The sequence below is a fragment of the Plutella xylostella genome, chromosome 24, assembly GCF_932276165.1.
Source record: "Plutella xylostella chromosome 24, ilPluXylo3.1, whole genome shotgun sequence".
NCBI classification, from domain to species: Eukaryota; Metazoa; Arthropoda; class Insecta; order Lepidoptera; family Plutellidae; genus Plutella; species Plutella xylostella.
In genome coordinates, this window is record NC_064004.1 from 4,047,108 (window position 1) to 4,476,237 (window position 429,130).

Below are 429,130 nucleotides of genomic sequence, written 5' to 3' on the forward strand. Positions count from 1 at the left end.
TGCAGATGACAGAAGAAAACGTAAACTTTTATAGTTTTCAAAAATGGCAAAACTACTATATAGACGGGCAGTACCGTAGGTAGGTAAGTCATCATCATCATCATCAGCCTTCTATCGCCCACTGTTGGGTATAGGCCTCCTTATTTGTACGCCAATTCTTCCGGTCCTGTGCCGCTCTGGTCCACTGCTTCCCTGCAACCTTGCAGAGGTCATGTGATGATGGTAGGTAAGTAATAAAGTTATAGTTGGCCCTTAGCTCCGTAGGCTGGTTAATAGTATAATAAACTTACAAAATGGGTAATAGGTACCTACATAATTAAAATCCATTTTTGATTGATAACCATTTTTTATTTGAAAACTTAATCTAAAAATTCCAACTTCTTCAAAGTATGCCGTTTATAAAATAATAAATAACTATCGACTAGAGAACACCTCTATTTACGCTGAAACGTATACTACAGATAAATAAATGTATACATATATTTATGAAGAGAATAATGCTTACATACAGTTACAACCCTAGCTATGAAAAGAAAATAGGAATTTAATGTTGCCATCAAAATAATTACAAATACCCTACCGAAATAAATGGGCAACAAATACAAAAAATGTAGTATTCAATTCAGCGTAAACAGATAAAGGTCGAAAAAAACTAAATAAAAAAGAGAAATTATCACATAATTGGTCTTTACATAGCGGTGACATTCTTGACCTTAATAAAAAAATGTTACAAAATCATGTTTTTATAACCATTTGATATTTGCAAGTTTAAGACGATGACTTTTCCAAGAAATTGTGCTATGAATATCAACAAACTTTGTTAATATTTCATAAAGATGCTAACTAAACTAAACAGTTTGTGTTGCATGTAAAAACATGATTATTCCGTTACATATTTACAAAATAACCCTAAAATTCTATCTAGTTTAGATTTGGCTTCATTTAATCGTAACTGACAAATATGTTTTTTATTATTAAAACTGGTCACAATGTTTTGGTTTTGAGAAAATGTGGTGTAATAAATAATTATACATTTAAGTGTTATGTGAGTATACCTATAAATACCTATGTGCTAAATTAGAGAAAAACTGGCTGTCAATTTTGGTTTTTTATACAAAAACTATTGGTATTTTACTATACGAACTAAACATATTAAAAAGGAATGGTTTATACACAGTTATAATGATTCCTAATTATAAAGAACGATATGTAAAAATGTTTAATACAAAGTCAGAAAGTTAAAACAAAATGGTGATATTGGAAAGTTGAGCAAAAGTATACGAACAGGAATGATTTGGAAAAAGAGATATTGAAAAGTAATAGCTGAAGAAACTATAATGAAGGGGATTATAATATTTCTTCTTCTGTTTACATAATAAACTCAATTTATGTAGTACAAGTATTTTTGTGAAAAACTATTGTCATTATTTTGTAAACATTTCAAAACGATTTTCTTATAGATACAAGTAATTTAGTTTTCTTCTTCGGTTTAGTAGCCCTAGTCTACCGGCCGTTTTTAACTAAATTTCCGATCATTACATTCTAAGAAAACCGTCACTAATATAGGAACTGACATTTCAGAGCCGGCATTACCAGACAACATTAAAAGTAGAAAATTATTATTATGATATGATTCAAATTATTAAATGCAACTCTTATATCACGAAATTGTCGAGGATGGACGTTATTTTATAAATCACTAAAATGTGTTTTGTAACGAGGAACCTTAAGCGAAGACCTAGCTTACCTACAGTTATATACAAACGTTTAAGCATAGCCTCATACAACTATGGACCGATTCATAAGCAGTCCGTGTTATAAACATGTGTCTTAGTCAAAAATATGAGTCTAAATTATGTTGTAAAATTTTCCCCGTTTTCGGGGAGAATTTTAGAACATGGTCACTCTAATTATTATCAGATGCATTGTCTTTGAAATTATTCCACTCAAAATTAGCTCCAATACAACTAAAATCTGCATGTTTTCATACAAAATAACATTAAATAGTAAAGTACTTATTGATCTACGTTAAATTAAACATAAACGTATTTTTATGCCACTGAAATCCCAATACTATACCGCCTACATTTAGCAGTTTAAAATTTACAGGCATATATTAAATCTAAATAATATATTATTATGCTTTTACGCTTTTCCAATAGTATATTTTCTTACATTCCAATAAAGTCACATGTTTGCTCAATTTCAAAATTGGACTAAACGAAATCAATGTCAAACTATTACAAAAGTCAATATTTCAGATGTCATGTTTGTTTATTTGGCATAAATTAAATTGTCTTTCATCTTGCTCACACACGCCTTCCCCGCACTATATAAACCTGGAAAGAGTGATCTAGCCACCTTATTCATTTGTCATTTCCACTTATAGTTTAGTGTAGTGAAAAATATTGAATAAGACTTTGTGTTTTTCCGACCACTACCAGTTTTTCATACATTATGAAGTTATAACATGTTTTGATTAACTTCTAAATGTAGGTAAAATGATAAATTGCCAGAAGACACCGGGCCTTACCATAAAAATTTTAAGTCACATTATGAACGCTGTAAACACGGCTGTCAAATACCGTATTAAACACCCATTCAAAGTGGTTAATAATTTTGATGGTAATACAAAGTCTCAATATTATTCACCTTACATCTCGATACAAACAGAAACCCCACAAACCTCATACCAACAATAACATCACTTACAACCTAAAACAATACGATTTAAATACGCGGTCAACACTAACACCCCATAATACGGTCAACGCACAACCTCATCAAGAAATCAAGACTTGTAAGTACGGATGACATCTTTAATGGTAGCTCTGCATAAAGGACACTGGCCACCGCCCTTGCCCCGCCACTGCTGCACGGCACACCTATAACACATGCACATATGCCCGCACATATACAGGACACTGTCAATAGGATTCTCGTAGCATATCGTGCATTCCGTACCGGTTAGATTACCAACTGGTTCACCAATAACGCTGTAAATCGGCTGATGATGGGAAGAGGATGCTAGATTTATCGCGTGCGAGCTTGAAGGTAATCCATTGGCGATTCTGTCGTTGCTGATGCGTAGAGGTTCCTGGTGGCCGTTTGGTATGAGTAGGTTGTTCTGTTCGTTCTGAGAGTTTTGGCTGGAGGAACACTGGGCGTCGAGTCTGGGCCGCTGGACCGGAGCTTGCTGGTAGGAGGCCATCTGCATGGCACAGGAGGACGAGGGTTGGGCTGGCGGCTGCAGGCTGGACAGGCAGAGCGACGATTGAGACTGCATGGGCTGGAGAGATGGAAAGGTTTCGGTTAGATTTTTGTCGGTGGTATACAGAAGATTGTTGGCATACTGCTTGCTGATGGGAAAAAAAGTTTGAGGTTGAGTAAGATTGAAGATTGCACAATGTTTAAGGCATGGTTTACGAAGGTTAAAGATCACAAACTCACCTCAATGTAATGCGCGCTAGCCAAAGTCAATGCTTGCTGGTGATTGGCCCCGTTCTGGCCGCCATTTTGCGGCGGCAGACTGACGACCAATACGGTGCCTCCTGACGCCGTAGTTATAGGCGTGGCCGAGCTGGTCAACACCCTCAACTGCTGCTGTGGCGGCGGCGTCTGCGCCGGCTGCGGTAGCTGAGAACTGAGCATCCTGACTTTCTGTGTCGCTCCGTAGATATCCACAAACGCCCATAGTCTTAGCGTGTGGTCAACGTGCATTACTGTTATCGGGTTCGAGCCATTTCTGCTGACCCTCACTTCTCCGTCCAACGTCAATGTCACTGCTAGTTCGTCCCCTCGTCTTAACCCATTGGCTGCGTCTCGCCTCACCACCCAGTATTCAGGTCTGTCGAGCAACTGCTCGGCATCATCAGGCAAGTCAGTGGGCCTCAAAGTGGCCGGATCGCAGGACGTCAAGCCAATAGCTAAGGAGCCAGCGTAAGCCGGTTCTGTGGCCAGAATTTGCACGACTAAAGTCTGTCCGGGCCTCATCGGGCGAGCCGTGAACACGTATCCTTGGCAGAATTCTGCCTCCACCCTTGCTGCTACTCCTCGATCGCTGATGAACTGGACGTTTCTGCCTTTAGTTCTGTGCAGGGTTAGCGGGACCACCGCTTGGCTTTGGAACCTTGGCGGCGGCAGCGCTTCGTCAATACTCAAAGACCGCATGCTTCCAGCTAATCTTTCCTCGCTGTCTTCTAAAGCTGGGATGGATCGTCGGATCTGGTTCGGCGCTCTCGGATCAGCGAACTGAATCGCTGTACAATTTCCGTACACATCCACTAAGGCCCATAACGGGCTACGCGTGTCCACACCCGTAAAGAACACCCCTTTGTCCTCCCCATTTATTCCGAAGTGGACATCCCCGGCAGAGTTCACGTAGTAGTACAGGATGTTGTCTTTTTCGCAGAACCTCTCGCCGAGGGCTTTGGCCCAGTTGCCTGGTTTGTTGGTGAGGTCTGGGCAAGCGTATTTGGGCAGGCAGTGCGACAGGGTCGCTGGGTCGTGGGTAGTGAACCCGAATCGGAGAACCCCGCTCCAGTTGTTGGAGATCTCGACGAAGCGAAGGCAAACCTGGAAAGAACAGACAGTGACTGTTATTTTCATCTTTGAATGTCAATTTTAGGTATGGTTCCGATCTAGCTTTGATCATGATAATTACTACAGGGTTACAGGGTTACTATTCATGATTAAATGTCGAACCTCCTTACTAAGGGCTAGTTTTTTGATCGGTAGTTAACTCAACTATTGATCTAAAATGGCAACTACTAGTTAAAAACTTTCAAAATTAAAGTTAAAGTTGATCATGGATTTAAAAACCGGCCCTAAGTATACTTATTGCTCTATGCCTTTTAAGCTACCAAGCAAAGAGTCCACAACCCAACCCACCTTCTCATTGACCCTAACAGGCCGAGCGCTGAACGCCACTCCCTTGCAGAAGCTCTCGACCCTCCGCGCCGTGGAGCCGTCTCGGGAGACCCTGACGTTCTCGCCGTGCACGCGGTGGAAGCCCAGCGGCGGCAGGTTGTTCGGGGTGCCTCCGGTGCAGGAGGTCCTGGGCGCTGTGGGCAAAGGAGATGGGACTGTTAGATGCAGTTGTAGAATAATATTATGGCTATCGACAAATAATTGTAAAATTTTACGTCGAATAAACAACTCCATGCAGTCGAAGCTCGTTTGTCGAAACGAAATTGAGTAGGAAATAATAATAATGTCCTCCTAGCCGAATTTCGACCACGGCGGCCAATCTCATTTGAGATCAGCCATCTACGCAGGAGTAGATTATAGTGCCCAAGTGTGTGCGCAGTAAACAGGAGCACTCTCTGTTCCATCACTCTCATAACCCAATGGGACGGATTGACCGACACGACTGGAGAGAGCTAGGCGCAGGACCGACTGCTTTACATGCCCATCCGACAGCATGGATCGTTTCACTGTTTCGGACATCAGGTGATCAGCCTTCTATGTCCTAACCAAACTTAGAACCACAATTTAGAAACACAAATTGATGGTCCCACCCGGGAATCGAACCCGGGACCTCTGGGTCATGAAGCGAAGCTTCTACCACTAGACCACAGAGGCAGTTAAGTGAGTAGGAAAAGTGAGGATACAAATGCGAAATAATAATAATAATTTGAACCCTCTATAGATAATTACTGAAAATTGAGTAGTTATAAATTCATAAAGTTAATGTAAGAATCGTTGGACACAGAATAGTTAACGTTATTTGCCATATAAATTTCTTAAGTAAAAACCTATTTAAATCGCAAAATATCTTTCATAACATCATCCATTTACATAGCCAAAACCGCTAGCAAGACGTGGGGGCAATACTAAAATCCATTGTAATGCACTCCCCTTATGTATTTCGGCGGTATTCCTTCGCCCCCTTACAAGATGGCGGCCACCTGCCGGGCAGATGCGCGCGCAGCTTGCGCTTGCGCTGCTATTCTTACTGAATTTTAATTATAAATGTTTCAAAATTCATTTACTGCACTTTCCTTTGACATTTTCTACATTGATGAAGTACGAATAGTTTTATAAATGGCAAGTGAAACGAGTAACAACCTCTTTGGTTAAAGCTAACCGCTAACGAGTGTGGCCGTCTTTATCTGCATTGTCTGTGGTCGCACCGCAAAACAGTTGAACGCGTTAACATATGAATGAGGTTTCTTTTATTTTAAAAAATAATATAACAGAAAACAGAATGTTCTGTTGTTAAAAATACCACTCCTAAGTAAAAGTTGCGAATTATTACATTTTCTAGGTATTTTTACTCGACGCGTAGAGGCGACGCTACCAGGCGGTCATAGAACCATGTTATTATTATGATGTAACCTAAGACTTGCACAAGAAGACTTCACTGAAGGGGAACACCCCTATACAAGGACCATAGACCATAGAACACGTGCTCAACTTTTTTTCCACTTCCGCCATTACATTATAATCGAGCGTGCTTAATGACTTCGGATATACGGGGGGAGTGCGGAAGTGACGTTTTACCGCTTCAGATTCCAAATTTGAATTGGTCGGATTTTAATAAGATTCCTTTTCAAAGATTTAAAAAGATATCATTGTCGGGAAAATGTAGCTGTAATGTGATTAAGATACTTATTCATACTTTCCTGTAACTAATTCAGAATTTAATAGAGCCTAAAATACATCAACCAATCACATTTCAACATACCGAAGCCAGAATTAAAACATTCAAAAACTTCCCTTCAATGCGAATTCCTAAACGTATCTATCATTTGTCAGCCCTCTCTCATAGTTACTATAATTTTGCATACTACCCTTAACACTAAAACCGAGGGGTGATTTTTATATTCAAATGCAGTTTGTGTGCACGTAAACTTATGGTTTATTTTACATCAACTTGCTGTTATAAGTATTAAACCTTACAGTAAGGGACTTTCGTCATACAGTTCTGTGGAATGCCTATTATGCAGTGGTTAATGTTGAATGCGTGTCTGTATGTCCTAATTTCGGTGTATTTATTATGGTGTTGAGTGTTGCTATTTTTACTTCACTGGTTATTAAATGTTGCCACGTGTTAGGCGCGTGTTTCTGACGGTTTGTTTGGGTCTATATTTGGATGATATACTTACTTCTTGTCTAGTAAACTTGTACGTTAGTTTAAAAATTCTATTAAAGCATTTGGTTCAGAAGAGAAAGTATAAGAATACAATAAAATCTCAAATTTCATCCCCGAACCACGAAATCGATCGAAAAATAAGATCTTGAACAATCGCTTCCGCCGGATGTCATATCCCCTCGGAAATTCAAAATGGCCACCACCCTCCGTTTACTTTTTCTATCATATCAGACCAGCTGGCTGGAGTGGCTTGTCTAAAATCCAGATATATAAGCGACATTATAATTTTATAATGTTATAGGTATATATCTCAACTGGATAAGGTAGGTATAATGTAACCAGAGGTTAATCATTTATACAGTAAAGTACGATGATTCAAAAAAAGTAAAAATAATTGTGCAAAGGAAGTTACAGTCACGGTTCAACTATTTATCTATAGTGTTACTAGACACTAAGCACCCTCCCGTAATTAACCATAAATATCAGATTTCCAATTTTGAAAAACGAAAGGCAGGATGCGCCGGCGCAACAGTGCGCATCTCCTCACAAGCCTCTGATTGGTCGAATCTCCACCAATCGCCGTACACGTCTTTGTTTACAGCGCGTTACGAAGTCTTTTCTTGCTGTGTTTGTTCATTTTGCTGTAAGTGAATTATTGCATATGCTAGTAATGTTTTTCTGATAACTTTTCTTTATGTCTATTTCTAATTAACTTTCAATCATTGTAGCGTAGCTAAATCATGGAAAACCATTCCATTAGCAAAACATATGCATCAAGTTAAACTCAATACACTAGATCGAACTGCCCGTAAATATACCACAGCAGGATATAGGCCTCTTCCAAGACTGGAGGGTTACTGGAATTATCTGCACACTTAGCAAGTTGCAATGCACTTAAATTACTGTGCACCAACAAATATAAAACATCTATTGACACATCGCTTCTAATTCCAACGCAGAGTCGAACATCAAACAGCCAGCGCCGCTAATACCTCTACGTTTTAAAACACAAAACAATGTCAAACACACTGTTCTCAGAAGTTAAATGTCACTGTTGACGTCAAAGGCACTCTTCCTGGTGCAACACGCACTAACTTTAGACGTGTGACGCAAAACCTGGTCTAGATCTCGTAATAGACCTAGAACATCATATATTGCACCGTGATAGATGCTCTGAGCAGCCTGCATATCGGCTGCTGTCTCAATAACCTGATTTCGGGGTTGTGCAACGAAACCCTGATACAAGCCAAGTTTGGGACCTTTAGAAAGATGGAAGAATTCAAGAACCTCTGTATACCAAAGCTCTTATAACGACTAAAACATCTTACGGACGAAACAAATGATGAATCTATTTGTAACATTTATTCGATTAGGTATCTATAAGATGACAAGAATAAACCTCTTTAATACGTAGACAATGAACAGCCCACCCCCGCGATAGGGAATCATATTACATCTGCGTTAATGTGTGGCGTATCTCAAGGGATGGCGACCCCTCCTGCTAATAAAATGCCTTTTGTTCAATGCCCTCGATAGGTTTAGCCAACTTTCCAAGTAGGTATATCGATACATTGTACATCTACTTTTGTAAATTGTGCAATAAAAGAATAAATAAATAAATAGATAAAATACAGCAAACTATTTTCGAGCAGTATTAAAGAGAACATTGTATGAAATATGATTTCTGTAGCAAAAATTTTAGAAGACCCCGGAGATATTTGTATGGATGGAACCCACGTCATAGGCACGCAACACTTGGGTTTAATCCCAACGCGCACGTGCCTATATTTTGTAAACTTACGCTTCACAATAGCCAGAAAGAGAGCTGTGATTTGACGCAATAAACAAATTTCTTGCATGCCACCATTTTGTAATTCCAATATTTCGGAAACACGTCATGTTAAGCGAACATAAACTACTTGCAGAAGGTGTTTTAAAAGTAATGTGTGCATTTTTTACGCACCATTTCGGACCAATAACATTTTATATCCAGATTATGACTCACCCACACGATATCAATAAAACTTAAGCTCAATCTTGTTAAAAATGAACAAGATTCTTATTTCTGCAGTTCCAAAAGTTGGTCAAATTTTGCGAGCAACCAAAGAGGCGATAGAGTTTGATTAAAAGCGGGGTAGAAAGAAGTTCGCCCCATGGATCTTACGCCCCTCATTTCCCCCGGGGTCCAACTCGATTTATTCTTAATAGGGCCACAGATGGCGCACTAAATGTAGGGCTATTTTTCGCTCTAAGGAGTTTTTAGGTTATTAGGGATTTGAATGACCCAGATATTAGTGGTTATGTCGAATCTGATATGAAAACTTGTGAACCAAATTATTGCTGGAAGGTTGAAAGATTTAAATTGATAAACTCAGTGGTTGTAATAATTCTAAGTACAAGAAAACCAGCAGAAAAGCTAGGAACGGTTGCTATTCGGCCATTGACCGTTCAAAAACCGTGACGGACTCGCTACAGCGATAAAAAGAAAAAATAACCATAGACTTTAACCATTATTTTTTAAACGGCACGCTCCATACTTTTTGGATTACCAAAACTATGCTATAAACATAATCATTTATTTTATTGTTTTAAATAGTTTTAGCACGTTTTGTTTTTTTATTTCTTTTCGATCGTAATGGGTGTTAAACGTTCAGAAACAGCTCTTAGCAAATGAAATAACATTGCAGCCAACTAAAAGTGTACACGTCAAACAAAGAATGCTTGTTAGAAAGGAAAGACACAAAGACTGGACTATTTCGAGAGTAGATACTCATGATGTGACAATAAGAGCATTGCTGGGGCTGCGGGGAGACTCGTTCAAAACGAGGGGCGAACGTTTCTGAACTTAACTTTAGAAGTGAAGTGGTTTTAAAATTAGAGTGCCTAAGCTGTTAAATCTACTTTCAATTTTTTCAGCCAGTTTCGGATGGAATTGCTTCTAGATGTAGCATATCTTTAGATAGATTATTTATTTTACGTGCCTGACATAGATTTAAAGGCCAATTGGGGTGGAAAAAAACAATAAAATTTTGAGGTTATTTCTTTAAGGACACGTTCAAAACACACAATCGTTAGAAACATACTTTCACAAGCACACGCGCCGTCGATGCACAGATCGCAACGAGATGGCAAGCTTAGCGAAGCGTGACTCCCTCAACCGCTCCTGTAACCTCGAAATTCAGCTTTACCTCTTCCACTTAGAGGATAATTTCCATTGTTTTGTGGAGTGTGCGCCGCTCTAAAAGATCAGTCAGCGTAACGTTGTGTGTTGCCTCACCTGTCCTTACAGCCGATATTACAATCGTATTACGAGGTTTTGAACTGATCCGTAAGTTAGCGCGGCCATTTGAAGGATTCAAACGTCCTTGTTTCTAGAATAAGCTACATTATTCTCCTATTCTAGTCGAAAATTCTAGTATATTCAAAATGCGGTTTGGGAGTCTAAAATATGAACTTTGTATAACTGAGCATCTCTATTTTGTGAAAAAAAAAAACAATAGAGGTAATAATCCTAAAAACAAACAGCCTATTACTTTTTCAGTGCAAAGGTTGACTCCATACAGCCAGTTTATTTTTAGAGCGCAATTTATACAAGAAATGCGGGGGAGGACCATAGAGAGCAATGTGTCTAATTCCATCGCCCAAATGTTGTTTTCTGTCACCAGATGGCTTTGGCCCACGGGGATAAGAGTATTCTTTTATACTTTTGCTTCTTGCGGCATTGTGGGGGTGTAAATGTAGCGTAGGACAGAAATGAGAATGCCGCCATGTGTTGCTTGTGGTTTAGTTCAAATCTCCTTGCATAATATTTTAAGCGACAAGATTACTGTTATTTATGTTGGCTGCATGATGCATGACCTTTTACGACGCTGCGGATTAAAAAGTTGAAATTAAAAAGAAAGTAGCAGGCAAAGGTTGCGTCCAAACAGCCACCTAAACAAGGCGATACTGCCAAGTTTAGATGGTTATGTGCTGATATCTCTAACTCCTCTGGTACTTTCTCATCGGATATCATTACGTATCGGGACATCCGTCCGGTGCCGCATCCGTTGTTGCGGTTCTCGGTGTAAACAAACACATTCTCACTTCCCCCAGTGATCTGGATTATACAGATCTGGTTACTGACATTGAAAGCGTTGCCTTTTTATTTTACAAAAAAAAACTGATCAGGCTGTTTCGAGATACCATAAACCTACATATCTTGTAGTTATGTGCTTACAACCGATAGTTTACAATTATTGATTAGTCATAATAACTAGCTAACTAACTGTTTAAGTAGAGAGCAAAGACTCAAATTCATCCTCAAATAGGTAGATGATCTCAAATATTTTCATTCAAACTTGATGTTTATTAATGATAAGCGATAACGTTAACCTAAACCTACAATTTTAACTCATTATTACAGATAATACTTGTACATCGAAACACACATCCGTTGTGTTGCGGCTTGCGATTATCTTTATCATAAAGGGTTTTTTTTGCGCAGAAGCTTGTTGATCGTTCCGGGAATATGTATTGAGGATTCAATACTTATACCGTAAACCGAAGTTTAACATGGAACAAAATTGAATGGTTGGTACCTCTAAAATTAATTGTACTAAGGCACAATGTCGAAATACCTTTGCGCGTAACAGCCGTTAAAAAGCATGAAATCCAATATGGCCGATAGCTTAGAAACGTGACGGGCTCATTAAGAGCCACCGAACAAATGACTATAATCATTAAATCATACGAAACTTTTATATCAGCGATGACCCTATAGAAGTATAGAACATGTATACTTGTGCCCACTTATAATGAACACGCTTAAAGTGGTCCTTAATGTGGTCTTGAAAGAGTTGAGATTGGAAGGGATGGATGAGGTACAAGTTGGTTTGATGTCGTGGGAAAGACCCGACGATGCGGTGGCAAGCTCTCCTCTCCCGCGGTGTAACAAAATTAGAAAAAATAACACACCAGTTAGTAATTCCGTGAGCAATTGGCAGAGGCGTAATTGAATTATCCAAACGTATACTTGTGTTAGTAAATAAAAGTGGAAACATCAACGCCATCAATTAACAAACCATAATGGTCAGACGACAGGAACAACTTAATTTATAAACAACTTAAGAACAGTTACAATCAACAATCGCAAAAGACACTGCTGTACAGTTAATAATCAGGTATTAAGAGCGGGAATCGAAGAAAAAAAGCTTCATTCAATCGAGGCAAGGACACGGACCTTACAGCCTACTAGCAATACAGCAATCGATAGGTTCTCACGGTGTTTACCTCACCTACTTGTTGACTTACGGCGAATCATAATCCAAAGACCATGAGACCTGGCAATTAAGAGGGCGACATGCTGCTATAATGCTGTTTTAAGATTCCATTTAACAACTTCAAATACTGTGGCTAGATAGATATTTCCTTAAGAGGAAGTTCGTAAATTTTGATGCATACCCGTTAGCAGATAGCATCTATCAAGATATGGTGAACATTAACTGTGTGAATAGAACAACAAAAAAAGCAGCGCACCTAAATCTAGAAAAACCTGTAGGCCCTAAGGGCTAACGCCGGTCATAAATTTGCCGAAACAAAAATAGACACAAACAGAACGGTAAACTAGAATAGCAGGCTATTTTCAAGCTTATAGTTAGGCCTTCAGTTAACGGTCCACATCCCGTTTCCCACGATATCGGCGACGTGTAATTGTCGTTGTCACTTTTGCACTTTTTATTAATCTGCCATATTGGGCGCTATTTTTGTTTTTACTTTTTTAAAAAGCATAATCAATGGCCCTGTGTCTATGCGGCCAACGGTGGGAGTTTTATTTTTCAATTACTCTTTTCTTGTGTCCTGTCTTATTGTGACAAGCTAAGTATTTCAGTGTTGCTATTTTTTTTGTTCAAAGTGATTAAAGCCGTGGGAAGGTACACGAATCGTTTTAACATTAAGCCACTGTTTCTGCTTTTTTTCGTCACCTAGCCGTCTGGGTTTGACACTATATTAAAACTTTTTACAACACCGTGGAATCAGATGTCACACCTAAATTTCAGAGTTCATTGACGTTAGAACGCTTCAGATAAGATTGAGCTGTAGATTAAGTTTGAAGTTTTGAACCCCAGAAATGTGGGAAATATTTGTGTTGTCGACGCCGTTAAAAATCTGTTCATAAATTTCTGTGAAACGGAACATGGCGTTATCCAAATATATTGTCATTAAAATTCATTTTGTGCCTCCAGCGTGCAGCATCCAAAATTAACTGTCACGTGGTTTTGTTTACATCGAGTATGAGCTCCGAAAAATGCTATAGCTTTCTCGGTCTTGTAAATTAAAAGTCGTATCTTCCGTCTTGTTCCGACGCACTGTGTCGTAATGTTGTCTCGTGTTTTGTCTCTGTCGCTCGGTTGTTTTCTCACGGTGATCGTGGGAACCTCACCTTTCGGTTGATGCAACGGTTGTCATTCGATGCTTTCGAGTATCGACGCGATACTAGATCGATTCTAGCGACTAGCGGCTTGATCAATTTTATGTTGCTGACTTCAAATTGTCAGTACTTAATCATGATGACCATTAAACATAATATTATTACCTGTATCATAGGTAACTATATTTTATAGTTATATATCTATCAACGTTTTATACGCCTCTTTCCTTATAAAAACAACATAGTTTTAAAGTTCATAATTATTTCAATTCACTCTGCTTTTCAAAATTCACTTGTGAAAGTAACAAAAAAATTGACAGGAACCCATCCGGACATGTTTAAAATCACTATTACTCGATTGTTAGACGATACAGGTGCGTAAGTACATTTATGGATATGCCGGAAGCCATAGCAACCACCTTGCAAGGAATACAATATCAATGTCTGATTCACAGAGACACAGAGTATGTAATTTAGCTAACGTTCTCACGCGAAAATTTCGGCAGAAATAATTTCAAAATTGGAAGAAAAGGGTTGGAGTTAAACATGTGGCCTACAGATGCTGGCAACCTTTACAATTTACCTTCTTTGTTTAAAAAAAGTTAAGCCTGAATGCTTAGAAAAGTGATTGTTTTTGGAACGGAACAATGATTTCAAAGTTTTAACTTTTTTTGTGAGGTCGTAATCTCTTTGGTGAGCTAGAAACCCCGAATTTTTCTCACTGCGCACAGTCACGTCGGGATCTATAGATCTTTATAGATCGCGTCGCTGTAGATCATTAGACGCTTCCACGCCGCTCGTGATTCGAATTAATCGGATTACTCAGCGTCGAGCGAGCTTTTTTTAATCTTATTTTAACTTTGTACTACTTTTTAAAGTACGAACCTTTTCTTTACCAAAATTTGATTAAGTACCTACTTATCTGTTTATTATAAGGTAAAATTTCTCGGAATAAGGACCAAACGGCAAAGCTTTATTAGAACATGTAATAGTCGTAATAGACAAAGAAGGCATGATTGCGTGAATCTCCTTTCGGTCCCACGACCTTTTGACCTCTCGCTCTCGCACCTCCATAATAGATGATACTGCCTTCGCTTCAAATGTACCCTTTAACACCTTGTAATACGGGCTATTTATTAATACACCCTTACCGGTAGAGAGTTCTAGAGATACATGTACATGTCTTCTTTGTTTATAAACCAAACTAACTGTTTGAATATTGATTCAATTTCGTTGAATGCCGCTTATTAGAATTAGAATAATAACAACTGTGAACATTTCTATCATATCTATGGACATGTTTTTTGTTCTCTAATTAGGTATCTATGGTCAAAAATATCGAGATATCACAAACACGCTGGCCGGTTATAGAATTATGAATACCTAAATCTTTAGTTAGAAGCCCTATATACATTCGAAATCCGAATGGATCCGAGCAAGGCATTCCGCATTCAGTTCTCACGATCATTAGCGTCTCGAGAGTGATTCTCAACGAAAACCACGATTTAAATTTGGAATTTACTTTTTTTAAGGGTTTAGAAGGTAGGACTTGCTCGTTAAAATAGGTAACAGACATATTGTGCACCTTTTCCGCATTGACAAATGGGTATAAGTTTATGATTTTATTTCTTAAATTATTCTTACTCCCCTTTCTTTATACTTACTATCGTTTTCCTTTCATTGTGGTTGTCTGGAAGAGATTACTTTTAGGAATAAGGCCGCCGATTGTACTATTTATTTTCTTGTCTATGTTTATGTTTCTGTTTGTGTATAAACAGTATTTTATCTTTATTTTTTTTTACTTCTTTATAAAACCCGCATCTTTCGTAAATTTCAAATTTTACGTCTTCAGATGCTGGTATCGAACAAATAAATTACAGGCAGATGGACCGTATCAATTTAGATTGAAAAAAAAACCTTCAAACTCAGCTGTCCACTGTTCCCATGGAACTTACCACCTTTCGCAATATGCTCATCTCTTTCTAACACTTGAAAGTTACTATCTTGCATCTCGCTTGATCCTTGCTTCCTATCACTTACAAAGGACAGATGTTACGCCATACACGATCTTCCATCCCCTTCCAGTGTTGCCAACTTAGCAACTTTAAAGACTTTGATCTACCATTTTTTAATGTCGGACAGCTATTATTTTTTAAACTTGTAGCTATAACTTTTCCCAGATACTTTTCGGTACAAATACTTAGTCTAGTAAATGTATTTAATAGAGATAATCAAGTTGTATGTAATTTTTACATTATCTTTTACCAGGTAACTCAGCCAATGACAGTCATTGTGAAATTTGCAATTTCGTAATTTTATTTTCTCTACTTTGACTGGCCAAGCTGTAAGTTTACAGGTCATAACTACAGAATCACTAGTTGCTTTCTATACACACCTTCGGTGGTAGTTGGCAACACTATCCCCCTCATACCTGCATTATCAGTGATATTTCTGTCTCAACCACCGGTAGCATTATTCCCTTATCAGGACAAACAGATGTCCTTGTTCCCTCTCTTTCACTCGTAGGGAGAAGTGTATTGTTGTCTCTGTCTGTCTTGTTGTTAAATGTCAGCTGTTCCACAACGGGACAGGAGGCGTGCGCCTAAGAAGTTTCTACCTAATGTTAGGGTTGTGCAAAAGGTGGAAATTTTATTTTACTTAAATGTTTTGCAGGTTTAAGTACCTATTTAGAATCAGTTATTTCAGTGGTAATGGTATGAAAATGAGTTACTGATGGTTGTGTTTAGCAGACATAGTATTACGTATTAAGTTACCTATCTGCTTTCATGTAAAGGATACGTAAAAATCTAATGATTAATTTATAAAGGTCATCAAAACGTGTAAAACCCTAAAATCTGTAGAAAAATACATAATAAAAATCTATACATAAAAAAAATACATAGAAAAAACAAGGTTTAAAAATTGATACTAAAAGTGCCAACCCTGAAAATTGAGAACTATTGTGGCAGTCAGCTGCTAAAGGTCTTTGCACATCTGTTCTTTTGTGGTAGGTTTTTTTTCTAAAACGGCCTTAGTCTGAATGAAGTGTGCCATCCTCATCCTCTAACATAAAAAAAACAATCCAAAAACGTTACTGCTTCGATTATAAGTGCAAGTTCTTCTTCGCAAAACGTTCTAATAATGTAAACTAGGCATAAAGTTTTCATATTATGTATTTTGCTAAGAGTTGATTACATTAATACATAATTACTACGAATAGTTTAATAATATTAATATTATAATTATGAATAATACGAGTATTACAACAAAAGGAAGTCATCACAAATGACACACCAATTAAGTCATAATCACAACAGACCGCCATTGAAACTAAACACCTCTTTAATAACATGAGAGAAGGTATTAAACTTACTATCTAATTACACCGATTAGTAGTTATAACATTCAAAATGACAGTAGAATGCTTTGATAATGAGATTGCAAAGCCTATCGATGATAATGAATACGCATAACGAATTAAGGACAAAGGGAATGATTTAACAGGCAACAAAGAAAGACTATAAAAGCGTAAGATTTGCAAAGTTCCTAATTTGTGCTCCGTAAAGGTTAAACTGCAACTGCAAGAGGTGCAATCAGGATCGCCGATATTGTACACACGCAGCACGCATCACACGATGCCTGACAATCAGCCAGTCACGACCCCTAAATCACGCTTTTAAACTAAAGAAAAGGTCGGTTCAAATTATCATAAAACATCAAGTCTTTAGATTCATCGAATCCAAAAAAACATAGACGATCTTTTTCCACAATTAAAACAAAAGACATCGTTACTGGCCAACAAGAAATTACAGAAAATAAAATCCGGAAGTTCCAAATTCAAATTGCGATGCGAACAAAAGACGAGCCAGATGTTCCGGCACCCTAAACCCCTATTCCAACCTGGGAAGTTGTAGTTTTTGAGGAGCAAAGGAAATGCTCCCAAAATGCCAGATGCTTAAAATATTACCAATACGTGGAACTTCGCAGGTTCAGGTTATTGCCAACGCCAGATGCCGGATCATTGTTTATGGTTACTTTTGAAATTAACCTTTTGTTTGAAATCTTGTAACATGTGGCAGTGCAACTGTAAGAATTACTTTTATGCTTAAACAAAAATGCTTTGTCTTACATAATCTTCGACTTGTAAGTACAAGACATTATTTAGTGAGGCATCAGCTTTTTAAGGAATTTGGCTTGGCACAGATGTGTCATCACAATGGGTTTTAAGAACAAAAGGTAGTGTCCATTATCTGCCAAATCAATTTAAAACCACAAATTTATATAAAAATACAATTTCAGAAATGAATGAATTTAGAAAGGACACCGTTTTTATGAAATAAACGACAGCCATAAACATCGATAGTTATTAAAAATTCAGGACATTACACTGTTAAGTTGAGAATCGACACATCTGCCGCCTTTATAATAATTCCTGTAAAGCCTATAAACAGCGTACAACTTTTATAAGTGGACGTGAAATAGACAAGGTGCGTTCGACAGCTGCCCACAAACATCTCAAATTGTGAGCAGAAATGAATGAAGGACCATAATTTTGCTCCATTACTATGCTAGTGTATGCATGTGTATGAAACGAGAAAAATTACCGACGGTAAGTGCTAAGTGTTGTTATAAAAAGGAAGCATAGACAATTGACACTGACGCTTTTGAAGTAGGATAGTAGGAAGACCTTTAGAAATGGTTAGATGGTTAAGGATGAGGTTTAGACATTACGTAGGACAAGTTAAGAAAATGCATGGCAGAATGGGATGCATTTGTCGCCTGATCAACCAAATAAAGAAAACAATGGCCTTCATTAAACACGCAATTAAAAGACAAATTATATTTAAAATCATTCCAAATTCAATAATCGAAAAACAAGGTGCAAAATGTCATAACCATAACGAGCAGCTGCCACCACAAAACAAGGTATTACGAGCAGATGGTCATCAAACAGGCTGAATTAGATTGACCTGGTCATATCCTCCTTGCTAATTAACACTTAGCCGGCCAGTAGCTTAATAACAATAAAAAAAAACTACGCCACGGTTGGCTTTCAAACGTGTTGCAATCGCGGCACAGGCGATTATATTATGCGGCGCGATTCCAACAAATGAGGGTAGATAGGGGAGAAAAACCGTTACGCGGAAAGCTTTATTATTGTTAGTTGTGTTTATTATGTTTTTTACTAGTGATGGTGAGAAACTACGATCATCTATGTTGTAGTATAGATTATAAAAGGTGACAACAGTAAAAAATACTCAAGATTGGTTTAGGAAACATTTGGGGTCACAGTCAAAACTACTCACCGAGACCCATTTTCTTCTTGATCTTCTTCAACACCTTCATCTTGGAGCCCTTCTTGTCCTTCACCGGGCTGGGCTCCGGCTCCAGGGCCAGGGGGGGTAGCACCAGCGTCTGCGGCGGCAGCTGCAGGCCGTGGCCCGAGCCCCGCGGGCACGCCGGGCAGTGGCATGGACCCCGCGCGCGCACGCTAACGCAACTATTTACACCCATCATCAATGCCGATTTAATAGAAAAAAAACTTTAGTCCTCAAAGTCTTATTTCATGTCAACGCCGTCACTTTGTAACGACAGCACTCACTCACGATTTGTGTGTTTATATTTATAAAACAAAGGGTTTCGAACGTTCACGATCGGGGATTGTCACGAGCGATGCACTTCACGAGTGTGTGGACGGTGTAGCGACGAGCACGTCCGCTCGCGTTGGGCCCTAACCGCGGAATGACTGTGTTTTCACGCGCGCCGTCGGATCATCGCTTCAGTGCGCATGCGTGACTCAAAACGCAGCTTATCTCCACCTCTCTTTCGCTCATATGGAATAGAATAGAGACAGCTGCAGTTCCATAGAGGGGGAATGTCAACATGGGGTGAGTTTTCTTTTTATTTCAGCAGATGAAGCTGAAGAGGACAAAGAATGGTTAATTGAGAAATAGCTGAGTGATCCGCCAACTGGTCACGGTAAGCTATTACCCGTCTAATTGCAGTGGCCGTGTAATTAGCAACAATATTTAGCACAAATGCCTTAGTGACCTGCTAGGTACAGCTGGACAGTAATGTGGGGGCACAAGTTACTTGCAAAGGTTAGTGGACAATTGCTCCCGATGGAAAGGTCAAAGATACAAGTTTTAAGTCATCTAACTCATCAATCACCAATAACCATCGCCACGGTCACAAACTATATTGCAGCTCTATTAATTTGATATTTTTTGCACTAACATATAAATAAGAACATAAGTTTAAAAAGGATGAACTTAATGCTTCAAGCTTTTTCTACCAATCAATCCACAGAAGGTGAAGGGAAATGTTATAAGCTCTAGTATTTGTCACCAACACGAAAAGATCGTCCAAATAACTACATAGGTTTTTTTTTCTAAGACCAAGCGGCTCTGCGTAGCTTATTCACCGTCATACCAACTTTGCAAGAAAATCACACAGATTGCTCACATTCCATGAAGATTGGATTCTCGTACCGGTTCTCTACGATAGAGGCTCTAACTAAATGTTTACAAAGTCCTGCCTTATAACTTCCGGTGGTGATGAGAAAAATCTACACACCTCTAATACTTCTAACTTGGAAGTTATAGTCCAGTACAGGTTTGATAGTTTGTCGAAAACTATAATAGTTTACGTTTTCTCGCATACTCTGGCGCCTCTAATAGGAACTATCGTGAAACTTTTGACAGATAATGTAGTTATGCAGATGACAGGAGAAAACGTAAACTTTTTTCATTTTATCCTTTTTTTTTATCCGTAATAGAGGGTCTGAAGTTGGTCGGGAATGCACTTTTGTACCTTGTCAAACTAACAAACCGCCTATTCATTCTTTCAAAGAGTTATGACGAGATAAGTCTTAGCATTAAGTCCACCTCATTGTACAACTACTTTTGTAAATTGTGCAATAAAAGCATAAATAAATAAATAAATAAGCAAACTATACTTGGAATAAAACTTCACGTCATAAATTAGGTATAGTTATATTTTTTTATTAATTAAACATCTTAAACCTGAAAGATTTTGTCTAACACCAAAGGCGGCCTAGGAATCGAATTATGAGTAAACTACGAATTCGTATTATTCCATTCAATAGGTGAAATTTTGCATCTTTTGTATTATCCTAGATTGTAGACCGGACCTCTATTCTATTCTATTCTCTGTGGGGGTGTAAGTACCTGCACTTGGCTCTCTCGAGTGGAACCTTTGTGCATATCCCCAAGGTCTAAACTGCCTTCCCAAGCTTGGACCATTTCCCACCACGCTGGTCCACTGCGGGTTGGTGGGTTCACATATCTAGATGTGCTAAATCTAGATATGCAGGTTTCCTCACAATGTTTTCCTTCACCGTAAGAGCGATGGTATACATTGTACTTAAGTTAAAAGAACTCATTGGTACATGTCAGTGCCGGGTTCGAACCCGCATCTCTTGCGTGAGAAGCGGGCGCTTACCCGACTGAGCTACCACCGCTCTGACTGAGCTACCACCGCTCTGACCGGCCCTCTTTCCATTATTCTATATTTTTTCTCAGCGATACGTTATTTCACTACACAAAAAATATACATTCACGAGCAACGAAAGAGTTCCAACGTAAAATATATTAATATTCTGATGCGCTGTACTCTTAAAGTGCTTTTATCTTGCATACGGCGTCATTAAGCTAGACTTTTCCGTTTAGGAATACCTAATCTGGTTCTATTTTTGGTGGATCTTTTTCATTTCTGTGTACATATTTTCTTATTAATTCCAATTATAATCCGCAACTGGACACTGGCACATTTTAAGCATAGTCTTTTTCGTTTAGGAGTACCTACCTAATACGGTGCTATTGTCGCTGGATCTTCTACATTGTTCTTTCTCCTTTCATTGCATTCTCTCTCTGTTTAATAATTTAATTGCAATTATAATCCTCCACTAGACACTGGCACATTTCCCTGTAAGCGGCGTGTAAGTGACAGATGCGCAGGCGCACCTTGCGCGCGCGTGTCGCCTTTTTTCCGCCATCTTAATTTTCGCAGCATCTGCTCTAAGATTAAAGTTTTTTTTTTCTTCTGACGAATGAGGTCAAAGACCTTGTGGTCCTTTTGAATAGGATTTCGGGAGCTTACCCCTTTTGGGCGAGCCTGAAAGATTTAGTTTATGTAAAGATCTTTGAGAAATACATACTTAAATTCATACATTTGAAAGCTGAACTGGTAATACACTTACGTGCAAAGAAACAGTTGACTTCAATGTTGCAAAAGGCGCCATTAAGCTAGCCTTTTCAGTTTAGGAGTAATTTGGTGATTTTCTCAGTGGAACCTTTTCATTGCCCGTGAGTATATAATCTAAAGATTTTTCAGAAGTTAATTCCATTGAATAATTTAGTCAACACATTTAATAATTTGCAGGTTTAAAAATAAACCATAATTACTTCTAAATGAAGTACGTATTTAGCAAAACGCAAGCCCATTGTCCATTAAAACAATGTATTAATTAGAATTATTCACCGTGTCTCGGAAATAATCTTTTTCATAGAATTTTACTGACCACCCAGGTATTCCGTATTAGTTAAGCGTTAAGTTTTCGGGTAGTTGTCTGTATCCTGTCGGTGACAATTACTAGAGCTGGTCAAGGGTTCTTCACCGTGGTGAAAGGATTAGCCAGCCAGAATAAAATCAGCGCTGCACGTACATTTATGTACGTGTAGCATATGCTGAGCTCGGGGCCTTTTTGGCGCTACGCTGATGCACCACCAACACAGACTTTAGGATTAGTTTCTAATGTATTTTTTGTATGTTTCCTTTCTATTTTTTATTTTTTTGTGTACTATCTGTGTTTGTTTTATTAGCGTATATGTAAATTGTTTTTCTGTGTATGTGGTGTATTTGTGTAGTACTAAATAAATATATTTTCTTTCTTTCTTTCTTTCAATAGCGTCAGTCGCTGACTACTCAGGGTGCGCCGAAATTACCAGTTGATACGTCACTCACGATAGGTACTCCTTTCATTCAAAGACCTAAAGTAAGTATAAAATACTAACGGATGGCGCCGGCAACTCTGAAGGTTGTGCCGAAAGTCCCTGGTTCTATTACCGACCAGGGAAGATGTACTCGGTTTCGTGTGCTCACTAAGCATGATTTTTTGCGGAAAAAAACCATCACTGAAACCAAGGCTAAGCTTGATAAAGATTATGGGGACTCTGCACCATCAATATCTATGGTAAAAAGTGGTTCGTACAAGTACGAAAGATGCCGGACGTCCATGGCACCCAGTTGAGGTCTCGTAATATAAAAAAGCGATTTTGGAGTTGATAGTTCAATGGAAGTTGCTTAGTTAGTATTTCCGATAGGTACATTGACCTGGAAACGGGAGAGTCAATGATAAAACTCCACCCCTCACACAATCTTGGCCGCTTTCATAGTTATTAACTCCAATTAGTGTAATTACAGTAATCTTTGAGCATTTCTCTTGTTAATCAACTGCAGGTCAAGTGTGGGTCATTTCCTTCATTAAATCATCTTAGCGACATATTACAGCCGATTTTAGATGCAGACATTTTAAATTTTGCTTCGCCAAAACTGTAATTTTTAGGGTCCTTATCATCCGACCCATCACGTTCCCACTGCTGGGGCACAGGTCTCCTTCCATTGAAGGAAGGGTTTTAGGCCTAGTCCACCACGCTGGCCTAGTGCCTATAATTTTTAGGGTGCTATAAAAACTGCTATCTACTCAAGGCCCTTTGTCCCTGCTGAGGGACGTCAGGATGGATGTATGGATGTATGTATGTATAAAAAACACGTTTTTTCTTAACTTTATTATTTCTATATATGTTTGTGGTTGTCTGGAAGAGATTACTTTTTAGGATGAAGGCCGCCGTTTGTGCCATTTATTTTCGGGTCTATGTTTGTGAACCTATTTCTGTTTGTAGTTTGTATGCAATACATTTTATCATCTATCTTAACTTTATACATTCCTAATGGTACGGAACCCTTCGTGCAAGAGTCCGACTCACACTTGGCTTGTTTTTTATTTTTTTAATCGTGGCTCCGATTATCGGCACGTGCACTACGCATCATACAGCCAGCATCATCAGCTGTTTGCAAAAACTGACATATACTTACTCTGTGTGTAACTGTACTTTTTTTTCTAACCTACCGTCATTATGACAGGGCAAAGGTGCGTCAGACAGTTGTCACGCATATGGCGAGTTAGAAAGGTGAACTAGTTTTTTTTTTCATCTTAATTGTTGTCTTTAGAAAGTTCACTTCAGTTGTTAGTAGAAAAGGGGAGATGAGGACTACTGAACTGTGGACTCTAAGGGCTGATAGGCAAGATTAAAATTGCTTTGAATGGGAAAAGCCCTTAGAATCTGACGGGAGGCTATACATACTGTGTATTACATAGTACTATGTAAAGAATGTCAATGTACAACTGAATACACCTGTTGTAAATATCAACATCACATAAGGAGTTTTCTTGAGGAGCCACCTCGAGACACCTAGCACCTGTTTCTTTTCTTACATCCTAACTATATTAACATTATAAATGCGAAAGTAACTGTGTCTGTCTGTCTGTTACTCTTTCACGCCAAAACTACTGAACGGATTTAAATGAAATTTGGTATACATATGGCCTAGACCCTGAGAAAGAACATAGGTTGCTTTTTATCTCGGAATTCTCACGGGAAAACTTTTTAAGGCGAAGCCAACAAGTGGCAACTGACGTGACCGTCCAGAAATTGTAATCGTTATCTTCACACTAACACTATAACGTTATAACTTATGAGTTAAACTTAACGTTTCTTTAAGTGGTTTTTTAAAAGCTTGTTTATCACTGACCTATAATATGATATTAGATTCCCCAAGTCTACGTACAGCGCGTGTGCATTTATAAAACTTATTAGACGACCGAATGGCGTAGTGGTTAGTGACCCTGACTACTGAGCCGAAGGTCCCGGGTTCGATTCCCGGCTGGGGCAGATATTTGTTTAAACACAGTTATTTGTTCTCGGGTCTTGGGTGTTGATATTTATATTTAGTATCTATCTATCTATGTATTTGTGTAGATATATCAGCTGTCCGACACCCATAACACAGGTTCTACCTAGCTTGGGGTCGGATGGCCGTGTGTGAGATGTCCCCACATATTATTATTATTATTATTATTATTATTTAGTATGAACCAAAAGTTGATCAAACTTCTGTCCAGCTGTGATTATCATTATGAGTGTCAAAAATAAATTCCTATACATACAAATTTCGGCCACGCCCGGTTCACATACAAATGAGTGCATTTGTGGCATCTAGTCATAATAGGTCTGTGTTGTCTATGATTTTTACCGAATTGCGGCTAAGAGGCTCGCTGATAAAATTATGTAAATACAACATAAAAATAATGCTAATACTCTAGATATTTTTTTAAACAAATATAAAAAATAATGCTACATTTATGTTAACTCTTTGCTTTTGTAAACTACCTATGTCTAGACTCACAACGTAAATACTATGTTGTATTTTTTGTAGCTACATATTTTATTATGTATCATATGCATCAGTCACAAATATTCAACTTAATGAGAATTTATACCAATAGATCGACAATCTGTACTTTGCTAGCCACATTTCCGTATTTCCGGATTTAAAAAAACTATTTTTATCAAAGGGACAATCGCTGAATCGACAACAATGTACGAAACCGAATATTAAATTTACATTGGCCTAAGTTTTATAATATTTGTTACCAATTTTTTGCCAAAGGCGGTGCCAAGATGGCTTCCGTCCTAGCATATGTCAGACGCGTGCGCAGATGTCACAGAACACATTTGACATTTGTGCTGCGTCAAAATTTACAGAAACACACAAAGATTAATACATGTTTCGCCGTGGTGGTGTAATGTAACGGATAATGTCGGTCGAATGTCGTAGTGGTTAGTGGCCCTGACTGCTTTGCCGAAGGTCCCGGGTTCGATTCCCGGCTGGGGCAGATATTTCTTTAGACAGATATTTGTACTCAGGTCTTGGGTGTTGATATTATTTAATATGTATCTATCTATGTATTTGTGTAGATACATCAGCTGTCCGATACCCATTACACAGGCTCTGCCGTCGTCGTTTGGGTCGGGTGGCCGTGTGTGAGATGTCTCCACATATTTATTTATTAGTACATATTTCACCGTGGTGGTGTAATGTAACGGATAATGCATAATTCCTGCATATCTTTAGACCTATGCGAGATGTAAAGCACAAAACGCTGCAGTTTTTTTTTTGGCCCACGTGGGTCTATAGCTAGATAAATCTCAAAAACCACACATAAAATAGTCCACTTTAGGACATGTGCCTCTCACAAGACTGGACATTAATTGGCATGAAATATAAATTGCTTAATTGTAAATAATTAATTGGTTCCTACTCTAATTTAATCATCAAATTTTGAGCGTGTGGGCTCCGAATCCGAACAAGTTATCCACTAAACTATCCCTTCTTTCTTAGGACACTTCAACAGCAACAGACAGAGACACTTCTATTTGATAAAAACATTTTCAGGGAACAGATGCATATAAACTAGTTTTAGCGAGACCTTTGATGGACAATGGCGATCACTTAATTGATGTCAGATGGTCAGGTCTATTATATTTTATTATTAGATATTTCATTTGTTGCTATGGCAGGTTGTTGGTATGGTAGTGGTTGGATGAGAACCTTAGGCGGATGGCGGGTAGTGGTTGGATGAGGAAGGCCGAGGGCCGAGTGTTGTGGCGCTCCTTGGGAGAGGCCTATGTCCAGTAGTGGATGATTATTGGCGGATGATGATATGGCAGGTCGTGTAGTCTTCTCAGATTGGTAGAAAGCCGGTATCAAAGGTGGCTCGAGAGTATTGTTGCGTTGCAGGGGAGAAGGGAGGGGCTATGTCCAATGTCCAGAAAGCGACTATCAGAAAAAACAGGGAAAATAGGTCTCGCACATACTTTCTTAACAAATTATCCTTTTCCTCTTAGTCCATCGCACTATCTATCACTTTCTCCACAACGCCCAAAGTTGGAAGAGATTGCTACTATCATTAAGTTCGCCTACCTATGTACAAATTGATTATGTGCAATAAAGAATTTAAGTAATAATAATAATAACAAGTACCATTATTATTATTAAAATGGTCGAAATTATAACACTCTAACTATATTTTGTTAGTGTGTAAAAAAGAGGATCTGGTACTCGAATAGAAACTCCTTAAAGCTGCGTTTGAATATCATAATCGCAAGAAGAGGCTGCGAGCAAGGCCGGTCATAGCCTGGCGGCGGAAAAAAGGAGAAAAAAGTCAAATTTCGAACAGCTGTCACCGAGACACGCGCCGTCGCGTGGCGGCCAATCGGAGCGCGCGGCTGGCACGCGCACTAGGGATGCGAAAAATATCGATGACGTTGTAAGTACGATAAGTACTTACAACATGTGCCACAGCACATGCTGAGCTGGTGCCAATTTGACGCTCTGGACAGTAACCTAGTTTGCTTGTTTGTACTATGTTGTATTATTCCTGTATTGATATTTCTTTGTTGTATTCTTTTTCTTTCTTTTTTCTGTCTTTGTTGTTCATTGTGTCAAATAAATGTTTTCTTTTTTTCTTTCTTTCTTTCATAAGTACTAAAGCGAACATTCGTCCATTTTTTATAACCGGTTAAATAAGTTGGTCTGGACTTGTCATCTGTGTTTGTGGGCAATTACATCATATTATGAGCAAGTATGTATCATCATAATAATTTAATGAGAGATATTGTTAAGTAACTGTATAAAATAGTTAAGGCTCTTAGCAATGGCTACTGATATGATGTGCTATCAACTTTGAAACTATTGAGAAGTAATAATTTGTTTTCAATTGGTGGCATTAAGAAGCCCCCCGCTAGACCGTCCGTATTAAACGGAAGTGGTCAGAAGGGATTGTTCAAGGATATACGGCTGGAACGCTGTTGGTCCCAAGTCCAGCAATGAACGATTATTATTTAATTTGATAATTATTACTTTAATTACCATACTATTTTTTTGGATCATAATCATAACTCAAAAATACCAAATTATTTAAGTAGACGTTATTGCTAAAAGCAATCTTTACCAGACAACCTTTCACCAGGGCTATATTATTTGAAAATATCGATATCGATTTTATTGATGCATTTTTACCACATCACTAGTGCTGGGTACGGGCAAGGTGTTCGATCATTGCAAGCTTACGCTTACGAACCACATATTGGCATAATGTGTGCATTGTCCTTGCTAGTTGTTTTTTTTTTAAATATATTTTTTAAAAGGCAGTTGGCTGATTCGCGTGCAGCTTCTGAAATCTTGATAAAATTCCGACGCATATTTTTTTCCTTTGTTTCGGTCGTCACACGGTGTCTAATTAATTACTATTTTTTTATTATGCCTATAAATTTTAGTTTCACTTTTTCGATACACCATACATCCTATCCTACCTAACGTATACACTTAGGTAAACCAGGGCTAGTAGCACGGGGCGCATTTAAGACGTGACATAAGTTTTGCATCGCGCTCACTCACATCGCTCAGCCTCAAGAGCGAGCGCGATGGAGAACTTTTGTCACGTCTTATTTGCGCCCCGTGCTAGCCCTTCATGGGTAGTCATACTCAGTGACATACGCTGATCTCACCTGCTAAACCTTTCATCGCGTTGACAAAACCTAGTCTTTATAGATAAGTTTAAGGCAATATACCTTATTTGGTTTGAAATAAATTTTAATGATGTTCATATAATTTTTATGGTATGTAAATAGTGGCAACATTTCTACAATATTATAGGAAACATGATTTGGTGATGATTCTGTTTTGGTGACTAAAAAGATGATCTATTGTAAACTTGCAATTATTTGGAGGCGTGTTTATTTATTTTGGAACGTAAATGTATTTTTTTTGGAATTTTGATTTTGGAATTGGTTTAAGTAATTAATTTGGTTTTAATTTTTTTTTGGTGCAAGGTGTTAGTGTACAAAAATATTTTTGAATGGTGATGATTTAAATTGTACCCTAAGGCCCTGTTCCACAATGTCTGGTTAGTGGCTACCTGTGAGGTAAAATACATGCTGTCACTCTCTGTTATTATTTTTTTGACAGTGACAGCATGTATTTTACCTCACAGGTAGCCACTAACCAGACATTGTGGAACAGGGCCTAAGTATAATGTTTGTCGCCAAGAAGAAAGGCGATATAATAAATTATGGAAAAAAGCCAAAATAACCATGCCATGGAATCGAGAAGGGAGTAGGTAGTGGTGGATGAGAATTCCTCCTCTTTTGATAATGACTAAAGAGCATCAGCTGATCTTAGCGTGTCGATGACAAACATTTCCGGTAGTGCTGGATTAGGCCACCTTAAGTACTAATCCTTACACATGCATACACTAAAATCTGTAAACCCGAAAATCACCGTTTTGAACAGTTTTAAAGCTACCAACATTATTTATTTATAAATCTATCTGTAAAGGAAAAGTTACAGCTAAAGTTTGTGGAAAAAGCTTAGATAATATACCTATACATAGGCCAAAACGTATGACACCTCTCTCTCCTCCTCGGCTATGAATGAAGCAGTACGGAGTTCGAACCCGGCCGGCACACGTGCAGGCTGCATTGTGCAATAAACGGTAATGTAACGATGAGTCGGGCCTTATGGAGGTAGGACTGTGCGTTGGTATACTGCTAGCCTTATCATGCATTGATTTCTTTATAAAATCCGAGTTAGGTAAATAAAAACAGCGCGTACCTAACACTCACGAGAAATGTAAAAGTTTTAGGGCCTGTTCCACAATGTCTGGTTAGTGGTTACCTGTCGGATAAAATACATACTGTCACTGTCTAAAAAATAATGACAGAGAGTGACAGCATGTATTTTATCCGACAGGTAGCCACTAACCAGACATTGTGAAACAGGGCCTTAGTAAAATACATACAGTTGTCCAAAATTGATAATGCGCATAGAAATCTTTGACAGATCGGTTGCTTTCGATTATGTGACACATGATATAGACTCCTATTTCTTTAGAACAAGGTGCAAAATGCAGGTGTTTTGTTTAAGGCTCTTACGATTCAATGATTCGGGTGTGAAGATCTGCATGTGCACTATCAATTCAGGGAAACTGTACATACATAATTATGCTCACGACTGTAATCACGACTTTATATAAGACTTTATATATATCTCTTGTTTTCACACGATACCCATTTTCTTTCTTTCTATTTCCTATCAATTTGGTTGCATGGAAGAGATTACTTTTATTAATAAGGCCAACGATTGTGCTATTTATTTTCTTAAATGTAGTTTATAAATATCTCTTGTTTTCACACGATACCCATTTTCTTTCTTTCTATTTCCTATCAATTTGGTTGTCTGGAAGAGATTACTTTTATTAATAAGGCCGCCGATTGTGTTATTTATTTTCTTTTCTTGTTTGTAACTCTGCTTCTGTTTGTGTGCAATAAAGAGTATTTTATCTTTTATCTTATCTTATCCCCGAAGCGGTACTCATGCAGAGGCGACTCGCAAGCAAGTCACCCGCTTTTCGCTGTACATTTGTATTCAGATGATAGGTCGCGAGCCGTATCGCCCTTTTTTAATTAGCGCACACATCTAGAATCTAGATGTGCAGATTTCCTCATTCATGACGTCACCGTTTTAGTGAATAGCACTAAATTAACACTAGCTTAATGACACTTTCTGCAGTATTGAAGTACCTTTAACAGCCCATCCGAATATTACCAACTAAAAACGTAATTATTTTGATCAAATGCTGAATTAAAAAAAAAAAAAACACGCACTCACGCCTTGTACTAATGTACTCCCTTGCGGGGTAGGCAGAGGTGCATTGCTGCACCCACTTTTCGCCAGAGTGTTATGTTAGTCCCAATTTAATAGGGGGCGGGCCTATTGCTATTTTACGGGCACATCCAAGACCCGAGAACAAATATCTGTGTTTAATATCTGCCCCAGCCGGGAATCGAACCCGGGACCATCGGCTCAGTAGTCAGGTCACTAACCACTACGCCATTCGGTCGCCGGTGCTGAATTAATGTTATAAGAAATCTGATTCATATATGTCGATTTTTTGTAAGTGGAACTTATTCTTTGCTTCCGAGTGTAGTTGCACTGTAAGTACCTACCTATGTCGGTATTTTGTAGCTCTTGGAAAGGATATTTCCAAAACTCTTAGCTTATTGAGGCTTGTTCATACCTCCACACCAAACGAACCGTGGGAACGTGGCCAAAAGATACTTTTTGTTCTGTGTTCCTGTGAGGTCATTCTACATTAAGAAAAACTAAATTTCTCTACAGTCCTACTATAAAGTTGTGAAAACGGAAGTGGATCCTAACTAATTGTTTAAGATCGTATTTAATCGATCTGTTATATTTATTAAAGGACAAATCCGTTAAAAATCCATAATCAATCGGTATTTTATTTTTAAAATGTATGTAAAAGTAAGTAAATAACTGATGATCATAAAAAGTCTTAGCAAAATCGCACTCTTTGATGTCAGGAGTTTAGTTTGACTGTATCTTGTATAAAGGAGTCTACACACCAAACCCGCCGACACAGCCCGGCGGCTTGGTGTCGGCGACCCAAACCCGCCAACCCCCCAACATGTGTCATGGGGCTGTGTCGGTGAGTGTCGGCGGCAAGAAATCAGTACAACTTTTTTAGTACTTGCACGCGCGGGTACGAGTCGCCGACATGATTCTTGAAACAAAGTTGCCGACACCAAGCCGCCGGGCTGTGTCGGCGGGTCGGCGGGTTTGGTGTGTAGACTCCTTTAAACATACCGATTTCACGACAGTTCTCGTTCATTCGTTTCTGGTCAAGCTAGTGTAACCTCCTGCATTCAAGCTTCGATTGTGAATAGGTATGAACCTTCATGAATCATGAATCATGACGCGTGTACGAAAACCTTTGTCTCGCTCACGAACAAAATTCACCCTTTTGGTTTAGGGAACAAGAGCATATTTCCTCTGTTTAATCCTCCATTAGAAGTTATAATAGTAGATAGTAGACAAATCCTAACTAATATTATAAATGCGAAAGTAACTGTGTCTGTCTGTCTGTCTGCCTGTAACTTTTTCACGCCAAAACTACTGAACGGATTTGAATCAAATTTGGTATACATATGGTCTAGACCCTGAAAAAGAACATAGGCTACTTTTATCCCGGAATTCCCACGGGTAAACTAAAGCGAAGCGAAGCTCGCGGGAACAGCTAGTTGTATATACAAGGGGAGACAGGGAGAGGTCTATGTCCAGCATTGGACAATTACTGCTGGTTGATGATCATGATGCTGACGAGCGAATGGTGGAGTGGTTAGTGACCCTGACTACTATGCCGAAGGTCCCGGATTGGATCCCGGCCGAGGCAGATATTTGTTAGAAAAGATACTTGTTCTCGGGTCTAGGGTTTTCAATCCCCATATTTCAGGTTCTGCCCAGTTCTGTCTATGAAAACTTGGATTAATACTAAGGCTTTTTCGATCCCATTATTCCCACTGGAAACCCTTTAGGGCCAAATAGAAGCGAGTGGAAAGAATAGTTTAATATAAGTAAATCAAAGACAATTATAGCATTCAAAAATCAGGTAAAAGAACATTATCTTTCCTCAATCTTGCAATAGTACCTAAGTATATATAATATAAATCTAGATAACTATTTCCTCTGCCTTTTTGTATATCTTGAATGTATGTATTTAAGTATTTATTATAAAAATTGTGAATGTTTACTACTATATTTGTACACCTTCCCACCTTATTCTTTAAGTCATTCCTCCACCCAAAGGTTGCCTGGAAGAGATCGCTTTTAGCGATAAGGCCGCCTATTGCTTTAACTCCACTGTATAAATTGTTATTTGTGTTATTTTTAGTCAATAAAGTAGTATTCTATTCTATTCTATTCAAAATCATTAGAATGAAATAGATACACCTTAATCTTACTACGCAATATACATACATACAGATACAGTATGTAATTACATTCTATGCTCACGACTGTTATTATAAAACTATAGAAGTATTAACAAGTTATTGATAAAATAAATTATCAACATCCGGAAATATGTATGTATACTTGAATAGTAAACCCATTACAAGGCCATTAAATATGTACTTACATTATTTAATTAAGTCCAATATCATAATCAATCATTAAACCTCGTTTCAGCTAACATGATTCCTGTGACGTTATGGATAACATTAGGTCAGCTTATTAGCAAATAATATAGGGGCTTATTATTATTTTATGCATGATAGGTGAGTACTAACAAAGTGTGTTTTTTATCTCAGACACTAAATTTACAGATTCCGAACGGTTCATCTACAGTCGATTGTCGCGCGTTTAAGTAACCTATCGTTTTATTGGCTATTTATTTAGTATCTGAGTTAAAAAAACAGACTTTAGAATCCCAACTTTTAACTTCTTCATAGTCTTCATACACCATAGCAACGCCTATACCTAAACTTTGTGGTTACATCCTTACATCGTCTGAACCGAGACCTTTTCAACAAAGAGACCAGTTTGGATCCTCACAGTTACACGAAACAGCTGTCTCATCAGCTGTGTGCGAAAAAAACCCTACCTGGACATATGACATTTAAAACGTTAAAGGAATTTGAACTTTATGATAAGGGAATGGGGAGAGTTTTCGCGTGGTTGGTCCTGTTGGAGGTTTTGTGGGAAGGAGTAGTTAGGTAAAATTTAGTGTGTTTATTGTAACTATACTCGTATTGCCGCTTTGTTTTACTGATTGAATAAATGAAAACTACGATAGTTATTAGTTGATAGTGTTCATGATGATTTTGTGTGAGATGTCCCCACATATTATTATTATTTTAAGAAAATACTGTGGCTAGGTGTGCTTAGTATGGCCTCTGGCTAGATGTTATAAAAATTGATTAAGGATTGATTGCGCAGCGCAGGGATAACTTTAAATTGAATATCTACAAAATTGCTACCATTGACCACCTTTAATGGGTGAACAAATTCAAACCAAAATGTCTATAGCAGCATGCAACCTTGACAACTGGCTAAGGCAGAGTATACATACATATACCTTGGAAAAGATAAAATGACATATACATATGCACTCACGACTGTAATCCCCAAAGGGCTAGTCAAAGGTGGCTCACAAGCGAGCCACCCACTTTTCGCAGCACATTTGTACTCACGTGATAGGTTGCGAACCATATCGCCGTTTTGGGATAAATACAATGCATTTAGGATACACATCTAGAATTTTGCTAAGGCAGAGAATATGTGACGAAATGTCCCAGAGCTCAACCCATTTGGATACGCTTTGCGGATTTCGTGAGAAAACAGCCCTTATTACGACTGCTGTAGGAGATCAGCTGACTGGAGCAGGGTCTATTATGCTCGGTACTGCAAGACTTTTGTCACAAACCAAATATCTATAAATCAGCTGATTTGCATCACCGCCAAAAAAACAGGTAGAAATTTTTCCTTTCATACTGCATCGTGGACTATTGTGCAAAATACCTTTACCTGCTGAGAAAAATCTCAAACGTTCAACTCAAAATCACCCCTTAAAATAACGCAGAACGGTCTCAATTTGCCTGGTGAATAGAAGAATAAGATTCTGGCTGAAAACACGTGCGGTCTTTGCCGAAAAAAAAACAAAACAGGTAAGATTGTCGATTGCATGAATTGCATCTCAGCTGATTGTCATTGTCAGCTGTTCCGAACTTGTGATTGACTGAATGCAAAATTTTGAATAAGGAACATAGCATTCCATGATTATCCAGTACCTTTATGTACGAGTAGTAAAGGTAGTTTTACAGTAAAAATTAAATGAAATTTTGTAAGCAGATGAGAGGGAATGTAATTGATTTTAGACTCTATTTCACCTTAGTTTAGGCATTTAATAACTTGTATTCAAATGTCGAGAATGCGTCGTCTTTTGTTTTTCACATAAAGAAAGAAGAGAAAGGCTTTGATTTATGTACTTTCTTTAAGTAGGTAGCACAATTTGTTGGGTTTGGAAGTCATCTGATGCATTTAGCATTATCACGCTAATAGTTTTTTAAATAGTTACAAATGGATTTCCTATTCACTCTCAATAAATTGCCCCAAGTAACATTTAAGACTAGACGTAAGTATTATTTCCGATACTTATACCTAATCATTTTGACAAAATAAAGTAGCTTTTTTTCCGTCTATTATTGTGAAATAGTCGGAAAAAAATCCCAGCCATTTATTTTAGAGTAACAGTAGAGGACACCAATAACAATTTATAATACAGTGGATACAACACAATAGGCAGCCTTATCGCTAAAAGCGATCTCTTCCAGGCAACCTTTGGGTGGAGGAGACTTAAAGAATAATACAAATACAAATATCTTTATTGATAGCCAAAACATTGAATCAGTGTTACAATATCCCTAACCCCTACACTAGGATTCCCTGTGTCGTAGGGATTAGTCTCTTTCGTCTTATGCTATACAATAAAAAAATAAATGAGGAAGGTGTACAAAACGATGTAGTAAACATTCATGTTTAATAATAAATATGTACTTATGTAGGGGAAATAGTTTATAGATTTATATAATGTATGTATAGAACTGAACACATCTTTAAATTATAAGGAAGGGTGATGCAAAGATAATGACCCAGCTTGTAGAGTATTGTGAATAATCTGCTCACTATTATAGTTAACAGTAAAAGTTAGGAGGCCAACTAACTATTAAACGGGCCTATTATATTTCGACAACTGTAGTCTAACCCACAAATTTTGTGAGAAAATGAGTTAGGTGTATTAAACGATTCAGAATCAACATGTCTATGGTGGACAATCATTCTAAGCCTCAAAAAAATTGTGGGTTTGTCTAATTGACCTCCAAGGCAACACTATGTTGATTTATTTTATTTATAAATGTAGAAATTTATAGCTTCTTTGATTGGGAACCAGGAGGAAGACATACCTACAATACTTTTTATAATAATAATCTTACTGTATTATTTAATTATTATTATTTTTTTCCTGTCATTTTATTTAAATTTTCAGTATGGATCTTATTTAATTTTGCTTATTATTTTACTTAATTTTTTTGTGACAAGGTATATTGTTTACTAACATAGGCTAAGGACATATTGTTACCAACAAATTGTATGGATTTGATAATCTGAAAATAAATTGATTTATTATTATTATTATAATAGAATACCTTAAGGAAAACTGAAAAATAAAATTAGACCATAGCAGAGTTTGGAAGCATCATTTAGTATTTGATCAAATCAAATAGTAGGTACTTAATAATTGTTTCTTTAACCCATTTTAGTAACTTATTGTGATTTATGCCATGGCTGAAAGGTCAAAATTGTGTTGTTTTTTGTTATGTTTGAATACCATGATATCTGCAACAAGCCTGCCAAGAGTGGAGCTTTGGCAATAAACCAGACATGTCTTGTATGAGTGGGCTGTTAGTGATTTCAAAAATATTCTTGTATGTTACACCATGTTTTTATGTAAAGTATAACCCCTACTTACACTTTACTGTTATAATCTTCTTTCATTAATAAAGTAAAGTAGGGTAAAAGTACTAGTAACTGGCAGTTTAAGCGACTAGCAACACAAAAAAATATATTAAAAATAAAGTATTGGCCTGATTTAAGCACTGGTAGGCTTGAATTACTGGCAATAAGATGACGAACAATTATAGGCATAAATGGTAAAGATATATGATTAATATTCGATTTTAATGAAGTTTATATCCACTACCCCCAAAAAACCTAGTAACTGGCATTAAAAATTAGTAACTGTCACATGATGTTTCAGTAACTGGCACCTTTTGAAAAATACTGCAATTAGGTCAATAAGTACTCTAAAATCAATAATATATTTGATATTAGGTAATGACAATTACCTGTCTAGGTTCTGTACCGGTAAGACTCAAAATCACCGTTAATGGTTGACTTCTACGACAAAATGACAGTACAAGTATGCGACGAATCGTGGGTCCATATGAATGCAACAAATCGAGAAACCCTTGGATTTGGAAACGAAAATGGAGAAAGCAAATGCTTGTGGACCTTGATGTATTCATTCAGCAGCTTGAGAGAAGTGACCTGGCTAAGTTGAAGACTGCTGACGGTAGTATAGTTGCCTCTAAGCTGAAATTTCTTGCGGAAATTGAAGGTTTCTACGGCTTTCAGCTTCACATGCTCTGGGTAAAGACAGAATTAGTACAGCTCTTCTGGAAGCTATAACTATCCTCGAACAGCTTCAGAAGCTCTTTAACCAATTTTGTTTATAAGTCATGTTTTCAAGCTGTTTTATAAGGTCATCACGAACCGTGTTTCTATCAAGTTCTTAAACTTAAAGGACTATAAGAAAGCCTTTGATTCTATTTAGACCTGGACAGTTATGGAATTCCCTCGTTGTAACATGCATAGCGGCCTTAATGCAGCAACAGTAGGTATATTATGTCTACCTTAGACAGTCTATTCGACTAGGCAGAAGGAACTTCGAAAACGAAGCTGTAAAGTGCATAAAACAAAATATTACTGGATTGGACTTCATAGGGGAAGATTTGTCAAATTTTCATATAAATGCCTAAAGGCAAAGGTCTTCAGTCAATGCGTCTTACTGGTGATGACGTATGGATCATAGACGTGGACACTGACGGTTAGACTGGTCCACCGATTCAAAATCGATCAGCGGGCATTGGAAAGATTGGTGGTTCTTTGAAGGACCATATCAGAAATAAGGTAATCCGTTAGAGAACTTGAGTAACCGATATAGCTCTTAAATTCTGTATGCTCAAATGGCATTAGGTCGGCCATAGCTGCCGAAGAACCGATGACCAGTGGGGCAAACGCGCTCTAGAGTGGAGACCACGAACATGCAAGGGTAGCGGCGGATACCTTCGGGCCAGCTGGACCAACGACCTTATAAAGCTGACCGGTAGTGGCTGGATGAGGAAGGTCGAGAACAGAGTGCAGTGTCACTGCTGGTGAGAAGTCCAGCAGTGGACAATTACTGTAGATTGCCTTGATTTTAGTCATTTTTCTGAAAAGAAACATGAAAGAAATGTTTACCGCACCAGTAAGTGCCAGTTATTGGTGCGTAAAAAAAATGTATGCAGATTAGTAACTGGCAGCCCCGTGCCAGTTATTGAAACAAAGCTGCCTAGACACTGGGGGTTTTTACAGTGCACTTTAAATCGTATTTTCTGTCGATAGAAGGTATAAAATAGCTTAAAATCAAAAAACCCAAAATATTAGTAACTGGCAGGGGGGTGCCAGTTACTAAGTGAAGATATAAATTACATTTCAGTAACTAGCACCCTCAAATATAACTCAAAAGCAACTAAAATCACAGTGAATCGGGCCATTATGATATTGTTTAGACCTTCCCCTACTTCCTTGTTATTGTCACACTATCAAAAATTTATTTATTTTCGCGAAAACAGGCCATATAAATTTTGGTGTCTCCTTAAGAAAAATTTAACGCACGTGCATTTTTTTGTGCGATCTTCGCCGCTTTGACTGAGATAATTTCCAGCGCCGGAAAATACCCACCTAGAGGCGTAAAATTAAACTATAATATCAATGAATAATTGGAGATTGCTGTAAACACATCAAATATGGTCTTACTATATCCAAAAGCTTAATATATTTAGTTTTATAGTCAACGTGCCAGTTACTGACACATGCCAGTTATACCACGATTTACCCTAATTCTTTATTTCCATACCAAAATTACACTAAGTACATACAAAGTAAATAAACAACAAACTGGTAAACAAAAAGGTATTCAGCTCAGCTTTACATGCTGCAGCAAAATATTTTTTCAAGTACAAATTTTCTGTTGTTGACTGTAGTTACTTCATCTTATCATATTTTTATATTCTCACAATAACTACAAGAGTCCGGTCATAAATCAGTTAGAGACAATGATTTATTGAAAACACGACTATAAACTATATAACTACCGTGTAGGTAACTAACATTGACCTATAGAAACGATTTTGTGTTATCAAAATTAGGTAACACACCATGCCTACAAGTTCTTAACAGAATCACGTTAAAACTCAAGAATATCAAGGAAACTGCTCGTTAATCCTATTAGAACGCAATTATACAGTCTGAGCTAACATAAACAGATAATAATAATACAAATAAGGCACTTACCTGGCACCGCACTGCCACTCTGCCCCATGGCGAGACCCCAGCTTCGGGAACCGATAAATAGTGTATTAACACCTTTAATCGAAGACCAACAGTATCTCAGGCACTATCCATAGTCGCAGCACTAATAACACAAGTCTTTGTTGAACTATGAACTGTGCAAATGTTTGTTTTACAACAATTAACAAGGGAATAAGTCGTGTTAGAATCCGTTGAATTATCATGGATTCCAACAAGACATAAGCTTTTCTCGCTACATTAAGTTAGTGGTTGTGATAAGGCGTTAGAAACTGTGATTGCATTGCACGCGGTACTAGTACATTTGTTTTATTTTAAAATACAAATTATTATAAATTTAATTACACCTACAACATTGCGAAAATTAATAAAATTGACAAGTTAAAAAAATTACACTGAAATGAAGTTAGCCACAAACACAAATAGCTGTCAAAATATGTTATCTGTGAACCGTGTCTCAGAACAATAACTCCTCCCGAGACTCCCGCTTCCGGTAGGATTTGTTCTCCAAAAAGTTAAGCTGGCAACACTGATCTTTGCTGTCAAAACTAAAGTGTCAAATTTCGAATTTGTATTTCGGCGCGGCAGTTATTGTTTATTTTGTTTGTGTAAAATCTAATAACACTAAAAACTGATGAATAAACAACGAAAAAGCTCATTTACTATTCAGAAAAAGTTGAGGTTTGAAATAAACTTACGAGAGACGAAAGTGTACAAAGAGAAAACATGTCGGGTAACGAAGTGATGAGTGAGAAAAAGAAAGTTTTGATAGCTTACAAGCAAAGCTTGCTGGACAAAATAAGTTTCTGTGATAAGAGAATTGAGGAAGTCCGCTTAAATAACACTCAAACATTCTTTGATGATGAGGACAGGTAATTCTCAGCAAGATAGGTATTTATTAAGCGTCTAGAAACATAAAATTAACGGTGTTAGATTTGTAGATGAGACGGTTGAACCTATTCTGTTAGCTTGTCCACCTACTACAGAAACAAGATTATCTATTCTTTTACCAACAGTGCGCCTATCTCAGCTATTGCAACACCAAGGCTTGCTACTCCAGTTTACTCGGGAGCTAGGCTGCCTGAGCTGAAATCAAGGGGATATGTACAAATGTTCCACTCGAGAGAGCCACGTACAGGAACTTCGCCCCCTCTCAGAATAGAATAGATTAGTGTTTGATTTTCAACTGAACTGCCCCAATCAATGGTGACACTATGCCACTGATTCCGTGAGAGACCCTCAAGGGTTCTGCAATAATTCATGACTGCTGAAATCATACACTTATAGATATGTACTGATCGCAAGTTCACCAAAGCCTAAAATAAAATAATGCAAAGCTAATCATCCCATTTCTCTACCCAGTTCAGACTCGGACTCAGTCCTCCCGCAGCTCAACGTTGGCCCGTCGAAGGCTCAGCTGGCGGTGCAGAAGTCCACCCGCAGCATCTGCCTGCAGGCCACGCAGGAGCTGACGAGCCTGCAGGTGCTCGAGTGCGAAGTCAATGTGCGGGTCGACCCGCCCGTGCTGTTGGATTGGTATGGGGATTTACTCATAGTCTCATCACAACCTATCACGTCCCCACTGCTGGGGCACAGGTGTCCTTCCAATGAAGGAAGGGGTTTAGGCCTAGTCAACATTCTCATAGTCTGGTGCCTGTAAAACCCTGATTACACCTACCAAGTAGTATGGTGGGACATAATCTGAGGAAGAGCACTTGTTCAATTGCTACCTACCCATTTATTGGCTACAGGATATTGTCTTGCTATTCTACTTTTTTTTTCATTTACTCTGTAGGTGTAATCAGGTTATTATTCATAGAGATATGAATTTGGTACAGACTTCACTTGCTAAGTGCTGATACAATAAGTTGGCATTTCAGTCGATGTAAAATGTTGTAATTTAGTGCATTGCACCATTGGTAGTTATGACCCTTCCGGGTAGTTACGTCTGAATGTTAAGACGGTGTCAGGCAAGGAATAAGCATACAGATAGAATAGAATAGAAAGCATACAGAGGCTATTGACCTCCTGTGAGTTACAAAAGTGGCTATGTAAAAAATGGATGGATGTAAAAACAAGGAGATGATGTTCACTGGACCATCACCCAAAACAACGAGGGATAATGAACATACAATCTGATGAAGACAGAATGTCGATGGCAGATGAGAAAGAGGACAAAAAAAAATATGTAAAAAATGGTTTTTAATGTTTTAGCCAGTCATTATCAACCAAAACAACTTCTTATAATTACATAAGACGACATAAGTATTAAATAAAGAAATATCTTTATTCCAGTGTGGCCCCCTCGGAACCAGGCACTTGGCGCGAGGTGATGGCGGAGTGCCGTGTGGACCTCGTGCCCTTCACCATCACGTTCTGCGTGCACCAGCCCGTGAGTACTGTCGCCAGCAGGGCTAGCACGGGGCGCAAGATACGTCAAGACGTGGGAAAAGTTATCCATCACGCTTGCTGTCGAGGAAGTGTGATGAGAGTGAGCGCGATGCAAAGCTTTTGTCACATCCTGACGTGCGCGTCTTGCACCCCGTGCATAATTTTCTTTTCATAATACGACTTCATGGTAACCCCCCAGAGTAGCAAGTTCGCGTCGTGCTCGTACCACGGTCTCCGCGCGGCGGCGGTGAAGGACGCTCACGCGAATTTACGCGTTTTATTTGGCAATTTGTCATTTGTTGACAAGGCTTGGTGCTTTGAAACACTACAGGCACTATTCTGATGCAACTCTGGGGTTGCATCTGGATTCCCCCCTATCATTTTCAAAATTTATCTACACGCTGAGTCGCTTCTGGATGCCCTCCCTATTTCATCATCACATAACCTCTTAGTAACCCTACCCCCTCCAACCCTCAGAGTAGCAAGTTCGCGTCGTGCAGCTACCACGATCTGCGCGGTTTTTTACCGGGTTTATGCAAATGTCATGGGAATGTTCCTTTATTTTACATTATTATGGTACGCTCCACGGTTCTTTGGTGCTTTCAAAACCTACAGGCCCTATTCTATCCCTTCTAGATACTCTCTAGCAGCGACTACTACAGCTCCTATTAATTTTCACCATAATTATAACCTCATACCCCCCTCCAACCCTCAGAGTAGTAAATTCGCGTCGTGCAGCTACCACGGGCTGCGCGCGGCGGCGGTGAAGGAGGCTCACGCGCATTTATCTGTACTACCACAGAAAACTTTAAACACTGTTTAACAAGTGCTTAAAACGAAATTTGACAGATTTTGTAGGCGTTTGACACTGTTAAATACTGTCTAAGTTTTTGTGGTAAGGCCCTATGCGTTTTATTAGACAATTTGTCATATAACCTCATTCTTCTTCTTTGGGTACCATCTCCTATCGGAGGTCGGCAATCATCTGGCTTATTCTTTCCTTCGAGACTGCTGCTCGGAACAAGGATGTGGTGTCGGTGTTGTACCATATAACCTCATAACCCCCTCCAACCCCTCAGAGTAGTGAATTCGCGTCGTGCAGCTACCTCGGTCTCCGCGCGGCGGCGGTGAAGGAGGCGCACGCGAATTTATGCGTTTTATTTGGCAACTTGTCATTTGTTTTCAAAAGAAAATTTACGTTTTTTACCGGGTTTAAGCGTGTGTCAATCAAATGTCATGGGAATGTTACATTATTATGGTACGCTCCACGGTTTTTTGGTGCTTTGAAACCCTACAGGTCCTATTCTACCCCCAGAGTTGCATCTGGATTCCCCCCTATCATTTTCAAAATTCATCTACCCGCTGAGTCGCTTCTGGATGCCCTCCCTATTTAGATAGATAGATAAGTTATTTATTTACTTCATCATTACATAACCTCTTAGTAGTTATAGTAGTAGTAACTATAACTACTATAACCTCTTAGTAACTCTACCCCCCTCCAACCCTCAGAGTAGTAAGTTTGCATCCTGCAGCTACCACGGTCTCCGTGTGGCGGCGCTGAAGGAGGCTCACGCGCATTTATCTGTATTAGGTACCACAAAAAACTTTAAACACTGTTTAACAAGTGCTTAAAACGAAATTTGACAGATTTTGTAGGCATTTGACACGGTTAAATACTGTCTAAGTTTTTGTGGTAAGGCCCTATGCGTTTTATTAGGTTATTTGTCATATAACCTCATTCTTCTTTGGGTACCATCTCCTATCGGAGGTCGGCAATCATCTGGCTTATTCTTTCCTTCGAGACTGCTGCTCGGAACAAGGATGTGGTGTCGGTGTTGTACCATATAACCTCATACCCGTCTCCAAACCCTCAGAGTAGTAAGTTCCCGTCGTGCTCGTACCACGGGCTGCGCGCGGCTTTTTACCGGGTTTATGCAAATGTCATGGGAATGTTCCTTTATTTTACATTATTATGTTACGCTCCACTGTTTTTTGGAGCTTTGAAACCCTACAGGCTCTATTCTATCCCTTCTAGGTACTCTCTAGAAGCGACTCCTATTCATTTTCACCATAATTATAACCTCATACCCGCCTCCAACCCACAGAGTAGTAAGTTCGCGTCTTGCTTGTACCACGGGCTGCGCGCGGCGGCGGTGAAGGAGGCTCACGCGCGGGAGCTGGCTCGGTCCGTGCTGCCGGGGGTGAGGCGGCCCAGTGATGCTGTGCAGGTGAGGAATACTAGTTATAGCGCTCACTCTCATCGCGCAGCCTCAAGAACGATCGCGACGGAAAACTTTTGTGACGTCTTAATAGCGCCCCGTGCCAGCCCTACTGCTTTGGCAGTATACGAACAGAAAAAGACGGACACTCGTCAATAGAATAGAGTAATATAGGTAGGTAGGTATCTTTATTTTTCATGAAAACAGCAGAGTAGACAGAAAATACGTAGGTACTAGAAACAACGCACAATAGGCGGCCGCTCGTAGGACACTTAAATAAAACAGTACCTAAGGGCGGCAGTAAGCTACCGCGGGGTGCGCGCGGCGGCGGTGAAGGAGGCTCACGCGCGGGAGCTGGCGCGCTCCGTGCTGCCGAGGGTGAGGCGGCCCAGTGATGCTGTGCAGGTGAGGACTAGAAGAAGATAATACATAATATTATTAACCTTTAGGTAAAATTCACTTATAGATCTACTAGCTGTTCCCGCGAGCTTTGCTTCGCTTTAAAAGTTATCGCCCTGCTTTGACAGTATACGGACAGAAAAAGCCGGACACAGATTTAATGCCGCGACAGTTCCTTTCTGCTACTCGCCAAAAGAATAGAGTAGAATAGTTATATCCTTATTGTTCATAAAAACAGCAGAATAGACAGAAAATACGTACTAGAAACAACGCACAATAGGCGGCCGCTCTTAGGAGACTTTATAAATAAAACAGTACCTAACAGCGGCCTTATTGCATAAAGCAACAACAACAACTCATGGGTGCAGTAAGCTACCACGGTCTCCGCGCGGCGGCGGTGAAGGAGGCGCACGCGCGGGAGCTGGCGCGGTCCGTGCTGCCGGGGGTGAGGCGGCCCAGCGATGCTGTGCAGGTGAGGACTACCAGCTATTCGATAAGTTACAGAAAGGTTAAATGCCAATTTCTCCATAGTCGGTTAGAGCATAACCAGGTATTAGTGGGTGACTTTTGACACATCTGTCAAGAATTTTATATGGAGTTGACGTATAATTGATAAACCATCCGTGGTCGGTTAGGTAACCGACCATGATATACAGACAGAAAAAGACAGACACAGATTTAATGCCGAAAGCGACATTAGCTCAATGAAAGTTTTTCGGCGGTGAGGACTAGAAGAAGATAATATTATTAACCTTTAGGTAAAATCCACTTATAGATCTACTAGCTGTTCCCGAGCTTTGATTCGTCTTAAAAGTTATCGCCCTGCTTTGACAGTATACGGACAGAAAAAGCCGGACATTAGCGACAGTTCCTTTTAATGCCGTCATTAGCGACAGTTCCTTTCTGCTACTCGCCAAAAGGATAGAGTAGAATATATCGTTATTTGTCATCAAAACAGCAGAATAGACAGAAAATACTAAGGTATATAGGTACTAGAACAATAGGCGGCCGCTCTTAGGAGACTTTATAAATAAAACAGTACCTAAGTACCCTATTGCATAAAGCAACAACAACAACTCATGGGTGTAGTGAGCTACCGCGGGCTGCGCGCGGCGGCGGTGAAGGAGGCTCCGTGCTGCCGGGCGTGCGCCGGCCCAGCGATGCTGTGCAGGTGAGGGATATATACCTAGTGAGGGTTTCTCCTGTCAACCAGGCGTTCGCGAGCTCGCCTTCTACTGGTTGACAGAAGAAAAAGCAAGCCAAAGGTTGTTTGGATGAAATTTCTTTTTGGGAATAAGCGCGCCTTTGTATAGTACACCCACTATACTTCTTAATTTCTTTTTTTTGTATACAATAATACAGAATTCCCGGTAAAATCTTTCTAAGGGCTCACAAGAGCTAGTTTTAACCAGTTTAGTCTAGCAGAAGTCGCATGTGTCTTTACTTAAACTGTATCATGACCAGCAATTTTGCTCTTTACCCGCAGATCCTGAAGAGCTACGCGGCGGCGCACCGCTCGCGGCGCACGACGCTGGCGCGCCTCGCGAGCAAGTACGGAGACAACCTGTTTATGGAGGCGCTGGTAATGACACTACGTTATAAATAATATTATACTCGACTACAGAGACATTAAAATTGTGTCCCAATTATACATAGAAGATGATAAAAAATAGTATACTAGTATGTTGAAAAGTGATGGCTCAGCTCGCTTTATAAACACCTTTTATACTACGACTTTTAGACATCTGTGAACAAAAGTTACCCTCCATACAAGAAAATCACTTGACAATTTGACATACAAAATTGCTATGGATTAGCATTTTTTCCTTCAACTTCTTTTTTTGGTTCAACTTCTAAAACTCGTAGTACTTAAGTTGTTATAATAGCGAGCTGAGTCAGCCCCTTTCGACTTCCAGACGACATCATGTGTTAAACGAAAAGAATCCCCTACAAGAACCCAAAAATACTTATTACAGGGGTCATCTTATAGCGTAGCGTCTCTAGAAATTCTACCCATCACCTCCCACTCATTCAATCATTACCCCCCTCGCCATATTCCAGCCGGAGGGCGGCTACTCGCTGCGGTGCGCGCGCCTGCTGCAGGTGAGCTGGGCGCTGCAGAACAAGTGGTCCGCCATCGCGCCCTTCGTGCATCGGATGAAGTTCGACCTGGAATATATGGGTGAGCGAGATTGTACGGTCAGGTGCAGAGAAACCTGACCCCCCTCTCATAGTAACAATGCTTCTGAGGGGGGTCAGTACTGTAGCCATGTGACGCTTTCACTGGTAGAAAAGTTACAAATATTTTAGTTTTTCACCTCAAAATAAAACAGTTCAAAAGACTCGGAAGATTTTTTTTAGACAGTAAAAAACTGTAGATTCGTGTTCTCTGGTTTTATATTATGTGTCTATTGGTCAGTTATATTCTCGTATCATATTCCGCTTCTTTTTACTGTGTGAAGTTTATTTACGTTTGTTAACAGTTTAAAAACTACTTAGCCGATTTTAAAAGCGTGCATGCATAAAGCTTAATGTAAACTTTGAACCAATCAAAATGTTTTCTGTCCTGCAGACGAAGCCTACGTGAAGCAAATAAAGCATGTCCACAGCCAACTGCTGGATCCAGCGCTGGAGACAGACGAACGCACCTTCCTACTAGAGAAAATACTCGATATAATACTAGAAGCCAGCGGCGCCATGTCTAATGTTGAAGAATCTGAGACAGACACTGAAAATCTGAACAAAACACGAACTACACTAGACCAAGAACCTGATCTACCGGACACTAGAGAGAAAACTGTAAAAGTAAATCACGATTTGGGTAAGAAGAGAGTAAAAGACACGAACGCTAAAGATGCTGAGGTCATGGCGCCGCCGAAAAAGATTCCTAAGAAGGCTAAAGATAATATCAATCCTAAGAAGGTTGACAAACAAATCCCTACTGCAGTAAAAAAGACAGTCAATAATGCTGGAGATGCTGAAAGGATTTTAAAAGACAAGACTAAGAAAGCGGTTGAAAGTAATGTTGTGGTGGAAAATGATGGTAAAAAAGATAGCAACACTAAAAAGAAATCAATTAATCCGGGTGCAGTTGTAACTTCTAAGGATAAAGTCGATAGTGTGAAACAAAAAGATAATCAAGGCGTTAAGAAAGTTGTTGCGGACAGTAACAAAAAGGCTGCCGATGTCAAAAAAGTTAGCACTGGAAATATTAAGCAAGTAGACAAAGCTGTTGATGACAATAAGAAGATTGCCAAAGACAAAGTGATAAAAGAGATTAAGAAACCAAATGTAATTAAAAAGCCTGTAAGTGCCCTGAATACTAAAGACGTTGTTGATGTAAAGAAGGCTTCTATTGAAACTAGGAAGTCCACTAATGAGGTTAAACTCAAAAGTGTTACTGATGTCAATAAACAAAAAATCATACCTAAAAAAATACCCAAACTTAACGAAAAAGAGAATGTTGTTAAAGAAAAGAATAATGATAACGCGAAAATTATAAGGAAACCGTTAAACAATGATATCAAAAAGGTCGCTAATGAAATTAAGAAACCAGATGCCACACAGAATAAGTTAAATGTTATAAATAAGTTAAGTGCAAAGGAAGTTAAGAAATCAAAACTACCTGTTTTAAGTGCTGAGAAGAGAGCTAAAATGGTTAAGTAAAAGCAAATAGTGACCTTAAATCAACCTGAATGTTAAAATTATGAAACAAACATGATATTTTTGTATAGTTAAGTTTTGCTGGACAATAAAATTACATTGATTATTTCATAGTTTTATTAAAGTTTAAAACAGTCTTAAATTTATAAAAGTGGTAGTTAACCCTCCTTATGAATATATGTATTACACTCAGTACCTCAGTTCAGTACCTTTATAGGAAGAGCGCTTTGGATGGTGCTACTTATGTCAACCTTAAATGTATTGCTGCCTTGCTTTGATAGTATACGGGCAGAAAGATACAGTCATAGATTAAAATTTAATGAGTACAATCGCTAAAAATTCCTTTCTGGTACTCGGCGATAACATAAGCTTTAATTATTTATTGGCAGGTTATGGGGAGGGGTTTGTACCGCACGGTTAGTGAATAAAATATCTAAAATGACAAGTAATGTTGACCAATTGATCCAATACTGGTAAATTCATTAACATAATATGTAAATGTAGGTATGAACATATCTAACTATGTTTATAATATACCACAAATTTATACAATCAAATGATTAATACTTGGAAAGTACAAAAATTAAAATGCTAGCTTACATCGAGAATTCTAGAGATACTGTTAATGCTAAAATAAACTTTAAACTTTATTTTATTTATTTCTATGTAAAATGTTAATAAAAACTACTAGGTACTTAGTTCTACTCTTTAGAATGAGTCCTTGAAGGGATAATTCTTGTGAGTATCACCCATACTGAAAACAAAAAGAAACATTAAATTACATTTAAGTCACCATTAGCCAGACATGGATGACGCTGACCTACGAAGTCCTTTCAAAGGGAAAATTGTTCCCATTATTCCCACCTTATTTTTATCTCTAGTACTTTGAGTTACGGGCGAAAACCAATGAAAAAAGTGTATAAGTGGCATAGCTGGGCACCGTTAATCAAATAGTTAACTTCGTTAATCGTTAATCCGCTACAAAATAAGTTAGCTTCGTTAAACGTTAAAGCGTTACATTTCGGAAGAGTTAACGGAAGTTAACGTTAATCGTTAATCGTTAATCCGTTAATATATTATGAAAATTGCATTGTATATATCGTTACGTTAGTGAGTGAACGTTAGTAAGACGTTGGTTTAGGTGCTGAAAATTAACAGATTAAGAAGAAAACAAAATACTTGTATAATTCAAAGTAGAAGTTTCGTTTTGTGACTCATGTACCTCTCTTACATGTTGTTTCAAATTATTCAGGCAAGTGATGCATGAACTTTTATTTTGGTGTCTTTTGGCAAGCATCGCTTACATGCAAGGCAAAGTATTTGCTGGCGCGATCTGGATACAAATTCCACATACTCAGTCAAATTTAATGTGGCCATGGATTCTCATCAGGACCGCTGGTTTCTGATTCCATGTCTCCTATGATATGGTTTAAATTACTACACTGCATTGTCACACTTTCTATCAAACAAAATTACATAAAACTCTTCTTTTTCAACACGCAAATTATCAAAGACAGTTATTTATAATAACAACAAACAAAAAAACTCGTCACTCTAAGCGCCGACGCTAAGTAATGAGTAATGACTACTGAAATATGACATGATCTAACGAAACAAACTTCTTCGCAGTTTTCTCACTTGCACGCACCGGCAAAATATACGTATATTTCACTCGCTGGCACGTGCCATTGGCATTGGATTAACGATTAACGGACTCCTTCATATTAACGAAAGTTAACGTGTCCGTTAACATTTTTAAAAGTTAACTTAAAAGTTAATCCGTTAACCAAAATGTTAACTTCGTTAATTAACGATTAACGGATTAACGAGTTAATGCCCACCTATGATAAGTGGGCATCTACTGTAAGTAGGTATATGAAAATCTGGAGTATCACCTAAAATAGGTAATAATAACTACAAAAAGACAGATTAAAAAAATCTCTTACCCAATGAACGAAAAGTTACGTTTATTTTTGTTCAAAAGATGTAAGGCTTCCACCTCGTTCTGTGTCAGTCTGCAGTGCAGAGACTGGATGTTCTCCCACAAATGTGCAGCGGACGAGGCTTTAACTACCACGTTATGCCCTCTTTCCAGTTGATATCTGAAAAATTCAATAAGAAAAGGAGCTGGAGTTAGTAATTCTGGGTAAGTAACTCCATCTAAAAAAAAAAAAAAAAAAAAAAACACGCACTCACGCCTTGTACTAATGTACTCCCTTGCGGGGTAGGCAGAGGTGCATTGCTGCACCCACTTTTCGCCAGAGTGTTATGTTAGTCCCAATGTAATAGGGGGCGGGCCTATTGCCATTTTACGGGCACATCCAAGACCTGAGAACAAATATCTGTGTTTAAACAAATATCTGCCCCAGCCGGGAATCGAACCCGGGACCATCGGCTCAGTAGTCAGGGTCACTAACCACTACGCCATTCGGTCGTCCGTAACTCCATCTATGGGGAAAAATATAAACTTATTTGGCACTGCCATCTAGTGAGTAAAATAAAAACTGTATAGTCGTTCTATCCGACGGTAGATGGCGTAAAAGCTTAAATTTTAGTTTTTAAAGTTTCATAATTTAGAACAACAAACCTTATTAACATCTGGGCCGGGGTGATATGCATCCCAGCAGCCATGGTGGCGATGATGGGGTCACCGATCACGGGTTTCACTCCGGGGCTCTTGTAATCAGCTGGAGTCCCCGGAGACCCGAGGGTGCCGAAACAGCTGATGGCTACGTCGTAAGTCTTGCAAAATGTTATCAGACGTTCTTGATTGAGGTATGGATGGCATTCCACCTGAAATAAATTAGTAGAACAACGTAAATATAGTTGAAGTTGAAACACTAAAAAATAAATTAAAAATAATAAATTAGCGGCATCTATAATTTAATTTTGGGACTAGTTAGTGATGCTACTAGACACTAGATGGCGTTACCTGATTTACAAGTGGCTTAATGCTGCCTTTCTCATTAACTCTGGATACTTGGGAAGAATTGAAGTTGGAAAGACCAATGCCCTTAACCAGCCCTTTGTGAACTAGCTTCTCCATGGCGAACCAGGCGTCCAAGTACTCGTAATCTGAGTATTGCAGTACGTTTGCAATCGTCGGTATTGGGTCGCCCCCTTCCTAAAATCATAAAAAAAACGTTAGCTTCAGCACGGATTTAATTTGTAATATTCGTATTTTACAACCTCACATTCACTGTATTTGTTTTTATGTAATTTTTTTCAAAAATGCTTCTCTTTAAAACATGACGCTGTTACAACTTTTCACGGACCTTAAAAGACATGGGGTTGTGTATCATGTAGAGGTCGAAGTAATCCAAACCCATCGTCTCCAGGGACGCCCTGCAGGCCTTTTCCACCAGCTCGGGGTGGTGGAACGTGCTCCAGAGCTTTGACATGATGAAGAGATCCTCACTGAAATCAAAACATAGATGATTATTTATTTATTTATGAAATCTTTTGGGCAATGGAAAAAACGTCATTTTTATCACGTCTCCTTAGTTAATCCATCCTATGAGCTCTAAGAGATTATGAAAGCTATATCAATTGCTGAGCTGGACGTCTTTTTAACAGTGCGCTGAAATTACTTATATTATTTTTGTTTATATTGGTCTTGTTGAAGGTCAATCGACGTAGACTTAATTAAACGCTTAGGTTTGTTGCAAAAAAACTACCACTAAATGCCTCAGAACTTTTTACATACAAAAATTACAAACCGTCTAACAGTGCCATCTAGTATCTTCTCCCGTATAGCTTCTCCCACGGGCCGCTCTGTGCCGTAGATGAAGGCGACATCTATGGCTCGGTAACCGAGATCTATCGCCGCTCTTATTATGTGCTTTATCAACTTCGGCTCCAACTGAAATTAAAAAAGGTGATTAGGTATTTTGTTGGCTTAAGATCTTGGTTAGTTATGAAATTCATAAACCGTCTTATGCCGAGTTGCAGAAAGGAACTTTAAGCTAATATCGGCATTAAATCTATGTCTATCTCTTTCTGTCCATAAAATACTGTAAAAGCAAGACGAAAATACATTTTTATGGTCGACATTAGCTTAAAGTTCCTTTCTGCAACTCAGCGTTAAAAAATTAAAATGGATTCTTGCAAAAGCTGCATATTGCATAAGGAATGACTCCGAATGACAGAGTAACTGAAGTAAACGATGAAACTTACCAAGGCAGTCCCGACCGCCAGCACTGGCATTTTCTGTCCATTTTTCAGCTCAATATACGGCATTTCATTTACTGAACCGTATTTACTTCTAGCAGCTATTAGTTCTTCCGTCTTGCTTCTGTATTCATTTTCCACGTCCAGATTATAATTTTCCTCAACAGCGCCATCTGTTGCGTTTCCGTTAAACAACGGCGTGTTCGCGGCTAGCTTTTTATTAACAGCGCCATCTGGTATTGAGTTGCCGTTAACTGGCGGCGAGTTTGCGGGCAGTTTTTGAATTTCTACCATCTCAACTGGCACGAGTTTTCTCTGGAATGTCAAAAACGTAGTTTTATCTCACAATTAAAAACTCAATTAAGTAGGTAGGTTACCTACAGTCATACACAATGTAACCTATATTAACTTAAGTATTACATAAACGACAGACGAACGGTCAAAGTAGATTATGCTTAGATACCAATTATTGCTCCAATCCTCTTAATATCCTAAAACAATACCTTCAGAAAAGTGATGTAGGTACTTAACCATAAAGGTTTTACAAGATTAGTTATTTATTTAGGGCTTAACTTTAGTCTAAAATTTAAGAAGTAGTTAGTTAGTTAATATAGTGTACCTAAGGTTTAGTGGAAAAGCTGAGCAACTAGGTACTTACGAAAAGAATAAAACACACAATAAATATCACTTTGAACTCCATTTTACACCATTTAGTATTTACTAGATACGAAACTTGTTGGAAACCGACAATAAACAAGACAACTAATGGCAAAAAGAGAAGATAAAAATAAAATGACACTCATTCATTAATGTTTGTTTACCTACCCACATAGTTTGCTGAGTAAAGATCATTTATGTCCTATGAACTAGTGCTAGCAAAGCGTGATACGTTACTATATGGAGGATATTTTATTATAACCGGCCAAGTGCGAGTCAATCAAGGGTTTCCTATCATTACCTAACAAATGAGTTCTCCAATATTGATTTAAACACTTTATTGTATACAATATACATAGGTATATCAATAAAAAATGGAGAGAATTAAACTAGACTTAGGTACTAGTCTGTTGTATACTTAGTTACAATATTTTATCCAGTGCGCATAGTTTGTTTTTTTATTGTACTTGTATCAAAAAAAATATATGGTATTTTGCGTTCGGTTACATATCATAGTTAGGGCAGTTACTATAATGTATGTAATGTATCAGACTTTTTTCCTAAATCTGTAAACTTGCAAAATTTCATTGATCTAGGATTCTAGGACATAGAATCTTGGTTGATGTTATGTTTCCTGTTAATTCCTTCACATGAGATGAGTGCTTAAATATAAATTTGTTTATTCTATTCTATTCTATTCTATTCTCTGTGGGGGTATAAGTACCTGCACCTGGCTCTCTCGAATGGAACCTTTGTGCATATCCCCAAGGTCTAAACTGCCTTCCTAAGCTTGGACCATTACCCACCAACCACGCTGGTCCACTGCGGGTTGGTGGGTTCACATATCTAGATTTGCTAAATCTAGATATGCAGGTTTCCTCACGATGTTTTCCTTGACCGTAAGAGCGATAGGTATACATTGTACTTAAATTAAAAGAACTCATTGGTACATGTCAGCGCCGGGATTCGAACCCGCATCTCTGGCGTGAGAAGCGGGCGCTTACCCGACTGAGCTACCAACGCTATAAATTTTATTTGTTTAAATGAATGACTAAATCTTTTTTTGACGACCGAATGGCGTAGTGGTTAGTGACCCTGACTACTGAGCCGAAGGTCCCGGGTTCGATTCCCGGCTGGGGCAGATATTTGTTTAAAGACAGATATATGTACTCGGGTCTTGGGTGTTGATATTTATATTTAGTATCTATCTATCTATGTATTTGTGTAGATATATCAGCTGTCCGACACCCATAACACAGGTTCTGCCTAGCTTGGGGTCGGATGGCCGTGTGTGAGATGTCCCCACATATTTATTATTTATTTATTTTACATGAACATAGATTTGAATAGGTCTTGAAAGAAAGACATTCAAGTTTTTCTACTTGCTTGCCCCAAACATACCAAAATGATTATTATAAACCATAGAATAACAAGTGCTAGTTTCGTTATTCTATGTTATAAACACTTGTTTTGTCCTCAATCTTCTCTCTCTCTCTCAGCCTTCTATACTCCACTGTTGGACATAGGCCTCTCCTAACGATCGCCACCCCAAACGGTCACCCGCCATCTGCATCCAGCGGCTTCCCGCTGCCTTCCGCAGATCATCAGTCCAACGGGTTGGGGGGCGACCGACACGCCCCGTTTGCCGACACGGGGTCTCCACTCCAGAACCTTTCTACTCCTGCGGTCCTCAATCTTACCTCAAACAAAGCAATTTTCTCCATAACAGATTTCTTTCGCGGTCTCTCCTTGGAGTTTATAACTTCCTTATGTAAACTAACTTTTTCTACATTCATTGACTCAATGATATGATGCACTTTGCCTTTTATACTTTTCCCTAATTCAATATCTACTATTGATTTGCTTCGTGTAATTCCTATATTATCAATATCTGTTATTGATTTCAATCTTTTCATTCGATTTTCAATAATATTTTCGTATTTTAAATAATCGTTTTCATGTTGTACCGGATTTTCTTTATCGTCTTTTGGTGTATCGGTGATTTTATTATCAATTTCTTGTTTTGTTTTGTTATTGACTGTAGTATATTCTCTTGATGCTGTTTCTGTTATTGCAATATTGGAATCAACCGTTTTTAATTTTTCAGCGTCTTCTGTGACATAGGTTGATATCAGTGATTGAAAAATTGAGTTTTTATCTACATCGACAATAGTGGATGTCTTGGTTACATCCATAGTAGTTTTCTTGTAAGTAGCTCTACCATTTTGTGTTTTTATCTGATCTTCAGTCGGTGGAGATGTTTTTAAGACTTCTTCGATAATTTTTGGTTTTCGACATATTTGAATGTCAGGTACCTTTTCAGGCTTTATTTCAGTATTTAATTTTGATGGTGTTTCATGTTGCTGAAAAAATGTTTTTGAATAAGTATGTTAACACGTTCACGGACAATTGATGGTTGGAAAATATTTTGATATGACACCTAAAAATCCCATACATTTTATCGTTCCGCCTTGAAACGTATTGCCGTATCTAAACATATTTTATTTACGTAATGTGACAGTTACGGCCATAGACGGTATCGTCTACAAGCGGTCCGCCACATCATGCATATCCAACAATGCGTATAGTGACATCTACGGCTACAGGCGGCAGCCGCCAGTTTTTTTCAAGGACCGTTTCATTTTCAAATAGGTTTGGACGTTTTTCAGATACAAAGTTCCACTTTTAGCATGCTATTTACAATAAATAAATCTGATATAGTAAGATTAAACAAAGGGGTTCATCGACAAAAGCTAAAATTTTCTAGTTCCTCATTACAGTTATATCTTCGCTTTTCTTTGTTCCATTTAAGTAATTATAGTATTTGAATCGAATAGGTAGGTATCCTATATGCAAAACAGTATAATATTTATCGATTTATTATTAATTTACCTCGTAATTTGCCACAAAAATTACCAGACTACCACCCGTTCTACACAACATTTCCGCGACGCGCGCGCCGTGACACTAAACTTCTGGAAGGTTATTTTTATTTGTAACGGTTACGGCGACAGGCGGTATGTCACTATAAAGTTCACTTATGTGTGTGCAAAAGAAACCCCGAAAATTTATTTGTTATGACACCTAGAAACAAATGAATTAGCACAATACGACACTAAATCATGCATCTCCTGTTAAGAATACGGAAATGATACGGCTGTTGACGGTTCGTCCGTTTCAATCAATAGAAGTTATACGGCCACAGGCGCGTAGTCATATTACAAGGATACTTAATTACGGCCCTCGACGGATTGTCCGTGAACGTGTTAAAGTATACATTGGTATAAGTACTTTGTTTAACTAATAATGCATACTTATTACAATCAGTGCACTTACTTCAAATATTGCGATCCTCGACGAAAGAGAGCGTTTATTAGGTAAATTGTTGACTGAATCTCTCTTGGCATCATAAATATCTTCTCGAGAATGTAATCTGTTTATTATTCTGCTAACTTTACCTTTCAATATGGGTAGGTCCTCTTCAGTTGAATCTTTTCTATTTATAGCAATATCTTTTGTTTGGTTTTCCTCCTTCGGAATTTCTTTTACTTGTGGTTCTGTGGATATGATCAATTCCTCTTGTTTCTCTTTAATTGTTTTAATTTCATCGCGGTATAAAGTATCGACACTTTGCTCTATGATACTTGATTGATATTCTGGTATAGTTTCCGTTTGAACCTCATGTGCAATTTCAGTTTCTTCGACTTTAAGACTTATTATTTCTTTCTTAATAATTGGATTTAAATTTTCTTGTAGCTCAATTGGTGAAGTTTTGTATTCTTCTTTAATTGAACTTACTTCATTGCTTCCACTAGAATTTATCACAAAGCCATTTGATATATCTATTTGTGGTTCTTCAATTTTAGGTGCGTCTTGTTCTTCAGATTTTATCTTATTGTAAGCAATCTTAGCATTGTCTATATCTGCATTTGAACTAACTTTCAGAGAATTCCTTCTATCACTTCTGCGAGGTGGCTTTTTAGGTGCATCATGACTTATTTTTCTACTTAAAGGTATTTTAGACCTAGGTTTATTGGCTTCTTGTTTATGTTCAAAAACGATTGGTTGCATTTTATTATCATCATAAGCGTGTATTATTTCTTCAAAACTATTCAGTAATTTTTCATCATCCATCGGCGTGTCTGGAAGGATAGAATCATCTATTTCAAGGTTTTCATCGTTCTTGACTATTTCTTCGAATAGTTTGTCAAATTCTTCTTCGGTTTTCGGTTTAGCTTCAACTTCAGAGTTTTCAACATTCTGATCTTTATTGGATTCTTTCCTATCTATGTTTTGTTTACTGACTATCTTTTTCAGTCGAGGTATAGACGAACGTCTCGGTCTCTGAGGTTGTAATACCTGGAATATTAATAATAATTGTAATATAGTTAAGTCATCTTCTTAGCATATCAGTGACAAACACTACAGCTACAATAACTAGACAACCAGTTTAATTGTGTGTGTGTGCCCGTAAAATGGCAATAGGCCTGCCCCCCAATTACATTGGGACTAACATAACACAGGCGAAAAGTGGGTGCCTACCCCGCAAGGGAGTACATTAGTACAAGGTGTGAGTTTGTTATGTTATGTGTGTGTTTAAGTTATTTCTTACCCGATCGACTTCTATATTAGGCTGCTCTTTTGCTTTCCTCCTTTGCTCCTTAATTTTCTCGATGGTTTGTTTTAGAGTTGGGATTTTGGATTTCGACTTTTTCGAGTCATTGCCGTTTTGATTCTCTGAAAAAATAGATATTGGAGTAAGTGCTTACGCATGGGATTAGTAGTAATGGCCGTGACCGAGAGGTGTAAGTATATTTTTATCATGTAGTCATAATTGTGTCCCGTAACTGCTGGGCAAAGGCCTTTATTTAAGAATTTAAGAATACTTTATCTTAAACCCTAGATAACTTTGAAATGCTATAATTCACATAGCAATCCGCTGTTTGCGATGCACAATATCATTTTACAGGGTGTAGGTATGCGGTAGCTGTAATACATCTGCAAATATCTCTTACCTTCTCCGTTCTGATGATGATGATGATGATGATGAGGGCTCCGCAGCGGCTGCGACACGGGGGCCTCGCTGAAGACCGACGAGTATACAGGGTTCACCACCAGCACAGGGTTGTCCTGAAAATAGTATTAACGCTCATGCCTAAATGCCTACTGTAGTTTTGGGTCATCCTGATTATGAACTACTATGATAGCAAAGTGTTGTGGCGAGAAACGTGGAAACCAAGTCAAATTAAAAAAAAAACATTTAAATGATGAAAGATTGATGTCGATTCTGAAGGCAGAAATTCTAAATTTAGTGCTGTCAAAACCTAAATTTCTTTGTTTAAAATTCGACTCTATGATTGTTTCCGTAAATGTCATTTTATGCTAGCAATTTTTTTAGTTTGACAGCGTTAAAATGAGAATTTCTGCCTTCAGAATAGACATCATTAACCGGTTAAATTATACCTAAATTTAACCAAGATCGCTTAGTATTCGTTCATCTTTACACATAACACCGTACTTATTAAATTCATTATTTACCTATAGATACATGAATACAATACATACTCTGATGCTGAAATTAAAGATTGGAATTTTGTACCTACAAAAGCGTTTTTTTCCATTCTAGTTAGGATATTTCAGGGAAAATCCTGCGTTATTATTCATTTAAGAAACTCACTTATCTTTTTAACCAACTTCGAATAAAGGAGGAGGTTCTCAATTCGTCTGTATGTATGTTTTTTTTTTATGTATGTTCATCGATTACTCAGCCATTTATGGACCGATTTTGAAAATTCTTTTTTTTGATGTATTGTGTTGAGCTCAGAGGTGGTCCCATTTTTTTTCAGAATTTTATTCCACCCCCAAGGGTAGGTAAAGGGGTAAAAACAGGGGTGTAAATTTCCATTTTTGGCACTTATCAATCGATTCTTATGAAATTTAGAACGTAAATATTGTTATTATAACAAAAAGATATGATGGTGACCTTGAGCTGATCTGATGATGGAAACGGAAGGCAGTCAAGGGAACTCCTCAACGGTATATAGCAACTACCTCTTGTTTGGGCTTGAATGATTCGTATTGATGAGTTGGACATATTGGTATCATTTTCATCTTACTTTTGATTGATAATTATTGCAAATAAACTAAAAATAATAAAATAAAATAATAATAATAAAAAACGACTTCAAAAAACCACTAAAAAGTAAGAAATATTTTTTTAAAGGTTTAGACCAATCCTAGGTCACAGTACAAATATGTATACCTAAGCATGAACTGTTCTTTTTTGAAGTTGGTGCCATATTTCTTCAGATTAACTACTTTGTCACCGCACCAACATCAAAAAAGAACAGTTCCTGCTTAGGTATATTTGTACTGTGACCTAGGATTGGTCTAAACCTTAAATTATTTCTTACCTTTTAGTGGGTTTTTTTTTTGTTAATTCGTAATTTGGGACTCCAATAAAAAACTCCTCAATTTACTTCCAACAAACTTTATTCAAATCAATACTTGTACTCAAACTTCTGTACTTCTGTCACCACAGTTTTACCGGGAAGACTGCTTTTCTTAAACAGATGCTGGTAATTTACCGAAATGCTTTCAGTGACAGAAACTTTTTGCAATTTGACATCTCCTTTAGTGAATGCAACCTCATTTTTCGTTACCTTCATGACTGGGACGAAGTTGTCTTGCAACTCCTCTCGTAACTCCTGCTTGCCGGGTACATTGCTTTCGATTTTTGGATTCAGAGACTCCATTTTGAAATGGGGTTCCGCCATTTTTTTACTGAAAATAACAAGAATGACCTGTAAGGGAGATAGATAGATAGATAGAATGCATATAATTATTATGTGCTAGGCTACTATGTTGCTATGGATGCGTTTGATATCCCTAATCATATTAATTGGTGCTAATTAATAGCTAGGTGGGAATGGATTTCTTTTACATCATCGCATCATAGCTGCATAGTACATATCTGGTGGAAATGAACCCTAATAGTTAATATAATCCATCTAGATTACCGTTTCAAACAATGTTCCTACTAACTATTATAATGCAAGAAGGCTGCTTCGGATGGCACGTTAAGCCGTGGGTACACCCGAGTCCGCGTTTTTCTATGAGCTGCCCTTTGATGTTTCGGCAGCAGTAGTGAAGCCAAGAGTAAAGTCAGAGATCTTCGGACAGCTTGAACACATCAGCTTGTCGGGTTAAGCAACTCTCTTAGCACAGGATTGCTTGTGTTGGGGTCCACCAACCCGCACTAGGCCAGCGTGGTGGACTAGGCCTGAAGGCTATTCCCTTTCCTCCATTGGAAAGAAACCCGTGCCCCAGCAGTGGGGACGTGATGGATTGTGATGATGATATAGGATGGGTACTTACGTTCCTTCCTTGTGGACAAGAAACTTCAATAACCGACTATGATCGACACCTTCCATCAATTAGATATCATTATTGCTTTACTTAATCACTAAACACGTCTCTATCCAACACAAAATTCACAAAAACACACTTTATGTCAATATTTTCACAAAAAGTATACTGTCCTTGCAAAAAAATATGTACTTTATTAAAAGCTAGGTTTTGTACCTTAAAAACTAATTTTAAGGGCAATTCTACGTTTAATAGACTTCAGAACGGAGGGTTCACTGAAATTGGCGACATAATAACTTATCTTACAGGTATATTGATAAATATCGATAATTGCTTGTTATCTGAACCAAGATAACACGTTTTTATTGATTACTATGAACGTTCGGTGGTCACTGCTAAGTTGAATGATAACGACAGTTATGTCTAATAACTAATAAATTGCCCTTTCCAATTTCAATGGCAACTACAGTAAACCCTATTTGATCATAAACATCCTTCCACCATAAGGTTGTGTTGAAAAAATCGCTTTAAGCGATAAGGCCGCCATTTTTGTACATAATATGTGACCAACCTACTTAATATGTTCTCAACCTACTTCTTATTTTGTTTTTTTTCTATGCGTTAGTAATTTTATAAAGAATAAACGCGGACACAAAACGGGGACATAAAAAAAAATATATGACAGGCGTCACACACACTAGCGTCGATCAATTGTTTGGTTTTATGTAGGTGGTAAGACCAATAGAAAAATAAAGATGAAAATATTGAATCGGGAAGAGGTGAAACAAGGTGATGTAGATGAGTCGTTTATCTTTGCAATGCAGCTGCGCCAAAACAATAACACGTATGATTTTCCAATAATTTACAAAAAAACCGAGTTTCTGATCGTAGACAACAAGTAGGGCATGCAATACCGGTAATATTTTCAATACCGGTATTGAGTTCCGGTATTAGAACTCAATACCGGGATCCCGGTATTAATACCGGTATTAGACTTCCTTGTCATAAATGGCATATCTTTTGTTTAAAGGTCCTATAGGGCAAAATACAATCAAATTCTGTATTATGTAATATTTTTTACGAGAATTGAGTATTAGAATTAAAATTTTAGAACGCATGGACAACAAGTAGGTTTCCAAAGGCGAAAAACCGCATGTAACGGTTGAAAACAAGTCCATTTTTATAGTATATAGGAGCTAGGGCATGCAATAGCGGTAATAATTTCAATACCGGTATTGAGTTACGAAAATGAAAAATATTTATTTGAAAATGAAAAATATTTATTTAAATTTAAGATTATGATTTATGATACAAAAAGTATAGGTTGCGTTTGGTAACAATTTAAAGGTGGTGATGTAGCAAGGGCTACCACACTAGGCTAGGCCTGTGTCGTGGACAGCCAGTAAACAGTTTAACAATTTGTTTAAATATAGTCAGGTGGCGTAGTTTAACAATTTGAAATTTAAATTATACAAAAACAAACTTTACATTTATTAGGATGCATGTCTTAGAACGTAAAAAAGTTAAAAATGAAACAAAACAAAAATAAAATACCTAAAAACAGTTTCTCAATTTAAGTAAAAATGTTCTTAAAAACCTTCGACCATTTACAACCCTAGACGGACTCATCCCATACATCGCCTACATTGTAAACAGGCCAATATTTTATTACTTTTGTGCGTGACTGTACTGTCATTCCCTCCTGTCATGTCATTGAGTACATGAAAAAATGTGGCAACGTAAGAAAATTCTACTAAGTTGGTAGAAAATTCATAATAATGTGGTGATATTTTTTAGGGAAATTTAAATTAGTTAAAATCGTTTACATTATGATATATCCGACTCACCCGAATGGGTTACCACCGCTGGTAATAAAAATAATGCCTGGAATGTGAAATTTAAATAATTTATTTATCTATTAGGTTCACATATATAATAATTGTAGTTTTACAATGTGTCCCACAAAACTGTTTATATAGAGTTTGTCTGTGGGATCGGAGTCTCTTTATACAAAACAAATTACTTAAGTAGGTATTTTTGTACATAATTGGTAGGTACCTAGGTAGTATCACAACAAATAATCACTTTTATTCTGAGATTAACTTATATCAAGATAGGTTAAATAGATTTAGATAATATAGGCTCTTGTCGTATATCCTGAGGTAAACTATTAAGGAGGTTGCTGGTTTCCAGTAGTCCTCTCCGCTGCTTTTTCTAATTATTTCTATTCATTTGCTTCGTATAATGGGATCATTCGGTATCCTGATAATACATGTACGTGTATTAGAATTTAAGCTTTTAGTGATAAAATTACCTTTGGTACTATAGTAAATTATGTTAGATTTAGCTGTGTAAATGTTTACGTTTTCTCGAATACAATTTCGCCTCACCAGAAACCATCACGAATATTTAGACATATATGATCTAGTTATACAGATGACAAAAGAATACCGACACTTTCTCGTTTTCGTAAATTGCTAAACCAACAACCATAGAAACGCAGAAAAAAAAATGATTTTAATAAATTAAATTTAATTAATTTTAATAAATGATTTAAAAAATGCATAGGATTTGCAAATAGGTATAGGTAGGTCATAGGTCACTAACCACTACACCAGTCGCCGAATAGAATAGAATAGTATTTATTTTGCACCATTAAAGAAAAATAATATAAAATGAATTCAAGGTAAGTACCTAATTCCAATTTTAAGAATCCAATCGCGGAACAATTTATGGTAGGTACACTTTTCATGTCGACCGGGTGGGTGTCGACAGGACATTCAAGCGGTTCATATAAATTATCATCACTTTTTGGTATTAATTTTCAAGAAAAAACTGGCAACACCGACGAAAATTATAACAATATTTACTTTCTTAAATTATTTATATTAATACATTATTTACAGATGTTAGGTGACCCTGTATGTCGTTTTTAGTCGACCTTTGTAGTTTCTGCACACTTTTAAAGCACATACACGCATTTTAAAAGGACAAAATTGAAATTAATGCCAACTGTCAAATATGTGTAGCTCCGGCGATGACACAATAGACACTGCTAGAGCGAAATTTGTACCGGGGCAGTAGTGCCCCAGTTTATGTATGGCCGCAATGGCTTCTTCTAAGGGGAATCTAGGGTTGTATATAATCAAAGTTAAAAACATTAGATTCTACATTGTAGGTACTTGGTACTGGGTATTGGGAGGTAGGTTCTAATAATTGGAAGTAGTATAAATAGGGCGTGAAACGTGGCAGTTTTTGGGAAAAAATCGCTATATAAATATAACGGAAGTTATGATTTTAGTTCGCCTTAGTATTTTTTTTAACGTAGTCTAAATGTTGCAAAAGTGGTAGTTATTTAATGGTAAATGGTTTAATTAGAATATTCGAAATAATGACTTTATTCAAGAAACTGCTTGTTTACGTTTTATAACTAATACTAATTAATACTAAAATAATAGGTTGGCTAGGTATTACAATTAATATAGATGTAATATTATTATGTCTATTGTCTAGAAAGGCCGTGAATTCAAGTCCCTTTAGGTCTTTTATTTTAGAGTACTTAAGTCGGATTAGTAGGCATATTTACATTTATCACGTGTGATAGAGTTGCAAAATGACGGAAAGTTTCCGTAGCTGACGGTCAACTACGGAAAGTTTCCTATAAATGACGGTCAGGTATGGTCAGAATCGAAATTTATTTTAATAGTAAATAATAGTAAAATTTTATGTCTTATCCGTTGTGTATAAGTCACACTTTGATATTATTAGGTATATCGTAATAATAATAATGGGTACTACTAAGCTGTGATTGTTAAATAAAAATCAAATAGTCGAATACTTTATGAAACAGTCAAACCAAAAATAATGGTTTTGTGGGAATTGTATTGTACCTACCTAATGAATAACACTGCAATTTTTTTAATAAATAATAATAATGTATGTCTGGCCTCTTAGATATATATACTTTTCAGAATATAAAGAAGGTTGCATGGCATGGTAATTTCACTTGAAAGCTATCTTTCAAATAAAGAATCGTTGAAAGCTCTGGCAATTAATGATAATGTTACGATTGAAAGGTCCATAACCACCTTACTGGACGATGAAATGTGGTTAAAAGTGGAAGAACTTTTAAAAGTACTTAGGCCCATAGCAAAATCCGTAACAGTATCCGAATCAGATAATGCCAGAGTTTCAGATGTACCTAATACATTTTTAAGGCTTTTTGCTCAAACAAATGATAGTTTGAATTCATGTACCTCATTGACATATATATTACTTTTGAAATCATTGATGTACCTACAATTTTATCTGATGAAGAAAAGAACACCATCGTAGAAGCTGTAGCAAAAAGGCGTGATTTCTGCATACAGCTACATACAGATGTATACATCTAGCTGCAAACCTATTAGATCCAAGATACCGAGCTTCCGGACTCTCAGGTGATGACATGGCAACGGCATCCAATTTTATTGTAGAGCATGCAAATTTTCTCGACAAAGATGTTGGAGTGGTTATAGCTAATGTTGCAGAATTCAAAACAAAAACTGGATTTTTCAGCAAATGCAAATCGGCATGGACAGCTGTAGACTTGATTGATCCATGTGTTAGGTGGCAAACATTTGCATTCAATCAAAGTTTGTTTGCCATAGCCAGCAGAGTATTAACCATTCCACCTAGCACAGCTGCCAGTGAGAGAAACTGGAGTGTATTTTCTAACACCCATACTAAAACAAGAAATAGGCTAACTAAAGACCGTGTCAATAAGCTGGTCACAGTTAGAGCTAATTTATGCTTAAATGATAGCGTAATATATGAAAAGTCATCATCAGATGCATCAGAAACTGAAGAAGAATATAGAATAACTGCTCCGGAACCATTTGAGTTCGCAGCGTTTGAAAACTTTTGGAGCTCCGATGAAAATTAATTTTTATTTCACTTTAATTTCTTTCAGTTCTCACAACTATTTTTTTTTTGTCGAATGATTTGTATAAGTTGTGACGTGTGTTGTCTTTTCTTGAGATTGTAAAGTGAACAACATCTTAAACATAATTATATTATTATTTACATCATTATTATATATTGATACAGCCACTATAAAGATGTAGATAATTAAGTAATTACTCAGGGTAGAACTATAAGAACATGTTTTTTCTATCCATATTTACAATAATAATATACCTACTATATCTTGAAAGGTTAAAAACGATATTAAGTAGAATAAAAAGAAAAATAAGTACTATTAAAATAAATTTCAATTATGACCGTCATTTATTGATTATGACGGAAACTTTCCGTTTCTGACGGGAAGTTACGTGGTGTAAGGTAAGGTAAGCTACGCGTCTCGCATCTCTACGTGTGATAATGATAAGTTATGCATAGAGGGCTACACCGAAAAGATCGGGAATAGAATACTTAGGAATAAATTAGAGTGAAACCTTTTTGGTGTATCAAATGTAGTGTTTTTTCAAACATAATTCCATTTTCGAATTTAAAAAAAAGTAAAAAATAAAAGAGTATTGACCATTTGAATTTGACAAGTCGGTGTAAAAAATGGAGCTTACGCGGGAACATTTCCGTGCAATAATTTTTCACAACTTTCGTCGAGGTTTATCTCAAGAACAATGTCTCGCCGAGCTTGTTTCTATTTATAAACTTGAAGCACCAAGTAAAACGAGTATATATCGTTGGTATTCGGAGTTTCGCCGTGGACGTTCCTCTCTTACCACAGTCCCTTCTACTGGTCGGCCAAAAACAGCGGTAACACAAGATAACATCGATGCTGTACGCCAGTTAATAAAAGAAGATAGACATGTCACATACGAGCAGATTCGGGCTTCTCTCAGCATTGGTATGACAGCCATTCAAACCATTTTACATGAAGAACTGGGTGTCAAGAAGTTAGTTTCGCGCTGGGTGCCCCACCGTTTGACCGTGGAACAAAAGTCGGCTCGTGTTAATTGGTGTCGATCTGCTCTGCAACGGTTCAATGGAGGCAGTTCAAATGCTGTCTACAATATCGTCTCTGGTGATGAATCGTGGATTTATTCATATGAGCCCGAAAGAAAACATCAATCGGCAGTTTGGGTCTTCGAAGGTGAGGTCAAGCCAACAAAAGTTATTCGCTCACGCAGCGTGTCGAAAAAAATGGTCGCTTCGTTTGTATCGAAAACTGGCCATGTGGCTACGATTCCATTACAAGAACAAAGGACGGTTACTGCTGATTGGTACACAACAGTTTGTTTGCCGGAAGTCGTAAGAGAACTTCGTAAAACTAACCCGAATCGTCGTATAATCCTTCACCACGATAATGCAAGCTCTCATACCGCTCGCAAAACAAGAAAGTTTTTAAATATGGAAAACGTGGAGTTGATGGACCATCCTCCGTATAGCCCTGATCTGAGCCCCAATGATTATTTTACATTCCCAAGAATTAAAGATATGCTACGTGGTCAACGGTTTAGCGGCCCAGAAGAGGCGGTCGAAGCTTACAAATCAGCTGTTTTGACAGTATCCACTTCAGACTGGAATTACTGTTTCAATGATTGGTTTAATCGAATGAAAAAGTGCATTGAATGTCACGGAGACTACTTTGAAAAACAATAAAAGTAAATAATATTATGATATCTTTGTACTTTTTTCTATTCCCGATTATTTCGGTATCGCCCTCGTATTAACGAAAATGTGAAAAATCTAATGAAGTATAAGTGAGTAGAAGCGACACCAAATAAAATGCTAGCGAATAAATACCAATTTGGAGAAGACTCTTAATGCCAGGCACCGGCGCCTGTTGAACTCCAGGCGCGGCTCACATGGCGCCGACAATCTAGTAAAGTAAAGTAAAGTAAAGTAAAAATGTTTATTTCCTTTAAAAATATACAAGAGATGGTGAATGTACTGACCCCCACACTAGGCAATGCCTGTCCCGTGGAGGATAGAGATAATAATTAACCCATTTAAATACGGCTTTACAAGAACATAAAACTTATACAGTTATCTAACCTAGTTTAACCTCCGACGGGAAATAGAGGAGTGTTTTAAGTTTAAAATTAAGTTAGTTTTTCATATTTCAAATAAGTAAGTGAGTACCTACTAGGGCATGCAATACCGTAATACCGGTATCCGTAATACCGGGATCCCGGACCAAATTTCAGCTTTTTTCAATACCGGTATTGAAAGTTAATACCGGTAATGAAGTAATACCGGAATAGGACGTTTTTAGGCTATAAATAAAGCGATTAAGATTTAGTTAGCCTTGTGTTCCTATATACTGTGAAAGCGCACTTGTTCCCAACCGTTTAATGCAGTTTTCGGCTGCTAGAAATCTATTGTTGACCATGCGTAAACTGACACCGGATGAAAAAAATAATTTATTCTAAAATTTAAACTCGAAAACTGAATTCTCGTAAAAATCTACAACAAAATACAGAATATGATTGCATTTTCTTGTTTTATTTTGACGTATACGACCTTTAAAGACAGTATATGCCATTTATTACAAGGAAGTCTAATACCGGTATTAATACCGGGATCCCGGTATTGAGTTGTAATACCGGAACTCAATACCGGTATTGAAAATTGTTCCGGTATTGCATGCCCTAGTACCTACTCTTTTTTTTTTCTTCTGTTGCACCTTTAACTAGTTTTTCTGTACCTCCTACGACATAGTAGGACGACGGTGTAGACGACCGAATGGCGTAGTGGTTAGTGACCCTGACTACTGAGCCGAAGGTCCCGGGTTCGATTCCCGGCTGGGGCAGATATTTGTTTAAACACAGATATTTGTTCTCGGGTCTTGGATGTGCCCGTAAAATGGCTATAGGCCCGCCCCCTATTACATTGGGACTAACATAACACTCTGGCGAAAAGTAGGTGCAGCAATGCACCTCTGCCTACCCCGCAAGGGAGTACATTATAATGCGGCAAGTTAATTGGCGACCCTCCTTGCGGGGTGAAAGAAGTGGCGGGGGCGAGGTAGCACGACATGCTACACACGTAGAAAAGTGTGCCCGGATTAATCCATTTGTTAGTCGTATACCTCGAAATCAAAAAATCCTTGTAGCTTTTCACCTATTCGCATTTCGCCGCGATATCAAAATTTCTGAATAGATTTTTATTCCTGTAGTATAATTTTTGATCGCTACTGACAATTGTCTGAAAAAATCATAATAGATTTACTTTCCTGCCTGCCTTCACTGTAGTCGCTTTTCACCTTGATGGATATTTGTTTGTAATGCATTATTAGGTACATATCGCGATATTTCTTTTACACGACAACAATATGCGACCCAAATAAGATGCGACATAAAATACTTACTTGCTATTCAAAATATATGCAACTTAATAGAAGAAAGAAGAAGAAGAAAATATACTACACAAATACACCACATACACAGAAAAACAATTTACATATACGCTAATAACACAAACACAGATAGTACACAAAAAAATAAAAAATAAAAAAGAAACATACAAAAAATACAAAAGAAACTAATAAAGAATACCTAGCCAGTCTGTGTTGGTGGTGCATCAGCGCAGCGCCAAAAAGGCCCCGAGCTCAGCATATGCTACACGTACATAAATGTACGTGCAGCGCTGATTTTCAGCAGGGACCCTTTACGTGACTCACGGAAACGACGTCGAGACAAAAAAAATAAAAAAATACAATTTAGTAGGTACCTAATAATTATGTAAATAAATTAAAAAACAAAATAGTCAGTGACAAAAGAGTAAAATATATTTAAATAAATAATAATATTAGCCTATAAGATACAATAAATAATACAATAGCAAGTGAGTACATTAAATTATCATCAAGTGCTGAATTTTACTATGTAGATTTCTGCATAGTCAACAAATAACCTTTAAGTGCCAACTTAAAGGTATTGATGTACCTACCATGTAGCCTTTTCAAAGGAGGGGGGAGGTCATTCCAGCACTTGGACGCCGCAAATCTGAAACTGCCTCGAAAGGCGGCTGATCGATGCGGTGGCACGGACAAGCGGACCTTATACTTGTATGAATTGAACGACCATTGCAGTTTTTCATACAAGTATTTTGGGGTTTCGCGCTTGACCACTCCAAATAGCAACGTTGCAAGGTGCAATCGTCTTCGTGCCGCCATTTTGAGCAGATCAGCGTTGTTCAGATACGGCGTCACATGCGTCCTGGGGGGGATACGGAAGCAGAAGCGCGCACACGCATTCTGAACTCTCTGCACCAGCCGTTCAGATCTACCAAGGAGGCACCCACCGTAGACAACGTCGCAGTAGTTCAGCGTGGACAACACCAGTGACTCACACAATTTGATCCGCATTTCTACACTGAGGTAGTCCCGTATTCTGTACAGTACTTTGAGCCGGTAGAAGCAGCCGCTTACCACCCCTACTATATGGTCCTCGAATTTTAACTGTCCATCCATTAGTAAACCCAAGTTCCTAGCTTGAGCAACCCGCTCTATTGGCACATTACGTACCTGGATAGTAGTAGCCGACAGTTGCTCAATGGTTCTCGTACGCTGGAGACTTGTTCCGAAGACTAGGAACTTGGATTTACCTGGATTTAGCAGTAAGCAATTCTTCTCGGACCATTGCACTACCCTTTCCAGATCAGCATTTATCCTCCGCGTGGTCTCCAAAATGTTTTGAGGATCACACGAAAGATAAAGCTGCAGGTCATCGGCATAGAGGTGATAGCGACAATGTTCCACCGACGATATAATGTCAGCACTGTACAGAATAAATAAAAGTGGTCCCAATATTGAGCCCTGCGGGACTCCTCTGGTCAGCGGACGCGGTGTGGATAGTATGGTGCTGCCATCTGTCCTACGTAGGCCTACAACCTGTGAGCGGTTTGATAGATAGCTACCAAACCACTGCACTGATGCCTCATCGATCCCATAGTACGTCATTTTAGATAATAGAAGGGACACATTCAAGCAGTCGAAGGCCCTGGAGAAGTCGAGAAGGACAAGAATTGTACTCCGACCTTTCTCCTGTTCCGCAAGCACATTGTCCACTACATCTAGCAGCGCTGTGGCTGTGCTGCGACCACTGCGGAAGCCGGACTGCAAACTAGGAAGTATTCCCGCATCCTCCAGGTACCGCGACAGCTGATCATGTACTACCCTTTCTATTATCTTTGACGTACACGGCAGGATACTAACCGGCCGTAGGTCAGAGAGTTGCGAAGGGTTCGGCTTTTTAGGGAAAGGGGAAACTTTAGCAATCTTCCAATCGTCGGGAAATATCTTTGTCTGTATGCTTTTGTTAACTATAGTCAGTATGTTGTCCATAGTTTTCGTCAATGTCATTTCTACCATATCTATCGAAATCAAGTCCATTCCTTTGGCCGCTGTTTTAATTCGTTTCACAGCTTTATGAACTTGTTCCGCAGTTACGGTCGTGAGTCCGAATGTCTTGTCTGAGTGTCTGTTTGTTGTATAGTACGTTAAATCTGATGCAGATACGTCATTGTTACCAGGTACGTCAAGAAAATGTCTGTTAATTTCGTCCGGGTCATTATAATGTGTCGGTAGGTCATTATCGTTTTTAGTCGGCAGTACAGTCTTTTTTAAGTTCTTCCACAATGTCTTAGAGTCATGAGCGTTGTTATTGATATTTCGTTCAAAGAACACTTTTTTTTCAAAATATAAGGCCACATTTACTTGATGTTTTAAGTCTTTGTAGTATTGTCTCTTTGAGTCAGTTTTAGTCTAATAAATAAGCTATTGATAATACATGCTACATAAAAATTTGCTACTGTTGTAAAAATCTGTTAAAAATATATGCTAGTAACAAAATATACTACCGATATTATACGCTACAACAAAAAACGCTATCGCGGCGAAATGCGAATAGGTGAAAAGCTACAAGGATTTTTTGATTTCGAGGTATACGACTAACAAATGGATTAATCTCGCGATAGCTTGTAACTATTTCTGACGTAAGTAAAATTTTATTCTATGACTGTTCCCGTAAATGTCATATTTAGCTTAAAATTTATAGTTTGACAGCATTAAAATTTGGATGTTTACCTTCAGAATATCTACCAATTTGAATTTATTTATGTAAAAGTGTTTTATTTTATAAATCAATTTCCATGTCACTTTCATGTTCACTCTCTGTTTGAACTTGTTCATCGTCGTCGTCATCCTCATCTTCATCATCGTTTTCATTAACTTCAATTATAAATCTAAGACAAAAACCAATTTATGTTTAATTTACAATAAATTATAAATAAACAATAACATACCTGTCCAATACATCGTCAAATACTCTATCAGATTTATAATATTCGTCTTAATTTTTATGACATGTTCGTCACAATTTCTCCACTTTTTAGTCGAATAATTTGAGAAAAGCAACTCTAAGTCTTTTATCTCTTTATCTAAGTTAGAGTCAATCGACGTTCTTGCGAGCTCGCCTTTCACGTACCGCCACACAAGTTCAATAAGATTTAATTCCGGGTGGTATGGGGGTAGGCGAAGCACGATTTCTTTCAAAATTTCATCAATTTTGTAATTTTTCTCTGTGTTTTGCTCATTAATTACTTTCATTAAATCACATAAATTTTGGTTGCTTTCCTAGTTACAAGAACTGACAACTGACGCACTGTCATATGGACTCTTCGTCTTTGTTGTTTACTTTTTCGTATCTGACTGCGCAGTACCAACCTTTAGCCGCGTAGCATGACTGATCCGGTACGCTGTTCTACAAGAAGCCCCTATATTGAGACATTATACGATTTGTTGTTTTTAACGTTATTTTGTTGACGAATTATAGATACCTAATAATAATATAATGATAATATTAAAAAGGCCTCAACACTCATCCTAAGACTAATGGTCTCAGGATCAATGATCTCATGTGGGTCGCACTCAAATTATGACAGACTATATAAGACATGTGGCCGCCTCGGCTGCGCGGCCGAGACTGCCGTAACAATGACATGCAGTGCACGCGTTGCCCTTCCCCGCTACCCTCCCGCTACCCGCTGTCGTCTTGGGTACCTCGTCCCCTCCGCGTCTTTCACCCCGCAAGGAGGGTCGCCAAGCAACTTGCCAATCTATAGTACAAGGCGTGAGTGTGTGTGTGTGTGTGTGTCTGTACCTCCTGTAGGTTGGCTGGTAGAAACTGCTTTTAGCATTAAGTCCACCTTTTGTAGGTACACTTATAATTCATATTTGTGAAATAAAGTATCAAATAAATAAAGTGTCTGTGTATCTGTGTTTGTGTGTGTATCTGTTTGTGGCAGCGTAGCTCCCTAACTCCCTAAAAGTTTTTTTTCAGGTCATGGTTGGTAATGTTACCCCAAGTCTTAGCCATTTTTCATCATTATCGGCTTAGCCGTTCAAAAGTTATGCGGCTTAGCGTTGAATGTTGGTGGTTTTTAACGTTGGTTAGGCTATGCCGGGGTGATTCCGGCCTAGACAACGATGTAAGCTGGATTGTGCTGCCACCGTATCGTATCACATCATGAGTCCACAATCATCCACTGCTAGATGCTATACGCTTGCCAGTTCGTGGTCTCCTTCTAAGCCTTAGTTTCACCACACCATAGTCTGTTAGATCATTAACACTCCTGTTACATTGTAATGTCATCAATTTTACGTCATCTCCATATTAAATTCTTGACAGATGTGTCAAAAGTCAACCAGTAATCCCTCGTTATGATCAAACAGAGTATGTTGAAACTGGGGCTAACTATTGTCGCGCTTAAGAAAAATGGCTAGCTAACGGAGAGGTTGAGAAGCCAGGGTTCAGCTTGACACAAATTTATTTAAAGGTCAACGTGGGTTAGGCCTACACTACACGATCAGTCAGTTTTCAGTTGGCACGGATAGGGACTCCCCTGAGTCGAAGAGTATCGGCGTGGAATCCCGATAACGCGACCGGCGTGGAAGTCCTCTTCTCCAGTGCCCAGGTAGGTAGGCAGGCAGGTCACGTGGCCGTTGCGTGCGCGTGGCGTGTAGCTCGGCTGCGCGGCGTGGTCAGCAACACGAAGGTAGGGGGTTGCCGAACCAGCACGTAGAGGGCGAGCCGTAGAAGTAGGTAGTTCCGTGCAGTAGGTAAACCGTACCGTGGACGTAAGCGTGGACCTTGGAGTAGTAGCGTGGACCTTGGACCCTGGAAAAGATGGAAATCCAACGCATCAGTACACCGTTACCATCTAGGTTCCACATACCGTCATCAAAACCTACAGAAGAGCACCTAATCTAACTTGATTGAGGCGGCAGTGAAAACCAGAACGGAATACCTAACATAAATTAAAGATAATATAGAAATTAGAAAGGCCGAAAGCGGTAGACTAGCTGCAGCATAATTTGGAATAAAACTACGTTAATGCATTTAGGCAAGCTAGCGTAATTAAAATAAAAGAAATATAAAAGCTGATGATGATGGAATGTCTAAAATAGTCTAAATGATAATGCGTAATTGCATGTCCGCCATCTTGGCTGTTATAAGTGCGCAGTAAGTTAAGTTAGCTAGCGCGTAAGCAAGCGAATAAAAAGTAAAAAGGAAGCTACGTTAGACAAATTTAAATTAACACTTTAAAATACAGTAGTACACGTTTTAAACACAAATAGGTTCCTAAAATGAGCTAAGCAAGTCTTATCACACTTACCCGATATTGGGGAAGACACGCACAAGGCACCACTGGTAAGGTCTAGGTCATTCGACACTTTAGAGCGGGCTAGGCACCTAGAGGACCGCCGTGAGGGTAGGCTCACGCGCAGTCGATGCCGTAGCCCGTGGCCGAATGATCGAGAGCCAGTGGTCACCGAGTGGGGCTGCCGCGATAGTGGGGACAAGAACAAAAGACCGCTTCGCTGGCTAGGGATGGGAACGCGTCGATAATTTGAAGAATTATCGACGCGAAGATTAAGTTATCGATAAAGTCGATACTTTAAAAGGGAATTTACAATTAAATTATGACGTTATTTACTAATATGTAAGTTATTTATTTGGAAGAAATAAATAACGTTACACTATACCATACTAATGAATGCATTAGTAGATCCATCAGCGGCATGTAACCCCGGCAGATATAGGTGCCAGTGTCAGGCACGATCTCACCCCCCCCCCCCCCGTCCCACCCCACCCTCTCACACTGCGGGCAAAGAGGTGAGACTGTGTAGATGTCGCAGGCATCTGGTTTAATCTCTTTTTTGATTGAACCACTAGCCCGTTCATTGGATGGCGCTATTCAGTTGTATGACTAAAGAACAACTCGTCGAGTCGTTGATTGTATTGTAATGTTCGACGTCTTGACTGAACGTCATTCAGCGAAGTCGTTGAATGGGATATACTCGTAGTATAGCAACTTTGTAATTTCTGGTAAGGGTGAACATGACCAGACAAGAGTCAACAAAAAGACTATGTTACAAAGCTCTTATCTCACAAACTAACTAAACAATAATAAACGTACCTACCTTCATATTACTGTTCATAATTATCCAGTTTTGCCACAATTTTTTCTTTGGAACTATCCGCCCGCGACGTAATAATAGGTAAATCCATGTTGTCACACTATTTTAACGCACTTTCAAGCTAATTTATTTCAAAAATACTAACAATATAGGTGTTTTTTGTATCGGCTGTTAGCTGTTAGACGCCATATTTGTTTTATTCACCACCTGACTGATTTTAAGTCAGCTAACTAGTTGAACGTTTTGTGACGCTTGTACAATTAACGTTCGGCCTAGTCATACAATTGAGTAGCGCCATCCAATGAACGGGCTAGTGGTTCATTCGAAAAGGAGATTCAACCAGATGCCTGCGACATAGATATGACAGTCGTGTCTTACTACAAAACTTAAGGTTCAAGCCACGGCCAATTTTAGCGCCACCAATTGAAAAATTATCATAACTTCCGTTTGAGAGAGTTTTCCTAAAACTGCCACGTTTGACTCCACATGCTAATTCCAAAACCTCTCTTTTCCCAATACCCAGCACCTTGGATGTAGAATTCGAACTTGTTAGGACCAAAAACGGCAATTTTTTGCGCTTTTTTTTTTAATTTATTTATTAACAAACACATATTGGTACATATAATTAACAGTATACAACACCACATAAGCCTTCAAAGGTTTGTGTGTGATGCGATTTTAATCTACCATACAAGTTATTTTTAGGTAATGATTAACGTAGTCATACAATATAAGTAGGTATAAGCCATATGAGCAAAAGTATTCTAGCACCTTAACATACGATCACAAAAAAATACAGCGAGCGAGACCGTGCCGGCCGGCAGATAACACTATTCATTTCTTCATAGCTCTTGATAGAATAGTAATAAGAGTGGTTTTTAATTACACCCTGTCTAGGGAAGGCTTTCTCTACCACCGGATTTTCATAGGAGAGCAACAGCAACTCTGCCTAAACCCTGTACAGTCATGTCTGTAACATCTATACCTACTCTATGTCCGCTTTCCACTTCCCCTCAATTACCCCCCCCCCCCCTCTCTTTTCTCCCCCGTTGCCCTCACCCCGCGGGCGTTGTCTGTCAATTCTACTAGCTATTTATTTATTTATCGATATTCATTATTTTCCTTGTTAACTATAGGCGGGCACTTTTAGGGTTCCGTAGCCAAAATGGCAAAAACGGAACCCTTATAGTTTCGTCATGTCCGTCTGTCCGTCTGTCCGTCTGTCCGTCTGTCACAGCCAATTTACTCGGAAACTATAAGTACTACAGTGATGAAATTTGATGGGAATATGTGTTGTATGAACCGCTACAAAAATATGACACTAAATAGTAAAAAAAAGAATTGGGGGTGGGGCCCCCCATACATGTAACTGAGGGATGAAATTTTTTTTTTCGATGTACATACCCGTGTGGGGTATCAATGGAAAGGTCTTTTAAAATGATAGAAAGTTTTCTAAAAAACATTTTTCTTAAAGTGAACGGTTTTTGAGATATCAGCTCTCAAAGTCGTAAAAAGTATGTCCCCCCCCCTCTATTTTTATAACTACGGGGTATAAAATTCTAAAAAAAATAGAGGTGATGCATGCTAATTAACTCTTTCAACGATTTTTGGTTTGATCAAAGTATCTCTTATAGTTTTTGAGATAGGTTGATTTAAGCTACGGAACCCTTTGTGCGCGAGCCCGACTCGCACTTTGCCGGTTTTTTATACTTACAGTCATCACACTCATAACAAAAGTTTAAGTTAAGTTACTTACTTTTGTTTTTGTGTGTGTTTGAAATTAAATTTTCTTTCTTTCTTTCGCTATAAGCATGGATAAGCTTGCCTGTACCTATGCCTATATTAATTACTTAATTATTATCAACATTTATCACCACCTATTTTCGATCTATGTATGTATGTATGTACTGGTTTACATTTGAAGTCCAATAAAATAAAAGGTCCTACAGACACAACATATACTTACCTACCTAGCCATTACATTTACAGTAAACGCCTAAAAACCCTAAATTTCTCGAGAATCGAACCTATAACCGATTTACTGACAATTTCATTCTCGCCATTTTATATTCACGTATTCACGTCACGAGCGCCATCGCGTCAGCAAGACAATTGAAAACCAACCTTTTCAGCTAAACAATAGACTCCACTATTGACTGTGGGGCGACTATGTCATAAATGGAATAGGAGCGGCGACAGAAATGCGCCCTTAGGAATGGGGTCATTAAGTTCTAAGTCCAATGGTATTGGATGTCGTGTTGGAATGAATGAACGCTTAGCAGTTACGGTGACCAAGAATATTTTGGGAAAAAATGTTTTTTTTTTAAGTTTTCCTATACTTTATTTAAGAGTTGAGTCAATGAAAATTCATTGTCGGCTCATCATATGTCCAAACACAACGTAAAAAAATTGTTTTTAGGATGACCCTCTCTCTTTTTTCTTAAAATTAAATACCTCTTCCGTAACACCATGTACCTACCTATATTTTTTAGTATTTAATATTATCCATTCACTCTGAGACCGCGACTAGGCAAACGCAGGGTAGGACGCCCTCTGGTGAGATGGGGTGACGACTTGCGAAAGGTTGCTGGAATGATTGAGGAAAGCTGTAGATCGCATCCAGTACCCGTATCACGAAAATTCGAGCTAACGAATAGAATCGAATGCGAGTGCGACTATTGTCAACTTGACAGCACTTTCGAACACTTTTTACCTTTCGAATGAGTTTCGAAAAGAATGACCACAGAGTACTTACATAATATTATTCTGACAATGACCTATGGAATGATAGCTGTCAAACTTTCGCAAATCTATACACCGCCATTTTGTTGTTGACAGGTTGACAGCACTTTCGAATAGACTATCGAATAGAATGTGCTGCGTTTTTTCCGGATCGCTCTACTGTGGCGTGCTTTGGGAGAGGCATACCTTCAGCAGTGGACTTCTATACAGGGTGTAGCAAAAAGGGTATACTAAGCCAAAACCTACGTGTGCAGCATGCATAATTCGATAGCCGTTACCGCGAGATTCGCTTTGCCTTAAAAAGTTTTCCCGTGTGAATACCGACCGCAATAATAAGCCTATGTGTTAATCCAGGGTGTCAGCTAACCCCATACCAAATTTAATTTAAATCGGTTCAGCCGTTTTAACTTGCCGATTTATAAAACCAATTTTTACAATACAAATGTACAAAGTGTCATGATCACTGTCCTCCGAACTAGATAACTCTGTATTTCACAGGATAAAAGGGGCTTTGGGAGAGACCTACGTCCTGCTATACAGGGTGTTGCGAAAAAATAAATCATTTTCCATTTTCCACTATGGAAAAAGATATATTTTTTACGGAATTTTGAAATTCTGATTTTGTAGATATAACATGCTGCACACATAGGTTTCGGCTTAAGTAGTATACTCTTTTGGCAACATCCAGTAGTTATCCAGTAGATCAGGAACCGAACCCAGGACCATGGTCACAGCAGCGCGTGACATGCCGCGCGCGCCGAGCGAACCTCCTCTTATTTAATAATCACATTGTTCGCGTGCCCCATGCTGCCGCTGCGGAATGTGCTTATACAGGGTGCTGTCTTCTTTGTGGCCCAGTTGAGAGCTTGAGGAGATCGACCTAAGCACGAAATTTAGTCCTACTAAAGGCAAGCGTCCACATTTCGGCATCGTACAAAACGGACGCATCGCATTCAGTATTGTTTGTATATAGAAGTATATGTATAAACAGTGTGTCCACTTCATCGGCATTACAGACGCCGTTTCTCCATACATTTATGAAAATCCGTTTAGTCCGTTTGGTCCGATGTGTACGATCCGATGGACGCTGTAACGCTAATTTAGATTATCTCAGCGCCAGGGGTCCTGACCTGACCAATATCAAACTGTGCTTATTTTGAGTAATTTTGACATCCTCGGGTGTCAAAATTAACATTTAGCGTATCGTACGTTTATATCATATCGTATACCTATCTAACTGTATTTCATCCCCCTGTATTTAATATAAAGAATGTTGGTGAATTCATTCATTCACACATATAACTAGGACATCTTAATATTAGTACGATACATAGATCCATATGTATCGTATCGTACTAATATAATAATATCAACGCTAAAGTTTGTATACTTATCTACCAAAGTATGGATTTTTATAACTATTTTACACAAAAACTACTAATTGATAAAACATAATAATGTCTTACCCACTTATTCACAAAAAAGTTAGTGGACACTTTAGCTATTGAACTGTTCTGTCATTCTCTGACAAAGACAAGTTTGTTCTTTGACAGAGAGTGTCAATGGCAAAACAGTTCAATAGCTAAAGCGTCCACTAACTTTTTATGAATAAGGGGGTAAAACTCTATCGGTCACATTCATATTACTTACCTAATCGTGTCAGAATTACTTCGCAATATACAGACAACGTATAGCACCCCTCTTTACATAAATAAAAGAACTACGAAGTTGGGCAAGTCGTTGCCATGGCAACAGTCGTGATCTTTCCATATTGAAGCAATTTGCGCCCCTCTACCACTGAACTTTCAGATATATTTTAGCTTCCAGCAATAGAAAAGGAGTTTCATAGGTTTTAAGAATTGTGTGTGTATGTATTAAACTCCCAACGCAAAAAGAGGATGTTATACGTCTCCTGTGTCTGTGTATCTAGTAGGTAAGTTACTGGTAGATGCTACAAATACTGTTTTTGGGCAGAGATTTTACTACTGGCTTGGCCCGCGACTGTATAACAGAATACCAGCCGATGTAAAATCTCACTTGGATCATAATAAAAGGGTATGTAAAAGGTGGATAAATAGTATTGGTATTGTGGACTCAGAAATACTATTAAAACACATCAATAAATGAGTTTTTTTTTTCTAGTTACTTATACTTATTGTCACACACATTATTAACCTATTATATGTGAATTTATATTGAGGTATACATTACTTTTCCTATATATATATATATCTTATGTTTAATATATATTTTAGGTATTCTACCCAGGTTTAATATATTTATGTTAAATTATCCTATTTATATACGTATTATATTTAAATTAATTAGTTTGTTTAATACAGTAGGCAAAATAAAATAAATATATAATTTACCTAGTTTTTTGTTTAATAATAATTAATAAAATTTAAAGCATAATGAGGAACGGAACAGAACCTTCACACTTCAGCACGGGCCTGCCTAGTGAAGTGTGCAGACAACTTACTGCGATCTTATGATCCTATATACAAAATTGTACTTTCATTGTGTAATAAATAAATAAAATAAATTTGGGTATGTATATTGTATATCTGTCTACATTAGCGTATAGCTCCCAAACGGCAGAACCAATTTTGCTTTAGATTTTCTTGTGTCATAGACTATGTTATCTTGAGTGTCTTTAGCCATGTTTACTTTAACAAATTGGTTCAGCCGTTTCATGATTATTACCGCTTTTATGGGTAGGCAGGCCGCTGAAGCTGAGTTAGAAGCTCTTAGTAAACCGGATGGTTCAGAGCGTACATATAAGATCAATAAATATAAAATAAATAAGTACTCACTCCTTGTACTAATGTACTCCCTTGCGGGAGCCTCTTCTCTGCTTCTCTGCCTCCCAGAGATGCATTGCTGCACCCATTTTTCGCCAGTGTTATGTTAGTCCCAATGTAATAGGGGGCGGGCCTATTGCCATTTTACGGGCACATCCAAGACCCGAGAACAAATATCTGTGTTTAAACAATTATCTGCCCCAGCTGGGAATTGAACCCGGGACCTTCGGCTCAGTAGTCAGGGTCACTAACCACTACGCCATTCGGTCGACTATAAGAAGATTTTCCTGTTTACAACCACCTGTGGGCACGAGAACAAACAAAACAACAAGTGGTATCATCAATAATGTTGGCACGAAAGCCTCCCCGGTGACGTATCAACTGTACCTACAGTTTGTTTTTTAATCTCAGATACTATATTTACAGATTCTGAACATTTTATCAACAGTCGATTGTCCCGCCAATAGAACGATACGTCACTAAATCATGGAACAATCGACTGATGATGAACGATTCAGAATTGACAGATTCTACAGACAGATCTAGTATCTGAGATTAAAAAACAGACTTTAAAGTATAAAATCCCGGTTTTAACAGCTAAAAGATCAACATTCTAAACTATAAGTAGGTAACTTTTAGGGCCACACTTTTATTTTAGTATAAACTTTTAGTATGTTCATAAATAGATACGAAACTATGACACACATCTTAGGTTATCAAGAAGAGATTGATTTAAGCAACAAGGCCGTCTTTTTGTATTTTTTTTTATTAATCTGCATTTGAAAAGTAAGTGTTGTTCCAGCCTTTTTTACAACGTCTGAACAAAGGTTTCTAAGCATTATCTGCGAAAATGCTGCACTCTCTATAACTATTATGGTGAAAAATACATTTAGTGTGTGTGTGTCAGACCCATCCCAGGACTCCTAGAAGGGGGATGGGTCATGAACATGAATGCCCCCTCTGAATCCACTGCCCACTCTGAGGACATGGAATCGCACTTACTCGCTCTAATCATTCAAAATCACTGTCACATTTTAGTGTCTTTCATATGCTCAAGTATTTTAGTCGAATAAGGTGTTACATATTGAACATAGTTATGAAGAGCTTAAGTAGGTATCAATAGGGTAGGGTATTTTAGAGAATAGAAAAATGGTAGACACTTATTAATTATAATTCGATCACTTTAACTGCATGGGGGGCAGTGACGTTCTTCATACATTCCTATCGAAGCAAGACAATGTATTTTGCACTAATAATAAAAACACGTTCCTCATATTTTTATTTTCTTTACAAAGCCGACTAAAAATTATATTTTAGGAAACATGAAGGCCGCTGTTCACTGTAAAAAATGCATTTCTTTCTGTAATTCTGGGCCACACTAACGAGAAATACCATTTATTATCGCGATAATTGATGATATAACACAATGCAAAATATACCCTTCGACCATTTACCAAAGAATATATATACCTTTCGTTATTTGGATAGTGATCAATTAGCTTACGTCACACTAACGTTAATAACGTTACTCGTAGGTAAGTGAATTTGATCAGGTTAATAATTATCATTTTTCTTTAGTGTTGCCCCAGCTTAACAGAACCATCTATGAGTTGCAAATAGATTCCCGTAGCTCGCTTCGCTTGAGGTCAGCGGGTACTTAGCAGTGAGAGGTCTCCTGTTTGCATTGTCTAGACAAAGAGCCAGGTCGAAGTGTTCGGCTGAACAAACCAATGAAACCTTCATGGACTATTTGAAAAAAAAGAAAGAATTAATACTCCTTCCACAAGCCATCGGTGACAAATAGTCGAGCTGGACTAGTGTTTGGTAAAAGGAGTAACAAGTACTTAGTACTAAGTCAGGTTAGCTGTCAGCTTGTATTGCTGACTGCTCAGGGTGTGCCGGAACAGTTGATACACCAATGGGTGAAATTGGGCGCCGTGTATTACGCGCCGCAGCAATGGGACCTGGCCATAACAGTTAAAATGAAATTGATTTCAGAGAGCTAACTAAACAGACGAATTCAATCATGAAAACATCTTAATATTTGGCGCCCAACATGTGACAGTGTACCAGTCCCACTTTGGGCGCCAATTTTGTAGAGTCGAATAAAATTGGCACCCAACGTGGGGCTGGTACCTACGGTCACAAGTTGGGCGCCAAATATGTTTTGTTTACCATAAAAAAATGAGTTTTTTGTGATTTTTGCTGCAAGTACAGTCAAAAAACTAACGGTGAGTACGTAGTTACTATTATAATATGTTTTATCAATTTTACTTGAGATGAATTCAATGAACTGTTTAATTGAGAAATTACGGATTCTTCATGGACTACGACAAGTTAAGTGTCCACAAAATGTTGCAAACAAGTGGTAGAGCAAGCCGAAAGGGGTCGACTAAGCACGTTAGTTTGAACAACTTTTGCTGTAAGTACGACTTTTGGAACTATGTGAAAGTAAAACACTACACCCCATAACAAAAAGTCACGTTTTTTGGAGTACCAAGATAATAGAATTCACAGATATCTATGATAAAATATTTCATCATTCATTCAGAATCAGCCATATAGGTACAGTAGAATACTAGAATCGCCCCTTGAAAGCCTCCGAGGGAGATAGCAACACCAAGCACACAAACAGACGAGCGAGACAGCAATATCAATTACGAGGAATAGAGACAGACTGACTTCCTGAAAGCTTCAGAAAGGGACGGCGATAGAAATTAAGAAGCTTCTTTGTACGATCTGAAAGCAAAAGGTTGTAAATGTCACGAGTAATGACGGATTACAGGCTTCGAAGTTATGTGCTTATAAAGAGTTTACTCGTGGTGAAGAAACCTTTTTACATATGCCAAGAAAGCAGGAAGGATGATAACTGTTGGGATGAAATTGCATACAAGTAAAACTTATGTATTATTTAATAAGCATAACAAAACCCAAAGTTAACAAACGCAGCAGCTTATCTGTCAAATATATATCACGTTATCCCACGTTGGGCGCCAATGTAGTAAATTCCTTTAGTGTAATTAAAGTTTGAACTTGATTTAAAATTGACCTTTAAATTCAATGTAAGTAAATTAACCCCCTTATTCATAAAAATGTTAGTGAACGCTTTAGCTATTGAACTGTTTTGTCCCTCTCTGTCAAAGAACAAATTGTTCTGTCAGAGAGTGACAGAATAAGGGGGTAAGACTTTAAATCATTACTTTAATAAGTAACTAATGTTAATGTATTGCCTCACGAGGACATGATCGTCGCTCCGGGTCGTACTTGGCTCAAAGGCTCTCTCTTGCTATTCAAAGAAGTAACGCTGCAAGCATTATGGGTACTTTTGGACCAGGTATGACTCGTGGTGGATTATTAGATTAATGTAATTTTACTTTTTACTTCGACGAAGCTTGTTACGCTGACGATGACGATGTTCTACACAGAATGACGAAGCTTGTTGCGGATAGAAAATGTATTTTTTTTTAAATTTCTGTTAATATTGTTAATTGACCAAATGTTAATGAAGACGTTTTACCTAAAAATAAAACGTATATTAAACATACTTACCTTATTCGAAGTCTAATAATAATTGAGAGAGACATCTCTTTTCCTTTTCGTATTTCCTGCTAAATACCACGTGACTTCCGGCGACTTCCCTTGAATTTGACTTTTTCCCACCACCACCGGCAGTTGGCGCCATTTTGTTGGCACCAAATATATTCGTCATTGCGTCTTGTTGAATGCCACCAGGCAGAAATAAAATTATTAGACTTCGAATAAGGTAAGTATGTTTAATATACGTTTTATTTTTAGGTAAAACGTCTTCATTAAACAACTTGACCGTTATTCGAAGTCTAATAATAATTGAGAGACGTGTTTGATATCGCCTGGTGGTGGTGGACGTCAATGTGACTATATGAATGTTATTTAGGGACACATTAACAATGAGAAGCTTGTGATAGCTTAGCTCCTACTGTAGATAAATATAGAACCATAATTTGTTAACTCTAGGATAACAAGAAAACATTTCACATTATGTGTGACATTCATTTATTTTTGAAAGATATATGTATAAATAATCAATACAAATTAATGTTAAGTATCCATGATATACTGAACGTAATAATAATATAACGATTCTTGAACATAATTCATTAAATCATCTATCTTGCATCAAATGAGGTGATTGAAATAAATTCAGTCTGATTGACAGTAGGTAACTTAAAAATAAATTATTGTGAATATCTAAATTAGGGTACAACTGCGTTGAATAAATCAGAAACAGTATTATTCACATTATTTACATTAATGATTTGACGACAGTAGAATCTTTTAAATGTATTTTCTGATCTCCAGTTGCCTCGAGTAAGTATTTCCTCTATTGGAGCGTTCTCAAGCCAACTTTTTGAAGCTACTGCAGACCGGAAACTACCAGCTGTGGCCTCTATTCCTGACTCCTTCAAAATATTTTTGACCCATCTAGCAATAATACACCGTGTAGCTGGTTTAGCTTTACCACAAATTGATAGAAATAGGTGACTAGATTCGGCAGCACTTCTTCGTTGCTGTCCAATAATAATGAGCCTTCTCACCCAATGAACTGGACAAAGAGATCTATTATTAGTATTTACTTTTAGCTTCCAGCCAGATTGGCGATAATCAACTGAGTCCGTTTTTGAACCAAATACTGGCCATAAAACAATCGAGTCCTGAGAATCAATGCAATGATTAGAATCAACACGTAATAGCGTCAGGTCATGTACGCGTCGACCAGAACATAGCAACAACATTGTGGCCGTACACTTTGAAATTTCATAAAGGTTATCAGTTTTAGGATCTAACGTAGCTAAATGATGAATTACTTTGTCAATGTCCCACACAGGTGGTTTCGGAATATTAGGCTTTGCTAAGGCTATAGATTTTAAAATTCTTTTGACCATAGGATGATCACTAAGACGGTTTATGGCTTGCGGATCACAAAATGTTGATACTACTGACTTATGAGTTAATATAGTACTGTAGGATAAGCCTTCCTTTTGATGTAAATCAGCCAAAAATCTCGATAAGTCTGATCCGCTTGGCTTATTCGTAGAAATTTTGTTTTCACGTGCCCAATTGACCCATCGTGTCCATACTGGCTTATACGTCCGTATCGTAGAAGGACGCCAACTTTTCAACAAGAGATCCTTCTGCTCCTTTGTCCACCCGACTAAATGTTCCTGCCACCCCCACATCTCCACACCTCCAGCGTCATTTCTGTCACTTTCTGTGGTGGGAGGCCGGTTGAGACGTCTACTAGAACGTTCTTCAGGTTCATGATGGTCCACGGTGGAGCTGTGGCTCGGTTTTTTAGATCGGGTCTCCAAAATACTTGTTCCCATCTGGGGGCTACAATGAGGTACATCCCTTGACACGTGTTCAGGTGTTGTAACACTTTGGGCATCAAAAATGGCGGGGGGAATACCCACGCCAGCTCGTAGTTCCATTGTTGTGTCATCGCATCGTGAAAATCCGCTAGCTGATCGTGACAGTCCAGGCAACAATACCTGGGAACTACTCGTGTCAGGCGGGAGGCAAACAAGTCGATGACTGGGGTTCCCCATTTGGCGAAAATCTGAGTTGTAGCCTGAGGGAGCAGATGCCACTCTGGCCTCTTGCGAAATCGAGATAGGTGATCTGCCTCTACATTGTAAGCCCCGGGAATGTGGTAAACAGTCAATGTTATCTGATGACTGTCCAATAACATGAATATCTTGTACGTTATTTCCAGCAGACCCTGCGACTTGGTACCGCCTTCGTTCCTCAAGTAGGATACAGCTGTTTTGTTGTCGCATTGTAAATGCAGAGATCCGAAACGGAGGTCCTGACATTGATCTTCTAAAGTTTTTAAAATGGCAAGTAACTCCTTTCGATTGCAATGGAGTCCCTTTTCCTGCGATGACCATGTTCCTGTTACACTCAGATTGTTTATTTGCGCTCCCCACGCTACATCTGAGGCGTCGGTCACAACATAATGTGTGGGATATGGGTGGTGAACCGGAGATGGATCCTTGAGGTGAATTAGCCACCATTGTAGTTCCTGTAGAACAGCCTCGTCCAGTAACATTCTTGTATGATCCTGAGACCTTCTTTTCGAGGCGATCAATAATCGCTGTAGCTGTCGGTAGTTTAGCCTGCCGCGTGGGACAGTGAAGCTGGCAAAGTTCATCAGGCCTATCACTCGTTCCAAGTCCTTGATAGTGGCCCTTTTGCTTGTGGATATGTTTGTTATCATTGCTGATAGTTTGGCACACTTCTGAGCAGGAAGTGACTTTTGGTTGTGCTTGCAGTCCCATGTTATGCCAAGGTATTCTATTGTTTGACATGGCTGTACAACTGATTTGGCGTAGTTTATTTTCCACCCCAAGTACTCTAGTAGATTTACTGCTATTTTTATGTGGTCCTTTAGAACACGTGCATCCTGATTGGCTAGCAAATAATCGTCCAAATATACGACCAGGCGGATGCCGCGCTGGCGAAGGATCTGGGCCATCCAATTGCTCACGGAGGCAAAGGTTTTCGGAGCAGAACTTAGTCCAAAAGGTAGGCAGTTCATTTGTAGAAGTTCCTGTCGATAAATCAGGCGTAGAAACCGACGATGGGCTTCTGATATGGGTATGTGGAAATACGCCTGGGAAATATCGATTTTTGCCATCCAATCGCTCGGTTGTAGAAAATCGGGAATTTTGTACACATTTATCAATCTGAATGGCGCTGTGTACACATAGCGGTTTAATGCCTTTAGATTGAATATGGGTCTCATACTGCCGTCTCCTTTCGGCACCAGAAACATCGAGGACAGGAAACTTGGGCTCACATCGACCTTGGCCAATACTCCCTCGTGTTTCATTTTTTCTATTATCAGGTCCATTTCGTCGCTGGACTGGATGAGACTTTTCGGATTCGACATGTTCGGCATTTGAAGCGGAGGCTTCGAAATGAAAGGGATACGGTATCCTGAAGTAATTTTTGTTATGTAAGCTGGTGCCCCTAGGTTCACCCATCTGTGATGGTAAAATTGTAGTTGTCCGGCATGAAATTGTTGGGTGACGTGACTCGGTGAGTCAGTATCGTCGTTTATTACCTCTCCTCTCCCGGTGGGATGAGGGAGAGTTTCTCCTTGGTCGGCCATGATCTTGTCGGCCGCTGCCAGGTGCTTGTTGCTTACCACCGCGGCCACGAAATGGCTTATTGTTATAATTACCTGAGGTTGACCTGGTGTTCGCGGCTTGTATATTACCTTTGTAGTTTGGTCTCTTTTGCACGTGTACATTGCGTTGCGCAGATGTACTAGGAGTCGGATCGGTCTGCGGTGCAGAAACGCGATCCTTTTCACGAGGCCAGAATACTTTCCGTACTCCTCCGGCTCTCTCCAGAGTTGATGTAAACTTTTCAGTCTCAAAGAGATTATCACAGGAAGGCGGAACCTTACGCAGTGAAGTTTTATGAAGTGGGTCTTTGACGAAAGCTAGAATAGCCTCGCGTCTTTGCTGAATTATTTCAGCTCTGTGGCCGCAAACCATTTGTAATATATCGTTAGATGTTTTTGAAAAATCACCTGTAACGAAAATATCTTCGATCCTTTTATTAACTTCTTCCGAAGTTAGCTCTGATGTTGTTGTTGTCCACGCCAAAAAGGAACGGAGCTCCTTTTCAAGTTGATCCCTTTGTTTTATCATAGCAAAAGTAAGCGATGCTAGGGCCTTTTCAAAATTTACGAGAGTGCGAGAGGAATCGTAGCGCTTAACTTCTTCGTTCGCATCTAAGTCGGTAAAGCCCGGGCTATGACGATATAATTTTTGGACATCGGCGTAACGAACGTTTCTCCAATCCGGGTGCTCAAGCCGCTGGATGTTTTTAAGGGTATCCAAATAAACGGCTGGTGTTTTTAAAATTTCCGGCTCTTTCAATCTAGTACCGATAGTTAAGGAAATTTGAGGAGCTGGTTCCTCATCTAATGAATGCACATCTGAATAAAGCTGACCACTAATATTATCATCAATAATATCATCATTGCTATTGTTATTGCAAGCTATTTGATTTTTAAGATTTTTTATTTCTAACATCATTTTATCAAATTTACGGTCTTGATTTCGTCTGTGGCGTTTAGATTTAGTTTTCCTACGCCGGGAGCGTTTAGAGCAAGAGGAATCACTGCAGCTTGAGCTTGAGCTAGATTCAGACGATGACGAATCACTTTCACTAATCTTCCTTTTACGAGAATGTTTCCGTGTTGACAAGGATGGTTGTGCATCTTGCACGTCTTGCAAATCCGCATTTTCAGTACTCATTTTATTTTATTTTTAATGCAATCTGTAATACAAGGGAAATTCTAAGAACTAATTGCTAAAATTAATTTTAAAACACGAACGGTAACACCGTTAAAATGATGGTTTATCTTCGAAATAAGTATGATAGCAACGTTACACTGGTAGCATGCGGCAAAAATTACAGTAACTTTCGATAAATAATTGGTAAAAACGTGGTGAAACAATACAGTAAAAACATACCTGATCACAATCCAGGGAAAAAATACACTATAACTGTTTAAACTCACTTCAAATCCGGTATTTTAGCCACTTTTTAGTGAAATCTAAATGATTTTTTCACTATGGAAAATTAAAATAAAATTTGCAGGTAGGTTGGTATTTACACAGAAAACCTGGAGCGTCCCTGGTGGGACACGACCAGCTCGGACGAAGGAAAACGACGTCAATGACGAATATATTTGGTGCCAACAAAATGGCGCCAACTGCCGGTGGTGGTGGGAAAAAGTCAAATTCAAGGGAAGTCGCCGGAAGTCACGTGGTATTTAGCAGGAAATACGAAAAGGAAAAGAGATGTCTCTCTCAATTATTATTAGACTTCGAATAACGGTCAAGTTGTTTAATGTCATCTTTTACAGAGTTTGATTTACTTTAAAATTTCACTTACCGCATTATTCACGGTCGTCCCCCACGCACTTCTCAGTCAGTAATGGGAGACCTGTAGCTCTCGACCCGTCCAATGCATTCTCGACCTTACACCCTCAACCTTAGCTTCAAATTACCCCAACACTCCCGTACAGAATAAAAATCCTTAAACGTCGAAGTAAAATGGAGCGTAACATCTTGAGAATAAGCACATTTTCGTGTAAAGACGAGCGATTTCAGCGTTAAAAGACCAGTTTATGTTGATCTCCGCCTACTGTGATTCCTGGCGAGGACGCTGCAGAAGCTGCGCCAATCACAGGTCAACACAATCTAGTCGGTCGTATTAATTCCTATTTTGAATTCAGTCGGTCGCAGGACCTCCGGGTTGTCGGACGTGGCTCTCGGAGCAAAACCGTTTATTTTTTAAACAATTAAATATTATTTTTTAGTTCCTCCTTTATTCCTTTTATCATCCTGAAGATGGCAGGAGGGTTGTCTGGTCACATTTTTTAGAGTGAGTATTTTATTTCTTGTTAAGTAATAAGCTAATAAGTATATGTAAATGTATAAGTATGAAGTTTATATGATTTTAATGTCTGTTTTATTTGATATAAAACGTGAAATGCGTTTATTAAGCCGTGATAAGTTATTTTTATGGTTGAGAAGCAGCCATTTCATTGGCTATAAATATTATGGGTACAGTATGCATGCAAACCACTGTATCTTATATCCTCGGAGTTTAAGGCTGCGTTCCCAGTAGGAAAACTGTATATCACGCGAGTTACCAGCGGCCTTAGATTTACAATATAGAATAGAATAGAATACTACTTTATTGACTTAAAAACAATTTACACAAATAACAATTCACAACGCAATAGGCGGCCTTATCGCTAAAAGCGATCTCTTCCAGGCAACCTTTGGGTGGAGGAAACACTTAAAGAATAAATGAGGAAGGTGTACAAAAAGATGTACGAATAAGATGGAGTGTCAGTGCAAATGAACGTCCCGACAAGGAACACTGCACTTCTACCACTACCACTGAGCTCTATCTTTGAATTAGTTCTGCTAGAAGAGTTGTGACTTTATTGATTGGTATAGTGCCACAAACTTATCTGTTCCGGTGAGAGCTCACGTAAATGTCTAATATTTCTTGATTCTATAAGATTTTAAGTTAGCCTGTAGTGGTAATTCACCCTTTCGGTTTTAATAAATCCATCTAATCTATATCAATATATAATTCATAGGTAAGTTATGAGATATGGATCAATTTAGTTCGCTCTCACCGGAACAGATAAGTTTGTGGCACTGTACAATGATTCATAAGGTTTTACTTAGAACGGTTTGACAGTAGACAAAATCCGGAAAGTTTTTTTGCTTTGTTTTTGTATGACACGGCTGCGTATCGGTTCAGCTAGTTTGCTATTTTTGCGCTCACTCTACAATTTCAGCGTTACTCGCGCATAGTATGGAGACGCAGCCTAAGCCTTAAGGAGATATTATTATGGACAAAGGTTCCAGTCGATTAAGCCAGGTGCCAATGAAATAAGACAGTAGAAAAAAAAACGTCGTAGCAATTTTTTTCATTTTGACTACAAATTTGTAGTTAAATTACTATTAATTCTAACACCAACGTCACCAACCAACTCTTCCAAACTTAGCAGTGATCGCAGGATTTCGAATGTCAAAAACGCATTCTGTCAACGGACTATAATTCTACTATAATTCGGACATCGCGATTATCCGAACGAACAATGGCAATGCTCGGATAGCATAGGTACATGTATAACTATTGTAGATAACTAGATACAATTATAATATACCTAAGTAAGTAATATCTATCTTATTTCTTCACAAGGCTATTTTAAATTCTCAATTCCTTGAGATGGGCTACAGAGCTTTTATCTGGAAACGCATCTGTTTCAATAAATCAGTCTCGAAGCTTAAAAGTCCTCGGGGAAATCATATTGCCAATGGTTCTTATTGGAGCTTTTAATACCTATACTAATAGCTTTGATTAAGTGGCTTTAAATTTAAGTGATTATTATGACTATTGCAAATTAAGACGTATATCTCGTTTCAGCTAAAGTTAGTCCTGTGACGTTTTGTAGTTTTAGAAATATCGAATATAATAATAATCAAATTCATTTATTCAAGTAACAAGACTCAAATTGTTAGTAGACACGATAAAGATGATGTTTATATCAACTTAATGAATGAGTTGTATCTGTCGCAGGCAACTGGTTTAATCTCCTGTTTGATTGAACCACTAGCCCGTTCATTGGATGGCGCTGTTCAGTTGTATGACTAGGCCGAACGTTGATTGTACAAGCGTCACAAAACGTCCAACTAGTTAGCTGACTTAAAATCAGTCAGGTGGTGAATAAAACAAATATGGCGTCTAACAGCTAACAGCTGACACAAAAAGCACCTATATTGTTAGTTGTTTGCAAATAAATTAGCTTTAAAGTGCGTTATTTGTGTTAAAATAGTGTGACAACATGGATTTACCTATTATTACGCCGCGGGCGGATAGTTTCAAAGAAAAAAAGTGGCGAAACTGGATAATTATGAACAACAATATGAAGGTACGTTTATTGTAATTGTTTAGTTAATTTGTGAGATAAGAGCTTTGTAACATAGTCTTTTTGTTGACTCTTGTCTGGTAATGTTCACCCTAACCAGACATTACAAAGTTGCTATACTATATCCCATTCAACGACTTCGCTGAATGACGTTCAGTCAAGACGTCGAACGTTACAATCAACGACTTGACGAGTTGTCCTTTAGTCATACAACTGAATAGCGCCATCGAATGAACGGGCTAGTGGTTCAATCAAACAGGAGATTAAACCAGTTGCCTGCGACATATCCAATGAAATATAATTGATTGACACAGATTTTACAATAGTATACGGATTTTTTTTCGGAAAATTGTGACAAATTCTGACACATGAATCATCTTAGCTGAAACGAAGTATAGGTAGTACCTACCTACCTACCTAGGTAACCTACTTTTAGCTATTACCCTCGGCACGTTTTTACAATATGTATTATAGCAGCTTCGGCACTACTAATGAACGTAATATTTTTACAAATATTTCTGAAAAACATTGTACCTTCTTAGTCCTGCACAGAAACCTCACAGAAAAGGATTATGGGACGCTCAAATTAAAATCCAATTTAATTATGCGCTATTCAAATTTTATTATTTTCTAATTGAATTTGTCACCGAAAATACCAAGAAACGAAATTTGTCTGAAACAAAACCGCTCTATGACGGCAAAATTAAAATTAAAAGACCAATTAAAATTAAATACGCCAAATGACAATGGCGCCCGTTTTAAAATGGCGACCGGAAATGAGCACGGAGCGCTAACGACTGTTTCCGGAACTGCGGGGCGCTTTCCGCTTTGTCTGCGTGATTTCGCGGGAAAATCTTTTTTGAATTTTCTAACGTCAGATAATTTTAATTTGATATGTATGTTCGTAAAAACTTAAATTCATTTAGTAAGGTAGGAGCCAATCACGGTATTGAGGCCAGAAACAAAAATAAGTTGCTCTTCCCCACTCTCAGACTTTCGAAAACAAACACAATCATCATTCATGGGGAACTGTATACGCTTTTATAATAAATTATCAAATGAAACACTAAACCTTACTGAGACTAAATTAAAGAATTTTGTAAAAACGACATTATGTAGTAAAGCTTATTATAGTATAAATGATTATCTAAACGACAAAAACGCGTGGTCTTGTCCACCTCAGCTAAGGCATTTGGAAAAATTAAATGGATATGCTTGAGTAAAATTGTATTAACTAGATATAAGTAAAATTGTATTAGTTTTAAGCAAAAAGTTGAAAAGATGCTGGAGGAGTTTCTTTCGCCATTTCTTTCCTCCTTAATGACGGGGCCTTTGTGAAATGGTGGTAGATTATGACTTTCGACAAGTAATTCTAACATTCTACGTCGAAAAAAAAAAAAATGTTCGTCAAGGTAGGAATCAATGCTAAATCATGTTAGTTGTTAGGTTCGTGGTTATTTGAAGCTGACACTTATAAAGGCTACTACAGTGCCACAAACTTATCTGTTCTGGTGACAGGTCACATAAATGTCTAATTTTTTCTTAATCTTTCTTTATTCTATAAGATTTTAAGTTCACGCACAGTACAAGTGCCATACAAAACAAGAATAGAAGATTTTAAGTTTGATCGTATTGTTATTTCGCTCTTGCGGTGTTAATAATAATAAACCCATCTAATATTTTTTTACAATATACAATTCATTAGTCAGTAATGAGATATGGATCAATTTAGTTCGCTCTCACCGGAACAGATAAGTTTGTAGCACTGTAAATTCCAGGCAATCTACCTCATGTCATCAGTTAGTATGGACTAAGTACTTTTGATTGTCCATTGTCTCTTACATGGTGTGCAAATAAATAATCTTTGATTTTAATAATATTGTTAGCTTGGTACTATAGAAGATGCTGAAAATAAGACACTCAGGAAGTTTGAAGTAAAATACTTTTATAAGGAACACAAACTATTCAAAAAGGAATCTAATAACAAACAGAAGTCTTTTAAAAGTTATCCTTGTTTTTTCTGCCATCTTGAATTGAATGAATCCGCATGAATCCAGTGACCGGCCAGTCAATGCGAATCACAGACAATATAGAAACTAAATGAACTAAAGAACAACTCCTAGCTACATCTAGTAATCCGGCCGGACCTATGATGAAATAAGTAGCTTGATATTAGTAAAGAATAGCATTGGTAAATTTAAACGCTAACAATATTAATCTTCTTTACAAATGAACCAAAATTAAAAAAAAAAAAAAAATTCTTTTAACTACCCCATTCTTAGGGAAAACTGTTTTAAGGCACATCCTTAGATTTACAAGCTACGAACAAGATGGAGTGACAGTACAAAAGAAACGTCTGAACAAATAACTCCCCGCTTCTACAGCTGAGATCTTATTTTGAATTAGTTCGTTTATAAGGTTTGTGACTTTATTCATTGGTACAATGGTTGCCATTAGATTTAACATAAAAGGTTTGTCAGTGAACAAAAAAAAAAAAAAACACGCACTCACGCCTTGTACTAATGTACTCCCTTGCGGGGTAGGCAGAGGTGCATTGCTGCACCCACTTTTCGCCAGAGTGTTATGTTAGTCCCAATGTAATAGGGTGGCGGGCCTATTGCCATTTTACGGGCACATCCAAGACCTGAGAACAAATATCTGTGTTTAAACAAATATCTGCCCCAGCCGGGAATCGAACCCGGGACCATCGGCTCAGTAGTCAGGGTCACTAACCACTACGCCATTCGGTCGTCAGTGAACAAAATGCGGACAGTTTTTTGCTTGGTTTTTGTATATGACATCTTCGTATATTGTTGATCTAAGAGCACAGCAAAGTTCGCGGGCTGCAGCTAATATGAAATAATGAAAAGGATCGCATTACATTACACCTGCAATGGCGTAAAGTGGCGTTATTAGTTATTATCATATCACACTGCGACACAGGAACTCGCACGCTAGCGCTCAGCACATGCATCATCTCCACGTGCTATTTCCTGGTTTATGTCTAGTGCATTTAAACGCAAGCAATGAAAAAGTTTCACTACAAAATGCCGAGACCAAAATAATTAAAACATTTCCGCAAAATTTTACGTGTTTACGTATTTGGATAGTTTATATAAAAAAAAAAATCAAAAAATATTTATTTGAACACCATAGAATTTAAAAAAGTTAGTAGGTACAAATAAATAATTTTAGGAAATTAAATAAAAGGGTGATAGGTTATAAATTATCGAAATTCGGTGGCTTCCACACTAGGCTCAGCCTGTGTCGTGGATGCCAGTGTACATGGTTACAAATAAAATGATTAACTAAGTAGGTAGGTGGTACTTGTAGAACTTTTAAATCTAAATAATGTTATTATAGCTTAATGCGTTAAGGTAGGTATTTAAATTATTAAAACTAGAGAGGTACTAATCTTAGGAACATTTTTGGTAAACATAAGTAGCTAGCAAGACAAAATAAATACAAAATACGAGTATGATGGAGCGTCATTAGCTTTTCCATGTAGTATAGTAAAGTAGCACCAATGCTGTTGTCACTGGAATTTTTTTCATTGCTCGTGAGTGTAATTGAGTGTATCTCTCCAACCGACCACCATCTCTCTCTCTTACCATCTATTACTCCCTGCAGGAACCACCTACATTAATTTATGACAATCCGTTTGGTGTGATACGATACGTAGATAGATATCGATAGGTGGTGTCTCTCTCCAACGAGCCAGAATTTCTTCTCCAACCAAACAGCTCTCTCTAACCAGCAACTTCTCCCTCCAGCGTTGACATGACATGTACCAATGAGTTCTTCAATGTAAATCACTCTTATGGTGAAGGAAAACATCGTGAGAAAACCTGCATATCTAGATTCTAGATGTGTACCCTAGGTGCATTGTACTCAAATTTAAAAAACGGCGATACGGCTCGCGACCTATCACGTGAGTCGTGCAAATGTTCAGCGAAAAGTGGGTGACACTTGCTAGTCACCTCTGACTACCCCTTCGGGGATTTTCGGGCATATAGTATGTATCTCTCTAATCAATCATCATCTCTCTCTCCAACCAACCAGCATTTCTTCTGCAACCAACCAACTTTCTTTAACCTGCCACTATTCCCTGCAGTAACCTTCCCCTCCCCTCCACGATGGGCGCGGTATCAGACGGCACGCTTCTCTAAGCAACCACCATAAATCTCTCTAACTATCATCTCTCGCAACCAATCAATATTTCTCTCTCTAACCATCAACTTCTCTCCCCAGGAACCTTCCCCTACCCCCCTCCACAATGGGCGCAGCGTCGGACGGCACCGCGTGGCTGCGCGGCAAGGTGGCCGCCATGCGCGAGAGCCGCAAGCTGGTGCTGGTCATCGTCGCCATCGCGCTGCTGCTCGACAACATGCTGCTCACTACTGTCGGTGAGTTACTAGTGATGTGTATGGGAATAGGCGAAATAATGATGGCTTAATACAGGAAATAGGCGATAGTATGTCGATGAAATAGGCGAAAGTATGTCGGAAGAATAGGCGATAGTATGTCGAATAAATAGGCGAGGCCATAGTGTCTAAATAGACAAAAGTATATCAAGCAAATAGGCGGAGGTATATGTGGATTAAATAGGCGAAGTAACGTTGGTAAAATAGGCAAAAGTATATCAGAGAAATAGGCGAAAGTATGTCAAAATCGAAAGTATGTCAAAATCGAAATCGAATAGTTGGAAGAATACTATTCACATCAACATACTCTAGAGCTAGAGTCTACTTACTTGACATAATTATTCATTCACATAACAAAACACACATGAAAAGTACAAAGTACAGCAAAGAGCAACGGTTGTTTTCCTTTTTCCAATATTTTCCAAGAATTTTAATAACATTTCTTTGTACTTTTTTTTGTACCTACCTAAGTAAAAACTTTTTATATTATGAAAGTTTTTATATTTAAGTTAGGTAGCATGATTCTGAAATTGAGAACTTAAATATGAGTACTAAATATACAGGGTGTTATTTTATTAGTGATTTTATAATAAATGTTGCTTACTATACATATATTCGACAATAGCGTATTTATGTAAGTACTATATTTATGTATGTATTTCAGTCGAGGAACCATAGTGCGCATATAAACCCTAACAGGTTTCTGACGCACTATTCATTTGTAACCTAAATGTATTTTATGTCTGCTTAAATAAATAAAATAAAATGTAATTAATATAAGAACGGTCTATGTGAATTTTCATTATGTTGCGAGAGGGCTATGTCCAGCGGCCAGTGATTTTTCGTCAGTTTTTTTCACAATTGAAAAAAAAAAACAAAAACCGAAAAGGAGATTCAACCAGATGTCTGCGACATCTCTATACCTCTTAATTTATCATTTTTGGGGCACACAAATTCAAGTACAGTTCTTGAATGAAGAATCGATAACCGTTGGAGTCCACGAATTCTCGCGTGGAAACTACGAACAGGCAAAGAACAGTTTAGGTTGACCTCCAGCTAGCTGAACCGATGACCTTAGATAGGTGGCCAGTTGTGTCTGGATGAGGAAAGCCGAGAATAAAGTGTTGTGGCAAGTAGTGAATGACTACAGGCTGGTAATGTAAAACTTTAAATAGATTATCAGAGGTAAATGAAAGTGGCAGACTAGGCCTAAAGCCCTACCTTCATTGGAGGGAGACCTGAGCTACGGCATAGGGGACGTGATGGGTTATGATGATGAGAGGTAACATTACTTTAAACAGTCGATAAGGAGACGGAATACTGTATGGGAAGTAAGTGCGAGTTTTTACTCCATTCTAGAAGCGGCGAGTAAACGTGAATTTGTATGGCGCAGGAAAGTCGACACCTATACTCTGTCCATCATAATAATGGTTTTTTGCCATTCGAAATCCCATACATATTTGATGACAAACGAAAACCAACTTTACTTACCAGACATAAGCGAACCAAAAAACCATTAATAAGATGGACAGAGTGTAGCGGTATACGCGCTGCACTAGTAGTATATAGTATTACTTCATTAGTATACATTAAAAGTTATGACATAAACACAATTCAATATAGGCGGCCTTATGGCTAAAAGCGATATATGGCGATATCTTCCAGGCATCGTTTCAGGCACTAGCTCCGCACCATACAATTTTGAGTCGATTTTCACTGCTGGATCGGTTAAAAAAACCTACACTGGGCTCACTGGCCGCGTTACTAGCAGAACCTTCGGTTTCAGGACTTCAGGAGCTTCATGAATAAGACATGAACCTCTTAACTGATTGGGTCCGGTCATTGTTCCGAGGGTGAAAGAGATTGAAAGCCGCACCCCTATTCACTATACAGGGTGTTGAAAAAGGGTATAGCCGAAAGGGGGTCAAAATGACTTTTTTCGCGAAAAAAAGATGGTTAAAAATGTATCTATAAAAACACAGTCACTTGATTTTTTACTATGAAGAGTAATTATAATAAACGTATATTTTTTCGTGTACTTCCAAACCTCTTAGCAGCACTAAAGTTGTTTAGAATGTCCTTCTTTGTCACCCCCTTTCGGGTTGCAGTACCATTTTTAACCCCCTGTATAACTGAACCGATGGGCCCCCTATTCCCTACCTCTGAGTCGATAGCGGCTATGATCGCAGTGTTTCATGTGAGATTCGTAAGAATAAATATGCCATTGAAGCAAAAAAAGCCTTTGGTATCAAAACTATATTGACTACTAGCTGTTCCCGCGAGCTTCGCTTCGCCTTAAAAAGTTTTCCCGTGGGAATTCCGGGATAAAAAGTAGCCTATGTTCTTTCCCAGGGTCTAGACCGTATGTATACCAAATTTCATTCACATCCGTTCTGTAGTTTTGGCGTGAAAGAGTAACAGACAGACAGACAGACAGACACAGCTACTTTCGCATTTATAATATTAGTTAGGATTAGGATTTGAAATCGTTTATCGTATGAGGAAGGGATACGCATTTCGCTATCTATACAAGTATGCATATTATGTGCACGTCCTACTCATCACAACTTAGCCTCTGTATCTGCCCAGAATGTTCGAATAAATCTAGAAATCATCGACAAGTATAAAAAAAAAAACATTTTTATGGACACTATGTTGGTCACGTGACTTTTGACTAATGAGAATGTATTTTTTTCGCGGATTCTGAAATTCTGATTTCATTTTCGGGTTGAGATATACCATACTGCAAATGTAGATTTCGCTTATTATAACCTTTTTAACCGACTTCATAAAAAGGAGGAGGTTCTCAATTCGTCGGGATCTTTTTTTTGCAACACCCTGTATAGCGATTATTACATCTATACCATGTGGCAATTTCTCAAATTTACAAATAAGGATATTTTTTATCAACTGTAATAAAATTATGAATATTTGAACTAACGGCACCGTAGCTTAGGCGGTAGTGAAGCTGCTTCCGAAGCTTGGGGCCGCGAGTTCGAATCCCGCCAAGGGCAAACATTCGTATGATGAGCACTTGTGTTTGCCTTGTATCTGCTTGTCCTTTATCTATTTAATATGTATCTATCTATGTATCTGTGTAGATATATCAGCTGTCCGACACCCATAACACAGGTTCTGCCTAGCTTGGGGTCGGTTGGCCGTGTGTCCCTACATGCGTTAAATAAATATGTAAAATATTTATTTAACGCAAACTTTTTCCCTCCTTTCGAATAACAAAAATGAACGCTGGCAAAAGATAAATTGCGTTCGAATCGTTCGATCAGAGAAAGCGTTCTAAATTCAAAACTCGAGCGTCAATTTTCCCGCCTTCGCTTGAGAGCTCTGGAAATGACAGCTTCATTTGCGAATAGTGCTGTCACGCTTCCGGTTGGGCGAACCGGTATTTATCGGAAAAATGCTCGAGATTCTTCTGAGCGGAGGCGGCGCGATTATTTATATTGCGTAAAAAAATGGTGATGGTATGAATTTGAAGCAGACTACTAAATTATTTTCATAGAAATATAAATGATATATCGCGACACGTAGGTACGTTAGGGCTGCCTACCCTTAGGCCTTGGTCTGTTAGATCATTAACACCCCTGTTACATTATAAAATAAATTTTCCATATTAAATTCATGACAGATGTTTCAAACGTCAACAACTAATCCCGTGTTATTTAATGTAACATGGGTGTTAATGATCTAACAGAACATGGTGAAACTATATAGCGGCGGCCTTAATATTACAGCTTTGTTTCTCATACTACGCATAGCATACTACAATTATTAACGTATCCAATTTGGAAAATAAAATCAAATGAATGCAAAATCTGTCCTAAAAATAGCCTTCGTAATATTTATTATCCCGAACCGTAGTAACGTGAGGGATCGCGAATCATTGCCGCTCCAGCGGACATGTATTTTTAAAGCTGTTGTCGCCATTTTATAGCGAACAGAAATATTCAGTGCAACGGCTTTTTTACTTTTAATATTTTAGTGCAGCGTGGGACGCCCTCCTGCCCGCTGGACTGACGACCTTAGGCGGGTGGCGGGTTGTGGTTGGATGAGGAAGGCCGAGGACCGAGTGTTTTGGCGTTCCTTAGGAGAGGCCTATGTCCAGCAGTAGATGATTATTGGCTGATGATGATGATGATGATGATTTTAGTGTTTAAATTTTATATAAGTAAATACGAAAATAAAATTGAATGGAGGTGGAGGGTCTTTCTCTAATATACAGGATGTTGCAGAAAGGGTATACTAAGCCGAAACCTACGTATACAGGATGGTGTCTTGACAGTGAACAAACCTACAATCGTCGAAATATAATAGGGCCTGTTTGGACAGCTCGAAAATGTATGGGATGACAGCAGTTGTCAAATCTATTTCATAAAAAATCTAAACAATAATTAAGTTTTGGTGCTTCAAAAGTTCTTTTTTCTTTCAGCTGTTAAAAAATAAGCTAGATAATGTCTTTTTATGTATTTCATCAAGAAAATCAAGAGTAAATTGCAAATTTGTGTAGCTGTCCAAACGGGCCTATTATATATCGACGACTGTAAATGTTGGTAATGGTAATCAAGATACTGAAGAAAGTCTATAAAAAAAAACAATAATACATTTATTTGAAAAGCTACGAAAGTGCTACGAACTTGCTACGAAATTTGCTACGACATCGTAGCAACTTTCGTAGCGAATTTCGTAGCAAAAAAGGACCGGAAGTTTTATTTGATTTTGATCTAGATATTCTAGATATTTGTAATACGAGTAAATAACATAAATAAACAAACACTTACACCTTGTACTAATGTACTCCCTTGCGGGGTAGGCAGAGGTGCATTGCTGCACCCACTTTTCGCCAGAGTGTTATGTTCGTCCCAATGTAATAGGGGGCGGCCTATTGCCATTTTACGGGCACATCCAAGACCCGAGAACAAATATCTGTGTTTAAACAAATATCTGCCCCAGCCGGGAATCGAACCCGGGACCTTCGGCTCAGTAGTCAGGGCCACTAACCACTACGCCATTCGTTCGCCTAGATATTTGTTAAAAGGCTTATTTGGTTAAATTCTTTGGATGTTAAATGTTTGTGATGTTTCCAACCTGCCTGCTGACTTATCCGCAAAAACCCACGAACTTTTATACCACGACCAACATTTTAAGACGTGGCTCTCAAGCAAAGTCAAACTACAATGTAATGTATATTTTATAGTTACCTTATTGTATCGTAACTTTTAAACACGTTCTTCATGGATAAACTTGTAATTGAAAATGTTTGGAATTTGCGGGTTTCCAGTCAAGAAATGGCGTGTTGAGGTTTCCGATCACACTGTTGTCATAAATATAGGTACAGTGCCACAAACTTATCTGTTCCGGTGACAGCTCAAATAAATGTCTAATATTTCTTAATCCTATAAGATTTTAAGTTTGCTCATATTGTTAATTCGCTCTTGCGGTGTTAATAAACCCATCTAATCATTTACAATATACAATTCATTAGTAAGTAATGAGATATGGGTCAATTTAGTTCGCTCTCACCGGAACAGATAAGTTTGTCGCACTGTATAATGGATTTTACACTCAAGGTCAAGAGCAATGATAAAGTTCCACTTACAAAACCTTGTGAAACACCAAATTACCCCAAATATTTTAAACATTAACTGTACTACCACAAAAAACTTTAAACACTGTTTAACAAGTGTTTAAAACGAAATTTGACAGTATTTGTAGGCGTTTGACAGCGCTAAACACCTGTTAAGTTTTTGTGGTAAGGCCCCAAATTTTTCATTTATTGATCAGAATTTAAACTAAACTAGAAACGTGAATAGGTTTTTAGTTGGTAATATTCTGATGCGCTGAAATGTACTTCAATATTGCAGTGTTTTCCGTTTATGAGTAATAGCTGTTCCCGCGAGCTTCGCTTCCGGAATTCCGGGATAAAAAGTAGCCTATGTTCTTTCCCAGGGTCTAGACCGTATGTATATGTATACCAAATTTCATGGCAAATCCGTTCAGTAGTTTTGGCGTGAAGGAGTAACGGACAGACACAGTTACTTTCGCATTTATAATATTAGTTTTAGGATTTGGTGCTGTTGACACTGGAACTATTTCGTTGCTCGTGAGTGTAATATGTGGCTGTATTTCATTACAACCTCAGACAGTCAAGACAAAATACAGTCAAACTATAAAGTCCTGACATCAAAGAGTGCGATTTTGCTAAGACTTTTTATGATAATCAGTTATTTACTTACTTTTAAACAACAAAAAAAACACACGCACTCACGCCTTGTATTAATGTACTCCCTTGCGGGGTAGGCAGAGGTGCATTACTGCACCCACTTTTCGCCAGAGTGTTATGTTAGTCCCAATGTAATAGGGGGCGGGCCTATTGCCATTTTACGGGCACATCCAAGACCCGAGAACAAATATCTGTGTTTAAACAAATATCTGCCCCAGCCGGGAATCGAACCCGGGACCATCGGCTCAGTAGTCAGGGTCAGTAATCACTACGCCATTCGGTCGTCTTTTATACACATTTTAAAAATAAAATACTGATTGAGTATGGAATTTTAACGGATTTGTCCTATAATAAATATAGCAGATCAAGTTAAACAATTAGTTAGGATCCACTTCCGTTTTCACAACTTTATAGTTGGACTTTACGTATCGAATCCAAATGAAATAAACTCGGCAAGTTTCTACAGGCCGCCGGTAGATGGCGACTAATAAGCGAAAACTCGGGCAATCTGATTTATAACTGCACTCGGCTACTCGCTCCACCCCTAGTGATGGGGTTGTACGGAGTAAAGCGACTTATCGATAAAACTTACTACACACGACGCTAACTTTGCAACAGGTAATCGATATAATAATAATCGTCATCATCATCATTAGCCTTTAATAGTCCACTGCTGGACGTAGGCCTCTCCCAAAGCACGCCACTGGATGCGATCTTTAGCTTTCCGCATCCAATCATAACCAACCTTTCGCAAGTCGTCACCCCATCTAGCCGGAGGGCGTCGCGGCCTCCACTCCACAACACGTTTACCCCATTGGTCGATATAATAATAATAAGCTTAATCTGCACACCACAAAACATAACTTAAATAACATAATAATATATGCACAAATGGCGGTCTTAAATTGAAATTGATCTCTTCCAGATAACCGTTGCGCGTTGTAGAACCAGAGTAAAACATTTACTTACATAATATGAAGTTTTCTTTAGCTGGTTTCCATAGATTTGTGATGAAGAAGGCGTTTGTCATTTGTATTGTGTATCTTCGCTAGTTTCTAAATATTTGCAGCTATCGATATAATCTTAACACATCACTAGCAGAAGCCCTCGTCGGCGCCTTTGATGAGGCGGCTAACTGAATTTCACTTTGATCTCGCCGCCGCCGCCGCCGCCGCCGCCTCGCTCTGAAATAGCCCGCCTCACGCTTCCGACATTTTCAACTTCTTGCTGTTAAATTGGTTAACCCTTTGATAACTGGGTGCCATGTTTTAGCTTTGGTTTAAGGCGGGTGATAAACTTGGGCATTCAGAAGTCAGAAGGTTGATTTGACGGCTGAATGGCGTAGTGGTGACTCTGACTGCTATGCCGAAGGTCCCGGGTTCGATTCCCGGCTGGGGCAGATATTTGTTTAAGGACAAATATTTGTACTCTGTTCTTGGGTGTTGATATTTATATTTAGTTTGTATCTATGTATTTGTGTAGATATCCCAAGTAACATTTTTGGTTTTAGAAAGGTTTTGAAAAGGTTCTAGAACCTTTGTATGGAAATCTACTCGTAAGTCTTAGAAGGCTCCATAACGTTATATTAACCTTATATTAACCTCCTGAGTGCAAAAAGGGCCCACGTTTTAGAACCTTTCTGAGAGCTACAGCAAAACCTATAGCTCAAACCTAGAACCTTTTGAACTACTAACACAGAACCTAAATATAACCTTCACAACCTTAATTTAACGTTAACCTAGCCTTGGAAGACAGCTTTTAAGTTCTAAATTAGTCCTGGATGTAACTCTATAATGCCTTTCCAGGACTCTCGGGTTCTAAAATGTTTCTGTGTAAGATTTTTCCACAGAAAATCAATGGTATAGAATATTAATAAATGGCGCCATTACCTGACACTTTCCAAGATTCAAAATGGCTAACATTTATGTTTTGTAGTCATACAAAATAATAAGTAAGTAGTTAGGCTGAAGTCAGGAAATATGAAAAACTTGTGCGACTAGCACTTTATTGTGATACTTTAGGAAAATAGTGCTGTCATACGTGACGGGCCTTCTGTAAATAATAAATTTGAAGATATTTTAATTAAAAAAAATTGATAAAATTTTATGTTTGGTGGAAAGTTATATTAGAAATAAAAGTACTGTTTATATAAAAACACATAAATTTGGAATTGTATAGCACACGCTACTGATTGTTGCCCTAATTCATTAAAATGTATCATTTTCTAAGTTTTTTTTTTTATTTAAGTGAAAAAATATGGCGGACGTTAGGGAATTACCAAATAGCATTAAACATATTTTGAGGATGCCTCTAAAGCTTTAAAATATTCTTGAAGGACTTAAATCATGCCTTTAGCTCATAGCCAGTGACTTAATGCTTTTGGTTTTCACCACGTAGTCCTAATTTGTTTGCCTGGACAACTCTCATCAGCCTAAAGGTTTTAAAAATTACTTATAAGTAATTTCAACATACCAATAACTTTATGGTTGTATCAAGGTTGAAAATTTAACCTTAAACTCTCACTTTAGCATAATGCTAGCTTTTCTAGAACTTAATCAGGAGTCTACGACAACTACAAGATCCTAGAACTATATGCTCTTGAAATACAAGTTAAAATAACGTTAATTTAAACTCTTATCAGCAGCTTCAAGGTTGTATTAATAAACAATTAGTTTTAGGACTTATTAATCATTCTCAAGTACTCAATATGACCGTATAGCAAAGCATTAACCTTTTCACGACCCTTATAAAACCTAAAGGCATTTCTTACAACCTAAGCTCGAATGAAATGTTACTTGGGATATCAGCTGTCCGATACCTATAACACAGGCTCTGCCTAGCTTGGGGTCGGATGGCCGTGTGTGAGATGTCCCCACATATTTATTATTTATTATTATTATTTGCACGAGAGCTAGACAAGAATACGAGTTTTCGTTTTGGTAAGTACACAAAAAGATTACGAAAGAATACATTGGATCTCTAGATTTGTGTTCATTTGATGTTAATCGACCTAAGGTTGAAAAATGTGTAGCTTTTAAAAACGGGCTCCTTATTATTACGGGGACTAAAGTATACATAAGTAAGTACTTATGTTTAGCTTTAATTATAATGCTGAAACAACTTTTTAAGAATATTTAAAAAAATACTTTCTCTACACGCTAGATATGTATGTTCTCTACACGCTAGAGGAATTGGAAATTACAGACATATTTCAAACGTATAACACCCTCTTTTGACCTCGGTCCATCGTAAATCATGAGTCTCACCTACTTACCTCATTTCAGTAGCGTCAGAGAGATAATGAATCGTATCTTACACGGGCCATTACGTTATGGGGGCGTTATCTTACCCCCAGGGGGTGGGAGTCTGGACTCTACTACAAAGGGAGAGATAGATTATAGGGAGACAGATTGTGTAGTTTACAATGCCTAGATAAGTAGGGCATTGGAGAAAATATGTTATGTGAATAGTGTACGTAGGTAACGTTATAATTTTATTATAAATGAAGCTAACCTATGAGCAATGAAAAGGTTCCACTTACAAAATCTCGACACCAAATGACCCCAATTTTTGGAAAGATTTGATTTAGAATTCGATCAAAATATAATAATAATATTCTGATGCGCTGTTAAAATGTACTTCAATTTGCGTCATTAACATCTGCGGAGTAATTTGGTCCTAATATCACTCGTCCACCAACCCGCACTAGGCCAGCGTGGTGGACGAGGCCTAAACCTTTCCTTCATTGGAAGGAGACCCGTGCCCCTGCAGTGGGGACGTGATGGGTCGTGATTATGATGATGATCACTGGTTTTTTTTATTACTTGTGAAATACTTGATAAAAACAATCTCTCTTCTCTCCCCCCCCAGTCCCGATAATCCCGGAGTTCCTGTACGACATCCGGCACCCGGACGCGCCGCTCTCCCAGTCGCTGGAGGACCTGACCACCCCCGCGCCGCTCCCCACCCCCTACTGCCCCTGCCTCGAGAAGAACCAGACGGATGTACTGGAGAATGCCACTAGAGGTATGGTATCCTGGTACTTCCTAGGTGGATCATAGTAGGCCACAGCTTGGAGATAAACCATCAGTCGGAGATTTTGAAGCCACTTGAGGTTATGCTATCCTGGTACTTGTGGGTTGGTCACCGTGCCTCCTCTCATCTCCTACTGCCCCTGCCTCGAGAAGAACCAGACTGACGTACTGGAGAATGCTACTAGAGGTATGCTATCCTGGTACTAACTAATATAGATCGTAGTAAGTAAGCTACTGCTTGGAGATAAGCTAGTCGGAGATTTTGGAGCCTTTAGAGGTATGCTACCCTGGTACTTGTGGGTTGGTCACCTTGCCTCCTCTCATCTCCTACTGCCCCTGCCTCGAGAAAAACCAGACGGATGTACTGGAGAACGCCACTAGAGGTATGGTACCTGGTACTTGTGAATCACTGTGCAGCCCCTTATAAATGCATGCCAGAAGAGAACAGCAGGGCGATCACGAACAATATAGAATCGAATGCGAGTGCGACTAGTGGCAACTTGACAGCACTTTCGAACACTTTTTACCTATAAAATTGACAGTTGTCGCACTCGCATTCGATTCTATACGTTAGCTCGAATTTTCGTGATACGGGTACAGATACGAAGATTTGGCCACAAATGTACGTGTAGCGTGTAGGGTAGGGTATATAGTGTCTTGAGGGATCACAATATTTATCGCAGGATTTCCGGAAATCTTGTTACCTAATCCTAGATCCTGGGATTCCTGGATCGTGATATTTATCTTACGTGTATTGCCGGTCAATATTTATCGCATTAACATTTTCCTCTGTCTAGGCTAGGGTCTATCACGTCTGCTCACCCTCTAATATAACCCTAACTAAACCTATCTCTGTCGCACAGCCCACCTGAACCTGTCGGTGGAGCGAGAGGAGCGGCACCAGGAGCTCATCCACGAGACAGTGGAGGTGGGCGTGATGTTCGCCAGCAAGGCGCTGGTGCAGCTGCTGGCCAACCCCTTCGTCGGACCTCTCACTCATAAGTAAGAATGACCATATTTATTACATGTATAGATCACTAGAGTGCACTATAGTACCTATCAATAGCTACTGTACCTAAGGTTGTTAATTGCTGCGCACGCTGGACTGTCAGCCACTGATAAGTTTATTTGGCAGGAAAAACATTTCCTAGAAATTTTCACCAACGGAGGATTTCTTTAACATAAATTAACTTTTTATTAGAGACTGTTATTTGCAATAAATTATAATTTGTCCACGCTCACTCTCATAATCCAATTCGAATCATGACTAAAACCATATTACTAAAACAGAAAGTTGTTAGAACATCAATCTGGCAGCATTAGTTATCTCACTTTTCAGATATGCAATGCAGTAAAATTGACATACGTTTGTTTTCAGGATCGGCTACAGTGTACCAATGTTCACCGGCTTCATACTGATGTTCCTGTCTACTTTGAGTAAGTATAAGTTTTAAAATTGTCACGGAAACTCAAAAATTGCTTTATCGAAAGAAAATAGATACATGCTAAGCGACTAGCTAGGCGCCAAGCGCGGAATGCGGCCGCCGTTCACGAAGATTCTAGAACGTTCGTTTTACTGAGCTACTCGCTTGGTGGCTCGCTAGGCGCTAGGCTAGGTTAGACTTAGCAAACCTCCTACCTGTGCGGGCGTAGCCTTACCCCCTTATTCATAGAGAAGTTACAGAACGTTTTAACTAATAAACTGTTTTGTCCCTCTCCAACAAAGAACAATTTGTTCTTCGACAGAGAGGGACAAAACAGTTTATTAGTTAAAAAGTATTGTAACTTTTCTATGAATAAAAAAAAAAAAATTAAAAAAAAAAAAAAAATCTTTATTTCTTTAACAATGTTTGGGCAAATTAATCAGTAATAAATGGAATCACCTTTTAAGCATGAAATGCCTGTGCCAGGTGATCCCGCTCCTTCATAACATCATAATAAGGGGGTTAGTCTTTTTGCCTTCCAGTGTCCATATGCTGCAGGTGCTATTTGAGGCTATGTGTGTTACTTTGTTTTCACTGAAAACCTATTCTTCCAGTCTTCGCGTTCGGTCGCTCGTACAGCGTGTTGTTCATCGCGCGCGCGCTGCAGGGCATCGGCTCCTCCTGCTCCTCCGTGTCCGGGATGGGCATGCTGGCTGAACGGTACCCGGATGATAAGGTAGCTTAGATTAACAATATACGGAGTAGATGGAGTGTCGGCTCCTAATGGGCATCCTGGCCGAACGATACCAATAAGGTCAACAGCTTACACGCACTCACGCCTTGTACTAATGTACGCCCTTGCGGGGTAGGCAGAGGTGCATTGCTGCACCCACTTTTCGCCAGAGTGTTATGTTAGTCCCAATGTAATAGGGGGCGGGCCTATTGCCATTTTTCGGGCACATCCAAGACCCGAGAACAAATATCTGTGTTTAAACAAATATCTGCCCCAGCCGGGAATCGAACCCGGGACCATCGGCTCAGTAGTCAGGTCACTAACCACTACGCCATTCGGTCGTAGCCGGTAGTGGCTGAATGAGGAAGTCCGAGGACTGAGTGTTGTAGTGCTCCTTGGGAGAGGCTTATTAGGTCCAGCAGTGGATGATGAGCTAGATGGGGCATCGACTCCTCCTGCTCCTCCGTGTCCGGGATGGGCATGCTGGCTGAACGGTACCCGGATGATAAGGTCAGCAGATTAACAATATACCGACTGGATGGAGTGTGAGCCGACGACTGATGGCTCCTCCGTGTCCGGGATGGGCATGCTGGCTAAGCGGTACCCGGATGATAAGGTCAGTTGCTGACAACTTGTTCAGCGAAAAGCGATTGTGGATGGTAAATCCAGTAAGGGTAAGAAAGTATACTTCAGTGAGTGAGGATATTTTACTGGAAGAATTATCATTAGTCAAGCTTGCAAGTGTTGGCAGAACAAACAAGGTAAAACAAACCTCTTTCTCAACAGTAATTTTTTATTAAACAGATTCCCACCTCCGTTCCAATAGTGTCATAATAAGTGTCATACTCGAAAAAAATAAAAAATACTTTTATTCTCTCAATACGTTTCCCAAACATCAAAATATTATCTCAACAAGTATTCTCATTATCTGTCGTTCTCGTTATAAGATGGCATTAGTATCGTTATAACGATAACCGAAAGATCATCGAAGTAGAAAAAAGGCGGAAGGAATCTTGTTTACTAAAACAGTGAGGCACCACAATGGCGGCGACATGAGAGTGTGTGGGTGCGTAGGTGCGAGCGGTGGTCAACTGACTTACTTTGAGTGTGAATGTCTGTGTTGTGTCGGGCACGTCTTAACAATGAAATTGACTTACTTAGGGTGCCTCAGTTTTTAGTTACCGAGATTCCTTCCACCTTTTTTTGTACTTCGATGCGAAAGATTTTTTCCTTACCCCCAGGAGCGCGGAAACGCCATGGGCATAGCTCTGGGCGGGCTGGCGCTGGGCGTGCTGATCGGGCCGCCCTTCGGAGGATTGATGTACGAGTTCGTGGGCAAGACCGCGCCCTTCCTCATGCTGTCCGCCCTGGCGCTGGCTGACGGATGTGAGTATAGTTTTGTTGGTAGGGATATAGGGATGGTTATGAAGTGTAGCGGTTGTGGGGCTAGGTGGAGAGAGAGAAAGTATAGGTAATTTAACTACTTAGGGCCAATTTTGTGATCCGTGGTCTTTGACCATTAGTCAAGTCAAGTAGTAAGTTGCATACGAATTTTGTAGGTTTTTAAGTAATGGTTACTTTTTTTACGCTAACTACCGATAAAAATATCTACCTCACTATGAGGTATGGATGACCTTAGAGAGGTACCAAACCTGTAGATTAGTAGGTACCTGGATGAAGAAAGAATAGTATTTATAAGTACCAATATTGCTATACTACTCCTTAGAATATCTTTATATTTACTTAAATAATTTTCTCCCCTCCTCCCCCCGCAGTGCTGCAGCTGATGATCCTGCAGCCGGGCGTGGTGCGGCAGGACACGGACCCGCCCTCGCTGAAGGAGCTCGTGTGCGACCCCTACATCATCGTGGCTGCTGGTATGATTCTATTCTATTCTCTGTGGGGGTGTAAGTACCTGAACCTGGCTGTCTCGAGTGGAGCCTTTGTGCATATCCCCAAGGTCTAAACTGCCTGCCTAAGCTTGGACCATTTCCCCCATCGCTGGTCCACTGCGGGTTGGTGGGTTCACATATCTAGATGTACGAAATCTAGATTATCTAGAAGTAGGTACTGGTTGCATGAGTTAGTCTGAAGGCAGAGTTAGGTGACAACTTTAGGAGGGGTCTATGTCCATCAGTGGAATATGGTTGACGGCAGACAGCATTGCGCCAGCACGCTCTCTGCGATATTATTCGTATGTAGATTCATACTGCGACTGTTGAACAATGGAAACCACGCATATTATCAACATACAAGGTTTCCTCTACTTCTCAAATAAACCACCAAACTTCCATTTCCAGGTGCAATAACCTTCGCGAACGTGGGCATAGCGATGCTGGAGCCGAGCCTCCCGATCTGGATGGTGGACACCATGCAATCCAGTCGCTGGCAGCAAGGAGTCGCCTTCCTGCCCGCCAGTATCTGCTATCTTATTGGTAAACCTTCTTACTACTTCTGAGTTCCAAGTATTTTTATATTTTCCTTTATTCGTGAAGAACTCTAGAACCTATTGAGACTTTCATTTTGTATGTTCCCTTAGTAACAAAGAGACACAACTTAAAAAGAACAGATTTTTGGAGTTATTTATTATAAATATTTTTTAAGTTTTACCTTCATGGTTTAAGTTTGTATGTTTAATAATTTATTTTACTAATTTGACATATTTCGTTTCAGGCACTAACCTGTTTGGACCGCTCGGACACAAGATGGGACGCTGGCTTGCCGCTCTTTCTGGACTGCTGATTATTGGAGTGTGTCTGATTCTGGTAAGAAAAAAAACAATGTAGGCGTGTACTTTTTAATAGCTCTTTTAATAAGGACTCAAATAGATATCTGTAAACAAACTTAAAGTTATGAATAGCTGCTACAAAATAGAGCCAGATTCAAATCCAGTGCTTCGTTAATTCTTGTACCTGGCTCCCTCTGATGGAGAATTGTGCATTACTTATCCCCTAGTATTTTAAGCCTTTGCCTGTGCATAAAAACCAACATGAGTGTATAGCTGCTTCCCAGTATCCCCTGAATCACTTGTGAACTCTTAAAAATGTTTCTATAAAAATCAGAAGAAACCGGAAACGCCACAGCAAAAACAAAAGCAACTCCATAAACTCCTCTTCACCCTCAGATCCCGATGGCTCGTAAGATGGAGCACCTGATCATCCCGAACGCCGGTCTCGGGTTCGCCATCGGCATGGTGGACTCGTCCATGATGCCGGAGCTCGGCTTCCTCGTGGACATCCGCCACGCCGCCGTCTACGGCTCTGTTTACGCTATCGGAGATACTGCCTTCTGTCTCGGCTATGCTATTGGTTAGTATTATACATATCTAGGTACCTAATGCACCTCTGCCTACCACGCAAGGGAGTACATTAGTACAAGGCGTGAGTGCGTGTGTGTGTGTGTGTATGTGTTTATATGCGGTAAAAAGATAAGTTGGGCATAAAAACTCATCGAAACCTTGATTTAAATAGTGTCATACCAGTCATACCTCAAAAAAGAAATAAAAATGCAAATTAAAACATAAAAAAATGCTACAAACAAAAAAAAGTTTTTTGAGTTATGCCGGTATATGCTCCATGCGCTAATAAACGCCGGGCTCGGGTTCGCCATCGGCATGGTGGACTCGTCCATGATGCCGGAGCTCGGCTTCCTCGTGGACATCCGCCACGCCGCCGTCTACGGCTCCGTGTATGCCATCGGGGATACTGCTTTCTGTCTTGGATATGCTATTGGTTAGTGTAGATTGGATCGTGATATACAAAACTCTATAAAAAACAAAAAAATAAGATTTTTGAGTTATGCCACTATTTGCCTATATGACGAGCTGATAAACGCGCAGATTAATTAACTTGCATTAAAAGCTACAATTATATTTATTTGAATCAATGCCACATTGTAAAAGGGACATAATGGCTCCTTCATTACAAGAGAGTCGTAACTCAAAATGTAAGGTAAATCATCAAAGTAAAAAAAAAATAATTAATATATGCGTAAACCTCCAAAAATATTGTAAGTATGACTCAGATAATATTTAAATGTACTTAGCTAGCTTTCCCTACCAAAACCTACACACCAACTACATTTGCCTATTATTATTAATTGTAATATTCCATCCGTAGGCCCGGCGTTCTCCGGCTGGCTGGTGAACAGCATCGGCTTCGAGTGGATGCTGGTCATCATCGCCTTCCTCAACTTCTCCTACGCGCCGTTCCTGCTCATCCTCAGGTCTCCGCCGGCTCGGGACGAGAAACAGGTAAAATAAAAATCGTTTATTACAGCCACAACACCAATAAAAAAATATATATTACAAAACAAACAACAAGAAAATAAATACAGAAGATGAAACAAAATAGACAAAATATTTGTATTGATAACACAACGGGTTTCTGCAGGTGAGGATGTTTTGTCCAATTATTAGAGGAGCCGTTGACCGTAGAGAACTGCCAAACTGTTGCCTGTAAGTTCAGGCAACATATAGACAATGCTAGGCTGATTACTTGAATTTAGAATATAAGTTGACTTGCCTTCGGCTCGTGAAGGAATAAGATTCTGTTTAACTAAAATTTATTTTTTATTAAAATTATTTTTGAAATTTTCGTGTTTGTGTCTTTTTGTTTCAGAGTCTCATAATAAGTGACAAATCATCAGTGCGCTACGTGAGTTATCAGAACGAAGAAGAAGAATAGCCAATGATCCTAAACCGCCATTTTGTCTTTGTACCTTAAGTTTTTTTGATATATTATTATATTATATTTGACCAGGGAGTGATAGCGAAATATTTTTCAGAATCAACCTTAACTTACAGAGATTTCAAATATCAGTATTATTAGAAGTTAAGAAAGGCGTCTTAGGAGTGCTATATTTACGCCATAAATATACCTATACTAAAAATATGATATTATGTATGTACCTATATATTTCCTAATATCAAACAACTGTATAGGATATGTGACCAAAATATTATATTGCCCAAAGAATATATAAAAACTATGAATATACTCTTTTCTATATACAATACATTCTTGCTATGTACAAAAGCTATATGTACATTCTTGTATACTTACGTAGTTTCTTCAAAATATACACTGTATTTACTCACTTTCCCGTTAACTCAGGGTGTCCTTATGTAGAAAAATATACTTACGTATGTGTATGTAATACATAACATATCTTTGTAGGTACATTAATTTAAAAAAAACATTATAATTTTCTTATAAACTTATAACGTGCTTGTGGAACTTTACTGTCCTTATAATCAAAAAAAATTATTCAACGTGGTATTGTTTGTTCTGTTTCTTCGAATAATAACGTCTAATTTTGCATACGTGACGTAGACAATATTTTTGAAAACTTTGGTATTTATATACAATGTATACAAATATGTAATTAGACAATAAAAGTAAAAGCTTTTGAATTTATTACTTTTTTGATACAGAAATCTTTATTTCAGTATATATAAATTAGACAATAACAACAACAAAAAAACATTGTTTTGACAATAATCTCAATTGGGAATCACACGTTAAATGCAAGCACTTTTTGACAATTTTTTTGTAAATAATATTTTATTTGAATATTTGAAGGGTATGTTAGGACCAAAGGAGAGTAGTATTAATAATTTCATATACTTTTAGGTAAAGAGTAAAAGTATCTATTTTTTGAAAAAAAACATAAATAACATATTTTTTGTTGTTTTTAGTAACCAATTTTAATGAAAAGTATATTAATTTAATATTTTTATTATGTGGGTAATTCTACCGTACGGATTAAAAAAATAAATAAAAACAAAATCAACTTTTACGCATATTGAAGTAGATTTTTAACTTTTACATAATGATGGGAACATTAAATAAAAAAATCAGAGATATAGTAGAATTATTTTAGGAAAAAATATGAACTTTTTGTTTTATTAAATAGACACGAGTGACTATGAAGTCGACATGGGTGATACAATCCATGTTTTTTATCATAAAATAATCATTTAAGGTTCTCAACTTTATTCTATAATATTATTCTCAATACATATAAACCATAATATGTTTTTGTCTATTGAAATTATATTTTGAAAAAAGTTTAAAAAATATATTAAAAATTTCGACAAAAGTGTCTTCACAAATGTCGAAATTTTTTGATGGTGGAAATTTAGGTTTTATTAGGTGACCACAAAATAAATATGAATCAAGGTCATCGGAATCATATTAAATGAAAATAATACATTATTTGGGACTATTATTCCAAATATTTTATTTTTATTTAGATCAATAATCTCAGAATCGCTTTTTTCATCCTTGTCTTTTCCTTAGCACATTTTGTAATAAGTTTGATTTGATAATCGTAAACCTTTAATGGTCTAAAATAATCTGCATTAATCCTGGTGCCTCCTTTTTTTTAAAAACTTTATTTTTTTAAAGTATTTTCCATAATTACTGTATTGTTTTTGTCAAATTTCTTATTCTAGCATTAATTTACTCATTTTTAATATTTATTACTTAAACCGTGTATTTCTTGTGCTTTAACTTCGTCTTTACCCCTATTTTGGTAAAAACCCTAAACCTAGGTAAAAAGATCGGTACATTATATAGTATAATTGACAGAAATTTCACAACACACTACAAGCTACAGTCACTTGTGTCGATCAAATAAAATCACAAGTGTCGACAAGACATATAATAACGCCTGCATCGCATGTTTGATACATCTGTTAACTTTTTTGACATATTTATCTCGGTAAACAATTATATTAGTGAATGCAATAAGCAATAGAAAAAAAATACACAGTTAATAGATATTTGACCAAAGTCCTAGAAGCATCTGTCACCTCGTGTCGAACAAAATCACAATTGTCGAACAATTTTTCATCACGCGTGACATCGACATTAGTGAGAACATCGACAAAATACGCCATATCAGCTTCAATATGATGTTAAACTTGTGCATGTTTTAAAAATGTGCTAAGTACTCTCATACTCACTAAGTCAAGTAACAAAAATTGTAATTGAATGATCCATTTATTTTTTATAGCCTCCTCATTTGTGACAGGTCAACTTTGACACAGGTGTAGAACGTATATTGAATTTTGAATTACAAAAAAACTATTCATTCCCCACGAAAATTTTAGACTTGGCAATGACAGGTGTGGTTTAGAGTTGCCATTAATAAAAAAATATGTTCACAGAGTAAAATATTTACCTTCATAAAATCGTGATTTATGAACGTCGACATTTGTGACTATTTTTTTATAACGGTTGTAGAATGGTCTGTATTTTTTTAATTAATTGTTGGAAAAATATAATATTTAACTATGAATAAGTAAAATTATTGTAATTTATTTTATTATGTGAAATATAATCCTATCTCTACACAATTTTTTTTTATAGCTGCTCAAACTGTGCTACCACGCTCGCGAACAATCGACACGACGTGACAAATCACATAGTGTCGATATGGTTTTTTCAATAAATAATGAAAATTTTCATTATATTTTATGGAGAACACATAGAACACGATCTCGGCTTGATTGTGATAGTACATTATTAACGTCTAGGTATTATATTTTAAGAGTTATTTCACGCGAACATAAAAATCGATGTTTGGTAGAATGACCCATGTATCAAATTTGAATGGTTAAAAATTATGTAGATAAACGTACCATACTAAATACGCTAAAAAAAAATGTCGCGATGTTTAGCATTATTACTCTTTCACTTAAAATTAATATTCTCTATTTATCATACAGGTAGATAGAATTTTACGTTTGTATTTTTAAAGTAAGAATTCTTTGCTTCATTAGATTTTATCGCAATTTTATTTAATTTTTTTTATACATTTATTAGTAGGTACTTTTGACACTTAATTAAATTTAAATCTCATTAGGTAATCGCTTTTATCGTAGTCAAATTCTAAATGTCTATAATATTTATGTGGTAGATAACTTATTGCAGCGCGTGCCATTATTTATTCACTAGTAAGGTAGTCGTTTTTTAAACTAAAATATATAACATAGTTTTATGACTTAAATATTCCGACATTTCAATGTTAAAAAACAGTAAGTATACTTAGATGGAATTTCACCAAACGCTAAAAGTATAAATTTAGTAGCCTGTCAAACGTTTGTCAGTTGGTACAAAATTTATTTAAAATTTGAATTACATACAATTTTAAATACGTTTAGCGTTTGGTAAAAGTGATCCTTACTAGTTTTCTTTTCTGTCAAAAGTAAACATTAATAAGCAATAATTTACTTATATCTACTGTTCATATTTACTTTTATATCGACGACCGAATGGTGTAGTTGTAGTGGTTAGTGACCCTGACTGCTATGCCGAAGGCCCCGGGTTCGATTCCCGGCTGGGGCAGATATTTGTTTAAAGACAGATATTTGTACTCGGGTCTTGGTTGTTGATATTTATATTTAGGATGTATCTATCTGTGTATTTGTGTAGATATATCAGCTGTTCGACAACCATAACACAGGTTCTGCCTACCTTGGGGTCGTATGTCCGTGTGTGAGATATCCCCACATATTTAATTTTTATTTATTTTAAATAAAGCACGCGTAGAAATTAACAGTGTATGGCTGCACGGTTAGTTTCAAATAAAGCTGTCGGTAAGTGATCTATTACTGTAATTATGTACGTATTTAATCATACTTAATAATTTTAAATATATCAATAATCTGTAGAGGGAGTTTTTAAAAATAAATCATGAAAAAAATATGTATTTTTTCTAATTTTAACTTATTTACAAATTATTAAAAACAACAGTTTGATTTCGATGCCATTAAATGATCATTATTTAACGCATTTTATGACTGTTTGGTGTGTCATTGAATATCGTGTATGTGTTTATTTTCTTTAGGTACTTACTGTAGACATACGAGAAAAATATATAATCACATAATCTTCCAAATATATGTAGTGTAAACTAATGTAGTGAACAATGTTTAAGAGTAGTTTTGAAACATATATAGATTAGATTTAGCTTTTAGGACGTAGAACCTGAACAACTATTGTATGCTGTGTCTACATATAAAATATTATAATCATTCATATTTGATATATTAAACTTTATTTTTAATCTGTAAGTATATTTTTATTTCACTTTTTACAATAGCTGGATTGGGGTCCCTTTTTACCTATCTAATACTTCTAGTTTAAATACTTACTCATAATTCAATTAAGTATACCTATTAACAATGTTATGTTAAAACTTGTATTTTTAAGTATTCTTACCTATGATCATCAAAAATAATTTTATGTTATAAAATAACTCTTTTGAATAATTAATTATGTTTAAAAAGTTAAATGGTAGATATATATAATTAAAAAACGTCAAATAAGACGTGTCGAAAAATGTGTATGGTAGTAATAATAAAATATATCTTTTGTAAAATACCTCATCCTTCCTCAGCATTATATCGCGCATTAACTATAAAAGCTTATATTTTAATATAAATATACCTATAATATACTTCCCTCATAATCGTAAATACAAAGATGTTATGTGATAGTTTAGTGATATTTTAAAGCTTTTAAATAAAATATATATATGAATGAATACGAAGATATGAAATGAGTACTCATTATAATAATTATCGAAATTTAACTGCTTGCATATTTTATGAGTGGTTCATAAAATTGAATTTAATAATTAGACATTGTGACGAGTCTATAATTTAGATTTTTTTAATTATTAATAAGTTATTCAAAAGTTTTGCAGAATATGTTTATTATTTAATTTTCTATTGTGTACGGTCATGTGCAGAGAAACATGACCACCATCTCATAATAACAATGCTTCTGAGAGGGGTCAGATTTCTCTGCCTTATACTGTACCAGTGAGTACAGTCTAAGTATAAATTGTTTTACTTAGTTAACTATTCGTTTAAATGTATTTTTATTGTGTCATATTATATACGCCTAGTCCTGTCCTTAAAACGTCTAGTTTTTATTAGAATATACGAATTATGTATAATGGTATATTATTTACACGGTTTTATATTTTGAGTATTATTGTATTCTAATAAATATGTGAATGTCGTGGTTTGACGGATCTGTTAAGTATGTTCGTCTGTTGATTTAATAAAATGTGGGTATATGAACTAAATCATTATTTTTATTGAACAATAATTTCATTGAAAAACGATATTCCTTTTAGTACCAATTTCTCCATAGTCAGTTAGAGCAGTATTAGAGGTTGACTTTTGACACATCTGTCAAGAATTTTATATGGAGATGACGTATAATTTAAGAACCAATCCCCAGTCGGTTAGATAACTGACTATGGAGAAATTGGCAATTAATATATTTTATGTTTTTAGGTTTCTGTACCTTAAAAACGGAGTTATGAATTTCAATTTAGGGCGCGTGAAAACAAGCTTTTAATGGCTACATCTTTTTTTATTAAATGTCAACATACAGGGTTGATTTTTTCATAGTCTGAGGAGATTATAGTTTTGATTATACGTTTTAAAATTCATCTCGATATTTTCACTCTTTTCCGTGATAAAGGGTCACGCAGGCAGGCGCACGAAAAAGTAATCCTATGATGGAATTTTGCAAGTACTGCATAACACTGAGCCGCAAAATTTGTAAACTTGTTTTTCAAGCTTCTTTCTTGTTTTGCCTATAAGATATTGGAATACTTAGGCCCGGTTCCACAATGTCTAGTTAGTGGCAACCTGTAAGATAAAATACATGCTGTCACTCTCTGTTATTATTTTTTTGACAGTGACAGCATGTATTTTATCTTACAGGTAGCCACTAACTAGACATTGTGGAACAGGGCCTTAATGTAATAGGAAATTCTTTACTGTATGAATATAGTATTCAGTTCATAAAGAAAAACATAACTTTATTCAGGGATTTCGATGACTTTATTTACAAATATCACATAATTATTTAATAAGAAAATGTACGAAACGGTTGAGCGTATTTCTAAGCGAACTAATAATTATGATTTCTATCCTACAACTAATCATAACATTTTAAAAGATAAAAGTTTTTGAAAAATAAACCGAATCCATCGTGAAGAATAAAATAGAATTATTAATTTTCTAACATTAAGTTTAGAAGAAAATAACTGCAAAACCACATTTTTGTAAGGAGGATCGTAAATTCGGTTTATTTCTCGGCAAAACTTTACAAAAAACTAAATTATGATTATATCACCCGCTATATAAAGACATAACTCAAAAATGTTTTTTTTTTAATTAAAAAAATACATGTTTTCAAGTTATGCCTCTATATTTCTGGGGCTATTAAATGACTCAGCCCTGAAATGCGAACGCATAGCCCTCCCCGAAGTTGTGCGGGCCCCGGTTGGCCGCCTCCACCTCGTTCTCACGGTACTGAAACAATACACATTGACTTTATCACTTAGATTTAGATTAACAATATACGACCAACATGGAGTGTCACATGACAAAAACAAAGCATAAAACTGGCCGCATTTTTTACTGTCAAACAGTTTTAAGTTCAACCTTAAGCACCCCATTCACCACGCACCGCGAGCCGAGCCCCGAGCCGTACCATTCCGTGGACAAATCCGTCATCGCCCACACACTACACGAGCCGGAGTTGCACTCCAGTCGATTGTGAACTTTGTTGAGCCTTACACAAGGAAAATATTCGTACTTCTCTCGCTGAGCTCGTGAGCCCAGACGGCGAGCGCCGCGCCGAGCCGCGAGCTGCACCCACCTACCCATTCACACGCTGATTTGTCCGCGGACTTGTCACGCCCGTGAATGGGGGCCTTTAGTGACAATCATGATTGAACCAACGAAAAAACTAAAAAGTCACAAATATTCAATCGGAAGTATCGGAACGGAAGATAATATCTCCACAATATTTTGAAGTAACTTAACTTGTAAAAATAAAATACCTGTCCATCGTCCTCTTGCCCCTCCCGCCAGTTGGAGTAGTACTGCCCGGCCGCCGCCGGCTTCGGCTGCTCGTACTGCTGCTGCTGCTGCTGAGGCTGCTGACAAGGATGGGTGTTTGGGTTAGAAGAGAGAGGGGATAGGTTCGAGGGATGACGACTACACGAAAGCAAACCAAATTATGGCATAGCGATATGGTAATTGTCCCAGGAACTTCGTTTTTCGGTGAGAATTTCAGAATAAAAACGAATCCTGTGTGTAGCTTTTGAGATTCGTATCAAGTACGCTCACAAACTTTTGCTTCTATGAACATTAATTGTAGCCCATTTCAATAGATAATATACTAGTTTATACTAAGTCTATGGATAATACGTACATATGTACGTAGCATGGGTCACACGACGCTCACGACAAGATGTGGCAAAAGATAGGCCATCAGAATTCTACAGAAGTCTGAGGTCCAGCAGCTGTGTCCTTCTCTGCTGGATAAACTGCTGTTGTAGGTCTAATGTTACCCGGTCCTAGTACCTAAATAGCATAAGTCTAAAAGAGTTCTGTATACCTATCCTATTACTGTGTCCATTATTATGCCCTCTTCGGCCTGTGTTGTAGTTTAAACTACCAGGCCATCAGTGAACTGCCAGAGGTGTTTATTACCTGTTGCGAGGTCCAGCTCTGCGGGTGATCTCTGCTGGTTGAACTGCTGCTACAGCTCTAACTACCAGGCAACCAGCAGTCTAGAAGAGGTCAGGATCTCTCCGGCCTCTATTATAGCAAGCTAACACCCAGTTGCAGAAAGCTTCATTAAAATATCACTTTTGCTAAAGTGTCATTACGACGAATGATTCCATTATTTTAAAGTTGTTGCACAAAACTTTTTTAGACATAGAAAATTCTCCTTTAAGTAATGACCAGTTAAAAATATCTACTCTGTGCTCATTAGGAAATGAATGAACTAAGGAGTAGAAGTGAGTGAATGAATGCGTTTTGATCATGCAAAAATCATAAAGTTTGGCATAAAATTACAATAATCAAAGAAATTCTACATTATTCTGAGATTTGATTCACCTATAACAAAACGCAAAATGAAATGTCAACAAATAAAAATAAACAAACAATACCACTGCATCGTTTTTCTTTATAATTACAATTTTGTGTTACCTACTTAACTACATAACTGCAAAATTATGCTGATACTGGAAGATAAACAAGTGAAAAATGCAGGTGTGACCTGAAATAAACTGCGGAAGAAAACGCGTTATTCGTTACTGTTTTAACTGGTATGTTAGATGCTGCTACGACCAGAGTCTCTGGAAGACCAGTGCCTTACGTATTGAAGAAGTACAGGAAAGCCGCTTTGTGGATATGCAGACGCAGGCTGGGCAGGTTTCATCAGAGAGCCAGAGGTGCAGGCACTAACAACCCGCAGATAATTGAATAGATAACTTTTATTCAACAATCATAGTTATAAATATGAATTACCTACTATTGTAGTAATATTAAACATTAAAAATACAATTTTTAAATACTGTTTTTTATTTATAAAGAGATAACACTGCATAGATAGATTGCGAAATTTTGGTAATGAGTACTTGTGTATTGGTTCCGATTCAAGCACATACATGTTTTCGTCTGCTATAATAACGATTACAATTCTGTTTAAGACACTACACTGATTATAAGAAAATAATTTTAAAATTGGTTATAATGGATGCTTTTTGGCTCATTAGATTTGAAGTATATTTGAAGGGACCAAACGTCAAAATAAAGTCACTTTAGTGGCTAATGTGGCTTTGTGCAACGCAAAAGTGAAGAAAAAACGACATTGACATTTCATTAGGGTAAATTTGACATTTCATTAGATAAATTTAAAAGTCTCATAAAACGTCACATTAAAGTGCTTTTCTGCAACGACTTAATTGGACTTTAAGGTTTAATGATGTTTTTAAAACTTAAAGGATGTTTCTGCAACTGGGTGTATCAGTGATACCTACTGTAGTAGCTATAACTATTACAATGAGGTCCAGATCTCTCCGGCCTCTGTATTAGCTAGCTACCAGGCTACCAGCACTATACAATAGCTCTACATTACCTGTTGTGAGGCCCAGCTCTGCGGGTGAGGCTCGGGCCTCTGCTGGTTGAACAGCTGTTACAGCTCTGACTACCAGGCCACCAGCAGTCTACAAGAGATCTCTCCGGCCTCTGTTGCAGTCTGTTGTTAATAGGATACCAGCAGTCTATAAGAGGTCTCTATAACCTGCCAGCTCTTTCCTTCTCAGCTAGTTAAATCTACAAGGCTATCAGTGAATTGCAAGAGGTGTTTATTACCTGTTGTGATGTCCAGCTCTGCGGGCGAGGCTCCGGCCTCTGCTGGTTGAATTGCTGCTGCAGCTGGAACTGCTGTCTCTGCTGCTCGTACGCCTGCTGGTAGTGGTTGTCTGTGGGGAGACGGTGCAGCATCAGTAAAATCCATTTATAAATTGTTATTGTTTCGCATTTTAGTACTACTTTGAAGCTTTACTCAACCGCAAAATGTATTCCCGTAAAGTACTCCCATTTTATTTCATTCATACTTGATGATGATGATGATGATGATGATGCCCACATTGTGCGAGGGGGTTCGCCGCAAAGATCGGCTATATAAGTCATCTTAGGGCGCACGCGCACCAACAGAACTAGGGGTCGAAGTGATCGCCATGGCCGAAATCGGTCGGACCAATCATCATCATCATCATCATCATCATCATCATCATCAACATCAAAAGACCAATATAGCTCTAGTATTCTCCCTTTGCCTTATAAAGATTAGAAATGTTTTTAAGGATATCTTACCAGCAGATTGCGGCGCTACGGGCTCAGGGCTCTTTGGTAAATGGCTGCCTTCTAGGATCTGAAACAAATCACAGTCATTTTAGTCTATTTACATTTGCTTCTAAACTACAATATTCTGTATTTGATATAAAGAAGACAGAACTGGCTAACAAAACTCGATCCAAGGATATAAGTACATATAAAATGTAATGCAAAACTATAGTGAGCTGAAAGCCTTTCAGCTAAATACACCACTTTTGCACCACCTGTAGTTATGTCATAACGATCCATCACGTCCCCACTGCTAGGGCACGGGTCTCCTTCCAATGAAGGGTTTTAGGCCTAGTCTACCACGCTGGCCTAGTGCGAGTAAGTGGACCCCCACACAAGCAAGCTTGTGCTGAGAAAGTTGTCAGGTATGTGGGCAACCCGAATGTCAGATGTTTTCAAGCTGCCCAAATGCCTCTGACTACGCTACTGAGTGTATATTCACATTAAATTTGACTCTAATCTCACCTGGAACCCCTCCTTGCCCGCGCGGTACTTGAGCTTCACAATCTGTCCGCTGGGGTCCTTGTACTGGTAGGCCCCGACCCTGGAGCCGTCGGGCTCTATGGTCTCGCCGGCCGCTAGCCCGTTGTCTGATGCGTACTCAAACTTGAAGCTGCCCTCTGTGGGTAGGCAGAAGAGGTTAGATAGGGGGTAAATTATATTGTTATGGTCGTGAAAATTTAAATTACATGTGAAAAGTAGGACAAGTTCCTTCAAGAAACAAACCCTTAGAGATACAGAGATATAGATATGTACTTATCGTAACATTCCATTCAGAATACGAGTGCGTGAAGTAAAGAATCAAATTCAAATAGCAATCATATCCGGGACCTCTGATTTCCGAAGCGAAGCTTCTATCACTTAACCACAGGATCAGTCATAGAAGTGAAGTTTTAAACTATCAACTGCAGCTCTACATGGGTTCGTTATCGACGTAGATAGACGTCACTATATCGCGAATCGCCTTAGATATGTCACGCGCATTAAACTAGTTTATCGACGTCGATAGCGGCTGCAGAGATCGTAAAAGATCCGCAAAATCCACCGTGCTCACAAACTAAAAGTACCAGGATCGCATAACCAACCTGAAGTGAGCGCCTGTTTGTGGTGGATGATCGAGGCTTGCTGTTCCTTGCTGATGTAAGGTTGTCTCCACGGCTCGGCTTTGGGCAGGAGCGGTGCGCTGATTGGTGCTGGTGCTGATGAGGAAAGGGTTTTTTAAAAAAATAAGTCTTTTGTTTATAAACTTTTGAAGAATGGTTAGCTATGATCCCCTGTAGGAGAATAATAGAGGGTGGACTTTTCTACGATATATAATCTTGTCTTCGATGATTTCCTTATACTTTTAGGTAGTATAAGAAGTGGCTTTGGTTAGCATAGGCTTTTATCAGTTTGTAGATGTTGATCGCCAGACCCAGAATTTTTATTAATGAAGTTCTAAAAGCAGGTCAATGTACTCATACGAAAAAGAAAAACTACCGCTGTTTTTTGTTGATTAGTTATAGTTAGTTGAGTATATGAGTATATGAACTATAACTTTGTTTATTTGATTTTATTTATGAAGGACGTACCTATACATATACCCTTTTAGGTATTCTTCCTTTTCTTTGCAAAACACCGAACACATAATTTAGAGCACATTGAAATCAAATGCAACCAATCATCATCAAAGAAATTACAATAACTTGTTTTTCCTTATTGATGAAAACCAAATTACACGGGTGACCTAGAACGAAACACTTCATTAGCAAATACCTACCAGCTTCTAGGTAGACCAGTTGTAAATAACACTATATTATATGTATACGCATCACTGAACTAGGTGTATGCATATGTGTGTACACTGCGGATGTTGTAAGATGAACAGGTATATAGTGGTTTGCAATGGAAACCAGCAATCATGTAAACAAACCAAATTGTCACGATTACTCCGTAATCACATACATTTTCGATCAATTTATGAACATAGTCTGATTTCAACGAACACACCATTGTTTTCACATTATCTTCAACACGATTTAACTTGTATTTATAAGTTAAATTTGTTAAAACATTTGCAACGTAAAAATTTCGAAGTATTTGACAAGCTGTCATCTTAGTTTTTTACTCATCGAACTCTATAAGTCATTGAAAAGTTAGTGTTGTTCGTAATCTGAAGTTATCTTTTATTTTTAATTTAATAAATTATTTTAATTTAATATTATTTGAATACAATTTAAAAAAAATTCAAGAGCTTAATATAATTAACCAAAACGAAAAAAGGAAGAGGAAGAAATGAAAAAGCTCGACGGCATTTTAGACATGGCAAGCGATGACATAGTGGTTTCATTTATAATTACGGTCACCGGCGACACTTCTGATAGTGATGATGACGAAGACGAAGATTTAAATTTGTTTTAATAAACACTTTTTTTATATATAATCAGTTTTATTTTATAGTCTATGGCTTATATATTTAATCTAATTAGAACACTATGACATCACTATGGGCATAAACAATACGCTGTCAATGTCAGTCCGCCATATTTGTTTACATGATTGTTGGTTTCTATTGCAAACGACTGTAGATAATACTGACACATCCGTGCGATAGATACATGTAAAGATCCACGTATCGGTATCGTATGTATCGGACCGAACGGATTTTCATGAATGTTTGGTGAAACGTACTTTAACATTGAAGTAAAGAAGAAACAAATACGGACATAAGGTGTTACCTTGGGGTACGCCACAGTTTATTTCCAAAGAGTCACTGAGATTATTGTCAAATTAGAGTGTGTCATCGTTGTCATATGCATTGCCGGGCAATCAGAGTCGGGCAGACAGAAATCGCGATATCGCGACTTCGGGACGCAAAAGGTTAGCACTGACCTCCCCAGGCCTCCCTTGAAGGCTCCTGCACGGGTCTCCAAGGCTCTGTGATGCTGCTCTGTGGAGTCACGTCGTTCCGCCCCGCCGGCGTGAAAAGACCCTTCTGGTACGATTCGATCTGAGGACAAGGGAAGCCGAATTCATTAGGTATTATGTTTTGGGCTAGGTATTGGCTTATCATTATTCATACTAACTGTATCGTACTGTACGGTATTATTATGATCAAACAACTACATAGATACTTATTTCCATTCAGAAAGACGGCTGCTATACCTAGTATATGTATACTCGTAGCTTCTTTCCGAGCTATAACATTAAATGTTAAATTGAGCAATAAGGCCACACATAGCACCTACGGTAGGGACAAGCCGAGAATTATAGATCACCAGCTAACTTAACCTTCATGTATTTATGGATTAAAAGACTCTACTGAACCAGTTCAATAGTACTATTGGGAAAAAAAATACTGATCAAACATCCGATGCTGTCTCCATCCTAGAGTCCAAAATAGACAGTCTGGAACAGCAGGCGAGACAATGTAATTTGGAGCTCAGTAACGTTCCAGAAAAAAGAGGCGAGAACCTACTCAGCCTGATCGAGTCTCTGGGCACTCTTATAAACCTACAGATACAACAGAGGGATATCATCTCTGTGCATAGAGTGCCTCACGCACAGCCGGACAGCACCAGACCGAAGAACATAGTAGTCAAAGTCTCGTCGCGCATACTACGTGACAACATTCTGAGCGCCTTCCGGCTGAGAAAAGGAGTTATGGCTAATGAGCTTGGGCTCTCAAACAATACTAAGCACAAGATATATTGCAATGAACACCTAACTCTGAACAATAAGAAATTGTTTCGTGAATGTCGCGAAAAGGCAAAGAAATGCGAATTCAAATATGTGTGGGTCAAGCACGCCACCATACTCGCTCGAGAATCAGACCACTCGCCTGTCGTCGCCATCAGTTGCCCGAGCACAGGATTCGAAACCTCCGTTTACGTTGCGTATCGTCAAATGTCACTGTCAAAATGTAAGGCAAATTTGTTAGTTCCAAAAGTGGCATTTGTTTTTTCCATAGTAGGTGGAATTTCACCAAACGCTAAACGTATTTAGTAGCCTGTCATACGTCTGTCAGTTAGTACAAAATGTATTTAAAATTTGATTTAAAAACGTTTAGCGTTTGGTAAAAGCGACCCTTCGTGTAGATTCGAAAATAGTATCGAAACTTGTGCTCACGACTCAGGTCTCACAAGGACCTCTCAAAGATTAAACCTCGAAATGCTGGACACTAAATTTAAGATTTTGTTATTGATCGTGTTTAATCTGTGTTTGCATGCATGTACATTTCTTGTTATTCCAAAAATATTTTTACTCGCAACTATGTATCTCACAGTATTGTATATTGCATTGTTGTGTTATATTTATAAGCATAAGTATTATTGCACAGTAGCTGGTTTTTACCTACCTGAAACACTTTTAAAATCCTTTTTCCTGTTTGAATATATTTTGAATACTATAATGTATATTGTTTTCCATACATATAATATAGACCTACAAATAGTTAAAATTAGTTATAAACATAAATTTATTCGATTTTTTAACAGTATGATAGATATTTATCACAATATTTTGCACTGGTTATATTTTATATATTACGAATTAGTAAAAATAATATGTCTCTGTAATATTACGGCTCATATTCTAAACGGCGTACTTTACAAGTTCTTGGCTGGTGAGGGATACACAAACAACAATACCATGTATAAAAACACTACCGATATAAGTTCAGACTAAACAATGATTAATTGCAACGGTATTTTCAACCTGTCTATTTACTACCAAAATTGTAGGGGCACCAGAACAAAGTTACACACTCTTTATATGAATATTCTATCACATTCATATGACGTCATAATTTTAACAGAGACATGGCTTATTCCCGAGATCTCCAATGGCGTTTTTATTGATAACCGTTATGCAGTTTTTCGTTGCGATCGTGATCGTATAAGTTGTAAGAAGGAGGATGGTGGTGGCGTACTGATAGCGGTGGCGCGAGAGCTCGGAGCGACCCTGTCTCACCAAGACGCAGTGAGCGCGGCGTGCCCGCCCGGCGTCAATCACATTATGGTTGAAATACCTACTGCTGACCGTGCTCGACCCCGCCATCTTATCAGTGCCGCGTATATCCCACCTAAACTAAATTCTGAAGTTTATGAATCACACTTTAACTTCTTATTGCATATATTACAAGCTGAAAATATTAACAGTTATTGTATTTCTGGTGATTACAACTTACCCCTTCAGGAATGGTATGATCATGATACCCATTGTGTGCCTATTATACACGCTAGTGCAACACAATGCAACCGGCATTTGATCGATTTTATATCGATCCTGGGCTGTTTTCAGATCAATAAAGTTAGGAATATAAATAACAGAATTTTGGACTTGTTTCTAGTTCCGGAGGTAGAATCAACATGTTTTAGCGCACCTGTTCCTCTTGTTCCACCAGATAAGTTTCATCCTCCCTTCTATTTGTTACTTAAAATTAAAAATCAAGCGTCAGTACCCCGACAGCCAAGTTTTAAATACTGTTTTAATAAAGCAAATTATACTCCAATTAATAATGAAATCTCTGGTATTGACTGGGCTCAACTATTTCAAGACGAATCTGCTGAGACAGCAGTATCTTTATTTTATGAAAATATTTATAAAATTATTAAAAAATATGTACCGTCCAAACCAACTAAAAGCTGTGCTTACCCTATTTGGTTTACTCGCTCCCTTATTCACATTCAAAAATGCAAAACTCGTGCTTGGATCAAATGGAAAAAATACCAAAATAAGTCTGACTATGAAATATTTTCTTTGTATAGGAAAAGATTAAAGCAAGAATCTGAGGTATGCTATAAAAAATATATGAAATGTGTTGAGGACAGCATATGCAGTAACGTGAAGTACTTTTGGACTTACATTTCTAATCTAAAAGGCAAATCAGATATTCCATGCACAGTTCAATACGGAGACATTGTTTCTAACGAGCCTGGGAAAACATGCGAGCTTTTCTCGGAGTTTTTCTTATCAGTTTTTGAACCATCTTGCCTGTCAAACGGTTATACTATTGATAATATAATTGATATTGACAAGTTTGATGTTCAGGATACATTACATCAGATATATATTCCTTATAATGAAATATTTATTCAACTAAAGAAATTAGATCTGACGAAGGGCCCAGGGGCTGATGGAATACATCCAATATTTCTGAAACAAACTGCTGATTCTATAACTAAACCTTTACATATTTTATTTAATAAATGTCTAGTTGAAGGTGTTTTTCCTAGTATCTGGAAGATGGCAAACATCACACCAGTTCATAAAGGAGGTCCAAGAGGGCAAGTAGACAAATATAGACCTATCTCAATACTGTCTGCTCTGTCAAAGCTTTTTGAGAGGCTTGTCCATTCCATAATTTATCCTGTTTTACATAATAACATCATGACTCAACAACATGGCTTTGTCAAAAAACGCTCTACCGTTACAAATCTATTAGTTTACACCTCTTATTTATTTGAAAGTTTAGATAATAATAAGCAGACCGATAGCATTTATACTGATTTTAGAAAAGCCTTTGACAGAGTGGACCACAAAATTCTATTAGATAAAATCGCCTTCAATGGTATAAGAGGTAATCTTTGGAGATGGTTTAAATCATATATCACCAATCGTACTCAAAGGGTAGTCATAAATGGACATGAGTCCAAACCAGTGTCGATCAGCTCAGGTGTACCACAAGGTTCAATATTGGGTCCTCTGCTGTTTATTTTATTTATAAATGATATTCACAAATGTTTTAAATTCTGTAAGTATTTACTATATGCAGATGATTTAAAAATCTACCACATAGTTGAAAATGATGTCGATCATATTGCCTTCCAACAGGATCTGGATAGGTTTTCTGAATATTGTATTGAAAATAAACTACAACTTAGCATAGATAAATGTAAGGTAATAACTTTCACAAAAAAAAATCAATAAAAAAACTTATTCTTATTGCCTGGGTGACTCTGCTCTTGATAGGGTTAACTCAATTAAAGATCTAGGTGTTATACTAGATAGTAAACTACATCTTGATATTCACATAGAGTCAATAAAAAGTAAAGCGTTTAAGATGTTTGGGTTTGTCATGCGATCTAGCCTACATTTTAAAAAGCCATTTACCTTCCTTCATTTGTATAAATCGCTAGTAAGATCCCAGCTTGAATACGCCATAGCAGTCTGGAACCCATTTTATAATAAATATAACACAGCCCTTGAAATGGTACAGAAGAAATTCTTGAGATCTATGCATTACCGATGTTTCCATTCACGTATGCCATATAAAACGCTCCTCAGCAATTACTCTATTTTATCCCTAGAAAATCGACGCACCTTACTAGATGCTATGCTTCTATATGACCTTTGTCACTCCAAATATGACTGTATTGACCTGAACAATAAACTATGTTATCGTGTACCCAGCCGGGCGACTCCAGCGCGGGCTGCCCATCCCTATCAGCTGTTCGCTATCTCAACAGCTCGCACTAACGCCGGTAAACGTGAGCCATTTAATCGCTTAGCAAGCTCTTATAATAAATTCTTTAATAGTATTGACATCATATCAAGTAAGCCAAGTAATTATAGGAGACATATTATTGATACTCTGGAAAATCTAACGTAATCACAATAATTATTATCTACATATTATATCATGTAATATATTGCAAATATATTTATACAATATATATGTACAAACTTACTACCTGCTATACATATATTTACTTAATATTATCCACATGTTCTTTTGTTACTGAATACTTTTCAAATTTCAAAAAGGTGTTTCTTTAGTTTCTTTCTTTAGTCACTTAAGTTAAATCTTACTTTGTTAGTTTGCATGTTTCTTTCCATAAGTTTAAATAATTACCTACTTAATGAAATTAGATAACTGTATAATTTACTCATAAAATACTTTTTTGGTAATCTGTGGTTAACTGTGTTGGTAGTACATTCGTTACTATTTAATGTGTATAATACCATTAGGTTAAATATAATGTACTATTGTTTGTTAATCTTAAAATAATAAAATAAATAAAATTATTGTGAGAGTTTGCTATCATAAACCGAATTGTGTGGCTTGTAAGTGTGTGGAACAGCCTGATAGTACAAGGATCTCTTTCTCTCTATAAGAGATATCTAATAGAGTAGTTAAGGGTAAGGTATAGAGTATAGGGTATTCCTTACAGCATTGGGTGCCCTCGCGGCCTGGTCCCAGGGCCTCCTCTGAGCCTCCGGAGCGAACAGAACCGGCCCCCTACGCTCCTACAACATACAGACAGATACACCGTTTCAATCTATATATTAAACATTACCGTAAATTAAAAAGGTGTCAAAAATCTATGAAAACATAAATGGATAAATATTTACTACAGAACTTTAAATTAGTTCGCGCGTTGAATTCTTTTGTATGAAAAATTTTTACTAGTTATTTTTTGGCGAAATATATTGTAGTTTATTATGTACTATATTGTACCTATATTTACCTAACGTTATATTTATTTTGTCAATTAGTTTATTTACTTTTTTACCGAATTTAATATTTTTTTCGACTGATTCAATATCTTTTAAGAAACAACACGCATAGGAAATTACTTAAGTACTTAATACTTATGGATAGACTGAGAAAAGGACAAAGTGATGGAAATGAGACCTGAAGGAAGGCGTAAGAGAGGATGACCAAGAAAGACGTGGCTTGATTGTGTGAAAGAAGATATGAAAGAGTGTGGAGTGAATGAGGATATGACAGAGGATAGGGTAAAATGGCGTGACATGACGCACAAAGCCGACCCTAAATAAGGATAAGGCTAGCAAGAAGAAGACAGAGAAGTGGACAATTTTAATAAAAGGTGCAAAAGGAATTGATGTAGACTGGTGGAAGTGACATTTAACAATAGCAGCAAACACAGAAACTTTACGTGCCCCCTGCAATGTCAAACCTTACATCGTACTTCACTTCAAATCTGTCTGTTGGTGGTTATAGTTAAATGACCTAAGTGGCCACTAAGAAATATCTGTCTACGCCTATTCCTACTATACTAATAATAATTTACAGTGTATAAATTTTGACTGTAATGATTTATTTATTTATTCTTCATTGCACAATATACAAAAGTAATTATTTACAATTAGGTGGACTTAATGCTAAAATGATTCGTGTGCGATGTAGTTATGCTAGTAAAATTTACTGATCATGATGATGATGGTGAAAATTTCGTGTAATTATCACTGGACTGAGCACCTACAGCGTGCGGCCATTATTATAAATTATTATTCTAGGCATACTCACATGGTTTCTGTAGGTCTGCGGCGCGTAGAATCCATCCTCCTGCGCCTGCGCCGACACCGCCGCCGCCGCCGCCAGCAGTGAACACCAGAAACATATCAACTGTGGACAACACAGGCAACATACAAACAACCTGTAGATACTAATGTAGGTTAAGGCTGCTACTGCTGCCAGAATTCTAAAGTCGGCTTGATATACTTGATTACTGATTAGATTGGAGAAACGGTAACTTCTATCACACTGAGAAAAAAAAATGTAGCTTAGAGTATACTTAACAAATAGTGAATTATAAAATTACTAAATATCTTTAAAAAAAAATATTTAATTTAAGTTTTTAACTAAATAACTTTTTTGAAGAAACCCTCGAAATCAGGGGGCTCAATTTCGTGAAATGTGATATGTATGGCGAATTTAGCATTCTGGCGGCATGTGGCAGTAACAACCTTAACAATGATAGTAATTACAAGGGTTCGTTCACACAAACCGGCTCGGAAATGAGAGCAGATTTTTAGCACGTTGGAAATAGAAACTTGAATCATTGCAAATATGTTTATTTTGCAATAACTCAAGGCAACGACTCTCTTCTATTTTCTCTGTGATGAAAATCTGCTCTCCTCTCCACGCTAGTCTGTGTGAACGGACCCTAAGGCTCGGCTGGGAATCGAACCCAGAACCCTATGTCAGTCAAGAGTCAAAAGAACTGGATGATTATAAAATTCCACCCTTAATAAAAAAGGGACGTAGGTCATCTTGTGGTTTTCAGAAAACTGGTTTTGCATTTTTTCACTTAAGTACACAAAACATTTTAAACATTTCTTATCAAAAACTTCCACCTACCCTCATTATGATAACGTAAAGTCCTTCACAAAACAACACAGCACTTCTTCCAACCAGCTATTCACAACTGAAGGCTCGTGTCGAAACAACGCCTTTATATAGAGGTTTAGAAACAGAACTAGTGAACTGAAAACGAACCGGCTAGTTCAGTAACCGGCAGGTACAGATCAAAGGGCTGGTTAGGAGGGGGGGGGGGTTTAACCTGTACTAAAAAGAGGTATATGTATGTATATGCAGTCACGACCGTTATCCCCGTAGGGGTAGTCAGAGGTGGCTCACAAGCGAGCCACCCACTTTTCGCAGCACATTTGTACTCACGTGATAGGTTGCGAACCATATCGCCGTTTTTGGAATAAGTACAATGCACTTGGATACACATCTAGAATCTAGATGTGCAGGTTTCCTATAAGAGGTATATCTACCTATACTTCAGCTACAGATATCAATTATATCTTATATCTCGTCTTCTTCTCTTGCGCTCTGGTCGGTGCAGACAGTTCTTCCATCTCTTCGAAGGATACCTGCTTCGAAGGTTTTACTTCGTTTCAGGTGGTGCCCTTGATAAACAATATATGCAAAAGATGCTGTGTCAGAGCAAAAAAAAAGTCACAATACTCACTTTCCAAGTGAGCTCTTAAATTATGTTGAATGAGTTCGGAGATTTGTTACTTTATTCATTGCTAAGTACAGTGATTGTAATGACAATTAGGTATGGTTGAACTTATAGTGCCACAAACTTATCTGTTCCGGTGAGAGCGAACTAAATTGGTCCATATAATCTATGTCACCTCCCACCTCAGCCACTTGTATTGACAATATTTACTGTAATTGTGATATTACTAATCATTCTGTAATCAATTGTTTACCATCCGACCACAGTGGGCAAATTATTACGTTTCCTTGTACTTTTGAACGTAAGTCAGCCACTTTCAAGTTCAGACCAGTAACATCATACAGAATTGATAAGTTTAAATCTCGATTGAACAGTAAACTTGGCTACTGTAGAAGCTCTGAAAGAAATCCCAATGATGCCTTTAAGGAAATATTTCAAGGTTTGTCTCAAGAATTTGAAAACGTGTTCACTAAGAAAGAAGTAGATGTTAATTGTAAACTAAGTCTTAATGACTGGGCAACATCGGGAATTTATAAGAGCAGACGTAAATTATATGATCTCTATGAACAGCGTACATTTACTCATGACGATAACTGAGATTATGTAAAGAAATATACAAAGATATTCAAAGCCGTTTGCCACCAAGCTAAATCAGATTATATAAATAGAAAGATTAAAAACTCTAATAACAAGATTAAAACCGTATGGAATATCATTAATACTGAAACCGGGAAGAATAAACCACGTGATTTAAATTTTGAACTTAAAATTAATGATAAAATTGTTTCATCTAGTGAAGAAGTGGCTTCCGTCTTTGAAGATTTTTTCCGTAGTATACCGATAGCTACAACTGAGAACCTTGATTCATCTTGCGCTGAAGCTGAACGTTTGCTAAGAGGGAATGCACCGCCTTGCGATCTCGACTTTCAATTTCACGGTATAAATACACAGACCATAATTACCACTTATAAAGAATTAAATTTAAAAATGACAGAAGATTTATGGGGCATGTCCGTTAAAGTTATTAGTCATGTTATTGATATCCTAGCACCCCACTTGGCTAATCTTTTTAACAGATGCATTGAGGTCGGTGTATTCCCCGATTTGATGAAACTTAGTAAACTAATACCGCTTTTTAAATCTGGTGAGAAAAATGATCACAATAATTTTAGGCCTGTATCAGTTTTGCCAGTACTGAGTAAAATATTTGAAAAAATTATGCTGCATCAAATGCTTTCGCACTTTAGTATTCACGGCCTTCTCCATAACCAACAGTTCGGTTTCACCAAAGGTCGATCTACAACTGACGCTGGTGTCGCGTTGGTCAAACACATATTTAGTGCTTGGGAGGAACGTCTTGATGCTGTGGGTGTATTTTGCGATCTATCGAAAGCATTTGATTGTGTGGACCATGCCACTCTACTTATGAAACTTAAATATTATGGGCTAACTGGCAAAGCTCTTACATTATTGGAATCATACTTGAGCAACAGAACTCAACTAGTTGACATAAATGGAGTGCGTTCGGCTGGCTGTCCTGTCAGTATGGGTGTTCCCCAAGGCTCGATTTTAGGACCATTCTTGTTTCTTGTATATGTTAACGATTTACCGTTTTTGGTAGATAAATTATGTGAGATAGTACTGTTTGCTGATGATACTTCACTTATATTTAAGTTGAAGCGACAAGAAGTCAATTTTGACAATGCAAACTGTACTCTTTCCATAGTTGCTAATTGGTTCACTGTAAATAATTTAGCTCTTAACTCCAAGAAAACAAAATGTATTAAATTCACTTTGCCTAATGTAAGACAAGTAGAGACATATTTGACATTGAATAACGATAAGCTAGAGTTAGTAAATGAAACGGTATTCCTGGGTATTACAATTGACTCAAAGTTGCAATGGGGATCCCATATTGAGAGGATAGCCGGTAGATTGAGTTCTGCAGCTTATGCGGTTAGAACCATTAGACAGTTAACAGATGTAGATACAGCCAGGCTTGTGTATTTTAGTTATTTTCATAGTGCTAGTCTTACGGAATTCTATTGTGGGGACGAGCGGCTGACATTAATCAAATCTTTGTTCTGCAGAAACGAGCAATTCGAGCCATATATGTATTAGGGTCTAGAATTTCATTAAGAGATACGGTTAAGGAAATAGGTATACTAACTGTTCCATGCCAATATATCTATGAAAATATTATGTATGTTCGTAAAAACTTAAATTCATTTAGTAAAGTAGGAGCCACTCACGGTATTGAGACCAGAAACAAAAATAAGTTGCTTTTCCCCACACTCAGACTTTCGAAAACAAACACATCATTCATGGGGAACTGTATACGTTTTTATAATAAATTATCAAATGAAGCAATAAACCTTACTGAGCAAAAATTTAAGAATTATGTTAAAGCTACATTATGTAGTAAAGCTTACTATAGTATAAATGATTATTTAAACGACAAAAACGCGTGGTCTTGTCCACCTCAGCTAAGGCCATTGAAAAAATGAAATGGATATAGGTACTTAAGTAAAATTGTAGGTACTAGATATAAGTAAAAATTGTAATAGATTATAAGGAAAAAGTTGAAAAGATGCTCGAGGAGTTTCTTTCGCCATTTCTTTCCTTCTCAATGACGGGGCCTTTGTGAAATGGTGGTAGATGACTATCGACAAATAATTGTAAAATTTTACGTCGATTAAACCATTTGAATTTAAAAAAAAAAAAAATTGTCATGTCAATATGAAATTCATTAGTAAGTAATGAGGTATGGACCAATTTAGTTCGCTCTCACCGGAACAGATAAGTTTGTGGCACTATAAAACGTTTATCTCGGCTTGACAGTTTTTACCTTTTTAGCACACTACATCTACTTCGTGTATTGTGTATGAAAGGCTGGCAATATATTTTTCTTGGTCCTCCTCTTCGTTTCTTTCGCTCTATTGTGCTTTCCATAATGTTTGTGATAGAGTCGATAAATTTTAAATTACCATAAGTCACCTCCAAGAAAAATTTCTTTACGTCAATTTTTGGAGTAGGTGGACTTAACTATGGCAGTTTGATATTTACCTACTCTAACTTACCTAACTACGTTATTCATATATCCTGCATTTATGATAATATGGACCACAGTATCTTGAAAGCTGTGTCAGCTATGCGAGCTAAGCTAAGCTAAACTAACTCGCTTAGCTAGCCTGCATAAACAAGGCTTGATCGTGTGATTCAATCCTGCCAAAGACAATTTTTACGGTCCTTACATTCCATGTTAATTTGTCCCAATAAAATTTTCATCTGCACTAAATTACACTTCTACATCTGAACTAATATTTTAATGAGGAAAACTTAATTAACCCTAAGTAACATAGACTCATTTTTATACCATAAATCGTTTGGAATAGACGGAAGAGGCCAGTGAGCCTTAGGGTAGTCCCACACGACCAACTATTTGTAGGGCATCAAATCCAGGGCTATTTTTTGATATGTACAAATACTACCTACTTTATTTTTTTCCCGACCATTTGTATGACGTGTGCGTTGCACTATTTGCAACCAGTATGTTCTAAGTATAATATTTTTTCCTAGGCTACCAATTTTCAGTCGTGGACGCCCCTACAAAGTCACAAATATCTCTCATAGCTAAAACATCTGACCGTATTACCTATAAATTATGTCCAGATATAGCAACACATGATTACAAAGTGCCTGTAATAGCCGCGCAAGCGTGAAGCGAAGATGTCGGTCACCTAGTATAGTGTTAATTGATCATTGACTAATAGAAATGCAAGGAAATTATACTTAATTACGCAGAAATTATGAATGCCTAGCCGAATTTTAATGAGCGATGAGTTATGGGCAGTTGTAAGGTTCGGGATTCGAGTCTAAAGTCATATTTACCTATTAGTAATTAAATTACTAAGTTGGGTTGCATGAAAGGAGCCTCCTCAGCCGTATCACCCCTTCCTTATATTATACATCGGGTGTCACCGACATGATAATGATATAAATAATATTCGTAATATTTCGTAACTAGGTCCACATTTATATAATGTAGGTAAGTACAATTTGTTTATTAAAATTTACGAAGAATTGCAACCAAGATGTAGTTATGATCATTTCTGAACCTATGATATGGACATAATATTATGATACAGCAAAATGATACAAATATGGATCCAGCTTAACATTTTCCAATGGTATATTAGAATCTAGATTCTAGGTGTCAGAAGATTATCTTGAATTTATTGAATACCTATTGTAACAGGAAATAAGTTAAAAACATAGTTTTGCAAAAAAAAAACTTAATTTATTCAAAATATAATCATATTATAAATATTACATAATATCACTTGGTGACAGAAAACATAATCATATTTACAAGGGATTTATTAAGTACAATAATGGAATAACTTATAGAATAATCTTACCATCTCAACAAATAAAGTAACAATGACACTCGCATTCAAAACATCATTAGAACCAAATAATTTAAACATTTTATACAGGTCCAGCTTGGCCAGAAAGCGTCGAAAATATATTTTTCTTAGCTAACACGTAACACCAATTTGCCCCTTTACAGAATCAGACCCCTTAGCATGAATTTTCATCGTGAACGTGACGTGAAATTACTCGATGAATTTTGTAGGGAAATTTATTTCTGGTACCGGCCGCCATATTTTCATACAAAATTACTCGATGAATTCTACTTCACGTTCACGATGAAAATTCATGCTAAGGGGTCAGATGTCTTATTACATGAATTAAGTACGATTTAATATGTTATTGTAAATAGTCCGAGACCCAGGGCGACATGTCGCTAGTGTATTTAGTCGGCGGCAAGTCGTAGGGAATCACTAGATGATCCTTCTCACTCTTGTCCAGTGGGAAGAAATCCTTGTTTATCTGTGGACAAACATAATTATTACTTTAAATACTTAGAACATAAACACAGTGTAGTGTAGGACGCCTTCGGGCAAGATGGGGTGACTTGCGAAAGGTGGCTGATTATGATTGGATGCGGAAAGCTATAGATCGCATCCAGTGGCGTGCTTTGGGAGAGGCATACGTCCAGCAGTGGCCTGCTATAGGCTGATGATGATGATGATGATGAAACGCAATGTAGAATTGGGGTGTAACAAAGGAGGTGAGTATCTGAGAGAAGAAGAAGACTTATCAAATTTTACTTTATATGCGTCCGACGCACTCTGAGTAGTCAGAAGGTACCTAGTCAGCGAATGAAATGAACGTATGTAACATGATGCTTACCACAAAGCTTGGTAGAAACAGCACCCCGGCCTCATAGCTCATGATCCGAAGAGCGCCGTTCCCCTGGAAAATATACCATCATTATAAACAAATACGTTATATTCTATTATATTCTCAGCGGGGGTGTAAGTGCCTACACCTGGCTCTTTCAACTTGAACCTTTGCACATTTTTATATATTATATAGGATCTAAACTGCCTTCCTAAGCTTGAACCAATGCCCACCACTCTGGTCCATTGCGGGTTAGTGGATTCACACATGGTGGTTTTTTAATTTGAATTTTGAAACCATCCAGATCTTATCTGTTACGCCACCACCGCTTCAAATAGGTTTAATTGAGAGGTCTTACCTTATTAATAGTCCCCCAAGCGGCCTTGCTGATATTCCCGGAGGTGAGTAGGTAGTAGGCCGCCATCTTGTTGTCGGGTGACGTCCGTAAGTACGACTTGATGTGGGGCATGGCCTTGTCGCGACTCGTGTGCGTGGCTCGCCATTGGCTGTTGGGTTTATACAGAGTGTGGTAATTTGTTAATAAAATTAACTGTCGCTAAACAAAAAAAAACACATTAGATCCAGAAGCCGCTATAGCTAAGACGGTAGTGAATGTAACGTAATGTAATGTAACCTTGGAAGAGTGGTATTCACTCTGGTTGTTGTTTATCTCCTATATTATGTATCTCTAAGGGTATGTTTCACAATGTCTGGATCATGGCTACCTGTGGAATTAAAGACATGGTTTCACTTGCACATTCTAAAACATAATTATACACTTGACAGTGACTTTTCACTATGGAGAATGTTTTTTTTTTTTCGCGAATTTTGAAATTCTGATTTCAGATTCGGGCTTAGATATAACATGCTGCACATGCTGGTTTCGGCTTAGTATACCCTTTTTGCAACACCCTGTAGAGAGGACAGCATGTCTTTTCATACCACAGATAGCCGTTATCCAGACATTGTGAAACAGGCCCTAAATATGATTCTGTTATGTAGATAATTTCAGCCGCCTGATACCCCTATATAACTCTGCCTATCATAGGCCAGTGTATGAGATATCCCAACATATATTTATTTATTCATACGTATACTCACTACAGGAAGTCTCTCAGCCACATCTGCCTGGTGTGTTGCTCGGCGGAGTACGGCAGGCACCCGCCGCCTAGCAGGTTGTCGTGGGACTGACGTACGTTCTCTGTAAATAAGATAAATGTAAATAAAATCTAATAATTTAATAATATTGGGTTATCTACACCATGCTTCGTGAAAGTCAATCTATACTATATCACTATATGTATGTTATGTATAAAGTGGTAAACTAAGCCGAAAGGAAGTGACTCGGGAGGCCAATATTAACAACTTTTAGATATTTGCAAAAAGAAAATACTTCTCCGTATGAAGGTCTTCGCACATTATAACAACTCACCAGCGACTCGACTCTATGCTAGACATTGATATTTAAGCCCTGTGTCATATGTTCAAGGTTTAATTTCAAAAAATGATTATAAAGTAGTGTACAGCGAGTGGCCTACGCATCGTACACTAGGTCTAGAAAAACTAAAGCGTCGCAGTCGTAGAACAATGACGGATCTGCAAAACAGCAACTTTACAGGAGAGCCAGTTAAAGTTTTTAAACAACGTTTTGTTCGATAAAATGAAAACGGCTGAAGCAATTCATTTGAAATTTGGTCACATTATTATACGAATGGACTTTTGCAATATAGGCTGTATAATGAGTCTGTAATAAGTCTAGGTTTCCTGAAAAATCAGATATGTCATTTTTCTATGGATCCTACTATGTCGCATTATATCATACGTCGTTTTTTTACGGACTATCATTGCGTATCTAATGGCGTATTATACTTTTCGTCGTTGTTTTGGGGAATATATGGGAAAATTAAAAGGCGGATCTTTAAATAAGCTATTTAAGGGGGTGCTAATTGCGCTGTATTATTTTTTGTTTAGGTCCTAAAAATTAAAATTATTTTATAAAATGCTTTTTAAGACCCTATTGTGTCCCATCATCAGCCAATAATCATCCAATACTGAATATAGGCCTCACCCAAGGAGCGCCACAACACTCTGTCCTCGGCCTTCCTCATCCAGCCACTACAGGCTACCTGCCTAAGGTTGTCCTTGTTTGTGGCCCGAGAATTCGTCCACTCCAACGGTTATCGGTTCTTCGGCAGATATGACCAGCCCACTGCCACATCAGCTTGCACATTTTGACAGCCATGTCGGCCAGCCAACCTAAGTCCTCAGACGGATACCCTCATTAACCCAGCATTGCTCTCTCCATCGCACGCTGAGCGACTTTAAGTCGGTGGACCAGTAATACCGTGTCCACGTTTCTGCTCCATACGTCATCACTGGCAAGATGCACTGGTTGAGGAAGACTTTTGTCTTCAGGCTCTGAGGGATGGCCGAGGAGAATATGTGACGGAGTTTTCCAACTCAATTGTGACCCACTGCTGGGCAACAGTCTCTCCCTGGGTCTTCCAGCTATCCCCCTGTCCATGGCCTCCTCATTCTAGTTCCTACTAAACACGTCTAGGTCATGCCGCCATCTTCTTTTAGGTCTGCCCTTGTGCCGACGGCCGTTATCGGCTATCCATTCGGTGGCATTTTTCCCCACCTATCCGGCTGCATACGACAGACGTGCGCCGCCCAGTCCCACTTCATTTTGGCGTCATCCACGTCGAAGGACGCTATCTCGCCCAAGTAAAATACTCATTTACATATTGTATTTCTTGCCCATCTACCTCAACCCTACGTTTCGTGCTATTGATCATGACTTTTGTCTTCGACCGGTTCATCTTTAGTCCAACTTCAAGGCTTGCGTGGAAAGCTCTCGCAACATTGTTAGCAAAACGGAGGTTTGACAATTTTTTACTTCCAACATTGATGTCCTTGTCCTCCCAGGACTGTGTCAACTTCTTGAAGACCTCTTCGAGGCAACTTGTAAAGCGGTACAGCCGGTCGCCTTGCATGTCGCACTTTTCAACGGAAACGTCGGATCAGAAGGGCTAGTACGGGGCGCATTTAAGACGTGACAAAAGTTTTGCATCGCCGTCACTCACATCGCTCTGCCTCAAGAGTGAGCGCGACAGAGAACTTTTATCACGTCTTATTAGTGCCCTGTGCTACAGGGCCAGGTTGTTCCACTTTCACGTTGACTGAGCTGTTTATGTAGATAGTAGCAACGAGTTCGATTTAGGTTGGATGAATTTTGTGGTTTAATGGCGGAAAATATTGCTTGGTGGTGGATACTGTCGAAACCTTTGGTATATTCAATAAATGCAAGGTAAAGTGGTGTGTTAAACTCATTGAACTTTTCAATAATCTGGTTGAGTGTGTGTAGATGGTTCGTGGTTGAATAACTAGGTCGGAAACCAGCTTGTTCTGGTAGTTGATGTTAGTCCAGCAGAAAACGGATGCGATTGTAAATTAATTTTATGGATTATTAATACATGTGTGATGTCAAGCTAACGGGTCTATATAGTTTCCGAGGTCTGATTTCTCACCCTTTTTATGGAGAATTAAGTATTAGAATTACAGAATTTACGGGGAAATTTACCTGAAACTAATACATGAATTAGTTGGGCTCACCTATTTTAAGAGGGAAAGCCCCAGTATCAATCGAATGCTGGTGATTGTGAAACAGCTAAGTAAAATTATCATCGCCAAGCAGTTTGAGATGATCTTTACATAGCTACGCATAAGATCAATTTCCTTAATTATTTCCTGCCCGCAATAAGTAAATTCACTGCTGCCCGATCATGTTAACTCCCCGGCAAAATTCACTCCTAGAAACAGAGAATTTACTGATTGTAAGCAGTCAATGAACGAAATTGCTGTCATGTTATCCGTAGCCATATAAGGATCTTCTCAAACTGCTTCGCGATAATCATTATCCTCAGCTGTTTGACAATAACCAGCATCCGGTTGATGCTAGGACTTTCCCTTTGCAGTTGATTTATAGGTAGCTGGCTGTTATTACATAAATCTAATGTTTGATGTGAATTCTGAGACTGACTTGTTTGTGTGTTTGGTAACTCATGAAAATCGCTGAAAAAACATAATTCCAAACATCTCACATGATACCGTGCTCCATTCATCACCTGCATCTGACGATAGAGGTGATGAACATGGCTCTACAAAAAATTTAGTTACATAATTTTACATTGTTTTTCAGCACATAGTTTTAGAAACATAATAAATTAGCAAAAATATACTCAAAAATCATAAATTTATTTATTTTCCATTGAAAATACGCAACATTATTAAAGAACAACGACGTACCTTAAAATAATCCCAAAGAATAACGACGGTTATCTACACACGTCTACCACTTATCCATAGAATAATGTCGGTTTATACAAAACACCAATAGTTAGGACCAGTTAGGACATAGAACATCGTCGCATTTTAAATACCGTCACTAAATATAACAAACAAATAATATTGCTTTTTTAAAACACCGTACGTAATTATAACTAACTTCTCAATGATTTTAGCGAAAATCAGGGCTTTCATTTTATTAAAACAAAGTCCCAAGAATAACGACGGATTTGAGAGACCGTCTTTCTCTATGGGAGAGGTATGAAAAAAAAATACTTAGAAAATATAAGTTTTTTTAATAATGAATATAGCGAAAAAAACATTTTATGTACTCATTACGTGTTCCATGTGCTCCTACATAGAACACTGACAGAACAAACAAACCGTCGCGCGGGAGCGGGTCGCGGGGGGTGAGGTTCACCGCGGAACATCGACGGAATATCACAAGCGCCTCTGTACTATGCGAAAAAATCAAAACCGTCAGTGTTCGACTCTGTATTTCACTTATTATAAAAGATTTCAAAAAAACTTTTGGTGTACCGGTAAATAATGCAATTTTAAAGAAGAATCTGCAATAATCCGAAAATCGAAAAAAATCAGATCCGTCACTGTTCTACGACTGCGACGAAAGGAGTGTGAGTAGAGTTGCTGCCGCGTTGGCGTGGAGTCGTTATAATGTGCGAAGACCTTAAACTTTGAGGTCAAGTGACTTTTTTACTATGAGAAGCATATTTTTCTAAACCGCAGAATATAAGTAAGTATACGCAGTATAAGTAACAACACCTGTATACGCCTGGCGCACCCTGGGCAGTCAGCTACACTAATCTGACTGGCCAAACCTTTCATCACAAACAAACCCTAAGCAGCTATAGCCAGTGTTTGTCACCAACTCTCTAAAAATATTGACAAACATACATACCTAAAGAGGGGTAGATGAGTTTCAACTCAGGAGGTTGTGTGATCATCGCCGGCTGATTCTTGACTCTCGTGAAGTGATGCAAGAAGTCACCTGTCAGCCATAGCTGAAGCAAAACTTTATATTACAAATAAATACAGTGCTCCAAAATTGATAATGCGCATAGAAATCTTTGACAGATCGGTTGTTTTCGATTATGTGACACATGATATTGACTCCTATTTCTTTCGAAAAAGGTGCAAAATGCAAGTGTTTTTTTAAGGGTCTTACGATTTAATGATTCGGGTGTGAAGATCTGCATGTGCATTATTAATTTTGGACAAGTGTACTGCTGTACAGAATGTCAGGCAGCTTGAAAACATGTGACAGTCGGGTTGCCGACTTAATCGACAACTCTCTCAGCACAAGCTTGATGGTGTTGGGGTCCACCAACCTGCACTAGGCCAGCGTGGTGGACTAGGCCACCACGCTTCCTTCATTGGATGCAGTGCAGACCCGTGCCCCAGCAGGAGATTTTATGGGGGTGTGATGATGATAGAGGGTGTAAACGGCAAACACGGTAGCAATGGCAAGTAAAAGTCACGATTAAAAGAAAACTGTTTTATATAACTGTAGGCGGTACCACTGAGGTAAGAGCACTACTTTCTAGTGCTAATACATATTCCATCCGGATCCCATGCAAGTTATCACAAACTTTACTTAGCACACCGGTTAGTGTCACAGTAGGAAGTAGTAATAGTCATCAGCTGTCGCAGTCACGGTCGTTTTATAGTATAAATTGTGAGTCGTCTTTCTAGTAATTGTCAATACAGTAGCAGCATACCTTAGGCTCCTTCCCATAGCTCCCCAAGCTGCTGGCCTGAGCCACCAGCGGCCAGCGCTGCTCCGCCGGCGCGCGGCAGTGCTGGCGCAGCAGCGAGCCCGCGCGGGTGAGCCCCCACTCGAGGTCCAAGTGTGATAGTAGTAGCTAGTGTAGTAATAGCCATGGTTGTAAGAGCTATGGCTGTAAAAGCCATGGTTGTAAGAGCCATGGTAGTAATCATAGTTGTAGTTGTAGTTGTAGTTGTAGTTGTAGTTGTAGTTGTAGTTGTAGTTGTAGTTGTAGTTGTAGTTGTAGTTGTAGTTGTAGTTGTAGTTGTAGTTGTAGTTGTAGTTATAGTTGTAGTTGTAGTTGTAGTTGTAGTTGTAGTTGTAGTTGTAGTTGTAGTTGTAGTTGTAGTTGTAGTTGTAGTTGTAGTTGTAGTTGTAATTGTAGTTGTAGTTGTAGTCGTAGTTTTACTATTACCTTGGGTTCTTTTCCATAAGAGCCCAGGCTGCTGGCCTGAGCCACCAGCGGCCAGCGCTGCTCCGCCGGCGCGCGGCAGTGCTGGCGCAGCAGCGAGCCCGCGCGGGTGAGCCCCCACTCGAGGTCGAAGTGAGAGCCGGGCACCGAGGCCACGAGGAATACGCTGGATGATGATGAAAAGGAAATTATTTATTTGTGTATAACATGTTAGGATTTTTTTATTTTGCGCTATACACGTCCTAGTTGTTCTAAAAAAATCCTAAATAAAGTGAAAAAAACATGCATACTGCTATCTAGCGGCCACGGCTGAAACTAAAACATGCGCAGTGCCATCTAGCGGCCACCGCTAGAACTAAAACATGCGCAGTGCCATCTAGCGGTCACCGCTGAAACTAAAACATGCACACTGCTATCTAGCGACCACGGCTGAAACTAAAACATGCGCAGTGCCATCTAGCGGCCACCGCTGGAATGAAAACCGCGCACACTGCCATCTATCGGCAACTCTCGGAACTAAACTCACTTGATTTTGCTAAAGTCGCATCGCTTCACTCTTTCCACGTACGGCGCGAGCTGCGCCAGGTGGTAGTGGTGGAGGTACTTCAACAGGGATCTCTTGAACATGGTGGGGGACTCTAGTAACTGTCACCTATCACCATTCACCATCAAAAATTCTAGCACCATCTATCGTCAACCGCTGGAACTAAAACATGCGCAATGCCATCTAGGGGCAACCACCGGAACTACTCACTTGATCTTGCTAAAGTCGCATCGCTTCACTCGCTTAACGTACGGCGCGAGCTGTGCCAGGTGGTAGTGGTGGAGGTACTTGAGTAGAGATCTCTTGAACATGGTGGGGCATTATGTTGTCTTTCGTTTCACTTGTATTATACCTAAATGATCACCAGTCACCATCAAACATTCTAGCTAGCATCACCTAGTGTCAACCGCTGGAACTAAAACAAGCACACCGCCATCTATCGGCAACTGACGAAACTAACTACTCACTTGATCTTACTGAAGTCGCATCGCTTCACTCGTTCCACGTACGGCGTCAGGGCAGCCAGGTGGTAGTGGTGGAGGTACTTCAACAGGGATCTCTTGAACATGGTGGGGGACTCCCCGTCGTGCGGCATGGCCTCGGGTGGTAGCTCGGGGCAGGCCGGGCTGAACCAGAGGCTGGGGGGTTGAATGATAGGGTATAGTTATTTACAAGGTGTTAAAAATAGTAAGCCGAAAAGAAGTGACTCAACGACATACGTATTCAGAAAGAAAATATTTGAATTTTTTTAATTTTACACCCTAAGAAAATTTGGGAAAAAATATACTTTACCATGGAAATTCTCAGCGCCGGGATTCGAACTAGCATCTCTGGCGTGAGAAGCGGGCGCTTACCACACTAAGCTACCACCGCCCTTATAATTTGGCACATTTATTGGACGTTTGATAGCCAACTGATAGCGTTTAGCATGACTGGCTAAGTTTTCATGGTAAGGCCCTAAGCCTTTTTCGCTTATTATACCACTTTTCCAACACCGCATATAATTTAAACATTAGTTCTTACCCCTGTGTCCGGTTCTCCCAGTCGTCAATGTAGAGATTAGCCGTAGATATCACCACCCGGAGAGAACCGTCCTCATAGCACAGGATCATCATTTTACTGAAAACAACGAATAGTTTTTTCTAAAAACACAAAAAAATACTTCTAAAACGCATACAATAAAACTACTATGAGAGAATTTGAAGTAGAATTCAATACGACTGTCACAGGCGGCAGGCGTTAGGGATTGCAGTTTTTTAAATCCCAAACTGCAGCTCCTCTTTTTTACCGGGAAACTTATAATAGAATCGTATAACATAAGGTTTATTTATTTTATTTTTTTTTTTTAATTTTTATGTATCCTAAAAGATAAGTGCAACGAGATGTTAATGTCTAAGTATGGTTACCACTATAAAATGTATACAGATGCTTCTCGTACTGGGGACAGCAAAGGAATTGCGTTTTATGATCCACAAGTAGACATAAGCTCTAAATTTAGGGTGGAGGCGCGTTGCTCTATTATGTACCTGGAACTTTTAGCGATAGAACAAGCTGTTTCACACATTAAGAACACTGTAGAGACTAAAATTGTTGTGGTCTCTGACTCCAAAAGTGCTTTACAACACTTGGCTCGCTGTACCTCGAATTGTCGAGGAACACCGATAGCTTATAGTATTTTGGCGGCTATTTTGGAGTTAGAAAGTACTGGCAAACAAATTAAATTTCAATGGGTTCCATCCCACGTTGGTGTTGAAGGTAATGAAATAGTGGATAAATTAGCTGGAGAGGCCTCAATGGATGGTGAAGTTCTCGATTGCCTTCCTTTCTTTACCGATATGTTTCCAATAATTAGAACAGCAGGTTACTCTCAATGGAAAGAATACTTCGATAGGCGTTCGTTAGAGAAAGGCGTTTGGTATAAAACCATTCAGTGCAGTCCTCTTGGCAGTCCCTGGTTCGAGAGAAGCGTACTTTCTAGAACCGACATTGTGACATCTCTGAGACTCCGAGCTGGACATCTTCCTTTGAATAAATTTGCGTACCTTATGCGTAAATCGGAATCTCCTAATTGCGAGGAATGTCGCAGAGTTGAAGATGTGTACCATTTATTATATGAATGTGTCCGCACGGAGTCCCAGAGACAAGAAATCTATAATAATGCAATGTTCTATGGCGTAGGCGGCTGTAACAGTGTCCTGGCCTATCCTCTTTCTGACGAGGCCAGGCTACTGTACAGACTAGCTCGCTTTGGTATGAAATCTAGAAGATAAGTGATTTTTGATTATATAAATACACAAATAGTATAATACCATTAGTTATATATGCCTAGTTTTAGTTAACAAACTGTTGTAACATAACTTTATTTTGCTCCTACGAGGGCTACATCGTCATTTTATGTGCAATGTCTTCTATAAATAAATAAGATTAAAAAAAAAAAGGTTTATTTTTCTATTAGCTAGGTAGAAGTCATAGTTTAAAAAACTCTTCACTTATTCGACAGGTTATCATTTAACAACATTTACATATTGTGCATTGTTACTAGTCTGTAAGTTACCCCTTCCTTCATTGGAAGGAGACCCGTGCCCCAGCAGTGGGACGAGATGGGACGTGATGGCCGTGATGGGTCGTGATGACTAGTCTGTATTTCTTTTTGATGGTGTTTGAAAAGGCTTGGTAGCCTTATGATCGGATCGCTGGTAGTAGAAGCAACGTTTATTGATATATTACAAAGGTTATGACAAGAAACAGATTCCGGGATAGTGACATCTATTGATACCTATTTACAACTGAACAGTGTTCAATGAAGAAATAATCTATTCAATCATAAACTTACGTGTGATGCTTCCCGAACGGCGTGGGCATGGTGATATAATGTGCGTCTACATGAGGTTTCTTCTGCGATATCGTCTTCAGGTCCGAACAGTCCTCGCCGTACAGGATCGTTAGCTTTTTATTACTGAAAAAATGCAATGATATCAGATAGATAGATTAAACATTCGATAACAAAGGATGAGATAGAAAGATAGGTCTACTGCTGGATTACACAATCGCCAGAACACTCCTCGGCTTTCCTCATCCATTCACAGCCAGCCAGTTTCTATCGCCATTTCTTCTCCTCAGTGACGGAGCCACGCCACGTTGTTCGTGGCGTTAAACGTTTGTTCTGATCATAGTCTCGAGAAGATTAATGGTTCTTCGGCAGATACCACCGATCCACTGCCACTTCAGCTTGAAGACTTAAAGAGCTTTGTCAGAAATCTTAGTTCTGTCGAGATTATAAATAGAGTACGGAAAATGATCTATACCCCAAACCCTAAACCTTCCCCACCCAGCTGTGCAGCGAGTCGCATGTTAAGTTCACTGATAAATTCCCACCCTAGTTACCTGTACCCCGCGAAGTAGTACTGAGCCAGCAGCCACCCCACCTCCACCATGAAGTTAATCTGCAGAGAGCACTTGAGCTCGCCCAGACTCGGGTCTAGGATCTCTGTAACAGACGGTAAGCAAGTCAGTGTTTAAATTCAAACTTTTGGGGCGTTGAATGTCACACTCTCCCCTGTGGAACACCTGCTAGTGAGAGGGAGAGGGCTATTTATTATGCAACATCGCATCTTATGGTATTCCACGAGTACTTCTTCTACCATGTTAGGCTAACGAATAAGTTATGGCTATTTAATATGCGACATCGAATCTTATGGTATTTCTCGAGTCCATCTTTCACCATGCCTAACTAATTTAAAATAGCTAGCAAAGTTAAAAACTCTCGATAATTTGGTAAATCTGTGCATTTTAAAGCGTTTCAATGACAAAAGGCATCCAGCTGAATTCATTGTAACTACTACAATCTAAATGAAAACAATGCAACAAATTTTCTCTCAAACAAAAAACAATCCAATCGTATCAATCCAAACATATTTCAGATGTAGTTATACCAATAAATACCTTGAAACGTAATAGAGTACGGCTGTCTATGTGTCTCTCTCGCGTCCGTTATCGTCGTGTAGAACACGTGGTAGGGGGCGCTGGCGGCGTGCTTGGCGGCCATCTTGCCCGGTGGCGCCACCACCTTGAAGAAACTCTCGATGCGGCGAGTCGGGGGAACTATTGGGCGGTAGTCTGATGCTGGAAACAAAGAAAGAGATAAGCCCCAAAATATACTTAAGTACAGCTATGTAAAGTGTAATGTCTAGCATGGGACACCCACCAGCCCTCTGGGCCTGTCATTTTATGAAAGCCAAGAGCAGTGTTTTGTTGGTAGAAGTTTACAGCTGTGGCTGTGGATGATGATTGGCTAATGATGATGATGACTCCATTGGTTGATTGTGTATGGTACAGGATAGGTACCCCTTCTTTCTATGGTGTATTTAATGTTCTTCTTATTCAATGTGCAAAATCATTTTATGTAGAGATGAAAGATAAATAATAACAAGTTGTACCTAACCCGCGGATAGTCGCGCGTGGTTCAAAAGACCCAGCACTCTATTTATACCTCAATAACTATTAAAATATTCGATATTACTAATGGGCGTGCTTAGTACCTTTAAGTTACCATATAAGATAAGATAATAAGATAAATTTATTAAAATTCCACAAAAATCATACAAATTGTAACTATTCTAAATATGTTATTTATAGAACTTAAATATACTTAATCAAACCTGAACTAAGGTACGCTATGTACTTTGTATCTCAGGTATGCTTAAAGAGCACATCATGTAAATAAAAATCCAAAAATAATACAGTAAAGTTTAGTTAATCCGATCTACCTATATAAAACTAACGGTGTAAAAGTTTAAATTTAATTAGGGACATACATAGATATCAAAACTAGGTTATTAGGTAAATTGGCAAAATGAGGTAAACAAAACAAAATTATTACAAGACAATTTTAGACTAGTCAGCAAGGTTTTTATGTCAGCATGTGAAAAGAGTTGTCAGCATTAAGATTAATAAAACAGTGTCATACATAATAATTACGTAGGTAAATTACCTATTACTAGGCTATTTTAAATTAGACCGCACGTAGGGACCTCATAATCAGTAGAGTTGATCATCTTCAATTCGGCAAATTTCCTAGCTGGACAGGCTTCCTCGCCGGTTTTATGGTCACTAGGTTTTTTGAAGCGGAGGCACGTCGCACATACTGGGGGCTCAGTTGTCTGGGGGCACTCTTTGATGGTATGGCCGACTTGTCCGCAGTGACCACAAGTTGACTAGGGCTCTCGGCAAAATTTGGCTGAGTGGCCATATTGCTAGCACTTGAAGCACCTCGAGACATATGTGTAGTCTCTAACGGGGCATGATGACCAGTGAAGATATACTCGACGCTGTGATATCAGTAGTTTCCTTACGTCAGCTGGGACTACCAAAATATAGTTAGAATATAGGCCTCCTTTCTTTCCTGAGAGATGACTTAGTTTAATATTGCTTACTATGGACTCTCGTTCTGAGTTTGGGAAATGGTCAGCTATATTCTGTTCATATAAGTAATCTATTACTTGATTATTACTTAAGTTATTGGGGACATCAATAATAACAATTCTTGGTTTCCGTTTGCTGACCTCTGAGATAGTTAGGCCAGAAGAGTTGAACTTTTCGCATTGCTTCAGTTTCTGGATGTTTTCCTTTCTTTCAGTGCTTATAATGACACCGCCGTGCTTTGTTTTTCTTACGCTACTCACGTGCAGTTTTAGTTCTTCAGGGCTGATTATTTTTTGGACTAAGTTTTTGGTATCTTCACTACTTTTTTCTTTATTAGCGGGGAAAATGGCTATAGAGCTGGAGTTTGAAGGTCTAATGACCTGGTTGTTACCCTTTTTGATAACATCCGCAAAGGAAGGCTGGCTGCTTGTTGAAATCGGCTGCTTCTTGCACACGTCTTGGATTGAAGTGTTGAGGGCTTCGAGACACTTTCGTACACCTCCTTGTTCATAAAGATGTTCAATCTTCTCCTGGGCTGAGATCGCGTGCTGCTTCACTGATTGATATTGCACAGCCATTTGTGAGGTCCCAGCACCAATCTTACGGCATAGGATGGCTATTCGTAACTTCTGGTCCGAATTAAGTTTCCCTTCAGTAGAGATAATGCAGACCTCATTTAGACAACTTTCTATATGGGCCATCCATTTTTGAATCTCAGGGGTCGAAATAACTTCTATCACTGGCGGTGCGGGTTTTTCTTCATGATGCTGATGGTCCCTCGTGCAAGAACGACGCTTTGTGACAGTATATTTTTTTTGATATTTTTTTTATTTTATTATTTTTCTTTTCAGAAATGTCACGTAACCTTTTAGACGATGGTTGTAGAGATCACACTGCATTTTTATGCATTAATTGTAATCCGAATATGTGAAAATACCGAAGAAAATACCTAATTATATATACTTAATCAATACAAGGACGAAGTAATTTTATATGTAAATTTATGTTAACTTTGAAGGCTGATTGTTGATTATTTTTTTATATAAAAAGTTCATTTTTTTTTGCTACTTAGAAGAATGGTTATTAGTTCAGATAAAAATAAGTTTTTTTTATTGATAAATATAAAGTTAATAAAAATAAGCTGTAATTTATGTTCCTATGTAGATAAATAATAACATGAAGCATACTACCTACTTTGAAACTGTCAAAACATATTTTTTTATACATAAATTCATAAATAATTTTGATTTAACCTTACGTTTAATGTACAATAATATCTAAAAAAAAAATTGTTTCGAGAAAATAGAGCAATTTACTTTCGGGTCTAAAAGACCCACATGCAACTGTTTGTGTCACGAAATTTGACGCGAGCACTGGCGGGTTAAGTATATACCTTTCTCTTTAGAGCTGCTTGCTGCCGGTGTCTCCTTCTTTTCCTTCTGTGCAGAAGATGAACTGGTGCTTTCAGGTTTTTTAACATCTACAAGTTTACCTTCCATTTTATTCCCACTTTCTACTTTACTAGGTATTTTGTTTTCCAGTTTTGGACTTGTTTTAACTATTGCCTCTTTACTCTCTGGTTTTTTTTCTGCTAAAGTAGAATTATTTGTTTTTTCTTGTGAATCTTTTGTGATTTCCGGCTGTAGACTGTCTTGTTGGGTTTTCGGTTGATAAAGCTGTTTCTCAACTATAACTTCAAGTTGTTCCTTAATCATTTCCCTTTCAAGACTGTATTTTGGTGGGATTTTATATTCACCTCCTGTATGTGAGTCTAGGATGCTTTCTACTGAAAAGATAAAATAAAATACATTTTGATATTTTTCTACTGGAATAGATAGATAAGTACTTACATACACATTACATAAACCAGTTGATGAATTATATGATATTATGTAGTAAGTGACAGGAGTGGTTGGATGAGGAATGCCACCAACAGAAGGCATGCCTTGGGAGAGGCCTATGTGAAGCAGTAGGTACACAGAGATGTTGTATCGAGTCACTAACAGACAAGGGTGCACCAGAACTTTATAAGAAGTTTATATAACTATGTCACTCCTTTTGTGCACCCCACCCATAATATAACATTAATGCTGTTGACAAAAGTTTTGTGGGGTACTTTTTCAGGAGACTTAGATTTAGCAGAGAGATTATGAAGGCATTTAAATACTCACAGTGTGCATGGCTGAACTCTCTGAAGTGTGCAGGATTTTTTCTGTAACATTTATCACCGTAGGAGCATTCTTTCTTCACCCTTTTTGTTTTATTATCGTCTGAAAAACAAAGTAAAAGATGTTAGCAAGTAAAGGTTGTTATTTTAAGGGTTTAATAGATGTAAAGACTGCAATCAAGACATACCGGCCATTGGGTTCTTTCTTTTATATGGAGTATTCATTACGTTTGCATCTATTGTTGGGAGGTATATAGAAAATATAAACTGTAATTGTATTAAAATCGGTTTGTTTTCGTTTTGTTTACTCACAAAATAACCTCAAACTCAAAACCTCAAATGTCACCTTTTCCCGTTTTATTATTGCACCAAGTAACATTATTGCTTTAAAGTTTTCTTATTTTTTCGTAACAGCCGAAACACTTGATGGTCTAAAGTAGTCAAAACTAACCGCAGCTGTCAAAAATCAAAACAAAAACACGTCAGCTGATAGATTTCACAGATTTTTTGCCTAAATATTTTAATTTATCTTCTTGAAGACTTAAAATGGTAATGTTTTGAATTCTTTTTGTATTGATCAATTACTTGACAACAACAATGATTAATGATTATATTTCAGGACTTAAAATCATTCGGTGAGGAAGAGTTTGATACAAAAAAATGGATCAACAAAGCTTGGAGTACCAGCGGGAATCAGGACAAAGAGGTATTGTCTACCATTAATTAAACCATTGGCTGGCTGATTTGCTACTAACTTATAACTTTTAAAACAGTTCAAAGATTTACGAAACTAATAATTTACGAACATTTATGTAACCTATAAATTTTACCTTTAACTATTAGATTAGCCCTACCCTTAAAGCCTACATAGTCAGTTTAATCGAATCAAGGTAACCGATATCAAAACCAAACTCACATCTACCCTGAATCTACGACCGACGCAATTATTACTGAAAAACATAATTATACTAAAAGAAAAGTTGTTGTCATGAGTGTAATGTATGTAATCCTATATTCTAAACTACTATTTCATTCATTGCAGGTATTTGTCGCAAATACAGTGTCAAGACTTCAGCTTTACATGAAGCAGTTGACCAATTCTCTGGATGAGACCACCACACAGGTAAGCAGCTTAACCCATCATAGGCTTTGCCACACTTTGTTTTTCAGTGTTTTTTTAAGTAAGGTGCAGTTGGGTTCACCCTTGTATTTATTTTCATAATTTTAGCCTGCAAACAACCACTATTGGAAATTGTTTCCACTGAAACAGTACTGCAAAAAAGTCTAAGAGCTAATAATAAGCTTTCACTGCAAGACTTAGGCCTCCCCCAACATCTTTTCATGAAAACCTTAAAGGGTGTACCAATGTTTGCAGAAAAAGCTAGTATGTCTACTTATGTATATCTAATCTCCTATTTCCTCCATCCATAGGTTGTCTGGCAGAGATAGCTTTTAGTGATAAGACCACCTTTTGTACCCTAATTAAGTTACAACTTGTTGATTTTATTATTCTTTTTTAGTGTTTAAATAAAGAGTGTATTCTATCCATCTGTCTCGCCTCTCCGCAGATAGTGACATCAATTCCGCGGGTGCTCCAGTCCGCGTCCAGCCTGCAGGCGGAGGGCGCGCTGCTGCAGCAGACGTTGCTGTCGCTGGAGCAGAAGGTGCTCGCCGTGGAGGAGGAGACGGGGCAGTCCATCTCGAGCCTGCAGCGGATTGATCAGCTCAAGACAAGGCTGGAGGTGGGTGGAAGACTATGCTGTGAAAGCGTTTTTGGAGATGGGTCCCTCACTCTTGGTTCTACTCTCTGACACAGTGTTGAAACACTCTTTATAAAATAGCAAGTTTTTGTATTCTGTACAGTTGCATAGTTAGTGTTGTCGCAGATAGATCTCTAGAAAAAGAACTTACATGTGCTTATCATTAGCTCTATGCGTTCATGTGGCTTCAAAAAGAACGTTCGTCAGACCTGTGTGTATGTTTGAACGCCGATTTCGATGCGGTTTTCATTATCTTATGTATCTATTAGGGGTAAAGGATTGACACAAAGCAATCATTATTTTTTTGGCAGCAGGTTAAATAGGCTTTCTATGACCAAAACTTCTTTCCACCCCCAGAATGCAGCCACAGCGCTCCGCTCCGCCGACAAGTGGGCCGTGCTGGCGCGCTCGCTAGACCGGGTGTTGGAGGCCGGCGTGCCACGTGACCAGCTGCCCGCCCTGGCCGACCAGCTCACCGCCATCACCACCAGCCTGCAGGTATAAATAATAATATGTGGCGACCCGGGAGCCGTCGGGCTCTATGGTCTCGCCAGCCGCTAGCCCGTTGTCCGACGCGTACTCGAACTTGAAGCTACCCTCTGTGGGTAGGCAGAGATGGGTTAGGCAGGAGGTAGGTAAATTATATTATTATACATACATACATCCATCCTGATGTCCCTCAGCAGGGACAAAGGGCTTTGAGAAGATTTCTCCATCTGACTCGATCTTGGGCAGCGGCTGCGAGATCCTCCCACTCCATCCTCATAACCTTTGCCTCACTCTCCACAGAACGTCGCCAGGTTGTTTTAGGGCGGCCTCTTTTACGGCTTCCAGGTGGCTTATATTATTATGGTCAGGAAAAATTTAATTAAGTAATAAATAAATAAATAAATATGTGGGGACATCTCACACACGGCCATCCGACCCCAAGCTACGCAGAACCTATGTTATGGGTGTCAGACAGCTGATATATCTACACATATACATAGATAGATAGATACTAAATATAAATATCAACACCCAAGACCCGGGTACAAATGTTTGTCTTTAAACAAATATCTGCCCCAGCCGGGAATCGAACCCGGGACCATAGCAGTCAGGGCCACTAACCACTACGCCATTCGACCATCTAAAATGTGTCTATGTGCCATCACCACCAGCCTGCAGGTATGTGCCGCGCGCGGCGGACCAATGGGTGGCGCTGACGACCGATGCTCACCAATAGCAAACAATTTTCCACTTTTGGACATAGGTTTCTTCCAAGGAGTGCATATCTTTCATAATGCTTACTGCCTTTATGTCAGAAAAAAAAGACTACTACACTTTCTTAGCGTCCGTCCCTTGGGAATTCCGGGACTAAATTATATTCCTTACACGCCGAATTTAATGAAGATCCGTTCTGTATTTTTTCATAGAAAGAGTAATAAACATCTTAAACACTTCCAGATGCTAACCGACGACCCCGACTACGAGTCCAAGCGGCTGCAGCTAGAGACCTTATACAGCCGCTGCGAGGCGGCTGCCAGTGCGCCGCTGGCGGAGGCGCTGGCGCAGCGCGACGCCGGTAAGTGGAGCGCGGGACGCCCTCCAGATCCGATTTCAGCTTATACAAAAAATGGGGTTTTTATGATTGAAATGATATGATATACTCAAAAATACCTAAATTCGGTTTTCTAAAACCGGTTTATTTAGTTTCTACGGTAAAACCGGTAAAACTATGCAAAAACCCGTTTTTAGAAACCTTACTCAGAACGCTAGATAGATAGTGGGACGGGGAATGCTGAGGTTAGTATTGTTTGGCGGTCTTTGGAAGGCCCTGTTCCAGCAGCAGATAATCGTTGGCTATTACAATAAATAAATGATAATGATCTCATATGCCACACGCATTATGCTGATGCTAACCGACGACCCAGACTACGAGTCAAAGCGGCTGCAACTAGAGACGCTATACAGCCGCTGCGAGGCGGCCGCCGCCGCGCCGCTGGCGGAGGCACTGGCGCAGCGGGATGCCGGTAAGTGGGGCGTGGGACGCCCTCTATACTAGGGCCTCCCATACCGGTTTTATCTAGTACAAAAAACTGAGTTTTTATGATTGAAATGATTTGAAATTTGGTATTTTTGAGTAAATACCTTAGTTACTTTCAAAGCCGGCTTTGAGACCGTACTAGAACCTAGATAGGTAGTGGGATGGGGAAAGCAGAGGTTAGCCGCTGAGTCAACTCCTTTTACGTTACTATTAAAAAGTAATGAAAACTATTCCACTTCTGTAACCCTAAAATTTTCCTCCACAGAAAAGACAGCCGCCTACGTAGCCCTCTACAAAGCGATGGGTCGCACGAACTCCTTACTCCGCGCCTGGCGCCGAGCAGCGGCTTCTAGCGCTGCAGCCGAGTGGCAGCGGTTGGACGCTCCCAGTCTTGCAGCGCTTCAAGCGACGTTGCAACATAGCTGCAGTACTCAGGTGAATATGGTTCCATAACGTCTGGTGCTACAGCGGTTGGGCGCTCCCAGCCTTTCAGCGCTGCAAGCGACATATTGAAACGGGGCGTTCGAATTTTGAAGTGCTGGCTGGTTTGTGGTTGGGTTTTAAAAAGTTTTCTACATTCGGCATTCTATTTATGAAGCTGTAGGTGATTTTGTTCGTGACGTGACAATGTGTGGCAGCGGTTGGACGCACCTAGTCTTGCAGCGCTTCAAGAGACATTGCAACATAGCTGCAGTACTTAGGTGAAGAATGTAAAATTTAATGGATTTGAATATTTTTTCTATAGATTCTGTTTGTGAAGCTGTGTTCTATTTATGGAATGGGTCGCTATTCGCTATTTCGCACAGTAGTTGGGTGAATAAGCTTGAATTTAGATCGTGTAGAAGCGTCGAGCGCTGCAGCGGAGTGGCAGCGGTTGGACGCGCCTAGTCTTGCAGCGCTTCAAGCGACGCGTTGCAACATAGCTGTAGTACTCAGGTTCGAAGTTTGAAATGCTGGCTGGTTTTTTTAGGGTTTTCTACATTCTGTTTGTAAAGCTCGGTTACGGTGCGTTCGAGTTTTAAAATTTGGGCTGGTTTGTTGATGGATTTTAAAAAGTTATCTATAGGTTCTATGTGTGAAGCTGTAAAAGGAGATTTGTATTCGATTTACCTATTTGATTTGTACGTTTGCACATATCAATTTAGTACCTGAGATAAAGGAATAGACTTTATAATCTTTTCTATTCCCACTTACGGCAGCCATTTTCATATTGTTTCTTTATTCACGTGCGCTACACTAATATTTCTTTAGTACAATACCTACTCCATCCTCCTCTCCCCAGGTGGAATGGCTCTCAGACGTGCTGCAGTGCGAGACCCCACTCGCAGAGCTGGTGCGTCTCCACACCGACCTGCTGCTGTCGCTGGAGCCCGCGCCGAGCAAGGTGAGTGCAGCGTGGGACGCCCTCCGGCCCGCTAGTGTGTATATGACGTGCTGCAATGTGAGACCCCACTCGCAGAGCTGGTGCGTCTCCACACCGACCTGCTGCTGTCGCTGGAGCCCGCGCCGAGCAAGGTGAGTGCAGCGTGGGACGCCCTCCGGCCCGCGGTATAATAATAAATAGTGCGATGTTTGAAAAGACTATTTTGACAGTGTCAATGGGAGATTTTCAACCATAGACAAACAACCATAGATTATATATGATTTCATACTCAACAACACTGCATTTTTTTGTCATCTATAATCTATGGTTGTTTGTCTATGGTTGAAAATCTCCCATTCCACGCGTTACTAAGAATACTTGTATGAACGCGTACGGAGCAATCACGCGTGCGTGATCAAATCCCCATGTTGTTAAAAACAGCCTTAGAGAAGTAATGTAAGATTGGCACTAGATGGCAGCACATGATCTATCTAATCTAGACTCATAAAATCTATTAATTTCTATCGACAGTTGTTAAAAAAACTTTATTCGACGTCAGTATTCTGTTAACTAATAAAATAAGACATGAAACTGAAAACTCAGAATTCATAATTTAAAAAAAAACAACTTCTCAGGTATTGTCAGCGAATCTGAAGCTCTGTGGGACGCCCCAGGAAGGCATTGAGTTTCTGATTGATACCAGAACTGAGCTGGACCAGTTGAAGAACATATTCACTGCACTGTTGGAAAACACACGACACGGTAAGGCGGTTCACACACTTCACCTTACAATGGCATAAAGTTGAAAATATGGTCGCAAAATGGAGGGCCCATTAGTACGGATTAATGAAGAGATATACTTATTAGTCTCATGCTAAATCAATGTGTTAAAAACCTATTTTTATTTCAGAAATAGTACAGCCGACAATAATAAAAGAGCTAGGCAGAGCCATCTATGGGCCGCTTCGGGAACTACTACCTAAGTACAGCGATCTACAGACACAGGCGTTCAATATGCAAGTCGACACATTAGAGCAGGATCAGGTATGTTGCTATACAGGGTGACTCCTTTTCAGCTCATGAAACGCGCGTAGATAAAGAATAAAATTTATATGGCGGACGAACTTATACTATTTCGCTCTTTTCGTATTTCTGTCAATACTTCTTCCTACTCCCACTTACGTTAACAGCCGCTATTTTTCATAGTGTGTATTTATTTACGGATCTTAGAATTGATATTTTTTTTCGAAAATTTATGATCATTTATAGTCGACTCATAAACCTTTTAGTATTTTTTGCATACAGTTTTTCACAACAGCAGCACGCAAATATTGTTTATTTCTACTAAATCAACACCTATAAACTAAAAACTAATTCGTCCTTCCAGGAAGACCTTCTAGAACGTTCGAGATCGTTCCAGAACCTGGTAGAACGCAGCGAGGGCTGGCTGAGCGCCGCGCACGCCGCCGCCAGGAACATCGCCGGTGGCGCCATCTACCCGCACTTTGTGCCCGCTGTTGAGGTGAGTTGAACTATATTGAGTTTTATTTAAAGTATGTTTTTATGTAGTAAATAATGTTACTGATACTAAAGTGACAGATTCTGAACGGTTCATTAACAGTCGAGATTATAATAAAAAACACACTATAGGTTACTATTACTTTGGCAACCTACTCGACCAATGCGTAGACATAAAGATAGCCGGTGGCGCCATCTACCCGCACTTTGTGCCCGCTGTTGAAGTGAGTTGGACTCTATTGTGTTGTGTTTATGTAACTTTAGCCACGAACTTGACCAATTTATTTATTTATTGGTTTTAGGGAAACATACAGTATCATAATACTATAAATTAAAGTTCTTAGTTAATACATAGACCAGTAAAGTTTCCACTATTAGATAGAACTTAAACCAAGGCATTAGGTTAATTCTTAAAAATAAACAAAGTTGTAAATACAAGTTATTTTTACAAAAACAGAAACTAAACAGAAAGAAAAAAAAGGTACATCTAAAATTAATTTCTTAAATTTTCTATGATTTGTTTTTTGTAAATATTATAACTGAAATGAAGTGGATCTAAATGGTTAAACTTATTATTATATTTCTTACAAGCTGTATATAAAACTGAATTTGCAGCTTAATTAGTTTTGACTGCAGGCAGACTAAAGAAGACCAATGCGCCAAAGAAACAGTTTAGGTCCTCTAACAAGTGAACCAACTTGACCAAGTTAATAAGGAAACCTCGGAGGCGCGGGAGGATTGTTTCAGAACAGAACCAAACGATGCCATTTCAGTTCAGCCAAATCATCTCTTCTAACGTGTATATTCGTTCATAAATGCAACCTGCGCAGAAGACCACCAGAATTAACTGAAAATGCGTAAAGTTAAGTATTTTGATGTAATGGGTAGTTCCACTCCATCCAGAAAAATCTGTCAGAAGACATAAGTTACCCACGGAGCTATTAAAATTATTGGAGCTATTATGCTCTGCCATAAACTATCAAAAAACTAACAACCGTTAGGCACCAAGAGATCATTAAGTATCTAATACCTACTCTTTTTCCTACTCCAGGCCTTCACCTCAACCCTAACAATGAAGATCTCGTCCCACTCGCGCCGCATCGAGACCGAGTTCCTCTCATCATCAGCGTCAGGGTCTGGCGGGGTGCTGTCCAGGGCGTTCCCTGGAGCCCTAGCCCTGGCTGCGGCGGCGCAGGCCTTGTTGGGCATCCTGGCGGCTTTGCTGAGCGGGATTCATGAGCAGATGGCTGAGGGTAAGCTCTTAGTAGCGTATGGGGTCCTGGTACTTTTATGTGAGGAGGTTGAAAGTTTTCTTACATTTACGTTGTTTTAAAGGTTTTGGATCTGAATGTGTAATTCAGTAAAGATTGGCAAATATTATTTTGATCAGTTTTGAAATCAGGACTTCTGATCATCTTGATAAACCTGAACTGCATTACTGAGTGAGATGTAGCATCTTACAAGCGTATGTTGACCTGCTACTTGAGGTAGATTCAATGTTTTTGCTGAATTTCATGTAGGTACTTATGCGAATCATCTAGCTGAAACTCTTTGGCACATCAATTACGAACCAGGAAAACTCTTCAAAGCGTATTGTATCCCGGTACTTTTATGTGAGAAGCTAAAATAAATTTAGCGGTGTTATTATAAAAAAAAAACAATATTATGTAAATGTATACCCAACAACCTTTCCTTTTGTTCATGTGTGTGTGTGTACCTACAAAGAATATTATATGAATCTATCCTTTCCCCACCAACAGGCGAGAAATCCTACAACCCCCTGCAAAACGTAGAAGACCTGCTCCTAGACGACAGTCACCGTCAGCGGCTGACATCCCTCCTCAACGCGTCAGAACCCATCGCCAGCGTGGCAGCGCTGCGGAGGGAGAGCCAGACGTTGAAGACCCTGGCTGTGAATATACTGAGGGACCCTGTGCATCGGCAGTTGGGTAAGAATGGAATTGATATACTGCACATGCTGAGTCAGAGCCGTTTTGCTGTCACAAAACTTACTTCACAATTATTTGACCGATATTCCCAACGACCAATTTGTGTATTCGTGATTTGTATTTTGTGAGCAAATAAATGATGTGTCTATGACATTTAGGGCCTCTTGCAGAAACATATGTTTGTGCAAGTGGCCCTTAGGCTATCCGGATATTCACGGGATTAAACATGCTTACATATTTAGTTCCCTAGGTGAGGTATGGCGGCTGAGGGTAGCGAGGTCGCTAATAGTCAAAAGGGCTGAGAAAGTAGAGCTTTAGATGCAAGAAAAAAATATTTCATAAATTATATTTTAATCGTTAAACCCAAATCTTACCAATTTATCATAATCATCATCAACAGCCTATAGCAGTCTACTGTGTAGTGCTGGACGTAGGTCTCTCCTAAAGCAAGCTACTGGATGCGATCTATAGCTTTCCGCATCCAATCATAACCAGCCACCTTTCGCAAGTCGTCACCCCGTTTAGCCGGAGGGGTCCCACACTACGTTTAACTAGTCACACTCTAGAACACGTTTACCCCATCGGTCATCGGTTCTTCGACAGATGTGACCAGCCCACTGCCACTTAAGTTTACTAACTCGGTGAGCTATGTCGGTTACTTTAGTTCTCTGTGTATGTTGTGTTCAGTATGTACCATTTCTTCACCCATATTAACCACAGAATGTATAATTTGCCAGACAAAGTCCCCTTGCTGCCGGTGTGGAGCGACAACGACGCGCTCTCCACCGACCTGCCGGACTTCGCGCTGTCGCCACAGGAGTATATGACGCAGGTAAGAGGAAATAAATTATAACTTTCATATTCATTCATTTTATTTATTAAAAAGAAACAACAGGTACATATGTACGGTCATGTGCAGAGTAACCTGACCCCCCTCTCATAATAACAATGCTTCTGAGAGAGGTCAGATTTATCTGCCTTATACTGTACTTACATGTATACATCCGATCAATAAAGTCAGGAAAACGGAAATGGGTTTAAGGTTAAGGTGAAGTGAAGTGTAAAAAAAAATCATAACTTGCGTTCAAATGCATTTTTCCCAAAACTGCCAAATTTCACACCCTCTTCATGCTAATTATTTTTTTTAGAACCTACCTCCCAATAATACCCAGTAAGTAGGTATACTTAGGGCCATCTAGGTACCATGTCTATCAGAAATTACATGGAGAAAATGTTCATCGTCATCATCATCATCATTAGCCTATAGCAGTCCACTGCTGGACGTAGGCCTCTCCCAAAGCAGGAAGAACATGTTACCCTAATAATATTTTTATATCGCTACTTGGACTCTATACATACTATTACATACACATTACAAAGTATGATTTTATTTTTTGCAATAAGATGATCAACATGTATATAATGATAATTATTTGCCTTATATGTTCCCTGCAGATCGGCCAGTACCTGATGACGCTGCCGCAGCACCTGGAGATGCACCTGGCGGACGCGCAGGCGCCCTTCGTGTACTTGAGTGAGGTGCGTACAGGACGGATAAACTATTTTTGATTTTAATTTCTGAAATATTCGGAAAAGTTAACTTACTTAAGTTAAACTGGGCCACAGCTATACAATGATACGATCCAGTGGAATCTCAAGTCAACTAATGTGCGCTGGATTGTTGGGTAGAATTGAGTAATAGCCAAGTTTTTAATAAAATTAAGGATCTATCTAGGAAAAATTACCGTGACTAAAGACTTTTGTATATCGATACTTTGCAAATGTATACCTACTATAACCTACTTTTGACATAATATACCTACCTACTTAAAACTCTGTAAAAACTTACACCTTCTCCTCACTAAAATTTCTACCGTCAGGTCTGCAATCACACGTGCACAAGCTACGCAGAAAAGATCATCCAGATAACCAACATGGACGCTCTCGGCACGCGGCGCTGCCTCACCGACATCCAGTACCTGTGCAGCGTGGTGGAGGACCTGGGGGGGACGGTGCCGCCACAACTGACTAACCTGGAGCGGTCGCTGAGACAGTGAAGAAGAAACCAGGCTGAAAAATAAAGTTTCCATAGCCAGTGAAAAGTTGGCTGTTTGAGACTGTTTCCGTAGCCATAAAAAATACTTCATCTTTATGGCACATTTTGACAGGTTGCTGCTTTGTTTTGAACATGGAACATGCTATTGTGGCGGTAAATGTAAATATCAAAGTTAGGTGTGGGTCGTTACGTGATTTTCACGAAACGTAACGTAGCCGGTGACGTCTAAGCCGTCACTAGATAAATAACTACTCTCTAATTTTTAATTGAAAAGAATTCTGACATTTTATAAGTGATCCTACTAAAAAAGTTCTTTACCGAAAAAAGGAAAAATTGCGATCCATTTCTGGGCAATAATTTTTTCTTAATATTTTTATACAAAAAGATAAATCTAAATATTTACTTGCTCAAGTAAACTAATACAAAAATAATAAATATTTCAATATAATAGCTGTTCCCGCGAGCTTCGCTTCGCCTTAATAAGTTTTCCCGTGGGAATTCCGCGATAAAAAGTAACATATGAGTTAATCCAGGGTGTCAGCTAACTCCATTCCAAATTTCATTAAAATCGGTTCAGCCGTTTTGACGTGAAGAAATAACAAACATACACACGTACATACATACATACATACACACATACACTTACAAACTTTCGCATTTATAATATGAAGTAGGATCACGACTCACGACCAATGTATCGAAATAATTTTAATTGCTTTATTTTATTCTTTAGCATGGCATCACTTCCTACTAAATTCAGGGATAATAAACCTTTTTAATCAATTTCAAAAAAAGATTGTCTATTCGGTAAGTACATATATGTTCGGTATGTATGTAAGATTATTGGAACTGCACCATATTGACATATGACAATATATTAGGGCTAATAAACAAATATTCAAAATTTTATAAATGTTTATGTACCTATGTATGTTTATATGCTTGTTGGTATGTATGTTTGTCCACGCATACCTCCGAAACGATTGATCCGATTGTCACTATTCTTTTTGAGGGTTCCGTACCTCAAAAGGAAAAAAAAGAACCCTTATAGGATCACACTTTGTTGTCACCACCTTTTTTCTCGGAAACGGGTAAAGATATCAAGCTGATATTTCGTATAGATGTACATAATTATGATGAAATTAAAAGGAAAACTACCTCAGGTAATTAAGTAGACTTGTACGGAACACTCAGTGCGCGAGTCCAACTGGCTCAGTCGGGTAAGCGCCCGCTTCTCAAGCAAGAGATGCGGGTTCGAATCTCGGCGCTGACATGTAGTTAACAATGAGTTCTTTGAATTTAAGTACAATGTATACCATCGCTCTTACGGAGAAGGAAAACATCTAGATGTGTGAACCCACCAACACCGCAGTGGACCAGCGTGGTGGGAAATGGTCCAAGCTTAGGAAGGCAGTATGGAGATGCTGGAGGCGCTTCCCCATGGCAAAGGGATCCTACGACCGTAGGAACCAAGTGTAGGTTTCATCAAAGTCGGTTAGTGAGTTTTCAAGAAAGATTTTCATTCTACTTCTTTGAATGCTAGAATGCGCTCATATGTTCTCAGTCTCAGTGTAATTTGCTTCTATTTCTTGTCTACATCTTGTTATATTTGTTAAGTTTCTGTTAGGTTTTTCCTTGTTGACTTTTCGCGTTGTGATCGTTTGTTGATTTTTATAAACGTTATGGAGCCACAACCTGGCCCTTCCCGGGAAACAGCCAACTGACAGAGCACAAGAGTCAGACTTTCTCCCAGAAAAAAGCGTCCTCGTGGTTCTTTTTCGCCAAACGAAAAGACCATCATTCTAAATATTTACAAATATAATATAGAAAATTGGCCGGAAACAACTGATTGGAGTGCAAAGGAATGTGCTAAAAAGACTTCCGAGATGATTGGCGTGAGTCTGTCAAGTGTCTATAAAATTATCAAAGAATATAAAGACACAAAAGAGTTTCAGAAACCGAAAAAGAGTGGTCCGCAACTATCTTTCATACATTTTGATGACTTTACTTTTACGACAATTCGACGAAAGGTTCACGCGTTTTTCTACAGGAACGAAATTCCGACTATTGCAAATTTTTCACCTCTATTCAAATACGAACGCAACATCGGCCTGACATCGGCGTACTACGGCTACCGTTTCAAAAAGAATTACTAGTTGTTTTTAGATATATTTTCTACGACAGCGATAATTATATAAGATAATTGAGATTATCTTTAATTGTATTTTTCACTGTTTGTGATATATTTAGGTACGGCAATTATTTCTCACCGTAGGTAAATCCCCTTTTAATTTGGAGCGCCGCACTTAATAAAATGGATACAGGGACTAAAAAAAAATTATTATAGTCTCAGATGTCCAGACTCGTATTGAAAAAGTGCCCAGCCCAAAAAGGTTTGTGATCTCTGATTTGTCTAAAATTGATAACTGTCAGAATTCCGTAAGAATACTAATAACAGTGTAGCTATTTTTGTAACTAGCTATTTCTTCAACCGGTGATTTTAGATACAAGTTATTTTACCGAAGTATTACTACCTATAATGACACGAAAATATTGCATTGACTTATTGCAAACTTGTGTTCGTCAAAGTAGTTTTGTAACTATGCAGTTAGGTACATACAAAATATTGGGGTGTATTTAGGAAATTTAAATCTGTAAATATCTCGGCAATCGTAAGGTGTTTTGGGGAGTTGTCTAGGGGGAGTTGTTTTAGGTATGTTTTTGTATGAGGGCAGAGGTATATTTTTGTGAAAAATAATATTCTGTTAGTTAAATTAGTGTAATAAACACAAAATAACGCTTTCAACTTATCTCTTTCCTGTTACTCTATTATTCAGTCTACAAATGTTTTGTCATGTTTACAGTAATCACTAGATTACAAAAGTCACTAACGCCCATGTCCAGTTTACAAAAATCACTTGGTTACAAAAATCACTAGGTTACAAAAATCACTAGGTTACGAAAATCACTAGCTTGTCGTATATCTAGAAACTGGTTATTCGGTTACAAGTCCCGTAGCCAGTTATTGTAAATAGTGACGTGAAATAACGCCCATACCTAATCAAAGTGTTTTTTCATGAATGTTGATCTTGATATAATTATATAGGTATCAAATATAAAATACACACCTACTTAATGCAATGTGTGATTGTTTATGAATAGCAATAGCTTATTACATTATTATACCCTATCCTACAGAAACAAGATTATCTATTCTTGCACCAACAGAGCGCCTACCTCAGCTATTACAACACCCAGGCCTGCTACTCCAGTTTACTCGGGAGCTAGGCTGGCTGAGCTGAAATCAAGGGGATATGTACAAAGGTTCCACTCGAGAGAGCCACGTACAGGAACTTCACCCCCTATGAGAATAGAATAGAATAGAATACCCTATCTGCCTATAATATTCTTAGTATCTAATTTAAAGACAAAGAAAACTAAAGGCTCCTAGTACAATAGAAGGATTAGAAGGTGAAGATTTTAATCAGCTTAGGAGAAATCTGTACAGTAAAAGCATCAAGTATCAGAAACATTTTAATTGTTTAAATGCATAAATTCTGAACACTTGAGCTATCACAGCTTTGTGTTGGTAATCTTATACCTAAATAAAATCTTAAAACTACTTTATTAGTACTTATTTAAGTCTACTTATAACCGTCTTATGGTTTAATTACTTTTCAGTCACTTTGTAAGTTATACAAATCAAATTAAAATGTGACAAAACTTTGAGGGGCGGCTTTTGTCCCATAATATACAGGGTACTTTTTCCTATCTATTACAGAGACGATAAGTCCCAGTGGACTCATCTACACCAGCAGGCTTAAAAAGATTTTAGGTAGAAAATATGAAGTGGCAACATTTCTTACTATTACTACACATATTCAAAATCAACTTAATCACATAAAATTCTGTTATAACAATAATATTACTCTTAACTTAATTTAGTCATCCCAAATCTCATGGTTAGGGTCGGTCTCCGGCAAACAATCGGTTACCAGCGGTTTTGGTTTGGTAATAGCACCAGTACACTTCGGAGCGTCATCGAGGAACCTACTCGCCCGGCTCGGGCAATCCGTGACATGTTGCTTTATTTCCGACTCTGGGAACCGGTGCGTAGCATTGTATGGGCAGATCTTGAGCTCCGGATACTTGTCTTGGCATTTCACGATGTGGGCTTGGATGCGAGAGCGCGGGACCCGGTGCCTCGGCTCGTAAGGGCAGGACACGAATGGGTCATTCATATTGTAATTTAATCTGCAAAGATTTTTCAAATTTAGAGGTTATGAAAATTTGAAGATGTGAACAATAAACTTGCCCGAAATGCATCGAGAAGAAAGGAAATAAAAAATGTTCATCCTGTCCCAATTTTGGAAATAGCAAAGCACACATCGAGGTATCAGTCAATTGTGCTGTACAACAAACTGCCGGTAGAGCTAAAGTTAATAGATAACAAAACTAATTTTAAAAACAAACTTAAGTCATTTTTGTTGAAGAAATGTTACTATTCCATTGATGAATACTTATCTAGATCTTAAGTTACAAATTACAAATTAATCTTATTGTATCTAAAGGACATAATATAATTGATTTTATTGTATTTGACTAATTTTATTGTAATACATTTATTATTGTTAATTAATTATTTCGAAATCTGTTTATGCCTGTTAATTAATTCTCAATGTGTTTATGCCTGTGTATTATTTTTCAATGTGTTTATGCCTGTTAATTATTTTAGCTATAAGAATTTTTCTACACAATGTATATTGTTTTGAAATGAATAAATATGATATGATATGATATGATATGTTTTTGGTAACAAAAGATTTGGTGGTTAGTGTTCTTTTCACTATGGGTGGTAGTTCGGAGAGAATGGAGGCGCTTCTTAATTTAAAATAAACTAGAATTGGACCGCAATAGATGAATTTGTTATATGCATAGGCTTACATACAGTGTAGTAATATTCCACAAGATCCGGTTGAAAGGGCTCCTCCAAACTTTATATTTGAATAAAACCTTACGTGGTTTAATAATAGATACCTATGGCTTTTGAAAATCTACAACAAATCTGCATTGATCTGCATAATAAATATCAATATATCAATATTTTTCAAAAAAAAATATATCAATTTTTTTACAGCATAAAAGTACTCTGTGGTTGTGGTTGACAGTTGACGCCAACGCCAAACGCCACAGATAACGCCCAAACGCCAAGCAACCAACATCCTATCTTCTTGTTAAGGCGCCAACACACTAGCGGACGCGGCTTACGGATGCGGCTGTCTGCAAGCTGAACGACAAAGACGAGACGTAGTGAAACGCATATTCAGAATAATGTCTCACATACATGCATCACAGATAACTATTATTGACGTGTCAGTCAAGCAGTGTCGTCGAGCAACTGTCAAAAATGACAAAATTACAAACAAATTTTGCTGCTGCCTTGCCTCGCATTTAGCTTAAATTCTTAAAAATATTAAGAAAGTTTTAATCTAATTCACATTAATAGTGCTAAATCTTATAAATTATCATAGTATAAAACAGCTTACAGCATGAAGTAAGTGAAACACTGCAAAAATCAATACATTTTCGTCGTCTAAATTTACAAATCGATTTCTGTAAATTCATCCCCCCATTCACAGTTTCGCCCGTGATTTCCCTTTTGTATTATTAAAAACCCCGTAGCAATAGTAACATACGTCACCCCTTTCAGGAAAACACAGAAACTCAAGCATAATTATGAGTCAAGCGAAAGCAGTGACGATGAAAGCCTTCTAGCAATAGCCAGGAAGAAAAGGCGCAATTGTAAAGTAGCTGAAAAGTATCGCATAAATGTAGACAATCCGCTGTGCGATGTCCGGCAAGAAGCTTGCGAGTTCTGTGATAGAACGTTTAGTAATAGGTAAGTTCAACACCACTTTATCTTGGGCAATTTATCTGGTTTAATGGCACTTTTATATAACTACTACTATTGTATAAAAAATAAAAAAATTGGCTTTGCCAACAATTTGTGCCAGTGTTGTGTTCTGGGTTAGCACGAAAGAAATTTAAAAGGTAGAGAAGTATAAAATTCATGTAAAGTAGGCCTTTTTGTACTGTTCTTATTTTTATGTTTTATTTTGTATTGTTTCTGTTTTTTTTGGTGCAAATAAAGAGGATTGTATTGTAAATTAAGTCAATTGCTTGGTATATTTACAAAATCATGTTGGAATCTTAGTTGTTTGACACCAATATTAAACCTACATTGAAAAACAGTGGTGTTATGAGTCTTGTGTGTCTTGTCTGTTATCTATGCAATGCAACATTGCAGTCAAAATTAGCAATCTACAAAAAATAAGAATATAACAAGGCTAGAATTTCCTATGGCTTCAATAACCTGTATTACTGTAAAGTTTTTGTGGTAATTTTAGTTTATATTTTAGACACCATTCATAATGTATTTAGGTATTATGGTTACTTCTTATATGTCACTTAGCTATTTATTCTAATAAAAGAGCTCTTTATGTATAATATTCACTTGAGTTCTCTATCAATCAAAGGTTGCTTTTCCCCTTGCCTTTGTATACCTTCATGTTTATAACTGTTTTGTAACTGTGTTTTTGTATGCAATAAAGTGTAAATCAATAAAATAAATAGACAATTTACATAATAGTTTTACCAATAAAGTGGGTCCCATATTTGACTCACCATACAATTACTGTATTCAAACCATTCTAAACATTCCTCTTTTTATTTTCAGATTGCAATCTCTAGTCCACAATTCAAAACACATAATAATACCGTTAATCAAATGTGACGCATCACAACCACTTCACAAGCAGAGAAGTACATCACCAGTAAAAGAGTTACCAAAATTTAACAACAACAAAATAATACTTGGAAAGAAGAAAATGAACAATACAAGCTTAAGAGACAGAATTGTATTTGATGATGATGATCCCGATGTAATAGTGCTTAGCGATACAGACAGTATAGAAGAAAATAAAATAAAAGGAATCTCAAAAGAAGTGGCGAAATTAAAACCAGACAACAATGAAAATATCCTTAACAGTTTCGTGTCAGACTGTAGGGTAATCTTGGACGATACAATAAGCTTGATAAGCACTATAGAACCAGATGAAGATATAATTGTGAATCAACACCATAATAATGATACTAGTCAATTAGGAAACAATTTAAATAACCATCACATTCAAGGAAATACTACAGTTGTCAGCCAAGAGAGGGGTCTGATGGACAACAAATCCATAGATAACATAGAAGATAAAGTGTATAGTGTTCATAATGATGAACTGTTGAGAACCGCAACGCATTATTGCGAGTTTTGCCACAGAGAATTCCCTAACAGGTGAGAGAAGTTAAATTTAAAATTTTATCACAATCAATTCATTTTTAATTTGTTATGATAATTTGTAAATGTGTTCCCAGCAAACAAACACTAATTTTTAAAGTGTGTTTTTTGGGATAATCCTTTTTTTTATAAATAGCCTATTTAGTTTCCCACTGCTGGGCAAAGGCTCCACTTTTCTCCTAATTGATATTGAGGATAACAAATGAGGTAAATTAAAAAAAAAATCCTTATGAATTTGCTGGTTTATGTTGCTATTTCACATAACCTATTTTAAGATTAGTTTGTACATAATTGAAGGCACATTTAGACGTTTTTCTTTTTTGGCGCCAGTCATTGACTATGTCCTTTAGTGCCAATTTCTCCATTGTCGGTTATGTAACCGACAGGGATTGGTTAATCACTTATACGTCATCTCCATATAAAATTCATGACAGATGTGTCAAAAGTTAACCACTACTCCCTGGTTATGCTATATATAAGCGAGAATGGAGAAATTGGCACTTAAGTTGCTAAAAATGTCCTGCTAAAAATCATAGGGAAAAATGTACTGTCTTTTCGTGATCAAGTGAATAAAAAATTATCAAGCCAAGTGACTGGACTACAAGTTATTTGTCTGAAGACTAGAAAGAAATCATTAAACGTGAGTACATTTTTTTCTATGATTTTTTTACATTCAGCTTATATTCAGCTATTTTCATGTGCATGATGCTAGAAATTAATGTTTAGTGGGTCATCTTATAACTACCTACAGTCCAAAAACACTTACTAACGTCCAAAACATGGGAGGGATTATTTTAATGTAACCCTAAGAGCATGACAATGATTTATAACGCATGCATCATTATCACAAATTACAAATAATGATTATTTACCTAATAAAACAGACTAAAACTCGATCAATATTTTTAAAAAATATGTCGAATTTTGTTACAGATTCAAATACATCCAACACAAGCGCCACCACTTGCGCGTGCGCATCGCTCGGCCAGACTACTGCGTGGTCTGTGACGCCTCCCCGCGCCGCAGACTGTCAGTCATGTGTGCACGCTGCACACAGACCCACGGCCAACACTACGACACAGATGAGGAACCGGCCATAGACAACCACTTCCCCAACTCAAAAACGCTGCACGAAGAAAGACTAGACGTATCATACTTGAGACTATGCGACATATGTGCCGTATTCAAATTGCGAAACGCTAACACCATACGTTTGAATCTCAAGAAGAAGGCCACACACAACAAGAATTATAGATACACTCAGCTGCTGTATAGTGTGATGATGGAGATAAACGACATAGGTGCGGACCACGTGTGTGAACACTGCGGCAATGCATTTAGTGAGGGCAAGATTATTGAGCGGAAAAACAAGGATGTGTTTAAACATGAGGAGGAGACGAAAACGTCTATGATGAGTAAACTGCAGTTCGAGGAGGATTGTCCGGTTAACAAGCCGAGGAATTCAAAGTCGCTGTCGAATGTGCAACGGTTGAGTCGCATTAAGCAGAGGTTTAAAAAGATTAGGAAAATAAACCAATGTTGAGTTTTTTTTGGTCTTTTATTTTACACCCTAGGTTGAAAGGTTTGTTGGCTAGCGCATTGGGGGTCAGAGATTTTAAAGGATCATTCAAAAGCCATTATAAGACCAGTTAAAAATATAGGTTACAAGAGTAATTATAAAAACACTAGCTGTTCCCGCGAGCTTCGCTTCGCCTTAAAAAGTTTTCCCGTGGGAATTCCGGGATAAAAAGTAGCCTATCTTCTTTCCCAGGGTCTAGACCGTATGTATACCAAATTTCATTCAAATCCGTTCAGTAGTTTTGGCGTGAAAGAGTAACAGACAGACAGCGCTTCGCTTCGCCTTAAAAAGTTTTCCCGTGGGAATTCCGGGATAAAAAGTAGCCTATGTTCTTTCCTAGGGTCTAGACCGTATGTATACCAAATTTCATTCAAATCCGTTCAGTAGTTTTGGCGTGAAAGAGTAACAGACAGACAGCGCTTCGCTTCGCCTTAAAAAGTTTTCCCGTGGGAATTCCGGGATAAAAAGTAGCCTATCTTCTTTCCCAGGGTCTAGACCGTATGTTTACCAAATTTCATTCAAATCCGTTCAGTAGTTTTGGCGTGAAAGAGTAACAGACAGACAGCGCTTCGCTTCGCCTTAAAAAGTTTTCCCGTGGGAATTCCGGGATAAAAAGTAGCCTATGTTCTTTCCTAGGGTCTAGACCGTATGTATACCAAATTTCATTCAAATCCGTTCAGTAGTTTTGGCGTGAAAGAGTAACAGACAGACAGCGCTTCGCTTCGCCTTAAAAAGTTTTCCCGTGGGAATTCCGGGATAAAAAGTAGCCTATGTTCTTTCCCAGGGTCTAGACCGTATGTATACCGAATTTCATTCAAATCCGTTCAGTAGTTTTGGCGTGAAAGAGTAACAGACAGACAGACAGACACAGTTACTTTCGCATTTATAATATTAGTTAGGATTGTTTTATAAAAACATTGTTTTTACCATGGTTAATCAATAACTATTATAACTACAGGGTGTTGCAAAAAGGGTATACTAAGCCGAAACCTACATGTGCATATCTAAGCCTGAAAGTGAAATCAGAATTTCAAAATTAGCCAAAAAAAAAACATTCTCCATAGTAAAAAGGCGTGACCAACCACAGACCTGTATTTGAGTAGACAACGCAAGTGCATGTACTTCGCGTGTAAAAAGAGAGTGAAATTATCTTCCTTTAGCGCAGTGTCATTAGGGACGTTCCTATACTAAATCGTTCAAGTGACGTGACTGACGTGACAGTAGGTATTAAAATAATGGCACGCTTGGTTTCTATACAAGGAATGAGACAAGCGTTGTCTATTCAAATACAGGTCTGTGTGACCAACAAAGTTTCTATGGAAAATGTTTTTTTTTGCGTTAACATACCGCACATGCAGGTTTCGGCTTAGTATACGCTTTTTGCGACACCTGTATTTTATAGTCTTGTGAAATCACTAATTACCTATGTGTACTTTTCCTGATTTCAGTTTCGCATACACTACACACAAGGCGCGCCACTTGTACGTGAAAATAGAACCCATATTTGTGGACCTACCAAACAGCTCTTTGGTATCTACATTACTGCCTATTGCCACTAAGAAGAAGACAATAACATGTAGTGAAAAACCACTGAAGAAAAATAGTTTTGATGAAAACTATTTCTTCAAAATTCCCGCCCACCCTGATGACCATACAAATAAAATTTGCAACGCAACTAACCATAAACAAAATAGAACGTGTAAAAAAATGACAAAACGCGGCAATTTTAAAAAGAAACGGATGACGCCATGTTTAAAATGCGATATTAAAATATTTAGATCTTTTGCGGGTGACAATGCTGGAACAATACACTCGGGGATTTCTAATGGTACTCAAAAGGCTCCTGTAGCAATCCCAGAATTGGCTAACACATTGCAAAGACTGTCTTTGGATAACGGGTTTATGTTACAAGATTCGGAGGAACCTGAATGCGTGTTGGGGTTTTAAATCAGAGGTTCAAGACGTATGTAGAGAAGCATTGGTGCATCCACTTTTCGACTGTGAAGATAACTTAGAAAGATATAAGTAAAATGAAAAATACAGATTGTTTAAGAATACTTTTATTAAAAAAAGACTTAAATATTTACAAAATAAAGAGTAAATACATCATAAAAGTCATTTCAAGACAATTTTAGTCATTTGCCAGATTACTTTTGTAAGTTCAATGAGGAAGTAGGTACTTATTTTGGTTGTGATTATTTTATAATTTATAAGTTTACAGACCCCTTAGCATGAATTTTCATCGTGAACGTGAAGTAGAATCCATCGAGTAATTTTCTATGAAAATATGAACAGCGCCCCTGGTGGTCGGTAGCAGAACTAAAATTACCCTACAACATTCATTGAGTAATTTCCCGTGACGTTCACGATGAAAATTCATGCTAAGGGGTCAGATGTTAAGATATAAGTATCTTAAATAATAATAAGTAATTAAAATTGTCAGTCAACTCATTTTAATTAATCACTATGCTAATAATAAAATTATGGCGGCCTACAGATAAATGTTATGTAAAGGGAAATATTTTTGATAATAATATAATGGTGTGACTCAAAAAAGTGTTTATTGTTTTTACTGTTAAAGGTTATTTACCTTTAGGTATTTTTTATCTATTTTCAACGTCCAGAAGTTATTTTTAAATACACTATGCTTAAATTAAGAATAAAAATAAGTAAGCAATTACCTACTTGTTAATTATGAGGACTTTGGGACCCTTTAATTTTCGAAACTAAGCCGTTTTTGAAATTTCTAAAGGGAGCAAAATACTCCACCTTGTTGTCTCATAACTTCTTCATTTATAATTTTTAGACGCGTAGGTAAGTATAAATTAATTTTATCGCTAAAAATATCTCTCAGATTCAATTAAGTTCAGATCAAGAGTTACAAGTTACTATATTTTTTTATTGCACTAGTAGGTAATATTTACGCTGAGTTACAGAAAGGGACTTTAAATGTATGGCTGCCTTGCTTTGACAGTATACGGTCAGAAAGAGACCGACATAGATTTAATGCCGACTTAGCTTAATGTTCCTTTCTGCAACTTAGCGTTAAAACTTAAAATAGACATAAATTCACAAAATATCAATGTGTTCAATCGAGTTTAAATCCCTTCTGTTCTAATTGTTTGATCCTGCCGGGCACCTGCACGGCGGGTAGATCCACGCTGTTGGCGCGGCGGCGGCCATCTTGTATATCAACAGCTGTCAAACGCGCTTCCGGCGGAAGTAGCGGCAAGTTCGGGAGGGTGCGTTTGCGTGTTAACTCTGACGTGCGGGTCCCGCCTGTTGGGAAATTTTGAGGTTAGGGTATAGGTTTTGTGTAGGTATAGAATAAATATTAGTTAGTTACTGTGCTTATCTGAATAATCGCTTTTAATCACTTTCTTATATTTTTATTGGTCAATTTTCAAAATTTATAATGTATAGTTACCTACATTCTGGTAACTAGGTACAGTTAATGCTAAAAGCGTTTTCTATGCCAAACAACTATTGAAGTTGAAATTAGGAAGGAAAATTTTAAAATATTACTGAAACACTCATTTGAGTTGCCGCAATGTTGAAATCGCTTTTAATGTTGAAAATTCAATGTATCAAAGTTCAGTAAGTAATATTTTGTCTATTCCAATATCAAACGTGGTAAGGAAAGTTTCCTATTCTATTTTAGGATAATGGCTACTAGTTAGTTAATATTCTATGTCTATGTAAGTGGGTAGGTAGGTACAGTATGGGCCATAGAAACCTGACCCCTCAGAGTGACAATGACTAAGAGTCAGCTTTCTATCGGCTTTCAACTAAATACACACAATTAAAAAAAATATGTAACAAGTACTTACACTAATTAAAAAACAAGCGGTTAGCACATTCCGAAAGTAGAAAAAATATATTTAAAAGGTGTGTTTGACGATTAGTAAAAAGAAAGCACATTATTATTTTTTACTCACACAGCTAATTTTCTCTTATTGCGTGTTTAGTTTCTGTATTAGATGCTCAAACAGCCGGACTGTCATTTTCTATGTTAGTAGAGTCTTGACAGAAGAGAAGAGTGTCGCCATCTATAATAGAGTTTGCAAAAGAAAAACAAATTCAATCTCAACATGCCACAATTTACATAGCTTACGAAAACGTGTTGTAAAGTGCAAGTATTTTTAGAGTGTGTATGTAGGTACAATTCAGTTCACGTATGTTGACCACTTTATAGCGTTATTTTAAGGTCCCTTAGAGGTGCGAGGTGATGGATAAAGACAAAGCGATGCCAATGGTGTGCGTTATGATGCTGTTTAGGGTTTTAATTTGGTCATCTTACGTGAATTGTACTGTACTGAATAAGTTATTGGCTATTTATAAATTGTCCAAAACACTTTTATCATAGCCATGTGCCACGTTCTGTGTGTCTTAGAAGGAGTAGAAAATCGTCTAGGTATACTCTAGCAAATTAGGTATTTGTTTCCCTAAATTATTCCCATCTTCGAAAGAATGTTCACAAGAAATACATAATCATACCATTAAATAAATAAATAATCGTCCAATCGATTCTTAGTAAGTATGTAGGAATAATTTCATCCGTTGTGACGTCACAGAAGAACAAACAAACAGACAGACACGTTTGCAAATTGGTATCATTTTGATACATTAATATTACCCATTGAATGTCACCGCGTCAAGTACTGGTTTAGGTCAATGAAGTCCGCGACGACCTGTTAGCCCTGCCTGTTGGTAAACCCATTTTTTATCTCATTGGTAAAAGTACTAGATATACGAGCGGTGGTAGCTCAGTCGGGTGAGCGCCCGCTTCTCAATCAAGAGATGCGGGTTCGAATCCCGGCGCTGACATGTACCAATGAGTTCTTTTCTGAATTTAAGTACAACGTATACCATCGCTCTTACGGTGAAGGAAAACATCGTGAGGAAACCTGCATATCTAGATTTAGCACATCAATCTAGATATGTGAACCCACCAACCCGCATTGGACCAGCGTGGTGGGAAATGGTCCAAGCTTAGGAAGGCAGTTTAGACCTTGGGGATATGCACAAAGGTTCCATTCGAGAGAGCCAGGTGCAGGTACTTACACCCCCACAGAGAATAGACTAGAATAGAATAGTACTAGATATACCTATCTATTCCAGGATGTAAGTACCTACATAAAGATACAGGTACAGCGTGTCATGTGCAGTAAAACACAAAGCTAAGTGCAAAATGGAGTCCAGCAGACACACCGAAAGCATGGTACAATGTATGTATTCACATTTTTCCAGTGCCTAAGTCAATCCAGTCGAAAGCTATTGGTATGACATTGCAATTTTGATTTTATTTTTCATCTTTTTATCTTCAGCACAATATCTATACCTACTACTGTACCCCACACATTGGCAATCTACAATTCAACATCATAGTTTTTGTCATAATTTATACGGATTTCACAGTAGTTTGACAGATAAGTGATGCTATAAGGATAATTTATTGTGCCAATGTGCGGTCGCGATGGTGCGGTAGTTGTTGCTAAGCATTACACCATTAAGTCCTCAAAAATACTCTCTCCAAACGTCTTTACCTTTCCTCCTCGGTGGATTCTGCAGCGCGTCAGCGGGTGTGGAGGTCTTCGTCAACGATGTCTCGTCGATGTGAGGTGCGTTCTCGCAGCCGTCTGCCCGCGTTCTTGCACCCAGCTTTGGTGCACTGGAATGATCACAATGTTGTTTATTCTTGGTATGTAAGAGTTGAGTTAGTCTGTGAAGATAAAGTTCTAAACGCTGTCTAAAGTGCGTCCTGTCGGTGATAAAGTATTTTATTATGTAGTCTGAGCCTATCTGAAACCTAGTTAAACATTGTGAGATATGGCGTTTCGACTTTCTCCGTGTTCGGCATCATAAAGGTCACAGTGACAGTTAAATAAAGTCCATTTTTCTCTCCACCTTTAATTTGCAAGGTGCGGGTGCCTATATAAATAGAGTGAGTCGCCCGCGCGCCTCAGTTGGTTTTTGATTTTTGAAGTGAACACTTCGGCAAAATGGCTCAATGTAGCCACGGTTCTCGTCGGCTTCGCTCCGACGGGGAAAAATATAATATTGAATTTGCGGAGTCCTCGCTGCCGGGAGCTGTAGCGTGATGCGGACCAGGCGGCGCGGGGCCTGCCGGCTGCTGCGCACGCAGCCATTGCTGAGGATTTCGCAACGAAGGTTTGAGTTGATAAGCCGTGAGTAAAATGCTATTATTTAATGCTTTTAAAAGCTCAGCCACTGGTCATAATGCTCCGGCGCTTGGGGTTTTTATCCCACGCAGTAGGGTCCGATTCAATAGTCGTGGTGATGATTGATCACATATTCCGGTCCTACTAGTGGCGCTTGAGCTAGATACTTACATTAATGACCGCTTTAAGTAAAGCATATGTTAATTTTATACAGGAAAAAATAATAAAAATATATTTTTGTACCCTCAATTTCTAATATTTTTAGAAAACAGTTGATAAAAAGTTTGCTATTACAATAATGCACTTGATTATAGCTTATGTAAGGCTTTACAAACAGGAGCTTTCCAGGACCGTCATAGGATTTTTTACAGGAAGCACGTGGCTCCGAGTTTCAGTATGTTGGGAGATTGTGGCATGTGCGGCGAGTAATGTGATCCGCCGGTACCTACCCGCTGAGGGTAGGCAGGCCGATTCGGTGAAATTGAAGTTTCGTGTAACCTGCACCCGGCCCTGTGCTCCTGCGCTGGCCGCCGTCTTGTGGCACCTGCATCGCAGTGTACATCCGGCCCTGCGCTCCTGCCCTGGCCACCGGTTCGTGCCACCTGCATCGCAGCATACACCCGGCCCTGTGCTCCTGCGCTGGCCGCCGTCTCGTGCCACCTGCATCGCAGCGTACACCCGGTCCTGGCCCTGGCCACCGGTTTGTGGTACCTGCATCGCTGCATAGACCCAGCCATGCACTCCTGCCCTGGCGGCTGTACACCCGGTCCTGGCCCTGGCCACCGTTTTGTGCCACCTGCATCGCAGCGTACACCCGGTCCTGGCCCTGGCCACCGGTTTGTGCTACCTGCATCGCTGCATAGACCCAGCCATGCACTCCTGCCCTGGCGGCTGTGTTGTCCCACCTGCATCGCTGCGCACACCTGGCACTCCTGTTCTGGTTGCCAGATCCAAACGCCCCCTGTCTGGGAAGAGATTTTATGCTCAGCGGAACCGCCTGCACTATTGCTAGCACGGTCATCATCATCATCAACCATCATTATGAGTGACTTATTTAGAAGGTATCGAGTAACGTGCGCTATTCATCAGTGATTTTGGCATATGCAGACGAACGTTTACGGCCAAGGTTGGTCATGTTAGCCATACAAGGGCACACCAAGGAAGCCTGAGTAACCACCTGCAGTCGCCGTAGCCGCATCGGCACGGATGACGACAAATCGGGTAACGTGCACCGCTTCTAAAAGTGTTATAGCACTTCAATTTGATGCCTCCGCTGAGGTAGGGTGTTCTATTAAAGCAGCTTTCTTCTGAACTGCCCAAAGTGACCTGTAGACTGCTCCTGGGGATAGTTGTGCAATCATTTTTTTATTTCGATGTCTCTGCTGAAGAAACTGTCTAATGCAGCTTTTGTTCTAAACTGCCTTAAGATCATTGAACTGCTCATGGGAATGGTTACGCACGGTAAGTACAGGAGCGTTACTCTATACTGATGAGAAACGAATGAACGAGAGTTGTCGTGCAATCGGCACGTTTAATACATACAAACAGATAGAGCGGCTCAGGCTGCAGTGCACTGAAAGTTCGTTTTTCGTCATATTATAAAGTGACCCCCCCAGACACTATCTTAAGTGTCATGACACATCGGCAGATTCCAGCTTTGAGTCTTTTCTTTTCTCGGCTGTGAGCAAAGTGAATCCCACCGGCGAGTGTTCAACCTAAAAGCACTGAGCTAATTCCTGATTTCGTGAAAGTCGCTGTTGCTATACCATACCGCTTCACAAGTTACCGAATTTATTATGATCCTACTGTCGGGTGATCATGATCGGAGTGTCATCGCGGTTTCTGAGTGGCACCATATTAGCTGTCTTCCTTATGTCCCAGTGGATTGTGAGTGTGTATCCGAGCTCTTTGTTGAAAAATGCGTGAACCTCCTACGCAGCAGCTGTCTACTAGTTGTGTATCGAATAAATCGAGTAACGGTGCTCTTGCACGAGACGACTACCTTTTGGTAAAATTATAACTTCCACTATTCTGGGAACATGCATATACCTACTGTGTACTGTGTATCACATCACGTGTAGCCGCAGCCCTACTCAACGTACGGGGCTAGATAATAAACAATGGCAGTCGTCATTAAATTTCTATGAATTTCGAAGGTCGTCATTTGGAGCACAATCCAAAGGGTGAAAGTACCTTTTCATGCCTAGACGGCTTCTCTAATGAAAATGTATTTTTAATTCGATTCTGGCGCAAACGTTTCATAACTATTTTTCAACACTGTATCTGCTGAAACTACTTAGACTGACTGGTTAAGATGCAGACGTGCCGTTTTCACAATTCCATTTTGAGTAATCCTCAACTGTTTTATGGATCTTTCAGTTAGTTACGTAACTAGTGACCAAGTAAAAAATTACTTGTGTCATGCTCGTACTCGCATCTCATTTAGGAGCTCTCTGGCCTCTAGCTGAAGGCTAAAACTGGTATATGTATCTACTAAGCTAGTACAGAGTTATAACCGGGCAGCGGTGACATGGTAGCTGCTTGATTTATTAGAGTTTGCTGAAAACTTTCTAAATAAGTAATAATTATTAGTCATAATATTAACTCTTCGCAGTTCTTTCAGAATGCAATACCAGGTCGCTGAAGTAGGTAACCTTCCTTAGCTGGACAACAACAAGCCTTTTTGTTTTAAAGAGTGTCACAGTTATTCGCCGTCCCACTGTCATATCGATGACCAAGGACTTTTTCTTGGGTATAGCTAACTACCTAAGTTTACCTATAGATAGCTGCAAGCTATCTGCTGTTGGCGAACTGTCAGTTCTGATTGATAAGTCAGGCTCGAGGTGGCTCGTCCAACTGTCCATGTTCCCGCCACCATGATTGTTGCTTCCACAGATTAGAGAGTCTATGTTGGCTGTCGTTGCATCAGGTCTGATCAGGTACAACTAACATCTTTACGTACCATCTTTATTTAATCGAGCGATTTTATTTTGTTTTATCTAGGTTGACTTAATGGTTTCAAAATCGAACCTACAACAATGTAAGTAGGTCCTACCTACGTACCTTTGAAGTTGCAACAAGGCGAAGCCTTAAGGTTTTGGCCGAGACCTGCCCTTAGTGTTGACGAACATACCTAAAGGTGACCTTGTTAATGTTTTTCATATGAAGTACTGAACATTTTACTTATCCTGGTGACGTGACTGATCATTTACTTACCCAGCTAAGACATGTTAGCCGGGTTTCATTTATCAACTATTACAATTGTTATTGTTGTGTTAATCAATCTTTATTAATTGATGTCATCTACCAAGGAATGCTGCCAGAGCTCATAATATTCACACATGATGATACAGAATGATAGTAGCCCACAAAATCGGTGCAAAGGCTTATAAAATAACTTTCCTTCCTAGTAGGACTGCACAGGAACTCGTTAACCGCCGAGTTAGTTAGAATACAAAATTAGACTGTGTGTTACTTGTCAATCTAGAATATGAATATAGTGACCTGCATCATGTTTTGAAAAACTGCATACTTAGTTATCCGCCAGTGTCACAGCCTTCATCTAATCTTTTCCAGTAGCTGATGAGGCTGAGATATTTAGTAAAATTATCTTCCCTTCAAGCACCACTCCTCGTTCCAAGGACTAGATGCCGCGCCAGGTGTTGCAGGCCGTGTCGTCGTACAGGGCTGACTGAGCAGGTCCTCGAGGCTCCAGGGTCGGCTGCTGCATTTCTGAGGTCAGTCCAGAATTACATACCCTAGTCAGCATGTGCTGACCTGAGCCCCAGCGGCCTGGATCGATATTCTACATTTTACAGCTTTTAAATATTGTTGCAAAGTATTTCACTGGTTCCATCCATTCGGCTAGTGTATGTTAAAAATATTGCCTTGACAATAACAAGATTTTGATCAATAATTACTTATAAGTATTGCTTTCGAAGAGGCACTGTGTGTATCCATATGTATAAATACCTACCTATATGTATAGGTACATACCTTCCATAACTTTCTGACAAGTCAGGAATAATAAGGAAGTACTTAAGTCTTATGTATACTTATACCTTTTTTTTTAGTATATCTATTACCTAGAAATCTATGCATTATAAATTTATAGATTCAAATATTTATCTACTGATACACTCATCAGTAGCTTATGGGTCACAGTTGGTTTTCTCTCCACCATGCGATAATAAACACATCTCACAATGTTTAACTAGGTTTCAGATAGGCTCAGACTACATAATAGACGCATTTTTCCTGAAATAAAAATGACATATTATGTATCTAGCCTATCTGAAACCTAGTCATTTCTGCATGGTGATATTACAACTGAGGCGCGCGGGCGACTCACTCTATTTATATAGGAACCCGCACCTTGCAAATTAAAGGTGGAGAGAAAAATGGACTTTATTTAACTGTCACTGTGACCCTTATGATGCCGAACACGGAGAAAGTCGAAACGCCATATCTCACAATGTTTAACTAGGTTTCAGATAGGCTAGATACATAATATGTCATTTTTATTTCAGGAAAAATGCGTCTATTATTAGGGGACATTGCAACACTGGGATACTTAGCCGAAAGGGGGTGACTCAGGGGGACATTTGGAAAATCGCGAGAACAATTCTGGCTGCTTATGCATTGTTCACTTGACATTTGCGCTATGGTTTGTTGCCGTACCTCTGCTCCATAAGCAGCTTGGTGAGCCTGGCGACTTCGGCGCGCAGGTGCACGAGCTCCTTCTCTCTGGCCTTCGCTTCTACTTCCGCCTTCCGCTCGCGCTCCATGAGCTTGGCTCGCATGTCGTCGAAACTGGGGGGAAATTGGGGTTTGCTTAGGAGGATCACAGGTTGAGAGAGGTCTCTAGAGAGTCTAGAGACCCTAAGGCCTCAAATTTCATAACTTTCAGTTTTTGGCAGCTGCAAACTTAACTTTGTCTAATCCTGTCGTGCGTTTCCACTTTATATCATTGCATGAGGTCTCTGGGTCTCGAGAGATTTAAATAATAGTTTCTTGAGTCAGTCACAGCGCTGTATTGCAGTTACTCAAATTATGCTAGATTTTAATTTCTCAGCTTTTTAAAAAAAAAAAAAAAAACACGCACTCACGCCTTGTACTACTGTACTCCCTTGCGGGGTAGGCAGAGGTGCATTGCTGCACACACTTTTCGCCAGAGTGTTATGTTAGTCCCAATGTAATAGGGGGCGGGCCTATTGCCATTTTACGGGCACATCCAAGACCCGAGAACAAATATCTGTGTTTAAACAAATATCTGCCCCAGCCGGGAATCGAACCCGGGACCATCGGCTCAGTAGTCAGGTCACTAACCACTACGCCATTCGGTAGCTGTTTAACTGATGATCTGAAATTCTTTTGTCTTTATTTTATATTAGGTTCTTTTTCTTAAATTCGTGCATAGTTGCAGCAGAGTTTTTTTTTACAAAAAGGGCTCTTACTGTTACTGAATTTAAATAAGATCTCAAAAATGGAACAAGGCATAAAAAGAAAAAAAAAAACTGTCCTTACAGTTTCCTCAAACACGCGCACTTCCTGGTCAAATGCTCGATCTGGTCCATGGAGGCTCGCTCCACCTGCTTGATGCGGCCCTGGTCTTCCGAGCGCCGCTCCCGAAGGTCCTTCTCTCGAGCCAGCGCCTCTCTGCGGCCGGTTAGTGACGGTTTGTGGATGAGGAGCGGGGAATCAGTTTTGTTGTGCATTGATATTTTTGTGTGTTGGTTTGTCTCTGGTTTTGGTGAGTGGTGGACAGTGTTGCGATCTTAGAAGTTTTGGGCTAGCTCTAGTTTTAACTTCTCTGGAGGGGTCTTTGGATGTGTACGTACATAGGTATTGTGTAGAATTTAGTGTTTGAAATAAGAGAGCAATGCTTTGATATTTTTATTTATTTTGTGTCATTTATAAAGTAGCTAAGTATTTCTTTCATCTGTCTAAAATGGTAGGTATAAAGTATCAAATTCACACAGTAAGTATAAAAAGTACAAAAGAGATTGAGATTACTATGAATAATAAAAAGTAGATATATGAAAACACAATAGTGAATGAATACCTAGATAGAATATGCAAAAAGTAAAAGCAATCGTAAGACAAGAATACACAGGGCATTGATAGAATGCCAAATTAAGTATTAAATGAAATAAAAGCATGTACCTAATTCAAGACATAAATACAAAACAGTAAATAGGTATACTTACTACCTACTCACATAACACAAAGAATCGTGTCGATCAAATATCGAAGAGTTTTTTTCTTCTGTCAGCAAAGAATGACTTTATCAACTTATTTATGACTGCCTTCCAAGTGATCTATTCTAAAATCTACCTATTTACCTAATTATGAAATGAACCCAATAAATAATGTGACTTTACAATGCCAATGAATGAACCATGATAGTGGCATGTTTATGTATAGTGATTCCCTAATGAATAACCTAATTTCAGTCCAATTTGGCTACTAAAATGAACTAAAATGGGAGTGGGCGGGACACTTGGCTCGTCGGGAGGACGGAAGGTGGACAAAGGCGGTCACAGAATGGTGGCCTAGAGACGGACGAAGAGCGGTTGGCAGACCACCTGCTAGATGGTCCGATGACATCTGCAAGGTTGCAGGGAAGCAGTGGATCAGAGCGGCACAGGACCGGAAGAATTGGCGTACAAATAAGGAGGCCTATACCCAACAGTGGGCGATAGAAGGCTGATGATGATGATGATGATGATGATGAGTCCAATTTGGCAGTCTTTAAATTCCTTTATCTTTGGTCAAATAATTTCAACAAATTTGGTTACTAATTATAATTTTTTCTTAGTATTTTTTTTTAGTTGCGTATACGCAGTGTGAGCAGGAACGCTAGAGCGAGAAGGCAGGCGGAGAGAGCGAGACGGGGCGATCCGGTGATGGCCCACACTGCCGATGACAGCAGCACGCACCAACTGCCAACCAACCACAAAGGTGGTGAGGCAAATATTCATTTAATTTTCACAACACGAAATTATTCATGAACTTTTATAGACATTAAAATCAAAAACTCGTGCTGACTAACCCACTCAAATCTTTCAAAAATATTAGCATTTCTTTCGTGCTTTTGCTTTAGCTACTCGTTATGTATAAAATTTGATATGGGGTTGTCACTAAGCGTAAAATACTGCCTGTTGGACTGACCAAAATGTAAAACTATTTGATGGTAAAATGAGAATGTACAATGATGAATGGATACGTCTGATTTGTGTATGTTAACGACCGTTAGTTAAGAAATGAAAGTTAGAAACAACTTGAAAATATGGTTTTTCATGCACTACGTAAATATTATAAAATTTAATATTCTACTATAGAGGTATATGGACTAACAATGTTACTACTACCATTATTCTGGGTACTGATACCATGCATATCACTATGCAAATGTAAGTACGAAACACAAACATAAACAAATACATCATCTAAATATGTACATATTACACTACACCCTGTCATATATTAAAAAACTAAAACATACCTGAGTTCTTGTTCCGTGACCGCTAACGTTCTTCCAACCGCGTCTGCTTTATTAGCGAGCTGGTTATAATCTGTGTCTTTAGACTGTATCTGTGCCTTCAACTCTGGAAATAAGATATGAAAATAGCCGACGTCAATATCCAGTTCTATCAATATATAGGACCACTCAGTAGATCTATACTCTTTATGAATGTTTGTCTTACCTGCGAGTTCTTCCAGTAACTCTTTCTCTCTTTTGACTCTATCTTCTTCTCCTTCTTGTCTGCATTCGGCTTTCATTCGTGCCAAGCAGTTCTCTTTGTCTGACATAAATCTTTCCCATTGATCATCTGTAATTATTGAATGTTGTTTTTGTAATATATCCGGGGATATTAATTTTAAATTTAAACCGACATTCAGCAAAAAATATATTCTCTTACCCATTTCCTGTCTATGCTGTTCCTTTAATTTGTTAATGATATCGTTTTTCTCTGCAATGAGTTTCATTCGTGTTGTTTCGAGCAGTTTTTTGGCTTCTTCCTGGGCTGTTGCTGCTTCCTCCTCTACGGCTTCCACTTTCGCAGACCATTCTTCAATTAGACGTTCTATAAGAAGATACACATATTAAAGGAACGCTTATTGCAGTGGATTTGAGCAATATACTGTATTTCATCTGATTTAAATACTTAAACAATATTTACTACAGGAAAAAGAAAACTTCAAGCCACAGTCCACTGCAAAACATGGGTCTTATCCAAGATTGCAGTGCTATTGGGCCATAATCTACACGCTTGGCAGTCACAATCATTTAACATCCCAGACCCGGGAGCAAACATCTGCCTCGGCCGGGACCTATACTGCACAGTAGTAATAGACACTTTAACTACTGCGTCTACCGATTTTCATCACAGCATTTAGTGATTCTTCTTGAGATGAGTCTTCTCACCTTTCTCCTTCTCAAACTTCTCGTTGGCTTTGTCCATGTTGTTAGCGTACGTGATGTCAGCTTTGTCCAGCATGTGCCTGAGCTGCATCAGCTCCCAGTCAGCCTTGCTGTGTGCTTCGGCGATGTCGCTCTCGAATTGAGCCGTTTTTGTTGCCAGCAACTCTTTTAAGTTTTCGAACTGTAAAAAACATTTGAGAAATTAGGAGTATTTAAAAATTTTTTTTAGCTTTTATCAATTGAGATTTAAAGATGGTATTTTATTTCGGCCTGATCGGAACATATTATCTTCCCGAGTTCGGTATACATGTAAGGCGTCTCTTTATAACTAAATGAACCATAAAAACATGACATACCCTCGTCGTGACCTCCCGAAGTTTCCTGTCAGCATTCTTAGCGTCTTTCTCCGCATCAGCCCGCAACTGCGCCAGGGCGGTCCTGGTCCTGTCAGCATGAGCGCGCTCCATGGCGGCGCGGGAGGACGCGGCGGCTGCTGTCTGTTCCGCCTTGAATGTCTCCAGGTTCTTGCTGTGCTGCTGTTCCAGACGGGCTATGGCCTGGAATGGAATGACAAAGGTTTAGACGGAAGAATTTTAAAATCTGTTTTTGCAGTTCATCGTAGATCACTGGTATCATCAATTTGCCCTTGATAAAATTGTACCAATAGTCTAGTTATACAGATGCAAAAGTAGTAAGAAAGATGGTGACTCAGGAGGGGCTTAATTTGAACAGCCTTTAATCTACAAAATTCCCTCTTTCTGCTTACTATACCACCTAGAACCTGTGCAATAATTATGATAATGACGCAGAAGAAATCTTGCATTACCTTGTAATTTAACTTGTGCATCAAAAAATATACCAACCTAATTTTAGAATAAATACAGAATCAACCTACTACATCTTCACAACCAACACAGAAACACTCACCAGCGCATGCCTCTCCTCCTTATCCCGGCTAACCGTGGTCTCTCTATCCAACAACTCCTTCAGCCTATGCACCTCCAGCTTCAACGCCTCCTCTCTGGTCTCCACTCGTTGCAGCTGCATCGTCAGCGCTTGCACCGAGCGTTGTTGTTCTGTGGCCAGCCCGCGTAGTTGTTGTAGTTCGGCCATGTGGGCTTGGGAGGGCTCGGGCTTCTCATTCTTGGCCTTTTCGAGGGATTCTTCTAGCTGTAAGGGCGGTGAATTAGGGATTAGTTTTTTTTATTGTTGTTGGTAATTTGTAACTTTAGTCTAACCAGTTTTACTTGGAATGAAATAATACTACCTTTTGGGTAAATTGCTGGCAAATACCTACCTAGACACAAACCTATCATGACATTCACGAAAATACAGTACTATTTCGAGCTTCAGCCATTTCAACATTTACAATACCCGCGCAGGTAATTTTACTGTTTCTCCTTATAGCTTCGGCCACTTCCCCTCAGTCCTTACACCTACAGTCCAGGGTTCCACCCTAAAAACGGCGAACTCAAGTGTTCCGTAGGTAACCGTAGACATTCAGCCCTCAACTCACCTCCCCCTTCACCCTCTCCGCGTCCCTGGCCCTCTTCTCCAGTTCCCTCATCTTCCACTCGCAGTCTGCCAGCATGCGCTCGGCCCGCGCCGCCGCCTGCGACCGCGCCGCCTCGTGGGCGAGACGCCATTTTGTCGTGTTCGATTCTGCTGTTGCTAGTGCCTGAAAGATAGGAGTTTGTAGAGTTAAGCATCGTGATTGTTTGTTGCAAGTGTTCAAGGTAGCTTATAGGTTCAAGGCTTAAGCAAAAAAGGGTGACCATAAATGGATAGCGTTGGGGAGGATGGAGATATTTCGAAGCCGCAGGTGTAGTACTGTAACGACGCGAATTAAAAGAACGCAAGGTCTGGTAGTTAGAAACTTGGACAACCTTAGACAAGCAGACTTAGATTACGGTCTGATCACGTTGATGATGAATGCTGAATAGTTGTTTTGTCTAGTTATTATATCGGTTAGTTCACTCACCTCCGCCGCCCGTTGCTCCTGCAATCTCTTGTCCTGCTCCAATCTATCTCTCTCTCGCTCCAGCGACAGCACCCTGGACTCCAGCTCCGCTCGCCTCGTGAGAGCATCTTCTAGTTCTGAGCGCAGCTGTCTTAGTTCTTCATCTGGAAGTTAATAAAGGAATGTTTATGAATCCTTAGTAGGCAGGTACCCTGGACAGCCAGTGACTGACGCTATTTTAATCTAACTTACTCTTTTCTCTAATAGACAATCCTAGCAGCATCGCTTATCTATTAAACGAACGTAGCTTGTATGGATTTGACAGATATTGGATAGTTAAGAAACAGTTAAATAGGATTGTTCATTGCTAACCTTGGTGGTGACCTCGCTGCTTAGCTACTTAATCAATCTCTCTTCTTCAACTTACCGTTCTTATTACTGAGCTGGTGGGCGAGGTCCGCGCTGCAGGTTCTGGCAGCCGACAGTTCCTCCTCCAGGGAGCGGCTGCGCTGGCGCACCAGCTCCGACTCCTTGTAGGCTGATGCCAGCGAGCATTTGAGGCCTGCGGAATGGTGAGTGGTTTAATTATTTATTAATACTGAAACGCACAATTTACAAAGAGTAGATTTACAATCAGCTGGTGGACTTAATGCTATAAGCATACGTTGTTACTTACAGTAATGTAATAGCAGTGATATAACAAAATTCGATGTATCGTTTTACGTATTCTCTTATGTAGGTATCGAACTCTTAAAAAAGTGAGAGATAATTATGTGTGTAACTCTTAATTCCCAACCACTTCTGTTATAAGAAAGTAATGTTGGTGTAAACCTACTGTACGACCGTGAAAATTTCCAAAAAATGAATTGACTTGTTGTTGTTGCAGTCCTATGGCACCCCAGAGGTGCAGAGGGTCTCCACTAACGTCCGCCACTTCCGCCTATCTTCGGCTGTACTTTTGGCCTCACTCCAGCTTAGTCCAGCGGCTCGCAGCTCGTTTTCAACGCTTCGGCGCCATGTTTGGACAGGGCGTCCCCGGGAGCGCTTGCCATTTGGTGGCCTCCAGTCAAAGGCTATAGTTGCGGCATTCGTAGCTCCTCTCCGTACAGTGTGCCCTATCCATCTCCACTTTCGCTTCGCAATTTCCTTGCCGATGGGAGATTGTCGGCACAGCTTCCACAGATCTTCGTTACGTATTGTCTTCGGCCAGAAAACGCGTAGGATCGACCTGAGGGACTTATTGATGAACACTTGCAGTTTGTTCGTCAGCCCTTTCGTCACTCTCCACGTTTCGCAACCAAAGAGCAATACGGACTTCACGATGGAGTCGAAGAGGGATTGACTTACCTTTCCAAAAAGGAGAATATTTTTTATTGGTTAGTAAGTAAGTAATTGATTTCCATTGACCTCTGTTTTATTCTAAGTACTTTTATACAATATCTATGTGACTGACATACTTATATCTTATACGAGTTGTTTATCTATCTAACTACTTCAGTACTTACAGTAAGTATTGCTCATTCTCATTACGTTAGGTTCTCATTAAGAAGAAATATGTGTATTCAAATGGCTAATTTGTGCTAAACGTCTCGTTTAACTGTGGTAGAGCTAGTCTTTAACTTTCTAGATACAAAACCGCAGAAAATGATTTCACTTTATAATTGGATACCTTCCTACTCAAGTAGATATTTTATCTAGACTTATCATCGTTATTCAACTACCTACATTAAATCCTAACTAATATTATAAATGCGAAAGTAACTGCGCATGTCTGTCTGTCTGTCTGTCTGTTACTCTTTCACGCCAAAACTAATGAACGGATTTGAATGAAATTTGGTATACAGATGGTCTAGACCCTGAGAAAGAACATAGGCTCCTTTTTATCCCCGGGATTCCCACGGAAAACTTTTTAAGGCGAAGCGAAGCTCGCGGGAACAGCTAGTAATTAATAATCTTAAATGAACTAAATACTTAGCATTAACTATTTCTGCTACACGTAGGTATAAAAAGTTTGCGAGGTGTATTTTATTTGCATATTTTTATCACTTTCCCATTTCATAAAGTTGTCATATATATTTTCCCGACTTTTCCCAAGAGTACACTGAACTTTTCCTGTTAGAGCTCATTCACACGAAGACGAATCGTGATTTTTCACGAATCGTGTTTTTTCACGATTCGTTATTTTTTTTTACGGGAGCAATGCTTTTTATATACCCATGTTCACACGCTTCACGAATCGTGAAAAAAGACGTAGACGGATACGTCGGTCACTACGGTCATTAGAATTTATACCGAATCGTCAAAGACGTATCCCGTGTGAATGCGCCCTTAACTTTCATCTTCACCAGAATTTATTGAGCTATATTAATGTCACTTATTTCTTTATACTTGTTGACTTTTAGTATTTCATCGAGATCTTGTAAAGTTGGGCTGTTCTGAGATGTAATGCCCAATTATTATTGTTCCTTTTTGGCAATTATCCAGATCTTTGTTTTATACCTACCTTTCGCACTACCTTGACGCTATTCTTTTGTCGTTTTTTCGAGCTAATTAGCAAGGTCTCTCTAGCTGTTTTATTGTGCATATTGCTAAGCTGTTTTGGATTGTCCATATTGCTTTCCATAAATTTATGAAAATCGTTGGTTTACAAACTACAGTTTTGTAAAAGAATATAGGTAGGTACCTACTATAACTCACTAAATACTATTATTATGTACCTACTTAATAGGATCTATTTTTGAAATTTGTCTGCTATAATATTAGTCTTAGTAACTACTGTTATATTGATAATTCTTTTCGGTTATTTATCTCATCGTCATATTAAGTATGATCTTTAGTTGGTTCGATGATCATTAACTCAATGCATAATTATATTCTCTCTCCCTAATCCCGCAATTATAATTCCTAATCCCCCCTTGACCCAGCGAAAACAAAGGTCATTATAAACATACTATTGCTACGGCCAATAAATTAGCTATACAATTTGTCATCCCGTCGTAAAACACAGGGTATACCGATGTCGTATCTAGAAATACTAGAAAAGCGAAAGTGGACCTAGGTCTGCCAGCTGATAGTGAATCAGTTGACAGGGAGCCAATCGATATATCTACGTACATAAAGATGGTAAAAAATAGTATTTAATCTTGGTGGTGTGTCGTAGAATCTTGTAGAAAGTCAAAGCGATTTGCTACAAGGAAATATTACAGACTTAAATTAAATGTAAGTTTGAGACGCAAAGCAAAACGTACAGCCCGTGATAATCCATAGGACTATTCACTGCAAAGGCGTTAGGGCAGCTATACTCAAACTGCGGCCCGCGGGCCGCATGTGGCCCGCCGGGCCTATATCAGTGGCCCGCGTGCCATGAGAGATAATAGATAATTATAAATTCTATGTAAAAAGTGTCGGGATTATATCCATAAAACAAAAAATGATTGTTATTCATCCAAATTTATTTTATCACCTTCAAAGTTTGCTCCTTCAGAAACGATACACATACGCCAACGAATTATCCAATCATCATAACATTTTTTTAAACGCTGTTTTCAGAGTTGTGTGCGGCGATTTTTCCTTATTGTCTTCTATCGATTGAAAACAGTGCCTCGAAGTGGTAATTTGTGTTTAGGAAAAAAAGAAGCTATAGCCGTGAGCTGCAGCCATATCTGGTTAATATGGTGGATGTTCGATAGTATTTGTTGAGTGTTTCCTCAAAAATTCATTCACAATGATGATCCTTGTGCGAAAGGTGCGATATCGTGGTGCAAAATCTTTTCTCAATTTTTTTCCACAAATTTGGCCTTTTTAGTCGAATTTGCTGTATTAAATTCTACATAACCCGCAAATAATATTATTTTTCCACCGTTTGACTTTCTGGCAAGAATTCCAAGTGCACAACACCACGATAGTCAAAGAAAACAGTCAACATGACTTTAAATAACAATCGATAGAAGACAAAAAAAATTCGCCGCGAGTACTACACACAACACTGGAAACAGCGTTTAAAAAAATGTTGTGATGATTGGATAATACGTTGGCGTATGTGTATCGTTTCTGAAGGCGCATACTTTGAAGGTGATAAAATAAATTTGGATGAATAACAATCATTTTTTGTTTTATTGATCTAATCCCGATACGTTTTACACAGAGTAGTATTTGCATGTGTTTTTTTATATTATTATTCGATAGTTTACACCGCTTTATAATAGTTTAAAAAAAATGTTTGCGGCCCGCGACACCATGAATTGAACGTGTTTGTGGCCCTTATATAAAAAAGGTTGAGTACCAATGCGTTAGGGGCTAGCATTTCTATATTCTCTCATAGAAGGTGTCTCCACACGGCGATATTTATCGTCGGCGGCGAAACGTCAAATCGTCGCGATTGTCTCGCCTGTGGAGACGGTTCCTTAGGGCCACATGCACCTACATATTAATGGACAACATTTCATTTTCTTTACCCTATATTTTTAAAGATAAAGATAAAGATAAAGATAAAGAAACATTTATTCGACACATAGACAGCAACAACAACAAAAAGAAAAATACAGACTTAAAGAAAAGAAATACATATACAAGATAACAAGGCCAAAAAAAATAATAATAATAAAAAATTTACATTTTTATTAACTATTCGGAAAGGTTATAAAAAATTAGAGGACCCGTATTTTTTTATTTTGTATATACATTAATTTTTGCATGTTATTTTTAACTTTAAAGTTAATTATTTTAAAACCGGAAGTCACATCACATATTAGGCTCAATTTTTATTTTTGTCTATTGCCTTAGTCTCGAAAAAAAATATAAATGTCACTGACAAGTGACATTTAAACTTTGTTTACATGCCAACCAACAAATGGGTCATTTTCAAATGACATTGATATTTCTGATGATACAAAGTAGGTACTTATCACGTAAAAAAATAAGCAGATGCATTTTTTCAGCTATGTAGGCGGTGGCATGCTCTGGGACATATTTAAATAGAGGTCATCTCTTAATAAGTACTAACCATTTTATATGATAAATTAAAAAAAATAGTCAGAAAGTGTCAGAACAGAATTTATGAAAATGACCCAAATAAACAACAACGACTCGATAAAACGTCAACGTCAATCAAAAATGAAAGTGACAGTTACTTTGTTTTTAAATCTATAGGCTTTGATCATCAAAATGCATCGCACCTGATGCATGACGTCATCAGCACTTTTTTACTATTTTATGATTTTCTCGAAAATGATACATCCAAAAAATACAAAAACATTTTTTTTGTGGCCTTGAGAGCTAAATCTCGAAATGGTTTTCGATTTATAGCAGCTTTAGTTTTTTGAAATGTTGTCCATTCTCGATTTAAGCCATAAAATTATATGGACTGACGTTCATTAAATTGAGATTAGATACAAAATCTAGATTTAACACTTTGGTGCATGTCACTCTTAGTGCCGGATCACTCGAATGGAACCTTTGGTTCCACTCGTTATTTTTGACAAACTATAGTACTTAATCTTAATCCTGCTGGACTTAGCCAGTCCATAGGTAGTAGAACTAAGTAGGTAGTCATTAAAAATATAGGCAAATAGGTAGGTGGGCGTACTACTTCCGAAAATTAACAATTTGGCACACATTAAATGTAGTCGACGTAATCTAAGCTAGCATCACCGTCTAGTGACATAATTTCATAATTTCTGTCTCAAGTCTCAACGCTTCTAGTTTTGGCTGCCATTTCCTACTAATTCAACGATTTGTCAAACTGATATTATACTAATAACTATCTAATTTAATATTTATCAGTATCCGTGTAGGTCATCATCGCTTTAGATATCAGTAAATCTGTCTTTTCAGTGACTAGCTTTATTAAATTATAGTACAGCAATGTGCATCCAAGGAATTTCTAATAAGTCATTGTGTATCTAATGATAAGTAGGTACTTGATCCCGGAGCTAGGATAGAAAAAAATATAGGTAAATTAGAAAAGAAAATGGTTCCAGAACTGATCATTAAGGAAAGCCTATTACAGGTGCCCCCCCCCCCCTGCAGTTATTTAGTGTTTTTTTTTATTGGCAGAGATAATACAATACTCCAATGGTCTTTGATCCTTTAAACAAAAACGTTGCAAAACAACCATTGCTACAATAACCCAAAATCTCTAAAAACATATGCAAAAGTAGGCGTACCCCAAGGACCAATTCTACGAGCACTTTTATTCCTAATTAAAATATTTATCTATCTATTCATAAACTATCTCCAACTCACGTTCAATCTCATGGTCCTTCGCCTCGATCTCCTTGCGGCACTGTGCGATCAGGAGCCTGGCGTTCTCGGCCTCCCCGACGCGGGAGTCCGCTAGCTGCGTCAGCGAAGCCACCTGCGACGCGAACTTGCTCTCCTGCGACACCAGCGACTTCCTGGAAGGTAGGTAGGTGAACGGTTTAGCGTTGTAGATGTAATGGGTCGATTACACCTAACGAGTACAGTGGCGAGTCAGTGTACTCGGCCGCGCACTCGGTCACTTGCTAGCCGTTCATTGGTCGAGGATCGGCCTAAGTCATAAGTCATAAGTCATTTATTCATAATATTACGATTACATGTCAAAATTTAAATACAAAATAATACAATAATAATTTATAATTACCAATAATTAATTTCCTTTAGTAGATGTCACAATATAATTATAAGATTATAAAAAATATAATTTTTATACAATGTGTAAATAAGTTAATAAAATTAATTTAAATTAAATAAAAGATTAACTAGGTAGTTACAACATTCACTTGATAAATTCGTCAAATCTATAGAACGCTTGCTCGACAAGCCAGCGTTTTAGTGCGGACTTGAACTGATCATGGCTAGGTGCTTCCGTGATGGCAACAGGCAGCTTATTGTACACCGCGGGTCCCATGACATGGGTGAGCTTCCCAGACTTGGCCAGCCCGCGGCCCAGGGCCATCAGTTTGTTGGCCCGGCGCGTATTGCGATTAGGTGTAATCGACCCATAAGGTTTTGGACTGTTGGTTGCTGGTTGACTGGGGTTACCACCACAGATCGTTAGCAATTAAGAATCCGCAGCTTCGCTCGCCTGCCAATCATCTTTCAGATCCGGTGGTGGTAACCCCACTGAACTAAACCTAATAGTGCAAATTGGAAGCGGACGATAAGATTTGTTGCAAAAATAAAATAAAGACACAATAATAGTCTAAAAATTAAGCATTAACATTTTTCTTATATATGATGGCAGAAAAAGCCTGAGATTTTGGGTACCTATTACTTACAAAACATACAGCGTCTGACCCGCATGGTACCTACGCTAAGTTTGCATTCGTGCAATCAACAAGTCCACAACCTCAAGAATACGGGCATAAAACATTGTGTTTCATTTATAAATAGCCAACTTTTAGCACTTGAAATTCTTCTTGAACGTTAACGTTTATTTTTAACCATCTCTATCTTATCATCATCAGCCTTTAGCAGTCCACTAAAGGACGTAGGCCTCTCCCAAAGCACGCCACTGGATGCGATCTTTAGCTTTCCGCATCCAATCATAACCAGCCACCTTTCGCAAGTCGTCACCCCATCTAGCCGGAGGGCGTCCCACACTACATTTGCCTAGTCGCGGCCTCCACTCCAGAACACGTTTACCCCATCGGTCATCGGTTCTTCGACAGATGTGACCAGCCCATGTCTACCTACTTAGGTTAAAAGTCTGGGCAAAAGCTATTAACAATACTATTAACGTTCATCTCTGTTTTTTTGCTTTACACCAAAATACTGCTTTCCACGAATTTTAGAGTATTTTTGACATTTCAAGGGCGGTACTTTATACTTGACGTAAAACTCTCTTGTTGACGGATTTGTGATTCATAACGTCCTACCAAAATACGTTGTTGAATTTTATCAGTGGTGTACTCTAAGGGCCCCTTGCACCAACAAATTAAATCTAGATTTAGTGTCAAATGTCGATTTAAGAAACGTCAATCCATATAAAATTTAACACTAGATTTAATATGTTGGTGCAAGTGACCCTAAGTGTAGATTATAATGCAGAACATCGGGTATAAGGCAGAGACATCTGACCCCTATCAGAAGCATTGTCACTATGAGAGGAAACCTGACCCAGGTTTCTCTACACCTGACCGTACTTTGAGTTTACTGGCAATGGCAATGTACTCGTATCTTATAAAACAGATTTTTTCATATCATCACAGCACAAAGAACACACGTCCAAAGACAATGATAAGATTTCACCCTCTAGTAACATTACTTTTGTTCTCGTTCTTTGTTAGATTGTTGAAATATGTTCTCAAGGGACCGTGTTATAGTTTGGTTTATTTCCTTTGTGCGGGCGTGACTTTCAGTGGATTTTAGTATTTATTTAAGGAAACGCAACAAAACAAAGCTCTTGTTTAGAGTTGATGACGCGGCTGCCTTCAAATAAGTCTTTGAACCTGTGGGGTTACCACCACCGAACATTAGCAATTAACAATCCTTACGCAGCTAAAACGTGTCGGTGGTGGTACGGTAGCTATTGCTTTACACCGCTCGCAGAAGATGGGTGCTATGTGTTTAAACTGTTTAACTTTTATTTAGGTAGGTATATCGTTGTCAGCGTTAATTCCGAAACAGATTTTAATGCGATTTTTTTGTTTGAAACGTGCTTATCTTTATTAGTTTAATGAAAATCATTCAAATCATATTGTGTTTTTTCGCGCGGGGATGAACCTCCAAAAAATGACAGTTGTTCGTAACCACTAAACTACGGCCATAACTTCGCTAGAAAGTTTATAAAAACCACTTATGAAGATCATAAAAACAATATTTTCGATATGTTTAGACAAGACAATAATAAAACATCTGCACGAAAGATTTACGAGTTTCGGTGTAAAATGGTTTTTATTTTCGGAAAATAACATCAACATACTCCAACCGGATACACAAGATACTTAATATTGTATTAAAAATACTATGCCCTTGAAAATGCTTTATGATTAATGAAATTACATATATGCTGCATTTGATTAAAAATAGGTAGGTACCTATTGATCACATAAATTATAGAAGCCGATAAGGTCCCTAGGTCTGGATCTAACCTCTTCCAAAAGCGATAAAGAACGCCATAAACCTGGTTACCCTACTCTGGCCAACATTTACTTTCTAGTTTAGTTCTTATAGAAAGTATCTAGGTAATAAAATTATAAATGATATTCAATAAAAATCGAAGTTGACAAGAAAAGAAGAAGATACGTTTTCATCTTTTTAGTGAATTTTATCTCCAAATCTCCGTACAGTGGAGATTATGACAAACAACTATAAGTATAGGCACAAAAATGCTGTAAAATATTTCATTTTCACGAAAACATGAAAAACGATACATTTTGCGTTGGCCCTGCGTTCTCGTCATTAAAAAAGGTTTACAAGAGTAGCTGAAAAGATTTACTTTATGTAATAGAACTTACTGCGTATCAACTGCATCTTTGAATTCAGGCTTGTCCTCTTCGTAGTCTTCCTCAACTATCTCCTCAATAATCTCAATTATTTCCTCACTGTCACTATCCGTAATCTCGCTCTCACTCACTTCACTCTCACTCTCACTCGCGACTAGAGTTTTCACTTCACTGCTCAGGTCTTCACTTGACCCATTGTTTTTATCACTTATCTCTAAGAATCCACTATCACTATTGTCACTGGAAATCCTCTTACACTTATCGTCATCATCGTCACTGCCCTCTATTGTGATTTTGATGTCGGCTTGTTGACCGGTGTCTGTGTCGTTTATATTTTCTATCACAGTTTTGTTGTCGTTTTCGTTTCTGCTGACTGTAACTCCTCCGAGCCTCTCATCGTTGTCGGGAACCTCATTATCCTCTTCCGCTGACTCTTCTTCTTCGGAAGAGGTAAGAGATTCGAACGACGAGTCCACTTCGTTGTCGGTCTGTTCGTCACCGTCATCAAAAACTATACGTTTTCTGAATGTAACCCGTTTCTTCCCGCAATCCGACCTGTCGTCGTCTGAACAACCTTCAGTGTCTGATCGAGGAGGTTTGAGATTAGATTTCTTTATACTAACTGGAGATTCAAATACTTCGGAATCGTTTCCATCATTTTTGTGCTGTTCGCCCTTCATATTATCCGCTTCCTCATTTTGCTTCTTGAGAAGCTTTTGTAATTCCTCTTTCAAGTCATCTTTGAATGCTCTAATCTGGCCGTCCTCGTCCCTATCATCTATGGTTTCGTACAGCGGTTCATTGTGATACAGGGCGTCATTGCGGCTATTTTTCTTGTCCACGGCCTTGCTGTCCGTCGCCCCCATTAGCTCTTTCTCGGCATTTAATTTGTCGATGGTGCAGTCTATGCTCTTGGCGATCTCGCGGAGCAATGTCTCGGCGCGTTGTTTCTCCTCTAAATTCGGCTCATCAGACACGTAGACGAGCGACACGTGCTGCTTCTTCGCTTCGATCGGTGATTTATTTGCGTATTTCTGCAGGACCAAAGCTTTTACGAAGTCGGCGTGGTCGGGTGCGTCGTCGGATGTATTTTTGGCGTCCGTGGGTGCGCTGACGTCGTCCGCGCTGCGAGTCACCTCGCACTGTTTGTACGTGCTGTCCAGTTCGGCGCGACTTCGCTGCAAACTCACATCCTGCGTCTCTTTCTGTGGCGAGATCTCCCGACAGGACTGAGCGCGCGACAGTTGATTGTTTTTCCTGTTCCTCTTCTTTTTCCCCGCCATGATGTTGTGGAAAATGCCGCCGCTGCTAGACTTTTGATTGTAGACAGTCTGCGGTATGAGGAGGTTGACTACATCTTTTTGTGTGTTCGTTTTTTCGTTCGTTACATCATGGTGTTGTCTAGGCGCGCGCGCGGCGACTGCGGCGGCGGCGTCATCCTTCGGGATATTTCGGGACGCTTCGGGTGTTTCCGCCACGGGCTCGGGCTTTCCCGCGGTTTTCTTTCGGAAGAAGCTGAACATGGCGCTGTCAACGCGTGCGTTCCAAAATCATGTCCAGCCGCCGCGAGGGGTAGTGCCAAACTGCTGTATAAATATCATTTTAGTATTTACGACGTAAATAACGTCCTAATCCGTGCAGATTTATTTCCGACTCAAGTGAAATATTCGGTGCATGAACTGTTTACTAAGATATCTCCTAGAATCTAAGACCTAGATCCATGATAATTCAACTAGGTATTTGAAAGAACTTACAAAATTACTCGGAAAAAAGGAATAATTTGTTAGTATAGTAGTTAGGACGGTATTTAACAGCCTACTTTTATGTAAGCACTTACAACTTTTCATAGAAAGTACGTACTTAAGTAACTTGAGTTTAACGGCATCACAAAAATGCAATGTAAGTAAGTATTTAAATTATGTAAGGCATATATCTTGCAGCATCTAGGTATTTTTATTTACGTAGACTAAACAGTACCGTCTTAACTTTTTGAAAATAACATTGTTTTGTCGTTACCTATCGTTTATATGTGAGGTGAGATAAAACGTTAGAAAGATATAATTAGGCTCGCTGGCAAAACTTCAAGATTACCCAATACTGTAACGACCTTCCTACAAAGCTGTAGATTTTGTAAACAAAAATCTAATAAGACGTATTTTCTAGTCAAAAACATAAAGTTAACACCCTAAGGGCCTGTTCCACAATGTCTGGGTAGTGGCTACCTGTCGGGTAAAGTTGATGCTGTCACTGTCAAAAAAATAATAACAGAGAGTGACAGCATGTATTTTACCCGACAGGTAGCCACTACCCAGACATTGTGGAACAGGCCCTAAGTGTGGAAATTTCTCGTACACGATGCGAATGCACAGAGACACCGTACTGCCACCTAACATAATCCATAAGCAGTGTCGCCCTCCACTCCAGACAAAGTAAACATCAGTCAGATCCATACAAGTTACGTCAAATTTGACAAGCGAGTGATGTAGTTTTAAGAATTTTATTGCTAATGTTCGGTGGTGGTAACCCCATAGTAAATACAGCTACGTTCAGCATTCACCATCATTAGTACTTATCTAAAGCTATAAGTATGCGTTTTTAAGTCAAAGCTAATGTTTGAATGAATAACTATGCGGTTTGATAGTTTGACAAGGTACAAAAGATGAAGCGTACAATATGATACTCTGCCCACAAACGCACGTCATTCTTCGGACGTTTCGTTTTAACTAAAACCGGAAACTAATAAAAACATCACATTCATTCTGAGATCAGCTGGCCGCCGGAGTCTCAATGTTATAGTGGTGGGACTCTGCAGGCCGGTACTGGAGAATTTTATCGATAACAAATCAGTAAGTAGCTTATTTTACCAGCTTCGTTATGAGTGATTTTGAAAGTTTCAAGGTACAGTTCTCCCATATTAATAATGCACATGCAAATCTTCGCAAACTGTCGTCTTCCCGGAAACACCCGAATCATTGAATCGTAAAAGCACTTGCATTTTGATCCTTGTTCGAAAGAAATAGTAGTCAATATCATGTGACACATAATCGAAAACAATTTGGGCGGTCGGTGGCTGTCACCGATCAGTCAAGGGTCTCAGGGTCAAGATCAGTATCACTTTTGTGGAATTATAAAGAGCTGCAATTACACATCGTTCTTGTTATTTTTTTCAAATGTGAATTTAATTTCAACTTTAATTATTTTTGACGACCCCATATTATGAGGCACATTTAAGAATAAAATATACGTCACATTGATAGACTTCACTTAGCCAATAAAGCCACACCCAAAAGACCAGTTGTAATTGTTATTGTAATTGTGAATGATCAGTGCTGTAAATACTTTTGAACTGAGATTTTAATGTAAACCTGTGTTTTAAATCCATATTTCTTCTTCTAACATAAACCTTGTGTTATTCAAACCTTATTTCATCCATATTAACACCAGCTTGAGTAAGACATTTGAAAAGTACTGTAACATTTTCGAAGTAAATTTTAATATTATGACAATATTATGAATTATCGACTCAAATTTCGTTACTGATAAATCAATATCTCTTTTAGCACCAAACACATAAATCTAAAAAAAATGCATGAAGAAAATGCACATAACCACTCTAAATACATATCTAAATACATGGCGTTCGGAAATACGACCGTTGCCGAACAATGGCGAAGATTTCTATGCGCATTATCAATTTTGGGGAACTGTAAGTACTTACGTGTTTAAGTATACTGAAGGATATCGTTCAGCTTTACCCGATAAAATAAATTATTAAGTAATTAAGTAAGTAGGTACATTTGTTCATAAACTACTACTTCTATTCATTGTAAACTTTTTACTGCTAGTACGGTCCTGATAAATCCTATCCTAACTAATATTATAAATGCGAAAGTAACTGTGTCTGTCTGTGTGTCTGTTACTCTTTCACGCCAAAACTACTGAACGGATTTGAATGAAATTTGGTATTCATATGGTATAGACCCTGGAAAAGAACATAGGCTACTTTTTATCCCGGAATTCCCACGGAAAAAGTTTAAGGCGAAGCGAAGATCGCGGGAACAGCTAGTAAAGTATAAATTAATTTGTGTTCTTTAATAAACATCTAGGTAACTAATTTTGCTACCTAATACAGACATAAGACATAACTAATAGGTACTTACGTTTTTTTTTCATTTTTTTTTTCATAAGAACTTATTTTATAAGCCAAAATAAATCTTAAATGACAAATAAGTGCCACTATGTACCATCCAATTAAGACAAATTACGCTCAATCAATCAAATAGATGCGTAATCAAAAATTAATTACGCATCTATTCAATAGAATAATGATGCAATAATACTATGAAATGAACTACTTAACCAATATTGAGCCAATGTAACAACGGTATTTTAATAAAAACTAGATGGAATGTCAGTGCAAAAGTAACGTCTCGACAAATAACACCCCACTTCTACCACTGAGCTCTTATTTGGAATTAGTTCAGTTTGCAGATTTGTGACTTTAGGATAGAATAGAATATAATATTGCTTTATTGGACACCACATAAATCCTAACTAATATTATAAATGCGAAAGTAACTGTGTCTGTCTGTCTGTCTGTCTGTCTGTCTGTCTGTCTGTTACTCTTTCACGCCAAAACTACTGAACGGATTTGAATGAAATTTGGTATACATACGGTCTAGACCCTGGGAAAGAACATAGGCTATTTTTTTTCCCGGAATTCCCACGGGAAAACTTTTTAAGGCGAAGCGAAGCGCGCGGGAACAGCTAGTCAGATATAATCATTTATTCATTGGTACAAAAGTTGTCATTAGGTTAAAATTAAAACGGTTTGATAGTAAACAAAATGCGGGCAGTTTTTTGCTTTGTTTTTGTATGTGATATACCATCTTGTTTCTTATAAGTATATTGTTAAGCTAAGCAAACTCTTTTTTGCGACACATTCAGTGAGGCCAAACCACCACGTGTCGTAGTCACAAGTCGTGTACTATGGAATGTACTACACCACTCACCACACGCATGAAAGTAGTACAATAAATACACACTGATATTATTAGTTCACTGATTTGGCAATGGATTGTATTGATTTCATCGACAAAGTGTGTGATGCGGCTTACGGGTAAACGTAAGCGTCCACCTTTCGGCGTTGGACGCAAAGAACGCACCATATTCAATATTCTATGTATAGAAATTCATACAAGTGCGTCCACTTCATCGGCATTGCCGACGCCGTTTCTCCATACATTTATGTAAACCGTCTGATGTGATTCGTACGACACCGAAAGGTGGATGCTTACCATATAAGATACTTCAACGCATTTAACACACCAGAAACAATATGTACTTATGGTATATGGTATACATATGGTATACATACAGGGTATTGCATAAAGGGTATACGAAGCCGAAACCTACATGTGAAGCATGTTATATCTAAGCCCTAAAACTAAATCAGAATTTAAAAAAAACCGGCCAAGTGCGAGTCGGGCTCGCGCACAAAGGATTCCGTAGCAGCAAAATTACAGTTAAATCAACCTATCTCAAAAACAATAAGAGATACTTTGATCAAACCAAAAATCGTTGAAAGAGTTAATTAGCATGCATCACCTCTATTTTTTTTAGAATTTTATACCCCGTAGTTATAAAAATAGAGGGGGGGGGACATACTTTTTACGACTTTGAGAGCTGATATCTCAAAAACCGTTCACTTTAAGAAAAATGTTTTTTAGAAAACTTTATATCATTTTAAAAGACCTTTCCATTGATACCCCACACGGGTATGTACATCGAAAAAAAAAATTTCATCCCTCAGTTACATGTATGGGGGGCCCCACCCCCAATTCTTTTTTTTACTATTTAGTGTCATATTTTTGTAGCGGTTCATACAACACATATTCCCATCAAATTTCATCACTGTAGTACTTATAGTTTCCGAGTAAATCGGCTGTGACAGACGGACAGACGGACAGACGGACAGACGGACATGACGAAACTATAAGGGTTCCGTTTTTGCCATTTTGGCTACGGAACCCTAAAAATGCGGCGAATACTATCAAGGTACTTACATTACTGAATCATTCTAACGAATACCATCGATACGGTTATCTGCATATTAAGAACATCACTATTTTAACTCGCTTCTCTTTACTTTCCCCAACCACATGTTGGTTTAGTTATTTTATAGATATTTATAGATCATTAAGACTATTGACCTTTTTATGCTGTATTTATAAAATGTAGGTAGGTAGGTATAATGCGACAAACAATATTTATAGTAGGTTTTATACTAAAAAAAATTACCCCTGAATTCATGGAGTATTTTTTACACAATAGGTTTACAAATTATACTTTGTTAGATTGTGTTATACGAATTTTGACTTTTTCATTGACACATAGAGTCGACTCCTGTGTTTCGCAGTCATGACATATAATTGCAATAATAAAATAAATGTTGATTGCAATTTTTTTATGTTTCAGTATTAAATAAATAAATAAATAAATATGTGGGGACATCTCACACACGGCCATCCGACCCCAAGCTAGGCAGAACCTGTGTTATGGGTGTCGGACAGCTGATATATCTACACAAATACATAGATAGATAGATACTAAATATAAATATCAACACCCAAGACCCGAGTACAAATACTTGCTTTTAAACAAATATCTGCCCCAGCCGGGAATCGAACCCGGGACCTTCGGCTCAGTAGTCAGGGTCACTAACCACTACGCCATTCGGTCGTCAGTATTACGGGTTGGTTGGTTGTTAAAAATATTGCAGATAAGTAGTTCATATTCTTTTTGTACCTTCACCCTTACGAAAATATTTGTAGAAATATTTAAATTTTACATGTAATTCATATTTTAAAACTTGTTTCTCTAGAGACCAACTATCTTATTAAAAATTATTAGCGTGGGTTTTTGTTGACTTCATACCAGCAACATCCGTTTTATAATGTTTTCCACAGTTTCTTGCCGTTTATGACGATAACGATGAAAATATCCATGAGTGCCATACTTTTTATCCCAGAATACCCATGGGAATCCTTAAGGCTGCCTACGCACTGGCGACCATAGACGCGGCCAGGCCGCCGCGTCTATGGTCGCTAGTACATGTCCGCTGGCCGCTAAGTGCGTAGGGGCTATAGCGATTGCCATATAAAGTCCAGAATTCACTGGCCGCCGCGGCCAGGTCGCGGCGACCATGGTCGCCAGTGCGTAGGCAGCCTAAAACTGGTTCTACAATAGTGGTCTGGAAGACATCGCTTTTAGCGATAAGTAAGACCATTTGTGCATTTACGTTAAATTAAAGCTTTGTTGTTTCAAAATACGTATGGTGGCTAATATTATTATTTTTCCTTCACTAAAGATCAGTTAGGTACCTACTAGGTATCCTATTTATCAGGGACAGTTTATTAGACTAACACTTCAGTCTTCATAAATCATGCAATTTATTGATTTAATCCAATGTTTGGGAATATGCCAATATTTCGATAACCAGCCCACTTGACTCAGTTAAATATAACTTGCAGTGAATTTATTATATTTTGCACATACGTACCTACATATTATTATATACGTAGGTACCATTGACGTGTGAGGAAATGATAAATTAAAGCTACTTATGTAAAGTCTGTTTTTTTATCTCAGATACTAAATTGACACTTTTTGAACGGTTCATCAACAGTCGATTGTCCCGCTACTAAAGCGAGGTATCGTTCAATTGGCGAGACAATCGACTGTTGATGAACCGTTTAGAATGTGTCAATTTAGTAACTCAGATAAAAAAACAGACTTTAGATTTCAGCAATCCAAGTTTATATCCCCAACCCATCATCATCATTGGTGCACCGAAGGAACATGAACCCAGCGACTTAGTTACATACTAGCAACTGAGCTTAGATTCTCATACGTCACAGACACAGTTGTGCAACCATTATTACTGACCAATATTGTAGATTTAACAAAGATTAATAAAAGAGCGTACTAGTTAATTACTTAAAAGCGTTTAATAATAGGTATACTTAACTACTGAATGCATTAATTTTATATTCTCGAAGATGTCACACCTACAGGAAAATGTACCTTGCGATTTGTTTGCGACATACATACCTATACAGTACACATGCATAATACATATCACGACTGTAATCCCCGAAGGGGTAGTCAGAGATGGGTCTCAAGCGAGCCACCCACTTCGCAGCACATTTGTACTCACGTGATAGGTTATTCATTTCCGTGGCCAGGTTATTCATTTCCGTGACATGTTTTCATCGCCATGGTATGTATGATTAGGGGGTTCCGCTCATCTGGCATAATCTTTATTGACCAAAACTCATTTCGCATAACTCGTATGGTCTAAACTGTTTTGGACGAACCATCACTTTGCCAAGACTTATGTGGCATAAGGCTCGTTTCGTCTAAAACTCTTTAGGCACAATCTTTAAACACCTAAGTTTCGTTTGCTCAAATTTATGTTCGTCTATACCTATGTATAATCTTGTTTCTCCTAATGTTATCTTAATAAATAATATATTAAGTATGTAGTAAATGTACAAATTGTGGTATTTTTCTCCTACATCCCGAAAATCATGATAAAAAAATCGAAAGTTAACGACCAATATAATTATTACAAACCCCATGAGATTGAAACCTAAAAATAGGTGCGACGACGAGCAAAGCGAGGAGGAGCGTGTTAGGTGCACATGTTCATCAAAACCAAAGCGGAGCGTTTTCCAAACAGTGGAAACAATACAAGGCACCAGTTTGCGCTATGTAGGGAGACGCTCCGTCAAAGTTAAAGCCAAACGAATATTATTACTTTGTATAAACCTATGCCATAGCATTATTAGGCTATTCAAGATTTGGCCATACCATTATTAGGCTAAACAATGTTATGCGAAATAACTTTTTACTAAACGAGATTTATGCCATACGATTTTCGGCGTAACGAGACATTGACCAAACGTTACTATGCAATACGAGATTAGGCAAAAAAATCTTATGCCAAAAAAGGTAGAACCGTGTGGTTTCCTCGCGATGTTTTCCATCACCGTTTGTTTGCGCCTGTCTTTCAATAGAATTTCTGAGCGATCCATCAGAGAAACCCCAAAAAAGAAATGCACATCCGTAAAAGGAAATCCTCTTTTCCTGAAGTCGTCAGTCAGTTCTGGAAGTCCGTCCATAAATAATTTGAAATACATCCGTTTTCTGTATCTTAATTTGTTTTGTATTTCCTTTCCTTTGAAGATCGCTTCCTGTCCTTTTCCGAAAACATTTGGTTAATAGATAATACAAAATATTTTTTTCTAATTGAGTCTTATTTGTAAGTCATTTGTGTAGTACCTATAATACCTATACTTATATTCTATTCTGTGTGGGTGTGGGGGATTTAGCACCTGGCTCTCTCGAATGGAACTATGTGCATATCATCAAGGTCTAAACTGCCTTCCTAAGCTCGGATTACTTCCCACCACGCTGGTCCAATGCGGGTTGGCGGGTTCACATATCTAGTGTGCTAAATCTAGATTTATGCAGTAGGTTTCCTCATGATTTCAGCGCAGGGATTCGAACCCGCGTCTCTGGGGTGCATCGCTTTCCCTGACTGAGCTACCACCGCACCTTAGTATTTTAGAAGATGATTAAACAAATAAAACTACCAGATTGCACTACGAATAAAATAATAATTAACAAGTTATACCTCTATACAAATCACTTGACTTAGTAAGCATCAATTCAAAATCACGACCTATTGAAGACCCGTTATAAAGTATCGACAAAAACTTGTAAATAAGTAACCCACCTGTCTAGTTGAGTCTGTGTCTGATTAAAAGTACAATCGGTGTATTTGTGTGCTCATAGGTATACTAGGCTGTTCCCGCGAGCTTCGCTTCGCCTTAAAAAGTTTTCCCGTGGGGATTCCGGGATAAAAAGTAGCCTATGTTCTTTCTCAGGGTCTAGACCAAATGTTTACCAAATTTCAATCAAATCCGTTCTGTAGTTTTGGCGTGAATGAGTATCAGACTGACACAGTTACTTTCGCGTTTATACTATTAGTTAGGATAGATATATTATATTACTCACATAATACAATTTATAATGTTTAATCGAAGGGTCTATAAGAAACATAGGTTTACTGTGACATAGAGAGCAGTGAAATACTATCATTGCATTCACTTTAGCCCAATGGGTTTGTGAAAAGAAATAATTACTTTTATCCTTTCTCAGAGATTATTTTTAGCACTTATGAGCGTCTAGGTCCTATATATGTACTTAAACGTAGTAGGTACTTAATTTTTTTAATATTTTAAATTAGGTAAAGTAGTTTTTATCTCCTGAGTTTACGTACGTTTAGGTAGCTCTCTACTCTTGTATATTTCGCATACTGTAACTATCTAATCACTGAGCCACACTTTTATCGGACAGTACCTGGTTATTGTATAACTGTAAAGTCGTCAAACAAGTGAGACAAGGTAAGGTCAGACGCATCTATCCGGCAGTTGAAGAAATTCTCGAAAAACTAGTATTTACCGTACCATAAACATTTTATAAACTCGGTTTAAATTATAGGTGGGTATAACGATAATGTACACTAATCTATACATATAACTATACATATTTTAAGATGTTAACTATATGCTCCTAATCAGTGGTTTACGATAGGACATACATAATTTGCATCATCATCACGATCCATCGGGACTCCACTGCTGGGACACGGATCCCCTTCTAATGAAGGAAGGGTTGTAAGCCTAGCCCACCACGCTGGCCTAGTGCGGGTTGTTGGACCCCAACACAAGCAAGCTTGTTCTGAGAGAGTTGTCGGGTAAGTGGACAAGCCGACTGTCACTTTTCACGTTTTCAGCAAGCTGTCCGAATAAGGCCTCTAACTAGGCTTTACGACTGCTGCCGAAATAGCAATAGTATGCTAAATTAAACCGCTAATCATTGTTAAACTTCGATAATAATGCTGGATAATAATATTTGTTGACTAATCGTCTAATCGTACTGTTATACGATAGTTCTCGGGAGCCTTTTTAAAAAAAGAAAACTTTATTGACACGGATATTTATTGATTTAAAAAAAGGAAATAATTAAGAATGGTCGCAACCCGCGCGGATGAAGTGTCTAAAAAGGACTGACTAAGAGCGGTCATAGCGCAATACATCTGTAAGAGGGGGGGCTGCTGATCAAGCGGCCCTGTAAGCCAATTAGCTTACATATCAAAGGTATAACAACCCCCCGCATAAGAATAAACTTCGGGGTTGAAAGTCGAAGTTTATGTTAGGAAATTTTATAAGTCATTACGAAGTCTCGGATGAGGAGCTGGACTGGTTTCAGTTTGAGTACTAAGGGTGGAAACATTAATATTTTCAGGAGAAATTTCAGCGTTAAGGGGATAATTATTCAAATAGCGACTGCGACCAAACTTGAACATAAACACAAAAAAGAATACAATTACAAGTACAAGGGTTATCCAGAACATAATTGAATAGTGGGTCCCGTATTTCACCATATGTTGCCTGTTTATCATTTGGTCCAGGTCTTTTAAAATAGGTTTAACTTGAATTTCTGGGAATTCTTTTATTTTTTCTAAATTATAATTATTTAGAGAATCACGGGGCACACTTGTTTTAAGGAATTTTTCCATATTACAACAACTATCATTAATAATATTAAAATTATTCTCTACACGAGTAATGTTCATGCTGTACACAGGGATTGATGGTATAAGTTGGGTGTTTTTACAAAAACCTACACATTGATTGGGCAAGGTTAGTATGCCAGTACCAAATACATTTAATTCGTACATGTTTTCGTGACATTGTATAGATAGTTTGGAGGGTACTGATTGTGTGAAAATCCATTTACTATTTTTCATTGGTTGCCATATATCTATATATCCATGAATGAACTTGATATTACATTGCTTAGGGACAGTTTTCATAGGTTTCGTCAATATTTCAATTTCACAAATAGGATTAGTGCTAGAATCGTGTATTACAAAAATTTCACAAATAAAATTTTGATTTATCATATGTTTGCAATGTTGAAGGTCGTCGAAATTAGAATAACGTGTTTTATCCAGAGTAACAGCTATATACTTATAAGTAGGCACAATCATCACAAAAGAATCAGTGAGATTTAGGTTGTGAGGCAAAGGTAACGGTATGCTGTGGTACAGATTATAAATTTTATTACTAACTAGTGGTATTTTTAATACAAACACAACCTTATTGTCCATATAATAACATAATAGTTTCGAAATGTTTATAAGAGTATTCATATTTTGTAAATACAAATCTATAGGAAGGTGTTTAGAGGTCGGTATATGATGGTGAGTCTTAACCAAATCTTCATACAATTCAGCAGGAGTTATAACAGAAGGGTGCAGAACATTACTACTGATTAATGCTATACTATTAACTACATCTTCAATTTTAAAAGATAGGGTTAATAAACTACTTTCTAATAAGCTAAAAACATCGTTAATGGCTGCTCTATAAAGCAGCTTGTTACTTACGAGAGTTAAATTACTAAGTAAAGTAGACATCTTATCAAGAGATATCTTAAGTTTAGCTTCGTTCACATTAATTACATTAAAAGTGTCTTTATAGTTTTGTAAAACACTGTTTGTTACTAAAATATTATTTTTCATTATTGAAGCTATTTTAGTTTGATCGCCTTGTATGAGGTTAATGGCGTCATCGTATCGGGCTGCGTCGTTCTGATCCAAAGTGCCGAACACATGCTTGAACACGGTGCCTATGCCACCGAACCAAGCAGACCGTTTAATAGGGTTTGGCATAAGATGAGCGATTGCCTCGAAGTCTCTAATGGCATCATGAAAACGCACCGTTATTGGTTCTAACATGTTGTGACATTCCGTGTTGTCAAGGACATCACGGCATAAGAAACGGGTAGTTCCAAGAACTTCATTGAGGTTATTTATATGGGGCCTAATATAAGAAACGTCTATGGGTATAACTACGTCTAGGTAGCCGCCTTGAATTTTCATTTGACCCATGTGGTCGAAATATATTCCAGGTTCTCCAGAGACTGGGTGAATGAAATTATCAGTACCATGCACTTGGGTTATCGCCCACCTGAAAGGTTGGAAAAAAACGATTTACGTTACAACAGCTGGTTTTATTTGATCGAAATGATGTGTGACATGTTTCCTATTAATTAGGAGTGTGACGGTATGATTGTTATTTACTTTTATTATACGGAAAGGTCCTTTCCATAAAGGGGACAAGGCTTTCCTAAATCTGAGGTGGTTTTTCAGGTATACATAGTCACCCTTTTTGTATTGTGGAGGTGTTTTTGTATGGGAATCATAATAGGTTTTGGAAGACTGTTTCGACTGGGCGATATTTTCCATGGCCTTTTTCCTTGAATGACGGAATTTATGTTGGAGTTTTTTGATGTAATCTGGATATGTAGTGCCAGAATGAGCATCATATAGGGAATTCGGCAAGAACGGCTTGTGACCGAAAACAAGTTCATATGGCGTGAACTTGGTGGTTGAGTGGACAGTTGTATTATAGGTTAGCATAGCTGTATATACGTAGGTAGGCCAGTTATCTTGGTTGCTATTGACGAAGGATTTTAAATACTCCTTTAGAGTGGAATGGCTGCGCTCTAAGGCGCCCTGAGTCTGTGGATGGTAAGGGGACGACCATAATTGGCGAATTTTGAGAAACTGACACGTGGTTTTGAAGAGATCTGATGTAAAGTTTGTACCTTGGTCGGTTAAGATAGATTTGGGTATTCCGAACAATGAGATAAAATGAATGAGACAGTCACTTGTCTCTTCGGCAGTAGTACTGCGGATTGGATACGCAACGGAGTATTTGGTCAGATCATCTTGTATGGTTAAGATATATTTTAACTTGGCAGTGCCAGAGTCTGGAAGAGGCCCGACTATGTCGAGGGCAACGCGTTGGAAAGCTTCGGATGAGGTGGAAGTGATCTCCATAGGAGCTTTATTTAATTTCCGAAGGGCTTTGTTCTCTTGGCACGATTTGCAGGTTTTAACGTAGGATTCTATATCACTCCGCATTCCCTTCCAGTAGAATTGTTCCTGAATTCGACTGTACATGCGGGACGAGCCTAGATGTCCAGCGATAGGGATATCGTGATTCTCTTTGAGGATTTTAGCTCTTTCGCTTAGTGACGGATATATAATTTGATTGAAATAAACGTGGACAACGATTTCTGTGTTGTGAAAAAGGTAAGTAAGGATATTGTATATTTTTGTATAAGAATGTTTTTCGAAAGGGTTTTTGAAATCAGAAATGGAAATATCTGTTGGTTTTTCACTTTCTCTGAGGATATCGTCTCTTGTATTTTTTATTGTTTTGTATATATCCGGATAAGAGGATTCGTCAAAATGGTTGACTTTAGTGAACATTAAGTAGATTATTTTGTTCTTGTACTCGAGTTTTTTGAAAGAATGGAGTTCTCTTTCTGAGTTAATGATTTCATTTTTATTTTCTGAATCTAGGACGATTTCTGTGATATAGGGATTGGATTCGTCAAGGTCGAGTGAAGTAGGAATCAGAATTATCTTATAAGGTGACTTCAAAAGAGTCTCTTTGTGTTCTTTTTGGACAGTGTTGGAATTGGTCTTTGGATCGGAAGTAAATCTCAGGAAGTCAGAATAGTCATCGTTATTAATGGGATTGTTTTCCGTATTCGAAGGTGTCGACTCTACAGGGGCCAGTTCGATGAGTTCGGCTCCAGAAGATGGGAGGAAATCATTTGACACTGTGGGATCTACGGTCACAGGCGATGGAAGATATGGAAGGATATTTTCAAGATCTATATTTAGGTCTGGGTTTACTGGACTGACATCTAGATCGAAAAGTTGAATAAGGTCTTCGTCGGGAATTGGAGGGTCAATAGGATTTGGAGTCGGTGTTGGATCTGAGCTGCCACGGATAAGGGGTTTGCCTCCTATGAGATTGTCTTGTACAGGATTTACAGGGTAACGAGATAGTGCGTCTGCATTGCAGTTGACTTTGCCCTTTTTGTACAGGATTTCATAATCATATTCTTCCAATTTCAGGCGCCAGCGCACCAGTCTCGAACCAGGATCTTTACAGTTGAAAAGCCACTGTAAGGGTCGATGATCAGTGACGATCGTGAAGCGGTGCCCGTATAGATAGGGTCGGAATGTTTTGGTGCCAAAGATGATGGCTAGGCATTCTTTCTCGGTGACACTGTAGTTGGATTCGGCTTTATTTAATGTGCGTGACGCATAGGCTATCGGGAGGTCTTTCCCTATAGGACCCTGAGAAAGGATGGCGGAAACCGCGACGTTGGAAGCGTCACATGTCAGCACAAAAGGTTTAGAAAAATCAGGATAGGCCAGGATAGGGGCCGTTGTAAGTTTTTCTTTGAGAGTGTCGAATGCTAATTGCTGTTCGTTTTTCCACTCGAATGGGATTTCTTTTTTAAGGAGCGATGTTAGTGGCTTTGCCGTTTTGGAAAAATCAGGGATAAATCGTCTGTAATAGGATACTAGCCCAAGAAAGGATTTGATATCTTTAGGGCTTTCAGGAATCGGGAATTCAGCAACAGCCTTTATCTTGTCGGGATTAGGTTTTACACCTTCGTCGCTGATGACATGACCAAGGTATGCGACTTCTTTGCGTAAAAATTCGCACTTATCTGGTTGCAGTTTCAGGTTAAACTGACGGATTCTCTCAAAGACAGCGGATAAGTTATCAATGTGAGTTTGAAGATCATGCGAGTATATGACTATATCATCAAGATAAACAAAACATCTAGTACCTTGAAGACCGGAAAGACAAGTGTTCATCAGCTTCTGGAAAGTGGAGGGTGCATTTTTAAGCCCAAATGGCATCCTATTAAATTGAAAATGTCCTTGGGGGACGGAAAATGCAGTTTTCTTTCCGTCGGATACTTTAATTTGATGAAAACCGGAAGCAAGATCCAATGTGGAGAAATATTTACTTTGGCCTAATTGGTCTAGGATTTCGGAAATTTGTGGGATAGGATAAACTTCTCCAATCGTGACATCATTCAGTTTACGGTAATCGATCACGACTCTCCATTTTTTCTGACCAGATGCATCTATTTTTTTTGGTACAACCCATATGGGTGCAGACCAAGGGGAGACTGAAGGGCTGATTATTTCCTGTTCCAACATTTTATTAATTTGGTTTTCCACTTCTCTCTTATGACATTCTGGAAATCTATATGTCTTGGTGTGAATAGGGTTAGAGGTGGTAGTTTCAATGGAATGCTCTATAGCAGAAGTACATGTCAGTTTGTCTTCTGGCAGGTGGAAAATGTCGGAATATTGTGCGCACACGTCAAGTAGCAAATTGGATTCTTCATCATTTAAGTGATCTGTGCGAAGTTGATTAAGTACTTTTTTAGTACGGGGTCCTACACTTGGGGCGGACGTCGTACAAAAGGATAACATGGGAAATGGTTCAAGAGGTTCAAGGGATAGCTTGAGGTCGGAGTGGATTTCAACTGGTTCCTCGGAAGTATTTATCACCGTAATGTTAACTCGGTTGTTTTCTTTCACTCTGACTATGCAATTTGCCACGAGTAAAGAGTCGGAAATATGTTGATCGACAATTATACCCTCTTTTAATTCAGGGTTGGAAATAGTACATTCAATGACTGTCTCTGTCCTTGGTTGGATGGAATAAATCGGATTTGTGAAAATTAACTTGACTGTATGTTTATCTAGTTTAAGCTTTTCCGATGCATAATCAAGGTAACAGCCCTTTTCTTTCAATAGATCTGTTCCTATGATGCCATCGTGCTCGAGATTAATGTTCTCTACCACGTGAAATTTATATGAAACTGAGTTATGTTTTGGAAATAAATGGACATTGACACTTCCCAGAGTGTGAGTGAGCTCATCACCAGCATCAATACCTTTGAGTTGGATAATTTCTTTTTCAAGTTTAGTTACTGTTGGTATGGACGATTTCTTGACAAGACAAACAGAGGAGCCACTGTCAACAAGAAAAGACAACGGGGTTTTGGATACAGATGTCTCGACTAGGATATGAGGTAAGCATATTTTCTTTACGTTGGAATTTATTTCATACACTTTACTGTTTTTCTTTTCCAGGTTTGGGTCGGAAACTACGGATTTCGCGCAACTAGGACCAAGGATACTGCTGGTCGTTATACTGCTGGATTTATTGGATACTACGGGTTTCGCGCAACTAGGACCAAGGATACTGCTGGTCGTTATATTGCTGGATTTATTAACACTAGGGCCACGGACATTGCTGGCTACTAGATCATTATCTTTTTTACGACTGGGGTCAAGGATATTGCTGACCACCTGGCTATACGTTTTAGTTTCTGGGATTTTAATAGCCGGATGTGGGCTCTTGGATATTTTATTGGTGCTCGATATAGGAGTACACGAGCTCGAGTCGCACCTTCTCGAGTCGGTGTTTAGTTTAAAATTTCCGGTTCGCTTTCTACTTCTCCTTCTACTTCCTGTTCTTCGAACTCGGACACTGTATGGATTGGACGTTGTGATTGTTGTTGTTGGAAAGGACGTTTGTAACGGTTGTTGTAGAAGGCCCTTTTCTGACAATTTTCGATAACATGACCTTCCTCTTTGCAATACCTACAAGCTAGTGTTGGCTTGGGGTTTTGTTGTAAATTTTGAACAGGACCTGGCCTTTGGTTCTGCTTAAATGGGGGCCTCTGCTGGAAGTTAGACATTTGTTGTTTGTTTTGTTGACCATAGGATGGGACACTAGCACGATTTGATGCCGGACGGGGATTTTTCTTTACCATAAACTGGAAAATTTTCTCTTCCGAGGCTGCCAAATTAATAGCCTCGTTGAGAGTTTTTGGGTTACGAACCCGGACACTGTTTGATAATCTAGGATGAAGCCCTAGTAGGAAGGTGTTTAAGGCTATTTCATGCATCGCGGCTGTACGGCCGGAAAGTTCTCCTTTCTTTGGACAGGATATGGTGACCTCAGTCAGGAGTTGTGCAAGACATGTTTCTAATCGAAGCGCAAATTGAGTCGCAGTTTCATTTGATTCCTGATGGCACTCCTGTAAGTCCATCAGCAAGTGGGAGTATGTTTTCTTCTCCCCGAATTGGATAACAAGAAAATCTTTTAATTGATTCCAATTGTCGAATTCTTTGATTGAACAGGCAGTTTCCGCTTTGCCTTGCAGTTGGCTAACTATGTACTGGAAAAGGATTTGCTTTTGGAAGTTGGATGCAATAGCCATTGCATTATTGCAGTTATTAATAAAGGGTTGCAACGTTTCCCTAGATCCGTCGAAAGGTTTGATAAATCTCAACAGGACATTTAAATCTATCTCTCGTACATCGAGAGTCTCCTGAGAATTCGAGTAGTCGCTGCTTGTACCGGCTTTAGCGGGAATTTTGTTATCAGTAGACATTATAAATTAATTGTTTAGACTGGAAATATGAGTGGGCGACGGGCAGAGGTATGACTGCGGTCCGATACGACGACGGATTATGAACGAGATTAAATATTAAATCAGACTGGATGTTAGGAATTTCCGGAAATGCTTAATTACACGTGTTGACAGGATGATAGTTTGAATCGACGGATGCACTGACACACGGATGCAGGTTGCACTGAAGTTAAATGTAAGTTGGAAACGACTCACAGTAATATGTAGATGTAGGACATGTCCACGGAATACTGGGTACCACAGGATGAAGTTTAGCTCGTTCAGGGTTCTCGACACTGGATAATGGGACGGGATACCGAGACTGCATAAGCTGCAACTGTAAGTATACGGCCTTCCTCAGGCCAACTGGGTACTGGATATTGGATACTGGATACTGGATACTGGATACTGGATACTGGATACTATGCACAATTTGATTTGGTACACTTCACTTTTCACAGGATTGAATATTCGAGTCCTCGGACGCGTACTTGGGTTTGTGGGATATCTGGGATTTCGTATCCCACCGCTGCCACCAAAATGTTATACGATAGTTCTCGGGAGCCTTTTTAAAAAAAGAAAACTTTATTGACACGGATATTTATTGATTTAAAAAAAGGAAATAATTAAGAATGGTCGCAACCCGCGCGGATGAAGTGTCTAAAAAGGACTGACTAAGAGCGGTCATAGCGCAATACATCTGTAAGAGGGGGGGCTGCTGATCAAGCGGCCCTGTAAGCCAATTAGCTTACATATCAAAGGTATAACAGTACCTTATTTTTACTCCTGAAAGAAAAGAGTAATATTATAAGTTTGACTAATATAATTTCTGAACCTAGAAGCAACAGAGACTATGGAGTCATTATGTTATGGTTACCAGTTACCAACAACTGATTAATATTTCTATAATATTATCGTAAACGGCACAGTAAATTATAAATTTACTATAACTTTCTCGAAATTCCATTCAACAAGCTGGAAAACCTCATTTTTGTGCATAATCAAGTTCAAGTCACGAGCTTCTTATGATAATAGGTATCAGATATGTAGGTAGGTTATGCCTACCTACCTAGTTACCTACGTTTTGACACGGTAACCTTCTTCTTATTTTTTTTTCGTATGCGCCCTTTATCCCTTTTGTGTTTGTAACCATACGCTAAGAAGAACATTAAAACTAGCTTAGTTTAAGAGCACTGCATGTATTATTAAGAAATGTTATAAATTAATGAACAATAAACAATAAACAAACAATAACTCAGGTTCCATTGGAGTCCAATTGTTTTATTAGTAAGCAAATAACGATAAGTTTATCCCTATCGCTTCCTAAACTTGGACTTAACGATATTCTAAATTAACTTTAATATAAGAAGAATGCAGGGTGAAATAAATATGATTGTTTAGCAAAATTTGCAAAGATACCCTTTGTACCACAACCACGGGAGAATAGTACATAGACTACTTATATTTTTTGGAAATAAAATAAAATAACTGCTGAATCTAAGCAGGTACCTATACCGAATAATCACAAGAAAGAAAATAAATCTGCACGAATCCCAACTTTCACACGACACATTAAACAATTTTCACAATAACTTTTCGCACTTCACCTTTTTGTTTACGAACTTTTTGTTTACTTTTCCAGCCAGATCGCGGCGGCGGGAAAATCTGACGTCTCCATCGCCATTTTGGATTTTCTTTTTTTTGTCGACGTCGGCAAAGGGTTGCTATTTAAACAGCCTTTGGATATTATTTTTTCTTTAATTTTTATATCTTGTTTAAGAAAGTAAGTTATTAATGTTGTCGCGCCCGTTTGCTCGCCGTCGAAAGACTGGATCGGAAATGTCTTCTAAAGCCGGTTGGGGCGCGATCATGCAAATACACGTAGCGGTATGTGAAATAAAGATTTTAATCTAGAATTTAGTTGCTCTTTCTGAGCCTAACACACTGTAGGTAATGGACATAAGTAACTACTTACCCACTTCTTTAATTCAAAAGCCTCAACTAGCATGCATGCACATGACTTATTCGCCCAAAATACCAACTTCTAATGCATAAAATGATTTTGTGATCTTATTATTTCGTAAGATCTGATTCTTGTAAAGTGAACCAGCTTTGTAGTCGTCAATATTTCTTGATAGCTCTCTATTTCATAAAAATAAAAGCAGAAAGTATCCAAAATTTCCTATTAAATATCCGCTTAGAAAATACATATATATACGCTAATCGCCCCGCCACACGCTCCGCTTGTCACCAAACCGCCGGCCACCGTTTCATTTTACAGTCAGGAATAGAAACCTTATTTGCGCACTTCTTTGAGTAGAGTGTACTCGGTAAGCGGGGCAGCCGTGACTCAGCTGACTTCTGACTCCGACTGCGGTTCAACGGTCTATGTTGTCGTTGTTTGCTATTTTATTAATCTTCATCATCATTAAGACAAACATACAGGCCTTAAATTATTGTCCACTACAGGATATCGGGCCTTAGACAAGTGAACCACATATCCCTGCATGGAACTTTATGGTTATGGTGAATTTGGCGGCCTGGGGGGTCAGGAGGTTTTGCTTCTCCATAAAAACTTTGTTGGTCACGTGACTAGGGAAAAATTAGTATGAGTATGTTTAGTTTTTAAATATTTATAAAATCTTTACTTTCAAATAAGTATTTATTAAATGCTATCTCTGTGCTTTAGGTACCTAGTGCGCTGTCGGAAAACAAAATTATAGGGCACTCTGATAATCTCCACTGGCTGCACGCTACAGTAGTTTGGGAATATTGATTTGTTATAGATACTGCTACCTACCATCGGGTAAATGTATAAATAAGTACTATTACTAAGTACCTAGTAAGACTGATTTTGGAAACCATATTTTGTAGTAACTCGTCGTTATAGCTGGTCTGGTCTTTGGAGCGCTCCAGGCTTCGATAAATTAATTAGTTTATTACACAATTATATTATTAATTAAATATAGGAGTAAGTAGTAACTATGTGAGTTTTTCACTAAGTATCACAATAATTTTATGACAATACTTATACCTACATCATCACGACCCATTACGTCCCCACTGCTGGGGCACGGGTCTCCTTCCAATGAAAGAAGGGTTTAGGCCTACATACTAATCTAAAGAAAAATGCGAATTCTTCTATGCATTTAGTTTAATTTCACTGCTCAAATAGTGTTTTAAAATCTTTACTATAACTATGTACTTATAGGCCTTCAGTAAATTCTACGGAGAGTTGATAAGGGCACATACAATAGCATACACTACTCAATACTAATTTATTTTTTATTAAATTATTTAGTATTTAATTGACTATGTAGTTTAAGAGAACCTTCATCACGACCCATCACGTCCCCACTACTGGGGCACGGGTCTCCTTCCAATGAAGGAATGGTGAGGGTGAGGAGAATCTTACATAATAAGTACTTAATAATATTTAATAAGTATTAAGTATTAAAACAAGATTTATGTCAACCGGTATTTAGTCACTATTCCTGAAACCAAACCTGACCGGGATATCAGAAAGATAAGATCGATAACCACTGATTGACTACGAAAACTAACAACCTATCTAGGTTTAAAGTATTTTTACCTACATTACGTATTACTTGTATGATTTTAAGTACTTTTAAAGTATTAAATCATCATATTTTTTATACATAAGTACCTACATATTCATTAACTTTAAATCCACGTATTTTTAAGGGATTAAATAAATTTAGGATTATTTTATGGCCACGGTGGTTTTTATATTAAAAAGTCGCATCATTAATTATCTAGTTACCTAGGTACTAGATTTAAAAAAAAACTTTTCCTTTTTAGGTAAAAACTCTAATCTAAAGCATGTAATACCAACTTCACAGTTAAAGCGGTCAACCCAAGTTAACCCAACGCTTAGCTTATCGCTACGCAAAAAATATAGGCACGTATACTTAGGTAGGAATGCACCTAAATACAGAGATAATTGTGTAGATAAAACATAAATCACTTTATCAGACCACAGTTGGACGACAGCGAAACAGGACATCGGATTTGAAACAAACTAAATTACCATAAAATGTCTGTGCAAGTTTCTGATGGTGATAGTGGCGTTATGGTAGCAGATGGAAGTGGCGTTATGGTTGCCGATGCCAACGACAGTGGCGTTATGGTAGCAGATGGAAGTGGCGTCATGGTAGCAGATGGCAGTGGCGTTATGGTCGCAGACGCTAACGACAGTGGCGTCATGGTAGCAGATGGCAGTGGCGTTATGGTCGCCGATGCCAACGACAGCGGTGTTATGGTAGCAGACGGCAGTGGCGTTATGGTCGCCGATGCTAGTGGCGTACAGGTTGCTGAATAAAATGATTTAATATCCGACAATTCGTGTGGTTTTATTGATAATGTATCCAACTTTCTTAGCTAAGCCATGGTACGTAAAATATCAAGTGAATGTTTTTAAGTATTGTGTTGGAGACAATTTGTATAAGTACTTACTTATTTAATATTTAATTATAACATATATGACTCAGTATGAGTCAATAGATAACTGACTCCTTACAGGTAGATAGATTAGGCAGGTAGATTTTAATAAATAATTAATACAATTTTTCAGTGCCAATTCATTTAAATACGCATCATATACATGATATCTACCTATTTAATTTTGATTGGTTGTAGACACTAGGGGTGTTAGGGAGCTCCGTAACCGTAACCGAAACTATCGGATATCCGATATAAAAAATCATCCGTAACCGTAACCGAATTCGAAATGAAAGTTTCGGATAGTATCGGATAGGGGCGGAGCCTAATTGAGACACGTTATGACAAGTTGTTTTGATCGGCCGGCCGCTGCCAGTGCCGACACTGCCGACACACAAGCTGCGCGCATTGTTTGTTTTTTTTCTTCTTTGACAAAGTGTTGGTTGTGTTACGGAATCGATTGAATTTTTATAAAATGCGTCCTAAGTCGAGTGCAGTTTGGTCTAAATGTATTTTACTTTTAAAATTCCTTAAAAATATCCGTAACCGAAACTAACGGATAATCCGAAATAATTTATTACCCGTATCCGTAACCGTATCCGGTATAATAATCATTCCTATATCCGTATCCAATCCGTAACCGAAATTTCATATCCACAGCATCCCTAGTAGACACTGACTCAATCTTCAATCTAAAACCATGAAAACGCCTCATAAAAATAGAATAGCAATGGATTGTAAAAATCGGTGTTGGACGATTCAAATGTGGAAATATCGAAGGCGCTGCACAAATATTAGTTATGGAAAATCCGGGAAAAGAATCAACATTTTCTTGTTACTAACAATAAGTAGGTTTTATTTTATTTATTTTATTTTTATTTATTAGGGAAGACAAACAGCCAACAGGTGTCATATACTTAACGTACATAATTTCCGTTGTTGGCGTATAACTACCGACCTACCCTAATAACGCAATGTATAAAATAAAAGTTTAGATACTGCTGCCGCAACACGGGTTCGTTAACGACGTAGATAAACCTCACTATATTGCGATTCGCCATAAGTAAATAAGGCGCTGTGATTGGTGGAACGCGCATCAAACGAGTTTATCGACGACGATAACGAAACTGTACCTATATATGTATTTGTGCAGATTGTATCAGCTGTCCGTCATCACCCATATTATCACAGGTTCTGCCTAGTTTGGGATCGGATGGCCGTGTTGGAGATGTACCTACCCACATATTCATTATTTGTAAATGTAGCGGCAGCTGAGGTCTCGTAACTTTCTTACCAATAAGAAAAGAACTCCGAGAGATCCATGCAGTCAGGCTCGCGTCGCTCCGGCGTGGGTTCGTCAACAATCCCAGAATCTAGATCCTCTTCAGAACTTGAGCAGTCAGATTCAGAGTCAGATCGACGCACAACACTCATCGCACGTTCCCGCCCTTTTTGTTGCACTTTTTGGCGCGGTGTCAGCGTTTTTTTTTGGCTTCACAGATTAATTTATTTAAGTAATTCAAGCTTTTTAGTTTTTTCTTTTGTTAAGGGGAAACTCTTGGGAACTTGTTTTTAGAGATTTAAATGTTAGTTTTATGCAGATAAATAAACTACGTCTACGACAAATATCATGTAACAGGAACTCATAAACGCTTATTCGATCGTGCATTTAGATTCACAAGTGGGTCATTAAAAATAAAATGGCGGCGCACTACCCTGATATTTGGCCGCGGTTACAATTTTAAATGTCAACTTCAGTTCATGTGGCTATTGTTGTACTAGCACTGCCAGAAGATAAATGTGATGATAGATTATATTTGAAAGCTTTATGAGTTTCTAACTTATAAGAATGCCTAGTTTGACTAATATATTGCTTTTGTTTTTTTTTTAATTCAATGGTGAGATACGTTGGATTCAATTTATGTACTACGGAGTATGAAAACTAAACGGAATACACAAAGAGGACAAAATATTCTTATGTCTGCAAATAAGGTACTTAAGTGCTTTAGTAAGGAGGAGGAGTAGTCAGGAGTACCCAGTTCGTTTTGATTTTTTACTGTAGGGTACGTTTTGTTAAACTATTATGACCACTGTTATTTGGCTCTCAAAATTAATTCATATATTTTTATAGTTTATATAGAAATTTAATTAATAATAATCAAAGTTCTATGTCGTAGGCACAGTAGCATTAATTTGCAAAAGCACTGTTCACACACGTTCACACGCGAATGTTTTTTTTCTACAAGTGTTCCAGAAAATATAAAATTACAAAAGAAGCACTTGACTAGATAAAAAAAGTTTTTTTGTTTGTTTGTTTTAGTTTGTTTTTTTATTTTTTATCAGCTGGGTGCTTTGTTTGCTGGCAGCGACACACTGGTGCGTATTATTCGCCTAGTGCATTACTAGAAATGACAATGAGTGGATTGGGGTAGGCAACATTTTGAAGTTCAATATTTTTTACTATTCAATACTTAAGTAAAGTTTTATTTTGTAATAAAGTTTTAGTTTCAATCATATTAGTAGGTACTTTTTAAAGTGACTTATCGTGTTTTAACTTTCTTTAAAACTCTTTTAATACCTAATCAAGAAATTTTAACTGAGGGTAAGCGTACCTATAGTAAGTATAATACAATCATACCCTTTTTTCATTTTAACATTTTTAGAAATAGGTTTAAGTACTCAAGAAGATAAAAGGGACGGGTTGTTGCTAGAGAAGTTGAATAAGGTATAGTAGGGTAGCGGGGTTAGATGTTTTTTCATACGATTAATGAATACGATTAATGATTTATTTATCGGATGCCAAAATAAAAATACTCGTAAGTACATGTATTAATCTTATTAAAACAGTAACTAGGTACCTACATTATTTATACATCGAATTCATCTCCATGCTTTTCCTGTCCATTGCAAGTCCAAACGCACTGTGTGCCACGTCTATTTTCAGCATCTTGGGTTCAAACGCCTTGCAGAGTGCTAAGAGATTTGCATTTGACATTAAATGCGCACTCCCTTCATGAGATATATATATACTTACTGACATAGACATGAATTAACATGTAGTAATTACTTTCATAAATGCCTTTGTCTACTGTGTACATACCTAGGTACTTCTTTTATGTACCAGAAAAGTTATGGGTACGTAGTCAAAATAATTTAATAATAAGAACATGACTGTAATCGGTGGGGGTAAGGATGCTGACAGAAATAGGGTGTACTGTTAGGAACTCTCTGAGAAACTTTGAAACCAAACTAAATATGCACGCCCGTCACATGCAAGAAACCGCAGCCAAAATAAGCTCTGATTCAATGTCTTTGCACATGCTTTGTCATAAATTAATTATTGCAGCACATGTAGCCGAAAGAGCCATGGAGCGCACCATGCAAGGCATCTCGCAAGGAGACCGTATCCCGAACGTAGAAATTCGGCGCAGGACAAAGGTTGAAGACGGGTCACGAAGCTAAAGTGGAGATGGGCAGGGCATCTGGCAAGGTGAGAAGACGCCAGATGGACCAAGGCAGTGTCGGAGTGGTGACCAAGGGAGGGATGGTGATCAGTCGATAGACCGCCGACCCGTTGGCCCGATGACATTAGAAGAGTAACTGGGCCAAACTGGATTTGTGTAGAAGAGTACCGTGAACATGGAGGAGGCCTACACCCTTCAGTGGGTGGAGGTAGGCTGATAATGATGATGAGTACAAGTACTATAACTGCTTTTACCATAATATTATGTACCAACCACCGTGTATTTTTGTAAAATATATTTTATACCTTACCATTTTCTGAATGTTGCTTGTAAGCATTGAGCTTTAAATAGCTAAATTTACCTATCAAAATTTTACTACCTAATAAAACATTATTATCCTAAACAATTATAGTTGCTGAATACTTACAGCTTAAGCCAAGCTCATTAAACGTAATAGCTTCTTCGCTCTATTTCCGTTACTGGAGGATTATAAAATTACTAAAAGGTTTCAACTATAAGTACTATAACCAAGCTTCCCCTTAATGAATCCTCAGAATAATAATAAAATATGCATTAATTAACTATTGCCAGATGACACTGACAGTAACAAAGTACACAGATGAACAAATTTGACATTACAAATTCTAAATTCTAACCTCAAATTGAATTTTCAAGAAGGTATTGTTTATTTTTGTATCTATTCCCATAAAGTTACAGATATATCGAAAAATGTCTAATAGCCAACTATTCCTGAAGCCCGGCTTCGTTCGGGCACCTCTGCAAAACGGCGTTGGGCGATACGTGTGCCAGTTGCAAAGAATTGTGTTCAAATTCTGCAAGAACCATGGCTCCAGTCGAGGCATGAGGTAAGATAAGCTGCACCATCGCTAAAAATATAATAATTACGTTTAACGTGAGTTTAAAATAGTGTATGACAGATTTATAAGGCATTAGCAGCGCAAAATATCTGCAAAATATTTTCTACATGTCTTAGTATAAAATGTTACACATCACCCACTGCTAGGGCACGGGTCTCCTTCCAATGAAGAAGGGTTTTAGGCGTAGTCCACCACGTTGGCCTAGTGCGGGTTGGTGGACCGCAACACAACCAAGCTTGTGCTGAATGTAATGGCTCTGTATATATAATTTTTTTATTAATTTTTACAGAGAATTCATTGAGCAAGATCTGGTGGACTTTGCCAAAGAGAACCCCGGAGTGGTTGTGTACTTGAAGCCTCGCAGACACAGGGGCCCCGTCGTTGTTGCAGAATACTGTAAGTAAAAATGACTCAGCAGTCTAGAAAGAAGGAAAGACAGTGCCAAGGCACACACACAAAATAAAACAATAAATAAAAAGAAACACAAAATTAAAAATAGTTTTCATGAGATATGAGCTTAAGTCAAAACATAAAGTAAAAAACAAGAACATTTAACAAAATATATATAAAAAAGCGTATCAGAGTGCTGGCTCTAGTGCTGAACATGCCATGTTTGAAACCCACCTTTTAATTATTATACTTTAAAGGTTTCACTTCTTCCTTTCAGTAAATGGAGATAGAGTTTGGATGAGTGTCAACAACAAATCCCAGTCGGAAATCACTAAATGGATTGAGGTAAGCATCAAAAGCCAATACATATACAATGATACAAGCGTAACACAAGCAACTAAATTATCAGTTCGGTGTTGAATGTACCACAAACAGACAGTGACTTAATGATTTAAACACCATTCAAAAACACAGTCTTTCTTCACAGGTACTAAGGACCCAAGCAGGAGATGTGTCAGCAACCAGACTCCGCAAGTACCAGTACACCGACTACCCCTCCGTGCAGGGGCCCTGGACCCCGTTCACCTTCAAGGACCCGTCACTGAACACCGCCAAGCTTCCTGACCCCAAGTACGGAGCCAACAACAGACTCGGAGAAACTGCCACTGAGAAACTCAGGAAAATGTTTGAGCAACAGAAATTGAGTGAAAAGTCCACAGAGTAGCTTTTGATCTGGAGTTCTGGAGGCCTAGCGTTGCATGGTTAGAAAAAGGTGTAAAGGACTATTGCACTTGGTAGCAAGAAAACTAAAGCTCATGCTAGGCGCACTGGAGTTGGTGTAGATGGTGTAAGAATAAGTTGTACAAAAAAAACAGTAGACAATGTAATTAAATAAGTGTAGTTAAGTAAATTAAACAGATATTAGTTAAATTATTTGGTTTTTATTGCAATAAATATTTAAGTATAAAGTACGCTGATCAAACTGTATGAAGAAGAGGAGAGGCGCGACGAGCGCGGGCGGCGACCGAACGCCGCTGCCAGGTAAATCTGGCTGCTGTCGACGTGTCGACAGACAGTGATGGAAATACTATTGTGTCTGCCCCACTGCCTCTGCACCAATAGAGGATCAAAGGCATAGGACGTAAAGAAGTTCACAAAGTTATTTAGTATTTATCTCAGAATAATAATTGCATCCCGCACTCTGTTCTAACAACGAACGGACCCAACCTATTGTCATTTTGACGTTTGATTGTTGTGTCTATTTTTTGACGTTTCATAAATATTTCGTCGTCTTTACGTCGATGTTTCATTTTCTATTTTATTTACTTTTAAATACAGTTATTTAATTAAATTTCTACCTATCTTATTGCCTGACCCACCTACCATTTATTCAGAGTACAAATAGATAATGAGGAACTAAAAGTGAGCGCAGGTTGAGTGCTATTTAATACGTTGCTACGCCTTTCCCCCGATATTTTTCATGTAAACATCTTTCGTCTTGGTTACTGGTATGTATTCTTCATTTTCTTGCATATTTTAAGTGAGTAAATTATATATTAAGTACCCACCTATATTTACATAAAGATAATGCCTTGGGTTTCAGTGTGCTACTTTGAATTCAGTTGTAGTGGAGTAGTAGTATTTAGGATATAAGAAGGTGTCTATCTATTCTATCATTGTAGTCCTGCAGTAGTTACCTAATAAAGAGAAAGCTGGATAAGTGGAACTTCAGCAAACCTAGAAATTTGTACCGCCCAAATAGATATCTCTATTACTCAGTTTTACACATTTATTTTCATGCAACTGATTACTATTCCATTCCTGAAGTCATATTTAAAACCTTTGGCTTCTGTTTTTTATTTGAACACTTATTGCTGTAAATACTATCTATATCTATCTATAATCTAGTTATTTAATATAATGCTGGAATCTGAAGGCTCTGCTAGTCTTTAATAGTAAGTAAATCTCTAAACCTCTATTTTTAATTTCTTATGACTTTATGAAGCCAAAATAAAAATAAATTTACATTCACACTATTATTTTTGAGTTCATGCTCATTTTATACTACCACTTTCCTCTCAATTCCATCAATTGTTTCAGGTACATCCTGCAGCCATGTTGTCAGAGGATGCGGTGGACAAGCCTCGGCTTGGCCCTCCCGGGGTGAACTCCCGTTCTGTGAGCGCCGCACACTCTGCCGCTGATCTTGAGGTGATTTGGAGTCACATTTATTTTTGTGCCTAAGCATTAAAAAAATGCTTTTATTGAACACATAAATATAATATTTTCTAATGAACTTATTTTTTTTTACAAACTACATGTCTGTTTGAAAAGCTCTCTTTATTAGTCAATTCGGGAGGCTTCTCTCATGCATCCCTGGAAAGTCAGTAACTGACTGGTTAATCCTTTCACTATGGTGACAAATCCTAGTCCAGGTCAAAAAAACATGCTAAGGAGACTAAGGCCCAACGCAACTGCAACTACTAGTAAATTTTTAGTTGAAACTGGTTTCAAACTAGTTGCAACATGTGTTGTCTCTTAAAGGTATCTATGGCATAAACTCAAATGAAACTCAAAGGTAATTAGTAGTTGCAGTTTGATTGCAGTTGCGTTTCACCATGTGTGCTGGGCCTTATGCTGCTAAATGCTGAAGAAACACAAACTTTTGTCTTTATAATAATTATGCATTGATTGACAATGATGGTGCGATTAATGTGATTGGAATCAATGCTACAAAATAACCAGTTAATAATACATGGTAAAGGATGATTTTTCTTACTGTGATGCTAGGGTATTGCTAATATCCACTGATGATAACCCCACAGGTACTGAGAGAGATAGAGAATGTATACTTCTCTAGCCCTACCGAGTTCGACGCGGCGCGCTACGCGCTGGAGCACGCGCCCGCGCCGCCCACCACCGCCGCCATCGAGCAGATGTTTGACAAGCTGAAACGGCAGCAACAGGTACAAAAAAAACCATCCATCTTTCAGATCTAGCCAACTAGGTACACATCCATCTTTCAGATATGTTTGGCTTTAGTGTTTGTCACCGTGATATACAGGGTGTTGCAATAAGAGTATACTAAGTCGAAACTTGTGCAGCATGGTATATCTAAGGCCAAAAATAATTTTCAAAATTCGCGAAAAAAATAACATTTTCTATAGAAACTATACAGGGTGTTGCAAAAAGGGTATACTAAGCCGAAACCGGCATGTGCAGCATGTTATATCTGAGCCCGAAACTGAAATCAGAATTTCAAAATTCGAGAAAAAATTATCAATTCACTATGTATAGTTAAAGTCACATGCCCAACTAAGTTGAAATTTGCGTTACTAAGATGCCAATTTTGAAATTCTGATTTCAGTTTTAGGCTCAGATTTAACATGCTGCACATGCTGGTTTCGGCTTAGTTTCCCTTTTTGCAACACCCTGTATACTTTTCTTTCGCGAATTTTTAAATTTTGATTTCGTTTTCGGGCTTGGATCTTTGAGAAAAGCTTTCCAGTCAGATTTGTAAGCTGAAAAGTAACCTTTGTTACTCAGTAATAATTTAACATTACAATACTAACTAACTACCTGCAAAGAAAATGAGTTTTTCGTATTATTTATTTAATTCACTTCCATATTACGGTTAAGAAAATTTCTGGTGTGCTCCTGTCCTTAACACCCCAAACTCTGTTCTTAATACTGATGCACCCTTGCAGGTGGTGTCCAGTAAAGCCCTGCATCTCATACAGCAACAGAGAGACAACTGCGATCGCGAATTTGCGGAGATCCAGAACATTCGAGTGGAACTCGACAAGACACTAGCAACCTGCCGAGAAGCCAGGGAACACCTTAAGACAGCTTCAGACAGCCTCACAGTACATCCTTTTGTTATATTAGCTAATTATAGAAAACGACAAATAATTAAAACTGTTCTCAAATATTTAGAGCTACTTAAAGACTTGCGGAGCGTCGAGAAAGACGCAACCGATTTACTTAACGCGAAAGAATATGAAGCAGCAATAGATCTTATACTTAAAAGTTTGAAATCGGCTGCAGCGCACAAAGAATTCACTTGTATAGCGGAACTGTCTAATAGATTACAAGACACGCTTGAAATGACAGAAGAAAGACTGGATTCAGTGCTTGCGAGCATCTGTTACAATTTTGATGACACGGTATTCAAAAAACTTCGCAACGCGTACAACCTATTGGGAAAGACCCAAGCGGCTATGGAACAGCTGCATATGCATTATTCGTCGGCTGTTAATGAGACATCGGTAGATGCTGTTAAGCAGTTCCTAAATGAAGTGTCCCTAGAAATGAAATTTCAAGATATGTGTCAAGCAGTCCCTGCAAGCAAAGCCCCCATTTGTCTTCTAAACTTGTGCGAAAATCTCTTCCTCATCATGAAAAGCTACTATTTACTCGTTGAATGGCATTTGAAGAATGATGAAGATGTAAGTCCTGGTACCAGCAGTGTTTTCGAAATAGAAAAGAATGTCAGTCGAGAATACATTCGTCAGAAATTAAAAGCCGGTTTGATACGAATCTGGAACGACGTTCAAGGAAAAGTTTCCACGTTCCTCAAAAGTTCTGGCCTCGAGGAGTTTCCTTTTGAAAAGTTCATTCAAATGCTGGGAATTTTGAGGAAACTCACACAGATAGCGGAAATATTCTGCGGTGATACTTCGGACCTCTTGCAAGACTTTATTAAGTCACAGAGTGTATCGTACATCAAAAACTATCATAGAGGCAGAATGGAGGAGCTTAAACTCTTTCTAGAAAATGAAGGCTGGGAGCAATGTCCAGTTAAACCTAGCTTCACGTTGCTAAACCTTCAAGAATTCCGTCAGTTCAAGAAATATATTACACCAACGCGATCTGATGTTTCCATAATTACATCCAAACACTCCCAATCCGATGGAACATCATCAGTCCATTCGCAAGAAGACAGCGTTTACATAAAGAAATATTTCAAAGCTAAAACCCAGCATACTCCTTTTGAAATGTTCCGAAATGAGAATATAACAAATGATGATATTTTCGGTCTCGAACCCGACTCCAATCCATCTGATGATTCTGACGATGAACCTGAGGAATTAAGACGGGATTATGTCGAAGAAACGGAGCAAGGTGACCTGCCTAAAGTCAACAGTCCTTCCAAAGTTAAAGACAGTGTTATAGTCACTAACACTACTCTGTCCGTGCTCAGAAACTGCGGGCAGTATCTGCAAATCTGCCGATATCTCCCCCAAATATCGCTAGAGGTGGTCATGCTTATGAATCAACTTTTCGACTACTACTTTTACACCGTCCATCTTTTCTTCACGGCAGATCAAGAGGTGTCTTCAAATACTTTGTACACTTCAAAGTTGAATGCCATTTTGAAGCGAATCAAAAACAATATTGATACCACTGGCAGCGTTCCTGATGTTGAGTCAAAAACGTTTATTTGCCCTGAAATTCCTAACCATTTAGACATGAAATCTGAAGATACGCTACACGGACTAAGCGAAAGAATAGTCGCAGTCGAAAGCGTGATATTTTTGGCAAAACAATTTGACCTTTTGCAGCCGTATCTAGAGTCTATAGTTGCAGCTCATCAGAAGATGATCTTGGAGCATTTCAGAGACAACACTTTGATGGTGGCTGTCGATTTAAGAATGCCTGTTTATATGTGCTCTGCGTCTAAATCAGTTGATGCTAGAGCGGTGCTTATAGCCATGTCTCAAGTGCGTTGGGAGGTGAAAAACGTAGCTGAAGAACATAGTGCTTACGTCGACACAATCGTAAGGAGGTTACAATATTTCGCGTTGCGTTTAGAAAACATATCCGCAAAAGTGACTTTGAACATCGAAGTGGTTCGAGCGATTTGGTCTATGGTTTCGAAATTCGTCGTGCATTTGCTTGTGGAAGGGTTTTCGAACGCAAACAAATGTTCTAACGGCGGCCGCGGATTGATGCAGTTAGATTATAGACAGTTATTTGTGAAGTTAGAGAAGATATCCGGCTTGAAACCGCTGCCCTATCAGGAGTATGTAGACAGGTATGTGAAAGCCTACTATTTGCCGAGGAATGAGCTGGAACAGTTTATTAAAGAGAGGATGGAATACTCGAATAAGCACTTACTGGCGTTGGTCAGTTGTGCGTGCGAAAACAAAAGGGATCGACAAGAGTTGGTGGCAATTCTAGATGGTAGAGATTCTAGAGATACTTAAATAATTATACCTATGCTTTGTAAAATATAGAAAGAGTCTCATGACATTTGATTGACAGATGCTTATGCCTGGTGGTCATAGGACTCATGATGTTTTACAAACTTTACAAAGTATAGTGAGTTTCACTTACTTATTGCACCCACATGTAAATTATAAATAATCATATAAATTTATAATTTACATGTGGGTGAAAAGCCATTAGGCTTTTCCGAAAAATCAGACTAGGTAGATGTGGATAAGTTTGTTTACTATATAAATGTTCTTAGGTCAGTTACGTTTAGGAGTTTGGCATGTATGTAAAATGGTCTGGCCTACTACTTAAATATTAGTTAAATTTTCATTCCAAATTTACACAAGAGCTTTAAAATTTGACAGAATATTAGGTTAATTTGAGAGATCTGTTATTAATTAAGTACTTTTAATTTAATATATTAGTGGATTAGAATTTAAATCTCTTTACAAAGTATTAATTTGACATTAATATTTATTGTGTAGTTCTATTGTGCTTATATTAATTACAAAAATATTATTTACAAAAACGTAATCTCAACTGAATGAATATAAGATGTTAAAAAAATATAATCCAGTTATGTTACAGTATGTTTGAATAGTACTGAATGTGTACAAATAATATTATAAAATAAATATTAACTACTAAACAGTTATCAAACACAATAGTTTTAATTAAATTTAATGTTAAGTTCGATTCCCATCCGAGGCTAATTATATGTTTGGCAAAAAAATATTCACATCGGTCGTCCTTCTATTTCGTTCGGAGTCACGTTTATCAGACACTCACACTTCTAACTTACAACCCTCTCTGTTTCGTTTAGAAAAACAATCTAGAGGCATTCAAATGAGCCAAATGCTGCACCACTTCACCGAATTCATTGAACTCACAGCAAAAACTGAAAGTGCCATCGTTGGACCGCCATTTTAACCACTTGAATTTCGAATTGTCTTCGCAAATGTTTTGGCAAAATGTTAGTTCTTCTAATTGCGTTGCGTTGTAATAGGAAGAGTTTATGGATATGAAAGCTGTGGCTGAGTTGTCTTCCTCGTCATGTATTACCTGGAATATACAAATTAATATTAACTAGGCGCTTGTTAGAAATCTGACACGATTATCGGCCGATGTGTTTGCTAAATTGTCAACCACTTTAGAGTAGGTACCTAGGTACTTTTGAAGACTTTATAGGCTCAGGTTCAGAATTTCCCTGCTAGCTACAAAAACCTAAGGTTCATCATGATTCAATCATAGCATAACATCTTTACTGATAAAAAGCCCACCTTATACAAATACATGGGAACTGGAACGCCAAGGTTGTTATTCTCATCAGCATACAGATAGAGCTCAGTTGGCACTCCATCCTGGTCTGGTAGTGTCATCACACCGTAGGCACCCGTGTAGACCGTCAATTGGCGACCGTATGACCTCACCCGGCGACGGATACCCTGGAATTTACATAAGAACTCGAGTAAGTAACTACATAATGAAGAAACTTAAAGAAGTTTGATCAGATTATCCGGAGACCTTATAGGTATACAGGGTTTTGCAGAGAGAGTAAAGTGATAAGTACCTAAGCCGAAAAGGGCATCCTCTTTGGGGGTCATTCTGAACCACTTCAAGGAGATATCGGTGGGCATAAGTAGGTACATAAAAAAACAAACAGACGAATTGTGAACCTCCTCCTTTTTTCGAAGTCGGTTAAAAAAGGCAAGTTAGTCGTGAGTTCGTGACCGACAAAGTTTCTATGGAGAAGCAATTTTTATTTAGTTTTTTCAGAATACCCCAACATTTACTTCCTTTCTGTTTACCCTTTTTCTACACCCTGTTCCTATCTGCATCATCTACTGACCTCCTCCAAAGCGGCCCAGTCGCCGGCGTTGCCGCGCATCCACTGCGGCACCGCGTTGACGAACTGGAAGGAGGCTCGCTGCGCGCTGCGGAGCGGGAAGTCTCCGCGGGGGGCCAGGTGGCCTCGGGTCAGGAACTGGGGGGTAGGAGGTATGTGAGAATCATCATCAGCCTATAGCAGTCCACTGCTGGTCGTAGGCCTCTCCCAAAGCACGCCGCTGGTTGCGATCTTTAGCTTTCCGCATCCAATCATAACCAGCCACCTTTCGCAAGTCGTCACCCCATCTAAGTGAGCATGACCACAGAATAATATATTATGTAGTCTGAGCCTATCTGAAACCTAGTTAAACATTGTGAGATATGGCCTTTCGACTTTCTCCGTGTTCGGCATCATAAGGGTCACAGTGACAGTTAAATAAAGTCCATTTTTCTCTCCACCTTTAATTTGCAAGGTGCGGGTGCCTATATAAATAGAGTGAGTCGCCCGCGCGCCTCAGTTGGTTTTTGATTTTTGAAGTGAACACTTCGGCAAAATGGCTCAATGTAGCCACGGTTCTCGTCGGCTTCGCTCCGACGGGGAAAAATATAATATTGAATTTGCGGAGTCCTCGCTGCCGGGAGCTGTAGCGTGATGCGGACCAGGCGGCGCGGGGCCTGCCGGCTGCTGCGCACGCAGCCATTGCTGAGGATTTCGCAACGAAGGTTTGAGTTGATAAGCCGTGAGTAAAATGCTATTATTTACTGCTTTTAAAAGCTCAGCCACTGGTCATAATGCTCCGGCGCTTGGGGTTTTTATTCCACGCAGTAGGGTCCGATTCAATAGTCGTGGTGATGATTGATCACATATTCCGGTCCTACTAGTGGCGCTTGAGCTAGATACTTACATTAATTACCGCTTTAAGTAAAGCATATGTTAATTTTATACAGGAAAAAATAATAAAAATATATTTTTCTACCCTCAATTTCTAATATTTTTAGAAAACAGTTGATAAAAATTTTGCTATTACAACAAATGCACTTGATTATAGCTTATGTAAGGCTTTACAAACAGGAGCTTTCCAGGACCGTCATAGGATTTTTTACAGGAAGCACGTGGCTCCGAGTTTCAGTATGTTGGGACATAGTGGCATGTGCGGCGAGTAATGTGATCCGCCGGTACCTACCCGCTGAGGGTAGGCAGGCCGATTCGGTGAAATTGAAGTTTCGTGTAACCTGCACGCGGCCCTGTGCTCCTGCGCTGGCCGCCGTCTTGTGGCACCTGCATCACAGCGTACACCCGGCCCTGCGCTCCTGCCCTGGCCGCCGTCTCGTGCCACCTGCATCGCAGCGTACACCCGGTCCTGGCCCTGGCCACCGGTTTGTGGTACCTGCATCGCTGCATAGACCCAGCCATGCACTCCTGCCCTGGCGGCTGTACACCCGGTCCTGGCCCTGGCCACCGTTTTGTGCCACCTGCATCGCAGCGTACACCCGGTCCTGGCCCTGGCCACCGGTTTGTGCTACCTGCATCGCTGCATAGACCCAGCCATGCACTCTTGCCCTGGCGGCTGTGTTGTCCCACCTGCATCGCTGCGCACACCTGGCACTCCTGTTCTGGTTGCCAGATCCAAACGCCCCCTGTCTGGGAAGAGATTTTATGCTCAGCGGAACCGCCTGCACTATTGCTAGCACGGTCATCATCATCATCAGCCATCATTATGAGTGACTTATTTAGAAGGTATCGAGTAACGTGCGCTATTCATCAGTGATTTTGGCATATGCAGACGAACGATTACTGCCAAGGTTGGTCATGTTAGCCGGTTAGCCATACAAGGGCACACCAAGGAAGCCTGAGTACCCACCTGCAGTCGCCGTAGCCGCATCGGCATGGATGACGACAAATCGGGTAACGTGCACCGCTTCTAAAAGTGTTATAGTACTTCAATTTGATGCCTCCGCTGAGGTAGGGTATTCTATTAAAGCAGCTTTCTTCTGAACTGCCCAAAGTGACCTGTAGACTGCTCCTGGGGATAGTTGTGCAATCAATTTTTTATTTCGATGTCTCTGCTGAAGAAACTGTCTAATGCAGCTTTTGTTCTAAACTGCCTTAAGATCATTGGACTGCTCATGGGAATGGTGACGCACGGTAAGTACAGGAGCGTTACTCTATACTGATGAGAAACGAACGAACGAGAGCTGTCGTGCAATCGGCACGTTTAATACATACAAACAGATAGAGCGGCTCGCGCCGCAGTGCACTGAAAGTTCGTTTTTCGTCATATAAAGTGACCCCCCAGACACTATCTTAAAAAAGTGTCATGACACATCGGCAGATTCCAGTTTTGAGTCTTTTCTTTTCTCGGCCGTGAGCAAAGTGAATCCCACCGGCGAGTGTTCAACCTAAAAGCACTGAGCTAATTCCTGATTTCGTGAAAGTCGCTGTTGCTATACCATACCGCTTCACAAGTTACCGAATTTATTATGATCCTACTGTCGGGTGATCATGATCGGAGTGTCATCGCGGTTTCTGAGTGGCACCATATTAGCTGTCTTCCTTATGTCCCAGTGGATTGTGAGTGTGTATCCGAGCTCTTTGTTGAAAAATGCGTGAACCTCCTACGCAGCAGCTGTCTACTAGTTGTGTATCGAATAAATCGAGTAACGGTGCTCTTGCACGAGACGACTACCTTTTGGTAAAATTATAACTTCCACTATTCTGGGAACATGCATATACCTACTGTGTACTGTGTATCACATCACGTGTAGCCGCAGCCCTACTCAATGTACGGGGCTAGATAATAAACAATGGCAGTCGTCATTAAATTTCTATGAATTTCGAAGGTCATCATTTGGAGCACAATCCAAAGGGTGAAAGTACCTATTCATGCCTAAACGGCTTCTCTAATGAAAATGTATTTTTAATTCGATTCTGGCGCAAACGTTTCATTACTATTTTTCAACACTGTATCTGCTGAAACTACTTAGACTGACTGGTTAAGATGCAGACGTGCCGTTTTCACAATTCCATTTTGAGTAATCCTCAACTGTTTTATGGATCTTTCAGTTAGTTACGTAACTAGTTACCAAGTAAAAAATTACTTGTGTCATGCTCGTACTCGCATCTCATTTAGGAGCTCTCTGGCCTCTAGCTGAAGGCTAAAACTGGTATATATATCTACTAAGCTAGTACAGAGTTATAACCGGGCAGCGGTGACATGGTAGCTGCTTGATTTATTAGAGTTTGCTGAAAACTTTCTAAATAAGTAATAATTATTAGTCATAATATTAGGTTTAAGTCACATTATTTAGTAGAACAATAATGTAAACTATTAAATGAATAAAATAAATAAAAAAAAAAAAAAAAAAAAATATTAACTCTTCGCAGTTCTTTCAGATTGCAATACCAGGTCGCTGAAGTAGGTAACCTTCCTTAGCTGGACAACAACAAGCCTTTTTGTTTTAAAGAGTGTCACAGTTATTCGCCGTTCCACTGTCATATCGATGTCCAAGGACTTTTTCTTGGGTATAGCTAACTACCTAAGTTTACCTATAGATAGCCGCAAGCTATCTGCTGTTGGCGAACTGTCAGTTCTGATTGATAAGTCAGGCTCGAGGTGGCTCGTCCAACTGTCCATGTTCCCGCCACCATGATTGTTGCTTCCACAGATTAGAGAGTCTATGTTGGCTGTCGTTGCATCAGGTCTGATCAGGTACAACTAACATCTTTACGTACCATCTTTATTTAATCGAGCTATTTTATTTTGTTTTATCTAGGTTGACTTAATGGTTTCAAAATCGAACCTACAACAATGTAAGTAGGTACCTACCTACGTACCTTTGAAGTTGCAACAAGGCGAAGCCTTAAGGTTTTGGCCGAGACCTGCCCTTAGTGTTGACAAACATACCTAAAGGTGACCTTGTTAATGTTTTTCATATGAAGTACTGAACATTTTACTTATCCTGGTGGCATGACTGATCATTTACTTACCCAGCTAGACAAGACAAGACATGTTAGCCGGGTTTCATTTATCAACTATTAAAATTGTTATTGTTGTGTTAATCAATCTTTATTAATTGATGTCATCTACCAAGGAATGCTGCCGGAGCTCATAATATTCACACATGATACAGAATGTTAGTAGCCCACAAAATCGGTGCAAAGGCTTATAAAATAACTTTCCTTCCTAGTAGGACTGCACAGGAACTCGTTAACCGCCGAGTTTGTTAGAATACAAAATTAGACTGTGTGTTACTTGTCAATCTAGAATATGAATATAGTGACCTGCATCATGTTTTGAAAAACTGAATACTTAGTTATCCGCCAGTGTCACAGCCTTCATCTAATCTTTTCCAGTAGCTGATGAGGCTGAGATATTTAGTAAAATTATCTTCCCGTCAAGCACCACTCCTCGTTCCAAGGACTAGATGCCGCGCCGGGTGTTGCAGGCCGTGTCGTCGTACAGGGCTGACTGAGCAGGTCCTCGAGGCTCCAGGGTCGGCTGCTGCATTTCTGAGGTCAGTCCAGAATTACATACCCTAGTCAGCATGTGCTGACCTGAGCCCCAGCGGCCTGGATCGATATTCTACATTTTACAGCTTTTAAATATTGTTGCAAAGTATTTCACTGGTTCCATCCATTCGGCTAGTGTATGTTAAAAATATTGCCTTGACAATAACAAGATTTTGATCAATAATTACTTATAAGTATTGCTTTCGAAGAGGCACTGTGTGTATCCATATGTATAAATACCTACCTATATGTATAGGTACATACCTTCCATAACTTTCTGACAAGTCAGGAATAATAAGGAAGTACTTAAGTCTTATGTATACTTATACCTTTCTTTTTAGTATATCTATTACCTAGAAATCTATGCATTATAAATTTATAGATTCAAATATTTATCTACTGATATACTCATCAGTAGCTTATGGGTCACAGTTGGTTTTCTCTCCACCATGCGATAATAAACACATCTCACAATGTTTAACTAGGTTTCAGATAGGCTCAGACTACATAATAGACGCATTTTTCCTGAAATAAAAATGACATATTATGTATCTAGCCTATCTGAAACCTAGTCATTTCTGCATGGTGATATTACAACTGAGGCGCGCGGGCGACTCACTCTATTTATATAGGCACCCGCACCTTGCAAATTAAAGGTGGAGAGAAAAATGGACTTTATTTAACTGTCACTGTGACCCTTATGATGCCGAACACGGAGAAAGTCGAAACGCCATATCTCACAATGTTTAACTAGGTTTCAGATAGGCTAGATACATAATATGTCATTTTTATTTCAGGAAAAATGCGTCTATAACTACTACGCTGAGTTGCAGTAATGAACTTTACACTATGGAGCTCTTTAAAAAGCAAATTCGTTTGAATCAAATATTCTACGGTTTTGCCTAGCTCTCTTACAAGGCAAAGTTGTGTCACACGTACTTAGTTACTTCTACTTTAGATAGATAGATAAGTTATTTATTTACTTAACACAACACTTACACAGCAAGATTACTAACATTAAGTTTAAGATTACCTACAACATTAATATGAGACAGACAGATAGATAAGCAACATGACTGTGTATTTATCATGTTAGCAAAAGGAGTCTGACTCAGCATAATACTATGATACTTTCGCCACCTTTTATTTTTAAAGGTCTCACAGAATAAGTACTGTTTTAGCATTTTGCGTTTGATCGGTTACAGTATCAGATCAGGTCAGTTGGCAGGAAGCGAATGGACGAGGAAGGCAGAGTGTTGTGGTTGTGGTGCTCTTTGGGAGAGAGCTAAGACAAACATTTTATACCTGTTTTTTGCTCAAATATTTCTGGTCCTTGTTGTCACCCAGAAGTGAGTTGATCATATTCTTCTGATTGCTCAGCTTGTACAGATTGGACACGCGCGTGTTGAAGAGGCCTCCGTCTGTGGAAACAATTTATTATTCAGTTATTTTGTGGGTTGGTTTTGTGGAAGACATACTTACAGAAATACCTAATTGATGATGATGACAAGGCCGCAAGGATGTGTCTTACTAATAGGTATTACCTGTACCTACCTAAAATAGTACGTAAGTAACTATAGTAAAGCGAAAGACGGTGTCGCCTCTTAGAACAAAAGTTGCTCATAATTACCATCACCCCCTTTCGGCTTAAGTAGGTACTATACTTGCTCGTTTGGCAATACCCTTTACTTATATGAAAGCGATAGCATATTTTCGTCTGCCATCTTTTTATTGTTTTCTTTATCTGCGCGCGCTATACGACGACGACTCAGCCGCGCGATGTGAGTGAGCGCGACGCAAAACGTCACGTCTTGGCATGCGCGTCTTCTGCCCCGTGCTAGGCCTTCAAGGGGTATCTCACCTATAAACGGCGGCCGCCTCCCCCCACCTTGACTCCAGGAGCTGGCGGGGTCCACGGCGTGGCGCACGTACAGCGTTGTTTGCAGGTTCTGATCGAAGCACGCCTCGTAATGCGGAAGGAAGTCGGTCTTGACGCGGTAGCCTACTCTGGAAACAACATAAAATCATTTAGTTAGCATTATCAGCCCACATGTTTAGGGTGTAGACTGGTCAGTTACCTTCTGTAGCATAGATAAAAATTATTGATTTGTAAAGTAGGTAGGTATATAGGTATAAGTTATAGCAATTTGACAAGCTTAATAGCAACCTAGTCATCCATAGTTATCATGCAATGATAGGTATGTCATATCATGCTAAGTATTCGTTATTGGGAAGAAAGCAAGATTTTATTACGTACGCCCATAAAAGTTTTCTGACAAATCATCACTTTCACGTTTTCTCTCACCTCACAATTTCGTTGCCCCCATAGCAAGGCGTCCCCGTGCGGTCCACGCTGACCCAGGGCGGGTGGTTACACCGGATGTCCTTTAACCTTCCCTCCCATGCGTTCACTCGGAACAGGTCCCCTGACACGCATTCAGCTTGCTGAAACATTCATTACAGTTTTATTATGCATAGATTTTTTTAATGTATGTTACGTAAGCCTGCACTGCACCAGAGCTCATTGATGGAATGGAACCTTTCTGTAGGTATGTACCCTTCTGTATGTACCTATATGTTTTTTTTTTATCTTTATCTTTACCCTAGAGTCCTAGAGTCTAAACTGCCTCCATAAACTTGGACCATTTTTCATGACGCTGGTCTGCTGCAGGATGGTGAGGTCTAACAAAACAGAATAGATGTGCTAGAATAGTTGGGGCATTTATCAATGGTAACTACGTGGTACCTATTAGTGTTAGTTAACAGTTAACGGTAAATCGTGGTGGTAATGGTTGGTAACCATGGAACACTATGGAACATAAGTACTATTAAGTACCTACTTCTTAGGTAATATATTCTACTATACTTACAGCCACTGCTATGTCCTGAGTTTCATTCCCCAGAACAAGGTAGCGTCCATCGCCGACGCACGCGACGAGCAACGTTTCTGAACGTACAACAAATACGGCGCCATCTTTTGGCGCCAAAAGTCCGCCATTTTGAATTAACACCGGTTGAGGGCTCCCGAAATCTTCTTTCAGTGATAAAATGCAATCTGGAATAATTAATTTTAGTGTGAGCTCATCAAATTCTCTCAGAATCTGAATGAACAGTGAAGCTGGCTTAAGTTTCCTACCGATCAAGTTTCTAGAAACGTAAGAGAGGCAAACCATTTCCTCCTCCAGGATTCTCGATAAAGCCTGGAACCTGTACAAGGATCCAATAATATTCGACTGCTTTATAATTCGTCCCGGTAAGGTTTTCTTCTTCGTGGCTTCGGTCTATTATTCAATCTGCTCGACAATTATTTTACCCAATCCCAATCCGATCATCCACTTCACGACAACAAAGAGCATTTAATTGACCACAAGAATTAAAATTAAGCTTATCACTGGTTCGTGACGATTTAACCGCCCACTTTACACTAGTGTTGCCACGAATAGTGAATTGGCCGAATACCGAATACCGAATATTCGGCGACGCTGCCGGCCGAAGCGCCGAATATTCGGCCGCCGAATATTCGGCGCTACAACCTGTTTTTTTTTAATTACTTATTGATGACTTATATGAGAAATGCTAATAATTAGGAGGCAGAAAATACTGTGGCAAACGAGTTGAATTTTTATTTGATAATAGTTCGCCTAGATCGGATGGCCGATCCTTACAAGTGGTGGTCAGCAAACAAAAAACAATACTCGAACCTTCTGAAATTTGCAAAAACTTATCTTTCTTCACCTGGAAGTAGCGTTTATAGTGAGAGGTTATTTTCTGAGGATGGTTACAATGAAAAGCGCAATCGTGGGCTACCAAAAAATGCTGAAATGCTCGTTTTTATCCAGCACAACTTACTACTGATTAATTTTAAGTACTAAAATGTTGTGATTTGGAAATAAATACACAATTTTGATAAAAATAACAAGTCATTTTTTACATGATTTACTATTCGGTATTCGGCCCGAATAGTACGCACTATTCGGCCGAATACCGAATACTGAAAAAACTGGCCGAATAGGCCGAATACCGAATAGTTGCCGAATATTCGTGGCATCTCTACTTTACACACATGCAAGCTAAATGGACCTAGTTAGGTACCTAACAAGATAACAAGAAGTTTTATAGGTAACTTTAGGTATATAGGTATAGGATTGAACTAAAAGTAAAGGAATAATATTATGTATGTTGGTACTTACCACTTTCAACGGCCACAAAGACATTCATAAGAAACACTACAGTCACTAAATACAATTTTAAATCACTCATATTCACTTGTCGAATGATATTAGGCAGTTACGTTTCGTTTTTATCACTATTAGATTAGGACTCTGCTTTGCCGCTTTGTGAATGGAAGTTAAGTGAGTTAACTGTAAAAGAGCGAGACCTAACGGGGTTTTAAAAATAAACAAACATTTTCAATGAATGCGCTTGTACCTGGCTGGTACAGTTGTGTGGAAATGGAAATATAAATAAATCTACTATTACTTGAAGGAAGATTACTTTCTATTTCTATTTTCTGTGGGGGTGTCAGTACCTGCACCTGGCTCTCTCGAATGGAACCTTTGTGCATATCCCCAAGGTCTAAACTGCCTTCCTAAGCTTGGACCATTTCCCACCACGCTGGTCCACTGCGGGTTGGTGGGTTCACATATCTAGATGTGCTAAATCTAGATATGCAGGTTTCCTCACGATGTTTTCCTTCACTGTAAGAGCAATGGTATACATTGTACTTAAATTCAGAAAAGAACTCATTGGTACATGTCAGCGCCGGGATTCGAACCCGCATCTCTGGCGTGAGAAGCGGGCGCTTACCCGACTGAGCTACCACCGCTCTTTACCCGACTGAGCTACCACCGCTCTCGGAAGATTACTTAAAGTAGGTACTTAACTATGAGACTTACCTACATTACTCATGTAACTAGATGACCTGACTTAGTAGTTTTACCTAGGCATAGACTAGTACCTAGGTATCAATAAATCGTGATCGTAACGTGATTACTAATTATAGTCTATAATTATGGTAAGTACCTAGAGTGCAGAGTTCAATTCAAGGATGCCTAAAACCTTTGTTCTTGCATCTTAAAACCTTTGTTCTTGCTTCTACCTAAAACCTTTTGAGCTTGGTAGTACCAACCTTGTAATGGTATTAGAAATATCATTGAAGTTTATGATTATTATGAAGCATTTATTTCTCGGATTCTATTAGCTAACAATTGTTTTAGTTTTTTATCAGCTAGCGTGATTTATACTTTGAGAACAATGCAAATAACTTCAAAGTTTAATTTAGGAGGGAGTTCAGTTCAACTAAATTAAACATAGATGGCATTACTGGTATTTTATAACTGTTCGGCTGCCAATAGGAATAGGTACTGTTGTGTTGTACCCTATTACCTAAGGTTTCTTTCTAGGTTATAATAAATCAAGAAATTTGGTAAACTAATCATATTATATTCTATGACAGTTATACAATAACATTATTAAATTTTATCTTAGGGAGGTTAAATAGATAAATCACAGAAAATACCTAGAATACATTCACACGAATATTTTATTTAACAGGTAACTCGTCCCCCCAATTACTGGATCTAGCACATCTGTATGTGGTTTGGTCATATTTGGATTTTGAAAATATTATCTCCTTTAATTCCCCTTGAGCAGTGCAAAACCTGCAGACTGTGTGTCCGGAGCGGACAATGGGAGCGCGCACAATCCTCGGCCACTGCGGGTCATCTGCGGGACGCTCTCCCTTCCTTAATATGACATATGAGAATAATTCTGTTGCAATTTCAGACCGACTTGGGTATGGCAATGGCTCGTACTTCATTAGAAAATTGCAAGGGGTCTTGTTTTCTAAATACCGAGGACACACAACATCGGTTGGACATGGTGCAAACGCGTAACCCTTTTCTTTGTTCTTCAGATCTAGAACAAATTCTCTAGCTTCATTAACTATTTTGAAACCAGCGTAAGTGCCATTCTCCACTATTATTAGGAAGTCTTCGGTTTTATTCCATAGTTTCTGTATTGTTTCTAATCTACTCTTCATATTTGGCATCTCAAATAAGGAATATGCTGATAATACTATGTTGTACTTCAAATCAGTTGATGCGGGCAGGAACTGACGCTGGAAAAAGGACTTTAAAGGCATTTCTGCATTGTCTCTGCCTCCACACAATATTAGACGAGACAAATCATTCATAGCCGGTGAAGTATCTACGCAGAAGTACTCAAATATATCTCCTTTCCAAAAGGTGTTAACGGCCCATGTGCCCGTTCCAACTCCTGAGCCAAAGTCAAAGAAGCTTCGAGGTTTATAGTCCGGCATTCTTTTCCTGATTTCATCTAGTATTTGTAATAAAACAGCGTATTCTGGGGCTGCCCGAGACATTAAATACTGTAGGCTTGTCGGTTTATCATACGCTATGTTACCCCAACTATAGCAAGTCTTCTTTAACACACTGAACACCTTCTGTTTTATTTTCAAATCTGTTTCTTCCATTTCTGTGCTGGAAAGAGGCTTTTTAGCCCTCGAATATACACTGTTAGATATTTTGTCGTAGAGTGTTGAAGCTTTCTTGTCAATATCTCCTTCCTCTGGTGGTAGCAGGCGCGACTGTAGATAGTTTCGTAGCTTAATGCTTTCCTGCTGGTATGATTTAGCGCCGGCATCGTCGAGAATCAAAGTGATGGCTTTCTGTATGTCTGGCGGTAAGGCAGCCACTTTCAATCGTATTTTGCCGGGATGCTTGCGTGGCTTGAACTCCTGCGACTCAAAACTTTCACGGAGACTTGCATCAATGGAGACGCGTGTAGAGAAACTCGCAGGTAAGCGGGAAAAGTAGGAAAACTTTAATTTTCTAAACATTTTAGTGAATAATAACCTCAATTTGATGATCAAAACAAACCAACGCCAGAATGCGATATGTCAATGATGTCATATCGTATTTAAAATATATTCTGTGTGCAAAGAAAAGCTGGGAAATGTTTTTTATATACTATCGTAAATGGAATGCCTAGCCTAGTTAAGGTAAGCCAATGCCAAGTATGCCTACCCCAAGATAAAAATAGAATCCGTTTTTTCAAACCTGTGACCGTGTTATTTTGAATTAAAAAAAATCATAGTACTAAAAAGTCACTTCAGCGATAGTGAAAAGAGAGCTTAATTTATCTACAGATTAATTTTTCCGAGTTTTTCGTCATTCCATGTCAAGCATGTCACTGTCAAATCAGCTGACAGTAAAATCAAGTAAAATGTCAACGAAAGTAGAAGAGGTTATAAAATGAATTTTAGACTTTAGTCAATATAAATAATTTTATTGTAAATCCGGAATAACAATGACCGTAAAACCTCGAGAGAAACCCGCTGAAGGCGAAGAGGATCCTGTAGAAAATATGCTGAAGAAAACTGGTTGCATAGAACTGCATTATAAAGTCCAGGTATGATACAGTTATTCCTATGTTTATAAATGTAATATATATTTGTCAATGTTTGTAAGTAATTTTTTTGTATATTTATAAATTAAAAACATGTAATTCATATTGCAGGAGTGTATCGCTATGACACAGGACTGGAGAAAGTGCCAATCGGCTGTGAATGATTTCAGAGAATGTATGGACAAGCATCAGAAGAAAAAGGGAAATAGTTAATGTTCTGAATAAACTAAGTTTTGTTATTTATTCCTGCTCTTAAATACTTAACTGCGTTATTTAGATAGATCTTTAAAGATTTGTATTTAGTTTAAATAAATTGTTTTGTTGTATATAGGTAGTTTTCTCTTTTATTTCACATAGTCTGTGATGTGAGGCCTACTTACTTCCTGGAACAATACATAAATGCAAATCTGTACCCCTATTCTATTCTATTCTATTCTATTCTCTGTGGGGGTGTCAGTACCTGCACCTGGCTCTCTCGAATGGAACCTTTGTGCATATCCCCAAGGTCTAAACTGCCTTCCTAAGCTTGGACCATTTCCCACCACGCTGGTCCACTGCGGGTTGGTGGGTTCACATATCTAGATGTGCTAAATCTAGATATGCAGGTTGCCTCACGATGTTTTCCTTCACCGTAAGAGCGATGGTATACATTGTACTTAAATTCAGAAAAGAACTCATTGGTACATGTCAGCGCCGGGATTCGAACCCGCATCTCTGGCGTGAGAAGCGGGCGCTCACCCGACTGAGCTACCACCGCACCTCTGTACCCCTTAATGTACATTTTATTATAAAATGTATATTTAAAAGCTTTCTTACCAGATAATGACATAACATAGAAATATTTTATTTACCTACATAGTTACTCTTTAGCTTTTAGCAGACCTATCCAATCTATGGTGGAAAAAAGGTAGTATCCAATCTAGCAACAAAAACCAAAAACATAGGTAAAAAATTAGTTTATATTATTTTCTTACAAAAAAAACACTCATAAATAAACTTCACCACTAAAGCAACATTTACGCTAGGATCTTGCTCTTGTTGCGCAGAGCGGTGTAGGCGACGAGGATGGACAGGGCGGTCGCCATCACCTCCGAGTTCACCCAGGGGCCGGAGTAGCCTGGAATATTTTTTTTATAATTAGTACAAAATCGTTGTGCAGAAATAAGGTTGCTTCCAACAGATCTTCCATACAGTTCAATCAGGTTCATAAGTAGCTTTACACTTTTGCACCTTGTTAAGCTTACAAATTAATAACAAGAACATTCATGGTGTGTTTAGTTTGACAAGGTACAAGTGTCTACAAATCATACCACTATTTAGTAACACATAACTGTACCACTATCTCGGTTTGAGACATTTCATAGTAAGTCCTGTGGGATTCAGTATAAGAAACAACTTACCTACTTAACATACACAAAAGTCTTTAAATATAAAACAAAAAGCACTATTATGTACTACCTACTTATGTTTATACAGCTGCAAAATTTGGTATGACAAAGTTTACATGGATAATGGATGCTAGTTATCTGAATAAAGCAAGCTATTATTCCATTTTTATACTCATTGTAGACCAGTTACTGAGTCTGTTTGCAGTCTATCCATATTTCTGTACTTACATCAAAATATATTTTACATCAATAGCAAATGGCCAGTCATAAAAGTTTCTCCTATCTCAAACTATTAAACAACATTGCATGCTATACTGAGCCATACATTCTAGTCAACAATACTTCCATTTATCAATCATCAGTTAAACAACATAAACTTACTGCCAGGATGGGAAAGCTGAACAGCGAAGAGAGGGGCGACGGTGGCAGCGGGGTCGGAGCGGCGAGCGCGGCGCAGGGACGCCCAGCCTTCCTCGTCCAGGATGTGCACCTCGTGGGTGCCGGAGCGCGCCTTCGCAGGCTCCTCCGTCCAAGATACCTGGAAATTTAGGATAATTTGTAAGTTTAGAGGTTATGTTAATAACTTAGGATGATTATGGAAGTTTTTGAGTGTTCAGTGATCTGTGAATAGAAGGAGGACTTATTAGGGATAGTTAGTGGTTAATATAATCGCAAATTAACAGTTAAAGTACGTGGGACTTGAAGTTTAAGAAAAATCTTACCTGGTATTTGTTCTCTCCAATTTTGGACGCCGTGAGGGGTTTGCCTTCAACCTCAGCGTACAAAGCGTAGTTCGGAGGCAGAGGGTTGTCACAAGTTAGCGTAAACTCTGTGATATACGCGATTTGTGTAACAATAGTGGCATCTAAACTTGTGAAGGAAGCGGCCTCAACTTTGGGGTTTTGGCAGCCTTGTGCGAGGGCGCCGCTTAGGCAGCACAGTCCAAAAAGAGCAATCACGTATTTTGCGGCCATTTTCAGTCTTTTACACACAACTTATGTTAAGAAGTGGAGCTGAATCCAAATCTAATTTTATTTTGAGTTCGGTCGGCCTTTCGCTTTGACAACTTCCACGAAGTCAATGACGTTTAGAATATGCGAACGATATGCTTTACTTGTCATCGCAACAAATTTTAATCCTTTTGTGATTTTATTTGATGGCCTGATTAATACAAATATTTAAACAAATTGTTTATTTAATTGACAGGTTTAAATTAAATAGATCATTGAAGCAAAGGGACATTTACCTTTGGGGATTTAGTTTTAGTCACAAAAATACGTTTTAGTTTCTGAATGCACCTTCAACATCACCGATGACGTGTGGGTGATCTGCCAACATTAGGCCACGTTCAATTTATTTAATTACGTACCCACTTAGTAAATTATTAAATATAAGATTTAAATATTGTCCTAAATAGTAGGTAAATAAACTAAATACGTCCTGAAACCAATTGGATCAACAATCCTTCCTTAACTTTATTTAAATAGCGTAGATTAAACATTAAAACAGCTGGGCAAATACCTACAGCTTAAATACCTATTTCTATTTGTAAAATGAATTTCCCATAGCATAAAACAACGCCGATAGCGTGTACCTAGTTCTTATTTATGTTTAATTCGATTATGTGAGCCCCAAATGTATAAAATCGATACGACTGGAAGGGTGGTCTCGGGCTCGGGGTAGGAAATGTCACTGTTTTAGTTGTCTTTGTAACTAAATAGATGGCGCTAAATACTATATATTTTTTATACTTACTATCTATCATAAAAATAAGATTTATAGACAGTTCTGATTTAAACCGTGCTGTAGACTACTGATTTGTATGAAAAACTATCTACTTCGATGTATAAAACCAGAATTATCTACTTATAGTCTACATTTATAAGGGGATCTTGTATAGGTCTCTCTCTAAGTTCACAAACTTCGCTTATTCGGTAAAAATCTATTCGAATTGTAAAATTTAAAAGTGCGTTGTTGTGGCGTTTCCCTTCTCCGGCTAGATGGGGTGACAACTTGCGAAAGGTGATAATGATAACTACATGCATCCGGAAAACTATAAGTACCCATCCAATGGCGTGCTCTTTGGGAGAGGCCTATGGACATACGTGCGCTGATGCTGATGATGATGTGGCATTTCTTAGCAGGGATCTCTACGTTTAATACAAAATGAAGATAAAGTATTATTAAATTATAAAGTAAGGTGATCTAATCGCAGATGTTCACAACAGTCTTCTATTTTTTTCGGGTAATAAACAACAGGATAGCTAAGCCCCAGTTTCACCATACTCAGTTAGATAATAACAAGGGATTAGTTGTCGACTTTGACGTATAATTTGATGATATCACAATGTAAACGGGGTGTTAATGATCTAACAGACTATGGTGAAACTAGGCATAAAGGCGAAATAAATACACAGACTCATGTAATCCGTAAAGGCCTATATTTATTCATTTATTTATATTTGTTGACATATCCATTAGTGTGCCCGCGTTCTCAATTCAAAAAATTACAAATACTCGGGGCCCATAAACAGTCTGGAGCCCTGCCACCGTATTATGTACACTCACGTAAGTATATAACACCAAGTCACACCGCATTGCCATAAATACATGAACTTTGGTGAAATTTCAACAAACGCTAAACGCATATAGCCGCCCGGCAAATGTCTGTCAGCTAGTACAAAATTTATTTAAAATTTGATTTAAATACAATTTTATACGTTTAGCGTTTGGTAAAAGTCACCCTTACAGTTGACATCAACGTCAGCAAAACGTCAGAAGTTTCTGGCACTGTACTTTCGTCAGTACCTATAATTTGATAGCTATTTTCCATAGTTCGTGATTTGGGTCTGCTACCGTTTATACATTTTAGCGATTTACAATTAATGCAGCGCCATCTATCTGTCATTTTAGAGATTGTGATTTAACAAATAGGTGGCGCTTTTAGTACGGCAGCTGTTATCGACTTGGTACGAATAGCTATTAGAAGAAGAAATCATTACATTTACACTATTCAAAGTTCCAAGTAAACGAAAGTAACAAAACGTTCTCTCTCAAACTTCCCAATCACTTCAAAATAACGCTCTTTATAAGTTAACAAATATACTTATCTATCTACGCATTTAAAATTCAATTTAATCATAACCTCAATCTATTTACATGCAATGCGATGCGCCCGTTATCCCATACGTGACAGTATGTAACCGACCGTTTAACACGAGATAACCGACCGTTTAACACGAGACGTTGAAAAGTACCAGGGTGGTATAAATGCGCGGTAGCTTATTACAGAGGTCAGTGCGTGCCGGGCGGTGTTTTGGCGGGGGAGGCGGGGGGCGGGGCGCTCCACTCGACGCCCTCGCCCTCATACTGGGTGTTCTCGAGCCGGGTGATGAGTCTCTCATCTTCGTCGCCGAATTCGCCGCCCATTAGCGACGGCTCGCCGACTACCATCACGTCCTGGAAAGAGAGATTGAGGTCAGAGTATGTAAGCCGCGCCAGTAAGATCGTACTATGGAATAGCAGTTTGAACCGTATAAATTGTAGTTAGTTTGTCAAGCTACAACAGTCTATAGCTACTTATGAAGCTGACCGTACCTATGTTAAGAACTTTGTTCTTTATACAAAGTCATTGACCTATGTAGGTCTGCTACAGATGCTAGATAATATACATAACGCCCTGAGGCGAGGCTATGGAATATGTGTTCAATTTGATCATACTACTTACAACATTGTGCTATTTAATGGATTTAGCGGATCATCATAAGTACATTAATGATACGGAAAGCTATAGATCGCATCGAGTGACATGCTTCGGGTGAGGCCTACGTCCAGCATTGGACTGCTATAGGCTCAAGAGTAACTACAGACTGGTACGGTCAGGTGCAGAGAAACCTGACCCCCCTCTCATACTAACAATGCTTCTGAGGGGGGTCAGGTCTATCTGCCCCTTACTGTACATACCTGTGAAGCCAACGAGAAGTTGGGTCCGGGCGAGCGCTTCTTAGCTGGCGCGGGGGGCGCGGCGTTGGCGCCCGCGCTGCCCTTCCGCTTGCGTCGCTTGCTGGCCGGCCGCTGCGACTCTGTTGACAGTTTGGGCGTTACTTTAGAGAGAGGGACAAAGAAAACATCTTGTTTAGTTAGGTGTAGGTGGTGAGAGAGAGGGAGAAAGAAAACACGTTGTTTAGTTAGGTGCAGGTGGTAAGAGAGAGGGAGAAAGATACTACATAGGTAGGTAGTACGGGTAAATAGGCGGGCGTGAAAATGGTGGTTGTAAATGGGGGTTCGAGTTTAGGCAGATTTAAAATATGATATCAATTATCAGATAAGTAATAACCGTTTTGAAAGTTTAGTTTTAAGTCCGACATTTATAAAAAGTTTATTTTTCGGCACTTATTACAGATATAATTAGAGTTAGCGGGGGTAGAATAGAGAAGTCTCATCATAACAAAAACAGCTACAATATCGCCGCCGACATCCATAAGCAGCGTCTCTCGTCTTTCAAAGATCTGTTAAATCAGCGACGCTTCATAAGGATTGGTGGTGGTGGTAACCCCACCATATTTATTTATTTACTTAAATTTTTAATGGAAAGGCATCTCTTAATACGTAAAATAGCTGGCTAAAAGTACCAGGAGCGCATACTAACCGGGGGGTGCGACCATGCGCTGCCACTTCTGGAACAGCGTGGTCTTGAGGCAGTCTCGCGGCGACAGCGCGTACGCCTTGTGCCGCGACATCAGCTCTTGCATCGGCTCCAGGATCACGCATAACTGTGGAGGAGAGGGGTTGTGGGTTAGTTACAAGAAAGATTGCATAACACAACATAGATGATACGAGATGCTAATATCAGATAGGTAGGTAGGGAGTACAATGTAATCTATCCGTCATCAACGGTCAGTATCTAGTAACGTAACAATCTACAAGATGGACCTATGTTCACAATCCGTAAGCAGCATTGCTTATTATCTGTCAAAACTGACAAAACTTTATGGATCTGACAGCTGTCAGATAAGCAATGCTGCTTATTTGTTGGTTGCTTATGTGTTGCGATGGTGGTAATGGTAAGGCAGCAGCTATTCTTACGCCTTTTTTTCTAAAGAAACATAATCTTTCTATTTAATCTAATGATGACAGCTCTAATGCGCACCTTGAGAGGGTGTTTACAAAATTCGGATTCCCCAGGCACATAAGTATAACCGAGAGTAGCACGAGTCACCGTTGTCGGCTACGATGAAGAGGACGTCATCATATCATCATTGCTGGTTGAAATGTATGAGACAAACAGTAACTATTCCCTGCTGACGAAACCAAAGCACAACACCTTCGAATAGTTAAGCGTAGATTTGGTGATCCCCTGCCGTGTAATATTCTTGGACAGCTGGTCGAGCGCCGCGTGGTCGGGCGGGTGCACCGCCTGCCGCGGGATCAGCTCGCAATGGTCTTATCTATTATATATTTCGACGACTTTACTGTGTCAGGCGTCCATTATCAGCATCGACAGCAGGTAGATTACCTATAGTTACCTTGAAAAATATAGCACGAGCCATATGACAGCTGTCAAATCCATAGGTGTTTTTTATCTATCATTGGCTCGTTTTCGAGGGAAGCCAACTTTATAGTAACATGTCATAAGCATCTATTCTGTCAATCAAACGTCATAGCACTCTTGTCACATTTCACAAAGTATTCTGTATCAGTGTCAGCTATGGAGCTTACACAGATTAGCAAAACACACTCACCCTCAAATAGTTAAGCGTAGAGTTCGTGATCCCCTGCCTCGTAATATTCTTGGACAGCTGATCCAACGCCGCGTGGTCGGGCGGGTGCACCGCCTGCCGCGGGATCAGCTCGAATGGGCTTATTATATTGCTACGACATACTATGTCAGGCGTCCATTATCGGCTTCGGCAGCAGGTAGATTAGCTATAGTTATTACTTACCTTTTAAAATGTAGCATAAGCCTTATGACAGCTGTCAAATCCATATTTACCTGGCATAAGCATCTCTGTCAATCTAACGTCATCGTCATAGACTCTTGCTATATTTTACAAATGGCGGCAATGCACCTGACGCAGATTAGGTAACAAACCAAACTGCCATTTTCTTTAAGCAATTTTTTCTGGACTCACCCTCAAATAGTTAAGCGTAGAGTTGGTGATCCCCTGCCTCGTAATATTCTTGGACAACTGATCCAGGGCGGCGTGGTCGGGCGGGTGCACCGCCTGCCGCGGGATCAGCTCGCGGTGCGCGCGGACCGCCAGGTGCCACGACTTGATGCGCATCAGGTCGTCGAAGGTGAACTCGAGGATTAGCCGGCCTTCTGTGCATACCTGGGGAAGGAGATAGGAGAGTTTTTAAGGGATGTTGAAACGTTTTTTAGATAAAAATATGGTCAAAATTACAAAAAACTTAATCTTACACATATGGACAAATGGCAGTCTCATTGCTTAAAGCGATTTCTTCGACTCACACTTGGGGGGAAGGATATTACGATGCAAAGGATTAGATAGAGATTTAATACCTGGGGACAGAAATGGTTTATGAAGGGACGTTCAAATATGTTTTTAGGTATAGATAGATTAGAGATGCCACGAATATTCGGCAACTATTCGGTATTCGGCCTATTCGGCCAGTTTTTTCAGTATTCGGTATTCGGCCGAATAGTGCATACTATTCGGGCCGAATACCGAATAGTAAATCATGTAAAAAATTACTTGTTATTTTAATCAAAATTGTGTATTTATTTCCAAATCACAACATTTTAGTACTTAAAATTAATCAGTAGTAAGTTGTGCTGGATAAAAACGAGCATTTCAGCATTTTTTGGTAGCCCACAATTGCGCTTTTCATTGTAACCATCCTCAGAAAATAACCCACTATAAACGCTACTTCCAGGTGAAGAAAGATTAAGTTTTTGCAAATTTCAAAAGGTTCGGGTATTGTTTTTTGTTTGCTGACCACCACTTGTAAGGATCGGCCATCCGATCTAGGCGAACTATTATCAAATAAAAATTCAACTCGTTTGCCATAGCATTCTGCCTCCTAATAATTAGCATAATTCTCATATAATCTGTAGCGATTTCTTCAAAGCAGTTCCAGGAACAAAAAAAACAGGTTGTAGAGCCGAATATTCGGCGGCCGAATATTCGGCGCTTCGGCCGGCAGCTTCGCCGAATATTCGGTATTCGGCCAATTCACTATTCGTGGCAACACTAGTATAGATATGAAGAGTGTACAATGATATCGATTCTGAAGGCGGAATTTTTAAATTTAGAGACGTCAAAACCTTAATTTCTTTGTTTAAAATTCGACTCTATGATTGTTTGCGTAAATGTCATTTTATGCTAGCAATTTTTTTAGTTTGACAGCGTTAAAATTAGAATTTCTGCCTTCAGAATCAACATCAATGGCTACCGTATTACAACTGATACATTAGCAATTAACAATCCTAAGGTACTATTCCGTGCATCGCAACAGTCGACGACCGCGCGCGACTGTCATTTTGTCTCCTATAATGTCTGGCGTAAGCAATGCTGCATCTGCTAAATTGCTAAAGCCTCAATGGTGATACGATCGTCAGTAGGTAGACGTAGATACTGATTTAAACCGTCCACACCTTAGTAAACATAGGTTTCCCGTGGTGCGTGACCATGGTGCAGTGGTCGCAGTCCAGCGTGATGCTGGTGTTGTGGAACGACTCCTTGGGTTGCCGCATCGTGTAGTACAACTCCGAGACACAACCCGTCTCTTGTTTATTAGAGCTTTCATTGAATATTGTATATGCCGTTATGTTGGTAGCAATGGGTTTCAGTGTTGCCACAATATCTATAATATGCTTACTACCCGATTTAGCTACGTTATACGTAGCTAAGTTGGCAACATTATAGGCTTGACAGATAGGGTGGCCAACATAACGCCATAATATTCTATGAAGTACATTCTAGCAATCACAAATCTGACATCTGTCAGATAGACCCGTAAAAGATCTCTGTCTGATAGATGTTTGATAGATAAGCAAAGCAATGCTGCTTATCTTAAATTTGACTCTTTATAACCGTCCATACCTTAGTGAACATGGGTTTCCCGTGGTGCGTGACCATGGTGCAGTGGTCGCAGTCCAGCGTGATGCTGGTGTTGTGGAACGACTCCTTGGGTTGCCGCATCGTGTAGTACAGCTCCGAGACGCCGCCCTCGTATATGCTTCGGAAGTAGCGCGGGATCAGCGTCCTTCCTATTGCTGGAATTTAGAGGGTTTTTAGGTTAATTAATGTAATGATGATTGGGGATATATTAGACACAATCATTGTTGATTAAAGGGGAAGCTTTTGCATAGCAGTGATATAAAATATTTAGAATATAAAAAAATATAATAAATTGGGGATACCTTACCTATATTAAACATAATCATTCGATTCTAAACTAGGCTGGGCCTGGTTTGGCTGATTATAAATATAGTATGAAATACAAATGGTAAGCTTTTGCCCAGCAGAGTGAATCAATATTGAAGAAGAAAAAAATGTGAACAATGTAAAAATAATAATTAATAATCGTTCATGATAGCCACTGGAATAATTTTCCTGGTGAGGAAGGATTAATACGAAGACGCTTAAGAGGTAATCCAGTAACTTTGCAAATACCTAGAACCACCACCACCACGTCCACCACCCTGTAAGTACTTACCCTTAAGTAAAACTTTCTTTTTCTTTTCATTGGTAATGTAATAGAAATAACGAATTTCAACTTTTTGACTGACGATGACGTAAAGAGTCGAAACTCGTGTGTTTCAAAGTCAATTTGTTGTAAATTTACAATACGGTCTATGAATTTGTGAGAGACTGTCGTTTTAGCCCCAGACGTCTGTGTTTAGCCCTTGGTAGAGACTATGGGCAGCAAACCGTTCGTTTTCGACCACAAAAAATCTAGTAGGGAGTTGGGGTTTTTGTAGCAATTATAAGTAAAAATACTTACTATATCTTTTAGGTCCATCTTCTAAACAAAATGTGAGGGTCAGCGTGGCGTCATCTTCGAAGAATTCTGTCGCGAACGCGTCCCACCAGAGGTTATCTGAGTCCTGGAATTGAGAGAAGAATAGCAAATAAAATACATGCCTTGCATCATAAATCATCATAATTCAAAAGTCGCCATAAGGACATCAAGGTATTCATGAAAGATTTCATTGACATTCTAGTAAGTATAGGGTTGACTTTGTGGATATTTCACTGATAAACCTTTTATAACGTTTTTTAAGAGTTACGTAAACATTTAATCGTGTTGATACCACGAATAAGGAATCGTAATGTGATAGGCAGCTACATAGCCCCCTCTGGCTTTCAGAATCTTCAGTATTAAATGTCTGAACATTTAATAACTGTACCAGGTAACTGTCAGTGGTATTAGTATGGGTGCTTACATAGAGAAACGGGTTCCCTGTATCTACCTGTAACCTGATTATGCGAAAACACTCATAAAAAATCCGGGAAATCCTCCGTGAGTGAGCACTTTCGCATAATCAGGTTACCGGTACAGGTAGATACAGGGGACCCTATTCTCTATGTAAGCACCCTATGAAGCCTATTTCCAGCTACCGTACCATCGCACATTAGCACAACGTCTATTTTATATTCGACATAGAACATTGCAATAAACAACCCATTAGTTGAAGCTTTGCTTTGCAACATTGCTTATCTGACATAATATATGACATAACTGGTATCTGACAGATCAGCAAGATTGCTAAAGAGTCAATGGTGGTACAGTTGGTGGTGTGGTACCATAGAACAACGCGGACTCGGGTGTACCCTCGGGAAGCGTCATAGCGATCTTTCTTGATACAAAAAAGTCTGCCAATTTTTGCGGGGGGAAATTTTACCGTTTATCATGATTATGTCCCATTTGACATGTCATTATGAGTTTTAATTCCCAGCAATAAGGGTTACGTGAAGTGACATTTAATAATGAACGCAGTGTCTTCATTTTTCTTGCCAATGGATGTAACAATTATCGATAAGTGTTATCGATGAATTCGAGAACATGGGTTAGAAATACTAATTTTAAATTAATTAGGTAGTTAAATTTAATTATAAATGTTTAATAAACGAATTCACCCACTTTTCGCTGTACATTTATACTCACGTGATAGGTCGCGAGCCGTATCGCCGTTTTTGAATGAGTACAATGCACTGAAGTTGTCGGGTAAGGGCCAGGCCACAACACTGCGTTGCGACGTCGCATCGCAAAAATCTGCGACTGTTTTGGAAGTTTTCCCGTACAAATGATTGATTTACTGTCGCAGATTTTTGCTATGCGACGTCGCAACGCAGTGTTGTGGCTTGGCCCTAAGTGGGCAAGATGCCCTTCGGGCGGCCTCTGACTAGGCTTAACGACTGCTGCCGAAGCAGCAACCGGGACCCACGGCTTAACGTGCCGTCCAAAGCACGGAAGCGTCCAGAAAAGAACCGTTTGAAATCGGTAACCCATCCAATGGCTGACCGTGTCAGTTGTTGCTTAACCTCAGTGATCAGTTACGATCACTGAAGTCAACTCGACTACCGACGCATCTCAACTATGACCTTTTTTGTCGATTAATACATATCTACATACCGGTATCATCATCAGCCAATAATCATCCACTGCTGGACATAGGCCTCTCCCAAGGAGCGCCACAACACTCGGTCATCGGCCTTCCTCATCCAACCACTACCCGCCACCCGCCTAAGGTCGTCAGTCCAGCGGGCAGGAGGGCGTCCCACGCTGCGTTTGCCTGTTCGTGGTCTCCACTCGAGAACTCGTCTACCCCAACGGTTATCGGTTCTTCGGCAGATATGACCAGCCCACTGCCACTTCAGCTTGCATATTTTGACAGCTATGTCGGTAACCTTAGTCCTCTGACGGATAACCTCATTTCTGATACGATCCATTAGAGAAACCCCAAGCATAGCTCTCTCCATAGCACGCTGAGCGACTTTAAATCGGTGGACCAGTCCTACCGTCAGTGTCCACGTCTCTGCACCATACGTCATCACTGGCAGGACGCACTGGTTGAAGACTTTTGTCTTCAGGCTCTGAGGAACTGAGGTACATACCGGTAAGTACATCACTATTGCATTTTTTTGACATTGGTTGCTAGGAAACAGCTAATAACAATAAACCATGACCCAATCTGCGATCAAATCCGGAATCCGGATATTCTATGAATTAAAGCTGTCATTTTAGTATGTAAACAAATCATTTTCTATGAAACGAACGCTTTGCCAACTAGATTGAGTCTAGTGAAAATTGAGACTGCAACTAGTTTTTATAAATCGGTGGGCCTTTCTGGCCCACTACCCCGCCAGAGGGGAACGTCTGCCTATTTCGTCTCCAGACCATTCATACTCAATGTGTGGTACACACAAACTTATCTGTTCCGATGACAGCTCACATAAATGTCTAATATTTCTTAAATTCTATAAGATTTTAAGTTTGCTCGTATTGTTAATTCGCTCTTGCGGTGTTATCCATCTAATCTTTTACAATATAGGTACAATTCATGATTAGTTTGTCGCACTGTACGTTGGTATCCCACTTATTGTAGTCTTTGGTGGTAGGTACCTTCGGTAGGCTGGACATACGCCTCTCTTACACAGGGGTTGGAGGTGATGGTGAAAAAAGTATTAATATAGGAAATTAATAATGTTACATACCTCTGTTCTTTGTTGTAACCGTTTATTAAGTTCATAAACTCTGTAGTCTGGTTGTCCAAAATATGGTGCGTGCCTCCTGGAAATAAAAGAAAAAACAGAAGTTAAAAAGATAATGTTTAATGTTTGTATTGAGATTGCTAATGTCAGGTGGTGGTACGATAACAGAGCGTACTTATAATCTTAAAATTATATTTTTTCAGACTGCTCAAAATATTAGTTCGTCAATCATTAATTTCAAAACTTTATGATGATATAAGATGGACTGTACAAACTTTTGTTTGTCATATTGACTTTATATTTGGTTTGTCAGGTTAAGATTGTTTTACATCCATTTTATGTACCTACTTAAAGTTTTCCTACAAGTAGGTAGGTAGGTATACCCAGTTTGAAAAGTACTGAAACTCGTAGCTGCTTACAATCACAAGTTATACCAATCAATACCAACAATCAAGCAAATTATGAATGAGCTGTTTCATTAATAAAAGGAAGCCTTATAAGGGGAATGTTTATGTGAGTCTTCCATTGATTAGGTACTTTGTATACATAATAACAAGTCGTGAGCATATTGAGTGAATGAAACGTTGTAAATAAATAATTATAAAAACTTGGAAAAGCGCCATCTAGCGTAAATGGCGTGAAAAGTCTAGCCCTTCGAATAAGGAATCAGTTGCAGTTTAGGACTGGAACTCCTTGCTTTATTTTGGTTAGCAAAGAGTTCCTTTACAAGTTTAAACCATAGAGTTGACAGACCTGCCGTAGCCATAGAATAAGGAATCCGTTGCATTTTAGGAACGGAACTCTTTGCTCTATTTGATTGACCAAAGAGTTCCTCTCAAATTTTAACCATGGAGGACAGACCTGCCGTAGCCTTAGAATAAGGAATCCGTTGCATTTTAGGACAGGAACTCCTTGCTCTATTTTGTTTACCAAAGAGTTCCTTTACAAGTTTAAACCATAGAGTTGACAGACCTGCCGTAGCCATAGAATAAGGAATCCGTTGCATTTTAGGACGGAAACTCCTTGCTCTATTTTGTTCCTCTACAAATTTTAACCATAGAGTAGACAGACCTGCCGTAGCCTAAGAATAAGGAATCTGTTGCATTTTAGACAGACCTGCCGTAGTACGGGTCCGGTATAGGATGGTAAAGCGGCGGCGGTGGCGGCGCATACTCGTGGTACTGCAGATGCGGCGGGTGGAGCGGCGAGAGGTGGTGGGCGTATTCCCGGAACTCGCCATCGCCGCCGAGCGAGCCCAGCGCCACGGGCATGTATGCCACTTTGTCACCGCGCCATCTTGTGGCTCAAAAACGCAACTATTGTCTATGGTTATTAGAAAAAAACTTTTTTGATGCGTTCAGGAATCGCGCTTTGGTTTGTTTTTGTGATGATGCTGTTTTTTTAACACTATTTTTGCACTGATTGTTTGTGTGATTCACTGTAGCAGGTCACTTTGGTGTTTGATTTGTTGTGTGTGTTCACATTGCACTCACTGTTAAGAGACCAAAAAATTATAATCGAGAAATCATAATCGATAAAAGACAACACTATTCCAGCAAAACAGGGGACAAGTAAACACCGTAAAACCGCAAAACAAAAGGCTACGGGCAACAACAGTCTATAATCAAATAATATGTCAGAACAATTGTAGACTTCACGACAACAACGCTGAACATGACTGATAAAAAGTATTTCGAATTTTTCGCGCGGGAAGCGGTGTCCATCCATGACGAAATGTAACAAGTTCCTTATGTACAATATAGTATTCTACGATTATGACCTCTAGCGCTTTGTAATAGCTGCGATAAGCGAGTAGATTCAATTCATCGGTGCGGAGATATGGCAACGCCGCGTCAGCTGGCCGCGCTAGTAACGAGCGAAGCACGTTCGGAAAGGTCAACATCAAGCGGCTGGTAACAATTTTTTTCTTAATTTTTGTCTATTTCGGCCATGCACTGTTTGTTTTTTACATCGTTATGGCTAAAGAATGTGGTGCTTGCAAATTTTTATGAAATATGTTTGGTCTACTTTGCAAAGCTCAGGGAAAATATAATTTAAGTACTAAGATAATCAATAATATTGCAATATATATTTTTAAGTAAGTAAGTAATTAAAATTATACACAATATTCAAAACAAATATCAGTCACAAAAATTCTAAAAACTTTCAATTTACTTTTTTATTTAGAAAATGACGTTTTATTCAAGAAAATTTAGCTTTACGTTGGGTAAGTGTTTTTTTATGTTTACTTAATAAATACATTGAAACAAAAAACAAGTAAAAAATATTCCGTATATGGGAATAATAATTATCAAACAGTAGCCAATGCGGACAACATTATTCAAAATAATAAAAAGACTATTGTTTTCACCGCGGCGCGGCGGTCAAGTAAGGCCTTCGAGTACTCTAAACGCACGCTGCGTTGCCGCTCCGGGCGTTCGCGCCATACATTTTACTGTTTCTCAGCACATAGACCGCTCATTACGCCTGCACGCACACAGCGACAACAACGCCGATATTGTTATATCCGTTGTACATACCCAGTACATAGTGTAAGAGGTACATTCCATGAGCTATGAACGCTGATATCCACCTATATATTGACGCACCTCGGCACACAAATCAAACAGAACATCTATAAATATCACAAGACAGACGTGTCGGTGAAGCATTGACGTCGGTTTGCTTTTGCTACAGATGGAAAAAGAATTTACATATTTTGTAGATCATCGCTTTAATTTAAAAGCACAAAATATAACTATTTTTTATACTTATACAAAAAGAAGGCAAAATACCTTAGTAAAAAAAATATTTGTCACAAAAGACATAAAAGAGGTCAAACTTAACGGTTCTAAAACCCTTTGCCAAAATACATAAAAAATAGGAAAGATATCTGCTAGGAGACACAGAAGAATTACGAGAGTTTCTATTTCAAAATAAATAAAAAATTAAAAGACACTGCGAAATGATAACGCTGATAACTCAACTGAAAACACAACAGCACCAGACAGGTACAAAACACAACTAGATCAAAAAAATAGATCACTTTTATCTTTAACCCAGTAATATTTGCTTTTCAACAGTTTTCCACCAAAGGCCGTTTCACTTAGATCACTTGTATACCTTGAGTTTCCTTATCAATCTGATACACTGATAAGAGCACAACGATTCCAAGCACAGTAATTTTATGATATCACACACAGAACGCTTAATTAGCTGGAATAAAAACGTAATAATATTTACAGTATCCAGCAAACGCAGCAATTTGGATTTGCGACGTGAAAAAAATTTCAGCGCGATGCCGCGGACGTGTTAGCGTTCCGTCAGTCAACGCGGAATGTGTGTCACTCCGCCGTGTCAATGACTTCGCACTTAGCTAGCACCGCACTATGTACAAGCACCAGCTTCACACGTAAACAGTACGCCAAGACACGTGCGCCGCGAAAACTCCGAGAGCGAACCTCCGCGAAAAATTCAAACTATCGCCGGAAAGTCCCTGAAACTATGGGAGTACATGTCCGCTGCACCGCGCGGCAGCCGCGAAACAAGCAATTGCGCGTAAAAATAACGCCTATCCTATCGGTAAACCTATCGAGCTGACCAATCAATAGAGTGAAAAATATGCGTCACAAACTCCCTGCCTTCCAGTGCGAGCTGACATAGAATCGTAATCGATTCCAATTTTGAAACTGCAGCAGCCAACGTGTAAATAGTTCAAAAAGAGAACGCTAGAGTTACCGGCGCGACGGCGCGTATACAGCGCCTATGTAATTCAATACATAAGAGAAGTGTGCCGCGCTGTGACGGACGAGTGACGAACTGTCAAGCGATCGGCCACTCTCGGAATTACTCGGTGCCGCTCGTCGCTCAGAACAACGCAGCACGATTCTACAGCGACAATCTAGATAGAGTTTATAGTAAAATTATTAAATAATTATTATTTATTAAAACAACTTGATTGGTGTGATGATACGGACACCACTGAATTATAAGAATAGCCACAAAAAATTGTAACATTAAATTAAATTAAAAAATAATAATAACATTATAAAATAATCACCTTGTCAAAGATTCAAAATTATGGTTTGCTTCGAAGCTAGCTAGATTTTGTCTCTTTAAAATATAGCAGTGCAACGAAAAACAAATGAGTTTGTTTCCTAGTGCATACACAATAGCTGAAGAGAAAGTCTAGGTGAAAGCTGTAGTTTCCTTTTTATGCTAGTTATTTGACGCTCCATTGAAGGGAAAAACTAAAGCAGTATACAGTATATATCACAGTCATATTCATATTACTATGTTTTTTTTTTTACTTTTTTAAAAATTGTATCATAGTCATTTATTTTAGTCAGTGACAAGTGACAAAAAGATTCGATTGTAAAAAGTGCTGTCCCATCCCTAAATTCAAACGGTCCTTACTGGAACCGGAACTGAGTTTATTTCTAAAAAAGGAACGAATAAACTTCAGTTTTTTTAAATAACTAGGTTATTAAAGTTTTGCTATCAGCAAAAAAATAACAGTTTTTGGTGACATAGATTTATACTTGATATATTAGTATGAAGACAAGATAAATTAACACGCATATTTATCAACAAGAGTGAACAGTGCGAGACGGCGTTGATTAGGTTCATTAGGGTAAAAGAGATAGATATAGAGGTATACAGATACCTTTAGATAGCGTTAGTACAATCACGATATTCACGATAGACCTAGGTACCTAAGTACTTCATCCAATAAACATTGATAAATATATCACATGAGTCCTAACTAAGACAGCTCTATCAAATCCATACATTTTATTTGTCTTTAATAATTATCGAGGTAAAATTTACTTAATTTACCAGCCATAAGCATCTGTCAAACGACATAGGACTCTTGCCACATTTTAAAAAGTATAGGTGTTTCACCTAATCAACTAACTTTGAAAGCAACTATAGCAGAAAAACTTCGAACGTTTGAATCGTTGGAATAGTTGGAAGAAAATACTGAAAGTTTGTTGAATAAAGAATGATGCTAGTACCGACACAGAAAGAGACAGGTGATAGGTAATAATGTGAGTTAGAGAGAGATGGGCTTGTCTGTTGACGCAGAGTAGATGAGATAAGGGGCTATCAGCAGTCAGAGGCGCGTTTACACGCGTATTGTAATGTGTACAAGTTGGCTCAGTTAGGCGAGTTAATACTTAATAGGCGAGTAGAGTTTATTCTATTCTAAAAGCTATTCGTTTATTTCAGATACTAAATTGACAAGGCCATATTATGCGAAGAAAGAGAGTGATGAAGAGGGTCTTTTCAAACAACTGTTGGTCTATGAATTTTGGAAATTCGTAAAATAATATTATTAGGTTAGTTATTCCCTGGGAAAAAATTAACACGACAAAAAGATTTGTATTTTTTAACACTTTGTAGGTAGGTGTACCACGTTTGTTACACTCTGTATATTTTTAGACAGCGCCTTCTAGTATGAATTAGAGTAAACCAATTCACATTCCAAAACTTAGGGAGCATCGTCACAATGGGAGGTTTTCTTTTGACGTTTAAAAGTTCCAAAATCGACCAATAGATGGCATTCGGCCTGTCGTTTTTTATGAGCTGCATTCTTCTGAGAGGACGGAAGATGTCAAAAAAGGTACAAAGCTGTCTTAAACTAGTTAACACTTAATATTATGCATAATATAACCGCTAGTTATTGCATATGGTTGAATTCACATCCATTGGGTTTTTGTATTGGCTGAAAGGACAGGAATCCATGCCGGCTAAAAAAATGTGCAGTGCTGTTGAGTATGAAGTTTTACTAGCGCCATCTATAATAGGTTTTTGTCTATGGTTGAAAATCTCCCATTAATATATTATTATGTTTTGTTAAAGGAGTTCCACGATGACTTTACAGGCAAGTTACTTTCTCCGACACAGTAACGAGTGTGAACGAGGCACCACGTAAGTGCACACAGGCACAGCGCGCACACACGTACAAAATATTATTATTATTTTTACGCTCTACGTGGTAATAACAAGACGGAGTATGTGAAATTTTTCATTGTTCGAAGTTCATTTGGAGTTCATTAGATATGACTGTATTGATATTTATAAACGATTTATGTTTATTGATTGTATTGTATTTGTATCTCAATGAATAACTCTTTTACGTAAAGTTTGTCAATAATAATATTAAGTTCTATGTAGTAAAAATACAAAAATCTGGTACTCTACCTACCTATGCTAAATATAATAATTATCTTTATGTATATTAAAAGTATGACTATTTATTTTCACAGCTCCAAATCTATTTATTTTGCCATCTTTAATTTTAATTACTTTAACAAATATAAGGAATCAAAGTTTACTTCATTATAACAAATTTTATACAAAAAAGTTGTATAAAAAAAAACTCCAAAAACAAAAAGTCAGCTGCGACCTTCTGTCCAAACAGCGTCGCGCCGTTCCAAGCGTGTTGAACCCACGCACACTAGCGCACTTCGTGTCGGAAAGACAATAAATGTTTGCATGTGTGCGTGCGTCTAGCTACGTATAGTCAGATCGAGCAGTTTTGATCCTTGTATATCCGAGGCAGGTATATTATAGACATACAAGGGAAGGTTAAAGGTGACATATCTAAGTACCTGTGTAGTAAAAAGTGCAGTATAAATTTAGGAAGCTAGGGTAATAAATATGGTGTTATGTGGAAATTGATAAGATAAAGATTTATTAAATAATAAAATATATTATTAATGATAACTGCTACCGCACCACCACCGGCATATTATTAGCAATTAAAATCTTTAAGCAGCATCTCTCGCGTGTCAAACATCTGTCAGATCAATACAAGTCACGTCAGATGTGACAAGCAAGTGACGTTGCTTAAGGATTGTTAAAACAACAGACTGAAAAAATATTTTTATGTCTATTTTATTTAAATAAATAAAAAATATAAAAAAAACATTGTTAATTGCTAATGTTTCGGTGGTGGTACGGTAACTGTTATTTTTCCATAAATTGTATTAATAGAGAACATTTTTCTAGCTACAGGTTCAAGGTCAGTCGTAGTAACATTGATATAAAAATCATGATGACTAAATAGGTATATAATAATAAATAAATGTCAGGTTGTTGCATTCGTCATGCATGACCTTGAACCTGTATCTAGAAAAGTACACTATGCTGTAGTTTTTATAAAAAAAGAAAGTCTAAAAAAATCTGGGATCTTTTCTGTAAACGTGTAAACAGTAGCTATTTAATGTAATAAACATAATATAAGTACACCAACTTAATGAATGGCAACCTAGCAACCTACGTACCTATGTAAAATAGTCTTAATGGCAGGAAGAAAAAATAAATTATAATTTGACCTACATTATCATTATTTGTTTTTTTTTTCTAACATTCATAGATAATGCAACAGAATATTAAGCTTACAAGATTTTAATAGAATTCGAAATTTTACAAGAGTACGAACAAGTGCACCATTGATTTTTCATTTGCATGGTTCAAACATAAGGGAGCGGGACAGCACACTGGAATGAACACAGGGGCGAAAGAGATGGAGTGTTTTATTAATAGGGGGTGGATAAAAATGAGGTTACCCCAGAGGCATGCTCCTGTGGAATGTAGCGCGGTCCTTAAGAAATTATAATAAATAAATTAACTTTGTATACGTCAAAGAGTTGATGTAGTGTGAAATATCTATAAGTTTTACTATTTTATAGAGGGATATAGCATGGAATCCATGGGATATAGCAGTTTTCTCATGAATGTAAATTATACTACCTACTGTACTGAATAAGATTTTTGAATTTGACAGCATCAACTATTAATCGCTAATAGGTATACATAATTGGTTTGTATTGTCATGTATGGATTTGAGTACTGTAAATTTTACATAATAAATCATGTTATACCGTTTTTAACGAAAGTAAATAGCATAACAGCTATAGCTTATGGCTCACATTAAGGATTATACTAGACATTTCAAATATAATATTTACATATTATTTACCACTATACAAGTTTTTTTAAGTATCTAAAAACGTAAGTAGAGGGTTTATTTATGCATATATTTATACTAAAACTTCGTAGCCATTAGCCATAATACGAGTTCTATATATTCAGCAGAGTTAACCTTATATTTTTCAATTAAAAAGAGCACTTACGAGGTCGCTTACGTGAGTTTTGCCGACTCGTCAGTTTCGCCTCGTTTTGCCGACCGTACCGCGCTGGGGGGGTGACATTGGTAGGGGATGTTCTGGCGACCAGCAATCTTGATACTTTGCTAATTAATTTACGTGGATTTTTGGTGTTTTCGACGCTATGCAGGTTTATATCGTATACATTTAAATAAAGTGTAAGTAATATTACATTAAAAGGAACAAAATATTTCCAAATATTTTATTCCTTTTAATGTCTGCATTTGCAGAATGTAGTACCCATTTGATTATATTCATCGATTGATATTGATACTACAACTACGTATATTTACTTAATGCTTGACAGGTTTATAAAATTCATTCATTCGTCAATCATTTTTATAACTTCATCATCAATTATAATTATAGATTGTTTACTTACATAATATACTTCTAGGTACCTAACATTTTTAAAAACTACTTATAAAATTTCGGTAAAAAGCTAATCCTAAACAGTGTACATAAACCCCAAAACGAGGCTAAACTAAAACAATAGATTTTACATCAATTTAAAAATGATAAGCATTGAAATACTAAGACCGCAGCTCTAGCGAGGGGTGGGCGAAGTCACCCTGTGCCACGTGCTCCAACCCCCCACACACACAGACACAGACACAAACAAATGTCTAAGTAGACGCTTATGCCTGTCTATATATATAGTTATAGGCGCGAAGTTAGTCTATATATACATAGCTACTCGATGTTCACGACTGAAACCACAATTATTTAGCGGTCGACCGAATTAATTTTTGACACCGTTTTTTTCTTATCTTGGTTTCTGCGGCGTATGCAGTGGAAGTGGTTTGTTAAATTGATCTTTAATTAAACGTAATGATCGCTGGGAAATGTTTTATGGAGTGAATGCAGTCCTTGAGTAGTCATTGAGAGAATTTGATGGATCAATGATCATTGATATAAATATTATAAATATGATTTTTATATGATTATAATAAAATACTCAATAAATTTAGTTTATTTCCAGATCAAATTTAAATGGTGATGGTGACTGGGTTTTATATCTTTAAGTATTGAAAAGCAAGAAAAAATACAATTTAACCATGTTTTAAGGGTTACCATACTTTTTGGACCGGCATTTGGTTTTCTCCGTCTTACCAGCCAGTAATAAACTTAAAAATAATTCCAAATTTGAATGTTACTGATCGGGAGCGCAGCAGACGACACTCGAGGTTCGGAGTAGCGTCTCATTCTACATAGTCGTTACTTTATGTACGAATAAAGCAACCATTTAAACTTGACCCCTCAAACGTCAAACTGATTCCCATCTTTTGCGGGTTACGTTTCCAATGAGCGGGGAGGGAGAGGTCTCCTTACGGCGGTCGCGCCGGCAAAGCTGTACACAAATACATAGAAACACGTACGTATCTTACATAGATAGATAGAGAGGCAGTGCGCGGGGTGGGCAGGGACCGCTAGCAACGTCGGTAAACACGATGATAAATATAATTATGGATAACAGTTTTCAAAAGCAGTTTGCATATTTTTCAAAGATTATTAGTTGTTTAAGTTTGCTGGTATCTTTTTTTGTGGAATAAACATGGTAACGTAATTTTTATATGCCTTCTTAAGTAAATGTAAATATGTGTGTAGCTAATTAATATTAAAATTCGTACCAACTTATAAATTTTTTTAAAAGATTTTTTTAACTTGATTTTTAAAGTATGGTATTTTTTTTTTATTCATACAAAAATGGCCGGTTTTTTAAATCAGTTAGTAACCTTAACGAAACGAGCTCATCTTTTCTGACAACAGTACCCTACCTCAGAGCTTCGGCACAAAATATATACGTACCGTTCACCTACATTTATTTGTGCACCCACACCGACACAGTTTTATAGCCCGTCCACCCTCACAGGCGCACTGTGCACATACACGCTTTACCTCTCACCACTACACAGGCAACTTGGAGTATTTTATTTTACTCTGAGGATAATTTTGCGATTTTTAGCGTCATGGCGACCGACCGTATTTTTTTATTTTCAAATTGTTGTTCGTGAAGTTTCGTTTTTGGCTAGATTCCTTCGTGGCTATTGGCGGTGTGTTTATTTTTAACTTTCAGATGTCATTATAAATTTTACAGGCTTTTTTATTGTAAGTTGTAAGGTATGCATTATAGTATCGAAATTTCTATCAACCATCCCCATACTCCTCTATGTATAGTTAGTTACTTGGCTTGGGCCTATCAATCATTGTTAAGAATGCTTGTAATTATTTACATCATTTAACAACGAGAGGAAACTGAAATATATATTCAGTACAAGTAATATACAACAGCAAAAAAATATTAATTTAAATACGTTTAGCGTTTGGTAAAAATGACCCAAAAAATAACTAAAAATATTTACTCTCTATCTGTATTCTGTACTCCGCGAAGTCTGGGCCTTCCGCGAACTGCTTATGCACTGGATACAATACATATATGTATATTTTTAGGGTTGAATTTTATCAATGAACTATACTAAGTCAGGTTACCCCTCCCACATGACACTAGTAGTGTCATGTGGGAGGGGCATGGCATGCAATACCGTAATACCGGTATTGCGTAATACCGGGATCCCGGTCAAAATCCACGCTTTTTCAATACCGGTATTGAAAGTTAATACCGGTATTGAAGTAATACCGGAATCAGACATTTTTAGGCCATAAATCAAGCGATTAAGATATAGTTAGCCTTGTGCTCCTATATACTATAAAACTGCTCTTGTTTTCAACCGTTACATGCGGTTTTTGGCCTTTGGAAACCTACTTGTTGTCCATGCGTTCTAAAATTTTAACTCTAATACTCAATTCTCGTAAAAAATATTACATAATACAGAATTTGATTGCTTTTTCTTGTTGTATTTTGCCCTATACGACCTTTTAACAAAATATATACCATAAATAACAAGGAAGTCTAATACCGGTATTAATACCGGGATCCCGGTATTGAGTTCTAATACCGGAACTCAATACCGGTATTGAAAATATTACCGGTATTGCATGCCCTATGACACTACACGACATTCGAAACTATACAACATCTGGTAAAAATGAATTCGAAATATTTCAATTCATAGTTTGCATCTATGACATTTAGATAACTTATTCGAGTTACAATAATTTATCGTTTTAGTAGATATCTACTTATACCAATACATAATCCAGCTACGTAGGCATTTTTTTAAATAGTAAGTTGGTATTTCAGAAGTAAATCATAACATAGTACTTAATCAATTATTTCACTCCCTGGTCCCTGGTTGCCCTGACCTTAGACCAATTTACGTTGTTGTCCTATAGACCAATAACGAGGATATTACCCTAATTAACGCCATGACCCTTACTTGCTTGTCATCAGATAATTATGCTGAGCAATTAAAATATTTCAACACGACGAGTGGAGCACAGCTTATCCCTTCCATTTCCAAAAGGGCTAGCACGGGACGCGAGATGCGCACGTCTTAAGAGGTGACACTAGTTTTCCGTCACACTCGCTCTCTAAGCCGCGATATAAGAGAGCGCGACGCAAAAATTTATTCACGTGTCTTGGCGTGCGCGCCCTGCGCCCCGTGCTAGGTCTTCAGTTATACGAAGCCAACCATAACCTATGACGGCTAGGTATTTAATCTAATTAGCTGAATACAAACTTTATGGCTACGTAGGAAAGTCAAAGATATTTTGTATTAGATCTTAGTTTTGATAGCAAGATGCATAATTAACCTATACGGTATTTATCAATCAGACTTTGAAAAATATTCCTCCACTAACTATCTAGGTAGGTTAATAAGCATACCTAGCGTAGTTACTTAAACTCGATCCTCACTTTAAAGCTATTAAACCCACGTTTTGGGCATTATATCTATGTCTATAGCATTAGAAATAGCAACGTCAAGAAGTCGGGAAGTCAAAGTCAAGAATCGTGACGATTCTGGGGCAAAGCTTTTATATATTTCGTCAGAGCTTCGTCAAAGTCTGTGCACTTGCTGACTTGAGCAATCGTTTTTTCTTAGATAACGGTACCAATGTAATATACTACGTCCATTATTTATATTTACAGTTTTAGACAGCTGATTGATCATATATATGGTAAAAGTTAGTTGCAAAAATCTTGAATTCTTGAATAAAATGTGGGTAACTAATAAATACCTATAATATTATGAACGAAACCATTAATTATGTAGGTAACGAATAAATTCGTGTCGTTAGTAGAAAAAAAACAATCCTTATTATGGGGCATATGTTTTAAAAATTACACAGTAAGCAACAAAACAAAAAATAAGATTTTCAATGTTTCAGGGTAAATTTTTTGTCCGCTACCCGTAGGCATGACCTTGTGTAGATATTAAAATTATGTAATAACTTTTTAAATCATTTTTAAATCAATTTGTACCAAAAATACCTAAACAATCAAGATGTATCAATCGCACTACATCTGGAAGTAAGTAGGTATGCAACTGACGCATGCGTGTGAGTGAGATATCCTGTGCGTACGCGACGGTACCCACTACCACTACCTAAGTACGTCTAACTCAGAATAAGGATTCAGATTTGTGATTGGACTCTTGTTATTATTTTTCTAAGGAGGTTCCTAATAAAATATTAATTTCAAATCTTCGTTTCAGCGGTTTTAACTAATTATTGGATTACCTGGGTAAGCTTAATGTATCGTAGGTATTTTGACCCTTGATTAACTAATTTCCACCAAACTAACCTGTCAACAGGGGGCGGCAGCGGCGCCATCATGTGCGGATGCGGCGGCATGGGCGGGTGCGGCGCGTGCGGGTGGAACGGCGACCCCGGCGGCGCGAACCCCGGGCCCGGGAAGTGGCCCTGCTGCGGGGGGCCCGGGGGGAAGCCGCCGCCGGAGCCGGGCCGCGCCGACGGCGACCCGAACGGGCCGGGCGCGGCGTACGGCGGCCCCCCGAACCCCGCCGGGCCGGGGGTCGACGGCGCGGGGGACGCCGCGAACGCCGGGCCGGCTGGCGACCCGGCCGGCGGCGCGAAGGTCGGGAACGGGGAGTCGTTGTTGCTCTTCCATGCCGCCGGCACTCCGCCCCCGGCCTCGTCGAGGGCCGGCACGCGCCGCTGGAGGCCCACCGACATCTGCGGACCAGACACAGTGTGAACATGTGGACAGGGGAACAGGCAAATTGGCTGAGGAAAGGCACTCTAAGGTAGGTAAGCCATATCAAATTGAGAGTATTAGAGAATGGGGTCACCAAACATGTATCAGATCCATACACAAGTTACGTCAGATTTGACAAGCGACCGACGCTGCTGATGGATTGTTTTGCTAATGTGTTCAATACAAAGTCCTTGGTCCATGGTGGTACGTACGGCAGCTGATATGGATATGGCTTACCTACTTTAGGGTGTCTTTCAGCAGAGATGTACTATGCTATCCTGCGAAGATGTGAAAGAAATCCGTTCCCACCAATGCTATGTTATGGACCAATGAATATGATTGGTGGATAATCAAACGAAGCCATAGCATCGTACTGATCGTACCATAGCACATCTCTGGTGGAAAAGCATTGTGGTGGACAAAGCACGAATCTAACCAATAATTCTGCCGTCAATTAAAGCTTGCTTGCACTCAAGCTATACATATACAATAACAATTCATTAACAATCTATCCCCAAGACTTGATACGGCAGCTTACTTTATCGGATACAGTATGCTTGGAGCTTTCAACAAGCTTTTTGGTAGAATTAATTCAGATTCAACAATCGCTAAAGCTTTCCACACTTGGTAGTGGGCCTAATGACCGAATGACCATAATAATTATTGGCCTAGGTATATTTAACTAGACTGGCAGACGTTGGATAGAGATGGAGTTGAGAAATTTGATAGGCACCTACGGCATAGGCAGCAGAATATTTAGTGAAGGCGTTTGGATGACTCTTTTTTAGGGTTCCGTAGCCAAAATGGCAAAAACGGAACCCTTATAGTTTCGTCATGTCCGTCTGTCCGTCTGTCCGTCTGTCACAGCCGATTTACTCGGAAACTATAAGTACTACAGTGATGAAATTTGATGGGAATATGTGTTGTATGAACCGCTACAAAAATATGACACTAAATAGTAAAAAAAAGAATTGGGGGTGGGGCCCCCCATACATGTAACTGAGGGATGAAATTTTTTTTTTCGATGTACATACCCGTGTGGGGTATCAATGGAAAGGTCTTTTAAAATGATATAAAGTTTTCTAAAAAACATTTTTCTTAAAGTGAACGGTTTTTGAGATATCAGCTCTCAAAGTCGTAAAAAGTATGTCCCCCCCCCTCTATTTTTATAACTACGGGGTATAAAATTCTAAAAAAAATAGAGGTGATGCATGCTAATTAACTCTTTCAACGATTTTTGGTTTGATCAAAGTATCTCTTATAGTTTTTGAGATAGGTTGATTTAACTGTAATATTATATTTGCTGCTACGGAACCCTTTGTGCGCGAGCCCGACTCGCACTTGGCCGGTTTTTGAATAATCATGGCCATCCAATACACACGTGGTCCCAGGTGACATAGTGATACTTACACCTCGTCATTCTAAACAACTTTCACTTTAAACTTGAAAACCCTATGTAGGTACCTACCATGTACCTACCTACTTGTATTTGTCTATTGATTCCGAAGAACACTCAATGCAAACGTTTTTTTACTATATTCCTAGATTTAAATAGCGCTAAATGAATGTAGGTCAATGATTTCAAGAGTTTTAGTGCTTTCTCTGGCTGATGCCTATGCGTCTAGGCTCGAATCCCAGATTTAGATAACCTATTTCACCTAGGTAACTACTTATGTCTTGATAAAAATTAACGTATGGTATGAAGACCATATTTTCGCCATTTCTTGACGGGGCCTTTGTGAAATGGTGGTAGTGTGATATTATATTATGACAATGGGCAAATAATAGTAAAATTTTACGTCCAATAAAGAATATTTCATTTCATTTCATAGTTTATAATAACTTGCGTAAGTACTTAACTTACTTTATATTATTATTAAATGCACAATAAAACGTGTACATGGGTGAACTTAATGCAATAATATAGCAGTTTCTTCCAGTTAACCTTTGATGTTGTGGAGAGAGTGATAGGTAGTGCGAGGGACAAGGTAGTGAGTGTAGTGAGAGACTGATGCTTATGCCTGGTGAATAGAGTTCTTTTTCCTTTGAAAACAAATTACGATAAAATGTATGGATGACAGGCTGTCATATACATACTTATTCTGAGTAGCAGAAAAACAATATTGTTTTTATAAGTCTATAAAATATTCGATTGAATTTTTTCTTTCCCAACACTATGTAAGTCAAAATAAAAATGTACAGTCGCAGTCACAATAACTTTACTGGGAAGATTAAAAAGAAGTAACTGAGATTTTGGTAAAATATTTATTACTATTTTTATAAATATTTTAATATATTTATTACCACTTTGGAAAGTACTGTTTGCTCTTTTTTAATATTTTTGTACATGGGATTTAAAATGTGGCCGAATGAATGTAATAATAATAAATACTAAATCCCATTTTATTTGTGGGGAAATACCTACTTTGAACTTTGAAATCACTTCGTTAATGATATTTGCAAATTTTCTTTAAGTTATGATAAATAATTATGTAGATATATGGACTGCACAGTGCACAATCAGACTAATATCTTGGAAGAAGGAAACCTATGTGCTTTAAATGCGATAGCGCGAAGAGGTTAAGACATAATGGCAAATATTAAAACATCAAATAAAAAACAAAAAGAGACTCCACTAGTGACGTTAAGTGATGTATCATCTGTTGGTATCTGTACATTACACAATCTGAACAGTCAGCGATTGACGCTAAATGTAACTGGAAAATTCTTTCAGCACGGTGACATACCTGGTCAAGCACTTATTTTGACACGAACATGATAAACAAGAATCAATTCATCCAAAAATAATCTGCAGTATAATTTTAATTTTGTGTACAATATTGTCCGGTCTACGCTACATTGCAATTTATGATTTGTTTTCATCATTTCAATCAAAATTGGCACAGCTCATTAACCACACAGCCTGTTTAACAAACGTTTAATACCAATAACCTCTTGATAAGCGATGTATTGTCAAAAGCAGTTATCGTTTTTCAGTTTATCAAGAACCGGTTAGGACCGGTTTTAGTGTTCTTCGGTCTGACCATTGTCGGGTGCACTTGACTGAGTGGCGCGACCCGCGGCAAGGATTTAAACCTCACCTAATTCAAATACGACGTTCCCAAACACTACCGAGTTACCGTAGAAGTTAATCCCCTCGTTAACCATGCCAATTTTGTTTCGTGTGTATCACTTGTGTTGGTTGCTTATAATTTTGATACCATTGTGAGTTTTGAGCTTGTTCCTGACAGTTTTCTATGCACCTAATGGCTGTCTAAAATGGTCTTTATGGGCCTTACCATATAAACTTGTACAGTATTTAACAGGTGTTTAGCGCTGTCAAACGCCCACAAAATTTGTCAAATTTCGTTTTAAACCAGTGAAACAGTGTTTAAACTTTATTGTGGTAGTACAGTCTTCTTCTAAGTCTCTGCTACTGTCATGAGAGAAGCTACTTCCAAGTATAAGTAACCATAAGTTATGAGAAGACTCATCGATCATTATGCAGATCTTAAACCTGTTAAAGAGTAACTCTTAACTGGTTTAATTCATCAGGAGTTCTGGCCTTGTCTGTCAGCTTGTCATTGCTTACTGTTGTACGAGTCAAGTAACGTATGTAAGTTACGTATGTTGTGTGGTTAACAATGAATGGGTTTCTATTCACACACTTCTTCCTAAGCAAGATGTGAACTGCAAAGAAAACTACGTCGAAACTTTCTTTAATATCGTTTATTGTCAAAATTCTGTAACTGTATTCGTCGTACAGGTGCACCTTAAACTGGTATATACGCGGTATTTACCTTGTGAGTTATCTTTTTATAAATATCTATACAGAAACCTCAATAATGCTCGCATAACCTCCTGGATGGCAGGTGTAATTTAGATGTTTTTTTGCTCTACCAATAAAAATAATTACTTTTACCATGGAATAAGCAACCCTCTATGAAGTTTACATTTAAGTTAAACAGAGCCTCAGAGCAAATTGTCACGGAAACTTCTAGAATTTTCCTCTTTAATTTCATATTATAATTTCGCCATACAAAAGGACAATTATTGATGTTGTCGAGAAATCCGTACCTAAAAATGAGACAGCATTGCGTGCCAAGACATCGCGTGCTCACTTCTCAGGCCATGAACTTTCGCATTCCGATAACTGGCCGTCTATAATGCAGGTGCATCTTTGCTTTAGCCCGTAAATTGGGTTACTGGTTGTTGTTTGTTCAGGCACTTTTGAATTATACATGTGAAACTTAGAAGCTTTGAAAGTAAATGCGAGTGCTTTGGCAGTTTCAGGCAGGTCTGTTACTCATAGCTTATTGGTATAGCACTAAGTGGTTATAGTAATATCTAGTCTTTCGTTAGTCTGTTTGCCTTCGAGAGTGCCTCACTCCTAGAAGACAAGTACCCAGCTGGTGAATAGCGGCCAGCCCTTCTTCAGTTGCTATACTAAAATTAATACTTGTAGGTTATAGGAACGATAACAAATAGTTCTTGTAGATTAGCAGGCCGAACTTGGACACTTCTTCACCAACTGCCTTTACTACCACCGACTTCTTAAGCAGCATTGCTTATCTGTCAAAAATCTCTCTGATTCATGCAAATTATGTTAGACTATCAGCTTAAGGAATGTTGATGGCTAATATTCCGTGGTGGTAGGATGGTTGATGCCTTGGTGTTCTCCCTTAAAGATCGGCTCTACGGGCGCGAACGTGCAGATGGTAGCCTCATCGTCGTGTTGTGATGCAGTGGCCTAATCAACTGCTCATCTTTAAATGTTAATGATTGGGTATTCTTCAACAATCTAAACCGGACAACTTTCGAGTCTTTGCAAAAGTAGCTGGAGCGAAACCAGAAGCGCAACCGAATTTGAGAGACCTTAGAATCTCTGGGGTGTCATAACAACGACAACATGCCTTTTTGAGTGTGCCATTATAAAAACATTAAGTACTCGTATTTTGCTTTTATTTTAATTAAAGGAGAATAGCATGAAAATATGTTTTAATATTAGATACATTTAAATTAGGTCAATGCAGATCGATTCTTTTATTTTAACAGCAACTGTGCCCAATGAGTTCTACTTCCAGATTGCCCAAGTTCTTCCTTTATTTCCTTTCGTAGTGACAGGGAAGGGGAACATCTTAAATCTAAATTAAGATGATGGCGGCTTGTTCGCAGTCGTTGATAAATCAATCAAAACAAATTGTTCGTCTATATCATCCCTAGTAGAGTTCTCATATCTTTACAACTGGTATGACGATACTGTTGAAAGTTCTTCTCCAACTACGGTGGCAAAGGGGTATAAAAACAAAGTTACGAGTCCCTTTTTTCTCGTTTATCTATTGTTATTTTATTTACCTACTCTCGGGCATCAAGGTAAAAAAGGAAACGCCAAGGTTATACAATACAGTGTCCTTATCCGTCATGGATTGTGTCTTTTGTCATATTCATTGGGTTTTGGGGCCGCACGTCTGTGTTTGTTGAAAACGGCGTGTGTTGAAGTTGGAGCACGTCTTATAAAATGTCAATGATTGCATATTTTCTGTCACTGATTGCATGTATTGCGATGATGTTCGTGATTGTTTCGTCGTTGTTATTTCTGTAAAATTGTGCAATTGTAACATAGGTAGGTAGGTAGATCAAAATTCAAAACATATTTAAGTAGGAAGATGATGACGCGATTTAATTTTAATGTGTAAGGTCAGTTGCATGTTGCATTGCATATAATGGGTGTGTAATCTTTATAATTAACTATATGTATTGACATGTATGTTGATAATTAAGCTGACTGATATATCGATGTGAACGTAATTTCTGCAGAATGTTAATTTATTGAATCATCTTTCTATATGTTAGTTATGAGAGTGACCTTATGACCCATGATGCAACAGCATAAGTAAATATTGGATTATCGGGGTGAAGTCTCAAGTAAATACATAATTGTGCTTTCTGGAGAAAACTTGTGTTAATCTGTTTATTCAGTTAAAGAGTCACCATGACCATATCTAAAGAATTCTGAAATACATTATCAAAATTAAGGAGAGTTCTTGGAGTACTTAGAATTAAACTCTTTTTAACTTTTTTAATAGGTACTGACGATTATTAAATCATTAAGTAGCCAACAGCATTTTTATAAAAGGTAGGTAGGTAGGTGTCTATATAAACAAGTTTGACTCGATGAGCGATCTGAATGTAAACCTGTTCTCATTTCTTCCATTGTTATGTGAAATAATTGGAATATTGTTAATAGGTACTGCTCAGCATTCTTCAAACCATAGACTTGCTAGCTTTCCGTCAGATTCATCATGTATGGATTCGGTTTTCCTGTTGTTGAAGCTTCAAATAGATATTCTATTCTCATCTTTATGATATTTTAAGTCAGTTGGTAAACATATGTTTTCATCCTTGTAGGAATACAAAACTTCGATAATACCTCAACTTAGTTCTTTATTTTCACCCATAGATAGCTCTTTATCAAACATTATGTTGTGCTTATTAGGTGTAACATTTCATTTAAAACCATTTGACATGGGATCAAATGCTAATACCAAACCCCACATTCGACCCTCTGCAACTTACTTATTGATTTAGAATCAAATTCATAATTCCCTCCAAAATCGAGCTTCATAAAAAGGGGTTACGGACGAGAAACGACCTGCCAGTCTGTTAAAAAAAACGAGAATACGAGGGATAGACGACCTCCGTACCTCCGTGGAGCGCGATCAGTGGCGGCCGCCCCACTTGTATGTTAATACTTGGGGGTGATGGGGCGGCCAGCTACCCCGCATTTCGGCACTGACACAACAGAAATAACACTGAGCCCTTTGCTCACTTCACTTACGATGTTCCGGTTGCCCTTCTTCCTCATACGAGCATTTCACGACGTGTTTTATCCATTTAACTATCTATAACTATCCACACACACACAACACTGACACTCAAGTATGAATCCTTAGCACACTCACTGACATCAGTTCGAGATTTGAGTTTTTTTTTCTTAATGCGAGCTGCGTTGTCGCGTGCGGCGTCTGTGCCGGCCGGCGGGACAAAAACAAAGTTTTGGAGATACGAGCAGGTAGCCAGGGACCACGTTGGGCCAGTCAATGATGTTTTTACATTATTTCACTGATTGAATGAGGAAAATCGGGCGTTCCTCTCATGATGATCGCGTCGCGTGGTTCATGGTGGGGTGTCGGAGCTTGGTAGGTACGCGCGGCGTAGCTCGCTCGATCGCACTGGAGCGCGCGCCTTCGCGTTTATTTGCGGGGTCGCGGGGTGTATCGGCGTCCTGTTTTATCGACAACTGTTTGCTTGCTTGTGGCAGCCATTTTACCGACGCATCGCGCGGACAGGTGGCGAAACCGGTTTAGGAGACATTCAACGTTTGTAGCGATGTAGGAATCGAGTATTTTTTATTTTCATGCTCATACAACATACCAAGTTGCTAACTTAGCTGACTTGGTTAGAAATCTTGAGTTTTTAACATTGAGTTTAATGTTTTTAACCACTTAGATTTATTCTACTTATCTACATTTTTTTAAGTTAAATTCATAAATTATTATATAATGTAGGTAGGTAGGTATATCATCATGTTATGAATTGATTGCCTGCCAAATTATTATTTTTATTCTATTATGGTTTTAACGTCTTCCTTGCAAGTAGTGGCATCTATAGATGGATCTAGGAACTTTTATTCAGTTGCTACCTTTCCTTCAAATGTTGGCATAGACCTAGAAAACAATTTTAATCTTAAGTGTACTTGTACTTACACACGGCTGAATGGGCTGAATAAAAATAGTGATGTACCCATGGAAGTAGATTTTTTTTTCTTTTTTTCTACTTCCATGGATGTACTTAGTATAAAATAATAAGTAGGTGATATGCAGACTTAATCATAATATACTGCATTAAGACGCTTGAATATTAATGCAAGATGGTCATACATTAATTCTTTACATTATTAATTTAAACCATTAATTTAATTTAATTTTAACCAGAATATGCGCCTGTGGCTGTAACTGAACGGACAACTGCTACCATGTATACTGAACGGACCTGTCACAAGTGACAGATAAACGTCACCAAATAAATATTGACGTTTCGCTTGCCGTGGAAATGCCGATACGGTGATTTTTCCAATTTTCCATTATTTATTCGAATTTATCACTACAAACGTGTCAATTACTTGCACAATTACAAACTATACCTAATGGTCTCGTTATAAAATGCCTCGGCCTAGGAAAGTAGTCCAAATTAAGCTCGCAAATGACAATGGAACTAGTAGCAGTTCGTCTAGTTCAGAGTGTGTTGAATCCCGTGCTTTTAAAATACTTTCCATATGGAAAACTGGCGTAGGAGTCGCCTGCTTCATCATAGCAGTCTATGTCGGCACTTTGGGGTACTTAGAGACACGCGTTAACACTCCATTTGATGATGAAAAGGTATGTATAATTCCTAAGATTTAAAACTTTTATTTGGTAAGTTTTTCTAAATTTCTGTGTTTTTCGCTGGCTTATTACAGTTTTTGCTTGAAATTACAGTTTATACAGCTTACAGCTTTATCTTATGTACCTCAGCCTTTACATTATCGCTTTTGTTTATCACATAGACCTCTTCCACTGCTCGCTGAGTGAATTCACATGTACGGCATTATATGTAATTTGTTATTTATAATTTAAAGTTTGTTATGTTTTAATTGTTATTAGGGTATGTTCTAAGTTGTAACTTAAATTGTTAATATTATTTATCTACACTACTGTATTGGTTTAGCTGTAAGAGTAGTGTAGTTATGGTTTTAATAAATAAATAAAAAACTTCTACACAGCTGTTTAACCATTTAGAGCTTATACTTAGTTTGCCCAAGTTGCACTTCCTGATTGCTACCAGCCTATTTTATTATTTAATAAGTTTCACAGTCTAAAAGTGAGCATCCACCTTTCAGCATTGTACCTATGCAACAGATGAATAACATCTATTATTGTTTGTATAGAAATTCATAAAAGTGCATCCACTTCATCGGCATTCCTAACATTTCCTGATGTTTCACCATGCATTTGACATACATGACAATCTGTACTCAGCAATTTGATGCAGTTCATACAATACCAATAGGTGGATGCATATCTTTAAACAATACCATTTATTATATTAATTCTCCATTTGTCCACCAGATCATAGGACCGACAGACTCAGGCATATATGTGCCGGAGAGGTATTGGGGTTCGTACCGACCTGGGAACTACTTTGGAATGAAGACGAGAGATCCTCGCTCACCGGTCATGGGGCTCATGTGGTACGAACCCACTACAGGACACAAAGGGATCAGGTATGGCAATTTATTTATTTATTTAATACTTTATTGCACAAATATAACATAAGTGTACAAAAGGTGGACGTAATGCTAAAAACATTTTCTATCAGCTAACCTACAGTCCAATTATAAAGTCGTAAAAATGAAAGTGTATCCTAACTAATTGTTCAAGATCTATTTAATCCGTCTGTTATATTTATTAACCCTAGAGTGCTCGCGCTATGAGCATTTTGCCGCCCTCCGCAATAAATGTCTTTTATTTCGTGAACTATGCACTCGTCAAGGCCAAGCGTCTATGTAGCTGCCCTCGCGTTCCTCTCCTACGTGTTACGTTAATTTGGAGACATTCAGTGCACAGGTTACCGCACGACAAGAGAATTAAAGTGAGTGTGTCGCACGGGGCGGCAAAATGCTCACTGCGCGAGCACTCGCGTCAGTAAAAATTAAGTTATATTTTTTTATTATTATTGAAATATTTTAAGTTTTTCACTATATTTAGGTAATATTAAACTAAATATCATGTAAGGTATGCATATATTTCAGTTTACATTGGATTTATGATTAAAAAATAGTTGTTTACTAACGAGTTAATATTACGACGAATTTACCTGAAATAAATAGCTCTGCCTATGAATACACCACATATAACAAAAAAAACTTACATATGGACAATACATAAGTGATTTTTCTTAGTCTTGTGGTACAAATCTCCCGTTTTGTACCGCCGGAGCAACAAAAAACACCCTAAAGAAGAGAGAATACATGCGTATAACTATCTCCATATAAGAAAAATATCAGGTCAAAAAAGGGTGCAATACATGAAGAAAGTTACTGTGCAACGAACTTTGTGTGTTCATGTTTCAGGACTGTGTTGCTGAAATAAATGCAGTAGATTGCGATAACAACTAAATTTCGTTATAATTTTGAGATTTGTTGATTTTGTGTGGCTTAAGACAAATATGTTCCTAAAAGTTCAGAAATTTTCCCAAAGCATGAACGATAGCACATATAATGAACAATTAATATATAAAATTTATAAATATTACTTTTTCTAATACCGTATGTTACATTTTATTCAAATTATAAGCATTTATAAGTTTTCGTAATTATTAATTATCCAAAAAATACACTTTAATATGAGCGGCAAAATGCCGCCACGCGAGCACTCGTGTCACAAAAAAAGGCGCGACTACTCTAGGGTTAAAGGACAAATCTGGATTTTTAAATCCATAATCAATCAGTATTTTATTTTTTAAATGTATGTAAAAGTAAGTAAATAACTAATGATCATAAAAAGTCTTAGCAACATTGCACTCTTTGATGTCAGGACTTAATAGTTTGACTGTTTGACCATTTCAAAAAAATAATAACTTCTGTTTGAAACTGTTTTCCTAAAACTGCCATGTTTTACACCCTCTTCATGATAATTCAAATTTCTAGAATCTACCTCCCAATACCCATTATCCAGTCTTCGTCTCCGAGATTTATATTATTTTAACCATGTAGTAGCTCTGCTGCTGCACACAACTATCGCACGTAGTATTTAGCGCCCTCTAGTGTATAACTCCGAAACTAAAAGTTTCGTCACACCGGAGCGCCCCGCCCCGCGGCTCCCCCTGCCGGCAGCCTCATTCTGTTCTGTGCGCGCACGGCGCACGCACGTAGTCTGGAGGGACTAGACCGAATAATTTGAAATAAATCATATTTAAGTAATAGTGCTACCTTAATATAGTAGGCAGTTAAAAGTGTAAGTGAAGTTTTTTTGTTAATAATGCCGAAACGCAAGAAAAATCATAAGGAATCAAAGGAAGAACGTTGGAGGCGGAAATTACAAAAATATGAAGGTAGATTGGAACACAGAATACGTAGCACAGTAACAGCGGTGGTGTATCCCACTGATGACGAAGATATTCAAGTTCAAGGTTAGTAATTTGAGGTTAACTTAGTGCACATGGCACAGAAAAAATTGTTTTTGTTTTTTTCTTTAGGTAGTATCTACCTAGCAATACTTTACCTCGGAATTATAATACCCAGCAAGGCTTTATTACGCCATTTATTGTAAGTTCCCGCATTAACACCCAGTTTCATTTGCATATTGCATTTGTTGGTTGATGGTTACTATGTAACCTTTATTATTCTTTTATTTATTAGCTGTATGATGGTTTCAGATATATTACCTGAATCATCGCAATACCCCGTAGACAATCCGGTGGAAAATCCAATCGAATCTCAATCAGTGGAAGGCTCACAAACAGAAATTCCGCAGTTACCGCCCCCGTCCTCCGGGGAACCTAACAGTGGATCCCAACCAGTAGAAACCCAGATATTAGAAAACGGGATCACAACGGAAATCGGACCGGAACAAAACAATAATAATGAGGATTTGTTTGATACTGAATTACTCAACATCTTGGGGGACTTTGAAGTAACATCAGAAGAATGGGGTGACGATCTTCAAGAAGGCGTAAGCAAGAGATTTCAACAAATTTTACAAGAAGGCCTTAAAAAAGAGGTGAAAGAGGAACTTAACAAGAAGTACTTGTTTCCAAAGAATACACCTTTTTGTAAGGCGCCAACTCTAAACCCGGAGATTAATACTATGCAGGCCATGACTGAATCCTTTAAGCAAAGAGACAAACACATGATGTCTAAGCAAAATCAACTCGGAAAAGCATTATCCGTGTTAGGAGGGGCACTAACTGCTGTTTTGAAAAAAAACCCAAACATTTCAGATGTGGTTCGTATTCTTAATGATTGCGGCAAACTTATCGCCGATTCACATTATATGGAGACATATACTCGCCGATCAATGGTTATACCATTGTTAGATAAATCACTTGTCGAACCGTTTAAAGAGAGGAAACGGGACCAATTTTTATTTGGTGATAACTTAATGGACATTGTAAAGGGTTCTACCTTTTTTGGCATAAGATTTTTTTGCCTAATCTCGTATTGCATAGTAACGTTTGGTCAAAGTCTCGTTACGCCGAAAATCGTATGGCATAAATCTCGTTTAGTAAAAAGTTATTTCGCATAACATTGTTTAGCCTAATAATGGTATGGCCAAATCTTGAATAGCCTAATAATGCTATGGCATAGGTTTATACAAAGTAATAATATTCGTTTGGCTTTAACTTTGACGGAGCGTCTCCTACATAGCGCAAACTGGTGCCTTGTATTGTTTCCGCTGTTTGGAAAACGCTCCGCTCCGCTTCGCTGCGCTCCGCTTTGGTTTTGATGAACATGTGCACCTAACACGCTCCTCCTCGCTTTGCTCGTCGTCGCACCTATTTTTAGGTTTCGATCTCATGGGGTTTGTAATAATTATATTGGTCGTTAACTTTCGATTTTTTGATCATACAATATCGTGATTTTCGGGATGTAGGAGAAAGATACCACAATTTGTACATTTACTACATACTTAATATATTATTTATTAAGTTAACATTAGGAGAAACAAGATCATACATAGGTATAGACGAACATAAATTTGAGCAAACGAAACTTAGGTGTTTAAAGATTGTGCCTAAAGAGTTTTAGACGAAACGAGCCTTATGCCACATAAGTCTTGGCAAAGTGATGGTTCGGCCAAAAAAGTTTAGACCATACGAGTTATGCGAAATGAGTTTTGGTCAATAAAGATTATGCCAGATGAGCGGAACCCCATTGTAAAGACGTCCAATACTATGAAGAAGACAGGCACTATGATTCAATCACAAAATACCCCCTCAACGAGTGGTTTAAACTTCCAAGGACCACCATTGCGGGGCCGTCAGCGCTATTACCAGTCTACTCCATACACAAGGTAATATTTACCTAAATGATGTAAATACTTCTATAATAATCATGTTTACGATATTCGTAGCACATACATTATATGTACAAATATTATCATTTCAGGACTAGGGTGCAGCGGGGCCAGCACATGAACAGTGGACGGCGCCGGGGACATCCTCTGCCAGCGCAATTACCGCAAACACGGCGCCCGCTGCAACCGCCGCCGCCGCCACTGCGGCGCCAACAGGCTCAAGCGATGACGACGCGTTACCGCTCGCAGAACGAGCATGTGCGACGTTAAACCCCCACGAGCAGGTACATGCTGGACGCTTAAAGCATTTTGTTAATAAGTGGAAAACCATTACAAATGATGAATTTATTTTATCCACCATATCAGGCTATATCATTCCGCTTTTAGAGAAACCGAATCAACCATTAAACTACCGACCTTATAAGAAATTTACCAGCCAAGAATACATCGACCTAGACAGGGAAATATCCCATTTATTGAATATAGGAGCTATTGAAATATGTAACCCCGTGACTGATCAGTTTATCTCTGATATCTTTTTGATACCAAAAAGCGATGGAAGCCGCCGATTTATACTTAATCTTAAAAAATTTAATCAGTTTGTTCAAGTAAAGCACTTTAAAATGGAAGATATCAGAACGGCTATAAAACTAGTTAAAGAGGATGATTATATGTGTAATATCGATTTAAAAGAAGCATATTTATTACAACCAATACACGAAGACAGCCAAAAATATTTAAGATTTTATTACAATAATTTTCTGTTTCAATTTAAAGCATTACCTTTCGGATTATGTTCAGCTCCTTTCATATTTACTAAAATTCTTCAGCCAGTGTTTACATACTTGAGGTCACGTGGTTTAAGGTCGACTAGGTTTCTTGACGACGCCTTGTGTATAGGGAGTTCAAAAGAGAGCTGTTTGTATAACACTAAACAAACAATAGCATGCCTGGAAAACCTTGGATTTATAATCAATTACAAAAAAAGTATATTAATTCCTCAGAAATCTTGTAGATATCTTGGCTTTATTATAAATTCAGAACAAATGACTTTAGAACTCCCTGAAGAAAAGCGACAAAAAATATATGGTTGTGTTTTAGATATGCTTAGCCAAAAAGTCATAAAAATTAGAGAATTAGCCCGATTTCTTGGATCTCTCACCGCAGCTTGCCCGGCATTAACCTATGGATGGTCTCATACAAAATCATTAGAAAGGGCTAAATATTTAGCTCTTCTAAAGAATGATGACTGTTATGAGAAAAACATGACACTTCCATCCTACATAAAAAGTGATTTAATATGGTGGAAAAATAATATTTTGACCGCAAAAAGATCTATAAAACCAAACAATTTTGTTTTAGAGATATTTACAGACTCTTCAACTACCGGTTGGGGTGCGGCATGCGGCGGTGAGAGAACTGGAGGTCAGTGGACACAGGTTGAGAGAGACAACCACATAAATTACCTAGAACTACTGGCGGTCTTTTTCGGCTTAAAATCTTTCGCAAAAAATTTTACTTGTTGTGATATATTGCTTCGTGTAGATAATACTACAGCTATCTCATATGTCAATAGAATGGGAGGAGTTCAGTTTGAACACCTCAATTCGGTTGCCAAAAATATTTGGGACTGGTGTGAGGAAAAGCATATCTTTATTTTTGCAAGCTACATTAAGTCATCATTAAACGTAGAAGCTGACTCGGAATCCAGAAGAATTAATCTAGACACAGAGTGGGAATTAAATACTATCGAATATCTTAGTATCGTGCGGAGATTTGGAAATCCCGAAATTGATCTTTTCGCATCTCGAGTTAACGCAAAATGTTCCAAGTATATATCTTGGAAAAGAGACCCATCTGCCTACGATATCGATGCTTTCACAGTTAACTGGAACCATTTTTTCTTCTACGCCTTTCCTCCTTTCTCTTTAATTTTAAAGGTGCTTAATAAGATAATAGCCGACAAAGCAACAGGTATAATAGTAGTTCCAAATTGGCCCTCTCAACCTTGGTATCCACTCTTCAGATCATTATGTATTGACGAAGTAATTATATTAAAACCGGATAAAAATCTCCTTTCATCATCATTCAGGTCGACACACCCGCTACATGCCCACCTTTCCTTGGCAGCGAGCATATTATGCGGGAAGCATTTATCAGACAAGGAGTACCGGAAACGGCGTTAGACGTCATGATCTCTTCTATAACATCAAGTACCAAAGCTCAATATACTTCTAGTTGGAAATTATGGTGGAAGTACTGTCACGAAAAAGCTTTTGATTTTTATAATGCTAATGTAAATAACATTCTTGATTTTTTATCTAACTGTTATCGTTTAGGATCATCTTATGGGACGCTAAATTCTCACCGTTCTGCTATAGCATTAATTAACACCAATAAGGTTTCTGAAGACGAAAGATTAAAAAGATTTTTTAGGGGTATATTTAAATTAAGACCTACATTTCCAAAATATAACGTTACTTGGAATCCTAACATCGTGCTAGATTACCTAAGCGGATTGTGTAACGAAACAATTAACTTAGAACTTCTCACTAAAAAGACTGTAATGCTATTAGCATTAGCCTCAGGGCAAAGAATACAGACTTTGTCATTAGTAAAAACTCATAATATTAAGGTATATAGTGATAAGATAATAATAATAATTGATGATTTAGTTAAGACATCGGGGATTGGTCGTGCCCAGCCTGTTTTGAATTTGCCATTTTTTGTACAAAACCCTAACATATGCCCAGCAACCACCTTACAAGCTTATTTAAATAGGACCGCAGACCATAGAACTGGTAACAAAGTATTATTTACTTATAAGAAACCATTTAGACCAGCATCGACACAAACTATCGGCCGATGGCTAAAGGAGACGCTGTCGGCAAGCGGTATAGACACTACAATATTCAGTGCCCATAGCACTCGGCATGCAGCCACTTCATCTGCAGCTCGAGCAGGTGTTAGCTTTGATATAATTCGTAAATCAGCAGGCTGGACCGAACATTCTTCAATTTTTTGCCAATTTTTATAATAGGCCTATTGTTGATTCTGATTCTAACTTGTTGAGTAACAGTCAATTTGTTGAGCAATCATAAGTAAATAAAAATACATATTTTTCAATATTCATCATGACTTTTTATTTTATTTAGCAACATTGTTAATATTTAAATACTCCAAACATCTACATGGTTAAAATAATATAAATCTCGGAGACGAAGACTGGATAATTGAAAGATCAAACGAACTTACCTGAAGTGAAGTTCGATCACAATTATCCTGTCTTCGTCGAAGAGATTTAAGGTCCCTCCCTTCCCATTATATAGTTCCCTTTACAGTACAATGTTGCTGGATCCTCTAAAAAGAATGAGGCTGCCGGCAGGGGGAGCCGCGGGGCGGGGCGCTCCGGTGTGACGAAACTTTTAGTTTCGGAGTTATACACTAGAGGGCGCTAAATACTACGTGCGATAGTTGTGTGCAGCAGCAGAGCTACTACATGGTTAAAATAATATAAATCTCTTCGACGAAGACAGGATAATTGTGATCGAACTTCACTTCAGGTAAGTTCGTTTGATCTTTCAATTACCTAGAATGTAGAAGTGTATGTAAAAAATCGTGGTTTCTGGCTTCTTTAGTTAAATTGCAGAACCTAAACTAGGTGCCCTGAGATGCAAACATCACATTGTGCTCAATTGCAATTGAGCTATGACCATTCCAACATCTGCTCTATCTGTAAAGCTTAAATCAAATAATAATAATTAATAATAATATAATCAGAACCTATCCTGATAAACTTGGAGAGTCTAACAAATATATGATTTATATTATTTCTGATAACACATTATAGATAGGTAGATAAAGCGTTATTTGTTCTACTTACATACAAAACAAATCACTATGATTACAGAAGAAGATACCAAAATTGTTCAGAATCACCCCACCATGAGTCACACCTTTTCTGAGTGTTTAGTAGGATTTTGCAATTTTTGAAATCGAAAAAAGTTTATTTTTCTCATGTCATCTACGTACGTTTTATGTCAAAAGTAAAGTAAAGGAGGCTACTCCACTTATACAAATCCTCCTTCCCAGACACTGGTGCGACCAAGCGGACAACCTGGCCTCCTACGGCTGGGTGAGACATGACGGGGTGCACTTCGGGGAGCAAGTCATTGAAGACAGCCCGCACACGCTCACCACTTCCTTCATCAAGACGTTGGGAGGGGAGTATGGGGGGCACTGGACCGCCAGGATAGATGTGAAGAGCGAGGTATGTAACATAGAGATAAAGAAATGTTTGTTTGACACACTGACAACAACAAAAAAAAATACAAAACAAAAACGGTTGTCTGGAAGAGATTGCTTTTAGCGATAAGACCGCCATTTGTGCATTAAGTTAGATTTCAGTTTTTTATGGTGTGCAAATAACGATTATTGTATTGTATTGTATTGTAAAATCAACAGAATACAGTCAATAATATAATGCAATCAAAGATATACACAACTGGCTGTTGTCCAGAGCGTGAAAAACGCACCAGCTCAGCATGTGCTATAACGTGTGAAGATGGAGAAGTAATGTGAATGTGGAAATGGCAGCAGTTATACAGTTGTATTGTATATAAGTAAGAGAACTCCTACCTAAGTTTGACAGACCTATGAATATTGTTTTTTTACAACATATAATCTTATTTTTGAATTGTCTTTTACCATAGTAAACATAAAACACAGATAAATGTGTTTTTTTTTTCCTTTATTTGGCCTGGCAGTTCTTATCACTATATCCATCCATATTTCCAGGGCAACGCGTCACACCCCTTCACGCTGATCTGGTACGCCGCCCTGGACGAGTCGCTGGGGCCGGCGGCGCCGCACAGCCGGCTGTGGATGGAGGGCGGCGCGCTGATGGGGCACACTCCTCAGCTCAACAACTTCCGCATGACGCTCGTGCCTAAAGGTAAGCTCTTAGGGAGTTATGCAAGCCTGGTACTTTTTGGGTGCTACTGTTAAGTAAGTTGAGCTTGTAAACTCCTTCATTCTTTTGCAAACCTGGTACTTTCAATATCTGTTGTACAATATTTGCTGTTTTATCGATCGTTTTCTATTGTCAGATGGTAAGGAAGCGTTAATTATAGTGTACCAGAAGGTAAGCTCCTTGATTCTCCTGCATTCCTGGTACTTTTTAACAGCGGTTTCAGTAAGAGCAATGTTAATTATACATGGATTCCTCCAAGAACACTATCAAATGGATGGATAGCATCAGCAACCTTCACGCTGATCTGGTATGCCGCCCTGGACGAGTCGCTGGGCGCGGCGGCGCCGCACAGCCGGCTGTGGATGGAGGGCGGCGCGCTGATGGGGCACACTCCTCAGCTCAACAACTTCCGCATGACGCTCGTGCCTAAAGGTAAGCTGAAGTGAGCTCTTGGGCAGCTCTGGGCGCCTGGTACTTCTTGAGTTCAACTGTTCAATTCAAATGTGAATCAAGTAAGTTGGACTATCTAAGCTTCTTCTGCAAACCTCTCAAGGAGTTATGTGCGCCTGGTAGTTTAAGCGACAGTGTGGAAGTTTCGCCGCTGGTTTTGAATAATCTGTGCTGTGCGGTATAAGCTCCTTCATTCTTCTGCAAACCTGGTACTTCAATACCTAACGCAGAACGTTTTGCTGTTTTTATTGATCGTTTTCTGCTGTCAGCTAGCTGGTTAGTAGTCAAGCTCCTGGATTCTCCTGCATTCCTGGTACTTTCACCCTCCGAACGTTCTATTTAAGGAGGTTTAAAACAACTGTTAGATGTCTTTACTCTTCCAAAAAAATGCCAAGTACTTTTAAACCACAATAAAATCACGGGTTCGTTATCGACAGGCAAGCTGGTCCACACATCCTACTCGGAGGCCAACGCGGCTGGTCTGCACGTGCTGAAGGAGAAGGTGTATTCTCTGCTGCGCGTGGAGCGGCACCCTGAGCTGGGGAGGCATGCTGTGCTGGCTCCCGACCACGAGCTGAAGGATCATGTGAGTGGAATCTACGTACATAGTAATTTATATCTGAGGCCACTAGCTTTTCGGTTTATACACTTATTAGCAATGAAAAAGTTTCAGTGACATATGAAACGTCATACGTTGTGTTGGGGCCACCAACCAGTAGGTCAGCGTAGTGGACTAGGCCTTAAACCCTAGGAGCCCCACCAGTAGGGGGGTGATGATGATGATGAAACGTCAACGGCAGGTGGAACTTTTTATATCCACGGGAGTGTATTTGTACTCACTTGATAGGTCGCGAGCTGTATCGCCGGTTTTTTTAATGAGTGCAATGTCTATAGGCCTTCACCATGATCAAATCCGCATGCCGTTAAAAACCGACTTAGTGTCAGGCTCCTAGTTTTTGGCTTCTGGGAAATCGTAACTTTTCTTCAATTAGAATCAGTAACCTCTGCGTTTATTCCGTAGTGTTCCGTATGTAAATATCCATAACCACGCTTTTTTCCCACAGGAAAAAGACGTAAACTTCGTCGCCATCCAACTCCTAGTGAATACCCCTTTCACTCTAGACGTAGTCTACACTACGGAAGACCTGCCCACGCCGCCGCTGAAGGGAGATAGCTACACGGAGGCGTTGGAGGAAAAGAGACGGACGTTCGATGAACAGTTTGAGGAGACTTTCAAACTTGCTGAGAAAGGGTAAATTACTATTTATTATTTCTGTGAAAAGTCACTGATGTCTATAGGTACGTCTAATAAGGGTTTGGTAGTTTGTCGAAAGCTGTAAAAGTGTACGTTTTCTCGCATACAAAGTGGCGCCTCTAGCGGAAAATATAATGAAACTTTTGACTGTAATGTATGACCGAAGAAAACTATTAATTACAAAACCCATACTGAAAGTAATTGCCTAATCAGCGCAGACATAGTAGGTGAAATGTTCCCCCTCATTATAAAACGGAACGGAAAAAGGATAGACCAATTTTAATAAAATTTGACTATAGTAAGCCGACATCTGGAGTAACTCATGGGCTACTTTCAAACCCGATTCCACGGCGACACCTAGGACACTAATGTAGGACACCTAGATATTTATACATATTCAGAATAACCCCCTGAGTCACCCCTTTTCGGCTTAGTATACTCTTTTTACAACACACTGTATAACAAACAACTCCTTTTCAACAGCTACTCACAAGAAAACATCTCCATAGCCCGTGCGGCATTCTCCAACTGTCTCGGCGGCGTCGGCTACTTCTACGGCGCGGGGCGCGTGCAGAGCTCCTACACTAAGGAGCCGGTGCCTTACTGGAAGGCACCGCTTTACACCGCCGTGCCTAGCCGGTGAGTGAAGGAGTGAGTGAGTGAACGAAATTGGTTAGAGCGAGGAGAATAGCCGGTTTATGAGCGATAAGGAGCTAATAAATGAAACTGCCGCTATTGCTCCCTACACGGAATATTTACTGACGAACGCGCATTAAACCAGTTTATCGATGCTGCTGGATAGACAGAAATAAGTGAGAAGTGTATGAAGTAAAGTAAAGTAAAGTAAAGTAATTCTTTATTTCCATACCAAATTACACTAAGTACATACAAAGTTAAATACACAACAAACTGGTATAGAAAAAGGTATTCAGCTCAGCTTTACATGCTGCAGCAAAATATTTTTTACTGAGCGCTGATATTCTGCTGAACCCTAACTAGAAACTAATATTTAGCGTAAACTAAAATTCTAAAATTACGTAAGTATACAATATAAAAGTTCACACTCTTATTTAACAATGATAATAATGTTAACAATATAATTATATAGACACGAATACATATTAATACACAATAGTAGATATATATATATTCAAAAATAATAAGTAATTAAAATAAAAACTATATAGGTATTCATGTTATAATAATATTCTAAGGGGTTGGAACATCATATTAGGATAATAAGCCTTTAAGGCGATAATTTTTGTAAATCTAAAAGGTATTTTTTTAATTTTAAACTAAACGTTGCTTTACTTTTGCATTCTCTAATAGGTGGAGGTAAATCATTCCATATTTTGGACGCCCTATAGCAAAAACTCGCTTTATAACCAGCTGATTGATGTTTGGGAATGATGAGGAGATGCGCGGATGCCCTTGTATCATATTTATTTACTGCAGAAGACCACTTCAGTTTATCATACAGATACTCGGGTTGTTTATTCTTTATTATACCAAACAACATAACAGCAAAATGCAATTCGCGGCGAGCCGCCATTTTGAGTTGTTTAGCGTCGTTGAGAAAAGGTGTAATATGCGTACGAGGGGGGACGTTATAACAAAACCGTGTACACGCGTTTTGTACACGTTGTATGAGTCGTTCTGATCTAGCCAACAGACAGCCCCCGAACACAGCGTCACCATAATTTAACTTAGAAAGAATCAAAGCCTCACACAAATGCACTCTTACCTCCACACTGATATATCTTCTTATTTTGTAAAGGAGCTTCAGTCTATAAAAACAATTTCTAACGATATTAATCACATGCTTTTCAAATTTCAAGGATCCATCCATTTCCATACCAAGATTTTTTGCTTCACTAACCCTCTCTATCTCCGTATTTTCAATCATTATTTTTGGATTTTGTATTAATGTTTTAGAAATTTGCATATCAGTGCCGAGTAGGATATACTTAGTTTTATCTGAGTTTAACACCAAACCAGATCTTCTTGACCATTCAGCTATGGCATTCAGGTCGGTATTAATTGTGTTTGCCGCTGAAATACTGTCTTCAGGCCTGAATGCAAAATAGACCTGTAAGTCATCTGCGTAAATGTGATAGCTGCATTTTTTTATTACTTGGGTGATATTAGCTGTGTATAAAATAAACAAAAGTGGACCAAGTATAGAGCCTTGAGGTACACCCCTAGTCAAGAGTTTAGGCTCTGAATGGATATGTGATCCATCGATCTTGCGTATTTTAACTAATTGCTTTCGGTTGCATAAGTAACTATCAAACCATTTCACTGCAGAACGGTCGACTCCATAAAAGGTTAACTTGGATAATAGTAGGGGTATGTTAATACAGTCAAATGCCCGTGAGTAATCCAATAAAACCAGCGCAGTACACATACCTTTGTCTCGCGCTGCTACAACATTATCAACTACGTCGGCCAGAGCGGTACATGTACTCAAACCCTTTCTGAAACCGGACTGTACAGATGGAAGAGCCTTTATGTTTTCCAAAAAAGACGAGAGCTGGGAATGGACTATCTTCTCCAGTACTTTTGATAGAATGGGTAAAATGCTTATGGCCCTAAGATCTTTAATTTGCATGGGATGCGGTATTTTTGGCAGTGGACCAACCATAGCCACTTTCCAACTCTCCGGAAAAACACCAGTTTCCAAAGATCTATTAATAATAGTGGTTATAACCTTAAGTGTTCTTGGGATCGTGAGGAGAACCATATCTACTGTAAGACCATCCACTCCTTGAGCCTTAGTGTCAATACTTAATAAAATCTTTTCAACCATCTCTTCGCCTACTGTACGTAATGAAAAAGTTGAAGTGCTGAATCGGTGAAGTTCATAAAAAGTGAGATCAGACAGACTTACAACACCATCTCCAGGGACATTCAAAAAGTGTGTATTAATAGCTTCCGCATCATTAAAATGATCGGGTAACTCTTCACATCTTTTTTTATACTCGACTGTATGTTTATCTGACCAAATGAATGATTGAGTGAATGAAACAGTACTGTAAGATTCTAAATGGCTAGTCAATAGGTGAGCGAATGAATGAAACAGATTAGTCAGGAATAAGAAAGTGCGTATTAGGCTAGTAAATGATTTAACTGCGGAGTTTGAGCATAGCTCTTAAACCCACCGCTCACTTCATTCCTTCATTCACTAACCGACTATGCATATAATAATATTACCTTCTCCAACTGCCTCGGTGGAGTATGATCGATGGATGCAAAGCTACAGAGAGATACATCCACCCCGCATTTCATTCATTCATTCACTAACATACTACAACTGCTACTTCTACGGCGCGGGGCGCGTGCAGAGCTCCTATACTAAGGAGCCGGTGCCTTACTGGAAGGCACCGCTTTACACCGCCGTGCCTAGCCGGTGAGTGAACTAAGGAGGGAGTGAACGAAATTGGTTAGAGCGTAGTAAATGGCTTGTCGATGAGCGAATGAGTAAACTGCGGCTATTGCTTATTGACGAGCGCACATGAAACGAGTTTACCGACGTTGCCATCGATAACGAACCCGTGTAACGGCCGCTAAATAAGTGAGAAGTTACACAAACGGCTGGACCAATTATAGCTAATTTTAATATCCAAAAAGGCCTAAACCTTCAACAGTGACTTCGGAAACTTTTTATACTACACTCCCACGAAAAAAACACTATTTCGGCGATTGAAAACTATCGACAACCTCAATCAACTAACCAATCCTGCTCCACCCTTCCAGGTCATTCTTCCCCCGCGGTTTCCTCTGGGACGAAGGGTTCCACGGGCTACTGCTGGGCCGCTGGTCCCCGGAGCTCCAGCTTGACGTGGCGGCGCACTGGCTCGACCTCATCAACGTCGAGGGCTGGATCCCCAGGGAGCAGATCTTGGGTGAGTCACTTGTGAACACAGGGTTAGATAATAGTGAACCTAGATAGCGGGAATTGAGTAAGATACTTGAGAAGCCTTGGAGCAAGATATGGGTAAGTTAGTCGTGAAGCCAGGGATAACACCTTTGAAGTTACTTATGAATCCAGACGTAAGTTACTTGCGAACCCAGGGACCAGAGTTTGGGTTTGAGGCTTGTTAATCCAGAGACAGCTTCATGAGTAAGTTACTTTTGAATCCAGGGAGCTAGCTATGTAGGTGGCGTCTTATCTCCTCTTCTCTTCGCCTTATTCATAAACGGCATATCTCAAACTATTTCATGTTCCTACCACTTGTACCCAGATGACCTTCAAATATACTGTCAATCGCCTCCACAGAAGCTACATAACGCCATATCAATGGTGAACTCTGACCTCGATAAAATCTCTGACTGGAGCAGGTGTCATGGGCTTACGGTCAACCCTAAAAAGACTCAAGTGATACTGGTTGGCAGCTCGAGACTGAAATCCAAAATCGACTGGCTTCAACTACCCCCGATTTCTTTTGACGGTGTTAATATCCCTTTTGCCGATAAGGTGAAGAATTTGGGTATTCTCATCGACACCAACCTAATCTGTGTGCCACAGATCTGTGAAGTCAGTCGGAAAATGTTTGCATCCTCAGCCAGTCTGAGAAGACTGCGTAACTTTCTACCTACCGCTACTAAAATCTCGCTTGCACAAACTCTTTTACTTCCCATTCTCGACTACGCCGACGCCTGCTATTCAGATATCACCCAGGAGCAACTGAATAAACTTGAGCGCCTTCAAAATCTCTGCATACGGTTCATATTTGGTTTACGCAAATATGACCACATATCCGAATATCGCAATAAACTCAAGTGGCTCCCAATTCGCCTTCGCCGGAATGTTCATATTCTCTCTTTACTCTACTCTGTGCTGTTCAATCCCTCAACTCCAAAGTACCTCAAAGAGCGTTTCATTTTTAAAAACCATCCCGACAACAGACCAATGAGATCCTCACAAATGCGTTTATTAGATTTCCCATCGCATACTACTGAGTTTTACAGTAACTCATTTACTGTGACAGCTATAAGACTGTGGAATGCATTACCTGTAAATATCCGTTTTGCGAAGACAGCTATAGGTTTCAAAAAACAGGTAAAAGAACATTATCTTTCCTCCATCTTGCAATAGTACCTACCTATATTATATAAATCTATATAACTTTGATTACATTATGTATGTATGTATTTAAGTATTTATTATTAAACATGAATGTTTACTACATTTTGTACACCTTCCTCATTTATTCTTTAAGTCTCTCCTCCACCCAAAGGTTGCCTGGAAGAGATCGCTTTTAGCGATAAGGCCGCCTATTGCGTTATATTGTAAATTGTTATTTGTGTAAATTGTTTTTAAGTCAATAAAGTAGTATTCTATTCTATTCTATTCTATGTTTGCGTAAGTAACTTGTGGTTGTGAGCCCAGAGGGAACTTGGCTAAGTTACTTATGGAACTAGGGCGCTATTGGGAAAGTGACTAGTGAAGCCAGGGTCACCTGACACGAGGGTGTGGGCGGGCTGCTGCTGGCCGCTGGTCCGCGGAGCTGCAGCTGGACGCGGCGGCGCACTGGCTCGACCTCATCAACGTCGAGGGCTGGATCCCCAGGGAGCAGATCTTGGGTAAGAACCTATGGCCATACGGCAGGACTGTAACCATGTCAAAGTAGCTTTAGAGTGGCAGCCAGGTGGAAGAAGGAGACCAGGAAGACCCGTACACTGCTGGAGAAGGTTCGTGGAGGCGGAGATAAAGAGAACAGGTCTTAGGGGTTGAGTAAGATGTTTATGAACCCAGAAAGTGCATGAGTAAGTTACTTATGAACCCAGAGACATTTTGAGCCAGGGTTTTAGATACTTGTGAAACTATGGGGGGCAGGTACTAGATGTCTGGTAAGATACGTGTGATGCAGGGGTCGATTCTGTTGTTTTACGTCATTAATCACACTTACGCATTTTACAGATGTAACTTCACCTCTGATTAGATATATTCCCATGTTTTTGGACACAATCAAGATTCTAGAGCAATAATATTGTCGAAGCAGCTATATATCTACTGCATGCATGATACAAAGACATTGCTTCCGCATTGTCTATGCGGTGATACTTAGTTAGCAGTATTTCACATGGCTCCTATAAAAATATGCATTTTATGTATTAAACTCAAAATTCAATTACTTTTCCCCCCAGGCGCAGAAGCCCTAGCACGAGTACCCAAAGAGTTCGTAGTACAATCGAACGCGGCGGCCAACCCGCCGATGTTGCTGCTTCAAGTAGCGAAACTGGCGCAACGGCCCGAGTTCGCTAAGCCGGGGCCACTGAGGGCTAAATTGCATCGATGCTTTACTAGATTGCAGGTGAGTGAATGAGTGAACGAACGATAGAAACAACGCGATTATACAGTGACGCTAATTAAGTTAGATTCTCTACTTCGCTACACGTAAGTGAACGAATGATTGAATGAATAGACAAAACCGCGTCTGCCTGTGTAAATGCTTTATCAGACTACAAGTGAACGAATGAACCAAATCGTCTAAGGCCACCACTACTACCGACTACTACGTCTAGTACGGCAGAAAGCGATATCTTTCAATATTTTAACCAGCAATAATCAATTAAATAATCCTGAATGGCGTCTTACTTTTTCTTTTTCTTCCAGGCGTGGTACTTCTGGTTCCTCAACAGCCAACGAGGCGACCAGCCCACCTCGTTCAGGTAATAATAGGCACAGTTTTTTAAATCTACCTCAGTATAAACTTACGACCTCTTTACGACAATTTAGCCAATGCTGAAGGGCTAGCACGGGGCGCCATTAATATGTGACAAAAGTTTTGCATTGCGCTCACTCACATCTCGCAGCCTCACTCAAGAGCAAGTACGACGTATAACTTTTGCCACGGCTTAAGTGGGACCCGTGCTAAGCCATTCGAAATTCTGCTGAATTTAGTTTCTAATAATCTTGTATCATCAGATGGCGCGGCCGTACGGATGACAATCTTCAACTCAACCCGAAGACATTGAGCTCCGGCCTCGATGACTATCCGAGGTGAGGAAATACATTTATATAATCTAATTAAATCACAAGTTGCTTTGACTACCATGGCACAGCTTACCACTGGCCATTCTTGACTTTGGAAGGTGGAGGAGGCGAAGGAAATCATCGTGAGGTACTTTGACCTTCCTCCCCTCCTCTCTGAGGTGAGATCAAGGCAAAGGCCAACTACCGTGTAGTTTGGCGGTGTTAAGTTTTAAGTTAAAGTGTATATTTTTTTATCTGTCTGTATAAAATAATCAAAATCAATCAAATCAAATCAAGGATGTATATCAGGCTTATTTGGCCCAGTTTGAAATGTCTATTCACTTCATTATATGTCAGGTATATGCATAATGGCATTGCTCGACGCTAAATTGTTGGGGTCACCATAATTGTATCGTTGCTCAAAAAAACCCTTACCACCTACCTTACGACCTACACTAGATAGGTAGTAAGTCATTAATAAATAATGTTTGTCTGTCTGTCCGCAGGGCGTCCCACCCGACAGACGGCGAGCGGCACGTGGACCTCCGCTGCTGGGTGTACGCCGCCGCCGACGCCATGACCACCATCGCCAGGGTGCTGGACTGGGAGACTGACAAGTGAGTGTGTCTGTAGGTCGTCCCACCGAAGGTTAGGTTTTCTTCTATGTTTTGCTTACATTATCTGTCAAAAGTTTAATGATAGTTTCCGCTAGAGGCGCCACTTTATATTCGAGAAAACGTGCAGTAGGTACGCTCGGATTCAAAAGTAAAGCTATGTGAGACTTCTTGGGAGGTATTCGAGGAAACGGAATCAAGAGTTAGTGCTTCCCAAATCCATTAAAATTTACAAACCCATTACCATACTATCAACATTATGAAAGTTTAATTCAGAGCGTTGGGTAGACATGTAACCTTCATATAACATTCTTCAATTCAGGTCAAGGCACGTTATACATAAGTGGATAAATATATGTATTTAACAGGTTTTTCTATTTTTAACAGAGTACTTATGTATTTTAATTCCTTATGGGAAAAAAATACTTAAACCTGAATTCTTAATTACCTACATAAAATTACTTAGGGCGAATTCGTCCAAACATCATCTTACACGAGAATAACTATACCGGAATAAAATTTATACGCGAGTAAATATCTAGGATAAGTACATTTGCATTCTACCAAGTTATACCATGATTAATTGAATGAACGAGGAACGAAACTGTAATGCAACTAAAATAAAAATAGTTGCGTTTCAAAGCATGCAATAGAAATGACATGCCAACTTAGTTTGAATGGATTATAATAGTATGAAATTGTTTATGTTTTAATATTTTATTCGCTGTTGTTATTTTGAGAATTTGCCTATTAACTTACTTTTGTTTATGTTTTGATAGATGTGCTTATATGTCATTATGACGGTTTTCTAATCAGCTGATGTGCTGCCGCCATTACAAAATTACTCTCGGATAAGCTCGTTACACGGTCAATTTTGGCGGTATAACATTTTATTCTTGGGATAAGCTACTTATCTTGGTTTCGGGTTTGGTAGAATGCAAAATCGGCTTACTCGCGAGTAACTGCTAGTTTACTCGTGAGTAAAAAGTTACTCGACGTTGGTCGAATCCACCCTTAGCCTACTTATTGAATGAAAGTTAAATATAAAAACCATGTTTCAGATTCGAAGTGACCCGCGATCAGCTCAGAGACGAAGACTTGCTGAATGAACTACACTGGTCCCCTCACACCGGCACCTATGCTGACTACGGTGAGTTTAACCACTAGCGCAGAATATAGGTGTTGTACGTTTGTGTATGTGTCTATGTGTGACCAGGAAGGACTACACTGGTCCCCGCACACCGGCACCTATGCTGACTACGGTGAGTTTAACCACGAGTGCAGAATTAGGGCGTTGTACGATTGGAATGTGTGTCTGTGTGACGCCAGGTAGGATGGGAAAAGAAGGTGACTTGATTGGAAGTGTTATTGGCAGTAATTTATCAACGGGCCCCAAGTCTGCTATTGGTTACAAAAAATATCAATGAAGATATCCAATAGAGACTCCATTGCAACTCCATTGTCAATATTGTCATTGGCCCAAAAACGGTAGTCCCTACGTCTCACGGCCAGTCTCGATAAAATATAAATGCTATTGACACAGAATGACTTCTGGGTGATCGTGACGTCATCTTGGAATATTAGGTATCAGTGTTGCCGGTTTTGTCAAATTTGTAAAGCCACCATACACGGATCGTTCGACTTGGGCTTAATTTGAAGATTTTCCACACTATTTATTTAAAAGTATTAGTGTTTTATCTTATTCGATGTTTTTTAAATTCAATAATTGACGTGTTATGGCATTTAAATATATTTTTCATATATTAAACTGGCTGTATAATTAAGACCACAGGCAAAATAAAAAAACTCGTCGTGTCGATATGTTGCATTTCTTATGTCAACTTTAACAACACAGAGTACATTTTAACAATTTATCGTTTTGTTCTCTGACCAACAGGGTTCCTTTTTCTGAGGTTTTGTTTTGGTTTTGTCTGTTAGTTGAGGATAAAAAAAAAAGATACAGGCGAATTGAGAACCTCCTCCTTTTTTCGAAGTCGGTTATAAAACATGGCTAAAAGAATGCAATGCAATGAGTATATGAAACATATATGTATAAGTATTAGATCTTCTACCATCCAGTACAGCTATATTTTGCCAAATTATAGACGGCTCCAAACTTTAATCATAACAGATATACCATCTAGCCTGCGTTCTTTGGCTATCAGTGTAGTTAAATCCGTGGCAATCTCCTTCACCACATCCTTACTGAGGCGAAATGTCTTCACAAACTCCGAGTCCGGCAAACTCAGGAAAGGATCGACATTCCGCCTCATGAAGGCGCGATTTCGACGCCGTTCCTTCAACTCCCGACGACCTCTATCCACTCTGTCTGCTAATATTAGCATTGCCCACCGCAAATTGAAATGAATATTCCAATTCATGTTGACAACATCTGAATAAAACGTGTATCTTAGGTGTATCTGCTCAATGGCCTCACAAAGGTGATTTTTGACAGATAAACCATAATGAAGCCATTTACGGAAACGTTAATAAATAGTGGACTACGCAAATTGTCACCCGAGAGACGATATCGGTGTGGCACTTGTCAGTGGACTAGCGTTTTGTTCAATGTAATATGAGTGGCTTCATGGTGGCTTCCATCCAACTTCCATCGAGCTGACACTATGGTCTTAAAAAATACAAGACTGCCAAATGTGTCATTTTTCGCTGTCGACATGCTGTCGACATACAATCGACATCCAATTTTACTCTAATGCGTTTAGTAGACTTGGGGCCCTGTTCAGCTGTCCGAAACTACTACCGACATATATAGTATATCGAAATAGACTGGTTTTTATCTTCATAAGCAAGTACTACTGTAGAAGTATTTTTTTTTTCATATAACTTGATCGTTGTGCATATAATTGTAGGGGTGCTTATCATTGAAAAAACATCTAGATTTTTATATAAAAAAAAAGTTTACTTTCCGTCCTCAATATTCCGTATATTTCATAAAGATACAAAGAAGCTATATTTTAAAGTACTAATTAAAAACATAATGAAAATCCTCACCAGCCAGCGGCAGCGTTAACACAGCAAAACTTTAAATTCTTAACCAACTTACTTAACTGAACGAATGATTCGAATTCATTCACTCAAACTTTTCACTCAACACCTCTCCCTGTTCAATCCCGTAGTAATATTTCCCGTCTCTAATGTACGCCCAGGACATTCTCTTGGAGCTGAAGTGGACCCCCACTTGTCCACTCTTGGACAGTGTTATAGCACCTGCCGTGTTGTTGAGGCGTTTTGTCATTCCTGCAAAGATTAACACTAGTTAATAGTCTGCTGGAATTCATACAGCAAATGAATTTTACCCACGCGAGAAAAGTAAGAAAATTTAATAACTGCCAATGAAATATCAATTTGAACTACGTAGGTAGTATGTAGGTACTTGTCAATAAATCAATATTTATGTAACTTTTACGCCAAAACTACTGAACGGATTAGAATGAAATTTGGTATACAGATGGTCTAGACTCTGGGAAAGAACATAGGCTACTTTTCATCCCAGAATTTCCAAAGGAAAACTTTTAAGGCGAAGCGAAGCTAGCGGAAACAGCTAGTATTATATATTTTGTAAAACATAGAATGAGCCATATGACGTTTATTTCATAAATGCATATGCGTCGAATAAAGTTCGTAAACAAACAAATGACAACTAAAGTGTATGGATTAGACAGCTGTCATAGGTAGACTCATGGTATATTTTACAAAGTATAAACAATAGATGGCACATACGTGGTAGGTAGGGTAACGTAACGTACCTAGGGACATTTTCGACTACCCCAACTTTGAATGAAGCTATCGCAGCGTACAACTAAGATATTAATGTGAAATTTTCTTTATTCGGTAGGATATATAATCTATTATCACTAGTATTTGTGCTAAAGCTTTAGTGTGGCCAGATTTGATTAAATTAAGATAAAAGTAAAAATGCTTGTTTTGACCCAAGGTACGTTACACGTTTGTACCTTGGGACACTGTTTCCTATAGCTTTGTACTATGGAAAATGCAGACTTCTAAATAACGCCTTATATCTCTGTTCTTATTGATTTACTGCATCTCTCTTCTGTCTAGTTTCACTCTGGCACTAATAAGAACAGAGATTTAAGGCGTTATTTAGATGTTTGCATTTTCCATAGTACAAAGCCATAGGAAACAGTGTCCCAAGGTACAAATTTAATCGTGTCCCAAGGTACAAAAAAGCAATATTTAACCAAAATTTAAATATCTTTATTTTTAATTTAGGAATCTTTCAGATAATTGCCATGTCCTAAAATTAAATAACTGAAAAGTTATACGTGACATCCATGTCTTTATTTTGAGCATGCCTCAATGAGATAAAGCAACACAAAAAACTATAGTTACAAAAGCTACTTTTGACTCCAAAAAACTTCATATTGTCTTCACCACACACTCGATGCTGGTATGATCACGAGACTCACTAGTTTTGCCAAGCGAGTAAAATACTATGCCTAGGGTAGAATTTTAATGTGTTTATTCAGCCGGTTTTTAAAATACAATCAATGTCCCGAGGTACAAGCGTCCCAAGGTACGTTACGTTACCCTACGCCTAAAAGTATACAGGCGGAGTTTTTAAAATAGCGATCTGAAGCTCACATGCTGTTCAAGCACATCCACATAAACACCACTGCTACACACATCACACACAATACGTCCCCAGATTTAAAACAGATGTAGCTGGTCCCTTCATCATCAGGATCGCTATTTTAAAAACTCCGCCTGTATACTTTTAGGCGCAGGCCACCGTACATACCATTGACCGCAGTTTTTGTTGCGGTGCCGGCGTCCAAACCACCTTCCATTAGCTTGACGATGCTGTGAGCTAAACAGTATTTCAGTATCGATTCACCGTGTCCTGAAAAAATAATAACACTGATTAAAATCTCTAAAAGTCCCAGATTCGATTACTATAGTCTATTTTAGCGCTTATTTGCACTGCAAAGTATGGAAAAGTAAGCGCTTATAAGTTTCCAGCTTTTTTACTGTTCAGTTGTCAAATAGCTTTCTTATATTCAACATAGATGTCACTATCCTTCAGCCTATATCTCGGTATTAAGATTTCTTTCTTGTTAATAACCTTTGTAATATACCACATATACACATTGCTTCTACTAGCAGCGATCCGATCATAAGGCTACCAAGCCTTTTCACTTACTATTACGGCCTAAGGATGGTTGATTGCTACAGTCACCAATCACAGCGCCTTATTTTCAATCAATCAGAGCACGCTGGACGTATATAAGTATCAGGGGATTAATACGTCACTCCTCGAAATTACGGTCTGAAGATGATCAAACCTGTAGTAGAAACGCCCCCAACGCCATCATCGGCGTAGGTCCCGCTGCCGATTTGCGGCGTGTCTCTTATACGGCGACCGCCTTGCCGCTCATGCCACCTGTGCTGGTGGCTGCGGCTATAGAGCCGGTAGAGTATGCGGCTACTGCAGGTTTCCACCATCAATCAACCAGCCTTAAGCAGCATCGCTTGTCTGTCTAGCATCTATCAGATCCGTACCATAACCCATGGTGTTTAACGATTGTCGTCGATTGCAATTTTTCGATGGAAGTAATTCCACAGCTGCTGCTACACGAATTCGTTATCGACGTACATAAACGTTACTATATCGCGATTCGTCATTAATACGGCGCTGGATTGGTGGAATACGCATTTATCGAGTTTATCGACTTCGAAAACGAACCCAAGTAGCGGCTGCAGGCTAAATCACCTGCTTTCATACTTGTACACGTCTAGCGCACCCTACGCAGTCAGCGACTGGCTGGCTAATACCATCACTGCGACGAGAAACTCATGACTAGCTGTCGGTGGTGGTAAGCTACCTGTAGTAGAAACGCCCCCAATGCCATCATCAGCGTAGGTCCCGCTGCCGATCTGCGGCGTGTCTCTTATACGGCCGACCGCCTTGCCGCTCATGCCGCCCGTGCTGGTGGCTACGGCTATAGAGCCGGTGCAGCCGCCGGCTACTGCAGGTGACAGGAGTACTCAGTCACATTTGCTTTTTACTTAGGGTGCGCTAGATGCATATTTACATGACACAGGAGTTTACGGGCTGAAGATGATGAAACCTACATAAGCAATCGACGATACTTACGTTGCTTATCAGCTGAACATCGACCAAATACAGAAAGAAAGCTGGAAACTTATAAGCGCTTTATATATACACTAGCTGATCCGCCGCGAGCTTCGCTTCGCCTTAGAATGATTTCCTGAACATGAAGAAGTTCTCTCGTCCCTAAGGATTTTAATCCCGTCCGCGTTTAGATTTTAAACCGCGTCGGTTTAGATTCACATTTTTCTCAGCGCTTGTTCGGCAAAGTATGGAAAGTATTCCACTTTCTTTCTGTATACGACCTAAGGATCCTTGTTAGCCAATGTGTCGATGGTGGTAATAGCCAGGTACCTGTAGTAGAGACCCCGCCGATAGCATCATCAGCGTAGGTCCCGCTGCCGATCTGCGGCGTGTCTCCTATACGTCCGACCGCCTTGCCGCTCATGCCCCCCGTGCTGGTGGCTGCGGCTATAGAGCCGGTGCAGCCGCCGGCTACTGCAGGTGGAAGGATTAGCCAGTCAGTCGCCGGCTGCTTAAAGTGCGCTGGTATATAAGGAATAGGAGATTAGGGGCTGAAGGAGATGATGAAACCATCTGCATAAGCAATCGACGATCCTAACATTGCTTATTTGCTGAACATCGTTGTTGCTTAAGGCTCTATACCACCTCTATATATAGAACTGCAACTGCTGCTAGCTACACGAATTAGTTATATACGATTAGTTACTTTATCGCAATTCGCCATAAATAAGGCGCTGTGATTGGTGACTGCATGGAGTAATCAACTATCCTTAGGCCGTATACAGAAAGAAAGCTTGAAACCAGCCTTACTCTTGTCGGTTTGGTTTCCGCCACCGCGGTCTTTTACATAAGACCTAAGGATCCTTGTTTGTTAATGTGACGATAGTGGTAATAGTATAGACACCTGTAGTAGACACCCCTCCGACTCCATCATCAGCGTAGGTCCCGCTGCCGATCTGTGGCGTGTCTCCTATACGGCCGACCGCCTTGCCGCTCATTCCCCCTGTGCTGGTGGCCACGGCTATAGAGCCGGTCGAGTCTATGGCGACCGCGCCTACGGTGCCCACTCCACCCTGGAAGAGAGAAGGAAGAAATGTGAGAGAAGGAACGTGGATTCATGGCAGAAGAAGAAACTTGACTGACAATTGGAAGAAAATCATGATCAGAACAGCCAGTTTACCGAATATTATTAGATTCTTCTGTATATGGAGACTTTGGGGGATAATCCATAACATCTAAGTTTGAAACGCGGTTCAGAAATGGCAGTAATTCGAAATAAGGCGAGTCGTCTTGTGTACCTACTTATTACATTTTGGAAAAGTATCTGGTAGGTTCCTCATGAAAGAAGCTTAACAATATAAGTATATGAAGAACCAGAGGAACCTACCAATGCCTAGAAAGTCACATACAACCAATCACCAGTGTACAGATGTGATGCTTACCTCATGCTCTGCACCTATTTCGGTTCTTCCAAATTCGCGATGCTCCAGGAATTTGTTGAGAGCATCTCTCGCGTTCTGGCTGATGAGCGACTCTGGTGGCACAGTCTTGAAGCCCTGAAGAAGATACGCATTACATCAATGCTAATAGTAACTCTGAGTTGCAGGAAGGAACCTTAAGCTTATGTCGGCATTAAATCTATGTCTGTCTCTTCTTTCCGTATACTGTCAAAGTAAGGCAGCTACCTACACATTTAAGACATTAGATTAAAGTGCTCTTCTGCAACTCAGCTTAAGTATTTAAAAAGGTTACTGTCACATTTTCATCGTCTTGACTACTTTAAACAGATCAAGGCCATTAATGCCACTAACCGCATAGAAAATTCAAAGGCTTTGGACACCTTGTGTGGTAATAAACAAAAAGCGACATTAAACAAGATTTAAAACCCTAACCCACCTTCTCCAAAGCGAAGATCTTAGCACCCTCAGCTCCCAGCAGCGAGTGGGGCGAGTCAGTCAGCACCCTGTGGGCTATGCTGATGGGATGCTTGAAGTCCTTCACCAGCGTCACGGCGCCGACTGCCAGGTCCGACCCTCGCATGATGCTGGCCTCCATTTCCACCTCGCCGCGAAGGTTGAGCACTGAGCCGTAGCCTGGTGGAGTAAGAAAGAAGAAGTGTGTTTATTTAGACACAAAAGTCGTAGAATATCTGCTGGAGATAAATTGAAGATGTAGTGAGAATGGACGGGAGTGGCCAGCGTAGAACAGCTGATGCGCTTGGCGAAGAATTGAGAGGAGTATGCAGAGCTGACCGCCAACCTCCAGTAGTGGAGAGGCACTTGAAGAAGTGATGATGATTTGGGGCAGACTACTTTGGGCCATTCTAATCATAAAATTAAAATGTCCAAAACAGAGTCTGGATTAGAAAAGTAGGGATAATACAGTAGGAAAATAAATAGCAAGATGGCTTTAATACCTATGTGGTTTCCATTAAATATTCTGCTAATGCGCTTGGTGAAGAACAGAAAGGAGTAAGCAGAGCAGACCGCCAATCTCCAGTAGCGAAAAGGCCCTTAAAGAATGAGAACATTCTCTTGATCATCATCATCACTCACCCGCATTAAAGCTCTCATCCTCCTCCATCACAACCACGGCCGCCTCCACGGCCTCCAACGCACTGCCCCCCGCCTGCAGCAGTCTGTGTGCACGCGCAGCCGCCATCTTGGACCCGCGAAGCTTGCCCGCCACCCGGCTGTCGGGGATGTCTCCCGCGCCGCCGTGGACTAGGACTATGGGGTCCATTGTCTGGTGAAGAGGAGATGTAAAAATGAAGGAAATATCCATCGAAGTAGAAAAAAAGGCGGAAGGAAGCTCGCTAACTAAAAACTGAGGCACAACAATGGCGGCAACATGAGAGTGTGTTGGTGTGTAGGTGCGACATAATTGGCGCGCAGCGGTGCACTGACTTACTTTGAGTGTGAATGTGTGTGTGTCGGGCTCGTCGTAACAATGAAATCGACTTTCTTAAAAGGTGCTTCAGTTTTTAGTTAGCGATAATCCTTCCGCCTGTTTTTTCTACTCAGAGGTTTGAAACATTTAATTGTAAATAGCCGCAGCACGGCCGCCATCTTGGGCTGTCGGGGATGTCCCCCGCGCCGCCGTGGACGAGGACTATGGGGTGCGTTGGCTGGAGTGGGGAGGGTGAATTAGAGATTGTAAGCGAGCAATGAAAAAGTTCCACCTGCCATCACCGTCCCATATGTCACTGGACTGGAACTTTTTCATTTCTCGTAAGTGTATATTGTCAAACTAAGACGGTCGAATGGCGTAGTGGTTAGTGGCCCTGACTGCTATGCCGAAGGTCCCGGGTTCGATTCCCGGCTGGGGCAGATATTTGTTTAAAGGCAGATATTTGTACTCGGGTCTTGGGTGTTGATATTTATATTTAATATTTATCTATCCATGTATTTGTGTAGATATATCAGCTGTCCGATACCCATAACACAGGCTCTGCCTAGCTTGGGGTCGGATGGCCGTGTGTGAGATGTCCCCACATATTTATTTATTTTATTTTATTTAACAGTGTCCACCAACCCGCACTAGGCCACCGTGGTGGACTAGGCCTAAAACCTTCATTGGAAAGAGACCCGAGCCCCAGTATTGGAGACGTGGTGGATCGTCAGCTTATTATAGTATAAATGATTATGTAAACGACAAAAACGCGTGGTCTTGTCCACCTCAGCTAAGGCATTTGAAAAAATGAAATGGATATGCTTGAGTAAAATTGTATTTTAACTAGATATAAGTAAAATTGTATTAGTTTTAAGCAAAAAGTTGAAAAGATGCTCGAGGAGTTTCTTTCGCCATTTCTTTCCTCCTTAATGACGGGGCCTTTGTGAAATGGTGGTAGATTATGACTTTTGACAAGTAATTCTTATATTCTACGTCGAAAAAATAAACGATTTCATTTAATTTCAAATAAACGATTTCATTTCGTGATGAAACTAACAGTCTGCCTGTTCATTTATTCAAACATAGACGGGTTGTGAGTTTGCAAGCTACAAAACTTATTAATAAAGCGTACAGTAGGTGCTATTGGGAAAATATATTTCATGCCGGTCTGATTTCCAAACAATGTCCCGTGCGGAATGTATTGGTCATGCGAGCGTGTCTGTTTCCAAATACGTACTGAAATAATAATAAAAACTACATAAAAACAAAAAAATAATACTCTCAGTTCAGAGTCAAACAAAAAACATACCTGGCTGGCTGGAAATGTTGTTCCACTTAAACAATGAAAGTAGAACAACGAAGTAAAAGTAAACAAGTAAGAGATTATACTCTTTCGTATTTGTAATAGTAGTATGAACAACCGATACGACTTTCCAGCACTCAACAACAATAACAACTAACTAAAATGATGATGGGCACAAATATATGGAAGCTGGGACCAGCACCAATATAAATGAGTGATACGTCGTTGAAAAGGTATTTTTTTGCAGAATTTGAATAACAAGCGCTAGTCTTGATTTACTGTCCAACTCTCAATAATCGTACCTTGAAAGTTTTTATATTTTATTTGTGTAATTTTAATGTTTTTGTTAGTTTTTCACATTCATTTTTAATTTTTATAACAAAATGATCATATTTTATATGATATTATATTTGTTTATTATTTCAGTAAATAAAACCAGTTGAAAGTAATTTCTACAATTTCAATAATACGTGTTTACGTGTATTACGCCCTAACTGTCATCAGGAGAGAGAGTGCAATGCCATAGAAAAATACTTCCATACCTAATCTATACCTAGTAATAGGTAATAAAAATAAACTACATACATCATACTTATATACTTAAATAAATACATACTATTATATATATAAATATATTACGCTGGTAAGGATAATTTATTGAGATACATTTTTGCTCACTTGAAAAGAGCTATCCAACGATGTACCTATGTCTCATCTTTATTGGACATAGGTCCCAAAACGCCCATTGTCATTTACACAACAAAAACTCACAACCACCAATCTAATTTGTTGTTAGTTAAATGTTCCCACATTATGTTGGTACTGAGCGACACCCTTATCTCAATACCACAGAGGTAAAGTTTGAATGTATTATGTGACTACATTATTTACCCGCATTATTGTGAATTACAAATATTTATCATTAGAACAAACCACAGACAGCGATAACATATCTTTTAGTGAACAATGCACCTAAATATTGTGTAGGTATAGGTGGTATAGTGAGTGGTTTTATCAGTAAACAGACATGCTATTCGACACAGTAAATAACATGAGTTAATTAGGTACTAATAAATCAGAAAATTAAGCTAAGTCTGAAGGTACAAAATTTAATTTTAGTGTTGTCAAAACTTAAAATGGAAAATGAAACTTTAAAAACCCCGCATAAAATTTAATTTGGATCAAAGAATTTTAGGTTTTGACATTACAAAATTAAATTTAGGTGCCTTTAGAATCGGCAGTAATGTACCTATACTTAATATTCCTACTCGCTCTCTTGCAGTATATTTTACTTAGCATGTATACTTGCGGTACTTACACAATTTTGTCCACTTATTTTATCTTAAAGATGTATAATTTATTTTAAACTACACCAACGCAAAGCGTCGCATGAGTCGCATCGTAAACAAAACACTACAGAGAAAAAAAAAACACTATAGTATGCCACACAGACTAACTTGCGATCTACACCTTTCTAAATGTAGACCCTCAGAATGATAACTTCAGTTGTAAACTTTTGTTTGTAATCTTTCACCATTATAAGTCTACATTGTCCCGGAGTGCTATAGGAATAGTATAAGATACTTTTGTCCTGGAATTCCTACGAAATGCAATGTGTTAAGGCCGGCAATTTATTCAATTTAATAGACAGAATAGAATATTCTTTATTTGAACACACCCAAGAATAGAATTATAAAAGCTTACAAATAGGCGGTCTTAACACTGAAAGCGTTTTTTTCACGACAACCTTTTGTAATATTGTGTAAGATCAGGAAAAGTTGATATGTTTTTCGTTTTTTTTTAAAGGAGGTTGTATATGTGTAAGGAATCACTTTGTCGGAGTTGGTACGGTACCTATACAGTGTATCCTATTGACCTTACATTTACCCTAACTCTTTTATCGATAATGTTCAAAATTAGGTCTCCATATTTCGAAACCTATGCTATTAACTCTTCGATGATCGACGTATTAACTATCCAAATCCAATTGAATACACTCACGAACAATCAAACAGTTCCAGACTCATAACGAAACGTCAATAGCAGGTGGGACTTTCGACTCGAGAGTGTATTGAAATTGTACCTTTTCTACCAGAAGGGTTAAGCAGCTCTAGGTACACTTTTGTCTGCAGGCATCCACACGGAAGGTGTGCGCCTTGCTTCTTAAGGATTGATATCTGGTGTATCATGTTTACCTCACTTTACCACCTACTTTACCGACCCGCGCCCAGATTTATATGTTTTAAATATATATATATATATATATATATACCTTTTTAGTATACATATTACCTATATTTGTTACGGCCATTAGTTTAGTACGTATAAGTAGTAGTCATATTATTTAAGTATTATGTGTTATTTTTATTTAATCTTAGGGCTGATTTTTCAATGGTTAGATAAGGGTTATCTGGGGAATAATTCTGATACTGTCGCGTCTGAATGTTTGTATTAGACAGTGACAGCAACAATTTTATTCATCAGATAGCGTTTATATGGCCATTGAAAAATCAGCCCTTAGATACTTATAATAATTATTCAGTACCATTACCTGCAATTTCTTAATTTTTCTTTTTTTGCTCACTTTTTAATATACCTTTTCCTATACTTCCTGTGAACTGGTAGAAAATGCTTATATCATCAAGTCCACCCATTGTACATGTACGTATCTATTTGTGCAATAAAGGATTACATAGGTACGCTATTCCCTCCAGGCCTCCACACGGACGGCGTGCGGCTGGTGCGGCAGTCGCCCAAGTCGGTGAAGCCCCCGGACACGCCCCGGGTGCTGCGCAGCGTCACCACCGCGCCCTCCCACCGCCTCGTCACTTCCGCCTTCGGTGAGTGGCGAAACACTTAGATTAACAATTTACGAACTAGACGTACTGGCACTCCATGCCAGTACGTCTCGACAAGTAATACCCCACTTCTATTTACCACCAAGCTCTTAACAAGATGGTGTGTCACTGCAAAAGAAACATCTCGACAGTTTTATGCGTTGTTTTGACAAACCAGCAACTAAGCAAGTTAACTATCGTTAATCTAGGCCTAAATAAAAATCTTCTAATCAAGGTGCAAATAACAACAAAAATATAAGTTCATTATCTTTATTTTTCTCGGAATTGTCACTATGAAACTGGTTCAGTATTTACAGGGTTCTTCAGTTAAAGAGAAAAACATTTTCTTTTTAACTAAAAAAAATATGGAACAGACTAAACGAGGTATACCGTTGAAGTTATCATTAATAAACGTCTTATTCTTTGTACAGGACAAAGCAAAATTAAATTCTAATGATTACTCCAACAGTATACCTGGCTGAGACTGTCTTTCAAAAATGTATGAATAATTTAACTATAGATTTCAAAAACTTATAACATATACATAATATAAACGTTATGCTAAAAGAAGGAATTATGGAAGTAAATCTGTCAGTAAAAAAATATTCCGTGACCTTTAAAGATGTAGACGATTATGATGAAATAGGCAAACATGTCAGAAAAGTGACGGATCACAAACGAAAAAAGGGAAAACTAAAATAGGTCTTTCAAAAGTACACAAGATAATGAATGATGGATGGAATTACATCACAATAATAACATATTATTATGCACTAAAATCAACGGATAATTAATACATTACGCATCCGTAACAGATACGACTGTTGCACTTCAAAGAAATTGTATTGAAGAACAGATAATTATCTTGTCCGAAAATACCTATAAACATAACTGTTAGCTAACTCACAGCAGATTCTTGATCTCATCGTATAAGACAAGCACGAAAGCACCACCGGTTCCTCGCAGAACGTTCGAGAAAGCCCCCTTGAAGAAGGCCGAACCTCCTTCCGTCTTCGCAATAGTAGCCCAGCAATGGATGGTTCCAGTGTACAAAATATCGGCCTTAGCGCGCCCAGACTGCATCATCATTCGCCGCCTTACCGTGTCGAAGGGATACGACACGATGCCTGAAACTGTGGTCACAGCCTGCGCTATAGCCCAGCTGATGACCAGGGGAGTGTTCTTCGGGTCAGGCAGCATGCCTCTAGCCGTGTCGTAAAGCCCGAAGTACGACGCTCGGTAGATGATGATGCCTTGGACCGACACACCGAAACCTCTGTACAGGCCGGTCAAGCCGTCGGATTTGAAGACTTTGCTCAAGCAGTTGCCCAAACCGCTGAATTCTCTAGCGCCGTCTTTACCCCCCTTGCTCACATCAGCTGCTAGTCGCGTTCTTGCGAAGTCCAGAGGGTACACGAAGCAGAGAGACGTGGCTCCAGCGGCGCCGCCTGATGCCAGGTTTCCGGCGAAGTACCTCCAGAATTGCGTGTGCTTGTCCACTCCGCCGAGGAATACCTGCTTGTATTTGTCCTTGAAAGCGAAATTCAGCGCTTGCGTTGGGAAGTACCTGATGACGTTGGCCATGTTTCCCCTCCAGAAGGAGGAGAACCCCTGCTCCTTAGGGATACGGACGAAGGCATCGACGATACCTTTGTAGCGGTCCTTCTCTGCGATCTGTTTGCTCACATGTTGGACCTGGAGCAGCAGCTTGACTCTCTCGATCGGGGCCACAGCGGTCTTGGAGACAGCCGCAGAGATTCCTCCAGCGAGAAAGTCTTTGACGAAGGCGGTAGGGTCAGCAAGGTTCGACATTTTGAAGATTTTCTTCTGGAACTTGGTGTATGTGGTCGATAAGTTGGAACTGGTTTGGTCGTTTCACGAATTACGAACTCCTATTTGAGGAGATATGAAGTAATGTCGTGATGGAGGGCTACTATGGAACTGGATGGTGTCTGCGCGCGGAAGCAGAGGAAGGTAGTGCTGCCAACCTTACGGTGATAAATGTCACGAGGCTTGTGTTGCCAGATGTCCTCTATTTTTTTCTGTCAGAAAATCTTTTTAGCTGAAGTACAACAACATAATGTTCTAGTGTTGCTTTCCTTAGTTCACCGTCAGGTTAGGTTACTTACCTATGCTAGATTTTACGTTTTTGATCCCTCGTTCATACTATACAGCTGAATAGATAATGTTTGCTGGCTGATGAGTCTAATAATGACACAGGGAAATATGGATTCAGAAAGATTTGGATTTTAATATTTATTACTTTCATATTAAATGTGGCAAAATTATCGAGTTAAAAAATCATTTTATGGGGTTTATCTATTTACTATTAGGTAATTTGTCAGCTACAAAAAAAAACGAAAATCATAAACATTTATGAGCTAGCCACATTAGTTGTGAACTTTACCTAGAGCGTTGCATAACATAATCTAATCCATCATTGAAATACCTCATTATCATGTCCTACAGATCCTTCAGATTATAGTTAGTTCCTTCAGTTTTTGTTTGGTAGGCTGAAAACTAAATTAAGAAGTATAATATCGAATTTTACAAAATAAAACAAATAATTATGTGGAAAACTATAATTTAATCATACATATATCATTTATTATGACATAACTTTGCAAAAATAATAGTAATCTACGTTTTCTAATGACTAATACCTTCAACGCCTTCGAGTTTGAATATATTTCTTCACAGACTTCAACAGAAGAAGCATTTTATTCTTTTGTACGTTATATTGATTGCAGCAAATAATTTTACTTTTCTGTGGTGTTTTCCTCCCCTGAATAACCTCCAGAAGAAAGACCAAACACGATATAGAAGTTCCTGTCATCAATATCATGAATACACCCTGAAAAATAAAGATACTTATATAAAATTTACATTTCCTTTGGGCAAATCGAAAATTGGAACACCACCTATGGAAGTGCAGTGATACAAAAAACACACTTACCCCTATAGCAATAAGGTTTAACGGTGATGTGGTGGGTGGGTCACGAGTTCTGGAGAATTTAACAGCCATTGTGACTTTCATATCTTGGTATTTGAGTGATATCTGGAAATAAGAATAATAATAAGAATAATAATAAATACATATTATCTATAGCACAGGTTTAAAACTTTGGGTAATTATTACGCCACCAACCCACACTAGGCCAGCGTGGTGGCCTAGGCCTAAAAACCTGGAAGGTGAACCGTGCCCCAGCAGTGTGGACGTGATGGGTTGTGATGATGATGAATTATTACGTAGGCGATACACCTCTGTCAATAATATCTTTGGAATTTATATATGGGTTCCCTTCTTTTGTCTCAAAATAATACCTAATCCTAATCTCTTATTCCCTCCATCCAAAGGTTCTCTGGAAGACATATTTTTATGATAAGGCCGCCTTTTGTACCCTAATTAAGTTACAACTTGTTTATATTATTGTTTTTTGGTGTACAAATAAAGTGTATCGTATCGTATTGATAGATAATCTATACCTGAGAATCCCAAGCCAGTAAGAACCCAGTCTCCAACAGACGGAGTATTCTGCCGTTCAGCTTCTCCATGTATGGAGAGTTCTTCCTAGCAGCCACAGTTGATAATCCGAAGTATAAGTCTTCGATTAACAGCTGGTATTGGCTGAGGATGTCCGTAGCGATGTCTTGGCCACCACCTATGGCTATGCAGTCTGTAATTAAACAAGAGAAGAAGTTGAATCCAAATATGTTGCGAGATTTATTAAAGGATTGATTAAACATCTCATCTAGAATTTGCTTACCTGCAGGTAAAATCTCAAGGGACAGCGCAATGCTTTTGTTTTTAGCCCTGGCTTTAATATCGGCGGGACTCAACAAACGAAATTTATCAACTATACGCATAAATTTCACCTGAAAATAGAGTTTCTCAATATTACTATGTCTCTAGTTATCCATGCAGAACATATCTGTTCGGATTTGCTGCTACAAAGCGCGTTGGTTAAAGCACCCATCAGTCTTTTAGGCCCATGTCATACAGTGAATTGTTTAAGGGTTATTTGTTCAAACAAAACCTAGGGGGTCGCTGTATAGTACGAACAACGAAGTTTCGGAACGCTGCTGCGCTAGCCACGACTCTATCTATTTGAAACGTGCCGATTGCACGTAAGCTCTCGTTCGTTCGTTTATCGCCAATATAGTGATAACCTCCAAGTCCTAAAGACTTACGTCTTTCGATGAGCTGATAGAATACACCCAAGCCCCATCCGGGGCGGCCCACTCGAGTCCACTATCCAGCAAGTCTTCCACCGTGTCTATGGACTTCTCGTAGTTAGGTACAGTGAAGAGGGATGAGAGGCCCGCGCTGTAGGCTGCGTTGATGACCAGCCCGGTGACGACGGGGCCGAGGAGGACTAGCTGGGAACGCCAGTCTGAACGGAGCTTGCATGGCTGAAATATAAGATAGGGCTGATAAACATGCTACAGAAGTACTGACAGTTTTAAAAAGACGCAGGCAAGGATTATATAGGCGATTCGGCTACAAAATGCGCTTCCACTATATTGCTTTCATAATTGTAGAAAAAATGATCATCATCATCATGTTGGGTATAGAGTATAGGCCTCCTTTTTTGTACACCAATTCTTTCGCTTCTGTGCCGGTCTGAAATCTCACTCTGAAATCATCGGGACAAATACCTATTACTATTTCTTTGACTGCACATACCTGAGCTAACATGATGCCCCACACAGTGAGCCAGGCGTCCTCAGTAGACCCTCTCTGAGCCAGCACCAGCGCCAACCAGGCGTAGAGCAGAGAGAACCACGTGACCAGCCATAGCGAGTAGCTGAACGCCAGGATAGGAAGTTCCCACCGGGATAGCAGTCTGGGAATCAATCAAAGGAAGGAATGGACGGAAAAACTGTATTTTATAGGGACTTGGATGCCCAAAGATGGGAGTAGTTCACATATCTGGACCTAAACTCAAAATTGGAATTGCTTCTGTTTTAAGATTCAAACAATTCGTAAAAATTCAAAAAGATAATCGATTCCTTACCTTGGTTTCGGTGCCATATTCCTGATAGATATTCTAAATGTGTAAGCCGACATGTCCATCACTCGGTATGCTGAATCCCAGTAGGTGAGGCTCGCTGAAAGGTTTTTACAATATTTTTACTCATTTTAGCTTGTCAAGCCTCTAAAAACCTAATGCATTTCAAACAGATTTCTGATATTCATAGTAAATGCCTCGGCTGTGCACTGTGCAGGCTTGAGCAAGCTCTAGCTGCAGAAACTAGCGCTTGCACATACCATATAATATAACATGTCTCCGTATATGCATATTAAACAGCTCTGCGACTTGCGTCCGAACGGCCCTTATAAGACTTCTGCATTACACAGACAGCCTTACCTTATTCCAACATACTTATCCCAATATCAGCTTTCCCCATAGCGACGGCCCCAAGCAGACCCGTGCCGGTCGCGTTCGGGTGCACGAAACCCCATTGAGCGCTCCCAATGTCCATCAGCTCTATAGTGCAGTTTACCCAGCTGAAACATAAGATACTGCTAGAAATATCTGATGAGTTAATGTTCCTTTGTTGAATGGATGGAAATCTACAGGACATCAGCCAGTGAAAGAGGCGAGGAAGGGAGGAAAGAGGGCAAAGGGCGTTGACCACTGCAACGAACATTAGTTATGATTGTATTCATGTGGATGCAGAAAAAGCCGTGTTACAGGATCTTGAATACCCTACTGGCAACAGAAATGATGTATGTGTCAATATGATATTACCTGCAAAAATCATCGATGATCCTCATGTCGAGACCGTCCCTTCCATTCGGTGCGACCTCCTTATCCAGACCGAACATAATGAAAGGAGGATACATGAAACAAGCCACTTTAACTATTCTCCCTCCCATGTTAGCTATATCATGAGGAAAGAGGTTTGCATTGCTTTCAAACTCTTTGCTGCATGAGTTCCAACGATCTAAAACGATTGGTGTTTTTACGTCTTCTTCTTTAGGACCCACGAATTTATGTGTTACCATGTCGAAATTATCACATTTTTCTTTTGTTGCTGCTTTGGCTTGCATTGGAACTATTAATAAAACGTTGGCCATGTGAGTTAGGATTTTTAGATTAAGAACGTTGAGTGTCTTCCCAGAATCATCCAAGTTTTTTTGTACAAATATAAGTTTTCTATCGCCGCGTCTTGCGTTGCTTAGATGTAGAACCTTTTCCAGTACTCCACCAAAACTTGCCGGATTTTCCACTTGTATTATAGTGTCTGAACATCCCATTTCAAAAGTTCTCAAAATATTGTCCTCGTTAAAATAGTTTGCTGTTATAATAGGTATGTTCATTGGAAAATGTATATTTGTTTCTGTAATAATATTCAGGCAGTAACTCTGGCTCAAGTATTTGTTGAATATCATTTGTAGCAAAACCGTTAGGGAATCCATGAATAATAGAATCTTAAGCTTCGTTCTGGAGTATTTGAGCAACTACTATTCTCTTGATAGATTGTTTTATATGTAATCTCTTTTTGATTGGTCTTGTAATTTTGTATCAGATACTAAATCGGCTAATATCGGTAATTTTTATTTTATTTATTTAAACATCTTGTATTCATAGAATAAACTTGGCTAACAAAATCATGTGTTTCTGGCCGGTTTACGAAAGTCTTACAAAATTAATCATACGTACCTAAGTCTACAATATAGGCAAGTCTACAGAGTGAAGTTGTATCAGTGATGTACCCTTTGCCAGGTCAATGTTCAACGATGAAAATTGTACGGTAGGTATGTCGGATACATTTAATATTTTATAATAAAGTTTGCTTATTCTGCTTGCTATTCAAACTCGCTTTAACCACGTGATAAATCTACCTAGGTCACTTTAGTACCCACGCATTACGGTTGACCTAAACAGTGTTTTTTTTGTAGTCGCAGCAAGGTCGAAAGACTCAAATGTTGGTCAACAAGCATCAATTAGAATCCGATTACGTGCCTTGTTAGCGATTTGCGGAACTAGAGAGACAATATTTACTCGAGTAAAAGACCATTTACGGCAAAAGGTTAATCAAGCATCATCGTTAATCATGATTGGACTTCTGTCACCACTACCGTACCACTGACGAACATGAGCAATTTAAAAAAGAAACGCAGCTATCTTAAATGGCTTGTATGGATCTGACATTTTTTTCTCAGATCGACAGCTTTATGTTTATTTTTATGATTCACATGCTTTAAAAAAAAATTGTGAAAGTTAACTGAAAAAACTGTTTTTCGTGCTCAATAAAAATATTATTTTTTTAATCCTATTTTAGCTATAACCACAGAATCTATAACCTGAAATTACAAACGAAAATGCCATGTTTGGCATCTCAAGAATCATTTTCAATCTACTGACTTCTACGGTCTCCCTTTCTGCAAATGCCTCTGTCTCTTTCTTCCTTGTGCCAGCTCCACTAAGAAGACCAAGCTGGAGACACCGATCCCAGCTACTAGTATTAGGAATATGCCCTGTAACAAAATGTTTGTGTCTCTTTAACCCTGTTTATGTCGCATATCCGTGGGGTTTACATACATGGCTACAATCATTATTATTTATTTATTTTAACACAATACAGCTTATCCACCAACACCCATTAGGCCTTCATTGGAAGGAGACCCGTGGCCCAGCAGTATGGACGTGATGGGTTGTGATTATGCGTCTGATTTATTTAAGCTGTTAATGAATAAGATTACATAAACAAACACTGAAAACAGTGACCACTCCAAAAAATATGTGTCCCTGTGGACCCATTTCATTTAAACATCTCTTACCCCTATAGCAACAAGGTTCAGGGGTGCAGTCGTCGGTGGCACCACGTTTCTCGAGTACTTTACCGCCATTTTGACTTTCATGTCTTGGTATTTGAGCGATACCTGAAAACAAGGTTTTTATTAGATAGCTTTTCTCGCAAGCTTCCCTTCGCCTTATAAAGTTTTCCTTGAAAAATCCGGGATAAACGTAGCCTATGTGTTAACTGTATATAATCCAGGTTCACATTATGCCAAATTTAATAAAAATGGCTGCCACATACCTGCGAGTCCCAGGCACGCACCAAGCCAGCAGCATTGAGTCGGAGAATCCTCTGACTAAGCTTAGCCACGTACGGAGAATTCTTCTGCGCCACCACCGTAGAGATTCCGAAGAACAGATCCTCAGTCAACAGCTGGTAGTTACTGAGGATGTCGGTGGTGATGTTGTCCCCACCACCAATTGCTAAGCATTCTGCAACAGAGGTTCATTTCAATGTATATGATACAAACAATGGGCCCCAGAATTTCACCTTGGGGTACACCCCTATAGTTATTAGACTACGCAAAATCTGAGTTATAATTATTAGGTAACATAGCCCTGTCTTACTTTTAGAAATGCCAAGACGTTTTGTCCTTAGAGATGAATTAACGTTCCGCGGGTTTTTCACTCTATGCCTGGTTTTTCCGCGGCACCCGAAAGTAATAAAGAGACAACCGAAATAGCAATTGTAATGTGAAGCAGCATATATTTATGTATGACACTTATATTGATAAATGATGGTAGACATTGATTCCTGATGTACAAAGGTTCCACTCGAGAGAGCCACGTACAGGAACTCCACCCCCTACCAGAATAGATGGTAGACATTGCACCCAATAGTAAAAAATGTAAAGATATACTCTACCTGAAGGCAGAATCTCAATAGAGAGCGCGATGCTTTGGTTTTCTCCCCTGGCCTTCAACTCTGAAGGTGTCAGCAAACGGAATTTGTCAACTAATCTCATATGCTTTACCTGAGAACAAAAATATTTTATTAATTTTTAAAAAAATATATTTTAACGATAAGTAGTGTGAACGATCTCAATGCCTGGTAGAACTTTAAGTACTTTTAAAAAAAACTTACGCTTTTAGCCGATCGAATGGAATACACCCAAGCTATGTCCGGGGCAGCCCATTCCAGTCCACTGTCCAACAGATCTTCTACTGTATCTATGGACTTTTCGTAGTTAGGAATAGTGAAGACAGATGACAGTCCGGCGCTGTAGGCTGCGTTGATAACGAGACCGGTCACGACGGGTCCAAGGAGGACGAACTGTGATCGCCAGCTGGATTCCAGTTTGGCAGGCTGGAATAGATATTCTGTTTTAAAAATATAAAAACAAGAAAACCTCTTCAAAGCATTTGAATTTCGGACGTTGGTGCAGTGGTGTTCCCCAAGGCTAATTTCTTGGGCCCATCGTTTTAACCATATAAATCGAAAGGTTATCTTATTCTATTCGTCAAATTTGTAGCAAATATATTTTTAAAAGTAAACAATAATTACCTGAGCCATCATAATTCTCCATATATTGAGCCATGCGTTTTTGGTGGAGCCATTTTGTGCCAAGACCAGAGCTAGCCAAGAGTAGAACATAGAGAAGAATGTCACCAGCCAAAGAGGGATGCTGAACGCTAGAATCGGTAGCTCCCAGCGAGATAGCAGCCTGATAAATAAAACTGTAATTTATGCAACTGGCTACTCTAACTCATGTATGTTAAGGAAGGCGTAGACTGCTTATACTTTTATATCCCTGAAAATCCACGGGAAAGCCTTTTTGACGAAAGCGAGAAGTCATAAAATAACATTAATCTATTTTATAGTGTACCTTGGTTTTGGGACAAGATTCCTGATAGATATGAAGTATGTGTACGAAGAAAGGTCCATGACTTGGTAAGCAGAATGCCAATGTCCTATGCTAGCTGAAATATATCAAGGGGGAAATATGAACTCTTGTTAATTTCTCACGGCTATGCAATGCTTTTCTTCTTGGTGTAAAACATACTTATGCCAAAATCTGCTTTCCCCATGGCAACAGCACCTATGACCCCTGTGCCTGTCGCGTTTGGGTGAACAATGCCAAATTTTCCGGCATCCACCACTTCTAACGTGCAGTTTATCCAACTGAAATGTAAAACTAAATAAGCAAAAACCTTTTTAAGAACTTTTGGTTTTTGTGTATACATTTGTTAACTTCTTTCATATTTACTCGCTCGTGTATTATTATTCATATTATGACTTTAGTTAAGTTTAGTCCTCACCTGCAAAAATCTTCGACAATCCTCATGTCTAAACCATCCCTTCTATTCCGAGCGACCTGCTCATCGAGATTAAGTATAACAAAAGGGTTATAATTAAAGCAAGCTACTTTAGTTATCCTCCCTCCCATGTTCGCCATGTCATGTGGAAAGAGATTTGCATTTATTTCAAAATCTTTGCTGCAAGAATCCCAATGGTCTAAAACGATTGGTGTTTTTACCCCTTCTTCATTAGGACCCACGAATTTATGTGTTACTATGTCGTATTTCTCACAATCTTCGTTTGCTTCCGCTTTTTCGTTTGTTTGTACTATTAGTATAACGTTTGGTATGTGAGCGAAAATTTCAGTTTGTAGTACAGCTGTTGGGGTACAAGTGGGTGACTATGGGGTTGCGGTAAATGACGAATGCAGGATTTCTTGAGGCCAAACTATTTACTGAACCAAATTACATTTTCTTAAGTGTGTTCTAAGTGACGGGCGCGAGACGACTAGCGTCTGCGCATTGTTCGTTACTGGAAGTTACTAGAAAGCTGACATTGCAAAACGTGACTATAACATGTGTCGCTACATCACTTCCCCCGTTTTTCAAAATTTTTGTCAAAAATTTTCAAGTACAATACGTAATACCTATGTTACAAAAGCCTCTCTTACGGAGCTTTAAACTTGAAACAAACGTTACCAAACAAAACAGAAATCACAAAATTACATTTCAATACTGATACAAAATTAACAAATCAAACTTATAAATCTCACACAATAAACCACTTGGTAAAACTACGTAGCACTCTGTTCACTCGCGACGCGCTTATCACATTCCGCTGACCGTGCAAGATGAACGCTGCTACCTCAGTTCTGCGAATCGGACCTCGTGTGTGATTGAACCATGTGAATTTCCGATCTAAAAATAGCTTCGTTCTTAGCACCTCTCGTCCATCCTGGCGGGAACTTCCATGAGGACCCTCGAGTGAGCCTCCGCGTGGGTGACCAATCCACTATGCTCCATCTCGGCAGCCTCGCAGCGAGGAAAACAGCCCAAAACTCGCTAACTTCAGAAGCGCCGATTACCGCCCGTTGACCTGCCGTCGTGAACGCGCAATCGTACCTTCTATGTGTTCCGCTCGTCCAGGTGCTGACTTGAGATGCTTCGATACGCTAATAACGTCTTCGTTGCGTAACCAAAATTTGTGAAGGGGTGATGCACTTCCAGTAGATGATTTTCTATTTCTTCATGTTGTCGCCGGTTACCCCATGGCCCTGCTGGGGGAGCCGTCTCGTCCACGCCGTTCCATGCTGCGCCGCGTCATCGCCGTGCTGACTCCATAATTTCTTCCGAAGGTTGCGTGTCCAGTTTGTCGGAGGTCACCAATGTAGGGTTAAGAATGGGTGACTATGGGGTTGCGGTAAATGACGAATGCAGGATTTCTTGAGGCCAAACTATTTACTGAACCAAATTACATTTTCTTAAGTGTGTTCTAAGTGACGGGCGCGAGACGACTAGCGTCTGCGCATTGTTCGTTACTGGAAGTTACTAGAAAGCTGACATTGCAAAACGTGACTATAACATGTGTCGCTACACAGCTAATAGTTTATCAGCATCGTCCAAACGTCTTGGTACAAAAATATACTTTCTGTCGCTACGTCTTGTGTTGCTTAGAAATAGCACTTTTTCTAGGACTCTTACGAACTGGATTGGTTCGTCCACTTGTATTACAAAGTCCGAACATCCCATATCCAAAGTGGCTAAAATATTATCTGAATCTATGTTTCCAAACCTTACACTGGTTGTATTACTTGGAAAGTAAATATTCAGTTCTGAAACTATGTTTATACAGTAACTTTGACTCAAGTATTTTTGGAATATTATTTGCAATAATAATCCCATTGAATCCATGTAAAAATAACCGGCGGACTGTTCGCAAAAATTCTTGCAACTACAGTCTAATTTGGATTTCCGGTTATAACTTGATAATTGATTTTTGATTGGTTTCGCTGTAATTTAGGTTAATCGCCTATAACGTTGTTTACTTAGTAAGTAGGAAATAATTCTAATATTGATTGAAAAACGGGGTAGGTGGTGGGTCGGTATAATCACCATCAAGATACTATAGTTTGTTATTACATTATCTCTGATCATTTAGCACTTACTACATAACTAGACTTTCCCCATTTTAAATCTCTCATGCACATTATCTAAATTTCTACAAATATTTAAACAACTAGGTATTAATTGGAGAAGTAGAAAATGAATTATGTAGTTATTATTTTTTCACTACATAGTTTCTTTCTTATGTTTCTGTCGCCCTTGTGCCATTTCCACTAAAAAGACGATAAATGACACAATAATGCCAGCTACTAAAATCATGAATATACCCTGTAACAAAGTATTTGTATAAATTAGTTTCTGATTCAGTAAAATTTTCACTACAATTTTATATATTACTGTTGATACATAAATCTCTTAAGGTATTAAAAAAGCACTTACCCCTATAGCAACAAGGTTCAGAGGTGCAGTCGTCGGTGGCTCCGCGTTTCTGGAGTACTTTATCGCCATCTTAACTTTCACATCTTGATATTTGAGCGATATCTGATAGCAAAGTGAAAAATGATAAATAGGATACTATCCTAAGTGCCAATTTCTCCATAGTCTGTTAGAGCATAACCAGTGGTCGACTTTTGACACATCTGTCAAGAATTTTATATGAAGATGACGTATAATTGATGAACCAATCCCTGGTCGGTTAGATAACCGACTATGGAGAAATTGGCGCTAAGTCTGCTGTAAATACCTGATGAAACCCTGAATCAGTTAAATGCTTCTGTTCTGCTGCCAAAAACAAAGATGACTATTAAAATAAAATTAAAAACTGAAAATATTTTAAGACTTACCACCTTTTGACTTTGACCTGCCTCACCTGCGAATCCCAAGCCAGCAATAGCCCAGCCTCAATAAGCCTGAGTATTCTGTCGTTCAGTTTAGCGACGTAGGGAGAATTCTTTCTGGCCGCCACAGTGGACACTCCGAAGAACAGATCCTCAGTCAGCAGCTGGTAGTTATTGAGGATATCGGTGGTGATAGCCTCCCCCCCACCGATGGCTAAGCATCCTGCGAGAGATTAGATAATAGAGAACCAGTAAGAGAAACGAAAGGAGCCTTCCCGAGTGTCGTAATGACTGTACTTTGTACACGTCCGGCCCACACTGGGCAGTCGACAACTGTTGCTATTCCTTTTACTACGGTGACAAACCCAGACGCGCTTTAGTGTATAATGTTTGTCACTGACACCAACATTCTAAGGAAACGAAGACTTACCAGTAAAATTGTAATGAAGTAAGATTTTGATTGCACTATAAAAGTATACCTGCAGGAAGAAGCTCGATGGAGAGTGCAATGGTTTGGTTTTCTCCCCTGGCTTTCAACTGTGAAGGTGTCAGCAAGCGGAACTTGTCTACTATCCGCATATGTCTCTCCTGTAAGCAAATATACAGTTCCATTGATTGGAAACTATTAAGTATTGAATATAAATTGAAATCATACAAATGGTCCTCAAACCAGGTGCCAATAGCGCCAACAGGCTATTATTTGCCTGAAAATCTTATGATGAACTTACGTCCTTCGCCGAACTAATAGAATAGACCCAGGCTATGTCCGGAGCACCCCACTCTAATCCACTCTCCAACAGGTCTTCTACTGTATCTATGGACTTTTCGTAGTTAGGAATAGTGAAGAGAGATGACAGTCCCGCGCTGTAGGCCGCGTTGATGATCAGGCCAGTTACTACTGGTCCAAGGAGGACAAATTGTGATCGCCAGCTGGATTCTAGTTTACAAGGCTGGAAATAACACCCCCTGTAGTTTAAATTAAAACTAAATGCTCGGCCTTGCAAGGATACAAGAGCACCTCCTTGAACTACTGGATTCTGGCCTTTGGTATAATGGTGTTCCGCAAGGCCAAGTTCTGGGATCTATCGTTTTTAAAAGTACATAGGTACCTAATGTAATAAATTGAATGATTTTCAACAATAAGATAACGAGATGTTACCTGAGCCATCATAATTCTCCATATATTGAGCCAAGCGTTGTTGGTGGATCCATGTTGCGCCAAGACCAGAGCCAGCCAAGAGTAGACCATAGAGAAGATGGTGACCATCCACATTGGAAAACTAAAGGCAATAATCGGTAGCTCCCAGCGAGAAAGTAGCCTGATAAATTAAATTTTCAAGTAAGAAAAAGCTAATTCATAAAAGTCATGAAAACCTACAATGATTGAGTAAAGACTAAAATTAAGGTAAGGCACTAAACAATAAAATAACCTACGCATAACATGTTTTTACCTCGGCTTAGGTACAAGATTAGTGACAGATATGAGGAAAGTGTACGCCGAAAAGTCCATCATTGGGTATGGTTTGTCCCAGTATCCTAAGCTGGCTAAAATTTAACAAACGAAAATCATACATTAATGTTTTATCAGGACCGGGTGGTTAGTTGTCTATGTTTTTTTTTTCAATAGACACATACTTATGCCAAAATCTGCTTTCCCCATGGCAACCGCACCTAAGACCCCTGTACCTGTTGCGTTTGGGTAAACAGTGCCCCATTGTCCAGCTCCTACGTCCACCACTTCTATCGTACAGTTTATCCAACTGAAATAAAAACAAAGTTACCATTACTTGTTTTTATACGAATGGAGTCTTCTTTGTGTTTTTTTTTAACTTTCAGTTTATGCTGGGATTTCTCGTTATTGTGATTCTAATACTGACCTGCACAATTCATCGACAACCCTCATGTCCAAGCCGTCTCTTCCATTCCGAGAGACCTGCTTATCAAGATTTAGTATGACAAAAGGAGGATACATGAAACAAGCTACTTTAACTGTCCTCCCATACATGTTAGCTATATCATGTGGAAATAGATTTTCATTTCTTTCAAAAACTTTTCTGCACGAGTTCCAACGATCTAAAACGATTGGTATTTTTATGTCTTCTTCGTAAGGACCCACAAATTTATGTGTAACTATGTCATAATCTTCACAGTTTTCATCTGCTTCTACTTTTTTGTTTGTAGGAACTATTAGTATAACGTTTGGTATGTAAGTGAAAATTCCTGTTTGTAGTACGTTTAATAGTTCATCAGAGTCATCCAGTCGCTTAGGTACAAAAATAAACTTTCTGTCGCCTCGTCTTGTGTTGCTTAGAAATAGTACCTTTTCAAGTACTATTGCAAAATGTATTGGGTCATCCACTTGTATTACAAAGTCTGAACATCCCATATCTAAAGTGGCTAAAATATTATCTAAATCTATGGTTCCAAACCTTACACTTGTTGTGTTAGTTGGCAAGTAAACATTATTTTCTGAAATTATGCTCAGACAGTAACTATGACTCATGTATTTTTGCAATATTATTTGCAACAAAAATACCATTGAATCCATGAAAATTCACCCTACGACCGTTCGCAAAATTTCATGCACCTACAATTGAAAAACTAAATATGTCCAGGTTTAACTCGATAATCGATATTTGATTGGATGCGCTGTAATTTCGGTTAATCGTGCACTATAATGTTTGCTTAGTAAGTAGAAAATAATTTGAATATTGATTGAATAACGGAGTGAGTGTGATTAATCTGTCATTAGATCTTGTACTTACTTCTTCATAAGTAGACGTTAGGGTTAGGTTAGGTGTGTGAAGCACAAATTGAGCTTTCCCGAGTGACGTATCAACTGTACCTTCCAATCTAGATTATATTAACACCAACCTACGTACCATGACTAGTCTGGTTCTATTTAGTAACTTAAGTTGACCGATAAACGATAAATGACGCAAATGTTTCATTGTTTCAGGTTACATATCGCTGTTCCCAATGCTACTGAAGGTTTTGAGTCCAGACTCTGATAAATTGGGCAAGATTCTAGAAGACCTGGACAAGCCTGATCTGTTGTGGTCGCCTTATGGTCTGAGGTTCGTATGACATTCCTTATGAGATCCCAGATGGAACGGATGGAAGAGTTATTTATTTTATTCGTCTGTCACCTCTCTCTCACAGCGCTAGCAACCATAGCATTTTACTGAGTTGGAAGACTAGATTAAGACAAAAAAAATAAGAAATTCTTATCAAACCCTTAATAAGTTCTGTGGATTACAAAGGTCCCTTTAGAGTTTAGAGTCTCTCATTGCTAGAGTATACCCCAAGGTCTTATTAATTTCATGCCCCCCCAGATCACTATCAAAGTCCTCCCCCCTCTACATGAAGCGCAACACGGAGCACGACCCGCCGTACTGGCGCGGGCAGGTGTGGGTCAACATCAACTACCTAGCGCTGGGTGCGCTGCAGCACTACGGCCGCAATCGGGGGCCGCACGCGGCGCGCGCACTGGACCTGCGCCGCCGGCTCAGAGACAACCTCGTCAGTGAGTACCCACCCGCTATCTTGAATCTACTGTCATTGTAGTTTTTTTTCCCTTAACCTCTAGTGTCCCACTGCTGGGCAAAGGTCTCTCCCAGAACTTTCCACTTATCCCTTTCTTGGGCCTGCTCACACCATTCCGTGCTAAAGTCGTCCCGCCATCTCCTTTTTGGTCTGCCTCTGCGGCCGTTGTTGGGTATCCATTGGGTGGCCATTTTGGCCACCTCTCCGGCTGCATACGGCAGACATGCCCCGCCCAGTCCCACTTCAGTTTAGCAGTCTTGGCACCCACGTCAGCCATTTGAGTTTTGGAGCGCAGGTCGGTGTTGCGAATGCGATCTGTTCGCTTTACTCCCAAAATACTGCGCTCCATCGCTCTCTGGCAAACCTTGAGTTTGGACTTTTGAGACTCAGTCAGTGACCATGTTTGAGCACCGTAGGTTAGGACAGGCAGGATACACATGTCAATGAGTTTACGCTTCAGGGACAAAGGTAGGTTGCCCTTCATTAGCGACTCCATGGACCAGAAGCTCTTCCAGGCGTTTTCAATCCTACGATCAATTTCCTTGTCCTGCCTGTTTTCGAAGGACGCTATCTGGCCCAAGTAAATGTACTCATTGACGTATTGTATTTCCTGCCCGTCTACCTCAACCCTACGTTTCGTGCTATTGGTCATAACTTTCGTCTTCGACCGGTTCATCATCAGTCCAACTTCAAGGCTTGCCGTGGATAGCTCTCTCAACATTTGTTGGAGCTCGGGCGCTGAGTGGGAGAATAGGAAAATATCATCAGCGAACCGGAGGTCTGTCAATTTGTGGCCTCCGATATCGATGCCCTTATTCTCCCATGACTGCGTCAACTTCTTAAAGACTTCCTCAAGGCAACTTGTGAACAGGTTAGGAGACAGCGGGTCGCCCTGTTTGACGCCCTTCTCAATTGGAAACGCCGGACCTGGCCTTTTCCCCCTTGCAATTCTTGCCCTACTCCTATAAAATTTCAACATAGTTACCCAACCCTCATCTTAACCTCCTCTTCCACAGACAACATCCTGACCCAGTACAAGAAGACAGGCTACTTCTGGGAGCAGTACTCGGGCGAGGACGGCCGAGGCTCCGGATGTAGACCATTCACCGGCTGGACCGCGCTGGTGGTCCTCATCATGGCTGAAGACTACTGAGGGTTCGAAGAAAGATGACTGGAGGAGAGAGGATTTGAAGGGAGATGAAAATTGTTAAGTAAGAGCGAGTGGGCAATGAAAATGTACCAGTGACAATAGCAGTGGTGTACATATGCATTAAAAGTCATAAGTTGAGGGAGTAAATTATGAATTAATTTGAATTACTAAGTACTTAGGCATTCCAACAGGTTCTAAATATGTTATTTTCCAAAATATGTAAGTAGGTATATATTTTTAGAAATAAAACCGCGAATTTAACTATTGTAAAGTACTTCAGTATGAATCATTTCAAGAACACAAAAACTTGAAACAAACAAAATTCGGCGGCCTTATCAAAGCGAAACGAAATTTTCTCACAGAAATCCTTTGGGTAGAAGAAAAACATTATAATTTTTGGTATACTTACTTAGTTAGCATCCTACGCTGGAAGTTATTTATGGCATTTTTTTATTCTTTCTATAATCAACTTGAATAAAGCATTTAATGTGATATAGGTACTAAAATAAGGTCTATTATTAGTTTTAACTTGTAATGACTGCACTTGTTCAACCTAGTATAACGTTAAATCTATTAGATGGGTCTCGCTAATCCGGTCTCTTGCTTCTTAGCCTACTATTCGATGATCGCTCATTTTATAAAAGAGCTTAAGCCCAGTGCCCTGTTTTTAAGCGACTTTGAAAAACGGAGGAGGTCCTCCATTCGTCTGCGACAACAACACAAGCGACAACTGTTCCCCTGTATTTTTTTATTTTTGGATAATCGAAATAAAATAAACTCTTGGTTGACATTATAAAGTAGAGATTTAAATTGGCCAAGAAATACCTAAGCATATTTCCAAGGCATTTGAAACTTGAAGTCAATACGTTTTGTAGTAGATAGGTTAGTTAGTACCTACTAACTAACCTATCTTTAGCGGTGTTTAAATTAATGATTAGTTAGTGACCTGACAATTTAAATTAAATAGATAATATAAGTAGACTGTTGGCTGTATAAATTGATAACTAGTGAATTACGCTCCCAAAATTTTGTTTACTAACCGATTGTTTATTCATGTCGCATTTAAGTAGTTAATGGTTTGCTTTGTAAAATTGCTGTAAATATAAAAAAAAAATGTTGCATAACATGGTTTTATTTCTTTATGAACGTAAAAGTACCTTAGCTAGTTTCGGTGTTGTTTTAGATTTACCTACTAGACTTTAGATACTTACATCAGTGATAATCAGTAAAAAAAACTCATTGAAAAATAACTCGCAATAATACCTACCTACACGTGAACTAAAAATAGCTAATACCTACTTAGTACATTATCATGAAGTGCATTCTGAATCCAAATGGAGTATGTCTGAGTTGTCTGGCCCATGGAAATAGCTATGTTTGACCTACCATCTGTGTACATAATATACATAGGTCCATAAGTGCTCACTTCTTAAGATTTTAAAGGGCTGTCTTATTAGACATTACCTACATATAATATATTGAAACATAAATACTTAATTCATTTGTAGTAAGAAATATTATATTGGTCAATAAAAACTAGATTCTGAACGTATCAGCGCAGCGATTGATAATATATCTCAAGTGATTTGTTTATCAATAACATTAGTTTTAGAACACTCTTCCCCTTCAGTGTGAAGTATCTATATTTCTACGCAAATATCGTTGAAAATGGCGCTAAAAGATTACAAATGGATCAACGAACCCGAAATTTGGAAAATAAAAGACGACGCACTATTGGTAGAAACAGGAAAAAACACAGACTTTTGGGCGGGAACCTGGTACAACTTCTACAGACACAGCGGTCACTTTTACGGCCGGGAACTCAAAGGCGACTTTACTTATCAGGTTAGTGTTATTTTCCCTCCAAATAAGTGTCTGATTATATTATTAAAACAAAAATAACAAAAGATAAACCGATTTGTGAGTCATCTGTTTGTGGCGGGAAAATTCAAAATCAACCACATTTTTTAGCACCAGAAACGATTTTATTATTTTTTAACAATTTCAGGCATGCATTGAGGCGGGATTTTCTGAAAAGTATGATCAAGCTGGCCTAATGATTTACCGCGATGAGCGAAATTGGTTAAAAGCAGGGATTGAATTTAACGATGGACAACCCGCAATCAGCAGTGTCCTCACAAAAGATAATATGTCTGATTGGGCTACAGGTGAAAAAGCCATTTATGCCTCATTTACATGCTGGCCGAGGTTGGTTATTATTCTAAGAATATTGTAATATTATTTTCTTCATACATACACTTTTTTTGCAGGAATCTTCCCCGGTTTTCCTGGCAAATTCTGGCTGCGCATTTCTAAAGTCGGCAACGTTATATGCGTCAAGTACTCCTGTGATAAATCAAGCTGGTATTTGTTAAGGCTGTGCCAGCTGCCTGAAGCTGAAAGCTGTTTTGTGGGGCCGATGTGCTGTACTCCCGAAAGAAGCGGGTTAGAAGTCAAGTTCAGCGAAATAGAAGTAGGAAAACCAATCGGTGACATTCTTCACGGTGACTGAGTTGTTACTTTTAAATTAAGTATAAGGTGTAATTGCCTAAAGTGAAGTATAAATAATACACACATTGGTTTTTATTTTGCTTGTTAAGTATACTTATTTTATTATCACGTGAGAAATTCGGTGATTACTGCATTGAACGATGAACGTGTCTGGTTCGATAGTGGTCATAAAGTGTGATGCATGGATCTACAACTACATTCATCAAATGGTACTCATTAATACTTCCACTTATGTTAGAGAAGCACCTATCTTCCTTGCACTTATGTAACCACCATTTAACTAGGATCAAAGTTTGTAAGTATTAGATTTCGAGAATAAAGTAAATTAGAGGGTATGTTTCATGAAGAAAGTTGTTCAGTTTGACCAGTAGATAATATTTTTATGTTTTTGTAGGGGTATCTATTCATACAAAAAACATATGAGTCTGGTCTCAGAATAATAACGAAGTCGCAGGTCCGTTCATTTTATAATCACAGATTAAAAGTGGAGACGTCAAGTTGTATGCTTTATGGCGCTCTGTGAACCAGCTGTGTACGTCAGGGTCAAAGAATCAAGTTCGCAAGATTTGGAAGAAATTGAATAATTTGATTGAGATAAGATATTCCGTAGTTATCGTCGTATAATTTAGTGAAATAATTCAGCAGAGAGACTTCAAGAACAGATATAGTGACTTTGCCATTTCGAAAACAGTTAAAAACTACTCAAAATGATATCCAGAAGTTTTTTGAGGACTTTCACACGTCCAGAATTTAAGTGTTTATTGCAAATTAATCCCGTGGGATCTAGTTATAGTAGTTTACGAATTATGGCTCCCTTTTCTACATCAAATTTTGCGTTGAAAGAGGAAAAGTAAGTATTATCCTAACCTAAAATATCTAAGAGTATATTTGCACAATTGTCATTAATATCTCAATATTTACCCAATTACCATTAATTGCTATTTTCGAACATATTTAGCAGACGATTCTAAGGAACCATGTTAACATATTTCAGAATGTGAAGTAGTTTAATTGACTTAGTTAAGTCTTTAATTTTTTTTAAGAAGTTGACTTCTATTAAATAGATACATCCTTGCCACACCAGTTTCCACCATCACACAAGTCTACTACTGTTATTTTTATTGCTGGGTGTAAACACCACTTAAGAAAAAAGAACATATAATTTTACAATAAATTAAAAAAAAACTTTCTTTACAAGATCAAGTAGAAGATTTGACTTATAAAAAGTAGTACTGTCTGATATTCATACACACTCCTTCCTTACCTTCAGAAACAATTTCAATACTAATAATAATATGTGGGGACATCTCACACATTGCCATCCAACCCCAAACTAGGCAGAGCCTGTAATATGGGTATCAAGACACAAGAAAAATATTTTTCCTGGCCGGGAATAAACCCAGGACCTTCAGCATAGCATTCAGGGACACTAGCCACTACACCATCCCGTTGTCAATAGATATGAATTTTATCAAAAACAGATCAGTCAAGTGGAGTATAACTTACTTATCAGTAATTGTTTATCAACACCTGCTGAAATTGTCTGATGTTTTTATGACTCACCTTTTTCAGTCTGTGTTTACAAGATATCCTAATTATTGCACAATGATTCAATTTATGATAATTTCATAGATTGCTGGTGAGCAAAGGGCTGAACTCATGAAGCGCCACATCTCTTTACATTTTCTGCCCCCTGGATGACTTTACTTGACATTTTCCATGTTCGGGATGATATATTTGGCTGTATTTAAATCACATGCCCTGACCAGATAAATTGGCTGATTCTTCTACACATAGTTACATTTACATCACAGTTGTCTATCTAGCTATCTATCATGGCAAGCAGATTTTCCATATTTAGCTTCTAAGGTGGGCCTAGTGTGTGACTAGCTATTAAGCCAACCAAAGTCATGCCAGAAAGCCACATCACAGTTGTCATCATCATCAAAGTCGGTACCCCATAGAATGGGGATCGTGACCATCATCAGTCAATGTCAGCATTAAGGTTGGGCCGGGACAGTGTCCTCCAGGTACTGTTGTAGTTTAACCTTAAATTTCATAATTTCAGGGTGAAAGTAAACTTCACACTGCACGACGGTAAACGGATAGAAGCAGAGGCTAAAGTTGGCGACACTCTCCTGGACGTGGTGGTCAACAACGACCTCAACATCGAGGGGTTCGGAGCTTGTGAGGGCACCCTCACATGTTCTACTTGTCATGTTATATTCAAGCCAGAAGATTATGCAAGGTAAATAAAATTTTACAAAATCATACAAAAAATAGAGAATGAAGTCCAGTTGGTCAGTAAAAAACATGTTCTAAGCATACAATCTTTGGTATTTACTTGTAAAAACATAAGTATGGTATGGTTTGGTTTAGAAAAAAAATGCATTTTATTCAAGATAATAAGCTAATTAAATTAAAGTAGAGTTCTGAGATCTATAATTTTAAGACCCATAACTGAAGAGTCCCATAACTATTGAACCAGTCATAATTAGTATTCCAAAAATATTTGGTTCACATATCTACCTATCAAGCTAGTACATACAGCATATAAGTAGAACATACTCAAATATTATACATATATATAATATCTAAAGGAAGGATGCGCCCATCAGAACATTTTGCCTAAAAGTGACCTGGGCGCTGGCCCCTTTTCAAACAAATTTGCCATTTCCGTGAGCGGTTGGCCCTGTCCTTACACTAGTAATATATAAGTCAATTCAATTCAATTTTGATTTTATGGCTCTCTGACTGTGTGCGACTAAATATATAAGTCAATGATTTGGTACCTATCAAGCTACATAATACACAATAATATAACTATGGTGATACCTACTCAAATATCACAGAAATCATCCTATTTTTTTTAGCTTTTCACTTGTGGCGAAACTCGAGTCGTTCGTCAAGTCGCGCGCCTTAGACTCGCGCGCCACACGCGAGTTGCCCCTCCCGTATTTACCTACTTTTTTTGTCGTCAACTCGCTCGACTGTGAAAATATGTAGGGTCAGCCACAAAAGTTATAATTTATTATGATTAAGGTAACTACTTAAAATGTATAGGGTATTTTATAGGATATTTCTTTAAAATAAAATCAGTAATTAATCTCGCTTGGCAAACTGTTCTTTTCGAACACCTCCAAACACAGGAACTATTTTTATTTGTTCGGTCTTTGTTATATTTATAACCTGCACGAAGCAGTACCGAATTTCCTTGCTGGGATGTTATGATTTCATGTGCAGTTTTTTTACTAGATGGACCTGCTTGCGATGAACTTCCTGGGAGTACTTAATTGTTACAGTTAGGTCTGTCTCTTTGACGAATGAAATACTTAAACGAAATTTGTTTTAAATTTTAGTGCTAATTCGATATTTAATGTAACGGTAACACAACGAAAACGTAACACTGTGTTTATATTACGGCAAAGTAGACTTGGTAATATAGTAAAGTTAATTTATTATAGGCTTACCCCCACAATAAATCAAAATCAGTAAAAACTGCCACATTTTAATATTTTTGCGCTGTACTGTAGACTGTAAGTAATGCACTGTACATCTCTGCTTCGAATTAGGAGAAACACTAAAACGACGTCACTAAAACAATGACGTTTTAACCCTTTAAACCGGTTTTTGCAACAAAAACTTGAAGGACATAGCTATGACAGGTAAAATTTGCGCACGGGATGAGAGAGATAGCAAACTTGGGTATCATGCGTCATAGGTCACACCCCCTTTTGCCTCATTCCGCACTTCCAACATAGGCTTTATTGTATCTTTATCCCAAAATCAAAGCATCTACTTTAATGGCGACTGTCTAGTCGGTACCTTCTTATGCTAATCAGCCAGGGAGACAATATTTAACTATATTTTTTAGTTTCAATTCGTTTGCATCTGACAGTACTTTACATGGGCACGCGAGTTGACAATATAAAAAAACAGAAGATGCCAACTCGCGTGGCGCGCGACTTGACTAATGACTCCGAAACTCAAATATCACAGAAATCAAAACATCATTTTTTTTACCTTTTCACTTGACATAAAATGTCATAACTAACCTAAAACTCCAATCCCCAGACTACCGGAAGAGCCCTGCGATGAGGAGTGTGACATGCTGGACCTGGCGTACGGGCTGACGGAGACGTCCCGGCTCGGCTGCCAGATCACGCTCACCAGGGACATGGACGGGCTGGAGGTGAAGGTCCCCGAGACCATTAATGATGCTAGGAGCTGATGATGTGGAGGATTTGGGTGGAAAGTAATATTCATATGTATAAGGTAGTGTTCGTTTCACGTAAGTTGACCAATTTTCGTTTATCATGTAAATGCTTGGTGGCTTGTTTGACTCCACAGCAGATTAAAATCGTGGCGTGGATTTAACTACCTACTGTTTTCTTCTCAATAGTTTCTTTTTACAATATTGTATCGCCATTTTTGGTCAAGTTAAGTGGGTCGGACTATATTCTTTTATTTATACTATAGTAAGACATTGTTGGTTGCTACATTGTAGTAGATATTATTCTAAGTAGTATTGAAATACCTAATTTACCTCCAATGTTTTTTTACTAGGTAGGTTAATAATCAAGGCAATTCTTTTTATATATTTTTTTTTATTATTATTATGCGGTGGGAATATTTTTGTGTCAATATTGGGAAGGAGCCTATGTCTAGCAGTGGTTGACGATGTTAGGCTGATGATTATTATACACTTTTGAAAAATGAAAAAGTTCCACTGATAAAATCACCAAATTACTCCTAAACGGAAAAGACTAGCTTTATGACGCCGCCGTCTGCAATATTGAAGTACATTTAACAGAATATTATGTAGTCTGAGCCTATCTGAAACCTAGTTAAACATTGTGAGATATGGCGTTTCGACTTTCTCCGTGTTCGGCATCATAAGGGTCACAGTGACAGTAGTAGTAAGTCCATTTTTCTCTCCACCTTTATTTGCAAGGTGCGGGTGCCTATATAAATAGAGTGAGTCGCCCGCGCGCCTCAGTTGGTTTTTGATTTTTGAAGTGAACACTTCGGCAAAATGGCTCAATGTAGCCACGGTTCTCGTCGGCTTCGCTCCGACGGGGAAAAATATAATATTGAATTTGCGGAGTCCTCGCTGCCGGGAGCTGTAGCGTGATGCGGACCAGGCGGCGCGGGGCGCGGCCGCCGCGACACGTGGCGTCGGGGAGCGGGACCTGCCGCCTGCTGCGCACGCAGCCATTGCTGAGGATTTCGCAACTAAGGTTTGAGTTGATAAGCCGTGAGTAAAATGCTATTATTTACTGCTTTTAAAAGCTCAGCCACTGGTCATAATGCTCCGGCGCTTGGGGTTTTTATCCCACGCAGTAGGGTCCGATTCAATAGTCGTGGTGATGATTGATCACATATTCCGGTCCTACTAGTGGCGCTTGAGCTAGATACTTACATTAATGACCGCTTTAAGTAAAGCATATGTTAATTTTATACAGGAAAAAATAATAAAAATATATTTTTCTACCCTCAATTTCTAATATTTTTAGAAAACAGTTGATAAAAACTTTACTATTACAATAATGCACTTGATTATAGCTTATGTAAGGCTTTACAAACAGGAGCTTTCCAGGACCGTCATAGGATTTTTTACAGGAAGCACGTGGCTCCGAGTTTCAGTATGTTGGGACATTGTGGCATGTGCGGCGAGTAATGTGATCCGCCGGTACCTACCCGCTGAGGGTAGGCAGGCCGATTCGGTGAAATTGAAGTTTCGTGTAACCTGCACCCGGCCCTGTGCTCCTGCCCTGGCCACCGGTTCGTGCCACCTGCATCGCAGCATACACCCGGCCCTGTGCTCCTGCGTTGGCCGCCGTCTCGTGCCACCTGCATCGCAGCGTACACCCGGTCCTGGCCCTGGCCACCGGTTTGTGGTACCTGCATCGCTGCATAGACCCAGCCATGCACTCCTGCCCTGGCGGCTGTACACCCGGTCCTGGCCCTGGCCACCGTTTTGTGCCACCTGCATCGCAGCGTACACCCGGTCCTGGCCCTGGCCACCGGTTTGTGCTACCTGCATCGCTGCATAGACCCAGCCATGTACTCCTGCCCTGGCGGCTGTGTTGTCCCACCTGCATCGCTGCGCACACCTGGCACTCCTGTTCTGGTTGCCAGATGCAAACGCCCCCTGTCTGGGAAGAGATTTTATGCTCAGCGGAACCGCCTGCACCATTGCTAGCACGGTCATCATCATCATCAGCCATCATTATGAGTGACTTATTTAGAAGGTATCGAGTAACGTGCGCTATTCATCAGTGATTTTGGCATATGCAGACGAACGTTTACTGCCAAGGTTGGTCATGTTAGCCATACAAGGGCACACCAACGAAGCATGAGTAACCACCTGTAGTCGCCGTAGCCGCATCGGCATGGATGACGACAAATCGGGTAACGTGCACCGCTTCTAAAAGTGTTATAGCACTTCAATTTGATGCCTCCGCTGAGGTAGGGTATTCTATTAAAGCAGCTTTCTTCTGAACTCCCCAAAGTGACCTGTAGACTGCTCCTGGGGATAGTTGTGCAATCAATTTTTTATTTCGATGTCTCTGCTGAAGAAACTGTCTAATGCAGCTTTTGTTCTAAACTGCCTAAAGATCATTGGACTGCTCATGGGAATGGTGACGCACGGTAAGTACAGGAGCGTTACTCTATACTGATGAGAAACGAACGAACGAGAGCTGTCGTGCAATCGGCACGTTTAATACATACAAACAGATAGTGCGGCTCGCGCCGCAGTGCACTGAAAGTTCGTTTTTCGTCATATAAAGTGACCCCCCAGACACTATCTTAAGTGTCATGACACATCGGCAGATTCCAGCTTTGAGTCTTTTCTTTTCTCGGCTGTGAGCAAAGTGAATCCCACCGGCGAGTGTTCAACCTAAAAGCACTGAGCTAATTCCTGATTTCGTGAAAGTCGCTGTTGCTATACCATACCGCTTCACAAGTTACCGAATTTATTATGATCGTAGGATCATAATAATTCGGTCGGGTGATCATGATCGGAGTGTCATCGCGGTTTCTGAGTGGCACCATATTAGCTGTCTTCCTTATGTCCCAGTGGATTGTGAGTGTGTATAATCCGAGCTCTTTGTTGAAAAATGCGTGAACCTCCTACGCAGCAGCTGTCTACTAGTTGTGTATCGAATAAATCGAGTAACGGTGCTCTTGCACGAGACGACTACCTTTTGGTAAAATTATAACTTCCACTATTCTGGGAACATGCATATACCTACTGTGTACTGTGTATCACATCACGTGTAGCCGCGGCCCTACTCAATGTACGGGGCTAGATAATAAACAATGGCAGTCGTCATTAAATTTCTATGAATTTCGAAGGTCATCATTTGGAGCGCAATCCAAAGGGTGAAAGTACCTATTCATGCCTAAACGGCTTCTCTAATGAAAATGTATTTTTAATTCGATTCTGGCGCAAACGTTTTATAACTATTTTTCAACACTGTATCTGCTGAAACTACTTAGACTGACTGGTTAAGATGCAGACGTGCCGTTTTCACAATTCCATTCTGAGTAATCCTCAACTGTTTTATGGATCTTTCAGTTAGTTACGTAACTAGTTACCAAGTAAAAAAATACTTGTGTCATGCTCGTACTCGCATCTCATTTAGGAGCTCTCTGGCCTCTAGCTGAAGGCTAGAACTGGTATATATATCTACTAAGCTAGTACAGAGTTATAACCGGGCAGCGGTGACGTGGTAGCTGCTTGATTTATTAGAGTTTGCGGAAAACTTTCTAAATAAGTAATAATTATTAGTCATAATATTAACTCATCGCAGTTCTTTCAGTATGCAATACCAGGTCACTGAAGTAGGTAACCTTCCTTAGCTGGACAACAACAAGCCTTTTTGTTTTAAAGAATGTCACAGTTATTCGCCGTTCCACTGTCATATCGATGTCCAAGGACTTTTTCTTGGGTATAGCTAACTACCTAAGTTTACCTATAGATAGCCGCAAGCTATCTGCTGTTGGCGAACTGTCAGTTCTGATTGATAAGTCAGGCTCGAGGTGGCTCGTCCAACTGTCCATGTTCCTGCCACCATGATTGTTGCTTCCACAGATTAGAGAGTCTATGTTGGCTGTCGTTGCATCAGGTCTGATCAGGTACAACTAACATCTTTACGTACCATCTTTATTTAATCGAGCTATTTTATTTTGTTTTATCCAGGTTGACTTAATGGTTTCAAAATCGAACCTACAACAATTTAAGTAGGTACCTACCTACGTACCTTTGAAGTTGCAACAAGGCGAAGCCTTAAGGTTTTGGCCGAGACCTGCCCTTAGTGTTGACGAACATACCTAAAGGTGACCTTGTTAATGTTTTTCATATGAAGTACTGAACATTTTACTTATCCTGGTGGCATGACTGATCATTTACTTACCCAGTTAAGACATGTTAGCCGGGTTTCATTTATCAACTATTATAATTGTTATTGTTGTGTTAATCAATCTTTATTAATTGATGTCATCTACCAAGGAATGCTGCCAGAGCTCATAATATTCACACATGATGATACAGAATGATAGTAGCCCACAAAATCGGTGCAAAGGCTTATAAAATAACTTTCCTTCCTAGTAGGACTGCACAGGAACTCGTTAACCGCCGAGTTAGTTAGAATACAAAATTAGACTGTGTGTTACTTGTCAATCTAGAATATGAATATAGTGACCTGCATCATGTTTTGAAAAACTGAATACTTAGTTATCCGCCAGTGTCACAGCCTTCATCTAATCTTTTCCAGTAGCTGATGAGGCTGAGATATTTAGTAAAATTATCTTCCCTTCAAGCACCACTCCTCGTTCCAAGGACTAGATGCCGCGCCAGGTGTTGCAGGCCGTGTCGTCGTACGGGGCTGACTGAGCAGGTCCAAGAGGCTCCAGGGTCGGCTGCTGCATTTCTGAGGTCAGTCCAGAATTACATACCCTAGTCAGCATGTGCTGACCTGAGCCCCAGCGGCCTGGATCGATATTCTACATTTTACAGCTTTTAAATATTGTTGCAAAGTATTTCACTGGTTCCATCCATTCGGCTAGTGTATGTTAAAAATATTGCCTTGACAATAACAAGATTTTGATCAATAATTACTTATAAGTATTGCTTTCGAAGAGGCACTGTGTGTATCCATATGTATAAATACCTACCTATATGTATAGGTACATACCTTCCATAACTTTCTGACAAGTCAGGAATAATAAGGAAGTACTTAAGTCTTATGTATACTTATACCTTTCTTTTTAGTATATCTATTACCTAGAAATCTATGCATTATAAATTTATAGATTCAAATATTTATCTACTGATATACTCATCAGTAGCTTATGGGTCACAGTTGGTTTTCTCTCCACCATGCGATAATAAACACATCTCACAATGTTTAACTAGGTTTCAGATAGGCTCAGACTACATAATAGACGCATTTTTCCTGAAATAAAAATGACATATTATGTATCTAGCCTATCTGAAACCTAGTCATTTCTGCATGGTGATATTACAACTGAGGCGCGCGGGCGACTCACTCTATTTATATAGGCACCCGCACCTTGCAAATAAAGGTGGAGAGAAAAATGGACTTACTACTACTGTCACTGTGACCCTTATGATGCCGAACACGGAGAAAGTCGAAACGCCATATCTCACAATGTTTAACTAGGTTTCAGATAGGCTAGATACATAATATGTCATTTTTATTTCAGGAAAAATGCGTCTATTACCAATTAAACGTAAATATTGTTTTCTTTTAATAAAATGTTTTTAAAATAAAATTAGGAGTCGGCATTTTTAGGGTGGAACTTTTTCATTGCTTGTGAGTGTATTATGATGTTGACATCGTACTTTTATTGTTAAGTTTTTATAATAATAGTGTTGTTAATGGGTTTGCATTAATCCTCCATCCTTGTTGTGAAATCCGTAATGTTGGTTTAAAATTAAATAAATTATTTAGGTAGACTATAACATACCAACTAGGTACATTTATACAGTAGATTTTTACAAAACTAAGATGAAAATATATATTTATTTTAATGTTATATCTAGACTTTTTTCATACCTAAAACAAAAATTAGGTTAAATTATCAACATACATGTTAGGAATACATCACACTTTTTTACATCCCGAGCCCGTATCATAAATTTTCATCGTGAACTCTTCACGTTCAAAAAAGATTCATGGAGTAGTTTTGCATGACAATTTTAGTTCTGCTACCGACCGCCTGGGGCGCTGTTCATATTTTCATACAAAATTACTCGATGAATTTCACTTCACATTCACGGTGAAAATGTATGCTACGGGCTGTGTAATGTGTATACGTGGTTATTAATTACAGAAGTTAATGAATTTTTAAGCTTCATTGCTTTTGTTATCAAAAACAGCATAGTTTTCTTTATAACTTTAGGTACTTACCTGTTTTTTTGAACCTATGTTTCCTATTGATATGTGCGGTATGAAGCCTTCAAGCAAAACATTTACAGAATGTGCTATTTAAATATATTTGTGATATTCCTCCTTTGTTTAGCATGTGAGTACATCATACATGGCGACGTGGTTACTGACCGACCGAATGGCGTAGTGGTTAGTGACCCTGAGTACTGAGCCGATGGTCCCGGGTTCGATTCCCGGCTGGGGCAGATATTTGTTTAAACACAGATATTTGTTCTCGGGTCTTGGATGTGCCCGTAAAATGGCAATAGGCCCGCTCTGGCGAGTGGGTGCAGCAATGCACCTCTGCCTACCCCGCAAGGGAGTACATTAGTACAAGGCGTGAGTGTTTGTTGTTGTTTTTTTTGTTTTGTTTTTTACATCATATATATTTTCTACTACAGTCGTCCAAATATAATAGGCCCGTTTGGACAGCTACACAAATTTGCTATTTACTCTTGATTTACTTGATGAAATATGTTTCCCTCATACTAAGTATTTTTTAAAGTGTTTTTTTTAATACCTATTTATCCTTCATATAGATCACTGAATAAAAATAGGTTTGGTTAGTGGCTGCAAAGCGGGTCAGATTTGGCCATTGTCTTTTGTATGATGCGGGGCTAGTGCAGCGCGTATACCGCTAGGTGGCGACTCACCCGCATCATAAAGAATCAATTTAGTTGCTGAACCGTTTTTGATGTGTATTACAATTTCAGTAAACTCAGCATACCACATGTCTCGTACCTCCAGCCACGCTAAGAAAACGCGAATGACGTCTGTTTTTAGTAAACCAGTGAAAATGGCCAAGTATCCATCTTCACATAGCAATTTAAGACGCAACGGTTATGAAGATTTTAGACTAAATAAAGATTTCGGAAATGACGGTAGTTCAAGAAGTGATGGAGGGGGCAGTTCAGACGGTGTAGATTTTGTTGTGGTCTCTCTGAGAAATATTTATAAAGACTTGGTATACAATAATGGTAAGTATACTGTTATCTATCTAATTTAATATAAAATGGACCTTAGCTTAAATAAAAGTCGTGAGACGATAGTGATTGTATTATTACTACTCTTGAGGATAAAGCATTATTCGTTTTCTCCTTACCTAATCTACTTATAAGTTATAAGTGTACTTTAAAGTTAAAGGTACCGAAATAAAAATGTAAATTTCATTAAACATTTTATTTGAATTGTCAATATAGCTAAAAAACCATCATCACCTCAACCGTCTAAAAATAATTAAAAAATAAAATAGTTTTATTCCCACAACATTGTTGTATCATCATAAATAAATAATTATAATTTTATTTTCGGAGCCAAAACTTACGAATAACCTCTGTACGAAATGTATTTATACTACCTAAACTAGATCACATAATAGTAAAACTACAATTTAAAAAAAACTTTAATTTGTGCTATAACACTATAGAAATTAAACAAATACACGCATGGAAGGGTTGTCATCAATCTATTTGTTGGCATTTTTGCATAAATTCATGTAAAAATGGATACGTGGAATTTCTTCGAACCCTCAAATTTCAAAAACATAATATCGTATAATATCATAATACTGAAACTGCAAAAACCAGACGTTTTCAGTCAATATTACAGTAAAATCTAAAATACAAGCATTTAGCGTCTCCAGATCCATTTATACTTTATTAACAACTTTACTCCCTTATTCATAAAAAAAATATGATGGACGCTTTAGCTATTGAACTGTTTTGTCACTCTCTGTCAATAGAACAAATTTTTCTCTGTCAGAGAGTGACAAAACAGTTCAATAGCAAAAGTGTCCAGTAAGTTTTATATGAATAAGGGGGTTACTCTTGAAAATTGGACGAAAACCTTGTGCTGACTGTAGATGGCAGCACCGTAGCTGTAATCAAACTCATGTGTGATTGGTTACATGCCTCAACATGCGCCCAATCACATCACTATAAAAACAGCTGTAACGTTAGGATTGGCTGGACTCTGTATATGTCTAGTACCCAACTAACCACGATAACTTGACCAAAATGGCTGCCGTCTCCGTATGAAGCCTTTATGAACAAATAACAAGAGAGGATTCGGAGAATGGACCAATAGCGGGCGAGCGGCATAGCGCGGACCAATGGCGTCGCGCGGTTTTGACACATTCCAATCCGCGTCTCAAATCTAAGGGCCTTACCATCAAAACTTAGAAACATGTCATCCTAAGCGCAGTTAGCTGTCAAACACCATATAAATGTGTTAAATTTTGATTTAAACACCCATAAAACAAAGTTTTATTCTTTTAATAGCAGCACAGTGAGACTTTTCAGCAAACTGATAGCGTTTAGCTCCAATTTCTGCATAGTCGGTTAGATCGTAACCAGGGAAAGGTTGATCAATTATACGTCATCTCCATATTAAACTCTTGACAGATGTGTCAAAAGTCAAGCAATAGTTTAAGTAAAGTAAAGTAAAATAATAAATGAATCCCTGGTTATGCTCTAACCCATTATGGAGAAATTGGCACTGAGCATGACATGTGTCTAGGTTTTGATGGTAAGTGTTTTCTGCGTATTGGTCAAGTTATGTGGTTTCTAGTGTAGGTATTGTGGTAAATAAGTTGTTAGGTAGATATACATTTTATATTGAACAACAAAAAAAACACAATAGGAATGATAAATCTAAATTCTACATTCATAATAAATTAATTAAGTAGGAATATTCCAAAACAATCAACTACTTATATTTATTATGCGTTACTAAATATATAATATATGTATATGTAATGTACCTATTTTTATCTATTTCAATAAAGCATTTATATTTACAGAGGAATAAAATGCACCATTTTTCAAATTACTTACTCTTTAAGACATGAAATATAATTGGGAAAGGACAAATAAATTTACAGACATATGTAAGTATAAATATGCGGAGAAAATAATCAGCACCCACCTACAGGGTGTTTTAGAAACATTAAGATATATTCGAAATGTGTTTCTGATGAGTTGTGCGAATTCCCTTCATTTCTATAGTCTATTTGCAACACCATAAACAGGGTATAAAAATTGGTAGGTCAATGATGTCGATTCTGAAGGCAGATATTCAAATTTGAGCGCTGTCAAACTAAAATTTTGCTAAATATAAATTTAATTGATAAATTGAGCTACGGGAACACTCTAGAGTCGAATTTTAAACAAAGAAATTAAGGTTTTGACAGCTCCTAAATATGAATTAGTAAATTCAGAATTGATATCAATGTACAGTCAACAAAAAAGATCCAGACCCACCCTAGCGCAAACAGTTTGATCCTAAGACTTACAGGTGAAGGATAAATATAAATGTCAAATCAACAAGCTTATAGAAAGCAGCGTAAAGAGTACTTAAATTCCCAAAATACATACATTATTGTCCTCAAAATGGTATATAACTTTAAGAAAGCGGTGATGGATATTTTCGTTTAGCGTACAAGGGGAACTATTGTCTCATTTTCCTGCTATCGCTATCAAAATGACAGGAGCAGTCATTTGACAGCTCGACATTCTGAACAACTTTTTGTTGCCATTTTCTTTTCACGATCTTCCTGAAAAACAAAATGGCCTCTCCAAATAAACTTTTTTGGACACGTAATTTTTAGTACAGGAAGTACAAGATTCTTTATAATTTTCTCGAAGTTGTCCAGAATGACGAGCTGATTCAGCCCTTTCGTATTACTACTGCCATTTTTGCAACACCCTGTATCTTTGATTAGTCAATTGACAGCTCCTACCATAGCTATAGAAGCATAATCAGACAATAAGCTCCGAGGAATACCAGCTATGCAATTCAGTAAATAAATCCGCCCTAGACTTTAGCGAATATGCGAGCGAAATTAAGATGGATGAGGCCCAAATGTCGTAGTCAGCTACACTGTCACAGACTGCTAGGTATTCAGTGTTTAGTTCCATCGTCTATCGTAGCGCTAGTGTTCGTTTCTTAGGTCACCTTATACCTATGGCTTTATTGTCTACAGCACAAGCTGAGCTGAGGTCTTTTTGACGCTCTCGACGGCAACCTTTATGTTATTCTTTATTTTGTATAGTTTCTTATACGTTTTATTGTTGCCAGTGTGTCAAATAAATGATTTATGTTTATCTTTGTTGCTAATCGTTCGTTTTTGCCTTCGTCTAGGGCGGAATTTCTACTGAATCACCGTACTGTATAGTCTTAGTACTATTATAGTCCTGTTAGATAATGTATTCGCTGGCTATTAGCTCTTTTTCTTTCTGTATGCGTCGTCGAACTGCAACAAGCACCCGACTGCACCGAAGTATCTGCGGAATAAGAAAAGGAAATATAATGAAAAAATATTATACCTAAATACTGTAAAACGGGGTAAATATGTAGATGGGTAGGGTAAACAGGAACATAATCTGTTTTCTTTTCATCGTGAGGTTGCAACCAACGTCTATAATGATCGCAAAGAGCCGAATATGTGTATGGAATTAATTTAATAGTTGTTCCTCGTCCACACTCAATGCGGAACTACATAAATCGAACGAACGAGAGCTGCCATGCAATAGGTACTCACGAATACCAACAAAATGAGCCCAAACTCGGGATACCTACCTCTGACAGTCTCCGAGTTCCATATGGTGACTCCGAAGTCCATCATCAGGTCACCCAAATCATCTAGTACGACTCAATACCTAATATTACAAAGAAATTTTGCTTAGGCGTCCGTATTGTATAGACATCTTTAAGCCAGTTTATCGACATCGCTAGCCGCCCCATGCAGCGGAGGCAGGTCCACTCACCCCTCATGCTGCAGGAACAGAGCCTTCAGAGCGCCGCGCGACCAGTACGCCATCGCGTAGGATAGTAGCTTCATGGAGAGAGGGTTCACTCGGAGGAAGTTGCCGCAGAATACCACCTGGGGAGAGGATGAGATGATATTAGTAAAATGTAGCAAATAAATTAAACTATGCACTAGAGGGGTCCACTCTATATGACGAAAAACTAAGTTTCGGCCTCGACTCTATCTCGGTGCATTAAACGTACCGACAGCTCTCGTTCATGAATTTTTCGTCATTTGTCATTTCGTCCCCTTTTTCATAAAAAAAAATTTATTGGACACTTTGGCTATTGAAGTGTTCTGTCACTCTCTGACAGAGAACAATTTGTTGTTTGACAGAGAGGGACAAAACAGTTCAATAGCTTAAGCGTCCACTAACTTTTTTCATGAATAAGGGGTTAACCCTCTAGAACCTAGCATGAATCTCGTGAGCAAACGAGAAAATTTAAGTAATCAGGCCTGTGTCACACCGCGCGTGGGCGGCGCAGGCGCCAGCCTGGCGCCTGCCCCATCGATGGGGCAAATCTAGTCGGCTGCCGCAAGCGGAAGACGATACACGCGCGCGCGAATTATGAATAGAAAAAAAGCAGCAAAAAAATACTGTGCCGTATTTAATTGCTTAAATACGGATCGTGATCCAAATTTAAATTTTTTTACATTACCAAAAGATGCTGACAGGTAAAACTAATCTAAGTATTTTATTGATTTCTTCTACGTTCCTTATTTGAAATGAAATTAATCCGAACTACAAACCCTTTTTTTCTCCATGTTGAACAAAGTCTATTCCAATATTTTTTTCGTTAAATTATTAAATTTACAGACACAACTACCTTCAAAATGTATTAATGAATCGATTATAAAATGTGCGCTGAGTGGGATTAGTGCTTAACGAAACTAACACGTTCTGTATCATAATATAAATTATATCCATAATATGAATTATAACGAAAAAAAACATGTTTTCACAAAATTAAATGTTTTAGGTACCTACTTAGATTCATACATATTTTATGTACTTCAAAATATCTTAACTATGAAATTGTCATTGTTTTTACTGGTTATTTCCAATAGAAAATAAGTTTGGAATAGCTTTGTATTCTAAATTCAAATTATTTTGTTTTAATATCATGACATTCTTTTTACAAACTCAGTCCGTTGCTTAGTAAACGTTGTAGTCTGTGGTGCTGAGGCAACCCTAAGGTGGCTTCTTTTTCAATGCGTATAACCACGTATAACTTATTATGCACCGTAGTCCAGTGAAATAAGGCGCATATTCCCTCAAAAATAAATTGGTAGGTAAGTAAATAAAAACGTGTGCGGCTAGAACGCGATCTAAATTAGATCTTATTGCTTATGGGATGGAGTCATATTTCTTTGATAGCCATTGCGAAGATGGACTTCTGTACCTGGTACTAGTTATTATTCTGTGGTTATACCGTATTTTTAGGGTTCCGTACCTCTAACAGAAATGTGTGAAATTCTATACAAATAATACTGAGGGTCTAGTACAGGTTTGTTAGATCATCGGAAACTATAAAAGTTTACGTTTTCTCGCGTACAAAGTGACTAGTGGACTGCAATACACCTTGTCTATGTTCTCGTTGAGGGCGCACAGGCGTGCTATGGAGCCGATATTGTTGGTGATGGCTCACTCGCGTGGTCATCTCTAGTGGACTGCACTGTACCTTGTCTATGTTCTCGTTGAGGGCGCACAGGCGCGCTATGGAGCCGATGTTGTTGGTGATGGTGACGAGCGTGGTCATCTCTAGTGGACTGCACTGTACCTTGTCTATGTTCTCGTTGAGGGCGCACAGGCGCGCTATGGAGCCGATGTTGTTGGTGATGGTGACGAGCGTGGTCATCTCTAGTGGACTGCACTGTACCTTGTCTATGTTCTCGTTGAGGGCGCACAGGCGCGCTATGGAGCCGATGTTGTTGGTGATGGTGACGAGCGTGGTCATCTCTAGTGGACTGCACTGTACCTTGTCTATGTTCTCGTTGAGGGCGCACAGGCGCGCTATGGAGCCGATGTTGTTGGTGATGGTGACGAGCGTGGTCATCTCTAGTGGACTGCACTGTACCTTGTCTATGTTCTCGTTGAGGGCGCACAGGCGCGCTATGGAGCCGATGTTGTTGGTGATGGTGACGAGCGTGGCCCGAGCCAGGTCCGCCCGGGACACGGCGGCGCGACGCTCAGCCGCGCACATGTGGCCGAAACTGCGGGGGAAATGGTTTAAATTCAAATACAAAAATATTTATTTAACAAAAAAATATATCACAATTTACATTTTAACAGCGGGTCCCGTAATCGTATCGCGGGGTAAATGTATCGCGGGCACCCAGAATACAAGTGTACGTGTGTACGTTTATACAAAACTGTGATAAATATAAATTAAAGATAAATATAAAACACTCCTTATTGCACAGAAACAGTTTCACAAACTTGAAAAAGAGAATAGTACAATCGGCGTCCTTATTACTAAAAGTAATCTCTTCCAGACAACCGCATGAAAAGGATTAAGATTAGATAAAAATACTCTTTATTGTACAAAAACAGAAACTCCGCCACGCACATGCTGCTTAAATTGCGGGGGAAAGGGCTTGATGACTGTGTTTGGCGTCGCTTCACTCGGCTGCTTAGGGTTTAGGAAACGCGGTTTGGTTAGTATTGCCTCCCGACAATCGGCTCTTTACATTTTAGAAAATGCAGGGTTAGTTTATGTGGCCTCGCTTTGCTCAGCGCTTTGAGGTTTAGAAAGCGCCAGTTAAAATTATATTGCCTCGCTTCGCTCGGCTCTCTCTACGTTTTAGGAAATCCGAGGTTAGTTTGTATAGCCTCGCTTCACTCGGCTTTTAACGATTTCGGAAATGCCGGTATGTTTCGCGTCGCTCGGCTCTTTAGGTTTCAGGTAATCCGAGGTTGGTTTGTATGGCCTCGCTTCACTCGGCTCTTTAGAGTTTCGAAAATGCCGGTATGATTAGTATTGCCTCGCTTCGCTCGGCTCTTCAGGGTTTAGGAAACATGTACAGTTAGTTTGTATGATATTTGTATGGTTAGTATGTATTGTTGTCGTCCCACCTGCTGGCCACCAGGTCGCCGGGCAGGCGGAAGCGCGCGTAGTCGCCGCCGTAGATGTCGCGCACGAGCTTGTCCACGGGCGTGTTGTCGCCGCGCGCCGCCAGCGCCAGAGCCTCCTCGAAGCTCGCGCAGCCCGTCAGCAGGCAGCAGAGCCCGAGGAAGGTGCCGCCGCCGAGGCTGCGGGGGAGAGGGGGTTAGTTGTGGAGCGAATGCAGACAAAATTGGGAATAAAGTACTAGAGAGCTGGGCGAAGCGACGCAGCAAGATCGTGATAAGATCCGCTTAGCGATAGAAAGTTTTAACGGGGGAATTCCGGGATACAAAGTACTCTATGTTTTAATCAAGGGCATAAGTTTCCTGAATACAAAATATCATGTAAATCCGTTCAGTAGTTTTCTTGTGAAAGAGTAACAAACATTCCCATTTATATTATTATCCACCCGGCTCTCCTTCGCTCCGCTCGGCTCTCCTTCGCTCCGCTGGGCTCTATAGTAGAAACAGCTATCTATCTTATCTATAGCCTATATCTACCTGGTCCCACTGACGCGGCGGCAGTCATCAGGCCCGGTGACGACCAGCACGGAGACTTCCGAGCCGATGTTGACGAGGATGAACGGGTACGGGTTGGAGAAGTAGTACGCCAAGTAATTATACAATATTGCCTACTAACTTTGCTGTCTTAAAACCTTTTCCCGTGGAAATTTCGGGATAAAAAGTAACCTATCTTTTAATCAAGGGCATAAGCTTCCTGAATACAAAATATCATGAAAATCCGTTCAGTAGTTTTTACGTGAAAGAGTAACAAATATCGAAACGATTTCTTCGCTCCGCTGGGCTCTTGTTCGCTCAGCTACGCTCTCTAGTATAAAAACCTCTCTATCTGACTAATCTACAGCCATAGCCTATATCTACCTGGTCCCACTGACACGGCGGCAGTCGTCCGGCAAGGTGACGACCAGCACGGACACCCCCGAGCCGATGTTGACGAGGATGAACGGGTACGGGTTGGAGAAGTCGTACGCCAAGTTATTATACAACATATACTGTTCTCTAACTTTGCCTCGTCTTAAAACCTTTTCTCGCGAGAATTTCGGGATAAAAAGTAACCTATTTTTTAATCAAGGGTATAAGCTTCCTGTATACAAAATTTCGTGTATATCCGTTCAGTAGTTTTTACGTGAAAGAGTAACCAACATTCCCATTTGTATTATTATCCTTCGCTCTGCTGGGCACTCTAGTATAAAAACCTCTCTATCTGACTTATCTATAGCCATCTCTAGACTAAACGTTCGCTCTATCTACCTTATCTCTCTATCTATAGCCATAGATATATCTACCTGGTCCCACTGACGCGGCGGCAGTCGTCGGGCCCGGTGACGACCAGCACGGACACCCCGGAGCCGATGTTGACGAGGATGAACGGGTACGGGTTGGAGAAGTCGTACGCCAATTTATTATACAATAATATTATTATAAATAAATAAATAAATAAATATTGCCCGCTAACTTTGCCGCGTCCTAAAACGCTTTCCCGCGTGAATTTTGGGATAAAAAGTTACCTATCTTTTCATCAAGGGTATAAGCTTTCTGCATACTAAATATCATGTCAATCCGTTCAGTAGCTTTTACATGAAAGAGTAACAAACTTTTCCATTACTACGTCTACTATTACTAGCATTTCTTAGCTCCGTTCGGCTCTTCTTCGCTCCGTTGGGCTCTATAGCACAAAAGGTGGATTTATCTATCTTATCTACCTGGTCCCACTGACGCGGCGGCAGTCGTCGGGCCCGGTGACCACCAGCACGGAGACCCCGGAGCCGATGTTGACGAGGGTGAACGGGTACGGGTTGGAGAAGTCGTAGCCAAGTAATTATACAATATTGCCCGCTCACCTTGCCTCGTCTTAAAACGATTTCCCACGGGGATTTCGGGATAAAAAGTAGCCTGTGTACTATTCCAGGGTATAAGCTTTCTGCATACCAAATTTAATGTAAATCCGTTCAGTAGTTTTTAAGTTAAAAATTTACAAACTTTTCGTTTTTACTATTAGTAGGATTCGCTTTGCTCGGCTCTTCTTCGCTCCGCTGGGCTCTCTAGTATAAAAACCTCTATATCTGACTTATCTATAGCCATAGATATATGCACCTGGTCCCACTGACGCGGCGACAGTCGTCAGGCCCGGTGACGACCAGCACGGAGACGCCCGAGCCGATGTTGACGAGGATGAACGGGTACGGGTTGGAGAAGTCGTACGGCTTACGCACGTACATGGATAGCGCTTGTTCGGAGTAGGGCGGCTGGGGATGAAAAAAAACATATTTATAAGATAGATAGAGTAGAGTACAAAAAAGTATAGTATAATTAACAAATAGTAACTTAATTGGTTCAAAAGGCGGTCTTATGATTGAAAGCGATCTCTGCCAGACAACCTTTAAGTACATGATATTATTGTAACGTGTATATTAAGTTTATCACGATGACAATATGATATGAACATTAAAAATCATTACAGTTACAGGAAAAACATAATTTAGCTAATAAATGATCTAGGTGCTCAACAAGTACGTACGTACAACGTAGGTTAGAAATACAGAAATACAAATTGCCATCAAAATGTTTTCTTATGATTATTTTATAAGCGGATAGATTTACCTTCATCTACTTAGGTTATGCCCAGAGGACACATCTCCCTACGTTAGTTTTAAGATCCAAGAAACAATGTATTGTTCTGTCAAATGTGTCTATTACATTTATTGTCATTCGTACTAAAAGTTGTGCCGTGTCGTCATGTAGGTAGTACAAGTCTACAGAGCGTTTCCTATTGCACCGTGAGCTCACCGTGTCGCTGGCGTGCTCGTGCACAGGGTGCTCCTCCAGCGGCGCCCAGTAGTAGCACTCCTGCGGGTTCATGGCGTCCACGAACAGAACACCCGCTATAAGCGCGTCCAGCTCGTCCAGCTTGTCCAGGCGCATGTTCACCTCCTGTTGGTTAGAGGATTAGGGTTAAATTGAGAATGGTTTATGGAAAAAAAAATTACATGAACTTTAAAAAAAGGTCTAAATTAATGGGCGGTAAGAAATGGTTCTACAAGGCTCATTTACTGCATACAAAACGTGGATAAATTGAAAGCATCAGATGACAGATTTTGCACCATTCAAGCAGTGTTGAAGTGCAGCATGTATCATGTATACCGCTAGGTGGCATCTCTTTCGCAACTTCCAAAATCAATTTTAGTTTACACTTCTATAACGGCATGTGTCCACCAACCCGCACTAGGTCAGCGTGGCGGACTAGACCTAAACCCTTACCTACTAGTCCCGTGCCCCGGCAGTGGGGACGTGATGGGTTGATAAGATGAAAATGGTATGAAAATTCAAGTTAGTCCAAGTACTATTCGTCCAGTGCGAACATTATTGGGACTAAAACGGCAACTTTTCCTAAGAAGAAGGACATATTACCTTAATAAAGTCCTCCTCGAACTTGTAAGCGCCTCCCCCGGTAGCATATATAGTGTTGACCAATGCGGCCATGCCTTTAGACCGCGCCAGCTGCAGGAACGCGCCCACCTCCGACGACGGGAAGCGGATGAAGTGGAGGGTGCCGCGCCGGTTGCGGATTGTCACGTTGTCCATCTGGTTTTTGGGGGGGCAAATGGTGATGTAGGTTAATAAAGACAGTTAATATTACTATAGGTCTAAGTCGCTAGCGTAATTCGACAGCAATGTCTTGGTCGGTAACGTTAGAAACTAATAAAACGCATACAAAATCCAGTGACTTATCTATCGAATTCGCATCGACTTAAGTCGACAACACTGGTGAGTGCTATAGTGGGGATACCTAATCTTCTTATCTTGGGGTCTAGATATTAAACCGTTGCAGCTAGAGGAAAACGGTTTTCATATTTAGCTTGTAAATAAAATTTATTAAACTATGTAGAAAATATTAGGGCCGGATGACTAAGCAAGACATCTTCTCACATAACGACCATAATTTCACCAAAAAAGCCACATAATCCCCCGAAATTGGCTCAATTCCTACGGATTATCTATCCGAAAAGTACCAGGCTCACATAACCAACCAAGAGCTCTACCCAACCCACAAAAAATCACGTTAAATTTACCCAATTTCTATTGATTATCTATCCTAAAAGTAGCAGGATCGCATAACTAACCAAGATGTCTACCCAACCCACAAATAATCGCGTTAAATTTACCCAATTTCTGCCAATTATGTCTCCTAAAAGTACCAGGCCCGCATAACCAACCAACAACTCCACCCAACCAACAATCAAAAGCCTTAACCCCTCACCTGCAGGTGCACATCGCGTCGTCCCGTATTCCCATACGCGGAGTTCCTCGTGAGATATCTCCTGATGTTCTTCAGCACTTCAGTTTCCTTGTCCAGTTCCCGTCGGTTGCTCTCGCGGGGCTCGAAGTAGACCAGCTTGGTTAGGGTGCCACCTATGTCCATGCCGAACCATGGCATCGCTGAAAGATGGGAAGTAAGGTTGGTTATTTATTTATTGTTTTAGAATAACTAACAGCGTTTCACAATGTCTTAAATAAATGATTGGCAAGGTTTCTACGAAAAATAAGTTATCTAATTACTTGATAGTAAGCAAACAATCAAACAAGACGTTATTGGGTTGTTGTAGAAGGTTGGCGGTAATGTGTTAGGAATGTGAAGACCTAGATATTATAAGACAATAGAATTCAGAGGCAGGCTACAACTGAAATAGAATATTTTTTCTACACATACAACTGAGCAGCTAAATGACCAATTTTGCAAAAATAATAAATTATGTTGTTTTTGTAACTATAGCCTTTATTATACATGTGTTGCAAAAGGGATGATGATGATGAAGGTCTCATGATGTGAACTCACGCGGCGCGCTGTTGTCGGGCGGCGGCGCGGCCTGCATGGCGGCGGGGGCGGGGGCTGCGGGGGCGGGGGCGGGGTAGGGAGCGCGGCGACCTCGCGTTGACTTCCTTCTTAGGGCGCTGGGAAGGAAACCAGGGTAGATTGTTTGTTTATGGCACAAAATTACAATTACAAACCTCTTTATTTGCATAAAAACAGAAAAAAAATAAGAACAGTATTAAAATGCGGCCTTATTGATTATAGCAATCACTACCAGACAACCTTTATACCAAAATTACCGTGTCACGGTTTTGGAAACGTGTTTTTTTCGTGAAATTCTTAGACCAAATTAAGTAATGTTTTGCAAAATTCAATTGCAATTGCAATGCAAATTTTCTTTACATGGTAGTTTATACCGTATCTACAAGATACCAGATAATGTTAGTGTCAGAAATTATGAAAAAACTTTAAACTTTATTGGCGTTGGCACTTGTTTTTCTTACAAAGTTAGAATTGTCGTACAGTATACTGTTGTCTGATGATGATGTTTCTCCTTGAGAGCCAAACATATGCCGTTCACCAGTGGATTATTACGGGATGCTGATGATGATGTAGACAGTTGACGGCACCGTAGCTTAGGCGGTAGTGAAGCTGCTTCCGAAGCTTGGAGCCGCGGCTTCGAATCCCGCCCAGGGCAAACATTCGTGTGATGGCCACATTATGTTTGCCTTACTGTCTGGTTGTCGTTTATCTATTTAAAATATACCTATCTATCTATGTATTTGTGTAGATATATCAGCTGCCCAACACCCATATCACAGGCTCTGCCTAGTTTAGGGTGGGATGGCCGTGTGTGAGATGTCCACACATATTATGATGATGTACTAGTTCAGCTTTATTCAAACTGTCAATAATTATAGCGCCCTATAAATAACCCGTAGTGGACCACCGTAGTGGTCTACGATCCATGGAATATTAGGCTGCTGATGATGTTGAGCTATTTCAGCTTTACTCAAACTGTTAATAATTATAGCGCCCTAAACCCGTAGTGGTGGTCCACTACGGGTTTAAGGGCGCAGTGGGCCACGGTCCATGGACCATTGGCTCATGAAGACATTTACCTGGCGATGGTCCTGTGCGGGGGGCGGGCGCAGCGCCGCACGGGTCCGCACGCCGCGAGGCACCCCTCACAACGGTGCAGGCGCATCTGGGGACAAACAGACAGACTGATTAGTACGGATAGCAAAACATATACAGGGTGTTGCAAAAAGGGTATAGGTACTAAGCCGAAAGGGGGTGACGTCATTCTGAACAACTTTTGTTCTACAAGTTTTGGAAATTCGCAATAAAAATAAAACGTTCTTCATAGTAAAAAAGTCACAAAGTCACTTGACCAACAAAGTTTCTATGGAAAAGGTAATTTTTTTTCGTGAATTTCAAAACTCGTGTAAAAAAAGTTGTTCTGGATGACCCCCAGAGTCATCCCCTTTCGGCTTGGCATACCCTTTTTGCAACACCCTGTATGTATAACTCCCTGTTGACGAAGCATATTATACTATATGAGAAACCTTTGAATAACTTCACATCTTCATTGTAAATAACAGCCATAGGTACAGTCAGCTGCATAAGTAGCTATACACTTTTGTACCTTGTCAATCTGAACCGCCTATCAATTCATTGAAACATTGACGGTTCGTCAGTTTGACAAGGTACAGAAGTGTATAGCAACTTATGCAGCTGACCGTACATGTCATAAAACCTGAAGGGCTAGCACGGAGTGCATTTAAGACGTGACAAAAGTTTTGCATCGCGCTCACTCACATCGCGCTGCCTCAAGAGCGAGCGCGACGGAGAACTTTTGTCACGTCTTAATAGCGCCCCGTGCTACAGGGCCAGGTCTTGTACCAAGTTTTATAATTCCAAAAATCTCTACAATTAATTCTGAACAGCAAAATCGTCAATACTCCCCAAAACTCTAGTTTTATGAGGCGTAAGCTGATGATATATGTAATCAATAGAGCTTGTTTTTTTGTATGAGTAAAATATTATTTACAGGGTGTTGCAAAAAGGGTAAGTTTAGTAGGACGAAAAGGGGTGACTTAGGCCGAGTTTTTTGATCCGTGGTCAACTTTAACCATTAGTCAAGTCACTTGTCAAACATGACAGCTGCATACAATTTTTGTTGGTTTTGAACTAATGGTAGCCATTTTTGACCAATGGTTGAGTTAACTAGGGATCAAAAAACTGGCCCTTAGGGTAGGGTGTCACTATTAACAGTTATATGATGTATTGCTTCCCATAGTGAAAAGTCACTCGACTAACAAAGTTTCTATGAAGAACCTTTAATAAAAAAAAACTTTTATAAAGTCTTAGAACAAAATGTTGTTCAGAATGATTATCCCTGAGTCACCTCAGTTCGGCTTACTACTTATACCCTTTTTGCAACACCCTGTGTATGTTATACGGGTTGATGTTTTTAATTTTTTATACTACTTTTCATAAACATAAACTAACGCAAGGAACAGCCACAGACTACAAACTTATCAAGCTCGCTGATATTATTTACATTTAAGTTAAATATTTCTTAATTCTATTACAGTCAACCATACTAATCTAACTTAGTACCCTAACTAATATAATAAATGCGAAAGTAACTGTGTCTGTCTGTCTGTCTGTCTGTCTGTTACTCTTTCACGCCAAAACGACTGAACGGATTTGAATGAAATTTGGTATACATACGGTCTAGACCCTGGGAAAGAACATAGGCTACTTTTTATCCCGGAATTCCCACGGGAAAACTTTTTAAGGCGGAGCGAAGCGCGCGGGAACTGCTAGTTAATAATAATTTTAGCATGTTTAAAACGTATGGTGACATTGCTGGTTGACCTCACATTATAATACCTACTTTATTGGGAATTTCGCATTTTAAGAATACATTATTACGTAACACTTCCTTTTAAGTTTCAATGAAGCAGGTTTTTAGCGCGTAAGCAAAGTAAATGTTGATTTTATTTCATTTGTGTGACGTCAAATAAGCTTAAGGTCTGTTCTTTTAATCTCAGATAATAAATTGACAGATTCTAAACGGTTCATCAACAGTCGATGGTCCCGCCAATAGAACGATACGTCACTTAATCGCGGTACAATCGACTGTTGATGAACCGTTATCAATTATACGTCATACGACGGTCGAATGGCGTAGTGGTTAGTGGCCCTGACTGCTATGCCGAAGGTCCCGGGTTCGATTCCCGGCTGGGGCAGATATTTGTTTAAAGACAGATATTTGTACTCGGGTCTTGGGTGTTGATATTTATATTTAGTATCTATCTATCTATGTATTTGTGTAGATATATGTGTCAGCTGTCCGACACCCATAACACAGGTTCTGTCTAGCTTGGGGTCGGTCGGATGGCCGTGTGTGAGATGTCGCCACATATTTATTTATTTATTTATTATTTATTTATCTCAATATGAAATTCTTGACAGATGTGTCAAAAGTCAACCACTAATACCTGGTTATGCTCTAACCGACTATGGATAAATTGACACTAAATTGACAGATTCTGAACGGTTCATCAACAGTCGATTGTCTTGCCAATAGAGCGATACGTCGCTTAATAGCGGTACAATACAATCGGCTGTCGATGAACCGTTCAGAATCTGTCAATTTAGTATCTGAGATTAAAAAACAGACTGTAGATGTGTAGATGTTATCTTTGTCCTAAAAAAAAATCTCTCATCCCTAAAAAAAATACATTTTTTAATGGTTATCATCAATAAATTAAGTTTTCTTAATCTTTTTCTTTCTCTTGCAAAGCACAAAATGATGTTAAATGAGTATATAAATAACAACCTCAAGGTCGAACCACTTAGAGCATCCATGAATAGGTAATGGCCAATTGAAAACAATAATATTGTAGTAAGCTGTGACAACCATGAGGTACAGTCAGCATCATAAGTAGCTTGTAGCTTAGATATTATTTTATTATTTTAAGAAAAAAAAAAAAAAAACACGCACTCACGCCTTGTACTAATGTACTCCCTTGCGGGGTAGGCAGAGGTGCATTGCTGCACCCACTTTTCGCCAGAGTGTTATGTTACTCCCAATGTAATAGGGGGCGGGCCTATTGCCATTTTACGGGCACATCCAAGACCCGAGAACAAATATCTGTGTTTGAACAAATATTTGCCCCAGCCGGGAATCGAACCCGGGACCATCGGCTCAGTAGTCAGGGTCACTAACCACTACGCCATTCGGTCGTCATTATTTTAAGATTAACAAACAATAGTACATTATATTTAAGCTAATGGTATTATACACATTAAATAGTAACGAATGTACTACCACCATTTGTGACCATATTCATTGGTACAATGGTTGTCATTAGGATGAACTAGCAAAATGCGCACAGTTTTTGCTTTGTTATTGTATGTGACAAACCATACTATTCGTATATTTAATCTTAGAAGAAAAGAAAATGCTTCTCCATACTGCATATACAAAATATTATTGGGTTTACTATGAGGAGCCGTCTTTTTTTCGCGAATTTCCAAATGTCGTAAAACAAAAAAAAATAGTAATGATGACCCATCGAGTCACCCACCCCATTTGCATTATTTATTTTATTTATTTATTTATTTACAGAAATAGACACACCAACAGCACATTGGATAAAAAGTTGTTCAGACACAGTATATGTTGCTTATCCTATCCATGCACCAATTATAGGTGTGCAACAGCATTCAAAATGTTATCTTATAAAATACAATAATAATAATAATAATAATAATAATGTCCTCCTAGCCGAATTTCGACTACGGCGGCCAATCTCAATTGAGATCAGCCAACTACGCAGGAGTAGATTATAGTGCCCAAGTGTGTGCGCAGTACACAGGAGCACTCTCTGTTCCATCACTCTCATAGCCCAATGGGACGGATTGACCGACACGACTGGAGAGAGCTAGGCGCAGGACCGACTGCTTTACATGCCCATCCGACAGCATGGATCGTTTCACTGTTTCGGACATCAGGTGATCAGCCTTCTATGTCCTAACCAAACTTAGAACCACAATTTAGAAACACAAATTGATGGTCCCACCCAGGAATCGAACCCGGGACCTCTGGGTCGTGAAGCGAAGCTTCTACCACTAGACCACAGAGGCAGTTACAATAATTTAAATACTAACATGCAATCATGCATACAATGCTTAAATCTAAACTAAATTAGGTATAGTATTGTACAATGAAATTTATATTGATTTGATTACTTACAGAAAATAATTACAAAATAATACAAAAATTCATTACAAATTAATAACACCAATACAATAATTGACAGAAATTATATAAGTAGGTATACTATAGGTATTATGTCAGAAATTTTAATTTAATTATTAATTAGGTAGGTATACCATTTTTGCAATACTCTGTATATTCTGAGAGCATTCCGATCATCGTTTTATCAATCAATAGATTAATATCATTTATTTATAAAATTATGTTATTGTCATATTATAAATCAAAATACAATTAAGTACATATCTTTTTTTTAGATTACGCGGTATACATGCTACCTACAGAGTTTTATCTACAATAAAAATAATAATTTATGCAATTTTAAGGTCTTTGATTAGATATGATTATCACAATAATATAGATAACACATACAATATCCTTGTTGGGAAAATTGTACTGGGGGCTAATTCCACAGACTTCTGTTAAATAGCATAATCAATCTGCTAAATCTACATATTGCCTTATAAAACATTCATATCATTGATTTGGGGATATGCACAAAGGTTCCATACGAGAGAGCCAGGTGCAGGTACCTACTTACACCCCCACAGATAATAGAATAGAATAGTCTTAGTATAATACTAATATTTTTTCGGAAACTATTAAGTATTAACATCGCCTACAATTTATAGCTTTGCATTGGCAGTAATTCTAGATTTTCACACGAAATAGTATAAAGTAACAATAGTACATTGTTTTTTTTATCTGTTAGTACCTATGCGGATGTTATTGCAAATGTATTATAATATTATTCTAAGTTCTTAGCTGCTTTACTGTATTACAAATAAACGTAAAGGTCCCGGGTCACACAGATACAACACAATTCATAATAGGTAAGTCTATTCTATTCTATTCTGAGAGGGGGCTAATTTCCTGTACGTGGCTCTCTCGAGTGGAACCTTTGTACATATCCCCTTGATTTCAGCTCAGCCAGCCTAACTCCCGAGTAAACTGGAGTAGCAAGCCTGGGTGTTGCAATAGCTGAGGTAGGCGCTCTGTTGGTCCAAGAATAGATAATCTTGTCTCTCTTAGGCGGACAAGCTAACATGTAAGTCATTTTAGAATAAAAAATATTAGACAAAATATTAAAATGTTCAGAATAGAATAGAATAGGTAGGAGCAAGCAAAGCACATGATCGTGAACTGAGGATAATTTTATACGGAGGCTTAGTGGGACACATAACAATTTTTATTATATTTTTTTCAAAAAGAGAATCTCGGTGCTGAAATAGATTCGCACTCAGATAATGCTATAGTCAATCAGAGCGCTGGATTTCAGCTAAAACAGGTTTCACGGACTGACTTAACAGAAAACTGAACGTAGCAACAACTATACAGCATGTTTTAAAAAGGCTAACACAACTGATTATTCTGACCAACTTCCATATTTTTACAGGAAAAAAAAAATCCATCGTAGTTTTTATCAAATTACGTACTTACACACTACTTAAGTAACGTATAAATAGAATTGTAAACGCAATTGACACATTTGAAAATATTCAACGGCCATTTTATGTGCATATTATTTGAATTACATTTAAAAGGTTGAAGCCCTCCTCCGTACCTACGTAACAGCCTGGTGTTAATTACATGAGGAATTCATTAATAAAATACAACTAGATAATTAACATGCAACGAATATTTGGTGTAGATAACAACGTCAATAATGTACAGTTAGCAAAAGATATACATAGGCCACCCTAGCGCAAACAGTTATTTTTTTTATCCCACCCCCAGACCATAAGTTTAACGTGTCTGTCTGTCTGTCTGTGGTAGCGTAGCTCCCATATGACTGTACCGATTCCCATATGACTGTACCGATTTTCGATGGTTTTTTGGGTCATAAGACTTATCTATAATGTTACCCCGAGTGATCTTAGACTTGTGTCTAAGTAATCTTATCAAAATCGGCTTAGCCGTTCACAAGTTATGCAACTTTTAGTGTTGAATGTCGGGGGTTTTAAACGCTGTTTACTTATAAATATGATCCACTGACGGAGGATACGTGACACAAAAAATACTTAACCTACAGAGATTGTTTGTAAGTATCGATAAAATATTATTCGATTCTTCTACCGATGAGTTTCAGGATAAAACTCTTTGCACTGGATGGCCAATGTAATATTTTTTCTGTCTGTACATTTTCATTCGATTCAAATGCGAGCACCCTGTGCCTACAGGTACAGATAATTTAACTCGAATAATATCGGAATATTCAGGAAACTCCATGTGGGTGTAATTATTTTACAGTTATTTATAGATTTGATACTTAATAACGCCTAATTCTTCAACAATTTCAAGGTTTTGACCTCGTGTCCATTAAGATTTTTGGTAATCAGTAATCGTATGATCGGTTTTATAGTTTTATCATCAAGACATTTCAGTTATACCTACGACTATCTACTATGCGTGATTCATATTTGATAGTACGCCGGTCTAAGTCAAATGTTCTTTCTTTACTGTTGTATCTAGTCCAAAGTAAGACATCGCTGTTAGAGATAAGGATGTCTGTTGGACATTGGTCCATCAGTTCACACATTTTGTCTGTAATTTCTGGTTGGTGTTCGTTAAAGATAATAGTTTTTTTTTTGTATTCTATACCCAGATACTTTTACATGCCTATAACGCGCTTTACGGTTTACAAGTATTTTTAGTATACAGAAAGTATTTTCCTACTAGTTGAAGACTTTACTGAATACACCCAATAGTAAAAGTGTTTATGAAAGATTCATTTGCATATTACATTTGATTTATTGTACTGGAGTTCTACAAGGACATACCCTATGCCCGGTCTTTCTTATTATTTACAAGCTTTTTTTAATGGGTTACCTGCTGTATAAATTCTGGAAAAAAGTAGCCTATATCAGAAATGATGTAGCATTATAATGGTGAAATTATTATTTAAATCGATTCAGTAATTTTTCATTTATAATAAACTCATAAAACAACATAAAAATAAGTACGTGCAACTTTGTAAGTTTTAATTAAGCCTTAACTTATTAGGTATAATATAAGGTCTCATGCGCCCATTTCAGAATTCGAGGATTAGGTTATATCAGGTTTTCAATAATATGACAACACCACTGAGATTTCAACACCTGTCGGTAAGTATTTTAGATCTGCGAGAACAACGTTTCTAACTTATTCTAATTCGTTTTTTTTTCGCAAACTTAATGCTACGATTACAGGCTTGATAACCGGTTTGATGGTTAAATTTGTCTGCAGATTTGAGAATTAATTGGACGTTAATTCTAACGCTTAGGTTATTTTTGGACCATTTTATTATGTTGCGTTTTACTTTCTATTATTTCTGAATGTTCTGCGTTTGACATTAATTGGGAATTCAATTATTGGTTTACCTTAATAAATTTCTATGGTTTCTTACAGCTGACTGTAAATTATGTATTTGTGTATACTAATGGCAGTAGATTGATCCAATTTTTACTAGATTGATACAATTTGGACTAGGCCTAAACCCTTCCTTCATTGGAAGGAGACCCGTGCCCCAGCAGTGGGGACGTAATGGGTCGTGATGATGATGATGACCCGGAGTTTTTTCATTTAACAATAAATTCATTTATTTTGATATCGAAGATGCATTTTAGTTACATGCATGTTCGTTAGTTACAATTTATTTATTCCACCGAGAATTTAAACCAATACGTATGTATTTATATCTTATTTTAGCACTATAGATAAGAGCCCTTGATATCGGTTCTGAACCCGTGACCCTCAGACTGAACATCAATTTACATTGCAAATATTTAATTGTCAATTTAAAAACAAAAAAACTTACTTGGTGTATTGTTATAACTCCGGCTTGCTGTTTCATTTCCATTTCGATAATAGTTATAATAAATTAAACACTTAAATACGAATTACCCACTAATATCACAGGTTGAATAAATAAATAAATAGACCACAAACAAAACCACTCAAATCACATTATCACTCCACATCATCCATCTCGAACAAGTCCGATAAATTCGTCAAAAGCAGCTTGAGGATGTAATCGACGATTTTCCAAAAGAAAAAGTTGTAATAAATAAATATGCAGGAAAACTCGATAAGGATGCGCGGGTCCGTTAACATAGAGACGTCCGTCCGCCGCGACAGCTGACCGACGAGTGACGAGTTGGTGACTTTGAATTGATTATCGAACGCAGACCTGCGCGCACGCAGCGATAACCTCTGCTGATCTTTCGGGCCGCGTGAGCGAGTGTATGCGAAACATTTGCAGTGTCGTGCAGTAGGTACAATTTAACCCTTGATCGATAAAATATTGTGTTATGAGTTTGGCGTTTGCGTGACGACAAAGCAACTACCCCGATCTACCCCGAGAAAAAAGATGCCAAGATATTTGATAGGTAGTGATAGTCTGCGTAGTTTTGTGCCGTCCAAATCAGTTTAGCGATTAAAAACTTTGATCACGTCTCATAAAATCGATAGATTGCCCTTCGAGGTAACAAGGTATAGTTTTCTGCCCTGAAAATGGTTTTGTTGTCATAAAATGCTTTAATTAATTACTGTGTTTCTATATTTGGCTCCATATCTGGACGGCGTGATTTAGTTTCAAGTTAATTGCCGCGGTCACAGGTCATCTGCCTGCATCTTACATGTTGAAGGAAACATTTAGGTTCGAAATCACTGATCGATAATATTTGCCCTTTGGCCTTCGACAGTGTTTTTTTTTCGAAAATGTGATAATATGTCATTTGGAGAGGCTCCTTTCGTGCACCCCTGCTTCTTATATCTTACATGATAAAGTATTTTTGTTTCACTGATTGATAATATTTACCAATCGCTTTGGCCTTTTATGTTACGTGTTTCGTTTCGAACTCCCTCAGGGACATTTACTAGGCCCAGTCTTCTTTACATACATGGTGTTGGAAAAGTAGCACTTATGATATATTCAACCGAAAACTGAGTCACATTTTCATTCTCAAACCTAATTCTATACTTAAACAAATGTTATGTAGAATTTACATTGTACATGAAACCAGAATATCTCCACTAAATAGGAAATAGTACTGTGCTCTAATTACTATTATTATTTTATTCTATTCTTTTATTGAACAATATACAAATGTAATTATGTACAATCAGGTGGACTTAATGCTAAGAGCATTTTCCAGTCAAACCACCAAACCAGTCAACCTGCAGGAGGTACAGGGAACAATTTGTATGGTAGTGCAAAAAAAAAAGTTTACACGACTAAATATTAATGAAATAACTTTTTGATAACATTCCTTTTAGTATCTGCACAAAACGATTCGTCTGTTAAAATACTTAAAACTAACAGTTCTGGTCAAAGTCTACATGTATCGTGTTTTAATGAAGGAAATAAACATTTGTTACATTATCTTGGTCATTATGTCCGCTGATTTTTAACTTAAAACCGGATTTAAGTACTTAACGATCTGAGTGAACTAATTAAGTAACAATTATTGGTATAATTAAGTTACTTTAACAGGTGTCGCATATGTCTGAATGTAATGTATAGTACTTACACGTGCATACACAACAATGAAATCCATTTTGTGTAATTGTACAGAATTTGCATTTAAAGATTTGGAGAATATTAACAAACGAATAGCGGCCGAGCGAGAGTGAGATTGACTGGTATAAAATGCTTTTAACATTAAGTCCACCTGAATGTACATAATTTATTTTCTAAATTGTGCAATAAAAGCATTATTAGTCGTAGATCACATTTTATACTGTTTTATTGAACAAAGGTAGAAGGTAAAAATTAAATTTAAAGCTCAATATAAAAGCATAAATAAACAAATGTTACAATTTGAGAAATCAACTTTATGTTTCGGAAGATATTCAGAGCATAGGTTTTAAAACCACAGATTAACTCAATACATCGTTTCAGAAACTGGCTGTAAAGGTAAGACATCACCTAGGGGTCTCAGGGTTCATACTAGAGCCTGGTTCTATCCGGTGGAAGCCGTTTGCACACACGTGATCAACTTTATAACTAATAAATCAATCAACTGTAAACAATATAAGTATACTTTTACTAATACAGGGTGCAGTTTTATAAGTGACGTTCGCTTGGCAGGTCAATGTACCGACTGCCCTCAGCAACTTCTATAATGGGACCACGCAGAAATTAACAAAAACACTGCTGCTCATACTAATGATGTAATTGTAATAAGTTCTTATTTTTTTATTTATACTATGACGACCGAATGGCGTAGTGGTTAGTGACCCTGACTACTGAGCCGATGGTCCCGGGTTCGATTCCCGGCTGGGGCAGATATTTGTTTAAACACAGATATTTTTCTCGGGTCTTGGATGTGCCCGTAAAATGGCAATAGGCCCGCCCCCTATTACATTGGGACTAACATAACACTCTGGCGAAAAGTGGGTGCAGCAATGCACCTCTGCCTACCCCGCAAGGGAGTACATTAGTACAAGGCGTTAGTGCGTGTGTGTACTATGTCGAAATTTTAGATATTTTTAACCGACTTCGAAAAAGGAGGAGGTTCTCAATTCTGTACGCACGTTTATTCAAAACGTAAGTTAGTCTTATTCATTACCTAAATAAACTTGTTATAAGTTATGGGAGCATGAACTTGAAAAGTATTTTTTATAGCAACGGACTCACGAAAACGTCTTAAAATAATTCAAAAAGAGCTTTGCTTCGCACAGTTCACTGACTAAACTTCACCCTCTACACCAGCAAATGACCAGCAGTAAAAGTCAAGAGACGTGACCTCAGACAGCATGTGATGATGACAGGTCACCAGATACGGGGGTCAACGGCGGGCTCTCTTCACGTGATCTTGTTCGCTTGGATCAGAGTTTATATACGCTGATGTTTGTCCTTCACAGGTGACCTTGAAATCGCCGTTTTTGATTGAGTACAATGCACTTATGGTACACATCTAGATTCTAGATGGGCAGGTTTCCTCACGATTTGTTCCTTCACCGCAAGAGCGATGGTATATATTGTACTTAAATACAAAGCACTTATTGGTACATGTCAACGCCGGGATTCGAGCCCGCATCTCTGGCGTGAGAAGATTTACCACCGCTCTCAGCTCTGGCTGAATTTTCGTTGAGAGAACCTAGGAGATTGGATCGAATATTACGCTGATATTTGTCCTTCACGGGTGACCTTGAAGGCATTCAAAACCTGGTCCTGGTTAGATAGATACATCATCATCTTAACAACCCATTACGTCCCCACTGCTGGAGCTCGGATCTCCTTCCAATAAAGGATGGGTATTAGGTCTAGCTCACCACGCTGGCTGGTGACCCCGACACAAGCAAGCTAGCGCTGAAAGAGTTGTCGGGTATCAACCCGGCTGTCAGATGTAGGTATCTAGATAATGGAATCAAATAAGTACCTATGTCCTACGTCCCTGCCTGCGTCGGTACAGATAGGTAGCACAAGTGAAATTATACATATTCATACAATTTTTGGGCGTCACAAACGACACAAGTATTAGATATGTATCGGGAGATCCTTAAAAATAGGTTTAAAAGCGAATGAATATGAAACAATATGGAAATTATACACCGTCGCCTTTTACGAACAAACGGGTGTGTATCGATTGACGTCATTACGATTTTTGATAACGTAAAAATATCGTTCACTAAACGTCATTCTGAACAAAAAGTAAAAAAAAATGATGCAGTTCTCCGAAATTAAAAATTATGATCGCAATTTTGGGGTCCCATTGACTTTCGTTGGCCTTGAATAAATCTGTCATAATTTGTATGAATTAGGGCCAACTCGCGGGTGTCATTTTCTTTTGGAAAAACGTTCTGACGGGCGTATCCTTCTGCAACACCACTTTGTGAAATGTACATAAGGGACCGTCCATTAATCACGTGAGGCTCAAAGGGGGGGGGGGAGGGGGTACTGAAAACCTCACGAAACATCACGAGGAGGGAGGGGGGGTTCTCGTTAGACATCACGTGTATTAATTTTTTGTCAAAAATTAGGGATTTCTGAACCGATATTTTGGACGGCGCAAAAATTTTAACGATTTGTACTATGACCTATATTTTTTCTAGTCAAAAATTGCCTTTACGTAGACTTCCAAAAAAATACACGTGATCCAGGGGGGGGGGGAGGGGGGGTTGGTCCCAAACCTCACCAAATATCACCAGGGGGGAGGGGGGGGTCAAAAAATGAGAAAAACGACCTCACGTGATTAATGGACGGCCCCTAATACCTATCACATCACAATGTAGGATGACGGAATGCGTGACCCGAGGGTCCAGGCTTCCGGGGCAGATTTAAAGACAAATATTTTTTCTAGCGTCTCTGGTATTTGACTATGAATAATTAAAAAAAAACTTTACGAAATTCTGCTCTAATCCTTGGCCTTCCTCATCTGGCCATTACGCGCTATCTAAGTTCTAGCGGGCAGGAGGGCGTCCCACATTACTGTTATCGCATCGGACTTTAGACTTGCGGACACAATTTTAAAACATCACTATGATGTTTGTTTTACGTAATGCAAAAAAACCAGATTTTGGCGATATGGCCGTAATAGTAATATTATTATGCTCGTTTCCTAATGCGAATATAAAAATTCAAGGCGGTAAGCGTTTCGTCATTAGGTTCGCTCCAAAATTTATTATTGCGGAGATCCTGACACCAAAACTAGATATTATGTGAACCAACCAACCCGCGTGGTGGGAAACAGTCCAAGCCTAGGAAAACAACGGGGTTTAGACATTACGAAGATAAATAACAAAAATTACTATTCCGGATTTCCCCAAGTGGTTGTCTGGAAGAAATTGCTTTCAGCGATAAGAGCACCACTGGTAAATGTTTGTTAGTTAAAGTTTTGTTCGTCTGTTTTGTGTAAAAGTAAATAATAACTGATCTTATAATAGTTATTGTCAGTGCCAGTGAATAACAGAAAAAACACACACACACTCACGCCTTGTACTAATGTACTCCCTTGCGGGGTAGGCAGAGGTGCATTGCTGCACCCATTTTTCGCCAGTGTTATGTTTAGTCCCAATGTAGTAGGGGGCGAACCTATTGCCATTTTACGGGCACATCCAAGACCCGAGAACAAATATCTGTGTTTAAACAAATACCTGGCCCAGCCGGGAATCGAACCCGGGACCTTCGGCTCAGTAGTCAGGGTCACTAACCACTACGCCATTCGGTCGTCAGTTGCCAGTGAATAATCACGATAAATTTCAATAAATCACTGGGTACTTAGACTGTTTAGTTTGCAAAGAGGTCACAGTCAATGGTGAGGCTGTCAGTTCATCATCATGCTTCTATGTACAGTGGTGGACTTATTCAGCTTGTTTGGACTTTGTAACGTGCTAAATAAGTGCGTCGTAAGAGCTAAATTTCAACTGCAGGGTTTTTATTTGAGTTTGCCTTCACAAACCACTAGAAATTAATGATGTGATTATTTTGTTTCGGATATCCGAATCGATTTCGAAATTATTCGAATGTTAGGGTCTAGACAGACGGAAAGGCATTCCAACTGTAAATTGCAATTCAGGTGCAGTTTGAATGCAGTTGACACGACTGCAAAAGAACTGCAAACCAAACGCGAAATCCGATTCAGTTGAAATGCAGTCCGTCTGTCTAGTCTAGACCCTAAAGTACGTTCTTATAGTTTTCTTTTACCGTGATTTTTATTTAATTTACATTTCAGCCACAATTTTAAGCAAAGCAGTTTTAAGCGCAAAATTAAATTTCTAGATAAACTACCTAGCTGTGCCATAGAGGTTTCATTATAGTGCATTATAGTGATGGAAAAATTTATGTCATCAACGACGTCCGAATATCCGATACGAATATTTACATTTAGTCCCACCTCTACTGTTAGTATGGCGTGAGACCTTTGTAGGTCGACAGTAAAAAAACCGGTTTGGCTTCAACTCTCTTTAAGAGATGGCCCGAGCGGCCATTATGTATCGGAATCACAGATAGGGTGGTCTTCTGAAAACATATACAGGGTGTTTTAAGAACGTTATAGTAAGCCAAAAGGGAGTGAGTCAGGTGGTCACCCTGAACAACCTTCCAGAAATTTGAGAAAAATAAAACCTCTTTCGGCTTTTAAAATACCTAAGTACCTCTACACGTTTTGCAACCGCCTGTTATACACTTTTGTCTCAGGATTTTTTTTCTACGAATTTAGAAAAAGCACTATAAAATATAACTATAATTATGGAGTTTTTTTAAATACCTATCGTTTATTTACTTTTTTGATTGATGGTCCAAAGAAAACTATTTCATTGGTTAAAGTGCAATAATAAATTGTAGCTCTCAGCTCACTTTTGATCAAAGCGGCCAATCTGATAACGATTACGATAAGATAATAGCCGCGCGGGCTGGGGCCCTAGTACAAGTTTTGCAATTTATGTAAAAGAAAAAAGTTTTGGTATGCTTCTGTCACCTGCATACATTATCTGTCAAAAGTTTCATGATACCACTTTGTATGCGAGAAAATGGAAACTTTATAGTTTTCGACAAACTATCAAGCCTGTACTAGACGTACTGGATTACGTATTTACGTAGTACAGTCAACAAATGAGATAAGTATACCTCTAAACAAACACTTTCATATCTTGATCTAATGAAGAGTGACAGTCAGCATGACGAATAGTTCATGAATAGAGCTTGTTTGTAGCATATAATTAATATTCTAAGCCCCTGTTTCACAATGTCTGGTTAGTCGCTACCTGTCGGATAAAATACATGCTGTCACTGTCTAAAAAATAATAACAGAGAGTGACAGCATGTATTTTATCCGTCAGGGAGCCACTAACCAGACATTGTGAAACAGACCCTTAAACTCGCCAAGTATCTTTACTTATAGGATCTACAATATCTACTTTTCTATAAATGCGAAAGTAACTGTGTCTGCCTGTCTGTCTGTTACTCTTTCACGCCAAAACTACTGAACGGATTTTAATGAAATTTGGTATACATACGGTCTAGACCCTGGGAAAGAACATAGGCTACTTTTTATCCCGGAATTCCCACGGGAAAACTTTTTAAGGCGAAGCGAAGATTGCGGGAACAGCTAGTTATTTATAAAAGCATATATATCTAGTTCTACATAATATATTATTGGGAACTACAATTACTTCCAAACACAATCTAAATTAGTCCATTATCGTTATAGCAAATTATAGTTGTTGAACTCTTTATGGGTGTTGGTAAAAATATGATGAACAAAAATGGAAAAGTTCTTACAAGATTCAGCATAGACAATATTGGGGCATAAGCACATGGAATACGTAATAATTTTGTATGTAGGAGTCCTGCAAAAGAGATAATGGAGTGAGAGAGAGAGAGAGAGAGAGAGAGATTGTGTGGGACCAATAATGAGAGATACTAAAGGAAGGAACTTTTTAGGTCCTTGTGGATGTAGAATGTAGGGCTGTTAGGCTGCTATTTCTTTATTGTTCCCTTAGATTAACAATATACAAACAAACAACACCCCACTTCACCACTGAGCTTTTATTTTGAATTAGTTTGGGTCAGAAGATTTGTGACTTTATGAACTGGCACAATGGTAGTCATTAGGTTGAACTTAAGAAAACGTTTTGCAAGTAACCAAAATGTGGACAGTGTTTTGCTTTGTTTTTGTATGTAATACACCATTTTGTCTGCATATTGTTAATCTAAGATTGGACCGAGTCCTTTCTCATCAGCATTATCAGCTTATCATAAGAACAGAAGGGCTAGTACGGGGCGCATTTAAGACGTGATAAGAGTTTTGCATTGCGCTCACTCACATCGCGCTGCCTCAAGAGTGAGTGCGACAGAGAACTTTTGTCACGTCTTAACAGCGCACCATGCTACACGACCAGGTGCCACAGGCTCTTTACACACTGCATTGCATTCACGCATCACAAACTGTGACACTTGCATTGTTACAACTCCCATAAAAACCACATTAAATGCATGGTCTGATTGAATTGCAACACTGAAGCAAACCATAGGTAGATCAATAAATTAAGGGCCTTTTAAATACACTTTTTTAACTCTAATATCAATAGGTTATTTCTTACATATTTTTATTTTATTTGCTAACCTTTATTGACCAATCCTACTTGATTCATAGTTTATAAAATACCAAAACACTCAATGTGACATGCATACTGGTTATTATTATTATAGGCACTGTGGAAAAACCAAGTTTGCTCAGATGATGTTTTATAGATTAAATCTACTCAATATAACACAGGTGCTTTGTTAAAACTCACCTAATATCATTCCTGATGTGAGGAAACAGCTGTGATGAAGACTGTAGACATCAGGACAAGGACGGAAACATCATAAATTAGAATTTTGTCTTATTGCTTCTGTGGTCATCTAACCATACTTTTATCTGCAACATAATAATAAAAGTTACAAAAACGTACACCTCATAAATACTGTTATATATATTTCAACTATCATGTCACTTAATAAATGTGTTCAGTTAAAAAATAAAATGCTTGTGAAAAAATACAGAGACTTATGCAAGCCAATAACTAACCTAAACGATAAACACAAAATTGGTCTTAAAGACATCACTGAGTGTCGGCATTGAGTTAATTGGCGTGACACAGCCTCAACAACAAAATAAACATACCAAAGTCCAGTTCTACTAGGAATAACAGTTCTTAATTATGGAAAGTAAACCACGACCCACTCATTGAAGAAAACACAAGATAAATAATGCTGAAAACGTGTCTCTGAGATAAAACTTACCAAATATTAAGAGCAATATTTTTGTGTTTACACTAAATTACAATTTCATGCGTTAAAAGGCCTGAAAAGATGAAAATAACTGTGTTTCCAATGAAATACAACGAAACCGTTTTGAGATACCAACGTTGACACTTTGACAGCTTTAAATTGACACTTCATGACATTGACAGATTGAATGGAGCGGACCGGTGGCTGAGGGTGGCTGTATTCGATTCGCGCACAGTCTATATTTTGTGTTTTCTGAAGACTGCACTGAGAACAATAACATAAATAGCATCAATGAATGAACGGGCCACTGTCAAAAGTCAAGTCAAGACAGACGGTGTAACTTTTTTTGTTCAATCGTCAAATCGTGCTTTGATTTTGTGTGCTTTTTAGAATTTAGACCAAATTCACCGTGAAACCATTGTGAAAACCACGTCAGTGTTATTTGGCTGAACCATTAAAACCCCAAATCCCACAATGGGGCTGGGCGACAATCGAATACCGGAAGACAAACTTCCATCGTGTTGGTCGGACGATGTCCGTATGAATGCACTTTTTGCGCCTTTCCGACTAAAGTCTGCCAACCCTGAGTCTTGGGAGATGAAGATGAAGTTCTGGTCTGATATGCTGCGGCAGTGGTGCCGGCATAAGAGCGATCCGATAGTCTCGGCAGCCGACGCAAGGGTTGCCTTTCATCGCAAGGGTCGAACTCCCGCCTGCCTTGAAATAGTTATCGATGAATGCTTCCAGTAAGTCACACGTGCTATTTTCACCGTAAAAACTCATATTCGCAAGCTTCGTTACCATTGTTTATCTTTTTTGCAGATATCTTTTTGTTGTTGTATGTAATTATGTGTGACCTTTGCCATCTACCAGGATATGACATGCTAAAAATAAACAAGATATTTTATTTTTAAAGTTCATCCTTTGTTTGGGTCTGTATTGATTTAAACTTCTCGAAACTTGCATTTATGTGTAAATGTTGTGCAAATTACTATTGTGCTGAGATTGAGTTGTACCTTTATGTAGCATGTTAGCATCTGTGGATAAGATATTGCTTTGCATAGATAAGTAATCTTGAACAATTGTAATATCAGCCAAATACTCAATATTTCATCCCAAAGTATGCTTTGGTATTACTGGAACTAACCAATTTCGTATTTATTCATACTTCAGTGGCAAAAGGCCTATACAACACAATCCCAATCAGCTTCCTTTTTGAATTCACTGATTTGATATTTAGTATGCACCTCACAATATTTCATGCTAGGTTAGTATATTGTTTTCTCACTGGCTTCAACTCCAAAAAAATTAATAGAATAGAATACTACTTCAATGATTTCACAGAACACAAAATAACAATTTTATAAAAAGTATAGTAGTATTTCACCTTGGCAGCCTCATTGCTAAAAGCCATCTCTTCCAACCTTTAAAAATACCCCTGTGAAACTTTCAGAAATGGCGAGGTGTCTCCCATCTCCAAATATCAGCAGATCCTCCACAACGGGCCCGAGGGCTGGGTGCGTTGGGGTGCCCGCATTGCCTTCAAGCCAGCAGCTCTGGCGTTCACAGCGGTATCATTCCTGATGCCCGGCAAGGCAACTGTTGATAGTGATGGACTGCCAAAAGCTAGTATTGATTCTACACAACGATTTGTGTTGGAAAGTGCTGTTCAGGTACGTTGTTGTATATCTTGTGTATATCTTTTAAGAATAAGAATATGAATTTATGTCTTTTGGATACTTTTTGCATGTGATATATAACAGCTCCAATGGTGATGGCTAGCAATATTTTAGGAAAAATTTACTGGCCTAGTTGAATTTTTAGGAAATTCATTCGAATTTTTATCATTTTTATACTCAGTTAACTGTAGCTATCATATCAACATTTATTGTATGCTTGTGAGTCCCACATTGCCATTATTTCCATTGGCTAATAAATGGCAATAATACACAATGATATCAATTATCTAAAAGACCTATACTTTGATACAAGTTGAATAAAAACAGTCATGTACAGAATTATCTTGCTTATCAAACGGCATAAGCATAGCTATAATTTCAGTTGTTGGTTGATAATGGTAGTGTAATTGAAATTTGTTACATAATATTTTCTGATAAGTACCTATTTATGAAAGGTTTTGTTGTTATGGAGACATGAGAAATGGAATAAACTCTTGAGTAGCACTGTAAACTTCACTAATTCCCCATTGCAAAGCTGCATTATCCCTGCTAAGAGATAGATAGATGGATAGAATACTCTTTATTTGCACACCAACAAAGAATCATAGGAATAACAAATTGCTGTGGGAAACCATTTATACACAAGTAGCTGTTCCCACGAGCTTCACTTCACCTTAAAAAGTTCTCCCATGGGAATTTCAGGATAAAAATAGGCTATGTGTTAATCCAGGGTGACAGCTAACTCCATACTAAATTTCATTAAAATGATCAAAAACCATCCACAGGAGCAAGCAACAGACCTCCTCCACAACTTCCCTCCGGACGCTGAACGCATCGGGTCCATCGAGGAGCTGATGCGGGGCGCGGGCTGGCCGCCGGCGCGCAGGGAGACCTTCGAGCTGCTACTCGGGTACCTCGTCAGCCAGGGGCTGGCGGTGAAGAAGGACGATGTTGTTAAACTTGGTAAGATAGGAAGATTTTATTTGTTATAAAAAAATATAATTCTTAATGAAGAAGGCAAGAGTTCATTCTCTTTGGAAGTGTTATTATATTGTGCTCTTTGAGCAATACATAGGTATAAGCTGGATATTATATGTCTAGCAGTGTTAGATTACTAATGTGTATCGCATAAAATATCTCGGAAAACCCATAGGAAAAATTTCGATTTTATACAAAATTGTTGGGATCTTTTTAGTGGACTGTATTTATAAGTTGCTAGATCAAGTAAACTGCACTTTTATTATTTTCACTATTATTTATTGCAATGCAAGCACAATGCACATGTTACATGGGTTAGTGGTAGAAAAGTTTTTATTTTTTATTCATCTGCCTTCGACATTCTGTCTTTATCAGATTGTATGTTCACTATCCTTAGTTTAATTGTGTGTAGCCAACAAACTAACATTAACATATGTATTTATTGCATTCCAGCGGACTCCCCCAGCTCAAAACCCGCCCCAGTATCAGAGTCAGAGCTGGCTCTGTGCCGGCTGGGCGCCTCCGAGCGCCGCCTGGCCGAGGAGCTGGCGCGGCTGGCGCGCGAGGCGGAGCGCGCGGGGCAGGACGCCAAGGCACTGGCTACTACCGGCAATAGACTAGCTGTAAGTGGTTTTAAAAATGAGATAGTACCTTTTGAATGGATGAAGCGATTTTGATGATAATTATGTCAATATAATTGAAATTAATTCAGCTTCCTTAAGCTTGAACGGAAATCAAAATCAGCACATCCGTTTTTTAGCTACGACGCCATTTTTCGCTAGTTTATATTTGACGTAGATCAAAAAAGGGCAATCCGGTTTAGATCCTGTTTGTAGACTTGAAAAGCTGTTTTATTAATATCGGTTCATCCGTTTTTGGAGTACAAAGCTATTAGTCTCGAGTGTCTCTCCTGGCCGAGGAGCTGGCGCGGCTGGCGCGCGAGGCGGAGCGCGCGGGGCAGGACGCCAAGGCACTCGCTACTACAGGCAATAGACTAGCTGTGAGTTACATACTGTTACTTATGGTATAAAAGGGCCCCATTACCCGAGACAAAATTGGGATTTCAAAAATGGGACCATAACTTTTGAACGGCTGTCCCGATTTTGATTATAAATAGAGCGGAAGAATCGCAATAAACCCAGCTTTCTAACGCTGTAACGCGCATCAAAATCGGTTCATCCGTCTTGGAACCCCTAAGCTATTCGCCGCGATTTATTTTGCTCTTCCGCCCCACACTCGGATCGAACGGACGTGTTTTTTGTTAACGCTCTCAATTTATATTGTTTTAATTAATATAATATTCAAAGTTTTTGGTGCTTTTTCTGCAACATCGGTGCCTCTCGTTTCTTCTTGTGGAGACTGCCGTAAGCTGCCGCGGCCATATTGGTTGGTGTCGGACTTCTCGCTCGATCTTACCTGCCTGGGACGCCCAGTGAGTACATCTACATCTAACAACAGCATATACATCGAAAATAAATTAAAAAAGCTTGGAAGCGTTAGACTGGGATCGAACCCGCGGCCCACCGATCTGAGCCGGCGCCTTGCCCGCTACACCACTGTTACCTGCCGCCCCGCAACGAAATTAAGAATTGTATTCTACACTGACCTGTTACCATCGACTGCATTAAGGGTCTGCAATAGGGAATCGAGGGTTGGCATTGTCATAGAATTATATAGTAAATGATGCTCTACAGCCTTGAAAAAAATCACACAGGTAGCCGAAGAGTCTAGCTAGGTGCTGAATCATTCGAATTTAAGTAAATGCTTATGGATAACTGTAAATTAATTTCGAAAAACCAGTAAATCACACTCCCGTATTGTAACAACTGTGTCGTAATTATAAAGAATTTTCATATGATTCTTATCAAATTATAAAGATAAATGCTTGGACTAGGCGCTAAATACCTTGTTTTTAAATAAACACACACTTATTTTGTGTAAATTAATAACAAACTTGGGAAATTTTTTTCCCTCAAATCTTCATACAAATATCTATGGCGGCTTTCTGTGTTATAAAATCATAAACACAAGCGACGTTTGACTCAGTCGGCCGCTGGCCTCCAAAGAAGGGTCACGTCGGTTTAGGCAGCACTGACAGCTCGCGATCTTTTCGTGTACAGATACAAAATCACTGCACATTGGTTGTCATTGCACTTTTTCAACTTTTATGACACCAACATAATTTGATTTGAAATTGAGGAAGCATAATTCTTACACTATATTCAATACATTAAATTAAATTAGATAGTGGGCAATGTTCTCGCGTGACATTACAGTCTCGTAAAGGTCCGATGAGGAGCAGGAATATAGCGAATTGATCTAAGTGATGACAATACGTAGGAACATTAGGTTAGGATTCATCAAAAACACAGTCTCATGGTACTGGTTGAGGAATGGTCTCGTGAGGATCTGATGAGGGCAGTAACAAGGTGGTGACTGAATTTTATTTCAAAGATGTTAATAGCTAAAAGCATCGAGTTTGGGCTATTAAGTATGTTTTTCAGAGAGACAGAAAGATATTTTAGGTTTCCTCTGGATTAGTTAGGTTTACTGGGTTTACTAAATTCACTCGTAACGTAAAATTGATAATGACGGCATTTCTTCTAAAGACAGTAGTTACTAAAAAAACCAACGATAGATGGCGTAATTTGCAGAAGTACATATCTAGTCACCCTGTCACGGGGTGACTTCGGTTGGTAACTCAGAAAAAATACTATATGTTATTGCATCAATAATAAAAAAATCAAGAAAATATTCAAAGTTTCCATCCTCGCACACAAATCACAAAATCATGCCCTGTTCTAGGAGCAGGGTCTACCCTAGTGCATTTTCATGACCACTTTTCGGTTCTACCTTTTTTGACCCAAGATTTATTTGCCTAATCTCGTATTGCATAGTAACGTTTGGTCAAAGTCTCGTTTCGCCGAAAATCGTATGGCATAAATCTCGATTAGTAAAAAGTTATTTCGCATTATCTTGTTTAGCCTAATAATGGTATGGCCAAATCTTGAATAGCCTAATAATAGGTTTATACAAAGTAATGATATTTGTTTGGCTTTAACTTTGACGGCGCGTCTGTCTATAGCGCAAACTTGTGGCTTGTATTGTTTCCGCTGTTTGGAAAACGCTCCGCTCCGCTTCGCTGCACTCCGCTTTGGTTTTGATGAACATGTGCACCTAACACGCTACTCCTCGCTTTGCTCGTCGTCGCACCTATCTTTAGGTTTCGATCTCATGGGGTTTGTAATAATTATTGTATGTGTATTATAAATGTATGTTGTATTGCTCGTTAACTTTCGATTTTTTAATCATTCAATATCGTGATTTTCGGGATGTATGAGAAAAAATACCACAATTTGTACATTTACTACATACTTTATATATTATTTATTAAGATAACATTAGGAGAAACAAGATTATACATAGGTATAGACGAACATACATTTGAGCAAAGGAAACTTAGGTGTTTAAAGATTGTGCCTAAAGAGTTTTAGACGAAACGAGCCTTATGCCACATAATTCTTGGCAAAGTGATGGTTCGGCGAAAAAAGTTTAGACCATACGAGTTATGCGAAATGAGTTTTGGTGAATAAAGATTATGCGAGATGACGGGAACCGCCACTTTTCACTTGTGTCCCACCGGTTTCGGTGCTCAGCGGAATAGCACCATTAACCATTATTATTCTGAGATATCATCACTTCTTATTCTGAGTTACCCAACATAAAAACACGCCATCTATTGAAATCATTTTTTAATTAGGATTTGTCTATGGTGTGGTCCCCAAATTTAAGGGTAAAAGCGAAATAATTATATTTTAACCTTTTTTTATACCTATTATATTAAAAGACCAATTCAACGATACCCTACCTACACCATCAAAATAACCGGAAAAAATATCAGCCCCAATTTACTTGTATGGGAGAGGGAGTACCCCAATATTTTTTTGGGGTACTCCCCATATCTATGCGAAATATCAGCTTGATATCTTTACCCGTTTCTGAGAAAAAGGGCGGTGACAGACAGTCAGTCAGACAGACGGACAACAAAGAGATCTTATAACGATTGCTTTTTTTCCTTTTGAGGTACGAAACCCTAAAAATAAGAAAAAATATTATTCTGCTACCAAAAAATATACTTACAAACATACAATCGAAAAATATTACCCTCCTCCTTCGGCAGTCTGGTAAAAACAAGTGAGACAGGGGGTCATTCTGGACTTTTGTTCTACGAGTTTTAAAAATTAACAAAAAAAAACCTTTTTCATAGAAACTTTGATGACACGTGACTTTTTACCATGGAAAACGAATATTTTTTTTCGCGAATTTGCAAAACTCGTAGAACAAAAGTTGTTCAGAATGACCCCTTGAGTTGAGTCATCCCCTTTCGGCTTAGTATACCCTTAGTATCTACACTTTAATACCTGTAGTTACCTTTCTACAAGTAAGTAAATACTACATTTGTTTAGAAAGCTAATCGGGTTCCGAGTATGGAGAAAAGTGGCACCCCTATTAATTTCTACTCTTTCCTGGTGCTTACCAGTGTAATTAAAAATTATACTTACCCTCAAATCACTACTTGAAAATAATTGTCAATAAAGTTGGCGAGTAAAAGTTTATGACCCACTGTGCAAACTTACATGTGTGCGTGTCACTGCGTGTGCTGTGTGAAGAGCATTGAAAACCCAAATTTGGCGGGGCACGTCACCCTGTACGGGCCCTTAAAATGCTTCGAACTCCTGAGAAATGTAACTCGGAATCGAATTTATCACAAATTGCAATTGAAACTACTCCAGTCAGATTTAATGCACGAAACATAAAGCGAAAACGCTCCGAAGATATTACCACTGAGCTATCGGACTTCAAGACTGAAATCAAGGATATGTTGTCAACATTCATGCTCAAACAGTCTACCGAAGGAGCTCAAATAACATCGTCTTTGAAAACTATAGAAAGCTCACTCTCCTTCCTGGCTGAGCAATACGAAGATATGAAGAAGAAAATGGAGGATATGGAACGAGAAAATAAAAAGGACAAAGAATACATTTGCATCCTTGAAAACAAAGTAGAGGAACTTCAAAAATCACAACGTAAATGCTCTTTAGAACTAAAAAACGTTCCGAAATTGTCCACTGAAACTAAATCTGCACTTATTGATATGGCAACCAACCTCTCAAAGTCGCTGAAGATCGAATTGAGTTCGAATGACATAAAAGATATCTACAGGACATCCGCTAAAGGAGATAAAGCCCCTATCGTAATGGAACTATCCTCGTACATACAAAAAACTAACTTGATTAAAGGTGCAAAGAGCTACAACTCGCAGAATAAAAATAACAGACTAAGTACACTTAATTTGGGGATGAAGTGTGACTCTACGCCCATCTTCCTCTCAGATCATTTAACACAAAAAGGAAATAGACTTTTCTATTTAGCAAGAGAATTATCCAAAGCTCAAAACCTGAAGTTCTGCTGGACTAACCTTGGCAACGTCTTTATAAGAAAAGACGAGAACTCCCCAATTGTCAAGATTATCAATGAGTCGCAGATCCAACGCATGTACGAAAGCGATAAATGACTAGGTCTAGGCTTTGTAATATATTGTACTGATACTGCTCCTAACTTGTTTACACTCTACATACCTACATTAACGCACTCAATTACTCACACAAATCCACTATACCGTCAACACAAACAAACAACTCACTCACACACAAATCTCTCATTAATAGTAATACATATCACAAACACACACTCATCCTGTTTCCATATAACAAACAAATCTAAAAATACTAAATATTATAAAAACCTAAATATGTTAATATTTTGTTGCAACAACGTTGTTTTTGACTTCTGCTCGTTTCAAATTGATACATTTAAACACAAGTGTATGATTTCCCACGAACTACTTAAATTGATTAATGGATAGTATTCTACAGACAACTAAAGAACTAGATGAAATACAAGTAGCCCAGGTTATAAGTTGCAGGCCGGAGGATGTCCAATATAACATACAATCAACGGACCACCTTAATATCATAACACAAAACATACGTAGTATCTACGAAAATTTTGACCAATTTCAAGTTACACTAACTGAACTGAACGTAGAGTGTGACATCCTGGTTATGACAGAATGCCATTTAAATAAAAACAAACCAATTCCTACCCTAAATGAAAACTATATTTCATTTTATACTAAAAACACAATAAATAAATGTGACGGAGTCATATTTTATGTAAAAAAATCTCTAAATTGTAAAGTTAGTGAACAATGTATCAAAAATGCTTCCTGTCTAGTACTAACTCTTGCTGACACGGTTTTGGTTGGTATCTATCGTACGCCTTCGATAAAAAATACAGATGACTTTGTCCAATCTCTGTCATCTCTTTTAAACAACTACAGTGGCTATCATAATATCATTGTTACCGGTGACATTAACATTGATATCAAACAAGACAACGTAGATAGAAACAGCCATAATTATTTAACTACACTAGCTTTTCATGGTCTTCTTCCGGCTCACAAATTTCCTACGCGACAGAAGATGTGTTATGATCATGTAATGATTAAAACATCACAGCCAGCTAAATCATTAATCTTAAGCAACTCTCCTACTGATCACTCTACAGTGCTACTGAACCTTTTCTCCAAAGTTATACGTCAGATCATACATAAAACAAAGATCTCATTAAACTATAAAAAAGCGTTATCTGAGATAGAACCCAACCTACCAACTATATTAAAAACAACGGATCCTTCCGAAGCAGCGGAACAGCTAGTGATAAATATTGCGACAGCAATTAAAAACAATCAGACTGTCACTAAGGTCCCTGTAAGGAAACGTTGCATCCAACCTTGGATAACACCCGGTATATTGCGATGCATTCGAAACCGAGATAATTTACACCGCAAAGTAAGAAAACATCCAGATGACCAGATTCTAAGAATAACTTATACACGCTACAGAAATTACTGCAATAAGCTGGTTAAAAAACTCCACAACATCTTTGATTCAACTACACTAAGTAACGCGAAGAATAACCCCAAGTCACTCTGGAATTCAATACGGTCAATATGCAGTATAAACAAAAAGAAAAATTGTAGTGCAAATGATAAACTTAAAACGATCTCATCATCCATATTAGAATCAGCTAATCTTGTAAACCAACACTTTTCTAACATTGGCAAGAACCTTGCAGATGCAATTATTACTTCTTCCCCCATCCCACCCCCAACAAATGCTAACCCCATAAATGCATCTCCTGTTGACTCGTTCGTGCTCCATAAAGTTGATTGCCTGGAAGTGGAGACCATTATAAATAATCTTTCTAATGACTCAGCACCTGGCTGCGATAACATTTCAACGAAGTTCATTAAAGCTGCCAGACACTTGCTAATCCCTATTATATGCCATATATGCAACCTCTGCTTCGAAAATGGAAAGTTCCCATCCATATTCAAAAGAGCTATTGTCACCCCTATCCATAAGGGCGGGAGTAGAGATGACTTAAATAATTACCGGCCCATCTCAGTGCTCCCCGTGCTATCTAAGATACTGGAAAAATTAGTTAATAACCGGCTCAAATGTTTTCTCATAAAGAACAACATACTTTCTAAAAACCAATATGGCTTTCAAAACGGAATCTCCACAGAAGATGCTATTATAGCTTTGACCGAAGATATAAGCACGAACCTAGACAGGGGCAATAAATGTGTAGGGGTCTTTCTCGACCTGGCAAAGGCCTTTGACACCGTGTCTATGCCTATTCTCATGGATAAGCTTTATGCCATTGGTGTCAGAGGTTTACCTCACGCGCTCTTTGCTGACTATTTATCAGAACGTCGGCAACAGGTTAAGCTCGGTGAATGCGTAAGTGACTCAAAAATAGTATCGTTCGGGGTTCCGCAGGGTAGTGTCCTCGGCCCCACTTTATTTCTCATATATGTAAACGATCTCTGCAATTACAATCTAAAAAACTGCAATATATACACATACGCCGATGACACTGCCCTTATTTTTCAAGATAAATCCTGGGAAAGCTTAAAAGTTACAACTGAGTCCGGAGTAAGTCACGTCTGCAACTGGCTGAGGAAGAACCTGCTAACTCTTAATGTCAATAAAACCAAATTTATACCTTTCACGATACGCAAAAATACTTTACCCCATCCTGATTTTTCTATCAAAGTACACACTTGTCAAAACCCGAACCAAAATAACTGCTCCTGTGACAAAATTGAAATGGTGACCGATATTAAATATTTAGGAGTAATAATTGACCAAAACCTCACCTGAAAAAAACACATAAATAATACATCTGATAGGGTTAGAAAGCTGATCTGGGTGTTTAAGAAGTTAAGGAACGTGGCCGATTCTAAGCTCCTAATATCTACCTATAAAGCTCTGGCGCAATCTGTCCTATCATACTGCATCCCAGTTTGGGGTGGAGCGGCTAAGACCCATTTTATAACGGTAGAAAGAGCCCAAAGGGCTCTAATAAAAGTCATGACATTTAAGCCAATGCTATTCCCAACTTTTGAACTGCATAATACGCACAAACTTTTAACCACGCGCCAAATTTATATTTTACATAGTATTTTAAGAAAGCATAAAACCCTTACATTTTCCCCTCAGCATATGCTTAAACGAAGAAACGATGTTGTTTGTAAAGTACCTGAACGTAATACAGAATTTGCCAAAAAACATTTCATAAGTCAATCATCAACAATATATAATAAATTAAACAAGAAACTTAAAATTTATCCAATGACAACAATTGAAATAAAACGAACCTTGCCATGCCATTTAATAAAATTGTCTTATGCGGATACAGAAAATCTTATAAATTAGATAAACACACACACAACACACACACAAGTACACACATGCACACACACACAAACACACACACACACACTCACACACACACACACACACACACACACACGCACACTCACACACACACACACACACACACACACTGCACACTTAAGTACGCTAGCATATTTATTTTGTATTAACTAAACATTGTTTTATAATTTTAAATTACTTAATACTTACCTACTGTTAAAGTTTTTTGCATTATTGTTAAAGATTTGAATTGCTTAAAGTTATCTTTTGTTATATCTCTCAATTCTAAACTTTAAAAATTAACGTTAAAGTACACTTATATCTAAGTATTTACCGTCTAATCTAATACCTACTTGCTTTTATATTGTCCTGGTGGATGAGCGGGGTACCTAGTAAGACAGGCTACCGCCTAGTACAAGGGCCCTTGCCACTTTTGAATGTAATGTGTTTATGACAATAAACTATTTTGAATTTTTTTTGAAATTTTAGCATAACTATCACGTCACTCACTGCTGTATCTTTTTATCATTCTCTTCCTCACTAGATTGACCTTCAATGACCATTTTCTAACTATACTCTGTCCATTATATTATTGGTTTTTTGACATTCGAAATCCCATACATATTTGATAACTGCAAAGGAAAACTAACTTTACTTACCAGACATAAGGAAACGTCAAAAATGCAATTACATAGTTAAATTTCTTCCACAGGCCAAAACAGTCCTCCGTCGCAAGCACACCCTACTAGCCCGCGCAGAGAAATGCGCCGCCGCTCTAGACAACGTGCAACAACTGGCCATGACGATGAGACAGGCGGGGACGGATGCGACTGTTGTGAATACTTACAAGTGAGTTATTCGAGAGACAATTATGTAGGTAAAGCGAGCTTCCCCTTAAGAAGTATTCTCGTGGGAATTCCGGATTTACAGCGTGTTTTTACATGAAAGAGGAACAAAAATACACAAAAACACACAAAAAAAATATTTTTTCCTCTTTATAATAAAGTATAAGTATAGCATATAATAGCCCGCGCAGAGAAATGTGCCGCCGCTCTAGACAACGTGCAGCAACTGGCCATTACGATGAGACAAGCGGGGACGGATGCGACTGTTGTGAATACTTACAAGTGAGTCACCCACGAGTCACTTATGTAAGTCAAGCGAGCGTCGCCTTTAGATGTTTTCTCGTGGGAATTTCCGGAGTACGGCGTGTTTTACTTGAAAGAGGAACAAACATACACAGAAGCACACAAAACAATGTTTTTTTACTCTTAATAATAAAGTATATAAGTATGATAGCAAACGATAGCTCATGCACAGAAATGTGCCGCCGCCTTAGACAACGCGAACGTACAACAACTGGCCATGACGATGAGACAGGCGGGGACTGATGTGACTGTAGTGAATACTTACAAGTGAGTCACTTTGGAGTCACTATGTGTGCTATAGATGGTCCTAGGTATTATAATATGTGCTACAGATGGTCCCGCGAGCTTCGCTAAAAGAGTTTTCCGGAGTACAGCGTAGTTTTTAGTGAAAGTGGAAGAAACATACACAAAAATAATAAAAAGAATTTCTGTATAATATAGTATAAGTATACCTAATAGCAGCATAGCTGGACAACGTGCAACAACTAGCCATGACGATGAGACAGGCGGGGACGGATGCGACTGTTGTGAATACTTGCAAGTGAGTCACCCGGGAGTCACTTACATAGGTACTATGTGTGTTGTAGATGGTCCGACAAGCTGGGATTTATAAGGTTGTCCGTGGGAATTCCGGAGTACGGAGTTTTAAAAGCAGGTATAAGATAATTGTTAATTTTGCATACAACAGTTTCATATCATATAGCGGGTTGGTACGGAACCCTTCATTAAGTAAATCCGATTTGCTCTTAACCACTTTTTGAGGTCTCTGCCTGCACCCCTCAGGGTCTGCGCTATTAAGTGCACTTATTTATTTATTTATGAATATAAGGCAAATCAACAGTACATGTTACAATACACATACAAAAGAAAGGTTAGAGAGGTACTTCGTCAATATTTATAGGTTCAAACTCAAACTCAAAACTCAAATTTTTTTATTCATCGTATAAATATAAAATTTTCTGATGAACGTCAATTTTTACAAATTACTCTCCGTTCGGATAAGGGGGGGCTCTTTCTGTCTAAGGAGAAGAACGGAGGCAAGAAACTCCTGAGCCATCTTTTCAAAAAAAGACTTAAAACTAGTTGGTATACAATACAAAGCTTAATAATTATTATTATAATAATATGAGCAGAGCTAACTACTTATCACAGCCATGCATTAACGTCCTCTAAGTAATCATCAATTTTATAATAAGCTTTTTTACTGAGTTTCTCTTTAATGTAACACTTAAACTTATTCTCTGGCATTTGAGCAACTTCTGCTGGAAGCTTATTATAAAATCTAATACAGTACCCTAAAAACGATTTATTAACTTTCGCCAGACGCATCGCTGGAAAAGCCAGCTTATGCTTGTTCCTAGTATTAATGTCATGATTACTGCCAATTGTATCAAAAGTTGAAATATTCTTTCGTACATACATTAAATTGGAAAAAATGAACTGACATGGAACTGTAAGGATGTTAATTTCTTTAAATAGTTCTCTCAATGAATCCCTGGAACCAAGTTTGTATATAGAGCGGATGGCTCTTTTCTGTAATACAAATATAGTTTCAATATCAGCTGCTCTACCCCAAAGCAAAATGCCATACGATAATAAGCTGTGGAAATAACTAAAGTAAACTAATCTGGCGGTTTCAACGTCGGTCAGCTGTCTAATTTTCCGTACAGCAAAAGCTGCGGAGCTCAACCTTCCAGACAATTTTTCAATGTGAGGTCCCCACTGTAACTTTGAATCTATAGTCATCCCAAGAAAGACAGTATCATTAACTAGGTCCAATTTATTCCCATCTAGAATAATGTTAGTATCGCATTGTCTAACATTCGGCAGTGTAAATTTAATACATTTCGTTTTCTTAGAATTCAATAGAAGATTATTAACGGTAAACCAATCGTGTATGTCAGATAGAATTGAATTAATTTCATTAAAATTATTTTCTCTTCTTTTAACTTTAAAAAGCAAAGAAGTATCGTCAGCAAATAAAACTATATTAGTCAATTTTTCAACCATAAAAGGCAAGTCATTAATATAAATGAGGAATAAAAATGGTCCTAGAATAGATCCTTGAGGGACGCCTATTTTTACATGAGCCCCCTGTGATTTAGTATTGTTAATATCGACCCTTTGTTGTCTCTTGTCTAAATATGAAGATATCAAATCTAAAGCCTTTCCTCCTATTCCATAGTATCTAAGTTTCGAAATTAAAGTCTGATGGTCTACACAATCAAACGCCTTCGACAGATCACAGAAGACTCCAATAGCATCGTGATGGTCTTCCCAGGCGTCAAATATGTGCTTAATCAACGCAGTACCGGCATCGGCTGTTGATTTGCCTTTTGTAAAACCATACTGCTGGCTATGAAACAATCGAGCATCATTGAAATGCAAAAGCATCTGACTGAGTATGACCCTCTCAAATATTTTACTCAAAACTGGAAGAACCGAGACAGGCCTGAAATTTGCAGGGTCCTCCATATCCCCACTTTTGAACAGAGGTATAATTTTACTAAATTTCATAAGATCTGGGAACACACCTTCAGCGATACATTTATTAAAGATGTTAGCCAAAATTGGGGCGATTTTATTAATAATAGAAAGAACAAATTTAACTGACATTCCCCACAAGTCTTCAGTTTTCTTCATATTTAATGACTTAAATGTTTTTATAATAGTTAATGTATTAATATATCTGAATTTAAATTCCTTATCGGTTGAAGGTGCGTTCTCCTTCGTCAGGGTTTCAGCTGCTGCAGCCGAAGAATCTAGGTTACACGTAGTCTCTAAAGGAATGTTCGTAAAAAACTCTTCAAAGACCCTCGCCACCGCATCATTCGATGTTATAATGTCATTGCCTACCTTCAAAGATAAATTTGTCTCGCGTGTTCGATTCTTCCCCGTTTCGTTATTAATAATAGTCCAAACGGCCTTAGATTTGTTAGCAGAGTCTTTAATCTTGTTATTAATAAAAATTGTCTTCGCACAGTGACAGACACATTTATACATCTTGCTATATTTCTTCACATAAGATTGAAAGTCAGGTCGGAGTATGAATGTTTTCATCTCATACAGATCATATAATGTCGCCCTGCTTTTGCGAATACCCTCTGTAGCCCAGTCACAAAATTTAATTTTATTGTCAATCAAAACTTCCTTCGTTTCAAAATTACTCTCAAACTCATCAGCTATTATCTTAAACAAGTTACTATACATCTCATTAGAATTGCAATCTAATTTAACATTCGGAAGTTTTTCGTCTAGTTTCTTCAAGTAATTGTCAATTTTCTTTGTAGTAATCGGTCTGCATCTCACCTTAGTTTTATTTGTCTTGTCAGTGTTTACTAAGGTAATGGTCTGCCCACTGTGGTCTGACCTCAGACAATTAATCACACTACTGTCTTTAAACTCACAGTTACAGAATATGTTATCTAGACAAGTGGCTGACGTGGGTGTAATTCTAGTTGGTTCCAGAAAAACATTAAAAAGATTAAATGATTTAAAAAGTAACAACAATTTCGACCTATTAGGAGAGTCACCTAATAGGTCAACATTAAAGTCACCACACACTATCTTTTTACTATTGGAAGCTAACCTTAGAACATCCTCCATGACAGTCTCAAAGGTAATAAAATCACCAGTAGGTGGCCTGTAGGTACATACTATTATATACTTATTAAGCTCTGCACATGAAATTTCTATATGGTGTTTAACAGAAAGAGCAACTATATCCTTTCGTTCTTTACATTTACAATTTTCTTTAAGAAATATAAGTGACCCACCATGCTCGTTGATATTTCTGTTAAAACAGCTTATAAGTTTGTAATTTTTTAATTGGAACATCATTTTATTCTCGTCTAACCAATGTTCTGTGATACATAAACAATCAATGTTAAATTTTTCCGAAAATAGTTCTATTTCTAACAATTTAGAAGAAATACTCTGAATATTCTGATGTACCAATTTAAATTCATTCTTAAATGTCTTGTCCTTCGATAGTTTTGAGCCGAGAGAGCAGTGAACTGAATCAATCTTTATATCAACGCTATGATGCTCTCCCGTTGTCTGAAAATCTAATTTAAATCTACTGTACTATTTTCAGTATTACTACTGACGGTGTCAATAGGGACACAAGTTTTCTTCGTTATAATGCTTATAACTGAGTTAATAAGAGGAGCTACTTCTGTAGCTAAACGTCGTTTCTGATTTAAGGACAGAAATAAACTGTCCCAGGTCAACTTAAAATTATCTACATACAAATTAGTATCAAAGAAATTGATACAGTCAGATTTATAACACGCATTGTACATATTTTTATTTAGGCTACATGTCATATAATTGTATTTGTCAGGCGGAACAACTAGGTGGACTAAACTTTAGGTGGAACAACTAGCTATTTAAAAATTTATTATATAATAAGAGTAAATTGATGCTCCCGAAAAAGTTATCCTGGTTTACAGTATAAATTTTGTATACCTTTAAAATGTGAATTAAAATTAATAAAATATTTTCAGGATGAGCGCCGACGCGTTGAAACGCAACATGAAGGAGGGTGGCCTAGACGAAGACGCCGTGCACGACACCATGGACGACTTGAAGGACGTAAGTCCACCTCTTCCTACTTTTGTAGCAGTCAAGTAACATTTTAGTAGTAAAAAACATGCCACGAAAGGCGACTTGCAGTGAATTATGTAATTGAATGATTTTTTTTATTCGAGTGGGTAGGGTAGAAGCTTCAAAATATCAAGAACTAGCCGTTCCCGCGCGCTTCGCTTCACCTTAAAAAAGTTTTCCCGTGGGAATTCCGGGATAAAAAGTAGCCTATGTTCTTTCCCAGGGTCTAGACTATATGTATACCAAATTTCATTCAAATCCGTTCAGTAGTTTTGCCGTGAAAGAGTAACAGACAGACAGACAGACAGACACAGTTACTTTCGCATTTATAATATTAGTTAGGATGTAGGTGTGATTTCCTCACGATGTTTTACTTCACCATATAGGTAATATAAATTAAATTAATTTAAAATGATAATTTGGTATAGCTAGGATTTTATCTCAATGCCTCTCAAATAAGGTTCCATCGTGATCAAGGAAGACACAATTTATCGAACGGTATTAAAATATGTTAGAATAAGTTCTGTAACCATGTCCTGTATATCCATCTAAAATGAACCTTATCCCCACACACGCAGGTGCTAGACTCCTACGCCGAAGTAGAGAAGGCTCTGTCCACCACCGTGGACGACGTGGACGCGGCGGAGCTGGAGGAGGAGCTGATGCAGATCCTCAACTCCACCAACCAGCCGAGTGGCGGGAGCGCCGAGAAAGGTATGTCACACACACAGACACACACACACACAAACACAGACAGACACAAGAGCTGTGGTAGTTCAGTCGGGCTAGAGATGCGGGTTCGAATCCCAGCGCTGACATGCAGCCGAGAAAGGCAAGGTGGGTCAGATGTGCATTTCTACAGATATATCAAAGGAACTTCAGGCCCACTGCTGGGGCACGGGTCTCTCTAGATATTGAGTAGACTCCTACGCCGAGGTAGGCCTAAACCCTTCCTTCATTGGAAGGAGACCCGTGCCCCAGCAGTGGGGCCGTGATGGGTCGCGATGATGATGATGATGACGAGGTGGAGAAGGCTCTGTCCACCACCACAGACGACGTGGACGCGGCGGAGCTGGAGGAGGAGCTGATGCAGATCCTCAACTCCACCAACCAGCCGTCAGGGGGGAGCGCTGAGAAAGGTAAGAGGGTCAGAAAGAAAGAGAATTATTGGTGCTGCACAAATACACACTCAAACTACATTACAATAATAACAAAAAAATAAAAGAAAAAAGTAGGTAATTTAAAAATACACATAAGTAATAAAACACACAAAGAAGCAAGAAGATGTAAATTAGGTACCTATACAAAAAAAAATTGGCCAGCCGAGTGGAGGGAGCACTGAAAAAGGTAAGGGGGGGTCAGATGTGCATACTTACTCTTACTGTTAGATATAATTACTGTTTATCACGGAGTTTCTCAAAGGAACTTTAGGCTAATCATCACGACTCACGACCCATCACGTCCCCACTGCTGGGGCTCGGGTCTCCTTCCAATGAAGGTAGGGTTTAGGCCTAGTCCACCACGCTGGCCTAATGCGGGTTGGTGGTTTAGGCTAATGTCGGCATTAAATAGAGTCCTACGCCGAAGTAGAGAAGGCTTTGTCCACCACCGTGGACGACGTGGACGCGGCGGAGCTGGAGGAGGAGCTGATGCAGATCCTCAACTCCACCAACCAGCCGAGTGGCGGGAGCGCTGAGAAAGGTAATGGGAGTGGTTGCTGGACATATTCTATTCTATCCCATTCTATTCTATGGATGGTTTTAATATGGTTTCATCAAGCATGCTGGATCACACGCAAATTTCCCGCGTCCCGCGATATAAGAATAAATAGTTGTATGAAAATAAGACTTGCGAATACCGCGTGAGTGATGGAATGGGGAGAAAAACTAAAAAAATATTACAGATGGCGCCTTAGGCGACTGTGCCTAATTCCACAGTTCTAATTGGTTGGTTCAGTCGCCATTTGTTCTCCCCAACAATGTAATTGGTCATAACCAATTTTAACCATTAATACGTAATTAAATAATCTATTATTTGTAATAACTAACCTATTTCCCCCCAGCGACCCCGCACCTCCCCTCGCCCCCCGCGGCGGCGCCGGCGCGGAAAGTATCTGAGCGAGACTTCATCTTCGACGGAGAAGAGCGGGTGCTGGCAGAACTTAATGAACTGGGCTTGGACGACAGCCCTAGGGTATGTGGAGTACTTATATACCAGCAATAATTCTTAGTAATAAAATCTTCCAACTAGGTACTAAGATAAAGCGATGGTAGATCTGTAGGGTAAGAGTCCGCTTCCCAAGCCAGATTAAATTTGAGTACTTACAATGTATACCACTACTCGAGGAAACCTGTTCTGTGTGTACCTACAGTACTAAAAACTACAATTTGAAGTAAAAAACATAGCAACACCCCTAGTGTTTTTACTTCAAGAGCAGCGTTAAAAATGTTTTTTTTTTTTAATAGCCTATTTTGTTTCCCACTGCTGGGCAAAGGCCTCCCCTTTTTCCTTCCACACCCTTCGATCCTGTGCACTCTCAGCCCAGTTATTATCAAACTTATCCAGGTCGTCCCGCCATCTCCGTCTCGGCCTGCCTCTCCGCCGGCGCCCGTCGCCTGGCAAAATGGTTACTGGCATTTAAATTAAACCACCAACCCGCACTAGGCCAGCGTGGTGGACTAGGCCTAAAACCCTTTCTTCATTGGAAGGATAGGAATAGGGTAGGAATAGAAGGGTTTTGACTTGTGATGATTTCAATTAAAATAGGCGTTGCTGTCTTTGCTTTTATTTGACTCAAATCTCCCAATTACACACACAGAGCGGTGGTAGCGCAGTCTGGTTAACGCCTGCTTCTTACGTTATACTATACTTGCAATATCCGCGAGCTTCGCTTCGCCTTAAATAGTTTTCCCGTGGGAATTCCGGGATAAAAAGTAGCCTATGTTCTTTCTCAGGGTCTAGACCATGTTTGCCAAATTTCATTCAAATAGTTTTTCGTTCAGTAGTTTTAGCGTGAAAGAGTAACAGACAGACAGACAGGCAGACAGACACAGTTACTTATATTAAAATGATATTAAAATTATATATTATATTTATAGTTAGGATAGTTAGGATTAGGGAACTGTTATGTAATACCTACGTTATATATCAGTATTCTATTTGCTTTCCGTAGGTGAAAGAGTCCATCCCGCCAAGGAGCCAGCCGAAGAGCCAGCCAAAGGCCAAGCCAGTCGCCGTGGCTGAGGGCTGGACCCCACCCAAGACTCAAGGTAAATGATGAACTAACTTTAAAACACGAAAATAGACCTCAGAAATATAAATCAAGGCACCTTTTACATATGTACATGCATATCCTCAAGACTGTAATTCCCGAAGGGGTAGTCAAAGGTGTGTGTTTTCGTTGTATATTTGTACTCACGTGATAGGTCGCAAGCATTTTTTAAAAAGCCTTTTTCATCCTATTATAGGTAAGGGTAATTAAATTATTAATATGTTAAGAATCACGGCCTTTTCACGTACTTATTGAAAATTATTGTTAACTTTAGTCTAAGACACTTATACCTTTTCCCATCAGAACCTGCCCAGAAGCCCACAAAGTCATGGTACCCTCGTGAGGTTGACTTCGCTCTGGACAGTTCACTGGACAAGCTCAGCCAGAGCTTCTCGGAGCTGAGGACTGACGACCGACTGCATCCAGGTATTCTACTTACATAATATTATTATACAGGGTGTAAATGACTTGCTCTTGAAAGCAATTATTAAAGGACCACACTGAAGAACATTAAATACCTAAAGAATCATACACTGGATCATAATTATTTTATTTATTTATTTATTTGATACTTTATTGCACAAATATGAAATATAAATGTACAAAAGGTGGACTTAATGCTAAAAGCATTATCTACCATCCAACCTATCAATTTGTTTAAAATTTCGAGATCATGTCATTTAAATTAAATTTAAAATTAATTATTTCTGAATATGTTTACAGTATTCTTTAAGTAGGCACTAGAGCGTAAGTACATGTTATTTGTATATCTGGGGTCAGTGGTGTGCTAAATAGGTTTTTTTAAAAAGCTGTAGTAAGGACAACCGGTAAAGCAGGTACAAAAAACTATTACATTTCCAATTTACTTAACTACTTTAACATAGTTCAACAGAATAATAAAAAGTTAAACAAATCATAATTTTAGTTAATTTACCTGTATAATGTTGATTCATAAGGAAGGAATTCTGTACCTACGCTGCACTAACAAAGAAACGAATTTAAACATTATTTTGCAATCGCAACTTTTTCCCGTTACCGATTTGCAGGCGGTATGTGATTTCAGTACGGACCGCCATTTTAGATTGGAGATTTCTTGAATAGAGACCAAACGTTGGCCGGGCCCACAACCTCAGATTATCTATTGCAGTATCAAAAGCTATTCATTACTTATAACAGTTATAAAACTAAATTCCCCTCCCACAGGTCAGAAGCTAGACGTGCAGTTCCCCGCCCCCTCCAACATCTACAGCTCCGAGTTCACAGTCAGAGACCACACGCTGCGCGACGGCGTGTGGCTGTTCAACTGCAAGGATACGGATACTAATACCGGGGGTGTGGAGAATGACACGGTGGATTACTTCAGGTAATATAATAACACTGATTGGTAACAATACTGAATGAATGAATGAATTGTACAGGAGTTACCCTGTATCACGGAAAACGCCGCGCCCACTGCGGTACGCTCCACAAACCCCTAACCCATATACTATATGTATACTGCTAGGTTAGCGACCACACCCTCCGCGACTATTTCAGGTAATAATGCTGCCCTAATACATCACATAAAAAGTCACCCCTCCAGAATACGTTTAAAATATGAAATATGTTATTTTGAGGTATGCAGTAGTGTATTTCTGCACCTATTTTTTTGCCCATGCAATTTATCCGGCATACCAAGCCAATATAAAACTCCACCCAACACACCGAAATCATCCACTCCACTACCACCCACCCAACCCTCTTCACCCAAATTCATACCCAACTTCTCCCTCAAACAGCGCATCCAGCCCCGGCAAAGCGCCCTCCTCCTTCCAAATGGCTCCGGGCGGTGAGCGGAAACCCTCCCTCGCGTCGTGGACGCCCGAAGAACAGGCGGATACCACCCCAGACGACCTGCAGCGGCGGCTTGACCACCTGAGGGGCTTCTTATAATGGGGGGTGGGGGTTTAGACGCTTTTTTGAGGGGGGGGGGGGGGGAGGTGAGACGGTTTTTGTAAAAATAAGTTTTTAAGTTTCGTTTAAAATTTGATTACCTACTCACGTCCCACTGACCCATGGTAAACCTGACACAATATTTTTTTTATTGTCTCTGATTTTCCGGGATGTGAGGGGTTAAAAGTAAGAGAAAGATTTCAGAATGAGTTAAAAAAAATACCTATATGACACGTAAAAATTGGAAAAAAACACTTCCCTCCTCCCGAATTTGTATTTTAATTATAGCGATCGGTATGTGTTGTGACTAAAAACGTATGTAAGTGAACTATTTTTATTAATAATTATAGAAATGTGTAGTTAGGTTATCAAATTGTCTAGCTAGGAAGTTAGAATAACACTTTTATATGAAAATGACGATGCGATTTTTCTATGCGGGTTCGTTAGAGTATATTTAAAACTGTTATTATAATATGAAAATTAAAAGAAAATTCCAAAAAAATACTAATTCCTGGTTTAGCGTTACGAGTGGTACGGTCATGTGCAGAGAAACCTGACCCCCCTCTCATAGTAACAATGTGTTCGGGCTGGTGATACGGTCAAGCCCTGTCTGCCCTAAGGATGTCAGATGTGAGTGCATTATAGACCATTGAACCTATCAGTTCGTTCTTATTTGACAACCTTTTGCACTCACATCTGACATCCTTAGGGCTTGACCGTATCACCAGCCCGAACACAATGCTTCAGAGAGGGGTCACATTTATCTGCCTTATACTGTACGTGAATAATGCTTAAAGGTAAGCGTCCACCTATCGATATCGTACGTATCGTACCAAACGGATTTTCATAAATGCATGAACAAACGGCGTCGGAAATGCCGATGAAGTGGCCAAATTTTGTGTGAAATTCTATACAAAGAATACTGAATGCGATGCGTTCATTGCGTGCGATGCCGAAAGGTGGATGCTTACCTTCAATAAACGTTGTCAAATCAGAAACCGGGATTAAAAAAACTTATTTATTGGTTTAATTAAGTAATATAATTATGACGACCGAATGGCGTAGTGGTTAGTGACCCTGACTACTGAGCGGATGGTCCCGGGTTCGATTCCCGGCTGGGGCAGATATTGGTTCCCGGGTCTTGGATTTGCCTGTAAAATGGCAATAGGCCCGCCCCCTATTACATTGGGACTAACATAAACACTGGCGAAAAGTGGGTGCAGCAATGTACCTCTGCCTACCCCGGTGTGAGTGTTTTGTTTTATATGACTAACGCTGAAGGCCTGACATGAGACAGGCAGATGCGGAATGATGACAAAGTGTTTTAATTGAGAAACCCTGTTTTTGTATGTACGGTGCCAATTTTTGTTTAATGTCTTATACAGGGTGTTGCAAAAATGGTATACTAAGCCGAAACCTACATGTGCAAGAATTTTTCGCGAATTTTGAAATTCTGATTTCAGTTTCGGGCTTAGATATACCATGCTACACATGTAGGTTTCGGCTTCGTATACCCTTTTTGCAACGTCCTGTATATTTTTAAAGATAAGACATTTCAGTTCAGATTGTGTTCAGTTTTAAACACTATAACTAAATAAATTTTATAGATAGTTGGTCCGTTTAGATAGATAATAAAGTAATAGTATTATCCATGTATATACATATATCTGCCCACATCTGTAATATACATATAAAACGAAAACGTTTTACTTTAAAATACAAAATCTATAGACAATTCATTTTCAAGATGGCGAACGCTGGCGTTCATTGCACTAAATATAATAACAAATAAATGTATATATTTTTATGTATGACTGATTAATTGGGTCGTTAGTTTAAGTAATTAAAAAAACATGACTGCAAAAATATTAATCATAATCCAAAATAAAAAAAGGATATAAAAAAGTAAAAAAAACTAGTAGGTTAAATTATTATCCAAAATAAAATAAATTATAAAGTGCAAAATTCAGTGGTAAGAATGTGTTGATGATGATGATGATGAAATCCTCTTATCCCTCATCAGGGACATAGGGCTCGAAGAAAGGATTTCCACTTCTCCCGATCCTGCGCGGCAGCTTAGAATGTGTTAATTTGAATAAAATTGTAGATAGGCAATTTCATAATTTTAGAATACAAAAATATACAATACATTTTTGGTTGTGTCGGCAACAAAACATATTTAAATTTAGTCAATAATTATGATCAGAAAAACACATGTTGTATCATAAAATAAAGCGTAAAAAATATGACCCTAAATACCCGATTATACAGGGTGTTGCAAAAAGGGTATACTGGAGAATGTATTTTTTTTCGCGAAATTTAAAATTCTGATTTCAGTTTCGGGCTTATAATTATAATTTATTTATTTAAATAGACAACTTAGGCCCAATGTGTTAGTAACAATGTTCTTATTCTATGTTAGTATACTAATTCTACACACATAGATATACCATGCTGCACATGCTGGTTTCGGTTTATATACCCTTTTTGCAACAGCCTGTATAATATTATTACTTGGTATTAATGCAGTATCAATCAGTAATATTGTATCTTATGATTTGATATTCGATTTATTTTGACTGAATGTATGTAAAAAAATTGTGCCACGCAAAATGACTCTAGAATGCTATAATAGTTAGAGATAAATGACGTACTCATATGCATTGTACATAGCGCTTACACTAAACTAAGAAACATACAAAAAAAAATCCAAAAAAATGTGCCTTATACATAAATATAGAATTTATGGATAGTTAAAACTTAAATCAATTAATGGATTGTATAGTTACTTTTGCAATATGAGTTAGTTAGGTACTTATTATGACTTGGTGCTTACATACAGAATCAGGTTCCCTGTATCTACCTGTACCGGTAACCTGATTATGCGAAAGCGCTCACTCACGGAGCATTTCCCGGATTTTAAATGTTATGAGCGCTTTCGCATAATCAGGCTACCGGTACAGGTAGATACAGGGAACCCGATTCTCTATGTAAGCACCCTTAAGCAGAATTTTAAAGATGAACAACATGCCTGCCTGGTTGCAGATCAAACTCATATATATATGATGATGATGATGATACTGAAATACATAGATACCTAACTATAGAGAATTGTACAAGTAACTATACGGTATATTATTCGTTTAATGTATATGGTTTGTGATATTATAAATTTCGTATTAAATGTGTTTGTTTTAAGGGTGGGATTTGGGTAGAATCTCAATATAATTCTAACTATGAATTCTATGAGTATTTTCTTAAATTATATGAAAGCGAAAATGTGAGTTTGATAAAAAATTGCTTTTCTGTGAATTTATATTCTGAGTAAAGTATATTTTTAACTGTTTATTTTGAGTTAAGTATTTCTTTAGATGTTGTTTAATTATTTTTGATGGATGTCTTTTGGCGATTTTATATAAGAAGTATAAATTTAACTTAACTAAGTAATTCATTTGTTTTTCGTTTATGACATACATTATAGTGTTTCTTAATTATGCTGGAAATATGTCTGCTGTGATTATTATTATTGTTTTTCTTATTTGAGTTTATCAATTCTTTCACTTTGTTGATTCACACTTGTTTTTTTGTAAAATCTGGCAAACCTAAGCTTTACAATCATGTAACTTGAACATCCATTCGCCATCGCATTGTTAGCTCCCATTGGAGATGTGGAGCATTTTGGTGACGGGCATACTATAAGCGTATTGCTCGTCAAAAAGGGGCCAGCTCAGCATGTGCTGTAGTTTTCAGCTGGCCCTTATATTAATTCGAGAAGGCTTTTTTCGTGCACCCCGTGATTTCATGGTATATTTAGATTACTTGGTTGCCCTAAAACTTATAGAAGTATGAATATTATCAGTACCTAATGTCTAGTCTTAGAATTGTATTTAAGTTTTGTACATTTTATTTTTTAAGTCTGTTGTATATTATTTTTGGATTAAAAATACATAAGCCACCCACACACTTGATTTTATTCCACTAAATCCCAACTCACTCATGAAAATGCTTCATTGAGAAAAGCACCAAATATCCTACTCCTAATCGGAAAAGATTACCGTAATGACACCTTCTGCAATATTGAAGTAGGTACATTTAGTGCCAACTTCTCCATAGTCGGTTAGAGCATAACCAGGGAGTAGTGGTTGGCTTTTGACACATCTGTCATGAATTTTATATGGAGAACACGTTTAATTTATAAATCAATCCCTGTCGGTTAGATAACCGACTATGGAGAAATTGGCACTTAACAGCGCATCAGTTTTATACAATTAATTCACAAGTTTAAAGTGTTCCTTTCATGTTAGTAACGTGTGGCCATGTTGCAACATGAACGGTGCTCACAATGAAAGAATTTGAAGATCACATTTTGAACAGTTAAGTTGTGCAATAAACATTTAGGTATTTTGTAACTGGCGTAGAATAGAATTTTTATTATGTCCATTTACATAAAGTCTGAATATTGATTTGGTAATCATCATAACTTGTGATGATTAATCTTTTATGTTGTTTTCAGAACTGAGTTAGTAGATGTAGATAACTTTAGAAACCCAGCACAAAAATAGAATGTACTTAACTAGTTAGGTGTTTATTTATTTATTTAATACTTTATTGTAAAAATATGAGATATAAGTGTACAAAAGGTGGACTTAATGCTAAAAGCATTTTCTACCGGCCAACCTACAGGTGTAATAAGTTTTCTAACTTTTGGATGTGCGAGTTATGTGTGGTAGGGTAGTTGAAAGTGTCTCTAGGTTACCCTATGTTACAGAGCTCTTCATTCTGAACAAATTTTGTTATAATGACCTTGGGATATTCTCGAAAAAAAAATATCTACTCCCCAACTCCCCATACACAGTGTCATGTAAACAACCAATTTTTGTATGGGGAAGCATGTTTTTTTTTCGTTATATCCCAAGGTCATTATAACAAAAGTTGTTCAGAATGAAGAGCTCTGTAACATAGGGTAACGTAACGTACCTACCTAGGGACACTTTCAACTACCCTACCACACATAACTCGCACATCCAAAAATTAGAAAACTTATTATACACCTGTAGGTTGGCTGGTAGAAAATGCTTTTAGCATTAAGTCCACCTTTTGTACACTCTCTCTGAGAGAGAGCTCTGTAAGATACTTCCGGACATGCACCTACGAAAAAATCACCCTGTATAATGTAAATTTTCATATTGTGTGGCAGACTCCTAGCCACTAGTTCAGACGAAGATCAACAGATGGCGCTCGGAACGCAATACAGAGAAGATGTATGGGAACTACGCAAATTACTATGAAAATCCTACATCGCGCATTCGAAGTTTCTCACCTACTCTGCAATATATAGAAATCCCCAACGCTAACCGTTGGGCAGCTGCCCGCCAGGCCACACCACCCGGCCTGGTCGGGGGATCCTCCCCTTGCATGGGGATGCTCCAACACCTCCAGCATCTCCATAATTGCATTCAGCATAAATTTAATACTTAAGTATTCAATTAAAATGTGTTTGATGCGACCGAGCGTCAGTCAAAGTTAATTTGTGGATGGATCATTGATTTTATTGCAATATTTTTACATTTAATTTAAGCTTTCGAAATGAAGTATAATTATATGAACCAATAGTTATGCTTTTATTATCCAACGATGTCTATAGTTATTAAATAAGTTACGAAGTTCCATAGAATAACAAGTACAGTAGTACTAGTACTCGTTATTCTATGGTTACCTAGTTATACGCATACCTACCTAAGTTAATCCTAACTAATATTATAAATGCGAAAGTAACTTTGTCTGTCTGTCTGTCTGTCTGTCTGTTACTCTTTCACGCCAAAACTACTGAACGGATTTGAATGAAATTTGGTATACATATGGTCTAGACCATGGATGCACAGACCGCGGCCCGCGGGCCGCATGCGGCCCGCCGATCGAATACTGGTGGCCCGCCGACAGCAAAAATAATTGTCGTACATTTAAATAATATTTAATTCTAAAAAAATATGTTCGAAAAGTACTCAATCACAGGCAATTCAAACAGTACCTTGATGACATCGAAAGCGAATATAGAGATTTATTGTATTATACAGAAATAAGGTGGCTAAGTCGTGAATTGACACTGGAACGATTTCTTAATTTCATAAGTAGAAGAAATTGGAATTTTTCTGGCAAAAAAGCAAAGGGATTCCAGGAACTTAAAAATCCTGATCAATGCAGTAAAAAATTGTCAAAATTCAAAACGACCAAGATTTACGCAACAACTTCAACGAAACAAAATTACTGAGCTTACCGCTGCATTGATAAAAATACATACAAAGAGTTGCGTATAAACCCTGCTCTGAAATTTGTACCTATATATGTGAACATACCTTTTCAATACTAAATCTACAAAAAATCGAAACCGCCTTGCAAACGAATGTTTGGAAGCAGTTTTACATGTAAATTTCAGCCAAATAAATAAAAAAACGACTGTAAGCACTATTCACAATTTGAACATCATTATCAATTCTTTATTGTGTTTTAATTTGCTATACTTCTGGCGGCCCGCCATCAGTTCATAATTTGTCCGAGTGGCCCCTAGTCTTGATAAGTATGTGCATCCCTGGTCTAGACCCTGAAAAAGGACATAGGCTACTTTTTATCCCGGAATTCCCACGGGAAAACTTTTTAAGTCGAAGCGAAGCTCGCGGGCACAGCTAGTAGGTAATATAAGGTAGTAGCATAGAATAACAAGTACTCGTTATTCTATGGTAGTAGTAAGATGAAAGGATGTGATGTGACTATGGAGAATCTGAAGGGTTAGCACGGGGCGCATTTAAGACGTGACAAGAGTTTTGCATCGCGGTCACTAACATCACGCAGCCTCAAGAGCGACGGAGAACTTTTGTCACGTCTTAATGGCGCCCCGTGCTACAGGGCCTGAACAACTTTTGTGATACCTAAAACTTTTGAAAATTCACGGAAAAAAACCGCTGTTACCCAATCTTCCCATTGCATAGTAAAAAGTCACGTGAATTTCCAAAGTGGTGTCAAAAATGTTTTTCAGAATGACCCCTTGAGTAATGTCTCTACCTTTTTGTAGCACCAGTATGTAAGTATATATTTTATAAGCCTATTAGGTATTATTATTAGTTGTCTACAAGTTAATTAAGATGACAAAAATTAATTTAGGCAAGTATTTATGTAAAACAATATTAAAATTCGGTGTTTACGGACAGTTTTATTTAATAAATTAGCAAGTAGGTATGAATGTATATACTTATATATATATGTATTATGTAGGTAGGCATGCCTTGCTACCAATGACCATGCATGTGTTTATTATTAGGTAGGTACTTTGGTACCATAGACTCTATAAATAGTAGTTAATGAGGTTGAGGGGTGAAACTTGGTGTTTGGCGACCGTGCGATAGCGAGTGGTAAGTAGGTACCTACCTATACTTATATACCTACTTACTTACTTAAAATACTTAGTTATACTGTGGTTTAACCACGAAAATATAGGAAACTCAAAATAAAATGTAGAATAGAATAGAATAGAATAGAATACTACTTTATTGACTTAAAATCAATTTACACAAATAACAATTTACAATATAACGCAATAGGCGGCCTTATCGCTAAAAGCGATCTCTTCCAGGCAACCTTTGGGTGGAGGAGAGACTTAAAGAATAAATGATAAATGTACTTACCTACCTACTACTTATAAACATCAAATCCCACGGGTAACCCGTTTAAGCCCACGGAAAATGCTGGTAAGTTCTTAAATACTTATTTACATGAAATCAAGTTTAAAAATAGGTACGATTTCAGAAAAGTTCAAGTTTATAGCCTGCAGGCTAAATTATGCGGCGGCGTAATTTTAATAAGATTCGTTACGGCAAATAAAATTGCAATTTGTCTCGTTTAAAAATAATAAAATATCACATAGGGGCATAGACAATGTGATTTATTTGTACAGGGTAGAATTTAATTTGTGACGTTACCGTAGCTGGTCATTGTACTTACCAACCTGCAGTGGTCCAGTGTGGTGTGACTGCGTGATGGTCCAAGCCAAGCCCCAATCCTATTATCTGTGGGGGTGTCAGTACCTGCACCTGGCTCTCTCGAATGGAACCTTTGTGCATATCCCCAAGGTCTAAACTGCCTTCCTAAGCTTGGACCATTTCCCACCACGCTGGTCTACTGCGGGTTGGTGGGTTCACATATCTAGATGTGCTAAATCTAGATATGCAGGTTTCCTCACGATGTTTTCCTTCACCGTAAGAGCGATGGTATACATTGTACTTAAATTCAAAGAACTCATTGGTACATGTCAGCGCCGGGATTCGAACCCGCATATCTTGCGTGAGAAGCGGGCGCTTACCCGACCGAGCTACCACCGCTCTTCCAAGCTTGGTCCAAGCCCCAAACTTAGGAAAGGATTTTAGACGTCCATTCGAGCGAGCCAGTGGCGGTTTTTCAACTTTAGAATAGGTAAGTACTTATAGTTGGCTTCAACCAATTTTTCATGATTTACTTAAATATAAAATTTATACGTATCCACAGAATAAACATAGCTAAGTATCTATAAGTAGTTAGTTAAGTAAATCTGATGCAATTTATTTTAAAGCAGCCATTGAGATCTAAAGTGCAGCCTATTTAGGTATTCGTACTCCATTAAACTAACCTTCCTAGATGAAACTGGCGTCGATGTCGCAATACAAATATATTATGTGCAGTTACAAGTTAATGCCTTCTCAGTCTTCACCGAAACGCGTAAGGAATCGGTGATAAAATTACCCGCCGTCGCCATTTTAATTTTTCGACGAACGAAAATATTCTGTGGTCGAAAAGTTTTAGGCGGGAAAAATTGTGTTATTTTTAGGGCTGTATTTTTTATAGTTATTTAATTTTTTTAATTGTGACAATGTTTTCAAGAGTTGCAGTATTTTTTGTAAGTATCGTTACCTACATGAATTTAAAAAATTAAATAAGTACATTAATTATACAATAACCTTTTATTTGCACCAAATAGTTACTGAGGAAAACCAGTAAAATACTTAAATAATTACTTATTTATATCTAAAAGGCCTTTCTTGGCTTCACTCTCGATTCATTTTTTAGCCTAAAATGGGCACTTAGGTAAAGTATTGTTATCCTAGGTTTAACGTCTTGTTTTCAGTAAAAGAAACACAACGAAAAATCTTTACTTAATTGCGTCCTGCGCCTTATCGAGCTTCTATCGACATCGACATAAAGTTGTAGGTGGTTGTTAAGTACCTAAGTAATTCCTAGACTTCGTTTTCGGTAAAAGCTATTCAGAGGTACCCCTCTGATTAATTAGGCAACTACAATCTACATACAGCACCTACCAACCAACATTTTTTTTGTGAAAATCGACTCTCAGTTTTGTTATTAGTTAGGTATTAAGTATCGTACTTTTACAGGCCGTAAAAAATGAATAGACATCATAAATTTTAGTCATTTAGTCTATGCTATATCTAACACAAACATGTTAAAAAAAGAAACACAACCTCTCTTTTTCAATTTCAATATCAAAATTTTATAAACAGCAGGAAATGCCAACCTACAAAAATTGCATTTTATAACACGACAAATTATCGGGTCAAAGGCCAGCGCAAAGAAGTGTAAATTATCCAACAATTTAATAACGTTTTGGCTATTCTACTAAACTACATTACTTAAGTATAAAAATAAGGTAAAAATAAAACATCGTAAAATGCTTCTTCTGCTTCTCGCTATATTAAGGAGAAGCCTATTTAAAAAAAAAAAACGATCAACGCCACAGACGCGCTATGGCAGATTATACTTTATAATATTATGTTATTAACTAATTATTTGCTTAAGTATTTGATAAACTTTCATTAATCGAATAGATAGTTAAAGTACATAAAAATCTATCAAAGTCAAATTCAATAATTCGTTATATTGAACACGTCTTGCTCGAAAACCTTACAAACTAACTAAGTACTTATCACCCACTATCCGCACTCGTATCACAAGGTTGTGTGGTACAGATTGCTATAAGCAATAAGGCCGCCTTTTGTACTGTTTTTATTTTTAAGTTTTATTTTGTATGTTGTTCTATTTTGGTGCAAATAAAGAGTATTGTAGGTATTGTATTTTATAATCTTAAATGTAAAATAATTAAGTTATAGTCAATTTCAAAACAGTGAATTTGTTTAGCACCAAATCTTTTATATAATGGCTAAATGCTGATATAGCTTTGAATTTTTAGGTACCTAGTTAAATATTAAAATCTTTTTACTTATGAAACAAAAACTAAACAAATTCAGTTTGACCTTAAAAACACTTTAGCAATATAATTTTATTGAAGTCATAATCATATATAAATAACAGGTCCCATATATATTTACTTTTATAATTAGCAAACCTATTCATATATTTTGACCGCATACCTATTATACATACATTATTGATTTTTGGTGATAAATTCAAGGATTAAGTTGTATATTTATTTGATTTCACGTGTTAATGAAAATTATTGTGTTTTATTTATCATATTTGTTGATTCAATTTCGACATCACTTGTGGGTAGGTACTTCTCTGAGTTTCTGTTTATTAAGGGGCAACTGAGTGAACTACCCGTCGCCGTCGTCAGGTCAATGCACTTAGCACTGAGCAAATTTTATTTTATGGGGCTATTCTGAAATAGCAAAAAAGCACCAAAATATATGTCACTGACAAAGTTCTAGCTAAGTATGTTGTAAATTATAATTTATAATGTAGGCAAGTTGAGTAACTATCTACTAGCTAAATATAATATTGTTACAGAAATATAATGAATATTCTATGAAATTTATTAAAATAAGTATACTTTTTTAAGTATTAATGGTATTTTTTACGGCCAAATATGTAAGTAATGTTTCACTTTCACTAAACTCGGCAAAGCAGGTACGGTCAACAAAAGCCATAAAGTAAATAAATTCAAAAGTCAAAGTCAAATGTTTTTATTCATCGTATAAATATCAAATTTTCTGATGAACGTCAATTTTTACAAACCACTCTCCGTTTGGATAAGGGGCTCTTTCTGTCTTAGGAGAAACAACTAGTAATAGTATATATCTAAGTAGTAGTATCCATCCACACCATTATAACTTGTGACTGGTAGAGCTTGTGTAAATCGATTACATATCCTGCAATTAATTTTCTTAGCGTGTCGGTGAGGTCTAGGGGTGGAGGGAAAGATTGGCCAGTCAGATTAGCGTCACTAACTACAGTCGTCGAAATATAATAGGCCCGTTTGGACAGCTACTGGATGAAATACATAAAAAGCCACATAATCTGGCTTATTTTTTAACGGCTGAAAGAAACAAGAACTTTTAAAGCACCAAAAGTTACTTATTGTTTAGATTTTTTATGATTTAGATTTGACACCAGCTGTCATCTCATATTCTCTTATATTTCGACGACTGTAGGGCAGATTTTTTATACTTGATATACAAGTAGTAGGTACCTAAATCCCGTCCTTTGCTGACTGTACCCCTCCTTTGACATTTGACATCAAAGTGTTGTATAACCGTTAACGCACATTCACTATGAGCCGTTTTCCTTGACAGCTGTCAGTTGAGCTTTTGGGTAAGAGGATAGATGGCGTAAAAACGCAGTGTATCAACTGTCAAAAATTACATAGAGAGCAAAGAGTACTAAACTCAGAATAAGAACTCAAACTCAAACTATCTCAAAAGAGTCACTATCTCAAGTGCACTAACTCTACAGTATCAAGGGAGGAGGAGCAAATAGCTCAACTACAACTCAATTAATACAGGAGAAACACAAGGAAACTGAGAAAACTTGAAAAGAACGGCTGTACGCACAATCGCACTGAACGCTGAAGCAACAGTGACATCGACATCATAGAGAAAATAATACTACAATTCTACCTACCTACGTCACTTTCACATTTCGTTAGCCTCACAGAATAACATATTGTGATCTGAGTGTGTTCTGAGGGTTTGAAAGTTGGTACAACCCCAGACAACGCCATCTATTTCTCCAAAAAGGAACTTTTTTTTTTTTTTAACAAACGCCTCATTGCACATTGCATCAAGCTCAATCAATGTTGTTCAAATAAATATAGTGACAGGTGGTAACCTGTAACGTTCACTTACTTAGTTAAGTACTTATACCTAATAATATTATTATAAAATGTGTCGAAAAATCAACACAGCATTCATATCTCATAGAGTGCTAAATGTAGGTATGCAATATTGCAATAAGCTGTTAGTAGGATGCTATTGCATAGGTGATTATGATTAAGTACAATTTATTCGTTAGTAATACGTTTAAGCTTAGATAGTTAAGTATTAAGTAGGGACATGATAAAGTTTGGCTATAGGAATGGAATCTAATAAACCTAAAAATATACCTACGTTTGTCACATACACTCACGGGCAATGAAAAAGTTCCACTCACAAAATGAAGACATCAAACGACCCCATTTATTTCAAAGATTTAATTTAAAATTTAAACAAAATATTACCGTTTTAGTTGGTAATACCCTGATGCTCTGTTAAATATACTTCAATGTTGCAGAAGTCGTCATTTAGCAAGCCTTTTCCGTTTAGGAATAAGTTGGTGCTTTTCTCAGTGGAACCTTTTCATTGCCCGTGAGTGTAGATTCGTGCTATGGATAGTTTGAATTTTTTTATGTTTCACTCATTAATGTGTCTTGGTTATATAATTATTTTATTCTACTCTGCAAGCATGTGTAAACGTATCAAATAAAATAAACCTGATTATACTTAAGGCTGTCACAACGGACCTATGACCTCCCAAGAGTACCTACCTAACTACCAAACGACCGAACGCACTCCACTAAAAAAACTTATTACCATATCGGTTTTTTGTCGGAGAAAAATAGTTTTTACAAACATTTCGTATTTTAAATTATTAATTATGCAAATGAGTTTATTTTCTCAGGTTACCTACCTCAGATACAAATTGGGATTAATTTATGCGTAAAAATTTGGTACCTAAATACCTAAATTTGGAATAAGATTTCACATAGAAATAAAAAAAACCCTGAGCGCGCCGTGCCCGCGCAGGATCGACTTTTTGCAGAACAGCTGATGATCTGGCCGATTTTTCTTTATTCTAATTTATTAAGAAAATACCTATAAATTAATAAATTTAAAAATAAAAAATTCTAGTGACGTATGCGTTGCTGTGTTACAATTGCAATGTAATGAATAGGTTCTATTTTCCTTCCACAAAAACATCGTCAGTCGTTCACCGATTTTCGGTCATGCTCCTGCACCCTTAAATTTCAAAATTCATAGATATAATCTTCATCTAGTTACATTCATAAGAGATTTCTATCTGGTCACAGTTTCACGACAGTTTAAGTTCAGGCCATTTCGAATTCGAATAGATAGATGCCCTTTTATCCAAACTTCGATGGTTATTGAACAGAAGGACTTGACCTTAAGAGGCTCAGTAGCGACATCTAGTGAGTGACATTCACGATGGTTATAGTAACTATGTGAACGCGACATTAAAGATATCACGAAGTGGGTGTGTAGTCTAAGACTAACCAAAGTATCTGATGGATCGTATCAGAAATGAGGTTATCCGTCAGAGGACTAAGGTTACCGACATAGCTGTCAAAATATGCAAGCTGAAGTGGCAGTGGGCTGGTCATATCTGCCGAAGAACCGATAACCGTTGGGGTAGACGAGTTCTCGAGTGGAGGCCACGATCAGGCAAACGCAGCGTGGGACGCCCTCCTGCCCGCAGGACTGACGACCTTAGGCGGGTGGCGGGTAGTGGTTGGATGAGGAAGGCCGAGGACCGAGTGTTGTGGAGCTCCTTGGGAGAGGCCTATGTCCAGCAGTGGATGATTATTGGCTGATGATGATGATAATACGAATTAGAGAGAGTGTCAGTGCATAAGAAAGGCCTCGACAATAAACACCCCTCGTCTACCACCGAGGTCTTATTTTGATTGGTTCGGTTAGAAGATTTGTGACTTTCATTGGTAACTAGTTACTTGGTTGTTATTAGGGGGAACTTAAAACGGTGTGACAGTAAGTAAGTTTTTGTTTTGTTAATTTTGTTATTGTATGTGGCTTCGCACTGTCGTGCAGGAGGCAGCCGCCCTCGGCATGAGCTGGCACGAAGTCGAAGGCGTGGCACAGGACCGGTCAGAGTGGAAATCAACACTTCGAGCCCTATGTCCCTGATTAGGGATCCCAGGACCTGATGATGATTGTATGTGACACACATCATCACCATCTGGTTCGTATATCGTTGTTCTAAGCATCACATGGTGCTTATTAAGCTTATACGGCTGCCTGTGCCTAACCTAAGCACAGAACACATCTTAGTAACCGAAGCCACTTCACAATCTAAAAATTCTTCGCTATTATTCTGGGACTCTATGGAGTTAAACCTTTGAATATTTAACTAATACGTAATTACTGAATCGGCTACATAAAAAAAAAACGTACTTACTAAGTAGCGTATACTTTTGACGACTGGCAAAATGTCGAGGGTTAATAAAAATCATGGGGTTATTATAACTTACTGCAAAACTGAAAATAAACGTGTCTTACAAATTTGTAAAGTGAAGTTATCAATTACCTAACCCGCAAGAAATTAAACAAAGACCCCGATTCAAACCCGCGATCTTTAGGACGAGCAGTCGACATTCACTCGCCACACCACCTCATCATTAATTTATTTAGTTTAGTTAAAAAAGCCATTTGACCTTTCGTAGTGTTGGTAGGTACTTGAATTTATTACGATCATCGATTCAATAAACTAATGCAATCGTTTTTTTTTTCTTGATTTGTCTGACCTGACAACATATTTTTATAAGGCTGAACTTAAGTATTTTGTGAAGCGATTTGTTGATGGTTAGACATTCGTTGTGAAATAACCAAATTATGTTGATCTAACTGAGGTTGGCTTAAAAGACATTTTGTCAAATCTTGATCGACTGAAAAATCGTTCCTCGGTTTAGACAGTAACCTCCCCTTTATCTGCCTTAATCGGTAGGTTATTTATTTATTGATGAGCTCGCTGCTATAGCTAATATTCAACTAATAATTTAAGTAGTTATGTAGTTACCTACCTATTGCATATTCATAGATATATCGATGGTTTTTATTTTACACAACATCTATTTTTGATCCTTGACAAAAGTAATTCGGAGCGTAAATTATAATAAATATTCAATAAACAACATAACATTTCGTCATTTAGTTAACATTTTTTTATGATTTAAGTATAAATTATTGTATAAATATTTCTTCGGTTAAACACAGTAGCCCTTTTTTAAAACTGCCTTAAGTACCTAGGTATGTTACGACCCCACTGCTGGGGCACGGGTCTCCTTCCAATGAAGCAAGGGTTTTAAGCCTAGTCCACCACGTTGGCCTAGTGCGGGTTGGTGGACCCCAACACAAGCAAGCTAGTTAGTTCTAAGAGAGTTGAGAGTTGTCGGGTAAGTGGGCAACCCGACTGTCAGGATGTTTTCAAGTTGCCCGACTAGGCTTAACGACTGCTGCCGAAGCAGCAAACGGGGACGCACGGCTTATCTATGTACAGTCCAAGTCAGTCAGTCATGTCATGACAATGAAGAGTGCGATTTTGCTAAGACTTCTTATAATTATCATTTATTTCAAAAATATCAAAAAATATTTATTTAAACACCATAGAATTTAAAAAAAGTTAGTAGGTACAAATAAATAATTTTAGGAAATTAAATAAAAGGGTGATAGGTTATAAATTATCGAAATTCGGTGGCTTCCACACTAGGCTCAGCCTGTGTCGTGGATGCCAGTGTACATGGTTACAAATAAAATGATTAACTAAGTAGGTAGTTTTTAGTAGTAGGTAATTTAATTGCATTTTAAAAATAAAATACCGTTTAGGTATGGCTTTTTAACGAATTTGTCCTTTAATAAATTTAAAACATCGATGAAATACGGTCTGTAACAATTAGCTAGAATCCACTTCCGTTTTCAGGACTTTATAGTTTTACTGTATCTCCTTGTATCTATTTTCCAGGTGCTGTCCTCAACCTGTGTCGTGCTCGGCCAGCAGTCGGACGACATCATCAGGAACGACTTCGAGGGGCCCAACCCCGATGGGTCCTACAAGTGGGCGCTGCAGACTGGTGAATATCTAGCCAAGACAAGACTATGATACTTACAGAATACTTACCCATATTACAGGCTCTGCCTAGCTTGTGTTGGAATGGTCGTGTGTGAGATGTCTTCACTGCTCCCACTAGTAATGTTGTCGATAGTTACCTACTGAAGGCATATCTGTACTTATATGAAATGGATCTGCCCCGGCCGGGGATTGAACCCGTGACCTTCGGTATAGCAGTCAGGGTCACTAGACCTATGAAGGTGGTGTAGTACCATCCAGTCGTATTATCCTCATCACCCTCATAGGCCGTGTCCACGATGCCAGGGGGCGGATTGGGGAGTGGCGCGTCTTGATGACTAGTTACTTCCCTCAACATTAGATATTTTTACTACGGAAGGGCTAAGAAAATTCCCACAACGCTAACTTTGCAACAGTTTTACCTGTTTAAATAACAAAAGATAGAAGGAGGGCTACCCTATATGAATGAAGAAGAATAACACTTACCAAGTCAGTGTCGGAGATTACAACAAAAATAACTAAGTAACTATTCTATTCTATTTCCCCGAAAAATCCATAAGTAGCTACCTACTTTTATCTTGATGGCTTTCATTTCTATTGCAAAGTTACTGCTGTTGGACTTGGACCTCACCTAACCCCTCGTTCCCCAGAAGGAGGCATCTTCCACGAGCAGCGCGGCTCGCAGGCGCCCCCTGGCGGCGCGGGGGAGGTGGTCGAGGGACAGTACCAGTACACCGCGCCGGATGGTCAGGTAAACCACCCTATTACCGGCATGGCTGACTTCGCTTCTCGTTGCAAATTTTTTTTGTCAACTGTTTTAAAATAAAGTTTTTTTTTAATAATGTTTAAAAGTTGGTTAACAATGCCACAGAACCTAGATATAACGAGACGTGATAAAAAAAACAACTTGACCTGTGGGCCGTGCGGCGAATAATGCTTTATCAAGCCTTGCTCACAATGTAAAACCTTTACCTGTAGTTACCTGTATTCAAATCAAATCAAATCAAATCATTTATTTGTTTAACACAGGTTAATGGTAAGGTGGTAAATATTAACAAAGTTCCGCTATGCTATGCCACAGGGCGTACAAATATTTTAAAGATTAAAGTCCATGCTACATATGACATGCAATAACTAGAAAGATAAAAGAAAAAATACATATAAAAATTTGAGCCAAATAATAATATTGTTGCAAAAAAAATGATATAAAAATAAATATAAAAAAAAAACCTAATGAACTCATTAATAAGTTTGTCAATGTGTGTGCGTGTGTCTATGTCAAGAATGATTATATATTAAATTCGTCTAATTAAATTAAAATGGTGATAAGTAATAAAATTATTTGTTTTAAAATTAGTAAATGTCAACAAGGAATTCATTTATAGAATAATATGCTTTATTGATAAGATATTTTTTTAGTTTAAGTTTAAACGCATTGAGATCATCAATCTGTCGTATGGTATTTGGGATTTTATTATAAATTGCGGGTGCCATTCCGAAAATATTTTTACTGAACTTGGCCGTTTTGTGTCCAATATTGCAGATTCTGTCACCGTAGCGCTGACTTTTGAATCGTTCAAAGAGATTGGGGTTCGACTTTACAAATGCGGCTACTTAATACACATAAAGAGACGGAAATGTAAATAAATTATAATTTTTAAAATACGTTCTGCAGCTATCTGTGCGTTTAAGCTTGAAAATTGCACGAATGCATCGTTTTTGTGATTTAAACACTACATCCCTGTTAACAGTGTTTCCCCAAAAGATTAAGGAAAATCGTAATAGAGCCTCAACGTTACCTTTGTAGGCGATTAAAACTGTCTCTTTATTCGCAACTTTACCTAATTTGTGTAAAGCATAAGAGAATTGGCTTAATTTTTTTGTGACATGTTCAGAGTGAGATCTCCACGACAAATCACTATCTATGTACAGACCAAGGAATTTGGTAATATTAGTATGTTCTATTTTATTATTATTATATTTAATGTCAATATTTAAAATGTCTGAATTATTTGGATTAAATGTCATTATTTTAGTTTTTTCTAAATTTGCCAATAGACTGTTATCATCTAGCCAATGTATTATGTCCTGAAGGGTTAGGTTAATTTCATTTTCTAATGATGAAATATTATTTGCCGAAAATACCACTGTGCTGTCATCAGCGAATAGTACTACAGGATGCTCTGTTATTTTGGGAAGATCATTGATGTAGATTATAAAGAGAAGTGGTCCCAGTACACTACCCTGAGGTACGCCATATTGAACGGTTCGAGCACGTGAGAAGTGAGAGAGTTCACTTTTTGCGTTATAGCACATTCTATCAATTTGTGTTATTTGGACACGGTTCGTCAAATATGATTTTATTAGAGAAAGCACATTACCTCTAATGCCATATTTTTCTAGCTTTAACAGAAGTATATTGTAATCAACATGATCGAATGCTTTAGTTAAGTCCATGTAGAGGGCTGCTACTGGAATTTTTTTATCTATTTTTCTTATTATATTCAAGAGAAAGTCATAGATTGCCATATTTATTGTTTTTTCTGTCTGAAACCTTTTTGCTGTGGAGCCAACAGATTAAATTTTTCTAAGTATGAATAGAGACTATTATAAATGACCTTTTCAAATATTTTAGAAAATATAGGTATTAGTGCAATAGGTCTGTAGAAATTCATATTTTCTCTGTCTTCCTTTTTGAATAAGGGTTTTATGATAGAAACTTTTAATTTGTTTGGGTATTTACCCTGTTCTATGCAAAGGTTTATGATGTGACTTAAAATTGGGGCGATAATATCAGCGACAGATTTTATTACATGAGTTGTAATACCGTATTTTACACAAATAGCATTGCCAGAGCATAGTGTGTGATAGTTTATTATAAAACCTAGAACGACTCTTCAATATGAAACATGACTTGAATATGAAACATCTTTATTTTAGATATAAATCTTTCTTTGCAGATAATCCGGCTCCTATACAAAGCGGACGAGACCGGCTTCCACCCGGTCGGGGACCACCTCCCCACCCCGCCCCCCATCCCCCCCGCGATCCAGCGCGCGCTGGACTACCTCGCCTCGCTGCCGCCAAGGGCAGACAACGATTATAACTACTAAGGACAGAAAGGAGATAAAAAAATATGTTTTAAAAAAAATTATAACTAGTAGGGACAGAGAGGGGATATTTTTTGAGACTATAGTTAAAGACAATTGACAATAATCGGTACCTTAAGCCCCAGTTTCACCATACTCTGTTAGATCAAAACAGGGAATTAGTTGACTTCTAACACATCTGCCAAGAATTTAATATGGAGATGACGTATAATTGATGACATTACAATGTAACAGGGCTGTAATTTTATTATCAGAGTGGAACTTTATCAACTACCTATGTATAGAAGTTGGGGGTGGACGTAAAAAGGCCTCGCATATTTCTCCATCTACCTATGTGACAAAATAATGCTTGCATGCATGCTTTCATTGTTCATATTTGAATCCCAACATTGTGAAAAAGACTAGTAAAACATCAAAAAGTGTAGCAATAAAAAGTAGGGTCATTGAGCCTGTTCGCGGCCCTGTGACTTATCTTTTTTTAATGTCATATTGAGATTGTTTCCTAACTGCATATTTAAAATAATTAAGTACTTAACTATGTAAATTACCTATCTTTTGGATATTGTAAAATTACGTTCAGTACCATCTAAGAATAATACTCGGTCCATGACCTACAAGTGTCATAAAATAGTATGTAAGTAAATAGTTTTGTATAAAAATTCAGCGAACGGAGATAGTGTAAGATGTACCTACCAGTGATCAAAATTTTAATATTGAAACGATAGTATTTTAAGGCCAGTAAATAATTTTAAGAAAAAATGTTTTTTTTTATTTAAAAAAGTTGTAGCTTCTTTGGTTTGCTACTGCTCCGATTTGGCAGCAAAGAAGGGAATAAAAGTAAAGGCCAGATTTTGTCCTTCAATCCTTATCCGACTATAATCAGAGTAGTGGAGAATCTTATTAGTACGTTTGGGAGTTTTTAAATTGGATCGGTAAATAAATATAGCCGTACCGGAGCAGTGGATAATGGTCCTAAAAGTGTAAAGAGAACAATAAGTAAGCTTAATGTGTGATTGTAAATATTTGTGCAAATAAATTCTATGAGCACCGTGCACTATTTTTATTTTAGGTAAGTTTTTTTCGAACCCTGTGTATAATTTGATACCTTCTGTTAAATTTTAAAAGGGATCAAAAATAACTACATAACCCAGGACAATTGAGGGCATATGCCATCGTAATACACTTGGTTTATTTTTTTAGGCAAATATTATTTATTTATTTATTTTAATTATGTCCGATTAAAATTTTATTCGCCTAACAGTTTACTAAATAAATTATCCAGGACCTGATGATAAATCCTTACGATTAACAAATAAAACATTAAGTAGGTATTTCTAAAGACAGAAGGTATTTATTCATTTTAACAAACAACATACATACATAACTTAAAACATAATATGAATAGGTTTATCAAGTCAAGATTTGCTTGTAAGATCATTTTGTTTCCATAAAATACATAAAACAATATAAGTCAATAATCACAATCTTTTTTTAATATCACAACAGGTAATTATTTAAGAAATATTATGCGTGAACATTAGGATACCCACTGCACCACATCACTTAATTATTTAATTTTAAGATGACTAAACTTTAACTCAAGCTAAGCTAAAAATCATTGTCTCTAAAAGTTCAGTGTTTTGTTGTTGGAAGAACTCTGATGAGTGTAGGTACTTGCCACGTCTAAATATAATAAAAATAAATATGCGTCATCAATAAGTTGATTAAAAATTACACAAATTTCATTCAAAAAACGACGGCTAACCCATCAATAAGGCTCAGGTTAAATTTGAGTTAAACAGTTAAAGTTGAAAAAAATGGTGCAAATGGTAAAAAAAATAATTCATAAACTAGTGAAATTTGATTATTGTGCTTAACTATACCTATAATACATAACATAAATAATTTCATATAAGGACTAGAATGATTTAAGTTGTAAAAACTGTTAATATGCATAGGGTGATTTTGATACAAATAATAGAGAGTGAGTAGTTACATAATCCAGAAAAGTTATTGGGGTTTTATTCTGTTTTAAGAGTACTTTAATCCCCTTTGTCTACACAATATCTGAGCTACTTTTCAACTGCGAAACATTACTAAAACACATTTAATTCAACTGTTTCAACTTTCCTCTACCCACTACATAATCTATGAATGAACGGCTTACGACTAAAACTACGTTATCAACAACATTCAAATTTATAAATGACCTCCCGTCTGAGTTTAACATTCAATATCCATAGGTAGGAGGAGCTTTAACAATCATCAAACAGCTATTTAATTCAGTAAAAAAACACCCTAGAAAGGAGCGAAAGATGGCGTCGGATGAGGTTTAAATTTGAAAGAATTCAGTAAGTTGCCATCGCCTGTCGTTGTAAAAAAAACTTTCGCTTCCGTCTAGGGCGGAATTATACTCAATCACCCTATAAAAGTTCAATTCGATAGTGGTTGAACGAACGATATAATAATATTCATACCGATTTTTTTTTCCATTCACTCATTTATAAAAACGATTTACTCTTCCGTATCACAATTCATTTTATCACAAATCGTGGCTTATTATATTCAACAATTTTTTAACACCTTGTTTTCCGGGATTTACAATCTTACAAATTTAATTACCCATTTGAAAATGGAGATGGCCTGATGGTAATTAATTTTATTCTACATTCCCTACTCCTCTCTACCGTATACCCTATTTCAGCACCCTGTATCTTAACCTCAAGGCTTATACAATGCCTGTAATACTAATAAATAGACACCTACATTTATAAACATTAAATATAAAACGGACTAATTAATTTTTCAAGGATTCTGATAAAATTGACACTTAGAATTTGATTTAACCGGCTATCTCTATCGTATTCGTGTGTATTATTTAAGAGAAATCACTACATTTCTCCCCCAAGCCCCATGAAAAAAGGACTAACTCCTGACTGACTTAAGTTATTTTTTTATTTTTATATGTTTTTTATGTTTATGTAAGGATATACTATTATGATTGTTTGGTTCGTGAGTGTATTGTGCGTAAATCAACTGTGGGACAAGCCGTGTACTAAAAAAAGTGAGATAGTTATAAAAAAGTAATAAAATACGCTACAACTTTTATATTTTGTCATCGTTGATTTTGATTATTTCATTAAAAAAATGTGGAAATAAACTAAGTGTAAAATGTACATGCACTATTGAGCTTTTCTTCGTGTGACTAACTAAAATTAATAAAATTATTCTAATGAACTAAAACATCATAAAGCTAAAAAGCCTAGCTAAAAGTAATGCCACAGAATAATTTTATTTCGGGTCTAAAAATAATAATAGTAAAAAGTAGATTTTGTATATAAAAATCAAATTATTAATCTCATTGGCCTTACTTGCAATTCGTGTAATGGGTCTATCTAATGACTTATTTACCCATAAGTTATTGAACTTAGCCGAGTCCAGCCCGCTTAAGTAATAGTCTCCAGTTCGCATATTTCAATCTGAAAATAAAACAAATAAAATAATAAAAAAACAAAGTAAAAAAAGATAAGAGAGACCTTGAAGATATTGTGTGTATTTCCGTATGTTGTGTATGTGTGTTAGCCTTCCTGTGTTGAGGAAAGCACAGTTTTGTCTCTCTGTAGACTATAAATCGTCAGAAAAACGAAGAAACAGAGATATAACCTAAAAAAAAGACAGCGTCTCCTGTTAAACTGTCCTCCCATTTGAGGCCACACATATTGATAGCATAGATGTCACAAGTGCTTGTATGTTTCAGAATGTCTGGATAAAGCCTACCTGTGGGATAAAAGACATGCACTCCCTGTCTAAAACATAATTACAGAGAGTGACAGCATGTCTTTTATCCCATAGGTAGCATAATTATATAGAGACATTATGAAACCGGCTCTTATAAGTATTTCATTTTTATGTCTCAGCTTACACTTGCGAAAAAAAATTGTTTAAGAGTGCTGTTGCGCTAACCAAGACGACTCATCACATAGTAAGTATTCAATTTAATTTATGGTGTATCAAATGTACCGAAAAATTATAGCACGACAGCTCATGTCCCCCAAACCTATACCCTTACTCCGACTCACTGTATCTCCCATTTATCATACCCCAGCACCACCGTGATCGTCTCGGTATTCTCCCATCTAGTCGTGATGACGTAGTAACGCACCCTTTTCCTGCAGTTGGGGCAGGTGGCCGGCTTCTCCATGCGCAGCCAGGGTCTGATGCACTCCTGGTGGAAGCGGTGGCTGCAGTCCAGGTCTATCAGGGGATGCGTGTCCAGCATGACCTCGCAGCAGATGGAGCATTCTTCGGCGGACCAGGCGCGGGTGCGGCTGAGGATGGGGCCTGGTTAATAGCTTTATAACTAGCATGAGGCGCAAGGCACGACAAGACGTGGTAAAAGGTTTGCGTCGCACTCACTCACATAGCGCCATAAAGAGCGTGACGACATACTTTTATAACGTCTTGACGTGCGTGTCTTGCGCTTCATGCTAAAATATTAAAGAGTATGTAAACGAAAATACTAAGAAATATACTTACAACTCCTTAGCCCTCCTCTCGTTTTCACGTCTGTAAAAAAAAACGTTTTAATTAATTAAAAACTGCTTATTTTATTATTTTACTTTAAAACCTACCAAAACTAAGGCCGTCTTGCACAACAAAGCTAATCAAAATTAAATTGTTTGTCTCTTGCTCTGACAGAATAATGTCAGAACAAAGAAAGAGTAAAGGTCATAGATTAAATTTTGATTATCTTTGTAGTGCAAGACGCCCTAAGAGAAATAATAACATAAGGTAGTTGATTAGCTCAGAATCAGAAAAACAAAAAGAAAGTGCCCTTAAATTATTAAGGTCACGAAAAACTGACACATTCAACAATATTGTACAAAAATATTGACATTCGCATCAGCATTGTCAGCAACCGCATTTAAAAATTAAATAACATCAATAATAACATTACTAAGGGCCGGTTTTTTTATCCGTGGTTAACTCAAACAATTTGGTCAAAAATATCAAACATTAGTTACGTTAAAACCATAAAAAATTTGATGCTTGACACGTGACTTTGACCAATGGTGCAGTTAAGTAAGGATAAAAAAGCAGGCCTAATACATATTAAACATAACCATACTACAAAACTGAAAATTTAAAACACATAACTTTAAAAAACCAACTTAACCAATTATCAACCGTGGTTCTAGTAATAAATATTTAATAAAACTTAACATACTGCACAAAACCATAAACTTCCAAGTAAGCATTGAGGTTATTTAAAAAAAACGGTATATTCTATACATATACATATAGAACATAGTTATATTATAGATTCTAGTCATTTTGGACTTCCTTAGGTCGGAATCACCCCAATGCACCTTAGAATAAAATTACAAAACTATTTTATGAAAGAAACAAACACAAAACAATATATTCCATTGTACTTGATTAAAGCTTCAACTTTAATACATTGAGTAAAGGAGAGTTAAAATATCAAGTAACAATAGTAATATGCCTTATTAACAATAATAATAACCATTAAACCCGGTGGTTAATTTTGTCAGTTTTCATTAACTTTGGATACTTATCTTCACTCAAGAATCGTCTTATAAATATTGATTAATGATGGGAGGAATATATACCCAGCGTTGGTTGTAAACTATAGAAAAAATTGCGGTCAGTCAGCGTTTTTGACCCTTTTTTGAATAAGAGTTAAAAACGCTGACAAAAATACAAATGTCGGTTTAATCAATATTTTATCAAGTACCTACTTATAAAAACATAAAAATAACAAACACAAAAACTAAAACATAAAAATGCATGCATTGCTATTGTAATATATATGGGTCTATGTGCCCAACGCATAAACATGCATGAGTAAATCATAGGCATGCATAATATTTTTTTTATTCTTCCCTGTTACTCTTAGGACCACTTGCACAAAGATGTTAAATCTAGATTTAATGTAGAATCTCGATTTAAGAAATGTCAATCCATACAAACTTATGACTTAAATCAAGATTTAACACTAAATCTAGATTTATTATGTTGGTGCAAGTGGCCCTTAGGTTTAACCAGTTAATCTTAAGTTTATCTACACAATTAACATTAGCCTTATCATATTACATAATAATATGCATTTTTCACAACACCAATATAATTTAAATATCAAAATTAAAGAAAATATTCTCATAGTTTTTATCAGCTGTCCGACACCCATAACACAGTTTCTGCCTAGCTTGGGGTCGGATGGCCGTGTGTGAGATGTGCCCACATATTTATTCAATAACTTCCTATGTGTGCTAAAGAAGTAGAACATTACATAGCCAGCAATGGGCCATATTACCTCAATAAATGTTCATGAGAATATTTTCAAATACCTAGTACACCATTTAGATGAGAAACAACGTAATTCTGAGGCTGCATTCCCAGTATACAAACTGTTCACCCATAACTAGGCATGCACTCTAAACTTGGGGTGCTTACATAGAGGCAGGTTCCCTGTATCTACCCGTACCGGTAACCTGCTGTTTATGACTGCGCTAGAGCATTTCCCGGTTTTAAATCTCTCGGAGACCGCTTTCGCATACCTAATCAAGTTACCGGTACGGGTAGATACAGGGAACCCGATTCTTTATGTAAGCACCCTTACGTAGGCTGCGGTGAAGTAGAGACTATATTAAGTCGAAATATAAGTTTAGGAGCACTGCTGCGCGAGTCCCGACTCGAACTAGTTTTATTAAACCTACCGATTGCATGACAGCTCCCGTTGGTTCGTTTTTAGACAGTATATGTATATGTATGTATAGTAAATTAGTAACCCTCTCGTACGTCAAGTACAGGTTTGATAGATTGTCGAAAACTATAAGTTTTAGTTTTCTCGCTTACAAAGTGGCGCCTCTAGCGGAAACTATCATGAAACTTTTGACAAGTGACAGAAGAAAACCAAAACTTTTTTCGTTTACGTAAATTGCAAAACCCGTACTAGAGGCCCTGAGACTAGCAAACTGTGAACACTCGGCATAAACCAATACGCCACTAAACCTACAGCAAACAGTTTACCTACTGGGAACACAGCTTTTAAGGGAGTGAAAATAAACTTACGATATCGGTCGCCGCCCCTTGCGCCCAGAGTTCAGAAAAGCGCGGAACCTACCCATCACGCTACTTATGGACAGCGGCGAAGCGCTACGGTACCCACTCTCTGGCACATCCAGAGAACTGGTAGTAACGTCCCATTCTTCCTCCGCTTCAGACTCATCTGAACTAATGGTTTGTGCGTAGCTGGAGTAATCCGTGAGATTGGAAGGATCCGTGTGATAGGAAGCATCCCTGAGATAGGAAGCGTTCCCCGTATCGTCACTGCTAGATGCAACTGAGGACTCTATTTCGCTGCTTTCTGTTGGAATCTCCTCGGCGGTTGCTTCGCTGTTAACTGTGTCCGCTGCACTTTCAATCTCACTGATGTCATGGTCTGTGTCGGATGAGCTGTCAGCATCACGGGCGATGCAAGTGATTGCTTCTTCATCACTTTCTTCTAGTATGCTGGTGTCAGTGGTGCTATGTTCGGAGTATGTAGAGTATTCGGTGTCTGAATCCATTTTGCCCTTTTTAGTGACTTGACGACTTGGACCACTCTTTGATGTTGATGGTTGACTTGGACCACTCTTTGCTTCAGATATTTTACTTGGACCACACTTTGCTTCAGATATTTTACTTGGACCACTCTTTGATGGTGATGGTTGACTTGGACCACTCTTTGCTTCCAATGTCTTTTTTGGACTACTCTTGTTTGTAAAATGTGGCCTTGGATTACGTTTTGCTTCAGATATTTCAATTGGACCACTCTTTGTTGTCAATTTCTTAAATGGACCACTCCTTGTTGTAAATATTTTACTTAAAACACTCTTAGACGTGGATGGTTGACTAGTACTGGCCTTCGTTGTGAGTTGTCGACTAGGACTGAGGTTTAATAGGTGGATGGTGCATGATATATGAAAATGAAGAAATATATTTATGTTACAATGTGTGTAAGACCCACAAATAGGGCCCCACTATAACCATTATCTATTTCAATAGTCACAATTTATATTTCAAAGTTTTCTCAAAAAGTCGAACCTTAACTATAAATAACATTTGTTTCTAAATCCCACTCCAAGCCATTGATTTAAGAATTGATGTTGATATTAAATAATGATTAATGGTTATAATGGGATCTTCACATCAGGATTATGTTTTATTTGCACTCATAATTATAACAGAAGAAATTAAAACTATTAATAAATAAAATAAAATAAATAAATTAGTGCAAGTGAGATGCAATAGGAGACATGCATTAATTATGAATAGTCAAAAGTACAATAGAATCTCCATAATTTGAATGAATAAGTATGTTTTTGGTTTCTCTTGACTTACAGTGTGGTTCAACCGTTCAAACCACTTGATAGTTCTGAAGTTGGCAGTGATTACACTTTTGTGCTTTGTCAAACTATCTACAGTTCCACAAACTTATCTGTTCCGGTGACAGCTCACGTAAATGTGTAATATTTCTTCATTCTATAAGATTTTAAGTTTGCCAGTAGTGGTAATTCGCTCTTGTAAATTCAATAAACCCATCTAAGCAATATCAATATATAATTCATTAGTAAGTTATGAGATATGGATCAATTTAGTTCGGTCTCACCGGAACAGATAAGTTTGTCTCACTTTAACTGTCTATCTTTAAAGATAAATGAATAGGTTTGTAAGTTTGACAAGGTACACAAGTGCATTCACTACCAACTTCAGAAGTACCAGGTTATTTGAACCCAACTGTGCAGAGCTTTTAATGTACATTGGTAAATACAGTGTAAACTCCATGTAACGTCACTCGATTTAACGACAAACTCTCTAAAGCGTTGAAATAAATTGGTTTTGGTTGGTTTAGCTTGTCTCCCATACAATGATACACTCTACATAGCATCACACTCACTCTCAATAACGACAAAAATTGAGTAAACAGTACCTTTTAAGTTGCAGATTTTAATAAAAACTTGCACAGCTGTGAACGTTTTTTTTTCGCTTTATTATCCTAGCCTGCAATAAACTCAACTGTAAGCATCCCGCATACCGAACTTTCTAAGAAATTCGTTCTTTTGTTTACAAATTGGGATTTCTTGCACGTATAGACTGATCTTGCTTGACCATGACTAGGATTGTCTATACGTTATATATCATATGCTTAGTTGCTCACAAACTTTCAAACTGTAAACATGGCTAGTAAAAGAAAAATACTGTGTATTGGCAAAAAAGTTTTACTGATATGCGCGAGAAGATAAGCGATGTTGGCAAATGCTCTGGATTTTTCTAATTCTGAATTTTATTCTCTCCATGTAACGACAACTCTCTATAACGCCCTAAAATGCTCAGTCCCTTCAGTGTCGTTATATAGAGTTTACACTGTATTATTATTGTGTTATATTATAAAATGAAAATCATCATTATTATTGCATGAGATATTTAAGAAAGCAATATATATTGTGACTCTGGCTGTCTATTGTTAACAGATGACATTTTTCTGGCCGATGTTAGTGCACTTTACAATTACTCAGTAAACCAGTTTTACAAAACATACCTTGTTACAGCTAGGTACTACTTTTTAAATCCAGTACAACTTTAAAATCACATTTCACTATGAAATTTCAAATGGCCTTGTTACTTTTAGAAATTATAAGATTACTTCCAATTCCCACGACTTTATATTAAACTAGATTAGAGTTGTAGGCCAACGAGTGACCGAAAATTAATCAGACCAAAGAATCTCTGTCTCCATATGGGACGCAAAAAACGCCAGGCGGAAAAAGTTAAAAGTACCGCTCAGCTGTAGACAAACAAGTACTTACAGAGCCTCGTCAAGCGCGCACTGGTCTTCAGCAGTCCAGTCGGCGGAGGTGGCCCCGGCCGAGGCAGGCTGAGTGCTGTTAGCAGCCTCAGAAGCCTCCCGTTTCTTGAACATGTAGTAAATCGCTGCTCCAAAGCCAATGCCAACTGCTGTCGCCGTCGCTGCTAGCGCTAAGCCACGTGAGGGACCGCTTCTTTTACGATTACTGTCTTCCTCAGGCTCCTGACCACTCATTCTGATTCAAATTTGAGTTTTTTCGATTCACCTTCAAATTGCGACGTTGAAATTTTTATTTTTGTTTTTCTCTTTGACGTTTACCTAGATGATTTTTGACGTTTAGTTTTAATCGATTTTATTACTAGAGATGAGCCTATTATAATTATAAATCGATTATGATTTCCAATGATTTAGAATATTACTGTGCGCAGGCAGGGCAGGGCGCCTTTCCACAGGGCAGTTCTATTTACTAGTTACAAAGCAGAAATATTATAAAGATTGCCTGTATAACCGAGCCGAAACATTCCCTAATATTAATTAGGTACATCCCTTACGCAACAGGGCAGTGTAGCGCTGCTGATTTCTCAGAATAATAACGCCTTCGCTTTGCTGCGTAGTTTACAAAAAGTGATTTACTCTGTGGAAATTCCAGAAAATGTTTAGTCGATAGGTCATTTTTCTTTTTGATTTTCTCATTGGTTGGGGAATCACCTTTTTTGTATTGGATTGGATTGAATTTAATAGATTATAGCCATCGAAGTAGAAAATCTACTTCGATAATAATAGCTTCCTATTCAAGCTATTTTAATTTATAGTTTGAATTTTACAAGAAGCTTGATTGTAGTGGAAAGTATAGTCAACATCTGTAAGTAAGTAAGTACCTACCTACCCACCTTTTACTTATAGATTTTATGTTTAAATACTTTAAAGTAGGTACCTACCTATATCTGTTATTACATCTATTTCTGTACCGACCTTGAATACTCTACTATTAAAAACGCACAATAATATTTGGTTATTATACCCAGCAACGTAGCAACCTATTATAATTTTGTTCCTGTGAATAATTTGTTTAAAATCCTGCATCTCTCTTTCAGCACCAGCACAAAATGGAAGTCCTTGTGAAGGGTATAGTCATAGGCACAGCGGTGGTGGTGGCTGCCCTCACCATGGCAGTGGAATGGTGGCGGTGGAGAAACGTGCCGGAGCCCTACACCGCATATGGGCAGCGGAGACAGAGGAATCAGTAGACTGCTTAAGACTGGATGGTATGAAGAATGGCTTGATAGTAAGTTCATACCTTTACTCGCTTGGAAGTTAAAGTTGTTAATTGTTAACCTCTCACATCCCGGGAAATTGGAAAAAATTAAAAATCTGTTGTGTCTGGTGTACCAACGGGTCGTATGCAGGTGGTATAATTTGTAAAGAAATGCAAACCGGCAATTCTGTAATAACTGTAATATTAGTTGTAAGAGGGCCTAAGTGCGGGTGTCACAGGGGGTGTTCTTTGCAATTTTAATTGTGTTAATTTTTGTTCCAGGCACAAGAGGCTCATAGATAAAGGATTGCACGGCAATAATTTGATATTATGATTGTGATAATTGCAACATGGTACTACTGCTAATCAAATTAAAATATGTTAATTTAGATAAGCTGATAGATAATTTATAATTAATCAAATCACCTATACAATATTAAAGTTATTACCTATATTGAAAAATTTATTTTAGTAGTTAGGTATTCAGTGAGCTTAACAATAAACGGTTACTAATTTTCTCATGCATTTTTATTTTATGTAGGTAGGTACTTATTAATTAAGGTATCATTAATGGTAGGATTAATAACAGGAGATTGTTGCGTGAATAAACACTTAGGCTGGGTTGCACCATTTAACTTTAACTATTACAGACGTCAACTCTCTTGAAGATTGATCTGTCTCGCCAAGAGATTTGACGTTTGTAATAGTTAAAGTTAAATGGTGCAACCCACCCTTATATACCATCATAGGTAACTTAACTAGTCCCCTATGTAGGTCATGTGAGGAAGTAGATGAGACGGTTGAATATAATTATTCTGTTAGCTTGTCCACCTACTACAGAAACAAAATTATCTATTCTTGGACCAACACAGCGCCTATCTCAGCTATTGCAACACCCAGACTTGCTACTCCAGTTTACTCGGGAGCTAGGCTGGCTGAGCTGAATCAAGGGGATATGTACAAAGGTTCCACTCGAGAGAGGACCCACGTACAGGAACTTCGCCCCCTCTCTGAATAGAATAGAACAGCACTCCACTATACAAATTGATTATAATATGTAGGTTAGAAAATCCTTTCCTCTTAGGTAGAAAAACTAAAAAAAAATGATAAGTAAATAAAACCACTGTTCTGTCTAAGTAAATCTTTAATTATTTTATGCCTCAAGAGTTTATTTACACTCGCTCGCATTTTAACAACCACATTTATAAAACTAAAGCTTTTAAAAATTACTTACAATCTAGAAAGACATAAAAAAACATCCTCTTTCACAAGACATGGCATACGATGGGCATAGGTATTTATCATTTTTCGAAAAGCTAAATATATTTGTACAATGTATCTGTGCAACGACTGAAAATCGACATTAATTTAGTTCGCTTTGTATGCAAGAAAACGGTTATGTTATGTTGATCATCAAAACCCGCACTCGGCACACAGTGTGCTTACTACGAGTAATAGAGGTGACAGAATACAATGTACAGATATATCTACTTTCGCTCTTCTGTAAGATACAAATTATAACTTGCTTTAATATTGCTGGCACCGTCGTTTTAAAACA

The 429,130-nt window shown here is 38.4% G+C and overlaps 29 protein-coding genes and 1 long non-coding RNA gene across 47 annotated transcripts; 14 read left to right on the forward strand and 16 right to left on the reverse strand.

Moving 5' to 3' along the window:
* Positions 1 to 326: 326 nt before the first annotated feature.
* On the reverse strand, positions 327 to 20,103 carry LOC105383624 (protein neuralized). Its single transcript, XM_038110672.2, has 4 exons — positions 18,812 to 20,103; positions 4,891 to 5,063; positions 3,451 to 4,575; positions 327 to 3,289 (listed from the first exon to the last, which is right to left on the reverse strand). Exons 1-4 carry the CDS (start codon positions 19,020 to 19,022, stop codon positions 2,792 to 2,794), a joined length of 2,007 nt encoding a protein of 668 aa, XP_037966600.2. The 5' UTR covers positions 19,023 to 20,103; the 3' UTR covers positions 327 to 2,791.
* A 19,139-nt stretch (positions 20,104 to 39,242) lies between these two features.
* On the forward strand, positions 39,243 to 47,473 carry LOC105383625. The gene is made up of 8 exons (XM_048629875.1): positions 39,243 to 39,565; positions 40,056 to 40,229; positions 40,989 to 41,085; positions 41,284 to 41,306; positions 44,075 to 44,174; positions 45,189 to 45,284; positions 45,764 to 45,884; positions 46,275 to 47,473. Exons 1-8 carry the CDS (start codon positions 39,420 to 39,422, stop codon positions 47,366 to 47,368), a joined length of 1,851 nt encoding a protein of 616 aa, XP_048485832.1. The 5' UTR covers positions 39,243 to 39,419; the 3' UTR covers positions 47,369 to 47,473.
* A 547-nt stretch (positions 47,474 to 48,020) lies between these two features.
* On the reverse strand, positions 48,021 to 59,861 carry LOC105392607. Of its 4 annotated transcripts, none has more exons than XM_048629872.1 (13): positions 59,570 to 59,861; positions 58,855 to 58,995; positions 57,208 to 57,322; positions 56,805 to 56,929; positions 55,529 to 56,551; positions 53,893 to 54,555; positions 51,542 to 51,850; positions 51,085 to 51,227; positions 50,641 to 50,782; positions 50,298 to 50,489; positions 49,953 to 50,158; positions 49,312 to 49,467; positions 48,021 to 48,119 (listed from the first exon to the last, which is right to left on the reverse strand). In XM_048629872.1, exons 2-13 carry the CDS (start codon positions 58,966 to 58,968, stop codon positions 48,074 to 48,076), a joined length of 3,234 nt encoding a protein of 1,077 aa, XP_048485829.1. In that variant the 5' UTR covers positions 58,969 to 58,995; positions 59,570 to 59,861; the 3' UTR covers positions 48,021 to 48,073. The 4 variants fall into 4 exon arrangements, with proteins under 4 accessions (XP_048485829.1, XP_048485828.1, XP_048485831.1 ...); XM_048629871.1 differs by having other exon boundaries at positions 58,855 to 58,975; positions 59,570 to 59,860; XM_048629874.1 differs by lacking the exon at positions 59,570 to 59,861 and adding an exon at positions 59,237 to 59,552 and having other exon boundaries at positions 58,855 to 58,975.
* Positions 59,862 to 88,819: 28,958 nt separating this feature from the next.
* Positions 88,820 to 113,622, forward strand: LOC105392621 (synaptic vesicular amine transporter). The gene is made up of 13 exons (XM_048629950.1): positions 88,820 to 88,981; positions 95,301 to 95,455; positions 105,579 to 105,734; positions 106,606 to 106,744; positions 107,121 to 107,179; positions 107,781 to 107,902; positions 109,141 to 109,285; positions 109,675 to 109,776; positions 110,200 to 110,334; positions 110,573 to 110,664; positions 111,024 to 111,207; positions 112,018 to 112,151; positions 112,519 to 113,622. The coding sequence occupies exons 2-13, from the start codon at positions 95,326 to 95,328 to the stop codon at positions 112,582 to 112,584; spliced, it is 1,464 nt and encodes a 487-aa protein (XP_048485907.1). The 5' UTR covers positions 88,820 to 88,981; positions 95,301 to 95,325; the 3' UTR covers positions 112,585 to 113,622.
* A 5,144-nt stretch (positions 113,623 to 118,766) lies between these two features.
* On the reverse strand, positions 118,767 to 132,819 carry LOC105392620. Its single transcript, XM_048629987.1, has 9 exons — positions 132,727 to 132,819; positions 131,893 to 131,991; positions 125,511 to 125,628; positions 123,725 to 123,838; positions 123,105 to 123,259; positions 122,610 to 122,667; positions 122,106 to 122,215; positions 119,780 to 119,857; positions 118,767 to 119,246 (listed from the first exon to the last, which is right to left on the reverse strand). The coding sequence occupies exons 1-9, from the start codon at positions 132,730 to 132,732 to the stop codon at positions 119,166 to 119,168; spliced, it is 819 nt and encodes a 272-aa protein (XP_048485944.1). The 5' UTR covers positions 132,733 to 132,819; the 3' UTR covers positions 118,767 to 119,165.
* A 5,259-nt stretch (positions 132,820 to 138,078) lies between these two features.
* LOC105392618 (probable tyrosyl-DNA phosphodiesterase) lies at positions 138,079 to 153,580 on the reverse strand. The gene is made up of 14 exons (XM_048629951.1): positions 153,455 to 153,580; positions 153,271 to 153,369; positions 152,493 to 152,885; positions 149,621 to 149,800; positions 149,063 to 149,165; positions 148,512 to 148,634; positions 146,702 to 146,797; positions 146,146 to 146,316; positions 145,138 to 145,300; positions 143,856 to 143,958; positions 139,691 to 139,790; positions 138,948 to 139,095; positions 138,599 to 138,661; positions 138,079 to 138,235 (listed from the first exon to the last, which is right to left on the reverse strand). Exons 1-14 carry the CDS (start codon positions 153,489 to 153,491, stop codon positions 138,113 to 138,115), a joined length of 1,902 nt encoding a protein of 633 aa, XP_048485908.1. The 5' UTR covers positions 153,492 to 153,580; the 3' UTR covers positions 138,079 to 138,112.
* Positions 153,581 to 153,728: 148 nt separating this feature from the next.
* On the forward strand, positions 153,729 to 164,088 carry LOC105392605 (conserved oligomeric Golgi complex subunit 7). The gene is made up of 16 exons (XM_048629753.1): positions 153,729 to 153,815; positions 153,886 to 153,972; positions 154,309 to 154,389; positions 154,835 to 155,008; positions 155,384 to 155,524; positions 156,473 to 156,590; positions 157,318 to 157,487; positions 158,335 to 158,436; positions 159,051 to 159,177; positions 159,326 to 159,459; positions 159,803 to 159,937; positions 160,985 to 161,186; positions 161,694 to 161,882; positions 162,620 to 162,714; positions 163,338 to 163,421; positions 163,763 to 164,088. Exons 1-16 carry the CDS (start codon positions 153,813 to 153,815, stop codon positions 163,937 to 163,939), a joined length of 2,019 nt encoding a protein of 672 aa, XP_048485710.1. The 5' UTR covers positions 153,729 to 153,812; the 3' UTR covers positions 163,940 to 164,088.
* A 5,247-nt stretch (positions 164,089 to 169,335) lies between these two features.
* LOC105392616 lies at positions 169,336 to 174,877 on the forward strand. 2 transcript variants are annotated; one of them, XM_038110662.2, is made up of 4 exons: positions 169,336 to 169,492; positions 169,649 to 169,837; positions 170,675 to 171,283; positions 174,314 to 174,877. In XM_038110662.2, exons 1-4 carry the CDS (start codon positions 169,488 to 169,490, stop codon positions 174,810 to 174,812), a joined length of 1,302 nt encoding a protein of 433 aa, XP_037966590.2. In that variant the 5' UTR covers positions 169,336 to 169,487; the 3' UTR covers positions 174,813 to 174,877. The 2 variants fall into 2 exon arrangements, with proteins under 2 accessions (XP_037966590.2, XP_011562571.3); XM_011564269.3 differs by lacking the exon at positions 174,314 to 174,877 and adding an exon at positions 172,220 to 172,834.
* Positions 174,878 to 175,413: 536 nt separating this feature from the next.
* On the reverse strand, positions 175,414 to 219,121 carry LOC105392603 (paramyosin). The gene is made up of 16 exons (XM_048629808.1): positions 218,924 to 219,121; positions 198,876 to 200,446; positions 195,679 to 195,830; positions 189,863 to 189,997; positions 189,457 to 189,599; positions 188,992 to 189,153; positions 188,403 to 188,645; positions 187,832 to 188,032; positions 187,479 to 187,656; positions 186,973 to 187,137; positions 186,757 to 186,882; positions 186,555 to 186,657; positions 184,574 to 184,705; positions 183,728 to 183,859; positions 178,412 to 178,536; positions 175,414 to 176,144 (listed from the first exon to the last, which is right to left on the reverse strand). The coding sequence occupies exons 2-16, from the start codon at positions 200,384 to 200,386 to the stop codon at positions 175,954 to 175,956; spliced, it is 3,699 nt and encodes a 1,232-aa protein (XP_048485765.1). The 5' UTR covers positions 200,387 to 200,446; positions 218,924 to 219,121; the 3' UTR covers positions 175,414 to 175,953.
* Positions 219,122 to 225,867: 6,746 nt separating this feature from the next.
* LOC105392602 (39S ribosomal protein L43, mitochondrial) lies at positions 225,868 to 227,439 on the forward strand. The gene is made up of 4 exons (XM_048629980.1): positions 225,868 to 226,107; positions 226,409 to 226,515; positions 226,787 to 226,854; positions 226,997 to 227,439. Exons 1-4 carry the CDS (start codon positions 225,971 to 225,973, stop codon positions 227,231 to 227,233), a joined length of 549 nt encoding a protein of 182 aa, XP_048485937.1. The 5' UTR covers positions 225,868 to 225,970; the 3' UTR covers positions 227,234 to 227,439.
* Positions 227,440 to 228,606: 1,167 nt separating this feature from the next.
* On the forward strand, positions 228,607 to 232,796 carry LOC105392601 (syndetin). The gene is made up of 3 exons (XM_048629944.1): positions 228,607 to 228,720; positions 229,335 to 229,475; positions 230,217 to 232,796. The coding sequence occupies exons 1-3, from the start codon at positions 228,625 to 228,627 to the stop codon at positions 232,716 to 232,718; spliced, it is 2,739 nt and encodes a 912-aa protein (XP_048485901.1). The 5' UTR covers positions 228,607 to 228,624; the 3' UTR covers positions 232,719 to 232,796.
* A 305-nt stretch (positions 232,797 to 233,101) lies between these two features.
* On the reverse strand, positions 233,102 to 243,454 carry LOC105392615. The gene is made up of 8 exons (XM_048629754.1): positions 243,256 to 243,454; positions 241,936 to 242,120; positions 241,371 to 241,510; positions 240,927 to 241,087; positions 240,371 to 240,486; positions 234,578 to 234,712; positions 234,009 to 234,173; positions 233,102 to 233,790 (listed from the first exon to the last, which is right to left on the reverse strand). Exons 1-8 carry the CDS (start codon positions 243,323 to 243,325, stop codon positions 233,548 to 233,550), a joined length of 1,215 nt encoding a protein of 404 aa, XP_048485711.1. The 5' UTR covers positions 243,326 to 243,454; the 3' UTR covers positions 233,102 to 233,547.
* Positions 243,455 to 244,588: 1,134 nt separating this feature from the next.
* Positions 244,589 to 245,987, reverse strand: LOC105392600 (methyltransferase-like protein 17, mitochondrial). The gene has a single exon (XM_011564250.3). The coding sequence runs from the start codon at positions 245,922 to 245,924 to the stop codon at positions 244,608 to 244,610; it is 1,317 nt and encodes a 438-aa protein (XP_011562552.3). The 5' UTR covers positions 245,925 to 245,987; the 3' UTR covers positions 244,589 to 244,607.
* A 323-nt stretch (positions 245,988 to 246,310) lies between these two features.
* On the forward strand, positions 246,311 to 246,819 carry LOC105392599 (cytochrome c oxidase assembly factor 4 homolog, mitochondrial). The gene is made up of 2 exons (XM_011564249.3): positions 246,311 to 246,496; positions 246,605 to 246,819. Exons 1-2 carry the CDS (start codon positions 246,395 to 246,397, stop codon positions 246,704 to 246,706), a joined length of 204 nt encoding a protein of 67 aa, XP_011562551.2. The 5' UTR covers positions 246,311 to 246,394; the 3' UTR covers positions 246,707 to 246,819.
* A 615-nt stretch (positions 246,820 to 247,434) lies between these two features.
* Positions 247,435 to 248,961, reverse strand: LOC105392598 (translocon-associated protein subunit delta). Its single transcript, XM_011564248.3, has 3 exons — positions 248,604 to 248,961; positions 248,263 to 248,419; positions 247,435 to 247,610 (listed from the first exon to the last, which is right to left on the reverse strand). Exons 1-3 carry the CDS (start codon positions 248,853 to 248,855, stop codon positions 247,510 to 247,512), a joined length of 510 nt encoding a protein of 169 aa, XP_011562550.3. The 5' UTR covers positions 248,856 to 248,961; the 3' UTR covers positions 247,435 to 247,509.
* Positions 248,962 to 250,305: 1,344 nt separating this feature from the next.
* Positions 250,306 to 280,098, reverse strand: LOC105392613 (LIM domain-binding protein 2). 11 transcript variants are annotated; one of them, XM_048629908.1, is made up of 10 exons: positions 279,697 to 280,098; positions 272,445 to 272,836; positions 259,566 to 259,641; positions 256,852 to 256,954; positions 255,948 to 256,120; positions 254,106 to 254,213; positions 253,623 to 253,715; positions 252,530 to 252,653; positions 251,845 to 251,963; positions 250,306 to 251,340 (listed from the first exon to the last, which is right to left on the reverse strand). In XM_048629908.1, exons 1-10 carry the CDS (start codon positions 279,721 to 279,723, stop codon positions 251,176 to 251,178), a joined length of 1,380 nt encoding a protein of 459 aa, XP_048485865.1. In that variant the 5' UTR covers positions 279,724 to 280,098; the 3' UTR covers positions 250,306 to 251,175. The 11 variants fall into 11 exon arrangements, with proteins under 11 accessions (XP_048485865.1, XP_048485864.1, XP_037966520.1 ...); XM_048629907.1 differs by lacking the exon at positions 253,623 to 253,715 and adding an exon at positions 255,500 to 255,532 and having other exon boundaries at positions 254,013 to 254,213; positions 255,981 to 256,120; positions 279,697 to 280,097; XM_038110592.2 differs by lacking the exon at positions 253,623 to 253,715 and having other exon boundaries at positions 254,013 to 254,213; positions 279,697 to 280,096.
* An 836-nt stretch (positions 280,099 to 280,934) lies between these two features.
* LOC105395184 (mannosyl-oligosaccharide glucosidase) lies at positions 280,935 to 331,741 on the forward strand. Of its 2 annotated transcripts, XM_048629904.1 has the most exons (18): positions 280,935 to 281,296; positions 282,026 to 282,180; positions 290,066 to 290,243; positions 290,771 to 290,927; positions 291,833 to 291,981; positions 292,460 to 292,647; positions 293,134 to 293,239; positions 296,010 to 296,059; positions 296,407 to 296,555; positions 298,801 to 298,967; positions 299,270 to 299,325; positions 299,582 to 299,656; positions 300,136 to 300,246; positions 301,305 to 301,393; positions 313,268 to 313,393; positions 329,299 to 329,416; positions 329,675 to 329,865; positions 330,902 to 331,741. In XM_048629904.1, the coding sequence occupies exons 1-18, from the start codon at positions 281,081 to 281,083 to the stop codon at positions 331,036 to 331,038; spliced, it is 2,418 nt and encodes an 805-aa protein (XP_048485861.1). In that variant the 5' UTR covers positions 280,935 to 281,080; the 3' UTR covers positions 331,039 to 331,741. The 2 variants fall into 2 exon arrangements, with proteins under 2 accessions (XP_048485861.1, XP_048485862.1); XM_048629905.1 differs by lacking the exon at positions 296,010 to 296,059 and having other exon boundaries at positions 293,134 to 293,289.
* On the forward strand, positions 283,738 to 285,974 carry LOC125490500. The gene is made up of 3 exons (XM_048629910.1): positions 283,738 to 284,087; positions 284,334 to 285,073; positions 285,840 to 285,974. The coding sequence occupies exons 1-3, from the start codon at positions 283,937 to 283,939 to the stop codon at positions 285,972 to 285,974; spliced, it is 1,026 nt and encodes a 341-aa protein (XP_048485867.1). The 5' UTR covers positions 283,738 to 283,936.
* On the reverse strand, positions 303,273 to 309,128 carry LOC105395181 (probable isoaspartyl peptidase/L-asparaginase CG7860). Its single transcript, XM_048629913.1, has 6 exons — positions 308,914 to 309,128; positions 308,255 to 308,451; positions 307,801 to 307,914; positions 307,263 to 307,431; positions 305,024 to 305,125; positions 303,273 to 303,501 (listed from the first exon to the last, which is right to left on the reverse strand). The coding sequence occupies exons 1-6, from the start codon at positions 309,098 to 309,100 to the stop codon at positions 303,335 to 303,337; spliced, it is 936 nt and encodes a 311-aa protein (XP_048485870.1). The 5' UTR covers positions 309,101 to 309,128; the 3' UTR covers positions 303,273 to 303,334.
* Positions 313,647 to 315,348, reverse strand: LOC105395022 (ADP,ATP carrier protein 2). The gene has a single exon (XM_011566941.3). It carries the CDS (start codon positions 315,200 to 315,202, stop codon positions 314,294 to 314,296), a length of 909 nt encoding a protein of 302 aa, XP_011565243.1. The 5' UTR covers positions 315,203 to 315,348; the 3' UTR covers positions 313,647 to 314,293.
* Positions 320,668 to 322,169, reverse strand: LOC125490502. The gene is made up of 4 exons (XM_048629912.1): positions 322,067 to 322,169; positions 321,443 to 321,633; positions 321,183 to 321,284; positions 320,668 to 320,879 (listed from the first exon to the last, which is right to left on the reverse strand). The coding sequence occupies exons 1-4, from the start codon at positions 322,164 to 322,166 to the stop codon at positions 320,769 to 320,771; spliced, it is 504 nt and encodes a 167-aa protein (XP_048485869.1). The 5' UTR covers positions 322,167 to 322,169; the 3' UTR covers positions 320,668 to 320,768.
* On the reverse strand, positions 322,726 to 325,635 carry LOC125490501. The gene is made up of 4 exons (XM_048629911.1): positions 325,040 to 325,635; positions 323,461 to 323,820; positions 323,205 to 323,323; positions 322,726 to 322,865 (listed from the first exon to the last, which is right to left on the reverse strand). The coding sequence occupies exons 1-4, from the start codon at positions 325,348 to 325,350 to the stop codon at positions 322,834 to 322,836; spliced, it is 822 nt and encodes a 273-aa protein (XP_048485868.1). The 5' UTR covers positions 325,351 to 325,635; the 3' UTR covers positions 322,726 to 322,833.
* Positions 325,689 to 329,241, reverse strand: LOC119691976. The gene is made up of 9 exons (XM_048629906.1): positions 328,217 to 329,241; positions 327,975 to 328,099; positions 327,791 to 327,884; positions 327,499 to 327,658; positions 327,068 to 327,289; positions 326,819 to 326,927; positions 326,372 to 326,562; positions 325,942 to 326,043; positions 325,689 to 325,830 (listed from the first exon to the last, which is right to left on the reverse strand). Exons 1-9 carry the CDS (start codon positions 328,885 to 328,887, stop codon positions 325,729 to 325,731), a joined length of 1,776 nt encoding a protein of 591 aa, XP_048485863.1. The 5' UTR covers positions 328,888 to 329,241; the 3' UTR covers positions 325,689 to 325,728.
* Positions 331,742 to 332,651: 910 nt separating the features above from the next.
* On the forward strand, positions 332,652 to 333,613 carry LOC105395023 (regulation of enolase protein 1). Its single transcript, XM_011566942.3, has 3 exons — positions 332,652 to 332,880; positions 333,044 to 333,203; positions 333,306 to 333,613. Exons 1-3 carry the CDS (start codon positions 332,704 to 332,706, stop codon positions 333,545 to 333,547), a joined length of 579 nt encoding a protein of 192 aa, XP_011565244.3. The 5' UTR covers positions 332,652 to 332,703; the 3' UTR covers positions 333,548 to 333,613.
* A 443-nt stretch (positions 333,614 to 334,056) lies between these two features.
* Positions 334,057 to 338,153, forward strand: LOC105381454 (adrenodoxin-like protein 2, mitochondrial). Its single transcript, XM_038110907.2, has 3 exons — positions 334,057 to 334,396; positions 335,615 to 335,794; positions 337,621 to 338,153. The coding sequence occupies exons 1-3, from the start codon at positions 334,254 to 334,256 to the stop codon at positions 337,775 to 337,777; spliced, it is 480 nt and encodes a 159-aa protein (XP_037966835.2). The 5' UTR covers positions 334,057 to 334,253; the 3' UTR covers positions 337,778 to 338,153.
* A 7,017-nt stretch (positions 338,154 to 345,170) lies between these two features.
* Positions 345,171 to 374,897, reverse strand: LOC105395025 (pantothenate kinase 3). Of its 2 annotated transcripts, XM_048629851.1 has the most exons (12): positions 374,756 to 374,897; positions 374,266 to 374,390; positions 357,872 to 357,957; positions 356,775 to 356,890; positions 356,199 to 356,377; positions 355,349 to 355,522; positions 354,728 to 354,871; positions 354,035 to 354,186; positions 351,890 to 352,066; positions 350,892 to 351,027; positions 348,773 to 348,888; positions 345,171 to 348,289 (listed from the first exon to the last, which is right to left on the reverse strand). In XM_048629851.1, the coding sequence occupies exons 3-12, from the start codon at positions 357,955 to 357,957 to the stop codon at positions 348,226 to 348,228; spliced, it is 1,344 nt and encodes a 447-aa protein (XP_048485808.1). In that variant the 5' UTR covers positions 374,266 to 374,390; positions 374,756 to 374,897; the 3' UTR covers positions 345,171 to 348,225. The 2 variants fall into 2 exon arrangements, with proteins under 2 accessions (XP_048485808.1, XP_048485807.1); XM_048629850.1 differs by lacking the exons at positions 374,266 to 374,390; positions 374,756 to 374,897 and adding an exon at positions 365,843 to 366,285.
* Positions 374,898 to 375,065: 168 nt separating this feature from the next.
* LOC105395029 (charged multivesicular body protein 7) lies at positions 375,066 to 397,211 on the forward strand. Its single transcript, XM_048629755.1, has 13 exons — positions 375,066 to 375,489; positions 376,197 to 376,416; positions 377,208 to 377,385; positions 377,854 to 378,023; positions 386,962 to 387,098; positions 391,906 to 391,993; positions 392,584 to 392,719; positions 393,909 to 393,923; positions 394,092 to 394,198; positions 395,178 to 395,274; positions 395,580 to 395,702; positions 396,480 to 396,639; positions 397,055 to 397,211. The coding sequence occupies exons 1-13, from the start codon at positions 375,218 to 375,220 to the stop codon at positions 397,206 to 397,208; spliced, it is 1,857 nt and encodes a 618-aa protein (XP_048485712.1). The 5' UTR covers positions 375,066 to 375,217; the 3' UTR covers positions 397,209 to 397,211.
* Positions 397,212 to 405,931: 8,720 nt separating this feature from the next.
* Positions 405,932 to 416,913, forward strand: LOC119691928 (endocuticle structural glycoprotein ABD-4-like). The gene is made up of 4 exons (XM_048629877.1): positions 405,932 to 406,128; positions 413,232 to 413,340; positions 413,987 to 414,087; positions 416,297 to 416,913. The coding sequence occupies exons 1-4, from the start codon at positions 406,102 to 406,104 to the stop codon at positions 416,447 to 416,449; spliced, it is 390 nt and encodes a 129-aa protein (XP_048485834.1). The 5' UTR covers positions 405,932 to 406,101; the 3' UTR covers positions 416,450 to 416,913.
* An 858-nt stretch (positions 416,914 to 417,771) lies between these two features.
* On the reverse strand, positions 417,772 to 426,660 carry LOC119691953 (cell wall protein RBR3). 2 transcript variants are annotated; one of them, XM_038110735.2, is made up of 6 exons: positions 426,319 to 426,660; positions 423,542 to 424,399; positions 420,983 to 421,012; positions 420,609 to 420,774; positions 419,858 to 419,925; positions 417,772 to 418,129 (listed from the first exon to the last, which is right to left on the reverse strand). In XM_038110735.2, the coding sequence occupies exons 1-5, from the start codon at positions 426,549 to 426,551 to the stop codon at positions 419,893 to 419,895; spliced, it is 1,320 nt and encodes a 439-aa protein (XP_037966663.2). In that variant the 5' UTR covers positions 426,552 to 426,660; the 3' UTR covers positions 417,772 to 418,129; positions 419,858 to 419,892. The 2 variants fall into 2 exon arrangements, with proteins under 2 accessions (XP_037966663.2, XP_037966662.2); XM_038110734.2 differs by having other exon boundaries at positions 417,772 to 419,925; positions 426,319 to 426,659.
* Positions 426,661 to 426,988: 328 nt separating this feature from the next.
* LOC119691932 lies at positions 426,989 to 427,944 on the forward strand. The gene is made up of 3 exons (XR_005254061.2): positions 426,989 to 427,187; positions 427,412 to 427,602; positions 427,855 to 427,944. It is a non-coding gene; the product is annotated as an uncharacterized LOC119691932 (long non-coding RNA).
* Positions 427,945 to 429,130: the final 1,186 nt, after the last annotated feature.

Bases quoted from the DNA above. Each gene is read 5' to 3' on its own strand.
- LOC105383624 (XM_038110672.2), bottom strand. From the start codon at position 19,022: ATGATGGGTGTAAATAGTTGCGTTAGCGTGCGCGCGCGGGGTCCATGC. The intron at 4,576-4,890 runs GTGGGTTGGGTT...TGTTCTTTCCAG, and splicing joins CTGTTAGGGTCAATGAGAAG to GTTTGCCTTCGCTTCGTCGA. The intron at 3,290-3,450 runs GTGAGTTTGTGA...CCATCTCTCCAG, and splicing joins CTAGCGCGCATTACATTGAG to CCCATGCAGTCTCAATCGTC.
- LOC105383625 (XM_048629875.1), top strand. From the start codon at position 39,420: ATGTCGGGTAACGAAGTGATGAGTGAGAAAAAGAAAGTTTTGATAGCT. The intron at 45,285-45,763 runs GTAATGACACTA...GCCATATTCCAG, and splicing joins ACCTGTTTATGGAGGCGCTG to CCGGAGGGCGGCTACTCGCT. The intron at 45,885-46,274 runs GTGAGCGAGATT...TCTGTCCTGCAG, and splicing joins GTTCGACCTGGAATATATGG to ACGAAGCCTACGTGAAGCAA.
- LOC105392607 (XM_048629871.1), bottom strand. From the start codon at position 59,625: ATGGAAGGTGTCGATCATAGTCGGTTATTGAAGTTTCTTGTCCACAAG. The intron at 49,468-49,952 runs GTTTGTTGTTCT...TGAATTTTTCAG, and splicing joins CCGGCCCAGATGTTAATAAG to ATATCAACTGGAAAGAGGGC. The intron at 48,120-49,311 runs GTAAGAGATTTT...TTTTGTTTTCAG, and splicing joins CGTAACTTTTCGTTCATTGG to TATGGGTGATACTCACAAGA.
- LOC105392621 (XM_048629950.1), top strand. From the start codon at position 95,326: ATGGGCGCAGCGTCGGACGGCACCGCGTGGCTGCGCGGCAAGGTGGCC. The intron at 107,903-109,140 runs GTAGCTTAGATT...CCTTACCCCCAG, and splicing joins AACGGTACCCGGATGATAAG to GAGCGCGGAAACGCCATGGG. The intron at 109,286-109,674 runs GTGAGTATAGTT...CTCCCCCCGCAG, and splicing joins CCTGGCGCTGGCTGACGGAT to TGCTGCAGCTGATGATCCTG.
- LOC105392620 (XM_048629987.1), bottom strand. The intron at 125,629-131,892 runs GTGAGTATGCCT...CCTTGTCCTCAG, and splicing joins CGCAGACCTACAGAAACCAT to ATCGAATCGTACCAGAAGGG. The intron at 122,668-123,104 runs GTGAGATTAGAG...GATTTGTTTCAG, and splicing joins CGGGCAAGGAGGGGTTCCAG to ATCCTAGAAGGCAGCCATTT.
- LOC105392618 (XM_048629951.1), bottom strand. From the start codon at position 153,491: ATGAATACTCCATATAAAAGAAAGAACCCAATGGCCG. The intron at 153,370-153,454 runs GTATGTCTTGAT...TTTGTTTTTCAG, and splicing joins AAGAAAGAACCCAATGGCCG to ACGATAATAAAACAAAAAGG. The intron at 146,798-148,511 runs GTAAGTTTATGA...CGTTGTTTTCAG, and splicing joins CCGTTCGGGAAGCATCACAC to TAAAATGATGATCCTGTGCT.
- LOC105392605 (XM_048629753.1), top strand. The intron at 153,973-154,308 runs GTATTGTCTACC...CATTCATTGCAG, and splicing joins GCGGGAATCAGGACAAAGAG to GTATTTGTCGCAAATACAGT. The intron at 155,009-155,383 runs GTGGGTGGAAGA...TTCCACCCCCAG, and splicing joins AGCTCAAGACAAGGCTGGAG to AATGCAGCCACAGCGCTCCG.
- LOC105392616 (XM_011564269.3), top strand. The intron at 169,838-170,674 runs GTAAGTTCAACA...TTTTATTTTCAG, and splicing joins GATAGAACGTTTAGTAATAG to ATTGCAATCTCTAGTCCACA. The intron at 171,284-172,219 runs GTGAGAGAAGTT...ATTTTGTTACAG, and splicing joins CACAGAGAATTCCCTAACAG to ATTCAAATACATCCAACACA.
- LOC105392603 (XM_048629808.1), bottom strand. From the start codon at position 200,386: ATGTTCAGCTTCTTCCGAAAGAAAACCGCGGGAAAGCCCGAGCCCGTG. The intron at 189,600-189,862 runs GTAAGTTGAAGA...ATTAACTTCCAG, and splicing joins CCAGCTCAGTAATAAGAACG to ATGAAGAACTAAGACAGCTG. The intron at 188,646-188,991 runs GTGAGTTGAGGG...CCGCCCTTACAG, and splicing joins CGGAGAGGGTGAAGGGGGAG to CTAGAAGAATCCCTCGAAAA.
- LOC105392602 (XM_048629980.1), top strand. From the start codon at position 225,971: ATGTCTAATAGCCAACTATTCCTGAAGCCCGGCTTCGTTCGGGCACCT. The intron at 226,108-226,408 runs GTAAGATAAGCT...TAATTTTTACAG, and splicing joins GGCTCCAGTCGAGGCATGAG to AGAATTCATTGAGCAAGATC. The intron at 226,855-226,996 runs GTAAGCATCAAA...CTTTCTTCACAG, and splicing joins AAATCACTAAATGGATTGAG to GTACTAAGGACCCAAGCAGG.
- LOC105392601 (XM_048629944.1), top strand. From the start codon at position 228,625: ATGTTGTCAGAGGATGCGGTGGACAAGCCTCGGCTTGGCCCTCCCGGG. The intron at 228,721-229,334 runs GTGATTTGGAGT...ATAACCCCACAG, and splicing joins ACTCTGCCGCTGATCTTGAG to GTACTGAGAGAGATAGAGAA. The intron at 229,476-230,216 runs GTACAAAAAAAA...GCACCCTTGCAG, and splicing joins AGCTGAAACGGCAGCAACAG to GTGGTGTCCAGTAAAGCCCT.
- LOC105392615 (XM_048629754.1), bottom strand. From the start codon at position 243,325: ATGAGTGATTTAAAATTGTATTTAGTGACTGTAGTGTTTCTTATGAAT. The intron at 241,511-241,935 runs GTAAGTATAGTA...TGAATGTTTCAG, and splicing joins CTCAGGACATAGCAGTGGCT to CAAGCTGAATGCGTGTCAGG. The intron at 233,791-234,008 runs GTGGGCTTTTTA...TGTATATTCCAG, and splicing joins TTCCCATGTATTTGTATAAG to GTAATACATGACGAGGAAGA.
- LOC105392600 (XM_011564250.3), bottom strand. From the start codon at position 245,924: ATGTTTAGAAAATTAAAGTTTTCCTACTTTTCCCGCTTACCTGCGAGT.
- LOC105392599 (XM_011564249.3), top strand. From the start codon at position 246,395: ATGACCGTAAAACCTCGAGAGAAACCCGCTGAAGGCGAAGAGGATCCT. The intron at 246,497-246,604 runs GTATGATACAGT...TTCATATTGCAG, and splicing joins AACTGCATTATAAAGTCCAG to GAGTGTATCGCTATGACACA.
- LOC105392598 (XM_011564248.3), bottom strand. From the start codon at position 248,855: ATGGCCGCAAAATACGTGATTGCTCTTTTTGGACTGTGCTGCCTAAGC. The intron at 248,420-248,603 runs GTAAGATTTTTC...CTAAATTTCCAG, and splicing joins TTGGAGAGAACAAATACCAG to GTATCTTGGACGGAGGAGCC. The intron at 247,611-248,262 runs GTAAGTTTATGT...AAAATATTCCAG, and splicing joins TCAGCTTTCCCATCCTGGCA to GCTACTCCGGCCCCTGGGTG.
- LOC105392613 (XM_048629908.1), bottom strand. From the start codon at position 279,723: ATGAGGAAGAAGGGCAACCGGAACATC. The intron at 272,837-279,696 runs GTAAGTGAAGTG...TCTGGTCCGCAG, and splicing joins AGAAGGGCAACCGGAACATC to ATGTCGGTGGGCCTCCAGCG. The intron at 259,642-272,444 runs GTTAGTTTGGTG...TTTTATTTCCAG, and splicing joins CTGCCGCCCCCTGTTGACAG to GAGGCACGCACCATATTTTG.
- LOC105395184 (XM_048629905.1), top strand. From the start codon at position 281,081: ATGCCTCGGCCTAGGAAAGTAGTCCAAATTAAGCTCGCAAATGACAAT. The intron at 281,297-282,025 runs GTATGTATAATT...TTTGTCCACCAG, and splicing joins CTCCATTTGATGATGAAAAG to ATCATAGGACCGACAGACTC. The intron at 292,648-293,133 runs GTAAATTACTAT...CCTTTTCAACAG, and splicing joins TTCAAACTTGCTGAGAAAGG to CTACTCACAAGAAAACATCT.
- LOC125490500 (XM_048629910.1), top strand. From the start codon at position 283,937: ATGCCGAAACGCAAGAAAAATCATAAGGAATCAAAGGAAGAACGTTGG. The intron at 284,088-284,333 runs GTTAGTAATTTG...TGATGGTTTCAG, and splicing joins CGAAGATATTCAAGTTCAAG to ATATATTACCTGAATCATCG. The intron at 285,074-285,839 runs GGTTCTACCTTT...CCCATTGTAAAG, and splicing joins ACTTAATGGACATTGTAAAG to ACGTCCAATACTATGAAGAA.
- LOC105395181 (XM_048629913.1), bottom strand. From the start codon at position 309,100: ATGGACCCCATAGTCCTAGTCCACGGCGGCGCGGGAGACATCCCCGAC. The intron at 307,432-307,800 runs GTAAGCATCACA...TCTCTCTTCCAG, and splicing joins AAATAGGTGCAGAGCATGAG to GGTGGAGTGGGCACCGTAGG. The intron at 303,502-305,023 runs GTATGTACGGTG...TAATCTTTGCAG, and splicing joins AACAAAAACTGCGGTCAATG to GAATGACAAAACGCCTCAAC.
- LOC105395022 (XM_011566941.3), bottom strand. From the start codon at position 315,202: ATGTCGAACCTTGCTGACCCTACCGCCTTCGTCAAAGACTTTCTCGCT.
- LOC125490502 (XM_048629912.1), bottom strand. From the start codon at position 322,166: ATGAGATTAGTTGACAAATTCCGTTTGCTGACACCTTCAGAGTTGAAG. The intron at 321,634-322,066 runs GTAGAGTATATC...CCTCTGTTGCAG, and splicing joins TATTGAGATTCTGCCTTCAG to AATGCTTAGCAATTGGTGGT. The intron at 320,880-321,182 runs GTAAGAGATGTT...ATTTTGTTACAG, and splicing joins TGAACCTTGTTGCTATAGGG to GGCATATTCCTAATACTAGT.
- LOC125490501 (XM_048629911.1), bottom strand. From the start codon at position 325,350: ATGGATTCAATGGGATTATTATTGCAAATAATATTCCAAAAATACTTG. The intron at 323,324-323,460 runs GTGAGGACTAAA...TTTACATTTCAG, and splicing joins ATTGTCGAAGATTTTTGCAG to TTGGATAAACTGCACGTTAG. The intron at 322,866-323,204 runs GTATGTTTTACA...TTTATTTATCAG, and splicing joins GAAAGCAGATTTTGGCATAA to GCTGCTATCTCGCTGGGAGC.
- LOC119691976 (XM_048629906.1), bottom strand. From the start codon at position 328,887: ATGGATTCAATGGTATTTTTGTTGCAAATAATATTGCAAAAATACATG. The intron at 326,928-327,067 runs GTAAGTTCATCA...ATTTGCTTACAG, and splicing joins CTATTAGTTCGGCGAAGGAC to GAGAGACATATGCGGATAGT. The intron at 326,044-326,371 runs GTGAGGCAGGTC...CTTTGCTATCAG, and splicing joins TGCTGGCTTGGGATTCGCAG to ATATCGCTCAAATATCAAGA.
- LOC105395023 (XM_011566942.3), top strand. From the start codon at position 332,704: ATGGCGCTAAAAGATTACAAATGGATCAACGAACCCGAAATTTGGAAA. The intron at 332,881-333,043 runs GTTAGTGTTATT...TAACAATTTCAG, and splicing joins AAGGCGACTTTACTTATCAG to GCATGCATTGAGGCGGGATT. The intron at 333,204-333,305 runs GTGAAAAAGCCA...CTTTTTTTGCAG, and splicing joins TATGTCTGATTGGGCTACAG to GAATCTTCCCCGGTTTTCCT.
- LOC105381454 (XM_038110907.2), top strand. From the start codon at position 334,254: ATGATATCCAGAAGTTTTTTGAGGACTTTCACACGTCCAGAATTTAAG. The intron at 334,397-335,614 runs GTAAGTATTATC...TCATAATTTCAG, and splicing joins TTTGCGTTGAAAGAGGAAAA to GGTGAAAGTAAACTTCACAC. The intron at 335,795-337,620 runs GTAAATAAAATT...TCCAATCCCCAG, and splicing joins AAGCCAGAAGATTATGCAAG to ACTACCGGAAGAGCCCTGCG.
- LOC105395025 (XM_048629850.1), bottom strand. From the start codon at position 365,884: ATGGAAATGAAACAGCAAGCCGGAGTTATAACAATACACCAA. The intron at 356,378-356,774 runs GTGAGTTCACAT...CCCATCTTTCAG, and splicing joins GCCCGACAACAGCGCGCCGC to CGATGCCATGGTTCGGCATG. The intron at 352,067-354,034 runs GTGCATATATCT...TCTCCCCCGCAG, and splicing joins CGCCGCGTCAGTGGGACCAG to CCTCGGCGGCGGCACCTTCC.
- LOC105395029 (XM_048629755.1), top strand. From the start codon at position 375,218: ATGGGGCTGGGCGACAATCGAATACCGGAAGACAAACTTCCATCGTGT. The intron at 387,099-391,905 runs GTGAGTTATTCG...AAATATTTTCAG, and splicing joins ACTGTTGTGAATACTTACAA to GATGAGCGCCGACGCGTTGA. The intron at 395,275-395,579 runs GTAAATGATGAA...TTTTCCCATCAG, and splicing joins GACCCCACCCAAGACTCAAG to AACCTGCCCAGAAGCCCACA.
- LOC119691928 (XM_048629877.1), top strand. From the start codon at position 406,102: ATGTTTTCAAGAGTTGCAGTATTTTTT. The intron at 413,341-413,986 runs GTGAATATCTAG...CTCGTTCCCCAG, and splicing joins CAAGTGGGCGCTGCAGACTG to AAGGAGGCATCTTCCACGAG. The intron at 414,088-416,296 runs GTAAACCACCCT...CTTTCTTTGCAG, and splicing joins ACACCGCGCCGGATGGTCAG to ATAATCCGGCTCCTATACAA.
- LOC119691953 (XM_038110735.2), bottom strand. From the start codon at position 426,551: ATGAGTGGTCAGGAGCCTGAGGAAGACAGTAATCGTAAAAGAAGCGGT. The intron at 420,775-420,982 runs GTAAGTATATTT...CCCCATCCTCAG, and splicing joins GAGAGGAGGGCTAAGGAGTT to CCGCACCCGCGCCTGGTCCG. The intron at 419,926-420,608 runs GTGCGTTACTAC...TTTTATTTTCAG, and splicing joins GCCCCAACTGCAGGAAAAGG to ATTGAAATATGCGAACTGGA.